We start from the raw sequence: 559,053 nt of genomic DNA on the forward strand, positions 1-559,053 counted from the left end.
CAATTGCAGTGACACTCGCTGATGCCCTCAGGTGCCACGGCAGCGGCCACAGGGACCCGTTCCTCACTTTGGTGCCACGGACACCAACGCTTGGCCCCGCTGCCATGGGCATTGGCACAGTCACCTGCACTCAGGGCCCGTGGCCGGGCACTGCTGCCATGGACATGGGCACGGAGCCCTGGGCCAGAGTCGGCTGCCATGGCAACCAGCTCAAGGTCCTGTGGCCAGGGCTGGGGGCATGGAAAGGAGCCCATGGAGCCGTGGTGATGGTGGATGGCTGTAGCAGGGGGGTGTCCCCGGAGCAGGGGAATCCAGCCAGAGTCATGACACAAACACTGGTACGATTTGAGCATCATGCTCCAGTTTCTTGTTTACTTACACCAAGTTATACTTTGCAAAGATTCACGCCCTATTCCCACAAGACAGCCTCGAAGCAGCGGGGGAGCTGACCAGTGTATACCCCTTCCCAAGGCTGTTCAAGGCTGCCAGCTAGCAGGTGCCTTGCAAGCCTGTTTTCAGCCTGAGGCCCCGTCAGGGGTACTTGTGCAACAGCCCTGGGATGCCCAAGCCCTCCTGGGGTATCCTATATTCCACAAGGAATCCCTCTACACATCCCCTGTTTTCTTTGTGGGCAACCCAGGCCTGGTCGATGATTTTTCGCAGCCCCGCTTTAAGGCAGAAAAAAAAAAAAAAAAATACACCCAAGTATTATTAAACCTAAAATAACTCCAAATAGCAATCATCAGCCTTCTACTACCAAGGTACGCAGCTATCCGGTGATACCCAGACCCTTAAGCCAATCTCCAATAGGGTCGTCTGTCTCCTGAAGGATGTGTAGGCCCCTCTGGAGGTCAGAGGGGTGCTTGTGAATTGGGACAGAATGGTCAGAAAGATTCATACAGCACATACTCTGGAACTCTTCGCAGCCGTGGCCGTGAGCTAGTAGTAGAAAATCAATGGCTGCTCGATTTTGTAATACTGTATGTCGAACACTAGTAACATCTACGCTTAACTCATCAAGCATCTGCAAAGTTATGTTTAACTTATCCCTCTCCCAGCAAGCAAGTTTATGCAAAATAGCATGAGCCTTGGCTGCTGAAGCACCAGGTAACAACATAGATGCTAGCCAAATTAACTGCCTTCACTCGATCTAAATGGGTGGACAGCTGATTGAAAATGTCCGCCAATGCTCTTGTCTCAAGACAGTCAAAAAACAACTTCTCACTCTACCTCTGTGTTTGGTGCTATACCCAAAAATATATGCAACTCTCCTTCTTAGTTTGGCCTTTGGAGAGGGTTCTCCGACACCCACCACAAGTCACTAGCAACCACCCAGGGCAGCTGTTACATTCGCCCAGGGTCTCGCTACTTCTCCTGCTACGGAGAGTGGTGGATCTGGCAAGTCCTCAGCTCCCTCACTCTGCCACGTCTGCAGCCTCTCCCAAGGCTTCTCGGGACGGAGGTCCCAGAGTTCCAGCTGTTGAAGTAGTGGCATCACTTTCCTCAGGAGCTGATGCTGACTGCGCCTTCTCGCTTCGGGGTCCTGTAGCACGGCACCACTTGCTGGGCACCCCTCTGGTCAGTGCTGCGGCGATGACTTGTCCCTGTTGTCGCAGGACATTCTGCAGTGTTGCAGTAAAGGCAGTTGTTTGAGATGACTGTCCTGAACGGGCAGCACGTACGAGCATCTCGTCTACACCTGCTCCTTGGGGCAGCGTGGCAAGAATTGTCTTAGTTTGTCTATTAGCATTTTCAAAGGCAAGTGTTTGGAACATTTGCTCTTGGAGCTCTTCAGAGAGCTCCGTTGCATCCTTTAAGGCTGCTGACAAATGGTCAATGAACTGACCATATGGCTCTGACAGCCCCTGTCGGACTCCTGCATACGGGGGAGACTTCTCCTTTTCAGGTACTGACAACAAGGCTTTGTGGGCAAGAGTCTGTGACAACTGATGAATGACTACGGGCATGGTCAGCTGTGTCACCGTGGCTCCATAAGCCCTGCTCCCAGTTAGCGTGTCAGCTTGGAGTGCATACGGTGGGTCTGGTGTGTCACTTTGATGTTTGCTAGCTTCTTCTTGTGCTAGCTGTTTCCACGTTCGCTCGCAGAGCAGGAACTGAGAAGGGGTTAATAACAACTGTGCGATGCTGATGCAATCATTAGGACACAGGACATCTGCTGTAAAGATAAACTGCAGAATGCTTCATGTAGCTTCAGACCGCAAGCCATGCGTGGTGACCGTTTGCTTGGCTTGCTGCAAGATCTTCCAGTCATGGGGTTCCCACTTTGCAGCGTCCCCTTGTATGTGTACAGGGCAAGCGAGGGCATTCACTGCTTGCCAGTCACCCTCAATGATTGCATCACGGGTAACTCCATTCCATCTCCGTCGCAATGGGTCAGTCCTCCCTGTTGGGGCTGATGGAAACGACGGCTGCACCTCCTCTTGCGGGAAGGGAGGGGCTGTAGGCACTGTGCCTGATTCTCCCGACGGGAACGTAGGAGCTCTGGGTGCTAACTTGACCGGTGGGGCCACGGGACGCCAGGGTGCTGATGGTGTAACATCACAAGCTTTGGACTCTAGCACATCTTGCTGTGTAGATAAGTCAGCAAGCTTTTTGATTACTTCTTGCATCATTTCTTGGTGCTTCTCCCCCTCTTGGGGCTGACCCCCGGCAGCCCTGGCTGGCTCTGGCTCTGCAGGCGACGAAACCGCAGAAGCTGCTTCGCTGCCGGATGTTGCTCCGCTGTCTCGCAGAGGGGGGTTGCGCTCTGCCGCTTTTGGCCAGGAGTTAGGACCGCACGACTGCTCTGCCGCTTTCGGCCGGACACCAGGACCGCCTGTTCCTCTTTGGCCCGCCTGTGCCCTGCCCCCTGAGTCGGGCGGCTCTGTTTCCGCGTTCGCAGCCATTTCTCTCTCAGCCGTCGGAGGGATACCATCCTGCCCTGCTGAGTCCAGCAACTCCCGCAGTGAGTGGACGGGTGCTGCTGTGCCTTTAATCGGTCTTCTCGCGGCCAGCCCGAAGAACTGTGCTACCCTGGACTCTGCTCTGGTCTCTGGCCGCTGCTCCATAAGACCCCCGTCTGTTTCTTTCCCGGAGCTGCTACTCTCTAAAGCCTCTATGCCAGCTGCGGCCACTGTCCTCTCTGTTTTCATCTCTGCGAGAGTGCCAGTCACTGCCCTCCAGGTTAAGTCGAGAGCTTTAGCTTCTTTAGCTTCCTTTCCTCCCTCAATCGTGGACAGCCACAATTTATATCCAACTTCCCCCCATGCTTCGGTTGAGAACAAAAGCAAAATGTAACTCAATAATCCATGTTCCCGGGCCCACGTAATGAGGGCATTCAGATCTTGGTCTTTTACGATTTCGCCTCTCATAGAGAGAATATTAGCTAGGAGTCGAGATCCTGCTTCGTAGTCCATAGCTTCTGTGCTGCAGGTATTCGCTCGGCCGCGCGAAAATACGGTCTCCGGCCACTCAGCTCTGAGGTTTAGCCCCCGGCTTTACTCAGCTTTGGGACTTATCCTCCGGCTTTCTATTCTGCTTTGAGACCGGGCCCCCGGCTTTACTCGGCTTTGGGGCCATCCGCTCTGGTTCCCTGGCTCCGCCGCACCGATACGATGAAATTCGGAGTCTTACCGCATTGAAGCAAACCTGCCTGAAGCAAAACTCACTCGGGTCCCTGCCGTTCAGGCACCGTGTGTAGCGGGGGGGGTCCCGGGAGCAGGGGAATCCAGCCAGAGTCATGACACGAACACCGATACGATTTGAGCATTGTGCTCCTATTTTATTGTCCGGTTACACCAAGTTATACTTTCTCCAAAGTTCACGCCCCTTTCCCATGAGAAAGCCTCGAAGCAGCGGGGGAGCTGACCAGTGCATACTTTTTCTCAAGGCTGTTCAAGGCTGCCAGCGAGCCGGTGCCTTGCAAGCCTGTTTTCAGCCAGAGGCCCCGTCAGGGGTACTTCTGCAATGGCCCTGGGGTGCCCAAGCCCTCCTGGGGTATCCTGTATTCCACAAGGAATCCCTCTACATTCTCCCTTCCTTTCCCATCAATCCCCAGGTGCCAGCCCCTGCCCCCATCAGTTTGGGGGTCGCAGTACCCCCTTTTGCCCCTTTCCCAACCCTTTTCACACAATCCTCCCAATCCCCAGCCCCCTCCTACTCAGTTTTGAGATCCCACCTTTCCCAATCCCCAATTTCGAAGCTTTCCCACACCTCTCCCATCATCGCCCAGTTCTCAGCCCCCTTCCCATTCTTGCTTTAGGGGGTCCCACTCCCCCTCCAACTCATTTTATGGGTCCCACACACCCATTTTCCCTCCTCTCCCCACCTTTCCCACCATACCCGGACTCCTCTTCCCACCCCATCAGCTCACCTGAGAGCTCCATGCCTGTTGATGGGGGGGCTCCCAGCACCACCAGTATGGCCCCAGCTGCCCTATCCCCAGCGCTGGGCAGATGCTGAAACCTCCCCTCTCCCTTAATTCTGCTCCCGGGGGGCACTGGGGGTGAGGGGAGGGCCCAGGTGGGGAGCTCTGGGTGCGGCAGATCTGCCTGGCAGCTGGGCAGTCATCAGCGAGAAAAGCTCAGAGTGGCTAAAAATTGTTTAGTGACTTCTTTGATTGGCTGAGGAAAGGCCCAGGAGCTGAGATAAGGACCAGGAGAGCTCCTGCCCCAATCACTGGCATGGAAAAACAGACCCAGTCTGGGGACAGGGATTGCATTTATTGGCAATGAAATAAGAGCACGAGAATGAGAAGTGAAATAAATCTCTCAAACATTCCCCACAACCATGGGGATCATCTGGAACAGGGGTCACCAGGTCTCTGCCCAACGGGGGTCACTGTGCATCACCCCACATGGATCCTCTGCTGTGAGATGAAGTTGGAGCAGTGCACGAAGCTCTTCCTGCACTTGGCGCACTCGCAGGGCTTCCCTTACAGGTGGCTCTGTTGGTGTCTGGTCAAGTGAGAGCTCCTGGAGAAGCTGTTCCCGCACTCGGGACACTCGTAGGGCCTCTCCCCAGGGTGGATCTTCTGGTGGCAGATAAGGTGATTGCTCTGGCTGAAGCTCTTCCCACAGTCGGGACACTCGTAGGGCCTCTCCCCAGTGTGGATGCGTTTGTGCCTGGGGAAGTCGGAGTTGTACCTGAAGCCCTTCCCGCAGTCGGGACAGCGGAAGGGCCTCTCATCTGTGTGAATCTGCTGGTGCGGGAGGAGACTGGAGCTGGTCTGAAACCTCTTCCCACACTCCCCACACTCGTAGGGCCGTTTCCTAGTGTGGATCATCTGGTGGCAAATCAGGTAGGCACTCGTACTGAAGCTCTTCCCACATTCCCCACACACATAGAGCCTCTCCCCTGTGTGGACCTGGCGGTGGCAGATCAGGTTGGAGCTTGTGCTGAAGCTCTTCCCACATTCCCCACACACATAGGGCCGTTCCCCGGTGTGGATCATCCGGTGGTAGATCAGGTTGGTGCTCTGGTTGAAGCTCTTCCCACATTCCAAGCACTTGTAGCGTTTCTCCCTAGTGTGACGCTGCTCATGGACCACCAGGTTTGAGCTCTGGCTGGATCTCCGGCCACCTTCCCGGCACAGGGTGGGTCTTTCCTCCTCACAGCTCCCTGGGCTGCATTTGCAGCCCCTCCTCCTGTGGGATCTCCGGTACTATTCCCCCCCGTTGGATTCCTGCGCCATGGAGCTGCTCAAAATGGCCTCTTCCACCAGGTTCTGCCGCGGGGATTTTTCCTCCCTGGGCTCTGTCCTCAGCTCCTTGTCTGGGGGAGGAAGGACAAGGAGAGGATGGGATTTGCCTGCGTGCCACAGGGAAAGGCAAGGAGATCCTCCCAGTCCGTCCCCGGCAGGACAGCGTCGGCGGCAGGGTTGTCCTGCAGCCGGGGGCGATGCTGGGCTGGGAGAAGGAGCAGGAGAGAGGGGGAAAGGGTCAGGGACTTCCTCCTCACCTGCCTGGGTGTTCCGGGGCATCTTCCTCTTCCTCAGAGCTTCGTCCTCCATCTGGCCAAGGTTTGGGAGTGGGAAATCCTGGTGTGGAGGGAAAAACAAGGGGTGAGTGTGATGGTTTAGGGGTTGCTCCTGCCCAAGTCCTTCTCTAGAAGTCACCGGGCGTATCATGACTGTAAAATCCTCTCAAACACCGTGCTGGTTTTACCTGGCACAAGAAATGAACCCCACTGAGTTGCCCCAAGAGAGATTAAGGTAGGAGTTACAATTCACCAAAGAGATGACAAGAAATACCATGACACAGCTGTAACCCACAAAGGCTGAGTATAACCAGGCACCCTGGGACAAGAGCAGAACGGTGGTGGTTAGTTCCTGTGCCGAGCACCACCTGGTCCCACTGCATGCAAAGCAAAAGGAAAGAAAACAAAACCTGTTGGTCGGAGTGGTGGACACGGTCCTGTCCAAGTGATGGGTGCAGTCTTGTCAACAGCGGTGGTCACCGTCCTGTTGGAGTTCTGCTCCTGCCCTGGATCTGTTGAGTGTTGCCAGAAGGCCCCAAACCCAGATTTTATATGCTCAGGTTCAGGTGGGAGTGCTCAGCCCCTCCCCCAGGGCGGGCAGTTTCACAATGGAATTATGTCATCCTGGGAGTCATGGGATATTTTGGGAGCCTTGATGGTCTCAGTCCTTGCAGCTGCCCATTGTGCTGGGGCCATTCAGTCCATGATGGCCCATCAGCAGAGGGGAGCCCTCAGGCTGGGTGGGGCTGTGCTGCTGCTACCCCAGAGGGAGTTATCACAGCTGAGTCATTGGTGTGCAGAAAAAGAAACACTGCCCTGCCTCCCAGGGTTTGCCTCTCCTTCCTTATCTCATTTAACAGCCAGCTCCTCATAGCCTGAGGGGTCGGGGGTGCACTGGGCAGCTCCTGCAAACGACCCATCATGAACAGCTCATCAGAAATGAGATAAGGGGAGTGGAATGCACAGTTTGGTCCCACCCCCAGAGGGCTAAAGTGGCACCCTGCTCCTGTCAGCAGCACAGGCTGGCAGGGAGATGGCATTGTAAGGTCTTGCTCCACTTGGCTTTCAGCCCAGTAACCCACGGGCAGGGTCCCTTCCCACCCCAATCCTGCCGGGCTTCTGGCAGGGACTCGCTTCCCTTTCCTTCCTCCCTCTGCTTCCAGCTGGGAATGTGCTGGGAAATGTCCAGCAAAGCAGCCTTTGCTGTCTGCTCTGGGAGCCCACCCAGCTGCTGGACCTTGTCCCTTGGCCCTGCACAGCTCCCGTGGGAGGCTCGGCAGGACCAGCACCCTGAGAGCCTTGGGAATGCCCCTCTGGGATCCACGGCACACCCTCCAGGGATCTGGAATTCCAGTTCCCAGCAAGGAGAGGATGTTCCTGCCCTTGAAGGCAAAGCTCTCAGGAAGGATTCAAAAGCCAAGTGCTGCAAGATCTTACAGTGACATTTCACTGCCAGCCTTCATCACCTCACCCATGCTTGTTTTAGCTGGTGGATTGGGAACAAAATCAGGGGAGGGCCTTTGGTGAGAGCTGTCCTGGGTCCAGAGAGACACTGAGAGACAAACAGAGCAGGCAAAGAAAGGCAGAAGAGGAAGGAGGACACAAATACAGCCAGCTGAGAAGGTAGCACTCTGGAAACCAGACCAGAACTGACTGAAAATGAATGTGACAGAAAGAAATAATGTGGAATTTTGATTTCCTATCAAAATACCATTTCCTGCCTTTCTCACAAACCTCCTCCTGCTGTCATTCAGCAGGGCTTTCACAAAGTGCTCTGCTCTGAGTGGATGTTCCAGGCTGCAGACACAAGGAAACCCGGAATGGGCTTCTTCCTGCTCCTGGGGAGTTTGACATCCTCACCTGAGGAGATGAGGAGGCAGCAGAAGAAAAGGGCAGCTGGGGTTCACCCTTCCACAGGAATAAGAGGGGGAAAGTCTCTCGTCCTCTCTGTCGCTGCTCCCACAGGGATTTGAAGGCTGATCCCAGATCCCCAAGGGTCACATTCAGGGCTGCCTTCCCACAATGCTCACCTGGAATGGAGGGGCAGCGTGGCAGCACCTGGATCTTGGACCACCCAGCTGCCCCCCAAGTGTGGAGGTGCCTGAGGAGGGCTGGGACGGTGCCAGGGACATCCTGCAGTGACACGTCAGCTGTCGCGCTCTGCGTGTGCTCAGTCCCAAACCTCACCCTGATCCTGACCTCAGTCTCACACCACGTTTAGACAAACTCACAGTCCCGTGTTTAATCTCATCCCAGTCCCAGACTCGTCTAGCCCCAGACCCAATCCCAACCCCAGACCTAAAGCCAATCCTACATTTAGCCTTAACCCCAATCCCAGCTGTAATCCAAATCTCAGCCCTAACTCCAAGCCCAGCCCCAATCCCAGCCCCTTCCTAAACCCTCAGCCCCAAACCAAATCCCACGTTTAGCCCGAGCTGCAATCCCGGCTGCAATTCCAGCCCCTGCCCCAGCCTCCAGCGTTATCCCAAATCCCATGTTCAGCCCTACCTCCAAACCCAGCCCCAATTCAAAATCTAACCCAAACCCCAACCCCAGTGCCACATTTAGCCCTAACTCCAGCCTCAACACCAGCCCCAGTCCACACTCCAGTCCCACATTTAGCTCTGTGACCACCTCTGAGATCCACACGTAAGAATAGACAAAGCCCGGGAAGAGCCCTCTCTCCTTTCCGGAGCTGGGACCGCAGGATGCTGCGGGCCCTGCTGGGGCCAGGCCAGGCTGGGCCACGGCCATCCTGGAGCCGATGGGCCCTGGTCCACCCGCCGAACCCCCCCAGGGCCCTGCTATGTGCAGACGTGCTCCCCCTCTCCAGTGTGGCCAAGATTCAGCTGAAGCTGCCCTGCTGTCTGGCAAAAGATCATGTGAGCAACAGCGATAAGCGACATTCCAGCTGCAAGGCCTGGGTGACATTAACCCTTTTAGTGCTGTGAAGAGCTGAAAACCTGAGGGAAAAGAAAGAGGAGATGCTTAATGCTGAAATTCTGTTGGAAAGCTATGATGTATCAGATTACCCGTTGTAATTTCATGAAGGCATGGGGGGTGGAGCATTCAACTTGTGCTTGAGAACAAAAGCACCTGCGCTGAGATAGGCAGATGCTGAAGCAGCTGTAATTTCATGAGAAGTTTGAATAGGGAGAGATGGAAGCGATGAGGACTTTTGCTCCAAATGGAAAAGGAGAAGACCTCAGTTTCTGGAGATGCTCCCAGAGATAGTCCTAGAGATGAAGATGAGGAAGACCCTTTGCTCCCAGGCAAGGAGAAGGGCCTCTGTTCTCAGAGATGGAATGCTCCCAGATATGGGTGAAGAGAACTTTTATTTCTGGACGGCTCAACCTTAAAATTGCACCCCAGTAGCTCAAGATTGGACCCTCGAATGTGGTTGTGGGAAAAGCTGCAGGTTGTGGGGGGGGACTCTCAATGATGAGAGCAGAGAACCAAGCCGGGCGGCTGTCTCGTTGTGATAATGTTTTCACAGCATGAGCAAGAGAGACTCCTCTTCCTAAATGGACTGAACAAGGTTATTATGGAAGTGGTAAACAGAGTGAACATCTCAAGGGTCGTCTTTTTACATTGTCAGTGGGAGAAGGGAGAAAGGGGTTGGGGGGGAGGAGAAGTATTCTGAAGGTGTGGTATGATTTTTTTTCTTCTTTTAGGTCTGTTCATAAACTTGTTTATATTCTTTCAAGTTTGGTGCCTGCTTTGCATTTCTCCTAATTCTTCTCTCACAGAAGGTAAACGGTAATGAGTATTTTGGACCAAACCACTACACACCTTTAGCCCTGACCCCAGTCCCAGCTCTAAGCCCACCCTCAGCCCTGCCCCCAGCCCCCTCTCAGCCTAATCCAGCCCAAATCCCGGTTTCAGTGCAACCCCTTCCCCACCCCATTCCTGGCCCCGCCCCTGCCTGAAGCCACGCCCACCCCATCCCTCTCAGAACCTGCGCCCTCTCGGCCAACCACGTTTCTTTCTCATCTTCTTTGATCCGCCCCTCATTATTTGTACCTCGGCATCCATTGGCTGCTGCCACGGGGGGCGGGGCTCCCATGCCCATATAAAGGGGCGATCGTGGCTGTTGTTTAGTGCGGGATCCGGTGCTGCTGCGGCGCAGAGGAGTGGGGAGAGAGGAGCGGTGAGTGGTGTGGAGTGGACAGAGTGCAGGGATGAGAGCCGAGTGGAGCAGACAGAGCCGAGCAGAGTGGGGAAAGCTGACCGGAGCGGGGAGAGAGGAGAGGAGAGGAGAGGAGCGGAGTGAGCAGAGCAGAGGGGCGAGACCCAAGCCGAGTGGGCAGAGTGCAGTGGAGTGGGCAGAGTGCAGGGGTGAGAGCCGAGTGGAGAAGACAGAGCCGAGTGGAGCTCCGCGCCCTCGGCCCCGAAACGTGTGAACCCCACGACCAGCTCAGGCTGGAGGGTGTGTGGGTGTTTGGGGGGAGGTGGGAGCGGTGCCCGCCCCCGTGGGCCCGATCGCAGCACGATGTGGAGGGGGAGCCCCAGCCCAGCTCCCTCGTGCCCCAAGCCGCCGCTGCGCCCCGTGTCGCCGTCACCGGTAACGGGTGCGTGGGCCAGACATCAGCGGCCGCAGCGAGCAGAGCGAGAGGGACGGAGAGCTCCCTCCCCGAGGGCACGGAGACAGAGAGCCCCATGCACCCTCACATACGGGTGGAGGACAAAGGACACCCCCAGCTCTCCCCAAAGGGGAGAAGGACAGAGACCCCCTGGCCCAGCCAGAATGGAAGTGGATGGACACCACTGCGGTTCCCCTCATGGTTCCCCCAAGGGCGAGGAAGATGTAGACCCCCTTGGGCCCCCTAAAGGGGAAGATGACAGAGACCTGCCCGTGGCCTTTCCCCTGGGCAAGAAGGATGGAGACCACCCCTGCCCCCCCAAAGGTAAAGAGGATGGAGACCACCCCCAGACTCCCCCCTAAAGAGGAAGAGGATGGAGGCCTCCCTGGGGCAAGAAGAACAGGGACCACTAGGGTTGCCCCAAAGGTAAGGAGGAGGCAGAATCCCCAGGGCGACGAGGAGAGAGAGCACCCCTGTCCCCAAGCAAAGGTAAGGAGAATGGAGTCCAGCTACTGTCCCCCCAAAGGAAAGGAGGATGAGGATGCTTTTGCCCTCCCAAGTGGGAGGAGGACAGAGATAACCCTGGCCCCACTTTTGAGATAGGAGCACAGCAATCCCCCCCAATCCATCCTGTGGGAGAGGAGGATGCGCGGCCCGGGGTTGTCTCTGTCCCTCTCCTACCTGGGGAGCCCTGGGGGGGTCTCCAAGCCGTTCTTGTCTGGGAATGATTGGGGGGTGGGAATGGTCTCTGTCCCTCTCACCCCACTCGGTGCCCAGTGAGGGTCTCTGTCCTTCTCCCCTTGGGGTTCTCGGGAGGTGCTTGTGGGGCTTTGGGGGTGTCTCTGTCGCTCTCACCCCAATGGTGCTTGGGCAGGGTCACCCCAGGGGTGAGAGGGACAGAGACCCCCCCCGGCCTCCCAAGGTATGAGAAGGTTGGAGAGCCCCTGAGCACACTCAGCAGTGTGAGGGACACAGAGCTCCTGCTCCCCAGTCCCATAAAAGCGTTCCCTGGGGTGAGAGGGATGGAGATGCCCGAGCATCCCCAAGGGTGAAAGGGACAGGGACACTGCCTCGGGAATGCCCTGGAGTGAGAGAGACAGGGACCCCTGGAGTATCCCCTGAGCACTGGTCAAAATAAACTTGGCAGAAATCAAACTTAACTCTACCTAAAATGCTTGGAGGAATGTTTGCTCTTCCCACAAGTCACGTGTGATGAAAACACAAACAAACCCCAAGCATGAATGAACCGACAGCACAAGCAGTTATGGTGGCAATTCAAAGGTCCAGCGGTTCCCACACAGCTCCAGCTCAGCTGCTGGCAGGTTCCTGTAAAAGAAAAGTGAAAGTTCAGCCCAGTAGAGATGATTTAAAGGAAGGATAAACTCTGTGTAGCTGTCACAGAGGTGACAGGGATGAAGGGAAAAATGATTCTCACATTTGGCAAAGGCCCCCAGTCTGTGAAAGAGAAAAGGGGAGAGAGCAAGGGAGGGACAGGGACAGAGACCTCCCCTGGGGAGGGGCGAGTGTGACACTGTCCCCTGTGTGTGTGGCCCTCCTAGGGTGGGGGTTTCACACCTGAGCCAGTCTGGGTAAGGGGGGTGGTGTTCACTCCCCCTGGGCAGGGGTTACCCCACACCCGCAAACTCTCCTCCTACCCCCTTGGTTGGGGGATGGGGGTGCAAACCTGGCCTCAGCAAATGGGTCTGGGGGCTGGGGCCTCCCCCAGCCAGGGCTGATTTTCAGGACAGCCCTGGCCTTGGCTTTCTGGTGGATTCATTCTCCTCCCTCAGCCTTGTTTCCTTCTCCCTAGACCTGAGATCCCTGCGTAAGAGTCCCCTTTCCCTGATCTCAAGGTCCCTTAGCTCAAGGTGCAGCCCAAAGTTCCCCTCAGGAGGCACATTCAGGGACGGAGGGGCTTGGGTGGTCACAGCTCCTTTATACAGTTCTGCCATAATGGGCAAAAAGCCCTTCCTGACAAAGTTTCAGCCGTGAACCACAACATTTCAGTCTCTCGGCAGCCTCCAGAGCATCCCCCGTGTTGCCAGATGGAAAATCCTCTGTGCCAGGTGGGCTGCCACAAGGCTCATTCCTCAAACCTGTCTTGGGGCTGAGTCAGGGATGCAGTATCCCATGATGGTTTGTGCTTAGCGGGTGGGAAACTTCTGTTCCCGTGGTGGTGTTTGTTCTGTTCTGCTCTCTCTGTATTTTATAGTAAAGAGCTGTTCCTCCTTCTCCTGCATTTTTGCTTAGGAGCCCTGTAATTTTGGAATTGAATCCAAGGGGATCATTGGGGCACTGCTGGGTCTCATGAAACCAAGGGGCCGGTGTGATTCTGAGTGGCCCCGTGGATCCAAGGACACCTTTGTGCTCCTGCAGGTCCTCATGGAATCACAGAGTCCATTGTGACACTGCTGGGCCCCGTGGAGCCAAGGACACCCTTGTGACACTGAGGGGCCCCGTGGAACCAAGGACACCTTTGTGACACTGAGGGGCTCCATGGAGCCAAGGACACCTTTGTGACACTGAGGGGGCCCCATGGAACCAAGGGAACATGGAACGGCTCTGGCTGGCTCAGCCTCCTGGTGGCCACCTGACAGCTCCAGCTGATCTTGGAATGTTGAGAGTCGCTTCTCATCTGCCCCCGGAGCTCTGGGGCTCTGTGCTTTCCTTCCTATGGAACAGATCCATCCTTCTCCTCCAGGGGCCCATGGCCAAAACTGAGATTCCTCTTCCAAATTTCTGTGTATCCAAGGACTGTTCCCAGATGAAACCTGCCAGGACAATCAGATCTGCCTGCCTTGGCCTCCCAGGGACCCCCTCTCCTCTGCCTTTGTGACACTGAAGTCTGTTTGGTGTCAGGCTGTTCCACATGCAATCCCGCTTCCTTCGGGGCTGCTGTTGCCCCTGTGCCCACTGCCCCCCAAAAGAACAGGCTGCCCTGTGGGGGAACAAACGCGGCTTCTCCTGGGGAAAGCCTCAGCGAGGGCTCAGTTTGCCATTGGTCATTGCGGTGACTGCAGGAAAGGGGCACCCCACCATGGGGCATTTCTTGGTCAGCTCCAGACATAAAGAGTGGGAAACTGTCTGAGACTCGGGTTGTGGCCTCGAAGCCGCCACTGTGGTTTGCAGGGATCTGCAGGGTGGCACAGCCCTGGCTGTGCCCGGGAGCGCTCACTTTGGAGGTGGTGTCAGATCTGATGGGGACAAAGGGGAACCTGTGGGGATGGGGGTGGCCTTGAGAGTCTCCATGGCACTGATGGGGGAGCTCCATTGATGGGGGTTGGTGTCTGGGGCTGAGGGGCCATAGGGGGTTGGGAGAGCGGTACCTGGCTAGGGGAATGTGTGGGGGGGTCAGCAGTGACCTCTCGGCCCAGTGTGTCCTCCAGAGCCACCGTTTCCACCCTGTCTCTTTCCCCATCCAAACAGTTCCTGTGCTTGCCTACATTTTTGGGAGTCAGTCTCCACGGCCATCATTTATCACCTGGGGAGAGCTCCTCCTTTGGGACAGGAGGTGGGTGCCCCCCGGTGTCATCCCTCCCCCCTCCCCCCTCCCCCAGCCATCACCCCAAAGGTGCTCAGGGCCTCTGGGGAATGGGCAAAGATTCATTGGGGACAGGGGCAGGAAGACCATGGGGGTGTCCCCAAAGTGGGCACTGTGCGGGTCCCAGGCGGGGACAGGACTCAGTGGGTGGGAGGAGCGGGGCTGGGCTGGGCTGTGCCCAGGCTGGGGGAATGTGTGCGAGGTTCCCCGAGCCCTGTGGTGTGGGGGTGCATTGGGGGCCCCTCCGTGGCCTGTGGGGGTGCAGGAACCCCCCCACCCATGGGTGCTGTTGCTGCAGGTTCTGGGTGTCTCTGCTGTGCCGTGTGTCACAACAACTCCTCCAGCTGTCATTTTGTGTCACCGAGGGGCTGGATGCCACTTGCACGGCCATGGGGACAAGAGGAGAAGACTGGGGACTGTCACTTCCGATGGAAGGAGAGAGAGTTCCACATTTTGACTGAGCCCCACGAGGGCCAGCACAAGGTGAGACCCCAAGCAGTGGCAGCTCAGCTCCCCATGGCAGGCACAGCCGTGCTCCCAGGGGCATCAGTCACCCCACTGTCCCCGATGTCCCTGCTGTCCCCTCTGTCCCTGCCATCCCCATGTCCCTGCAGATCACCGTGAACCAACAGAAAGCACCGTGCACAGTGGACAATGGAAACATCCTATCCTCGGGCAGGGCTCTCAGGGTGTCAGGAGATGTCACCCTGGAGCTCTTGGAATGGAACCCACACGACTGGTGCTGGTATGGGTGGGGACCTGCAGGGGCTGGGGACCTCCAGCGCAACAGGGACTTCTAGGGATGGTTGTGGACCCCAGGAGGTTGAGGAGGTCCATGGACTAGAGATCCCCAGGGGCTCAGAGGACACACAGAGGTGGGGAACGGGGTGGGTGATGTCCCTGTGCCACGGCGGCCCTGTCCCCAGCTCCATGTGCCTCTGCTCCCCCTCACACATGGCTGCAGGTGTCAGGGACCCCTGGACAGGGTGGGAGGTGTGTCAGAGTGGGGGGTACCTTGGAATAGCCCACGTGGGTTGTGGGGTGGGGGGCACAGGAGGGTCTGTGGGCAGGCGGGAACCTGTGGGGTGCATGTGGGGGCACCTGTGGGGGACAGGATGACTCAGAATGTCTCACAGTGGGGCCTGCTGGAACACAGGAGACCATAGTGAGGTTAGGTAACCCCATTGATCCAAGGGTCCAGTGTGACACAGAGGAGCCTCATGGAACCCAAGGGACCCGAGAAAGGTTATGGAACCTCATGGAACCATGGCTCCACTATGCCACGAGAGGGCCTAATGGAGCTCAGGAGACCACAGTGAGGTTATGGAACCTCATGGAAAATAGCCTTAAAATGACACAGCGTGGCCTCACAGAACCCAGGATACCATAACCACTGTATAGAACCTCACGGAACCAAGGCTGCGGTGGGACACCAGCGGCTCCTCGTGGAACCCAATAGTCCACAGTGAGGTTTTAGAAACTCATGGAACCAAGGCTCTATAGGGACAAAGCAGGGCCTCACAGAACGCACGAGACCATTCTGAGGCTGTGGAATCCCATGGAACCAAGCCTCCAATATGTTTCAGCAGGGCATAACACAGCTCAGGAGACCACAGTGAGGTATTGGAACCTCATGGAACCAAGGCTCGGATTTGACACAGCGAGGCCTCATGGAATAAAGAGACCACAGTGGAGTTCTGGAACCCAGTGGAACCAGGGCTCTACTGTGACTCAACGGAGCTTCATGGAACCAAAGAGAGCACAGCTGTGGAAAATGGGATTACATTTGTTGAAGTGGTTGAGGCTTATGCTCAGCAGAAGGCCCTGTGGGAAAGGACCCTCTGCGGGCTGGGCGGTTGGAAGTTGGGTGAGGGGTGAGAGGCAGCTGCGAGTGAGGAGAGAGTCGGTTGAGTGACAGTTGGCAGAGGGACTGTGATTGGCTGGAGGAAGGTGTGCACAGCATATGAGCGGGAAGCTGATTGGCTGATAGGACGTGTGGACCGCAGCACGGCAGCTGTGCCAGCCAATGGGTGCCCTTCTGCTGTTAAGTTCTGTTATGGTTCTTCAGTTTGGTTTCAGTTGAGAGGGTGGGTATAAAGAGGGGGTGATTTTTGGAAATAAAGGGATCTTCTTGGGACATACAAGGGGGTCTGTTGTCTTTGTTCCCCATTGCTGCAAATGGCTGGCCCGAATCGGGACCAATAAAAGCGGTGAAGGGTGTGCATCGCTCCGGTAGCGATATCCGCTGTGCTAGGAATTGGTTGACCGGGAAGAGTTCGGGGAAGGAACTCAAGGAATCCAAGTGCGCGCACCTCACCTATCAGGTGAGTAACCAGTGGAAGTAATATGGGAGGTGGAGTATCCCTGGACCAAAGAAGGAGATTGGACCTGTATGGCGGCTCCTACATCGGCAAACTACTGATATTGCTGATGTGAAATTAAGCACCCTGCTGGACTGGGTGTCCAATCACGTTAGAGATTTTCCCTTCAGTGGGCCCCTTCAATCAGAAGCCTGGCAAGCGGTAGGGCAGAGACTTTTTGAGATCGCCCGGGACAGCGATGCTGAAGCTTGCAGGCACCTCGCTTCTTGGGAAACGACCGTGGCGGACTTTAAGTGAAGTTGCGCAGATGTTGGCCATTACGCGGCCTCAGAAGCTGATTCCCCTGAGCCCTCAGCGCCACCAGGACTTGTATCCGATGAATCTGGCTACCCCGAGATTAACCCATCCCCTAGGGAATTGCTTTACTCGATAAAAAAATCCCTACACAGTTGGCCTCCTCAGCGCAGAACTCCCAGACCGTGAGCAAGCATCGGACTCCCTTCCTGCCCAGAATGATGACGTTGTAAGCCAGCAGTGGTGGAAGTGTGGGGAAGCCGTAATGGCAGAGGGTGACCTGGCAGTCGTTACTGCCTGTCCGGTTATATATGCGCCAAAGCAACGCCCGGCCTACAGGGAACTAGACTATAAAGTAATCAAAGAACTGAGGACGCTAGTAAAGGAAAGCGGCGTCTCCTCCTGTCACGTCCTAACTTACCTAGAGTCCATAAGTGCCACGTACGTCCTCGTACCTAATGATTGCAAAAGCATAATGAGAATGATCTTGACAGTGACGCAGTTTGCAGGCTGGCTCACCGACTACCGTGAGCTGTGTACTACCCAGGCGGAAGTGCTGCGAGACAGAAATCCACCCATCGTTGCCGCACAGCTGACCGGAGAGGGTCCGTACGCAGTCCCTACAGCGCAGACAGGCTATCCGCGTGACGTATATGATATCATCACCCGCCTAGCCCGGCAAGCCCTGCGGCGACTCTCGGGGATGGGTATTGATGCTAACGTGTCTCCTGCTAAGATCTTACAGGGCCCGGCGGAGTTATTTGTACAGTTCCTGGACAGAATGCAAGCCACGCTCTCCCGGAGAGCCGGTAACGATGAGGCCAGAGCTATTCTGTTGCAGCAGCTTGCTTTGTAAATGCAAATGAAGACTGCAGAAAAGCATTGCTCGCTGTTCATAACCCGCACACTTGCGACGTAGCAGATACGCTTAGAGCATGCCAAAAGGTGGGTTCTTCCACTCATGGAACCAAGGCTCTGATGTGACACCGCGGGGCCTATGTGAACACAGGAGTCCATTGTGACTCTATGGAATCTCATGGACCAAGGCGCCAACGTGCCACAGCGGAGCCTCATGGAACCAGGAGACCACAGCCACCAAATGGAACCTCATGCAATTAAGCATCCAGTGGGACAGAGCGGGGCCTAATGCAGCTCAAGACTGAGTCCATAGTGAGGTTATAGAACCTCATGGAACCAAGGCATAAAGTTGTCAGGGACTGAAATGGTTCATGCCTTAAACATTGTTATGAAGGAGTTTTGCCTATTCTAGCAAAAACTTATGCCTGGCTGGGTTTGGGGGGGAGGAGACCACAGTCCACAGAGGCCAGGTTTACACAGACTCCCCTGCCACTGAGGGGGGACGAGGAGCTTTCAGGTCTGTGGTGCTACCTCTGGTCAGAGGCACTGAACACCCATCCTCCCTTACACAAACTGGCCCAGCTGTGAAACCTCCAACACTGGAAAGGCCATATCCACGGGACATTCACATGAGAGGCAGCTGAGGAGGTGTCATAATCCATCAAAGACCTCCCAAAATGCTCCCAAAATTATTCCTGAGGCCTTGCTCCACAGGACTGCACACGATGCCAAGTGATGCCCCAGACCCAGAGTCTGCTGCAAGAGACAGTGTCCAAGTGCCCTCCCCCAGGTGCCTTCTTTCTACTAGGCCTGGCAATGTTTTTGTGGCCCTGGTGTTCCATGAGGCCCCTCTCTATAACAATTGGCCCTTGGATCCATGAGATTCCATTGCGTCATAAAGATGTTCTGGGTTCCATGAGGCCCCGCTGTGTCACAATGGACACTGGGTTCCATGGGCTGGGAAGAGCAGAGGTGGGAAGAGGCTGGGCCATTGTCCCTGGCTGTGCTGCTGTGCTGGGAGTCTCTTCCCTCCAGCTGTGCCCACAGGCACTGTCCCTGCAGAGCCAGAGAAGGGCTGAGGAACAAACCTTGGACACACAAGTCAGGGCAGACCCTCATTTTTATTCAAATGCACAGGGAAGAAGCCTCCTGAAAGCCTTTGTGTTTTCAAAGAAAGGCAGATGTTCATGTAGAAATGCTAAGAGCAGTACTACAGGGTTTTATAAAAAATAGCATAACACGAGAAAAAGAAGAAAAGAAGGCACCAATGAAGAAATGGACAAATAGGAAAAAAAAAGCTGAGATTGTAAAGAGTTACATTCTGAAGGTTCTGGAGTAGAAAAGAGAGAGTTTATTCCTTCTGAAAAGATACAGTCATCATTTTCCTCAGGGCATCCTTGAGCTCCTGGTTCCTCAGGCTGTAGATGAGGGGATTCAGGGCTGGAGGCACCACCAAGTACAGAACTGGCACATCCAGGGATGGGGACGAGATGGAGGGGGGCTTCAGGTGAGCAATGTGCCAGTGCTGATAAACAGAGAGAGCACGGCCAGGTGAGGGAGGCACGTGGAAAAGGCTTTGTGCCGGCCCTGCTCAGAGGGGATCCTCAGCACGGCCCTGGAGATCTGCACATAGGAGAAAAGCATGAACACAAAACAAGTGCAGGGCTTTGCAGATGGACACGTAGCGCTCGTAGCACATGATGGTGAGGAGGAAATCCTCTGTTCCAAGAAAGAAGACAATCAGAAACACCTGAGCAGCACATGCTGTGTAGGAGACGTGCCTGGTGCCCCAGAGGGAATTGTGCATGGCTTTGGGGACAGTGGTGCAGCTGGAGCCCAGGTCGGTGAGGGCCAGGCTGAGCAGGAAGAAGAACATGGGGCTGTGCAGGTGCTGGCCGCAGGCTCCGGCGCTGATGATGAGGCCGTTGCCCAGGAGGGCAGCCAGGGAGATGCCCAGGAAGAGGCAGAAGTGCAGGAGCTGCAGCTGCCGCGTGTCTGCCAATGGCAGCAGGAGGAAGGGGCTGATGGAGCTGCTGTTGGACACTGCTGTGTCTGGCCATGGGCACCTGTTCATGGAGAAAGGACAGTGACAAGTCAGGACAGGCTGCTTGGAGCCAAACCTGTGCCATTCCCTGCAGACTGTCCCACTGGGACTGCCCCACCCTTGTTCCTGCTCTGGGAAAACCTTCAGCCAGTTCCCTGCCTGAGCTCCACTTGTGCTGTGTGAGTGTGCCAGGAGCAGCCAGGCCTGAGCGTGGGGGCTCTCGAGGAGCCATCCCTGCCCCACTGCCCTGGGTTTGTGGCCTTGTGGCAGAGGGACAAGGCTGGAGAGTCAGGATTTGTCAGTGCAATCCCTCCTAGAAAGGCTTGGTAGCAGTTTTACTCTCAGTTCCACAGGACAGGGATGCAGGAGTGAGTTTTTGGAAATGTTTTCCTACCCACACATCATTCCTGATTCTCTGAGGTCAGAAATCCCCAGCATTTCTGCTGCACTCCACATTTGCCACTGAGAGAGGTGAGAGGCAAAGGATTCCCTGTGGCTCAGGGCAAGCTGAGGGGCTGCATGGGCTTGTCCCCAGCTGGCCTGGGCTTGGCCCTTTGGCTGCAGGCAGAGCACAATCACACTCCCGGCTCACCCTGGGATAAACCAGACCCTGCCCAGAGCAGAGGCATCCCTGAATGTCTCACCCTCTCTAAAGGTCTCTGAGCAAGGGCTCAGCACCCCCTTCTGCCAGGGACACTCACGCTGCCCTTGGCAAACCCAGCAGCATTTCCTCAGCTGTGGCATGTCTGCACTTCCCCGGGGGACATTCAGGGGACTTGGAGAGGCTCTGGCACAGATTTGCACCCAGGAGGGCAGCTCAGAGCTTGGAAGGACACCGTGAGGGGAGCTCTGGGTGTACCCACGATGGTATCTCAGGGAGGGAGGCTCAGCTCATTCCCCTTTCCCATGGACTGCTTTGCCCACAGCCCCACAGCCGCGCAGACGCAGCACAAGGAGTGTAATGAACCTCTCAGGGCTTGGTGCTGAGGCCTTGAACATCAGTCCCTGACAGGGACTGGTAGAAACCTCTCAAGAATTCTGAGTCAGATTCAAACTCCAAAATTCCTGATACCGTTAATGGGTCCCAGTGAGGGACACGACTGAGAAAGTGTCCCCAGGCTCTGGTCAGAGCAGAGAACTGGAGGCAGGGATGACAGGTGGGGACAAAGAGAAGCCAAGTCTTGGTGCCCTGGGGCACAGCAGTGTCTGTGCCACCAAGGGCTGGGAGGAGACACCTTGTCCTGAGGCCCTGGGGCCTCCTGGGCACAGCCCCAGCAAGGCTGGGCATTGTTACCCCCTTGTCCTGCCCTCAGCATCCCCCCACATCCCAGTGGCCTCAGGGATCTGCTGGAAGGAGTCCCTGGGGAGCCTTGGTCAGGAATGGCCCTGGGGGCTCCTGAATGCTCCCAGGGATTGCCGGTTTTCCAAAGGACTTTGGCTTTGGCTTTTGGCCTGGGAGTGTCTGAGAGTCTTGTGCAATCCTGGCCTCCAATTATCTGCTTTAATTAGTCCCTGGAAAGCCTTTGTCAGTAACAACACTCAGTGGAGCTCATTAATGCTTCAGGGTACTTCCATTTTATTAAGTACTTGGTGCTTCCCTTTTGATACCAACACTATGAGAGGTTTGTGCAATCAAGGCCTCCAATTATCTGCTTTAATGAGTCCCTTGAGAGCTTTGTTTTGACACTCAGTGGGGCTCATTAATGCTCTGAGGTACTGAAGGATTTTAAAGTGCTCTGTATTTTCCTTCCCACACTGAGTCTCTGAGAGGTTTTTGTGCAATCCTGGCCTCCAGTTCTCTCCTCTAAGGTGTCCATGAAGAGCCTGTATTGGTCATGGACCTCAGTGGGACCCATTAATGCCTCAAGACACTTTGGGGTGCTTCCCCTGATTTTGACTCTTGAAGGGCTTGTGCAATCTCCTTTAAGGCCCTGAGGTTCCAGGGCTCAGCATCAAATGCACCACGGGGCTCATTAGGATCAAGCAAGTCCTGACAAACCACGGCTCAGCCTTGATTTCCCTCTGCTCGAGTGCAGTTCATTAGGAAAGTTTCCTACTGCAGTTGTGGAGAAATATTTCAAAGAGCTTCCAATAAATACATACTCTTATGTTAAAGGGTGTATCTCATTGCTGTTCTCTTTAGAGAAGAGGTGATTGCAGCATTCTGTGATCAATATTGATGCAAGGTCTCTCCTCAGGAGGCATGGCCTGGTCACAGAAGCTGTGCCTTGAGGTCTGGCCCAGTGTGGACAACGCTGCTCCACATCCCCAACCCCATCCTGTCTCTCCTCACTCACCTGGGACCTGCTTTGCTTGGAGAACTGGCTGCACTCAGCCAAGCAGGGGTTTCTTTCATTTTTTTTAAAGAATCTAAAATTCCTAAGTTTCCCCACTGAAAACAGGCACCCTCCTCAAAGTGTGCCAAGCCCAAGGCGCCACCAAGACCACTCCAGGCGTGCCCTGGGCCAGCTGTGCGGGTGGATTATCATCCCAACCTGCACTGGGCCATTGCAAGGGACTGTGGTCATGGACACTGACCGATGCTGTGGCCATGGACACTGACCCCCACCACAGGGGTTGGATGCCATGGCAACCCTCAGCAGTTCCAGTTCCCTTGGAAAGCCCCCCAGGCCCCATTGCTGCTGTCAGGGTCCGTGGCCACTTGCACACAGACCTGTGGCTGCCCTCGGCTGCCATGGCAGCCCTCAGGACAGAGCGGTGCCGGGGCTGGTGCCAGCTACAATTGCAGCGACACTCGCTGATGCCCTCAGGTGCCACGGCAGCGGCCACAGGGACCCGTTCCTCACTTTGGTGCCACGGACACCAACGCTTGGCCCCGCTGCCATGGGCATTGGCACGGTCACCTGCACTCAGGGCCCGTGGCCGGGCACTGCTGCCATGGACACGGGCACAGAGCCCTGGGCCAGAGTCGGCTGCCATGGCAACCAGCTCAAGGTCCTGTGGCCAGGGCTGGGGGCATGGAAAGGAGCCCATGGAGCTGTGGTGATGGTGGATGGCTGTAGCAGGGGGGTGTCCCCGGAGCAGGGGAATCCAGCCAGAGTCATGACACGAACACTGGTACGATTTGAGCATCATGCTCCAGTTTCTTGTTTACTTCCACCAAGTTATACTTTGCAAAGATTCACGCCCTATTCCCACAAGACAGCCTCGAAGCAGCGGGGGAGCTGACCACTGTATACCCCTTCCCAAGGCTGTTCAAGGCTGCCAGCTAGCAGGTGCCTTGCAAGCCTGTTTTCAGCCTGAGGCCCCGTCAGGGGTACTTGTGCAACAGCCCTGGGATGCCCAAGCCCTCCTGGGGTATCCTATATTCCACAAGGAATCCCTCTACACATCCCCTGTTTTCTTTTTGGGCAACCCAGGCCTGGTCGATGATTTTTCGCAGCCCCGCTTTAAGGCAAAAAATATACACCCAAGTATTTTTAAACCTAAAATAACTCCAAATAGCAATCATCAGCCTTCTACTACCAAGGTACGCAGCCATCCGGTGATACCCAGACCCTTAAGCCAATCTCCAATAGGGTCGTCTGTCTCCTGAAGGATGTGTAGGCCCCTCTGGAGGTCAGAGGGGTGCTTGTGAATTGGGACAGAATGGTCAGAAAGATTCATACAGCACATACCAAAACCAAGAAGAAGAATCCAAAGTTTCCAGGGTTTACTCACACAAATCAGTCGCTTAGGGATCGGGGATCGTTCTGCTCACAATTCCCCACCATTATGTTGCAGTGAGGATACTGCAACATGCATATATCAAACCAGGAGTCCCGTGGAAAGGAAATATATATGGACAGACAGATTCTTGATAGCTGTTTCAGAGATGTTTATTTCTCCAGCCGCATGGCCGGAGCTCTGCAGAGGAACTCTCCCAGTCACGGGACCAAGGGTCCTTCTGCCCGTGCAGGGGAACACAAACCAACCAATGGGGAACGAGGCTGAGCAGGGGCAGGGAAACCCCGTGCCTCCCGCCCAGGGGCCCTCTCCCAGGGCTACACGGCGGGGGAGGAGACCCCCAACACCCCAACCCCAATCCCAGCCCCTTCCTTAACCCTCAGCCCCAAACCAAATCCCACGTTTAGCCCCAGCTGCAATCCCGGCTGCAATTCCAGCCCCTGCCCCAGCCTCCAGCGTTATCCCAAGTCCCACGTTCAGCTCTAACTCCAAACCCAGCCCCAATTCCAACTCTAACCCCAACCCCAGTGCCAAATTTAGTCCTAACTCCAGCCTCAACACCAGCCCCAGTCCACACTCCAGTCCCACATTTAGCTCTGTGACCGCCTCCGAGATCCACACGTAAGAATAGACAAAGCCCAGGCAGAGCCCTCTCTCCTTTCCAGTGCTGGGTGACATTAACTCTTTTAGTGCTGTGAAGAGCTGAAAACCTGAGGGAAAAGAAAGAGGAGATGCTTAATGCTGAAATTCTGTTGGAAAGCTATGATGTATCAGAGTACCCGTTGTAATTTCATGAAGGCATGGGGGGTGGAGCATTCAACTTGTGCTTGACAGCAAAAGCACCTGCGCTGAGATAGGCAGATGCTGAAGCAGCTGTAATTTCATGAGAAGTTTGAATAGGGAGAGATGGAAACAATGAGGACTTTTGCTCCAAATGGAAAAGGAGAAGACCTCAGTTCCTAGAGATGCTCCCAGAGATAGTCCTAGAGATGAAGATGAGGAAGACCCTTTGCTCCCAGGTGTACTAGTTTGAAAACAAACCAGTGGGAGGCACCAAGTCAGAATAACAATTTAATGGAAATTAAAGAAAAGGAAAAAAAAAAGTAAAAGAAAACACTGTCAAACTGACAGAGTCAAGGTACAACCTGACACCCTGTTAGGCAGGGTGGTGGTAGCAGTCTGGTAGAATGGTGGCTGCAGTCCTCTGAAGCAGTGATCCTGTAGTAAAAGAGTCTGCTCTTCCTCAGACACTCCAATGGTGGCTGTGTAGCTCCTGTCCTCTGGAAATCCAGTGGGAAGGGCTGTCTCTGGTGGTCAGAGCCCCAGATTACATCCACGATGGGATGCTTGCTTCCTCCCTGTGGGTGGAGCATCTCACAATGGGGAAATGAGTCATGAAGCAAAGTGTTGATTAGGCTCATTAACAGAAGATAGTCCGGAGGGAGTTATCTCTGAGTCAGGTGGCAGGACAATGATGGGCCATTAACAGAAAGATAGTCTGGGGGGAGGAGGCAAGGAAACACTGCCCCACCTGGTTTCAACAGCTCCTGAGGATGGTAATAGAATACACTGCAAGCCAGGACACCAGGGAAGGAGAAGAGCCTCTGTTCTTAGAGATGAAATGCTCCCAGATATGGGTGAAGAGAACTTCTGTTTCTGGACGGCTCAACCTTAAATTGCACCCCAGTAGCTCAAGATTGGACCCTCGAATGTGGTTGTGGGAAAAGCTGCAGGTCGTGGGAGGGGACTCTCACATGATGCGAGCAGACAACCAAGCCGGGCGGCTGTCTCGTTGTGATAATGTTTTCACAGCATGAGCAAGAGAGACTCCTCTTCCTAAATGGACTGAACAAGGTTATTATGGAAGTGGTAAACAGAGTGAACATCTCAAGGGTCGTCTTTTTACATTGTCAGTGGGAGAAGGGAGCAAGGTGGGGGGTTGGGGGGGAGGAGAAGTATTCTGAAGGTGTGGTATGATTTTTTTTCGTCTTTTAGGTCTGTTCATAAACTTCTTTATATTCTTTCAAGTTTGGTGCCTGCTCTGCTTTTCTCCTAATTCCTATCCCACAGAAGGGAAACAGTAATGAGTATTTTGGACCAAACCACTACACACCTTTAGCCCTGACCCCAGTCCCAGCTCTAAGCCCACCCTCAGCCCCACCCCCAGCCCCCTCTCAACCCTAATCCCAGCCTAATCCAGCCCAAATCCCGATTTCAGTGCAACCCCTTCCCCACCCCATTCCTGGCCCCGCCCCTGCCTGAAGCCACGCCCACCCCATCCCTCACGGAACCTGCACCTTCTCGGCCAACCACGTTTCTTTCTCATCTTCTTTGCTCCACCCCTCATTATTTGAACCTCGGCATCCATTGGCTGCTGCCATGGGGGGCGGGGCTCCCATGCCCATATAAAGGGGCGATCGTGGCCGTTGTTTAGTGCGGGATCCGGTGCTGCTGCGGCGCAGAGGAGTGGGGAGAGAGGAGTCGAGCAGTGGGAGAGGAGCAGGGTGAGCAGAGTGGGCAGAGGGCAGGGGTGAGAGCCGAGTGGAGAAGACAGAGCCGAGTGGAGCTCCGCACCCTCGGCCCCGAAACGTGTGAACCCCGCGACCAACTCAGGCTGGAGGGTGTGTGGGTGTTTGGGGGGAGGTGGGAGCGGTGCCCGCCCCCGTGGGCCCGATCGCAGCACGATGTGGAGGGGGAGCCCCAGCCCAGCTCCCTCGTGCCCCAAGCCGCCGCTGCACCCCGTGTCGCCGTCACCGGTAACGGGTGCGTGGGCCGGACACCAGCGTTGGCAGCGAGTGGAGCGAGAGGGACGGAGAGCTCACTCCCCGAGGGTGCAGACACGGAGAGCCCCACGCACCTCCACGTACGGGTGGAGGATGAAGAACACCCCCAGCTCTCCCCAAAGGGGAGAAGGACTGAGACCCCCTGGCCCAGCCGGAATGGAAGTGGATGGACACCACTGCGGTTCCCCTCATGGTTCCCCCAAGGGTGAGGAAGATGTAGACCCCCTTGGGCCCCCTAAAGGGGAAGATGACAGAGACCTGCCCGTGGCCTTTCCCCTGGGCAAGAAGGATGGAGACCACCCCAACCCCCTCCAAAGGTAAAGAGGATGGAGACCACCCCCAGACTCCCCCCTAAAGAGGAAGAGGAGGGAGGCCTCCCTGGGGCAAGAAGAACAGGGACCACTAGGGTTGCCCCAAAGGTAAGGAGGAGGCAGAATCCCCAGGGCGACGAGGAGAGAGAGCACCCCTGTCCCCAAGCAAAGGTAAGGAGAATGGAGTCCAGCCACCTTCCCCCCAAAGGAAAGGAGGATGAGGATGCTTTCGCCCTCCCAAGTGGGAGGAGGACAGAGATAACCCTGGCCCCACTTTTGAGATAGGAGCACAGCAATCCTCCCCAATCCATCCCGTGGGAGAGGAGGATGCGCGGCCCGGGGTTGTCTCTGTCCCTCTCCTACCTGGGGAGCCCTGGGGGGGTCTCCAAGCCGTTCTTGTCTGGGAACAATCAGGGGGTGGGGATGGTCTCTGTCCCTCTCACCCCACTCGGTGCCCAGTGAGGGTCTCTGTCCATCTCCCCTTGGGATTCTCGGGAGGTGCTTGTGGGGCTTTGGGGGTGTCTCTGTCGCTCTCACCCCAATGGTGCTTGGGCAGGGTCACCCCAGGGGTGAGAGGGACAGAGACCCCCCCGGCCTCCCCAGGTATGAGAAGGTTGGAGAGCCCCTGAGAACACTCAGCAGTGAGAGGGACACAGGGCTTCTGGTCCCCAGCCCTGCACAAGCATTCCCTGGGGTGAGAGGGATGGAGATGCCCGAGCATCCCCAAGGGTGAAAGGGACAGGCGATAACCCCTCAGGAGTGCCCTGGAGTGAGAGGAACAGGGACAACCCCTTGGGAATGCCCTGGGGAGAGAGGGACTGGGACCCCTTGAGCATCCCCTGAGCACTGGCCAAAATAAACTTGGCAGAAATCAAACTTAACTCTACCTAAAATGCTTGGAGGAATGTTTGCTCTTCCCACAAGTCACTTGTGATGAAAACGCAAACAAACCCCAAGCATGAATGAACTGACAGCACAAGCAGTTATGGTGGCAATTCAAAGGTCCAGCGGTTCCCGCACAGCTCCAGCTCAGCTGCTGGCAGGTTCCTGTAAAAGAAAAGTGAAAGTTCAGCCCAGTAGAGATGATTTAAAGGAAGGATAAATTCTGTGTAGCTGTCACAGAGGTGACAGGGATGAAGGGAAAAATGATTCTCACATTTGGCAAAGGCCCCAGTCTGTGAAAGAGAAAAGGGGAGAGAGCAGGGGAGTGACAGGGACAGAGACCTCCCCTGGGGAGGGGAGAGTGTGACACTGTCCCCTCTGTGTGTGTGGCCTTCCTGGGGTGGGGGTTTCACACCTGAGCCAGTCTGGGTAAGGGGGGTGGTGTTCACTCCCCCTGGGCAGGGGTTACCCCACACCCCCAAACTCTCCTCCTACCCCCTTGGTTGGGGGATGGGGGTGCAAACCTGGCCTCAGCAAATGGGTCTGGGGGCTGGGGCCTCCCCCAGCCAGGGCTGATTTTCAGGACAGCCCTGGCCTTGGCTTTCTGGTGGATTCATTCTCCTCCCTCAGCCTTGTTTCCTTCTCCCTAGACCTGAGATCCCTGCGTAAGAGTCCCCTTTCCCTGATCTCAAGGTCCCTCAGCTCAAGGTGCAGCCCAAAGTTCCCCTCAGGAGGTACATTCAGGGACGGAGGGGCTTGGGTGGTCACAGCTCCTTTATACAGTTCTGCCATAATGGGCAAAAAGCCCTTCCTGACAAAGTTTCAGCCGTGAACCACAACATTTCAGTCTCTCGGCAGCCTCCAGAGCATCCCCCGTGTTGCCAGATGGAAAATCCTCTGTGCCAGGTGGGCTGCCACAAGGCTCATTCCTCAAACCTGTCTTGGGGCTGAGTCAGGGATGCAGTATCCCATGATGGTTTGTGCTTAGCGGGTGGGAAACTTCTGTTCCCGTGGTGGTGTTTGTTCTGTTCTGCTCTCTTTGTATTTTATAGTAAAGAGCTGTTCCTCCTTCTCCTGCATTTTTGCTTAGGAGCCCTGTAATTTTGGAATTGAATCCAAGGGGATCATCGGGGCACTGCTGGGTCTCATGAAACCAAGGGGCTGGTGTGCTTCTGAGTGGCCCCGTGGATCCAAGGACACCTTTGTGCTCCTGCAGGTCCTCATGGAATCACAGAGTCCATTGTGACACTGCTGGGCCCCGTGGAGCCAAGGACACCTTTGTGACACTGAGGGGCACATGGAGCCAAGGACACCTTTGTGACACTGCTGGGGCCCCATGGAACCAAGGGAACATGGAACGGCTCTGGCTGGCTCAGCCTCCTGGTGGCCACCTGACAGCTCCAGCTGATCTTGGAATGTTGAGAGTCGCTTCTCATCTGCCCCCGGAGCTCTGGGGCTCTGTGCTTTCCTTCCTATGGAACAGATCCATCCTTCTCCTCCAGGGGCCCATGGCCAAAACTGAGATTCCTCTTCCAAATTTCTGTGTATCCAAGGACTGTTCCCAGATGAAACCTGCCAGGACAATCAGATCTGCCTGCCTTGGCCTCCCAGGGACCCCCTCTCCTCTGCCTTTGTGACACTGAAGTCTGTTTGGTGTCAGGCTGTTCCGCACGCAATCCCGCTTCCTTCGGGGCTGCTGTTGCCCCTGTGCCCACTGCCCCCCAAAAGAACAGGCTGCCCTGCGGGGGAACAAACGCGGCTTCTCCTGGGGAAAGCCTCAGCGAGGGCTCAGTTTGCCGTTGGTCATTGCAGTGACTGCAGGAAAGGGGCACCCCACCATGGGGCATTTCTTGGTCAGCTCCAGACATAAAGAGTGGGAAACTGTCTGAGACTCGGGTTGTGGCCTCGAAGCCGCCACTGTGGTTTGCAGGGATCTGCAGGGTGGCACGGCCCTGGCTGTGCCCGGGAGCGCTCACTTTGGAGGTGGTGTCAGATCTGATGGGGACAAGGGGTACCCTGTGGGGCTAGGGGTGGCCTTGAGAGTCTCCATGGCACTAAGGGGGAGCTCCATTGATGGGGGTTGGTGTCTGGGGCTGAGGGGCCATAGGGGGTTGGGAGAGCGGTACCTGGCTAGGGGAATGCGTGGGGGGGTCAGCAGTGACCTCTCGGCCCAGTGTGTCCTCCAGAGCCGCCATTTCCACCCTGTCTCTTTCCCCATCCAAACAGTTCCTGTGCTTGCCTACATTTTTGGGAGTCAGTCTCCACGGCCATCATTTATCACCTGGGGAGAGCTCCTCCTTTGGGACAGGAGGTGGGTGCCCCCCGGTGTCATCCCTCCCCCCTCCCCCCTCCCCCAGCCATCACCCCAAAGGTGCTCAGGGCCTCTGGGGAATGGGCAAAGATTCATTGGGGACAGGGGCAGGAAGACCATGGGGGTGTCCCCAAAGTGGGCACTGTGCGGGTCCCAGGCGGGGACAGGACTCAGTGGGTGGGAGGAGCAGGGCTGGGCTGGGCTGTGCCCAGGCTGGGGGGATGTGTCCGAGGTTCCCTGAGCCCTGTGGTGTGGGGGTGCATTGGGGGCCCCTCTGTGGCCTGTGGGGGTGCAGGAACCCCCACCCATGGGTGCTTTTGCTGCAGGTTCTGGGTGTCTCAGCTGTGCCGTGTGTCACAACAACTCCTCCAGCTGTCATTTTGTGTCACCGAGGGGCTGGATGCCATTTGCACGGCCATGGGGACAAGAGGAGAAGACTGGGGACTGTCACTTCCGATGGAAGGAGAGAGAGTTCCACATTTTGACTGAGCCCCACGAGGGCCAGCACAAGGTGAGACCCCAAGCAGTGGCAGCTCAGCTCCCCATGGCAGGCACAGCCGTGCTCCCAGGGGCATCAGTCACCCCACTGTCCCCGATGTCCCTGCTGTCCCCTCTGTCCCTGCCATCCCCATGTCCCTGCAGATCACCGTGAACCAACAGAAAACGCCGTGCACAGTGGACAGTGGAAACATCCTATCCTCGGGCAGGGCTCTCAGGGTGTCAGGAGATGTCACCCTGGAGCTCTTGGAATGGAACCCACACGACTGGTGCTGGTATGGGTGGGGACCTGCAGGGGCTGGGGACCTCCAGCGGGACAGGGACTTCTAGGGATAGCTGTGGACCCCAGGAGGTTGAGGAGGTCCATGGACTGGAGATCCCCAGGGGCTCAGAGGACACACAGAGGTGGGGAACGGGGTGGGTGATGTCCCTGTGCCACGGCGGCCCTGTCCCCAGCTCCATGTGCCTCTGCTCCCCCTCACACATGGCTGCAGGTGTCAGGGACCCCTGGACAGGGTGGGAGGTGTGTCAGAGTGGGGGGTACCTTGGAATAGCCCACGTGGGTTGTGGGGTGGGGGGCACAGGAGGGTCTGTGGGCAGGCGGGAACCTGTGGGGTACATGTGGGGGCACCTGTGGGGGACAGGATGACTCAGAATGTCTCACAGTGGGGCCTGCTGGAACACAGGAGACCATAGTGAGGTTAGGTAACCCCATTGATCCAAGGGTCCAGTGTGACACAGAGGAGCCTCATGGAACCCAAGGGACCCGAGAAAGGTTATGGAACCTCATGGAACCATGGCTCCACTATGCCACGAGAGGGCCTAATGGAGCTCAGGAGACCACAGTGAGGTTATGGAACCTCATGGAAAAAAGCCTTAAAATGACACAGCGTGGCCTCACAGAACCCAGGATACCATAACCACTGTATAGAACCTCATGGAACCAAGGCTGCGGTGGGACACCAGCGGCTCCTCGTGGAACCCAATAGTCCACAGTGAGGTTTTAGAAACCCATGGAACCAAGGCTCTATAGGGACAAAGCAGGGCCTCACAGAACGCACGAGACCATTCTGAGGCTGTGGAATCCCATGGAACCAAGCCTCCAATATGTTTCAGCAGGGCATAACACAGCTCAGGAGACCACAGTGAGGTATTGGAACCTCATGGAACCAAGGCTCAGATTTGACACAGCGAGGCCTCATGGAATAAAAGAGACCACAGTGGAGTTCTGGAACCCAGTGGAACCAGGGCTCTACTGTGACTCAACAGAGCTTCATGGAACCAAAGAGAGCACAGCTGTGGAATATGGGATTACATTTGTTGAAGTGGTTGAGGCTTATGCTCAGCAGAAGGCCCTGTGGGAAAGGACCCTCTGCGGGCTGGGCGGTTGGAAGTTGGGTGAGGGGTGAGAGGCAGCTGCGAGTGAGGAGAGAGTCGGTTGAGTGACAGTTGGCAGAGGGACTGTGATTGGCTGGAGGAAGGTGTGCACAGCATATGAGCGGGAAGCTGATTGGCTGATAGGACGTGTGGACCGCAGCATGGCAGCTGTGCCAGCCAATGGGTGCCCTTCTGCTGTTAAGTTCTGTTATGGTTCTTCAGTTTGGTTTCAGTTGAGAGGGTGGGTATAAAGAGGGGGTGATTTTTGGAAATAAAGGGATCTTCTTGGGACATACAAGGGGGTCTGTTGTCTTTGTTCCCCATTGCTGCAAATGGCTGGCCCAAATCGGGACCAATAAAAGCGGTGAAGGGTGTGCATCGCTCCGGTAGCGATATCCGCTGTGTTAGGAATTGGTTGACCGGGAAGAGTTCGGGGAAGGAACTCAAGGAATCCAAGTGCGCGCACCTCACCTATCAGGTGAGTAACCAGTGGAAGTAATATGGGAGGTGGAGTATCCCTGGACCAAAGAAGGAGATTGGACCTGTATGGCGGCTCCTACATCGGCAAACTACTGATATTGCTGATGTGAAATTAAGCACCCTGCTGGACTGGGTGTCCAATCACGTTAGAGATTTTCCCTTCAGTGGGCCCCTTCAATCAGAAGCCTGGCAAGCGGTAGGGCAGAGACTTTTTGAGATCGCCCGGGACAGCGATGCTGAAGCTTGCAGGCACCTCGCTTCTTGGGAAACGACTGTGGCGGACTTTAAGTGAAGTTGCGCGGATGTTGGCCATTACGCGGCCTCAGAAGCTGATTCCCCTGAGCCCTCAGCGCCACCAGGACTTGTATCCGATGAATCTGGCTACCCCGAGATTAACCCATCCCCTAGGGAATTGCTTTACTCGATAAAAAAATCCCTACACAGTTGGCCTCCTCAGCGCAGAACTCCCAGACCGTGAGCAAGCATCGGACTCCCTTCCTGCCCAGAATGATGACGTTGTAAGCCAGCAGTGGTGGAAGTGTGGGGAAGCCGTAATGGAGGAGGGTGACCTGGCAGTCGTTACTGCCTGTCCGGTTATATATGCGCCAAAGCAACGCCCAGCCTACAGGGAACTAGACTATAAAGTAATCAAAGAACTGAGGACGCTAGTAAAGGAAAGCGGCGTCTCCTCCTGTCACGTCCTAACTTACCTAGAGTCCATAAGTGCCACGTACGTCCTCGTACCTAATGATTGCAAAAGCATAATGAGAATGATCTTGACAGTGACGCAGTTTGCAGGCTGGCTCACCGACTACCGTGAGCTGTGTACTACCCAGGCGGAAGTGCTGCGAGACAGAAATCCACCCATCGTTGCCGCACAGCTGACCGGAGAGGGTCCGTACGCAGTCCCTACAGCGCAGACAGGCTATCCGCGTGACGTATATGATATCATCACCCGCCTAGCCCGGCAAGCCCTGCGGCGACTCTCGGGGATGGGTATTGATGCTAACGTGTCTCCTGCTAAGATCTTACAGGGCCCGGCGGAGTTATTTGTACAGTTCCTGGACAGAATGCAAGCCACGCTCTCCCGGAGAGCCGGTAACGATGAGGCCAGAGCTATTCTGTTGCAGCAGCTTGCTTTGTAAATGCAAATGAAGACTGCAGAAAAGCATTGCTCGCTGTTCATAACCCGCACACTTGCGACGTAGCAGATACGCTTAGAGCATGCCAAAAGGTGGGTTCTTCCACTCATGGAACCAAGGCTCTGATGTGACACCGCGGGGCCTATGTGAACACAGGAGTCCATTGTGACTCTATGGAATCTCATGGACCAAGGCGCCAACGTGCCACAGCGGAGCCTCATGGAACCAGGAGACCACAGCCACCAAATGGAACCTCATGCAATTAAGCATCCAGTGGGACAGAGCGGGGCCTAATGCAGCTCAAGACTGAGTCCATAGTGAGGTTATGGAACCTCATGGAACCAAGGCATAAAGTTGTCAGGGACTGAAATGGTTCATGCCTTAAACATTGTTATGAAGGAGTTTTGCCTATTCTAGCAAAAACTTATGCCTGGCTGGGTTTGGGGGGGAGGAGACCACAGTCCACAGAGGCCAGGTTTACACAGACTCCCCTGCCACTGAGGGGGGATGAGGAGCTTTCAGGTCTGTGGTGCTACCTCTGGTCAGAGGCACTGAACACCCATCCTCCCTTACACAAACTGGCCCAGCTGTGAAACCTCCAACACTGGAAAGGCCATATCCACGGGACATTCACATGAGAGGCAGCTGAGGAGGTGTCATAATCCATCAAAGACCTCCCAAAGTGCTCCCAAAATTATTCCTGAGGCCTTGCTCCACAGGACTGCACACGATGCCAAGTGATGCCCCAGACCCAGAGTCTGCTGCAAGAGACAGTGTCCAAGTGCCCTCCCCCAGGCGCCTTCTTTCTACTAGGCCTGGCAATGTTTTTGTGGCCCTGGTGTTCCATGAGGCCCCTCTCTATAACAATTGGCCCTTGGATCCATGAGATTCCATTGCGTCACAAAGATGTTCTGGGTTCCATGAGGCCCCGCTGTGTCACAATGGACACTGGGTTCCATGGGCTGGGAAGAGCAGAGGTGGGAAGAGGCTGGGCCATTGTCCCTGGCTGTGCTGCTGTGCTGGGAGTCTCTTCCCTCCAGCTGTGCCCACAGGCACTGTCCCTGCAGAGCCAGAGAAGGGCTGAGGAACAAACCTTGGACACACAAGTCAGGGCAGACCCTCATTTTTATTCAAATGCACAGGGAAGAAGCCTCCTGGAAGTCTTTGTGTTTTCAAAGAAAGGCAGATGTTCATGTAGAAATGCTAAGAGCAGTACTACAGGGTTTTATAAAAAATAGCATAACACGAGAAAAAGAAGAAAAGAAGGCACCAATGAAGAAATGGACAAATAGGAAAAAAGAAAGCTGAGATTGTAAAGAGTTACATTCTGAAGGTTCTGGAGCAGAAAAGAGAGAGTTTATTCCTTCTGAAAAGATACAGTCATCATTTTCCTCAGGGCATCCTTGAGCTCCTGGTTCCTCAGGCTGTAGATGAGGGGATTCAGGGCTGGAGGCACCACCAAGTACAGAACTGACACATCCAGTGATGGGGACGAGATGGAGGGGGGCTTCAGGTGAGCAAATGTGCCCGTGCTGATAAACAGAGAGAGCACGGCCAGGTGAGGGAGGCACGTGGAAAAGGCTTTGTGCCGGCCCTGCTCAGAGGGGATCCTCAGCATGGCCCTGGAGATCTGCACATAGGAGAAAAGCATGAACACAAAACAAGTGCAGGGCTTTGCAGATGGACACGTAGCGCTCGTAGCACATGATGGTGAGGAGGAAATCCTCTGTTCCAAGAAAGAAGACAATCAGAAACACCTGAGCAGCACATGCTGTGTAGGAGACGTGCCTGGTGCCCCAGAGGGAATTGTGCATGGCTTTGGGGACAGTGGTGCAGCTGGAGCCCAGGTCGGTGAGGGCCAGGCTGAGCAGGAAGAAGAACATGGGGCTGTGCAGGTGCTGGCCGCAGGCTCCGGCGCTGATGATGAGGCCGTTGCCCAGGAGGGCAGCCAGGGAGATGCCCAGGAAGAGGCAGAAGTGCAGGAGCTGCAGCTGCCGCGTGTCTGCCAATGGCAGCAGGAGGAAGGGGCTGATGGAGCTGCTGTTGGACACTGCTGTGTCTGGCCATGGGCACCTGTTCATGGAGAAAGGACAGTGACAAGTCAGGACAGGCTGCTTGGAGCCAAACCTGTGCCATTCCCTGCACACTGTCCCGCTGAGACTGCCCCACCCTTGTTCCTGCTCTGGGAAAACCTTCAGCCAGTTCCCTGCCTGAGCTCCACTTGTGCTGTGTGAGTGTGCCAGGAGCAGCCAGGCCTGAGCGTGGGGGCTCTCGAGGAGCCATCCCTGCCCCGCTGCCCTGGGTTTGTGGCCGTGTGGCAGAGGGACAAGGCTGGAGAGTCAGGATTTGTCAGTGCAATCCCTCCTAGAAAGGCTTGGTAGCAGTTTTACTCTCAGTTCCACAGGACAGGGATGCAGGAGTGAGTTTTTGGAAATGTTTTCCTACCCACACATCATTCCTGATTCTCTGAGGTCAGAAATCCCCAGCATTTCTGCTGCACTCCACATTTGCCACTGAGAGAGGTGAGAGGCAAAGGATTCCCTGTGGCTCAGGGCAAGCTGAGGGGCTGCATGGGCTTGTCCCCAGCTGGCCTGGGCTTGGCCCTTTGGCTGCAGGCAGAGCACAATCACACTCCCGGCTCACCCTGGGATAAACCAGACCCTGCCCAGAGCAGAGGCATCCCTGAATGTCTCACCCTCTCTAAAGGTCTCTGAGCAAGGGCTCAGCACCCCCTTCTGCCAGGGACACTCACGCTGCCCTTGGCAAACCCAGCAGCATTTCCTCAGCTGTGGCATGTCTGCACTTCCCTGGGGGACATTCAGGGGACTTGGAGAGGCTCTGGCACAGATTTGCACCCAGGAGGGCAGCTCAGAGCTTGGAAGGACACCGTGAGGGGAGCTCTGGGTGTACCCACGATGGTATCTCAGGGAGGGAGGCTCAGCTCCTTCCCCTTTCCCATGGACTGCTTTGCCCACAGCCCCACAGCCGCGCAGACGCAGCACAAGGAGTGTAATGAACCTCTCAGGGCTTGGTGCTGAGGCCTTGAACATCAGTCCCTGACAGGGACTGGCAGAAACCTCTCAAGAATTCTGAGTCAGATTCAAACTCCAAAATTCCTGATACCGTTAATGGGTCCCAGTGAGGGACACGACTGAGAAAGTGTCCCCAGGCTCTGGTCAGAGCAGAGAACTGGAGGCAGGGATGACAGGTGGGGACAAAGAGAAGCCAAGTCTTGGTGCCCTGGGGCACAGCAGCCTCTGTGCCACCAAGGGCTGGGAGGAGACACCTTGTCCTGAGGCCCTGGGGCCTCCTGGGCACAGCCCCAGCAAGGCTGGGCATTGTCACCCCCCTTGTCCTGCCCTCAGCATCCCCCCACATCCCAGTGGCCTCAGGGATCTGCTGGAAGGAGTCCCTGGGGAGCCTTGGTCAGGAATGGCCCTGGGGGCTCCTGAATGCTCCCAGGGATTGCAGGTTTTCCAAAGGACTTTGGCTTTGGCTTTTGCCTGAGAGTGTCTGAGAGCCTTGTGCAATCCTGGCCTCCAATTATCTGCTTTAATTAGTCCCTGGAAAGCCTTTGTCAGTAACAACACTCAGTGGAGCTCATTAATGCTTCAGGGAACTTCCATTATATTAAGTACTTGGTGCTTCCCTTTTGATACCAACACTATGAGAGGTTTGTGCAATCAAGGCCTCCAATTATCTGCTTTAATGAGTCCCTTGAGAGCTTTGTTTTGACACTCAGTGGGGCTCATTAATGCTCTGAGGTACTGAAGGATTTTAAGGTGCTCTGTATTTTCCTTCCCACACTGAGTCTCTGAGAGGTTTTTGTGCAATCCTGGCCTCCAGTTCTCTCCTCTAAGGTGTCCATGAAGAGCCTGTATTGGTCATGGACCTCAGTGGGACCCATTAATGCCTCAAGACACTTTGGGGTGCTTCCCCTGATTTTGACTCTTGAAGGGCTTGTGCAATCTCCTTTAAGGCCCTGAGGTTCCAGGGCTCAGCATCAAATGCACCACGGGGCTCATTAGGATCAAGCAAGTCCTGACAAACCACGGCTCAGCCTTGATTTCCCTCTGCTCGAGTGCAGTTCATTAGGAAAGTTTCCTACTGCAGTTGTGGAGAAATATTTCAAAGAGCTTCCAATAAATACATACTCTTATGTTAAAGGGTGTATCTCATTGCTGTTCTCTTTAGAGAAGAGGTGATTGCAGCATTCTGTGATCAATATTGATGCAAGGTCTCTCCTCAGGAGGCATGGCCTGGTCACAGAAGCTGTGCCTTGAGGTCTGGCCCAGTGTGGACAACGCTGCTCCACATCCCCAACCCCATCCTGTCTCTCCTCACTCACCTGGGACCTGCTTTGCTTGGAGAACTGGCTGCACTCAGCCAAGCAGGGGTTTCTTTCATTTTTTTTAAAGAATCTAAAATTCCTAAGTTTCCCCACTGAAAACAGGCACCCTCCTCAAAGTGTGCCAAGCCCAAGGTGCCACCAAGACCACTCCAGGCGTGCCCTGGGCCAGCTGTGCGGGTGGATTATCATCCCAACCTGCACTGGGCCATTGCAAGGGACTGTGGTCATGGACACTGACCGATGCTGTGGCCATGGACACTGACCCCCACCACAGGGGTTGGATGCCATGGCAACCCTCAGCAGTTCCAGTTCCCTTGGAAAGCCCCCCAGGCCCCATTGCTGCTGTCAGGGTCCGTGGCCACTTGCACACAGACCTGTGGCTGCCCTCGGCTGCCATGGCAGCCCTCAGGACAGAGCGGTGCCGGGGCTGGTGCCAGCTACAATTGCAGTGACACTCGCTGATGCCCTCAGGTGCCACGGCAGCGGCCACAGGGACCCGTTCCTCACTTTGGTGCCACGGACACCAACGCTTGGCCCCGCTGCCATGGGCATTGGCACGGTCACCTGCACTCAGGGCCCGTGGCCGGGCACTGCTGCCATGGACACGGGCACAGAGCCCTGGGCCAGAGTCGGCTGCCATGGCAACCAGCTCAAGGTCCTGTGGCCAGGGCTGGGGGCATGGAAAGGAGCCCATGGAGCTGTGGTGATGGTGGATGGCTGTAGCAGGGGGGTGTCCCCGGAGCAGGGGAATCCAGCCAGAGTCATGACACGAACACTGGTACGATTTGAGCATCATGCTCCAGTTTCTTGTTTACTTCCACCAAGTTATACTTTGCAAAGATTCACGCCCTATTCCCACAAGACAGCCTCGAAGCAGCGGGGGAGCTGACCACTGTATACCCCTTCCCAAGGCTGTTCAAGGCTGCCAGCTAGCAGGTGCCTTGCAAGCCTGTTTTCAGCCTGAGGCCCCGTCAGGGGTACTTGTGCAACAGCCCTGGGATGCCCAAGCCCTCCTGGGGTATCCTATATTCCACAAGGAATCCCTCTACACATCCCCTGTTTTCTTTTTGGGCAACCCAGGCCTGGTCGATGATTTTTCGCAGCCCCGCTTTAAGGCAAAAAATATACACCCAAGTATTTTTAAACCTAAAATAACTCCAAATAGCAATCATCAGCCTTCTACTACCAAGGTACGCAGCCATCCGGTGATACCCAGACCCTTAAGCCAATCTCCAATAGGGTCGTCTGTCTCCTGAAGGATGTGTAGGCCCCTCTGGAGGTCAGAGGGGTGCTTGTGAATTGGGACAGAATGGTCAGAAAGATTCATACAGCACATACCAAAACCAAGAAGAAGAATCCAAAGTTTCCAGGGTTTACTCACACAAATCAGTCGCTTAGGGATCGGGGATCGTTCTGCTCACAATTCCCCACCATTATGTTGCAGTGGGGATACTGCAACATGCATATATCAAACCAGGAGTCCCGTGGAAAGGAAATATATATGGACAGACAGATTCTTGATAGCTGTTTCAGAGATGTTTATTTCTCCAGCTGCATGGCCGGAGCTCTGCAGAGGAACTCTCCCAGTCACGGGACCAAGGGTCCTTCTGCCCGCGCAGGGGAACACAAACCAACCAATGGGGAACGAGGATGAGCAGGGGCAGGGAAACCACGTGCCTCCCGCCCAGGGCCCCTCTCCCAGGGCTACACGGCGGGGGAGGAGACCCCCAACACCCCAACCCCAATCCCAGCCCCTTCCTTAACCCTCAGCCCCAAACCAAATCCCACGTTTAGCCCCAGCTGCAATCCCGGCTGCAATTCCAGCCCCTGCCCCAGCCTCCAGCGTTATCCCAAGTCCCACGTTCAGCTCTAACTCCAAACCCAGCCCCAATTCCAACTCTAACCCCAACCCCAGTGCCAAATTTAGTCCTAACTCCAGCCTCAACACCAGCCCCAGTCCACACTCCAGTCCCACATTTAGCTCTGTGACCGCCTCCGAGATCCACACGTAAGAATAGACAAAGCCCAGGCAGAGCCCTCTCTCCTTTCCAGTGCTGGGTGACATTAACTCTTTTAGTGCTGTGAAGAGCTGAAAACCTGAGGGAAAAGAAAGAGGAGATGCTTAAAGCTGAAATTCTGTTGGAAAGCTATGATGTATCAGAGCACCCGTTGTAATTTCATGAAGGCATGGGGGGTGGAGCATTCAACTTGTGCTTGACAGCAAAAGCACCTGCGCTGAGATAGGCAGATGCTGAAGCAGCTGTAATTTCATGAGAAGTTTGAATAGGGAGAGATGGAAGCGATGAGGACTTTTGCTCCAAATGGAAAAGGAGAAGACCTCAGTTCCTAGAGATGCTCCCAGAGATAGTCCTAGAGATGAAGATGAGGAATACCCTTTGCTCCCAGGCAAGGAGAAGGGCCTCTGATCTTAGAGATGAAATGCTCCCAGATATGGGTGAAGAGAACTTTTATTTCTGGACGGCTCAACCGTAAAATTGCACCCCAGTAGCTCAAGATTGGACCCTCGAAAGCAGTTGTGGGAAAAGCTGCAGGTCGTGGGAGGGGACTCTCAATGATGAGAGCAGAGAACCAACCTGGGCGGCTGTCTCGTTGTGATAATGTTTTCATAGCATGGGCAAGAGAGACTCCTCTTCCTAAATGGACTGAATAAGGTTATTATGGAAGTGGTAAACAGAGTGAACATCTCAAGGGTCGTCTTTTTACATTGTCAGTGGGAGAAGGGAGCAAGGTGGGGGGTGGGGGGGAGGAGAAGTATTCTGAAGGTGTGGTATGATTTTTTTTCTTCTTTTAGGTCTGTTCATAAACTTGTTTATATTCTTTCAAGTTTGGTGCCTGCTTTGCATTTCTCCTAATTCTTCTCTCACAGAAGGTAAACAGTAATGAGTATTTTGGACCAAACCACTACACACCTTTAGCCCTGACCCCAGTCCCAGCTCTAAGCCCACCCTCAGCCCTGCCCCCAGCCCCCTCTCAGCCTAATCCAGCCCAAATTATGGTTTCAGTGCAACCCCTCCCCCACCCCATTCCTGGCCCCGCCCCTGCCTGAAGCCACGCCCACCCCATCCCTCTCAGAACCTGCACCCTCTCGGCCAACCGTGTTTCTTTCTAATCTTCTTTGCTCCGCCCCTCATTATTTGTACCTCGGCATCCATTGGCTGATGCCATGGGGCGCGGGGCTCCCATGCCCATATAAAGGGGTGATCGGGGGCCGTTGTTTAGTGCGGGATCCGGTGCTGCTGAGGCGCAGAGGAGCAGGGAGAGAGGAGTCCCCTGGGGACCAGAGAAAGGTTATGGAACCTCATGGAACCATGGCTCTACTATGCCACGAGAGGGCCTAATGGAGCTCAGGAGACCACAGTGAGGTTATGGAACTTCATGGAAAAAAGCCTTAAAATGACACAGCGTGGCCTCACAGAACCCAGGATACCATAACCACTGTATAGAACCTCACGGAACCAAGGCTGCGGTGGGACACCAGCGGCTCCTCGTGGAACCCAATAGTCCACAGTGAGGTTTTAGAAACCCATGGAACCAAGGCTCTATAGGGACAAAGCAGGGCCTCACAGAACGCACGAGACCATTCTGAGGCTGTGGAATCCCATGGAACCAAGCCTCCAATATGTTTCAGCAGGGCATAACACAGCTCAGGAGACCACAGTGAGGTATTGGAACCTCATGGAACCAAGGCTCGGATTTGACACAGCGAGGCCTCATGGAATAAAAGAGACCACAGTGGAGTTCTGGAACCCAGTGGAACCAGGGCTCTACTGTGACTCAACGGAGCTTCATGGAACCAAAGAGAGCACAGCTGTGGAATATGGGATTACATTTGTTGAAGTGGTTGAGGCTTATGCTCAGCAGAAGGCCCTGTGGGAAAGGACCCTCTGCGGGCTGGGCGGTTGGAAGTTGGGTGAGGGGTGAGAGGCAGCTGCGAGTGAGGAGAGAGTCGGTTGAGTGACAGTTGGCAGAGGGACTGTGATTGGCTGGAGGAAGGTGTGCACAGCATATGAGCAGGAAGCTGATTGGCTGATAGGACGTGTGGCCCGCAGCACGGCAGCTGTGCCAGCCAATGGGTGCCCTTCTGCTGTTAAGTTCTGTTATGGTTCTTCAGTTTGGTTTCAGTTGAGAGGGTGGGTATAAAGAGGGGGTGATTTTTGGAAATAAAGGGATCTTCTTGGGACATACAAGGGGGTCTGTTGTCTTTGTTCCCCATTGCTGCAAATGGCTGGCCCGAATCGGGACCAATAAAAGCGGTGAAGGGTGTGCATCGCTCCGGTAGCGATATCCGCTGTGTTAGGAATTGGTTGACCAGGAAGAGTTCGGGGAAGGAACTCAAGGAATCCAAGTGCGCGCACCTCACCTATCAGGTGAGTAACCAGTGGAAGTAATATGGGAGGTGGAGTATCCCTGGACCAAAGAAGGAGATTGGACCTGTATGGCGGCTCCTACATCGGCAAACTACTGATATTGCTGATGTGAAATTAAGCACCCTGCTGGACGGGGTGTCCAATCACGTTAGAGATTTTCCCTTCAGTGGGCCCCTTCAATCAGAAGCCTGGCAAGCGGTAGGGCAGAGACTTTTTGAGATCGCCCGGGACAGCGATGCTGAAGCTTGCAGGCACCTCGCTTCTTGGGAAACGACTGTGGCGGACTTTAAGTGAAGTTGCGCGGATGTTGGCCATTACGCGGCCTCAGAAGCTGATTCCCCTGAGCCCTCAGCGCCACCAGGACTTGTATCCGATGAATCTGGCTACCCCGAGATTAACCCATCCCCTAGGGAATTGCTTTACTCGATAAAAAAATCCCTACACAGTTGGCCTCCTCAGCGCAGAACTCCCAGACCGTGAGCAAGCATCGGACTCCCTTCCTGCCCAGAATGATGATGTTGTAAGCCAGCAGTGGTGGAAGTGTGGGGAAGCCGTAATGGAGGAGGGTGACCTGGCAGTCGTTACTGCCTGTCCGGTTATATATGCGCCAAAGCAACGCCCGGCCTACAGGGAACTAGACTATAAAGTAATCAAAGAACTGAGGACGCTAGTAAAGGAAAGCGGCGTCTCCTCCTGTCACGTCCTAACTTACCTAGAGTCCATAAGTGCCACGTACGTCCTCGTACCTAATGATTGCAAAAGCATAATGAGAATGATCTTGACAGTGACGCAGTTTGCAGGCTGGCTCACCGACTACCGTGAGCTGTGTACTACCCAGGCGGAAGTGCTGCGAGACAGAAATCCACCCATCGTTGCCGCACAGCTGACCGGAGAGGGTCCGTATGCAGTCCCTACAGCGCAGACAGGCTATCCGCGTGACGTATATGATATCATCACCCGCCTAGCCCTGCAAGCCCTGCGGCGACTCTCGGGGATGGGTATTGATGCTAACGTGTCTCCTGCTAAGATCTTACAGGGCCCGGCGGAGTTATTTGTACAGTTCCTGGACAGAATGCAAGCCACGCTCTCCCGGAGAGCCGGTAACGATGAGGCCAGAGCTATTCTGTTGCAGCAGCTTGCTTTGTAAATGCAAATGAAGACTGCAGAAAAGCATTGCTCGCTGTTCATAACCCGCACACTTGCGACGTAGCAGATACGCTTTGAGCATGCCAAAAGGTGGGTTCTTCCACTCATGGAACCAAGGCTCTGATGTGACACCGCAGGGCCTATGTGAACACAGGAGTCCATTGTGATTCTATGGAATCTCATGGACCAAGGCGCCAACGTGCCACAGCGGAGCCTCATGGAACCAGGAGACCACAGCCACCAAATGGAACCTCATGCAATTAAGCATCCAGTGGGACAGAGCGGGGCCTAATGCAGCTCAAGACTGAGTCCATAGTGAGGTTATGGAACCTCATGGAACCAAGGCATAAAGTTGTCAGGGACTGAAATGGTTCATGCCTTAAACATTGCTATGAAGGAGTTTTGCCCATTCTAGCAAAAACTGTATCAAGAAGCTACAGCCACAGAAGCCCACCCCTCCTTGAAGATGCCTGACTGGCACTTTGGACTGGGAGTTCAGTCACAGAGCTAAGATAAAGGGGACACTATTGTGCAATCATCTCAGGTTCTAGGCAGAAGTAATCAAGGCTGAGGGAAAAGAACGCATCCACAAGAAAACCAAACAGCGCAAAATTATGCCTGGCTGGGTTTGGGGGGGAGGAGACCACAGTCCACAGAGGCCAGGTTTACACAGACTCCCCTGCCACTGAGGGGGGACGAGGAGCTTTCAGGTCTGTGGTGCTACCTCTGGTCAGAGGCACTGAACACCCATCCTCCCTTACACAAACTGGCCCAGCTGTGAAACCTCCAACACTGGAAAGGCCATATCCATGGGACATTCACATGAGAGGCAGCTGAGGAGGTGTCATAATCCATCAAAGACCTCCCAAAATGCTCCCAAAATTATTCCTGAGGCCTTGCTCCACAGGACTGCACACGATGCCAAGTGATGCCCCAGACCCAGAGTCTGCTGCAAGAGACAGTGTCCAAGTGCCCTCCCCCAGGTGCCTTCTTTCTACTAGGCCTGGCAATGTTTTTGTGGCCCTGGTGTTCCATGAGGCCCCTCTCTATAACAACTGGCCCTTGGATCCATGAGATTCCATTGCGTCACAAAGATGTTCTGGGTTCCATGAGGCCCCGCTGTGTCACAATGGACACTGGGTTCCATGGGCTGGGAAGAGCAGAGGTGGGAAGAGGCTGGGCCATTGTCCCTGGCTGTGCTGCTGTGCTGGGAGTCTCTTCCCTCCAGCTGTGCCCACAGGCACTGTCCCTGCAGAGCCAGAGAAGGGCTGAGGAACAAACCTTGGACACACAAGTCAGGGCAGACCCTCATTTTTATTCAAATGCACAGGGAAGAAGCCTCCTGAAAGTCTTTGTGTTTTCAAAGAAAGGCAGATGTTCATGTAGAAATGCTAAGAGCAGTACTACAGGGTTTTATAAAAAATAGCATAACACGAGAAAAAGAAGAAAAGAAGGCACCGATTAAGAAATGGACAAATAGGAAAAAACCAGCTGAGATTGTAAAGAGTTACATTCTGAAGGTTCTGGAGAAGAAAAGAGAGAGTTTATTCCTTCTGAAAAGATACAGTCATCATTTTCCTCAGGGCATCCTTGAGCTCCTGGTTCCTCAGGCTGTAGATGAGGGGCTTCAGGGCTGGAGGCACCACCGAGCACAGAACTGGCACATCCAGGGATGGGGACGAGGTGGAGGGGGGCTTCAGGTGAGCAATGTGCCAGTGCTGATAAACAGAGAGAGCACGGCCAGGTGAGGGAGGCACGTGGAAAAGGCTTTGTGCCGGCCCTGCTCAGAGGGGATCCTCAGCACGGCCCTGGAGATCTGCACATAGGAGAAAAGCATGAACACAAAACAACCCAAAAAAGGAAAAGTACTAAAAGCAAGAAGCCCAAATTCCCTCAGGTATGTGTCTGAGCAGGAGAGCCTGAGGATGTGTGGGATTTCACAGAAGAACTGGCCCAGGGCATTGCCCTGGCACAGGGGCAGGGAAAATGTATTGGCCGTGTGCAGCAGAGCATTGAGAAAGGCACTGGCCCAGGCAGCTGCTGCCATGTGGGCACAAGCTCTGCTGCCCAGGAGGGTCCCGTAGTGCAGGGCTTTGCAGATGGACACGTAGCGCTCGTAGCACATGATGGTGAGGAGGAAATCCTCTGTTCCAAGAAAGAAGACAATCAGAAACACCTGAGCAGCACATCCTGTGTAGGAGACGTGCCTGGTGCCCCAGAGGGAATTGTGCATGGCTTTGGGGACAGTGGTGCAGATGGAGCCCAGGTCGGTGAGGGCTGAGCAGGAAGAAGAACATGGGGCTGTGCAGGTGCTGGCCGCAGGCTCCGGCGCTGATGATGAGGCCGTTGCCCAGGAGGGCAGCCAGGGAGATGCCCAGGAAGAGGCAGAAGTGCAGGAGCTGCAGCTGCCGCGTGTCTGCCAATGGCAGCAGGAGGAAGGGGCTGATGGAGCTGCTGTTGGACACTGCTGTGTCTGGCCATGGGCACCTGTTCATGGAGAAAGGACAGTGACAAGCCAGGACAGGCTGCTTGGAGCCAAACCTGTGCCATTCCCTGCACACTGTCCCGCTGAGACTGCCCCACCCTTGTTCCTGCTCTGGGAAAACCTTCAGCCAGGTCCCTGCCTGAGCTCCACTTGTGCTGTGTGAGTGTGCCAGGAGCAGCCAGGCCTGAGCGTGGGGGCTCTCGAGGAGCCATCCCTGCCCCGCTGCCCTGGGTTTGTGGCCATGTGGCAGAGGGACAAGGCTGGAGAGTCAGGATTTGTCAGTGCAATCCCTCCTAGAAAGGCTTGGTAGCAGTTTTACTCTCAGTTCCACAGGACAGGGATGCAGGAGTGAGTTTTTGGAAATGTTTTCCTACCCACACATCATTCCTGATTCTCTGAGGTCAGAAATCCCCAGCATTTCTGCTGCACTCCACATTTGCCACTGAGAGAGGTGAGAGGCAAAGGATTCCCTGTGGCTCAGGGCAAGCTGAGGGGCTGCATGGGCTTGTCCCCAGCTGGCCTGGGCTTGGCCCTTTGGCTGCAGGCAGAGCACAATCACACTCCCGGCTCACCCTGGGATAAACCAGACCCTGCCCAGAGCAGAGGCATCCCTGAATGTCTCACCCTCTCTAAAGGTCTCTGAGCAAGGGCTCAGCACCCCCTTCTGCCAGGGACACTCACGCTGCCCGTGGCAAACCCAGCAGCATTTCCTCAGCTGTGGCATGTCTGCACTTCCCCGGGGGACATTCAGGGGACTTGGAGAGGCTCTGGCACAGATTTGCACCCAGGAGGGCAGCTCAGAGCTTGGAAGGACACCGTGAGGGGAGCTCTGGGTGCACCCACGATGGTATCTCAGGGAGGGAGGCTCAGCTCCTTCCCCTTTCCCATGGACTGCTTTGCCCACAGCCCCACAGCAGCACAGACACAGCACAAGGACTGTAATGAACCTCTCAGGGCTTGGTGCTGAGGCCCTGAACATCAACCCTGACAGGGACTGGTAGAAACCTCTCAAGAATTCTGAGTCAGATTCAAACTCCAAAATTCCTGATACCGTTAATGGGTCCCAGTGAGGGACACGACTGAGAAAGTGTCCCCAGGCTCTGGTCAGAGCGGAGAACTGGAGGCAGGGATGACAGGTGGGGACAAAGAGAAGCCAAGTCTTGGTGCCCTGGGGCACAGCAGCCTCTGTGCCACCAAGGGCTGGGAGGAGACACCTTGTCCTGAGGCCCTGGGGCCTCCTGGGCACAGCCCCAGCAAGGCTGGGCACTGTCACCCCCCTTGTCCTGCCCTCAGCATCCCCCCACATCCCAGTGGCCTCAGGGATCTGCTGGAAGGAGTCCCTGGGGAGCCTTGGTCAGGAATGGCCCTGGGGGCTCCTGAATGCTCCCAGGGATTGCAGGTTTTCCAAAGGACTTTGGCTTTGGCTTTTGCCTGAGAGTGTCTGAGAGCCTTGTGCAATCCTGGCCTCCAATTATCTGCTTTAATTAGTCCCTGAAGAGCCTTTGTCAGTAACAACACTCAGTGGGGCTCATTACAGCTTCAAGGTACTTCTGTTTTTTAAGTACTTGGTGTTCCCCTTTTGATACCAACACTATGAGAGGTTTGTGCAATCAAGGCCTCCAATTATCTGCTTTAACGAGTCTCTTGAGAGCTTTGTTTTGACACTCAGTGGGGCTCATTAATGCTCTGAGATACTGAAGGATTTTAAGGTGCTTTGGATTTTCCTTCCCACACTGAGTCTCTGAGAGGTTTTTGTGCAATCCTGGCCTCCAGTTCTCTCCTCTAAGGTGTCCATGAAGAGCCTGTATTGGTCATGGACCTCAGTGGGACCCATTAATGCCTCAAGACACTTTGGGTGTTTCCCCTGATTTTGACTCTTGAAGGGCTTGTGCAATCTCCTTTAAGGCCCTGAGGTTCCAGGGCTCAGCATCAAATGCACCACGGGGCTCATTAGGATCAAGCAAGTCCTGACAAACCACGGCTCAGCCTTGATTTCCCTCTGCTCGAGTGCAGTTCATTAGGAAAGTTTCCTACTACAGTTGTGGAGAAATATTTCAAAGAGCTTCCAATAAATACATACTCTTATGTTAAAGGGTGTATTTCATTGCTGTTCTCTTTAGAGAAGAGGTGATTGCAGCATTCTGTGATCAATATTGATGCAAGGTCTCTCCTCAGGAGGCATGGCCTGGTCACAGAAGCTGTGCCTTGAGGTCTGGCCCAGTGTGGACAACGCTGCTCCACATCCCCAACCCCATCCTGTCTCTCCTCACTCACCTGGGACCTGCTTTGCTTGGAGAACTGGCTGCACTCAGCCAAGCAGGGGTTTCTTTCGTTTTTTTTAAAGAATCTAAAATTCCTAAGTTTCCCCACTGAAAACAGGCACCCTCCTCAAAGTGTGCCAAGCCCAAGGTGCCACCAAGACCACTCCAGGCGTGCCCTGGGCCAGCTGTGCGGGTGGATTATCATCCCAGCCTGCACTGGGCCATTGCAAGGGACTGTGGTCATGGACACTGACCGATGCTGTGGCCATGGACACTGACCCCCACCACAGGGGTTGGATGCCATGGCAACCCTCAGCAGTTCCAGTTCCCTTGGAAACCCCCCCAGGACCCATTGCTGCTGTCAGGGTCCGTGGCCACTTGCACACAGACCTGTGGCTGCCCTCGGCTGCCATGGCAGCCCTCAGGACAGAGCGGTGCCGGGGCTGGTGCCAGCTACAATTGCAGTGACACTCGCTGATGCCCTCAGGTGCCACGGCAGCGGCCACAGGGACCCGTTCCTCACTTTGGTGCCACGGACACCAACGCTTGGCCCCGCTGCCATGGGCATTGGCACGGTCACCTGCACTCAGGGCCCGTGGCCGGGCACTGCTGCCATGGACACGGGCACAGAGCCCTGGGCCAGAGTCGGCTGCCATGGCAACCAGCTCAAGGTCCTGTGGCCAGGGCTGGGGGCATGGAAAGGAGCCCATGGAGCCGTGGTGATGGTGGATGGCTGTAGCAGGGGGGTGTCCCCGGAGCAGGGGAATCCAGCCAGAGTCACGACACGAACACTGGTACGATTTGAGCATCATGCTCCAGTTTCTTGTTTACTTCCACCAAGTTATACTTTGCAAAGATTCACGCCCTATTCCCACAAGACAGCCTCGAAGCAGCGGGGGAGCTGACCACTGTATACCCCTTCCCAAGGCTGTTCAAGGCTGCCAGCTAGCAGGTGCCTTGCAAGCCTGTTTTCGGCCTGAGGCCCCGTCAGGGGTACTTGTGCAACAGCCCTGGGATGCCCAAGCCCTCCTGGGGTATCCTATATTCCACAAGGAATCCCTCTACACATCCCCTGTTTTCTTTTTGGGCAACCCAGGTCTGGTCGATGATTTTTCGCAGCCCCGCTTTAAGGCAAAAAATATACACCCAAGTATTTTTAAACCTAAAATAACTCCAAATAGCAATCATCAGCCTTCTACTACCAAGGTACGCAGCCATCCGGTGATACCCAGACCCTTAAGCCAATCTCCAATAGGGTCGTCTGTCTCCTGAAGGATGTGTAGGCCCCTCTGGAGGTCAGAGGGGTGCTTGTGAATTGGGACAGAATGGTCAGAAAGATTCATACAGCACATACCAAAACCAAGAAGAAGAATCCAAAGTTTCCAGGGTTTACTCACACAAATCAGTCGCTTAGGGATCGGGGATCGTTCTGCTCACAATTCCCCACCATTATGTTGCAGTGGGGATACTGCAACATGCATATATCAAACCAGGAGTCCCGTGGAAAGGAAATATATATGGACAGACAGATTCTTGATAGCTGTTTCAGAGATGTTTATTTCTCCAGCCGCATGGCCGGAGCTCTGCAGAGGAACTCTCCCAGTCACGGGACCAAGGGTCCTTCTGCCCGCGCAGGGGAACACAAACCAACCAATGGGGAACGAGGCTGAGCAGGGGCAGGGAAACCCCGTGCCTCCCGCCCAGGGGCCCTCTCCCAGGGCTACACGGCGGGGGAGGAGACCCCAACACCCCAACCCCAGTCCCAGCCCCTTCCTAAACCCTCAGCCCCAAACCAAATCCCACGTTTAGCCCCAGCTGCAATCCCGGCTGCAATTCCAGCCCCTGCCCCAGCCTCCAGCGTTATCCCAAGTCCCTTGTCCAGCCCTAACTCCAAATCCAGCCCCAATTCCAACTCTAACCCCAACCCCAGTGCCAAATTTAGCCTTAACTCCACCCTCAACACCAGCCCCAGTCCACACTCCAGTCCCACATTTAGCTCTGTGACCGCCTCTGAGATCCACACGTAAGAATAGACAAAGCCCAGGCAGAGCCCTCTCTCCTTTCCAGTGCTGGAACATTAACTCTTTTAGTGCTGTGAAGAGCTGAAAACCTGAGGGAAAAGAAAGAGGAGATGCTTAATGCTGAAATTCTGTTGGAAAGCTATGATGTATCAGAGCACCCGTTGTAATTTCATGAAGGCATGGGGGGTGGAGCATTCAACTTGTGCTTGAGAGCAAAAGCACCTGCGCTGAGATAGGCAGATGCTGAAGCAGCTGTAATTTCATGAGAAGTTTGAATAGGGAGAGATGAAAACAATGAGGACTTTTGCTCCAAATGGAAAAGGAGAAGACCTCAGTTCCTAGAGATGCTCCCAGAGATAGTCCTAGAGATGAAGATGAGGAAGACCCTTTGCTCCCAGGTGTACTAGTTTGAAAACAAACCAGTGGGAGGCACCAAGTCAGAATAACAATTTAATGGAAATTAAAGAAAAGGAAAAAAAAAAGTAAAAGAAAACACTGTCAAACTGACAGAGTCAAGGTACAACCTGACACCCTGTTAGGCAGGGTGGTGGTAGCAGTCTGGTAGAATGGTGGCTGCAGTCCTCTGAAGCAGTGATCCTGTAGTAAAAGAGTCTGCTCTTCCTCAGACACTCCAATGGTGGCTGTGTAGCTCCTGTCCTCTGGAAATCCAGTGGGAAGGGCTGTCTCTGGTGGTCAGAGCCCCAGATTACATCCACGATGGGATGCTTGCTTCCTCCCTGTGGGTGGAGCATCTCACAATGGGGAAATGAGTCATGAAGCAAAGTGTTGATTAGGCTCATTAACAGAAGATAGTCCGGAGGGAGTTATCTCTGAGTCAGGTGGCAGGACAATGATGGGCCATTAACAGAAAGATAGTCTGGGGGGAGGAGGCAAGGAAACACTGCCCCACCTGGTTTCAACAGCTCCTGAGGATGGTAATAGAATACACTGCAAGCCAGGACACCAGGGAAGGAGAAGAGCCTCTGTTCTTAGAGATGAAATGCTCCCAGATATGGGTGAAGAGAACTTCTGTTTCTGGACGGCTCAACCTTAAATTGCACCCCAGTAGCTCAAGATTGGACCCTCGAAAGCAGTTGTGGGAAAAGCTGCAGGTCGTGGGAGGGGACTCTCAATGAAGAGAGCAGACAACCAAGCCGGGCGGCTGTCTCGTTGTGATAATGTTTTCATAGCATGGGCAAGAGAGACTCCTCTTCCTAAATGGACTGAACAAGGTTATTATGGAAGTGGTAAACAGAGTGAACATCTCAAGGGTCGTCTTTTTTCATTGTCAGTGGGAGAAGGGAGCAAGGTGGGGGGTTGGGGGGGAGGAGAAGTATTCTGAAGGTGTGGTATGATTTTTTTTCTTCTTTTAGGTCTGTTCATAAACTTGTTTATATTCTTTCAAGTTTGGTGCCTGCTCTGCTTTTCTCCTAATTCTTATCCCACAGAAGGGAAACAGTAATGAGTATTTTGGACCAAACCACTACACACCTTTAGCCCTGACCCCAGTCCCAGCTCTAAGCCTACCCTCAGCCCCACCCCCAGCCCCCTCTCAACCCTAATCCCAGCCTGATCCAGCCCAAATCCCGGTTGCAGTGCAACCCCTTCCCCACCCCATTCCTGGCCCCGCCCCTGCCTGAAGCCACGCCCACCCCATCCCTCACGGAACCTGCACCTTCTCGGCCAACCACGTTTCTTTCTCATCTTCTTTGCTCCACCCCTCATTATTTGTACCTCGGCATCCATTGGCTGCTGCCATGTGGGGCGGGGCTCCCATGCCCATATAAAGGGGCGATCGTGGCCGTTGTTTAGTGCGGGATCCGGTGCTGCTGCGGCGCAGAGGAGTGGGGAGAGAGGAGTCGAGCAGTGGGAGAGGAGCAGGGTGAGCAGAGTGGGCAGAGTGCAGGGGTGAGAGCCGAGTGGAGAAGACAGAGCCGAGTGGAGCTCCGCGCCCTCGGCCCCAAAACACGGGAACCCCGCGACCAACTCAGGCTGGAGGGTGTGTGGGTGTTTGGGGGGAGGTGGGAGCGGCGCCCGCCCCCGTGGGCCCGATCGCAGCACGATGTGGAGGGGAATCCCCAGCCCAGCTCCCTCGTGCCCCAAGCCGCCGCTGCGCCCCGTGTCGCCGTCACCGGTAACGGGTGCGTGGGCCGGACACCAGCGGCCGCAGCGAGTGGAGCGAGAGGGACGGAGAGCTCCCTCCCCGAGGGTGCAGACACGGAGAGCCCCATGCACCCCCACGTACGGGTGGAGGATGAAGGACACCCCCAGCTCTCCCCAAAGGGGAGAAGGACAGAGACCCCCTGGCCCAGCCGGAATGGAAGTGGATGGACACCACTGTGGTTCCCCTCATGGTTCCCCCAAGGGTGAGGAAGATGTAGACCCCCTTGGGCCCCCTAAAGGGGAAGATGACAGAGACCTGTCTGTGGCCTTTCCCCTGGGCAAGAAGGATGGAGACCACCCCAACCCCCTCCAAAGGTAAAGAGGATGGAGACCATCCCAGACTCCCCCCTAAAGAGGAAGAGGATGGAGGCCTCCCTGGGGCAAGAAGAACAGGGACCACTAGGGTTGCCCCAAAGGTCAGGAGGAGGCAGAATCCCCCAGGGCGACAAGGACAGAGAGCACCCCTGTCCCCAAGCAAAGGTAAGGAGAATGGAGTCCAGCTACTGTCCCCCCAAAGGAAAGGAGGATGAGGATGCTTTCGCCCTCCCAAGTGGGAGGAGGACAGAGATAACCCTGGCCCCACATTTGGGGTAGGAGCACAGCAATCCTCCCCAATCCATCCCGTGGGAGAGGAGGATGCACGGCCTGGGATTGTCTCTGTCCCTCTCCTACTTGAGGAGGCCCGGGGGGTCTCCAAGCCGTTCTTGTCTGGGAACGATTGGGGGGTGGGAATGGTCTCTGTCCCTCTCACCCCACTCAGTGCCCAGTGAGGGTCTCTGTTTTTCTCCCCTTGGGGTTCTCGGGAGGTGCTTGTGGGGCTTTGGGGGTGTCTCTGTCGCTCTCACCCCAATGGTGCTTGGGCGCGGTCACACCAAGGCTGAGAGGGACAGAGACCCCCCGGCCTCCCCAGGTATGAGAAGGTTGGAGAGCCCCTTGGGAATGCCCTGGGGAGAGAGGGACTGGGACCCCTTGAGCATCCCCTGAGCACTGGACAAAATAAACTTGGCAGAAATCAAACTTAACTCTACCTAAAATGCTTGGAGGAATGTTTGCTCTTCCCACAAGTCACGTGTGATGAAAACGCAAACAAACCCCAAGCATGAATGAACCGACAGCACAAGCAGTTATGGTGGCAATTCAAAGGTCCAGCGGTTCCCGCACAGCTCCAGCTCAGCTGCTGGCAGGTTCCTGTAAAAGAAAAGTGAAAGTTCAGCCCAGTAGAGATGATTTAAAGGAAGGATAAACTCTGTGTAGCTGTCACAGAGGTGACAGGGATGAAGGGAAAAATGATTCTCACATTTGGCAAAGGCCCCAGTCTGTGAAAGAGAAAAGGGGAGAGAGCAAGGGAGGGACAGGGACAGAGACCTCCCCTGGGGAGGGGCGAGTGTGACACTGTCCCCTGTGTGTGTGGCCTTCCTGGGGTGGGGGTTTCACAGCTGAGCCAGTCTGGGTAAGGGGGGTGGTGTTCACTCCCCCTGGGCAGGGGTTACCCCACACCCCCAAACTCTCCTCCTACCCCCTTGGTTGGGGGATGGGGTGCAAACCTGGCCTCAGCAAATGGGTCTGGGGGCTGGGGCCTCCCCCAGCCAGGGCTGATTTTCAGGACAGCCCTGGCCTTGGCTTTCTGGTGGATTCATTCTCCTCCCTCAGCCTTGTTTCCTTCTCCCTAGACCTGAGATCCCTGCGTAAGAGTCCCCTTTCCCTGATCTCAAGGTCCCTTAGCTCAAGGTGCAGCCCAAAGTTCCCCTCAGGAGGCACATTCAGGGACGGAGGGGCTTGGGTGGTCACAGCTCCTTTATACAGTTCTGCCATAATGGGCAAAAAGCCCTTCCTGACAAAGTTTCAGCCGTGAACCACAACATTTCAGTCTCTCAGCAGCCCCCAGAGCATCCCCCATGTTGCCAGATGGAAAATCCTCTGTGCCAGGTGGGCTGCCACAAGGCTCATTCCTCAAACCTGTCTTGGGGCTGAGTCAGGGATGCAGTAGCCCATGATGGTTTGTGCTTAGCGGGTGGGAAACTTCTGTTCCTGTGGTGGTGTTTGTACTATTCTGCTCTCTTTGTATTTTATAGTAAAGAGCTGTTCCTCCTTTTCCTGCATTTTTGCTTAGGAGCCCTGGAATTTTGGAATTGGATCCAAGGGGATCATCGGGGCACTGCTGGGTCCCATGGAACCAAGGGGCCGGTGTGATTCTGAGTGGCCCCGTGGATCCAAGGACACCTTTGTGCTCCTGCAGGTCCTCATGGAATCACAGTGTCCATTGTGACACTGCTGGGCCCCGTGGAGCCAAGGACACCTTTGTGACACTGCTGGGCCCCGTGGAGCCAAGGACACCTTTGTGACACTGATGGGCCTCATGGAACCAAGGACACCTTTGTGACACTGAGGGGCCCCATGGAGCCAAGGGAACATGGAACAACTCTGGCTGGCTTGGCCTCCTGGTGGCCACCTGACAGCTCCAGCTGATCTTGGAATGTTGAGAGTCGCTTCTCATCTGCCCCCGGAGCTCTGGGGCTCTGTGCTTTCCTTCCTATGGAACAGATCCATCCTTCTCCTCCAGGGGCCCATGGCCAAAACTGAGAGTCCTCTTCCAAATTTCTGTGTATCCAAGGACTGTTCCCAGATGAAACCTGCCAGGACAATCAGATCTGCCTGCCTTGGCCTCCCAGGGACCCCCTCTCCTCTGCCTTTGTGACACTGAAGTCTGTTTGGTGTCAGGCTGTTCCGCACGCAATCCCGCTTCCTTCGGGGCTGCTGTTGCCCCTGTGCCCACTGCCCCCCAAAAGATCAGGCTGCCCTGCGGGGGAACAAAAGCGGCTTCTCCTGGGGAAAGCCTCAGCGAGGGCTCAGTTTGCCGTTGGTCATTGCAGTGACTGCAGGAAAGGGGCACCCCACCATGGGGCATTTCTTGGTCAGCTCCAGACATAAAGAGTGGGAAACTGTCTGAGACTCGGGTTGTGGCCTCGAAGCCGCCACTGTGGTTTGCAGGGATCTGCAGGGTGGCACGGTCCTGGCTCTGCCTGGGAGCGCTCACTTTGGAGGTGGTGTCAGATCTGATGGGGACAAAGGGGAACCTGTGGGGATGGGGGTGGCCTTGAGAGTCTCCATGGCACTGATGGGGAGCTCCATTGATGGGGGTTGGTGTTCTGGGCTGAGGGGCTGTAGCGGGTTAGGGTTGCTCCCGGGCGGAAACACCAATTTAGTGTAGTGGTTTGGTCCAAAATACTCATTACTGTTTATCTGCTGAGAGATAAGAATTAGGAGAAATGCAAAGCAGGCACCAAACTTGAAAGAATTTAAGGAGGTTTATTAACAGACCTAAAAGAGGGGAAAAAAAAATAAATTGTACCATACCTTCAGAACTCTCCTCCTCTGCCCACCTTCCTCCCTTCTCCCACTGACAATGTAAAAAGACAACCCTTAAGATGTTCAGTCTGTTTACTACTGCCATAATAACCTTGTTCAGTCCATTTAGAAAGAGAAGTCCCTTCTTTCTCGAGCCATGAAAACAGTATCACAACGAGACAGCTGCCCACTTGCAAATATTGTTCAGTCCATTTAGGAAGAGGAGTCTCTCTGCCTGCATGTGAGTCCCTTCCCCCGACTTGCAGCTTGTTCAAGGCCACACACAGATAGCAATTGTTTTTCCCGCGTTCGAGGGTCCACTCTTGAAGTTTTTTGGGGTACAATTTTAAGGTTGAGCCGTTCAGAAACAAAAAACAGAGGCCCTTCTCCTTCCCTGGGGGCAAAGGGTCTTCCTCATCTTCATTGTTAGGACTATCTCTGGGAGCATCTCTAGGAACTGAGGTTTTCTCCTTTCCCATTTGGAGCAAAAGTCCTCATCAGGTTCATCTCTAGGGACTGAGGTTTTCTCCTTTCCCGTTTGGAGCAAAAAACCTCATTGCTTCCATCTCTCCCTGTCCAAACTTCTCATGAAATTACAGCGGCGTCAGCATCTGCCTATCTCAGCGCAGGTGCTTTTGCTTACGAGTTGAACACTCCAGCCCCCATATCTTCATGGAATTACAACGGGATACTCTGATATATCATAGCTTCACAACAGAATTTCAACTTTAAGCATCTCCTCTCTCTCTTCCCTCAGGTTTTCAGCTCTTCACAGCAATAAAAAGGGTTAATCTCACCTTGGCCTTGCAGCTTTGCAGCTGGAATGTTGAATTTTTCTTATCGCAGTGGAGAGGGGGGAGAGCCGAGCCGCTCTGGCTGCCCACGGCAAGGCAGTGGGGGGGGTTCCACGGCTGGAACAGGTCCATGGCTCCAGGATGGCCGTGGCCCAGCCCGGCCTGGCCCAAGCAGGGCCTGGCCGGGCCCGCTGGCCCCCACACGGGGCCCGCAGCCACCTGTCCCAGCACCAGAAACGAGAGAGAGCTTGGGGGGGAGTTTGCCTATTCTTTAGTGTGTATCACAGAGGCGGTGACAACTTTAAGTGGCTTAAAGAATTGTCCATATTCAAACTGGCCAGCTGATAGGTTCTATCAGGTCCCAGAGGAAACTGTAAGCACCCCTTAGCAAGGACATCCCTTCCGGGACTATGCTTGCTAACCTATGACAGGGGCCATAGAGGGTTGGGAGAGCTGTACCTGGCCAGGGGAATGTGTGTGAGGGGACAGCAGTGACGTCTTGGCCGGGGCTGCAGCCAGGGGTGCCCAGGGCTGTCCTGCAGAGCAGGGTCCTGCAGCCCAGGGCGCTGAGCTGGGGCAGGGACTCTGCTGCCTGCCAGGGGCAGCTCTCAGCCGGCCCGGGGAGCTGCTGCCAGCGCTGGGGGAGGAGCTGTGGGGGGAAGGAGCCACCCTGAGCAGGGCAGGTGCTGCTGCTGAGAGCTGCTGGCTGGGGCAGGGCTGCTCCCAGCTCCAGACCAGCCTGGGCACAGCTCCGGAGGCACTTCCCAAAAGAAGGAAAGCCAGCGATTGCTGTCAAGATCAGGAGCACTCCTGAGCCTGTTTCAATTTCCTGCTTGGAGCAGGATGGGAAGGTTGTGGGATGAGAGAAGCAGAACAGGAGTTCTAATCGCAGAATGACAGAACATTCTGAGTCTCTGCTATTGTCCTTATTATTGTTATTATTATTACTCCTCTGATATTGTCACTGCTATCTGGTGCTCTCAGGGGGGCTCTGGGATCTGCAGCAGCTGAGCCAGGCTCTGTCCTTGGGATTCCTGCCAGAAAGGGCTGTCCATGGGAATGGGGTGTCCAAGCTTCCCTGTGCCCTGTGGGCTGTGGGCAAAGCAGTCCATGGGAAAGGGGAATGAGCTGAGCCTCCCTCCCTGAGACACCATCGAGGGTACACCCAGAGCTCCCCTCACGGTGTCCTTCCAAGCTCTGAGCTGCCCTCCTGGGTGCAAATCTGTGCCAGAGCCTCTCCAAGTCCCCTGAATGTCCCCCAGGGAAGTGCAGACATGCCACAGCTGAGGAAATGCTGCTGGGTTTGCCAAGGGCAGCGTGAGTGTCCCTGGCAGAAGGGGGTGCTGAGCCCTTGCTCAGAGACCTTTAGAGAGGGTGAGACATTCAGGGATGCCTCTGCTCTGGGCAGGGTCTGGTTTATCCCAGGGTGAGCCGGGAGTGTGATTGTGCTCTGCCTGCAGCCAAAGGGCCAAGCCCAGGCCAGCTGGGGACAAGCCCATGCAGCCCCTCAGCTTGCCCTGAGCCACAGGGAATCCTTTGCCTCTCACCTCTCTCAGTGGCAAACTGGGAGTGCAGCAGAAATGCTGGGGATTTCTGACCTCAGAGAATCAGGAATGATGTGTGGGTAGGAAAACATTTCCAAAAACTCACTCCTGCATCCCTGTCCTGTGGAACTGAGAGTAAAACTGCTACCAAGCCTTTCTAGGAGGGATTGCACTGACAAATCCTGACTCTCCAGCCTTGTCCCTCTGCCACACGGCCACAAACCCAGGGCAGCGGGGCAGGGATGGCTCCTCGAGAGCCCCCACGCTCAGGCCTGGCTGCTCCTGGCACACTCACACAGCACAAGTGGAGCTCAGGCAGGGAACTGGCTGAAGGTTTTCCCAGAGCAGGAACAAGGGTGGGGCAGTCCCAGCAGGACAGTGTGCAGGGAATGGCACAGGTTTGGCTCCAAGCAGCCTGTCCTGGCTTGTCACTGTCCTTTCTCCATGAACAGGTGCCCATGGCCAGACACAGCAGTGTCCAACAGCAGCTCCATCAGCCCCTTCCTCCTGCTGCCATTGGCAGACACGCGGCAACTGCAGCTCCTGCACTTCTGCCTCTTCCTGGGCATCTCCCTGGCTGCCCTCCTGGGCAACGGCCTCATCATCAGCGCCGGAGCCTGCGGCCAGCACCTGCACAGCCCCATGTTCTTCTTCCTGCTCAGCCTGGCCCTCACCGACCTGGGCTCCATCTGCACCACTGTCCCCAAAGCCATGCACAATTCCCTCTGGGGCACCAGGCACGTCTCCTACACAGCATGTGCTGCTCAGGTGTTTCTGATTGTCTTCTTTCTTGGAACAGAGGATTTCCTCCTCACCATCATGTGCTACGAGCGCTACGTGTCCATCTGCAAAGCCCTGCACTACGGGACCCTCCTGGGCAGCAGAGCTTGTGCCCACATGGCAGCAGCTGCCTGGGCCAGTGCCTTTCTCACTGCTCTGCTGCACACGGCCAATACATTTTCCCTGCCCCTGTGCCAGGGCAATGCCCTGGGCCAGTTCTTCTGTGAAATCCCACACATCCTCAGGCTCTCCTGCTCAGACACATACCTGAGGGAATTTGGGCTTCTTGCTTTTAGTACTTTTCCTTTTTTGGGTTGTTTTGTGTTCATGCTTTTCTCCTATGTGCAGATCTCCAGGCTGTGCTGAGGATCCCCTCTGAGCAGGGCCGGCACAAAGCCTTTTCCACGTGCCTCCCTCACCTGGCCATGCTCTCTCTGTTTATCAGCACCGGCACATTTGCTCACCTGAAGCCCCCCTCCATCTCGTCCCCATCCCTGGATGTGCCAGTTCTGTACTTGGTGGTGCCTCCAGCCCTGAAGCCCCTCATCTACAGCCTGAGGAACCAGGAGCTGAAGGATGCCCTGAGGAAAATGATGACTGTATCTTTTCAGAAGGAAGAAACTCTCTCTTTTCTTCTCCAGAACCTTCAGAATGTAACTCTTTACAATCTCAGCTTTTTTTTTCCTATTTGTCCATTTCTTCATTGGTGCCTTCTTTTCTTCTTTTTCTCGTGTTATGCTATTTTTTATAAAACCCTGTAGTACTGCTCTTAGCATTTCTACATGAACATCTGCCTTTCTTTGAAAACACAAAGACTTTCAGGAGGCTTCTTCCCTGTGCATTTGAATAAAAATGAGGGTCTGCCCTGACTTGTGTGTCCAAGGTTTGTTCCTCAGCCCTTCTCTGGCTCTGCAGGGACAGTGCCTGTGGGCACAGCTGGAGGGAAGAGACTCCCAGCACAGCAGCACAGCCAGGGACAATGGCCCAGCCTCTTCCCACCTCTGCTCTTCCCAGCCCATGGAACCCAGTGTCCATTGTGACACAATGGGGCCTCATGGAACCCAGAACATCTTTGTGACGCAATGGAATCTCATGGATCCAAGGGCCAATTGTTATAGAGAGGGGCCTCATGGAACACCAGGGCCACAAAAACATTGCCAGGCCTAGTAGAAAGAAGGTGCCTGGGGGAGGGCACTTGGACACTGTCTCTTGCAGCAGACTCTGGGTCTGGGGCATCACTTGGCATCGTGTGCAGTCCTGTGGAGCAAGGCCTCAGGAATAATTTTGGGAGCACTTTGGGAGGTCTTTGATGGATTATGACACCTCCTCAGCTGCCTCTCATGTGAATGTCCCGTGGATATGGCCTTTCCAGTGTTGGAGGTTTCACAGCTGGGCCAGTTTGTGTAAGGGAGGATGGGTGTTCAGTGCCTCTGACCAGAGGTAGCACCACAGACCTGAAAGCTCCTCGTCCCCCCTCAGTGGCAGGGGAGTCTGTGTAAACCTGGCCTCTGTGGACTGTGGTCTCCTCCCCCCCAAACCCAGCCAGGCATAATTTTGCGCTGTTTGGTTTTCTTGTGGATGCGTTCTTTTCCCTCAGCCTTGATTACTTCTGCCTAGAACCTGAGATGATTGCACAATAGTGTCCCCTTTATCTTAGCTCTGTGACTGAACTCCCAGTCCAAAGTGCCAGTCAGGCATCTTCAAGGAGGGGTGGGCTTCTGTGGCTGTAGCTTCTTGATACAGTTTTTGCTCGAATGGGCAAAACTCCTTCATAGCAATGTTTAAGGCATGAACCATTTCAGTCCCTGACAACTTTATGCCTTGGTTCCATGAGGTTCCATAACCTCACTATGGACTCAGTCTTGAGCTGCATTAGGCCCCGCTCTGTCCCACTGGATGCTTAATTGCATGAGGTTCCATTTGGTGGCTGTGGTCTCCTGGTTCCATGAGGCTCCGCTGTGGCACGTTGGCACCTTGGTCCATGAGATTCCATAGAGTCACAATGGACTCCTGTGTTCACATAGGCCCTGCAGTGTCACATCAGAGCCTTGGTTCCATGAGTGGAAGAACCCACCTTTTGGCATGCTCAAAGCGTATCTGCTACGTCGCAAGTGTGCGGGTTATGAACAGCGAGCAATGCTTTTCTGCAGTCTTCATTTGCATTTACAAAGCAAGCTGCTGCAACAGAATAGCTCTGGCCTCATCGTTACCGGCTCTCCGGGAGAGCGTGGCTTGCATTCTGTCCAGGAACTGTACAAATAACTCCGCCGGGCCCTGTAAGATCTTAGCAGGAGACACGTTAGCATCAATACCCATCCCCGAGAGTCGCCGCAGGGCTTGCCGGGCTAGGCGGGTGATGATATCATATACGTCACGCGGATAGCCTGTCTGCGCTGTAGGGACTGCGTACGGACCCTCTCCGGTCAGCTGTGCGGCAACGATGGGTGGATTTCTGTCTCGCAGCACTTCCGCCTGGGTAGTACACAGCTCACAGTAGTCGGTGAGCCAGCCTGCAAACTGCGTCACTGTCAGGATCATTCTCATTATGCTTTTGCAATCATTAGGTACGAGGACGTACGTGGCACTTATGGACTCTAGGTAAGTTAGGATGTGACAGGAGGATACGCCGCTTTCCTTTACTAGCGTCCTCAGTTCTTTGATTACTTTATAGTCTAGTTCCCTGTAGGCCGGGCGTTGCTTTGGCGCATATATAACCGGACAGGCAGTAACGACTGCCAGGTCACCCTCCTCCATTACGGCTTCCCCACACTTCCACCACTGCTGGCTTACAACGTCATCATTCTGGGCAGGAAGGGAGTCCAATGCTTGCTCACGGTCTGGGAGTTCTGCGCTGAGGAGGCCAACTGTGTAGGGATTTTTTTATCGAGTAAAGCAATGCCCTAGGGGATGGGTTAATCTCGGGGTAGCCAGATTCATCGGATACAAGTCCTGGTGGCGCTGAGGGCTCAGGGGAATCAGCTTCTGAGGCCGCGTAATGGCCAACATCCGCGCAACTTCACTTAAAGTCCGCCACAGTCGTTTCCCAAGAAGCGAGGTGCCTGCAAGCTTCAGCATCGCTGTCCCGGGCGATCTCAAAAAGTCTCTGCCCTACCGCTTGCCAGGCTTCTGATTGAAGGGGCCCACTGAAGGGAAAATCTCTAACGTGATTGGACACCCAGTCCAGCAGGGTGCTTAATTTCACATCAGCAATATCAGTAGTTTGCCGATGTAGGAGCCGCCATACAGGTCCAATCTCCTTCTTTGGTCCAGGGATACTCCACCTCCCATATTACTTCCACTGGTTACTCACCTGATAGGTGAGGTGCGCGCACTTGGATTCCTTGAGTTCCTTCCCCGAACTCTTCCCGGTCAACCAATTCCTAACACAGCGGATATCGCTACCGGAGCGATGCACACCCTTCACCGCTTTTATTGGTCCCGATTTGGGCCAGCCATTTGCAGCAATGGGGAACAAAGACAACAGACCCCCTTGTATGTCCCAAGAAGATCCCTTTATTTCCAAAAATCACCCCCTCTTTATACCCACCCTCTCAACTGAAACCAAACTGAAGAACCATAACAGAACTTAACAGCAGAAGGGCACCCATTGGCTGGCACAGCTGCCGTGCTGCGGTCCACACGTCCTATCAGCCAATCAGCTTCCCGCTCATATGCTGTGCACACCTTCCTCCAGCCAATCACAGTCCCTCTGCCAACTGTCACTCAACCGACTCTCTCCTCACTCGCAGCTGCCTCTCACCCCTCACCCAACTTCCAACCGCCCAGCCCGCAGAGGGTCCTTTCCCACAGGGCCTTCTGCTGAGCATAAGCCTCAACCACTTCAACAAATGTAATCCCATATTCCACAGCTGTGCTCTCTTTGGTTCCATGAAGCTCTGTTGAGTCACAGTAGAGCCCTGGTTCCACTGGGTTCCAGAACTCCACTGTGGTCTCTTTTATTCCATGAGGCCTCGCTGTGTCAAATCTGAGCCTTGGTTCCATGAGGTTCCAATACCTCACTGTGGTCTCCTGAGCTGTGTTATGCCCTGCTGAAACATATTGGAGGCTTGGTTCCATGGGATTCCACAGCCTCAGAATGGTCTCGTGCGTTCTGTGAGGCCCTGCTTTGTCCCTATAGAGCCTTGGTTCCATGGGTTTCTAAAACCTCACTGTGGACTATTGGGTTCCACGAGGAGCCGCTGGTGTCCCACCGCAGCCTTGGTTCCATGAGGTTCTATACAGTGGTTATGGTATCCTGGGTTCTGTGAGGCCACGCTGTGTCATTTTAAGGCTTTTTTCCATGAGGTTCCATAACCTCACTGTGGTCTCCTGAGCTCCATTAGGCCCTCTCGTGGCATAGTGGAGCCATGGTTCCATGAGGTTCCATAACCTTTCTCGGGTCCCTTGGGTTCCATGAGGCTCCTCTGTGTCACACTGGACCCTTGGATCAATGGGGTTACCTAACCTCACTATGGTCTCCTGTGTTCCAGCAGGCCCCACTGTGAGACATTCTGAGTCATCCTGTCCCCCACAGGTGCCCCCACATGTACCCCACAGGTACCCGCCTGCCCACAGACCCTCCTGTGCCCCCCACCCCACAACCCACGTGGGCTATTCCAAGGTACCCCCCACTCTGACACACCTCCCACCCTGTCCAGGGGTCCCTGACACCTGCAGCCATGTGTGAGGGGGAGCAGAGGCACATGGAGCTGGGGACAGGGCCGCCGTGGCACAGGGACATCACCCACCCCATTCCCCACCTCTGTGTGTCCTCTGAGCCCCTGGGGATCTCTAGTCCATGGACCTCCTCAACCTACTAAGGTCCACAACCATCCCTAGAAGTCCCTGTCCCGCTGGAGGTCCCCAGCCCCTGCAGGTCCCCACCCATACCAGCACCAGTCGTGTGGGTTCCATTCCAAGAGCTCCAGGGTGACATCTCCTGACACCCTGAGAGCCCTGCCCGAGGATAGGATGTTTCCATTGTCCACTGTGCACGGCGCTTTCTGTTGGTTCACGGTGATCTGCAGGGACATGGGGATGGCAGGGACAGAGGGGACAGCAGGGACATCGGGGACAGTGGGGTGACTGATGCCCCTGGGAGCACGGCTGTGCCTGCCATGGGGAGCTGAGCTGCCACTGCTTGGGGTCTCACCTTGTGCTGGCCCTCGTGGGGCTCAGTCAAAATGTGGAACTCTCTCTCCTTCCATCGGAAGTGACAGTCCCCAGTCTTCTCCTCTTGTCCCCATGGCCGTGCAAGTGGCATCCAGCCCCTCGGTGACACAAAATGACAGCTGGAGGAGTTGTTGTGACACACGGCACAGCTGAGACACCCAGAACCTGCAGCAAAAGCACTCATGGGTGGGGGTTCCTGCACCCCCACAGGCCACGGAGGGGCCCCCAATGCACCCCCACACCACAGGGCTCGGGGAACCTCGGACACATCCCCCCAGCCTGGGCACAGCCCAGCCCAGCCCCGCTCCTCCCACCCACTGAGTCCTGTCCCTGCCTGGGACCCGCACAGTGCCCACTTTGGGGACACCCCCATGGTCTTCCTGCCCCTGTCCCCAATGAATCTTTGCCCATTCCCCAGAGGCCCTGAGCACCTTTGGGGTGATGGCTGGGGGAGGGGGGAGGGATGACACCGGGGGGCACCCACCTCCTGTCCCAAAGGAGGAGCTCTCCCCGGGTGATAAATGATGGCCGTGGAGACTGACTCCCAAAAATGTAGGCAAGCACAGGAACTGTTTGGATGGGGAAAGAGACAGGGTGGAAACGGTGGCTCTGGTGGACACACTGGGCCGAGAGGTCACTGCTGACCCCCCCACGCATTCCCCTAGCCAGGTACCGCTCTCCCAACCCCCTATAATCCCTCAGCCCAGGACACCAACCCCCATCAATGGAGCTCCCCCTCAGTGCCATGGAGACTCTCAAGGCCACCCCTAGCCCCACAGGGTACCCCTTGTCCCCATCAGATCTGACACCACCTCCAAAGTGAGCGCTCCCGGGCACAGCCAGGGCCGTGCCACCCTGCAGATCCCTGCAAACCACAGTGGCGGCTTCGAGGCCACAACCCGAGTCTCAGACAGTTTCCCACTCTTTATGTCTGGAGCTGACCAAGAAATGCCCCATGGTGGGGTGCCCCTTTCCTGCAGTCACTGCAATGACCAATGGCAAACTGAGCCCTCGCTGAGGCTTTCCCCAGGAGAAGCCGCGTTTGTTCCCCCGCAGGGCAGCCTGTTCTTTTGGGGGGCAGTGGGCACAGGGGCAACAGCAGCCCCGAAGGAAGCGGGATTGCGTGCGGAATAGCCTGACACCAAACAGACTTCAGTGTCACAAAGGCAGAGGAGAGGGGGTCCCTGGGAGGCCAAGGCAGGCAGATCTGATTGTCCTGGCAGGTTTCATCTGGGAACAGTCCTTGGATACACAGAAATTTGGAAGAGGAATCTCAGTTTTGGCCATGGGCCCCTGGAGGAGAAGGATGGATCTGTTCCATAGGAAGGAAAGCACAGAGCCCCAGAGCTCCGGGGGCAGATGAGAAGCGACTCTCAACATTCCAAGATCAGCTGGAGCTGTCAGGTGGCCACCAGGAGGCTGAGCCAGCCAGAGCCGTTCCATGTTCCCTTGGTTCCATGGGGCCCCAGCAGTGTCACAAAGGTGTCCTTGGCTCCATGTGCCCCTCAGTGTCACAAAGGTGTCCTTGGCTCCACGGGGCCCAGCAGTGTCACAATGGACTCTGCGATTCCATGAGGACCTGCAGGAGCACAATGGTCTCCTTGGATCCACGGGGCCACTCAGAATCACACTGACCCCTTGGTTTCATGAGACCCAGCAGTGCCCCGATGATCCCCTTGGATTCAATTCCAAAATTACAGGGCTCCTAAGCAAAAATGCAGGAGAAGGAGGAACAGCTCTTTACTATAAAATACAAAGAGAGCAGAATAGTACAAACACCACCACGAGAACAGAAGTTTCCCACCCTCTAGGCACAAACCATCATGGGATACTGCATCCCTGACTCAGCCCCAAGACAGGTTTGAGGAATGAGCCTTGTGGCAGCCCACCTGGCACAGAGGATTTTCCATCTGGCAACACGGGGGATGCTCTGGAGGCTGCCGAGAGACTGAAATGTTGTGGTTCACGGCTGAAACTTTGTCAGGAAGGGCTTTTTGCCCATTATGGCAGAACTGTATAAAGGAGCTGCCACCACTCAAGCCCCTCTGTCCCTGAATGTGCCTCCTGAGGGGAACTTTGGGCTGCACCTTGAGCTCAGGGACCTTGAGATCAGGGAAAGGGGACTCTTACGCAGGGATCTCAGGTCTAGGGAGAAGGAAACAAGGCTGAGGGAGGAGAATGAATCCACCAGAAAGCCAAGGCCAGGGCTGTCCTGAAAATCAGCCCTGGCTGGGGGAGGCCCCAGCCCCCAGACCCATTTGCTGAGGCCAGGTTTGCACCCCCATCCCCCAACCAAGGGGGTAGGAGGAGAGTTTGGGGGTGTGGGGTAACCCCTGCCCAGGGGGAGTGAACACCACCCCCCTTACCCAGACTGGCTCAGCTGTGAAACCCCCACCCCAGGAAGGCCACACACACAGAGGGGACAGTGTCACACTCGCCCCTCCCGTCCTATGGTATCCTGGAATGTCCCTGTCCCTCCCTTGCTCTCTCCCCTTTTCTCTTTCACAGACTGGGGCCTTTGCCAAATGTGAGAATCATTTTTCCCTTCATCCCTGTCACCTCTGTGACAGCTACACAGAGTTTATCCTTCCTTTAAATCATCTCTACTGGGCTGAACTTTCACTTTTCTTTTACAGGAACCTGCCAGCAGCTGAGCTGGAGCTGTGCGGGAACCGCTGGACCTTTGAATTGCCACCAAAACTGCTTGTGCTGTCGGTTCATTCATGCTTGGGGTTTGTTTGTGTTTTCATCACAAGTGACTTGTGGGAAGAGCAAACATTCCTCCAAGAATTTTAGGTAGAGTTAAGTTTGATTTTTGCCAAGTCTATTTTGTCTGGTGCTCAGGGGATACTCCAGGGGTCTCTGTCTCTCTCACCCCAGGGCATTCCCAAGGGGTTGTCCCTGTCTCTCTCACTCCAGGGCATTCCTGAGGGGTTATCACCTGTCCCTTTCACCCTTGGGGATGCTCGGGCATCTCCATCCCTCTCACCCCAGGGAACGCTTTTATGGGACTGGGGAGCAGGAGCTCTGTGTCCCTCTCACTGCTGAGTGTGCTCAGGGGCTCTCCAACCTTCTCATACCTGGGGAGGCCGGGGGGGTCTCTGTCCCTCTCACCCCTGGGGTGACCCTGCCCAAGCACCATTGGGGTGAGAGCGACAGAGACACCCCCAAAGCCCCACAAGCACCTCCCGAGAATCCCAAGGGGAGAAGGACAGAGACCCTCACTGGGCACCGAGTGGGGTGAGAGGGACAGAGACCATTCCCACCCCCCAATCGTTCCCAGACAAGAACGGCTTGGAGACCCCCCCAGGGCTCCCCAGGTAGGAGAGGGACAGAGACAACCCCGGGCCGCGCATCCTCCTCTCCCACAGGATGGATTGGGAGGGATTGCTGTGCTCCTACCCCAAATGTGGGGCCAGGGTTATCTCTGTCCTCCTCCCACTTGGGAGGGCGAAAGCATCCTCATCTTCCTTTCCTTTGGGGGGACAGTAGCTGGACTCCATTCTCCTTACCTTGGCAGGGGGACAGGGGTGCTCTCTGTCCTCGTCGCCCTGGGGATTCTGCCTCCTCCTTACCTTTGGGGCAACCCTAGTGGTCCCTGTTCTTCTTGCCCCAGGGAGGCCTCCATCCTCTTCCTCTTTAGGGGGGAGTCTGGGGGTGGTCTCCATCCTCTTTACCTTTGGGGGGGCAGGGGTGGTCTCCATCCTTCTTGCCCAGGGGAAAGGCCACGGGCAGGTCTCTGTCATCTTCCCCTTTAGGGGGCCCAAGGGGGTCTACATCTTCCTCACCCTTGGGGGAACCATGAGGGGAACCGCAGTGGTGTCCATCCACTTCCATTCCGGCTGGGCCAGGGGGTCTCTGTCCTTCTCCCCTTTGGGGAGAGCTGGGGGTGTCCTTTGTCCTCCACCCGTATGTGAGGGTGCATGGGGCTCTCTGTCTCCGTGCCCTCGGGGAGGGAGCTCTCCGTCCCTCTCGCTCTGCTCGCTGCGGCCGCTGATGTCTGGCCCACGCACCCGTTACCGGTGACGGCGACACGGGGCGCAGCGGCGGCTTGGGGCACGAGGGAGCTGGGCTGGGGATTCCCCTTCACATCGTGCTGCGATCGGGCCCACGGGGGCGGGCACCGCTCCCACCTCCCCCCAAACACCCACACACCCCCCGGCCTGAGCTGGTCGTGGGGTTCACACGTTTCGGGGCCGAGGGCGCGGAGCTCCACTCGGCTCTGTCTTCTCCACTCGGCTCTCACCCCTGCACTCTGCCCACTCCACTGCACTCTGCCCACTCGGCTTGGGTCTCGCCCCTCTGCTCTGCTCACTCCGCTCCTCTCCTCTCTCCCCGCTCCGGTCAGCTTTCCCCACTCTGCTCGGCTCTGTCTGCTCCACTCGGCTCTTATCCCTGCACTCTGTCCACTCCACACCACTCACCGCTCCTCTCTCCCCACTCCTCTGCGCCGCAGCAGCACCGGATCCCACACTAAACAACAGCCACGATCGCCCCTTTATATGGGCATGGGAGCCCCGCCCCCCGTGGCAGCAGCCAATGGATGCCGAGGTACAAATAATGAGGGGCGGAGCAAAGAAGATGAGAAAGAAACGTGGTTGGCCGAGAGGGCGCAGGTTCTGAGAGGGATGGGGTGGGCGTGGCTTCAGGCAGGGGCGGGGCCAGGAATGGGGTGGGGAAGGGGTTGCACTGAAACCGGGATTTGGGCTGGATTAGGCTGAGAGGGGGCTGGGGGCAGGGCTGAGGGTGGGCTTAGAGCTGGGACTGGGGTCAGGGCTAAAGGTGTGTAGTGGTTTGGTCCAAAATACTCATTACCGTTTACCTTCTGTGAGAGAAGAATTAGGAGAAATGCAAAGCAGGCACCAAACTTGAAAGAATATAAACAAGTTTATGAACAGACCTAAAAGAAGAAAAAAAATCATACCACACCTTCAGAATACTTCTCCTCCCCCCCAACCCCTTTCTCCCTTCTCCCACTGACAATGTAAAAAGACGACCCTTGAGATGTTCACTCTGTTTACCACTTCCATAATTACCTTGTTCAGTCCATTTAGGAAGAGGAGTCTCTCTTGCTCATGCTGTGAAAACATTATCACAACGAGACAGCCGCCCGGCTTGGTTGTCTGCTCGCATCATGTGAGAGTCCCCCCCCACAACCTGCAGCTTTTCCCACAACTGCTTTCGAGGGTCCAATCTTGAGCTACTGGGGTGCAATTTTAAGGTTGAGCCATCCAGAAATAAAAGTTCTCTTCACCCATATCTGGGAGCATTCCATCTCTGAGAACAGAGGCCCTTCTCCTTGCCTGGGAGCAAAGGGTCTTCCTCATCTTCATCTCTAGGACTATCTCTGGGAGCATCTCCAGAAACTGAGGTCTTCTCCTTTTCCATTTGGAGCAAAAGTCCTCATCGCTTCCATCTCTCCCTATTCAAACTTCTCATTAAATTACAGCTGCTTCAGCATCTGCCTATCTCAGCGCAGGTGCTTTTGCTCTCAAGCACAAGTTGAATGCTCCACCCCCCATGCCTTCATGAAATTACAACGGGTACTCTGATACATCATAGCTTTCCAACAGAATTTCAGCATTAAGCATCTCCTCTTTCTTTTCCCTCAGGTTTTCAGCTCTTCACAGCACTAAAAGGGTTAATGTCACCCAGGCCTTGCAGCTGGAATGTCGCTTATCGCTGTTGCTCACATGATCTTTTGCCAGACAGCAGGGCAGCTTCAGCTGAATCTTGGCCACACTGGAGAGGGGGAGCACGTCTGCACATAGCAGGGCCCTGGGGGGGTTCGGCGGGTGGACCAGGGCCCATCGGCTCCAGGATGGCCGTGGCCCAGCCTGGCCTGGCCCCAGCAGGGCCCGCAGCATCCTGCGGTCCCAGCTCCGGAAAGGAGAGAGGGCTCTTCCCGGGCTTTGTCTATTCTTACGTGTGGATCTCAGAGGTGGTCACAGAGCTAAATGTGGGACTGGAGTGTGGACTGGGGCTGGTGTTGAGGCTGGAGTTAGGGCTAAATGTGGCACTGGGGTTGGGGTTTGGGTTAGATTTTGAATTGGGGCTGGGTTTGGAGGTAGGGCTGAACATGGGATTTGGGATAACGCTGGAGGCTGGGGCAGGGGCTGGAATTGCAGCCGGGATTGCAGCTGGGGCTAAACGTGGGATTTGGTTTGGGGCTGAGGGTTTAGGAAGGGGCTGGGATTGGGGCTGGGCTTGGAGTTAGGGCTGAGATTTGGATTACAGCTGGGATTGGGGTTAAGGCTAAATGTGGGATTGGCTTTAGGTCTGGGTTTGGGATTGGGTCTGGGGCTAGACGAGTCTGGGACTGGGATGAGATTAAACACGGGACTGTGAGTTTGTCTAAACGTGGTGTGAGACTGAGGTCAGGATCAGGGTGAGGTTTGGGACTGAGCACACGCAGAGCGCGACAGCTGAGGTGTCACTGCAGGATGTCCCTGGCACCGTCCCAGCCCTCCTCAGGCACTTCCAAACATGGGGGGCAGCTGGGTGGTCCAAGATCCAGGTGCTGCCACGCTGCCACTCCATTCCAGGTGAGCATTGTGGGAAGGCAGCCCTGAATGTGACCCTTGGGGGTCTGGGATCAGCCTTCACATCCCTGTGGGAGCAGCGACAGAGAGGACGAGAGACTTTCCCCCTCTTATTCCTGTGGAAGGGTGAACCCCAGCTGCCCTTTTCTTCTGCTGCCTCCTCATCTCCTCAGGTGAGGATGTCAAACTCCCCAGGAGCAGGAAGAAGCCCATTCCGGGTTTCCTTGTGTCTGCAGCCTGGAACATCCACTCAGAGCAGAGCACTTTGTGAAAGCCCTGCTGAATGACAGCAGGAGGAGGTTTGTGAGAAAGGCAGGAAATGGTATTTTGATAGGAAATCAAAATTCCACATTATTTCTTTCTGTCACGTTTATTTTCAGTCAGTTCTGCTCTGGTTTCCAGAGTGCCGCCTTCTCAGCTGGCTGTATTTGTGTCCTCCTTCCTCTTCTGCCTTTCTTTGCCTGCTCTGTTTGTCTCTCAGTGTCTCTCTGGACCCAGGGCAGCTCCCACCAAAGGCCCTCCCCTGATTTTGTTCCCAATCCACCAGCTAAAACAAGCATGGGTGAGGTGATGAAGGCTGGCAGTGAAATGTCACTGTAAGATCGTGCAGCACTTGGCTTTTGAATCCTTCCTGAGAGCTTTGCCTTCAAGGGCAGGAACATCTTCTCCTTGCTGGGAACTGGAATTCCAGATCCCTGGAGGGTGTGCCGTGGATCCCAGAGGGGCATTCCCGAGGCTCGCAGGGTGCTGGTCCTGCCGAGCCTCCCACGGGAGCCGTGCAGGGCCAGGGGACAAGGTCCAGCAGCTGGGTGGGCTCCCAGAGCAGACAGCAAAGGCTGCTTTGCTGGGCATTTCCCAGCACATTCCCAGCTGGAAGCAGAGGGAGGAAGGAAATAGAAGCGAGTCCCTGCCAGAATCCCGGAAGGATTGGGGTGGGAAGGGACCCTGCCCGTGGGTTACTGGGCTGAAAGCCAAGTGGAGCAAGACCTTACAATGCCATCTCCCTGCCAGCCTGTGCTGCTGACAGGAGCAGGGTGCCACTTTAGCCCTCTGGGGGTGGGACCAAACTGTGCATTCCACTCCCCTTATCTCATTTCTGATGAGCTGTTCATGATGGGTCGTTTGCAGGAGCTGCCCAGTGCACCCCCGACCCCTCAGGCTATGAGGAGCTGGCTGTTAAATGAGATAAGGAAGGAGAGGCAAACCCTGGGAGGCAGGGCAGTGTTTCTTTTTCTGCACACCAATGACTCAGCTGTGATAACTCCCTCTGGGGTAGCAGCAGCACAGCCCCACCCAGCCTGAGGGCTCACCTCTGCTGATGGGCCATCATGGACTGAATGGCCCCAGCACAATGGGCAGCTGCAAGGACTGAGACCATCAAGGCTCCCAAAATATCCCATGACTCCCAGGATGACATCATTCCATTGTGAAACTGCCCGCCCTGGGGGAGGGGCTGAGCACTCCCACCTGAACCTGAGCATATAAAATCTGGGTTTGGGGCCTTCTGGCAACACTCAAAAGATCCAGGGCAGGAGCAGAACTCCAACAGGACGGTGACCACCGCTGTTGACAAGACTGCTCCCATCACTTGGACAGGACCGTGTCCACCACTCCGACCAACAGGTTTTGTTTTCTTTCCTTTTGCTTTGCATGCAGCGGGACCAGGTGGTGCTCGGCACAGGAACTAACCACCACCGTTCTGCTCTTGTCCCAGGGTGCCTGGTTATACTCAGCCTTTGTGGGTTACAGCTGTGTCATGGTATTTCTTGTCATCTCTTTGGTGAATTGTAACTCCCACCTTAATCTCTCTTGGGACAGATCAGTGGGGTTCATTTCTTGTGCCAGGTAAAACCAGCACGGTGTTTGTGACTATTTTACAGTCATGATACGCCCGGTGACTTCTAGAGAAGGACTTGGGCAGGAGCAACCCCTAAACCATCACACTCACCCCTTGTTTTTCCCTCCACACCAGGATTTCCCACTCCCAAACCTTGGCCAGATGGAGGACGAAGCTCTGAGGAAGAGGAAGATGCCCCGGAACACCCAGGCAGGTGAGGAGGAAGTCCCTGCCCCTTTCCCCCTCTCTCCTGCTCCTTCTCCCAGCCCAGCATCGCCCCCGGCTGCAGGACAACCCCGCTGCCGATGCCGTCCTGCCGGGGACGGACTGGGAGGATCTCCTTGCCCTTCCCTGTGGCACGCAGGCAAATCCCATCCTCTCCTTGTCCTTCCTCTCCCAGACAAGGAGCTGAGGACAGAGCCCAGGGAGGACAAATCCCCGCGGCAGAACCTGGTGGAAGAGGCCATTTTGAGCAGCTCCATGGCGCAGGAATCCAACGGGGAGGAATACCACCGGCGATCCCACAGGAGGAGGGGCTGCAAACGCAGCCCAGGGAGCTGTGAGGAGGAAAGACCCACCCTGTGCCGGGAAGGTGGCCGGAGATCCAGCCAGAGCTCAAACCTGGTGGTCCATGAGCAGCGTCATGCTAGGGAGAAATGCTACAAGTGCTTGGAATGTGGGAAGAGCTTCAACCAGAGCACCAACCTGATCTACCACCGGATGATCCACACCGGGGAACGGCCCTATGTGTGTGGGGAATGTGGGAAGAGCTTCAGCACAAGCTCCAACCTGATCCGCCACCGCCAGGTCCACACAGGGGAGAGGCTCTATGTGTGTGGGGAATGTGGGAAGAGCTTCAGTACGAGTGCCTACCTGATTCGCCACCAGATGATCCACACTAGGAAACGGCCCTACGAGTGTGGGGAGTGTGGGAAGAGGTTTCAGCCCAGCTCCAGTCTCCTCCTGCACCAGCAGATTCACACAGATTAGAGGCCCTTCCGCTGTCCCGACTGCGGGAAGGGCTTCAGGTACAACTCCGACTTCCCCAGGCACAAACGCATCCACACTGGGGAGAGGCCCTACGAGTGTCCCGCGTGCGGGAAGAGCTTCAGCCAGAGCAATCACCTTATCTGCCACCAGAAGATCCACCCTGGGGAGAGGCCCTACGAGTGTCCCGAGTGTGGGAACAGCTTCTCCAGGAGCTCTCACTTGACCAGACACCAACAGTGCCACCTGTAAGGGAAGCCCTGCGAGTGCGCCAAGTGCAGGAAGAGCTTCGTGCACTGCTCCAACTTCATCTCACAGCAGAGGATCCATGTGGGGTGATGCACAGTGACCCCCGTTGGGCAGAGACCTGGTGACCCCTGTTCCAGATGATCCCCATGGTTGCGGGGAATGTTTGAGAGATTTATTTCACTTCTCATTCTCTTGCTCTTATTTCATTGCCAATAAATGCAATCCCTGTCCCCAGACTGGGTCTGTGTTTCCATGCTGGTGATTGGGGCAGGAGCTCTCCTGGTCCTTATCTCAGCTCCTGGGCCTTTCCTCAGCCAATCAAAGAAGTCACTAAACAATTTTTAGCCACTCTGAGCTTTTCTCGCTGATGACTGCCCAGGTGCCAGGCAGATCTGCCGCACCCAGAGCTCCCCACCTGGTGCCCCCCCTCACCCCCAGTGCCCCCCGGGAGCAGAATTAAGGGAGAGGGGAGGTTTCAGCATCTGCCCAGCGCTGGGGATGGGGCAGCTGGGGCCATACTGGTGGCACTGGTGGTGCTGGGAGCCCCCCCATCAACAGGCATGGAGCTCTCAGGTGAGCCGAGGGGGTGGGAAGAGGAGTCCGGGTATGGTGGGAAAGGTGGGGAGAGGAGGGAAAATGGGTGTGTGGGACCCATAAAATGAGTTGGAGGGGGAGTGGGACCCCTAAAGCAAGAATGGGAAGGGGGCTGAGAACTGGGCGATGATGGGAGAGGTGTGGGAAAGCTTCGAAATTGGGGATTGGGAAAGGTGGGATCTCAAAACTGAGTAGGAGGGGGCTGGGGATTGGGAGGATTGTGTGAAAAGGGTTGGGAAAGGGGCAAAAGGGGGTACTGCGACCCCCAAACTGATGGGGGCAGGGGCTGGCACCTGGGGATTGATGGGAAAGGAAGGGAGAATGTAGAGGGATTCCTTGTGGAATATAGGATACCCCAGGAGGGCTTGGGCATCCCAGGGCTGTTGCACAAGTACCCCTGACGGCGCCTCAGGCTGAAAACAGGCTTGCAAGGCACCGGCTCGCTGGCAGCCTTGAACAGCCTTGAGAAAAAGTATGCACTGGTCAGCTCCCCCGCTGCTTCGAGGCTTTCTCATGGGAAAGGGGCGTGAACTTTGGAGAAAGTATAACTTGGTGTAACCGGACAATAAAAGAGGAGCACAATGCTCAAATCGTATCGGTGTTCGTGTCATGACTCTGGCTGGATTCCCCTGCTCCCGGGACCCCCCCCGCTACACACGGTGCCTGAACGGCAGGGACCCGAGTGAGTTTTGCTTCAGGCAGGTTTGCTTCAATGCGGTAAGACTCCGAATTTCATCGTATCGGTGTGGCGGAGCCAGGGGAACCAGAGCGGATGGCCCCAAAGCCGAGTAAAGCCGGGGGCCCGGTCTCAAAGCAGAATAGAAAGCCGGAGGATAAGTCCCAAAGCTGAGTAAAGCCGGGGGCTAAACCTCAGAGCTGAGTGGCCGGAGACCGTATTTTCGCGCGGACGAGCGAATACCTGCAGCACAGAAGCTATGGACTACGAAGCAGGATCTCGACTCCTAGCTAATATTCTCTCTATGAGAGGCGAAATCGTAAAAGACCAAGATCTGAATGCCCTCATTACGTGGGCCCGGGAACATGGATTATTGAGTTACATTTTGCTTTTGTTCTCAACCGAAGCGTGGGGGGAAGTTGGATATAAATTGTGGCTGTCCACGATTGAGGGAGGAAAGGAAGCTAAAGAAGCTAAAGCTCTCGGCTTAACCTGGAGGGCAGTGACTGGCACTCTCGCAGAGATGAAAACAGAGAGGACAGTGGCCGCGGCTGGCATAGAGGCTTTAGAGAGTAGCAGCTCCGGGAAAGAAACAGACGGGGGTCTTATGGAGCAGCGGCCAGAGACCAGAGCAGAGTCCAGGGTAGCACAGTTCTTCGGGCTGGCCGCGAGAAGACCGATTAAAGGCACAGCAGCACCCGTCCACTCACTGCGGGAGTTGCTGGACTCAGCAGGGCAGGATGGTATCCCTCCGACGGCTGAGAGAGAAATGGCTGCGAACGCGGAAACAGAGCCGCCCGACTCAGGGGACGGGGCACAGGCGGGCCAAAGAGGAACAGGCGGTCCTGGTGTCTGGCCGAAAGCGGCAGAGCAGTCGTGCGGTCCTAACTCCTGGCCAAAAGCGGCAGAGCGCAACCCCCCTCTGCGAGACAGCGGAGCAACATCCGGCAGCGAAGCAGCTTCTGCGGTTTCGTCGCCTGCAGAGCCAGAGCCAGCCAGGGCTGCCGGGGGTCAGCCCCAAGAGGGGGAGAAGCACCAAGAAATGATGCAAGAAGTAATCAAAAAGCTTGCTGACTTATCTACACGGCAAGATGCGCTAGAGTCCAAAGCTTGTGATGTTACACCATCAGCACCGTGGCGTCCCGTGGCCCCACCGGTCAAGTTAGCACCCAGAGCTCCTACGTTCCTGTCGGGAGAATCAGGCACAGTGCCTACAGCCCCTCCCTTCCCGCAAGAGGAGGTGCAGCCGTCGTTTCCATCAGCCCCAACAGGGAGGACTGACCCATTGCGACGGAGATGGAATGGAGTTACCCGTGATGCAATCATTGAGGGTGACTGGCAAGCAGTGAATGCCCTCGCTTGCCCTGTACACATACAAGGGGACGCTGCAAAGTGGGAACCCCATGACTGGAAGATCTTGCAGCAAGCCAAGCAAACGGTCACCACGCATGGCTTGCGGTCTGAAGCTACATGAAGCATTCTGCAGTTTATCTTTACAGCAGATGTCCTGTGTCCTAATGATTGCATCAGCATCGCACAGTTGTTATTAACCCCTTCTCAGTTCCTGCTCTGCGAGCGAACGTGGAAACAGCTAGCACAAGAAGAAGCTAGCAAACATCAAAGTGACACACCAGACCCACTGTATGCACTCCAAGCTGACACGCTAACTGGGAGCAGGGCTTATGGAGCGACGGTGACACAGCTGACCATGCCCGTAGTCATTCATCAGTTGTCACAGACTCTTGCCCACAAAGCCTTGTTGTCAGTACCTGAAAAGGAGAAGTCTCCCCCGTATGCAGGAGTCCGACAGGGGCTGTCAGAGCCATATGGTCAGTTCATTGACCATTTGTCAGCAGCCTTAAAGGATGCAACGGAGCTCTCTGAAGAGCTCCAAGAGCAAATGTTCCAAACACTTGCCTTTGAAAATGCTAATAGACAAACTAAGACAATTCTTGCCACGCTGCCCCAAGGAGCAGGTGTAGACGAGATGCTCGTACGTGCTGCCCGTTCAGGACAGTCATCTCAAACAACTGCCTTTACTGCAACACTGCAGAATGTCCTGCGACAACAGGGACAAGTCATCGCCGCAGCACTGACCAGAGGGGTGCCCAGCAAGTGGTGCCGTGCTACAGGACCCCGAAGCGAGAAGGCGCAGTCAGCATCAGCTCCTGAGGAAAGTGATGCCACTACTTCAACAGCTGGAACTCTGGGACCTCCGTCCCGAGAAGCCTTGGGAGAGGCTGCAGACGTGGCAGAGTGAGGGAGCTGAGGACTTGCCAGATCCACCACTCTCCGTAGCAGGAGAAGTAGCGAGACCCTGGGCGAATGTAACAGCTGCCCTGGGTGGTTGCTAGTGACTTGTGGTGGGTGTCGGAGAACCCTCTCCAAAGGCCAAACTAAGAAGGAGAGTTGCATATATTTTTGGGTATAGCACCAAACACAGAGGTAGAGTGAGAAGTTGTTTTTTGACTGTCTTGAGACAAGAGCATTGGCGGACATTTTCAATCAGCTGTCCACCCATTTAGATCGAGTGAAGGCAGTTAATTTGGCTAGCATCTATGTTGTTACCTGGTGCTTCAGCAGCCAAGGCTCATGCTATTTTGCATAAACTTGCTTGCTGGGAGAGGGATAAGTTAAACATAACTTTGCAGATGCTTGATGAGTTAAGCGTAGATGTTACTAGTGTTCGACATACAGTATTACAAAATCGAGCAGCCATTGATTTTCTACTACTAGCTCACGGCCACGGCTGCGAAGAGTTCCAGAGTATGTGCTGTATGAATCTTTCTGACCATTCTGTCCCAATTCACAAGCACCCCTCTGACCTCCAGAGGGGCCTACACATCCTTCAGGAGACAGACGACCCTATTGGAGATTGGCTTAAGGGTCTGGGTATCACCGGATAGCTGCGTACCTTGGTAGTAGAAGGCTGATGATTGCTATTTGGAGTTATTTTAGGTTTAAAAATACTTGGGTGTATATTTTTTGCCTTAAAGCGGGGCTGCGAAAAATCATCGACCAGGCCTGGGTTGCCCAAAAAGAAAACAGGGGATGTGTAGAGGGATTCCTTGTGGAATATAGGATACCCCAGGAGGGCTTGGGCACCCCAGGGCTGTTGCAGAAGTACCCCTGACGGGGCCTCAGGCTGAAAACAGGCTTGCAAGGCACCTGCTCGCTGGCAGCCTTGAACAGCCTTGGGAAGGGGTATACACTGGTCAACTCCCCCGCTGCTTCGAGGCTGTCTTGTGGGAATAGGGCGTGAATCTTTGCAATTATAACTTGGTGGAAGTAAACAAGAAACTGGAGCATGATGCTCAAATCGTACCAGTGTTCGTGTCATGACTCTGGCTGGATTCCCCTGCTCCGGGGACCTCCCCCCCACTAAAAGGATCCACCCCCAAATTTCTGGATATCCAAGGATTGCCCCCAGACCAAAGCTGCCATGAGGGACAGGTCTGGCTGCCCTCGCCCATGGCGGCCACCTCTCATCTTCTTCCCAAACACCTGGAATTTGTGCTTTTCTTGCACACGGAAAAATCCCGTCCTTCTCGCCAAGGCACCCGTGGTCAAAATTGGGATTCCACCTCCCAAATTCCTGATATCCAGGGGTTGCTCCCAGACAGAAGCTGCCAGCGGATCTCAGGTCCAGTGGATCCCAGAGCCACTGTTCTCGACTCCGGTAGATCCCAAGCCCACTGGATCCCAGCCCCAGCAGATCCCGAATCTGATCCCTGACCCAGCAGATCCCAACCCCGGCAGATCCCGGATCTGATCCCCGACCCAGCAGATCCCAACCCTGGCAGATCCCAACCCTGGCAGATCCTGGATCTGATCTCAACCCAGCAGATCCCAGATCTGATCCCTGACCAGGCAGATCCCAAACCCAGCAGATCCTGGATCTGATCCCAACTCAGCAGATCCCAACCCTGGAAGATCCCAACCCCGGCACATCCTGGATCTGATCCCAACCTGGCAGATCATGGATCTGATCCCTGACCCGGCAGATCCCAACCCCCACAGATCCCAACCCCAGCAGATCCTGGATCTGATCCCAACCCGGCAGATCATGGATCTGATCCCTGACCCGGCAGATCCCAACCCCGGCAGATCCCGGATCTGATCCCAACCCGGCAGATCCCAACTCCAGCAGATCCTGGATCTGATCCTGTCCCAGCAGATCCCAGGTACAGCAGATCCCAACTCCAGGAGATCCCAGATCCAGGAGATCCCAGATCCAGAAGATTCCAGTTCCGGATCACGCCAGACCCAGCAGATCCCAGTTCCAGCAGATCCCAAGCCCAGCAGATCCCAGTCCCCATCCATCCCAGTTCCAGAAGATTCCAGACCCGGCAGATCCCAGATCCCGGAGATTCCGGGTCTGGATCGTCCCAGACCCCATCCATCCCAGACCCGGCAGATCCCGGATGTGCGAGATTCCAGTTCTGGATCATCCCGGTGCCCATCCATCCCAGACCCATCAGCTCCCAGATCCCAGAGATTCCAGTTCCGGATCATCCCGGTGCCTGTCCCTCCCAGATCACGGAGATTCCAGTTCTGGGTCATCCCAGTCCCCATCCATCCCAGACCCAGCAGATTCCGGATCCCGGAGATTCCAGTTCCGGATCATCCCGGCCCCCGTCCATCCCGGATCCCGGTGATTCCAGTTCCGGATCATCCCGGTCCCCATCCATCCCAGACCCAGCAGATTCCGGATCCCAGAGATTCCAGTTCCAGATCATGACGGTGCCTGTCCATCCCAGATCCTGGAGATTCCAGTTCCGGATCATCCTGGCCCCGTCCACCCCAGACCCAGCCGATCCCGGATCCTCCCTCCCCTCCTCGGCCCCTCCCCCAAACCTGACCCCGTCCTGACCACACCCCTCATTAGCATCTCATTTGTACAAGAAATCCTTAATTTCCCCCAAAACACCCCCCAAATCCCCCAGGACTCCTGCAGAGACTGCAGCCCCTCATTAGCACCTCATTTGCATAAGAACTCCTTAATTTCCCACAAATGTCCCCAAAACACCCCCAGAGCCCCTCCCTGTGCCCTTAATCTGCATCTAATTTGCATAAATGTGCCTTGATAGCCCCCAAATCCACCCAGGCCCCTCAAGAAACCATCCCATGCCCCTCATTAGCATCTCATTTGCATAGATACTGCCCAATCCCCCCAGGACCCCTGCATAGTTTGTTTGCAGACCCTCATTAGCATCTCATTTGCATAACTCCTCTTAATAGCCCCAAAACTCATCCAGAGACTCTCTCACACCCCTCATTAGCATCTCATTTGCATAATCCACACACAGCCCAAAACTGGCCAATCAGTACATGGCGCTGCCAGGATCCACCAATCCTCATTGGCTGCCTTGGCCCAGCCCCGCCCACCGCAGCCATCTTGTGGGCGGGGCCTCAGCAATGTCAGCCATATTTGGGGCGTGTCCTTTATTCTGGTGGCCATCTTGGGGCGTGGTCTCGGCGCCATTTTGTGGGCGTGTCTTTTGTGCTGGTGGCCATCTTGGGGGCGTGGTTTGGGCCATCTTGGGGGCGTGGTCTCGGCGGCAGCGGCGGCCATCTTGGTGGGCGTGGCCAGCCTCAGTTGGCCACTTCGACGTCCCCCATGGGGAAGGCCCCGGTGTCGTCCCCGGGGCGCAGCCCCCGCCAGCGGGAACCACCTGGATGGGGTCGAAAATGGAAGATTTTGGGAAAAAAGATCCATTTTGGAGAAAAAAACAGGATGTTTTGGGGCAAAGAAACAAATTTGGAGCAAACTGAGGATTTTTGGGGTGAAAAAAGGAGATTTTGGGGTTAAATTGGGCGATTTCGGCATCGAGCTGAGGTGGTTTGGAGACAAAGTTTGGGGGGAAATGGGAAATTTTGGGGCAGAACGGGTGATTTTGGGGTAAAATGGGAGATCTTGGGGCAAAAAGGAAATTTTAGGCTCAAAATAGAGAATTTGGGGTAAAAGTGGGCAATTTGAGGGCAAAAAAAGGCTATTTTGGGGTGATTTGGGGCTGAAAATTGGGAGTTTAGGGGGGGAAGGTTTTGGGTGGGGAGGAAAGTGAGAAAAATTGGGGTGAAAATGGGAATTTTGGCAGGGAAAGTGGTGATTTGGGGGGAAATGGGGAATTTTGGGATCAAAATGGGAGATTTGGCCATGAAAATGGGAAGTTTGGGATTGAAATGGGCGATTTGAGGACAAAGGAGCAACGTTTGGGGCTAAATGGGTGATTTTAGCCAAAAAATGAGAAATTTTGGGTGAGAAGAGCTGTATTTCGGGGTTAAAGGGGGCATTTTAGGGCAAGAGAGACTTTTTGTGGTGAGAAATTTGGGAATTTGGGGGTCAAAATGGCAATTTGGGGACAGGAGAGGACAATTTGGGGGCAAAATGGCCAATTTTGGGGAAAAATGGACAAACTGGAGTTTAAATTTGGGGCAAAATGGTCAATTTTTGGACCAAATAGTTCGATTGGAGGGTCATAATGGGCACTTTCAGGGCAAAAGGGTCAATTCTGGGGTTAAATGGACAAATTTGGTTTAAAATGGGCGATTTGGGGATAAAGTCAATTTTTGGGCTGAAATGGGGAATTTGGGGCCAAAGTGGGGAATTTGGGGGCATTTTTGGGGTCAAAATGGGCGATTTGGGGGTCAAAATGACCAACTCCAGGGTTAAAACAGGAGATTGGGGGGAAATTAGGGCTCAAAATGGGAAAATTGGTGTCCAAGTGGGCGATTTGGGGGTAAGAGAGTCAATTTTTGGACTGAAATGGAGAAATTTGGGTTAAAATTGGCACTTTTGAGGCTCAAAATGGGCAATTTTGGGGGAAAAAGAGTCAATGTTGGAGTAAAAGAGAATTTTGGTGTAAAAATGGACAATTTAGGGGCAAATTCTGGCATAAAATGGACAAATTTGGGTCAAAATGGATGATTTGGGGGTCAAAATTAGCACTTTGTGGGCAAAAATGGGCAATTTTGGAGTAAAATGGACAATTTTGATGTAAAAATGGGCAATTTGGGGGCAAAAGAATGCATTTTTGGACTAAAGAGGACAATTTTGGGGTCACAATGGGTGATTTGGGGAAAATTTGGGATCAAAATGGGCAATTTGGGGGCAAAAGGATCAATTTTGGGACTAAAATGGAGACCTTTGGGTCAAAATGGACAATTTGGGGATGAAAGCGTCAAAGTTCAGACTAAAAAGGAAAAATTTGGAGGTAAAAATGGGCGATTTGGAAGCAAAATGGGGTCAAAATGGGCAATTTGGGGACAAAAGGGTCAATTCTGGAGTAAAATGGGGAATTTGGGGTCAAAATGGGAAATTTGGGGACAATTTTGGGGTCAAAATGGACGATTTGGGGGACAAAAGGGTCAATTTTTGGACTATAATGGAGAAACTGGGGTCAAAATGGGCATTTTGGGGTCAAAATGGTCAATTTTGGGGCAAAGGGCCAATTTTGGGGTAAAATGGACAATTTTGGGGTTCAAATGGGAAATTCTGGGGCAAAAGGGTCAATATCGGATTTTGAAATGGGAAATTTGGGGACGATTTGGGGTCAAAATCCTCCCCTCCCCCACTGACCCCTCCTCCTCCAGCACAGCCAAGCAGCCAATAGGAGCCCCAGGAGCAGCACGGCCACGCCTACGATGACGCCGATGACCAATGGGAGGAGCCCAAACTGAGCTGGGGCTGAGAAACCCCCCCCCCCCCCAAAAAAATTGGGTCAGCAAATATCCCAAAGACCCCAAGAAACCACTCCAAAAAAACCCCTGGGTCAGAAAATACCCCAAAACCGCCCCAAAAAGCCCTGGATGAGCAAATAACCCCCCAAAACCAAAAACTCCCCCAAAATCCCCCCTGGATAAACCAACACCCCCCCAAAACCCCCAAAACCCCCAAAACCTCCCGGGTCAATCAAGACCCCCAAAACACCTCTGGGTCAACCCTGAAAACCCCAAAACACCCAAAAAAAATCCCCCCCTCAAACCCTCCTGCATCAACCGAGAACCCCCCCAAACCCCCAAAAAGCCCCCAAAATCCCCCAGGTCAACCAACACCGCCCAAAAACCTCCCCCCAAAAACCCCTGCTCATCAAACACTCCCAAAAATTCCCCAAAAATTCCCCAGTCAACCAAATCCGTCCCCCTAAAAAAAACCACAAAAGCCCCAAAGCCCCTCAAAAAAACCAACAAAACCCAGTTCGTTCAGGAAATGCCCCCCAAAAAACCCGAAACCCCCCAAAAACCCCAACCCTCCCCCCTAAAAACCAAAAAAACTTCCCCAGGTCAACCAATACCGCCCCAAAAAACCCTAAAAAACTCCTCAACCCCCCCCCCATGTCAACTAACACCGCCCCAAAACCCTCAAGATCAACAAAAACCGCACCAAAAACCTCAAACCCCCAAAGTTCCCCCACAAAACCACTGGGGCAGCCAACAGCCCCCAAAAACCACAACTTCCCCCCAAAACCCCATGAGTCAACTAATAGTTTCCCCCCAAAAAACCCCAAACCCCAGGTAAACCAAAACCCCTGAAAATCAAAAAAAATTCCCCCCACATTGACCAAAATCCCCCCAAAAGATCCCAAAACCTCCCAGGTCAACCAACACACCCCAAAAACCCCCAAGATCAACCAAAAACCCCCCCAAAAAACCCCCAAACCCCCAAGGTGAACTGAGAAACCCTAAAGTCCCCCCCCACAAAACCACCACGTTAACCAAAACCCCAGAAAATCCCCCCAAAAGCCCTCCAAAAGATCCCAAACCCCCCCAGGTGAACCAAAACCCCCGCAAAACTCCCCCTGGGTCAAGCAATACCCCCAAAACCTCCCTAAAATCCCCCCAAACGCCTCATGGTGACCCCGAATTCTGGACACCCCAATCCTGACCCCAATTCTGGCCTCATTGCCCCACCCCCCACCCCAAAATTCTCCATTTCCCCCCATTTTCGACCTCCTCAAGGTCCCCCACCCCAATTTTGGGCCTCACCAGGGGCAGGGAGGGTGACGGTGGCACTGGGTGGGGACAGCACCCAGCGGCCGTCCAGCTCCTCCTCGTACTGGCAGCTGAAGTGTCCGGCTCCGGCCGCGGCCGCAGAGGGGACGGGGATGGAGATTTCGGCCAGGGGGCTCATGGTGGTCTCAGAGCCGTCGCGGTAGAAGCGGTAACGGCGCTGGGCATCGCCGGAGGGGGAGGGGACGAGGCAGGTGAGGGAAATTTGGGATTCGGAGCCGTCCGGAGCGTCCGAGGGAGGGGACAGGAGGAGGACGGGCTGGGAGGGAGGGCCTGGGGGACACGGGAAGGGTGTGGTCAGTGGGGGTGGTCAGTGAGGTGTGGTCAACGGGGGTGGTCAGTGGGGTGTGGTAAATCAGTGGGGTGTGGTCAGTGGGGTGGGTGTGGTCATTGGGGTGTGGCCAATGGGGTGTGGTCAATGGATTGTGGTCACTGGAAGGGGTGTGGTCATTGGGGTGGGTGTGGCCAATGGGGGTGTGGTCAATGGGGTGTGGCCAGTGGGGTGTGGCCAATGGGGTGGGTGTGGTCATTACAGTGTGGTCAATGGGAGTGTGGTCATTGAGAGTGGTCAATGGGGTTGTGGTCATTGGGCTGCACGTGGTCAGTATGGAGGGTGTGGGCAATATGGGAGAGTGGTCATTGGGGCTGCATGTGGTCAGTATGGAGGTGTGGTCAATGGATGTGGTCACTGGGGTGGTCCAAGGGGATGTGGTAAATGGGGGTGGTCATAGGGGGCGTGGTCAGTGGGTGTGGTCAGTGGGTGTGGTCAGCGGGGGTAGTCAATATGGGCGGTCAGTGGGAGAAAGGGCATGGAGGGTGTGGTCAGTAAGAGGGTGGTAATAAGGGGGTGTGGTCATGAGGGATGATGTGGTCAGTGGGGTGTAGTTAATGGGTGTGGTCAGTGGGTGTGTGGGCATTGGGGTGTGGTCATTGAGTGTGGTCAATGGGGTGGTCAGTAGGAGGTGGTCAGTGAGGTGTGGTCAATGGGGGTGGTCAGTGGGGTCAGTGTGGTCAATGGGGGTGTGGGCATTGGAGTGCGGTCAATAGGATGGGTTTGGTCATATGGGGGTGTGGTCATTGGGGTGGGTGTGGTCAATATGGGAGTGTGGTCAGTGGGGTTTGGTCAATGGGGTGTGGTTAATGGGGCTGGTCAGTGGGGGAGGGGACATTGAGCTGTGGTCAGTGGGGTGGGTGTGGTCAATGGGAGAGGCGTGGTCAATGTTGGGGTGTGGTCAATTGAGGTGGGAGTGGTCAGTTGGGAGGGCGTGGCCAATGGTGTGGTCGTGGCCATGCCGATGAAACCCAGTGGCCGAACCTCCCCTCCCAAATCCACCACTTTTCTCCCCAAAGTCCCCACCTACCCCTGACCACCACGACCACGCCCTGGCTGGGCGGGGCCTCCACCCAGGCCCCGCCCACCTCCTCCTCCACCCGGCAGCTGAAATTCCCGGCGAGTTCCTGGGAAATCTGTGGGAAGAGCAGCTCGGCGCCGTCCCCGGTGTCCCTGGTGTCGCCGGCGCCCGATGCCACCTCGGCCCCATCCCGGAAGAAGCGGAAGCGCCGCCGGAAGTCGCCCCGGGGCGCGGCGCAGGTCAGGCGGAGCCAGTGACCCACGGCCACCACGCCCGAGGGTGGCTCCACGGACAGATGTGGGGGAGGACACGGATCTGGAGGGAGGAGAAATTGGGGAAAAAACCCTTGGAATCGTCAATTTTCCTTTCTGTTTGGGTTGGGTCTAAAAAGGCCTAAAAAGGGCTGGAAAATTTAATGTTTTGGAGGGGGAAACGGAGAAGATGGAGAGGAACCACCCAAATTTTCATCAAAATCCCGATTTTTGTCATCTGGCAAAGGTTGGGGACCAGCTGAATGGTCCCGGAGGTTCCACAATGACCTTGCTTGGGTTGGGCTTGGTTTGGGTCAAAATGGCCTAAAAATGGCCCCAAAATTCAATGGTTTGGAGGTGGAAATGGAGAAGATGGAGAAGAACCACCTAATTTTTACCAAAATCCCAAATTTTGGGCGGCGCAAGGAGTGTTGGAACCACCCAGAGGGTCCTGGAGGTGCCACCATGACCCTGCTTGGGTTGGGCTTCGATTGGGTCCAAAAAGGCCTAAAAATGGCCCCCAAAAACTTCAGTATTTTGGAAAAATTGGGAAAACCCCTTGAAATCCTCAATTTTGGACATTCAGGAGTTTTGGGGTCATGACCTAACCATGGCCCAACCATGGCCCAAACATTGTCCAACCACAGCCCAACCATGGCCCAACCATGGCCCAACCAAACCCAACCATGACTCACCCATGGCCCAACCACGGCCCAACCATTGTCCAACCATGACCCAACTGTGGTACAACCATGACCCCAACCATGGCCCAACCATGACCCAACCATTACCAAACCATGGTCCAACATTGACCCAACTAAACCCAGCCATGACCCCACCATTGTCTAACCACGGCCCAACCATGACCCAACCAAACCCAACCAAACCCAACCACGGCCCAACCATTGACCCAACCATGACCCAACCACGGCCCAACCAAACCCAACCATGACCCAACTTTGGCATCTCCTCAACCTCCTCCAAACCCAGCCCTGAGGTTGCTCCATGCCCATCCCTGAGCCTGGAAAACACGGATTTATCCCCAAAATCACCTTTGACGATGACCTGGATGGCATCACTGGGGTAGGACTCGATCCAACGTCCCTCAGTCATCTCCTCGTAGCGGCAGCTGAAATTCCCGGTCTGGTTCAGGCCGCTCTTCTCCACCCGCAGCCGGATGCCGGCGCCTCCGGAATCTTCCTGGATCCCGTCTGTGACCTTGAGTTCCCCCTGGAAGAACCCAAATCTCCTCTCGGCGTCACCCGGTGGGGCCGCACAGAAGAAGACGAGGGGCTGCCCTTCAATGGTGACACTGGAAGGTGTCACTGTCAAGTTGGGTTTGGCTGGACGATCTGGTGGGAGAAGAAGACCCAAAGTCAACATTGGACCTCAGTTGGGATGAATTTGGGATAAAAACGCCCCACTGGGGGGAAAGTCAACGTTGGACATCAACGGGGATGAATTTTGGGATAAAAAAGCCCAGTTAGGTGGAAAAGTCAATGTTGGAGCTCAAGGGAGATGAATTTGGGATAAAAATGCTCCCTTGGGGGGAAAGGTCAACGTTGCATGGGAAAGCCGAGTTTGGACCTCAATAGAGACAAATTTTGGGATAAAAACGCCCCCATTGGGTGGAAAAGTCAATGCTGGGCCACAACAGGGGTGAATTTGGGATAAAAACACCCCCGTCGGACCAAAACCGAACATTTTGGTCAACAGGGATGAATTTTGGAATAAAAATGCCCCGTTGGGTGGAACAGTCAACGTTGGGCCTCAATGGGGACAAATTCTGGGATAAAAACACCCCCATTGGACCAAAGCCAACATTTTGGTCAACAGGGACGATTTTGGAGACAAAACCCTCAAAACCCCAACGCGGGGAGGTGACACCCGAGGTGTCCCCAAACCTTGGACGTTGATGACCACAGCCTGGCTCTTTGGGGACTGGGTGGAGCTGTGGGATCCCTGGAAGACAGTGTAGGAGCAGGTGTAGGAACCCCCGTCCTGCGGGCCAGTGATGTTGAAGGTGTGGACAAAGGTCCTCTTGGACGACCGGAAGTCCGTGACCAAACCGGGCGTCCTGGAAAGGCGGAACCCTTGGATCCTGTCCTTGCTCGCCGGCGCTGTGCAGATGATGGACATGGTGTCGCCGATGAGGAACCGTGGCTTTGCCGGCATCACCGAGATGGTGGGGGCCGGGGGATGGAGGTCTGGGGAGGAAAAAGGGATCAAAAAAGACGAAAAATGGCTCAAAAAACTGTATTTTGGAGATGAAAGCGGACAAGATGGAGAGGAACCACCCAGTTTTTCCCAAAATCCCGATTTTTGGTGTCTGGAGGAGGTTTGGAACCACCGACAGGGTGCTGGAGGTGCCACCATGACTCTGCTTGGGTTGGACTGGGATTGAGTTAAAAAAAGCCTAAAAATGGCCCAAAAATTCCACATTTTGGGGGTTGGAGGAGATGGAAATGGAGAAGATGGAGAAGATGGAGAGGAACCACTCAGTTTTTCCCAAAATCCCAATTTTTGGAGTCTGGAGGAGGTTTGGAACCACCCAGAGGGTCCTGGAGGTGCCGCCAAGCCTGGGGAGATTTTGGGATTTGGATTGGGTCCAGAAAGGCCTAAAAATGACCCAAAATTCAATGTTTTGGAGGTGGAAATGGAGAAGATGGAGAAGATGGAGAAGATGGAGAAGATGGAGAAGATTGGGAACCACCCAGTTTTTCCCAAAATCCCGATTTTTGGTGTCTGGAGAAGGTTTGGAACCACCGAGAGGGTCCTGGAGGTGCCACCCTGACCCTGCTTGTGTTGGGCTTGGATTGGGTCAAAAAAACCCTAAAAATGGCCCAAAAATTCCACATTTTGAGGTTTGGAGGAGGTGGGAATGGAGAAGATGGAGAAGATGGAGAGGAACCACCCAGTTTTTCCCAAAATCCCGATTTTTGGTGTCTGGAGGAGGTTTGGAACCACACAGAGGGTCCTGGAGGTGCCACCATGACCCTGCTTGGGTTGGATTTTGGGATTGGGTCAAAAAAAGCCTAAAAATGGCCCAAAAATTCCACAATTTGGGGGTTGGAGGAGATGGAAATGGAGAAGATGGAGAAGATGGAGAGGAATCACCCAATTTTTCCCCAAAATCCCAAATTTTGGAGTCTGGAGGAGGTTTGGAACCACCCAGAGGGTCCTGGAGGTGCTGCCAAGCCTGGGGAGATTTTGGGGTTTGGATTGGGTCCAGAAAGGCCTAAAAATGACCCAAAATTCAATGTTTTGGAGGTGGAAAGATGGAGAGGAACCACCCAATTTTTCCCAAAATCCCCATTTTTGGCAATTGGAGAGGTTCCACCATGACCCTGCTTGGGCTGGGCTTGGATTGGGTCCAAAAAATCCTTAAAATGGCCCAAAATTCCACATTTTGGAGGTGGAAATGGAGAAGATGGAGAGCAACCACCCAGTTTTTTCCCCAAATCCCCATTTTTGTGGGAAATTTGTGTTACCTGAAGGTGTCACCCATGGGAAAAGGATCGGAAGAGAGGCTGGAAAAGAGGAAAAATGGGAAAAGTCAAAAAAAAAAGGGGAAAAAGAGAAAAAATGGGAGAAAGGAAGGGAAAGAAAGGGAGGAAAAGGGAAAAATGTGAAGGGAAAAGTGAAATAAAAGAGAAGAAATTACAGGAAAAAAAAAGGGGAAATGGGAGAGAAAAATGGAAAAGGAAAAATTGGGAATAAAAGGGAAACCAAGCTAATTATTAATTAATTAATAAATAGGGGAAATGGAAGGAAAAAGGGAAATTGCAAGGAAATGAAAAGAAAATTACATGAAAAAGGAGGAAATTGGGAAAAAAACTAGAGAAAAAGAGAAGGAGGAAATTTGGGGGAAAAAAAGGAGGAATTCAAAGAAAAAAATACCTGGAAATGGAAAATGAGAGGAAAAAGGGGAAAAAAGGAGAATTTAAAGGGTAAAAATAGAAGAACGGGGATGGAAAAGAAAGGGAAAAAGGAAAAGGTGGGAAAAGGGGAATTAAACAGGGAAATGAAATTTAAAATCAAGTTTAAAAATTTAAATTGAAAATAAAGAGAAATTTAAAAGAATTAAAAATAAATAAAACATTAAAAATTAGAAATAAAATTTACAATGGAAATTTTAAAAATTTAAAAAGGAAATGAAAAAAATTTGAAGAAAAGGAAATAAAACTGAAAGAAAATGAAGAAATAAAAGAAATTTGAAAAGAAATTGAAAAATAACAAGAAATTAAAAATTAAAAAGAAATTAAAAAGAAAAGGAAAAAAAATAAAAAGAAATTTTAAAAGTCAAAGAACTTGAAAATGACAAGAAATTAAAAATTTAAAAGAAATTAAAAATAAAAGAAATTAAAAATAAAAAGAAATTAAAAATAAAAGAAAATTTTAAATTAAAAAAGTTTTTAAAAATTTTAAAAATAAAAGAAATTTAAAAATTAAAAAAATTTTAAAGAAATTTAAAAATAAAAGAAACTTCAAGAGGAATTAAAAATGACAAGAAATTAAAAATTAAAAATTATAGGAAATTAAAAAATAAAAGAAATTTTAAAAGGAAAGAAATTAAAAAAAAAAAATTAAAAAGAAATTCAAAATTAAAGGAAATTTAAAATAAAAAGAAATCTTAAAAGTATAAGACATTCAAATGACAAGAAATTAAAAATTAGAAAGACATTTAAAATTAAGAAGAAATTTCGAAATTAAATTAAAAAATGAAAGAAATTGAAAATTAAAAAGAAATTAAAATTAAAAAGAAATTTTAAAATAAAAACATTTAAACATTAAAAGAAATTTAAAATTATGAGAAATCAAAAATTAAAAACAAATTAAAAAATAAAAGAATGAAAAATTTAAACAATTAAAGATTAAAAAGAAACTAAAAATTAAAAAGAAATTTTAAAATAAAATAAATTTTAAAATAAAAAAAATTAAAATTACAAGAAGTTGAAAATTTTAAAATTAAAGGAAATTAAATAATAAAATAAATTTTAAAAGAAATTTTAAAATAAAAATTAAAAAGAAATTTAAAATTAAAAGGAAATTTCAAAATTAAATTTAAAAATGAAAGAAATTGAAAATTAAAAATGAATTTAAAATATAAGGAAATGAAAAATAAAAAGAAATTTAAACATTAAAAGAAATTTAAAATGATGAGAAATTAAAAATAAAGGAAATTAAAAATAAAAAGAAATTTAAAAATAAAAGAAGTTTAAAGTGACAACTTATTAAAAATAAAAGGAAATTAAAAATAAAAGAAATTTTAAATAAAAAGAAATTTTTAAAAAAGAAATTTTAAATTACGAGAAATTAAAAATTAAAATGAAATTTTAAAAGTAAAAAACTAAAAAACTAAAAAGAAATTAAAAATCAAAGGAAACTAAAAATAATAGAAATTAAAAAGAAATTTAATAGAAAAAGAAAAATTAAAGGAAATTAAAAATAAAAGGAAATTAAAAAGTAAAAATAAATTTTAAAGAAATTTAAACATTAAAAGAAATTAAAAATAAAAGAAATTTGAAAATAAAAAGAAATTCAAAGGAAATCCAAAATAAGAAGGATTAAAAAATGGAAATAAATTAAAATAAATTTTAAAACAAAATTAAAAACGGAAAAAAAATTAAAAATTAAAAAGAAATTTTAAAATAAAAGAAAATAAAAAAGAAAAAGAAATTCAATGAAATTTTCAAATAAAAGAAGGAAAAAGTCCAAGAAAAAACCCTGAAATGGGTCCAAGGGGATTTTAAAAAGGGGGAAATGGGGGGAAAAGGAAAAAAGGTGGAAAAAAAATGGGGGAAAACCAAAATATGGGGAAAAGTGAAAGGAATGGGGGGAAACGAGGGAAAAATGGGGGAAAAGGCAAAAAAATGGCAAGAAAAGCGTTAAAAAAATGAGGTTTTAGGGGAAAATAAAAGAGAATTGGGGAAAAAATGGAGGAAAATGGAGTAGGAGGAAGAGGAGAGGTTGGGATGAAGGGCACAGAAATGGGGAAAAAGGGAAAATCGGGAAAAATTGGGGAAAAAGGGATGGAGGAGGGAGAGTTGGGGTAATGGGCACAAAAATGGGAGAAAAAAGGGGAAATTGGGCAAAAAGGGATGGAAGAAGGAGGGGAGGAAGAGGAGGAAGAGGAGTTGGGATGAAGGGCACGGAAATGGGGGAAAAAGGGGGAAAAAAGGGGGAAAAAAGATGGAGGAGCAAGAGGATGAGGAGGACGAGAGGAGTTGGGAGGAAGGGCACGGAAATGGGGAGGAAAAAGGGGAAATTGGGGAAAATTGGGAAAAAAGGGGTGGAGGAGGAAGAGGAGGAGGAAGAGAAGGATGAGGAGGATGAGGAGGACAGGAGGAGTTGGGATGAAGGGCACGGAAATGGGAGAGAAAAAAGGAAAATTGGAGGGAAAAAGATGGAGGAGGAAGGGGAGGTAGAGGAGGAAGGGGAGGAAGAGGAGTTGGGGTAATGGGCACAGAAATGGGGGGAAATTGGGAAAAAAAGGGATGGAGGAGGAAGAGGAGGAGTTGGGATGAAGGGCAGGAAAATGGGGGAAAAGGGGAAAAGTACGAAAAAAAGGGATGGAGGAGGAGGAGTTGAGATGAAGGGCACAGAAATTGGGGGAAAAAAGGGAAAATTGGAGGCCAAAAATGGAGATGGAGGAGGAAGAGGAGAAAGAGGAGGAAGAGGGGGATGTGAGGAGTTGGGATGAAGGGCACGAAAATGGGGGGAAAAGGGAAAATTGGAGGCCAAAAATGGGGATGGAGGAGGAAGAGGAGGAAGAGGACGAGGAGGACGGGAGGAGTTAAGATAATGGGCACAGAAATGGGAGAGAAAAAGGGAAAATCGGGTAAAAGGAGATGGAGGAGGAAGAGGAGGAAGAGGAGTTGGGATGAAGGGCACAGAAATGGGAGGAAAAAGGGGAAATTGGGAGCCAAAAATGGGGATAGAGGAGGAAGAGGATGAGGAGGAAGAGGATGAGGAGGACAGGAGGAGTAGGGATGAAGGGCACGGAAATGGGGGGAAGAATGGGAAAATTGGGAATAAAGGGGAAAATGGGGAAAAGAGGATGGAGGAGGAAGAGGAGGAGGAAGAGGCTGAGGAGGATGGGAGGAGTTGGGATGAAGGACACAGAAATTGGGAGAGAAAAAGGGAAAATTGGGGGAAAAGGGATGGAGGAGGAGAGGAGGAGGAGAAGGAAAAGGAGTTGGGATGAAGGGCACGAAATGGGGGGGAAAGGGGGAAATTGGGGGCCAAAAAAATGGGGAGAGAGGAGGAAGAGGAGGAGTTGGGAAAACGGGCAGGGAATGAGGAAAAAAGGGGGAAATTGGATAAAGGTGGATGGAGGAGGAAGAGGAGGAGGAAGAGGATGAGTGGGATGGGAGGAGTTGGGATGAAGGGCACAGAAATGGGCAAAATTGGGGAAAATGGGGGCCAAAACCAGGGATAGAGTAGGAAGAGGAGGAAGAAGAGGATGAGGAGGACGGGAGGAGTTGAGGTAATGGGCGCAGAAATGGGGGAAAAGGGGGAAATGGGAAAAAAGGGATGGAGGAAGGAGAGGAGGAGTTGGGATGAAGGGCACGGAAATTGAGAGAAAAAAGGGGAAATTGAGGTACAAGGGATGGAAGAAAGAGAGGAGGAGGCGAAGGAAGAGGAGTTGGGATGAAGGGCACGGAAATGGGCAGAAAAGGGGGAAAATTGGGAAAAAGGGATGGAGGAGGAGGATGAGGAGGAAGAAGAGGAGGAGGAAGAGGATGAGGAGGATGGGAGGAGTTGGGGTAATGGGCACAGAAATGGGGGAAAAAGGGGAAAAATGGGAAAAAAGGGATGGAGGAGGATGAGGAGGAGTTGGGAAAATGGGCAGTGAAGGAGGAAAAAAGGGGGAAATTGGGTAAAATAGGATGGAGGAGGAAGAGGAGGAGGAAGACAATGAGGAGGATGGGAGGAGTTGGGATGAAGGGCATGAAAATGGCGGGAAAAGGGGAAAATTGGGAAAAAAGGGATGGAAGAAGGAGGGGAGGAAGAGGAGGAAGAGGACTTGGGATGAAGGGCACGGAAATGGGTGGGAAAAGGGGGAAAATTGGAAGAAAAAGAGATGGAGGAGGAAGAGGAGGAGTTGGGAGGAAGAGGAGTTGAGGTAATGGGCACAGAAATGGGGGGGAATTGGTAAAATTGGGAAAAAAGGGATGGAGGAGGAAGAGGAGGAGTTGGGATGAAGGGCATTGAAATTGGGAGAAAAAAGGGGAAATTGGGGTACAAGGGATGGAAGAAACAGAGGAGGAGGCGAAGGAAGAGGAGTTGGGATGAAGGGCACGGAAATGGGCAGAAAAGGGGGAAAATTGGGAAAAAGGGATAGAGGAGGATGAGGAGGAAGAAGAGGACGAGGAGGATGGGAGGAGTTGGGGTAATTGGCGCAGAAATGGGGGGAAAAGGGGAAAAATGGGGAAAAAGGGATGGAGGAGGATGAGGAAGAGTTGGGAAAACGGGCAGGGAATTGAGGATAAAGGGGAAAATTGGGTAAAGGTGGATGGAGGAGGAAGAGGAGGAGGAAGAGGATGAGGAGGATGGGAGGAGTTGGGATGAAGGGCACGGAAAAGGGCGAAATTGGGAAAATTGGGGGGAGAAGGGATGGAGGAGGAAGAGGAGGAAGAGGAGGAAGAGGAGGAAGAGGAGTTGGGGTAATGAGCACAGAAATGGGGGGGAATTGGTAAAATTGGGAAAAAAGGGATGGAGGAGGAAGAGGAGGAGTTGGGATGAAGGGCGCGGAAATGAAGGGGAAAACGGGGAAAATTGGGGGAAAAAGAGATGGAGGAGGAAGAGGAGGAAGGGGAGGAAGAGGAGTTGGGATGAAGGGCACGGAAATGGGCAGAAAAGGGGGAAAATTGGGAAAAAAGGGATGGAAGAAGGAGGGGAGGAAGAGGAGGAAGAGGACTTGGGATGAAGGGCACGGAAATGGGTGGGAAAGGGGGAAAATTGGGGGAAAAAGAGATGGAGGAGGAAGAGGAGGAAGGGGAGGAAGAGGAGTTGAGGCAATGGGCACTGAAATGGGGGGGAATTGGTAAAATTGGGTAAAAAGGGATGGAGGAGGAAGATGAGGAGTTGGGATGAAGGGCACAGAAATGGGGGGGAAAAGGGGGAAATTGGGAAAAAGGGATGAAGGAGGAAGAGGAGGAAGAAGAGGAGGAGGAAGAGGACGAGGAGGATGGCAGGAGTTGGGGTAATGGGCACAGAAATGGGGGAAAAGGGGAAAATGGGAAAAAAGGGATGGAGGAGGATGAGGAAGAGTTGGGAAAACGGGCAGGGAATGAGGAAAAAAGGGGAAAATTGGGTAAAATGGGATGGAGGAGGAAGGGGAGGAGGAAGAGGATGAGGAGGATGGGCGGAGTTGGGATGAAGGGCACGGAAAAGGGGGAAATTGGGAAAATTGGGGGGAGAAGGGATGGAGGAGGAAGAGGAGGAAGAGGAGGAAGAGGAGGAAGAGGAGGAAGAGGAGTTGGGGTAATGAGCACAGAAATGGGGGGGAAATTGGGAAAAAAAGGGATGGAGAAGGAAGAGGAGGAGTTGGGATGAAGGGCAGGGAAATAAGAGAAAAAAGGGAAAATTGGGGGCCAAAAATGGGGCTAGAGGAGGAAGAGGAGGAAGAGGATGAGGAGAACGGGAGGAGTTGGGATGAAGGGCACAAAAATGGGGGGGGAAAGGGAAAATTGGGAAAAAAGGGATGGAAGAAGGAGGGGAGGAAGAGGAGGAAGAGGACTTGGGATGAAGGGCACGGAAATGGGTGGGAAAAGGGGGAAAATTGGGGGAAAAAGAGATGGAGGAGGAAGAGGAGGAAGGGGAGGAAGAGGAGTTGAGGTAATGGGCACAGAAATGGGGGGGAATTGGTAAAATTGGGAAAAAAGGGATGGAGGAGGAAGAGGAGAAGTTGGGATGAAGGGCAGAGAAATGGGGGGAAAAGGGGGAAATTGGGAAAAAGGGATGGAGGAGGAAGAGGAGGAGGAAGAAGAGGAGGAGGAAGAGGACGAGGAGATCGGGAGGAGTTGGGGTAATGGGCACAGAAATGGGGGGAAAAGGGGAAAAATGGGGAAAAAGGGATGGAGGAGGATGAGGAAGAGTTGGGAAAACGGGCAGGGAATGAGGAAAAAAGGGGAAAATTGGGTAAAGGTGGATGGAGGAGGAAGAGGAGGAGGAAGAGGATGAGGAGGATGGGAGGAGTTGGGATGAAGGGCACCGAAATGGGGGAAAGGGGATGGAGGAGGGAGAGGAGGAGTTGGGATGAAGGGCAGGGAAATAAGAGAAAAAAGGGAAAATTGGGGGCCAAAAATGGGGCTGGAGGAGGAAGAGGAGGAAGAGGATGAGGAGGGTGGGCGGAGTTGGGATGAAGGGCACAAAAATGGGGGGGGAAAGGGAAAATTGGGAAAAAAGGGATGGAAGAAGGAGGGGAGGAAGAGGAGGAAGAGGAGTTGGGATGAAGGGCACGGAAATGGGTGGGAAAAGGGGGAAAATTGGGGGAAAAAGAGATGGAGGAGGAAGAGGAGGAAGGGGAGGAAGAGGAGTTGAGGTAATGGGCACAGAAATGGGGGGGAACTGGTAAAATTGGGAAAAAAGAGATGGAGGAGGAAGAGGAGGAGTTGGGATGAAGGGCACAGAAATGGGGGGGAAAAGGGGGAAATTGGGAAAAAGGGATGGAGGAGGAAGAGGAGGAAGAAGAGGAGGAGGAAGAGGACGAGGAGGATGGGAGGAGTTGGGATGAAGGGCACGGAAAAGGGGGAAATTGGGAAAATTGGGGGGAGAAGGGATGGAGGAGGAAGAGGAGGAAGAGGAGGAAGAGGAGGAGAAAGAGGATGAGGAGGAAGAGGAGGAAGAGGAGTTGGGGTAATGAGCACAGAAATGGGGGGGAATTGGTAAAATTGGGAAAAAAGGGATGGAGGAGGAAGAGGAGGAAGGGGAGGAAGAGGAGTTGAGGTAATGGGCACAGAAATGGGGGGGAATTGGTAAAATTGGGAAAAAAGGGATGGAGGAGGAAGAGGAGGAGTTGGGATGAAGGGCAGGGAAATAAGAGAAAAAAGGGAAAATTGGGGGCCAAAAATGGGGCTAGAGGAGGAAGAGGAGGAAGAGGATGAGGAGAGCGGGAGGAGTTGGGATGAAGGGCACAGAAATGGGGGGGAAAAGGGGGAAATTGGGAAAAAGGGATGGAGGAGGAAGAGGAGGAAGAAGAGGAGGAGGAAGAGGACGAGGAGGCCCGGAGGAGTTGGGATGAAGGGCACGGAAATTGGGAGAAAAAAGGGGAAATTGGGGTACAAGGGATGGAAGAGAGAGGAGGAGGCGAAGGAAGAGGAGTTGGGATGAAGGGCACGGAAATGGGCAGAAAAGGGGGAAAATTGGGAAAAAGGGATAGAGGAGGATGAGGAGGAAGAAGAGGAGGAGGAAGAGGACGAGGAGGATGGGAGGAGTTGGGGTAATGGACACAGAAATGGGGGGAAAAGGGGAAAAATGGGGAAAAAGGGATGGAGGAGGAAGAGGATGAGTTGGGAAAACGGGCAGGGAATGAGGAAAAAAGGGGGAAATTGGGTAAAGGTGGATGGAGGAGGAGAGGAGGAGGAAGAGGATGAGGAGGATGGGAGGAGTTGGGATGAAGGGCACGGAAAAGGGGGAAATTGGGAAAATTGGGAAAAAAGGGATGGAGGAGGAAGAGGAGGAAGAGGAGGAAGAGGAGTTGGGATGAAGGGCATGGAAATGGGTGGGAAAAGGGGGAAAATTGGGGGAAAAAGAGATGGAGGAGGAAGGGGAGGAAGGGGAGGAAGAGGAGTTGAGGTAATGGGCACAGAAATGGGGGGGAATTGGTAAAATTGGGAAAAAAGGGATGGAGGAGGGAGAGGAGGAGTTGGGATGAAGGGCACTGAAATGGGGGGGAAAATTTGGGAAAAAAGGGATGGAAGAAGGAGGGGAGGAAGAGGAGGAAGAGGAGGAAGAGGACTTCGGATGAAGGGCACGGAAATGGGTGGGAAAAGGGGGAAAATTGGGGGAAAAAGAGATGGAGGAGGAAGAGGAGGAAGGGGAGGAAGAGGAGTTGAGGTAATGGGCACAGAAATGGGGGGGAATTGGTAAAATTGGGAAAAAAGGGATGGAGGAGGGAGAGGAGGAGTTGGGATGAAGGGCACGGAAATTGGGAGAAGGGGAAATTGGGGTACAAGGGATGGAAGAAAGAGAGGAGGAGGCGAAGGAAGAGGAGTTGGGATGAAGGGCACGGAAATGGGCAGAAAAGGGGGAAAATTGGGAAAAAGGGATAGAGGAGGAAGAGGAGGAAGAAGAGGAGGAGGAAGAGGATGAGGAGGATGGGAGGAGTTGGGGTAATGGGCACAGAAATGGGGGGAAAAGGGGAAAAATGGGGAAAAAGGGATGGAGGAGGATGAGGAAGAGTTGGGAAAACGGGCAGGGAATGAGGAAAAAAGGGGGAAATTGGGTAAAGGTGGATGGAGGAGGAAGAGGAGGAGGAAGAGGATGAGGAGGATGGGAGGAGTTGGGATGAAGGGCACGGAAAAGGGGGAAATTGGGAAAATTGGGGGGAGAAGGGATGGAGGAGGAAGAGGAGGAAGAGGAGGAAGAGGAGGAAGAGGAGGAAGAGGAGTTGGGGTAATGAGCACAGAAATGGGGGGGAAATTGGGAAAAAAAGGGCTGGAGGAGGAAGAGGAGGAGTTGGGATGAAGGGCAGGGAAATAAGAGAAAAAAGGGAAAATTGGGGGCCAAAAATGGGGCTAGAGGAGGAAGAGGAGGAAGAGGATGAGGAGGACGGGAGGAGTTGGGATGAAGGGCACAAAAATGGGGGGGGGAAGGGAAAATTGGGAAAAAAGGGATGGAAGAAGGAGGGGAGGAAGAGGAGCAAGAGGAGTTGGGATGAAGGGCACGAAAATGGGTGGGAAAAGGGGAAAATTGGGGGAAAAAAGAGATGGAGTTCGAAGAGGAGGAAGAGGAGGAAGAGGAGTTCGGGTAATGGGCACGGAAATGGGGGGGAATTGGTAAAATGGGGAAAAAAGGGCTGGAGGAGGAAGAGGAGGAGTTGGGATGAAGGGCATGAAAATGGCGGGAAAAATTGGGAAAAAAGGGATGGAAGAAGGAGGGGAGGAAGAGGAGGAAGAGGAGGAAGAGGACTTCGGATGAAGGGCACGGAAATGGGGGAAATTGGGAAAATTGGGGGGAGAAGGGATGGAGGAGGAAGAGGAGGAAGAGGAGGAAGAGGAGGAAGAGGAGGAAGAGGAGTTGGGGTAATGAGCACAGAAATGGGGGGGAATTGGTAAAATTGGGAAAAAAGGGATGGAGGAGGAAGAGGAGGAGTTGGGATGAAGGGCAGAGAAATGGGGGGGAAAAGGGGGAAATTGGGAAAAAGGTATGGAGGAGGAAGGGGAGGAAGAAGAGGAGGAGGAAGAGGACGAGGAGAACGGGAGGAGTTGAGATGAAGGGCACAGAAATTGGGGGAAAAGGGGAAAAATGGGGAAAAAGGGATGGAGGAGGAACAGGACAAGTTGGGAAAATGGGCCGGGAATGAGGAAAAAAGGGGAAAATTGGGTAAAGCTGGAGGGGGGAGGAGAGGAGGAGGAAGAGGAGGATGGGACGAGTTGGAATGAAGGGCACGGAAAAGGGGGAAATTGGGAAAATTGGGAAAAAAGGGATGGAGGAGGAAGAGGCGGAGGAGGAGGAAGAGGAGGAAGAGGAGGAAGAGGAGTTGGGGTAATGGGCACAGAAATGGGGGGGAAATTGGTAAAATTGGGAAAAAAGGGATGGAGGAGGAAGAGGAGGAGTTGGGATGAAGGGCAGGGAAACGGGGGGGAAAAGGGGGAAATGGGGGGGAAAAGGGATGGAGGAGGAAGAGGAGGAAGAAGAGGAGGAGGAAGAGGACAAGGAGGATGGGAGGAGTTGGGGTAATGGGCACAGAAATGGGGGAAAATGGGGAAAAATGGGGAAAAAGGGATGGAGGAGGATGAGGAAGAGTTGGGAAAACGGGCAGGGAATGAGGAAAAAAGGGGAAAATTGGGTAAAGGTGGATGGAGGAGGAAGAGGAGGAGGAAGAGGATGAGGAGGATGGGAGGAGTTGGGATGAAGGGCACGGAAATGGGTGGGAAAAGGGGGAAAAAGAGATGGAGGAGGAAGAGGAGGAAGAGGAGTTGGGGTAATGGGCACAGAATTGGGGAGGAATTGGTAAAATTGGGAAAAAAGGGATGGAGGAGGAAGAGGAGGAGTTGGGATGAAGGTCACAGAAATGGGGGGGAAAAGGGGGAAATTGGGAAAAAGGGATGGAGAAGGAAGAGGAGGAAGAAGAGGAGGAGGAAGAGGAGGAGGAGGACGGGAGGAGTTGGGATGAAGGGCACGGAAATTGGGAGAAAAAAGGGGAAATTGGGGGAAAGGGATAGAGGAGGATGAGGAGGAAGAAGAGGAGGAGGAAGAGGACAAGGAGGATGGGAGGAGTTGGGGTAATGGGCACAGAAATGGGGGAAAAAGGGGAAAAATGGGGAAAAAGGGATGGAGGAGGAAGAGGAGGATTTGGGAAAATGGGCAGGGAATGAGGAAAAAAGGGGAAAATTGGGTAAAGGTGGATGGAGGAGGAAGAGGATGAGGAGGATGGGAGGAGTTGGGATGAAGGGCACGGAAAAGGGGGAAATTGGGAAAATTGGGGGGAGAAGGGATGGAGGAGGAAGAGGAGGAAGAGGAGGAAGAGGAGGAAGAGGAGGAAGAGGAGGAAGAGGAGTTGGGGTAATGGGCACAGAAATGGGGGGGAAATTGGTAAAATTGGGAAAAAAGGGATGGAGGAGGAAGAGGAGGAGTTGGGATGAAGGGGAGGGAAACGGGGGGGAAAAGGGGGAAATTGGGAAAAAGGGATGGAGGAGGAAGAGGAGGAAGAAGAGGAGGAGGAAGAGGAGGAGTTGGGATGAAGGGCACAGAAATGGGGGAAAGGGGATGGAGGAGGGAGAGGAGGAGTTGGGATGAAGGGCACGGAAATTGGGAGAAAAAAGGGGAAATTGGGGTACAAGGGATGGAAGAAAGAGAGGAGGAGGCGAAGGAAGAGGAGTTGGGATGAAGGGCACGGAAATGGGCAGAAAAGGGGGAAAATTGGGAAAAAGGGATAGAGGAGGATGAGGAGGAAGAAGAGGAGGAGGAAGAGGATGAGGAGGATGGGAGGAGTTGGGGTAATGGGCACAGAAATGGGGGGAAAAGGGGAAAAATGGGGAAAAAAGGATGGAGGAGGATGAGGAAGAGTTGGGAAAACGGGCAGGGAATGAGGAAAAAAGGGGGAAATTGGGTAAAGGTGGATGGTGGAGGAAGAGGAGGAGGAAGAGGATGAGGAGGATGGGAGGAGTTGGGATGAAGGGCACGGAAAAGGGGGAAATTGGGAAAATTGGGGGGAGAAGGGATGGAGGAGGAAGAGGAGGAAGAGGAGGAAGAGGAGGAAGAGGAGGAAGAGGAGTTGGGGTAATGAGCACAGAAATGGGGGGAAATTGGGAAAAAAAGGGATGGAGGAGGAAGAGGAGGAGTTGGGATGAAGGGCACGGAAATGGGGGAAAAAGGGAAAATCAGGGGCAAAAAATGGGGATAGAGGAGGAAGAGAAGGAAGAGGATGAGGAGGAAGAGGAGGGGGACGGGAGGAGTTGGGATGAAGGGCACGAAAATGGGGGAAAAGGGAAAAAGTACGAAAAAAAGGGATGGAGGAGGAGGAGTTGAGATGAAGGGCACAGAAATTGGGAGAGAAAAAGGGAAAATTGGAGGCCAAAAATGGAGATGGTGGAGGAAGAGGAGAAAGAGGAGGAAAAGGAGAAAGAGGAGGAAGAGGGGGATGTGAGGAGTTGGGATGAAGGGCACGAAAATAGGGGGAAAAGGGAAAATTGCAGGCCAAAAATGGGGATGGAGGAGGAAGAGGAGGAAGAGGAGGAAGAGGAGGAAGAGGACGAGGAGGACGGGAGGAGTTGGGATAATGGGCACAGAAATGGGAGAGAAAAAGGGAAAATCAGGTAAAAGGGGATGGAGGAGGAAGAGGAGGAAGAGGAGTTGGGATGAAGGGCACAGAAATGGGAGGAAAAAGGGGAAATTGGGAGCCAAAAATGGGGATAGAGGAGGAAGAGGATGAGGAGGAAGAGGATGAGGAGGACAGGAGGAGTTGGGATGAAGGGCACGGAAATGGGGGGAAGAATGGGAAAATTGGGAATAAAGGGGAAAATGGGGAAAAGAGGATGGAGGAGGAAGAGGAGGAGGAAGAGGCTGAGGAGGATGGGAGGAGTTGGGATGAAGGACACAGAAATTGGGAGAGAAAAAGGGAAAATTGGGGGAAAAGGGATGGAGGAGGAGAGGAGGAGGAGAAGGAAAAGGAGTTGGGATGAAGGGCACGAAATGGGGGGGAAAGGGGGAAATTGGGGGCCAAAAAAATGGGGAGAGAGGAGGAAGAGGAGGAGTTGGGAAAACGGGCAGGGAATGAGGAAAAAAGGGGGAAATTGGATAAAGGTGGATGGAGGAGGAAGAGGAGGAGGAAGAGGATGAGTGGGATGGGAGGAGTTGGGATGAAGGGCACAGAAATGGGCAAAATTGGGGAAAATGGGGGCCAAAACCAGGGATAGAGTAGGAAGAGGAGGAAGAAGAGGATGAGGAGGACGGGAGGTGTTGAGGTAATGGGCGCAGAAATGGGGGAAAAGGGGGAAAATGGGAAAAAAGGGATGGAGGAAGGAGAGGAGGAGTTGGGATGAAGGGCACGGAAATTGAGAGAAAAAAGGGGAAATTGGGGTACAAGGGATGGAAGAAAGAGAGGAGGAGGCGAAGGAAGAGGAGTTGGGATGAAGGGCACGGAAATGGGCAGAAAAGGGGGAAAATTGGGAAAAAGGGATGGAGGAGGAGGATGAGGAGGAAGAAGAGGAGGAGGAAGAGGACGAGGAGGATGGGAGGAGTTGGGGTAATGGGCACAGAAATGGGGGGAAAAGGGGAAAAATGGGAAAAAAGGGATGGAGGAGGATGAGGAGGAGTTGGGAAAATGGGCAGTGAAGGAGGAAAAAAGGGGGAAATTGGGTAAAATAGGATGGAGGAGGAAGAGGAGGAGGAAGACAATGAGGAGGATGGGAGGAGTTGGGATGAAGGGCATGAAAATGGCGGGAAATTGGGAAAATTGGGAAAAAAGGGATGGAAGAAGGAGGGGAGGAAGAGGAGGAAGAGGACTTGGGATGAAGGGCACGGAAATGGGTGGGAAAAGGGGGAAAATTGGAAGAAAAAGAGATGGAGGAGGAAGAGGAGGAGTTGGGAGGAAGAGGAGTTGAGGTAATGGGCACAGAAATGGGGGGGAATTGGTAAAATTGGGAAAAAAGGGATGGAGGAGGAAGAGGAGGAGTTGGGATGAAGGGCATTGAAATTGGGAGAAAAAAGGGGAAATTGGGGTACAAGGGATGGAAGAAACAGAGGAGGAGGCGAAGGAAGAGGAGTTGGGATGAAGGGCATGGAAATGGGCAGAAAAGGGGGAAAATTGGGAAAAAGGGATAGAGGAGGATGAGGAGGAAGAAGAGGACGAGGAGGATGGGAGGAGTTGGGGTAATTGGCGCAGAAATGGGGGGAAAAGGGGAAAAATGGGGAAAAAGGGATGGAGGAGGATGAGGAAGAGTTGGGAAAACGGGCAGGGAATTGAGGATAAAGGGGAAAATTGGGTAAAGGTGGATGGAGGAGGAAGAGGAGGAGGAAGAGGATGAGGAGGATGGGAGGAGTTGGGATGAAGGGCACGGAAAAGGGGGAAATTGGGAAAATTGGGGGGAGAAGGGATGGAGGAGGAAGAGGAGGAAGAGGAGGAAGAGGAGTTGGGGTAATGAGCACAGAAATGGGGGGGAATTGGTAAAATTGGGAAAAAAGGGATGGAGGAGGAAGAGGAGGAGTTGGGATGAAGGGCGCGGAAATGGGGGGGAAAACGGGGAAAATTGGGGGGAAAAGAGATGGAGGAGGAAGAGGAGGAAGGGGAGGAAGAGGAGTTGGGATGAAGGGCACGGAAATGGGCAGAAAAGGGGGAAAATTGGGAAAAAAGGGATGGAAGAAGGAGGGGAGGAAGAGGAGGAAGAGGACTTGGGATGAAGGGCACGGAAATGGGTGGGAAAAGGGGGAAAATTGGGGGAAAAAGAGATGGAGGAGGAAGAGGAGGAAGGGGAGGAAGAGGAGTTGAGGCAATGGGCACAGAAATGGGGGGAATTGGTAAAATTGGGTAAAAAGGGATGGAGGAGGAAGAGGAGGAGTTGGGATGAAGGGCACAGAAATGGGGGGGAAAAGGGGGAAATTGGGAAAAAGGGATGAAGGAGGAAGAGGAGGAAGAAGAGGAGGAGGAAGAGGACGAGGAGGACGGGAGGAGTTGGGATGAAGGGCACAGAAATGGGGGAAAAGGGGAAAATGGGAAAAAAGGGATGGAGGAGGATGAGGAAGAGTTGGGAAAACGGGCAGGGAATGAGGAAGAGTTGGGAAAATTGGGTAAAATGGGATGGAGGAGGAAGGGGAGGAGGAAGAGGATGAGGAGGATGGGAGGAGTTGGGATGAAGGGCACGGAAAAGGGGGAAATTGGGAAAATTGGGGGGAGAAGGGATGGAGGAGGAAGAGGAGGAAGAGGAGGAAGAGGAGTTGGGGTAATGAGCACAGAAATGGGGGGGAAATTGGGAAAAAAAGGGATGGAGGAGGAAGAGGAGGAGTTGGGATGAAGGGCAGGGAAATAAGAGAAAAAAGGGAAAATTGGGGGCCAAAAATGGGGCTAGAGGAGGAAGAGGAGGAAGAGGATGAGGAGGGCGGGAGGAGTTGGGATGAAGGGCACAAAAATGGGGGGGGGAAAGGGAAAATTGGGAAAAAAGGGATGGAAGAAGGAGGGGAGGAAGAGGAGGAAGAGGACTTGGGATGAAGGGCACGGAAATGGGTGGGAAAAGGGGGAAAATTGGGGGAAAAAGAGATGGAGGAGGAAGAGGAGGAAGGGGAAGAAGAGGAGTTGGGGTAATGGGCACAGAAATGGGGGGGAATTGGTAAAATTGGGAAAAAAGGGATGGAGGAGGAAGATGAGGAGTTGGGATGAAGGGCAGAGAAATGGGGGGGAAAAGGGGGAAATTGGGAAAAAGGGATGGAGGAGGAAGAGGAGGAAGAAGAGGAGGAGGAAGAGGACGAGGAGGATGGGAGGAGTTGGGGTAATGGGCACAGAAATGGGGGAAAATGGGGAAAAATGGGGAAAAAGGGATGGAGGAGGATGAGGAAGAGTTGGGAAAACGGGCAGGGAATGAGGAAAAAAGGGGAAAATTGGGTAAAGGTGGATGGAGGAGGAAGAGGAGGAGGAAGAGGATGAGGAGGATGGGAGGAGTTGGGATGAAGGGCACGGAAAAGTGGGAAATTGGGAAAATTGGGGGGAGAAGGGATGGAGGAGGAAGAGGAGGAAGAGGAGGAAGAGGAGGAAGAGGAGGAAGAGGAGTTGGGGTAATGAGCACAGAAATGGGGGGAAATTGGGAAAAAAAGGGATGGAGGAGGAAGAGGAGGAGTTGGGATGAAGGGCACGGAAATGGGTGGGAAAAGGGGGAAAATTGGGAAAAAGGGATGGAGAAGGAAGAGGAGGAAGAAGAGGAGGAGGAAGAGGACGAGGAGGACGGGAGGAGTTGGGATGAAGGGCACGGAAATTGGGAGAAAAAAGGGGAAATTGGGGTACAAGGGATGGAAGAGAGAGGAGGAGGCGAAGGAAGAGGAGTTGGGATGAAGGGCACGGAAATGGGCAGAAAAGGGGGAAAATTGGGAAAAAGGGATGGAGGAGGAGGATGAGGAAGAAGAGGAGGAGGAAGAGGACAAGGAGGATGGGAGGAGTTGGGGTAATGGGCACAGAAATGGGGGAAAAAGGGGAAAAATGGGGAAAAAGGGATGGAGGAGGAAGAGGATGAGTTGGGAAAATGGGCAGGGAATGAGGAAAAAAGGGGAAAATTGGGTAAAGGTGGATGGAGGAGGAAGAGGATGAGGAGGATGGGAGGAGTTGGGATGAAGGGCACGGAAAAGGGGGAAATTGGGAAAATTGGGGGGAGAAGGGATGGAGGAGGAAGAGGAGGAAGAGGAGGAAGAGGAGGAAGAGGAGGAAGAGGAGTTGGGGTAATGAGCACAGAAATGGGGGGGAATTGGTAAAATTGGGAAAAAAGGGATGGAGGAGGAAGAGGAGGAGTTGGGATGAAGGGCAGAGAAATGGGGGAAAGGGGATGGAGGAGGGAGAGGAGGAGTTGGGATGAAGGGCATGGAAATTGGGAGAAAAAAGGGGAAATTGGGGTACAAGGGATGGAAGAAAGAGAGGAGGAGGCGAAGGAAGAGGAGTTGGGATGAAGGGCACGGAAATGGGCAGAAAAGGGGGAAAATTGGGAAAAAGGGATAGAGGAGGATGAGGAGGAAGAAGAGGAGGAGGAAGAGACCGAGGAGGATGGGAGGAGTTGGGGTAATGGGCACAGAAATGGGGGGAAAAGGGGAAAAATGGGGAAAAAAGGATGGAGGAGGATGAGGAAGAGTTGGGAAAACGGGCAGGGAATGAGGAAAAAAGGGGGAAATTGGGTAAAGGTGGATGGTGGAGGAAGAGGAGGAGGAAGAGGATGAGGAGGATGGGAGGAGTTGGGATGAAGGGCACAAAAATGGGGGGGGAAAGGGAAAATTGGGATAAAAGGGATGGAAGAAGAGGGGAGGAAGAGGAGGAAGAGGAGTTGGGATGAAGGGCACGGAAATGGGTGGGAAAAGGGGGAAAATTGGGGGAAAGAGAGATGGAGGAGGAAGGGGAGGAAGAGGAGTTGGGGTAATGGGCACAGAAATGGGGGGGAATTGGTAAAATGGGGAAAAAAGGGATGGAGGAGGGAGAGGAGGAGTTGGGATGAAGGTCACAGAAATGGGCGGGAAAAGGGGGAAATTGGGAAAAAGGGATGGAGGAGGAAGAGGAGGAAGAAGAGGAGGAGGAAGAGGACGAGGAGGATGGGAGGAGTTGGGGTAATGGGCACAGAAATGGGGGGAAAAGGGGAAAAATGCGGAAAAAGGGATGGAGGAGGATGAGGAAGAGTTGGGAAAACGGGCAGGGAATGAGGAAAAAAGGGGGAAATTGGGTAAAGGTGGATGGAGGAGGAAGAGGAGGAGGAAGAGGATGAGGAGGATGGGAGGAGTTGGGATGAAGGGCACGGAAAAGGGGGAAATTGGGAAAATTGGGGGGAGAAGGGATGGAGGAGGAAGAGGAGGAAGAGGAGGAAGAGGAGTTGGGGTAATGAGCACAGAAATGGGGGGGAAATTGGGGAAAAAAAGGGATGGAGGAGGAAGAGGAGGAGTTGGGATGAAGGGCACGGAAATGGGGGAGAAAAGGGAAAATTGGGTGAAGAGGCAGAAGAGGAAGAGGACGAGGAGGCCTCACCGAGAACCGGGACGAAGCTCCGGAGCTCCATGGCTGCTTCCCGGCCCCGGCCGTCGCCGTCCCCTCCCCTCACGTGACCCCGAAACTCTCGGAAAAAGAGGAAGCGGCCCCAAATCCGTGGAAAAGTTGCGAAATGGCCATCGCCGGCCGCGCCCTGTGACGTCACGGCCGGGAGGTGACTCAAGGGTGGCTCTTGCGACATTTGGGGACATTCGGGGTTGGACCCTGCGGTTGGGGGAGGGGTTGGGAGGATCCCGAGGGAATTTTGGGGGGGAAAATTGGGAATTTGGGGGGTGAGGGGGTGGCACCGAGGAGGGGGTGGCAGCAAGGTGAGGGTGACAGAAAGGCGGTGACACCAAGGAGGTGGCACCAAGGAGGGGGTGACAGCAATGAGGGTGACACCAAGGTGAGGGTGACACCAAGGTGAGGGTGACACCAAGGAGGTGAAACCCAGGAGGTGGCACCAAGGTGAGGGTGACATCAAGGAGGAGGTGACAACAAGGAGAGCGTGGCACTGAGGAGGGCGTGGCACCAAGGTGAGGGTGACACCAAGGAGGGTGACACCAATGAGGAGGTGACACCAAGGTGAGGGTGACAGAAAGGTGAGGGTGACACCAATGAGGGGGTGGCACCAAGGTGAGGGTGACAGAAAGGTGGTGACACCAAGGAGGTAGCACCAAGGAGGAGGTGGCACCAAGGTGAGGGTGACACCAATGAGGGGGTGGCACTGAGGTGAGGGTGACTCCAATGAGGGTGACACCAATGAGGTGACACCAAGGTGAGGGTGGCACCAAGGTGAGGGTGACACCCAGGAGGTGGCACCAAGTTGAGGGTGGCACCAATGAGGAGGTGACATCAAGGTGAGGGTGACACCAATGAGGGTGGCACCAATGAGGAGGTGACACCAAGGTGACGGTGACACCAGTGAGGAGGTGAAATCCAGGAGGTGGCACCAAGGTGAGGGTGACTCCCATGAGGAGGTGACATCAAGGAGGGGGTGACATCAAGGTGAGGGTGACATCAAGGTGAGGGTGGCAACAAGGTGAGGGTGACACCAATGAGGAGGTGACACCGAGGAGGGGGTGACATCAATGAGGAGGTGACACCAAGGTGAGGGTGACACCAGTGAGGAGGTGAAATCCAGGGGGTGACAGCAAGGTGAGGGTGACACCCAGGAGGTGGCACCAAGTTGAGGGTGGCACCAATGAGGAGGTGACATCAAGGTGAGGGTGACACCAATGAGGAGGTGACACCCAGGAGGTGGCACCAAGGTGAAGGTGGCACCAGAGAGGACGTGACACCAAGGAGGTGGTGGCACCAAGGTGAGGGTGACACCAAGGAGGTGGCACCAAGGAGGGGGTGACACCAAGGTGGGGGTGACTCCAATGAGGGTGACACCAATGAGGAGGTGACACCAAGGTGACGGTGACACCAGTGAGGAGGTGAAATCCAGGGGGTGGCACCAAGGTGAGGGTGACACCGAGGACAGGGGGTGGCACTGAGGAGGGGGTGGCACTGAGGTTGGTGGCACCACTGCGGTTTTTGGGGTTCCTTTGGGGTTTTTGGGAGTTCCCTGAGGGTTTTGGGGTCTCCTCGTGAGGTTTTGGGGTTCCTTTGGGGTTTTGGGGGGGTTCCTTGAGGGTTTTGGGGTCTCCTTGGGGTATTTTGGCGTCTCCTTGAGGTCAGGCTGGCACCGAGGTGGAGGTGGCACCGAGGTTGTCCCCAAGGACGTTGGGAACTCCTCCCCATGGATGAGGAACCTCTGTAGGATCACCCAGCTCCCCCGACCACCCCGACCCCAAAAGAACCCAAAGAGACCCCAAAACCCCAAAATCCCAAAATCCCAAAATCAAAAAAAAAAAAACCAAAAAACCCCAAAACCCTGAAATCCCAAAATCAAAAAAAAACCCCAAAACCCCAAAATCAAAAAAAACCCCAAACTCCCAAATCCCAAAACCACCCCAAATTCCAAAACCGCCCCCAAAACCCCCCAAACCCACCAAAAACTCCAATCCCCCCCAAAACCCCACATCCCAAAAACCCAAAACACCCCAAAATCCCAAAACCCCCAAGACCCCAAAACCTGCAAATCCCAAACCCCCAAAATCCCCAAGCAACCCCAAAACCCCCAAATCCCAAAATCCCAAAACCCCCCCAAAAACCCCAAACTCACCAAAAACCACAAACCCCCCAGAAACCAAAACCCCCAAAAATCCCCAAATCAAAAAAAAAAAAAAAACCACCCAACCCCCAAAACCCTGAAATCCCAAAAACCCGAATCCCAAAACCACCCAAAACACCCCCCAAAACCCCAAACCCACAAAAAACCCCAAAACCCCCAAATCCAAACCCAAAAATCCCCAAATCAAAAAAAAAAAAAAAAACCAAAAACCTAAAGCCCCAAAGAATCCCAAATCCCCCAAAACCCCAAAAGCTCCCAAAAACCCCAAGACCCCAAACGCCAAAATCCCCAAAACCCCCAAATCCCAAAACCCCCAAACCCGGAAAACCCCAAAACTCCAAACCCCAAAATCCCCAAACCACCCAAAACACTCCCAAAACCCCAAAAAAACCCAAATCCCAAAACCCCCAAAACCACAAAAACCCCAAAACCCCAAAATCCCCAAAACCACAAAAATCCCCAAACCCAAAAACCCCCCAAAACCTCAAACCCCAAAACCCCCAAAACCCCAAAACCCCCAAAACCCAAAAACCCCAAAACCCAAAAACGCCAAAAACCCCCCAAAACCCAAACCCCAAAACCACCAAAACCCCAAAAATCCCCAAAACCCAAAAAATCCCCAAAACCCCCAAAAATCCAAAACCCCCTAAAACCCCAAACCCCAAAAAACCCTAAAACCCCAAACCCCAAAACCCCAAACCCAAAAACCCCCAAACCCCAAAATCCCCAAACCCCAAACCTCAAAACCCCAAAAACCCCAAAACCCAAAAGCCCCAAAAAACCGCAAAAAAATAAAAAAACCCCAAGCCCCAAAAACCTCAAAAACCCAAAACTCCCAAACCCCAAAAACCCCCAAAACCCCAAACCCCAAAAACCCCAAAATCCCAAAACTCCCAAACCCCCCCAAAAACCCCAAAAAAACCCAAACCCCAAAAACCCCCCAAAACCCAAAAAATCCCCAAAACCCCAAACCCCAAAACCCAAAAACCCCCAAAACCCCAAACCCCAGAAACCCCCAAAACCCCAAACCCCCCTAAAACCCCAAACACGCCCAGAAACCGCCAAAACCCCAAACCCCAAAACCCCAAAAAACCCCAAAACCCCCCAAGCCCCAAAAACCCCAAAAATCCCCAACCCCCCAAAAAACCCAAAATCCCAAAACCCCAAAAATCCCCAAACCCCAAAACCCCAAACCCAAAAACCCCAAAACCCCAAACCCCAAAAAACCCCCCAAACCCCCAAAACCCCAAAACCCCCAAAACCCCAAAACCTCAAACCCCCAAAAACCCCCAAAACCCCAAAAATCCCCAAAAGCCCCAAAACCCCAAATCCCCCCAAAACCCCAAACCCAAAAAAACCCCAAACCCCAAATCCGCGGCCCCTCCCCCTCCCCAGGTTCCCCTTTTGGGTTTTGGGGTTTGGGGTTTTGGGGTTTTTTTGGGTTTTTGGGATGTCCTTGGGGTTTGGGGTTTGGGGTTTTTGGGTTTTGGGGTTTTTGGGATGTCCTTGGGGTCTGGGGTTTTGGGTTTTGGGATTTGGGGTTTTGGGGGTTTGGGGTTTTGGGGGTTTTGGGGGTTTTGGGGTTGGGGTTTTTGGGGTCTCTTTGGGGTTTTTGGGGTCTCCTTTGGGGTTTTGGGGGTTCCTTTGGGGTTTTGGGGGTTCCTTTGGGGCTTTTAGGGTTCCTTTGGAGATTTTGGGGTCTCCTTTGGCGTTTTGGGGTTCCTTTGGGGCTTTGGGGTTTCCTTTGGGGTCTCCTCGTGTTTTTTGGGGTTTCCTTTGGGGTTTTTGGGGTCTCCTTTGGGGATTTTGGGGTCTCCTCGTGTTTTTTGGGGTTTCCTTTGGGGTTTTTGGGGTTTCCTTTGGGGTTTTTGGGGTCTCCTTTGGGGATTTTGGGGTCTCCTCGTGCTTTTTGGGGTTCCTTTGGGGTTTTGGGGTTCCTTTGGGGTTTTGGGGGTTCCTTTGGGGGTTTTTGGGGTTTTCTCGTGGTTTTATGGGGTCTCCTTGAGGTTTTTGGGGTCTCCTCGTGAGGTTTTTGGGTCTCGTGAGGTTTTTGGGGTTCCTCAAGGTTTTGTGGGGTCTCCTTGGGGGTTTTTGGGGTCTCCTTGGGGGTTTTGGGGGCTTTCTCGTGGTTTTTTGGGATTCCTTTGGGGTTTCCTTTGGGGTTTTTGGGGTTTCCTTTGGGATTTTAGGGGGTTTTGGGATTCTGGGGTTTTTTTGGGGTCCTCAAGACCTTGTAGGGTCCCCTTGCGGTTTTTGGGGTCTCCTTGAGTTTTTTGGGGTCTCCTTTAGGGGGTTTTGGGGTTTCCTTTGGGGTTTTGGGGTCTCCTTGAGGTTTTTGGGGTCTCCTTTGGGGTTTTGGGGTCTCGTGGGGTTTTTTGGGTTCCTCAAGGTTTTGTGGGGTCTCCTTGGGGGTTTTGGGGCCTCGTCGAGGTTTTTGGGGTTTTCTCGTCGTTTTTGGGGGTCTCCACAGAAGTTTTGGGGTCTCCACTTGGCTTTTTTGGGGTCTCTTTGTGGGGTTTTGGGGTCTTCTCGTGGGTTTGGGGTGTCCTTGGGATTTTTGGGGGGTCTCCTTTTGGTTTTATGGGGTCTCCTTGGGGTTTTTTGGGTTCCTCAAGGTCTTGTGGGGTTTCCTTTGGGGTTTTCGGGGGTTTTGGGATTTTGGAGTTTTTTTGGGGTACTCAAGACCTTGTAGGGTCCCCTTGCGGTTTTTGGGGTTTCCTTGAGGTTTTGGGGGTTCCTTGGGGTTTTTTGGGTCTCCTTGTGGGGTTTTTGGGGTTCCTCAGGATCTTGTGGGGTCTCCTTGAGGTTTTCTGGGTTTTGGGGGGTTTTGGGGGTTTTCTCCTGGGTTTATGGGGTCTCCTTGTGGGTTTCGGGGTCTTCTTGAGGTTTTTGGGGTTTTCTCGTGGTTTTTGGGGTCTCCTCAAGGTTTTGGGGTCTCCACGTGGCTTTTTTGGGGTCTCCTGGTGGGGTTTTGGGGTCTTCTCCAGGGTTTGGGGGTTCCTTGAGGTTTTTGGGGTCTCCTCGTGGGGTTTTGGGGTTCTTTGAGGGTTTTGAGGTCTCCCTGGGGTTTTTTGGGTTCTCCTCGTGGGGTTTTTGGGTTTTTTTCGTGGGTTTTGGGGTCTCATTTAGGGTTTTTGGTGTCTCCTTTGGGGCTTTTGGGGTTCCTTGGCATTTTTGGGGTCTCCTCATGGGGTTTTGGGGTTCCTCAAGGTCTTGTGGGGTCTCCTTTGAGGTTTTGGGGGTCTTCTCGAGGGTTTTGGGGTCTCCTTGAGGAGTTTTGGGGTCTCCTCATGTTTTTTTGGGGTCTTCTCGTGGTGTTTTGGGGTCTCCTCAAGGACTTTTGGGGTCTCTTGATGGGGTTTCGGGGTCTCCTCGAGGTTTTTGGGGTTTTCTCGTGTTTTTTGGGGTCTCCACAGAAGTTTTGGGGTCTCCACGTGGCTTTTTAGGGGTCTCTTTGTGGGATTTTGGGGTCTTCTCGGGGGTTTTGGGGTCTCCGAGCTCTTCTCACGCTTTTCTGGGTCCTCTTGTGGTTTTTTTTGGGGTCTTTTGGGATCTTTTGGGGATTTTTGGGCTCTCCTCCTTATTTTGGGTTCTTTTCCTGCTTTTTCGGGGTCTCCTCGTGGCTTTTTTGGGGTCTTTCCGTGGGGTTTTTCTTTTTTAGGATCTTCTTGGTGGTTTTTGGGGTCTCCTCAAGATTTTTGGGGTCTCGGGGCTTTGTTGGGCTCTTCTTGGGGCTTCTTTGGGATTTTTTCTGGGGTTAGGGTTTTTTTTCCCAGGATTTTGGGGTCTCCTCGTGGTTTTTTGGGGTTTTCTCATGGCTTTTTGGGGTCTCCTCGTGGTTTTTTGGGGTCTCCTGGTGATTTTTGGGGCCTCCTCCTTTATTTTGGAGTCTCCTGGTGATTTTTGGAGTTCTTCTGGTTTTTTTGGGGTCTCCTCCCGATTTTGGGATCTCCTGGTGATTTTTGGGGTTCTTTTCCTGGGTTTTTTGGGGTCTCCTGGTGATTTTTGGGGTCTCCTCCCGATTTTGGGGTCCCTTGGTGATTTTTGGGGTTCCTTTCCTGATTTTGGGGTCTCCTGGTGATTTTTGGGGTCTCCTGGTGATTTTTGGGGTCTCCTCCTGATTTTTGGGGTCGCTTGGTGATTTTTGGGGTTCCTTTCCTGATTTTGGGGTCTCCTGGTGATTTTTGGGGTCTCCTCATGGTTTTCTGGGGTCTCTTTATGATTTGGGCTCTTTTCTTGGGTTTTTTGGGGTCTCCTGGTGATTTTTGGGGTCTCCTGGTGATTTTTGGGGTCTCCTCCCGACTTTGGGGTCTCTTCGTGGTTTTGGGGTCTCCTGATGATTTTTAGGGTTCTTCTCCTGGGTTTTTTGGAGTCTCCACCTGATTTTTGGGGTCTCCTCCTGATTTTGGGGTCTCTTGGTGATTTTTGGGGTCTCCTCCTGATTTTAGGGTCCCCTCGTGGTTTTGGGGTCTCTTGGTGATTTTTGGGGTTCTTCTTCTGGGCTTTTTGGGGTCTCCTGCCGATTTTGGGGTCTCTTGGTGATTTTTGTGGTTCTTTTCCTGGGTTTTTTGGGGTCTCCTCGTGGTTTTTGGGGGTCTCCTCGTGTTTTCTTGGGGTCTCTTGCTGATTTTTGGGGTCTCCTCCTGATTTTGGGGTCTCCTGGTGATTTCTGGGGTCTCCTCCTGATTTTGGGATCTCTTGGTTATTTTTGGGGTCTCCTCGAGGTTTTGGGGTCTCCTGGTGATTTTTGGGGTCTCCTGGGTTTTTTGGGGTCTCCTCCCTTTCTTTGGTTTCCCCTCCCCCCGTGACCCCAAACCCCCCCTTTCCCACCCCACGGCTCCCCCTCCGGCCGGGCCCACCCCGGGTCCTTTGGAATTTGGGGATTCCTTCGGAATTTTGGGACTTCTTTGGAATTTGGGGATTCCTTTGGAATTTTTTTTCTTTTAATTTGGAATTTTCGGGAATTTTTGGGGAATTTTGGGGAATTTGGGGGAATTTTCCTTCCCGGGGCTCTCCCATGTGCAGGGGGCACTTGGGGGTCACTCGGGGGTCAGGGGACACTTGAGGGTCATTTGGGGGTCAGGGTCACTCGGGGGTCACTCGGGGGTCACTCGGGGGTCTGGGGACACTTGAGGGTCATTTGGGGGTCGGGGTCACTTGGGGGTCAGGGGTCACTTGAAGGTCACTTACGGGTCAGGGGTCACTCGGGGGTCAGGGGTCACTCATTGGTCACTCAGGGGTCACTTATCGGTCACTCATTGGTCATTCAGGGGTCACTCACTGGTCACTCAGGGGTCAGGGGTCACTCATTGGTCACTCAGGGGTCACTCATCAGTCACAGGTCAAGGGTCACTCACAGGTCAGGGGTCACTCATCGGTCACTCATCGGTCACTCAGGGGTCACTCGGGGTCACTCATTGGTCACTCCCGGGTCCCTTTGGATCCCCCTCCCCTCCCCCCCCCAAGAACGAGGCTTGGAGACCCCAAAAGTGCCCAGAAGCTCTTTAATGGGGGAGGGGCGGGGAGGGGAGGGGAGGGGGGACCCCACAGGGACCCCACAGAGACCCCAAAGGGACCCCACAGAGACCCCACAGAGACCCCAAAGGGACCCCACAGGGACCCCACAGAGACCCCAAAGGGACCCCAAAGAGACCCCGAAGAGACCCCACAGAGACCCCACAGAGACCCCATAGGGACCCCACAGAGACCCCAAAGGGACCCCACAGAGACCCCACAGGGACCCCACAGAGACCCCAAAGAGACCCCGAAGAGACCCCAAAGAGACCCCAAAGGGACCCCACAGAGACCCCGAAGAGACCCCATAGGGACCCCACAGGGACCCCAAAGGGACCCCAAAGAGACCCCACAGGGACCCCGAAGAGACCCCACAGAGACCCCACAGAGACCCCACAGGGACCCCAAAGAGACCGCACAGAGACCCCAAAGAGACCCCACAGAGACCCCAAAGAGACCCCGAAGAGACCCCAAAGGGACCCCAGGACCCCATGGACACCCCAGGCTGCCCCACAGGGACTCCGAGACCCCTCAAGGTGCCCCACAGGGGACCCAGGACACCCCATGGATCCCTCAGGACACCCCATGGATCCCCCAGGGTGCCCCACAGGGACCCCAGGCTGCCCCATAGATGCCCCAGGTGACCCCAAGACCCTCCAGGACACCCCATGGACACCCCAGGCTGCCCCACAGTGACCCCACAGCCACTCCAGGCCACTCCAGGACACCCCCGGACACCCCATGGACACCCCAGGACACCCCATGGACACCTCAGGACACCCCATGGACACCCCATGAACATCTTTTGGGGATTTTTGGGCTCTCCTCCTTATTTTGGGTTCTTTTCCTGCTTTTTCAGAGCCACTCCTGGACCCCCCAGGACCCCCCAGGACACCCCAAGGTGCCCCATAGGGACCCCACAGCCACTCCAGGACACGCCAGGACACGCCAGGACACCCCAGGTTGGCCCCATAGGGACTCCAAGACCCCTCAAGATGTCCCACAGGGACCCCAGAGCCACTCCTGGACCACCCCGGACACCTCACGGTGCCCCATAGGGACCCCAGAGCCACTCCAGGACACCCATGGACACCCCAGGACACCATGGACACCCCATGGACACCCCACGGCGCCCCATAGGGACCCCACAGCCACTCCAGGACCCCCCATGGACACCCCAGGCTGCCCCACAGGGACTCCAAGATCCCTCAAGGTGCCCCGTAGGGACCCCAGAGCCACTCCAGGACCCCACAGGACACCATGGACATCCCAAGCTGCCCCACAGTGACCCCACAGCCACCCCAGGACCCCCCAGGACACCCCACGGACACCCCAGGCTGCCCCATAGGGACCCCAGGCTGCCCCATAGGGACCCCACTCCAGGACACCCCAGGCTGCCCCACAGGGACTCCAAAACCCCTCAAGGTGCCCCACAGTGACCCCACAGCCACTCCTGGACCCCCCAGGACACCCCACGGACACCCCAAGCTGCCCCACAGTGACCCCACAGCCACCCCAGGACACCCCACCCCCCCCTCCACCCCCTCCCCCAGCGCTCCGGGCTCCGCGTCCCCCCCACCCCCCACCCCCACCCCCACCCCCATCCCCCCCTCAGGGCGGCCGGGGCGGGGTCCCCCCCGCGGGCCGGAAGAGCCGCCAGGCCCCGCGGCAGATGAGGCCGAACCAGTAGAGCTGCGGGGCCAGCAGGGCGGCGGCGGCCGCGTTGTAGGACGGGGGCAGCGCGGCCGGGACGCGCAGCAGCGCCAGCCCCCGCTGGCGCCCGTAGGCCCAGTACAGGTACGGGAAGAGCAGCACGCGGCAGCCCAGGAAGGTCACGAGCAGCGCCAGCCCGTTGAGCTTGTGCAGCGCCGTGTGCTGGCGGCGGAACTGCGGGGACAGAGGGGGGACACAGAGGGGGCGGCGATGTGGTTCTGGGGTCTGCGGGGGGTGGGGAAGCCAAGGAGGTGTCAAAGGGTGCGGTGGGAGGAGAATGAGGGGGGGAAAGGGTGGTGGTGGCATCTCGGGGGGGTTTGGGAGGGGACAATGGGGACACTCGGGAAGGGACCCCGAGGTGGTTCTGGGGTCTCTGGGGGTCGGGGAAGCCAAGGAGATGTCAAAGGGTGCGGTGGGAGGAGAATGAAGGGGGGGAAAAGGTGGTGGTGGCATCTCGGGGGGGTTTGGGAGGAACCGATTGGGGGTGGGAAAGGGGATCCCGAGGTGGTTCTGGGGTCTGCAGGGGTTGGGGAAGCCAAGGAGATGTCAAAGGGTGCGGTGGGAGGAGAATGAAGGGGGGAAAAGGTGGTGGCCACATCTCGGGGGGGTTTGGGAGGAGACAAGGAAGGACCCCCCATTGAGGATCCCAAAGGTGGTTCTGAGGTCTATGGGGGTTGAGGGCACAGGGAAACCCTAAAAGGGTCCGTGGGGTGACCACGGGGTGAAGGAACCGTGGTGGTGACATCTCAGGGGGGTTTGGGAGGAACCGATTGGGGGTGGGAAAAGGGATCTGGATGTGGTTGTGGGGCCTCCAAGGGTTGGGGAATCCAAGGAGATGTCAAAGGGTGCGGTGGGAGGAGAATGAGGGGGGGAAAGGGTGGTGGTGGCATCTCGGGGGGGTTTGGGAGGGGACAATGGGGACACTCGGGAAGGGACCCCGAGGTGGTTCTGGGGGTTGGGGATTTTGGGGAGGAATTTTGAGGTTTTGGGTGGAATTTTTGGGGAATTTTGGGGTTTTTGGAGGAATTTGGGGGGAGAATTTGGGGATTTTGGGGGGATTTTTGGTTTTTTGGGGGGATTTTGGGGTTTTGGGGGGGAATTTCTGGGATTTTGGGGGAGGTTTCGGGGCCTTCCCCGGTTTTGGGGGAATTTTGGGGGATTTTGGGGAATTTGAGGATTTTTGGGGGGGTTTTGGGGTCTCACCTGGGGGCTTGGGGGGATTTTTTGGAGGTGGTTTGGGGGGATTTTTTCATTTTCTGGGGGATTTTGGAGGGGATTTTTTGGGGATTTTGGGGGATTTGGGGATTTTTGGGGAGATTTTTGGGATATTTGAGGGGATTTTGGGGTCTCCTCTAAGTTTTTGGGTGGATTTGGGGACAATTTGTGGGATTTTTATGGGATTTTCCCATTTTTTGCGGGATTTTTTTCAGGTTTTGGGGGATTTTTGGGGGGATTTTGGAATTTTGGGGGTTTGGGATTTTTGGGGGGATTTTTTGGGGATATTTTTGGGATATTTGAGGGGATTTTGGGGTCTTCTCTAAGTTTTGGGGGGAGATTTGGGGACAATTTGTGGGATTTTTATGGGATTTTCTCATTTTTTGCCCATTTTTTGTGGGATTTTTTCAGGTTTTGGGGGGATTTTTTGGGGGATTTTGGGGGGGATTTGGGGGGATTTTGGAATTTTTGGGGATTTTGGGATTTTTGGGAGCGATTTTTGGGGACATTTTTGGGATATTTGAGGGGGTTTTGGGGTCTCCTCTAAGTTATTGGGGGGATTTGGGGACAATCTGTGGGATTTTTATGGGACTTTCTCGTTTCTTGGCCATTTTCGGGGAATTTTTGCGAATTTTTGGGGGATTTTTGGGGGATTTGGGGCCACCTAGGGCCATTTGTGGCCACCTGGGGCTATCTCCCCAGGGTGAGGACCTTGCCCAGGCCCACGAGGGGGTTTTGGGGTGGATTTTGGAGGGATTTTTCTGGGATTTTCCCTTTTTTTGTGGGATTTTTTCAGGTTTGTGGGGGATTTGGGGGGGGGGGGGGATTTTTTGGGGATTTTGGAATTTTTGGGGGTTTGGGGATTTTTGGGGGCGATTTTTGGGGATATTTTTGGGATATTTGAGGGGAGTTTTGGGGTCTCCTCTAAGTTACTGGGGGGATTTGGGGGCAATCTGTGGGATTTTTATGGGATTTTCTCATTTTATGGCAAATTTTCGGGGAATTTTTGGGGGTTTTTTGGGATTTGGGGCCATTTGGGGCCATTTGTGGCCACCGGGGGCCATCTCACCAGGATGAGGACCTTGCCCAGGCACACGAAGGGGGTGCTGAGCTCGGCCATCAGCAGACAGCCCAGGAAGAAGTCGCCCTTGCCCTGCCGCCACAGCTGCGGGGACACCGGCGTCACCCCCAGGTGGCCCCAGGTGGCCCCGAGGTGGCCCCAACCCCCCCAAGGAGTCCCCACCCCTCTCCAATGGCCCCAGGTGGCCCCAAGGTGGCCCCGAGATAGCCCCAAACGCTCCCAAGTGGCCCCAAGGTGATCCCAAGGTGGCCCCAAGGTGGCCCCAGGTGGCCCCAAGGTGGCCCCGAGGTGTCCCCAGGTAGCCCCAGGGTGGCCCCAACCCCTCCAAGGAGTCCCCACCCCTCTCCAAGGGCCCCAAGGTGACCCCAAGGTGTCCTCGACCTCCCCCCGGCATCCTCAAGATGTCCCCGAGGTGGCCCCAGGTGGCCCCGAGGTGGCCCCAACCCCCCCAAGGAGTCCCCAAACCCCCCCAGGTGTCCCCAAGGTGACCCCGAGGAGTCCCCACCCCTCTCCAATGGCCCCAAGGTGCCCCCAAACCCTCCCCAGGTGGCCCCAAGGTGGCCCCAGGAGTCCCCGACCTCCCCCCGGCATCCCCAAGATGTCCCCAAGGTGGCCCCAGGTGGCCCCGAGGTGGCCCCAACCCCCCCAAGGAGTCCCCAGCCCTCCCAAGTGGCCCCAAGGTGGCCCCAACCCCCCCCCCCAAGTTGGCCCAAGCCCCCAAGGCCACCACGGGCCTCCAAAACCACGCCCAACCCCCAAATCCCCCCGGTGTGCCCAACCCCCCCAGGTGTGCCCAGGTGCCCCCAGGTGTGCCCCGCCCTCCCAGGTGTGCCCAGCTGTGTCCCACCCCTCAGGTGCCCCCCAGGTGCCCCCAGGTGTGTCCCACCCCCGCAGGTGTGTCCCAGGTGCCCCCCAGGTGTTTCAGGTGCCCGCAGGTGTTTCAGGTGCCCCCAGATGCCCGCAGGTGCCCCCCAGGTGTTTCAGGTGCCCCCAGGTGCCCCCCAGGTGCCCTCAGGTGTGTGCCACCCCCCGCAGGTGCCCGCAGGTGTTTCAGGTGTCCCCAGGTGCCCCCAGGTGCCCTCAGGTGTGTGCCACCCCCCGCAGGTGCCCGCAGGTGTTTCAGGTGTCCCCCAGGTGCCCGCAGGTGCCCCCAGGTGACCCCAGGTGCCCCCCAAGTGTGTCCCAGGTGCCCCCCAGGTGCCCGCAGGTGTTTCAGGTGCCCGCAGGTGTTTCAGGTGCCCCCAGGTGACCCCCAGGTGCCCGCAGGTGTTTCAGGTGCCCGCAGGTGTTTCAGGTGCCCCCCAGGTGTTTCAGGTGCCCCCAGATGCCCGCAGGTGCCCCCCAGGTGTTTCAGGTGCCCCCAGGTGTTTCAGGTGCCCCCAGATGCCCGCAGGTGTTTCAGGTGCCCGCAGGTGTTTCAGGTGCCCCCCAGGTGTTTCAGGTGCCCCCAGGTGCCCGCAGGTGCCCCCCAGGTGTTTCAGGTGCCCCCAGATGCCCGCAGGTGCCCCCAGGTGTTTCAGGTGCCCCCAGGTGCCCCCCAGGTGCCCGCAGGTGTTTCAGGTGTCCCCAGGTGCCCGCAGGTGCCCCCCAGGTGTTTCAGGTGCCCCCCAGGTGCCCGCAGGTGCCCCCCAGGTGTTTCAGGTGCCCCCCAGGTGCCCGCAGGTGCCCCCCAGGTGTTTCAGGTGCCCGCAGGTGCCCGCAGTAGCCCCGCGGTCGCTCACGGTGGCCACGGGGAAGCAGACGAGCACCATGGCGGCGTGGTGCAGCACCATGAGCAGCTCGTGGCGCAGGAAGGCGGCGGCGGCGGCGCGCGGGGCCAGGGGCGCGTCCCCGTGCCCCTTCACCTGGGCACGCTGCCGGTGGCACAGGTACATGGCGTACACGTCGTACACGAAGTAGGGCACGGCGAAGGGCGGGTACGCGGCGGCCAGCCAGTGCCTGCGGGCACACGGGGCACCGGCTGAGCACGGGTGGGGACAGGTGTGCCCCAGGTGTGCCCCAGGTGTGCCCAGGTGTGCCCCAGGTGTGCCCAGGTGTGCCCCATGAATGGCCAGCCAGTGCCTGCGGGCACATGGGGCACCGGGTGAGCACAGGTGGGGACAGGTGTGCCCAGGTGTGCCCCAGGTGTGCCCGGGTGTGCCCCAAGACTGCCCAGGTGTGCCCCAGGTGTGCCCCAGGTGTGCCCAGGTGTGCCCCAGGTGTGCCCCATGAATGGCCAGCCAGTGCCTGCGGGCACACGGGGCACCGGCTGAGCACAGGTGGGACAGGTGAGCCCCAGGTGAGCCCCAGGTGTGCCCAGGTGTGCCCCAGGTGTGCCCCATGAATGGCCAGCCAGTGCCTGCGGGCACATGGGGCACCGGGTGAGCACAGGTGGGGACAGGTGTGCCCAGGTGTGCCCCAGGTGTGCCCGGGTGTACCCCAGGTGTGCCCCAGGTGAGCCCCAGGTGTGCCCAGGTGTGCCCCAGGTGTGCCCGGGTGTGCCCCAGGTGTGCCCCAGGTGTGCCCAGGTGACCCCAAATTCAGGGACCAAGGTGACCTCAGTGACCTTGGAGACACCCTTGGGGACACCCAGGTGTGCAGGTGACCTCGAGTGACCCCAGTTTGGGGGTGCCAGGTGTGCAGGTGAGCCCCAGTGACCCCAGTTTGGGGGTGCCAGGTGTGCAGGTGAGCCCCAGTGACCCCAGTTTGGGGGTGCCAGGTGTCCCTGGTGGATGCCCAGGTGACCCAGAGGTCCCAAGGACCCCAACCTGGGAGGTCCCAGGTGACCCAGAGACCTCGAGAACCCCAATTTGCAGGTCTCAGGTGTCCCAGGTGTGCCCCAGGTGCCCCAGGTGTGCCCCAGGTGTGCCCCAGGTGTGCCCAGCTGACCCAGAGACCTTGAGAACCCCAATCTGGGGGGTCCCAGGTGTCCCAGGTGTGCCCAGGTGTGCCCAGGTGTGCCCCAGGTGCGCCAGAGACCTTGGGGACCCCAATTTGGGAGCCCCAGGTGCGCAGGTGACCTCGAGTGACCCCAGTTTGGGGATCCCAGGTGTGCCCCAGGTGTCCCAGGTGTGCCCCAGGTGTGCCCCAGGGGTGCCCAGGTGTGCCCCAGGTGTGCCAGAGACCTTGGGGACACCAATTTGGGGGTCCCAAGTGTGCAGGTGACCTTGGGGACACCCCTTGGGGACACCCAGGTGACCAGGTGGCCTTGGGGACCCCAATTTGGGGGTCCCAGGTGTGCAGGGGACCCCAAATTCAGGAACAGAGGTGACCCCGAGGACCTTGGGGACGCCCCAGGTGGCCCCAGGTGACCCCGAATGGCCCCAATTTGGGGGTCCCACGTGTCCCCAAGTGACCCCGAGTGACCCCAATTTGGGGGTCCCAGGTGTCCCCAGGTGTGGAGGGGACCTGGAACCCCCCCCCAAATTTGGGGACACCGCAGGTTTGGGGGGTGTCCTCAGGGTGTCCCTGTGGATTTGGGGTGTCCCCAGGATGTCCCCAGGGTGTCCCCATGGTCTGGGGGTGTCCCTGAGGGTGTCCCCAGGGGTCTGGGGGTGTCCCTGGGGGTCCGGGGGTGTCCCCAGGGTGTCCCCAGGGGTCTGGGGGTGTCCCCAGGGTGTCCCTGTGGGTTTGGGGTGTCCCTGAGGGTGTCCCCAGGGATCTGGGGGTGTCCCTGGGGGTCCGGGGGTGTCCCCAGGGTGTCCCCAGGGGTCTGGGGGTGTCCCTGAGGGTCTCGGGATGTCCCCTGGGTGTCCCCATGGTTTCGGGGTGTCCCCTGGGGGTGCCCCTGAGGGTCTGGGGGTGTTCCTGGGGGTTTTGGGGTGCCCCCAGGGTGTTCCCAGGGCATCCCTGTGGGTTTGGGGTGTCCCCGGGGCTGTCCCCAGGGTGTCCCCAGGGTGTCCCCGGGGTGTCACTCACTGGTCATCGATGACGTGCTGGCACGAGCTGGAGATGATGTACCCGGCCGTGGACGCCATCACTGCCTGCACCGATGACACCAGCCTGGGACAGCGGGGCCGTCAGGGGACACCGGGGGGACACGGGGGACACGGGGTGACACGGGGTGACACGAGTGACACGGGTGACACGGGGTGACACGGGGTGACACGGGGGGACACGGGGGGACACAGAGTGACACGGGGTGACACGAGTGACACGGGTGACACGGGGTGACAGGGCTGACACACGGGGGGTGGGGGATGGGCCGAGGCCCCGCGCTGACGTCCCTAAGCCGTGTCCCCGTGTCCCCGTGTCCCCGCGCTGTCCCCGCGCTGTCCCCGCGCTGTCCCCGCGTCACCGGCCGTGAGCTGCGGCTAATCCCGCCCTGCCCCCCCCGGATTGTCGCCGTCCTGGCCCTGATCCCCCGGCCCGGATTGTCCCCAACCCCCCCGGCCGGCCTGGCCTTGTCACTGGCACTGCCACAGCCCTGGAGGTGGCCCTGTCCCCTCCCTGTGTCCCCTCCCTGTGTCCCCTCCATCCCCGCCCCTGGCCCGGTGCCACCCATCCCTGTTGGTGTCCCCAACCCTGTCCCCTCCCAGGGCCACCTCCAGCCTTGTCCTGTCCCCAGCCCTGTCCCCTCCTTGTCCTCTCCCTGTCCCTCCCATCCCCCTCCCTGTCCCCAGCCCTGTCCCCTCCTTGTCCTCTCCCTGTCCCTCCCATCCCCCTCCCTGTCCCCCTCCCTGTCCTCAGCCCTGTCCCCAGCCCTGTCCCCCATCCCTGTCCCCAGCCCTGTCCCCTCCTTGTCCCCTCCTTGTCCCCTCCCTGTCCTCAGCCCTGTCCCATCCTTGTCCCCTCCTTGTCCCCATCCCTGTCCCCCATCCCTGTCCCCATCCCTGTTCCCTCCCTGTCCCCTCCTTGTCCCCTCCAGGTCCCATCCCTGTCCCTCCCATCCCCCTCCCTGTCCTCTCCTTGTCCCCTCCATGTCCCTGTCCCCTCCCCCTCTTTATCTCTCTCTTTATCTCTCTCCTTATCCCCATCCCTGTCCCCATCCCTGTCCCCTGGCTGTCCCCTGGCTGTCCCCAAGCCCACCTGGCCGCCAGCACGGTGGCCCTGGTGGGGGTCCCCATCCTTGTCCCCATCCCTGTCTCTTCCTCGTCCCCCTCCTGTCCCCCATCCCTGTCCCCCATCCCTGTCCCTTCCTTGTCCCCTCCCTGCCCCATCCCAGTTCCCCTGTTGTCCCCTCCCTGTCCCCTCCTCGTCCCCTCCCTGTCCCCATCTCTGTCACCTCCTGCCCCCTCCATCACTCTCCCTGCCCCCATCCCTGTCCCCATCCCTGTCCCTTCCCTGTCCCCATCCCTGTCCCTTCCCTGCCCCCATCCCTGTCCCCATCCCTGTCCGTTCCCTGTCCCCATCCCTGTCCCTTCCTTGCCCCCATCCCTGTCCCTTCCCTGCCCCCATCCCTGTCCCTTCCCTGTCCCCATCCCTGTCCCCTCCTTGTCCCTTCCCTGTCCCCTCCTTGTCCCCTTCAAGTCCCATCCCTGTCCCTCCCATCCCCCTCCCCGTCCTTTCCTTGTCCCATCCCTGTTCCCATCCCTGTCCCCTCCTCTCCCTGTCCCTCCCATCCCCCTCCTTGTCCCCTCCTTGTCCCTTCCCTGTCTCCATCCCTGTCCCCATCCCTGTCCCTTCCTTGTCCCCATCCCTGTCCCCATCCCTGTCCCTTCCTTGTCCCATTCCCGTCCTCTCCCTGCCCCCATTTCTGTCCCGATCCCCGTCCCCCCGCCCCCGCGCTGTCCCCGTCCCGTCCCCATCCCTGTCCCCCATCCCTGCCCCATCTCTGTCCCTTCCTTGTCCCCATCCCGTCCCCATCCCGTCCCCATCCCGTCCCCATCCCTGTCCCTCCGCTGTCCCCATCCCCGCTGTCCCCCCGCCCTGTCCCGGCTGTCACCTGGCTGCCAGCACGGTGGCCCTGGCTCGGGGACAGCCGGCGATGGCGCCCAGCGCGTGGCGGGTGAGCAGGAAGAGCCCCGGGAAGAACAGGAGCCCCGGTAGCCACAGCAGCGACACCGGTAGCCACAGCGGCGGCGACACCGGCGGCGACCGCGGCGGCGACAACGGCGGCGACAACGGCGGCGACAACGGCGGCGACAACGCGCCCCCGGGCATGGCCGGGCGGGGCGGGGCCTGCCGGGGGGGGAGGGGCGTCAGGGGGAGGGGGCTCGGCGGCCGGGAGGGGGATGGGCGGCGGGGGGACAGCGGCCGGGCCGGGGGGACAGCGAGGGGACAGCGCGGGGACAGCGCGGGGACAGCGCGGGGACAGCGGCCAGAACGGGCATGGCCGGAGGGGGCGGGGCCGGAGGGGGCGGGGCCTGAGGGGGAGGGGCCTGAGGGGGAGGGGTCAGTGGGAGGAGGGGTCAGTGGAGGGAGGGGTCAGTGGGGGATGGGGACGAGGGGACAGCGGAGGAACAGGAGGGGACAGCGGGGATGGGGCGGGGCCGGGGGCGGGGCTTTGGGAGTGGGCGGGGCTAAAGGGGGAGGGGTCTGAGGGGGAGGGGTCAGTGGGGGAGGGGTCAGTGGGGGAATGGTCAGTGGGGGAGGGGTCAGTGGAGGGAGGGGTCAGTGGGGGATGGGGACGAGGGGACAGCGGAGGGACAGGAGAGGACAGCAGGGATGGGGCGGGGCCGGGAGGCGGGGCTTTGGGAGTGGGCGGGGCTAAAGGGGGAGGGGTCAGTGGGGGAGGGGACAAGGGGGACTCTGGGAGGGGCGGGAGGGACAAGGGAGGGGACACCGGGATAATGGGAGTGGGTGAGGGGGCGTGGCTTGGGGAAAGGGGCGTGGCTTTGGGGAAGGGGCGTGGCTTGGGAGGGGTGTGGCTTAAGGGGAGGGGTCAACGGGGGCGGGGCCGGCGGGAATGGGCGTGGCCTCTGTGAGAGGGGCGTGGCTTCTGACGGGACTGAAGGGGCGGGGCCCGAGCGGTGGGCGTGGCCCGTGGGAGGGGCGGGGCTCCGCGGCGGTGGGCGTGGTCTGTGGGCTGCAAAGGGGGCGTGGCCTAAGGGGGGCGGAGCCAACCCCGAAGCCCCTCCCCCTCACAGGCCCACCCCTGTCTCTCCCCCGTTTCCCCCCCGCCCCTCCCCGTTTAATTTGCATAAATCTCCCCCTCACCGACACCCGGGCGGGTCTGCGGCCTCCTTCAACGTCTCATGAATATTCAGCGGGGCCCTCCCGCGGCTCATTTACATAAATTTGCATGCGCGCCGTTCCCCCTCCCCTCAGGCGGCCGCGGCGTCTCCACAGCAACGGCGGGAACGCCGCGCGCGCTGATTGGCCACGGGCGGCAGCCAATCAGAGGGCGTTGCCGGGCAGAGCGGGGGGGCTGCGCGGGCAGCTCTGATTGGCTGAGGCGGGAAAGGGAGCGGCGCTGATTGGCTACGGGGAGAGGGGCGGGGTTTGAGGAGCGGGCGGCCAATGGGAGCGCGCGGGGAGGGGTTGCCATGGCGACGGCGCCATTTTTTCCCTTTAATTCTTGCATATTTATGAGCTGGGCGGGGCTACGGGCGATGGAATTAGCATAGTACAATTAAACACGCGGCGCGGCGCTCATGAATATTAATGAGAGGTTTAATGGTGACGCTGGGGAATGGGAGGTGGCCCCGCCCCCTCATTGAGACCCCTCCCGAAAGAGGGGGAGGGGTAAAAGGAGAACCCCCAAAATTTGGGGGGGGGGGGGTCCCAACATGAGGGGGGAGGGGCCAAAAGGGGGTGGGGGTGCCCCTAAAAATGAGGGGGAGGGGGTCCGAAAATGGGGGGGGAGGGGCAAAAAGAGGGTGGGGGATTCCACCCCAAAATGGAGGGAGGGGTAAAAGGGGGGGGGTCCCCAAAATTGGGGAACTGGGGGGGGGGGTCCCCAAAAACGGAGGTTGGGACCAAAAAAAGAGGGGGAGGGGCCCCCACAATTTGAGGGGGTCCTAAAAAAGTGGGGGAGGGGCCACCAAAGGGGTCCCCCAAAAAGGAGGAAAGCCCCAAAAACAAGGGTTAAATAAATGGGGGGGGGTCCCCAAAATCGCCTCGGGGGGGTTGGAGGGGGAGGGGCGGGGCCCGCACCCCTCCCCCACCGTCCCGGAGCAGGGGTGGGGGAAGGGCGGGGCTATTTTGGGCTCCCGAAAGGGCAAAGGGGACCCGAGAAGGTCACGGGAAGGGGGGGCCCCCCCACCCCGATATAAGGGGGAGCCCCCGGGGCCCCCCTCGCCGCCCCGGACACCCCACGGTGAGTGACCCCCCCAAAAAACCCCCCAAAATCCGCCTGGGGGAGGGGGAGAGGGGGATTGTCCCCAAATCCCCCCCCGGACCCCAAAATCCCCCTCAAACCCCAAAATCCCCCCGGGATTGGCCCCAAATCCCCCCGAACCCCAAAATCCCCCCGGGATTGTCCCCAAATCCCCCCGGACCCCAAAATCCCCCCGGACCCCAAAATCCCCCCGGGATTGGCCCCAAATCCCCCTCAGACCCCAAAATCCCCCCGGGATTGTCCCCAACTTCCCCCCCGGACCCCAAAATCCCCCCGGGATTGGCCCCAAATCCCCCTCAGACCCCAAAATCCCCCCGGGATTGGCCCCAAATCCCCCCGAACCCCAAAATCCCCCCGGGATTGGCCCCAAATCCCCCCGGACCCCAAAATCCCCCCGGACCCCAAAATCCCCCCGGGATTGTTCCCAAATCCCCCCGAACCCCAAAATCCCCCCGGGATTGTCCCCAACTTCCCCCCCGGACCCCAAAATCCCCCCGGGATTGTCCCCAAATCCCCCTCAAACCCCAAAATCCCCCCGGGATTGTCCCCAAATCCCCCTCAAACCCCAAAATCCCCCCGGGATTGTCCCCAAATCCCCCTCAAACCCCAAAATCCCCCCGGGATTGTTCCCAAATCCCCCCGAACCCCAAAATCCCCCCGGGATTGTCCCCAAATCCCCCCGAACCCCAAAATCCCCCCGGGATTGTTCCCAAATCCCCCCGAACCCCAAAATCCCCCCGGGATTGTCCCCAAATCCCCCCGAACCCCAAAATCCCCCCGGGATTGTTCCCAAATCCCCCCGGACCCCAAAATCCCCCCGGGATTGGCCCCAAATTCCCCTCCCGGACCCCAAAATCCCCCCGGGATTGTCCCCAAATCCCCCTCAAACCCCAAAATCCCCCCGGGATTGTCCCCAAATCCCCCTCAAACCCCAAAATCCCCCCGGGATTGTTCCCAAATCCCCCCGGACCCCCAAAATCCCCCCCGAACCCCAAAATCCCCCCCCCCGAGATGGGGCTGGGACACCCCCAAAAATCCCCCTGCACCCCAAACCTGCCCCCGGTGCCCAAACTTGATCCCGGGCACCACAAAACCCACCCTGAACCCCAAAATTCCCTTCCTGACCCCCCAAAACCCCAAAAATGACCCCCCCGGAACCCCAGAACTGACCCTGAACCCCAAAACTGCCGCCGAACCCCCAATTTTGCCCCCCCCGAAACCCCAAACTGACCCTCATGAGCCCCGAATTTGACCCGTCTGAACCCCAAAATTGATCCCTCCGAACCCCCAGAATTTCCCTGGACCCCAAACTCGACCCTGAACCCCAAAACTCCGCCTGGAACCCCCAAAAACGACCCCCTCTGAACCCCAAAACGCCGCCCGAAGCCCCAAAAGTCTCCCCCTTGTACCCCAAAAATGACCCTCCCCAAACCCGCGGACACCCCCTGAACACCAGAAACCTCAGGGCCACCCCAGAGAAACCCCAAATTCCTCTTGGACCCCCCCAAAAATCCCCCCGGGAACCCCAAAATCCCCCCGGGAACCCCAAAATCCCCCCGGGGGCCCCCAGACCCCGGGTGGGCCCCACCGTGACTCAGCTCGCGGCGTTGCCCTTTTAAGGCCCCGCCCACTTGGGGCGGGCACGCGGTGACGTCACCGCCACAAGCCCCGCGCCTCCACCGAGCGCCGCTGCCGGGCCCAGGTGGGGTGGGGGGGGGAGGCGGAATTTGGGGTGAAAAAGGGCGATTTTGGGGCCGGGCGGGGAGTTGTGAGGGAGAAGCGGCTGGATTTGGGGTGGAAAGGGCAGAATTTGGGGGGTGAAGGCAAAATTGGGAGTCCTGGGGGAGGTTTTGGGAGGTGGGGGGAAATGGTGAGGTAAAAAGTTCGGGGTCTGAGGTGAAAAGTGCAGGTTTTGAGGTAGAAAAGTAGATTTTGGGGTGAAAAAGGCAGATTTTGGGTCTTGAGATGAAATGTTGAAGTAAAAAAGTGCAGATTTTGAGGTGAAAAGTGCAGATTTTGAGGTGAAAAGTGCAGATTTGGAGTCTGAGGCAGACTTTGGGGTCTGGGGGAGGTTATGGGAGGAAATGGTGAGGTAAAAGGTTCAGGTTTTGAGGTAAAAAGCGTGGATTTTGAGATAAAAATGCAGATTTTGGGGTGAAAAAGGCAGATTTTGGGGTGTGGAGTGAAATCCTGAAGTACAAAAGTTCAGATTTTGAGGTGAAAAGTGCAGATTTGGGGGTGTGAGGCAGGTTCTGGGGATTGGGAGGAAATCATGAGGGAAAAGGAGCAGATTTTGAGGTAAAAGATGCAAATTTTGGGGTGCGGGGCAGATTTTGGGGTGAAAAAGGGGGATTTTGGGGCCGGGCGGGGAGTTGTGAGGGAGAAGCGGCTGGATTTGGGGTGGAAAGGGCAGAATTTGGGGGGTGAAGGCAAAATTGGGAGTCCTGGGGGAGGTTTTGGGAGGTGGGGGGAAATGGTGAGGTAAAAAGTTCAGGGTCTGAGGTGAAAAGTGCAGGTTTTGAGGTAGAAAAGTAGATTTTGGGGTGAAAAAGGCAGATTTTGGGTCTTGAGATGAAATGTTGAAGTAAAAAAGTGCAGATTTTGAGGTGAAAAGTGCGGATTTGGAGTCTGAGGCAGACTTTGGGGTCTGGGGTAGGGTTTTGGGGGGTGGGAGGAAATAGTGAGGTAAAAAGTTCAGGTTTTGAGGTAAAAAGCGTGGATTTTGAGGTAAAAATGCAGATTTTGGGGTGAAAAAGGCAGATTTTGGGGCGTGGGGTGAAATCGTGAAGTACAAAAGGGCAGATTTTGAGGTGAAAAGTGCAGATTTTGGGGTCTGAGGCAGATTCTGGGGATTGGGAGGAAATCGTGAGGGAAAAGGAGCAGATTTTGAGGTAAAAGATGCAAATTTTGGGGTGCGGGGCAGATTTTGGGGTGAAAAAGGGGGATTTTGGGGCCGGGCGGGGAGTTGTGAGGGAGAAGCGGCTGGATTTGGGGTGGAAAGGGCAGAATTTGGGGGGTGAAGGCAAAATTGGGAGTCCTGGGGGAGGTTTTGGGAGGTGGGGGGAAATGGTGAGGTAAAAAGTTTGGGGTCTGAGGTGAAAAGTGCAGGTTTTGAGGTAGAAAAGTAGATTTTGGGGTGAAAAAGGCAGATTTTGGGTCTTGAGATGAAATGTTGAAGTAAAAAAGTGCAGATTTTGAGGTGAAAAGTGCGGATTTGGAGTCTGAGGCAGACTTTGGGGTCTGGGGTAGGGTTTTGGGGGGTGGGAGGAAATAGTGAGGTAACAAGTTCAGGTTTTGAGGTAAAAAGCGTGGATTTTGAGGTAAAAATGCAGATTTTGGGGTGAAAGAGGCAGATTTTGGGGCGTGGGGTGAAATCGTGAAGTACAAAAGGGCAGATTTTGAGGTGAAAAGTGCAGATTTTGGGGTGTGAGGCAGATTCTGGGGATTGGGAGGAAATCGTGAGGGAAAAGGAGCAGATTTTGAGGTAAAAGATGCAAATTTTGGGGTGCGGGGCAGATTTTGGGGTGAAATAGGGGGATTTTGGGGCCGGGCGGGGAGTTGTGAGGGAGAAGCGGCTGGATTTGGGGTGGGAAGGGCAGAATTTGGGGGGGTGAAGGCAAAATTGGGAGTCCTGGGGGAGGTTTTGGGAGGTGGGGGGAAATGGTGAGGTAAAAAGTTTGGGGTCTGAGGTGAAAAGTGCAGGTTTTGAGGTAGAAAAGTAGATTTTGGGGTGAAAAAGGCAGATTTTGGGTCTTGGGATGAAATGCTGAAGTAAAAAAGTGCAGATTTTGAGATGAAAAGTGCGGATTTTGAGGTGAAAAGTGCAGATTTGGAGTCTGAGGCAGAGTTTGGGGTCTGGGGGGAGGTTATGGGAGGAAATGGTGAGGTAAAAGGTTCAGGTTTTGAGGTAGAAAGTGCGGATTTTGAGATAAAAATGCAGATTTTGGGGTGAAAAAGGCAGATTTTGGGGCTTGGGATGAAATGCTGAAGTAAAAAAGTTCAGATTTTGAGGTGAAAAGTGCAGATTTGGAGTCTGAGGCAGAGTTTGGGGTCTGGGGTAGGGTTTGGGGGGATGGCAGGAAATGGTGAGGTAGAAAGTTCAGGTTTTGAGGTAACAAGTTCAGGTTTTGAGGTAAAAAGCGTGGATTTTGAGGTAAAAATGCAGATTTTGGGGTGAAAAAGGCAGATTTGGGGGGTTGGGATAAAATCCTGAAGTACAAAAGGGCAGATTTTGAGGTGATAAGTGGAGATTTTGTGGTGAAAAGTGCAGATTTTGGGGTGTGAAGCAGATTCTGGGGAGTGGGAGGAAAAGGTGATGTAAAAAGGGCAGATTTTGAGGTAAGAAAGTAGATTTTGGGGTGAAAAAGGCAGATTTTGGGGTGTGGGAGGAAATCCTGAAGTACGAAAGGGCAGATTTTGAGGTGAAAAGTGCAGATTTTGGGGTGTGAGTCAGATTTTGGGGTGTGGTGCAGATTCTGGGGTGTGGGAGGAAATGGTGAGGGAAAAGGAGCAGATTTTGGGGCTTGGGAGGAAATCCTGGAGTAAAAATGGAGATTTTGGGGTGAAAAGCGTCGATTTTGAGATGGAAAGTGAAGATTTGGGATCTGAGGCCGATTTTGGGTCGTGAGGCGGATTTTGGGGAGCGGGAGGAAATGGTGAGGTAAAAAGCAGATTTTGAGGTAAAAAATGGAAATTTTGTTGCTTGGGAGGAAATCCTGAAGTTAAAAAGTGCAGATTTTGGGGTGAAAAGTGCAGATTTTGGGGTGAAAAATGGAGATTTTGAGGTCTGGGGCAGATTTTTTGGTCTGAGGCAGATTCTGGGGAGCGGGAGGAAATGGTGAGGTAGAAAGTTCAGGTTTTGAGGTTAAAAGTTCAGGTTTTGAGGTAAAAAGCGCAGATTTTGAGGTAAAAATGCTGATTTTGGGGTGAAAAAGGCAGATTTGGGGGGTTGGGATAAAATCCTGAAGTACAAAGGGGCAGATTTTGAGGTGATAAGTGGAGATTTTGAGGTGAAAAGTGCAGATTTTGGGGTGTGAAGCAGATTCTGGGGAGTGGGAGGAAAAGGTGATGTAAAAAGGGCAGATTTTGAGGTAAGAAAGTAGATTTTGGGGTGAAAAAGGCAGATTTTGGGGTGTGGGAGGAAATCCTGAAGTACGAAAGGGCAGATTTTGAGGTGAAAAGTGCAGATTTTGAGGTGAAAAGTGCAGATTTGGAGTCTGAGGCAGACTTTGGGGTCTGGGGTAGGGTTTTGGGGGGTGGGAGGAAATGGTGAGGTAAAAAGTTCAGGTTTTGAGGTAAAAAGCGTGGATTTTGAGGTAAAAATGCAGATTTTGGGGTGAAAAAGGCAGATTTTGGGGCGTAGGGTGAAATCGTGAAGTACAAAAGGGCAGATTTTGAGGTGAAAAGTGCAGATTTTGGGGTGTGAGGCAGATTCTGGGGATTGGGAGGAAATCATGAGGGAAAAGGAGCAGATTTTGAGGTAAAAGATGCAAATTTCGGGGTCTGGGGCAGATTTTGGGGTGAAAAAGGGTGATTTTGGGGGTGGGTGAAGAGTTGTGAGGGAGAAGGGGCTGAATTTGGGGTGGAAAGGGCAGAGTTTGGGAGAGAAAGGGCGGAGTTTGGGAGGAAAAGGGTGGTTTTTCGTATCTGGGGGGAGGTTTTGGGGATGGGAGGAAATTGTGAGGTAGAAAGTTTGGGGTTTTGAGGTAAAAAAGTAGATTTTCTGGTAAAAATTCAAATTTTGGGGTTTGGAAGGAAATCCTGAGGTAGAAAAGTGCAGATTTTGAGGTGAAAAGTGCAGATTTTGGGGTCTGGGGCAGATTTTGGGGTGTGGGAGGAAATTGTGGGGTAAAAAATGCAAATTTTGAGGTAAAACAGCAAATTTGGGGTGTTGGAAGGAAATCCCGAGGTGAAAGGAGCAGATTTTGAGGGGAAAAGTGCAGATTTTGGGATTTGGGGTAAAAAAATGCAGATTTGGGGGATCTGAGGCCGATTTGGGAGTAAAAAAAGCAGAATTGGGGTTGTGGTAGGAAATTGTGAGGTTGAAAAGGCAGAATTTTTGGGTAAAAATGACAAATTTTGAGGTAAAAATGCAGATTTGGGGGTGAAAAAGTAAGTATTGGGATTTGGGGAGAAAATTCTGAGGCAAAAAAAAGAGGTTTTGGGGTCTGGCCACAGATCTTGGGGTGAAAATGAAGATTTGAGGGGGGCTGGAGCAGGTTTTGGGGAGAAAATGCAGATTTTGGGGTGTGGGGGAGAAATTCTGAGGTGAAAAAGGCAGATTTTGGGGTGAAAGTGGCAGATTTTGGTGTCTGGAGGGAGATTTTGAGGTGAAAAAGTTCAATATTGGGGTGGAAAGGGCAGATTTGGGGTGAAAAAGGCAGAATTTTGTGCCTGGGGGGCAGATTTGGGGCTAAAAAATCTGATTTTGAGGCAAAAAGGGAGATTTTGGGGCAGAAATGGGCAAATTTGAGGCAAAAAGGGTCAGATTTGGGGTGAAAAGGTCAAATACTGGTGTGAAAAAAGCAAATTTGGGATGAAAAGGAGCTGATTTTGGGGTAAAAAAGGGCAGATTTAGGACCAAAAAAAGCTGATTTGGAGATTTGGGGGCAGAACTGAGCGAATTTGAGGCAAAAAAGGGTCAGATTTGGGGCAGAAGGGGTCAGATTTGGGTGAAAAGGGTCGGATTTGGGGTGAGAATGGCAAAATTGGGGCAAAAAAAGGGCGGATTTGGGGTAAAAATGGGAAATCTGGGGTGGAAAGGGTCGGATTTGGGGTGAGAATGGCAAAATTGGGGCAAAAAGGGGCGGATTTGGGGTAAAAAGGATCGGATTTGGGGTGAGAATGGCAAAATTGGGGCAAAAAGGGGCAGATTTGGGGTAAAAATGGGAAATTTGGGGTGGAAAGGGTCGGATTTGGGGTGAGAATGGCAAAATTGGGGCAAAAAGGGTCAGATTTGGGGTGAGAATGGCAAAATTGGGGCAAAAAGGGTCAGATTTGGGGTGAGAATGGCAAAATTGGGGCAAAAAGGGGCGGATTTGGGGTGAGAATGGCAAAATTGGGGCAAAAAGGGGCAGATTTGGGGTAAAAATGGGAAATTTGGGGTGGAAAGGGTCGGATTTGGGGTGAGAATGGCAAAATTGGGGCAAAAAGGGGCAGATTTGGGGTAAAAATGGGAAATTTGGGGTGGAAAGGGTCGGATTTGGGGTGAGAATGGCAAAATTGGGGCAAAAAGGGGCAGATTTGGGGTAAAAATGGGAAATTTGGGGTGGAAAGTGTCAGATTTGGGGTTAAAAAGCTGCTTTTGCCGCTTGCAGGGAGATTTCGGGCTGCAAAAAGTCCGATTTGGGGCAGAAAGGGGCAAACCTGAGGTGAAAAAGGTGAAATCCGAGGTGCAAATCGCAAACTCGGGGGTGAAGGGGGCAGATTTTGGGGTGCAAAAGTCGAATGTTTGGGGTGGAAAAGGCGGAATTTTGGGGGTGAAAGCCGCGATTTTGGGGTGGAAGCGGCGGTGGGGGAGGGGAGCGGCCCCTTCGCGGTCCCTTCCTGGTTTTCCTTCCTCCTCCTCCTCCTCCTCCTCCCCTTGAAACGCCCTTGGGGGGGGGCGGGGCCGGCCCGGGGCCATTCCCGGATTTCGGGGCCCCCCCGAGGCATTCCCGGCTCGGCTCCCGCAGCTCCCGGACACTCCGGACACCGCCGGACACTCCGGACACTCCGGACACTCCGGACACCGCCGGACACTCCGGACACCGCCGGACACTCGGTCGGTGCCCCCACCCCGCCCGAAAAATCCTGGGGTTCTTCCGTCCCCCCTCCCTTGCCCCAAATCTTGGGAGTTTTTCCCTAAAATCGTGGGGGTTTTTCCCTTAAAATCGTGGGGTTTTTACCTTCCAAATCTTGGGGGGTTTTCCCTAAAATCTTGTGAGTTTTCCCCTAAAATCGTGGGGGTTTTCCTCTAAAATCGTAGGGGTTTTACCTTCCAAATTTTGGGGATTTTTCCCTAAAATCTTGGGGTTTTTCCCTAAAATCTTGGGGGTTTTTCCTCCTCAAAATCTTGGGGGTTTTTCCCTAAAATCGTGGGGGTTTTCCCTAAAATCTTGGAGTTTTTACTTTCCAGATTTGGGGGGTTTTCCCTAAAATCTTGGGGTTTTTCCCTAAAATCGTGGGGGTTTTACCTTCCAAATTTTGGGGATTTTTCCCTAAAATCTTGGGGTTTTTCCCTAAAATCTTGGGGTATTTCCCTAAAATCTTGGGGGTTTTTCCTCCTCAAAATCTTGGGGGTTTTTCCCTGAAATCTTGGAGTTTTTCCCTAAAATCGTGGGGGTTTTCCCTAAAATCTTGGAGTTTTTAGCTTCCAAATTTGGGGTTTTTCCCTTCCAAATCTTGGGGGTTTTTCCCTAAAACCTTGCGGATTTTTACCCTTCCAGATTTGGGGCTTTTCCCTAAAATCTTGGAGTTTTGCCCTTCCAAATCTTGGGGGTTTTCCCTAAAATCTTAGGGGTTTTTCCTCCTCCAAATCTTGGAGTTTTTCCCTTCCAAATCTTGGGGTTTTCCCCTAAAACCTTGGGGTTTTTACTCTTCCAAATTTTCGGGTTTTTTCCCTAAAACCTTGGCTGTTTTTCTCCTCCAAATTTGAGGTTTTTTCCCTAAAACCTTGGAGTTTTTCTCTAAAATCTTGGAGTTTTTACCTTCCAAATTTTGGGGTTCCCCCTCCCCAAATCCTGGGGTTCTCCCCCCAAACTCCTGCGCTTCCCCCTTCCCGAAATCTCCGAGTTCTTCCCCAAAATCCTGGGGGTTCTCCCGCCCAAATCCTGGGGTTCCCCCCAGTGTCCCCAGTGTCCCCAGTGCCCCCCCAGTGCCCCCAGTGTCCCCAGTGCCCCCCCAGTGCCCCCCAGTGCCCCCCAGTGTCCCCAGTGCTCCCAGTGCCCCCCAGTGTCCCCAGTGCCCCCCAGTGCCCCCCCAGTGTCCCCAGTGCCCCCAGTGTCCCCAGTGTCCCCAGTGTCCCCCAGTGCCCCCAGTGCCCCCCAGTGCCCCCAGTGCCCCCCCAGTGCCCCCCCAGTGTCCCCAGTGCCCCCCAGTGCCCCCCAGTGCCCCCAGTCCTCTCCCAGTTCACTCCCAGTGCCCCCAGTGCCCTCCCAGTTCACTCTTAGTGCCCTCCCAGTTCATCCCCAGTGCCCTCAGTCCCTTCCAGTTCACTCCCAGTGTCCCCAGTCCACTCCCAGTACCCCCAGTCCACTCCCAGTCCACTTCCAGTGCCCTCAGTCCCCTCCCAGTCCACTCCCAGTCCACTCCCAGTGCCCTCAGTCCACTCCCAGTGCCCTCAGTCCCCTCCCAGTCCACTCCCAGTCCACTCCCAGTGCCCTCAGTCCCCTCCCAGTTCAGTCCCAGTTCACTCCCAGTATCCCCAGCCCACTCCCAGTGCCCCCAGTCCACTCCCAGTCCACTCCCAGTGCCCTCAGTCCCCTCCCAGTCCACTCCCAGTTCACTCCCAGTATCCCCAGCCCACTCCCAGTGCCCCCAGTCCACTCCCAGTCCACTTCCAGTGACCTCTGGTCCCCCCCAGTCTTTCCCAGTCCCCTCCCAGTGCTCCCCAGTGCCCCCCCACATCCCTCCCAATCCCTCCCAGTCCTCTCCCAGTCCCTCCCAGTCCCTCCCAGTGCTCCCCAGTGCCCCCATTTTTGGGGGCACCCTTTGGGGGGGGGTCCCGCTGTGCCCTCCCCGTGTCGGGCAGTGCTGAGTCAGCGCCGCCGTCCCGCAGCCGCCATGGCCCCGCCCGTGCCCGCGCTGAGCCCCGAGCAGAAGAAGGAGCTGGCCACCATCGCCCAGCGCATCGTGGCCCCCGGCAAGGGCATCCTGGCCGCCGACGAGTCCACTGGTACTGACTGGGAGCACTGGGAGGGACTGGGAATGGACTGGGAACGGACTGGGAGGGACTGGGAATGGACTGGGGGTCACTGGGGGTCACTGGCCACCATCGCCCAGCGCATCGTGGCCCCCGGCAAGGGCATCCTGGCTGCTGACGAGTCCACTGGTACTGACTGGGAGCACTGGGAGGGACTGGGAATGGACTGGGAATGGACTGGGAAGGACTGGGAATGGACTAGGGGGCACTGGGAATGGACTGGGGGTCACTGGGGGTCACTGGCCACCATCGCCCAGCGCATCGTGGCCCCCGGCAAGGGCATCCTGGCCGCCGACGAGTCCACTGGTACTGACTGGGAGCACTGGGAGGGACTGGGAGCCACTGGGAATGGATTGGGAATGGACTGGGAGGGACTGGGGGACACTGGGAATGGACTGGGGGTCACTGGGAATGGACTGGGGGTCACTGGGGGTCACTGGCCACCATCGCCCAGCGCATCGTGGCCCCCGGCAAGGGCATCCTGGCTGCTGACGAGTCCACTGGTGCGGATTGGGAGGGACTGGGAGCCACTGGGAATGGATTGGGAATGGACTGGGAATGGATTGGGAATGGACTGGGAGGGACTGGGAGACACTGGGAATGGACTGGGAATGGACTGGGTGTGACTGGAGGCGCTGGAAGGGCACTGGGATGAGATAAAGAGGGCGCTGATAAGGACTGGGGGCGCTGGGAGAGGACTGGGAATGGATTGGAGGCTCTGGAAGTGAACTGGGAGGAACTGGGAATGGACTGGGAGCCACTGGGAATGAACTGGGAGCAGTGGGAGTGGACTGGGAGCGACTGGGAGGCACTGGGAATGGACTGGGAGCCACTGGGAAGGACTGGGAGTGACCGGAGGCACTGGAAGGGCCCTGGGACGAGATAAGGAGGGCACTGATAAGGAGTCACTGGGAGGGACTGGGAGCACTGGGAGGGGACTGGGAGGGGACTGAGGGTCCGTGCAAGGGCACTGGGAGGCACTGGGGTAAACTGGGAGGGACTGGGGGGGACTGGAATGAGATGAGGAAGTGCTGGGAGGGAGTGGGAGGGACTGGGAATGGACTGGGTGTGACTGGAGGCACTGGAAGGGCACTGGGATGAGATAAGGAGGGCACTGATAAGGACGGGGGTAAACTGGGAGTGACTGGGAGCACTGGGAGGGGACTGGGAGGGACTGGGGGCACTGGGAGTGAACTGGGAGGGGACTGAGAGTCCGTGCAAGGGCTCTGGGAGGGACTGGGGTAAACTGGGAGGGACTGGGGAGAGATAAGGAGGCACTGGGAGGGACTGGGACAGACTGGGAGGGACTGGAATGAGATGAGGAAGCACTGGGAGTGTACTGGGAGGGACTGGGAGTGTACTGGGAGGCACTGGGAGGGACTGGGAAGGGAGTTGTGGCATACTGGGAGGCACTGGGAGCGGCTGGGAAGGGAGTTGTGGCATACTGGGAGGCACTGGGAGCGACTGGGGGAGCACTGGGAGTTACTGGGAGGCACTGGGGGAGCACTGGGAAGCACCGAGGCAATGCCAGGAGCCTGGTTTGGTTTCCTGGTTTATACTGGGATACACTGGTTTATACTGGTTTATACTGGGATGGGCTGGGGAAGCATCTGGGGACTTCAGGGTGTTACTGGGACCTCCTGAAGCTGTACTGGGAGCTACTGGGAGGCGCTGAGGCAGCAACAATGGCCACTGGTTTATACTGGTTTTTACTGGTTTATACTGGGATGGGCTGGGGAAGCATCTGGGGACTTCAGGGTGTTACTGGGACCTCCTGAAGCTGTACTGGAAGCTACTGGGAGACCCTGAATCCATGCCACACCACCTGCTCCATACTGGTCCTGACTGGTTTCTACCAGAAACTAATTATTCTCTACTGGTTTATACTGGTTTATGTTGGTTTATACTGGTTTATGCTGGGATGGCGACTGGGAGCCTGGGGGAGCATCTGGGGACTTCAAGGTGGTCATGAGGCTGAACTGGGAGCTACTGGGAGCTACTGGGACACACCCACCCCCCACCCATCACCCAGCTGGTTTCTACTGGGTGCCACCCACTCCGTACCAGTTCTAACTGCTCCGTACTGGTTTATACTGGTCTGGATTGGTCCTAAACGGTCCATACTGGTCTAAACGGATTGATACTGGTCCTAACTGGTCTATACTGGTTCTGACTGGTGTATACTGTTGTGAGTGGTCCGTGCTGGGTGTAACTGGTCTGTAGTGGTCCTAACTGGTCTGTACTGGGCCCAACTGACCTGTACTGGTCCTAACCAGTCCTAACTGGTCCACACTTGTCCTAATTGATTGTAATTGGTTTGTAGTGGTCCTAACTAACGTATAGTGGTTTATACTGGTTTATACTGGTTTATACTGGTTTGTACTGGGGTGGTGACTGGGAGCCTGGGGGAGCATCTGGGGATTTCAGGGTGGTCCTGAGGTTGAACTGGGAGCTACTGGGACACACCAGTACTGGTTTCTACTGGGCACCAACCGCTCCATACCGGTTCTAATTGCTCCATACTGGTCTGTACTGGTTCTAACCGCTCCATACCGGTTCTAACCGCTCCATACTGGTCTGTACTGGTTCTGACGGCTCCATACCGGTTCTAACCGCTCCATACTGGTCTGTACTGGTTCTAACCGCTCCATACCGGTTCTAACCGCTCCATACTGGTCTGTACTGGTTCTAACCGCTCCATACCGGTTCTAACCGCTCCATACTGGTCTGTACTGGTTCTAACTGCTCCATACCGGTTCTAACCGCTCCATACTGGTCTGTACTGGTTCTAACCGCTCCATACCGGTTCTAACGGCTCCATACTGGTCTGTACTGGTTCTAACCGCTCCATACCGGTTCTAACCGCTCCATACTGGTCTGTACTGGTTCTAACCGCTCCATACCGGTTCTAACCGCTCCATACTGGTCTGTACTGGTTCTAACCGCTCCATACCGGTTCTAACCGCTCCATACTGGTCTGTACTGGTTCTAACCGCTCCATACCGGTTCTAACCGCTCCGTAACGGTCCGTACCAGTCCGTACTGGTTCCAACCGCTCCATACTGGTCTGTACCGGTCCATACTGGTTCTAACTGCTCCATACTGGTCTGTACCGCTCCATACCAGTTCTAACCGCTCCATACCGGTTCTGACCACTCCATACCGGTTCTAACCGCTCCATACTGGTTCTAACCGCTCCATACCGGTTCTGACCGCTCCATACCGGTTCTAACCGCTCCATACCGGTTCTGACTACTCCATACCGGTTCTAACCACTCCATACCGGTTCTAACCGCTCCATACTGGTTCTAACCGGTTCATACCGCTCCATACTGCTCCATACCGGTTCTGAGTGTTCCATACTGGTTCTAACCGCTCCATACCGGTTCTAACCGCTCCATACCGGTCTGTCCCACTCCGTCCCGCTCCGTCCCGGTCCCTGCCGGTTCCGAGCGTCCCGTCCCGTCCCGCAGGCAGCATCGCCAAGCGGCTGAGCTCGGTGGGCGCCGAGAACACGGAGGAGAACCGGCGCTGGTACCGGCAGCTGCTCTTCACGGCCGACAAGCGCGTGGAGCCGTGCATCGGCGGCGTCATCCTCTTCCACGAGACCATGTACCAGAAGGCCGACGACGGCCGCCCCTTCCCGCAGGTCATCCGCGACAAGGGCGCCCTGGTGGGCATCAAGGTGGGTGGGCACCTCGGGGACGCCTCGGGGACGCCTCGGGGGCACCTCGGGGATGCCTCAGGGGGCGGGGGGCGGTCATCGTGTTGGGTCAGCGGTGGCCACGGTGGGACCGGGTCCGAGAGGGCTGTGGTGGGTTTGGAGAGCGAGGTGGGGACACCTCGGGGCGGTGGGGGACACCTCAGGGACGTCATCGGGGTGGTGGGGACACCTTGGGGACGTCAGGGGGCTCGGGGACGTCATCAGGGTGCTGGGGACACCTCAGGGTGTTGGGGACAACTCAGGGATGTCATTGGAGTGTTGGGGACACCTTGGGGATGTCGGGGACACCTTGGGGACATCATTGGGGTGTTGGGGATGCCTCGGGGGTGTCAGGGACACCTCAGGGACGTCATCGGGGTGTTAGGGACACCTTGGGGACATCAGGGGGCTCGGGGACGTCATCAGGGTGCTGGGGACACCTCAGGGACATCAGGGACACCTTGGGGATGTCAGGGACACCTCAGTGACATCATCAGGGTGTTGGGGACACCTCAGAGATGTCAGGGACACCTCGGGGATGTCAGGGTGTTGGGGACAACTCAGGGATGTCATTGGAATGTTGGGGACACCTTGGGGACGTCAGGGACACCTTGGGGACATCATCAGGGTGCTGGGGACACCTTGGGGATGCCAGGGACACCTTGGGGACGTCATCGGGGTGTTGAGGACACCTTGGGGACATCAGGGTGTTGGGGACACCTTGGGGATGCCAGGGACACCTTGGGGACGTCATCAGGGTGTTGGGGACACCTTGGGGACGTCAGGGACACCTTGGGGACGTCATCGGGGTGTTGGGGACACCTTGGGGACATCAGGGTGCTGGGGACACCTCAGGGATGTCAGAGACACCTCAGTGACGTCATCGGGGTGTTGGGGACGCCTCGGGGGCACCTCGGGGACACCTTGGGGTGGTGGGGACACCTCAGGGATGTCAGGGACACCTCAGGGATGTCAGGGTGTTGGGGACACCTTGGGGACGTCAGGGACACCTTGGGGACGTCATCGGGGTGTTGGGGACACCTTGGGGACGTCAGGGGGCTCGGGGATGTCATTGGGGTGCTGGGGACACCTCAGGGACGTCAGGGACGCCTTGGGGACGTCATCGGGGTGTTGGGGACACGTCAGGGATGTTATTGGGGTGTTGGGGACATCTTGGGGACGTCAGGGACAGCTCAGGGACGTTATCAGCGATGGCAGGGACACCTCCGGGGTGTCATTGGGGTGTTGGGGACACCTCGGGGGTGTCAGGGACACCTTGAGGACATCATGGGGTGTTGGGGACACTTCGGGACCTCAGGGAGCTTGGGGACCTCATCAGGGTGTTGGGGACACCTCAAGGACATCATTGGGGTGCAGGGGACACCTCAGGGGTGTCATTGGGGTGTTGGGGACACCTTGGGGACGTCATTGGGGTGTTGGGGACACCTTGGGGGTGTCAGGGCCACCTTGGGGATGTCAGGGCCACCTTGGGGACATCATCAGGGTGTTGGGGACACCTCGGGGACGTTGAGGGGGGCATTGGGTGCTCCTTGGGTTGGCTCAGCCCTGGGAGGTGGGTGCAGGCCAAGGTGGCTTTAGAGAGCGAGGTGGGGACACCCTGGGGATGTTTGGGGTCTTCAGGACATTGGGGACACCTTGGGGACGTTGGGGAGCCGGGGACAGCTCAGGGACGTGGGGACATTGGGGGGACACGGGGCGGGTCAGCTGTGGGGAGGTGGCAGCAGGTCGGGGACACCTGAGGTGGCTGCAGAGGGTGGGTGGGGACACCCTGGGGGTCCTTCGGACACTGGGGACACCCTGGGGACACTGAGGGTCTCGGGGACACTGGGGGACACCTTGGGGACGCTGGGGACACACGGGGGGTGGGGGTTGAGTGCTCTGTGACCCAGCTTGGTCACCCCCGGGCGGGGACACGGAGCAGGGTGGCTCTGGTGGCTCTGGTGGCCCTGGTGGCCCTGGTGGCCCTGGTGGCTCTGGTGGCTCTGGTGGCCCTGGTGGCCCTGGTGGCTCTGGTGGCCGCGGTGACCGCGGTGACGCTGTCGCTGTCCCCAGGTGGACAAGGGGGTGGTGCCCCTGGCTGGCACTGACGGCGAGACCACGACCCAGGGTGAGTGACAGCCCTGTCCCCGATGCCACCACCCTGTCCCTGATGCCACCACTGTGTCCCCAATGTCACAGCCCTGTCCCCAATGTCACAGCCCTGTCCTCGATGCCACCACCGTATCCCCGATGCCACCACCCTGTCCCCAATGTCACAGCCCTGTCCACGATGTCACCGCCCTGTCCATGATGCCACCACCCTGTCCACGATGCCACCACTGTGTCCCCATCCCTGTGTCACTCTCCCAACCCCATCCCTGTCCTTGTGCTGTCCCCTGATGTCCCCAAGGTCCTCGCAGTGCCCAGTGTCCCCTGTGCCACCCATGTCCCCGATGTCCCCGATGTCCCCAGCTCTGGATGGGTTCAGGGAGCCCCCTCAGTGCCCAGTGTCCCCTGTGCCACCGATGTCCCCGATGTCCCTGATACCCCAATGCTTCCAATGTCCCCAATGTCACCAATGTCCCTGATGTCCTCAATGTCCACAAGGTCCTTCATGTCCCCAACGCCCCCAATGTCCCCAGTGTCCCCAATGTCCCCAAGGTCCTTCATGTCCTCAATGCCCCCTGATGTCCCCGATGTCCCCAGTGCCCCCAACACCCCCGATGTCCCCCATGTCCTCAGTGCCCCCAATGTCCCCAAGGTCCTTCATATCCCCAATGTCCCTGATGTCCCCAACACCCCCAACGTCCCCGATGCCTCCAATGCCCTGATGTCCCCAAGGTCCCCGACGCCCCCAATGCTCCCAACACCCCCAATGTCCCCAATGTCCCTGATGTCCCAATGTCCCTGATGTCCCAATGTCCCCGATGCCCGTGATGCCCCCGATGTCCCCAATGCCCCTGATGTCCCCAACGTCCCCAACGTCCCCAATGTCCCCAACATCCCCCCACTGCCCCCAACGTCCCCGCTGTCCCCGACACCCCACACTGTCCCCAACGCCCGCTGTGCCCGCAGGGCTGGACGGGCTGATGGAGCGCTGTGCCCAGTACAAGAAGGACGGTGCGGACTTTGCCAAGTGGCGCTGCGTGCTGAAGATCTCGGCGCACACCCCGACGCGCCTGGCCATCATGGAGAACGCCAACGTCCTGGCGCGCTACGCCAGCATCTGCCAGCAGGTGCCACCGCGGCGGCCACGGGGTCCAAGGGGGCGGATGGGGGGGGCTTGGTGGCATCTGGGAGGGGTTTGGGGGCACCTGGAGAGGGGTTGGGGACATCTAGAGAGGGTTTGGTGGCACCTGGGAGGGTTTGGTGGCACCTGGGTGGGGTTTGGTGACACCTGGGATGGGTTTGGTGGGACCTAGAGAGGGTTTGGTGACACCTGGGAGGGGTTTGGTGGCATCTAGAGAGAGTTTGGTGGCACCTGGGGGGGTTTGGTGGCACCTGGGAGGGTTTGGTGGCACTTGGGCGGGGTTTGGTGGCACCTGGGCGGGTTTGGTGGCACCTGGGGGGGTTTGGTGGCACCTGGGTGGGGTTTGGTGGCACCTGGGAGGGTTTGGTGGCACCTGGGTGGGGTTTGGTGGCACCTGGGCGGGTTTGGTGGCATCTAGAGAGGGTTTGGTGACACCTGCGCAGGGTTTGGTGGCACCTGGGAGGGGTTTGGTGGCACCTGGGAGGGGTTTGGTGACACCTGGGCGGGTTTGGTGGCCCCTGGGTGGGTTTGGTGGCCCCTCTGTGCCCTGGGGTCACCCGGTGCCGCCTGCTTTCCCCGGGCTGTGCCCGACGTGTCCCCTGGGTGCCCCAGAACGGCATCGTGCCCATCGTGGAGCCCGAGATCCTCCCGGACGGCGACCACGACCTCAAGACGTGCCAGTACATCACCGAGAAGGTGCGTGCCACCAGCGGGCCACCAGCGGGCCACCAGTGCCACCAGCGGGCCACAGGAGCCACCGGGCACTGGCCTCGGGTGCCACCAGCGCTGGCCTCGGGTGCCACCAGCGCTGGCCACGGGAGCCACCGAGCGTGGGCCCTGAGTGGTCCCGAGTGGCCCCAGGCCGCTGGGGGGACTCCGGTTCGTGGGGTGACACCGGGAGGTGGCACCTGGGAGGGGTTTGGGGGCACCTCCCAGTGTCCCCAGTGTGTCCCAGTGTCCCCAGTGTGTCCCAGTGCCCCCATTGGTGCCCGCAGGTCCTGGCAGCCGTGTACAAAGCCCTCAGTGACCACCACGTGTACCTGGAGGGGACGCTGCTCAAGCCCAACATGGTGACCGGTGGCCACGCCTGCAGCACCAAGTACAGCCCCGAGGAGATCGCCATGGCAACGGTCACCGCGCTGCGCCGCACCGTGCCGCCCGCCGTGCCCGGTCTGTGCCACCTGTGTGTGCCACCTGTGCCACCTGTGTGTGCCACCTGTGTGTGTGCCACCTGTGTGTGCCACCTGTGTCACCTGTGTGTGTGTCACCTGTGTGTGTGTCACCTGTGTCACCTGTGTGTGCCACCTGTGTGTGTGCCACCTGTGTGTGTGTCACCTGTGTGTGCCACCTGTGTGTGTGCCACCTGTGTGCCACCTGTGCCACCTGTGTGTGTGTCACCTGTGTGTGTGTCACCTGTGTGTGCCACCTGTGTGTGTTACCTGTGTGTGTCACCTGTGTGTGTGTCACCTGTGTGTGCCACCTGTGTGTGCCACCTGTGCCACCTGTGTGCCACCCCCTCTGTGTCCCTGCTGTCCTCTCTCTGTCCCCGCGCTGTCCCCGAGCCCTCTCCCCGTCTCCTCCCATCCCCCGTGTCCCCGCACCCTCTCTGACCGTCCCTCTGTCCCTCTGTCCCCTCTGTCCCCCTGTCCCTCTGTCCCCTCTGTCCCTGTCCCTCTGTCCCCTCTGTCCCTCTGTCCCCTCTGTCCCTGTCCCTCTGTCCCCTGTCCCCCTGTCCCCCTGTGACCGTCCCCTGTCCCCGGAGCAGGGATCACGTTCCTGTCGGGCGGGCAGAGCGAGGAGGAGGCGTCGCTGAACCTCAACGCCATCAACCGGTGCCCGCTGCCGCGGCCCTGGGCACTGACCTTCTCCTACGGCCGCGCCCTGCAGGCCTCGGCCCTCAAGGCCTGGGCCGGCAAGAAGGACAACACCAAGGTGGCCCAGGAGGAGTTCGTCAAGAGAGCGCTGGTACGGGGCACTGGGGGCACTGGGGACACTGGGGGCACTGGGGGCACTGGGGGCACTGGGGGACACTGGGGGGGCACTGGGGGCACTGGGGACACTGGGGGCACTGGGGGCACTGGGGGGGCACTGGGGACACTGGGGGCACTGGGAGCACTGGGGGCACTGGGGGCACTGGGGATACTGGGGGCACTGGGGGGGCACTGGGGGGGCACTGGGGGCACTGGGGACACTGGGGGCACTGGGGACACTGGGGGCACTGGGGGCACTGGGGGGGCACTGGGGGGGCACTGGGGGCACTGGGGACACTGGGGGCACTGGGGGCACTGGGGGGCACTGGGGACACTGGGGGGACACTGGGGACACTGGGGGCACTGGGGGACACTGGGGGCACTGGGGGCTCTGGGGGGCACTGGGGGCACTGGGGGGACACTGGGGGCACTGGGGGGCACTGGGGATACTGGGGGCACTGGGGGGCACTGGGGGCACTGGGGATACTGGGGGCACTGGGGGACACTGGGGATACTGGGAGGGCACTGGGGGGCACTGGGGGCACTGGGGGGCACTGGGGATACTGGGGGCACTGGGGGACACTGGGGATACTGGGAGGGCACTGGGGGGCACTGGGGGCACTGGGGGGCACTGGGGATACTGGGGGCACTGGGGGACACTGGGGATACTGGGAGGGCACTGGGGGGCACTGGGGGCACTGGGGATACTGGGGGCACTGGGGAGCACCTGGGGACATCTGGGGGACACCGGGGACACTCCAGGGACACCGGGGGGCACCTGGGACACTCTGAGGACACCCTGGGGGTACCTGGGGACACCTTGGGGACACTCCAGGGGCACCTGGGGGACACTGGGGACACCTGGGGGCACCGTGGGGACACCAACGGCCCCAATGGCCCCAATCCCCTCTCTGTCCCTCTGTCTGTCCCTGATGTCCGTCCGTGTGTCTGTTCCCTCTGTCCCCTCTGTCTGTCTGTCCCTGATGTCCGTCCGTCCGTCTGTCCCCTCTGTCCATCCCTGTCCGTCCCTGATGTCTGTCTGTCCCTGTCCATCCCTGTCCGTCCCTGATGTCCGTCCGTCCGTCTGTCCCTGTCCATCCCTGTCCGTCCCTGATGTCCGTCCGTCCGTCTGTCCCCAGGCCAACTCTCTGGCGTGCCAGGGCAAGTACACCCCGAGTGGCACCGCGGGGGCGGCCGCCAGCGAGTCCCTCTTCGTGTCCAACCACGCCTACTGACCCCCGCTGCCCGCTGCCCCCTGACCAGTGCCCTGTGCCCGCTGACCACTGCCCCCCGACCGCTGACCAGTGCCCACTGACCAGTGCCCAGTGCGCACTGACCAGTGCCCAGTGCCCGCTGATCAGTGCCCCTTGCCCGCTGCCCAGTGCCCACTGCCCCCTGCCCGCTGACCCCTGCCTGCTGCCCAGTGTCCACTGACCAGTGTCCGCTGCCCGCTGACCAGTGCCCGCTGACCAGTGCCCAGTGCCCGCTGCCCTCGCCGTGGCCACGCCCCCCCGGCCAGGCCCCGCCCCCCCGCAATAAAAAGGTCGCGGATGAACCCTGGAGGCTCCGGGGGGGCTTTTTTGGGGGGGTTCCACCCCAAATTTGGGGGTCCTGGGGTGGTTTTGGGGGGGTTCCACCCCAAATTTGGGGGTCCTGGGGTGGTTTTGGGGGGGTTCCACCCCAAATTTGGGGGTCCTGGGGTGGTTTTGGGGGGATTCCACCCCAAGTTTGGGGGTCCCAGAGGAGTTTGGGGATCTTTTCCAGCCCAAATTTGGGGATTCTGGGAGGTTTTGGGAGGGTTTCACCCCAAATTCTGGGGGTCCTGGGGTGGTTTTGGGGGGGTTCCGCCCCAAATTTGGGGGTCCTGGGGTGGTTTTGTGGGGGGTTCCACCCCAAATTTGGGGGTCCTGGGGTGGTTTTGGGGGGATTCCACCCCAAGTTTGGGGGTCCCAGAGGAGTTTGGGGATCTTTTCCAGCCCAAATTTGGGCAAATTTGGAGGTTCTGGGGTGGTTTTGGGGTGTTTTGACCCCAAATTTGGGGGTCCTGGGGGGTTTTGGGGCTTTGGACCCCAAACTGGGGGGTTCTGGGGCAGTTTTGGGGTGTTATGATCCTAAATTTGGGGGTCCTGGGCGGGATTTGGGGGGTTTCACCCCAAATTTTGGGGGTCCTGGGGGAGTTTGGGCAGATTTGGGCCAAATTTGGGGGTCCTAGGGGGGGTTTGTGCGGGGGTTGGCCAAAATTTGAGGGTCCTGGGGCAGTTTTGGGGTGTTATGACCCCAAATTTTGGGGGTCCCAGAGGAGTTTGGGGACCTTTTCCTGCCCAAATTTGGGGGTTCAGGGGTGATTTTGGGGGATTTCACCCCAAATTTGGGGGTCCTGGGGGGTTTGGGGACTTTCATCCCAAATTTGGGGGTCCCAGAGGAGTTTGGGGACCTTTTCCATCCCAAATTTGGGGGTCCTGGGGTGGTCTTGGGGTGTTCTGACCCCAAATTTGGGAGTTCTGGGCTGTTTTTGGGGTGTTATGACCCCAAATTTTGGGGGTTTTGGGGTGGTTTGGAGGTTTCACCTCAAATTTGGGGGTCCTGGTGGAGTTTGGGGACCTTTTCCAGCCCAAATTTGGGGGTCCGCGGGGGGTCTGGGGGGGGTTATGACCCCACATTTGGGGGTCCTGGGGGAGTTTGGGGCTGTTTGGCCCAAATTTGGGGGTCCTGGGATGGTTTTGGGGTGTTCTGATCCCAAATTTGGGGGTCCTGGGGACATTTGGGGAGGTTTCACCCCAAATTTGGGGGTCCGGGGGGCATTTGGGGCGGGTTTGGCCAAAATTTGGGGGTTCTGGGGTGGTCTTGGGGTGTTCTGACCCCAAATTTTGGGGGTTCTGGGGGGGTTTGGGGGTGTTATGACCTCAAGTTTGGGGGTTCTGGGGGTGTTCTGGGAGGTTTGGCCAAAATTCGGGGGTCCTGGGGTGGTTTTGGGGGGCTTGGCCCCAAATTTGGAGGTCCTGGGGTGTTTTGGGGGATTTCACCCCAAATTTTGGGGCTCTTGGGGGGTTTTGCGGGTGTTATGACCCCAAATTTTGGGGGTCCTGGAGGGATTTGTGGAGGTTTGGCCAAAATTTAGGGGTCCTTGGGGCAGTTTTGGGGTGTTATGACCCCAAATTTTGGGGGTTTTGGGGTGGTTTGGAGGTTTCACCCCAAATTTGGGGGTCCTGGAGGATTTCGGGGACCTTTTCCAGCCCAAATTTGGGGATTCTGGGGTGGTTTTGGGGGGTTTTGACCCCAAATTTGGGGCTCCTGGGGTGGTTTTGGGGGGTTTTATCCTCATTTTGGGGGCTTGGGGGGCCCAAGTTTGGGGGTTCTGGGCCGTTTTTGGGGAGCTTCAGCCCAATTTTGGAGGTTTTGGGGGTCCCAGAGGAGTTTGGGGACCTTTTCCATCCCAAATTTGGGGTTTCTGGGCTGGTTTTGGGGGGTCCCACCCCAAATTTCGGGGTTCTGGGCTGGTTTGGGGGGTTCCATCCCAAATTTGGGGGTTCTGAGCTGGTTTTGGGGGGTTCCACCCCAAATTTCGGGGTTCTGGGCTGGTTTGGGGGGTTCCATCCCAAATTTGGGGGTTCTGAGCTGGTTTGGGGGGTTCCATCCCAAATTTGGGGGTTCTGAGCTGGTTTTGGGGGGTTTCACCCCAAATTTGGGGGTCCCAGAGGAGTTTGGGGACCTTTTCCACCCCAAATTTGGGGGTTCTGGGCTGGTTTTGGGGGGTTCCACCCCAAATTTGGGGGTTCTGAGCTGGTTTTGGGGGTTCCATCCCAAATTTGGGGGTTCTGAGCTGGTTTTGGGGGGTTCCATCCCAAATTTGGGGGTCCCGGGGAGCTTCAGGGACTCTTTCCACCTCAATTTTGGGGTCCCGACTCCTTCAGGACCCTTTTCCCCACAAACTGAGGGGGTTTGGGTCATTTTGGGTCCCTTTTCACCCCAATTTGGGGGTCCCAGAGGAGTTTGGGGACCTTTTCCAGCCCAAATTTGGGGGTTCTGGGGTGATTTTGGGGGGGTTCCCCCCCAATTTTGGGAGCTCCTGGGGGATTTTGGGGTCCCCAGTTTGGGTTCTTGGGGGGTTTGGGCTTTTCAGCCCAAAATTTGGGGCTCCCAGGTGTTTTTTGGGTCCCTTTTCAGCCCAAATTTGGCCTCACAGGGTTTTGGGGGTCTCGGGTGTTTTTTGGGGGATTTCATCTCAAATTTGGGGGTCCTGGGGCGGTTTTTGGGTGTTCTGGCCCCAAATTTGGGGCTCCCAGAGGAGTTTGGGGATCTTTTCCAGCCCAAATTTGGGGGTGATTTGGGGGGATTTCACCCCAAATTTGGGAGGTCCTGGGGGGTTTGGGGAGGTTTCACCCCAAATTTGGGGGTCCTCGGGGGGCTTGGGGGGGGGGTGTGTCCAAAATTTGGGGGTTCTGGGGTGGTCTTGGGGTGTTCTGACCCCAAATTTTGGGGGTTCTGGGGGGGTTTGGAGGTTTCACCCCAAATTTGGGGGTCCCAGAGGAGTTTGGGGATCTTTTCCAGCCCAAATTTGGGGATTCTTGGAGGTTTTGGGGGGGTTTCACGCCAAATTCTGGGGGTCCTGGGGGTGGTTGGGGGGATTTGGCCCAAATGTGGGGGTTCTGGGCTGTTTTTGGGTTGTTATGACCCCAAATTTTGGGGATTTTGGGGGTGGTTTGGAGGTTTCACCCCAAATTTGGGGGTCCTGGAGGATTTCGGGGACCTTTTCCAGCCCAAATTTGGGGCTCCTGGGGTGGTTTTGGGGGGTTTTATCCTCATTTTGGGGGCTTGGGGGGCCCAAGTTTGGGGGTTCTGGAGCGTTTTTGGGGAGCTTCAGCCCAATTTTGGAGGTTTTGGGGGTTTCACCCCAAATTTGGGGGTCCCAGAGGAGTTTGGGGACCTTTTCCATCCCAAATTTGGGGGTGATTTGGGGGGTTCCATCCCAAATTTGGGGGTTCTGGGCTGGTTTTGGGGGGTTCCACCCCAAATTTGGGGGTTCTGGGCTGGTTTTGGGGGGTTCCATCCCAAATTTGGGGGTCCCGGGGAGCTTCAGGGACTCTTTCCACCTCAATTTTGGGGTCCCGACTCCTTCAGGACCCTTTTCCCCACAAACTGAGGGGGTTTGGGTCATTTTGGGTCCCTTTTCACCCCAATTTGGGGGTCCCAGAGGAGTTTGGGGACCTTTTCCAGCCCAAATTTGGGGGTTCTGGGGTGATTTTGGGGGGGTTCCCCCCCAATTTTGGGAGGTCCTGGGGGATTTTGGGGTCCCCAGTTTGGGTTCTTGGGGGGTTTGGGCTTTTCAGCCCAAAATTTGGGGCTCCCAGGTGTTTTTTGGGTCCCTTTTCAGCCCAAATTTGGCCTCACAGGGTTTTGGGGGTCTCGGGTGTTTTTTGGGGAATTTCATCTCAAATTCGGGGGTCCTGGGGCGGTTTTTGGGTGTTCTGGCCCCAAATTTGGGGCTCCCAGAGGAGTTTGGGGACCTTTTCCAGCCCAAATTTGGGGGTGATTTGGGGGGATTTCACCCCAAATTTGGGGGTCCTCGGGGGGCTTGGGGGGGGGGGTGTGTCCAAAATTTGGGGGTTCTGGGGTGGTCGTGGGGTGTTCTGACCCCAAATTTTGGGGGTCCTGGGGGTGGTTTGGAGGTTTCACCCCAAATTTGGGGGTCCCAGAGGAGTTTGGGGACCTTTTCCATCCCAAATTTGGGGGTGATTTTGGGGGCTTTCATCCCAAATTTGGGGGTTCTGGGCTGGTTTTGGGGGGTTCCATCCCAAATTTGGGGGTTCTGGGCTGGTTTTGGGGGGTTCCACCCCAAATTTGGGGGTTCTGGGCTGGTTTTGGGAGGTTTCATCCCAAATTTGGGGGTTCTGGGCTGGTTTTGGGGGGTTCCATCCCAAATTTGGGGGTCCCGGGGAGCTTCAGGGACCCTTTCCACCTCAATTTTGGGGTCCCGACTCCTTCAGGACCCTTTCCCCCACAAACTGAGGGGGTTTGGGTCATTTTGGGTCCCTTTTCACCCCAATTTGGGGGTTCTGGGATTTTTCGGGTCCCCTTTCCCCACAGTTTTGGGGATTTCGGGTATTTTTGGGTCCCTTTTCCCCTCGGTTTGGGGCTCCCGGCTGTTTTTAGGGTCCCTTCTCACCCAAATTCGGAGTTTCTCGGCTGCTTTTGGGGCTCCCAGGGAGGTTCAGGTTCCTTTTTCACCCCAATTTTGGCGTCCCGGATCTTTTGGGGTCCCTTTTTTCCCCAAATTCTGCGATTTCGCCTCATTTTGGGTCCCTTGTCCCCTCAGCTTGGGGACTTTTTTCGCGCTCCGTTTCCAGGCCCGCCTTTATCGGGACTTTTTTCGCGCTTCCCGGGCGCCATTTTGGGACCCGCCCTCTTCCGGCCACTTCCGGTTCCCTCTGCTTCCTGGTGGGCGTGGCCGGAAGTGACGCAACGGAGGCGGCGGCGGGGCCGGCGGTGGGTCCGGGCTGGGATTTTGGGGCGATTTGGGGCGATTTTGGGTCATTTTGGGCCATTTGGGGCCGATTTGAGGCGTTCTCGGAGGTTTTGGGAGGGCTCTGTGGGCTCTCGGAGGGGTTTGGGGGGGGATTTGTGAGGTCCGCGGGGACCCTGAGCGCTCTGGGGGGAGGATTTGGGGGGTCCGGGCTGGGATTTTGGGGCCATTTTGGGGCATTTTGGGGCATTTGGGGGGGGATTGGAGCGTTCCGTGAGGGACTGGGGGGGATTTGGGGCATTTTGGGGCGATTTCGGTTAATTTGGGGAGGACTTGGGGGGTTTCTGAGGGGATTTGGGGGAATTTTGGGGGGTCCCGAGGGTTCCGTGAGGGATTTGGGGGGGTCTGGGAGGAAAATTGGGGCGATTTTGAGGGGATTTGGGGGATTTGGGTGGATTTTGGGGGGGATTTGGGTGGATTTGGGGGGTTTCTGCGGGGATTTGGGGGATTTTGGATGGATTTTGGGGACTTTTGGGGGGTTTTGGGGGATTTTAGGTGAATGTGGGGGGGATTTGGGGTGGATTTGGGGCATTTTGGGGGGATTTGGGGGGTCTGGGAAGGAATTGGGGGGCGGTTTGGGTGGATTTTGGGGAATTCTGAGGGGATTTGAGGGATTTTTGGGGGTCCTGAGGGTTCCCTGAGGGGATTTGGGGGGATTTTGGGGGGATTCAGGTGGATTTTGGGGAGATTTGGGTGGGATTTGGGGTGGATTTCGGTGGATTTGGGCGGTCTGGGAGGAAATTTGGGGGATTTGGGGCAATTTTGGGGGGATTTGAGGGAATTTGGGGGGGTCCGGGCTGGGATTTTGGGGCATTTTGGGGGGGAGGGGAGTGTTCCGTGAGGGATTTGGGGGGTCTGTGAGGGGATTTTTGGGGGTCCTGAGGGTTCCATGAGGGATTCAGGGGGGATTTGGGGGATTTTGGGGGGATTTGGGGGATTTTTGGGGGGATTTGGGTGGATTTGGGGGGGATTTGGGGGGGCCTGGGAGGGAATTTGGGGGGATTTGGGGGGGATTTGGAGCAATTTTGGGAGTTTCTGAGGGGACTTGGGGCGATTTTTGGGGGTCCTGAGGGTTCCGTGAGGGATTTGGGGAGGAGTTGGGGGCTCTGGGAGGGGATTTGGGGGATTTTGGGGGGATTTTGGAGGATTTGGGGGGGTCTGGGAGGGAATTTGGGGGATTTTGGGGGATTCTGAGGCGATTCGGGGAATTTTGGGGGGCCCTGAGGGTTCTGTGGGGGATTTTGGGGGGTCGGGGGGAGATTTTGGGGGGATTTTGGAGGGAATTGGGGGGATTCAGGTGGATTTAGGGGGGATTTGGGGCATTTTGGGGGGATCTGGGAGGGAATTTGGGGGTGTTGGGGAATTTTGGGGCATTTTGGGCAGATTTTGGGGGATTTGGGGGGTCTTTGAGGGAATTTGGGGGGTCCAGGCTGGGATTTTGGGCCAATTTTGGGGCATTTTGGGATGGATTGGAGCGTTCCGTGAGGGTCTGGGGGGGATTTGGGTGGATTTTGGGGGGTTTTGGGGCTCAGGGAGGGGATTTGGGGGCTTTTGGGGAGTTTTGGGGGGATTTTGGGGAGATTTGGGTGGATTTTGGGGGGGGTTGGGGGATTTCGGTGAATTTTGGGGCGATTTGGGTCATTTTGGGGGGATTTGGGTGAATTTGGGGGGTCTGGGAGGGAATTTGGGAGATTTTGGGGGGATTCAGGTGGATTTGGGGGGAATTTTGGGGGTTTCTGAGGGGATTTGGGGGCTCTCGAGGGTTCTCTGAGGGATTTTGGGGTGCCTGGGGGGGATTTTGGGGAGATTTTGGGGCGTTTTGGGGCTTCTGGGAGGGATTTGGGGGGTCCAGGGGGAATTTTGGGGAAGATTTTTGGGGGGGTCTGGAAAGTTTTGGGAGGGATTTGGGGGGTCCTGGGTGGTCGTGGAGGGGAAATTTGGGGGATTTGGGTGAATTTGGAGGGGATTTGGGTGGATTTTGGGGAGATTTGGGGCATTTTGGGGGGATTTCGGTGGATTTGGGGGGATCTGGGAGTGAATTTGGGGGATTTTGGGGCACTTTGGGCAGATTTTGGGGGGATTTTGGGAGATTTTGGGTGGATTTTGGGGAATTTTGTCAGGATTTTGGGGGGATTTTGAGTGATTTTGGGAGATTTTGGGTGGATTTGGGGGGATTTTGGGGGTCCCGCTGGTTCTGTGAGGGATTTGTGGGGTCCGGGGTTGAATTTTGGGTGATTTTGGCTGATTTTGGGGGAGTCTCGAGGGTTTTGGGGGGATTTTGGGGTTTCTTGGGGCTTTTTTGGGGGATTTTGGAGGATTTTGTCGGGATTTTGGGGGCTTTTTGTTGGGATTTTGGGGGGATTTGGGTTTTTTCAGGGCTTTTGGGGGGATTTTGAGGGGTCCCAGGGGGGATTTGGGGGGATTTTGTTGGGATTTTTGGGGGTTTTGGGGGGGATTTTTGGGTTTTGGGAGGATTTTGGGGGAACTTTGGGGGTTTTTGGGGGGATTTTGTTGGGATTTTTGAGTTTTTTTGGAATTTTGGGAAGGATTTTGGGGTTTTGGGGGGGATTTTGGGGTTTTTCGGGGGATTTTTGTTGGGATTTTGGGGGATTTTGGAAGATTTTGGGGTTTTTGGAGGAATTTTGAGTTTCTTTGGGGGATTTTCTTGAGGTTTTTAGGAGTTTTTTGGGATTTTAGGGTTATTTGGAGGTTTTGGGGGGAATTTTGGGGTTATTTGGGGGTTTTTTGGGAGGTTTTGGGGTGTTTTGGGAGGCTTTGGGGTTATTTTGGGGGGAATTTTGGGGTGATTTGGGGGATTTTTGGATTTTTGGGGAGGTTTTGGGTTTTTTCGGGGGAAAGTTTGGGTTTTTTGGGGGGGGTTTTGGGGGAAGTTTTGGGTTTATTTGAGGGATTTTTGGGGTTTTTTGGAGGGAATTTTGGGGTTTTGGGGGGATTTTGTTTTTTGGGGGAATTTTGGGGTTATTTGGGGGATTTGGGGTTTTTGGGGGGGAATTTTGGGGTTTTTTGGAGGGAATTTGGGGGTTTTTTGGAGAGGTTTTGGGGGGATTTTGGGGTTTTTTGTGTTTTTGGGGGTTTTTTGGAGGGCATTTTTGGGTTTGTTTGGGGCGATTTTGGGGATTTTTGGGGCGGATTTTGGGGTTTTGGGGGGGATTTGGGAGCCCCTGATGGATTTTGGGTGGTCCCGGGGAGTCTTTGAGGTTGGGGAGGGGCGACTTTGGGGTAATTAATGAGGCAATTAATTAATTAGGGGGTTAATTAATGCACCCACGAGGCTTTAACCCCCTTTTTCCCACCCCTTTTAATTGGAAATTGGGACTCAATTACCCCCGGGGCTCATTAATTACCCTCAAACTCCGCGGGGAGGAGGCAGATTGATTAACGAGGATCCTAATTAACTAATTAGGGGCTAATTAGCGCCGCCATGGGGGAGCTGAGCGACCTGGACCGGCAGATCGAGCAGCTGCGGCGCTGCGAGCTCATCAAGGAGAGCGAGGTCAAGGCCCTGTGCGCCAAGGCCCGGTAACGAGCCCCTAATGAACCCCTAATGAACCCCTAATGAACCCTGAATGAACCCCTAATTAACCCCTAATGAACCCCTAATGAACCCTGAATGGAGCCCTAATGGGGCCCTAATGAACCCCTAATGAACCCCTAATTAGCCCCTAATGAACCCCTAATGAACCCCTAATGAACCCTGAATGAACTCCTAGTGAACCCCTAATGAACCCTTAATGAGCCCCCAATTAACCCCTAATGAACCCCTAATGAACCCTGAATGAACTCCTAGTGAACCCCTAATGAACCCTTAATGAGCCCCCAATTAACCCCTAATGAACCCCTAATGAACCCTGAATGAACTCCTAGTGAACCCCTAATGAACCCCGAATGGAGCCCTAATGGGGCCCTAATGAACCCTTAATGAACTCCTAATGAACCCCTAATGAACCCCTAATGAATCCCTAATGAACTCTTAATGAACCCCTAATGAACTCCTAATGAACCCCTAATGAGCCCCTAATGGAACCCTAATGGAACCCTAATGGGGCCCTAATGAACCCTCAATGAACCCTTAATGAACCCTTAATTTACTCCTAATGAGTAAACTCCTTAATTTACTCCTAATGAGCCCCTAATGAATCCCTAATGAACCCTTAATGAACTCCTAATTAATCCCTAATGAACCCCTAACGAGCTCCTAATGGCTCCTAATGAACTCCTAATTAGCCCCTAATTTACCCCTAATGAGCCTCTAATGAACCCTCAATGAACCCCTAATGAACCCCTAATGAACCCTTAATGAACCCCTAATGAACCCCTAATTAGCCCCTAATTTACCCCTAATGAGCCTCTAATGAACCCTCAATGAACCCCTAATGAACCCCTAATGAACCCTTAATGAACCCCTAATGAACCCCTAATGAACCCCTAATTAGCCCCTAATGAACCCCAATGAACCCCTAATGAGCCTCTAATGAACCCTCAATGAACCCTTAATGAACCCCTAATGAACCCCTAATGAACCCCTAATTAGCCCCTAATGAACCCCAATGAACCCCTAATGAACCCCTAATGAACCCCTAATTAGCCCCTAATGAGCCCCTAATGAACCCTTAATGAACCCCTAATGAACTCCTAATGAACTCCGAATGAACCCTTAATGAACCCCTAATGAACCCCTAATGAACCCCTAATGAACCCTGAATGAACTCCTAGGGAACCCCTAATGAACCCTTAATGAGCCCCCAATTAACCCCTAATGAACCCCTAATGAACCCTGAATGAACTCCTAGTGAACCCCTAATGAACCCCGAATGGAGCCCTAATGGGGCCCTAATGAACCCTTAATGAACTCCTAATGAACCCCTAATGAGCCCCTAATGAATCCCTAATGAACCCTTAATGAACACCTAATTAGCCCTTAATGAACCCCTAATGAAATCCTAATGAACCCTTAATGAACCCCTAATGAACCCTTAATGAACCCCTAATAAACCCCTAATGAACCCCTAATTAGCCCCAAATGAACCCTTAATGAACTCCTAATGAACCCCTAATGAACCCTTAATGAACCCCAATGAACCCCTAATGAACCCCTAATGAACCCCAATGAACCCTTAATGAACCCCAATGAACCCCTAATGAACCTCTAATGAACCCCAATGAACCCTTAATGAACCCCAATGAACCCCTAATGAACCCCTAATGAACCCCTAATGAACTCCTAATGAACCCCTAATGAACCCTTAATGAACCCCTAATGAACCCTTAATGAACCCCAATGAACCCCTAATGAACCCCTAATGAACCCCTAATGAACCCTTAATGAACCCCTAATGAACCCTTAATGAACCCCAATGAACCCCTAATGAACCCCTAATGAACCCCTAATGAACCCTTAATGAACCCCTAATGAACCCCTAATGAACCCCTAATTAGCCCCTAATGAACCCCAATGAACCCCTAATGAACCCCTAATGAACCCCTAATTAGCCCCTAATGAACCCCTAATGAACCCTTAATGAACCCCTAATGAACTCCTAATGAACTCTGAATGAACCCTTAATGAACCCCTAATGAACCCCTAATGAACCCCTAATGAACTCCTAATCTACTCCTCGTGAACCCCTAATGAACCCCTAATGAACCCCTAATGAACCCCTAATGAACCGCTAATGAACCCTTAATGAACCCCTAATGAACCCCTAATGAACCCTTAATGAACCCCAATGAACCCCTAATGAACCCCAATGAACCCTTGATGAACCCCTAATGAACCCCTAATGAACCCTTAATGAACCCCAATGAACCCCTAATTTACCCCAATGAACCCTTGATGAACCCCTAATGAACCCCTAATGAACCCTTAATGAACCCCTAATGAACCCCTAATGAACCGCAATGAACTTTAATGAACTCCTAATGAACCCTTAATGAACCCCAGTGAACCCGTAATGAACCCTTAATGAACCCCAATGAACCCCTAATGAACCCCTAATGAACCCTTAATGAACCCCAATGAACCCCTAATGAACCCCTAATGAACCCTTAATGAACCCCTAATGAACCCCTAATGAACTCCTAATGAACCCTTAATGAACCCCTAATGAACCCCTAATGAACCCCTAATGAACCCCTAATGAACCCTTCATGAACCCCTAATGAACCCCTAATGAACCCTTCATGAACCCCTAATCAACCCCTAATGAACCCCTAATGAACCCCTAATGAACCCTTCATGAACCCCTAATGAACCCTTAATGAACCCCTAATGAACTCCTAATGAACCCCTAATGAACCCTTAATGAACCCTTAATGAACCCCTAATGAACCCCTAATGAACCCCTAATTTACCCCTAATCGACCCCTAATTGGCCCCTAATTTACCCTTCATTTACTCCTAATTTACCCCTAATGAACCCCTAGTTAACCCCTAATGAACCCTTAATTAACGCCTCATTAACGCCTGGTGGAGGCCTGGCTGCCCCAGGGGAGGGGGCGCTAATCGGGCGTTAATTGGGCATTAATTGGGCGCTAATTGGGCACTAATCGGGCGCTAATTGGGCGCTGATCGAGTGCAAGTTGGGCGCTAATTGGGCGTTTACTGGGTGCCAATCGGGCACTAATGGGGCGTTAATCGGGCACTGATTGGGCGCTAATTGGGCGTTAACTGGGCGCTGATTGGGTGCTGATTGGGCGCTAATCGGGCACTAATTGGGTGCTGATTGGGCACTAATCGGGTGCTAATTGGGCACTAATTGGGTGCTGATTGGGCGCTAATCGGGCACTAACTGGGTGCTGATTGGGCACTAATCGGGCGTTAATCGGGTGCTAATTGGGTGCTAATTGGGTGCTAATTGGGCACTAATCGGGCACTAATTGGGTGCTAATTGGGCGCTAATCGGGCACTAATCGGGTGCTGATTGGGCGCTAATCGGGCACTAATTGGGTGCTGATTGGGCACTAATTGGGCGCTAATTGAGCGCTAATTGGGCGTTTACTGGGTGCCAATCGGGCACTAAGCGGGCACTAATTGGGCGCTCATTGGGCGTTAATTGGGCGCTAATTGGCGTTAATTGGGCGCTAATTGGCGTCAATTGGGCGTTCATTGGGCGCTCATTGGGCGTTAATTGGGTGCTAATTGGCGTTCATTGGGCGTTCATTGGGCGTTAATTGGGCGCTCATTGGGCATTAATTGGGCGCTCATTGGGCGCTAATTGGCGTTTATTGAGCGTTAATTGGGCGTTCATTGGGCGCTATTTGCTCACTAATTGGGCGCTCATTGGGCGCTCATTGGGCGTTAATTGGGCGCTAATTGGCGTTAATTGGGCGCTAATTGGCGTCAATTGGGCGTTCATTGGGCGCTCATTGGGCGTTAATTGGGTGCTAATTGGCGTTCATTGGGCGTTCATTGGGCGTTAATTGGGTGCTATTTGGCGTTAATTGGGCGTTCATTGGGCGCTCATTGGGCATTAATTGGGCGCTCATTGGGCGCTAATTGGCGTTTATTGAGCGTTAATTGGGCGTTCATTGGGCGCTATTTGCTCACTAATTGGGCGCTCATTGGGCGTTAATTGGGCGCTCATTGGGCGTTAATTGGGCGCTAATTGGCGTTTATTGAGCGTTAATTGGGCGTTTATTGGGCGCTATTTGCTCACTAATTGGGCGCTCATTGGGCGCTCATTGGGCGTTAATTGGGCGTTAATTGGGCGCTAATTGGCGTTTATTGAGCGTTAATTGGGCGCTCATTGGGCGCTATTTTCTCACTAATTGGGCGCTAATTGGGCATTAATTGGGCGCTAATTGGCGTTTATTGAGCGTTAATTGGGCGCTCATTGGGCGCTAATTGGCGTTTATTGAGCGTTAATTGGGCGTTCATTGGGTGCTATTTGCTCACTAATTGGGCGCTCATTGGGCGTTAATTGGGCGCTCATTGGTGTTTATTGAGCGTTAATTGGGTGTTCATTGGGCGCTATTTGCTCACTAATTGGGCGCTAATTGGGCGCTCATTGGGCGCTAATTGGCGTTTATTGAGCGTTAATTGGGCGTTCATTGGGCGCTATTTGCTCACTAATTGGGCGTTAATTGGGCGCTAGTTGGGCACTAATTGGGCGCTAATTGCCGTTAATTGGGCGCTAATTGGCGTTTATTGAGCGTTAATTGGGCGTTCATTGGGCGCTATTTGCTCACTAATTGGGCGCTCATTGGGCGTTAATTGGGCGCTAATTGGGCGCTAATTGGCGTTTATTGAGCGTTAATTGGGCGTTCATTGGGCGCTATTTGCTCACTAATTGGGCGCTCATTGGGCGTTAATTGGGCGCTATTTGGGCGCTAATTGGCGTTTATTGAGCGTTAATTGGGCGTTCATTGGGCGCTATTTGCTCACTAATTGGGCGCTCATTGGGCGTTAATTGGGCATTAATTGGGCGCTCATTGGGCGTTAATTGGGCATTAATTGGGCGTTCATTGGGCATTAATTGGCGTTTATTGAGCGTTAATTGGGCGTTTATTGGGCGCTATTTGCTCACTAATTGGGCACTCATTGGGCGTTAATTGGGAGCTAATTGGGCGCTAATTGGCGTTTATTGAGCGTTAATTGGGCGTTCATTGGGCGCTATTTGCTCACTAATTGGGCGCTCATTGGGCGTTAATTGGGCATTAATTGGGCGCTCATTGGGCGTTAATTGGGCATTAATTGGGCGTTCATTGGGCATTAATTGGCGTTTATTGAGCGTTAATTGGGCGTTTATTGGGCGCTATTTGCTCACTAATTGGGCACTCATTGGGCGTTAATTGGGAGCTAATTGGGCGCTAATTGGCGTTTATTGAGCGTTAATTGGGCGTTCATTGGGCGCTATTTGCTCACTAATTGGGCGCTCATTGGGCGCTAATTGGGCGCTAATTGGGCGCTAATTGGCGTTTATTGAGCGTTAATTGGGCGTTCTTTGGGCGCTATTTGCTCACTAATTGGGCGCTCATTGAGCGCTAATTGGGCGCTAATTGCCGTTAATTGGGCTCTGCAGGGAGATTCTGGTGGAGGAGAGCAACGTGCAGAGGGTGGATTCGCCCGTCACCGTGAGCCCCACCGGGGATTTGGGGGATTTGGGGGGATTTTGGGGGGATTTTGGGGGGATTTTGGGGGATTTTGGGGAATTTCCGGGATCCTGGGAGGCTTTGGGGAAAAAATTTGGGGGGTTTGGGGTGGATTTGGGGAGTTCTGGGGGAATTTTTGAGCAAATTTTGGGGTTTTGGGGGGATTTGGGGGGGATTTTGGGGAAATTTTGGGGGATTTGGGGGTTTTTTAGGGAATTTGGGGGGGGTGCAGGAGGGTTTGGGGGAAAGTTTGGGGGCTTTGGGGTGGTTTTTGGGAGTTTTGGGGGAATTTTAGAGCAAATTTTGGGGTTTTGGGGGGGATTTGGGGAATTTTGGGGAATTCTGGGCATTTTGGGGAATTTTTTGGGAATTTCAGGGATCCTGGGAGGGTTTGGGGGAAATTTGAGTAGATTTGGGGTGGATTTGGGGAGTTTTGGGGGAATTTAGAGCAATTTTGGAGGAATTTGGGGGAGGATTTTGTGAGTTTTTGGGAAATTTTTGGGAATTTTTGGGGATTTTGGGGGAATTTCGGGGGTTCTGGGAGGGTTTGGGGGAAGCTTTGGGGAATTTGGGATGGATTTGGGGAGTTTTGGGGGAATTTGAGAGCAATTTTTGGGGAGAATTGGGAGATTTTGGGGAAATTTTTTGGGAGAATTTGGGGAAATTTATGGGAATTTTTTGGGAATTTTTTGAGAATTTTGGGGTGCAATTTTGGGGATTTTTTGGGAATTTTTTGGGACTTTTGGGGGTTCCTGGGAGGGTTTGGGGGAAAATTCGGGGGATTTGGGGTGGATTTGGGGACTTTTGGGGGAATTTTAGAGCAATTTTTTGGGGGGAATTGGGGGATTTTTGGGGGGGATTTTGGGAATATTTTTGGAATTTTTTTGGAATTTTTGGGCATTTTGGGGAATTTTTTGGGAATTTTGGAATTTTTGGGGAATTTCTGGGATCCTGGCAGGGTTTGGGGGAAGTTTTGGGGGAAATTGAGGCATTTGGGGGAATTTGAGAGCAATTTTTGGGGGGAATTGGGGAATTTTGGGGGGATTTTGGGAAAATTTTTGGGCATTTTGGGGATCCTGGGAGGGTTTGGGGGAAATTTTGGGGGGGTTGGGGTGGATTTGGGGAGTTTTGGGGGAATTTGAGAGCAATTTTTGGGGTTTTGGGGGGACTTTGGGGGGATTTTGGGGAGTTGGGATAATTTGGGTCATTTGGGATAATTTGGGGTGATTTGGGGTGGATTTGGGGGGATTTTGGGGTTAATTTGGGTTAGTTTGGTAAATTTAGGATAATTCGGGTGATTTTGGGTAGATTTGGGGGATTTGGGGATAATTTGGGTGGATTTGGGGGTGATTTTGGGGTATTTGGGGTGATTTGGGGTGATTCGGGGTCATTTTGGGGTGATTTTGGGTGGATTTTGGGCAATTTTGGGGTATTTTGGGTGATTTTGGGCGGTTCTGGGGTGGTTTGGGGGTATTTTGGGTGATTTTGGGTGATTTTGGGTCATTTTGGGGTGATTTTGGGTGATTTTGGGGTCTCTGCCCCCCCAGGTGTGCGGGGACATCCACGGGCAGTTCTACGACCTCAAGGAGCTCTTCCGGGTCAGTGACCCCGAGTGACCCCTGAGTGACCCCTGAGTGACCCTGAGTGACCCCCGAGTGACCCTGAGTGACCCCACAGTGACCACTGAGTGACCTCTGAGTGACCCCACAGTGACCCCTGAGTGATCTCTGAGTGACCCCTGAGTGACCCCGAGTGACCCCCGAGTGACCCTGAGTGACCCCTGAGTGACCCCGAGTGACCCCGAGTGACCCCCGAGTGACCCCTGAGTGACCCCGAGTGACCCCTGAGTGACCTCTGAGTGACCCCTGAGTGACCCCTGAGTGACCCTGAGTGACCCTGAGTGACCCCTGAGTGACCCCGAGTGACCCCTGAGTGACCCCTGAGTGACCCCTGAGTGACCCCGAGTGATCCCTGAGTGACCCCTGAGTGACCCCGAGTGATCCCTGAGTGACCCCTGAGTGACCCCCGAGTGACCCCGAGTGACCCCACAGTGACCCCTGAGTGACCTCTGAGTGACCCCTGAGTGACCCGAGTGACCCCTGAGTGACCCCGGAGTGACCCCTGAGTGACCTCTGAGTGACCCCTGAGTGATCCTGAGTGACCCCGAGTGACTCCCGAGTGACCCCCGAGTGACCCTGAGTGACCCCGGAGTGACCTCTGAGTGACCCCCGAGTGACCCCTGAGTGACCCCTGAGTGACCTCTGAGTGACCCCGAGTGACTCCTGAGTGACCCTGAGTGACCCCCGAGTGACCCCTGAGTGACCTCTGAGTGACCCTGAATGACCCCCGAGTGACCCTGAGTGACCCCAAGTGACCTTGGGCTGTTTTGGGGAGGTTCCGATGGATTTTGGGGCTTTTCCGTTGATTTTGGGGCTGATTTTGTCAATTTTGGGGTGAATTTTGGGGCTTTTTGGGGCTGGGCCCTCACCTGGCCCTGCCCCAAGCACCTGGGACCCACCTGAGCCCCTTTTTTGGGGCTTTCTGGCTCATTTTGGGCTCATTTTTGGGTTCCTCTGGCAGGCAGCTGGGCCCTCACCTGAGCCCCTTTTTTGGGGTATTTTAGGTCATTTTTGGGTCATTTTTGGCTCCTTCTGGGGTTTCTTAGGCTCCCCTGTCCCTCACCTGTGCACAGGTGAGTGAGTGCTCCCCTGAGCACCTGGGACTCACCTGAGCCCCTTTTTTGGGGTGTCTTTGGCCATTTTTGGCTCATTTTGGGCTCATTTTTGGGTTCCTCTGGCAGGCAGCTGGGACTCACCTGAGCCCCTTTTTTGGGGCTTTTTAGGTCATTTTTGGCTCATTTTTGGGTTCCTTTTGGGGTTTTTGAGGCTCCCCTGGCCCTCACCTGTGCACAGGCAGCTGGGCCCTCACCTGAGCACTCCAGGACCCACCTGAGCCCCTTTTTTGGGGTATTTTAGGTCCTTTTGGGTCTTTTTTGGGTTCTTTTGGGGTTTTTGAGGCTCCCTTGTCCCTCACCTGTGCACAGGTAGCTGAGCCCTCACCTGAGCCTCTTTTTTGGGGTGTTTTAGGTCCTTTTGGGTCCTTTTTGGGTCCTTTTGGGGTTTTTGAGGCTCCCCTGTCCCTCACCTGTCCCTCCCCTGTCCCCAGGTGGGCGGGGACGTCCCTGAGACCAATTACCTGTTCATGGGCGACTTCGTCGACCGCGGCTTCTACAGCGTGGAGACCTTCCTGCTGCTGCTGGCGCTGAAGGTGAGCGACACAGCTGGGCACAGCTGGGCACACCTGGGCACACCTGGGATACACCTGGGCACAGCTGGGCACAGCTGGGCACACCTGGGGCACACCTGGGCACACCTGGGATACACCTGGGCACACCTGGGATACACCTGGGCACACCTGGGATATACCTGGGCACACCTGGGATATACCTGGGCACAGCTGGGATACAGCTGGGATATGCCTGGGCACACCTGGGACACACCTGGGCACAGCTGGGCACACCTGGGCACAGCTGGGATACACCTGGGATACACCTGGGATACACCTGGGCACACCTGGGATACACCTGGGCACACCTGGGCACAGCTGGGCACACCTGGGATACACCTGGGCACACCTGGGCACAGCTGGGATACACCTGGGATACACCTGGGACACACCTGGGCACACCTGGGCACACCTGGGACACACCTGGGCATACCTGGGACACACCTGGGCACAGCTGGGCACACCTGGGATACACCTGGGCACACCTGGGATACACCTGGGCACACCTGGGCACACCTGGGCACAGCTGGGCACACCTGGGATACACCTGGGCACACCTGGGCACAGCTGGGATACACCTGGGCACACCTGGGATACACCTGGGCACACCTGGGCACAGCTGGGCACACCTGGGATACACCTGGGCACACCTGGGCACACCTGGGATACACCTGGGCACACCTGGGGGCACCTGGGCACACCTGGGCACACCTGGGCTACACCTGGGCTACACCTGGGCACACCTGGGCACAGCTGGGCATAGCTGGACAGGTGAGGGACAGGTGGGACAGCATGGAGACCTTTCTGCTCCATCTGGCACAACAGGTGTGCCCAGGTGTGCCCCAGGTGTGCCCAGGTGTGCCCAGGTGTGCCCAGGTGAGCTCAGGTGTGCCCAGGTGAGAGGTCACACCCTCAGTGGGCCGCATCCCTGGCTCCCCTGCCCTGCCCAGGTGTGCCACACCCTGCTTTAGTGCCACCCTGGGCCTGTCCCCGTGCCCAGGTGTGCCCCAGCTGTGCGCCAGCTGTGCGCCAGCTGTGCCCCAGCCTCACCTGTGTGACCCTGTGGGCGCGTCACTGCCCTCAGCTCACCTGCCCAGGTGTGCCCAGTGTGCCAGGTGTCTCCAAGCCCATTTTAGTGCCACCCTGGGCCTGTCCCCGTGCCCAGGTGTGACCCAGGTGTGACCCAGGTGGGCCTCACCTGTGCCCAGGGCAGATCATGTAGGTGCACGGGCACACCTGGCACACCTGGCACAGGTGGCACAGGTGGCTGTGTGGGTGTGTCCCGGTGCCCAGGTGTGAGCCAGGTGTGTGTGCCCTGTGCCCAGGTGCGGTACCCGGACCGGATCACGCTGATCCGGGGGAACCACGAGTCCCGGCAGATCACGCAGGTCTACGGCTTCTACGACGAGTGCCTGCGCAAGTACGGCTCGGTCACCGTGTGGCGCTACTGCACCGAGATCTTCGACTACCTGAGCCTGTCCGCCATCATCGACGGCAAGGTGGGCACCTCGGGGGGCACGGCGGGCACCTGGGGGCACCTGGGGCACCTGGGATACACCTGGGCGCACCTGGGGTACAGTTGGGGGCACCTGGGGGACACCTGGGGGTATCTGGGGACACTTGGGCGGCACCTGGGACACACCTGGGAGCACCCGGGGTACAGCTGGGGTAGAAGTGGGGCACACCTGGGCACACCTGGGGGTACCTGGGGGAGTGTGGGGAGTTGTGGATGCACCTGGGGGTATCTGGGATAGACTTGGGGGCACACCTGGGATACACCTGGGGGCACCTGGGGGCATCTGGGCACACCTGGGCACATCTGGGGGCACCTGGGGGCACCTGAGATATAGCTGGGGGCAGCTGGGCACATCTGGGATACACCTGGAGGCACCTGGGCACACCTGGGGGCACCTGGGGGCACCTGGGACACACCTGGGGCACACCTGGGCACACCTGGGGCACACCTGGGCACACCTGGGCACACCTGGGGCACACCTGGACACACCTGGGCACACCTGGGACACACCTGGGGCACACCTGGGCACACCTGGGGGCATCTGGGGCACACCTGGGGGCACCTGGGGCACACCTGGGGGCACCTGGGGGCACCTGGGACACACCTGGGGGCACCTGGACACACCTGGGGGCACCTGGACATACCTGGGGCACACCTGGGCACACCTGGGGCACACCTGGGCACACCTGGGCACACCTGGGGCAGGTGGCGGGGGTGGCACACCAGGGGCACCCCCAAGGTCCCCAAGGTCCCCAGATCTTCGGTGCCCCCGGAGGAGTCTCCTCGTCCACACAGACCCCGATGTCCCCAAATATCCCCCAGTGATCCCAGTGTCCCTAAATGTCCCCCAGTGTCCCCAAATATCCCCCAGTGTCCCCAGTCACCCCAAATGTCCCCAATGACCCAAACCACTCCCAGTGTCCCCAGATGTCCCCCACTGATCCCAATGTCCCCAATCGCCCCCAGTGTCCCCCCTGCCCCTCTGTCCCTCTGTCCCTCTGCCCCTCTGTCCCTCTGTCCCCTCTGTCCCTCTGCCCCTCTGTCCCTCTGTCCCTCTGTCTGTCTGTCCCCTGACATCCCCTGTGTCCCTCTGTCTCTCTGTCCCTCTGTCCGTCTGTCCCCTGACGTCCCTCTGTCCGTCTGTCCCCAGATCTTCTGCGTGCACGGCGGCCTCTCTCCGTCCATCCAGACCCTGGACCAGATCCGCACCATCGACCGCAAGCAGGAGGTGCCGCACGACGGCCCCATGTGCGACCTGCTCTGGTCCGACCCCGAGGGTACGGCCGGGACCCCAAAAACCCCGGGTTCTGCCCCAAAACTCGCTGAGACGGCCCCAAAAGCAGCGAGAACGCCCCAAAATCCATCGAGATCCAGCCCAAAACTGCCCAAATTCGGCATTTTTGGGGTTTGAGGACAGGGCAGGGACAGGGGAGGGTTGGACACACCCAGCCTCAAAAAACCCCGGAATTTGGCCCCAGAATTCATTGAAACAGCCCAAAAATCAACAAAATGACCCCAAAATCCATCGAGATCCAGCCCAAAACTGCCCAAATTCAGAATTTTGGGGTTCTGGGGACAGGGGAGGGACAGGGTTAAAAAAACCCCCAAAAACCCCCGGGTTCTGCCCCAAAACTCACTGAGACGGCCCCAAAGCAGCGAGAACGCCCCAAAATCCATCGAGATCCAGCCCAAAACTGCCCAAATTCAGAATTTTGGGGTTCTGGGGGACAGGGGAGGGCCAAGTCCAAAAAACCCCAAACCCCCAAAATTTGGCCCCAAAACTCACTGAGACGGCCCCAAATGCAACGAGAATGCCCCAAAATCCATCAAAATCCAGCCCAAAACTGCCCAAATTCGACATTTTTGGGGTTTGAGGACAGGGCAGGGACAGGGGAGGGTTGGACACACCCAGCCTCAAAAAACCCCGGAATTTGGCCCCAGAATTCATTGAAACAGCCCAAAAATCAACAAAATGACCCCAAAATCCATCGAGATCCAGCCCAAAACTGCCCAAATTCAGAATTTTGGGGTTCTGGGGGACAGGGGAGGGCCAAGTCCAAAAAACCCAAAACCCCCAAAATTTGGCCCCAAAACTCACTGAGACGGCCCCAAATGCAACGAGAATGCCCCAAAATCCATCAAAATCCAGCCCAAAACTGCCCAAATTCGGCACTTTGGGGTTTGGGGATGGGGGAGGGACAGAGCAAAAAAAACCCCAAAAAACCCCTGGGTTCTGCCCCAAAACTCGCTGAGACGGCCCCAAAAGCAGCGAGAACGCCCCAAAATCCATCGAGATCCAGCCCAAAACTGCCCAAATTCGGCATTTTGGGGTTTGGGGATGGGGGAGGGACAGAGCAAAAAACCCCAAAAACCCCCAAAATTGGGCCCCAAAGTTCACTGAAACGGCCCCAAAAGCAACGAGAATGCCCCAAAATCCATCGAGATCCTCCCCAAAACTGCCCAAATTCGGCATTTTTGGGGTTCTGAGGGACAAGGGAGGGACAGAGCAAAAAAACCTCCCAAAATCCCCCAAAACCCCAAAATTTTGCCCCCAAATTCCCTGAAATGGCCCAAAAATCAACGAAATGACCCCAAAATCCATCGAATTCCATCCCAAAACTCCTCAAATTCTGCATTTTTGGGGTTCTGGGGACAGGGGAGAGACGGGGCAAAAAAACCCCTAAAATCTGCAAAATCCGCAAAATTTTGCCCCAAATGCCACAGAATCGCCCCAAAAATCAACGAAGTGACCCCAAAATCCATCAAAATCCACCTGAAACTGCCCAAATTTGGCATTTCGGGGTTGTGGGGTACAGGGGAGGGACAGGGTAAAAAAACCCCAAAAAACCCCAAAATTTGACCCCAAATGCCACAAAATTGCCCCAAAAATCAACGAAGTGACCCCAAAATCCATCAAAATCCACCCGAAACTGCCCAAATTTGGCATTTTTGGGGTTTTGGGGGACAGGTGAGGGACAGGTGCGGGTTGGACATTCCCAGACCCCCCAGAAACGCTCCTGAAAGGATCGAAAAAAACCCCAAAATTGGACCCCAAACTTGACGGAAATGCCTCAAAAAACCCCCATTAATTGGGTCCCAAAAATCACCTGGCCCTCACCTGGCCCAGGTGTGTCCCTCACCTGTCCCTCACCTGTCCCTCACCTGTCCCTCACCTGTCCTCACCTGTCCTCACCTGTCCCCACCTGTCCCCACCTGTCCCTCACCTGTCCCTCACCTGTCCCAGGTGTCCCTCACCTGTCCCTCACCTGTCCCTCACCTGTCCCTCACCTGTCCCTCACCTGTCCCCACCTGTCCCTCACCTGTCCCCACCTGTCCCCACCTGTCCTCACCTGTCCCCACCTGTCCCTCACCTGTCCCTCACCTGTCCCTCACCTGTCCCCACCTGTCCCTCACCTGTCCCCCACCTGTCCCTCACCTGTCCCTCACCTGTCCCCACCTGTCCTCACCTGTCCCACCTGTCCCTCACCTGTCCCCACCTGTCCTCACCTGTCCCTCACCTGTCCCCACCTGTCCTCACCTGTCCCCACCTGTCCTCACCTGTCCCACCTGTCCCCACCTGTCCCTCACCTGTCCCTCACCTGTCCTCACCTGTCCTCACCTGTCCCTCACCTGTCCCTCACCTGTCCTCACCTGTCCCTCACCTGTCCCTCACCTGTCCCCACCTGTCCCTCACCTGTCCCTCACCTGTCCCTCACCTGTCCCCACCTGTCCCTCACCTGTCCTCACCTGTCCCTCACCTGTCCCTCACCTGTCCTCACCTGTCCCTCACCTGTCCCTCACCTGTCTCACCTGTCCCTCACCTGTCCCCACCTGTCCCTCACCTGTCCCCACCTGTCCCTCACCTGTCCCTCACCTGTCCCTCACCTGTCCCCACCTGTCCCCACCTGTCCCTCACCTGTCCCTCACCTGTCCCAGGTGTGTCTCACCTGTCCTCACCTGTCCCTCACCTGTCTCTCACCTGTCAGACACCACAGGTTGGGGTGTGTCGCCCCGCGGTGCCGGGTACCTCTTTGGCTCGGACGTGGTTGCCCAGTTCAACGCGGCCAACGAGGTGTCCATGATCTGCCGCGCCCACCAGCTCGTCATGGAGGGCTACAAGTGGCACTTCGGCGAGACCGTGCTCACCGTCTGGTCGGCGCCTAATTACTGCTACCGGTATGCTAATGAGATGCTGATGAGATGCTGATGAGGCGCTAATGAGAGGGTAATAGGGTGGGGGTTGAATGGGGCGCGAATGGGGCTCAGGTGTCACAACTGCTGCAAGTGGCACCTCGGGGAGCCCGTGCTCGGTGCGTGGTTGGAGCCCATTTAGTGCTGTCAGTATGCTAATGAGATGCTAATGAGATGGCAATGAGGGGGGAATTAGGTGGGAGTTAATTGGGTGGGAGTTGAATGGGGGACAGGTGTCACACCTGGGTGGGAGGGGCACAGGTGGCACCTTGGGGAGCCCGTGCTCGGTGCGTGGTTGGAGCCCATTTACTGCTGTCGGTATGCTAATGAGATGCTAATGAGCTGCTAATAAGAGGGGATTTGGGTGGGGATTGAATGGGAGACAGGTGTCACACCTGGGCGGGAGGGGCACAGGTGGCACCTCGGGGAGCCCGTGCTCAGTGTGTGGTTGGAGCCCATTTACTGCTGTCGGTATGCTAATGAGATGCTAATGAGAGGGGAATTAGGTGGGAGTTATATGGGGTACAAATGGGGGACAGGTGTCACACCTGCTGCAAGTGGCACCTCAACGAGGCCGTGCTCAGCGTGCGGTCAGCGCCTAATTATTGCTGCTGGTATGTTAATGAGATGCTAATGAGGTGCAAATGAGGCGCTAATGAGAGGGGGGTTGGGTGGGGGTTAAATGGGATGCAAATGGGGCTCAGGTGTCACACCTGGACGGGAGGGGCACAGGTGGCACCTTGGGGAGCCCGTGCTCGGTGCGTGGTTGGAGCCTAATTACTGCTGTCGGTATGCTAATGAGATGCAAATGAGATGCTAATAAGAGGGGATTTGGGTGGGGATTGAATGGGGGACAGGTGTCAGACCCAGGCAGGAGGGGCACAGGTGGCACCTCAGCGAGACCGTGCTCGGCGTGTGGTTGGCACCTAATTACTGCTGCTGGTATGCTAATGAGATGCTAATGAGGGGGGGAATTAGGTGGGAGTTAATTGGGTGGGTGTTGAATGGGGCTCAGATGTCACACCTGGGTGGGAGGGGCACAGGTGGCACCTCGGGGAGACCGTGCTCGGTGTGTGGTTGGCACCTAATTACTGCTGTCGGTATGCTAATGAGATGCTAATGAGATGCTAATGAGGCGCTAATGAGAGGGTAATTGGGTGGGGGTTGAATGGGGCGCCAATGGGGCACAGGTATCACACCTGCTGCAAGTGGCACCTCGGGGAGCCCGTGCTCAGTGCGTGGTTGGAGCCTAATTACTGCTGTCGGTATGCTAATGAGATGCTAATGAGGGGGTGATTCGGTGGGAGTTAATTGGGTGGGGGTTGAATAGAGAACAGGTGTCACACCTGGCTGGGAGGGGCACCTCGGGGAGACCGTGCTCGGTGTGTGGGCAGCGCCTAATTACTGCTGCTGGTATGCTAATGAGATGCTAATGAGGGGGGAATTAGGTGGGAGTTAATTGGGTGGGAGTTGAATGGGGGACAGGTGTCACACCTGGCTGGGAGGGGCACAGGTGGCTCCTCAGGGAGGCCGTGCTCAGCATGTGGTTGGCACCTAATTACTGCTGCTGGTATGCTAATGAGATGCTAATGAGGTGGTAATGAGGGGGGAATTTGAGGGTAATTGTGTGGGGGTTGAATGAGGCTCAGGTGTCACACCTGCTGCAAGTGGCACCTCGGGGAGACCGTGCTCGGTGTGTGGTTGGCGCCTAATTACTGCTGCCGGTATGCTAATGAGATGCTAATGAGTCATGAGTGACGGTGGGGAGGGATTGGGCTGGGGGGTCTCAGGTGGGGCTGGGGGCTCCAGGTGAGCCGGGCAGGTGAGAACGTGCCCAAACCGCGTTTAAAACATGCAAATTCGACTTCTAACATGCAAATGAGATGCAAATGAGATGCAAATGTGGGGTGAGACAGGGAGGGGATTGGGCTGGGGGCACTCAGGTGGGGCTGGGGAAGATTTGGGGCCTCCAGGTGAGCGGGGCAGGTGAGAGTAGGCAACCCCCCCCCACTAAGTGCATATAATGAGATGCAAATGAGATGCAAATGAGATGCAAAGGTGAGTTGAGAGGGGGAGGGGATTGGGCTGGGGGGTCTCAGGTAGGGCTGGGGGCTCCAGGTGAGCCGGGCAGGTGAGAACGTGCTCAAAATGGGTACATGTTATGCAAATGAGATGCAAATAAGAGCCTTAAGCATGCAAATGAGATGCAAATGTGGGCTGGGCTAGGGAGGGGATTGGGCTGGAGGGACACAGGTGGGTCTGGGGAAGATTTGGGGCCTCCAGGTGAGCGGGGCAGGTGAGAACGTGCTGAAACCGCATTTAAAACATGCAAATTAGAGCCTTAGGCATTTAATGAGACGCAAATGAGATGCAAATATGGGGTGAGACACGGAGGGGATTGGGCTGGGGGGTCTCAGGTGGGGCTGGGGGTTCCAGGTGAGCCGGGCAGGTGAGAGCGTGGTGAAACAGCATTTAAAACATGCAAAATAAGAGATTTTAACATGCAAATGAGATGCAAATGTGGGCTGAGACACAGAGGGGATCAGGCTGGGGGGTCTCAGGTGGGGCTGGGGCCTCCAGGTGAGCCGGGCAGGTGAGAACATGCTGAAACCGCATTTAAAGCATGCAAATTAGAGCCTTAAGCATGCAAATGAGATGCAAATGAGATGCAAACGAGCTGCTGCGGTGCGGCAGGTGCGGGAACGTGGCGGCCATCTTGGAGCTGGACGAGCACCTGCAGAAGGAGTTCATCATCTTCGAGGCGGCGCCGCAGGAGACGCGCGGCATCCCCGCCAAGAAACCCGTGGCGGATTACTTCCTGTGACCCGCGGGCACCTGGGCACACCTGGGCACACCTGGGATACACCTGGGCACACCTGGGCACACCTGGGAGTACCTGGGCACACCTGGGATACACCTGGGCACACCTGGGATACACCTGGGCACACCTGGGCACACCTGGGCACACCTGGGATACACCTGGGCACACCTGGGGGCACCTGGGCACACCTGGGATACACCTGGGCACACCTGGGGGCACCTGGGAGTACCTGGGCACACCTGGGAGTACCTGGGCACACCTGGGTGTACCTGGGCACACCTGGGCACACCTGGGGGTACACCTGGGCACACCTGGGATACACCTGGGGGTACACCTGGGCACACCTGGGATACACCTGGGGGTACACCTGGGCACACCTGGGAGTACCTGGGCACACCTGGGAGTACCTGGGACACATCTGGGATAGACCTGGGCACACCTGGGGGCTTCTGGGGATACCTGGGATAAATCTGGGCACACCTGGGCACCTCCGAGGTCACCTGAGATAGACCTGGGGGTACCTGGGCACACCTGGGAGCTCCTGGGGGTCACCTGAGCTCACCCTGGGGCCACCTGGGCACACCTGGGCACACCTGGGGGTACCAGGGGCACACCTGGGCACACCTGGGGCACACCTGGGGGTACCAGGGGCACACCTGGGCACACCTGGGGCACACCTGGGGGTACCAGGGGCACACCTGGGGCACACCTGGGGGTACCAGGGACACACCTGGGCACACCTGGGCACACCTGGGGTACACCTGGGACATGGACGAGGCCGGGTGACCCCTCGATGACCCCTTGGTGACCTCTCCGTGACCTTTGGGGGGTGACCCCTCGGTGACCCCTCGGTGCCTTTTGAGGACCCCACTGCCCTGAGGTGACCCCAGGTGACCCTGGGGTGACCCCGCTGACCCCTGGGGCCGCCCGTGACCTTTGGGGGCCCTCCCCCGCCCCCGGCTGGGTCCCCTCACCTCCCCCCCCCCCCCCCCCCGCGCGTGCGTTTTGGGGCGAAAACGGGGAAATTTGGGGTTTTTTTGTGTTTCTGCCCCGTTTTGGCTCCGTTTGGATAAAAAAAAGTTCAAAAATCGCCCAAAAATTTGTCCGAATTTTCGGGAAAGGGGGGGCAGGGGGAGGTGGGGGATGGGCAAAGGGCCAATCCCGGCAGCCTCAGCGGCACGGCCAAGATGGCGGCGCGCAGGGTCCCACGTGGGCGAGGGGTCAAGATGGCGGCGCCCTCACCGGAAGCAGCGGCGCGGACCGGAAGTGGAGGTGCGTCGGTGACGTTCTGCAATGGCCACGCCCCCTTGCTTAAGCCACGCCCACAAAAGGGGCGTGACCAACCAAGGGTCTCCCCCCCACCCTCCCGCCGGTTCAAATCTCGCGAGAGCGCGCGGGGAGGAGGCGGGAATGGGGGGGGGGTTGGATCGGAGCGAAATCTCGCGAGACCTCCCATAGAGACGCGTTAAGGATCTCGCGAGAGTCGGGAGGGCGGGAAAAGAGGGGGGTAAAATCCCGCGAGAGCAGCCTTTGAGTGGCGGTGTGGATCTCGCGAGATTTGGAGCGGCGGGAGAACGGAAAGGGAGGGAGGGAAAGGGGGGGAATTCTCGCGAGAACACTCATGGAGAGGCATGACGATCTCGCGAGACTCGGCGGGGAGGGCGGGAAGGAGGCGGGAGAGAGGAGAGGAGGAGGCGGGAGTGAGGGAAAAGCCTCCTTTTCTGGGGGTGTTGAAATCTCGCGAGAGAGCCCCTAGAGAAGCGGTAGGATCTCGCGAGACGTGATGTGGCGGGAGGGGGATGAGGGCGGGGAAGAAGGCCTGAGGGAGGCCTGAAGGAAGGAAGGAAAGCAGGAGGGGGCTAAAATCTCGCGAGAGCGCCCATAGGGAAACGTTAGAGTCTCGCGAGACTTCGCGTGGCGGGAGGGCGGGAAGGAGGAGCGAGCGGGGAAGGCGGGGGGGGGGCAGATCCGAGATCTCGCGAGAGCTCCCATTGAAACGCACAGCGCTCTCGCGAGACTTTGAGTGGCGGGAGGCCGAGAAGGAGGAGGGCGCGAGGGGCCAGGAGGTGGGGAGCGTGATCTCGCGAGATCGCCATGCAACGCCATGGGAGATCTCGCGAGATTTGGCGTGGCGGGAGGGCGGGAAGGAGGAGCGAGCGAAGGGCGAGGAAGGGGGAGGGAGCGAGATCTCGCGAGATCGCAATGCGTGCCCATGGGAGATCTCGCGAGACCTGAGGGGGGGCGGGTAAAGAGGGCGGGAAAGGGGAAAGGCGGGAGGTGGCGGCGGGGGGGGGGGCGGTGAGAGCGGAGCGAGATCTCGCGAGATCTCCCATAGGGAAGCGTTGCGCTCTCGCGAGAGCTCGGCGGGCGCGCGCGCGGCCGCCGCCATTTTGCCGGCGTCTCCCTCAGCCCCCGGACTCCATTTCCCGTGAGCCCTGAGGGGGAGGGGGGGTGTGGAGAAGGGGGGGGAAGGACGGCCCGGGGGGGGGGTTGGGGGAGTCCAGGGGGGGCTCTGGGGGTGTAGGGGGGTGGTATCGAGGAGGGGGAGGGGGACCCGGCCGCCATTTGGCGTTGGAGGCGGAGCGGGAGCGGAGGCGCCTCCCCGGGGCCCCCCCCTCCCCTCCCGTCCTTCCGCCTCCTCCTCCGCCCCCCCCCCCCGGCTCCCCCTCCCCCCCCTCCGTGAGGCGCCGGGACCGGCCGGGAGCGATCGGTAACGAGCGAGCGGGGAGGGGGCCCGGGAGCCCCGCGTTTGGGGGGCTCCGTGTGGGGGGAGGGAGCCCCGAGGGGGGAGGGGCGGCCCGTGAGGCCTCAGGGCCCCGGGAGGGGCTTGGGGGGGGCTTTTCTGTGGGGGGAGGGGGCTCTGAGGGGGTTGGGGGTCTCTGGTTTGGGGTGAGGGGGCTGTGAGGGGTTTTGGGGTGCCTGGTTTGGGGTGAGGGAGCTCTGAGGGGTTTGGGGGTCTCTGGTTTGGGGTGAGGGGGCTGTGAGGGGTTTGGAGGTGCCTGGTTTGGGGTGAGGGGGCTGTGAGGGGTTTTGGGGTGCCTGGTTTGGGGTGAGGGGGCTGTGAGGGGTTTTGGGGTGCCTGGTTTGGGGTGAGGGGGCTGTGAGGGGTTTTGGGGTGCCTGGTTTGGGGTGAGGGGGTGTTGGGGGTTTGGGGAGCCCTCAGGGTGGGGTTTGGGGAGCCTCAGGGCCTTGGAATGGAGTGAGGGGTTTGGGGGTCTCTGTGTGGGGTTTGGGGGTCCCAGTGTGGGGTCAGAGACCCCCACGGGGGGAGCACCCAGAGGGACCCAGTGTGGGGTTTGGGGTCAGTTTGGGGTTTGGGGGTCCCAGTGTGGGGTTTTGGGGTCACTTTGGGGTTTGGGGGTCCCAGTGAGGAGTGAGGGACCCCCAGTGTGGGGTTTTGGGGTCCCAGTGTGGGGTTGAGGTCCCTGTGAGGGATTTGGGGGTCTCTGATAGGGGGTTTGGGGTCAGTTTGGGGATCCCAGTGAGGGGTTTGGGGTCACTTTGGGGTCTGGGGTCACTTTGGGGGTCCCAGTGTGGGGTCAGAGACCCCCAGGGTGGGAGCACCCAGAGGGACCCCAGGGTGGGGTTTGGGGTTCCCAGTGGGAAGTGGGGGACCCCCAGTTTGGGGTGAGGGACCTGAGACCCTGTGAGGGGTTTGGGGGTCCCAGTGTGGGGTTTGGGGTCTCCAGTGTGGGGTGAGGGGCTGGAGTGGCACCTGAGACCCCCATGAGGGGTTTTGGGGTCCCAGTGAGGGGTTTGGGGTCAGTTTGGGGGTCCCAGTGTGGGGTCAGAGACCCCCAGTGTGGGGTTTTGGGGTCCCAGTGTGGGATGAGGGATCCCCGTGAGGGGTTTGGGGTCACTTTGGGGTCTGGGGTCACTTTGGGGGTCCCAATGTGGGGTCAGAGACCCCCAGTTTGGGGTTTGGGGTCGGTTTGGGGGTCCCAGTGTGAGGTGAGGGACCCCCAGTTTGGGGTTTGGGGTCGGTTTGGGGGTCCCAGTGAGGGGCGTGGGGCAGCCCAGTGGTCCCGGTGTGGGGTCTGGGGGTCTGTGGTAGGGGGTGAGGGGCTGCTGTGGGGTCTGAGACCCCCGTATGGGGTTTGGGGGTCCCCTGTGTGGGGTGAGCACCTGAGACCCCCATATGGGGTTTGGGGGTTCCAGTGAGGGGTTTGGGGTCAGTTTGGGGTTCCAGTGTGGGGTGTGGGGTTTGGGGGTTCCAGTGAGGGGTTTGGGGTCAGTTTGGGGCTCCCAGTGTGGGGTGTGGGGTCAGTTTGGGGGTTCCAGTGTGGGGTTCGGGGTCAGTTTGGGGTGAGGGGCTGGAGTGGGGCCTGAGACCCCCATGAGGGGTTTGGGGTCAGTTTGGGGTCCCGGTGAGGGGTTTGGGGTCAGTTTGGGGTTTGGGGTCCCAGTGTGGGGTTTGGGGTCAGTTTGGGGTCCCAGTGTGGGGTTTGGGGTCAGTTTGGGGTCCCAGTGAGGGGTTTGGGGTCAGTTTGGGGTTTGGGGGTTCCAGTGTGGGGTTTGGGGTCAGTTTGGGGGTTCCAGTGTGGGGTTTGGGGTCAGTTTGGGGTTCCCAGTGTGGGGTTTGGGGTCAGTTTGGGGTTTGGGGGTTCCAGTGAGGGGTTTGGGGTCAGTTTGGGGCTCCCAGTGTGGGGTGTGGGGTCAGTTTGGGGTCCCAGTGAGGGGTTCGAGGTCAGTTTGGGGGTCCCAGTGTGGGGTCAGAGACCCCCAGGGTGAGAACACCCAGAGGGAGCCCCAGTGTGGAGTTTGGGGTCACTTTGGGGTTTGGGGTCACTTTGGGGGTCCTGGTTTGGGGCCTGGGGTCAGTTTTGGGGTCCCAGTGAGGGTTTTGGGGTCACTTTGGGGTCAGGGGTCACTTTGGGGTCCCAGTGAGGATTTTGGGGTCACTTTGGGGTCCGGGGGTCCCCGTGTGGGACAGGTGCCCCCAGGTGCCCCCAAATCCGTGCTGACCTCTCCACCCCCCCCAAAGGTCAAAGTTCAGAGGGCACCTGAGGTGGGGGGGGGGAACCTCACCGGTGTGGGGGGAGGGGCAGCTGCCCCCCAGGTGTGCCCAGGTGCCCCCAGGGCCCCTCCAAGACCCCCCCAGGTGCCCCCCAGGTGTTCTCAGTTTCCCCCCAGGTGCCCCCGGGTACCCTCCAGGACCCCCCCAGGTGCCCCCAGACACCCCCAGATGCCCCCAGGTACCCCCCAGGTGGCCCCAGGACTCCTCCAGATAGCCCCAGGCACCCCCCAGGTGCCCCCAGGACCCCCCAGGTGCCCTCAGGACCCCCCAGGTGCCCTCAGGTGCCCTCAGGACCCCCCAGGTGCCCTCAGGATTTCTCCAGGTACCCCCCAGGACCCCCCCAGGTACCCCCCAGGTGCCCACAAGACCCCCCCAGGACCCCCCCAGATGCCCTCAGGTACCCCCCAGGACCCTCCCAGGTACCCCCAGGTGCCCCCAGGACCCCCCCAGGTACCCCCAGGTGCCCCCAGGACCCCCCCAGATGCCCCCAGGACCCCCCAGGTGCCCCCAGGTACCCCCAGATGCCCCCGGGTACCCCCCAGGACCCCCCCAGGTACCCCCAGGACCCCCCCAGGTACCCCCCAGGACCCCCCCAGGTACCCCCCAGGTGCCCCCAGGACCCCCCCAGGTGCCCCCAGGTACCCCCAGGACCCCCCCAGGTGCCCCCAGGTGCCCCCAGGACTCCTCCAGATGCCCCCAGGCACCCCCAGGACCCCCCAGGTGCCCTCGGGATTCCCCCAGGTACCCCCAGATGCCCCCAGATGCCCCCAGATGCCCCCAGGACCCCCCCAGGTACCCCCCAGGTGTCCCCAGGACTCCTCCAGATGCCCCCAGGTGCCCTCAGGACCCCCCCAGGTACCCCCCAGGTGGCCCCAGGACGCCCCCAGGTGGCCCCAGGACCCCCCCAGGACCCCCCCAGGTGCCCCCAGGTGTGCACCCCCCCTGACCGTGCTGTGCCCCCCAGGACGCCGCCCCCGCCTCACCGGCACCGTGGAAGTGGAGTGTGAGGAGGAGGAGGAGGGCCCCGCGCACACAGGTGAGGGGAGGGGGCTGGGGGGGCTCGGGTGGGGCTGGGGGGGCTCAGGTGGGGCTGGGGGGGCTCAGGTGGATCTGAGGAGCTCAGGTGAGCCCCCAGGTGTCTCAGGTGAGCTCCCAGGTGGATCTGGGGGGGCTCAGGTGGATCTGGGGGGGCTCAGGTGAGCCCCCAGGTGTCCCAGGTGAGCTCCCAGGTGTGCTCTCACCTGTGCAGGTGTCACGGTGCAGGTGAGGCTGGGGGGGCTCAGGTGGATGTGGGGGGGCTCAGATGGGGCTGGGGGGGCTCAGGTGGGGCTGGGGGGGCTCAGGTGGATCTGAGGAGCTCAGGTGAGCTCCCAGGTGTCTCAGGTGAGCTCCCAGGTGGATCTGGGGGGGCTCAGGTGGATCTGGGGGGCCTTAGATGAGCTCCCAGGAGTCTCAGGTGAGCTCCCAGGTGCTCTCTGACCCCTGCAGGTGCCACGGTGCAGGTGAGGCTGGGGGGGGGCTCAGGTGAGGCTGGGGGGCTCAGGTGGATGTGGGGGGGGCTCAGGTGGGGCTGGGGAGCTCAGATGGGGCTGGGGGGGCTCAGATGGGGCTGGGGGGCTCAGGTGAGGCTGGGGGGGCTCAGGTGGATGGGAGAGGCTCAGGTGAGGCCCCAGGTGGCTCTAGGGGGGCTCAGGTAGATCTGAGGGGCTCAGGTGAGCTCCCAGGTGTCCCAGGTGCTCTCTCACCTGCAGGTGCCATGGCACAGGTGAGGCTGGGGGGGGCTCAGGTGGGGCTGGGGGGGCTCAGGTGGGTCTGGGGGGGCTCAGATGGGTCTGGGGTGTCTCAGATGGGTCTGGGGGTGTCTCAGGTGGATTTGGGGGGGCTCAGGTGAGCTCCCAGGTGTCTCAGGTGGATCTGGGGTGTCTCAGGTGGATCTGGGGGTGTCTCAGGTGGATCTGGGGTGTCCCAGGTGAGCTCCCAGGTGTCCCAGGTGAGCTCCCAGGTGTCCCAGGTGGATCTGGGGGTGTCCCAGGTGGATCTGGGGGTGTCCCAGGTGGATCTGGGGGTGTCCCAGGTGAGCTCCCAGGTGTCTCAGGTGGATCTGGGGGTGTCTCAGGTGGATCTGGGGTGTCCCAGGTGAGCTCCCAGGTGTCCCAGGTGGATCTGGGGGTGTCCCAGGTGAGCTCCCAGGTGTCCCAGGTGAGCTCCCAGGTGTCTCAGGTGGGTCTGGGGGTGTCTCAGGTGGATCTGGGGTGTCCCAGGTGAGCTCCCAGGTGTCTCAGGTGAGCTCCCAGGTGTCTCAGGTGAGCTCCCAGGTGTCTCAGGTGGATCTGGGGGTGTCTCAGGTGGATCTGGGGTGTCCCAGGTGAGCTCCCAGGTGTCTCAGGTGAGCTCCCAGGTGTCTCAGGTGAGCTTCCAGGTGTCTCAGGTGGATCTGGGGTGTCCCAGGTGAGCTCCCAGGTGTCTCAGGTGGATCTGGGGTGTCCCAGGTGGATCTGGGGTGTCCCAGGTGAGCTCCCAGGTGTCCCAGGTGAGCTCCCAGGTGTCTCAGGTGCTCTCTGACCCCTGCAGGTGCCGCGGCGCAGGTGAGGCTGGGCCGCCCGGGCGCCCCCCCCCAGCATGAGGCGCCCCCTACCCAGCAGCCCCTGCGGCCGGGGGGGGGGGGCAGCCCCGGGGCCCCCCCGCCCCACCCCCACCCACCCCTGCACCCCCAGGTAAGCGGGGGAGGGGGACCCCAAATACCCCAAAATTCTCCTCAAAATCCACTCGGGGATCCCCAAAAAACGGTTCCAGAATTCCCCGTAAAATGGCCCCAAAATTCTCTCTAAAGTGGCCCCAAAACAGCCCCAAAATTCCCCAAAGTGGCCCAAAATTCCCCCCAAAGTGGCCCCAAAACAGCCCCAAAATTCCCTAAAATGGCCCAAAAATTTCCCCTAAAATGGCCCAAAAATTCTCTCCGAAGTGGCCCCAAAATTCCCCCTAAAACGGCCCCAAAATCTTCTCTAAAGTGGCCCCAAATTCCCCCCAAAATGGCCCAAAAATTCCCCCTAAAATGGCCCTGAAATTCCCCCCAAAGTGGCCCCAAAATCCCCCCTAAAACAGCCCCAAAATCTCCCCAAATGGCCCCAAAATCTTCCCTAAAAAAGCCCAAAAATGCCCCCTAAAATGGCCCCAAATTCCCCCTGAAACAGCCCCAAAATTCCCCAAAATGGCCCAAAAAATCCCCCTAAAATGGCCCCAAATCCTCCTAAAATGGCCTCGAATTCCACCAAAACAGCCCCAAATTCCCCTGAAGTGACTCCAAAATTCCCCGAAGTGGCCCAAGAATTCCCCCTAAAATGGCCCCAAAATTCCCCCTGAAGTGCCCCCAAATTCCCCCCAAAACAGCCCCAAAATTCCCCAAAGTGGCCCAAAAATTTTCCCTAAAATGGCCCCAAAACCATCCCTAAAATGCTCCATAATCCCCTCAAAAGAAGCCCAAAAATTCCCCAAAATGACCCAAAAATTCTCCCTGAAGTGGCCCAAAAGTTTCCCTTGAAATGGCCCAAATTTCCTCCAAAACAGCCCCAAAATTCCTCTGGAGGGACTCCAAAATCCTCCAGAATAGCCCCAAAATTCCCCCTAAAACGGCCCCAAAATTTTCCCTAAAATGGCCCAAAACCCCCCCAAAACGGCCCTGAAATTTCTCCTAAAATGGTTCCAAAATTTTCTCAAAATCCCCCCTGAATGGCCCCAAAATCACCCCAAAAACGGTCCCAAAATCTCCCCAAAACTTTTCCCAAAATCCCCCCAAATAGCCCCAAAATTCTCCTAAAACAGGTCAGGATGTCCCCAAAAACGGCCTTAAAATTCTTCCTAAAATGGCCCCAAAATCCTCCCTGAAATGCTTACAAAACTGACCCCAAAATCTCCCAAAATCCCCCCAAAACCGACCCCAAAATCCCCTAAAATCCCCCCAAAACTGGCCCCAAAATTCCCTAAAATCCCCCGAAAACTGACCCCAAAATGGTCCCAAAACTGACCCCAGAGTTCCCTAAAATCCCCCCAAAACTGACCCCAAAATCCCCTAAAATAACCTCAAAACCGACCCCAAAATCTCTTAAAATCACCCCAAAACTGACCCCAAAATCCCCCCAAAACTGGCCCCAAAATCCTCCTAAAATCCCCCCAAAACTGACCACAAAATCCCCTAAAATCCTCCTAAAACTGACCCCACAATCCCCTAAAATCCCTCAAAATGACCCCAAAATCCCCCAAAATCCCCCCAAAACTGACCCCAAAATCCCCCCAAAACTGACCCCAAAGTGGCCCCAAAACTGACCCCAAAATCCCCCAAAATGGCCCCAAATTCCCTTTAGGATCCCCCAACCCCCCCAAAATCCCGCCGGGACCCCCCAAATCCCCCCAAACTGATCCCAAATGTTCCCAAATCCCCCCAAACTCACCCCAAATCCCCTTTGGAGCCCCCAGATCCCCCCCAGGACCCCCCAAATTCCCCCCAAACCACCCCAAAATCCCCTCTGGAGCCCCCAAACCCTCCCAGGACCCCCCAAACCACCCCAAAATCACCCCAGGACCCCCCAAAGCCACCCCAAAATTGCCCCAGGACCCCCCAAAACCACCCCAAAATCACCCCAGGACCCCCCAAACCACCCCAAAAATCGCCCCAGGACCCCCCAAACCACCCCAAAATCACCCCAGGACCCCCAAACCACCCCAAAAATCACCCCAGGACCCCCCAAACCACCCCAAAAATCACCCCAGGACCCCCCAAAACCACCCCAAAATCACCCCAGGACCCCCCAAACCACCCCAAAAATCACCCCAGGACCCCCCAAAACCACCCCAAAATCACCCCAGGACCCCCCAAACCACCCCAAAATCACCCCAGGACCCCCCAAAACCACCCCAAAATCGCCCCAGGACCCCCAAAACCACCCCAAAATCGTCCCAGGACCCCCCAAAACCACCCCAAAATCACCCCAGGACCCCCCAAACCACCCCAAAATTGCCCCAGGACCCCCAAAACCACCCCAAAATCGTCTCAGGACCCCCCAAAACCACCCCAAAATCGTCCCAGGACCCCCCAAAACCACCCCAGAATCGTCCCAGGAACCCCCAAAATCGTCCCAGGACCCCCCAAACCCACCCCAGAATCGTCCCAGGAACCCCCAAAATCGTCCCAGGACCCCCCAAACCCACCCCAGAATCGTCCCCGGACCCCCCAAAATCGTCCCAGGACCCCCCAAACCCACCCCAGAATCGTCCCAGGAACCCCCAAAACCACCCAGGACCCCCCAAACCCACCTCAAAATCGTCCCGGGACCCCCCAAAACCCACCCAGGAACCCCCAAAACCGCCCCGAAATTATTCCAAGAATCTCCAAAACCGCCCCAAAATCACCCCAGGACCCCCCAAAACCGCCCCCAAACCCTCCCAGGACCCTCCAAACCCACCCAGGAACCCCCAAAACCACCCCAAAACCATCCCAGGATCCCCCAAACCCCCCAAAATTGGCCCAGGAACCCCCAAAACCACCCCCAAACCCTCCCAGGACCCCCCAGACTGCCCCAAAATCACCCCAGGACCCCCCAAAACCTCCCCAAAATCATCCCAGGATCTCCCAAAACCACCCCAAAATCACCCCAGGACCCCCCAAGCCACCCCAAAATCACCCCAGGACCCTCCCAAATCCCATCCAGATCCTCTCAAAGTGCCCCAAAACCCCCCCCAAATCTTTCCTGGGACCCCCCAAACCCTCTCAAGACCCCCTAAACCACCCCAAAATTGTCCCAGGAACCTCCAAAACCACCCCAAAATTGTTCCCTGACCCCCTCAACCACCCCAAATCTTCTCTGGATCCCCCAAAATCATCCCAGGACCCCCAAAGTCCCCTCTAGGACCCCCCCAAATCCCCCCCAAAACCACCCCAAACCCCCCCAAATCCCAAATCCCCCCCAAAACCACCCCAAACCCCCCCAAAACCACCCCAAACTCCCCCCTAGGGCCCCCTAAACTCTCCCAAGACCCCCCAAAACCACCCCAAATCCCTCTTGGAGCCCCCCAAATCCCATCCAGACCCTCTCAAAGCGCCCCAAACCTCCCCAAACCGTCCCTGGGATCCCCTAAATCCTCTCAAGACTCCCTAAACCACCCCAAAATTGTTCCAGGAACCTCCAAAACCACCCCAAATTCTCTGGAGCCCCCAAACTCCCCCCCAGGACCCCACAAACTCTCCCAAGACCTCTCAAACCACCCCAAAATCACCCTGTGACCCCCCCAAATCCCATCCAGACCCTCTCAAAGCGCCCCAAAACCTCCCCAAATCCTCCCTGGGACCCCCCCAAACCACCCCAAAACCCCCCAAACCACCCGAAATCCCCCCAAACCACCCCAAAACCCTCCCCAAATCCCCCCAAAACCCCCCCAAACCACCCCAAAGTCCCCCCCAGGACCCCCCAAAACCTCCCCAAACTCCCCCCCAGGACCCCCTAAACTCTCCCAAGACCCCTCAAACCACCCCAAAATCACCCTGTGACCCCCCCAAATCCCATCCAGACCCTCTCAGAGCACCCCAAAACCTCCCCAAATCCTCCCTGGGACCCCCCCAAACCACCCCAAAACCGTTCTAGGCCCCCCCAAACCACCCCAAACCCCCTCTGGACCCCCCCAAAATTGTTCTAGGCCCCCCCCCAAACCACCCCAAATCCTCTCTGGACCCCCCAAAGTTCCCCCTAGGACCCCTCAAACTCCTTCTGGACCCCCCCAATTCACCCCAAAGTCATCCTAAAACCCCCCCAAACCACCCCAAATCCCCTTTGGAGCCCCCCCAAACCCTCCCAGGACCCCCCAAACCACCCCAAATTCCTTCTTAGGACCCCCCAAACCCTTCCAGGGACCCCCCAAAAATCCCCTCTGGACCCCCCCAAATCGTCTCAGGACTCCCCCAAAACCACCCCAATGTCTCCCTTAGGATCCCCAAACTCTCCCAGGACCCCCCAAAACCACCCCAGATCTCCTCTGGACCCCTCCAAACCCTCCCAGGACCCCCCAAATTTCCCCCTAGGACCCCCCAAACCTCCTCTGGACCCCCCAAAATCACCCCAGAATTGTTGAGGATCCCCTCTGGTCCCCTCCCAGGACCCCCCAAGCCCACCCAAACCTTCCCTGGACCCCCCAAAATCCCCGCTAGGACCCCCCAAATCCTCTCTGGGCCCCCCCCAAACCCTCCCAAGACCACCCAAACCATCCCAAAACTGTTCTAGGACCCCCCCCAAACCACCCCAAACCCCCCTGTGCCCCCCAGGTCCCGGCGGGCAGAATGCCCGGCAGCAGCCCCGTGTGCCCGGCCTCGTCCGCAGGGTCCCCAAATCACCCCAAAACCACTCCAAACCCCCCCAAACCAACCCAAAACCAACCCAAACCAACCCAAATCCTCCCAAATCACCCCAAAACCCCTCAGGACCCCCCCAAAAACCCCTCAGGACCCCCCAAACCCCCTGTCCCCTTGCCCAGGTCCCGGCGGGCAGAATGCCCGGCAGCAGCCCCGTGTGCCCGGCCTCGTCCGCGGGGTCCCCAAACCACCCCAAATCACCCCAAATCCCCCCAAACCACCCCAAATCCCCCCAAATCCCCCAAACCCCCCTGTGCCCCCCAGGTCCCGGCGGGCAGAATGCCCGGCAGCAGCCCCGTGTCCCCGGCCTCGTCCCCAAATCCCCCCAAATCCCCCCAAACCACCCCAAAACCACCCCAAATCCCCCCAAATCACCCCAAACCCCCCCAAACCCCCCCAAACCAACCCCAAACCCCCCCAAACCACCCCAAAACCACCCCAAATCCCCCCAAACCAACCCAAACCAACCCCAAATCCCCCCAAATCCCCCAAAAACCCCCCTGTGCCCTTGCCCAGGTCCCGGCGGGCAGAATGACCGGCAGCAGCCCCGTGTCCCCGGCCTCGTCCCCAAACCACCCCAAATCACCCCAAACCAACCCAAAACCACCCCAAATCCCCCCAAATCACCCCAAACCACCCCAAACCACCCCAAATCCCCCCAAACCAACCCCAAATCCCCCAAACCCCCTGTGCCCCCAGGTCCCGGCGGGCAGAATGCCCGGCAGCAGCCCCGTGTGCCCGGCCTCGTCCCCAAACCACCCCAAATCACCCCAAACCAACCCATATCCCCCCAAATCCCCCCAAACCCCCCCAAATCCCCCCAAACCCCCCCAAATCCCCCAAAAACCCCCCTGTGTCCTTGCCCAGGTCCCGGCGGGCAGAATGACCGGCAGCAGCCCCGTGTCCCCGGCCTCGTCCCCAAACCCCCCCAAACCAACCCAAAACCACCCCAAATCACCCCAAACCACCCCAAATCCCCCCAAATCCCCCCAAACCACCCCAAATCCCCCCAAATCCCCCAAAACCCCCCTGTGCCCTTGCCCAGGTCCCAGCGGGCAGAATGCCCGGCAGCAGCCCCGTGTCCCCGGCCTCGTCCCCAAATCACCCCAAACCAACCCAAAACCACCCCAAATCCCCCCAAATCCCCCCAAACCAACCCCAAATCCCCCAAACCCCCCTGTGCCCCCCAGGTCCCGGCGGGCAGAATGCCCGGCAGCAGCCCCGTGTGCCCGGCCTCGTCCGCGGGGTCCCCAAATCACCCCAAATCCCCCCAAACCACCCCAAATCCCCCCAAATCACCCCAAATCCCCCCAAATCCCCCCAAACCCCCCTGTCCCCCCCCAGGTCCCGGCGGGCAGAATGACCGGCAGCAGCCCCGTGTCCCCGGCCTCGTCCCCAAACCCCCCCAAATCCCCCCAAATCCCCCCAAATCCCCCCAAACCACCCCAAATCCCCCCAAATCCCCCCAAACCACCCCAAATCCCCCCAAACCAACCCAAACCAACCCCAAACCACCCCAAACCCCCTGTCCCCCTTGCCCAGGTCCCGGCGGGCAGAATGACCGGCAGCAGCCCCGTGTCCCCGGCCTCGTCCGCGGGGTCCCCCGGCAGCCCCTCCCCCCCCGGCCCCCCCCGGCCGGACGCTCCCCCCGAGGGCCCCCCCGAGGGCCCCCCCGGCCCCCCCGAGCCCCCCTGGCTGTGGGAGCGGAGCCACGCCGAGATCGCCGAGCAGGCCAAGCACGTAAGGGACACTGGGGGCACTGGGAGGGACTGGGAATGGACTGGGAGGGGATTGGGGGGGACTGAGGGGGACTGGGAGGGGATTGGGGGGGACTGGGGGGGACTGAGGGGGACTGGGAGGGGATTGGGGGGGACTGGGGGGGACTGGAGGGGATTGGGAGGGACTGGGGGGGACTGGGAATGGACTGGGAGGGGATTGGGAGGGACTGGGGGACACTGGGAAGGACTGGGGGGGATTGGGAGGGGATTGGGGGGGACTGGGGTGGGATTGGGAGGGGATTGGGAGGGACTGGGAGGGGGTTGGGAGGGACTGGGAGGGGATTGGGAGGGGATTGGGAGGGACTGGGAATGGAGTGGGAGGGGATTGGGAGGGACTGGGGGACACTGGGAAGGACCGGGGGGGATTGAGAGGGACTGGGAATGGACTGGGAGGGGACTCGCAGGGACTGGGGGGCAGTGGGAGGGGATTGGGAGGTCACTGGGAATGGACTGGGGGACAGTGGGAGGGACTGGGGTGGGATTGGGAAGGACTGGGAGGGGATTGGGGGGGACTGGGAGGGACTGGGAGGGACTGGGAATGGACTGGGAGGGACTGGGGGGCAGTGGGAGGGGATTGGAGGGGAATGGGAGGGGACTGGGAGGGGATTGGGAGGGACTGGGAGGGGATTGGGAAGGACTGGGAGGGACTGGGGTGGGATTGGGAGGGACTGGGAGGGGATTGGGAGGGACTGGGAGGGGATTGGGGGGGACTGGGAGGGACTGGGAAGGGACTGGGAGGGGACTCGCAGGGACTGGGGGGCAGTGGGAGGGGATTGGAGGGGAATGGGAGGGGATTGGGAAGGACTGGGAGGGGACTGGGGGGGACTGGGAGGGACTGGGGAGTCACTGGGAGGGATTTTTGGGCTGATTTTGGGGTGTTTGGGGTCAAATTTTGGGGTTTTTTTGAGTTTCTTTGCTCTGTCCCTCCCCTGTCCCCAGACCCCCAAAATACCAAATTCCACCCTGATTTACGAGCAGATTTTTGGGGTCATTTCATTGAATTTTTGCGCCGTTTTTTCTGCGTTCGGTGTCAAATTTTGGGGTTATTTTTAACCTTTTTGAGACTTTTTTCCCCCATCCCAGGAGGAGCCGGAGGTGCCAAATTTGGGCTGATTTAGGAGCAGATTTTGGTGGATTTTGGGGCATTTTCATTGATTTTTGGGCCGATTTTTTTGCGTTTGGGGTCAAATTTTGGGGTTTTTTTGGGATTTCTTTGCCTTGTCCCTGCCCTGTCCCCAAAACCCCAAAATGCCGAATTTGGGCTGATTTAGGAGCAGATTTTGGTGGATTTTGGGGTCATTTCATTGATTTTGGGGCCGATTCCATTGGGTTTGGGGTCAGATTTTGGGTTTCTTTGGGCTTTTTTAGGATTTCTTTGCTCTGTCCCTCCCCTGTCCCCAGACCCCCAAAATACCAAATTCCGCCCTGATTTACGAGCAGATTTTTGGGGTCATTTCATTGAATTTTTGCGCTGTTTTTTCTGCGTTCGGTGTCAAATTTTGGGGTTATTTTTAACCTTTTTGGGATTTTTCCCCCCATCCCAGGAGGAGCCGGAGGTGCCGAATTTGGGCTGATTTAGGAGCAGATTCCGGTGGATTTTGGGGCATTTTCATTGATTTTTGGGCCGATTTTTTTGCATTTGGGGTCAAGCTTTGGGGTTTTTTGGGTTGTTTTGCTCTGTCCCTGCCCTGTCCCCAGAACCCCAAAATGCAGAATCTGGGGAGTTTTGGGGTGAATTTCGGTGGATTTTGGGGTCATTTCATTGATTTTGGGGCCGATTCCGTTGGGTTTGGGGTCAGATTTTGGGGTTTTTTGGGCTTTTTTAGGATTTCTTTACCCTGTCCCTCCCTTATCCCCAGACCCCCAAAATACCAAATTCCGCCCTGATTTACGAGCAGATTTTTGGGGTCATTTCACTGAATTTTTGCGCCCTTTTTTCTGCGTTTGGTGTCAAATTTTGGGGTCATTTTTAACCTTTTTGGGATTTTTTCCCCTGTCCCAGGAGGAGCCGGAGGTGCCGAATTTGGGTTGATTTAGGAGCAGATTCCGGTGGATTTTGGGGCATTTTCATTGATTTTTGGGCCGATTTTTTTGTGTTTGGGGTCAAATTTTGGGGTTTTTTGGGTTTCTTTGCCTTGTCCCTGCCCTGTCCCCAAAACCCCAAAATGCCGAATTTGGGCTGATTTAGGAGCAGATTTTGGTGGATTTTGGGGTCATTTCATTGATTTTGGGGCCGATTCCGTTGGGTTTGGGGTCAGATTTTGGGTTTCTTTGGGCTTTTTTAGGATTTCTTTGCTCTGTCCCTCCCCTATCCCCAAACCCCCAAAATACCAAATTCCGCCCTGATTTACGAGCAGATTTTTGGGGTCATTTCACTGAATTTTTGCGCCGTTTTTTCTGCGTTCGGTGTCAGATTTTGGGCTCATTTTTAACCTTTTTGGGCCTTTCCCCCCCGTGCCAGGAGGCCGAGGTCGAGCACCGCGTGGCCGAGATGAAGCGCGAGGGCTTCTGGTCGCTGCGGCGCCTGCCCAAGGTGCCCGAGCCGGCGCGGCCCAAGGTGCACTGGGACTACCTGTGCGAGGAGATGCAGTGGCTGGCGGCCGACTTCGCCCAGGAGCGCCGCTGGAAGAGGGGCGTGGCCAGGAAGGTGGGCACCTGGGCACACCTGGGCACACCTGGGCACACCTGGGTGCAGTTTGGGTGATTTTTGGGTGAAATTCGGGTGATTTTGGGGTGAAATTCGGGTGATTTGTGGTGGGTTTTGGTTGCCTGGTGGCACCTCAGGTGGTTTTGGAGCACCTGGAGAAGCTCAGGTGGCACCTGGGCACCCCTGGGCACACCTGGGCACACCTGGGCACACCTGGGCACACCTGGGGGCAGTTTGGGTGAAATTCGGGTGATTTTTGGGTGAAATTTGGGTGATTTTCGGTGGTTTTTGGGTGATTTGTGGTGGGTTTTGGTTGCCTGGTGGCACCTCAGGTGGGTTCGGAGCACCTGGAGAAGCTCAGGTGGCACCTGGGCACACCTGGGCACACCTGGGTGCAGTTTGGGTGGAGTTCGGGTGAAATTTGGGTGATTTTGGGGTGAAATTCGGGTGATTTGTGGTGGGTTTTGGTTGCCTGGTGGCACCTCAGGTGGGTTTGGACACTTGGAGAAGCTCAGGTGGCACCTGGGCACCCCTGGGCACCCCTGGGTGCAGTTCGGGTGGAGTTTGGGTGAAATTCGGGTGATTTTCGGTGGTTTTTGGGTGATTTGTGGTGGGTTTTGGTTGCCTGGTGGCACCTCAGGTGGGTTCGGAGCACCTGGAGAAGCTCAGGTGGCACCTGGGCACCCCTGGGCACCCCTGGGCACACCTGGGGGCAGTTCGGGTGCAGTTTGGGTGAAATTTGGGTGATTTTCAGTGGTTTTTGGGTGATTTGTGGTGGGTTTTGGTTGCCTGGTGGCACCTCAGGTGGGTTTGGACACTTGGAGAAGCTCAGGTGGCACCTGGGCACCCCTGGGCACCCCTGGGCACACCTGGGTGCAGTTTGGGTGGAGTTCGGGTGAAATTCGGGTGATTTTCGGTGGTTTTTGGGTGATTTGTGGTGGGTTTTGGTTGCCTGGTGGCACCTCAGGTGAGTTCTGAGCACCTGGAGAAGCTCAGGTGGCACCTGGGCACCCCTGGGCACCCCTGGGCACCCCTGGGCACACCTGGGTGCAGTTTGGGTGCAGTTCGGGTGGAGTTCGGGTGAAATTCGGGTGATTTTGGGGTGAAATTCGGGCGATTTGTGGTGGGTTTTGGTTCCCTGGTGGCACCTCAGGTGGGTTCTGAGCACCTGGAGAAGCTCAGGTGGCACCTGGGCACCCCTGGGCACTCCTGGGCACCCCTGGGCACACCTGGGTGCAGTTTGGGTGGAGTTTGGGTGATTTTTGGGTGAAATTCGGGTGATTTTTGGGTGATTTGTGGTGGGTTTTGGTTGCCTGGTGGCACCTCAGGTGGGTTCTGAGCACCTGGAGAAGCTCAGGTGGCACCTGGGCACCCCTGGGCACCCCTGGGTGCAGTTCGGGTGGAGTTTGGGTGGGTTTTTGGGTGAAATTCGGGTGATTTTTGGGTGATTTGTGGTGGGTTTTGGTTGCCTGGTGGCACCTCAGGTGGGTTCGGAGCACCTGGAGAAGCTCAGGTGGCACCTGGGCACCCCTGGGCACCCCTGGGCACACCTGGGCACACCTGGGCACCCCTGGGCACCCCTGGGCACCTCTGTCCCTGCCCTGTCCCCAGAACCCCAAAATGCCGAATTTGGGCCGTTTTGGGGTGAATTCCGATGGATTTTGGGGTCATTTCATTGATTTTTGGGTCAATTTCATTGGGTTTGGGGTCAAATTTTGGGGCTTTTTGTTGTTTCTTTCTCCTGCCCCTCACCTGACCCAGGAGGAGCCGGAGGTGCCGAATTTGGGCTGCTTTGGGGTGGATTTTGGGGTCATTTCATTGATTTTTGGGCTGATTTCATTGGGTTTGGGGTCAAATTTGGCGTTTTTTTGGGATTTCTTTGGGTTCTTTTTGCTCTGTCTCTGCCCTGTCCCCAGAACCCCAAAATGCTGAATTTGGGCCGTTTTGGGGTGGATTTCAATGGATTTTGGGGTCATTTCATTGATTTTTGGGCCTTTTCCGTTGTGTTTTGGGTCAAATTTTGGGGGTTTTTTTAGGTTTCTTTGCTCTGTCCCTCCCGTGTCCCCAGAACCCCAAAATGCCAAATTTGGGGTGATTTAGGAGCAGATTTCGGTGGATTTTGGGGTCATTTCATTGATTTTGGGGTCAATTCCGTTGGGTTTGGGGTCAAATTTTGGGTTTTTTTGGGGTTTCTTTGCCCTCCCCTCACCTGTCCCAGGAGGAGCCGGAGGTGCCGAATTTGGGCTGATTTAGGAGCAGATTTTGGTGGATTTTGGGGTCATTTCATTGATTTTGGGGCCAATTCCATTGGCTTTGGGGTCAAATTTTGGGGATTTTTGGGATTTCTTTGGGTTCTTTTTGCTCTGTCCCTCCCCTGTCCCCAGAACCCCAAAATGCCAAATTTGGGCTGATTTAGGAGCAGATTTCGATGGATTTTGGGGTCATTTCGTTGGGTTTGGGGTCAAATTTTGGGGTTTTTTAGGGGTTTCTTTGCCGTGCCCCTCACCTGTCCCCAGAACCCCAAAACGCAGAATTTGAGCCGTTTTGGGGGCATTTCATTGATTTTGGGGGCAATTTTGAGGTGTTTGGGGTCAAATTTTGGGGCTTTTTGGGGTTTCTTTTTCCTGCCCCTCACCTGGCACAGGAGGAGCCGGAGGAGCCAAATTTGGGGTGATTTAGGAGCAGATTTTGGTGGATTTGGGGTCATTTCGTTGAGTTTTGGGCCGATTTCGTTGGGTTTGGGGTCAAATTTTGGGGTTTTTTGGGGTTTTTTTTGCCCTGCTCTCACCTGACCCAGGAAGAGCCGGAGGTGCCGAATTGGGGCCGTTTTGGGGTGAATTCCGATGGATTTTGGGGTCATTTCGTTGATTTTTGGGCCGATTTCGTTGGGTTTGGGGTCAAATTTTGGGTTTTTTTTGGGGTTTTTTGCCCTGCCCTCACCTGTCCCTGCCCTGCCCTCCCCTGGCACAGGTGGAGCCGGAGGTGCCGAATTGGGGCCGTTTTGGGGTGAATTCCGATGGATTTTGGGGTCATTTCGTTGATTTTTGGGCTGATTTCGTTGGGTTTGGGGTCAAATTTTGGGGTTTTTTGGGGTTTTTTTTGCCCTGCCCTCCCCAGCCCTCACCTGACGCAGGAGGAGCCGGAGGTGCCGAATTGGGGCTGTTTTGGGGTGAATTCCGATGGATTTTGGGGTCATTTCATTGAATTTGGGGCCAATTTCGTTGGGTTTGGGGTCAAATTTTGGCGTTTTTTTGGGGTTTTTTGCCCTGCCCTCACCTGGCACAGGAAGAGCCGGAGGTGCCGAATTGGGGCCGTTTTGGGGTGAATTCCAATGGATTTTGGGGTCATTTCGTTGATTTTTGGGCTGATTTCGTTGGGTTTGGGGTCAAATTTTGGGGTTTTTTTGGGGTTTCTTGCCCTGCCCTCACCTGTCCCTGCCCTGCCCTCCCCTGGCACAGGTGGAGCCGGAGGTGCCGAATTGGGGCTGTTTTGGGGTGAATTCCGATGGATTTTGGGGTCATTTCGTTGATTTTTGGGCCGATTTCGTTGGGTTTGGGGTCAAATTTTGGGGTTTTTTGGGGTTTTTTTTGCCCTGCCCTCACCTGGCACAGGAGGAGCCAGAGGTGCCGAATTTGGGCTGATTTAGGGGCCAATTTTGATGGATTTTGGGGTAATTTCATTGAATTTGGGGCCAATTTCGTTGGGTTTGGGGTCAAATTTTGGCGTTTTTTTGGGGTTTTTTGCCCTGCCCTCACCTGGCACAGGAAGAGCCGGAGGTGCCGAATTGGGGCCGTTTTGGGGTGAATTCCGATGGATTTTGGGGTCATTTCGTTGATTTTTGGGCCGATTTCGTTGGGTTTGGGGTCAAATTTTGGCGTTTTTTTTGGGTTTTTCTTTGCCCTGCCCTCACCTGTCCCTGCCCTGCCCTCCCCTGGCACAGGTGGTGCGCATGGTGATGCGGCACCACGAGGAGCAGCGGCAGCGCCAGGAGCGCGCCAAGCGCGAGGAGCAGGCCAAGCTGCGGCGGGTGGCGGCCGCCATCGCCCGCGAGGTGCGCCACTTCTGGAGCAGCGTCGAGAAGGTACCTGGGCACACCTGGGCACACCTGGGACACAGCTGGGGGCACCTGGGATACACCTGGGGGCACCTGGGCACACCTGGGACACAGCTGGGGGCACCTGGGATACACCTGGGATGCACCTGGGCACACCTGGGCACACCTGGGATACACCTGGGGGCACCTGGGATACACCTGGGGGCACCTGGGGGCACCTGGGCAACAGCTGGGCACAGCTGGGATACACCTGGGGGCACCTGGGCACACCTGGGACACACCTGGGCAACAGCTGGGGGCACCTGGGACACACCTGGGGCACCTGGGCACACCTGGGGGCACCTGGGATACACCTGGGCACACCTGGGATACACCTGGGGGCACCTGGGACACAGCTGGGGGCACCTGGGATACACCTGGGGCACCTGGGCACACCTGGGGGCACCTGGGATACACCTGGGGGCACCTGGGCACACCTGGGCACACCTGGAACACAGCTGGTGCCACCTGGGCACACCTGGGGGCACCTGGGACACACCTGGGCACACCTGGGCAACAGCTGGGCACAGCTGGGCAACAGCTGGGCACAGCTGGGCAACAGCTGGGGGCACCTGGGCACACCTGGGCAACAGCTGGGGGCACCTGGGATACACCTGGGGGCACCTGGGCACACCTGGGCAACAGCTGGGGGCACCTGGGACACACCTGGGCACACCTGGGGGCACCTGGGATACACCTGGGGGCACCTGGGCACACCTGGGACACACCTGGGACACACCTGGGACACACCTGGAACACAGCTGGTGCCACCTGGGCACACCTGGGCACACCTGGGGGCACCTGGGACACACCTGGGATACACCTGGGGGCACCTGGGCACACCTGGGCAACAGCTGGGGGCACCTGGGATACACCTGGTGGCACCTGGGCACACCTGGGATACACCTGGGATACACCTGGGCACATCTGGGATACACCTGGGGCACAGCTGGGGGCACCTCGGGGCACCTGAGATACACCTGGGGGTACCTGGGCACACCTGGGCACACCTGGGGGGGCACCTGAGACACACCTGGGGGCACCTGCAGGGGGTGGGAGACACTTGGGACACTCCTGGGGGCACCTGGGCACACCTGGGGGCAGCTGAGACACACCTGGGCACACCTGGGGGGACACCTGGGATACACCTGGGGGTGCCTGGGGGGCACCTGAGGTAGGTCAGGCACACCTGGGCACACCTGGGCACACCTGGGGGCACCTGGGGATGGGGGCCGAGGGCTCTCAGCAGGTTCCAGGGCTCATTGGTGGCCGGCAGGGGCAGCTGGTGGCCACTGATGGCCAATGGTGGCCAGTGATGGCTCCCAGTGACCCCCAGTGACCCCCAGTGCCCATTGCTGACCCCAGTGCCCATTGCTGACCCCAGTGCCCATTGCTGACCCCAGTGACCCCAGTGCCCATTGCTGACCCCCAGTGACCCCCAGTGCCCATTGCTGACTCCAGTGCCCATTGCTGACCCCAGTGCCCATTGCTGACTCCAGTGCCCATTGCTGACCCCAGTGACCTCAGTGCCTATTGGTGCCCCCCAGTTCCCCCAGTGCCCCCAGTTGCCCCAGTTGCCCCAGTTGCCCCGGTGCCCATGGGTGCTCCCAGTTCCCCCAGTTCCCCCAGTTCCCCCAGTTCCCCCAGTTCCCCCAGTGCCCCCAGTTGCCCCAGTTGCCCCAGTTCCCCCAGTTCCCCCAGTTCCCCAGTTGCCCCAGTTGCCCAGTTGCCCCGGTGCCCATGGGTGCCCCCAGTTGCCCCAGTTGCCCCAGTTCCCCCAGTTCCCCCAGTTCCCCAGTTGCCCCAGTTCCCCAGTTGCCCCAGTTCCCCAGTTGCCCCAGTTTCCCAGTTGCCCCAGTTGCCCCAGTTGCCCCGGTGCCCATGGGTGCCCCCAGTTGCCCCAGTTGCCCAGTTGCCCCGGTGCCCCCTGTTCCCCCAGTTGCCCCAGTTCCCCCAGTTCCCCCAGTTGCCCCAGTTCCCCCAGTTCCCCCAGTTCCCCCAGTTCCCCAGTTGCCCCAGTTGCCCCAGTTGCCCCAGTTGCCCAGTTGCCCCAGTGCCCCCAGTTGCCCCAGTTCCCCAGTTGCCCCAGTTTCCCCAGTTTCCCCAGTTCCCCCAGTTGCCCCGGTTCCCCCAGTTGCCCCCAGTTGCCCAGTTCCCCCAGTTCCCCCAGTTCCCCCAGTTGCTCCAGTTCCCCAGTTCCCCCAGTTCCCCCAGTTCCCCCAGTCCCCCGGTTCCCCCAGTTGCCCCAGTTGCCCCGCTGCCCATGGGTGCCCCCGGTTGCCCCAGTTGCCCCAGTTCCCCAGTTGCCCCAGTGCCCCCAGTTGCCCCAGTTGCCCCAGTTGCCCCAGTTGCCCCAGTTGCCCCCAGTTGCCCCAGTTGCCCCAGTTCCCCCAGTTCTCCCAGTTCCCCCAGTTGCCCAGTTGCCCCAGTTCCCCCAGTTGCCCCAGTTGCCCCAGTGCCCCCAGTTGCCCCAGTTGCCCCAGTTGCCCCAGTTCCCCCAGTTCCCCCAGTTGCCCCAGTTGCCCCAGTTCCCCCAGTTCCCCCAGTTCCCCCAGTTGCCCCAGTTGCCCCAGTTCCCCCAGTTCCCCAGTTGCCCCAGTTCCCCAGTTCCCCAGTTCCCCCAGTTGCCCCCAGTTCCCCCAGTTCCCCAGTTCCCCCAGTTGCCCCCAGTTGCCCCCAGTTCCCCCAGTTCCCCCAGTTCCCCCAGTTCCCCCAGTTCCCCCAGTTGCCCCAGTTCCCCAGTTCCCCCAGTTGCCCAGTTCCCCAGTTGCCCCAGTTCCCCCAGTTCCCCCAGTCCCCCGGTTCCCCCAGTTGCCCAGTTGCCCCGGTGCCCATGGGTGCCCCCAGTTCCCCCAGTTGCCCCAGTTGCCCAGTTGCCCCGGTGCCCATGGGTGCTCCCAGTGCCCCCAGTGCCCCCAGTTGCCCCAGTTGCCCCAGTTGCCCCAGTTGCCCAGTTGCCCCGGTGCCCATGGGTGCCCCCAGTTGCCCCAGTTGCCCCAGTTGCCCAGTTGCCCGGTGCCCATGGGTGCCCCCAGTTCCCCCAGTTCCCGCAGTTGCCCCAGTTTCCCCAGTTGCCCCGGTGCCCACGGGTGCCCCCAGTTGCCCCAGTTGCCCCAGTTGCCCAGTTGCCCGGTGCCCACGGGTGCCCGCTGTGCCCCCGCAGGTGGTGCAGTTCAAGCAGCAGTCGCGCCTGGAGGAGAAGCGCAAGAAGGCGCTGGACCTGCAGCTCGACTTCATCGTGGGCCAGACCGAGCGCTACTCGGACCTGCTGAGCCGCAGCCTCAGCGCCCCCCCCGCGGCCCCCGGCGCCTGCCCAGGTGTGCCCGCACGGCCAGCGGGCACCTGGGGGGGCTGCAGCGGGCACCTGGGGGGTCAGCGGGCACCTGGGGAGGGTCAGCGGGCACCTGGGGGGGGCTGGAGGGGGTCAGGGGGCACCTGGGGGGGGCTGCAGCGGCCAGCGGGCACCTGGGGGGGTCAGCGGGCACCTGGGGGGGTCAGCGGGCACCTGGGGGCACCTGGGGAGGGTCAGCGGGCACCTGGGGGCACCTGGGGGGGTCAGCGGGCACCTGGGGGCACCTGGGGAGGGTCAGCGGGCACCTGGGGGGCACCTGGGGGGGGTCAGGGGGCACCTGGGGGGGGATCAGCGGGCACCTGGGGGCACCTTGGGGGGGTCAGCGGGCACCTGGGGGCACCTGGGGGGGGTCAGCGGGCACCTGGGGAGGGTCAGCGGGCACCTGGGGGCACCTGGGGGGGGGCTGGAGGGGGTCAGCGGGCACCTGGGGAGGGTCAGCGGGCACCTGGGGGGCACCTGGGGGGGGTCAGCGGGCACCTGGGGAGGTTCAGCGGGCACCTGGGGGCACCTGGGGAGGGTCAGTGGGCACCTGGGGGCACCTGGGGGGGGTCAGCGGGCACCTGGGGGGGGTCAGCGGGCACCTGGGGGCACCTGGGGGGGGCTGGAGGGGGTCAGCGGGCACCTGGGGGGCACCTGGGGGGGGTCAGCGGGCACCTGGGGAGGGTCAGCGGGAACCTGGGGGGCACCTGGGGGGGTCAGCAGGCACCTGGGGAGGGTCAGTGGGCACCTGGGGGCACCTGGGGGGCGGGGGAGGGGAACAGCGGGCACGCGGGGGGCACCCGGAGGGGGCTGGAGTGGTTCAGGGGGCACCATTGGGCACCCGGGGTGGGATGGGGGGCAGCTGGGGGGGTGGAGGGGGGCAGCGGGCACCTGGGGGGGGTCAGCGGGCACCTGGGGGCACCTGGGGCGGTGGAGGGGGGCAGGGGGCACCACTGGGCACCTGGGGGGGGCTGGGAGGGGTTCAGGGGCACCGGGGGGTGTTCAGGTGGCACCTGGGGGGTGTTTCTGGGCCACCTGGGGAGGGTTGGGGGTCACCTTTGCTTGCCCAGCTGCCATTTTTGGTTGCCCAGGGGCCATTTTTTGCTTGCCCAGCTGCCACTTTTGCTTGCCCAGCTGCCACTTTTGCTTGCCCAGCTGCCATTTTTGCTTGCCCAGCTCCCATTTTTGCTTGCCGAGGTGCTATTTTTGGGTGCCCAGGTGCCACTTTTGCTTGCCCAGCTGCCATTTTTGCTTGCCCAGGTGCCCCCTTTGCTTGCCCAGCTGCCATTTTTGCTTGCCCAGCTGCCATTTTTTGCTTGCCCAGCTCCCATTTTTGCTTGCCCAGCTGCCATTTTTGGGTGCCCAGCTGCCATTTTTGCTTGCCCAGCTCCCATTTTTGCTTGCCCAGCTGCCATTTTTGCTTGCCCAGGTGCCCCCTTTGCTTGCCCAGCTGCCATTTTTGCTTGCCCAGCTGCCATTTTTGGTTGCCCAGCTGCCATCTTTGCTTGCCCTGGTGCCATCTTTGCTTGCCCAGCTGCCATTTTTGCTTGCCCAGCTCCCATTTTTGCTTGCCGAGGTGCCATTTTTGGGTGCCCAGGTGCCTTTTTTTGCTTGCCCAGCTGCCATTTTTGCTTGCCCAGCTGCCATTTTTGCTTGCCCAGCTGCCATTTTTGGGTGCCCAGCTGCCATTTTTGGTTGCCCAGGTGCCCCCTTTGCTTGCCCAGCTGCCATTTTTGGTTGCCCAGGTGCCATTTTTGCTTGCCCAGCTGCCATTTTTGGGTGCCCAGCTGCCATTTTTGCTTGCCCAGCTGCCATTTTTGCTTGCCCAGCTGCCATTTTTGCTTGCCCAGCTGCCATTTTTGGGTGCCCAGCTGCCATTTTTGGTTGCCCAGGTGCCCCCTTTGCTTGCCCAGCTGACCCTGACCCCCCCTTTCCCCTCCCCCCTCCGCAGCCTCCGCCGAGGGCCCCCCCCGCCCCCTCGGGGACCTCCTGGGCTCCCTCCCCCCGCAGGTACCGCCCCTCCCCCGCCCCTCCCCCGCCCCTCCCCCACCCCGGGGCCCCCCCGGGCCCCTCCCCCCCCCCCCTCACCTGCGCCCCTCCCCCCCCAGGTGCTGCGGAGGGAGCGGCAGCGCGCCCCTCCCCCCCCCTGGGGGCCCCGCGAGGAGGACGAAGAGTTCGAGGCTGAGGAGGAGGAGGGTGAGGGGGGAGGGGCGGCGGGGGGGGCACCCGGTTTGGGGGGAGTTTCACCCATTTTGGGGGGGTTGGCACCTGATTTTGGGGGGTGGCACCTGATTTTGGGGGGTGGCACCTGATTTTGGGGGGTGGCACCCGATTTTGGGGGGTGGCACCTGATTTTGGGGGGGGTTGGCACCCGATTTTGGGGGGTGGCACCTGATTTTGGGGGGGTTGGCACCCGATTTTGGGGGGTGGCACCCGGTTTGGGGGGGTTGGCACCCGATTTTGGGGGGTTGGCACCCGGTTTGGGGGGTTGGCACCTGATTTTGGGGGGGTTGGCACCTGATTTTGGGGGGGTTGGCACCCGGTTTTGGGGGTTGGCACCCGGTTTGGGGGGTTGGCACCTGATTTTGGGGGGTGGCACCCGGTTTTGGGATGTGGCACCCGGTTTTGTGGGGTTGGCACCTGATTTTGGGGGGTTGGCACCCGGTTTGGGGGGATGGCACCCGGTTTTGGGGGGTTGGCACCCGGTTTGGGGGGTTGGCACCTGATTTTGGGGGATGGCACCCGGTTTTGGGGGGTGGCACCCGGTTTTGGGGGTTGGCACCCGATTTTGGGGGGTTTCACCCAATTTTGGGGGGTTGGCACCCGGTTTTGGGGGGTTGGCACCTGATTTTGGGGGGTTTCACCCAATTTTGGGGGGATTTTATCCAATTTGGGGGGGGTTGGCACCTGATTTTGGGGGGTTTCACCCAATTTTGGGGGGTTGGCACCCGATTTTGGGGGGTTGGCACCCGGTTTTGGGGAGTGGCACCCGATTTTGGGGGGTTGGCACCTGATTTTGGGGGGTTTCACCCGATTTTGGGGGGTTGGCACCTGATTTTGGGGGGTTGGCACCCGATTTTGGGGGGTGGCACCCGGTTTTGGGGGGGTTGGCACCTGATTTTGGGGGGTTTCACCCATTTTGGGGGGTGGCACCCGGTTTTGGGGGAGGCACCCGGTTTTGGGAGGGTTTTATCCATTTTGGGGGGTGGCACCCGGTTTTGGGGGGTTTCACCCGATTTTGGGGGGATTTTATCCAATTTGGGGGGGATTGGCACCCGATTTTGGGGGGGGTACCCGGTTTTGGGGGGTGGCACCCGATTTTGGGGGGTTTCACCCAATTTTGGGGGGGTTTTATCCAATTTTTGGGGGGTTGGCACCCAATTTTGGGGGGGTTTCACCCAATGTTGGGGGGTAGCACCCGATTTTGGGGGGGTTTTATCCAATTTGGGGGGGGTTGGCACCTGATTTTGGGGGGTTTTAACCATTTTGGGGGGGTTGGCACCCAATTTTGGGAGGTTTTCACCCAATTTTGGGGGGGTTTCACCTGATTTTGGGGGGGTTGGCACCCAATTTTGGGAGGTTTTCACCCAATTTTGGGGGGTTTCACCCAATTTTGGGGGGTTTCACCCGCTTTTGGGGGGGCTGACACCCGATTTTGGGGGGGTTGGCACCTGATTTGGGGGATTTCACCCAATTTTGGGGGGGTTGGCACCCGATTTTGGGGGGGTTGGCACCCGATTTTGGGGGGTTTTCACCCATTTTGGGGCGTTTCATCAAATTTTGGGGTTTTTTAACTTATTTTTGGGGGGTTTCACCCATTTTTGGGGCTTTTAAACCCAATTTGGGGAGGGTTTGCCCAATTTTGGGGGGTTTTAACCCAATTTTGGGGGGTTTCACCCGATTTTGGGGGCGTTGGCACCCGATTTTGGGGGGTTTCACCCAATTTTGGGGGGTTTTACCCAATTTTGGGGCTTTTTAACCCAATTTTGGGGGGTTTCACCCAATTTTGGGGGGGGTTTATCCAATTTTGGGAGGTTTTTAACGCAGTTTTGGGGGGGGTTATCTTAATTTTGGGGGGGGTTTCACCCAATTTTGGGAGGTTTTCACCCAATTTGGGGGGGGTTTCACCCAATTTTGGGGGGGTTATCCAATTTTGGGGCTTTTTAACCAAATTTTGGGGGGGGTTAACCCAATTTTGGGGTTTTTTCATCCATTTTGGGGGTTTTTAACCAATTTTGGAGGATTTAAACTCAAATTCTGGGGGTTTTCACCCATTTTTGGGTTTTTTTTCAGTCAATATTGCGGGGTTTTACCCAATTTTGGGGGGTTTAACCCATTTTTGTGGGTTTTTCACCCATTTTTGGGGGGTTTCACCCAATTTTAGGAGTTTTTCACCCATTTTCAGGGGTTTCACCTATTTTGGGGGGTTTTCACCCATTTTGGGGGTTTTCACCCATTTTGGGGGTTTTCACCCATTTTTGGGTGGTTTTAACCCCATTTTGGGGGTTTTTCACCCAATTTCTGGGGGATTTTTACCCATTTCTGGTTTTTTTTCACTCAATATTGGGGGTTTTCACCCAATTTTGTGGGTTTTGATTTTGGGGGTTTTCACCCAATTTTGGCCTCTGTTGCTCATTTTTGTGCGTTTTTGTCCCATTTCTTGGGTTTTTCACCCAATTTTGGGGGCTTTCAACTCAATTTCTGGGGGTTTTCACCCAATTTTGGCCTTTGTTTTCTATTTTGGGTTTTTCTTGTTCCATTTCTGGGGGGTTTACCCATTTTTGGGATTTTTTCACCCAATTTTGGAGCCTTTAAACCCGGTTTCTGGGGGTTTTCACCCAATTTTGGCCTTTGTTTCTCATTTTTGGGGCGTTTTTTGTCTCATTTTTGGGTGATTTTACCCATTTTGGGGGGTTTTTTACCCAGTTTCGGAGCCTTTAAACTCAATTTCTGGGGATTTTCACCCATTTTTGGGGGGTTTCTAACCCAATTTTTGGGGGGTTTTCACCCAATTTTGGGGGTTTTATACCTGATTTTGGGGGGTTTCACCCAATTTTGGGATTTTTTAACCCAGTTTTGGCCTTTGTTTCCCATTTTGGGGGTTTTTGTATCATTTCTTGGGGTTCTCACCCAACTTTGGGGGTTTTTCACCCATTTCTGGGGGTTTTCACCCCATTTTGGCTTTTGTTTCCCATTTTGGGGGTTTTTTGGTCCCATTTTGGGGGTTTTTCACTAAACTTTGGGGGCTTTAAACAATTGCTGGGGGTTTTCACCCATTTTGGGGGGGTTTCACCCATTTTTGGGTGTTTTTAACCTGATTTTGAGGGATTTAAACCCAATTTTGGGGTTATTTGGGGACATTTCGGGGCCGTTTGGGAACATTTGGTGACATTTGATGACATTTTGGGGTTGTTTGGGGACATTTTGGGGCCGTTTTGGGGCTGTTTGGGGACATTTGGTGACATTTGATGACATTCTGGGGCCATTTGGGGACATTTTGGGGCCGTTTGGGAACATTTGGGGCCGTTTTGGGGCTGTTTGGGGCTGTTTTGGGGCCATTTTGGGGCCATTTGGGCACATTTAGGGGATGTTTGGGGACAGTTGGGGACATTTAGGGGCCATTTGGGGTTATTCTGGGGTTATTTGGGGCCATTTTGGGGCTGTTTGGGGACATTTTGGGATCGTTGGGGCCATTTTGGGACATTCTGGGATCATTTGGGGCCATTTTGGGCTTTTTTGGGGCTGTTTGGGGCCACTTTGGGACATTTTGGGGGCCGTTTGGGGACATTTGGGGCCGTTTGGGGACATTTTGGGGTTGTCTGGGGTTATTTTGGGACATTCTGGGATCATTTGGGGCCATTTTGGGGTTATTTGGGGCCATTTTGGGGCTGTTTGGCGACATTTGGAGCGGTTTGGGGCCATTTTGGGGCTGTTTGGGGCCACTTGGGGACATTTAGGGGCTGTTTTGGGGACATTTGGGGACATTTAGGGGCTGTCTGGGGTTATTTGGGGCCATTTTGGGGCTGTTTGGGGCCACTTGGGGACATTTTGGGGCTGTTTTGGGGCCGTTTGGGGACATTTAGGGGCTGTCTGGGGTTATTTGGGGCCATTTTGGGGCTGTTTGGCAACATTTGGAGCTGTTTGCAGCCATTCTGGGGCCATTTGGGGCCATTTTGGGGCCGTTTGGGGACATTTAGGGGCTGAATGGGGTCATTTTTGGACATTGTGGGATGGCTTGGGGCCCTCTTGGGGTTATTTGGGGCCATTTTGGGGCATTCTGGGATGGTTTGGGGCCATTTTGGGGTTATTTTGGGGCCGTTTGGGGCCGTTTGGTGACGCTGTCGCCGGCAGGTGAGGACGAGGAGGACACGATCGAGGCCCAGGAGCGCCTCGAGGGCGACGTCGATCACCAGCAGGAGCTCGACGACCTCGCCAGGGAGGGTGAGGCACCCAAAACGCCCCAAATCGCCCTAAAACACCCCAAAAATACCCCAAATCACCCCAAAAATACCCCAAATCACCCCAAAAATACCCAAAATCACCCAAAAATACCCAAAATCACCCAAAAATACCCCAAAACCCCCAGCAGGAGCTCGACGACCTCGCCAGGGAGGGTGAGGCACCCGAAACGCCCCAAAATCACCCCAAAACACCCCAGAATCACCCAAAATTACCCAAAATACCATAGATCATCCCAAAAATACTCCAAAATACCCCAGAACACCCAGGATACCCCAAATCCACCCCAAAATACCCCAAAATCATCCAAAATGCCCTCAAATATCTCAGAATCACCCCAAAACACCCCAAAATCACCCGAAAACACCCTAAAACACCCCAGAATCACCCAAAATGACCCAAAATACTCTAATCTCAAAAATACTCCAAAATACTCTCAAAACACCCCAAAAATACCCCAAAATCATCCAAAATGCCCCCAAATATCCCAGAATCACCCCAAAACACCCAAAATCACCGCAGATGCCCCGAATGCACCAAAATCACCCCAAGAAACCCCAAAACCACCCAAAATCACCCAAAACACCCCAAAACCCCCAGCAGGAGCTCGACGACCTCGCCAGAGGGGCGAGGCACCCGAAACGCCCCAAAATCACCCCAAAACACCCAAAGGAGCCCAAATCAGCCCAAAAATACTCCAAAATAACCCCAAATATCCCTAAACCACCCCAAAATACCTCAAAACACCCCAAAAGCCCCCCAAAACAGCCCAAAATACCCCCAAATCCCCTCCAACACCCAAAATACACCAAAACCCCCCAAAACCACCTCAAAATACCCCCAAAACAGCCCAAGACCGCCCAGAATACCCCAAAATCATCCTAAAATATCCCAAAATCACCCCAAAACACCCCAAAATCATCGTAGAACACCCAAAATCACCCTAAACACCCCCAAACCACCCCAAAAATACAAGAAAATCACCCCAAAAATACCCAAATCCACCCAAAACACCCCAAAATCTCCCAGCAGGTGCTCAATGACCTCACCAAGGAGGGTGAAGCCCCCAAACACCCCAAAATCACCCTAAAACAACCCAAAATTCCCCAAATCAGCCCCAAAATCCTCCAAAATACCCCAAAACCACCCCAAACATCCAAAACATCAAACCCACCCCAAAATACCCAAAATCATCCCAAATATCCCCAAATCGTCCTCAAATATCCCAGAATCACCCCAAAATACCCCAAATCGTCCCGAAAATACCTCAAAATACCAAAAAATACCCAAACACCTGAACTACCCCAAAAACCACCCCAAAATAGCCAAAAATGGCCCCAAACACCCAAAAACTCCCCAAACCACCCCAAAAATACCCAAATCCACCCTAAAACCACCCCAAAATCGCCCAAAACACCCCAAATGCCCCAAAACCATCCCAAAATACCCCAAAATCGCCCCAAACACCCCAAACCACCCCAAAAATACCCAAATCCACCCAAAACACCCCAAAATCACCCTGAACACCCCAAATGCACCAAAATACCCCCAAAACCGCTCCAAACCACCCAAAAATAGCCCCAAACACCCCAAAATCACCCCCAAATCACTCCAAAAATACCCAAATGCACCCAAAACACCCCAAAAATCCCCCTAAATACCCCGAATACACCAAAATACCCCGAAATACCCCAAAACCACCCCAGAATACCCAAAAATGGCCCCAAATACCCAAAACCTCCCCAAATCACCCCAAAAATACCCCAAATCCACCCCAAACACCCCAAAAATCACCCTAAACACCCCAAAACCACCCCAAAATATCCAAATCCACCTAAAACACCCCAAAATCGCCCAAAACACCCCAAAAATGCCCAAATCCACCTAAAGCACCCCAAAATCGCCCAAAACACCTCAAAATTACCCCAAAACCACCCCAAAAGTACCCAAATCCACCTAAAACACCCCAAAATTACCCCAAAACCACCCCAAAAATACCCAAATCCACCTAAAACACCCCAAAATTACCCCAAAACCACCCCAAAAATACCCAAATCCACCTAAAACACCCCAAAATTACCCCAAAATCACCCCAAAAATACCCAAATCCACCTAAAACACCCCAAAATTACCCCAAAATCACCCCAAAATACCCAAATCCACCTAAACCACCCCAAAATACCCAACAACCACCCCAAAAATGCCCAAATCCACCTAAACCACCCCAAAATTACCCCAAAACCACCCCAAAAATGCCCAAATCCACCTAAACCACCCCAAAATTACCCCAAAACCACCCCAAAATACCCAAATCCACCTAAAACACCCCAAAATCGTCCAAAACACCCCAAATACCCCAAACCACCCCAAAAATACCCAAATCCACCTAAACCACCCCAAAATACCCAAAAACTACCCCAAAAATGCCCAAATCCACCTAAACCACCCCAAAATACCCAAAAACCACCCCAAAAATACCCAAATCCACCCCAAAATCACCCCAAAATCGCCCAAAACACCCCAAAAATACCCAAATCCACCTAAAACACCCCAAAATCACCCCAGAACCACCCCAAAAATGCCCAAAACACCGCAAATACCCCCAAACCAGGTGCCCAGGTGTGCCCCAGCTGTGCCCAGCAGTGCCCAGGTGCCCCCGCAGTGCCCAGGTGTACCTGCGGTGCCCAGGTGTACCCGCAGTGCCCAGGTGTACCTGCAGTGCCCAGGTGTACCCGCAGTGCCCAGGTGTACCCACAGTGCCCAGGTGTACCCACAGTGCCCAGGTGTACCTGCAGTGCCCAGGTGTACCCGCAGTGCCCAGGTGTACCCACAGTGCCCAGGTGTACCCACAGTGCCCAGGTGTACCCGCAGTGCCCAGGTGTACCTGCGGTGCCCAGGTGTACCCGCAGTGCCCAGGTGTACCCACAGTGCCCAGGTGTACCTGCGGTGCCCAGGTGTACCCACAGTGCCCAGGTGTACCCACAGTGCCCAGGTGTACCCGCGGTGCCCAGGTGTACCTGCAGTGCCCAGGTGTACCCGCAGTGCCCAGGTGTACCCACGGTGCCCAGGTGTACCCACAGTGCCCAGGTGTACCCGCGGTGCCCAGGTGTACCCACGGTGCCCAGGTGTACCCATGGTGCCCAGGTGTACCCGCGGTGCCCAGGTGTACCCGCAGTGCCCAGGTGTACCTGCAGTGCCCAGGTGTACCCACAGTGCCCAGGTGTACCCGCGGTGCCCAGGTGTACCCATGGTGCCCAGGTGTACCCGCGGTGCCCAGGTGTACCTGCAGTGCCCAGGTGTACCCACGGTGCCCAGGTGTACCCGCGGTGCCCAGGTGTACCCACGGTGCCCAGGTGTACCCGCGGTGCCCAGGTGTACCCACAGTGCCCAGGTGTACCCACGGTGCCCAGGTGTACCCGCAGTGCCCAGGTGTACCCACAGTGCCCAGGTGTACCCGCAGTGCCCAGGTGTACCCACAGGTCTATCCGAGGTGCCCCTGCAGTGCCCAGGTGTACCCACAGTGCCCAGGTGCCCCTGTGGTGCCCAGGTGCCCGCGCAGGTGCCCAGGTGCCCGTGCAGGTGCCCAGGTGCCCCTGTGGTGCCCAGGTGCCCGCGCAGGTGCCCAGGTGTACCTGCAGTGCCCAGGTGTACCCACAGGTCTATCCCAGGTGCCCGCACAGGTGCCCAGGTGTCCCTGTGGTGCCCAGGTGCCCGCGCAGGTGCCCAGGTGCCCCTGTGGTGCCCAGGTGCCCGCGCAGGTGCCCAGGTGTACCCGCAGTGCCCAGGTGCCCGCGCAGGTGCCCAGGTGCCCGTGCAGGTGCCCAGGTGTACCTGCAGTGCCCAGGTGCCCGCGCAGGTGCCCAGGTGTACCCACAGTGCCCAGGTGCCCGCACAGGTGCCCAGGTGCCCGTGCAGGTGCCCAGGTGTACCTGCAGTGCCCAGGTGCCCCTGTGGTGCCCAGGTGCCCGCGCAGGTGCCCAGGTGAGCGGGGCTGTGCCGTTGCAGGGGCGCTGCCCATGGAGGAGCTGCTGCAGCGCTACCGCGGCGCCTTCGCCGACTCCGACTGCGACTCCGCGCCCGGCGCCAGCAGCACCCGCTCAGGTGAGCGCCCAGGTGTGCCAGGGGCGTGCCCAGGTGTGCCAGGGGCGTGCCCAGGTGTGCCCCGAACCCCGCCCAGGTGTGCCCCAAACCCTGCCCAGGTGTGCCCCAAACATGCCCAGGTGTGCACAAACCCTGCCCAGGTGTGCCCTGAACCCCGCCCAGGTGTGCCCCAAACCCTGCCCAGGTGTGCCCTGAACGCCGCTCAGGTGAGCACCTGCCTGCCCAGGTGTGCCCAAACCCTGCCCAGATGTGCCCCAACCCCACCCAGGTGTGCCCAAACCCTGCCCAGATGTGCCCCAACCCCACCCAGGTGTGCCCGAACCCTGCCCAGGTGTGCCCAAACCCGCCCAGGTGTGCCCTGAACCCGCCCAGGTGTGCCCCGAACCCTGCCCAGGTGTGCCCTGAACCCCACCCAGGTGTGCCCAAACCCGCCCAGGTGTGCCCTGAACCCCACTCAGGTGAGCGCCCGCCTGCCCAGGTGTGCCAGGGGCATGCCCAGGTGTGCCCCGAGCCCTGCCCAGGCGTGCCCATACCCCACCCAGGTGTGCCCCAAACCCCACCCAGGAGTGCCCAAACCCCGCCCAGGTGTGCCCTGAGCCCTGCCCAGGTGTGCCCAAACCCCACCCAGGTGTGCCCAAACCCCGCCCAGGTGTGCCCTGAGCCCTGCCCAGGTGTGCCCAAACCCCACCCAGGTGTGCCCAAACCCCGCCCAGGTGTGCCCTGAGCCCTGCCCAGGCGTGCCCATACCCCACCCAGGTGTGCCCTGAATGCCACTCAGGTGAGCACCCGCCTGCCCAGGTGTGCCCAAACCCCACCCAGGTGTGCCCTGAGCCCTGCCCAGGTGTGCCCAAACCCCACCCAGGTGTGCCCGAACCCCACCCAGGTGTGCCCAAACCCCACCCAGATGTGCCTGAACCCTGCCCAGGTGTGCCCTGAGCCCTGCCCAGGTGTGCCCCGAACCCTGCCCAGGTGTGCCCAAACCCCACCCAGGTGTGCACAAACCCTGCCCAGGTGTGCCCTGAACCCCGCTCAGGTGAGCACCCACCTGCCCAGGTGTGCCAGGGGCGTGCCCAGGTGTGCCCCGAACCCTGCCCAGGTGTGCCCCAAACCCTGCCCAGGTGTGCCCAAACCCTGCCCAGGTGTGCCCCAAACCTGCCCAGATGTGCCCCAAACCCTGCCCAGATGTGCCCAAACCCTGCCCAGGTGTGCCCAAACCCTGCCCAGGTGTGCCCAAACCCCACCCAGGTGTGCCCCAAACCCGCCCAGGTGTGCCCTGAACGCCACTCAGGTGAGCACCCGCCTGCCCAGGTGTGCCCAAACCCTGCCCAGGTGTGCCCCAACCCCACCCAGGTGTGCCCAAACCCTGCCCAGGTGTGCCCCAACCCCACCCAGGTGTGCCCAAACCCTGCCCAGGTGTGCTCTGAGCCCCGCCCAGGTGTGCCCAAACCCCACCCAGGCGTGCCCAAACCCCACCCAGATGTGCCCAAACCCCACCCAGATGTGCCCAAACCCCACCCAGGTGTGCCCAAACCCCACCCAGATGTGCCCAAACCCCACCCAGGCGTGCCCAAACCCCACCCAGGTGTGCCCATACCCCACCCAGGTGTGCCCAAACCCCACCCAGGCGTGCCCAAACCCCACCCAGGTGTGCCCTGAGCCCTGCCCAGGTGTGCCCAAACCCCACCCAGGTGTGCCCAAACCCCGCCCAGGTGTGCCCAAACCCCACCCAGGTGTGCCCAAACCCTGCCCAGGTGTGCCCAAACCCTGCCCAGGTGTGCCCCAACCCCGCCCAGGTGTGCCCCAAACCCTGCCCAGGTGTGCCCCAAACCCCACCCAGGTGTGCCCAAACCCTGCCCAGGTGTGCCCCAAACCCCACCCAGGTGTGCCCCAACCCCACCCAGGTGTGCCCCAAACCCCACCCAGGTGTGCCCCAAACCCCGCCCAGGTGTGCCCCAACCCCGCCCAGGTGTGCCCCAAACCCCACCCAGGTGTGCCCCAAACCCTGCCCAGGTGTGCCCCAAACCCTGCCCAGGTGTGCCCAAACCCCACCCAGGTGTGCCCTGAGCCCTGCCCAGGTGTGCCCTGAACCCCACTCAGGTGAGCGCCCACCTGCCCAGGTGTGCCCCAAACCTGCCCAGGTGTGCCCCAAACCCCGCCCAGGTGTGCACAAACCCTGCCCAGATGTGCCCCAACCCCACCCAGGTGTGCCCCAAACCCCACCCAGGTGTGCCCAAACCCCACCCAGGTGCCAGCCCCACCCTCACCTGTCCCCCCCCCCCAGACTCACCTGGCGGCGACAGCGAGGAGGACGAGGAGGAGGAGGAGGACGACGACGACGAGGACGAGGACGACGACGAGGCCGACGACGAGGACGAGGAGGAGGAGGGGGAGGGGCAGGAGGGCGGCGGAGGCGGGGGAGGGGCGGCCCCCGGGGGCCCGGCCCCGCCCGCCCCGGCCCAGGTAGCCCAGGTGGCCCCGGCCGCACCTGCCGGCCCCGCCCCCAAGAAGGAGATCAGCGACATCGCGGCGGCCGCCGAGAGCCTCCAGCCCAAGGGTTACACCTTGGCCACCACGCAGGTGAGGGCACCTGGGGGGCACCTGGGGGGCACCTGGAGCTGCAGGGACACACCTGGGGGGCACCTGGGATACACCTGGGGGCATCTGGAGCTGCAGGGATACACCTGGGGGGCACCTGGGATACACCTGGGGGCACATGGAGCTGCAGGGATACACCTGGGCACACCTGGGGGGCACCTGGAGCTGCAGGGATACACCTGGGGGCACCTGGGTACACCTGGAGCTATAGGGGCACACCTGGGGGGCGCCTGGAGCTGTAGGGATACACCTGGGCACACCTGGGGGGCACCTGGGATACACCTGGAGCTATAGGGGCACACCTGGGGGGCACCTGGGATACACCTGGGGGGCACCTGGAGCTATAGGGATACACCTGGGGGCACCTGGGGGGCACCTGGAGCTGTAGGGGTACACTTGGGGGGGCACCTGGGGGGCACCTGGAGCTGCAGGGATACACCTGGGGGCACCTGGGGGGCACCTGGGATACACCTGGAGCTATAGGGGCACATCTGGGGGCACCTGGAGCTATAGGGATACACCTGGGCATACCCGGGCACACCTGGAGCTATAGGGGCACACCTGGGGGCACCTGGAGCTATAGGGACACACCTGGGGGGCACCTGGGATACACCTGGAGCTGTAGGGGCACATCTGGGGGGCACCTGGAGCTGTAGGGATACACCTGGGCACACCTGGGGGGCACCTGGAGCTATAGGGGCACACCTGGGGGGCACCTGGGATACACCTGGAGCTGCAGGGATACACCTGGGCACACCTGGGGGCACCTGGAGCTATAGGGGTACACTTGGGGGGGCACCTGGGGGGCACCTGGAGCTATAGGGACACACCTGGGCACACCTGGGCACACCTGGAGCTATGGGGATATACCTGGGGGGCACCTGGGATACACCTGGGGGCATCTGGAGCTACAGGGGTACACCTGGGCACACCTGGGGGCACCTGGAGCTGTAGGGATACACCTGGGCACACCTGGGGGGCACCTGGAGCTATAGGGGCACACCTGGGGGCACCTGGAGCTATAGGGGCACACCTGGGGGCACCTGGAGCTGTAGGGATACACCTGGGCACACCTGGGGGCACCTGGAGCTGTAGGGGTACACTTGGGGGGGCACCTGGGGGGCACCTGGAGCTGCAGGGATACACCTGGGGGGCACCTGGGATACACCTGGAGCTGTAGGGGCACATCTGGGGGCACCTGGAGCTGCAGGGATACACCTGGGGGGCACCTGGGATACACCTGGAGCTGTAGGGGCACATCTGGGGGCACCTGGAGCTGCAGGGATACACCTGGGCACACCTGGGGGGCACCTGGAGCTGTAGGGATACACCTGGGGGCACCTGGGGGGCACCTGGGATACACCTGGAGCTGTAGGGGCACATCTGGGGGCACCTGGAGCTGCAGGGATACACCTGGGCACACCCGGGCACACCTGGAGCTATAGGGGCACACCTGGGGGCACCTGGAGCTATAGGGACACACCTGGGGGGCACCTGGGATACACCTGGAGCTGTAGGGGCACATCTGGGGGGCACCTGGAGCTGTAGGGATACACCTGGGCACACCTGGGGGGCACCTGGAGCTATAGGGGCACACCTGGGGGGCACCTGGGATACACCTGGAGCTGCAGGGATACACCTGGGCACACCTGGGGGCACCTGGAGCTGTAGGGGTACACTTGGGGGGGCAGCTGGGGGGCACCTGGAGCTACAGGGATACACCTGGGGGGCACCTGGGATACACCTGGGGGGCATCTGGAGCTACAGGGATACACCTGGGGGTAATTGGAGCTGTAGGGATACACCTGGGGGCACCTGGGTACACCTGGGGGGCAGCTGGGGGGCACCTGGAGTTACAGGGACACACCTGGGCACACCTGGGCACACCTGTGGGCTCACCTGTGCCCTCACCTGTGCAGGTGAAGACGCCGATCCCGCACCTGCTGCGGGGCACCCTGGGGAGGCACCAGCACGGGGGGTGGGCTGGCAGTGACAGGGGTACCTGGGCACACCTGGGCACACCTGGGCACACCTGGGCACACCTGTGGGCTCACCTGTGGGCTCACCTGTGCAGGTGAAGACGCCGATCCCGCACCTGCTGCGGGGCACCCTGCGCGAGTACCAGCACGGGGGGTGGGCTGGCAGTGACAGGGGTACCTGGGCACACCTGGGCACACCTGTGGGCTCACCTGTGGGCTCACCTGCGCAGGTGAAGACGCCGATCCCGCACCTGCTGCGGGGCACCCTGCGCGAGTACCAGCACATCGGCCTGGACTGGCTGGTGACCATGTACGAGAAGAAGCTCAACGGGATCCTGGCCGACGAGATGGGGCTGGGCAAGACCATCCAGACCATCTCCCTGCTGGCACACCTGGCCTGCGAGAAAGGTGAGCCGGGCACACCTGGGCACACCTGGGGGCACCTGGGGGCACCTGGGATACACCTGGGGGCACTTGGGATACACCTGGGGGCACCTGGGCACACCTGGGACACACCTGGGATACACCTGGGGGCACCTGGAACACCTGGGATACACCTGGGATACACCTGGGGGCACCTGGAACACCTGGGATACACCTGGGATACACCTGGGGGCACCTGGAACACCTGGGATACACCTGGGGGCACCTGGGGGCACTTGGGATACACCTGGGGGCACTTGGGATACACCTGGGGGCACCTGGAACACCTGGGGGCACCTGGGACACACCTGGGCACACCTGGGCAACAGCTGGGCCACCCCTGAGACACCTGGGCACACCTGGGCACACCTGGGCACACCTGAGTGTGCCTGGGGCACAGCTGGGCACACCTGGGACACCTGGGGGCACTTGGGACACACCTGGGATGCACCTGGGATACACCTGGGCACACCTGGGATGCACCTGGGCACACCTGGGCACACCTGGGCACACCTGGGCACAGCTCGGTGCACCTGGGCACCTTTGGAGTCTCCAGGACTCACCTGAGCGCCTTTTTTGGGGCTTTTTAGGTCAGTTTTGGGTGGGGTTTGGATCCTTTTTGGGTATTTTGGGGTTTTTGAGGCTCTCCTGTCCCTCACCTGTGCACAGGTAACTGAGCCCTCACCTGAGCCCCTTTTTTGGGGTATTTTAGGCCGTTTTTGGTTCATTTTGGGCTCATTTTTGGGTTCCTTTTGCAGGCAGCTGGGGCCTCACCTGAGCCCCTTTTTTGGGGTATTTTAGGCCGTTTTTGGCTCATTTTGGGCTCATTTTTGGGTTCCTCTGGCAGGCAGCTGGGGCCTCACCTGAGCCCCTTTTTTGGGGTGTCTTTGGCCATTTTGGCTCATTTTGGGCTCATTTTTGGGTTCCTCTGGCAGGCAGCTGGGGCCCTCACCTGAGCCCCTTTTTTGGGGTGTTTTAGGCCGTTTTTGGCTCATTTTGGGCTCATTTTTGGGTTCCTTTTGTAGGCAGCTGGGGCCTCACCTGAGCCCCTTTTTTGGGGTATTTTAGGCCGTTTTTGGCTCATTTTGGGCTCATTTTTGGGTTCCTTTTGCAGGCAGCTGGGGCCTCACCTGAGCCCCTTTTTTGGGGTGTTTTTGGCCATTTTTGGGCTCATTTTTGGGTTCTTCTGGCAGGCAGCTGGGGCCTCACCTGAGCCCCTTTTTTGGGGTATTTTTGGCCGTTTTGGGCTCATTTTTGGGTTCTTCTGGCAGGCAGCTGGGGCCCTCACCTGAGCCCCTTTTTTGGGGTATTTTAGGCCGTTTTTGGCTCATTTTGGGCTCATTTTTGGGTTCCTCTGGCAGGCAGCTGGGGCCCTCACCTGAGCCCCTTTTTTGGGGTGTTTTTGGCTCATTTTGGGCTCATTTTTGGGTTCCTTTTGCAGGCAGCTGGGCCCTCACCTGAGCCCCTTTTTTGGGGTGTTTTAGGCCGTTTTTGGCTCATTTTGGGCTCATTTTTGGGTTCCTTTTGCAGGCAGCTGGGGCCCTCACCTGAGCCCCTTTTTTGGGGTATTTTAGGCCGTTTTTGGCTCATTTTGGGCTCATTTTTGGGTTCCTTTTGCAGGCAGCTGGGGCCTCACCTGAGCCCCTTTTTTGGGGTGTTTTTGGCCTTTTTGGCTCATTTTGGGCTCATTTTTGGGTTCCTTTTGCAGGCAGCTGGGGCCCTCACCTGAGCCCCTTTTTTGGGGTGTTTTAGGCCGTTTTTGGCTCATTTTTGGCTCATTTTTGGGTTCCTCTGGCAGGCAGCTGGGGCCTCACCTGAGCCCCTTTTTTGGGGTATTTTAGGCCGTTTTTGGCCATTTTTGGGCTCATTTTTGGGTTCCTCTGGCAGGCAGCTGGGGCCCTCACCTGAGCCCCTTTTTTGGGGTGTTTTAGGCCGTTTTTGGCTCATTTTGGGCTCATTTTTGGGTTCCTCTGGCAGGCAGCTGGGGCCTCACCTGAGCCCCTTTTTTGGGGTGTTTTAGGCCGTTTTTGGCTCATTTTGGGCTCATTTTTGGGTTCCTTTTGCAGGCAGCTGGGCCCTCACCTGAGCCCCTTTTTTGGGGTGTTTTAGGCCGTTTTTGGCTCATTTTGGGCTCATTTTTGGGTTCCTCTGGCAGGCAGCTGGGCCCTCACCTGAGCCCCTTTTTTGGGGTGTTTTTGGCCGTTTTTGGGTCATTTTTGGGTTCCTTTTGCAGGCAGCTGGGCCCTCACCTGAGCCCCTTTTTTGGGGTGTTTTAGGCCATTTTTGGCTCATTTTGGGCACATTTTTGGGTTCCTCTGGCAGGCAGCTGGGCCCTCACCTGAGCTCCTTTTTTGGGGTGTTTTTGGCCGTTTTTGGGTCATTTTTGGGTTCCTTTTGCAGGCAGCTGGGTCCTCACCAGAGCCCCTTTTTTGGGGTGTTTTAGGCCGTTTTTGGCTCATTTTGGGCTCATTTTTGGGTTCCTCTGGCAGGCAGCTGGGGCCCTCACCTGAGCCCCTTTTTTGGGGTGTTTTAGGCCGTTTTTGGCTCATTTTGGGCTCATTTTTGGGTTCCTCTGGCAGGCAGCTGGGGCCTCACCTGAGCCCCTTTTTTGGGGTGTTTTAGGCCGTTTTTGGCTCATTTTTGGCTCATTTTTGGGTTCCTCTGGCAGGCAGCTGTGCCCTCACCTGAGCCCCTTTTTTGGGGTGTCTTTGGCCATTTTGGCTCATTTTGGGCTCATTTTTGGGTTCCTCTGGCAGGCAGCTGGGGCCCTCACCTGAGCCCCTTTTTTGGGGTGTTTTAGGCCGTTTTTGGCTCATTTGGGGCTCATTTTTGGGTTCCTTTTGCAGGCAGCTGGGGCCCTCACCTGAGCCCCTTTTTTGGGGTGTTTTAGGCCGTTTTTGGCTCATTTTGGGCTCATTTTTGGGTTCCTCTGGCAGGCAGCTGGGGCCTCACCTGAGCCCCTTTTTTGGGGTGTTTTAGGTAATTTTTGGGTCATTTTTGGGTTCCTTTTGCAGGCAGCTGGGCCCTCACCTGAGCCCCTTTTTTGGGATGTTTTAGGCCGTTTTTGGCTCATTTTTGGGTTCCTTTTGCAGGCAGCTGGGCCCTCACCTGAGCCCCTTTTTTGGGGTATTTTTGGCCATTTTGGCTCATTTTGGGCTCATTTTTGGGTTCCTTTTGCAGGCAACTGGGGTCTCACCTGAGCCCCTTTTTTGGGGTGTTTTAGGCCGTTTTTGGGTCATTTTGGGCTCATTTTTGGGTTCCTCTGGCAGGCAGCTGGGGCCCTCACCTGATCATCGTGCCCACCTCGGTGATGCTCAACTGGGAGATGGAGCTCAAGCGTTGGTGCCCCAGCTTCAAGATCCTCACCTACTACGGTGCCCAGAAGGAGCGGCGCCTCAAGAGACAGGTGAGGGCACCTGGGCACACCTGGGCACAGCTGGGCGAGATTTTGGGGCACATCGAGGTGGTTTTGGGTGGTTTGGGGAGGTTTTGCATCATTTTTGGGTGGTTTTGGGTGGTTACCTGGAGCAGCTGTGCTGACACCTGGGTGGGGTTTGAGGGGGGTTGGGACACCTGGAGAAGGTATGAGGGCACCTGGGCACACCTGGGCGAGATTTTGGGGCAGATCGAGGTGGTTTTGGGTGGTTTTGGGTGGTTTGGGGAGGTTTTGGGTGGTTTTGTGTCATTTTTGGGTGGTTCGGGGTCATTTTTGGGTGGTTTTAAGTCATTTTGGGGTGGTTTTTGGTTAGCTGGAGCAGCTGTGCTGACACCTGGATGGGGCTTGAACACCTGGAGAAGGTCTGGGCACACCTGGGCGGGCACACCTGGGCGAGATTTTGGGGCAGATCGAGGTGGTTTTGGCTGTTTTGGAGTGATTTTGGGTGGTTTTGTGTCATTTTGGGGAGGTTTTGGGTCATTTTTGGGTTGGTTTTTGGTTACGTGGAGCAGCTGCGGTGGCACCTGGGTGGGGTTTGAGCACCTGGAGAAGGTGTGAGGGCACCTGGGGGCACCTGGGGGAGATTTTGGCGCAGATTGAGGTGGTTTTGGGTTGTTTTGGGAGGTTTTGTATCATTTTTGGGTGGTTTTGAGTCATTTTTGGGTGGTTCTGGGTCATTTTTGGGTGGTTCTGGGTCATTTTTGGGTGGTTTTGAGTCATTTTGGGGTGGTTTTTGGTTAGCTGGAGCAGCTGTGGTGACACTTGGATGGGGTTTGAGCACCTGGAGAAGGTCTGGGCACACCTGGGCACACCTGGGCGAGATTTTGGGGCAGATTGAGGTGGTTTTGGCTGTTTTGGAGTGATTTGAGGTGGTTTTGTGTCATTTTGGGGAGGTTTTGGGTCATTTTTGGGTTGTTTTTGGTTAGCTGGAGCAGCTGTGGTGGCACCTGGATGGGGTTTGAGCACCTGGAGAAGGTGTGAGGGCACCTGGGGGCACCTGGGAGAGATTTTGGGGCAGATTGAGGTGTTTCTGGGTCATTTTGGGGTGGTTTTTGTTATCTGGAATACCTGTGGTGACACCTGGATGGGGTTTGAGCATCTGGAGAAGGCGTGAGGGCACCTGGGCACACCTGGGGGTACCTGGGCACACCTGGGGGCACCTGGGAGGGATTTTGGGGCAGATTGAAGTGGTTTGGGGTGGTTTGGGGAGGTTTTGCATCATTTTTGGGTGGTTTTGGGTCATTTTGGGGTGGTTTTGGGTCATTTTGGGGTGGTTTTGGGTGGTTACCAGGAGCAGCTGTGGTGACACCTGGGTGGGGTTTGAGGGGGGTTGGGACACCTGGAGAAGGTGTGAGGGCACCTGGGCACACCTGGGTGAGATTTTGGGTCAGATCGAGGTGGTTTTGGGTGGTTTGGGGAGGTTTTGGGTGGTTTTGCAGCATTTTTGGGTGGTTCGGGGTCATTTTTGGGTGGTTTTGGGTCTTTTTGGGGTTGTTTTTGGTTACCTGGAGCAGCTGTGCTGACACCTGGATGGGGCTTGAACACCTGGAGAAGGTCTGGGCACACCTGGACGGGCACACCTGGGCGAGATTTTGGGGCAGATCGAGGTGGTTTTGGCTGTTTTGGAGTGATTTTGGGTGGTTTTGTGTCATTTTGGGGAGGTTTTGGGTCATTTTTGGGTAGTTTTTTGGTGACCTGGAGCAGCTGCGGTGGCACCTGGATGGGGTTTGATCTGGGGAAGGTGTGAGGGCACCTGGGCACACCTGGGCGAGATTTTGGGGCAGATTGAGGTGGTTTTGGGTTGTTTTGGGAGGTTTTGTATCATTTTTGGGTGGTTTTGGGTCATTTTGGGGTGGTTTTGAGTCATTTTTGGGTGGTTCTGGGTCATTTTTGGGTGGTTCTGGGTCATTTTTGGGTGGTTTTGAGTCATTTTGGGGTGGTTTTTGGTTAGCTAGAGCAGCTGTGGTGACACTTGGATGGGGTTTGAACACCTGGAGAAGGTCTGGGCACACCTGGGCACACCTGGGCGAGATTTTGGGGCAGATCGAGGTGGTTTTGGCTGTTTTGGAGTGATTTGAGGTGGTTTTGTGTCATTTTGGGGAGGTTTTGGGTCATTTTTGGGTGGTTTTTGGTTACCTGGAGCAGCTGTGGTGGCACCTGGATGGGGTTTGAGCACCTGGAGAAGGTGTGAGGGCACCTGGGGGCACCTGGGAGAGATTTTGGGGCAGATTGAGGTGGTTTTGGCTGTTTTGGAGTGATTTGGGGTGGTTTTGTATCATTTTGGGGAGGTTTTGGGTCATTTTTGGGTTGGTTTTTGGTTACGTGGAGCAGCTGCGGTGGCACCTGGGTGGGGTTTGATCTGGGGAAGGTGTGAGGGCACCTGGGCACACCTGGGAGAGATTTTGGGGCAACTTGAGGTGTTTCTGGGTCATTTTGGGGTGGTTTTTGTTATCTGGAATACCTGTGGTGACACCTGGATGGGGTTTGAGCATCTGGAGAAGGCGTGAGGGCACCTGGGCACACCTGGGGGCACCTGGGAGAGATTTTGGGGCAGATTGAAGTGGTTTGGGGTGGTTTGGGGAGGTTTTGCATCATTTTTGCGTGGTTCTGGGTCATTTTTGGGTGGTTTTGTGTCATTTTTGGGTGGTTTTGGGTCATTTTTTGGGTTGGTTTTGGTTACCTGGAGCAGCTGTGGTGACACCTGGGTGGGGTTTGAACACCTGGAGAAGGTGTGAGGGCACCTGGGGGCAGCTGGGAGAGATTTTGGGGCAGATCGAGGTGGTTTTGGGTGGTTTGGGGTGGTTTTGGGTGATTTTGGGTGGTTTTTGGTGACCTGGAGCAGCTGTGCTGACACCTGGATGGGGTTTGATCTGGAGAAGGTGTGAGGGCACCTGGGGGCACCTGGGAGAGGTTTTGGGGCAGATTGAGGCAGTTTGGGGTGGTTTTGTGTCATTTCTGGGTGGGTTTTGGTGACCTGGAGTACCTGCAGTGACACCTGGATGGGGTTTGAGAGGTGATTGGAGCACCTGGAGAAGGTGTGAGGGCACCTGGGCACACCTGGGCACACCTGGGGGCACACCTGGGCACACCTGGGCACACCTGGGGCTGTTTCAGGGCATTTTGGACTGGGTTTTTTGGGGTTCTGACCTCACCTGTGTTACCTGCTCAGGGCTGGACGAAGCCGAACGCGTTCCACGTGTGCATCACCTCCTCCAAGCTGGTGCTGCACACCTGGGCACAGCTGGGGGCACACCTGGGCACACCTGGGCACACCTGGGCACACCTGGGTGTTCTGGATTGGGTTTTTTTGGGGTTCTGACCTCACCTGTGCCTCACCTGCTCAGGGCTGGACGAAGCCGAACGCGTTCCACGTGTGCATCACCTCCTACAAGCTGGTGCTGCACAGCTGGGCACACCTGGGCACACCTGGGCACACCTGGGCACATCTGGGTGTTCTGGATTGGGTTTTTTTGGGGTTCTGACCTCACCTGTGCCTCACCTGTGCCTCACCTGTGCCTCATCTGTGCCTCACCTGTGCAGGGCTGGGCGAAGCCGAACGCGTTCCACGTGTGCATCACCTCCAAGCTGGTGCTGCACACCTGGGCACACCTGGGCACACCTGGGGGCACACCTGGGTGTTCTGGATTGGGTTTTTTTGGGGTTCTGACCTCACCTGTGTTACCTGCTCAGGGCTGGACGAAGCCGAACGCGTTCCACGTGTGCATCACCTCCTACAAGCTGGTGCTGCAGGACCACCAGGCGTTCCGCAGGAAGAACTGGAAGTACCTGATCCTGGACGAGGCGCAGAACATCAAGAACTTCAAATCCCAGCGCTGGCAGTCCCTGCTCAACTTCAACAGGTGAGGCCGGGCGGGCACCTGCCCTGGCACCGTGGGCACCTGGGGGTAGCTGGGGACACCTGGGAGCACCTGGGGCACAGCTGGGGACACCTGGGGATAGCTGGGCACAGCTGGGGGCACTTGGGGACACCTGGGGGCACCTGGGCACAGCTGGGCACACCTGGGCACAGCTGGGGGCACCTGGCCACACCTGGGGACATTGAGGCACACCTGGGCACACCTGGCAGGACCTGGGCACACCTGGTTACTGCTGGGCATAGCTGGGGGCACTGGGGGCACCTGGGGACAGCTGGGGCACACCTGGGGACACCTGAGCACACCTGGGCAGAGCTGGGCACACCTGGGCACACCTGGGCACACCTTGATACGCTTGAGTGTACCTGGGCACACTGGGGCACACCTGGGATGTATTTGGGGCACGTGGGATACACAGCTGGGCACACCTGGGCACACCTGGGCGCACTCCAGTGTACCTGGGGCACAGCTGAGCATAGGTGGGCACACCTGGGCTACTCCTGGGCACACCTGGGCAGGGGGGCGGCTCAGCTGAGTTGGAGCTGTGCTTGTCCCACCTGTCCCTCACCTGTCCCCACCTGTCCCTCACCTGTCCCCACCTGTCCCACCTGTCCCTCACCTGTCCCTCACCTGTCCCCACCTGTCCTCACCTGTCCCCACCTGTCCTCACCTGTCCTCACCTGTCCCTCACCTGTCCCTCACCTGTCCCCACCTGTCCCTCACCTGTCCTCACCTGTCCCACCTGTCCCTCACCTGTCCCTCACCTGTCCTCACCTGTCCCTCACCTGTCCCTCACCTGTCCCTCACCTGTCCCTCACCTGTCCCCACCTGTCCCACCTGTCCCTCACCTGTCCCTCACCTGTCCCTCACCTGTCCTCACCTGTCCCTCACCTGTCCCTCACCTGTCCCTCACCTGTCCTCACCTGTCCCTCACCTGTCCCTCACCTGTCCCTCACCTGTCCTCACCTGTCCCTCACCTGTCCTCACCTGTCCCTCACCTGTCCCTCACCTGTCCCTCACCTGTCCTCACCTGTCCCTCACCTGTCCTCACCTGTCCCTCACCTGTCCCTCACCTGTCCCTCACCTGTCCTCACCTGTCCCTCACCTGTCCCTCACCTGTCCCTCACCTGTCCTCACCTGTCCCTCACCTGTCCCACCTGTCCCTCACCTGTCCCTCACCTGTCCCCACCTGTCCCCACCTGTCCTCACCTGTCCCTCACCTGTCCCTCACCTGTCCCTCACCTGTCCCCACCTGTCCCTCACCTGTCCCTCACCTGTCCCTCACCTGTCCCGTGTCCCTCACCTGTGTTCCCACCTGTCCCTTACCTGTCCCCTGTCTCGCCTGTCTCTCCCCCGTGGCTCACCTGTCCCCCGGTGTCTCTTACCTGTGTCCTCACCTGTGGCTCACCTGTGGCTCACCTGTGGCTCACCTGTGCCCTCACCTGTCCTCACCTGTGCCCCGGTGTCTCTCACCTGTGGCTCACCTGTGTCCTCACCTGTGTCCTCACTTGTGGCTCACCTGTGTCCTCACCTGTGGCTCACCTGTGCCCCGGTGTCTCTCACCTGTGTCCTCACCTGTGGCTCACCTGTGGCTCACCTGTGTCCTCACCTGTGTCCTCACCTGTGTCCTCACCTGTGGCTCACCTGTGCCCCGGTGTCTCTCACCTGTGTCTCTCACCTGTGTCCTCACCTGTGTCCTTACCTGTGGCTCACCTGTGTCCTCACCTGTGGCTCACCTGTGGCTCACCTGTGGCTCACCTGTATCCTCACCTGTGGCTCACCTGTGTCCTCACCTGTGGCTCACCTGTGTCCTTACCTGTGGCTCACCTGTGTCCTCACCTGTGGCTCACCTGTGTCCTCACCTGTGGCTCACCTGTGGCTCACCTGTGTCCTCACCTGTGGCTCACCTGTGTCCTCACCTGTGTCCTCACCTGTGGCTCACCTGTGTCCTTACCTGTGGCTCACCTGTGCCCCGGTGTCTCTCACCTGTGGCTCACCTGTGGCTCACCTGTGGCTCACCTGTGGCTCACCTGTGCCCCGGTGTCTCTCACCTGTGTCCTCACCTGTGTCCTCACCTGTGGCTCACCTGTGGCTCACCTGTGTCCTCACCTGTGGCTCACCTGTGTCCTCACCTGTGTCCTCACCTGTGGCTCACCTGTGGCTCACCTGTGGCTCACCTGTGTCCCCGCTGTGTGTGGGCAGCCAGCGGCGGCTGCTGCTGACGGGGACGCCGCTGCAGAACTCGCTGATGGAGCTCTGGTCGCTGATGCACTTCCTGATGCCGCGCGTGTTCCAGTCGCACCGCGAGTTCCGCGAGTGGTTCCACAACCCCCTCACCGGCATGATCGAGGGCAGCCAGGAGTACAACGAGAGCCTGGTCAAGAGGCTGCACAAGGTAACGCACCTGGGCACACCTGGGGGCACCTGGGTACAGCTGGGATACACCTGGGCACACCTGGGCACACCTGGGGCGCGTGGGATCGAGGGCAGCCAGGAGTACAACGAGAGCCTGGTCAAGAGGCTGCACAAGGTAACGCACCTGGGCACACCTGGGGGCACCTGGGATACACCTGGGCACACCTGGGATACACCTGGGCACACCTGGGGCAGGTGGGATCGAGGGCAGCCAGGAGTACAACGAGAGCCTGGTCAAGAGGCTGCACAAGGTAACGCACCTGGGCACACCTGGGCACAGCTGGGTACAGCTGGGCACACCTGGGGCACACCTGGGGCGGGTGGGATCGAGGGCAGCCAGGAGTACAATGAGAGCCTGGTCAAGAGGCTGCACAAGGTAACGCACCTGGGCACACCTGGGCACAGCTGGGTACACCTGGGATACACCTGGGCACACCTGGGTACACCTGGGTACAGCTGGGCACACCTGGGATACACCTGGGATACACCTGGGCACACCTGGGACACACCTGGGACACACCTGGGGCAGGTGGGATCGAGGGCAGCCGGGAGTACAACAAGAGCCTGGTCAAGAGGCTGCACAAGGTAACGCACCTGGGCACACCTGGGCACAGCTGGGTACAGCTGGGATACACCTGGGATACACCTGGGCACACCTGGGTACACCTGGGCATATCTGGGTACACCTGGGCACACCTGGAACCCCCTTGGGATACACCTGGGCACACCTGGGGGCACAGCTGGGATACACCTGGGCACACCTGGAACCCCCTTGGGATACACCTGGGCACACCTGGGTACACCTGGGATACACCTGGGCACACCTGGGATACACCTGGGATACACCTGGGCACACCTGGGAGACACCTGGGCATATCTGGGTACACCTGGGCACACCTGGAACCCCCTTGGGATACACCTGGGCACCCCTGGGCACAGCTGGGACCCCCCTGGGCACACCTGTGCCCACCTGTGCCGGTGCCCGCAGGTGCTGCGGCCGTTCCTGCTGCGGCGCCTCAAGGTGGACGTGGAGAAGCAGATGCCCAAGAAGTACGAGCACGTGCTCAGGTGCCGCCTGTCCAAGCGCCAGAGGTTCCTCTACGACGACTTCATGGGCCAGGCCAGGTGAGGGGGGCACACCTGGGCACACCTGGGCACAGCTGGGCACCCAAATTCCTGGAAATTCCCATTGAATTCTGCCCAAATTCCATTAAATTTTGCCCAAATCCACCCCAAATTTCATCGAATCCACCCCAAATCCGCCTGTTTGACGTCTCTGATGACGTCATGGGCCAGGCCAGGTGAGGGGGGCACAGGTGGGCACACCTGGGCACACCTGGGCACCCAAATTCCTGGAAATTCCCAAAATTCCCATTGACTTCTGCCCAAATTCCATCAAATTTTGCCCAAATTCACCCCAAATTTCATTGACTCCACCCCAAATCCGCCTGTTTGAGGTCTCTGATGACACCACGGGGCAGGCCAGGTGAGGGGGGCACAGGTGGGCACACCTGGGCACACCTGGGCACAGTTGGGAGCCCGGAATTCCCATTGAGTTCTGCCCAAGTTCCGTCAAGTTCTGCCCAAATCGACCCCAAATCCCATCAAATCCACCCCAAATTTCATTGAATCCACCCGGAATCCGCCTGTTTGAGGTCTCTGATGATGTCACAGGCCAGGTCAGGTGAGGGTGGCACCCCTGGGCACCCCTGGGCACACCTGGGCACCCAAAATTTCCCAAATTCCCGTTGAATTGTGCCCAAATTCCATCAAGTTCTGCCCAAATCCACCCTAAATCCCATCAAATCCACCCCAAATTTCATTGAATCCACCCCAAATTCTCCTGTTTGACGTCTCTGATGACGTCATGGGCCAGGCCAGGTGAGGGTGGCACAGGTGGGCACCCCTGGGCACACCTGGGCACAGCTGGGAGCCCGGAATTCCCATTGAATTCTGCCCAAATTCCGTCAAATTCTGCCCAAATCCACCCCAAATTTCATTGAATTCATCTCAAATTTGCCTGTTTGGGGTCTCTGATGACGTCACAGGCCAGGCCAGGTGAGGGTGGCACCCCTGGGCACACCTGGGCACAACTGGGCACCCCTGGGCACCCCTGGGCACCCCTGGGCACAGCTGGGAGCCCAAAATTCCTGGAAATTCCCAAAATTCCCATTGAATTCTGCCCAAATTTTGTGAAATTTTGCCTGAATTTTGCCCAAATTCCCCTCAAATCCACCTGTTTGGGGTCTCTGATGATGTCATGGGCCAGGCCAGGTGAGGGTGGCACAGGTGGGCACACCTGGGCACACCTGGGCACAGCTGGGAGCCCAAAATTCCTGGAAATTCCCAACATTCCTGTTGAATTTTGCCCCCAAAATCCCCAGATTTCCTCCGAAACCGTGAAATTCTTCCCTAAATCCCCAAAATTTCCTCCTAAATCTCCAAATTCTTCCCTAAATCCCCAAATTTTCATCTGAATCCCCAAATTCTTTCCTTAAAACCCCCCAAATTTTCTCTCCCATCACCAAATTTCTTCTTTAAATCCCCAATTTTTTTTTTTTCCGGATACCCAAATTCTTCTCTTAAATCCCCAAATTTTGTCTTGAATTCCTAAATTTCTCCCTTAAAATCCCTGAATTTTCCTTTAAATCCCCTAAATTTTCTCCTAAATCTCCAAGTTTTCTCCTAAACCCCCAAATTTTCTCCTAAATCTCAAAAATTCCTCCAAAATCCTCAAATTTCCCCCTCAAAACCCCCAAAATCCCCAAATTTTCCTCCAAAATCCCCAAATTTTCTTCCCAAATCCCCAAATTTCCTCCTGAATCTCCAAATTTTTCCCCTAAATCCCCAAATTTTGTCATAAATTCCCAAATTTCCCTCTTGAAATCCCCAGTTTCTTCTGACTCCCCAAATTTTTGTCTAAATCTCTAAAGTTTCCCCCTAAATCACCAAATTTTCCCCTCAATCCCCAAAATTCCTCCAAAATCCTCAAATTTCTCCCTTAAACCCCCAAATTTTCCCTCAAATCATCCAATTTCTCTCTTCAATCCCCAAAATTTTCTCCTGAACCTCCAAAATTTCTCCCTAAACCCCCAAAATTTTCTCTTAAATCGCCAAAGTTTTCCTCAAAATCCCCAAATTTTCTCCTGAATCCCTGAATTTCTCCCTTAAACCCCAAACATTGCTTCCTAAATCTCCAAGTTTTCTCCTAAATCCCTAAATTTTCTCTGAAATCATCAAATTTCTCCTTTAAATCCCCCAATTTTTTTCCTAAATCTCCAAAATTTTCTCCTAACCCCTCCAATTCCTTCCGGAAACCCCCAAATTTCCTCCTAAACCCCCAAAATTTCCTTCTAAGCCCCCAAAATTTCCTTCTAAATCCCCAAATTTCCTCCTGAATCTCCAAATTTTTCCCTTAAATCCCCAAATTTTGTCATAAATTCTCAAATTCCTCCCTTAAAATCCTCAAATTTTCTTCTAAATCCCCGAAATTTTCTCCTAAATCTCCAAAATTTTCACTAAAATCCCCAAATTTCCTCTGAAATCCTCAAACTTCTCCTTTAAATCCCCCGATTGTTTTCCCAAATCTCCAAAATTTTCTCCTAACCCCTCCAATTCCTTCCGGAATCCCCTAAATTTCCTCCTAAACCCCCAAAATTTCCTCCTAATTCCCCAAAATCTTCTCCTAAATCCCCAAATTTTCCCCTAAATCCCCAGATTTTCTCTCCAATCCTCAAATTTCCCCCTTCAATTCCCCTGGTTTTTTCTAAATCCCCAAATTTTCTCCTGAATTCTCCAATTCCTTCCTTAAAACGCCCAAATTTGCTCCTAAATCTTGAAATTCCTCCCAGAAATCCCCAAATTTTTCTCTAAATCCCCCAAATTTCATCCTAAACCCCCTAAATTTTCTCTCAAATCCTCAAATTTCTCCCTTAAATCCCCAAATTCTCTCCTGAATCCCCAAATTCCTTCCTTGACCTCCCAAAATTTCCTCCTAGACCCCCCAATTTTCCTCCAAAATCCCCAAATTTTCCTCCCAAAATCCCCAAATTTCCTCCTGAATCTCTAAATTTTTCCCTTAAATCCCCCAATTTTGTCATAAATTCTCAAATTCCTCCCTTAAAATCCTCAAATTTTGTTCTAAATCCCCGAAATTTTCTCCTAAATCTCCAGAATTTTCACTAAAATCCCCAAATTTCCTCTGAAATCCTCAAACTTCTCCTTTAAATCCCCCGATTTTTTTCCCAAATCTCCAAAATTTTCTCCTAACCCCTCCAATTCCTTCCGGAAACCCCCAAATTTCTTCCTCAAACCCCCAAAATTTCCTCCTAATTCCCCAAAATCTTCTCCTAAATCCCCAAATTTTCCCCTAAATCCCCAGATTTTCTCTCCAATCCTCAAATTTCCCCCTTCAATTCCCCTGGTTTTTTCTAAATCCCCAAATTTTCTCCTGAATTCTCCAATTCCTTCCTTAAAACGCCCAAATTTGCTCCTAAATCTTGAAATTCCTCCCAGAAATCCCCAAATTTTTCTCTAAATCCCCCAAATTTCATCCTAAACCCCCTAAATTTTCTCTCAAATCCTCAAATTTCTCCCTTAAATCCCCAAATTCTCTCCTGAATCCCCAAATTCCTTCCTTGACCTCCCAAAATTTCCTCCTAGACCCCCCAATTTTCCTCCAAAATCCCCAAATTTTCCTCCCAAAATCCCCAAATTTCCTCCTGAATCTCTAAATTTTTCCCCTAAATCCCCCAATTTTGTCATAAATTCTCAAATTCCTCCCTTAAAATCCTCACATTTTCTTCTAAATCCCCGAAATTTTCTCCTAAATCTCCAGAATTTTCACTAAAATCCCCAAATTTCCTCTGAAATCCTCAAACTTCTCCTTTAAATCCAATTTTTTTCCCAAATCTCCAAAATTTTCTCCTAAACCCCTCCAATTCCTTCCGGAAACCCCCAAATTTCCTCCTAAACCCCCAACATTTCCTTCTAAACCCCCAACATTTCCTTCCCAAATCCCCAAATTTCCTCCTGAATCTCTAAATTTTTCCCCTAAATCCCCCAATTTTGTCATAAATTCTCAAATTTCTCCCTTAAAATCCTCAAATTTTCTTCTAAATCCCCGAAATTTTCTCCTAAATCTCCAGAATTTTCACTAAAATCCCCAAATTTCCTCTGAAATCCTCAAACTTCTCCTTTAAATCCCCCGATTGTTTTCCCAAATCTCCAAAATTTTCTCCTAACCCCTCCAATTCCTTCCGGAAACCCCCAAATTTCCTCCTAAACCCCCCAAAATTTCCTTCTAAACCCCCAACATTTCCTTCCCAAATCCCCAAATTTCCTCCTGAATCTCCAAATTTTTCCCTTAAATCCCCAAATTTTGTCATAAATTCTCAAATTCCTCCCTTAAAATCCTCAAATTTTCTTCTAAATCCCTGAAATTTTCTCCTAAATCTCCAGAATTTTCACTAAAATCCCCAAATTTCCTCTGAAATCCTCAAACTTCTCCTTTAAATCCCCCGATTGTTTTCCCAAATCTCCAAAATTTTCTCCTAACCCCTCCAATTCCTTCCGGAAACGCCCAAATTTCTTCCTCAAACCCCCAAAATTTCCTCCTAAACCCCCAAATTTCCCCCAAAAACCCCCCCAAATTCTCTTGGTGACCCCCAGCTGACCTCTCCCTGACCCCAGCTGACCTCTCCGTCCCCTCCCCCGCAGCACCAAGGCCACGCTGGCCAGTGGCCACTTCATGAGCGTCATCAACGTTCTGATGCAGCTGCGCAAGGTGTGCAACCACCCCGACCTGTTCGAGCCGCGCCCGGTCACCTCGCCGCTGGTCACGCCCGGCCTCAGCCTGGCCACCCCCGCCCTGGTGCTGCGAGCCCTCGAGCCACACCCCTTCCAGGTGAGCCACGCCCCTTTCCAGGTGAGCCACGCCCCTGACAAATGAGCCACGCCCCTGCCGGGTGAGCCACGCCCCTGCCGGGTGAGCCACGCCCCTTTCCGGGTGAGCCACGCCCCTGACAAATGAGCCACGCCCCTGCCGGGTGAGCCACGCCCCTGACAAATGAGCCACGCTCCTGACAAATGAGCCACGCCCCTGACAAATGAGCCACGCCCCTGCCAGGTGAGCCACGCCCCTTTCCAGGTGACCCACGCCCTTTCCGGGTGAGCCACGCCCTTTCCGGGTGAGCCACGCCCCTGACAAATGAGCCACGCCCCTGACAAATGAGCCACGCCCATGACAAATGAGCCACGCCCCTGACAAATGAGCCACGCCCCTGACAAATGAGCCACGCCCCTGCCAGGTGAGCCACGCCCCTTTCCAGGTGAGCCACGCCCTTTCCGGGTGAGCCACGCCCTTTCCGGGTGAGCCACGCCCCTGACAAATGAGCCACGCCCCTGACAAATGAGCCACGCCCCTGACAAATGAGCCACGCCCCTGACAAATGAGCCACGCCCCTGCCAGGTGAGCCACGCCCCTGACAAATGAGCCACGCCCCTGACAAATGAGCCACGCCCCTGACAAATGAGCCACGCCCCTTCCGGGTGAGCCACGCCCCTGACAAATGAGCCACGCCCCTTCCGGGTGAGCCACGCCCCTGACAAATGAGCCACGCCCCTTCCGGGCGAGCCACGCCCCTTCCGGGTGAGCCACGCCCCTGCCAGGTGAGCCACGCCTCTGACAAATGAGCCACGCCCCTGACAAGTGAGCCACGCCCCTGACGGGTGAGCCACGCCCCTGACAAATGAGCCACGCCCCTGACAAATGAGCCACGCCCCTGCCGGGTGAGCCACGCCCCTGCCGGGTGAGCCACGCCCCTGCCGGGTGAGCCACGCCCCTGACAAATGAGCCACGCCCCTGACAAATGAGCCACGCCCTTTCCGGGCCAGCCACGCCCCTTCCGGGTGAGCCACGCCCCTGCCGGGTGAGCCACGCCCCTTCCGGGTGAGCCACGCCCCTGACAAATGAGCCACGCCCCTGCCGGGTGAGCCACGCCCCTGACAAATGAGCCACGCCCCTGCCGGGTGAGCCACGCCTCTGACAAATGAGCCACGCCCCTGCCGGGTGAGCCACGCCCCTGCCGGGTGAGCCACGCCCCTGACGGGTGAGCCACGCCCCTTCCGGGTGAGCCACGCCCCTGCCGGGTGAGCCACGCCCCTTCCGGGTGAGCCACGCCCCTGCCGGGTGAGCCACGCCCCTTCCGGGTGAGCCACGCCCCTTCCGGGTGAGCCACGCCTCTGACAAATGAGCCACGCCCCTGACAAATGAGCCACGCCCCTGCCGGGTGAGCCACGCCCCTTCCGGGTGAACCCCGCCCCTGCCGGGCGAGCCACGCCCCTGACAAATGAGCCACGCCCCTTCCGGGTGAGCCACGCCCCTGCCGGGTGAGCCACGCCCCTTCCGGGTGAGCCACGCCCCTTCCGGGTGAGCCACGCCTCTGACAAATGAGCCACGCCCCTGACAAATGAGCCACGCCCCTGCCGGGTGAGCCACGCCCCTTCCGGGTGAACCCCGCCCCTGCCGGGCGAGCCACGCCCCTGCCGGGTGAGCCACGCCCCTGCCGGATGAGCCACGCCCCTGCTGGGTGAGCCACGCCCCTGACAAATGAGCCACGCCCCTGCTGGGCGAGCCGCGCCCCTTCCAGGTGAGCCACGCCCCTGCCGGGTGAGCCACGCCCCTGACAAATGAGCCACGCCCCTTCCGGGTGAGCCACGCCCCTGACAAATGAGCCACGCCCCTTCCGGGTGAGCCACGCCCATGACAAATGAGCCACGCCCCTTCCGGGTGAGCCACGCCCCTGACAAATGAGCCACGCCCCTGCCGGGTGAGCCACGCCCCTGCCGGGTGAGCCACGCCCCTTCCGGGTGAGCCACGCCCCTGCCGGGTGAGCCACGCCCCTGACAAATGAGCCACGCCCCTGCCGGGTGAGCCACGCCCCTTCCGGGTGAGCCACGCCCCTGACAAATGAGCCACGCCCCTGCCGGGTGAGCCACGCCCCTTCCGGGTGAGCCACGCCTCTGACAAATGAGCCACGCCCCTGCCGGGCGAGCCACGCCCCTGCCGGGTGAGCCACGCCCTTTCCGGGTGAGCCACGCCCCTGCCGGGTGAGCCACGCCCCTGACAAATGAGCCACGCCCCTGACAAATGAGCCACGCCCCTGACAAATGAGCCACGCCCCTTCTGGGTGAGCCACGCCCCTGCCGGGTGAGCCACGCCCCTTCCGGGTGAGCCACGCCCCTGACAAATGAGCCACGCCCCTGCCGGGTGAGCCACGCCCCTGACAAATGAGCCACGCCCCTGACAAATGAGCCACGCCCCTGCTGGGTGAGCCACGCCCCTGACAAATGAGCCACACCCCTGACAAATGAGCCACGCCCCTGCCGGGTGAGCCACGCCCCTGCCGGGTGAGCCACGCCCCTGACAAATGAGCCACGCCCCTGCCGGGCGAGCCACGCCCTTTCCGGGTGAGCCACGCCCCTTCCGGGTGAGCCACGCCCCTGCCGGGTGAGCCACGCCCCTTCCAGGTGAGCCACGCCCTTTCCGGGTGAGCCACGCCCCTGCCGGGTGAGCCATGCCCCTGACAAATGAGCCACGCCCCTGCCGGGTGAGCCACGCCCCTGCCGGGTGAGCCACGCCCCTGACAAATGAGCCACGCCCCTGCCGGGTGAGCCACACCCCTGGCGGGCGAGCCACGCCCCTTCTGGGTGAGCCACGCCCCTGCCGGGTGAGCCACGCCCCTGCCGGGTGAGCCACGCCCCTTTCCGGGCGAGCCACGCCCCTGCCGGGTGAGCCACACCCCTGACAAATGAGCCACGCCCCTGCCGGGTGAGCCACGCCCCTGCCGGGTGAGCCACGCCCCTTCCGGGTGAGCCACGCCCCTGCCGGGTGAGCCACGCCCCTTCCAGGTGAGCCACGCCCCTGACAAATGAGCCACGCCCCTGCCGGGTGAGCCACGCCCCTGACAAATGAGCCACGCCCCTGACAAATGAGCCACGCCCCTGACAAATGAGCCACGCCCCTGCCGGGTGAGCCACGCCCCTGCCGGGTGAGCCACGCCCCTGCCGGGTGAGCCACGCCCCTGACAAATGAGCCACGCCCGTTCCGGGTGAGCCACGCCCCTTTCCGGGCCAGCCACGCCCCTTCCGGGTGAGCCACGCCCCTTCTGGGTGAGCCACGCCCCTGCCGGGTGAGCCACGCCCCTGACAAATGAGCCACGCCCCTGCCGGGCGAGCCACGCCCCTGCCGGGCGAGCCACGCCCCTGCCGGGTGAGCCACGCCCCTGCCGGGTGAGCCACGGCCCTGACAAATGAGCCACGCCCCTGACAAATGAGCCACGCCCCTGACAAATGAGCCACGCCCCTGACAAATGAGCCACGCCCCTTCCGGGTGAGCCACGCCCCTGACAAATGAGCCACGCCCCTGCCGGGTGAGCCACGCCCCTGACAAATGAGCCACGCCCCTGCCGGGTGAGCCACGCCTCTGACAAATGAGCCACGCCCCTTCTGGGTGAGCCACGCCCCTGCCGGGTGAGCCACGCCCCTGCCGGGCGAGCCACGCCTCTGACAAATGAGCCACGCCCCTGCCGGGTGAGCCACGCCCCTGCCGGGTGAGCCACGCCCCTTCCGGGTGAGCCACGCCCCTGCCGGGTGAGCCACGCCCCTTCTGGGTGAGCCACGCCCCTGACAAATGAGCCACGCCTCTGCCGGGTGAGCCACGCCCCTTCCGGGTGAGCCACGCCCTTTCCGGGTGAGCCACGCCCCTTCCGGGTGAGCCACGCCCCTTCCGGGTGAGCCACGCCCCTGCCGGGTGAGCCACGCCCCTTCTGGGTGAGCCACGCCCCTGACAAATGAGCCACGCCTCTGCCGGGTGAGCCACGCCCCTTCCGGGTGAGCCACGCCCCTTCCGGGTGAGCCACGCCCCTTCCGGGTGAGCCACGCCCCTTCTGGGTGAGCCACGCCCCTGCCGGGTGAGCCACGCCCCTGCCGGGTGAGCACGAGGGGCTGGGGGCACCAAAAGGGGTTTGGACACACCTGGAGATGGTTCAGGAACAGCTGGAGAGGGTTTGGGTGCACCTGGAGATGGTTTAAGGGCACCTGGAGGGATTGGGGGGCACCAAAAAGGACTTGAAGGCACCTGGAGATGGTTCATGAACACCTGGTGATGGTTTGGGGTGATGAGGTGATGGTGTGGACACATCTGGAGATGGTTTGGATGCACCTGGAGATGGTTTGGGAGCACCAAAAGGAGTTTGGATGCACCTGAAGAGGGCTCAGGAGCACCTGGAGATGGTTTGGACACACCTGGAGAGGTTTGGGTGCACCTGGAGAGGGTCTGAGGGCACCTGGAGATGGTTTGGATGCACCTGGAGATGGTTTGAGGGCACCAAAAGGGGTTTGGATGCATTTGGAGGGGTTTGGACACACCTGGAGCTGGTTTGGACACACCTGGAGATGGTTCAGGAACAGCTGGAGATGGTTCGGACACACCTGGAGGAACTGGGATGCACCTGGAGAGGCTTTGGGATCTCCAGGTGATGATTTGGATGCACCTGGAGGGATTTGGATGCACCTGGCGATGGTTCAGGAACAGCTGGAGAAGGTTTGGAGACACCTGGAGAGAGCTGGGGAGAGCCTGGAGGAAATTTGGAGACACCTGGAGATGATTTGGATGCACCTGAAGATGGTTTGGGAGCACCTGGAGAGGGCTTGGATACATCTGGAGATGGTTCAGGAACCACCTGGAGGGGTTTTGAGGCACCTGGAGTAGATTGGGACACACCTGGAGATGGTTCAGGAACACCTGGAGATGGTTTGGAGACACCTGGAGATGGTTTGGATGCACCTGGAAAGGGTTTGAGGGCACCTGGAGAAGGTTTGGGGGACACCAAAGAGGAGTTGAAGGTGCTTGGAGAACATTTGGAGACACCTGGAGATGGTTCAGGAACAGCTGGAGATGGTTTGGATGCACCTGGAGAGGATTCAGGAACAGCTGGAGATGGTTTGGACACAGCTGGAGGAGCTTGGACGCATCTGGAGATGGTTTGGGCACACCTGGAGATGGTTTAGGAACATCTGGAGATGGTTCAGGAACATCTGGAGAGGGTCTGAGGGCACCTGGAGATGGTTTGAGGGCACCAAAAGGGGTTTGGATGCACCTGGAGGGGTCTGGACACACCTGGAGATGGTTTGGATGCACCTGGAGGAACTTGGACACACCTGGAGAGGCTTTGGAGACACCTGGAGATGGTCCAGGAGCAACTGGAGGAGTTTGGGCACACCTGGAGATGGTCCAGGAGCAACTGGAGGAGTTTGGGCACACCTGGAGATGGTTCAGGAGCACCTGGAGAGGTTTGGGAGAACCTGGAGGTGTTTTGGATGCACCTGGAGATGGTTCAGGAGCACCTGGAGATGGTTTGGACACACCTGGAGATGGTTTGGAGGTACATGGAGTAAATTGGGGCACACCTGGAGATGGTCCAGGAACACCTGGAGATGGTTTGGACACACCTGGAGATGGTCTGAGGGCACCTGGAGAAGGTTTGGGGGACACCAGAAAGAACTTGAAGGTGCTTGGAGAACATCTGGAGACACCTGGGGATGATTTGGATGCACCTGGAGATGGTTTGGGGGCACCAAAAGGGGCTTGGAGGCATTTGGAGCGGTCTGGACACACCTGGAGATGGTTGGGAGACACCTGGAGATGGTTCAGGAGCAGCTGGAGATGCTTTGGATGCACCTGGAGGAACTTGGACGCACCTGGAGATGGTCCAGGAACAGCTGGAGGAGGTTTGGATGTACCTGGAGGTGGCTTAGGAGCACCAAAAGGGTTTTGGATGCACCTGGCGGGGTCTGGACACACCTGGAGATGGTTTGAAGACACCTGGAGATGGTTTGGACACACCTGGAGGAGCTTGGACGCACCTGGAGATGGTTCAGGAGCAGCTGGAGAGCTTTGGGAGAACCTGGAGGTGTTTTGGATGCACCTGGAGATGGTTTGGACACACCTGGAGATGGTTTGGACACACCTGGAGATGGTTCAGGAGCACCTGGAGATGGTTCAGGAGCAGCTGGAGATGGTTCAGGAGCAGCTGGAGATGGTTTGGACACAGCTGGAGAGGATTCAGGAGCATCTGGAGGGGTTTGGGTGCACTTGGAGATGGTTTGGGCACACCTGGAGGAGCTTGGACGCACCTGGAGATGGTCCAGGAACATCTGGAGATGGTTTGGATGCATCTGGAGATGGTTTGGGGGCGCCAAAAGGGATTTGGATGCACCTGGAGGGGTCTGGACACACCTGGAGATGGTCCAGGAACACCTGGAGATGGTTCAGGAGCAGCTGGAGATGGTTCAGGAGCAGCTGGAGATGGTTCAGGAGCAGCTGGAGATGGTTCAGGAGCAGCTGGAGATGGTTCAGGAACACCTGGAGATGGTTCAGGAGCAGCTGGAGATGGTTCAGGAACACCTGGAGATGGTTCAGGAGCAGCTGGAGATGGTTTGGATGCACCTTGGGATGGTTTGGACACACCTGGAGGAGCTTGGACGCACCTGGAGAGGTTTGGGAGCACCTGGAGATGGTTCAGGAGAACCTGGAGGTGTTTTGGATGCACCTGGAGATGGTCCAGGAGCACCTGGAGATGGTTTGGACACACCTGGAGATGGTCCAGGAGCACCTGGGGGGGGTTGGGGGCTCCAACAGGTGGTTGGGAACACCTGGAGGGGGGTTGGACACACCTGGAGGTGCCCCAGGTGTGCCCCAGGTGACCTCAGGTGTGCCCAGGTGTGGCACGGGTCACTCAGGTGTGCCCAAGGTGTGCCCCAGCTGTGGCAGAGGGCACCCAGGTGTGCTCAGGTGTGATGTAGATGGCCCAGGTGTGCCCCAGGTGTGGCAGGGGTCACTCAGGTGTGCCCCAGGTGTGGCAGAGGGCACTCAGGTGTGCCCAGGTGTGCCCCAGGTGTGGCATAGATGGCTCAGGTGTGCCCAGGTGTAGCAGGGGTCACTCAGGTGTGCCCAGGTGTGGTGTCGATGGCTCAGGTGTGGCAGGGCTCACTCAGGTGTGCCCAGCTGTGCCCAGGTGTGCCCAGGTGACGCCCAGCTGTGCCCCCGCAGCAGGTGCACCTGTCGCCCTTCGAGCTGGTGGCGCTCGAGGCTCACCTGTCCCAGGTGTGCCCAGGTGTGGCAGGGGTCACTCAGGTGTGCCCAGGTGTGGCGTAGATGGCTCAGGTGTGCCCCAGGTGTGTCAATGGCTCAGGTGTGCCCCAGGTGTGGCAGGGGTCACCCAGGTGTGCCCAGGTGTGCCCCAGGTGTGGCGTAGATGGCTCAGGTGTGCCCCAGGTGTGGCAGGGGTCACTCAGGTGTGCCCAGGTGCCCCAGGTGACGCCCAGCTGTGCCCCCGCAGCAGGTGGACCTGTCGCCCTTCGAGCTGGTGGCCCTCGAGGCTCACCTGTCCCAGGTGTGCCCAGGTGTGGCAGGGGTCACTCAGGTGTGCCCAGGTGTGGTGTCGATGGCTCAGGTGTGGCAGGGGTCACCCAGGTGTGCCCAGGTGTGGCAGGGGTCACTCAGGTGTGCCCAGGTGTGGTGCCAATGGCTCAGGTGTGCCCAGGTGTGGCAGGGGTCACTCAGGTGTGCCCAGGTGTGGCATAGATGGCTCAAGTGTGCCCCAGGTGTGGTGTCAATGGCTCAGGTGTGCCCAGGTGTGGCAGGGGTCACTCAGGTGATGCCCAGGTGTGCCCAGGTGACGCCCAGCTGTGCCCCCGCAGCAGGTGGACCTGTCGCCCTTCGAGCTGGTGGCCCTCGAGGCTCACCTGTCCCTGGGGCTGCCCAGGTGTGCCCAGGTGTGGCAGGGGTCACTCAGGTGTGCCCAGGTGTGCCCCAGGTGTGGCGTAGATGGCTCAGGTGTGGCAGGGGTCACTCAGGTGATGCCCAGGTGTGGCAGGGGTCACTCAGGTGTGCCCAGGTGTGGTGCCAATGGCTCAGGTGTGCCCAGGTGTGGCAGGGGTCACTCAGGTGTGCCCAGGTGTGGCATAGATGGCTCAAGTGTGCCCCAGGTGTGGTGTCAATGGCTCAGGTGTGCCCAGGTGTGGCAGGGGTCACTCAGGTGTGCCCAGGTGTGGTGTCGATGGCTCAGGTGTGGCAGGGGTCACTCAGGTGATGCCCAGGTGCCCCAGGTGACGCCCAGCTGTGCCCCCGCAGCAGGTGGACCTGTCGCCCTTCGAGCTGGTGGCCCTCGAGGCTCACCTGTCGCGCTACGCGGCCGATTGGTTCCTGCCGCGCTTCCGCGTCACCCGGCGCCTCGTGGAGGACGTGGCCGCCGCCCCCGACCCCCCCCCGCGCCCCAAACCCGTCCGCATGAAGGTCAACAGGTGAGGGGGGCACCGGGGGGGCACCTGGGGAGGGTTTGGGGGGCACCTGGGGGGCACCTGGGAGGGGTTTTGGGGGATTTTGGGGTCCCCTGGGGGGTTTTGGGGACATTTGGGGGGCGCCTGGGGAGGGTTTTGGGGACACTTGGGGGGCGCCTGGGGAGGGTTTTGGGGACACCTGGTGGGGTTTTGAGGGATTTTGGGGTCACCTGGGGGGATTTTGGGGTCACCTGGGGAGTTTTGGGGACACTTGGGGGGCACCTGAGGGGGTTTTTTGGGGCACCTGGGGGGCACTTGGGGGGTTTTGGGGACACCTGGGGGGGGCTGAGGACACCTGGGGGGCACCTGGGGAGGGTTTGGGGACACTTGAGGGGTTTTGGGGTCACCCGAAGGGGATTTTGGGGTCACCTGGGGGGGGTTTGGGGTTACTTGGGGGGGTTTGGGGTCATTTTGGGTCATTTGGGGGGTTTTGGGGTCACCTGGGGGGGATTTTGGGGTTACCTGAGGGAGTTTTGGGGTCACCTGAGAGGGGTTGCGGGGTCACCTGAGGATACCTGGGGGGATTTTGGGGTCACCTGGGGGGGTTTTGGGGACACCTGGGGGGCACCTGGGGAGGGTTTGGGGACACTTGAGGGGTTTTGGGGTCACTTGGGGGGGATTTTGGGGTCACCTGGGGGGGGGTTGGGGTTACTTGGGGGAGTTTTGGGGTCACCTGGGGGGGTTTTGGGGTTACTTGGGGGGGTTTTGGGGACACCTGAGGACACCTGGAGGGGGGGGGGGGTTGAGGTTACCTGGAGGAGTTTTTGGGGGGGGTTTTGGTGTCACCTGAGGGGGGTTTGGGGTCACTTGGGGGGGATTTTGGGGTCACTTTGGTGTCACCTGGGGGAGGTTTTGGGGTCACCTGAGAAGGATTTTGGGGTCATTTTGGGTCATTTGGGGGGGTTTGGGGGTCACCTGAGGGGGGATTTTGGGAGGATTTTTGGAATCACCTGAGGAAGATTTTGGGGGGGTTTTTGGGGTCACCTGAGGGAGTTTTGGGGTCACCTTGGGTCACTTGGGGGTAGTTTTTGGGGTCATCTGGGGGGGATGTTGGGGTCATTTCGGGGTCACCTGAGGGGGATTTTGGGGGGGGAACTTTGAGGTCACCTGGGGGAGTTTTTGGGGTCACCTTGGGTCACCTGGGGGGGATTTTGGGGTTACTTAAGGAGTTTTTGGGGTCACTTTGGGATCACCTGGGGGAGTTTTTGGGGTCACCTGAGGAGGATTTTGGGGGGGATTTTGGGGGTGATTTTTTGGGGTCACCTGAGGAGGATTTTGGGGGGATTTTGGGGTCACCGGAGGAGGATTTTGGGGGTGATTTTTTGGGGTCACCTGAGGAGGATTTTGGGGTGATCGTTGGGGTCATCCGAGGAGGATTTTGGGGGGGTTTTGGCGTCACCTGAGGAGGATTTTGGGGGGGGTTTGGGGTCACCTGGGGGAGTTTTTGGGGTCACGTGGGGTCACCTGGGGAGGGTTTTGGGGGAGAATTTTGGTGTCACTTGGGGGAGTTTTTGGGGTCACCTGGGGGAGTTTTTGGGGTCACCTGAGAGGGATTTTTGGGGTCACGTGGGGTCACCTGGGGAGGGTTTTGGGGGGGAATTTTGGTGTCACCTGGGGGAGTTTTTGGTGTCACCTGGGGGAGTTTTTGGGGTCACCTGAGAGGGATTTTTGGGGTCACCTCGGGTCACCTGGGGAGGGTTTTGGGGGGGAATTTTGGTGTCACCTGGGGGAGTTTTTGGGGTCACCTGGGGGAGTTTTTGGGGTCACCTTGGGGAATTTTTTGGGGTCCCCCGAGGCCGGCAGCGTTGCCCAGGTGACCCCGCCCCGTTTCCCAGGATGCTCCAGCCGGTGCCGAAGGCGGAGCCTCGGGCGGTGCTGCTGCTCCCCGCCCCCCGCCCCTCCCCCGCCGGGGGCGTGGCCTCGCCTGGCCCCGCCCCTCCCGCCCCGAGCCCCGCCCCCTCGGCTCCAAGCCCCGCCCCTTTGCTGGTGGCCCCGCCCCTCGTCACCCTGGGCCACGCCCAAGCCCCGCCCCCCGGCGCTGGCCCCGCCCCCCTGGTGACGGCGCAGGGGGCGGGGCTGAACCTGGGGCTGGGATTGGCTCTGGCCCCGCCCCGGGCCACGCCCACCCTGCTGGCTCCGCCCCCCGGAGGGCCCGCCCATGGTGAGCGGGGGTAATTAAGGGGGGGGGTTAATTGGGGGGGTTAATGAGGGGTGGGGGTTAATTAGGGTGGGGTTGGGGTGGGGGTGGCGTTAATTGGGGTGGGGTTAATGAGGAAGGGGAGGGGCTTAATTAAGGGGTGGGGGTTAATGAGGGGTGGGGGTTAATTGGGGTGGGGTTAATGAGGGTAGGGTTAATTGGGGTGGGGTTAATGAGGGGGTGGGGTTAATGAGGAAGGGGAGGGGGTTGAGGGGTGGGGGTTGAGGGTGGGATTAATGAGGGGGTGGTGGTTAATTGGGGTGGGGTTAATGAGGGTGGGGCTAATGGGGGGGTTAATGAGGGGCTGGGGGTTAATTGGGGGGGTTAATGAGGGTGGGGGCTAATTGGGGTGGGGTTAATGAGGGTGGGGCTAATGGAGGAGTTAATGAGGGTGGGGTTAATTGGGGGGGTTAATGAGGGTGGGGGCTAATTGGGGTGGGGTTAATGAGGGTGGGGCTAATGGAGGAGTTAATGAGGGTGGGGTTAATTGGGGGGGTTAATGAGGGTGGGGGTTAATTGGGGTGGGTTAATGAGGGGCTGGGGGTTAATTGGGGGGGTTAATGAGGGGGTGGGGGTTAATTGGGGTGGGTTAATGAGGGGCTGGGGGTTAATTGGGGGGTTAATGAGGGTGGGGGTTAATTGGGGTGGGGTTAATGAGGGTAGGGTTAATTGGGGTGGGGTTAATGAGGGTGGGGCTAATGGGGGGGTTAATGAGGGGCTGGGGGTTAATTGGGGTGGGTTAATGAGGGGCTGGGGGTTAATTGGGGTGGGGTTAATGAGGGGCTGGGGGTTAATTGGGGTGGGGTTAATGAGGGTGGGGGTTAATTGGGGTGGGGTTAATGAGGGTGGGGCTAATGGGGGGGTTAATGAGGGTGGGGGCTAATTGGGGTGGGTTAATGAGCGGGTGGGGGTTAATAAGGAAGGGGAGGGGCTTAATTATGGGGTGGGAGTTAATGAGGGGGTGGGGGTTAATTGGGATGGGGTTAATGAGGGTGGGGGATTAATGTGGGATTGGGGGGTAATTGGGGTGGGGTTAATGAGGATGGGGTTAATTAAGGGGTGGGGTTAATGAGGGTGGGGTTAATAGGGGGGCTAATGAGGGGGCGGGGATAATTGGGGTGGGGTTAATGAGGGTGGGGTTAATGAGGAAGGGGGGGTTAATTAAGGGGTGGGGGTTAATGAGGGAATGGGCATTAATTGAGGTGGGGGTTAATGAGGGTGGGGTTAATTGGGGTGGGGTTAATTGGGGTGGGGTTAGTGAGGGGGTGGGGGTTAATTGGGGTGGGGTTAATGAGCGTGGCGTTAATGAGGAAGGGGAGGGGGTCAATTAAGGGGTGGGGGTTAATTGGGGGGTTAATGAGGGGCTGGAGCTTAATTAGGGTGGGGGCTAATGAGGGGGCGGGGCTTGGGGAGGGAGGGGCTTGGTGGGGGTTAATGAGGGGGTCAGGCTTAATGAGGGGTGGAGTTAATGAAGGGGTGGGGCTTAATGAGGGGTGGGGTTAATGAAGGGGTGGGGCTTAATGAGGGGTGGGGTTAATGAGGGGGTGGGGCTTAATGAGGTGTGGGGTTAATGAAGGGGTGGGGCTTAATGAAGAGAAACTTAATGAGGGGTGGAGCTTAATTAGGAGGTGGAGCTTAATTGGGGTGAGTTAATTGGGGGATAATGAGGGGGTGGAGCTTAATTAGGGCAGGGCTTAACGAGGGGGATGGGCTGCGTGCGGATGGGTCTAATTAGGGGCGGGGCTTAATTATGCGCTGGGATTAATGAGGGGCGGGGTTAGCGCTGCTTAATTTGCATAAAGGGGTGGGGCTTGTGGGCGGGGCTCCAAGAGAAGTGGGCATGGTCGGGTGTATTCAAATGAGGTGGGCGTGGTCCCTGAGTTTCCCGCCTTTCCCAGCCCTTCCGGCCTTGGCCACGCCCACCCCGGCGGGAGGCCCCGCCCCCTCGGCCACGCCCTCGCCAAATATGGGCAAAGGGGCGGGGCCGGCGCCCGCCCCGCCCGTGGCCACCTTCGCGCTGCCCCAGCGGCTCCTGCTGGCCCCGGACATGCAGGCCCGGCTGCCCTGTAAGCCACGCCCCCTTCATTTGCATCTCATTTGCATGCTCGTTGTTTGAGGCAGTTTGGGGGTGGTTAAAAGGGTTTAGAAAAATCCCGGAATTTCAGCCAAAAAACGGCCCCAAATCGCCTTGAAATCCCCCAGATCTGTGCCTGGAAGTGGTGGGAGTGATCTCATTAGCATGTTATTTGCATAAATTTGTAATGGGTTTTCTCAGTGGCTGTACACTGGCCCCAAATTCCCCCCCCAAAATCACCCCAAAATCGCCCCAAATTGCCCCAAAATGGCCCCAAAATTCCCCAAATCCGTGCCTAGAAGTGATGGGAGAGGTCTCATTTGCATGTCATTTGCATAAGTTTGTAAAAGGTTCTCCCGGTGTCTCTAAATTGGCCCCAAATTCCCCCCCCAAAATCGCCCCAAATTCCCCCAAAATGACCCCAGATTGCCCCAAAATGGCCCTAAAATTCCCCAAATTCCCATGCAAATGTGTTTGGAACGTTCTCATTAGCATCTCATTTGCATAAATGCACAAGAGCTGCTTTTAGCGCCTCTTAAATGGTTCCAGACCCCACCAAAATGGCCCCAAATTCCCCCAAAATTCCCCAAAAATACCCATGTTTCTGCCTGGAAGTGGTTGGAGCCTTCTCATTAGCATGTCATTTGCATAAATTTGTAAAAGCTCCTCCCATTGCCTCTAAATTGGCCCCAAATTCGCCCCGAAATGGCCCCAGATTCCCCCAAAATCCCCCCAAAATTCCCCAAATTCTTCCCAAATCCCCCCAAAACCGCCCCAAACTCCCTCATTATCTCCCTAATTAACACCTCATTTGCATAATTGCCCCCAAATTTTTTCCCCAATCCCCTCCCCACCCTCCCCCATTTCCCAAAACCAATTCCAGCCTCCCTAATTCCCGGTTTTTCCCCAAAAAAATCCCCCAAATTCCCCCAAATTCTTCCCAAATCCCCCCAAAACTGCCCCAAACTCCCTCATTATCCCCCTAATTAACACCTCATTTGCATAATTGCCCCCAGATTTTTTCACTAATCCTCTCCCCCACTTCCCAGAACCAATTCCAGCCTCCCTAATTCCCAGTTTTTCCCCCCCCAAAATCCCCCAAATTTTTCCCAAATCCCCCCAAAACTGCCCCAAACTCCCTCATTATCTCCCTAATTAACACCTCATTTGCATAACCACCACAATTTTTTCACTAATTCCCTCCTCACTCTCCTCCACTTCCGAAAAAAAATTTTGGGACTCCCTAATTCCCATTTTTTCCCCCAAAATCCCCCAAATTCTTCCCCAAAACCTCCCCAAAACCGCCCCAAACTCCCTCATAACCCCCCTAATTAACACCTCATTTGCATAATTGCCCCCAGATTTTTTCACTAATCCTTTCCCCCACTTCCCAAAACCAATTCCAGCCTCCCTAATTCCCAGTTTTTCCCCCCAAAATCCCCCAAATTCTTCCCAACTCCCCCCAAAATTCACCTCAACTCCTTCATTATCTCCCTAATTAACACCTCATTTGCATAACCCCCCCCACATTTTTTTCCCCAATCCCCTCCCCACCCTCCCCCACTTCCCAAAACCCAATTCCAGCCTCCGTAATTCCCATTTTTCCCCCCAAAATCCCCCAAATTCTTCCCAAATCCCCCCAAAACTGCCCCAAACTCCCTCATTATCCCCCTAATTAACACCTCATTTGCATAATTGCCCCCAAATTTTTTCACTAATCCTCTCCCCCACTTCCCAAAACCAATTCCAGCCTCCCTAATTCCCAGTTTTTCCCCCTAAAATCCCCCAAATTTCCCCAAATCCTTCCCAACTCCCCCCAAAATTCACCCCAACTCCCTCATTATCTCCCTAATTAACACCTCATTTGCATAACCACCACAATTTTTTCACTAATCCCCTCCTCACTCTCCTCCACTTCCGAAAAAAAATTTTGGGACTCCCTAGTTCCCATTTTTTCCTCCAAAATCCCCCAGATTTTTCCCAAATCCCCCCAAAATCACCCCAACTCCCTCATTATCTGCCTAATTAACACCTCATTTGCATAATTGCCCCCACATTTTTTCCCCAATCCCCTCCCCACCCTCCCCCACTTCCCAAAACCCAATTCCAGCCTCCCTAATTCCCATTTTTCCCCCCAAAATCCCCCAAATTTTTCCCAAATCCCCCCAAAATTCACCCCAACTCCCTCATTATCCCCCTAATTAACACCTCATTTGCATAACCCCCCCCACATTTTTTCCCCAATCCCCTTCCCACCCTCCCCCACTTCCCTAAAGTAATTTTAGGAGGCTCTAATTCCCATTTTTCCCCCAAAATCTCCCAAATCCTTCCCAACTCCCCCCAAAATTCACCCCAAACTCCCTCATTATCCCCTAATTAACACCTCATTTGCATAATTGCCCCCAGATTTTTTCACTAATCCCCTCCCCCACTTCCCAGAACCAATTCCAGCCTCCCTAATTCCCATTTTTTCCCCCCAAAATCCCCCGAATTTCCCCAAATCCTTCCCAAACCCCCCAAAACTGCCCCAAACTCCCTCATTATCTCCCTAATTAACACCTCATTTGCATAACCACCCCAATTTTTTCACTAATCCCCTCCTCACTCTCCTCCACTTCCGAAAAAAAATTTTGGGACTCCCTAATTCCCATTTTTTCCCCCAAAATCTCCCAAATTTTTCCCAAATCCCCCCAAAATTCACCCCAATTCCCTCATTATCTCCCTAATTAACACCTCATTTGCATAATTGCCCCCAAATTTTTTCACTAATCCTCTCCCCCACTTCCCAGAACCAATTCCAGCCTCCCTAATTCCCAGTTTTCCCCCCAAAATCCCCCAAATTCTTCCCAACTCCCCCCAAAATTCACCCAAACTCCTTCATTATCTCCCTAATTAACACCTCATTTGCATAACCACCCCCAAATTTTTTCCCCAATCCCCTCCCCACCCTCCCCCACTTCCCTAAAGTAATTTTAGGACTCTCTAATTCCCATTTTTCCCCCAAAATCTCCCAAATCCTTCCCAGCTCCCCCCAAAATTCACCCCAAACTCCCTCATTATCCCCTAATTAACACCTCATTTGCATAATTGCTCTCAAATTTTTTCACTAATCCTCTCCCCCACTTCCCAAAACCAATTCCAGTCTCCCTAATTCCCAGTTTTCCCCACAAAATCCCCCAAATTTTTCCCAAATCCCCCCAAAATCACCCCAACTCCCTCATTATCTGCCTAATTAACACCTCATTTGCATAACCACCCCAATTTTTTCACTCATCCCCTCCTCACTCTCCTCCACTTCCGAAAAAAAATTTGGGGACTCTCTAATTCCCATTTTTTCCTCCAAAATCTCCCAAATTCTTCCCCAAAACCTCCCCAAAACCGCCCCAAACTCCCTCATTATCCCCTAATTAACACCTCATTTGCATAACCACCCCAATTTTTTCACTAATCCTCTCCCCCACTTCCCAAAACCAATTCCAGCCTCCCTAATTCCCAGTTTTCCCCCCAAAATCCCCCAAATTTTTCCCAAATCCCCCCAAAATTCACCCAAACTCCCTCATTATCCCCCTAATTAACACCTCATTTGCATAACCACCCCCACATTTTTTCCCCAATCCCCTCCCCGCCCTCCCCCACTTCCCAAAACCCAATTCCAGCCTCCCTAATTCCCAGTTTTTCCCCCCAAAATCCCCCAAATCCTTCCCAACTCCCCCCAAAATTCACCCCAAACTCCCTCATTATCTCCCTAATTAACACCTCATTTGCATAACCACCCCCACATTTTTTCCCCAATCCCCTCCCCACCCTCCCCCACTTCCCTAAAGTAATTTTAGGAGTCTCTAATTCCCATTTTTCCCCCAAAATCTCCCAAATCCTTCCCAACTCCCCCCAAAATTCACCCCAAACTCCCTCATTATCCCCTAATTAACACCTCATTTGCATAATTGCCCCCAGATTTTTTCACTAATCCCCTCCCCCACTTCCCAGAACCAATTCCCGCCTCCCTAATTCCCATTTTTTCCCCCCAAAATCCCCCGAATTTCCCCAAATCCTTCCCAAACCCCCCAAAACTGCCCCAAACTCCCTCATTATCTCCCTAATTAACACCTCATTTGCATAACCACCCCAATTTTTTCACTAATCCCCTCCTCACTCTCCTCCACTTCCGAAAAAAAATTTTGGGACTCCCTAATTCCCATTTTTTCCCCCAAAATCTCCCAAATTTTTCCCAAATCCCCCCAAAATTCACCCCAATTCCCTCATTATCTCCCTAATTAACACCTCATTTGCATAACCCCCCCCACATTTTTTCCCCAATCCCCTCCCCACCCTCCCCCACTTCCCAGAACCAATTCCAGCCTCCCTAATTCCCATTTTTTCACCCCAAAATCCCCCAAATTCTTCCCAAATCCCCCAAAAACTGCCCCAAACTCCCTCATTATCCCCTAATTAACACCTCATTTGCATAACCACCCCAATTTTTTCACTCATCCCCTCCTCACTCTCCTCCACTTCCGAAAAAAAATTTGGGGACTCTCTAATTCCCATTTTTTCCTCCAAAATCTCCCGAATTCTCCCCCAAAACCTCCCCAAAACCGCCCCAAACTCCCTCATTATCCCCTAATTAACACCTCATTTGCATAATTGCCCTCAAATTTTTTCACTAATCCTCTCCCCCACTTCCCAAAACCAATTCCAGCCTCCCTAATTCCCATTTTTTCCCCCCAAAATCCCCCGAATTTCCCCAAATTTTTCCCAAATCCCCGCAAAATTCACCCCAACTCCCTCATTATCTCCCTAATTAACACCTCATTTGCATAACCACCCCCACTTTTTTTCCCCAATCCCCTCCCCACCCTCCCCCACTTCCCTAAAGTAATTTTAGGACTCTCTAATTCCCATTTTTCCCCCAAAATCTCCCAAATCCTTCCCAACTCCCCCCAAAATTCACCCCAAACTCCCTCATTATCCCCTAATTAACACCTCATTTGCATAATTGCCCCCGGATTTTTTCACTAATCCTCTCCCCCACTTCCCAGAACCAATTCCAGCCTCCCTAATTCCCATTTTTTCCCCCAAAATCCCCCGAATTTCCCCAAATCCTTCCCAAATCCCCCCAAAACTGCCCCAAACTCCCTCATTATCTCCCTAATTAACACCTCATTTGCATAATTGCCCCCAGATTTTTTCACTAATCCTCTCCCCCACTTCCCAGAACCAATTCCCGCCTCCCTAATTCCCAGTTTTCCCCCCAAAATCCCCCAAATTTTTCCCAAATCCCCCCAAAATCACCCCAACTCCCTCATTATCTGCCTAATTAACACCTCATTTGCATAACCACCCCAATTTTTTCACTCATCCCCTCCTCACTCTCCTCCACTTCCGAAAAAAAATTTGGGGACTCTCTAATTCCCATTTTTTCCTCCAAAATCTCCCAAATTCTTCCCCAAAACCTCCCCAAAATTCACCCAAACTCCCTCATTATCCCCTAATTAACACCTCATTTGCATAACCACCCCAATTTTTTCACTAATCCTCTCCCCCACTTCCCAAAACCAATTCCAGCCTCCCTAATTCCCAGTTTTTCCCCCCAAATTCCCCCAAATTTTTCCCAAATCCCCCCAAAACCACCCCAAACTCCCTCATTATCTCCCTAATTAACACCTCATTTGCATAACCACCCCAATTTTTTCACTCATCCCCTCCTCACTCTCCTCCACTTCCGAAAATAAATTTTGGGACTCTCTAATTCCCATTTTTTCTTCCAAAATCTCCCAAATTCTTCCCAAAAGTTCCCCAAAAACCGCCCCAAACTCCCTCATTTTCTTCCTAATTAACACCTCATTTGCATAATTGCCCCCAGATTTTTTCACTAATCCTCTCCCCCACTTCCCAGAACCAATTCCAGCCTCCCTAATTCCCAGTTTTTCCCCCCAAAATCCCCCAAATCCTTCCCAACTCCCCCCAGAATTCACCCCAACTCCCTCATTATCTCCCTAATTAACACCTCATTTGCATAACCACCCCAATTTTTTCACTAATCCCCTCCTCACTCTCCTCCACTTCCGAAAAAAAATTTTGGGACTCCCTAATTCCCATTTTTTCCCCCAAAATCTCCCAATTTTTTCCCAAATCCCCCCAAAATTCACCCCAACTCCCTCATTATCTTCCTAATTAACACCTCATTTGCATAACCACCCCCACATTTTTTCCCCAATCCCCTCCCCGCCCTCCCCCACTTCCCAAAACCAATTCCAGACTCCCTAATTCCCATTTTTTCCCCCAAAATCCCCCAAATTCTTCCCAAATCTCCCCAAAACCGCCCCAAACTCCCTCATTATCTCCCTAATTAACACCTCATTTGCATAATTGCCCCCACATTTTTTTCCCCAATCCCCTCCCCGCCCTCCCCCACTTCCCAGAACCAATTCCAGCCTCCCTAATTCCCAGTTTTTCCCCCCAAAATCCCCCAAATTCTTCCCAACTCCCCCCAAAATTCACCCAAACTCCCTCATTATCTCCCTAATTAACACCTCATTTGCATAACCACCCCAATTTTTTCACTAATCCCCTCCTCACTCTCCTCCACTTCCGAAAAAAAATTTTGGGACTCCCTAATTCCCATTTTTTTTTCCAAAATCTCCCAAATTCTTCCCAAATCCCCCCAAAATTCACCCCAACTCCCTCATTATCTCCTAATTAACACCTCATTTGCATAATTGCCCCCAGATTTTTTCACTAATCCTCTCCCCCACTTCCCAAAACCAATTCCAGCCTCCCTAATTCCCAGTTTTCCCCACAAAATCCCCCAAATCCTTCCGAAATCCCCCCAAAATTCACCTCAACTCCCTCATTATCTCCCTAATTAACACCTCATTTGCATAACCACCCCCACATTTTTTTCCCCAATCCCCTCCCCGCCCTCCCCCACTTCCCAAAACCCAATTCCAGCCTCCCTAATTCCCAGTTTTTCCCCCCAAAATCCCCCAAATTCTTCCCAACTCCCCCCAAAATTCACCCAAACTCCTTCATTATCTCCCTAATTAACACCTCATTTGCATAACCACCCCCAAATTTTTTTCCCCAATCCCCTCCCCACCCTCCCCCACTTCCCAAAACCCAATTCCAGCCTCCCTAATTCCCGGTTTTTTCCCCCCAAAATTTCCAGCGGGAGAAGTCGTCAGCCTCGGCCAATTGGCGGCTCTGGCCCAGCAGCGCCCCTCCCCCCAAGGGGGCGGGGCTTCCTCGGGAGGGGGCGGGGCCAAAGCCACGCCCCTCCCCCCGCCGGCCCCGCCCCCCGGCGCCCCGGCCCCGCCCCCGCTGACGCTGCAGCTCCAGGGCAGCAAATTGACCTTGGCCCCCTCCCCCCCCCTGCGGCAGCTGGCGCTGGCCGCCGCCCCTCCCCCACACCGCGGAGTGGCGCGTGAGTGACCGGGGGGGGAGGGGCGGAGAGGGGGAGGGGCGGGGGAATTTGGGGGAATTTTTTGGGATTTTTTGGGATTTTTTTTGATTTTTTGGGATTTTTTTTGAATTTTTTTTGATTTTTTTTGATTTTTTTTTGATTTTTTTTGATTTTTTTTGGATTTTTTTTGAATTATTTTGGATTTTTGGGGGGGAAATTGGGGTGGTTTGGAGGGAATTTGGGGGTTTGGGGGAATTTGGGGATTTTGGGGAATTTTTTGGGAATTTTTGGGGATTTTTTTGGGATTTTTTTGGATTTCTTTGGATTTTTTGGGATTTTTTTTGAATTTTGGGGGGATTTTTTGGCGGGGTTTTGGGGGAAATTGGGGTGGTTTGGAGGGAATTTGGGGTTTGGGGCAATTTGGGGATTTTGGGGAATTTTTTGGGATTTTTTGGGATTTTTTTGGGAATTTTTTGGATTTTTTGGGATTTTTTTTGGATTTTTTTGGATTTTTTGGGGGGTTTGGGGGGAAATTGGGGTGGTTTGGAGGGAATTTGGGGTTTTGGGTGAATTTGGGGATTTTGGGGAATTTTTTGGGAATTTTTGGGAATTTTGGGGGATTTTTTGGGGATTTTTTTGGATTTTTTGGGATTTTTTGGGGATTTTTTGGGATTTTTTTGGATTTTTTTTGAATTTTTTTTGAATTTTTTTTTGATTTGTTGGGATTTTTTGGGGATTTTTTTTGAATTTTTTTTGGATTTTTTTTGAATTTTTTTTTGATTTTTTGGGGGGGTTTTGGGGGAAATTGGGGTGGTTTGGAGGGAATTTGGGGTTTTGGGGCAATTTGGGGATTTTGGGGAATTTTTTGGGAATTTTTGGGATTTTTTGGGGATTTTTTTGGATTTTTTGGGATTTTTTTGGGATTTTTTTGGGATTTTTTTTGAATTTTTTTGGATTTTTTGGGGGGAAATTGGGGTGGTTTGGAGGGAATTTGGGGTTTTGGGGAATTTGGGGATTTTGGGGAATTTTTTGGGAATTTTTGGGGATTTTTTTTGGATTTTTTTGGATTTTTTTTGAGATTTTTTTTGGATTTTTTTTGAATTTTTTTTGAATTATTTTTGAAATTTTTTGGATTTTTTGGGGGGGTTTTGGGGGAAATTGGGGTGGTTTGGAGGGAATTTGGGGTTTTGGGGAATTTTTGGGGATTTTTGGGAATTTTTTGGGGATTATTTGGGATTTTTTTGGATTTTTTTTGGATTTTTTTGGATTTTTTTGGATTTTTTTTGAATTTTTTTGGATTTTTGGGGGGGTTTTGGGGGAAATTGGGGTGGTTTGGAGGGAATTTGGGGTTTTGGGGATTTTGGGGAATTTTTTGGGAATTTTTGGGGATTTTTTTTGGATTTTTTTGGATTTTTTGGGGGGTTTGGGGGGAAATTGGGGTGGTTTGGAGGGAATTTGGGGTTTTGGGTGAATTTGGGGATTTTGGGGAATTTTTTGGGAATTTTGGGGGATTTTTTGGGGATTTTTTTGGATTTTTTGGGATTTTTTGGGGATTTTTTGGGATTTTTTTGGATTTTTTTTGAATTTTTTTGGATTTTTTGGGGCGGTTTTGGGGGAAATTGGGGTGGTTTGGAGGGAATTTGGGGTTTGGGGGAAATTGGGGATTTTGGGGAATTTTTTTGGAATTTTGGGGAATTTTTTGGGATTTTTTTGGGATTTTTTGGGGGATTTTTTTGGGATTTTTTTTGAATTTTTTGGGGATTTTTTTGGGATTTTTTTTGAATTTTTTTTTGATTTTTTGGGGGGAAATTGGGGTGGTTTGGAGGGAATTTTGGGGTTTTGGGGAATTTGGGGATTTTGGGGAATTTTTTGGGAATTTTTTGGGAATTTTTTTGGATTTCTTTGGATTTTTTGGGATTTTTTTTGAATTTTTTTTTATTTTTTGGGGGAAATTGGGGTGGTTTGGCGAAAATTTGGGGTTTGGGGCAATTTGGGGATTTTGGGGAATTTTTGGGAATTTTTTGGGATTTTTTTTGAATTTTTTTGGATTTTTTTTGAATTTTTTTGGGATTTTTTTGGGATTTTTTTTGAATTATTTAGGATTTTTTGGGGGGAAATTGGGGTGGTTTGGAGGGAATTTGGGGTTTGGGGAATTTGGGGATTTTGGGGAATTTTTTGGGAATTTTTGGGGATTTTTTGGGATTTTTTGGGGATTTTTTTGGATTTTTTGGGATTTTTTTTGGATTTTTTTTGAATTTTTTTGGATTTTTTTTTATTTTTTTGGGATTTTTTTTTATTTTTTGGGGGGGTTTTGGGGGAAATTGGGGTGGTTTGGAGGGAATTTGGGGTTTTGGGGCAATTTGGGGATTTTGGGGAATTTTTTGGGATTTTTTTGGGATTTTTTTTTTATTTTTTTCGAAATTTTTTTTTATTTTTTGGGGTGGTTTGGAGGGAATTTGGGGTTTTGGGGAAATTTGGGGATTTTGGGGAATTTTTTTGGAATTTTTGGGGATTTTTTGGGGATTTTTTCTGGAATTTTTGGGATTTTTTTGGGATTTTTTTTGGATTTTTGGGGGGGGTTTTGGGGGAAATTGGGGTGGTTTGGAGGGAATTTGGGGTTTTCGGGAATTTGGGGATTTTGGGGAATTTTTTGGGAATTTTTGGGATTTTTTTGGGGGTTTTTTTGGATTTTTTTGGATTTTTTTTTGATTTTTTTGGGGATTTTTTTTGAATTTTTGGGGGGGGTTTTTTGGGGGAAATTGGGGTGGTTTGGAGGGAATTTGGGGTTTTGGGGAAATTTGGGGATTTTGGGGAATTTTTTGGGAAATTTTTTTGGATTTTTTAGAAATTTTTTGGAATTTTTTGGGGATTTTTTTCGGATTTTTTTTTTTTTTTTTGAATGTTTTTTGGATTTTTTTTTTAATTTTTTGGGATTTTTTTTGAATATTTTTTGCAATTTTTGGGGTGGTTTTGGGGGAAATTGGGGTGGTTTGGAGGGAATTTGGGGGTTTGGATTTGGGGGAAATTTTGGGAATTTTGGGGGAATTTTTGAGATTTTTCAGGAATTTTGGGGGGTTTTTTATTTTGGGGGGGGAAATTGGGGTGTTTTGGAGGGAATTTGGGGGTTTGGGGAAATTTTGGGGGTTTTTAGGGTTTTTTGGGAATTTTGGGGGATTTTGGGGAGATTTTTTTATTTTGGGGGCGTTTTGGGGTTTTTTGGTTTTGGTTTTGGGGGAAAATTGGGGTGTTTTGGGGGCATTTTGGAGTTGGGTTTTTAGGGTTTTTTGGGGCGGATTTTTGGGGGGATTTTGGGGTTTTTTCGGGGTTTTGGGGTTGAGGTTTTTAGGGACTTTTGGGGGGATTTTTGGGGTGTTTTGGGGGCATTTTGGGGTTGGGTTTTTAGGGTTTTTTGGGGGGATTTTGGGGTTTTTTTGGAGTTTTGGGGTTGAAGTTTTTAGGGACTTTTGGGGGGTTTTTTGGGGATTTTTGGGGTGTTTTGGGGGGATTTTGGGGTTGGGTTTTTAGGGTTTTTTGGGGCGGATTTTTGGGGGGATTTTGGGGTTTTTTCGGAGTTTTGGGGTTGAGGTTTTTAGGGACTTTTGGGGGGTTTTTTGGGGGATTTTTGGGGTGTTTTGGGGGGATTTTGGGGTTGGGTTTTTAGGGTTTCTTGAGCGGATTTTTGGGGACTTTTGGGGGATTTTTGGGGGGATTTTGGGGTGGGGTTTTTAGGGTTTTTATGAGGGATTTTTGGGTGGATTTTTGGGGTGTTTTGGGGGGATTTTGGGGTTGGGTTTTTAGGGTTTTTGGGGCGCTTTTTGGGGGATTTTGGGGTTGGGTTTTTAGGGTTTCTTGAGTGGATTTTTGGGGACTTTTGGTGGATTTTGGGGGGGATTTTGGGGCTGTTTTGGGGATTTCTGGGTGGGGTTTTTGGGGATTTTTGGGGCAGATTTTTGGGGGATTTTGGGGGGATTTTGGGGTGGGGGTTTTAGGGACTTTTTGGGGGGGATTGGTGGAATTTTGGGGACTTCTGGGGTGTTTTGGGGGGGTTCAGGGTTGGGTTTTTTGGGGGGATTTGGGGGATTTTTGGGGGGATTTTGGGGTGGGGTTTTTTGGGGGGATTTTGGCAGATTTTTGGGGGATTTTTGGGGGGATTTTGGGGCTGTTTCGGGGATTTCTGGGGGGGATTTTTGGGGCGGTTTATGGTGGATTTTTGGGGGCATTTTGGGGATTTTTGGGGGGATTTTGGGTTTGGTTTTTAGGGTTTTTTGGGGGGCTGTGGCAGATTTTTGCTGGATTTTGGGGGGGAGTTTTTAGGGTTTTTTTGGGGGGTTTCGGGGGGATTTTGGGGTGTTCTGGGCGGGTTTCAGGCCTGGCTTTTTAGGGTTTTTGGGGGGATTTTGGGGCTGTTTCGGGGATTTCGGGGTGGGGTTTTGGGGTTTTTTGGGTGGGTTTTGGCAGATTTTTGGGGGGATTTTGGGGCTGTTTCGGGGGGATGTTGGATTTGGGTTTTCAGGGGTTTTTGGGTGGATTTTTGGGGTGTTTTGGGGGGATTTTGGGGTGGGTTTTTTGGGGCAGGTTTTGGGTGGATTTTGGGGAGTTTGGGGGGGGTTTTAGGGTTTTTTGGGGTGGATTTTGGGGGGATTTTGGGGATTTTGGGGTGGGGTTTTTAGGTTTTTTATGGGGGATTTTTTGGGGGATTTTGGGGGGATTTTGGGGTGGAGTTTTAGGGATTTTTGGGGGGTTTTTTGCCGGATTTTTGGGGACTCTGGGGGGGGTTTGGGGTTTTTAGGGTTTTGGGGAGGTTTTTGGCAGATTTTGGGGGGGATTTTGGGGCTGTTTCGGGGATTTCTGGGTGGGGGTTTTGGGGTTTTTTTGGGGCAGATTTTTGGGGGATTTTGGGGCTGTTTTGGGGGGATTTTGGGGTGGGGTTTTTAGGGTTTTTTGGGGCCATTCCTGGGGTGGTTTCGTTCCAATTTTGGGGTACTTGGGGTTGATTTTGGGGTGAGTTTTAGGATTTTTGGGTCAATTTTTGGGATTTTTTCCGGGATTTTTTGGGAATCTTATGCCAATATTTGTCCTAAAAAATTCCCGGAACCTCTCAGGATTTGGGGCCATTTTGGGGGCAGTTTAGGTCCAATTTCGGGGTACTTGAGGTCACTTTTGGGGCGAATTTTGGGCTTTTTGGGGTGATTTTCGAGCCAAGTTTGGGGGATTTTTGGTGGGATTTTTCCCGGGATTTTCCCCAGATTTTTCGGGAATCTTTTCCCAATTTTTTCCCCAAAACCCTTTGGATTCTCTCAGGATTTGGGGCCATTTTTGGGGTGTTTCAGGTCCAATTTTGGGCTTTTTGGGGTCACTTTCAGGGCAAATTTCAGGATTTTTGAGCCAAATTTGGGGTGATTTTTCCCGGGATTTCCCGGGGATTTTTCGGGAATCTTTTCCCAATTTTTTCCCCAAAAACCTCGGGACTCTCTCAGGATTTGGGGCCATTTCTGGGCTGCTTTAGTGCCGATTTTGGAGCTCTTGGGGTCACTTTTAGGGCGAATTTCAGGATTTTTGAGCCAAATTTTTGGGGGATTTTTCCGGGGATTTTTCCCGGGATTTTTTCCAGGATTTTTCGGGAATCTTTTCCCAAAAACCTCTGGACTCTCTCAGGATTTGGGGCCATTTCTGGGCTGTTTTAGTGCCGAGTTTGGGGCTCTTGGGGTCGGTTTTAGGTCAAATTTCAGGATTTTTGAGCCAAATTTGGGGGATTTTCGGGGTGATTTTTCCCGGGATTCCCCTGGGATTTTTCGGGAATCTTTTCCCAATTTTTTCCCCAAAAACCTCGGGATTCTCTCAGGATTTGGGGCCATTTCTGGGCTGTTTCAGTGCCGATTTTGGAGCTCTTGGTGTCATTTTTAGTGCAAATTTCAGGATTTTGGAGCCAAATTTGGGGCGTTTTCGGGGGGATTTTTCCCGGGATTTTTCCCGGGGCTTTTCCCGGGATTTTTCGGGAATCTTTTCCCGCCGCCCCCTGACCCCGCCCCCTCCCCCCAGGGAACGTGCTTCACCTGGTGGCCGCGGGGGGCGCCCCGCACCTGCTGGCCCCGCCCACCCACGTGACCCTGCTGGCGCCCGTGGGGGGAGGGGCGGCCCCGGCCCCGGCCCCGCCCCCCCCCGGCCTGGGGCTCCCCCTGGCGGCGGCTCAAGGTAAGGGGGGGGGGGGAGGGACCCCAGACCCAATTGGGGACCCCAAAATCCACCTGGGACCCCCCCAGACCCATTTGGGAACCCCCCCAGAGAGACCCCAGACCCAATTGGGGACCCCAAAATCCCCTGGGACCCCCCCCAGAGAGACCCCAGACCCAATTGGGGACCCCAAAACCCCCCCGGGACCCCCCCAGAGAGACCCCAGACCCAATTGGGGACCCTGCCCAGAGAGACCCCAAACCCATTTGGGGACCCCAGACCCATTTGGGGACCCCCCCCACAGCCCCCAGACCCAATTGGGGACCCCAAAAACCCCCCTGGGACCCCCCAGACCCATTTGGGAACCCCCCCCCAGAGACCCCAGACCCAATTGGGGACCCCATTTTCGGGGGGATCCCAATTTTGGGGGGTTCCCATTCCCCTCTGGGTGATTTTGGGGGGGAATCCCCATTTTTGGGGGGGTCTCAGTTCCCTTTGGGTGATTTGGGGGGGTCCTGATCCCTCTGGGTGATTTTTGGGGCTGAATCCCCATTTTCGGGTGTTTTTGTGGGGCTGAATCCCCATTTTCGGGTGTGGTTTTTTTGGGGGTGAATCCCCATTTTCGGGTGTTTTTGTGGGGGTGAATCCCCATTTCGGGTGGTTTTTTTGGGGTGAATCCTCATTTTCGGGTGTGGTTTTTTTGGGGCTGAGTCCCCATTTCAGGTGTGGTTTTTTTGGGGCTGAATCCCCATTTTGGGTGTGGTTTTTCTGGGGCTGAATCCCCATTTTGGGTGGTTTCGGGTGTGGTTTTTTTGGGGCTGAATCCCCATTTTTGGGTGTGGTTTTTTTGGGGGTGAATCCCCATTTGGGGTGTGGTTTTTTTGGGGGTGAATCCCCATTTTCAGGTGTTTTCGGGTGTGGTTTTTTTGGGGTGAATCCCCATTTTTGGGTGTGTTTTTTTGGGGGTGAATCCCCATTTTGGGTGTGGTTTTTTTGGGGCTGAATCCCCATTTTCGGGTGTGGTTTTTTTGGGGCTGAATCCCCATTTTCAGGTGGTTTTTTTGGGGCTGAATCCCCATTTTCGGGTGTGGTTTTTTTGGGGTGAATCCCCATTTTTGGGTGTGTTTTTTAGGGGGGTGAATCCCCATTTTCGGGTGTGGTTTTTTTGGGGCTGAATCCCCATTTTGGGTGCGGTTTTTTTGGTGGTGAATCCCCATTTTCAGGTGTTTTTGGGTGTGGTTTTTTTGGGGCTGAATCCCCATTTCGGGTGTGGGTTTTTTGGGGCTGAATCCCCATTTTCGGGTGCGGTTTTTTTGGGGGTGAATCCCCATTTTCGGGTGTGGTTTTTTTGGTGGTGAATCCCCATTTTTGGGGCTGAATCCCCATTTCGGGTGTGGTTTTTTTTGGGGCTGAATCCCCATTTCGGGTGCGGTTTTTTTGGGGGGCTGAATCCCCATTTTCGGGTGTGGTTTTTTTGGGGCTGAATCCCCATTTTGGGTGTTTTTTTGGGGTGAATCCCCATTTTCGGGTGTGTTTTTTGGGGGGGTGAATCCCCATTTTGGGTGTGGTTTTTTTGGGGCTGAATCCCCATTTTCGGGTGTGGTTTTTTTGGGGCTGAATCCCCATTTTGGGTGTTTTTTTGGGGTGAATCCCCATTTTTGGGTGTGTTTTTTGGGGGGGTGAATCCCCATTTTCGGGTGTGTTTTTTTGGGGGTGAATCCCCATTTTGGGTGTTATTTTTGGGGCTGAATCCCCATTTTCGGGTGTGGTTTTTTTGGGGGTGAATCCCCATTTTTGGGGCTGAATCCCCATTTTCGGGTGGTTTTTTTGGGGGTGAATCCCCATTTTCGGGTGTGGGTTTTTTTGGGGGTGAATCCCCATTTTGGGTGTGGTTTTTTGGGGGTGAATCCCCATTTTCGGGTGTTTTTGGGTGTGGTTTTTTTGGGGCTGAATCCCCATTTTCAGGTGTGGTTTTTTTGGGGGTGAATCCCCATTTTCGGGTGTTTTTGGGTGCGGTTTTTTTGGGGGGCTGAATCCCCATTTTCGGGTGTGGTTTTTTTGGTGGTGAATCCCCATTTTCAGGTGGTTTTGGGTGTGGTTTTTTTGGGGCTGAATCCCCATTTTTGGGTGTTTTTTTTGGTGGTGAATCCCCATTTTTGGGGGTGAATCCCTATTTTGGGTGTGGTTTTTTTGGGGCTGAATCCCCATTTTCGGGTATGGTTTTTTTGGGGGTGGTTCCCCATTTTTGGGGCTGAATCCCCATTTCGGGTGTGGTTTTTTTGGGGCTGAATCCCCATTTCGGGTGTGGGTTTTGGGGTGGATCCCCATTTTTGGGGGTGAATCCCCATTTTCGGGTGTGGTTTTTTTTGGGGGTGGATCCCCATTTTTGGGGCTGAATCCCCATTTCGGGTGTGGTTTTTTTGGGGCTGAATCCCCATTTTCGGGTGGTTTTTTTTGGGGCCGAATCCCCATTTTCGGGTGGTTTTGGGTGTGGTTTTTTGGGGGTGAATCCCCATTTTCGGGTGTGTTTTTGGGGGTGAATCCCCATTTTCGGGTGGTTTTTTTGGGGGTGAATCCCCATTTTCAGGTGTTTTTGGGTGTGGTTTTTTTGGGGCTGAATCCCCATTTTCAGGTGTTTTTGGGTGTGGTTTTTTTGGGGGGCTGAATCCCCATTTCGGGTGTGTTTTTGGGGGTGAATCCCCATTTTCGGGTGTGGTTTTTTTGGGGCCGAATCCCCATTTTCGGGTGTTTTTGGGTGTGGTTTTTTTGGGGCTGAATCCCCATTTTGGGTGTGGTTTTTTTGGTGGTGAATCCCCATTTTCAGGTGTTTGTGGGTGTGGTTTTTTTGGGGCTGAATCCCCATTTTCGGGTGCGGTTTTTTTGGGGCTGAATCCCCATTTTCGGGTGTGGTTTTTTTGGGGGTGAATCCCCATTTTCGGGTGGTTTTGGGTGCGGTTTTTTTGGGGGGCTGAATCCCCATTTTCGGGTGTGGTTTTTTTGGTGGTGAATCCCCATTTTCAGGTGGTTTTGGGTGTGGTTTTTTTGGGGCTGAATCCCCATTTTTGGGTGTTTTTTTTGGTGGTGAATCCCCATTTTTGGGGCTGAATCCCCATTTTGGGTGTGTTTTTTTGGGGGTGAATCCCCATTTTCAGGTGGTTTTTTTGGGGCTGAATCCCCATTTTCGGGTGTGGTTTTTTTTGGGGGTGAATCCCCATTTTCGGGTGGTTTTTTTTGGGGGTGAATCCCCATTTTCAGGTGTTTTTGGGTGTGGTTTTTTTGGGGCTGAATCCCCATTTCGGGTGCGGTTTTTGGGGGTGAATCCCCATTTTCGGTTGGTTTTTTGGGGCTGAATCCCCATTTCGGGTGTGGTTTTTTTGGGGGTGGATCCCCATTTTTGGGGGTGAATCCCCATTTTCGGGTGTGGCTTTTTTGGGGCTGAATCCCCATTTTTGGGTGGTTTTTTTGGGGCTGAATCCCCATTTTCGGGTGGTTTTTTTGGGGGTGAATCCCCATTTTCGGGTGGTTTTGGGTGTGGTTTTCTTGGGGGTGAATCCCCATTTTTGGGTGGTTTTTTTGGGGCTGAATCCCCATTTTCGGGTGGTTTTGGGTGCGGTTTTTTTGGGGGTGAATCCCCATTTTCGGGTGGTTTTGGGTGTGGTTTTCTTGGGGCTGAATCCCCATTTTGGGTGTGTTTTTGGGGCTGAATCCCCATTTTCGGGTGGTTTTGGGTGCGGTTTTTTTGGGGCTGAATCCCCATTTTCGGGTGTGTTTTTGGGTGTGGTTTTTTTGGGGGGCTGAATCCCCATTTTCGGGTGTGGTTTTTTTGGGGCTGAATCCCCATTTCGGGTGTGGTTTTTTTGGGGCTGAATCCCCATTTTCAGGTGCGGTTTTTTTGGGGCTGAATCCCCGTTTTCGGGTGGTTTTTTTGGGGGTGTTCCTGACCCCGTTGCCTTCTCTCTCCCGCAGTGCCGGCGCCGCTGGTGAACAGTGGGGGGGTGGTGAAGATCGTGGTGCGCCAGGGACCCCCCCCCGCCGCCCCTCCCCCGCCCCCCGGCCCCTCCCCCACCCCCGGCCGGCCCCCCCTGCTCAGGGTGCTGCCGGCCGCCCCTCCCCCCTCACCCCACAACCCCTCCCCCACCCCCAGCCCGGGACCCCCCCAGAGCGGAGCAGCGGCGGCGGCGGAGACGGGTGAGACCCCTCCCCCACCCATCCCATCCCCCCAAGGGGTCCGGAACGGTCCCAAAAAACGGCCTTGGAAGGGTCCCGAAAGAGCCACAGAATAGTCCGGAAATTTCCAAAAAAAATGTTCCCCAAATATCCCCGAAATATTCCGAAAGAACCCCCAAAATGTTCCCAGAATAGCCCCGAAATACTCCAGAAATTCGCAAAAAATATTCCCAAAATAGCCACAAAATAGCCGCAAAATATTCCAGAAATTTGCAAAAAATATTCCCAAAATGTTCCCAAAATAGCCCCAAAATATTCCAGAAATTTGCAAAAAATATTCCCGAAATATTCCCGAAATATTCCGAAAGAACCCCCAAAATAGCCCCGAAATATTCCAGAAATATCCCCAAAATATTCCAGAAATAGCCCCAAAATATTTCTCAAATATTCCCAAAATAGCCCCAAAATATTCCTAAAAAAACCCCAAAATGTTCCCAGAATAGCCCCGAAATACTCCAGAAAGTCGCAAAAAATATTCCCAAAATATTCCCGAAATGGCCGCAAAATATTCCAGAAATTTGCAAAAAATATTCCCAAAATGTTCCCAAAATATCCTCAAAATATTCCAGAAGTTTGCAAAAAATATTCCCGAAATATTCCCGAAATATTCTGAAAGAACCCCCAAAATAGCCCCGAAATATTCCAGAAATATTCCCAAAATATTTCTCAAATATTCCCAAAATATCCCCAAAATATTCCTAAAAAAACCCCAAAATGTTCCCAAAATAGCCCCGAAATACTCCAGAAATTTGCAAAAAATATTCCCAAAATAGCCCCAAAATATTCCAGGAATTTGCAAAAAGTATTCCCAAAATATCCCCAAAATATTCCGAAAGAACCCCCAAAATGTTCCCAAAGTAGCCCCGAAATATTCCAGAAATTTGCAAAAAATATTCCCAAAATATTCCGAAAGAACCCCCAAAATGTTCCCAAAATGGCCGCAAAATATTCCAGAAATTTGCAAAAAATATTCCCAAAATGTTCCCAAAATATTCCAGAAATTTGCAAAAAATATTCCCAAAATATTCCCAAAATATTCCGAAAGAACCCCCAAAATAGCCCCGAAATATTCCAGAAATATCCCCAAAATATTCCAGAAATATTCCCAAAGTATTTCTCAAATATTCCCAAAATATCCCCAAAATATTCCTAAAAAAACCCCAAAATGTTCCCAAAGTAGCCCTGAAATATTCCAGAAATTTGCAAAAAATATTCCCAAAATATTCCCGAAATATTCCGAAAGAACCCCCAAAATGTTCCCAAAATGGCCGCAAAATATTCCCGAAATATCCCCAAAATATTTCAGAAATTCCAAAAAAATATTCCCAAAATATCCCTGAAATATTCCCAAAATAGCCCCAAAATATTCCCAAAATATCTCCAAAATGTTCCTGAAATATCCCCAAAATATTCCCCAAATATCCCCGAAATATTCCTAAAGAACCCCAAAATGTTCCCAAAATAGCCCCGAAATATTCCAGAAATATTCCCAAAGTATTTCTCAAATATTCCCAAAATATCCCCAAAATATTCCTAAAAAAAACCCAAAATGTTCCCAAAATAGCCCCGAAATATTCCAGAAATATTCCCAAAGTATTTCTCAAATATTCCCAAAATATCCCCAAAATATTCCTAAAAAAAACCCAAAATGTTCCCAAAGTAGCCCCGAAATACTCCAGAAATTTGCAAAAAATATTCCCCAAATATCCCCGAAATATTCCTAAAGAACCCCCAAAATGTTCCCAAAATAGCCCCAAAATACTCCAGAAATTTGCAAAAAATATTCCCAAAATATTCCCAAAATATCCCCGAAATATTCCAGAAATATCCCCAAAATAGTCCAGAAATATTCCCCAAAATATCCCCAAAATATTCCCAAAATATCCCCAAAATGTTCCCGAAATATCCCCAAAATATTCCCCAAATATCCCCGAAATATTCCTAAAGAACCCCCAAAATGTTCCCAAAATAGCCCCGAAATATTCCAGAAATATTCCCAAAGTATTTCCCAAATATTCCCAAAATAGCCCCAAAATATTCCTAAAAAAACCCCAAAATGTTCCCAAAATAGCCCCGAAATATTCCAGAAATTCGCAAAAAATATTCCCAAAATATTCCCAAAATGGCCGCAAAATATTTCAGAAATTTGCAAAAAATATTCCCAAAATGTTCCCAAAATAGCCCCAAAATATTCCAGAAATTTGCAAAAAATATTCCCGAAATATTCCCGAAATATTCCAAAAGAACCCCCAAAATAGCCCCGAAATATTCCAGAAATATCCCCGAAATATTCCAGAAATATCCCCAAAGTATTTCCCAAATATTCCCAAAATAGCCCCAAAATATTCCCAAAAAAACCCCAAAATGTTCCCAAAATAGCCCCGAAATATTCCGGAAATTCGCAAAAAATATTCCCAAAATAGCCCCAAAATATTCCTAAAAAAACCCCAAAATGTTCCCAAAATAGCCCCGAAATATTCCAGAAATATCCCCGAAATATTCCAGAAATATTCCCAAAGTATTTCTCAAATATTCTCAAAATATCCCCAAAATATTCCTAAAAAAACCCCAAAATGTTCCCAAAATAGCCCCGAAATACTCCAGGAATTTGCAAAAAATATTCCCGAAATATTCCCAAAATATTCCGAAAGAACCCCAAAATGTTCCCAAAATAGCCCCGAAATATTCCAGAAATAGCCCCAAAATATTCCAGAAATATTCCCCAAAATATCCCCAAAATATTCCCAAAATATCTCCAAAATGTTCCCGAAATATCCCCAAAATATTCCCCAAATATCCCCGAAATATTCCTAAAGAACCCCCAAAATGTTCCCAAAATAGCCCCGAAATATTCCAGAAATATTCCCAAAGTATTTCTCAAATATTCCCAAAATATCCCCGAAATATTCCTAAAAAAACCCCAAAATGTTCCCAAAATAGCCCCGAAATACTCCAGAAATTTGCAAAAAATATTCCCAAAATATCCCCAAAATATTCCAGGAATTTGCAAAAAGTATTCCCAAAATATCCCCAAAATATTCCGAAAGAACCCCCAAAATGTTCCCAAAATAGCCCCAAAATATTCCAGAAATATCCCCAAAATATTCCAGAAATATTCCCCAAAATATCCCCAAAATAGCCACAAAATATTCCTGAAATATCCCCAAAATATTTCAGAAATTCCAAAAAAATATTCCCAAAATACCCCTGAAATATTCCCAAAATAGCCCCAAAATATTCCCGAAATAGCCCCAAAATATTTCCAAAATATTCCAGGAATTTCCCCGAAATATTCCCAAAAAATTTCCCCGAAATATTCCCAAAATATTCCCCAGAATGTTCCCAAAATATCCCCAAAATATCCCCAAAATATTCTAGAAATGTTCCCAAAAAAACCCCAAAATGTTCCAGAAATATTCCAGAAATATCCCCAAAATATTCCTCAAATATTCCCAAAATATCCCCAAAATATTCCTGAAAAAACCCCCAAAATGTTCCCGAAATATCCCCAAAATATTCCAGAAATTCCCAAAAAATATTCCCGGAGTAGCCCCGAAATATTCCAGAAATATCCCCAAAATATTTCCAAAATATCCTCGAAATGTTCCCAAAATACTCCCAAAATATTCCCCAAATCCCCCCAAAAATTATTCAAATCCACCCAAAAATTCCCAAAATTGTCCCAAAACCCCCCCAAATCCTCTCAAATCCCCCCAAAACTCCCCCAAAAATCCCCCAAATCCCCCCAAAATCCCCTCAAATCCTCCCAAAAATCCCCAAAAATCCCCCAAAACTCTCCCAAATTTCCCCTCCCCCAGCCCAGGACCCCCCAAAATCCCCCCAAAATTCCCCCAAAAATTCCAGGACCCCCCAAAATTCCCAAAATTCCTCAAAATTCCCCCAAAAATTCCTCAAAACCCCCCAAAACGCCCCAAAAATCCCCCAACCCCCCCCCCCAAATTTCCCCTCCCCCAGCCCAGGACCCCCCAAAATTCTCCAAAAATCCCCTCAAATCCCCCCAAAAATTTTTCAAATCCCCCTAAAAATTCCAAAATTCCCCCAAATCACCCCAAAATCCCCCCAAAAATTCCCAAAACCCCCCCAAAAATCCCCAAAAAATTCCAGGACACCCCAAAATCCCCTCAAATCCCCCCAAAAAATCCCCCAAATCCCCCCAAAAATCCCCAAAACCCCCCCAAAATCCCCCAAAATCCCCTCAAATCCTCACAAAATATCCCCTAAATCCTCCCAAAAATTCCGAAATTCCCCCAAATCCCCCCAAAATCCCCCCAAAAATTCCCAAAGCCCCCCCAAAAATCCCCAAAAAATTCCAGGAACCCCCAAAAATCCCCTCAAATCCCCCCAAAAAATCCCCCAAATCCCCCCAAAAATCCCCAAAACCCCCCCAAAATCCCCCAAAATCCCCTCAAATCCTCACAAAATATCCCCTAAATCCTCCCAAAAATTCCGAAATTCCCCCAAATCCCCCCAAAATCCCCCCAAAAATTCCCAAAGCCCCCCCAAAAATCCCCAAAAAATTCCAGGAACCCCCAAAAATCCCCTCAAATCCCCCCAAAAAATCCCCCAAATCCCCCCAAAAATCCCCAAAACCCCCCCAAAATCCCCCAAAATCCCCTCAAATCCTCACAAAATATCCCCTAAATCCTCCCAAAAATTCCGAAATTCCCCCAAATCCCCCCAAAATCCCCCCAAAAATCCCCAAAACCCCCCCAAAAATCCCCAAAAAATTCCAGGAACCCCCAAAAATCCCCTCAAATCCCCCCAAAAATTCCTCAAATCCCTCCAAAAATTCCCAAAATTCCCCAAAATCCTCTCGAATTCCCCCAAAAATCCCCAAAACGCCCCAAAAATCCCCCAACCCCCCCCCAAATTTCCCCTCCTCCAGCCCAGGACCCCCCAAAATCCCCCCAAAAATCCCAAAAAAATTCCAGGACCCCCCAAAATCCCCTCAAATCCCCCCAAAAAATCCCCCAAATCCTCCCAAAAATTCCAAAATTCCCCCAAATCCCCCCAAAATCCCCCCAAAAATTCCCAAAACCCCCCCAAAATCCCCTCAAATCCCCCCAAAAATTCCCAAAACGCCCCAAAAATCCCCCAAATTTCCCCTCCCCCAGCCCAGGACCCCCCAAAATCCCCCCAAAATTCCCCAAAATCCCCTCAAAGCCCCCAAAAAATTCCCAAAATTCCCCAAAAATCCCCTCAAATCCCAAAAAAAATTCCCAAAATTCCCCAAAAATTCCCAAAATTCCCCAGAATCCCCTCAAATCCCCCCAAAATTCCCCCAGAACCCCCCTAAAATCTCCCAAATCCCCTCAAATGCCCCCAAAAATCCCCAAAATCCCCCCAAAATCCCCCCCAAATCCCCCAAAATCCCCCCAAAAATCCCCCAAAATCCCCTCAAATCCCCCCAAAAATCCCCAAAATCCCCCCAAAAATTCCTCAAATCCCCCCAAAAATCCCCCAAAATCCCCCCAAAATCCCCCCAAAATTCCCCAAAATCCCCCAAAAATCCCCTCAAATCCCCCCAAAAATTCTTCAAATCCCCCTAAAAATCCCCCAAAACCCCCCAAATTTCCCCTCCCCCAGCCCAGGACCCCCTCAAATCCCCCCAAAATCCCCCCAAAATCCCCTCAAATCCTCCCAAAATTCCCCAAAATCCCCCCAAATCCCCCCAAATTCCCCTCCCCCCACTGACCCCCCCTCTCTTTTCTCTCTCCGCAGCCCCTCCCCCCCCTCCCCCCCCGGCCCCTCCCCCACCCCGCGAGGACCCGGAAGTGCCGGGGGCGGGGCCCAGCCCCCCGCCCGCCCCTCCCCCACCCCAGGCCCCTCCCCCTCCCCTCCCCCCGCCCCGGCCCCTCCCCCCCCCCCGCCGGCAGCCCCCGCCCCCCCCGCGCTCCCCGTTCTACCTGGTAAGGGGGGGGGAGGGGAAATTTGGGGGGATTTGGGGGATTTTGGGGAATTTTGGGGGGGATTTTGGGGGTGGGGGAGGGGATTTGGGGGGATTTGGGGGAAATTTGGGGGGGTTTTGGGTGGATTTTTGGGGATTTTGGGGGGGATTTTGGGGGTGGGGGAGGGGATTTGGGGGGATTTGGGGGGATCTTGAGGGTGGGGGAGGGGATTTGGGGGGAATTTGAGGGGATTTGGGGATTTTTGTGGGGGATTTTTGGGAATTTTGGGGGGTTTGGGGGGGATTTGGGGGTGGGGGAGGGGATTTGGGGGGAATTTGGGGGGGTTTTGGGGTTTTTGGGAATTTTGGGGGGGATTTTGGGGGTGGGGGAGGGGATTTGGGGAGTTTTGGGGGGGTTTTGGGGGAAATTTAGGGGGGGTTTGGGGAGTTTTGGGAATTTTGGGGGGTTTGGGGGGGGATTTGGGGGAAATTTGGGGGGGTTTTGGGGATTTTTGGGAATTTTGGGGGGTTTGGGGGGGGATTTGGGGGTGGGGGTGGGGATTTGAGGAAATTCGGGGGGATTTTGGGATTTTGGGGAATTTTGGGGGGTTTGGGGGGGATTTGGGGGTGGGGGAGGGGATTTGGGGGGAATTTGGGGGGGTTTTGGGGTTTTTGGGAATTTTGGGGGGGATTTTGGGGGTGGGGGAGGGGATTTGGGGATTTTTGGGGGGGTTTTGGGGGAAATTTGGGGGGGGTTTGGGGAGTTTTTGGGAATTTTGGGGGGTTTGGGGGGGATTTGGGGGTGGGGGAGGGGATTTTGGGAAATTTGGGGGGGGGTTTGGGGGATTTTTGGGAATTTTGGGGGGTTTGGGGGGGGATTTGGGGGAAATTTGGGGGGGTTTTGGGTGGATTTTTGGGGATTTTGGGGGGGATTTTGGGGGGGATTTTTGGGGGGGGATTTGGGGGTGGGGGAGGGGATTTTGGGAAATTTCGGGGGGTTTGGGGGGATTTTTGGGAATTTTGGGGGCGATTTGGGGGTGGGGGAGGGGATTTGGGGGGATTTGGGGATTTTTGTGGGGGATTTTTGGGAATTTTGGGGGGTTTGGGGGGGATTTGGGGGTGGGGGAGGGGATTTGGGGGGGATTTTGGGGGGTTTTGGGGATTTTTGGGGGGTTTGGGGGGGGATTTGGGGGGGATTTGGGGATTTTTGGGAATTTTGGGGGAGTTGGGGGGGGATTTGGGGGGGGGGTTGGGGATTTTTGGGAATTTTGGGGGGGATTTGGGGGTGGGGGGGGATTTGGAGGGGATTTGGGGATTTTTGGGAATTTTGGGGGGTTGGGGGGGGATTTGGGGGTGGGGGAGGGGATTTGGGGGGATTTTGAGGGGATTTTGGGGATTTTTGGGGGGACTTGGGGGCTCTTGGGCTGGGGGAGGGGAAATTTGGGGGGATTTGGGGATTTTTGGGGGGATTTTGAAGGGTTTGGGGGGGATCTGGGAGGGATTTTGGGGGTGGGGGAGGGGATTTGGGGGGATTTTGGGATTTGGGGGGGATTTTGGGGGGTTTGGGGGGTCTTGGGGGTGGGGGAGGGGACTTTGGGGGGATTTGAGGGGAGTTTAGGGGGGATTTTGGGGGATTTTGGGATTTTGGGGGGGATTTTGGAGGGTTTGGGGGGATTTGGGGACTTTTGGGGGGATTTTGAGGGGATTTTGGGGCATCTTAGGGTGGGGGAGGGGATTTTGGGGGGATTTGGGGACTTTTGGGGGGATTTGGGGGGGACTTGGGGGTGGGGGAGGGGATTTGGGGAGGTTTTGGGGTGGGGGAGGGGCTGTGGGGGTGGGGGGATTTTTGGGGAATTTTTTCCCAATATTTCCCAAAAAAATCTCTGGAATCTCCCAGGATTTGGGGCCGTTTTTGGGGTGTTTTAGTGATGATTTTGGGGCTCCTGGGGTCGATTTTGGGGCCAATTTTAGGATTTTTGGGGCCAATTTTTCGGAATTTTTGGGGATTTTTTAATGGATTTTTTCGGGAATTTTTTCCCATTTTTTTCCCCAAAATCCCTGGACCCTCTCAGGATTTGGGGCCGTTTTTGGGGTGTTTTAGTGATGATTTTGGGGTTCTTGGGGTCAATTTTGGGGCTCTTGGAGTCACTTTTAGGTCAAATTTCAGGATTTTTGTGCCAATTTTTTGGAATTTTGGGGACTTTTTTTCCAGATCTTTTCGGGAATCTTTTCCCAATTTTTTCCCCAAAAATCTCTGGAGCTTTTCAGGATTTGGGGCCGTTTTTGGGGCGTTTTAGTGCTGATTTTGGGGCTCTTGGGGTCGATTTTAGGCCAAATTTCAGGATTTTTTGGGCCAATTTTTAGGAAATTTGGGGACTTTTTTTCCAGATCTTTTCGGGAATCTTTTCCCAATTTTTTCCCCAAAAATCTCGGGGACTTCTCAGGATTTGGGGCCGTTTTTGGGGCGTTTTAGTGCCGATTTTGAGGCTCTTGGGGTCGATTTTAGGCCAAATTTCAGGATTTTTGTGCCAATTTTTAGGAATTTTTGGGACTTTTTTTCCGGATCTTTTCGGGAATCTTTTCCCAATTTTTTCCCCAAAAATCTCTGGAACTTCTCGGGATTTGGGGCCGTTTTTGGGGTGTTTTAGTGCCGATTTTGAGGCTCTTGGGGTCGATTTTAGGCCAAATTTCAGGATTTTTGTGCCAATTTTTAGGAATTTTTGGAACTTTTTTTCCAGATCTTTTCGGGAATCTTCTCCCAATTTTTCCCCAAAACCCCTTGGAATCTCACCAGGATTTGGGGCCATTTTTGGGGTGTTTTAGTGCCGATTTTGAGGCTCTTGGGGTCAATTTTAGGTCAAATTTCAGGTTTTTTGTGCCACTTTTTAGGAATTTTTGGGACTTTTTTTCCGGATCTTTTCAGGAATCTTTTCCCAATTTTTTCCCCAAAAATCTCTGGAACTTCTCGGGATTTGGGGCCGTTTTTGGGGTGTTTTAGTGCCGATTTTGAGGCTCTTGGGGTCGATTTTAGGCCAAATTTCAGGATTTTTGTGCCAATTTTTAGGAATTTTTGGAACTTTTTTTCCAGATCTTTTCGGGAATCTTCTCCCAATTTTTCCCCAAAACCCCTTGGAATCTCACCAGGATTTGGGGCCATTTTTGGGGTGTTTTAGTGCCGATTTTGAGGCTCTTGGGGTCGATTTTAGGTCAAAGTTCAGGATTTTTGTGCCACTTTTTCGGAATTTTGGAACTTTTTTTCCGGATCTTTTCGGGAATCTTCTCCCAATTTTTCCCCAAAAATCTCTGGAACTTCTCAGGATTTGGGGCCGTTTTTGGGGCGTTTTAGTGCCGATTTTGAGGCTCTTGGGGTCAATTTTAGGTCAAATTCCAGGATTTTTGTGCCACTTTTTCGGAATTTTTGGGACTTTTTTTTCCATGATTTTTTAGGAATCTTCTCCCAATTTTTCCCCAAAACCCCTTGGAATCTCACCAGGATTCGGGGCCATTTTTGGGGCCTTTCCCCTGCCACTTTTCCCCCTCCCAGCCCCAATTTCGGCCCCGTTCCTCCTCCGATTCTCTCCGCTCCTTTTCCCTCCTCCTTCCCACTTTTTTCCCGGTTTTTCCCCCAGGAATCCCTGGAATCCCGGCGCTCCCGGGGCCGCGCCGAGCGCCTGGAGAGGCTCCTGAGGCTCAACGAGCTCCGCTGCGGCCTCAGCCCCGTCTACGGCCGCGAGGTTTTGGGGTTCCTCACCCTGCCCCCCCCCAGCCTCGCGGCCCCGGGGGGGGCCCTGGAGAGCGCCGTGCTCGGGCCCCCCCAGCGCCTGCAGCAGATGAAGCCGCTCCTGGACAGGTAAGGGAGAAAATCGGGAATTTTGGGGGGATTTTTCGGGATTTTTCGGGATTTTTTTGGGGATTTTTTGCGATTTTTGGGGGATTTTTTGCGATTTTTTGGGGATTTTTGGGGAGTTTTTAGGGATGTTTTGAGGTTTTTGGAGGTGTTTTGGGTTGGGATGAAGGTCCTGAATACAAAAAAAAAAATTGAGAATTTTTGGGAATTTTTGGGAATTTTTTGGGATTTTTTTGGGGATTTTTTGCGATTTTTTGCGATTTTTGGGGGATTTTTTGGGGATTTTGGGGAGTTTTTAGGGATGTTTTGGGGCTCTTGGAGGTATTTTGGGTTGGGATGAAGGTCCTGGACGGGTAAAAAGAATTGGGAATTTTTTGGGATTTTTTGGGGATTTTTTGGGGATTTTTTGGGATTTTTTTTCAATTTTTTGGGATTTTTATGGGATTTTTTAGGGATTTTTTAGGGATTTTTTGCGATTTTTTTTGTGATTTTGGGGAGTTTTTAGGGATATTTTGGGGCTCTTGGAGGTATTTTGGGTTGGGATGAAGGTCCTGAATACAAAAAAAAGAATTGAGAATTTTTGGGAATTTTTGGGGATTTTTTTGGGGATTTTTTGCGATTTTTTGCGATTTTTGGGGGATTTTTTGCGATTTTTTTGTGATTTTGGGGAGTTTTTAGGGATATTTTGAGGCTCTTGGAGGTATTTTGGGCTGGGATGAAGGTCCTGGACAGGTAAAAAGAATTGGGAATTTTTTGGGATTTTTGGGGATTTTTTGGGATTTTTTTGGGGATTTTTTGCGATTTTTTTGCGATTTTTGGGGGATTTTTTGCGATTTTTTGGGGATTTTTGGGGAGTTTTTAGGGATGTTTTGAGGTTTTTGGAGGTGTTTTGGGTTGGGATGAAGGTCCTGAATACAAAAAAAAAAATTGAGAATTTTTGGGAATTTTTGGGAATTTTTTGGGATTTTTTTGGGGATTTTTTGCGATTTTTTGGGGATTTTTGGGGGATTTTTTGCGATTTTTTGGGGATTTTGGGGGAGTTTTTAGGGATGTTTTGGGGCTCTTGGAGGTATTTTGGGTTGGGATGAAGGTCCTGGACAGGTAAAAAGAATTGGGAATTTTTTGGGAATTTTTGGGATTTTTGGGGATTTTTGGGGATTTTTCGGGATTTTTTTGGGGATTTTTTGGGATTTTTTAGGGATTTTTTGCGATTTTTTGGGGATTTTGGGGGAGTTTTTAGGGATGTTTTGAGGATCTTGGAGGTATTTTGGGTTGGGATGAAGGCCCTGGACAGGTAAAAAGAATTGGGAATTTTTTGGGAATTTTTGGGATTTTTGGGGATTTTTTGGGATTTTTTTTCAATTTTTGGGGATTTTTTGGGATTTTTTAGGGATTTTTTGCGATTTTTTGGGGATTTTGGGGGAGTTTTTAGAGATGTTTTGAGGATCTTGGAGGTATTTTGGGTTGGGATGAAGGTCCTGGACAGGTAAAAAGAATTGGGAATTTTTGGGGATTTTTGGGGATTTTTTTTCAATTTTTTGCGATTTTTTGGGATTTTTTTTGCGATTTTCTTGGGATTTTTTGCGATTTTTTGGGGATTTTTGGGGAGTTTTTAGGGATATTTTGGGGCTCTTGGAGGTATTTTGGGTTGGGATGAAGGTCCTGGACAGGTAAAAAGAATTTTTGGGAATTTTTTGGGATTTTTTGGGGATTTTTTGGGATTTTTTGGGATTTTTTGCGATTTTTTAGGGATTTTTTGCGATTTTTGGGGGGATTTTGGGGGAGTTTTTAGGGATGTTTTGGGGCTCTTGGAGGTATTTTGGGTTGGGATGAAGGTCCTGGACAGGTAAAAAGAATTGGGAATTTTTTGGGAATTTTTGGGATTTTTGGGGATTTTTGGGGATTTTTCGGGATTTTTTTGGGGATTTTTTGGGATTTTTTAGGGATTTTTTGCGATTTTTTGGGGATTTTGGGGGAGTTTTTAGGGATGTTTTGAGGATCTTGGAGGTATTTTGGGTTGGGATGAAGGCCCTGGACAGGTAAAAAGAATTGGGAATTTTTTGGGAATTTTTGGGATTTTTGGGGATTTTTTGGGATTTTTTTTCAATTTTTGGGGATTTTTTGGGATTTTTTAGGGATTTTTTGCGATTTTTTGGGGATTTTGGGGGAGTTTTTAGAGATGTTTTGAGGATCTTGGAGGTATTTTGGGTTGGGATGAAGGTCCTGGACAGGTAAAAAGAATTGGGAATTTTTGGGGATTTTTGGGGATTTTTTTTCAATTTTTTGCGATTTTTTGGGATTTTTTTTGCGATTTTCTTGGGATTTTTTGCGATTTTTTGGGGATTTTTGGGGAGTTTTTAGGGATATTTTGGGGCTCTTGGAGGTATTTTGGGTTGGGATGAAGGTCCTGGACAGGTAAAAAGAATTTTTGGGAATTTTTTGGGATTTTTTGGGGATTTTTTGGGATTTTTTGGGATTTTTTGCGATTTTTTAGGGATTTTTTGCGATTTTTGGGGGGATTTTGGGGGAGTTTTTAGGGATGTTTTGGGGCTCTTGGAGGTATTTTGGGTTGGGATGAAGCTCCTGGACAGGTAAAAAGAATTGGGAATTTTTTGGGATTTTTTGGGGATTTTTTGCGATTTTTTGCGATTTTTTTGCGATTTTTGGGGGATTTTTTGCTATTTTTTGGGGATTTTTGGGGAGTTTTTAGGGATGTTTTGAGGTTTTTGGAGGTATTTTGGGTTGGGATGAAGGTCCTGAATACAAAAAAAAAAATTGAGAATTTTTGGGAATTTTTTGGGATTTTTTTGGGGATTTTTTGCGATTTTTTGCGATTTTTGGGGGATTTTTTGCGATTTTTTGGGGATTTTGGGGGAGTTTTTAGGGATGTTTTGGGGCTCTTGGAGGTATTTTGGGTTGGGATGAAGGTCCTGGACAGGTAAAAAGAATTGGGAATTTTTTGGGAATTTTTGGGATTTTTTGGGATTTTTTGCGATTTTTTTGCGATTTTTGGGGGATTTTTTGCGATTTTTTGGGGATTTTGGGGGAGTTTTTAGGGATGTTTTGAGGCTCTTGGAGGTATTTTGGGCTGGGATGAAGGTCCTGAATACAAAAAAAAAAATTGGGAATTTTTGGGAATTTTTTGGGAATTTTTGGGGATTTTTTGGGATTTTTTTGGGGGATTTTTTGCGATTTTTTTGGGATTTTTGGGGGAGTTTTTAGGGATGTTTTGGGGCTCTTGGAGGTATTTTGGGCTGGGATGAAGGTCCTGGACAGGTAAAAAGAATTGGGAATTTTTTGGGATTTTTTTGGATTTTTTGGGATTTTTGGGGATTTTTTGGGATTTTTTTGGGGATTTTTTGCGATTTTTTGCGATTTTTTGGGGGATTTTTTGCGATTTTTTGGGGATTTTGGGGGAGTTTTTAGGGATGTTTTGGGGCTCTTGGAGGTATTTTGGGTTGGGATGAAGGTCCTGGACAGGTAAAAAGAATTGGGAATTTTTTGGGAATTTTTGGCATTTTTGGGGATTTTTCGGGATTTTTTGCGATTTTTTTGCGATTTTTTGGGATTTTTTGGGGATTTTTGGGGAGTTTTTAGGGATGTTTTGAGGCTCTTGGAGGTATTTTGGGTTGGGATGAAGGTCCTGGACAGGTAAAAAGAATTGGGAATTTTTTGGGAATTTTTGGGATTTTTTGGGATTTTTCGGGATTTTTCGGGATTTTTTTGGGGATTTTTTGCGATTCTTTGCGATTTTTTAGGGATTTTTTGCGATTTTTTGGGGATTTTGGGGGAGTTTTTAGGGATGTTTTGAGGCTCTTGGAGGTATTTTGGGTTGGGATGAAGGTCCTGGACAGGTAAAAAGAATTGGGAATTTTTTGGGAATTTTTGGGATTTTTGGGGATTTTTGGGGATTTTTTGGGATTTTTTTGGGGATTTTTTGCGATTTTTTTGCGATTTTTGGGGGATTTTTTGCGATTTTTTGGGGATTTTTGGGGAGTTTTTAGGGATGTTTTGAGGTTTTTGGAGGTATTTTGGGTTGGGATGAAGGTCCTGAATACAAAAAAAAAAATTGAGAATTTTTGGGAATTTTTGGGAATTTTTTGGGGTTTTTTTGGGGATTTTTTGCGATTTTTTGCGATTTTTTGGGGGATTTTTTGCGATTTTTTGGGGATTTTGGGGGAGTTTTTAGGGATGTTTTGGGGCTCTTGGAGGTATTTTGGGTTGGGATGAAGGTCCTGGACAGGTAAAAAGAATTGGGAATTTTTTGGGAATTTTTGGGATTTTTGGGGATTTTTCGGGATTTTTCGGGATTTTTTTGGGGATTTTTTGCGATTCTTTGCGATTTTTTAGGGATTTTTTGCGATTTTTTGGGGATTTTGGGGAGTTTTTAGGGATGTTTTGAGGCTCTTGGAGGTATTTTGGGTTGGGATGAAGGTCCTGGACAGGTAAAAAGAATTGGGAATTTTTTGGGAATTTTTGGGGATTTTTCGGGATTTTTTGCGATTTTTTGGGGATTTTTAATGAATTTTTAGCGGTTTTTGAGAGGAATTTTTTAGGGATTTTTTTAGAGATTTTCTTGGGGGATTTTTGGGGATTTTTGGGGATTTTTGTGGATTTTAGGTAGGGGTGAAGCTCCTCCTGGACAGGTGAAAATTTGGGAATCTTGGGAGAATTTTTGGGAATTTTTTGGGAATTTTTGGGGATTTTTTGGGGGGATTTTTAATGAATTTTTAGCGATTTTTGGGGAGGATTTTTTAGGGATTTTTGGGGGATTTTGGGGTGTTTTGGGTAGGGATGAAGCTTCTCCTGGACAGGTAAAAATTTGGGGAATTTTTGGGAGAAATTTTGGGATTTTTTGGGGTATTTTCGCGATTTTTTGGGGGAATTTTCGGGGTTTTTTTGGGGTATTTTTAATGAATTTTTAGCGATTTTTGGGAGGAATTTTTTTAGGGATTTTTTGGGGGAATTTTTGGGCATTTTGGGGTTTTTTGAGTAGGGGTGAAGCTCCTCCTGGACAGGTGAAAATTTGGGAATTTTGGGAGAATTTTTTGGGATTTTTTGGGGATTTTGGGGGGATTTTTTTTTTATTTTTAGCTGTTTTGGGGAGAAATTTTTTGGGGATTATTTTAGGGATTTTTTGGGGATTTTTGGGGATTTTAGGTAGGGATGAAGCTCCTCCTGGACAGGTGAAAATTTGGGAATTTCGGGGCAATTTTTGGTAATTTTTTAGGGATTTTTTCTGATTTTTGGAGGGATTTTTTGGGGAATATTTAGGATATTTTGGGGTTTTTATTTTTTTATTTTTAGCAATTGTTGGGAGGAATTCTTTAGGGATTTTTTGGGGATTTTGAGGGATTTTAGGTCGGGATGAAGCTTCTCTGGGACAGCGAAAAATTTGGGAATTTCTGGAGAACTTTGGGGTTCTTTTGGGAAATTTTTGGGAATTTTGGGCAGTTTTTTTGAGGGGTTTTTTTTGGTGATTTTTGGGCTCCCAGCACCCCCTTGGACGATTCCATCTCCCCTTAGAGGGGTGTCCAGGACCTTCGGGCTGTTCCACGTCCCAATGGGGGGGTCCCAGCTCCTTGACCCCCCCCATTTTTGGGTTCCCAGCACCCCCTCGGACGATTCCATTTCCCTTTAGAGGGGTGTCCAGGACCTTTGGGCTGTCCCACATCCCCAATGGGGGGGTCCCAGCTCCTTGACCCCCCCCTCCCATTTTTGGTTTCCCAGTGCCCCCAGCACCCCCAGCACCCCCTCGGACGATTCCATTTCCCTTTAGAGGGGTGTCCAGGACCTTCGGCCTCTTCCACATCCCCATGGGGGGGTCCCAGTGCTCCCAACACCCCCTCGGACGATTCCATCTCCCCTTAGAGGGGGGTCCAGGACCTTTGGGCTGTTCCATGTCCCCATGGGGGGGTCCCAGTGCTCCCAGTGCCCCTTGGACGATTCCATCTCCCCTTAGAGGGATGTCCAGGACCTTTGGGCTGTTCCACATCCCAATGGGGGGGTCCCAGTGCCCCCTCGGACGATTCCATCTCCCTTTAGAGGGGGGTCCAGGACCTTCGGCCTCTCCCACATCCCCAATGGGGGGGTCCCAGCTTTTTGACCCCCCCCATTTTTGACCCCCCAGCACCCCCTTGGACGATTCCATCTCCCCTTAGAGGGGTGTCCAGGACCTTTGGGCTGTCCCACATCCCCATGGGGGGGTTCCCAGTGCTCCCAGCGCCCCCTTGGACGATTCCATCTCCCTTTAGAGGGGTGTCCAGGACCTTTGGGCTGTTCCACATCCCCATGGGGGGGTCCCAGTGCTCCCAGCACTCCCATGGAAGAATCCATCTCCCCTTAGAGGGGTGTCCAGGACCTTTGGGCTGTCCCATGTTCCCATGGGGGGGTCCCAGTGCCCCTCGGACGATTCCATCTCCCTTTAGAGGGGTGTCCAGGACCTTTGGGCTGTTCCACATCCCCATGGGGGGGTCCCAGCTCCTTGACCCCCCCCATTTTTGACCCCCCAGCACCCCCTTGGACGATTCCATCTCCCCTTAGAGGGGTGTCCAGGACCTTCGGCCTCTTCCACATCCCCATGGGGGGTTCCCAGTGCTCCCAACACCCCCTTGGACGATTCCATCTCCTTTTAGAGGAGGGTCCAGGACGTTTGGGCTGTTCCACATCCCAATGGGGGGGTCCCAGTGCCCCCTCGGACGATTCCATCTCCCCTTAGAGGGGTGTCCAGGACCTTTGGGCTGTCCCATGTTCCCATGGGGGGGTCCCAGTGCTCCCAGCACCCCCATGGAAGAATCCATCTCCCCTTAGAGGGGTGTCCAGGACCTTCAGCCTCTCCCACATCCCAATGGGGGGGTCCCAGCTCCTTGACCCCCCCCCTCCCATTTTTGGTTTCCCAGTGCCCCCAGCACCCCCAGCACCCCCTCGGACGATTCCATCTCCCTTTAGAGGGGTGTCCAGGACCTTCGGCCTCTCCCACATCCCCATGGGGGGCTCCCAGCTCCTTGACCCCCCCCATTTTTGGGCTCCCAGTGCCCCGATGGAAGAGTCCAACTCCCTTTAGGGGTGTCCAGGACCTTCGGGCTGTCCCACGTCCCAATGGGGGGGTCCCAGTGCCCCTTGGACGATTCCATCTCCCTTTAGAGGGGTGTCCAGGACCTTCAGCCTCTCCCACATCCCCATGGGGGGGTTCCCAGTGCTCCCAACACCCCCTCGGACGATTCCATCTCCCCTTAGAGGGGTGTCCAGGACCTTTGGGCTGTCCCATGTTCCCATGGGGGGGTCCCAGTGCCCCCTTGGACGATTCCATCTCCCTTTAGAGGGGTGTCCAGGACCTTCAGCCTCTCCCACATCCCCATGGGGGGGTTCCCAGTGCTCCCAGCACCCCCTCGGACGATTCCATCTCCCTTCACAGGGCTGTCCAACCTCCCCAAACCCCCACCCCCCCCCCAAAAAACGCTTCTCCGTAACCCCAAATCCGACACCCTCCCCCCTCCCCGGTCGCTGACGGCGCCGTCTCGGTTGCCCCCGGCAGGTTCCTGGTGGCCGTGCCGGCCGTGGCCTCGCGGGGGGTGTCCCTGCACAGCGGCCGCCCCCCGCCCTGGGCGCAGCGGCAGCGGCAGCGCCTGGAGCAGCAGCTGGGCCTGGAGCTCAGGGCTCGCGCCGGGGGGGCCCTGGCCGGGCTCCTGGGGGGACCCCGCACCCATTTCCCCGACCCCCGGCTGGTCCAGTACGACTGCGGTACGGGGCTGGGGGAGGGGGTTTGAGGGGATTTGGGGAGGTTTGGGGAGGTTTGGGGAGGTTTGGGGAGGTTTGGGGGGGATTTGGGGTGGTTTGGGGGGGATTTGGGGGGGATTTGGGGAGGTTTGGGGGGGATTTGGGGAGGTTTGGGGAGGTTTGGGGGGGATTTGGGGAGGTTTGGGGAGGTTTGGGGGGGATTTGGGGAGGTTTGGGGGGGATTTGGGGGGGGTTGGGGGGGATTTGGGGAGGTTTGGGGGGGATTTGGGGAGGTTTGGGGAGGTTTGGGGGGGATTTGGGGAGGTTTGGAGGGGATTTGGGGGGGATTTGGGGAGGTTTGGGGAGGTTTGGGGGGGATTTGGGGAGGTTTGGGGAGGTTTGGGGGGGATTTGGGGAGGTTTGGGGGGGATTTGGGGAGGTTTGGGGGGGGTTTGGGGGGGATTTGGGGAGGTTTGGGGAGATTTGGGGAGGTTTGGGGAGGTTTGGGGGGGATTTGGGGAGGTTTGGGGGGGATTTGGGGAGGTTTGGGGAGGTTTGGGGAGGTTTGGGGAGGGTTTGGGGGAGGTTTGGGGGGGGTTTGGGGAGGTTTGGGGAGGTTTGGGGAGGTTTGGAGGGGATTTGGGGAGGTTTGGAGGGGATTTGGGGAGGTTTAGGGAGGTTTGGGGGGGATTTGGGGAGGTTTGGGGGGGGTTTGGGGAGGTTTGGGGAGGTTTGGGGGGGGTTTGGGGAGGTTTGGGGAGGTTTGGGGAGGTTTGGGGAGGTTTGGGGAGGTTTGGGGGGGATTTGGGGAGGTTTGGGGAGGTTTGGGGGGGATTTGGGGAGGTTTGGGGAGGTTTGGGGGGGATTTGGGGGGGATTTGGGGAGGTTTGGGGGGGATTTGGGGAGGTTTGGGGAGGGTTTGGGGGGGATTTGGGGAGGTTTGGGGGGGATTTGGGGAGGTTTGGGGGGGATTTGGGGAGGTTTGGGGGGGATTTGGGGAGGTTTGGGGGGGATTTGGGGGGGATTTGGGGAGGTTTGGGGGGGATTTGGGGAGGTTTGGGGGGGATTTGGGGAGGTTTGGGGGGGATTTGGGGAGGTTTGGGGGGGGTTTGGGGGGGATTTGGGGAGGTTTGGGGGGGATTTGGGGAGGTTTGGGGGGGATTTGGGGTGGTTTGGGGGGGATTTGGGGGGGATTTGGGGAGGTTTGGGGGGGATTTGGGGAGGTTTGGGGAGGTTTGGGGGGGATTTGGGGAGGTTTGGGGGGGATTTGGGGGAGGTTTGGGGAGGTTTGGGGAGGTTTGGAGGGGATTTGGGGAGGTTTGGGGGGGATTTGGGGAGGTTTGGGGAGGTTTGGGGGGGATTTGGGGAGGTTTGGAGGGGATTTGGGGAGGTTTGGGGAGGGTTTGGGGGGGATTTGGGGGGGTTTGGGGAGGTTTGGGGGGGATTTGGGGAGGTTTGGGGAGGTTTGGAGGGGATTTGGGGAGGTTTGGGGAGGTTTGGGGGGGATTTGGGGAGGTTTGGGGGGGATTTGGGGAGGTTTGGGGAGGTTTGGGGGGGATTTGGGGAGGTTTGGGGGGGATTTGGGGAGGTTTGGGGAGGTTTGGGGGGGATTTGGGGAGGTTTGGGGAGGGTTTGGGGGGGATTTGGGGAGGTTTGGAGGGGATTTGGGGGGGGTTTGGGGAGGTTTGGGGGGGATTTGGGGACATCAGGAGGGGGTTTGGGGACATTCTGAGGGGATCTGGGGACATCAGGAGGGGGTTTGGGGACATTTGGGGGCATTTTGAGGGGATTTGGGGGGGATTTGGGGACATCAGGAGGGGGTTTGGGGACATTTGGAGGGGGTTTGGGGACATTTCCAGAGGATTTGGGGACATTTGGGGGCATTTTGAGGGGATTTGGGGGGATTTGGGGGGGATTCAGGGACATTTCTGGGGATTTAAGGGGGGGTTGGGGACATTTGGGGGGGATTTGGGGACATTCTGAGGGGATCTGGGGACGTTTGGGGGGGATTTGGGGACATTTGGGGGCATTTTGGGGGGATTTGGAGGGGATTCAGGGACATTTCTGGGGATTTAAGGGGGGTTTGGGGACATTTGCAGGGGATTTGGGGACATTTGGAGGGGTTTGGGGACATCAGGAGGGGGTTTGGGGACATTTGGGGGGGGTTGGGGACATTCTGAGGGGATTTGGGGACATTTGGGGGCATTTTGAGGGGATTTGGAGGGGATTCAGGGACATTGCTGGGGATTTAAGGGGGGTTTGGGGATATTTGGAGAGGATTTGGGGACATTTGGGGGGGGGGGTGGGGACATTCTGAGGGGGTTTGGGGACATTTCCAGGGGGTTTCGGGACATTTGGAGGGGATTTGGGGACATTTGGGGGGGATTTGGGGAGATTTGGAGGGGATTTGGGGGGATTTTGAGGGGGTTTGGGGACATTTTGAAGGGATTTGGGGGCATTTGGAGGGGTTTTGAGGGGATTTGGAGGGGATTTGGGGAGATTTCCAGGGGATTTGGGGAGATTTCCAGGGGATTTGGGAAGGTTTGGGGACATTTGGAGGGGATTTGGGGACATTTTGAGGGGATTTGGGGAGGTTTGGGGATATTGGGGGGGGGGTTGGGGACATTTGGGGTTGGCATTTTGAGGGGATTTGGGGACATTTCCAGGGGATTTGGGGACATTTCTGGGGATTTAGGGGGGGTTTGGGGACATTTGAAGGGGGTTTGGGGACATTTTGAGGCGATTTAGGGACATTTTGGGGGCATTTGGGGACATTTGGAGGGGATTTGGGGACATTTGGAGGGGATTTGGGGACATTAGATGGCATTTTGAGGAGGCTTGGGGACATTTCCAGGGGCTTGGGGACATTTCCAGGCGATTTGGGGACATTTTGAGGCGATTTGGGGACATTTGGAGGGGATTTGGGGGGGGGGGGGGGTTGGGGACGTTTGGAGACATTCTGAGGGGGTTTGGGGACATCTGGGAGGGGTTTGGGGACATTTTGAGAGGATTTGGGGACATTTCCAGGGGATGTGGGGACAATTGGGTGGAAGGGCTGTCCCCACCTGTCCCCACCTGTCCCTCACCTGTCCCCACCTGTCCCTCACCTGTCCCTCACCTGTCCCCACCTGTCCCTCACCTGTCCCTCACCTGTCCCTCACCTGTCCCACCTGTCCTCACCTGTCCCAGGTGTCCCTCACCTGTCCCCACCTGTCCCTCACCTGTCCCTCACCTGTCCCTCACCTGTCTCTCCCCTGTCCCTCACCTGTCCCAGGTGTCTCTCACCTGTCCCAGGTGTCTCTCACGTGTCTCTCACCTGTCCCAGGTGTCCCTCACGTGTCTCTCACCTGTCACAGGTAAGCTGCAGGCTCTGGACGCGCTGCTGCGGCGGCTCCGCGCCGGGGGGCACCGGGTGCTGATCTTCACGCAGATGACGCGCATGCTCGACGTGCTCGAGCGCTTCCTCACCTTCCACGGCCACATCTACCTGCGCCTCGACGGCTCCACCCGCGTCGAGCAGCGCCAGGTGAGCCCCGCCCGCGCCTCGGCACCGCCCGCGGCACCTGGGGGCACCTGGGATACACCTGGGGGCACCTGGGCACCGCTGGGGGCACCTGGGATGCACCTGGGATACACCTGGGCACCGCTGGGGGCACCTGGGATACACCTGGGATACACCTGGGCATCGCTGGGGGCACCTGGGATACACCTGGGCACCGCTGGGGGCACCTGAGATACACCTGGGGGCACCTGGGGGCAGTTGGGGGCACCTGGGGGCACCTGGGATACACCTGGGCACTGCTGGGGGCACCTGGGATGCACCTGGGCACCGCTGGGGGCACCTGGGATACACCTGGGATACACCTGGGCACCGCTGGGGGCACCTGGGATACACCTGGGATACACCTGGGCACTGCTGGGGGCACCTGGGATACACCTGGGCACTGCTGGGGGCACCTGGGATACACCTGGGATACACCTGGGCACTGCTGGGGGCACCTGGGATACACCTGGGATACACCTGGGCACCGCTGGGGGCACCTGGGATACACCTGGGATACACCTGGGCACCGCTGGGGGCACCTGGGATACACCTGGGATACACCTGGGCACTGCTGGGGGCACCTGGGGGCACCTGGGATACACCTGGGCACTGCTGGGGGCACCTGGGATACACCTGGGATACACCTGGGATACACCTGGGCACCGCTGGGGGCACCTGGGGGTACCTCAGATACACCTGGGGGCACTTCAAATACACCTGGGGGCAGTTGGGGGCACCTGGGGGCACCTGGGATACACCTGGGGGCACTTCAAATACATCTGGGGGCATCTCAGATACACCTGGGGGCAGTTGGGGGCACCTGGGATACACCTGGGCACACCTGGGGGCACATGGGCACCGCTGGGGTCAACTGGGATACACCTGGGGACAGCTGGGGGCACCTGGGGGCACCTGGGATACACCTGGGCACACCTGAGGGCACGTGGGCACAGTTGGGGGTACACCTGGGATACACCTGGGGGCACCTCGGATGCACCTGGGGGCACCTGGGGGCACCTGGGATACACCTGGACACAGTTGGGGGCACCTGGGCACAGCTGGGGCACAACTGGGTACAGCTGGGGGCACCTGGGATACACCTGAGACACACCTGGGCACACCTGGGCACAGCTGGGACACACCTGGGATACACCTGGACACAGCTGAGGGCGCCTGGGCACACCTGGGTGTGGCGGGGGCACACCTGGGCACACCTGGGCACAGCTGGGAACAGGGGCAGGGAGGGATGGGCAATGCTTGGCATGCTGCAGGTGTGCCCAGCTGTGCCCAGCTGTGCCCAAGGTGTGCCCAGCTGTGCCCAGGTGTCCAAACCGAGCCCTTTTCTCCCTCCTCTGTGCCCCAGGGCTGCTCCCAGGTGCCCTCACCTGCCCCACCCGAGGTGCTCCCCCCCTCACCTGCCCATGCCAGGTGTGCCCCTCCCATGCCAGGTGTGCCCCTCCCTCACCTGCCCATGCCAGGTGTGCCCTCCCCAGGTGTGCCCCTCCCATGCCAGGTGTGCCCGCCCCTCACCTGCCCCCCCAGGTGTGCCCGCCCCTCACCTGCCCATGCCATGTGTGCCCCCGCAGGTGCCCCCCCCACATGCCAGGTGTGCCCCCCCCAGGTGTGCCCGCCCCTCACCTGCCCCCCCAGGTGCCCCCCCCGTGCCAGGTGTGCCCCCCCCACCTGCTCCACCAGGTGTGCCCACCCCTCACCTGCCCGTGCCAGGTGTGCCCCCCTCAGGTGTGCCCTCCCCAGGTGTGCCCCCCCTCACCTGTCCATGCCAGGTGTGCCCCCCCAGGTGCCTCCCCCATGCCAGCTGTGCTCCCCTCACCTGCCCATGCCAGGTGTGCCCCCCAGGTGTGCCCGCCCCTCACCTGCCCCCCCAGGTGTGCCCGCCCCTCACCTGCCCATGCCAGGTGTGCCCCCGCAGGTGCCCCCCCCACATGCCAGGTGTGCCCCCCCCAGGTGTGCCCGCCCCTCACCTGCCCCCCCAGGTGCCCCCCCCCATGCCAGGTGTGCCCCCCCCACCTGCTCCACCAGGTGTGCCCCCCCTCACCTGCCCGTGCCAGCTGTGCCCCCCTCAGGTGTGCCCCCCCTCACCTGTCCATGCCAGGTGTGCCCCCCCAGGTGCCCCCCCCATGCCAGCTGTGCTCCCCTCACCTGCCTGTGCCAGTTGTGCCCCCCCAGGTGCCCCCCCTCACCTGCCCCCCCAGGTGCCCCCCCTCACCTGTCCATGCCAGGTGTGCCCCCCCCAGGTGCCTCCTCCATGCCAGGTGTGCCCCACCTCACCTGCCCGTGCCAGGTGTGCCCCCCCGGGTGTGCACGCCCCTCACCTGCTCCCCCAGGTGCCCTCCCCATGCCAGGTGTGCCCCCCCCACCTACTCCCTCAGGTGTGCCCACCCCTCACCTGTCCATGCCAGGTGTGCCCCCCCAGGTGCCCCCCCCATGCCAGGTGTGCTCCCCTCATCTGCCTGTGCCAGGTGTGCCCCCCCGGGTGTGCCTGCCCCTCACCTGCCCCCCCAGGTGCCCCCCCCATGCCAGCTGTGCCCCCCCCACCTGCTCCCTCAGGTGTGCCCACCCCTCACCTGCCCGTGCCAGGTGTGCCCCCCTCAGGTGTGCCCTCCCCAGGTGTGCCCCCCCTCACCTGTCCATGCCAGGTGTGCCCCCCCCAGGTGCCTCCTCCATGCCAGGTGTGCCCGCCCCTCACCTGCCTGTGCCAGGTGTCCCCCCCCAGGTGTGCCCCTCCCTCACCTGCTCCCCCAGGTGCCCCCCATGCCAGCTGTGCCCCCCCCACCTACTCCCTCAGGTGTGCCCCCCCTCACCTGTCCATGCCAGGTGTGCCCCCCCAGGTGCCCCCCCCATGCCAGCTGTGCTCCCCTCACCTGCCTGTGCCAGCTGTGCCCCCCCCAGGTGCCCACCCCTCACCTGTCCATGCCAGGTGTCCCCCCCCAGGTGTGCCCGCCCCTCACCTGCCCCCCCAGGTGCCCCCCCCATGCCAGGTGTGCCCCCCCCACCTGCTCCCCCAGGTGTGCCCACCCCTCACCTGCCCGTGCCAGCTGTGCCCCCCCCACCTGCTCCCCCAGCTGTGCCCCCCTCACCTGCCCGTGCCAGCTGTGCCCCCTCACCTGCCCGCGCCCCGCAGGCCCTCATGGAGCGCTTCAACGCCGACAAGAGGATTTTCTGCTTCATCCTCTCGACGCGCTCGGGCGGCGTCGGCGTCAACCTGGCCGGGGCCGACACCGTGGTGTTCTACGACTCCGACTGGAACCCCACCATGGACGCGCAGGCCCAGGACCGGTGCCACCGCATCGGCCAGACCCGCGACGTCCACATCTACAGGTGAGCGCGCCTGGGCAGCACCTGGGCTCACCTGGGTGCCCACCTGGGCACCTGGGGCTCACCTGGGGCTCACCTGGATAGGTGGGAGCTCACCTGGGTGCTCACCTGGGCACCTGGGGCTCACCTGGGTGGGTATTTGGGAGGTAGGAGCTCACCTGTGGCACCTGGGTGCCCACCTGGGCACCTGGGGCTCACCTGGGTGAGAGGAGCTCACCTGGAGCTCACCTGGATAGGTGGGAGCTCACCTGGGTGCTCACCTGGGCACCTGGGGCTCACCTGGGTGGGTATTTGGGAGGTAGGAGCTCACCTGTGTTACCTGGGTGCTCACCTGGGCATCACCTGGGGCTCACCTGGGTGGGTATTTGGGAGGTAGGAGCTCACCTGTGGCACCTGGGTGCCCACCTGGGCATCACCTGGGTGGGTATTTGGGAGGTAAGAGCTCACCTGTGGCACCTGGGTGCCCACCTGGGTGAGAGGAGCTCACCTGGGGCTCACCTGGATAGGTGGGAGCTCACCTGGGTGCCCACCTGGGCACCTGGGGCTCACCTGGGTGGGTATTTGGGAGGTAAGAGCTCACCTGTGGCACCTGGGTGCCCACCTGGCCAGGTGGGAGCTCACCTGGGCGGTTGCTTGGCTGTTTGGGGGTTTCTGCCCCACCTGTCCCCCCCTGTCCCCACCTGTCCCCACCTGTCCCTCACCTGTCCCTCACCTGTCCCTCACCTGTCCTCACCTGTCCCCACCTGTCCCTCACCTGTCCCTCACCTGTCCTCACCTGTCCCCACCTGTCCCTCACCTGTCCCTCACCTGTCCCTCACCTGTCCCTCACCTGTCCCTCACCTGTCCCCACCTGTCCCACACCTGTCCTCACCTGTCCCTCACCTGTCCTCACCTGTCCTCACCTGTCCCTCACCTGTCCCACCTGTCCTCACCTGTCCCTCACCTGTCCCTCACCTGTCTCACCTGTCCCCACCTGTCCCACACCTGTCCCACCTGTCCCTCACCTGTCCCACCTGTCCCACCTGTCCCTCACCTGTCCCTCACCTGTCCCTCACCTGTCCCTCACCTGTCCCTCACCTGTCCCACCTGTCCCTCACCTGTCCCTCACCTGTCCCACCTGTCCCACCTGTCCCTCACCTGTCCCTCACCTGTCCCTCACCTGTCCCTCACCTGTCCTCACCTGTCCTCACCTGTCCCTCACCTGTCCCACCTGTCCCTCACCTGTCCCACCTGTCCCACCTGTCCCTCACCTGTCCCTCACCTGTCCCTCACCTGTCCCTCACCTGTCCTCACCTGTCCTCACCTGTCCCTCACCTGTCTCACCTGTCCCTCACCTGTCCCTCACCTGTCCCCACCTGTCCCACACCTGTCCCACCTGTCCCTCACCTGTCCCACCTGTCCCACCTGTCCCTCACCTGTCCCTCACCTGTCCCCCACCTGTCCTCACCTGTCCCTCACCTGTCCCTCACCTGTCCCTCACCTGTCCCTCACCTGTCCTCACCTGTCCCCACCTGTCCCCACCTGTCCTCACCTGTCCCCACCTGTCCCCACCTGTCCCTCACCTGTCCCTCACCTGTCCTCACCTGTCCCCACCTGTCCCCACCTGTCCTCACCTGTCCCCACCTGTCCTCACCTGTCCTCACCTGTCCCTCACCTGTCCCACCTGTCCCTCACCTGTCCCTCACCTGTCCCTCACCTGTCCCCACCTGTCCCCACCTGTCCTCACCTGTCCCACCTGTCCCTCACCTGTCCCTCACCTGTCCCACCTGTCCCACCTGTCCCTCACCTGTCCCCACCTGTCCTCACCTGTCCTCACCTGTCCCTCACCTGTCCCACCTGTCCCTCACCTGTCCCTCACCTGTCCCTCACCTGTCCCCACCTGTCCCACCTGTCCCTCACCTGTCCTCACCTGTCCCTCACCTGTCCCTCACCTGTCCCCACCTGTCCCCACCTGTCCTCACCTGTCCCTCACCTGTCCCTCACCTGTCTCACCTGTCCCCACCTGTCCCACCTGTCCCACCTGTCCCACCTGTCTCACCTGTCCTCACCTGTCCCTCACCTGTCCCTCACCTGTCTCACCTGTCCCCACCTGTCTCACCTGTCCCCCACCTGTCTCACCTGTCTCACCTGTGCGTTACCTGCCGCAGGCTGATCAGCGAGCGCACGGTGGAGGAGAACATCCTCAAGAAGGCGAACCAGAAGCGGCTGCTGGGGGACATGGCCATCGAGGGCGGCAACTTCACCACCGCCTACTTCAAACAGGTGAGCGCGGACAGGTGGGACAGGTGAGGACAGGTGAGGACAGGTGGGGACAGGTGGGGACAGGTGAGGACAGGTGAGGACAGGTGGGGACAGGTGAGGGACAGGTGAGGGACAGGTGAGGGACAGGTGGGGACAGGTGAGGGACAGGTGAGGGACAGGTGAGGGACAGGTGAGGACAGGTGGGGACAGGTGGGACAGGTGGGACAGGTGAGGACAGGTGGGACAGGTGAGGACAGGTGAGGGACAGGTGAGGGACAGGTGGGACAGGTGAGGGCGGGACCAGGTGAGGGCAGGGTGGGAGCACCCAAATTTGGGCAGTGCCAGGTGTGGGGGAAGCTCCTGGGGACACCTTGGGGGTCCAGGTGAGGCCCAGGTGTGCCCAGGTGTGCCCAGGTGTGCCCAGGTGTGCAGGGCACCCAAATTTGGGGGCTTTAGGTGAGATCCTGCTGTGCCCAGATGTGCCCAGGTGGCCCCAAATGGGGTTCCAGGTGTGCCCAGGTGTGCCCAGGTGTCCTCAGCTACTCCCAGGTGCCCCCAGGTGGCCCCAGATGCCCCCAAATGGAGTCTCAGGTGTCTCCAGATGTCCCCAGGTGCCCCCAAACGGGGTCTCAGGTGTGCCCAGGTGTGCCCAGGTGTCCCCAAATGGGGTCTCAGATGCCCCCAGGTGCCCTCAGGTGTCCTGAGATGCCCCCAGATGGGATCCCAGGTGTGCCCAGGTGTGCCCAGGTGCCCCCAAACGGGGTCTCAGGTGTGCCCAGGTGTCCCCAGATGCCCCCAAATGGGGTCTGAGATGTCCCCAAATGTCCCCAACTGTGCCCAGGTGTGCCCAGGTGTCCCCAAACAGGGTTTCAGGTGTGCCCAGGTGCCCCCAGATGCCCCCAAATGGGGTCTGAGATGTCCCCAGGTGTGCCCAGGTGCCCCCAGGTGTCCCCAAATGGGGCCTCAGATGCCCCCAGCTGTCCCCAGATGCCCCCAAATGGGGTCTGAGGTGTCCCTAGATGTCCCCAGGTGTGCCCAGGTGCCCCCAGGTGCCACCCAGGTGCGCCCAGGTGTGCCCAGGTGCCACCCAAGTGCCCCCAGGTGCCACCCAGGTGTGCCCAGGTGTGCCCAGGTGTGCCCAGGTGCCACCCAGGTGCCACCCAGGTGTGCCACGCCCCGCAGCAAACCATCCGCGAGCTGTTCGACATGGCCCCCGAGGAGCCGCCCCGCGAGCGCGACCGGGACGGGGACAAGGACGGCGACCGGGACGGGGACCGGGACCGGGACCGGGACAGGGACAGGGACAGGGACAGGGACGGCCCCGCCGAGGACGACGAGGACCCCGCGGCCACCAGGAGGACGCACATCCTGGAGCAGGTGAGGGACACCTGGGGGGACACCTGGGGGTGGCACCTGGGGGTGGCACCTGGGCGGGGGCGGCGACGGCGTGGATGGGTCTGCGATGGCCTCAAATGTCCCCGAAATGTCCCCGAAATGTCCCCGAAATGTCCTCAAAATGTTCTCAATGGTCTCAATGGTTCCCAGTGTCCTCAGGGTCTCCAGTGTCCAGCAGGGTCCGCAATGTCCAGCAAGGTCCCCAGGGTCCCCAGGGTCCGCAGTGTCCAGCACGGTCCTCAGTGTCCAGCAGGGTCCCCAATGTCCCCAATGTCCAGCAGGGTCCCCAATGTCCAGCAGGGTCCCCAGTGTCCAGCAGGGTCCCCAGTGTCCCCAATGTCCAGCAGGGTCCCCAATGTCCAGCAGGGTCCCCAGTGTCCAGCAAGGTCCCCAGTGTCCCCAATGTCCAGCAGGGTCCCCAGTGTCCAGCAGGGTCCCCAGTGTCCCCAATGTCCAGCAGGGTCCCCAATGTCCAGCAGGGTCCCCAGTGTCCAGCAAGGTCCCCAGTGTCCCCAATGTCCAGCAGGGTCCCCAATGTCCAGCAGGGTCCCCAGTGTCCAGCAGGGTCCCCAGTGTCCCCAATGTCCAGCAGGGTCCCCAATGTCCAGCAGGGTCCCCAGTGTCCAGCAAGGTCCCCAGTGTCCCCAATGTCCAGCAGGGTCCCCAGTGTCCAGCAGGGTCCCCAGTGTCCCCAATGTCCAGCAGGGTCCCCAATGTCCAGCAGGGTCCCCAGTGTCCAGCAAGGTCCCCAGTGTCCCCAATGTCCAGCAGGGTCCCCAGTGTCCAGCAAGGTCCCCAGTGGCTCCAGTGTCCGCAGTGTCCAGCAGGGTCTCCAGTGTCCAGCAACGTCCGCAGTGTCCAGCAGGGGCCCCAATGGCCTCAGTGCCCAGCAGGCTCCCAATGACCATCAAAGTCCCCAGTGTCCCCAGTGTCCAGCAGGGTCCACAGTGTCCAGCAGTGTCCCCAGTGTTCCCTGGGTCCAGCAGTGTCCAGCAGTGTCCCCAGTGTCCAGCAGGGTCCCCAATGTCCAGCAAGGTCCCCAGTGTCCAGTAGGGTACTCTGTCTCCACTGTCCCCAATGTCCAGTAGGGTCCTCAGTGGCCCCAGTGTCCCCAGTGCCCCCAGTGTCCAGCAGGGTCCCCAATGTCCAGCAGGGGCCCCAATGTCCAGCAGGGGCCCCAATGGCCTCAGTGTCCAGCAGGCTCCCAATGACCATCAAAGTCCCCAGTGTCCAGCAGTGTCCCCAGTGTCCAGCAGGGTCCCCAGTGTCCAGCAGGGTCCCCAATGTCCAGCAGGCTCCCCAGTGTCCCCAATGTCCAGCACGGTCCCCAGTGTCCATCAGGCTCCCCAGTGTCCCCAGTGTCCAGCAGGGTCCCCAATGTCCCCAATGTCCCCAGTGTCCCCAATGTCCAGCAGGACTCCTGGTGTCCCCAATGTTCCCAGTGTCCCCAATGTTCCCAATGTCCAGCAGGGTCCCCAATGTCCCCAGGGTCCCCAGTGTCCATCAAAATTCCCAATGTCCATCAAAGTCCCCAATGTCCCCAGTGTCCCCAATGTCCAGCAGGACTCCTGGTGTGCCCAGTGTTCCCAATGTCCAGCAGGGTCCCCAATGTCCACAGTGTCCCCAATGTCCAGCAGGGTCCCCAATGTCCATCGAAGTCCCCAGTGTCCATCAAAGTCCCCAATGTCCATCGAAGTCCCCAGTGTCCAGCAGTGTCCCCACTGTCCATCAATGTCCCCAACGCCCCCAGTGCCCCCAATGCCCCCGATGTCCCCAACGCCCTGAATGTCCCTGACACCCCCAATGTCCCCAACGCCCCCAACACCCCAACGTCCCCAATGTCCCCAACCTCCTGAACGTCCCCAATGTCCCCAACACCTCCAACACCTCAATGTCCCCAACCCCCTGAACATCCCCAACACCCCCAATGTCCCCGACGTCCCCAACACCTCCAACACCCCCAGTGTCCCCAACACCCCGAACATCCCCAAAACCCCCTGAACGCCCCCAATGTCCCCAACATCCCCGATGTCCCCGATGTCCCCAACCCCCGACCATCCCCAATGTCCCCAACACCTCCAACATCCCCAACCCCCTGAACATCCCCAAAACCCCCGATGTCCCCAACGTCCCCGATGTCCCCAACACCTCCAACACCCCGACGTCCCCAACACCTCAATGTCCCCAATGTCCCCAATGTCTCCAACCTCCTGAACGTCCCCAATGTCCCCAACACCCTGAACATCCCCAACCCCCTCAATGTCCCCGATGTCCCCGATGTCCCCAACATCCCCGAACATCCCCAACCTCCTGAACGTCCCCAATGTCCCCAACATCTCCAACACCCCAACGTCCCCAATGTCCCCAATGTCCCCAACGTCCCCAATGTCCCCAATGTCCCCAATGTCCCCAACACCTCCAACACCCCCAGTGTCCCCAACACCCCGAACATCCCCAACACCCTGAACGCCCCCAATGTCCCCAACCCCCTGAACGTCCCCAACACCCCAAATGTCCCTGACATTCTCAGTGTCCCCAGCGTCCCGAACGTCCCCAACACCCCCAGTGTCCCCAATGTCCCCAACACCTCCAACACCCCCAGTGTCCCCAACACCCTGAACATCCCCAACACCCCCTGAACGCCCCCAATGTCCCCAACATCCCCGATGTCCCCAATGTCCCCAACACCCCGAACATCCCCAACCCCCTGAACGTCCCCAACGCCCCCAACATCTCCAACACCCCAATGTCCCCAACGTCCCCAATGTCCCCAATGTCTCCAATGTCCCCAACCCCCTGAACATCCCCAACACCCCCAATGTCCCCAACGTCCCCAACACCTCCAACACCCCCAGTGTCCCCAACACCCCGAATATCCCCAACACCCCCTGAACGCCCCCAATGTCCCCAACACCCTGAACATCCCCAACGTCCCCAACGCCCCCAGTGCCCCCAACACCCCAACATCCCCAACACCCCCAATGTCCCCAATGCCCCCAACACCCCAAATGTCCCCAACCCCCTGAACATCCCCAACCCCCTGAATGTCCCCAATGTCCCCAACACCTCCAACACCTCAATGTCCCCAACACCCCGAATATCCCCAACACCCCCTGAATGCCCCCAAAACCCCCAACGCCCCCAACGCCCCCAACACCCCCGATGTCCCCCTGACCACCACGGCGGTGCCCGATGTCCCCCTGACCACCACGGCGGTGCCCGCAGGCGCTGTGCGGGGCCGAGGACCCCGAGGACATCCGGGCGGCGTCGCAGGCGCAGGCCGAGCACGTGGCGGCGCTGGCCGAGTTCAGCGAGTCGCTGAGCCCCGAGGACGAGCGCGGCGGCGCCGACGGCCCCGAGGAGGAGCTGTCCAAGGCCGAGCAGGAGATCGCCGCCCTGGTCGAGCAGGTCCGGCCGGCGCCGGGGACTTCTGGGGGTGGTTTTGGAGGGGATTTGGGGTGGTTTGGGGGAGTTATGGGTCATTTAGGGGCATTCTGGGAGGTTTGGGGGAGATTTGGGGTGGTTTGGGGGAGTTTTGGGCTGGTTTAGGGTCATTTAGGGGCATTCTGGGAAGTTTGGGGGAGATTTGGGATGGTTTGGGGGAGTTTTGGGGGGTTTTGGGACGATTTGGGGTGGTTTGGGGGAGTTTTGGGCTGGTTTAGGGTCATTTAGGGGCATTCTGGGAGGTTCGGGGGAGATTTGGGGTGGTTTGGGGGAGTTTTGAGACGGTTTTGGGGTGATTTGGGATGGTTTGGGGGTGTTTTGGGATGATTTGGGGTGGTTTGGGGGAGTTTTGGGCTGGTTTAGGGTGATTTAGGGGCATTCTGGGAGGTTTGGGGGAGATTTGGGATGGTTTGGGGGTGTTTTGGGAGGATTTGGGGTGGTTTGGGGGAGTTTTGGGTGGGTTTGGGGTCATTTCGGGGCATTCTGGGAGGTTTGGGGGAGATTTGGGATGGTTTAGGGTCATTTCGGGGCATTCTGGGAGGTTCGGGGGAGATTTGGGGTGGTTGTGGGGAGTTTTGAGACGGTTTTGGGGTGATTTGGGATGGTTTGGGGGAGTTTTGGGGGGTTTTGGGACGATTTGGGGTGGTTTGGGGGAGTTTTGGGCTGGTTTGGGGGGGGGTTGGGGTGATTTGGGGTGGTTTAGGGAGTTTTAGGATGGTTTAGGGTCATTTAGGGGCATTTTGGGAGGTTTGGGGGAGATTTGGGATGGTTTGGGGGAGTTTGGGGGGGTTTTGGGACGATTTGGGGTGGTTTGGGGGAGTTTTGAGACGGTTTTGGGGTGATTTGGGGTGGTTTGGGGGAGTTTTGGGCTGGTTTAGGGTCATTTAAGGGCGTTCTGGGAGGTTTGGGGGGTTTTGGGACGATTTGGAGTGGTTTGGGGGAGTTTTGGGCTGGTTTAGGGTCATTTAGGGGCATTCTGGGAGGTTCGGGGGAGATTTGGGGTGGTTTGGGGGAGTTTTAGGATGGTTTAGGGTCATTTTGGGGCATTTTGGGAGGTTTGGGGGAGATTTGGGATGGTTTGGGGGAGTTTTGGGGGGTTTTGGGACGATTTGGGGTGGTTTGGGGGAGTTTTGAGACAGTTTTGGGGTGATTTGGGGAGGTTTGGGGGAGTTTTGGGCTGGTTTGGGGGTGTTTTGGGATGATTTGGGGTGGTTTGGGGGAGTTTTGGGATGGTTTAGGGTGGTTTGGGAGAGTTTTGGGATGGTTTAGGGTGGTTTGGGAGAGTTTTGGGATGGTTTAGGGTCATTTCGGGGCATTCTGGGAGGTTTGGGGGAGATTTGGGGTGGTTTGGGGGAGTTTTGGGGGGTTTGGGGACGATTTGGGGTGGTTTGGGGGAGATTTGGGCCGGTTTGGGGGTGTTTTGGGATGATTTGGGGTGGTTTGGGGGAGTTTTGGGCTGGTTTAGGGTGATTTAGGGGCATTCTGGGAGGTTTGGGGGAGATTTGGGATGGTTTGGGGGAGTTTTGGGAGGATTTGGGGTGGTTTGGGGGAGTTTTGGGCTGGTTTGGGGTCATTTAGGGGCATTTTGGGAGGTTTGGGGGAGATTTGGGATGGTTTGGGGGAGTTTTGGGGGGTTTTGGGACGATTTGGGGTGGTTTGGGGGAGATTTGGGCTGGTTTAGGGTCATTTAGGGGCATTCTGGGAGGTTCGGGGGAGTTTTGGGGAGTTTTGGGACGATTTGGGGTGGTTTGGGGTGGTTTGGGGGAGTTTTGGGATGGTTCGTGGTCATTTCGGGGCATTCTGGGAGGTTTGGGGGAGATTTGGGGTGGTTTGGGGGAGTTACGGGATGGTTCGTGGGGGGTTTTGGGGTGATTTGGGGTGGTTTGGGGGAGATTTGGGATGGTTTTGGGAAGGTTTGGGAGGATTTGGGGGATTCTTGGGGCGATTTGGGGGGGATTTGGGGGCGTTTTGGGATGATTTAGGGGTGTTTTGGGAGTATTTCAGATGGTTTAGGGGAGTTTTGGAATGATTTTGGGGCATTTTGGGACGGTTTGGGGTCATTTAGGTGCATTCCGGGAGGTTTGGGGGATTTTTGGGGTGATTTAGGGTCACTTAGGGTCATTTTGGGATGGTTTAGGGACGTTTCAGGATTTGGGGGAGATTTGGGGCATTTTGGGATGATTTAGGATCACTTAGGGTTGGTCTGGGATGGTTTTGGGGTGTTTTGAGATGATTAAGGGGCAATTTGGGATGATTTAGGGGCATTTTGGGATGGTTTAGGGGCATTCTGGGAGGTTTGGAGGGGTTTTGGGGCGATTTTGGGATGATTTAGGGGAGTTTTGGGATGATTTAGGGGCGTTATGGGACACGCTGGGAATATTTAGGGGAATTACGGGATGATTTTGGGGCGTTTTGGGGGCATTAGGGGAGTTTGGGGATGGTTTCAGGGCGTTTGGGGGCATTTTGGGACAATTTAGGGGAATTTTGGGGTGATTTGGGGGGATTTTGGGGCGTTTTGGGGTGGTTTAGGGGAGTTTTGGGATGATTTAGAGGGATTTAGGGACATCTTGGGAGTTTTGGGGTGTTTAGGGTCAGTTGGGGTTATTTTGGGATGGTTTGGGGGCATTTTGGGATGATTTGGGGGCATGTTGGGATCTCTAGGAGCATTTTGGGATGATTTGGAGGCATTTGGGGATGATTTGGAGGCATTTTGGGATCCTTAGGAGCATTTTCAATGATTTCGGGGCATTTTGGGATGATTTGGGGGCATTTGGGGATCTCTAGGAGCCTTTTGGGATGATTTGGGGGCATTTTGGGATCCTTAGGAGCATTTTCAATGATTTAGGGGCATTTTGGGATTATTTGGGGGCATTTTCAATGATTTCGGGGCATTTTGGGATGATTTGGGGGCATTTGGGGATGATTTGGGGGCATTTTCAATGATTTTGGGGCATCTGGGGATGATTTTGGTATGATTTTGGGATGATTTGGGGGCATTTTGGGATGATTTGGGGGTATTTTGGGATGATTTTAGGGCATTTTCAATGATTTTCAATGATTTTGGGGATGATTTTAGGGCATTTTCAATGATTTTGGGGCATCTGGGGATGATTTTGGGGCATTTTGGGATGATTTGGGGGCATTGGGGACATCGGTTTGGGGGGGTCCTGGTGGTCAAGTGACCTCAGAGACCCAAATTTGGGGGTCCCAGGTGACCTCAAGTGACCCCAAATTTGGGGGTCCCCCTCCCTTTCCCCCCTCCCCCATTATTTTGGGGGGGTTTTGGGGGGTCCTGGGGGGCTTTGGGGGGGTCCAGCAGAGCCGGGATTTTTTTGGGGGGGGCTCCAGGGGGGTTCAGGGATATTTTGGGGGGGGGTCCCCAGGTGCTGACCCCTCCCCAAATTCCAGCTGACCCCCATCGAACGTTACGCCATGAACTTCCTGGAGGCCTCGCTCGAGGACGTCAGCAGGGAGGAGCTCAAGCAGGCCGAGGTGGGGGAGGGGGGCTTTGGGGGGGTCCTGGGGGGGTTTTGGGGGGTCCCAGAGGGGTTTGGGGGGTCCTAGATCGGTTTGGGGGGGGTCCCAGAGGGGTTTGAGGGGGTCCTGGAGGGGTTGGGGGGGTCCTGGGGGGCTTTTGGGGGGGTCTCAGGAGGTTTGGGGGGGGTCCCAGAGGGATTTTGGGGGGTCCTGGGAGGCTTTTGGGGGGTTTCAAGACGTTTTGGGGGGTCCGGGGGGGGTTTGGGTGGTCCCAGAGGGATTTGGGGGGGTCCTGGGGGGGTTGGGGTGGTCCCAAAGGGCTTTTGGGGGGCCCTAGAGGAGTTGGGGGGGGTCTCAGGAGGTTTTGGGGGGTCCCAGAGGGGTTTGAGGGGGTCCTGGGGGGGTCCCAGAGGGATTTTGGGGGGTCCAGAGGGGTTTGGGGGGTCCTGGGGGGGTTTCAGGGGGTCCTAGATGGGTTTGGGGGGGCCCTGGAGGGATTGGGGGGGGTCTCAAGAGGCTTTGGGGAGTCCCAGAGGGATTTTTGGGGGGTCCCAGAGGGGTTTTGGGGGGTCCCAGAGGGGTTTGGGGGGTCCTCGGGGGGTCCCAGAGGGGTTTGGGGGGGCCTAGAGGGGTTGGGGGGGTCCTGGGGGGCTTTGGGGGGTCCTGAGAGGCTTTTGGGGGGGTCTCAGGAGGTTTTGGGGGGGGGTCCCAGAGGGATTTTGGGGGTCCTGAGAGGCTTTTGGGGGGTCTCAAGACATTTTGGGGGGTCCCAGAGCGGTTTTGGGGGGTCCCAGAGGGGTTTGGGGGGTCCTGGGGGGGTCCCAGAGGGGTTTTGGGGGGTCCCAGAGGGGTTTGGGGGGTCCTGGGGGGGTCCCAGAGGGGTTTGGGGGGGCCTAGAGGGGTTGGGGGGGTCCTGGGGGGCTTTGGGGGATCCTGAGAGGCTTTTGGGGGGGTCTCAGGAGGTTTTGGGGGGGGTCCCAGAGGGATTTTGGGGGGTCCTGAGAGGCTTTTGGGGGGTTTCAAGACGTTTTGGGGGGTCCGGGGGGGGTTTGGGTGGTCCCAGAGGGATTTGGGGGGGTCCTGGGGGGGTTGGGGGGGGTCCCAAAGGGCTTTTGGGGGGCCCTAGAGGAGTTGGGGGGGGGTCTCAGGAGGTTTTGGGGGGTCCCAGAGGGGTTTTGGGGGGTCCTGAGAGGATTTTGGGGGGTCCTGAGAGGCTTTTGGGGGGGTCTCAAGACATTTTGGGGGGTCCCAGAGCGGTTTTGGGGGCTCCAGAGGGATTTGGGGGGTCCTGGGGGGGTTTCAGGGGGTCCTAGATGGGTTTGGGGGGGCGTTGGAGGGTTTTGGGGGGGGTCTCAAGAGGCTTTGGGGGGTCCCAGAGGGATTTTTGGGGGTCTTGAGAGACTTTTGGGGGGTCTCAAGACATTTTGGGGGGTCCCAGAGGGGTTTTGGGGGGTCCCAGAGGGGTTTGGGGGGGTCCTCGGGGGGTCCCAGAGGGGTTTGGGGGGGCCTAGAGGGGTTGGGGAGGTCCTGGGGGGCTTTGGGGGATCCTGAGAGGCTTTTGGGGGGTCTCAGGAGGTTTTGGGGGGGGTCCCAGAGGGATTTTTGGGGGGTCCCAGAGGGGTTTGAGGGGGTCCTGGGGGGGTCCCAGAGGGGTTTGGGGGGGCCTAGAGGGGTTTGGGGGGTCCAGGGGGGCTTTGGGGGGTCCTGAGAGGCTTTTGAGGGGTTTCAAGACGTTTTGGGGGGTCCGGGGGGGGTTTGGGTGGTCCCAGAGGGATTTGGGGGGGTCCTGGGGGGGTTGGGGGGGGTCCCAAAGGGCTTTTGGGGGGCCCTAGAGGAGTTGGGGGGGGGTCTCAGGAGGTTTTGAGGGGTCCCAGAGGGGTTTGAGGGGGTCCTGGGGGGGTCCCAGAGGGATTTTGGGGGTCCTGAGAGGCTTTTGGGGGGGTCTCAAGACATTTTGGGGGGGTACCAGAGCGGTTTTGGGGGGTCCTGATGGGTTTTGGGGGGGTCCCAGAGGGATTTTGGGGGGCCCCAGAGGGGTTTGGGGGGATTTGGGGGGTCCCAGAGGGGTTTGGGGGGTCTTGAGAGGCTTTTGGGGGGGGTCTCAAGAGGTTTTGGGGGGTCCCAGAGAGGTTTTGGGGGGTCCTGGAGGGATTTTGGGGGTCTCTGGGGGATCTTGGGGGGGTTCCAGGGGGGTTTGGGGGGGTCCTGGGGGGGCCTTGGGGGGTCCCAGAGGGGTTTGGGGGGTCCTGGGGGGCTTTTGGGGAATCCTGAAGGGTCTGGGAGGGGTCCCCATAAATTGGGGGGGGGGTCCCAAAATGGATTTGGGGGTCCCAAAATGGGTCTGGGGGGGGCCCAAAAATGGATTTGGGGGTCCCAAAATGGGTCTGGGGGCTTCCAAATGGGTCTGGGGGGTCCCTTTAAATTGGGGAGGGGTCTTTTAGATTGGAAGAATCCATTTGAGTTTTTGGGGGGGTCCCAAAATGGGTCTGGGGCTCTCAAAAACTTGAGGGGGGGTCCCAAAATGGGTCTGGGGGGTTCCCTTTAAATTGAGGAGGGGTCTTCTGGATTGGAAGAATCCATTTGGGGCTTTGGAGGGGGGGGTCCAGAATGGATTTGGGGGTCCCAAAATGGATCTGGGGGCTTCCAAATGGGTCTGGGGGGTTCCTTTTAAATTGGGGAGGGGTCTTTTAGATTGGAAGAATCCATTTCAGTTTGGGGGGGTCCCAAAATGGGTCTGGGGGTTCCCTTTAAATTGAGGAGGGGTCTTTTAGATTGGAAGAATCCATTTGGGGTTTGGGGGGGGGGGTCCCAAAATGGGTCTGGGGGTTCCCTTTAAATTGGGGAGGGGTCTTTTAGATTGGAAGAATCCATTTGAGTTTGGGGGGGGTCCCAAAATGGGTCTGGGGCTTTCAAAAACTTGAGGGGGGTCCCAAAATGGGTCTGGGGGGTTCCCTTTAAATTGAGGAGGGGTTTTTTAGATTGGAAGAATCCATTTGAGTTTGGGGGGGGTCCCAAAATGGGTCTGGGGGGTTCCCTTTAAATTGAGGAGGGGTCTTTTAGATTGGAAGAATCCATTTGAGTTTGGGGGGGGTCCCAAAATGGGTCTGGGGCTCTCAAAAACTTGAGGGGGGGTCCCAAAATGGGTCTGGGGGGTTCCCTTTAAATTGAGGAGGGGTCTTTTAGATCGGAAGAATCCATTTGGGGCTTTGGAGGGGGGGGTCCAGAATGGATTTGGGGGTCCCAAAATGGGTCTGGGGGCTTCCGAATGGGTCTGAGGGGTTCCCTTTAAATTGAGGAGGGGTCTTTTAGATTGGAAGAATCCATTTAGGGATTTGGGGGGGGTCCCAAAATGGGTCTGGGGGTTCCCTTTAAATTGAGAAGGGGTCTTTTAGATTGGAAGAATCCATTTAGGGATTTGGGGGGGGGGTCCCAAAATGGGTCTGGGGGCTTCCAAATGGGTCTGGAGGGGTCCCTTTAAATTGAGGAGGGGTCTTTTAGATTGGAAGAATCCATTTAGGGATTTGGGGGGGGGTCCCAAAATGGGTCTGGGGGGTTCCTTTTAAATTGAGGAGGGGTCTTTTAGATTGGAAGAATCCATTTGGGGTTTGGGGGGGTGGGGTCCCAAAATGGGTCTGGGGGTTCCCTTTAAATTGAGGAGGGGTCTTTTAGATTGGAAGAATCCATTTGAGTTTGGGGGGGGGTTCAGGGGGGTGTTCAACCCCAAAAACTCGGGGGGGGTGGGCGGATTTTGATGGATTTGATTGCTGGGGGGACGGATTCTTTTTTTTTGGGGGGGGGGGTCCCCAATTGGGTCTGGGGTCTCAGGCAGCCCCTCCCCCCCCCCCCCCCCACAGGAGCAAGTGGAGGCCGCCCGCAAGGACATCGACCAGGCCAAGGGGGGAGGGGGCCGCTTCCGGCTGCCCCCCCAGGAGGGCGAGGAGGAGGAGGAGGAGGAGGAGGAGGAGGAGGAAGAGCCCCGAGGGGCCCCCCCGGCGGGGGGGGGAGGGGTGGCGGCGGCGGCGGCGGGGGGAGGAGGGGGAGGGGCTGGCGGTGGGGGAGGGGCGGGAGGGGAGGAGGAGGCGGCCGAGAGGGGGGGGTCCCGCAAGGCTCGGAGGGCTCGGGGACCCCCCCGCCCCTCCCCCGCCGAGCGGCCGGGGACCCGCGCCAGCCAGCGGCTGCGGGGGGCGGCGGTGACGTCAGCGGTGACGTCATCGGCGGCGTCATCGGCCGCGGCGGCCGAGCCCGGCGAGGCGACGTCGTCGCCGCCCCCTCGCGTGACGTCATCGCCGCCGCCGCCCCCCCCTCTCCCGGTGACGTCGCAGCCGCCGGCGGTGACGTCATCGCCGCCCCGGGCGACCTCGCCCGCCCCTCCCCCGCCCGCCTCCCCCCCGCCCCCTCCCGTGACGTCACCGCCTCCCCCCACGACGCCCCCGCCCCCTCCCGTGACGTCACCGCCGCCCACCCCGCCCCCTCCCGTGACGTCGCCGCCGGCCCCTCCCCCGCCCGCCGCCTCCCCTCCCCCCTCCGCGCCCTCCCCTCCCCCCGCCGCCCCCTCCCCGGCGCCCCCCCCGTCCCCGGCGGAAGGGGGAGGGGCTCCCCCGGCCGAGCCCGCCCCGGCCCGCCCCTCCCCCACCCCGCCCGCCCCTCCCCCGCGGCGCCGCCGCAGCGCCGACGTCGAGATCCGGCAGGGCCGAGGCTCCGGCCCCGCGGCCAAAGTGCTGCGGACGCTGCCCGGCCGCCTGGTGACCGTCCTGGAGACCCCCCCCCAACTGACCGGCAGCGGGGGAGGGGCCCCGCGCTCCCGGCGCCGCCCCCGCGACCCCGCCCAGGCCGCCCCTCCCCCACCCGCCCCTTCCTCCTCCTCCTCCTCCTCCTCCTCTTCCTCCGCCCCTCCTCCCAAGCGCCGCCGCGGCCGCCCCCCCAAGCGGCGCCTGCTGGGTGGGGGAGGGGCCCGGCACCGCCGGCACCGCCCGGGCACCCCCCAGCAGCGCCCCGCCCCCGCCGCCGAGGGCCGCCGGCGCCGCCGCGGGCGCCCCACGCGGGGCACGGGCGGGGGTGGGGCGGGGCAGTCGCCGCCCCGCAAGCGCCGCCGGGGCCGCCCGCCCAAGATGGCGTCGCCCGAACGTGGCGGGGGAGGGGGCTCCGGACCTCCCAGCCCCCGCCCGGCCTCGCCCGCGCCCCCCAGGACCACCCGGGGAAGGCCCGGAGCCCCCCTGGCCCCGCCCCTGCAGCGCGAGCCCCGGAGGAGGCCGCGCCCCCCCGAGGACGGCGGCAACGAGGAGGAGGGCGGGGCGGCGGGGGGAGGGGCGCAGAGGAGGAAAGAGCCCCTCCCCCCACCCCCGGCCAAGCGGCGTCGCGGGGGAGGGGCCTCCGAGCAAGCCCCGCCCGCCCGGAGGCGGCGTCGGGGGAGGGGGTCCCCCGCGGCCCCGCCCCGCCGGCTGCAGCCCCCCCGGCGCTGCGCGGCCGCCGCGGCGCCCCCGGCGCAGGGAGGGGGAGGGGCGGCCCCCCAGGACCCCCCCGCGGGGGCGGCGCTGAGGGGGAGGAAGGCCAAGACGTGACGGGCGGAGGAGGTGGGGGAGGGGGGAGCAAGATGGCCGACGGGGCGGCCGAGGAACGGTTGAGGGGGGACAAAATGGCCGGCGGTGGACCTGGAACGGCTGAGTGACCTCTGATTGACCCCAAGATGGCCGCCACAGTGAGCTTTGGGTGACCCCAAGATGGCTGCCATGGTGATCTCTGAGTGACCCCAAGACAGCAGCCACAGTGACCTCTGAGTGACCCCAAGATGGCTGATATGGTGACCTCTGAGTGACCCCAAGAAGGGTGACATGGTGACCTTTGAGTGACCCCAAGATGGCTGACACGGTGACCTTTGAATGACCCCAATATGGCCAACACAGTGACCACCGGGTAGCCGCAATATGGCTGACACGGTGACCTCTGAATGACCCCAATATGGCTGACACGGTGACCTTTGAGTGACCCCCAGATGGCCACCACAATGACCTCTGGGTGACCCCACCATGGCTGCCACAGTGACCTTTGAGTGACCCTAAGATGGTTGACACCGTGACCTCTGAAGGACCTCAAGATGGCCGCCAGGGTGACCTCGGAATGACACCATCATGGCCGCCACAGTGACCTCTGAGTGACCCCAACATGGCCACCAGTGTGACCTTTGATTGACCCCAAGATGGCAAACACAATGACCTCTGAATGACCCCAAGATGGCCGCCACAGTGACTCTAAATGACCCCAGCATGGCCAATGAAGTGACCTTTGATTGACTTCAATATGGCTGACACAGTGACCTCTGAGTGACCCCAACATGGCTGATGCAGTGACCTCCAAATGACCACAACATGGCCGCCACCGTGACCTCTGAATGACCCCAACATGGCCGACACCGTGACCTTTGAGTGACCCCAAGACTGCCAACATGGTCAGCCCAACATGGCTGCCACAGTGACCTCTGAGTGACCCCAAGATGGCCACCACGGTGACCCTTGAGTGACCCCAAGATGGCCGGCACAGTGGCCTCTGAATGACCCCAAGATGGCCGACACCATGACCTTTGAGTGACCCCAAGATGGCTGCGACAATGACCTTTGGGTGACCCCAACATGGCCGCCATGGTGACCTCTGAGTGACCCTAAGATGGCCACCACAGTGACCTTTGAGTGACCCCAACATGGCTGATGCAGTGACCTCCAACTGACCCCAACATGGCCGCCACCGTGACCTCTGAATGACCCCAAGATGGCCGACACCGTGACCTTTGAGTGACCCCAACATGGCTGCCACAGTGACCTCTGAGTGACCCCAACATGGCCGCCACGGTGACCTCTGGATGACCCCAAGATGGCCGCCATTGCTCCTCCCATTATCTCTGCAATGATTCCAAGATGGCCGCCTCGGCGATCCATGACGTCACTTCCGGCAGCCATCTTGGACCTGGTGACATCACTGCGGGCGGCCATCTTGACGTGTGATCTGCACGGTGGCGGCCATCTTGGATACGGTGACGTCAGATCCGGCGGCCATCTTGAACTCTGACATCACCACCGTTACCTCCGTGACGTCACCAGCGGCGGCCATCATGAAAGCGGTGACGTCACAAGCGGCCATCTTGTTTTCCCAGCAGCCATCTTGACTCCGCTCCACACCTGACCCGGCGGCCATCTTGACCATGAGCAGAGTTCAGAAACTTGGCAGCCATCTTGTTTCTTGGCGGCCATCTTGTTTTCCAGCGGCCATCTTGTTTCCCGGTGGCCATCTTGTTTCCCGGTGGCCATCTTGACCAACCCAGTGGCCATCTTGACCATGAGCAGAGCCCAGCACCTGGCGACCATCTTGGCCAATCCGGCGGCCATGTTGTCTCCTTGCAGCCATCTTGACAGTGACAGCAAGGAAGCCCGGTGGCCATCTTGACCGCTCTGGCAGCCATCTTGTTTCCCAGCAGCCATCTTGACCCACTCAATGCCTGAGCCAGCGGCCATCTTGGCCACCCTGGCGGCCATCTCGACCACGAGCAGAGCCCAGAAACCCAGCGGCCATCTTGTTTCCTGGCAGCCATCTTGACTCTGCTCCACACCTGGCTTGGCGGCCATCTTGACCGCTCATCACGTGACCCGGCAGCCATCTCAACCACGAGCAGAGCCCAGAACCCAGCGGCCATCTTGCTTCCCGGTGGCCATCTTGTCTCCTTGCAGCCATCTTGACAGCGACACCAAGGAAGCCTGGCGGCCATCTTGACCACCTTGGTGGCCATCTTGACCGCTCATCACGTGACCCGGCAGCCATCTTGACCACAAGCAGAGCCTAGAAGCCTGGCGGCCATCTTGACAGCGACAGCAAGGAAACCTGGTGGCCATCTTGACCGCCCTGGCGGCCATTTTGTTCCCCAGCAGCCATCTTGACCCACTCCACACCCAACCCAACCACCATCTTGACCAGCCCGGCGGCCATCTTGCCTCCTCTCCACGCCCAACCCAGCCGCCATCTTGACCAACCCAGCGGCCATCTTGACCCACTCCACGCCAGACCCAGCCGCCATCTTGACCAACCTCCATCTCGCCTCCTCCCGCCAACCTTCCCTGACTTCCGGCGGCCATCTTGTCCCCTGGCGGCCATCTTGCCTGCCGGGCGGCCATCTTGTTTTCAGGACCCGGCGCAGCAGAGTCGGGGGAGGGGGGTGGGGGCAGGGAAAGGGGTGGGGGGAGGGGTGCCAGGGGTGGGGGAGGGGCAGTTTTTCCCCCCCCGTGTCCCCCCCGACCCCCCCGATGTAAAATAGGTTCCTTTTGAACCCGATCTATGCAAAGGTGCTTTGTGCTGGGCCCGGGGGGGGGGTGGGGGAGGGGGAGGGAGGGGTGGGGGGGAGGGGGAGGGGGATGGGCGGATTCCCGGTGGGGGGAGGGGTCCTCAGGGGGTGTCGCCGCCCCTCCCCCACCCCGGGCAGGCGGCGGTCGGAGCTTTTCCTGCGATGAATAAAACAAAAAAGGGTTAAAAATCGAGAGTTTGGGGGACCCCCCCCCCCCCCGGCTCCGGGAGGGTTTTGGGGGGTGGGGGAGGGGATTTGGGGGGTCCCAGAGGGGTCTGGGGGGATTTTTGGGGGTCCCCAGGAGGATTTTGGGGTCCCTTTTGGGGGTCTGGGGATTTTGGGGGGCTCTCTGAATGGTCCTGGGGGGTCCCTGAGGATTTGGGGGGCTCTGGGGGGGATTTTGGGGTCCCTTTTGGGGATTTGAATATTCTGGGGGGGTTCTGGGGGGGTCCCTGAGGATTTTGGGGGGTCCCAGAGGGGTCTGGGGGGGATTTTGGGGGTCCCCGGGGGGGTTGGGGTCCCTTTTCGGGGGGTTGAGGGTTTTTGGGGGGGTCCGGGGGGGTCCCAGAGGATTTGGGGGGGTCCCAGCGGCGTCAGGGGGAATTTTGGGGGTCCCCAGGAGGGTTTTGGGGTCCCTTGTGGTGATTTGAGGAGTTTTTGGGGGGTCTGAGAAGAGTTAGGGGGGTCCCAGGGGGGTTTTGGGGTCCCTTTTGGGGGTTTGAGGATTTTTGGGGGGGTCCTGGGGGGTTTGGGGGTCCCTTTTTGGGGATTTGAGGATTTTTGGGGGGGTCCTGGGGGTCCCTGAGGGTTTTTTGGGGGTCCCAGGGGGGTCTTGCGGTCTCTTTTGGGGGTCTGGGGATTTTTGGGGGGGTCCGTGAAGGGTCCTTGGGGGTCCCTGAAGATTTGGGGGGCTCTGGGGGGGATTTTGGGGTCCCTTTTTAGGGGTCTGAGAATTTTTGGGGGGGTCTTGGGGGGGGTCCCAGAGGATTTTGGGGGGTCCCAGAGGGGTCAGGGGGGGATTTTGGGGGTCCCCAGGGGGGCCTGGGGGTCCCTTTTTAGGGGTCTGAGAATTTTTGGGGGGGTCCTGGGGGGTCCCTGAGGATTTTGGGGGGTCCCAGAGGGGTCGGGAGGGATTTTGGGGGTCTCCAGGGGGGGTTTTGGGGTCCGTTTTTGGGGTTTGAGGATTTTTTGGGGGGTCCTTGAAGGGTCCTGGGGGGTCCCAGGGGGGATTTTAGGGTCCTTTTTGGGGATTTGAGGATTTTTGGGGGGGTCTGGGGGGCTCCCAGAGGATTTTGGGGGGTCCCAGAGGGGTCTGGGGGGGATTTTGGGGGTCTCCAGGGGGGGTTTTGGGGTCCGTTTTTGGGGTTTGAGGATTTTTTGGGGGGTCCTTGAAGGGTCCTGGGGGGTCCCAGGGGGGATTTTAGGGTCCTTTTTGGGGATTTGAGGATTTTTGGGGGGGTCTGGGGGGGTCCCAGAGGATTTTGGGGGGTCCCAGAGGGGTCTGGGGGGGATTTTTGGGGGTCCCCAGAGGGGTTTTGGGGTCTCTTGTGGGGATTTGATGATTTTTGGGGGGGTCTTAGGGGTTCCCGTGGATTTTTGGGGGATCCCAGAGGGGATTTGGGGGCCCCTTTTAGGGTTTGAGGATTTTCGGAGGGGTCCCTGAAGGGTCCGGGGGGGTCCCAGAGGATTTTGGGGTCCCCAAAAGTCCCGGGGGGGTTCCCCAAACCCTTTGTGGGCCCCACCTCGTCCATCGCCGCTTTAAGAGCCGCGCCTCGCCCCTTTAAGAACCGCGGGTGCCGCCTTTTACCGCCCGTTCGCCGTTACCATGGCGACAGAGGCGTGGCCAGGGGGGCTCAGCCAATCAGAACGCGCGTAGCGTCCTGTTGGGGCGTGGCCAGAGCGGCTCAGCCAATCAGGATTCGCGGGGGTGTGGCCTGCGCATGCGCGGTGCCTCCCCGCCGCTAGGCGGCGCTGACGGCGGCTCCGGCTCCGGTGAGCGCTGAGGGAGAGGGCGGGAAGGGCTCTAAAAAAACCCCTTAAAAACCCCCCCAAATCGCTGGAAATCGACCCAAAATGACCCAAAATTGCGTCGGAACCACCCCCGAAACCCCCCCGGAGCTTCTTCGGCTCGCTCCGAAGCGCCGTTCCCGCCCTCGCCCCTCAGGGTCCCCTCAGGCCGCCATTTTGGCGCCTCAGGGCGGCTTTGAGCGCTCAAAGGGCCCCAAAATGCCTCGAATTCCGCCCAAAATGCCCCGAATTCCCTCCCGCCATCCCTTCAAAGCTTCTAAATTCCAACCAGGTCCCGCTGCCGTTCAAAAAAACCCCGAATTCCCCCAAAATTTTATTCCGGGAGCGCTCGAATCTCTCGTGCGGTTCCCGCTAAGCTCCGCGCACCCCAAAATCCTCCAAATCTCCCCCAAATCTCATCTCGAGAGCCCCAAATTCCCCCAAATTTCCATCCTGGGACCCCTCCCCAAATCGCGCATGAGACTTTTCCACCTCTCCCGCCCTCAAAAGTCGCCCGAATTCCTCCCAAAATTCTTCCCTGTAAAACCAAATTCTTCTTAGGTTTTATTCCGTGGGCCCCCCAAATCCCCCAGTTTCCCCGAATTCCTCCTTTTTCACCTCAAAATCTTCTTCAATGCCCCCAGGACCTCCCAAATTCTCTCCCAGACTTCCCAAAATCCCCCCCCAGGACCCCCCAAATCCTTCTCGGACCCCCCCCAAACCACCCCAAATTCCCACCCAGGCCCCTCAAACCACCCCAAAATCCCCTCAAATCACCCCAAAATACCCTCAAACCGCCCCAAATTCTGCCCCATATCCCACCCAGGCCCCTCAAACCACCCCAAAATCCCCCAAAATCTTCCCAAATCTCCCCCCAAACCACCCCAAAATCCCCCCAAAAATCTCCCCCAGACCCTTCAAATCTCCCCCAAACCACCCCAAAATTCCCCGAAATCTTCCCAAATCTACCCCAAACCCCCTCAAAATCCCCCGAGGCCCCTCAAACCACCCCAAAATCCCCCCAAATCCCCCCAAAATCTCCCCCAGAGCCCTCAAATCCCCCCCAGGTTCCCCCAAATCCCACCCAGCCCCCCCAAAATCCCCCCAAAATCTCCCCCAGGCCCCCCAAAATCCCCCCAAAATCTTTCCTAGGCCCCTAAAACCACCCCAAAATCCCCCCAAATCCTCCCAAAATCTCCCCCAGACCCCTCAAATCACCCCAAAATCCCCCCAAATCCCCCCAAAATCTTTCCAGCCCCCCCCCAAAATCCCACCCAGCACCCCCAAAATCCTCCCCAATCCCCCCCCAAATTCTTCCAGGACCCCCAAATCCCCCCCAAAACGCCCCCAAATTCTTCCAGGATCCCCCAAACTCCCCCCAAAATGCTCCCAACCCCCCCCAAATTCTTCCAGATCCCCCCAAATCCCCCCCGACCCCCCCCCAGATTCTCCCAGGACCACCCAAACTCCCCCAAATCCCCCCAAAATCGCCCCAAATTCTCTCAGGACCCCCCACATTCCCCCCAAATTCTCCCTGGACCCCCCAAATCCCCCCAAACTTCTCCCAAAACGCCCCCAACTCGCCCTAAATTCTTCCAGGACCCCCCCCAAATCCCCCCCCAATTTTTCCAGAACCCCCCAAACTCCCCCAAGTTCCACCCAAATCCCCCCCAACCCCCCCAAACTCCCCCAAATCTCCCCCAAATTCCCCCAAATCCCCCCCAAAGTCTCCCAGGATGCCCCAAATCCCCCCCAAGTTCCCCCCCAAATTTCCCCCAAATCCCCCTCAATCCCCCCAGATTCTCCCAGAACCCCCAAACTTCCCCAAATCCCCCCCAAATTCCCCCAAATTCTCCCCAAACTCTCCCAGGACCCCCCAACCCCCCCAAATTCCCCCCAAACTTCCCCAAATTCCCCCCAAATTCCCCCAAATCCCTGCCAAATTCTCCCAGGACCGCCCAAATGCCCCCTAAATCCCCCCAAATTCTCCCAAATTCCGCCCCCAAATCCCCCCCAAATTCTCCCAGGATGCCCCGAGTTCCCCCAAAACCCCCCAAATTCCCCGAAATTCGCCCCCAGATTCTTCCCAAATCCCCTCAAACTCCCCCAAACCCTCCCAAATTCTCCCAAGACCCCCCCAAATTCCCCCCAAATCCCCCCAAATCCCCCAAATTCCCCCCAAATCCCCCCAACCCCCCCCCCAAATTCTCCCAAACTCCCCCAAATCCCCCCCAAATTTCTCCAGGACCCCCCAAATTCTCCCAAACTCCCCCAAATCTCCCCCAAATTCCCCCCAAATTCCCCCAAATTCCCCCCAAATCCCCCTCAATTCCCCCCCCAGTTCTCCCAGGACCCCCCAAACTCCCCCAAACTGCCCCAAATTCTCCCCAAACTCTCCCAGGACCCCCCAACCCCCCCAAATCCCCCCCAAACTTCCCCAAATCCCCCCCAAATTTCTCCAGGACCCCCCAAATTCTCCCAAACTCCCCCAAATCCCCCCCAAATTCCCCCCAAATCCCCCCCAAATTCCTCCAGGACCCCCCAAACTCCCCCAAATTCCCCCCAAATCCCCCCCAAATTCCCCCCCAAATCCCCCCCAAATTCCCCCAAACTCCCCCAAATCCCCCCAAATTCCCCCAAATCCCCCCAAACCCCCCCCAAATTCTCCCAAACTCCCCCAAATTCCCCCAAATCCCCCCCAGATTCTCCCAGGACCCCCCAAATCCCCCCCAAATTCTCCCAAATCTCCCCCAAATCCCCCCCAACCCCCCCAAATTCTCCCAAGAACCCCAAAATCCCCCAAACTCCCCCAAATTCTCCCCAAACTCTCCCAGGACCCCCCAACCCCCCCAAATCCCCCCCAAACTTCCCCAAATCCCCCCCAAATTCCTCCAGGACCCCCCAAACTCCCCCAAATTCCCCCCCAAATCCCCCCAAATTCCCCCAAATCCCCCCCAAATCTCCCCCAAATTCCCCAAATCCCCCCAACCCCCCCCCCAAATTCTCCCAAACTCCCCCAAATCTCCCCCAAATCCCCCCCAAATTCCTCCAGGACCCCCCAAATTCCCCCCAAATTCCCCCAAATTCCCCCCCAAATCCCCCCAAATTCTCCCAAGACCCCCCAAATTCCCCCCAAATCCCCCCAAACCCCCCCTAAATTCTCCCAAACTCCCCCAAATCTCCCCCAAATCCCCCCCAAATTCCTCCAGGACCCCCCAAACTCCCCCAAATTCCCCCCCAAATCCCCCTCAATTCCCCCAAATCTCCCCCAAATTCCCCCCACATCTCCCCCCAACCCCCCCAAATTCCTCCAGGACCCCCCAAATTCTCCCAAACTCCCCCAAACTCCCCCAATTTCCCCCCAAATCCCCCCCTAAATTCCCCCCAAATTCCCCCAAATCCCCCCAAACCCCCCCCAAATTCTCCCAAACTCCCCCAAATCTCCCCCAAATCCCCTCCAAATTCCCCCCAAATTCCCCCAATCCCCCCCAAATCTCCCCCAAATTCCCCCCAAATTCCCCCAAATCCCCCCCAACCCCCCCAAATTCTCCCAAGAACCCCCCAAAATCCCCCAAACTCCCCCAAATTCTCCCCAAACTCTCCCAGGACCCCCAAACCCCCCCAAATCCCCCCCAAACTTCCCCAAATCCCCCCCAAATTCCTCCAGGACCCCCCAAACTCCCCCAAATCCCCCCAAATTCTCCCAAGATCCCCCAAATTCCCCCCAAATCCCCCCAAACCCCCCCCAAATTCTCCCAAACTCCCCCAAATCCCCCTCAATTCCCCCCCCAGATTCTCCCAGGACCCCCCAAACTCCCCCAAACTCCCCCAAATTCTCCCCAAACTCTCCCAGGACCCCCCCAACCCCCCCAAATCCCCCCCAAACTTCCCCAAATCCCCCCCAAATTCCTCCAGGACCCCCCAAACTCCCCCAAATTCCCCCCAAATCCCCCCCCAAATCCCCCCAAATTCTCCCAAGACCCCCCAAATTCCCCCCAAATTCCCCCAAATCCCCCCAAACCCCCCCCAAATTCTCCCAAACTCCCCCAAATCTCCCCCAAATCCCCCCCAAATTCCCCCAAATCCCCCCCAACCCCCCCAGATTCTCCGAGGACCCCCCAGATCCCTCCTAAACTCCCCCAAATTCCTCCAGGACCCCCCAAACTCCCCCAAATTCCCCCCCAAATGCCCCCCAAATTCCCCCAAATCCCCCCAAATCCCCCCAAATTCCCCCAAATCCCCCCCAAATTCCCCCAAATCCCCCCCAACCCCCCCAAATTCCTCCAGGACCCCCCAAATCCCCCCCAAATTCTCCCAAATCTCCCCCAAATCCCCCTCAATTCCCCCCCCAGATTCTCCCAGAACCCCCCAAACTCCCCCAAACTCCCCCAAATTCTCCCCAAACTCTCCCAGGCCCCCCCTGACCCCCCCGTTGCCCCCCAGGTGCCCATGGCGGGGGTCGGGGCCAAGCGGGGACCCCCCGAGGCCGGGGGGGGCCCCCCCGAGAAGAGACCCCCCCGCGAGGAGCAGCCGCCGACCACCCTGATCGAGCCCCTGCGCCTGGGCGGCATCTCCTCCACGGTGGGCACACCTGGGGGGCACCTGGGGGGGCACAAACACACCTGGGGGGGGTAAAAACACACCTGGGGGGCACCTGGGGGGCACCTGGGGGGCATCTGGAGGGCACAAACACACCTGGGGGGCACAAACACACCTGGGGGCACTTGGGGGGCACAAACACACCTGGGGGCACCTGGGGGGGCACAAACACACCTGGGGGGCACCTGGGGGCACCTGGGGGGGGGAAAAACACACCTGGGGGCACTTGGGGGGCACCTGGGGGGGCACAAACACACCTGGGGGGGGGGGTAAAAACACACCTGGGGGGCACCTGGGGGCACAAACACACCTGGGGGGGCACAAACACAGCTGGGGGGCACCTGGGGGGGCACAAACACACCTGGGGGGCACAAACACACCTGGGGGGGCACAAACAGACCTGGGGGGCACAAACAGACCTGGGGGGCACCTGGGGGGCAAAAACACACCTGGGGGGCACCAAAATACACCTGGGGGGGCACCTGGGGGGCACCAACACATCTGGGGGCATCTGGGGGGGTAAAAACACACCTGGGGGGCACCAAAATACACCTGGGGGGTACCTGGGGGCATCTGGGGGGGGAAAAACACACCTGGGGGCACTTGGGGGGCACCTGGGGGGGCACAAACACACTTGGGGGGCACAAACACACCTGGGGGGGGCAAAAACACACCTGGGGGGCACCAACACACCTGGGGGGCACCTGGGGGGGGTAAAAACACACCTGGGGGCACCTGGGGGGGCACAAACACACCTGGGGGGCACCTGGGGGGGCACAAACACACCTGGGGGGCACCTGGGGGGCACCTGGGGGGGGGTAAAAACACACCTGGGGGGGGGGGAAACACACCTGGGGGGCACCTGGGGTGGCAAAAACACACCTGGGGGGGGGGAAAACACACCTGGGGGGCATCTGGAGGGCACAAACACACCTGGGGGCACCTGGGGGGGCAAAAACACACCTGGGGGGCACAAACACACCTGGGGGGCACCTGGGAGGGGGAAATACACATCTGGGGGGGGGAAACACACCTGGGGGGCACTTGGGGGGCACAAACACACCGGGGGGGGTAAAAACACACCTGGGGGGCACCCGGGCACACCTGAGGGCACACCTGGGCACACCTGAGGGCACACCTGGGCACACCTGAGACACACCCAGGCACACCTGAGGGACACACCCGGGCAAACCTGAGGGCACACCTGGGCACACCTGAGACACACCCAGGCACACCTGAGGGGCACACCTGGGCACACCTGAGGGCACACCTGGGCACACCCGGGCACACCTGGGCACACCTGAGACACACCTGAGGGGCACACCTGGGCACACCTGAGGGCACACCCCTCCCTCCCCCTCCCCCACCCACACTGGCACAACGCCCCCAAAGCCGCCGCTTTTCCCTCCATTTCTCACCTTTCCCCCCTCCCCCGTGCTCTCACCTGTGCCCTCACCTGTGCCCTCACCTGTGCCCCCACCTGTGCCCTCACCTGTGCCCCCACCTGTGCCCTCACCTGTGCCCTCACCTGTGCCCTCACCTGTGCCCCCACCTGTGCCCTCACCTGTGCCCTCACCTGTGCCCCCATCTGTGCCCTCACCTGTGCCCTCACCTGTGTGCTTCCATGCCCTCACCTGTGTCCTTCTCTGTGTCCTTCTCTGTGCCCTCACCTGTGCCCTCTCCTGTGCCCTCGCCTGTGCCCTCCCCTGTGCCCTCACCTGTGTGCTTCCATGCCCTCACCTGTGCCCTCACCTGTGCCCTCACCTGTGTCCTCTGCGCCCTCACCTGTGCTCTCACCTGTGCCCCCATCTGTGTTCACCTGTGCCCTCACCTGTGCCCTCCCCTGTGCCCTCCCCTGTGCCCTCACCTGTGCCCTCACCTGTGCCCTCATCTGTGCTCATCTGTGCTCACCTGTGCCCTCACCTGTGCCCTCACCTGTGTGCTTTCATGCCCTCACCTGTGTTCTTCTCTGTGCCCTCACCTGTGTCTTTCTCTGTGCTCTCTCCCATGGTCTCACCTGTGCCCTCACCTGTGCCCCCATCTGCGCTCACCTGTGCCCACACCTGTGCCCTCACCTGTGCCCCCATCTGTGCCCACCTGTGCCCTCACCTGTGCCCCCACCTGTGCCCTCACCTGTGCCCTCACCTGTGCCCACCTGTGCCCTCACCTGTGCCCCCACCTGTGCCCTCACCTGTGCTCACCTGTGCCCACACCTGTGCCCTCACCTGTGCTCACCTGTGCCCTCACCTGTGCCCTCATCTGCGCTCACCTGTGCCCCCATCTGTGCTCACCTGTGCCCTCACCTGTGCTCACCTGTGCCCCCATCTGTGCTCACCTGTGCCCCCACCTGTGCCCTCACCTGTGCCCACACCTGTGCTCACCTGTGCCCTCACCTGTGCCCTCACCTGTGCCCTCATCTGTGCTCACCTGTGCCCTCACCTGTGCCCTCACCTGTGCCCTCATCTGTGCTCACCTGTGCCCTCACCTGTGCCCTCACCTGTGCCCTCATCTGTGCTCACCTGTGCCCTCACCTGTGCCCTCACCTGTGCCCTCACCTGTGCCCACACCTGTGCTCACCTGTGCCCACACCTGTGCTCACCTGTACCCTCACCTGTGCCCTCACCTGTGTGCTTCCATGCCCTCACCTGTGTCCTTCTCTGTGTCCTTCTCTGTGCCCTCACCTGTGCCCACACCTGTGCCCTCACCTGTGTCCTTCTTTGTGCCCTCTCCCGTGGTCTCACCTGTGCCCTCACCTGTGCCCTCATCTGTGCCCCCATCTGCTCTCACCTGTGCCCTCACCTGTGCTCACCTGTGCCCTCACCTGTGCCCCCATCTGTGCTCACCTGTGCCCTCACCTGTGCCCTCACCTGTGCCCTCACCTGTGCCCCCATCTGTGCTCACCTGTGCCCTCACCTGTGCCCTCCCCTGTGCCCCCATCTGTGCTCACCTGTGCCCCCACCTGTGCCCTCACCTGTGCCCACACCTGTGCTCACCTGTGCCCTCACCTGTGCCCTCACCTGTGCCCTCATCTGTGCTCACCTGTGCCCTCACCTGTGCCCCCACCTGTGCCCTCCCCTGTGCCCTCCCCGTGCCCTCCCCGTGCCCGTGGGCAGGAGGAGATGGACGTGAAGGTGCTGCAGTTCCGCAACAAGAAGCTGGCCGAGCGGCTGGAGCAGCGCCAGGCCTGCGAGGACGAGCTGCGCGAGCGCATCGAGAAGCTCGAGAAGCGCCAGGCCACCGACGATGCCACCCTGCGCCTGGTCAACCGCTTCTGGGCACAGGTGGGGCACACCTGGGCACACCTGGGCACACCTGGGGGTGGAGGAATGGGGTTAGGAGTGCCAAAAATGGGGTTGGAGGTGGCAAAATTGGGGGTTTGGGCACTAAAAATGGGGTTTTGGGGCTCTCAAAATGGCGCCAGAGGCAGCCAAGTGGTGCTGGGCACAGGTGGGGCACACCTGGGCACACCTGGGGTACACCTGGGCACACCTGGGCACACCTGGGCACACCTGGGGTGGAGGAATGGGGTTAGGAGCATCAAAAATGGGGTTAGAGGTGCCAAAATTGGGGTTTGGGGCACTAAAAATGGGGTTTGGGGCTCTCAAAATGGCGCCAGAGGCGCCCAGGTGCTGCTGGGCACAGGTGGGGCACACCTGGGGTACACCTGGGCACACCTGGGCACACCTGGGGGTGGAGGAATGGGGTTAAAAGCATCAAAAATGGGGTTAGAGGTGGCAGAATTGGGGTTTTGGGGCTCTCAAAATGGCGCCAGAGGCCCCCAAGTGCTGCTGGGCACAGGTGGGGCACACCTGGGCACACCTGGGCACACCTGGGGTACACCTGGGCACACCTGGGGGTGGAGGAACGGGGTTAGGAGTGCCAAAAATGGGGTTGGAGGTGGCAAAATTGGGGGTTTGGGCACTAAAAATGGGGTCCTGGGCACCCTGCGCCTGGTGAAGCGCTGCTGGGCACAGGTGGGGCACACCTGGGCACACCTGGGCACACCTGGGGGTGGAGGAATGGGGTTAGGAGTGCCAAAATTGGGGTTGGAGGTGGCAGAATTGGGGTTTTGGGCACTAAAAATGGGGTTTTGGGCACCCTGCGCCTGGTGAACCTCTTCTGGGCACAGGTGGGGCACACCTGGGCACACCTGGGGCACACCTGGAGTGGAGGAATGGGGTTAAAAGCATCAAAAATGGGGATTTGGGCACTAAAAATGGGGTTTGGGGCTCTCAGAATGGTGCCAGAGGCAGCCAAGTGCTGCTGGGCACAGGTGGGGCACACCTGGGCACACCTGGGGTACACCTGGGCACACCTGGGCACACCTGGGGGTGGAGGAATGGGGTTAGGAGTGCCAAAAATGGGGTTGGAGGTGCCAAAATTGGGGTTTGGGGCACTAAAATTGGAGTTTTGGGCACTAAAAATGGGGTCCTGGGCATCCTGCAGGTGGTGAAGCGCTGCTGGGCACACCTGGGCACACCTGGGGCACACCTGGGCACACCTGGGGGCACCTGGGGGTGGAGGAATGGGGTTAGGAGTGCCAAAAATGGGGTTAGAGGTGGCAGAATTGGGGTTTTGGGCACTAAAAATGGGGTCCTGGGCACCCTGCAGGTGGTGAAGCGCTGCTGGGCACAGGTGGGGCACACCTGGGCACACCTGGGCACACCTGGGGGCAGAGAAGGAGGGTTAGGGGTGCCAAAAATGGGGTTGGAGGTGGCAAAATTGGGGTTTTGAGCACTAAAAATGGGGTCCTGGACACCCTGCAGGTGGTGAAGTGCTGCTGGGCACAGGTGGGGCACACCTGGGCACACCTGGGCACACCTGGGCACACCTGGGGGTGGAGGAACGGGGTTAAGAGCATCAAAAATGGGGTTGGAGGTGGCAAAATTGGGGTTTTGGGCACTAAAAATGGGGTTTTGGGCACCCTGCGCCTGGTGAACCTCTTCTGGGCACAGGTGGGGCACACCTGGGCACACCTGGGCACACCTGGGGTGGAGGAATGGGGTTAAGAGCATCAAATTGGGGGTTTGGGCACTAAAAATGGGGTTTGGGCTCTCAAAATGGCGCCAGAGGCAGCCAAGTGCTGCTGGGCACAGGTGGGGCACACCTGGGCACACCTGGGCACACCTGGAGTAGAGGAATGGGGTTAAGAGCATCAAAAATGGGGTTGGAGGTGGCAAAATTGGGGTTTTGGGCACTAAAATTGGGGTTTTGGGCACCCTGCGCCTGGTGAACCTCTTCTGGGCACAGGTGGGGCACACCTGGGCACACCTGGGCACACCTGGGCACACCTGGGGGTGGAGGAATGGGGTTAAGAGCATCAAAAATGGGGTTGGAGGTGGCAAAATTGGGGTTTTGGGCACTAAAAATGAGGGTTCGGGGCTCTCAAAATGGCGCCAGAGGCAGCCAAGTGGTGCTGGGCACAGGTGGGGCACACCTGGGCACACCTGGGCACACCTGGAGTGGAGGAATGGGGTTAGGAGTGCCAAAAATGGGGTTGGAGGTGGCAAAATTGGGGGTTTGGGCACTAAAAATGGGGTTTTGGGCACTAAAAATGGGGTCCTGGGCACCCTGCAGGTGGTGAAGCGCTGCTGGGCACAGGTGGGGCACACCTGGGCACACCTGGGCACACCTGGAGTGGAGGAATGGGGTTAAGAGCATCAAAAATGGGGATTTGGGCACTAAAAATGGGGTTTGGGGCTCTCAGAATGGTGCCAGAGGCACCCAAGTGCTGCTGGGCACAGGTGGGGCACACCTGGGGCACACCTGGGGGGAGAGAAAATGAGTTAGAGGTGCCAAAATTGGGGGTTTTGGGCACTTAAAATGGAGTCCTGGGCACCCTGCGCCTGGTGAACCTCTTCTGGGCACAGGTGGGGCACACCTGGGCACACCTGGGCACACCTGGGGGTGGAGGAACGGGGTTAGGAGTGCCAAAAATGGGGTTGGAGGTGGCAAAATTGGGGGTTTGGGCACTAAAAATGGGGTTTGGGGCTCTCAAAATGGCGCCAGAGGCAGCCAAGTGGTGCTGGGCACAGGTGGGGCACACCTGGGCACACCTGGGGTACACCTGGGGGTGGAGGAATGGGGTTAAGAGCATCAAAAATGGGGTTAGAGGTGGTAGAATTGGGGTTTTGGGGCTCTCAAAATGGCGCCAGAGGCCCCCAAGTGCTGCTGGGCACAGGTGGGGCACACCTGGGCACACCTGGGCACACCTGGGGGTGGAGGAATGGGGTTAGGAGTGCCAAAAATGGGGTTGGAGGTGGCAGAATTGGGGTTTTGGGCACTAAAAATGGGGGTTTGGGCACCCTGCGCCTGGTCAACCTCTTCTGGGCACAGGTGGGGCACACCTGGGCACACCTGGGCACACCTGGGGTACACCTGGGGGCACCTGGGCACACCTGGGGGTGGAGGAATGGGGTTAGGAGTGCCAAAAATGGGGTTAGAGGTGGCAAAATTGGGGGTTTGGGCACTAAAAATGGGGGTTTGGGGCTCTCAAAATGGCGCCAGAGGCAGCCAAGTGGTGCTGGGCACAGGTGGGGCACACCTGGGCACACCTGGGGTACACCTGGGCACACCTGGGCACACCTGGGCACACCTGGGGTGGAGGAATGGGGTTAAGAGCATCAAAAATGGGGTTAGAGGTGGCAGAATTGGGGTTTTGGGGCTCTCAAAATGGCGCCAGAGGCCCCCAAGTGCTGCTGGGCACAGGTGGGGCACACCTGGGCACACCTGGGCACACCTGGGGGCACCTGGGGGTGGAGGAATGGGGTTAGGAGTGCCAAAAATGGGGTTGGAGGTGGCAGAATTGGGGGTTTGGGCACTAAAAATGGGGTTTTGGGCACCCTGCAGGTGGTGAAGCGCTGCTGGGCACAGGTGGGGCACACCTGGGCACACCTGGGCACACCTGGGGTGGAGGAATGGGGTTAAGAGCATCAAAAATGGGGGTTTGGGCACTAAAAATGGGGTTTGGGCTCTCAAAATGGCGCCAGAGGCACCCAGGTGCTGCTGGGCACAGGTGGGGCACACCTGGGCACACCTGGGCACACCTGGGCACACCTGGGGGCACCTGGGGGTGGAGGAATGGGGTTAGGAGTGCCAAAAATGGGGTTAGAGGTGGCAGAATTGGGGGTTTGGGCACTAAAAATGGGGTTTTGGGCACCCTGCAGGTGGTGAAGCGCTGCTGGGCACAGGTGGGGCACACCTGGGCACACCTGGGCACACCTGGGGGGAGAGAAAATGAGTTAAAGGTGCCAAAATTGGGGATTTGGGCACTAAAAATGGAGTCCTGGGCACCCTGCGCCTGGTGAAGCGCTGCTGGGCACAGGTGGGGCACACCTGGGCACACCTGGGCACACCTGGAGTAGAGGAATGGGGTTAAGAGCATCAAAAATGGGGATTTGGGCACTAAAAATGGGGTTTGGGGCTCTCAGAATGGTGCCAGAGGCACCCAGGTGCTGCTGGGCACAGGTGGGGCACACCTGGGCACACCTGGGCACACCTGGGGCACACCTGGGCACACCTGGGCACACCTGGGGGTGGAGGAACGGGGTTAGGAGTGCCAAAAATGGGGTTAGAGGTGGCAAAATTGGGGTTTTGGGCACTAAAAATGGAGTCCTGGGCACCCTGCGCCTGGTGAAGCGCTGCTGGGCACAGGTGGGGCACACCTGGGCACACCTGGAGCACACCTGGGCACACCTGGGCACACCTGGGGGCACCTGGGCACACCTGGAGCACACCTGGGGGCACCTGGGCACACCTGGGCACACCTGGGCACACCTGGGGCACACCTGGGCACACCTGGGCACACCTGGGCACACCTGGGCACACCTGGGGGCACCAAAACTCGGAGGTTTGGGGTTGTTTTGGCGCCTTTTTGGGGCGTTTCGGGGGTTCCCAGGGTGGTTTTGGGGTCCTTTTTTGGGGTCCATTTTTGGAGTCATTTTTGGGGTCATTTTGGGGCGTTTTGGGTCATTTTTTGGGGGTTTTGTGATTCCACGTTGATTTTGGGCTCAAATTTTGGGGTTTGGGTCCAATTTTGGGGTTTTTGGCTGCAATTTGGGGTTTTAGCTCCAATTTTGGGATTTTGGCTCCAATTTTGGGATTTTGGCTCCAATTTTGGGATTTTGGCTCCAATTTTGGGGTTTTTGGCTCCGGTTTTCGGGTTTTTTGGCTCCAATTTTGAGGGTTTTGGGTCAAAATTTGGGGGTTTTGGGTCCAATTTGGGCTTTTTGGTCTCTAATTTTGGGCTTTTTTGGTCTCTAATTTTGGGGGTTTTGGGTTCAATTTTGGGGTTTTGGGGTTTTTTGTGATTCCAGGGTGATTTTGGGGTCATTTTGGGTCATTTTGGGGTCATTTTTTGGGGTTTTTGTGATTCCACGTTGATTTTGGGCTCCAATTTTGGGGGTTTGGTTCCAATTTGGGTTTTTTTGGTTCCAATTTTGGGGCTTTTGGATTCCAATTTTGGGGTTTTGGGTCCAATTTTGGGGTTTTTGGGGGTTTTTGTGAGCCCAGGGTGATTTTGGGGTCATTTTGGAGGATTTTGGGTCCAATTTTGGGGTTTGGGGCTCCGATTTTGGGGGTTTTGGCTCCAATTTTGAGGTTTTTGGGTCCTTCCTTGATGGTTTTGGGCTCCAGTTTTGGGGTTTTTTGGTCCAATTTTGGGGTTTTGGGCTCATTTTTGGGGTTTTTGTGATTCCACGTTGATTTTGGGCTCCAATTTTGGGGTTTTGGCTCCAATTTTGGGGTTTTGGGGTTTTTTGTGAGCCCAGGGTGATTTTGGGGTCGTTTTGGGGCGTTTTGGGGTCATTTTTTGGGGTTTTTGTGATTCCACGTTGATTTTGGGCTCCAATTTTGGGGCTTTTTGGGTCCAATTTTGGGGCTTTTTGGCTCCAATTTTGGGCTTTTTTGGTCTCTAATTTCAGCTTTTTTCGTGCCTGGCTCTGGGTGGATTTTGGGGTGAATTGGGGGGGTTTTGGGGCGCTGTTTAACCCTTTCCTGCCCTCCCCCAGCTGGACTCGGAGGTTCAGGGTCCCTTTTTGGGGTCCCTTTTGGGGGTTTTGGGCTCCAATTTTGGGGTTTTGGGGTTTTTTGTCAGCCCAGGGTGATTTTGGGGTGGTTTTGGGGCGTTTTGGATTCGTTTTTTGGGGTTTTTGTGATTCCACGTTGATTTTGGGGTCCAATTTTGGGCTTTTTGGGTCCAATTTTGGGGTTTTGGGGCTCCAATTTTGGGGCTTTTTGGCTCCAATTTCGGGGTTTGGGGGTTTTTTGTGAGCCCAGGGTGATTTTGGGGTCATTTTGGGGCAGTTTGGGGTCGTTTTTTGGGGGTTTTGTGATTCCTCGTTGATTTTGGGGTCCAATTTTGAGCCTTTTAGCTCCAATTTTGGGCTTTTTGGGTCGAATTTTGGGCTTTTTTGGTCTCTCATTTTGGGTATTTTGGCTCCAATTTTGGGGTTTTGGCTCCAATTTTGGGGTTTTGGGGCGTTTTGGGGTCGTTTTTTGGGGTTTTTTTGTGATTCCACGTTGATTTTGGGCTCCAATTTTGGGCTTTTTGGGTCCAATTTTGGGGTTTTGGGGCTCCAATTTTGGGGTTTTGGGGCGTTTTTTGTGATTCCAGGGTGATTTTGGGGTGGTTTTGGGGCGTTTTGGGGTCGTTTTTGGGGGTTTTTTTGTGATTCCACGTTGATTTTGGGCTCCAATTTTGGGCTTTTTGGGTCCAATTTTGGGGTTTTGGGGCTCCAATTTTGGGGCTTTTTGGCTCCAATTTTGGGGTTTTGGCTTTTTTTGTCAGCCCAGGGTGATTTTGGGGTGGTTTTGGGGCGTTTTGGGGTCGTTTTTTGGGGGTTTTTTTGTGATTCCACGTTGATTTTGGGCTCCAATTTTGGGCTTTTTGGGTCCAATTTTGGGGTTTTGGGGCTCCAATTTTGGGGCTTTTGAGTCCAATTTGGGCATTTTGGCTCCAATTTTGGGGTTTTGGGCTCCGATTTTGGAGGTTTGGGGTCCAGTTTTGGGCTTTGGGGGTTTTTTTATGAGCCCAGTCTGATTTTGGGGTCATTTTGGGGCGTTTTGGCTCCAATTTTGGGGCTTTGGGGTTTTTTGTGATTCCAGCGTGATTTTGGGGTCATTTTGGGGCGTTTTGGATTCGTTTTTTGGGGTTTTTGTGATTCCACGTTGATTTTGGGCTCCAATTTTGGGGTTTGGGTCCAATTTGGGGCTTTTGGCTCCAATTTTGGGGTTTTTGGGTCCAATTTTGGGATTTTGGCTCCAATTTTGGGGTTTTTGGCTCCGGTTTTCGGGTTTTTTGGCTCCAATTTTGGGATTTTGGCTCCAATTTTGGGGTTTTAGCTCCAATTTGGGGCTTTTGGCTCCAATTTGGGGATTTTGGCTCCAATTTTGGGGTTTTTGGCTCCGGTTTTCGGGTTTTTTGGCTCCAATTTTGAGGGTTTTGGGTCAAAATTTGGGGTTTTCGGGTCCAATTTGGGCTTTTTGGCTCCAATTTTGGGATTTTTGGGGGTTTTTATGAGCCCAGGCTGATTTTGGGGTCATTTTGGGGTGTTTTGGGGTCGTTTTTTGGGGGTTTTGTGATTCCACGTTGATTTTGGGCTCCAATTTTGGGGTTTTGGCTCCAATTTCGAGCATTTTCAGGTCTGTAATTCTGGGTTTTTTTCCTGCCTGGCTCTGGGTGAATTTTGGGGTGAATTGGGGGGGTTTTGGGGCGCTGTTTAACCCTTTCCTGCCCTCCCCCAGCTGGACTCGGAGGTTCAGGGTCCCTTTTTGGGGTCCCTTTTGGGGGTTTTTGGGGTTTTTGGGATTCCAGGGGGATTTTGGGGTTCCTGGGGTGGTTTTGGGCTCCGATTTTGGGGGTTTGGGGTCGAATTTTGGGGCTTTGGGGGTTTTTTTATGAGCCCAGGCTGATTTTGGGGTCATTTTGGGGCGTTTTGGGGTTGTTTTTTGGGGTTTTTTTGTGATTCCACGTTGATTTTGGGCTCCAATTTTGAGGTTTTCAGCTCCAATTTTGGGGTTTTTTGGCTGCAATTTTGGGGTTTTCGGGTCTGTAATTTTGGGGTTTTTTCCTGCCTGGCTCTGGGTGGATTTTGGGGTGAATTGGGGGGGTTTTGGGGCAGTTTTTAACCCTTTCCTGCCCTCCCCCAGCTGGACTCGGAGGTTCAGGGTCCCTTTTTGGGGTCCCTTTTGGGGGTTTTGGCTCCAATTTTGGGGTTTTGGGGTTTTTTGTGATTCCAGGCTGATTTTGGGGTGGTTTTGGGGCGTTTTGGATTCGTTTTTTGGGGTTTTTGTGATTCCACGTTGATTTTGGGCTCCAATTTTGGGCTTTTTGGGTCCAATTTTGGGGTTTTGGGGCTCCAATTTTGGGGCTTTTGAGTCCAATTTGGGCATTTTGGCTCCAATTTTGGGGTTTTGGGCTCCGATTTTGGAGGTTTGGGGTCCAGTTTTGGGCTTTGGGGTTTTTTTTATGAGCCCAGGCTGATTTTGGGGTCATTTTGGGGTGTTTTGGGTTCAATTTTGGGGTTTTGGGGTTTTTTGTGATTCCAGGCTGATTTTGGGGTGGTTTTGGGGCGTTTTGGGGACGTTTTTTGGGGTTTTTTGTGATTCCACGTTGATTTTGGGGTCCAATTTTGGGGCTTTTTGGGTCCAATTTTGGGGTTTTGGGGCTCCAATTTTGGGGCTTTTGGGTCCAATTTGGGCATTTTGGTTCCAATTTTGGGGTTTTGGGCTCCGATTTTGGGGGTTTGGGGTCGAATTTTGGGGCTTTGGGGGTTTTTTTATGAGCCCAGGCTGATTTTGGGGTCATTTTGGGGTGTTTTGGGTTCAATTTTGGGGTTTTGGGGCGTTTTTTGTGATTCCAGGCTGATTTTGGGGTCATTTTGGGGCGTTTTGGGGTCGTTTTTTGGGGTTTTTTTTTTTGTGATTCCACGTTGATTTTGGGGTCCAATTTTGGGGCTTTTTGGCTCCAGTTTTGAGGTTTTCAGCTCCAATTTCGAGCATTTTGGGGTCTGTAATTTTGGGGTTTTTTCGTGCCTGGCTCTGGGTGGATTTTGGGGTGAATTGGGGGGGTTTTGGGGCGCTGTTTAACCCTTTCCTGCCCTCCCCCAGCTGGACTCGGAGGTTCAGGGTCCCTTTTTGGGGTCCCTTTTGGGGTTTTTGGGGTTTTTGGGATTCCAGGGGGATTTTGGGGTTCCTGGGGTGGTTTTGGGCTCCGATTTTGGGGCTTTGGGGGTTTTTTTATGAGCCCAGGCTGATTTTGGGGTCATTTTGGGGCGTTTTGGGGTCGTTTTTTGGGGTTTTTTTTGTGATTCCACGTTGATTTTGGGCTCCAATTTTGGGGTTTGGGTCCAATTTTGGGGTTTTTGGCTGCAATTTGGGGATTTTGGCTCCAATTTTGGGGTTTTTGGCTCCGGTTTTCGGGTTTTTTGGCTCCAATTTTGAGGGGTTTGGGTCAAAATTTGGGGCTTTTGGGTCCAATTTGGGCTTTTTGGCTCCAATTTTGGGATTTTGGGGGTTTTTATGAGCCCAGGCTGATTTTGGGGTCATTTTGGGGCGTTTTGGGGTCGTTTTTTGGGGGTTTTGTGATTCCTCGTTGATTTTGGGGTCCAATTTTGAGGCTTTTAGCTCCAATTTTGGGCTTTTTGGGTCCAATTTTGGGCTTTTTTGGTGTCTAATTTTGGGGGTTTTGGCTCCAATTTTGGGGTTTTGGGTTCAATTTTGGGGTTTTGGGGTTTTTTGTGATTCCAGGGTGATTTTGGGGTCATTTTGGGGCATTTTGGGGTCATTTTTTGGGGTTTTTGTGATTCCACGTTGATTTTGGGCTCCAATTTTGGGGGTTTGGTTCCAATTTGGGTTTTTTTGGTTCCAATTTTGGGGCTTTTGGGTTCCAATTTTGGGGTTTTGGCTCCAATTTTGGGGTTTTTGGGGGTTTTTGTGAGCCCAGGGTGATTTTGGGGTCATTTTGGAGGATTTTGGGTCCAATTTTGGGGTTTGGGGCTCCGATTTTGGGGGTTTTGGCTCCAATTTTGAGGTTTTTGGGTCCTTCCTTGATGGTTTTGGGCTCCAGTTTTGGGGTTTTTTGGTCCAATTTTGGGGTTTTGGGCTCATTTTTGGGGTTTTTGTGATTCCACGTTGATTTTGGGCTCCAATTTTGGGAGTTTTGGCTCCAATTTTGGGGTTTTGGGGTTTTTTGTGATTCCAGGGTGATTTTGGGGTCATTTTGGGGCGTTTTGGGGTTATTTTTTGGGGTTTTTTTTGTGATTCCACGTTGATTTGGGGCTCCAATTTTGAGGTTTTCAGCTCCAATTTTTGGCTTTTTGGCTCCAATTTTGGGCTTTTTTGGCTGCAATTTTGGGCTTTTTGGGTTTGTAATTCTGGGTTTTTTTGGTGCCTGGCTCTGGGTGGATTTTGGGGTGAATTGGGGGGGTTTTGGGGCGCTGTTTAACCCTTTCCTGCCCTCCCCCAGCTGGACTCGAAGGTTCAGGGTCCCTTTTTGGGGTCCCTTTTGGGGGTTTTGGGCTCCAATTTTGGGGTTTTGGGGTTTTTTGTCAGCCCAGGCTGATTTTGGGGTCATTTTGGGGCGTTTTGGGGTCGTTTTTTGGGGGTTTTTTGTGATTCCACGTTGATTTTGGGCTCCAATTTTGAGGCTTTTTGGCTCCAATTTTGGGGTTTTGGGCTCCGATTTTGGGGGTTTGGGGTCCAATTTTGGGGATTTTTTGGCTTTTTTTGTCAGCCCAGGCTGATTTTGGGGTGGTTTTGGGGCGTTTTGGGGTCGTTTTTTGGGGTTATTTTTGTGATTCCACGTTGATTTTGGGCTCCAATTTTGGGCTTTTTGGGTCCAGTTTTGGGGTTTTGGGGCTCCAATTTTGGGGCTTTTTGGCTCCAATTTTGGGGTTTTGGGGTTTTTTGTGATTCCAGGCTGATTTTGGGGTGGTTTTGGGGCGTTTTGGGGTCGTTTTTTGGGGGGTTTTTTGTGATTTCACGTTGATTTTGGGCTCCAATTTTGGGCTTTTTGGGTCCAATTGTGGGGTTTTGGGGCTCCAATTTTGGGGCTTTTGGGTCCAATTTGGGCATTTTGGCTCCAATTTTGGGGTTTTGGGCTCCGATTTTGGGGGTTTGGGGTCGAATTTTGGGGCTTTGGGGGTTTTTTTATGAGCCCAGGCTGATTTTGGGGTCATTTTGGGGTGTTTTGGGGTCGTTTTTTGGGGGTTTTTTGTGATTCCACGTTGATTTTGGGCTCCAATTTTGAGGTTTTCAGCTCCAATTTTGGGGCTTTTTGGCTGCAATTTTGGGGTTTTGGGCTCCGATTTTGGGGGTTTGGGGTCCAATTTTGGGGATTTTTTGGCTTTTTTTGTCAGCCCAGGCTGATTTTGGGGCGGTTTGGGGTCGTTTTTTGGGGTTATTTTTGTGATTCCACGTTGATTTTGGGCTCCAATTTTGGGCTTTTTGGGTCCAATTTTGGGGTTTTGGGGCTCCAATTTTGGGGTTTTGGGCTCCGATTTTGGGGGTTTGGGGTCGAATTTTGGGGCTTTGGGGGTTTTTTTATGAGCCCAGGCTGATTTTGGGGTCATTTTGGGGTGTTTTGGGGTCGTTTTTTGGGGGTTTTTTGTGATTCCACGTTGATTTTGGGCTCCAATTTTGAGGTTTTCAGCTCCAATTTTGGGGCTTTTTGGCTGCAATTTTGGGGTTTTGGGCTCCGATTTTGGGGGTTTGGGGTCCAATTTTGGGGATTTTTTGGCTTTTTTTGTCAGCCCAGGCTGATTTTGGGGCGGTTTGGGGTCGTTTTTTGGGGTTATTTTTGTGATTCCACGTTGATTTTGGGCTCCAATTTTGGGCTTTTTGGGTCCAATTTTGGGGTTTTGGGGCTCCAATTTTGGTGCTTTTTGGCTCCAATTTCGGGGTTTGGGGGTTTTTTGTGAGCCCAGGGTGATTTTGGGGTGGTTTTGGGGCGTTTTGGATTCGTTTTTTGGGGTTTTTGTGATTCCACGTTGATTTTGGGGTCCAATTTTGGGCTTTTTGGGTCCAATTTTGGGGTTTTGGGGCTCCAATTTTGGGGCTTTTTGGCTCCAATTTCGGGGTTTGGGGGTTTTTTGTGAGCCCAGGGTGATTTTGGGGTCATTTTGGGGCAGTTTGGGGTCGTTTTTTGGGGGTTTTGTGATTCCTCGTTGATTTTGGGGTCCAATTTTGAGCCTTTTAGCTCCAATTTTGGGCTTTTTGGGTCGAATTTTGGGCTTTTTTGGTCTCTCATTTTGGGTATTTTGGCTCCAATTTTGGGGTTTTGGCTCCAATTTTGGGGTTTTGGGGCGTTTTGGGGTCGTTTTTTGGGGTTTTTTTGTGATTCCACGTTGATTTTGGGCTCCAATTTTGGGCTTTTTGGGTCCAATTTTGGGGTTTTGGGGCTCCAATTTTGGGGTTTTGGGGCGTTTTTTGTGATTCCAGGGTGATTTTGGGGTGGTTTTGGGGCGTTTTGGCGTTGTTTTTTGGGGGGTTTTTTGTGATTCCACGTTGATTTTGGGCTCCAATTTTGGGCTTTTTGGGTCCAATTGTGGGGTTTTGGGGCTCCAATTTTGGGGCTTTTTGGCTCCAATTTCGGGGTTTTGGGGTTTTTTGTGAGCCCAGGGTGATTTTGGGGTCATTTTGGGGCGTTTTGGGGTCGTTTTTTGGGGGTTTTTTGTGATTCCACGTTGATTTTGGGGTCCAATTTTGGGGCTTTTTGGCTCCAATTTTGAGGTTTTCAGCTCCAATTTCGAGCATTTTCGGGTCTGTAATTCTGGGTTTTTTCCTGCCTGGCTCTGGGTGGATTTTGGGGTGAATTGGGGGGGTTTTGGGGCGCTGTTTAACCCTTTCCTGCCCTCCCCCAGCTGGACTCGGAGGTTCAGGGTCCATTTTTGGGGTCCCTTTTGGGGGTTTTGGGCTCCAATTTCGGGGTTTTGGGGTTTTTTGTCAGCCCAGGGTGATTTTGGGGTCATTTTGGGGCGTTTTGGGGTCGTTTTTTGGGGTTTTTTTTTTGTGATTCCACGTTGATTTTGGGCTCCAATTTTGGGGGTTTTGGCTCCAATTTTTGGCTTTTTGGGGCTCCAATTTTGGGCTTTTCGGGTCTGTAATTTTGGGTTTTTTCCTGCCTGGCTCTGGGTGGATTTTGGGGTGAATTTGGGGCTTTTTGGGGCAGTTTTTAACCCTTTCCTGCCCTCCCCCAGCTGGACTCGGAGGTTCAGGCCCTGCTGCGCCGCTGCGACGGCGACGGGGGAGGGGCGGCGGGGGGGGGTGGGGGAGGGGCAGGGCCGGCCCCGCCCCCCGGGGACCCCCCCGGGGACCCCCCCGAGCCCCCCCCGAACCCCCCCGGAGACCCCGAGGGGCCCGAGAGGAGGGGTGAGTGGGGGAGGGGCGGGTGGGGGGGAAATTCGGGGATTTGGGGGGATTTTGGGGGGATTTTGGGGGATTTTGGGGGATTTTGGGGGGATTTGGGAGATTTAGGGGGAATTTTGGGGGAATTTAGGGGGAATTTGGGGGATTTTTGGGGGGGATTTGGGGCATTTAGGGGGAATTTGGGGGATTTTTGGGGAGAAATTTGGGGATTTTGGGGGAATTGGGGGGGGAAATTTTGGGGTTTGGGGGCATTTGGGGGGATTTGGGGCATTTTGGGGGATTTTGGGGGGGAATTTGGGGGGATTTGGGAGATTTAGGGGGAATTTTGGGGGGATTTGAGGGGAATTTGGGGGATTTTTGGGGGGGATTTGGGGCATTTTTGGGGATCTGGGGGGAATTTTGGGGGGAAATTTGGGGATTTTGGGGGAATTTGGGGGTTTGGGGGGATTTGGGGGATTTTGGGGGGATTTTTGGGGGGATTTTTGGGGGGATTTGGGAGATTTAGGGGGAATTTGGGGGGATTTTTGGGGGGATTTGGGAGATTTAGGGGGAATTTTGGGGGATTTTGGGGGGATTTGGGGGATTTAGGGGGAATTTTGGGGGGAATTTTGGGGGATTTGGGGGATTTTTGGGGGGAATTTTGGGGGATTTTTGGGGGGATTTGGGAGATTGAGGGGGAATTTTGGGGGATTTTGGGGATTTAGGAGATTTAGGGGGAATTTTGGGGGATTTTTGGGGGGATTTGGGGGATTTAGGGGGAATTTTGGGGGATTTTTGGGGATTTGGGAGATTTAGGGGGAATTTTGGGGGATTTTGGGGGGATTTGGGAGATTTAGGGGGAATTTTGGGGGATTTTGGGGGGATTTGGGAGATTTAGGGGGAATTTTGGGGGGAATTTTGGGGGATTTGGGAGATTTAGGGGGAATTTGGGGGGGATTTTGGGGGATTTGGGAGATTTAGGGGGAATTTGGGGGGGATTTTGGGGGATTTTGGGGGGGATTTGGGGCATTTTTGGGGAATTTGGGGGATTTTTGGGGAGAAATTTGGGGATTTTGGGGGAATTTTGGGGGGAAATTTTGGGGTTTGGGGGCATTTGGGGGGATTTGGGGCATTTTGGGGGGGAATTTGGGGGTTTGGGGGGATTTGGGGGATTTTTTGGGGGATTTTGGGGAGATTTGGGGGATTTTTGGGGGGAATTTTGGGGTTTGGGGGGAAATTTGGGGTTTTGGGGGCAATTTTGGGGTTTTGGGGGGTTTGTGGGATTTTTTGGGATTTGGGGGGGATTTGGGGGAAATTCGGGGTTTTGGGGGATTTGGGGGGAATTTTGGGAGGGATTTGAGAATTTGGGGGATTTGGGGAGGGGAAATTTGCAGTTTTGGGGGGAATTTTGGGGTTTTGGGGGGATTTGGGGGATTTTGGGGGGAAATTGGGGATTTTGGGGGGATTTTGGGAAAGATTTGAGGGGGAATTTGGGGATTTTGGGGGAGAATTTGGGGGGAAATTGTGGAATTTTGGGGTTAAAATTTGGGGATTTGGGGGGAAATTGAGGTATTTTGGAGTTAAAATTTTGGATTTTGAGGAAAATTTGGAAATTTCAGGGGGAAATTGAGGAATTTTGGGGTTAAAATTCGGGATTTGAGGGAGAATTGGGCAATTTGGGTGCTAAAATTTGGAAATTTTGGGGGAAAGTTGAGGAATTTTGGGTTTAAAATTTGGGATTTGGGGGAAATTGAGGAATTTTGGGGTTAAAATTCGGAATTTTGAGGAAAATTTGGAAATCTTGGCGTAAAATTGAGGAATTTCGGGTTTAAAATTTGGGATTTTGGGGGGAAATTGGGGCATTTTGGGGTTAAAATTTGGGATTTTTGTTGGAAATTTGGGGATTTTTAGGTTAAAATTTGGGATTTTTGAAGGAAATTGGGGGATTTTGAGGTTAAAATTTGGGATTTTGAGGAAAATTTGGAAATTTCAGGGGGAAATTGAGCAATTTTGGGGTTAAAATTCGGGATTTGAGGGAGAATTGGGCAATTTGGGTGCTAAAATTTGGAAATTTTGGGGGAAAGTTGAGGAATTTTGGGTTTAAAATTTGGGATTTGGGGGAAATTGAGGAATTTTGGGGTTCGAACTTGGGATTTTTAAAGGAAATTGGGGGATTTTGGGGTTAAAATTTGGGAATTGTGATGGGGATGGGAGGAATTGTGGGGTTAAATTTTGGGGAGAAATTGGCAAATTTTGGGCGGAATTGGGGGGATTTTGGGGTTTTTAAAGGAAATGAGGAATTTTGGGGTTAAAATTCAGGATTTGGGGAGGAAATTGAGGAATTTTGGGGTGAAAATTTTATGATTTTGAGGAGAATTTGGGGGAAAATTAAGGAATTTTGGGGGTAAAACTTGGGATTTTTAAAGGAAATTGAGGAATTTTGGGGTTAAAATTTGGGATTTTGAGGAAAATTTGGAAATCTTGGGGTAAAATTTGGAATTTTGGGTTTAAAATTTGGGATTTTGGGGGGAAATTGAGGAATTTTGGGGTTAAAACTTGGGATTTTTAAAGGAAATTTGGGGATTTTGGGGTAAAAATTTGGGAATTGTGATGGGGATGGGAGGAATTGTGGGGTTAAATTTTGGGGAGAAATTGGCAAATTTTGGGCGGAATTGGGGGGATTTTGGGGTTTTTAAAGGAAATGAGGAATTTTGGGGTTAAAATTCAGGATTTGGGGAGGAAATTGAGGAATTTTGGGGTGAAAACTTGGGATTTTGAGGAAAATTTGGGAATTTTGGGGGGAAAATTAAGGCATTTTGGGGTTGAAACTTGAGATTTGAGGGGAAATTGAGGCGTTTTGGGTCTAAAATTCGGCATTTTGAGGAAAACTTGGGAATTTTGCGTAAAACCGAGGAATTTCGGGTTTAAAATTCGGGATTTGGGGGCAAAATGGGGCATTTTGGGGGCTAAAACTTGGCGCCCTCGACCCCTCCGCGCGTCGAACCCCGTTTGCATAAATCGGTGCGGATTTGCATAAATCGGTATAAATTTGCATAAATCGGTATAGATTTGCATAAATTTGCATACTAATTAGGAATTCCCGATTTCAGAGCCCTGGGGCCCGGGGGGGGGCGAGGAGGGGGCTCCGGCCGCCCCTCCCCCCCCCAGGCTCGGCTTCGCCCCCGAGGCCGTGGCCCGGCTGGGGGGGGCCCTGGCCAAGGTCCAGAGGGGGCTGCACCACCTGGGGGGGCACCTGAGCGCCCGCCGTGAGTGGCCACGTGCCCGGGGGGCACCTGCGGGCACCTGGGGGGGATAAAGGGGCACCTGGGGGTACCTGGGGGGGATAAAGGGGCACCTGCGGGCACCTGAGCGCCCGCCGTGAGTGGCCACGTGCCCGGGGGGCACCTGCGGGCACCTGGGGGGGTTAAAGGGGCACCTGGGGGTACCTGGGCACACCTGGGGGGCACCTGGGGGGGCTGAAGGGGCACCTGGGGGGGATAAAGGGGCACCTGGGCACACCTGGGGGGCACCTGGGGGGGTTCAAGGGGCACCTGGGGGCACCTGGGCACACCTGGGGGGTTAAAGGGGCACCTGGGGGGGCTAAAGGGGCACCTTGGGGGGATAAAGGGGCACCTGGGGGTACCTGGGCACATCTGGGGGGGATAAAGGGGCACCTGAGGGCACCTGGGGGGGATAAAGGGGCACCTGGGCACACCTGGGGGGCACCTGGGGGGGGTTCAAGGGGCACCTGGGGGCACCTGGGGGGGATAAAGGGGCACCTGGGGGCACCTGGGCACACCTGGGGGGGGCACCTGAGCGCCCGCCGTGAGTGGCCACGTGCCCGAGGGGCACCTGGGGGCACCTGGGGGGGCTAAAGGGGCACCTGGGGGGGCTAAAGGGGCACCTGCGGGCACCTGGGGGGGCTAAAGGGGCACCTGGGGGGCACCTGGGGGGGTTCAAGGGGCACCTGGGGGGGATAAAGGGGCACCTGGGGGGGCTAAAGGGGCACCTGGGCACACCTGGGGGGCACCTGGGGGGGTTCAAGGGGCACCTGGGGGGGCTAAAGGGGCACCTGGGGGGGCTAAAGGGGCACCTGGGCACACCTGGGGGGCACCTGGGGGCACCTGGAGGGGCTAAAGGGGCACCTGGGCACACCTGGGGGGGTTTAAGGGGCACCTGGGGGGTTAAAGGGGCACCTGGGGGGCACCTGGGGGGGTTCAAGGGGCACCTGGGGGGCACCTGAGCGCCTGCTGTGAGTGGCCACGCGCCTGGGGGGCACCTGGGGGCACCTGGGGGGCACCTGGGGGGGTTCAAGGGGCACCTGGGGAGGCTAAAGGGGCACTTGGGGGGCATAAAGGGGCACCTGGGGGTACCTGGGCACACCTGGGGGGCACCTGGGGGGGCATAAAGGGGCACCTGGGGGGGCTAAAGGGGCACCTGGGGGGGATAAAGGGGCACCTGGGCACACCTGGGGGGCACCTGGGGGGGTTCAAGGGGCACCTGGGCACACCTGGGAGGGCTAAAGGGGCACCTGGGGGTACCTGGGCACACCTGGGGGGCACCTGGGGGCACCTGGGGGGGATAAAGGGGCACCTGGGGGCACCTGGGCACACCTGGGGGGCACCTGGGGGGGTTCAAGGGGCACCTGGGGGGGATAAAGGGGCACCTGGGGGCACCTGGGCACACCTGGGCACACCTGGGGGGGTTCAAGGGGCACCTGGGGGGCACCTGAGCGCCCACCGTGAGTGGCCACACGCCCGGGGGGCACCTGGGGGCACCTGGGCACACCTGGGGGGGCTAAAGGGGCACCTGAGGGCACCTGGGGGGGTTCAAGGGGCACCTGGGCACACCTGGGGGGCACCTGGGGGGCACCTGGGCACACCTGGGGGGGTTCAAGGGGCACCTGGGGGCACCTGGGGGCACCTGGGGGCGTTTTTGAGGGAATTTTTGGGGTTTTTTTTGGGGGGGGGGGAATTTGCTGGAATTTCGGGGGAATTTTCTGGGATTTGGGGCCGTTTTTTACTGGGAATTTTGGGGAGGTTTCAGGGATTTTTGGGATTTGCGTGGGAATTTTGTGGAATTTTGGGGGAATTTTCTGGGATTTTGGGGCCGTTTTTAATCGGAATTTTTCCGGCTTTTGGGGATTCCCGGGTTTTGGGTGGGATTTGGGTGGAATTTGCTGGGTTTTGGGCCATTTTTAATGGGAATTTTGGGGGAATTTCGGGGATTTTGGGGATTTCCCAATTTTGGCGTGGATTTTTTGGGGGGTTTTGGGGGGTTTTTTGTGGGAATTTGGGGGCGTTTTTGGGGGATTTGGGGCCATTTTCTGTGGGAATTTTTCTGGAATTTGGAGATTTTGGAATTCCGGAATTTTGGGTGGGATTTGGGTGGAATTTCCTGGGATTTGGGGCCATTTTTCATGAGAATTTTGGTGGAATTTCAGGGGTTTGGGGGGAATTCCCAAATTTTGGGTGGGATTTTGAGGGATTTTTGGGGGATTTGGGGGTTTTTTTGGTGCGGATTTTGGTGGAATTTTCTGGGATTTTGGGAATTCCCAATTTCCAGGGAATTTTTGGATGGGATTTGGGGAGGATTTTGAGGGAATTTCATGGAATTTTGGGGGAATTTCCTGGGATTTGGGCCATTTTTAATGGGAATTTTTCCGGAATTTGGGGATTTTGGGGAATTCCCAGTTTTCGGGTGGATTTTTGTGGGATTTTTTTAGGTTTTTGGGGAGTTTTTTATGGGAATTTTGGGGGATTTGGGGCCATTTTCTGTGGGAATTTTTCTGGAATTTCGGGATTTTGGGGATTCCTGATTTTTGGGTGGAATTTCCTGGGATTTGGGGCCATTTTTAATGGGAATTTTTGTGGAATTTTGAGATTTTGGGAATTGCCATTTTTTGGGGGTGGGTTTGGGTGGAATTTTGAGGGGATTTGTGGGGATTTGGGGTTTTTTTTGTGGGAATTTCAGGGGGATTTTGGGGGAAATTTCTGGGATTTTGGGGCATTTTTGATGGGAATTTGGGGATTTGGGAATTCCCAATTTCTGGGTGAATTTTTGCGGGATTTTTTTAGGTTTTTGGGGGGGTTTTAATGGGAATTTCAGGGGGATTTGGGGGGATTTGGGGCCAATTTCTGTGGGGATTTTTCCGGAATTTCAGGATTTGGGGAATTCCCAATTTTTGGGTGGATTTGGGTGGAATTTTGAGGGATTTGGGGCGTTTTTAACGGGAACTTCATTGGGATTTTGGGGAATTCCCAATTTTGGGGTGGATTTGGGTCGAATTTCCTGGGATTTTGGAGCATTTCCTGTGGGAATTTTGGGGGGATTTTGGGGAAATTCCCGATTTTGGGGTGGATTTTTGAGGGATTTTTTTAGGTTTTTGGGGGCTTTTTTGTGGGAATTTCGGGGGGATTTTGGGGGATTTGGGGCCATTTTTAATGGGAATTTTTCTGGAATTTGGAGATTTTGGGAATTCCCAATTTTTGGATGGGATTTGGGTGGAATTTTTTGGGATTTTGGAGCATTTCCTGTGGGAATTTTGGGGGGATTTTGGGGAAATTCCCGATTTTGAGGTGGATTTTTGAGGGATTTTTTTAGGTTTTTGGGGGCTTTTTTGTGGGAATTTCGGGGGGATTTTGGGGGATTTAGGGCCATTTTTAATGGGAATTTTTCTGGAATTTGGAGATTTTGGGAATTCCCAATTTTTGGATGGGATTTGGGTGGAATTTTTTGGGATTTTGGAGCATTTCCTGTGGGAATTTTGCTGGAATTTTGGGGATTTTGGGGAATTCCCAATTTGGGGCGGATTTTTGAGGGATTTTTTTAGGTTTTTGGGAGCTTTTTTTGTGGGAATTTCAGGGGGATTTGGGGGGAAATTTCTGGGATTTTGGGGCATTTTTGATGGGAATTTGGGGATTTGGGAATTCCCAATTTCTGGGTGAATTTTTGCGGGATTTTTTTAGGTTTTTGGGGGGGTTTTAATGGGAATTTCAGGGGGATTTGGGGGGATTTGGGGCCAATTTCTGTGGGGATTTTTCCGGAATTTCAGGATTTGGGGAATTCCCAATTTTTGGGTGGATTTGGGTGGAATTTTGAGGGATTTGGGGCGTTTTTAATGGGACCTTCATTGGGATTTTGGGGAATTCCCAATTTTGGGGTGGATTTGGGTCGAATTTCCTGGGATTTTGGAGCATTTCCTGTGGGAATTTTGGGGGGATTTTGGGGAAATTCCCGATTTTGGGGTGGATTTTTGAGGGATTTTTTTAGGTTTTTGGGGGCTTTTTTGTGGGAATTTCGGGGGGATTTTGGGGGATTTGGGGCCATTTTTAATGGGAATTTTTCTGGAATTTGGAGATTTTGGGAATTCCCAATTTTTGGATGGGATTTGGGTGGAATTTTTTGGGATTTTGGAGCATTTCTTGTGGGAATTTTGCTGGAATTTTGGGGATTTTTGGGAATTCTTAATTTGGGGCGGATTTTTGAGGGATTTTTTTAGGTTTTTGGGAGCTTTTTTTGTGGGAATTTCAGGGGGATTTGGGGGGAAATTTCTGGGATTTTGGGGCATTTTTGATGGGAATTTGGGGATTTGGGAATTCCCAATTTGGGGCGGATTTTTGCGGGATTTTTTGGGGGGGGTTTTATGGGAATTTCGGGGCGATTTTGGGGCATTTGGGGCCGTTTCCTGTGGGAATTTTTCTGGAATTTGGGGATTTGGGGAATTGCCCATTTTTGGGGTGGATTGGGGTGATTTTGGGGCCGCCTTCGCAGCGGAAGTGGCGGAGCCGGGCCGGGAGCTGCTGCGGGAGCTGCTCCGGGAGCACCGGAGGCTGCAGGAGCTGACTCAGCAACTGCACGAGAAGCACCAGCGGGAGGCACTGGAGGTACTGGGAGCAACTGGGAACGACTGGGAGGGGACTGGGAGCAACTGGGAGGGGATTGGGAGGGACTGGGAGGGACGGGGAGGGGATTGGGAGGGACTGGGAGGGGATTGGGAGGGAACTGGGAGGGACTGGGAGGGGATTGGGAGGGGATTGGGGGGGACTGGGAGGGACTGGGAGAGACTGGGAGGGACTGGGAGCAACTGGGAGGGGATTGGGAGGGACTCGGAGGGACGGGGAGGGATTGGGAGGGACTGGGAGGGGATTGGGAATGGACTGGGAGGGAACTGGGAGGGACTGGGAGCAACTGAGAGGGGATTGGGAGGGACTGGAGGGGATTGGGAGGGACTGGGAGGGATTGGGAGGGGATTGGGAATGGACTGGGAGCAACTGGGAGAGGACTGGGAGAGACTGGGAGGGACTGGGAAGGACTGGGAGCAACTGGGAGCGACTGGGAGGGGATTGGGAGGGAACTGGGAGGGAACTGGGAGCAACTGGGAGGGGTTTGGGAGGGAATGGGAGGGACTGGGAGTAACTGGGAGGGGATTGGGAGGGACTGGGAGGGACTGGGAGGGACTGGGAGGGGATTGGGAGGGGATTGGGAGGGACTGGGAGGGAACTGGGAGGGAACTGGGAGGGAACTGGGAGGGGACTGAGAGGGGATTGGGAGGGACTGGGAGCAACTGGGAGGGAACTGGGAGGGACTGGGAGCAACTGGGAGGGGACTGGGAGCAACTGAGAGGGGTTTGGGAGGGAATGGGAGGGACTGGGAGTAATTGGGAGGGACTGGGAGCAACTGGGAGGGACTGGGAGGGGATTGGGAGGGAACTGGAGGGGATTGGGAGGGGATTGGGAGGGACTGGGAGCAACTGGGAGGGAACTGGGAGGGACTGGGAGGGGATTGGGAGGGGATTGGGAGGGACTGGGAGGGACTGGGAGAGACTGGGAGGGGACTGGGAGCAACTGGGAGGGGACTGGGAGGGACTGGGAGCAACTGGGAGGGACGGGGAGGGGATTGGGGGGGACTGGGAGGGGATTGGGAATGGACTGGGAGGGAACTGGGAGGGACTGGGAGCAACTGAGAGGGACTGGGAGCAACTGGGAGGGGATTGGGAGGGACTGGGAGCAACTGGGAGGGACTGGGAGGGGATTGGGAGGGACTGGGAGGGGATTGGGAGGGGACTGGGAGCAACTGGGAGCAAGTGGGAGGGACTGGGAGCAACTGGGAGGGGACTGGGAGCAACTGGGAGGGAACTGGGAGGGGATTGGGAGGGACTGGGAGCAACTGGGAGGGGACTGGGAGCAACTGGGAGGGGACTGGGAGGGGATTGGGGGGGACTGGGAGGGGACTGGGAGCAACTGGGAGGGGACTGGGAGCAACTGGGAGGGGACTGGGAGCAACTGGGAGGGAACTGGGAGGGGATTGGGGGGGACTGGGAGCAACTGGGAGGGACTGGGAGAGACTGGGAAGGACTGGGACAAACTGGGAGGAACTGGAGGGGACTGGGAGCAACTGGGAGGGAGCTGGGCATTGTCGTTGATTTTTGGGGGAATTTGGATGGATTTTGGGGTCAAATTTGGGGCTTTTTGGGTTTTTTTTTTTTGCTCTGTTCCTCCCCTGCGTCCCCAGAACCCCAAAATGCCGAATTTGGGGGACGTTCAGGTGGATTTTGGGTGGATTTGTTGGGATTTTGGGGTCATTTCGTTGATTTTTGGGGCAATTCCGTTGGTTTTGGGGTCAGATTTTGGGGGTTTTTTGGGGGGGATTTTTTTGGTGTTTTTTAGTATTTTTGGGGATTTTTTTTCTCTGTTCCTCCCCTGCATCCCCAGAACCCCAAAATGCCGAATTTGGGGGACGTTCAGGTGGATTTTGGGCTGATTCCGATGGATTTTGGGGTCATTTCGTTGATTTTTGCGCCGATTCCGTTGGGTTTGGAGTTAAAATTTTGGGGGTTTTTGTGCTTTTTTTAACCTTTTTGGGATTTTTTTTTTTTCCTTCCCTTCTGTGTCCCCAGAACCCCAAAATGCCGAATTGGGGCTGTTTTGGGGTGAATTCCGATGGATTTTGGGGTCATTTCATTGATTTTTGTGCCAATTTTTTTGCATTCGGGTCAAATTTTGGGGTTTTGGGGGGATTTTTGTGCTTTTTTGGTATTTCTGGGGTTTTTTTGCCCTGTCCCTCCCTTATCCCCAGAACCCCAAAATGCAGAATTGGGGCCGTTTTGGGGTGAATTCCGATGGATTTTGGGGTCATTTCATTGGTTTTTGGGCCAATTTCGTTGCGTTTGGGGTCAAATTTTGGCATTTTTGGGTTGGTTTTTTCTCTGTCCCTTCCGTGTCCCCAGAACCCCAAAATGCCGAATTTGGGGGATGTTCAGGTGGATTTTGGGCTGATTCCGATGGATTTTGGGGTCATTTCCGTTGATTTTTGCGCCGATTCCGTTGGGTTTGGAGTTAAAATTTTGGGGGTTTTTGTGCTTTTTTTAACCTTTTTGGGATTTTTTTTTTCCTTATTTCTGTGTCCCCTGAACCCCCAAAATGCCGAATTGGGGCCGTTTTGGGGTGAATTCCGATGGATTTTGGGGTCATTTCATTGATTTTTGTGCCATTTTTTTTGCATTCGGGTCAAATTTTGGGGTTTTTGGGGGATTTTTGTGCTTTTTTGGTATTTTTGTGGATTTTTTTGCCTTGTCCCTCCCTTATCCCCAGAACCCCAAAATGCAGAATTGGGGCCGTTTTGGGGTGAATTCCGATGGATTTTGGGGTCATTTCATTGGTTTTTGGGCCGATTTCGTTGCGTTTGGGGTCAAATTTTGGCATTTTGGGGTTGGTTTTTTCTCTATCCCTTCCCTGTCCCCAGAACTCCAAAATGCCGAATTTGGGGGATGTTCAGGTGGATTTTGGGCTGATTCCGATGGATTTTGGGGTCATTTCCGTTGATTTTTGCGCCGATTCCGTTGGGTTTGGAGTTAAAATTTTGGGGGTTTTTGTGCTTTTTTTAACCTTTTTGGGATTTTTTTTTTCCTTATTTCTTTGTCCCCTGAACCCCCAAAATGCCGAATTTGGGCTGATTTAGGAGCAGATTCCGATGGATTTTGGGGTCATTTCATTGATTTTTGTGCCAATTTTTTTGCATTCGGGTCAAATTTTGGGGTTTTGGGGGGATTTTTTGTGCTTTTTTGGTATTTTTGGGGATTTTTTTGCCCCTTGTCCCTCCCTTATCCCCAGAACCCCAAAATGCAGAATTGGGGCCGTTTTGGGGTGAATTCCGATGGATTTTGGGGTCATTTCATTGATTTTTGTGCCAATTTTTTTGCATTCGGGTCAAATTTTGGGGTTTTTGGGGGGATTTTTTGTGCTTTTTTGGTATTTTTGGGGATTTTTTTGCCCCTTGTCCCTCCCTTATCCCCAGAACCCCAAAATGCAGAATTGGGGCCGTTTTGGGGTGAATTCTGATGGATTTTGGGGTCATTTCATTGGTTTTTGTGCCAATTCTGTTGCGTTTGGGGTCAAATTTTGGCATTTTGGGGTTGGTTTTTTTCCTTGTCCCTCCCCTGTCCCCAGAACCCCAAAATGCCGAATTTGGGGGATGTTCAGGTGGATTTTGGGCTGATTCCGATGGATTTTGGGGTTATTTCCGTTGACTTTTGCGCCGATTCCGTCGCGTTTGGAGTTAAAATTTGGGGGGTTTTGTGCTTTTTTTAACCTTTTTGGGATTTTTCTTTTTTTCCTTCCCTTCTGTGTCCCCAGAACCCCAAAATGCCGAATTGGGGCCGTTTTGGGGTGAAATCCGATGGATTTTGGGGTCATTTCATTGATTTTTGTGCCAATTTTTTTGCATTCGGGTCAAATTTTGGGGTTTTGGGGGGATTTTTGTGCTTTTTTGGTATTTTTGGGGATTTTTTTGCCCCTTGTCCCTCCCTTATCCCCAGAACCCCAAAATGCAGAATTGGGGCCGTTTTGGGCTGATTCCGATGGATTTTGGGGTCATTTCATTGGTTTTTGGGCCGATTTCGTTGCGTTTGGGGTCAAATTTTGGCATTTTGGGGTTGGTTTTTTCTCTGTCCCTCCCCTATCCCCAGAACCCCAAAATGCCGAATTTGGGGGACGTTCAGGTGGATTTTGGGCTGATTTCGATGGATTTTGGGGTCATTTCCGTTGATTTTTGCGCCGATTCCGTTGGGTTTGGAGTTAAAATTTTGGGGTTTTTTGTGCTTTTTTTAACCTTTTTGGGATTTTTTTTTTCCTTATTTCTTTGTCCCCAGAACCCCAAAATGCAGAATTGGGGCCGTTTTGGGGTGAATTCCGATGGATTTTGGGGTCATTTCATTGATTTTTGTGCCAATTTTTTTGCATTCGGGTCAAATTTTGGGGTTTTTGGGGGGATTTTTTGTGCTTTTTTGGTATTTCTGGGGTTTTTTTGCCCTGTCCCTCCCTTATCCCCAGAACCCCAAAATGCAGAATTGGGGCCGTTTTGGGGTGAATTCCGATGGATTTTGGGGTCATTTCATTGGTTTTTGTGCCAATTCCGTTGCGTTTGGGGTCAAATTTTTGCATTTTGGGGTTGGTTTTTTCTCTGTCCCTTCCGTGTCCCCAGAACCCCAAAATGCCGAATTTGGGGGATGTTCAGGTGGATTTTGGGCTGATTCCGATGGGTTTTGGGGTCATTTCCGTTGATTTTTGCGCCGATTCCGTCGCGTTTGGAGCTGAAACTTGGGGGGTTTTTTGTGCTTTTTTTAACGTTTTGGGGATTTTTCTCCTCCGTGCCCCCCGTGCCCGCCCCGTGCCCGCCCCGTGGGCAGTTGGCCGAGCTGCAGGACAAGGCCACGTCGGCCGAGACGAAGGTGCTGGAGATGGGCACCACCCTGGAGGGGCTGCAGTGGGACAGCGCCAAACTGCGCAAGCGCGAGGGGCGCCTCGACAGACACCTGGCCGAGGCCCTGGAGCAGGTGGGGGCACCCCTGGGGGGCACCTGGGCACACCTGGGGGCACCTGGGCACACCTGGAGGCACCTGGGCACACCTGGGGGCACCTGGGCACACCTGGGGGCACCTGGGCACACCTGGGGGCACCTGGGCTACACCTGGGGATACACCATGGGGCACCTGGGCACACCCGGGGGCACCTGGGGGGCACCTGAGATACATCTGGGGATACACCTAGGGGCACCTGGGGGCACCTGGGCACCTCTTAGGGCACCTGGGGGCACCTGGGCACACCTGGGGGCACCTGGGGGCATCTGGGGGCACCTGGGCACACCTGGGGGCACCTGGGGGCACCTGGGATACACCTGGGATAGACCTGGGCACACCTGGGGGCACCTGGGCACATCTGGGATACACCTAGGGGCACCTGGGGGCACCTGGGCACCTCTCAGGGCACCTGGGCACACCTGCGGGGTACCTGAGATACATCTGGGGGCACCTGGGGGGGTCTGAGATACACCTGGGCACACCTGGGACAGGTGAGACACACCTGGGCACACCTGGGGGTACCTGGGGGCATCTGGGACTCACCTGCAGACATCTGGGGGGCACCTGAGATTCATCTGGGGGCACCTGGGGGGCACCTGGGCACACCTGGGACCCCATTTGAGGACAGCTGGGGCAACCCTGGGCACACCTGAGGCTCACCTGGGCACATCTGGGGGCACCTGGGGCTCACCTGTGCCCACCTGGGGTACACCTGGGGGCACCTGGGATACCCCTGGGATACACTTGGGATACACCTGGGGGCACTTGGGCACCTCTCAGGGCACCTGGGGGCACCTGGGATACACCTGGGATAGACCTGGGCACACTTGGGGGCACCTGGGGGCATCTGGGATACACCTGGGGGCACCTGGGCACATCTGGGCACACCTGGGGGCACCTGGGGGCACCTGGGCACCTCTCAGGGCACCTGGGGGCACCTGGGCACACCTGGGGGTACCTGAGATACATCTGGGATACACCTGGGGGCACCTGGGGGCACCTGGGCACCTCTCAGGGCACCTGGGCACACCTGGGGGTACCTGAGATACATCTGGGGGCACCTGGGGGGGTCTGAGATACACCTGGGGGCACCTGGGGGCACCTGGGGGTACCTGGGGGCATCTGGGACTCACCTGGGGGCACCTGGGATACACCTGCAGACATCTGGGGGGCACCTGAGATTCATCGGGGGGCACCTGGGCACACCTGGGACCCCATTTGAGGACAGCTGGGGCAACCCTGGGCACACCTGAGGCTCACCTGGGCACATCTGGGGGCACCTGGGATACACCTGGGCACACCTGGGGGCACCTGGGCACCTCTCAGGGCACCTGGGGGCACCTGGGATACACCTGGGATACACCTGGGGGCACCTGGGCACCTCTCAGGGCACCTGGGGGCTCCTGGGCACACCTGAGGCTCACCTGGGCACATCTGGGGGCACCTTGGGGGGGCACTTGGGGGGGCCTGAGATACACCTGGGGGTACCTGGGCACACCTGGGCACACCTGGGGCACACCTGGGGGGGTACCTGGGGCTCACCTGTGCCCACCTGTGCCCACCTGTGCCCACCTGGGGCTCACCTGTGCCCACCTGTGCCCACCTGTGCCCACCTGTGCCCACCTGGGGCTCACCTGTGCCCACCTGTGCCCACCTGTGCCCACCTGTGCCCACCTGTGCCCACCTGTGCCCAGCTGACCTCGGGCTCGTACGGCTCCGGCAGCTCCGGGGGTTTCCAGGGAGGACAAATCACGCTGAGCATGCAGAAGGTACCGGGGCATTTTGGGGCATTTTGGGGCATTTTGGGGGGATTTGGGGATTTTGGGGGATTTTTGGGGAATTTGGGGGGGACTTTGGAGGAAATTCTGGGGAATTTTGGGAATTTTGGGGGGATTTGGGAGGATTTTGGGGGGGATTGGGGAACATTTTGGGGGAGATTTGGGGGCGTTTGGGGGGATTTTGGGGGATTTTTGGGAATTTTGGGGGGGATTTGGGGTTTTTGGGGGGTTTTGGGGGTATATTGGAGAAATTTTGGGGGGATATTGGAGCATTTTGGGGGGATTTGGGGTGGATTTGGGGGGATTTGAGGAGTTTGGGGGGATTTGGGGAGATTTTGGGGGGGATTTTGTAGATTTTTGGGCATTTTGGGGGGAAAATTTGGATCTATTTGGGGGGGTTTGGGGCATTTTAGGGGGCATTTTGGGGGGATTTTAGGACATTTTGGGCAATTTCGGGGGGATTTGGGGGCTTTTGGGGCGATATTGGGAATTTTGGGGGGATTTTGGGCGGGATTTGGGGGAGGTTTGGGAATTTTTGGGGGGAAATTTGGGGCATTTTGGGGAGGACTGGGGGGGATTTTGGGGAGATTCGGGGAATTCTGGGGGGATTTTGGGGAGGATTTTGGGAAGATTTTGGGAATTTTGGGGGGAGATTTGGGGCATTTTGGAGATTTTGGGGAATTTTGGGGGGATTTTGGGGAGATTTGGGGCATTTGGGGAGGATTTTGGGGGCATTTGGGGGGATTTGGGGAATTTTGGGGGGATCTGGGGTGGATTTGGGGGATTTTTGGGGGGATTTTAGGGAGATTTGGGGGGATTTGGAGGGGATTTTGGGCAATTTTGGGGCATTTTTTGGCAATTTCTGGGGGACTTGGGGGATTTGGGGGCATTTTGGGGGATTTTTGGGGAATTTGGTGCATTTTGGGGGATTTTGGGGGAGATTTGGGGCATTTGGGGGGGGCTGGGGGGGATTCTTGGGGGGATTTGGGATTTTTGGAGGGATTTGGGCTGGATTTGGACGGATTTGGGGCAGATTTGTAGTAGTATTTTGGGGATTTTTTGGTTTTTTCGGGGATTTTTGGGAATTTTTGGGAATCCCTGGAACCCCCTGGAATTTTTGGGGCAAATCCCGACGTTTTTGGTCCATTTGTGCTCAGTTTGAGATGCAGAATTCAAATTTGGCTGGATTTGGGGCAGATTTAGAGTGGAATTTTGGGGATTTTTTTGGCTTTTTTGGGCTTTTTGGGGATTTCTTGGGAATCCCTGGATTCCCCTGGAATTTTTGGGGCAAATTCCGACATTTTAGGTCCATTTGTGCTCAACTTGAGAAGCTGAACTGGGATTTGGGCTGGATTTGGATGGATTTGGGGCAGATTTAAAGTGGAATTTTGGGGATTTTTTTGGCTTTTTTGGGCTTTTTGGGGATTTCTTGGGAATCCCTGGATTCCCCTGGAATTTTTGGGGCAAATTCCGACATTTTTGGTCCATTTGTGCTCAACTTGAGAAGCTGAACTGGGATTTGGGCTGGATTTGGATGGATTTGGAGCGGAATTTCGGGGTTTGTTTGGGCTTTTTTGGGAATTCTTGGAACTCCTCGCAATCCCTGGATTCCCCTGGAATTTTTGGGGCGAATTCCGCCGTTTTTGGTCCGTTTTTGTTCAGTTTGAGATGCTGAACGCGGAGCTGGAGGGGAACCAGGACTTGGCCAACTCCCGCATGGCCGAGCTGGAGAAGCTGCAGCTGGAGCTGCAGGCGGCCGTCAGGGGCCAGGAGCGGCTCAAGGTCAGATTTGGGGCATTTTGGGGCATTTTGGGACATTTTGGGACATTTTGGGGTCATTTGGGGCCAGGAGTGGCTCAAGGTCAGATTTGGGACATTTTGGGGCATTTTGGGGCCATTTTGAGGCCATTTGGGGCCAGGAGCGGCTCAAGGTCAGATTTGGGGCATTTTGGGTCATTTTGGGACATTTTGGGGTCATTTTGGGGCCATTTGGGGCCAGGAGTGGCTCCAAGTGAGATTTGGGGTCATTTTGGGACATTTGGGGTCATTTTGGGACATTTTGGGGTCATTTTGGGACATTTGGGGTCATTTTGGGGCCAGGAGCGGCTCAAGGTGAGATTTGGGGACATTTTGGGGACATTTTGGGACATTTTGGGGTCATTTGGGGCCAGGAGTGGCTCGAGGTAAGATTTGGGGATATTTTGGGTCATTTTGGGGCCATTTTGGGGCCATTTGGCGCCAGGAGCAGCTCAAGGTCAGATTTGGGGACATTTTGGGTCATTTTTGGACATTTGGGGGCCATCTGGAGCCAGGAGCGGCTCAAGGTGAGATTTGGGGACATTTTGGGACATTTTGGGGTCATTTTGGGGTTATTTGGGGCCAGGAGTGGCTCAAGGTCAGATTTGGGACATTTTGGGGTCATTTTGGGGCCATTTGGGGCCAGGAGTGGCTCAAGGTCAGATTTGAGGCATTTTGGGTCATTTTGGGGTATTTTGGGGCATTTTGGGGACATTTTGGGACATTTTGGGGCCATTTTGGGGCCATTTGGGGCCAGGAGTGGCTCAAGGTCAGATTTGGGGCATTTTGGGGTCATTTTGGGGCCGTCAGGGGCCAGGAGCGGCTCAAGGTGAGATTTGGGGACATTTTGGGACATTTTGGGACATTTTGGGGTCATTTTCGGGCCAGGAGCGGCTCAAGGTGAGATTTGAGGCATTTTGGGTCATTTTGGGACATTTTGGGGTCATTTGGGGCCAGGAGCAGCTCAAGGTGAGATTTGGGACATTTTGGGACATTTTGGGGCCAGGAGCGGCTCAAGGTCAGATTTGGGGACATTTTGGGTCATTTTGGGACATTTTGGGGTCATTTTGGGGCCATTTGGGGCCAGGAGCGGCTCAAGGTGAGATTTGGGGACATTTTGGGTCATTTTGGGGCCATTTGGTGCCAGGAGCGGCTCAAGGTGAGATTTGGGGACATTTGGGGACATTTTGGGGCATTTTGGGGTCGTTTTGGGAACATTTGGGGCCAGGAGCAGCTCCAAATGATATTTGGGGTCATTTTGGGACATTTGGGGTCATTTTGGGACATTTTGGGGTCATTTTGGGACATTTGGGGTCATTTTGGGGCCATTTTGGGGCCATTTGGGACCAGGAGCGGCTCCAAGTGAGATTTGGGGTCATTTTGGGGTCATTTTGGGACATTTTGGGGTCATTTGGGGCCAGGAGTGGCTCGAGGTAAGATTTGGGGATATTTTGGGACATTTTGGGACGTTTTTCGTCTTTTTGGGACATTTTGGGGACGTTTTGGGGCCATTTGGGGCCAGGAGTGGCTCAAGGTCAGATTTGGGGACATTTTGGGACATTTGGGGTCATTTTGGGACATTCTGGGGCCAGGAGTGGCTCAAGGTCAGATTTGGGGACATTTTGGGTCATTTTGGGGCCATTTTGGGGCCATTTGGGACCAGGAGTGGCTCCAAGTGAGATTTGGGGTCATTTTGGGACATTTGGGGTCATTTTGGGACATTTTGGGGCCATTTGGGGCCAGGAGCAGCTCAAGGTGAGATTTGGGGACATTTTGGGTCATTTTGGGACATTTTGGGGTCATTTGGGGCCAGGAGTGGCTCGAGGTAAGATTTGGGGATATTTTGGGACATTTTGGGACGTTTTTCGTCATTTTGGGACATTTTTGGGACAATTTGGGGACACTTTGGGGCCATTTGGGGCCAGGAGCGGCTCAAGGTGAGATTTGGGACATTTTGGGAACATTTTGGGTCATTTTGGGGTCATTTTGGGACATTTTGGGGCCAGAAGTGGCTCAAGGTGAGATTCTGGGACATTTTGGGATCATTTTGGGACATTTTGGGGCCAGGAGCGGCTCCAAGTGAGATTTGGGGACATTTTGGGATCATTTTGGGACATTTTGGGGCCAGGAGCGGCTCAAGGTCAGATTTGGGGTCATTTTGGGACATTTTGGGGTCATTTTGGGACATTTTGGGGCCAGAAGCGGCTCAAGGTGAGATTTGGGTACATTTGGGGTCATTTTGGGTCATTTTGGGGCCAGGAGCGGCTCAAGGTGAGATTTGGGGACATTTTGGGTCATTTTGGGGTCATTTTGGGACATTTTGGGGCCAGGAGCGGCTCAAGGTGAGATTTGGGACATTTTGGGACATTTTGGGACATTTTGGGGCCAGGAGCGGCTCAAGGTGACACCGGGGGGACCTTGGGGACACTGGGGGGGGGTTGGGGATTCAGGTGACCCCAGGTGACCCCAGGTGACCCCAGGTGTGCCCAGGTGACCCCAGGTGACCCCGCAGGTGGCTCTGCGCTCGCTGCCCGAGGAGGCGGTCAAGGAGGGGTCACTCAGGGGTCACTCAGGGGTCACTGAGGTCACTCAGGGCCACTCAGGGGTCACTCAGTGGTCACTCAGGTGTCACTCAGGGTCACTCAGGGGTCACTCAGGGGTCACTCAGGGTCACTCAGGGGTCACTCAGGGGTCACTCAGGATCACTCAGGGTCACTCAGGATCACTCAGGGTCACTCAGGGGTCACTCAGGGATCTCTCGGGGTCACTCAGGGTCACTCAGGGGTCACTTGGGGTCACTCCGGGGTCACTCAGGGATCACTCAGGGTCACTCAGGGGTCACTCGGGGTCACTCAGGGGTCACTCAGGGTCACTCAGGTGTCACTCAGGGTCACTCGGGTCACTCAGAGGTCATTTGGGGGTCACTCGGGATCACTCAGCGGTCACTCAGGGGTCACTCAGGAGTCACTCAGGGGTCATTCAGGGGTCACTCAGGATCACTCAGGGTCACTCAGGGGTCATTCAGGGGTCACTCAGGATCACTCAGGGTCACTCAGGGTCACTCAGGGGTCACTCAGGGTCACTCAGGGTCACTGTGGGGTCACTCAGGTGTCACTCAGAGGTCACTCAGAGGTCACTCAGAGTCACTCAGGGGTCACTCAGGGATCACTCAGGGTCACTCTGGGATCCCTCCGGGGTCACTCAGGGATCACTCAGGGTCACTCAGGGGTCACTCAGGGTCACTCAGGGATCACTCAGGGTCACTCAGGGGTCACTCAGGGTCACTCAGGTGTCACTCAGGGGTCGCTCGGTCACTCAGGGTCACTCAGGGGTCACTCGGGTCACTCAGGGTCACTCAGGGGTCACTCAGTGATCACTCAGGGTCACTCAGGGGTCACTCAGGGTCACTCAGGGTCACTCAGGGGTCACTCAGGGTCTCTCAGGTGTCACTCAGGGGTCACTCGGTCACTCAGGGTCACTCAGGGGTCACTGGGGTCACTCGGGGTCACTCAGGTGTTCCTAGGGTGGCTCAGGTGTTGCCCAGGTGCCCGCAGGTGCCCGCAGGTGACCCCCGGTGCCCCCGCAGGTGGCTCTGCGCTCGCTGCCCGAGGAGGCGGTCAAGGAGGGGTCACTCAGGGGTCACTCAGGGGTCACTCAGGGTCACTCAGGGGTCACTCAGGTGTCCCTAGGGTCACTCAGGGGTGGCTCAGCTGTGCCCAGGTGCCCACAGGTGACCCCAGGTGTGCCCAGGTGACCCCAGGTGTGCCCAGGTGCCCCCAGGTGCCCGCAGGTGACCCCCGGTGCCCCCGCAGGTGGCTCTGCGCTCGCTGCCCGAGGAGGCGGTCACTCAGGGGTCACTCAGGGGTCACTCAGGGGTCACTCAGGTGTCACTCAGGATCACTCAGGATCACTCAGGGGTCACTCAGGATCACTCAGGGGTCACTCAGGGGTCACTCAGGTGTGCCCAGGTGCCCCCAGGTGCCCGCAGGTGACCCCCGGTGCCCCCGCAGGTGGCTCTGCGCTCGCTGCCCGAGGAGGCGGTCAAGGAGGCCCTGGAGTACAAGGTGCTGCAGTCGCAGTTCTCGCTGCTCTACCACGAGAGCCTGCAGGTGAAGACGCAGCTGGACGAGGCGCGGGCGCTGCTGCTGGCCACCAAGAACAGCCACCTGCGCCACATCGAGCACATGGAGGTCAGCCCGGGGCCACCGCCGGGCCACCACGGGGTCACTGAGGGGGGTTGAGGGGTCGCTGAGGGGGTTGAGGGGTCATTGAGGGGGTTGAGGGGTCAGCAAGGGGTCAGCAAGGGGTCATTGAGGGGTTTGAGGGGTCGCTGAGGGGGTTGAGGGGTCACTGAGGGGGTTGAGGGGTCATTGAGGGGTTTGAGGGGGCACTGAGGGGTCAGCGAGGAGTTTGAGGGGTCGCTGAGGGGGTTTGAGGGGGTCACTGAGGGGTCACTGAGGGGTCACTGAGGGGTTTAAGGGGTCATTGAGGGGTCAGCAAGGGGTCATTGAGGAGTTTGAGGGGTCCCTGAGGGGTTTGAGGGATCACTGAGGGGGTTGAGGGGTCATTGAGGGGTCACTGATGGCGTTGAGGGGTCACTGAGGGGGTTGAGGGGTCATTGAGGGGGTTGAGGGGTCATTGAGGGGTCACTGAGGGGTCAGCAAGGGGTTTGAGGGGTCACTGAGGGGGTTGAGGGGGCACTGAGGGGTCACTGAGGGGGTTGAGGGGTCACTGAGGTGTTTGAGGGGTCACTGAGGGGTTTAAGGGGTCACTGAGGGGTCAGCAAGGGGTCATTGAGGGGTTTGAGGGGTCCCTGAGGGGGTTGAGGGGTCACTGAGGGGGTTGAGGGGTCATTGAGGGGTCACTGAGGGGTCAGCGAGGAGTTTGAGGGGTCGCTGAGGGGGTTTGAGGGGGTCACTGAGGGGTCACTGAGGGGTCACTGAGGGGGTCACTGAGGTGTTTGAGGGGTCACTGAGGGGTCAGCGAGGAGTTTGAGGGGTCACTGAGGGGGTTGAAGGGGCACTGAGGGGTCACTGAGGGGGTTGAGGGGTCATTGAGGGGTTTGAGGGGTCAGTGAGGGGTCAGTGAGGGGGTTTGAGGGGTCACTGAGGGGGTTGAGGGGTCAGGGAGGGGTCACTGAGGGGTCATTGAGGAGTTTGAGGGGTCAGTGAGGGGTCTAAGGGGTCACTGAGGGGTCATTGAGGGGTTTGAGGGGTCGCTGAGGGGTCATTGAGGGGTCACTGAGGGGGTTGAGGGGTCATTGAGGGGTTTGAGGGGTCGCTGAGGGGGTTTGAGGGGGTCACTGAGGGGTCACTGAGGGGTCACTGAGGGGTTTAAGGGGTCATTGAGGGGTCAGCAAGGGGTCATTGAGGAGTTTGAGGGGTCCCTGAGGGGTTTGAGGGGTCACTGAGGGGTTTGAGGGGTCACTGAGGGGGTTGAGGGGTCATTGAGGGGTGTGAAGGGGCACTGAGGGGTCACTGAGGGGTCATTGAGGGGTCACTGAGGGGTCAGCGAGGAGTTTGAGGGGTCCCTGAGGGGGTTGAGGGGTCATTGAGGGGTTTGAGGGGTCAGTGAGGGGTCAGTGAGGAGGTTGAGGGGTCATTGAGGGGTCACTGAGGGGTCAGCAAGGCGTTTGAGGGGTCACTGAGGGGGTTGAGGGGTCACTGAGGGGTCACTGAGGGGTCAGCGAGGAGTTTGAGGGGTCAGTGAGGGGTTTAAGGGATCACTGAGGGGTCACTGAGGAGTTTGAGGGGTCACTGAAGGGTTTGAGGGGTCACTGAGGGGTCAGCCAGGGGTCACTGAGGGGTTTAAGGGGTCACTGAGGGGTTTGAGGGGTCACTGAGGGGTCTGAGGGGTCATTGAGGGGTAGAGGGGTCAGCGAGGGGTCACTGAGGGGTCAGCAAGGGGTCATTGAGGAGTTTGAGGGGTCATTGAGGGGTCACTGAGGGGTCTAAGGTGTCACTGAGGGGTCACTGAGGGGGTTGAGGGGTCATTGAGGGGTCACTGAAGGGACTGAGGGTCAGCCCGGGGTCAGCAAGGGGTCACTGAGGGGTTTAAGGGGTCACTGAGGGGTCATTGAGGGGTCTAAGGGGTCATTGAGGGGTCAGCCAGGGGTCACTGAGGGGATTGAGGGGTCAGCGAGGGGATTAAGGGGTCATTGACGGGTCACGGAGGGGTCAGCAAGGGGTCACTGAGGGGTCAGCCAGGGGTCTGAGGGGTCAGTGAGGAGTTTGAGGGGTCACTGAGGGGAGTGAGGGGTCACTAAGGGGTCACTGAGGGGTCTGAGGGGTCAGCCCGGGGTCAACCAGGGGTCAGTGAGGATTCCCAAAAAATCCCCACCCCAAAAAACCCCCAAATTTTAAAAAAAAAAGCAAAAAAAATTACCCCGCAAAAAAATTGAAAAAAAAAAAAAAAATCGGAAAAAAATCGAAAAAACCGCAGAAAAAAGTTGAACAAAATCCCTAAAAACTTCAAAATTAGGCTTCTTAAAAAATTCTAAAAGCCTCCGAAGAATTTTTTTAGAATCGGAAAAAAATTGAAAAAATAATCTGAAAAAAATAAAAAAAAATCGGAAAAAATTTCCCAAAAATTCAAAAAATGTGTTTCTTAAAAGATTCAAAAACTCTCCAAAAAATGAAATAAAATCGGAAAAAAATGGAAAAAAAATCAGAAAAAATTTGAAAGAAAATCGGGAAAAAATTGAAAAAAAATCTCCAAAGAATTCAAAAATGTGCTTCTTAAAAAATTTAAAAATCCTCCAAAAATCAAAAGAAATTGTAAAAAAATTGAAAAAAAATCAGAAAAAAAAAACAAAAATAAAGAGAAAAAAATCTAAAAAAAATCCCAAAAAATCCCCCAAAAATTTAAAAATCCCCCAAACATTCAAAAATGTGTTTCTTAAAAAATTCAAAAACCTTCCAAAAAATGCAAAAAAAAAAAAATCAGAGAAAAATTGATAAAAAGTCGGAAAAAAATCAGGAAAAAATAGGAAAAAAATTGGAAAAAAATCGAAAAAAAATAGGAAAAAAATCAGAAAAAATAAAAAAAAAACCTCAAAAATTCAGAAGTTTGTTTCTTAAAAAATTCAATAACGGTTCAAAAATTCAAAAAAAAAAATCAGGAAAAAATAAAAAAAAAACAGGAATAAAAAAAAAAATCGGAAAAAAATTGTAAACAAAATAAAAAAAAAAACACCAAAAAACCACCAAAAAACCTCCAATGTTCAAAAATGTGTTTCTTAAAAAATTCAAAAATCGTTCAAAAAATAAAAACGGACAAAAATGGGGAAAAAATCAGAAAAAAAAGTCGGAAGAAACCAGGGAGAAGTCTCAAAAAATCTCCAAAAAATTTAGAAGTATGTTGCTTTTGAAATTCGAAAACTCTCCAAAAAATCAAAAAAAAATCGGGAAAAAATGGGAAAAAAAAAAATTAAGAAAATGTGTTTCTTAAGAGGTTCGTAAATCCTTCAAAAAAAAAAAAAAAAGAAATTTTTTAAAAATGAAAAAAAATGGAAAAAAAATCGTTAAATAAATGAAAAGAAAATTGGAAAAGAATCAAAAAAAAAATCGGAAAAAAATGAAAAAATAATCGAAAAAAAATAGAAAAAAAATTGAAAAAATCGGAAAAAAATGAAAAAATAATCGAAAAAAAATTGAAAAAAAATTGAAAAAATCGGAAAAAAAAGAAAAAATAATCGAAAAGAAATCGATAAAAAATCGGAAAAAAATGAATAAAAAATCAAAAAAAAATAAAAAAAACCGAAAAAAATCGGAAAAAAATGAAAAAATAGTCGAAAAAAAATTGAAAAAAAAAGAAAAAAGAAGAAAAAAATGAAAAAAAATCAAAAAAAGATTGGAAAAATCAGAAAAAAATGAAAAAATAGTCGAAAAAAAATCGAATAAAAAAAGAAAAAAATGAAAAAAAGTCAAAAAAAATCGAAAAAAAATTGGAAAAAAATCAGAAAAAAATGAAAAAATAATAGAAAAAAAGTTGAAAAAAATGAAAAAGGAATCGAAAAAAAATCGAGAAAAAATCGGAAAAAAATTGGAAAAAAATCGGAAAATGAAAAAATGATTGAAAAAATGCCGCAAAGAAATGGAAAAAAAATCAAAAAAAAATCGAAAAAAAATCGGAAAAAATCCCCGAAAATCCCAGAAAATCCCAAAAAAATCCCCGAAATTCTCGGAAAACTCCCAAAAACTTCCCGGCTGTCGGCAGAGCGACGAGCTGGGGGTGCAGAAGCGGCTGCGCACCGAGGTGATCCAGCTCGAGGACACCCTGGCCCAGGTGCGCAAGGAGTACGAGATGCTGCGCATCGAGTTCGAGCAGAACCTGGCGGCCAACGAGCAGGCGGGTGAGGGGGCACCTGGCGGGCACCTGGGGGGGGTTAAAGGGGGTCTGGGGGCACCTGGGAGGATCTGGGGGGCACCTGGGGGGGTTTGGGGATGGTTTGGGGGCACCTGGGGGCACCTGAAACACACCTGGGGGGCACCTAGGGGGGATTAAAGGGGGTTTGGGGGCACCTGGGGGGATCTGGGGGCACCTGGGGAGCACCTGGGGGGGGGTTAAAGGGGATTTGGGGGCAGCTGGGAGGATCTGGGGGGCACCTGGGGGCACCTGAGCACACCTGGGGGCACCTGGGGGGATTAAAAGCAGTTTGGGGGCACCTGGGGGCACCTGAACACACCTGGGGGCATCTGAGGGGGTTAAAGGAGGTTTGGGGGCACCTGGGGGGGATTAAAGGGGGTTTGGGGGCACCTGGGAGGATCTGGGGGCACCTGAGGGGGGTTAAAGGGGATTTGGGGGCACCTGGGGAGCACCTGGGGGGGATTAAAGGGGGTCTGGGGGCACCTGGGAGGATCTGGGGGGCACCTGGGGGGTGTTAAAGGGGATTTGGGGGCACCTGAGGGGCACCTGGGACACACCTGGGGGGCATCTGAGGGGGGTTAAAGGGGCTTTGGGGGCATCTGGGGGGCACCTGGGGAGGGTTAAAAGGGCTTTGGGGGCATCTGGGAGGATCTGGGGGGCACTTGGGGGCACCTGAACACAGCTGGGGGCACCTGGGGGAGGTTGGGGATGGTTTGGGGGCACCTGGGGGGCACCTCAGGGGGGATTAAAGGGGGTCTGGGGGCACCTGGAGGGATCTGGGGGGCACCTGGGGGGGTTTGGGGATGGTTTGGGGGCACCTGGGGGCACCTGAAACACACCTGGGGGGCACCTAGGGGGGATTAAAGGGGGTTTGGGGGCACCTGGGGGGATCTGGGGGCACCTGGGGAGCACCTGGGGGGGGTTAAAGGGGATTTGGGGGCAGCTGGGAGGATCTGGGGGGCACCTGGGGGCACCTGAACACACCTGGAGGGCATCTGAGGGGGTTAAAGGAGGTTTGGGGGCACCTGGGGACACCTGAGGGGGGGATTAAAGGGGGTTTGGGGGCACCTGGGGGGGTTTGGGGGCACCTGGGGAGCACCTGGGGGGGGATTAAAGGGGGTTTGGGGGCATTGGGGGGAGTTAAAGGGGATTTGGGGGCAGCTGGGAGGATCTGGGGGGCACCTGGGGGCACCTGAGCACACCTGGGGGCACCTGGGGGGATTAAAAGCAGTTTGGGGGCACCTGGGGGCACCTGAACACACCTGGGGGGCATCTGAGGGGGTTAAAGGGGGTTTGGGGGCACCTGGGGGGGTTTGGGGGCACCTGGGGAGCACCTGGGGGGGGCGGTTAAAGGGGATTTGGGGGCACCTGGGGGGATCTGGGGGGCACCTGGGGGGTGTTAAAGGGGCTTTGGGGGCACCTGAGGGGCACCTGGGACACACCTGGGGGGCATCTGAGGGGGGTTAAAGGGGCTTTGGGGGCATCTGGGGGGCACCTGGGGAGGGTTAAAAGGGCTTTGGGGGCATCTGGGAGGATCTGGGGGGCACTTGGGGGCACCTGAACACAGCTGGGGGCACCTGGGGGAGGTTGGGGAGGGTTTGGGGGCACCTGAGGGGCACCTCAGGGGGGATTAAAGGGGGTCTGGGGGCACCTGGAGGGATCTGGGGGGCACCTGGGGGGGTTTGGGGATGGTTTGGGGGCACCTGGGGGCACCTGAAACACACCTGGGGGGCACCTAGGGGGGATTAAAGGGGGTTTGGGGGCACCTGGGGGGATCTGGGGGCACCTGGGGAGCACCTGGGGGGGGTTAAAGGGGATTTGGGGGCAGCTGGGAGGATCTGGGGGGCACCTGGGGGCACCTGAGCACACCTGGGGGCACCTGGGGGGATTAAAAGCAGTTTGGGGGCACCTGGGGACACCTGAACACACCTGGGGGGCATCTGAGGGGGTTAAAGGAGGTTTGGGGGCACCTGCGGGGGATTAAAGGGGGTTTGGGGGCACCTGGGAGGATCTGGGGGCACCTGCGGGGGGTTAAAGGGGATTTAGGGGCACCTGGGGAGCACCTGGGGGGGATTAAAGGGGGTCTGGGGGCACCTGGGAGGATCTGGGGGGCACCTGGGGGGTGTTAAAGGGGCTTTGGGGGCACCTGAGGGGCACCTGGGACACACCTGGGGGTATCTGAGGGGGGTTAAAGGGGCTTTGGGGGCATCTGGGGGGCACCTGGGGAGGGTTAAAAGGGCTTTGGGGGCATCTGGGAGGATCTGGGGGGCACTTGGGGGCACCTGAACACAGCTGGGGGCACCTGGGGGAGGTTGGGGATGGTTTGGGGGCACCTGGGGGGCACCTCAGGGGGGATTAAAGGGGGTCTGGGGGCACCTGGAGGGATCTGGGGGGCACCTGGGGGGGTTTGGGGATGGTTTGGGGGCACCTGGGGGCACCTGAAACACACCTGGGGGGCACCTAGGGGGGATTAAAGGGGGTTTGGGGGCACCTGGGGGGGTTTGGGGGCACCTGGGGAGCACCTGGGGGGGGGTTAAAGGGGATTTGGGGGCACCTGAGGGGGGTTAAAGGGGGTTTGGAGGCATTGGGGGGGTTAAAGGGGATTTGGGGGCAGCTGGGAGGATCTGGGGGGCACCTGGGGGCACCTGAGCACACCTGGGGGGCATCTGAGGGGGTTAAAGGAGGTTTGGGGGCACCTGGGGGGGATTAAAGGGGGTTTGGGGGCACCTGGGGGGATCTGGGGGCACCTGAGGGGGGTTAAAGGGGATTTAGGGGCACCTGGGGAGCACCTGGGGGGGATTAAAGGGGCTTTGGGGGCACCTGAGGGGGGGATTAAAGGGGGTTTGGGGGCAGCTGGGAGGATCTGGGGGGCACCTGGGGGGTGTTAAAGGGGCTTTGGGGGCACCTGAGGGGCACCTGGGACACACCTGGGGGGCATCTGAGGGGGGTTAAAGGGGCTTTGGGGGCATCTGGGGGGCACCTGGGGAGGGTTAAAAGGGCTTTGGGGGCATCTGGGAGGATCTGGGGGGCACTTGGGGGCACCTGAACACAGCTGGGGGCACCTGGGGGAGGTTGGGGATGGTTTGGGGGCACCTGGGGGGCACCTCAGGGGGGATTAAAGGGGGTCTGGGGGCACCTGGAGGGATCTGGGGGGCACCTGGGGGGGTTTGGGGATGGTTTGGGGGCACCTGGGGGCACCTGAAACACACCTGGGGGGCACCTAGGGGGGATTAAAGGGGGTTTGGGGGCACCTGGGGGGATCTGGGGGCACCTGGGGAGCACCTGGGGGGGGGTTAAAGGGGGTTTGGGGGCAGCTGGGAGGATCTGGGGGGCACCTGGGGGGTGTTAAAGGGGCTTTGGGGGCACCTGGGGGGATCTGGGGGCACCTGGGGAGCACCTGGGGGGGGGTTAAAGGGGGTTTGGGGGCAGCTGGGAGGATCTGGGGGGCACCTGGGGGCACCTGAAACGCAGCTGGGGGGGTTTGGGGATGGTTTGGGGGCACCTGGGGGCACCTGGGGGGATTAAAAGCAGTTTGGGGGCACCTGGGGGCACCTGAACACACCTGGGGGGCATCTGAGGGGGTTAAAGGAGGTTTGGGGGCACCTGGGGGGGATTAAAGGGGGTTTGGGGGCACCTGGGAGGATCTGGGGGCACCTGAGGGGGGTTAAAGGGGATTTAGGGGCACCTGAGGAGCACCTGGGGGGGATTAAAGGGGGTTTGGGGGCACCTGAGGGGGGGATTAAAGGGGGTTTGGGGGCACCTGGGAGGATCTGGGGGGCACCTGAGGGGGGGGTTAAAGGCCAAACCTTGGCACCGCGAGTGGCCGCCCTCAGCCGGTGCCCGCCCCGTGCCAGGCCCCATCAACCGGGAGATGCGGCACCTGATCAGCTCCCTGCAGAACCACAACCACCAGCTCAAGGGCGACGTGCAGCGCTACAAGCGCAAGCTGCGCGAGGTGCAGGCCGAGATCGGCAAGGTGGGCGGGGCCTCGCCGGGATGGGGGCGGGGCCAGGGCTGGGGGAGGGGCCTCGGGGGTCCAGGGTGTCGGTGGTGTGGCTTTAAAGGGGGTGTGGGCCCTTGAAGAGTTGGGGTGGGTTCTTTTAAGAGTTGGGGTGGGTCCTTTAAGGGTTGGGGTGGGTCCTTTAAGAGTTGGGTGCAGCCGCTTTAAGAGTTTGGTGTGGGTCCTTTAAGAGTTGGGTGTGGCCCCTTTTGGAGTTGGGTGCGGCCCCTTTAAGAGTTTGGTGTGGCCCCTTTAAGAGTTTGGTGTGGCTGCTTCAAGAGTTGGGTGCAGCCCCTTTAAGAGTTGGGTGCAGCCCCTTTAAGAGTTTGGTGTGGGTCCTTCAAGAGTTGGGTGTGGCCCCTTTAAGAGTTGGGGCGGGTCTTTTAAGAGTTGGGTGCAGCCCCTTTAAGAGTTTGGTGTGGGTCCTTTAAGAGTTGGGTGCAGCCCCTTTAAGAGTTGAGTGCAGCCCCTTTAAGAGTTTGGTGTGGGTCCTTTAAGAGTTGGGTGCAGCCCCTTTAAGAGTTGAGTGCAGCCCCTTTAAGAGTTTGGTGTGGGTCCTTTAAGACTTGGGTGCGACCCCTTTAAGAGTTTGGTGTGGGTCCTTTAAGAGTTGGGTGCAGCCCCTTTAAGAGTTGGGTGCGGCCCCTTTAAGAGTTTGGTGCAGCCCCTTTAAGAGTTTGGTGTGGGTCCTTTAAGAGTTGGGTGCAGCCCCCTTAAGAGTTGGATGCGGCCCCTTTAAGAGTTTGGTGTGGCTGCTTCAAGAGTTGGGTGCAGCCCCTTTAAGAGTTTGGTGTGGCTCCCTTAAGAGCTGGGTGTGGCTCCTTTAAGAGTTGGGTGTGGCCCCTTTTGGAGTTGGGTGCGGCCCCTTTAAGAGTTGGGTGTGGCTCCTTTAAGAATTGGAGTGGTCCTTTTAAGAGTTGGGTGTGGCCCACTGGCTCTATTAAGAGGGTGTGGCCACATTAAGGAGTGCGGCCCCTTTAAGAGTTGGGTGTGGCCCCTTTAAGAGTTGGAGTGGTCCCTTTAAGAGTTGGGTGTGGCCCACTGGCTCTATTAAGAGGGTGTGGCCACATTAATGAGTGCGGCCCTTTTAAGAGTTGGGTGTGGCCCCTTTAAGAGTTGAGTGTGGCCCCTTTAAGAGTTGGGTGTGGCTCCTTTAAGAGTTGGGTGTGGTCCTATTAAGAGGGTGTGGCCACATTAAGGAGTGCGGCCCCTTTAAGAGTTGGGTGTGGCCCCTTTAAGAGTTAGGTGTGGCCCCTTTAAGAGTTAGGTGTGGCCCCTTTAAGAGTTGGGTGTAGCCCCTTTAAGAGATGGGTGTGGCCCCTTTAAGAGTTGGGTGTGGCCCCTTTAAGAGATGGGTGTGGCCCCTTTAAGAGATGGGTGTGGCCCCTTTAAGAGTTGGGTGTGGCCCCTTTAAGAGTTGGGTGTGGCCCCTTTAAGAGTTAGGTGTGGCCCCTTTAAGAGTTGGGTGTAGCCCCTTTAAGAGATGGGTGTGGCCCCTTTAAGAGTTGGGTGTGGCCCCTTTAAGAGATGGGTGTGGCCCCTTTAAGAGATGGGTGCAGCCCCTTTAAGAGATGGGTGTGGCCCCTTTAAGAGTTGGGTGTGGCCCCTTTAAGAGTTGGGTGTGAGGCTTTTAAAATGTGTCGTGGCGCCTTCAAGAGGGCATGGCCACATTGAAGAGTGTGGCCCCTTTAAGAGTTGGGTGCTGCCCTTTTAAGAGGACGTGGCCACCTAAGAAGAGTGCGTCCCCTTTAAGAGCGGGGTGTGGCCCCTTTAAGAGTGGTGGCAGTGCTTAAAAGGGCGTGGCCCCTTTAAAAACAGGGTATGCTCCCTTTAAGAGCAGTGGCAGTGCTTAGGAGGGCGTGGGCCCTTTAAAAATGGGGCGTGACCCCTTTAAGAGCGGAGTGTGGCCCCTTTAAGAGCAGGCAGTGGCCTCTTCAAGAGCTGCGTGTGGCCCCTTTAAGAGCGGTGGTAGTGCTTAAAAGGGCGTGGCCCCTTTAAAAGTGGGGTGTGGCCCCTTTAGGAGCGGGAGTGGGGCTTAGATGGGTGTAGCCCCTCAAGAGATGGGTGTGGCCCCTTTAAGAGTGGGGGCTGTGTCTTAAAGGGGGGGTGACCCCTTTAAAAGTGGTGGGCAGCTCCTTTTAGAGCAGGGGGTGGACCCTTTAAGAGCAGGGGCATGGCTTAAATGGGTGTGGCCCCTTTAAGAGTTCGGTGTGGGTCCTTTAAGAGTTGGGTGCGGCCCCTTTAAGAGTGGGGGTGGGGCTTAAAGGGTTTTGGTCTCTCTTAAAATAGGGTGTGGCACCTTTAAGAGCGGGGGCTGTGTCTTAAAGGGGCATGGCCCCTTTAAGTGGGGCGTGGCCTCTTTAAGAGCGGTGGCAGTGCTTAAAAGGGCGTGGTCTCTTTAGAAGTGGGGTGTGCCCCTTTAAGAGCAGGGGCATGGCTTAAATGGGTGTGGCCCCATTAAGAGCTGGGTGTGGCCCCTTTAAGAGCGGTGGCAGTGCTTAAATGGGCGTGGCCCCTTTAAAAGTGGGGCCTGGCCCCTTTAAGTGCAGGGTTGGACCCTTTAAGAGCAGGGGCGTGGCTTAAATGGGTGGGGCCCCTTTAAGAGCAGTAGCAGTGCTTAAAAAGGTGTGGCTCCTTTAAGAGCAGGGGGTGGCTCTTTTAGGAGCAGGGGTGTGGCTTTAATGGGCGTAGCCCCTTTAAGAGCTGAGTGTTGCCCTTTTAAGAGTGGGGGTGCGATTTAAAGCGTTTTGGTCTCTCTTAAAATGGGCTGTGGCCCCTTTAAGACTGGGAGCTGTGTCTTAAAGGGGCATGACCCCTTTAAAAGTGGGGTGTGGCCCCTCTAAGAGCAAGGTATGGCTTAAATGTCTGTAGCCGCTTTAAGAGCTGGGTGTGGTCCCTTTAAAAGTGGGGCACAGCCCCTTTAAGAGCAGGGTGTGGCTTAAATGTGCGTAGCCCCTTTTAAGACCTGAGCGTGGCCCCTTTAAGAGTGGGGGCTATGTCTTAAAAAAAACGTGGCCCCTTTAAAAACGGGGGCATGACCCCTTTAAGAACAGGGGCATGGCCCCTTTAAAGACAGGGTGTGGCCCTTTTAAGAGCAGTGGCAGTGCTTAAAAGGGCACGGCCCCTTTGGAAACAGGGACACGGCTGCTTTTAAAACCGGGCATGACCTGTTTAAAAACAGGGGCATGGCCCCTTTAAGAGCGGTGGCTGTGTCTTAAAACGGCGTGACTCCTTTAAAAACAGGCCACGGCCCCTTTAAAAACAGGGTGTGGCCCCTGTAAGAGTGATGGCTTCGTCTTAAAAGGGCGTGATCCCTTCAAAAGCCGGGGTATGACCCCTTTAAAAACAGGGTGTGGCCCCTTTAAGAGCAGCGGCAGTGCTTAAAAGGGCGTGGTCCCTTTGAAAACAGGGGCATGACCCCTTTAAAAACCGGACGTGACTTGTTTAAAAACAGGGGCATGGTCCCTTTAAGAGCAGGGTGTGGCGCCTTTAAGTGCTGGGCATGACCCCTTTAAAAACGGGGTGTGGTCCCTTTAAGAGCAGCGGCAGTGCTTAAAAGGGCGTGGCGCCTTTAAAAACAGGCCATGACCCCTTTAAGAACAGGGGCATGGCCCCTTTAAAAACGGGCATGACCTCTTTAAAAACAGGGCATGGCCCCTTTAAAAACGGGGTGTGGCTCCTTTAAGAGTGGGGGCTGTGTCTTAAAAGGGCATGACCCCTTTTAAAAATGGGACATGGCCCCTTTAAAAACAGGCTGTGACCCCTTTAAAAACAGGCTGTGACCCCTTTAAGAGCCCCCCCCTTTAACCCCTCCCCCCTCTCTCTCCCCAGCTCCGCCTCCAGGCCAGCGGGGCCCCTCCCCCCCCTTCCCCCGCCCCCTCCGCCCCTCCCCCACCCCCTCCCCCCTCCTCCTCCTCCTCCAGCTCCGCCCCTCCCCCCGAGGAAACCCCTCCCCCCCTCCCCACCCCCGCCCCTCCCCCCCCCACCCCCACCGACGAGACCCCCAAAGAGGGCGTGGCCTCCTCCGGCCCCTCCCCCCACCAGGACCCCCCCAAAGCCGCCCCTCCCCCCAAGGAGGAAGAGGAGGAGCCCCCCGGCCCCTCCCCCACCCCTCCCACCCCTCAAGCTCCGCCCACCCCAAGCCCCGCCCCTCCTTCTCAGCCCCGCCCCATCAAGGACACGCCCCCAGCCCCTCCCCCACCCCCGGGAAGGCCCCGCCCTGAGCGGGGGATGGGCGGAGGGGGGGTGGGGGAGGGGCGGCCGCGGGGGGAGCGGGAGAGGCCCAAGGGGGGCCCCGAGGAGGCCAAGAAGAAGGACTCGGAGGTGCTGAAGCAGCTGCGGGCCGAGCTCAAGTGAGCAAGATGCAAATGAGATGCAAATGAGATGCCGATGAGGGCGGCGGGAGGGGAGGTGGGGGGTGTGGAGTGGTTTAGGGGAGGTTTTGGGAGGGGTTTTGAGGGAGTTTTCGAGGGTTTGGGAGGAGTCAGGGGTGTTTGGGAGGGAGAATTGGGGTGTTTATGCAAATGAGGTGCTAATGAGATGCCGATGAGGTTGGCGGGAGGGGAGGTGGGGGGCGTGGAGTGGTTTTGGGGGAGGTTTGGGGGGGTTTTGAGGGAGTTTTCGAGGGTTTGGGAGGAGTCAGGGGTGTTTGGGAGGGAGAATTGGGGTGTTTATGCAAATGAGATGCTAATGAGATGCCGATGAGGGTGGCGGGAGGGGAGGTGGGGGGGTGTGGAGCGGTTTTGGGGGAGGTTTGGGCGAGTTCCGGGGGGGTTGGGGGGATTTTGGGAAGGGTCAGGGGTGTTTGGGAGGGAGAATTGGGGTGTTTATGCAAATGAGATGCTAATGAGATGCCGATGAGGGTGGCGGGAGGGGAGGTGGGGGGGTGTGGAGTGGTTTTGGGGAGGTTTGGGGGGGTTTTGGGGTGTTTGGGGGGATTTTGGGAAGGGTCAGGGGTGTTTGGGAGGGAGAATTGGGGTGTTTATGCAAATGAGATGCAAATGAGATGCTGATGAGTGTGGCAGGAGGGGAGGTGGGGGGTGTGGAGTGGTTTAGGGGAGGTTTTGGGAGGGGTTTTGAGGGAGTTCTCGAGGGTTTGGGAGGAGTCAGGGGTGTTTGGGAGGGAGAATTGGGGTGTTTATGCAAATGAGATGCTAATGAGATGCTGATGAGGGTGGCGGGAGGGGAGGTGGGGGGCGTGGAGTGGTTTTGGGGGAGGTTTGGGGGGGTTTTGAGGGAGTTTTCGAGGGTTTGGGAGGAGTCAGGGGTGTTTGGGAGGGAGAATTGGGGTGTTTATGCAAATGAGATGCTAATGAGATGCCGATGAGGTTGGCGGGAGGGGAGGTGGGGGGGTGTGGAGCGGTTTTGGGGGAGGTTTGGGGGAGTTCCGGGGGGGTTGGGGGGATTTTGGGAAGGGTCAGGGGTGTTTGGGAGGGAGAATTGGGGTGTTTATGCTAATGAGATGCTGATGAGGTTGGCGGAAGGGGGAGGGGAGGGGAGGTGGGGAGGAGTTGGGAGAATTTGGGGAGGTTTTGGGGGGATTTTTTGAGGGGTTGGAGGTGTTTGGGAGGGAGAATTGGGGTGTTTATGCAAATGAGATGCAAATGAGATGCTGATGAGGGTGGCAGGAGGGGAGGTGGGGGGCGTGGAGGGGTTTTGGGGGAGGTTTGGGGGGGTTTTGAGGGAGTTTTCGAGGGTTTGGGAGGAGTCAGGGGTGTTTGGGAGGGAGAATTGGGGTGTTTATGCAAATGAGATGCTAATGAGATGCCGATGAGGGTGGCAGGAGGGGAGGTGGGGGGCGTGGAGTGGTTTTGGGGGAGGTTTGGGGGGGTTTTGAGGGAGTTTTCGAGGGTTTGGGAGGAGTCAGGGGTGTTTGGGAGGGAGAATTGGGGTGTTTATGCAAATGAGATGCTAATGAGATGCTGATGAGGGTGGCGGGAGGGGAGGTGGGGGGGTGTGGAGTGGTTTTGGGGGAGGTTTGGGGGAGTTCCGGGGGGGTTGGGGGGATTTTGGGAAGGGTCAGGGGTGTTTGGGAGGGAGAATTGGGGTGTTTATGCAAATGAGATGCAAATGAGATGCTGATGAGTGTGGCAGGAGGGGAGGTGGGGGGTGTGGAGTGGTTTAGGGGAGGTTTTGGGAGGGGTTTTGAGGGAGTTTTCGAGGGTTTGGGAGGAGTCGGGGTGTTTGGGAGGGAGAATTGGGGTGTTTATGCAAATGAGATGCTAATGAGATGCCGATGAGGGTGGCGGGAGGGGAGGTGGGGGGGTGTGGAGCGGTTTTGGGGGAGGTTTGGGCGAGTTCCGGGGGGGTTGGGGGGATTTTGGGAAGGGTCAGGGGTGTTTGGGAGGGAGAATTGGGGTGTTTATGCTAATGAGATGCTAATGAGATGCTGATGCGGGAGGGGGGAGGGGAGGTGGGGGCGGAGTTGGGAGAATTTGGGGAGGTTTGGGGAGCTTTTGGGGGGATTTTTGGAGAGGTTGGGGGTGTTTGGGAGGGAGAATTGGGGTGTTTATGCAAATGAGATGCAGATGAGATGCTAATGAGGCCAGGTATGCAAATTAAGGCTGCCAAACCTCTCAAGGATCAGTGGAGGGATCAGAGGATTTTTAGAGAGAATTTTTGTGGTTTCAGGGAGGGGATTTGGGACCATTGGGGGGTGAAATGAAAGCGTGGGGGTGACTTGGGGATGCAAATGAGATGCAAATGAGATACAAATGACCCCAGGAAGGCACAGGAGAGCCAGAAGGAGATGAAGCTGCTGCTGGACATGTACAAATCGGCCCCCAAGGAGCAGCGCGACAAGGTCACGCTCATGGCCGCCGAGAGGAAGAGCAAGGCCGAGGTCATTAGCATTAATTAACGCTAATTAGCGCTACTGAGCACTCTGGGATGGAGCCAGGGCGGTAATGAGGCGTTAACGAGGCGTTAATGAGGCATTAGGAGCGTGAAAACAGGAATAAGGGGAGGAAATTTGGGGGTAATGAGATGCTAATGAGATGCAATTGTAAGTTAATTAAGGGCTCCGAAGTGCCCTGCTGCAGGGGATGGGGTTAATTAGTTTAGCTTCCTAATTAATTATTAGTTGCTGAGCTCTTAATAATTAATGACCCCTATTAATTAATTCTGGGTTAATTGATTACTAATTAGTCTCCGTTAATTAACGACCTCAAGGAGCTGGAGGATCCAAAGATGGCTCTCATTAGTGATCTCTGTTAATTAACTTCCCCCATTAACTACTTAGCCTCAGTTAATAAATTGAATTAACTAATTAATTATCATTAATTGCCCTTCATTAATGAGCTGGTGGAGTGGGAGCCAAAGTTCCTCCCGCTAATTAACTGTTCTCTGTAATGGCCGCTCATTAATTAATGACCCCATTATTTAATGTTTTTTTCTTAATCAGTGGCTGTTAATTAATTAATTAATGGAACTCGCATTCATTGACTCATTAATTCGCTGGTAATTAATGGGTTAATTAATCAGTTGGAGGAGCAACAGCCAAAACTCATCCCATTAATTTACTCATTCATCCATGAGCTCTTAGCAATTAATCACTCCTTAATTAGTTGTAGTTAATTAATTAATGGGTTAATTAATTCGTTGGAAGAGCCAGAGTGGCACCAGAGCCAAAACTCTTGCCTTTAATTAACTTGCCTAATTAGCCCATTAGCTGTTATCAGTTAATTTGTTAAAAATTAATTAGTAATTAATGACTCTTAATTAGCTGGAGGAGTTGCAAGAGCGGCGCCAGAGCCAAAACCTCCCCCATTAACAGCCGTCATTAACCCATGAACTCTGGCTGGTTAATTGATTAATTAATTAATAATTAATTAATTATCAATGAACGTTAATTAGCTGGAGGAGCTGCGGGGTCACTGGCGGGAATGGGAGCTGCACCAGAGCCAAAGCCTCCCCCCATTAACTCCTCCCATTAACCCGTGAGCTTTCACTAATTAATTGATTAATTACCAACTAACTAAGGATTAATTAAGGACCGTTAATTAGCTGGAGGAGCTGGTGGGTGCTGGCAGGAGTTGGAGCGGCGACAGAGCCAAAATTTCCCTCCATTAACAGCCGTCATTAACTCATGAATTTTGACTGGTTAATTGATTAATTAATAATCGATTAATAATTAATTCATAATTAATTAATAACTAATGTGTGCTAATTAGCTGGAGGAGCTGGCAGGACTTGGAGCGGCACCAGAGCCGAAACCTCCTTCCAATAACATAATTAATGAGTGTTAATTAGCTGGAGGAGCTGCGGGAGCGGCACCAGAGCCGAAACATCCCTCCATTAACAGCCATCATTAACCCAGGAACTGTGGCTGGTTAATTAATTAATTATTAATTAATGAGTGTTAATTAGCTGGAGGAGCTGCAGGGTCGCTGGCGGGAATGGGAGCGGCGCCAGAGCCGAAACCTTCTTCCATTAACAGCCGTCATTAACCCATGAATTCTGGCTGGTTAAATGATTAATTAACTAATTAATAATAAATAACTAATAAATAATTAATAATTAATGAGTGTTAATTAGCTGGACAAGCTGCCGAGAGTTGGAGCAGTGCCAGAGCCGAAACCTCCCCCCATTAACTTCTCTCGTTAACCTATGAACTCTGGCTGGTTAATTGATTAATTAATTATTAATTAATAATTAGTTAATTCCCATCAAATTAATGATTCACTAACGGCCGCTCATCAGCTGGAGGAGCTGCGGGGGCGCTGGCGGGAGCTGGAGGAGCGGGAGCGGCGCGAGAGCAAGAAGTTGGCGGACGAGGAGGCGCTGAGGAGGCTCCGCCTGAGTGAGGAGCAGATCGAGCACCTGCAGCGGCGCCTGGCGGCCACCAAACAGGTCAGGGACGAGCCCAGGATGGGGCAGGGACACCTCGGGGAGTGGGACACACGGGAGAGGGGTGGGAGAGGGGTGACAGGTGTGCATCGCAGGGCAATATGGCTGCCGTGACATCACAGGGCAGTATGGCTGCCATGACATCACCGGGCAATATGGCTGCCGTGAGATTGCGGGGCAATATGGCTGCCGTGAGATTGTGTGCTAATATGGCCGCTGTGACATCATAGGTCCTTATGGCTGCTGTGACATCACAGGACAATATGGCCGCCATGAGCTCAGAGGGCAGTATGGCTGCCATGACATTATGTGCCAATATGGCTGCTGTGACACTACAGGGCAGTATGGCTGCCATGAGCTCACAGGGCAATATGGCTGCCATGAGATCGTGTGCCAATATGGCTGCCATGACATCACAGGGCAATATGGCTGCCGTGAGATCCTGTGCCAATATGGCCGCCGTGAGATCACAGGGCAGTATGGCTGCCATGACATCACTGGGCAATATGGCTGCCGTGCGATTGCGGGGCAATATGGCTGCCGTGAGATTGTGTGCTAATATGGCCGCTGTGACATCACAGGTCCTTATGGCTGCTGTGACATCACAGGACAATATGGCCGCCACGAGCTCAGAGGGCAGTATGGCTGCCATGACATTATGTGCCAATATGGCTGCTGTGACACCACAGGGCAGTATGGCTGCCATGAGCTCACAGGGCAATATGGCTGCCATGAGATCGTGTGCCAATATGGCTGCCATGAGATCACAGGGCAATATGGCTGCCATGAGATCCTGTGCCAATATGGCCGCCGTGAGATCACAGGGCAGTATGGCTGCCATGAGCTCACAGGGCAATATGGCTGCTGTGAGATCGTGTGCCAATATGGCTGCCATGACATCACAGGGCAATATGGCTGCCGTGACATGATGGGCCAGTATGGCCACCATGACATCACAGGGCAATATGGCTGCCATGAGAACATTTGCCAATATGGCCACCCCGAGCTTACAGGGCAAAATGGCCGCCATGACATCACGTGCCAATATGGCCGCCATGACATCACAGGGCAATATGTCCACCATGGGATTTTTTGCCAGTATGGCCGCCATGAGATTGCAGGGTAATATGGCTGCCAGGAGATCATGTGTCAATATGGCCGCCGTGAGCTCACAGGGCAATATGGCCACCATGACATCACAGGGCAAAATGGCCACCATGACATCGTGTCTCAATATGGCCACCATGACATCATGCACCAATATGGCCACTGTGACACCATGTTCCAATATGGCCGCCATGAGCCCATGTTCCAATATGGCCACCATGACATCATGTTCCAATATGGCCGCCATGATACCTTGTTCCAATATGGCCGCCATGATACCTTGTTCCAATATGGCCGCTGATACACCATGTTCCAATATGGCCGCCATGAGCCCATGTTCCAATATGGCCACCATGACATCATGCACCAATATGGCCGCCATGACATCATGCACCAATATGGCCACTATGACACCATGTTCCAATCTGGCCACTGTGACGCCATGTTCCAATATGGCCGCTGTGACACCATGCACCAATATGGCCACCATGACACCATGTTCCAATATGGCCGCCATGACACCATGTTCCAATATGGCCGCCATGAGCCCATGTTCCAATATGGCCGCCATGACATCATGTTCCAAAATGGCCGCTGATACATCATGTTCCAATATGGCCGCCATGACATCATGTTCCAATATGGCCGCTGATACACCATGTTCCAATATGGCGGCCATGACATCATGTTCCAATATGGCCTCCATGACACCATGTTCCAATATGGCCACTGTGACATCATGTTCCAATATGGCCACTGTGACATCATGCACCAATATGGCCACCATGAGCCCATGTTCCAATATGGCCGCCATGATATCATGTTCCAATATGGCCACCATGACACCATGTTCCAATATGGCCGCCATGATACCATGTTCCAATATGGCCGCCATGAGCCCATGTTCCAATATGGCCACCATGACATCATGCACCAATATGGCCGCCATGACATCATGTTCCAATATGGCCGCCATGACATCATGCACCAATATGGCCGCCATGACATCATGTTCCAATATGGCCACCATGAGCCCATGTTCCAATATGGCCGCCATGAGCCCATGTTCCAATATGGCCTCCATGACACCATGTTCCAATATGGCCGCCATGATACCATGTTCCAATATGGCTGCCCTGAGCCCATGTTCCAACATGGCCGCCATGATACCATGTTCCAACATGGCCTCCATGACATCATGTTCCAATATGGCCGCCATGACACCATGTTCCAACATGGCCACCATGACACCATGTTCCAATATGGCCGCCATGACACCATGTTCCAATATGGCCGCCATGACACCATGCTCCAATATGGCCGCCATGACATCATGTTCCAATATGGCCGCCATGACATCATGTTCCAAAATGGCCACCATGACATCATGTTCCAATATGGCCTCCATGACACCATGTTCCAATATGGCCGCTGATACATCATGTTCCAATATGGCCGCCATGAGCCCATGTTCCAATATGGCCTCCATGACACCATGTTCCAATATGGCCGCTGATACATCATGTTCCAATATGGCCGCCATGATACCATGTTCCAATATGGCCACCATGACATCATGTTCCAATATGGCCTCCATGACACCATGTTCCAATATGGCCACTGTGACATCATGTTCCAATATGGCCGCCATGACATCATGCACCAATATGGCCACCATGAGCCCATGTTCCAATATGGCCGCCATGATACCATGTTCCAATATGGCCGCCATGAGCCCATGTTCCAATATGGCCGCCATGACATCATGCACCAATATGGCCGCCATGACATCATGTTCCAATATGGCCGCCATGACATCATGCACCAATATGGCCGCCATGAGCCCATGTTCCAATATGGCCGCCATGAGCCCATGTTCCAATATGGCCGCCATGAGCCCATGTTCCAATATGGCCGCCATGAGCCCATGTTCCAATATGGCCGCCATGACACCATGTTCCAATATGGCCGCCATGACATCATGTTCCAACATGGCCGCCATGACACCATGTTCCAATATGGCCGCCATGACACCATGTTCCAATATGGCCGCCATATGGCCCCCAGGGCACCATGTGACCTCACGGCGGCCATCTTGTCCCTTTCCATCATGGCGGCCATCTTGCCCCATGGATTATTGTATTACCTCACGGCGGCCATCTTACCCCGCCCCCTCATGGCGGCCATCTTACCCCGCCCCCTCACGGCGGCCATCTTGTTCCTGTGGATTATTATATCTCCTCCTGGCAGCCATCTTACCCCACCCCCTCACAGCAGCCATCTTACCCGACTCCCTCCTGGCAGCCATCTTGCCCCACCCCCTGACGGCGGCCATCTTGCCCCCTGGATTATTATATCTCCTTCTGGCAGCCATCTTGCCCCACCCCCTCACGGCAGCCATCTTCCCCCACCCCTTCACGGCCTCCATCTCTCCCCCGCCCCCTGCCGGCGGCCATCTTGTCCCCATGGATTGTTGTATCTCCTCATGGCGGCCATCTTGTTCCATTCCCTAACGGCAGCCATCTTACCCCACCCCCTGACGGCGGCCATCTTGTCCCTGTGGATTATTATATCTCCTCCTGGCAGCCATCTTACCCCACCCCCTGAGGGCGGCCATCTTGTTCCCGTGGATTAATATATCTCCTCCTGGCAGCCATCTTGCCCCACCCCCTGACAGCGGCCATCTTGCTTCCTGGATTATTATATCTCCTCCTGGCAGCCATCTTGCCCCACCCCCTCACGGCAGCCATCTTCCCCCACCCCTTCACGGCCTCCATCTCCCCCCGCCCCCCGCCGGCGGCCATCTTGTCCCCATGGATTGTTGTATCTCCTCATGGCGGCCATCTTGTCCCATTCCCTAACGGCAGCCATCTTACCCCACCCCCTCACAGCAGCCATCTTACCCGACTCCCTCCTGGCGGCCATCTTACCCCAGCCCCTCACGGCGGCCATCTTGCCTCCTGGATTATTATATCTCCTCCTGGCAGCCATCTTGCCCCACCCCCTCACGGCGGCCATCTTCCCCCACCCCTTCACGGCCTCCATCTCCCCCCGCCCCCCGCCGGCGGCCATCTTGCGGCAGGAGGAGGAGGCGCTGCTGTCGGAGATGGACGTGACGGGCCAGGCCTTCGAGGACATGCAGGAGCAGAACCTGCGGCTGCTGCAGCAGCTGCGCGAGAAGGACGACGCCAACTTCAAGCTCATGTCCGAGCGCATCAAGGCCAACCAGATCCACAAGCTGCTGCGTGAGGAGAAGGACGAGCTGGCCGAGCAGGTGCTGGCCCTCAAGGCCCAGGTGAGGCATTAATTAGTCGTTAACGGCTCTTAGTTGTTGTTTAGTGGTTGTTAATAACGTTTATTTGGTGCGTTGGAGGTGTTAATAGGCGCTAATGAGGGATTAATAAGTGCTGTTAGTTCTCTATTAGTGACTAATAGCTGCTATGAGGTGTGTTGTAGTCATTAATAGCATTTATTAGGTTTCTAGTAGCCATTAATGGTTCTTTATTAGTCATTAATAGGCTTTATTAGGTCCCTCATAGTCGTCAGTAGTGTTTATTAGGTCTTTAGTAGCCATTAATGAGTGACTAATAGCCATTAATAATTCTTTATTAGTCACTAATAAGCTTGATTCATCTCTAGTAGTCATTAGTAACATTTACTAGGTATCTAGTAGCCACTAATGAGTGACTAATAGCCATTAGTAACTTTTTAGTACTCATTAATAGCTTTTATTAGGTCACTAATAGTCGTTAGTGGCGTTTATTTGGTGTCTAATAGCCACTAATGAGTAACTTAATAGCTGTCATTAGTTCTGTGCTATTCATTAGTAGCCACTATTAGGTCTCTAGTAGTCATTAATAGCGTTTATTAGGTGTGTCGGAGGTGTTAATAGGCACTAATAAAAGATTAATTGTTATTAGCTCTGTATTAGTGACTAATGGCTGCTATGAGGTCTGTAATAGTCATTAATAGCATTTATTAGGCGGCTAATAGCCATTAATAGTTCTTTATTCGGTCTCTAATAGTCGTCAGTAATTTTTATTAGGTTTCTAGTAGTCGTTAATGAGTGACTAATAGCCATTAATAATTATTTATTAGTCATTAATAGGCTTTATTAGGTCTCTAGTAGTCATTAGTAACATTTATTAGGTGTCTAGTAGCCATTAGTGAGTGACTAATAGCCGGTATTAATTATTAGTCATTAATAGCCTTTATTAGGTCACTAATAGTCACTAATAGCGTTTATTTGGTGTCTAATAGCCATTAATGAGTAATTTAATAACCGTTATTAGTTCTGTGCTGCTTATTAATAGCCACTAGTAGGTCTCTAGTAGTCATTAATAGCGTTTATCAGGTGTATAATAGCGATTAATGAGTGATTAATAGCATTTGTTAGGTGTGTTGGAGGTGTTAATAGGCGCTAATGAGTGGCTAATAGCTGTTATTAGTTCTGTGCTGCTCACTAATAGCCACTATTAGGTCTCTAGTAGTCATTAATAGCGTTCATTAGGTGTGTCGGAGGTGTTAATAGGCCCTAATGAAAGATTAATAATTGTTATTAGCTCTGTATTAGTGACTAATGGCTGCTGTGAGGTCGGTAATAGTCATTAATAGTGTTTATTAAGCGACTAATAGCCATTAGTAGTTCTTTATTAGTCACTAATAAGCTTTATTGCGTCTCTAATAGTCATTAATAGCCCTTATTAGGTCTCTAATAGCCATTAATGAGTGACTAATAGCCATTAATAGTTCTTTATTAGCCACTAATAGGCTTTATTAAGTCTCTAGTAGTCATTAGTAATATTTATTAGGTGTCTAGTAGCCATTAATGAGTGACTAATAACCGTTACTATTTCTTTACTAGTCATTAATAGCCTTTATTAGGTCTCTAATAGTTACTAATAGTTTCTATTAGGTGTTTGATAGCCATTAAGGAGTGATTAATAGTCGTTATTAATTTTTCATTAGTCACTAATAGGCTTTATTAGGTCTCTAATAATTATTAATAGTTTCTATTAGCTGTCTGATAGCAATTAATGAGCGGTTAATAGTCGTTATTAATTTTTTTTATTAGTTATTAATAGCCTTTATTAGGTCTCTAATACTTAATAATAGTTTCTATTAGGTGCTTGGTAGCCATTAATAACCACTAATGAGTGACTAATAATTGCTATTAGCTATTAGGCATTAATAGCCACTGTTAGGTCTTTAATAGTCATTAATAGCGATTATTAGGTGCCTAATAACCATTAGTGGGTGACTAATAGTTGTTATTAGTTCTGTATTAGTCATTAATAGCCTTTATTAGGTTTCTAATAGCCATTAATGAATGACTAAAAGCGCTTATTAGTTTCAAGCAATAGTTAATAGCTTCTATAAGGTGCTTAATAGCCATTAATGAGTGACTAATAACCGGTATTAGGTCTCTATTAGCCATTAATAGCCTTTATTAGGTGTCTAATAGCCACTAATAGCCATTAATAAATGATTAATAACCACTATTAATTACTAATGGCCATTAATAGCTTCCTAATGGTCACTAATCATTCTTAAATAGCCACTGATGACCTTCTAATGGTCATTAATAGTGTTTAAATAGTCACTAATACTCCTAATAACAGTAATAATTGCTAATAAATGCCTAATAATGACATGTTTTTTCCTAGTAATTAATTAATTGCGCTAATTAACGGGTAATTAAGGGTTAATTAATTACTTGTACGGGTGGAGGTGCAGCCGCAGGAGCTCGAGAAGACCACACAAGACCTAATAATGGTCTAATTAGCCCTAATAATTGGCTAATAGCGGCTAATAATGGCCTGGTTTTTCCTAATAATTGGTTGATTTTGCTAATTAATGGCTAATTAGGGGCTAATTAATCACCGGAACAGGTGGAGGCGCAGCTGCAGGTGGTGCAGGAGCCGGAGGAGACCACCCAAGACTTAATAATGGCCTAATAGCGGTGTAATAGTCACTAATAATCGGCTAATAACTCCTTAATTTTGCCTAGAAACGCCATAATTTCTCCTATTAACGAGCTGATTTCATTAATTAGGGATTAATTAGTGACTAATTGCTCACCTGTGCAGGTGGAGGCGCAGCTGCAGGTGGTGCAGGAGCCGGAAGAGACCACCCAAGACCTAATAACGGCCTAATAATCACTAATAATTGGCTGATTTTGGCTAATAAAGGCCTAAAACCACTGTAATTTTTCCTATTAATGAGTCGATTTTGCTAATGAGGGGTTAATTAGTGACTAATTGCTCACCTGGGCAGGTGGAGGTGCAGCTGCAGGTGGTGCAGGAGCCGGAGGAGACCACCCAAGACCTAATAACGGCCTAATAATCACTAATAATTGGCTAATTTTGGCTAATAAAGGCCTAAAACCACTGTAATTTTTCCTATTAATGAGTCGATTTTGCTAATGAGGGGTTAATTAGTGGCTAATTGCTCACCTGGGCAGGTGGAGGCGCAGCTGCAGGTGGTGCAGGACCTGGAGGATACCACCCAAGACCTAATGACGGCCTAATCATCACTAATAATCAGCTAATAACTCCTTAATTTTGCCTAGAAACGCCATAATTTCTCCTATTAACGAGCTGATTTCGCTAATGAGGGGTTAATTAGTGGCTAATTGCTCACCTGGGCAGGTGGAGGCGCAGCTGCAGGTGGTGCAGGAGCCGGAAGAGACCACCCAAGACCTAATAACGGCCTAATAATCACTAATAATTGGCTGATTTTGGCTAATAAAGGCCTAAAACCACTGTAATTTCTCCTATTAATGAGTCGATTTTGCTAATGAGGGGTTAATTAGTGACTAATTGCTCACCTGTGCAGGTGGAGGCGCAGCTGCAGGTGGTGCAGGACCTGGAGGATACCACCCAAGATCTAATAACAGCCGAATAATCACTAATAATCAGCTAATAACTCCTTAATTTTGCCTAGAAACGCCATAATTTTTCCTATTAACGAGCTGATTTCATTAATTAGGGGTTAATTAGTGACTAATTGCTCACCTGGGCAGGTGGAGGCGCAGCTGCAGGTGGTGCAGGAGCCGGAAGAGACCACCCAAGACCTAATAACGGCCTAATAATCACTAATAATTGGCTAATTTTGGCTAATAAAGGCCTAAAACCACTGTAATTTCTCCTATTAACGAGCCGATTTTGCTAATGAGGGGTTAATTAGTGGCTAATTGCTCACCAGGGCAGGTGGAGGCGCAGCTGCAGGTGGTGCAGGACCTGGAGGATACCACCCAAGACCTAATAACAGCCTAATCATCACTAATAATCAGCTAATAACTCCTTAATTTTGCCTAGAAACGCCATAATTTCTCCTATTAACGAGCTGATTTCATTAATTAGGGGTTAATTAGTGGCTAATTGCTCGCCTGGGCAGGTGGAGGCGCAGCTGCAGGTGGTGCAGAAGCCGGAGGAGACCACCCAAGACCTAATAACGGCCTAATAATCACTAATAATTGGCTAATAACTCCTTAATTTTGCCTAGAAACGCCATAATTTGTCCTATTAACGAGCCGATTTTGCTAATTAGGGATTAATTAGTGACTAATTGCTCGCCTGTGCAGGTGGAGGCACAGCTGCAGGTGGTGCAGAAGCTGGAGGAGACCACCCAAGACCTAATAACGGCCGAATAATCACTAATAATTGGCTGATTTTGGCTAATAAAGCCCTAAAAACGCTGTAATTTCTCCTATTAACGAGCCGATTTCGCTAATGAGGGGTTAATTAGTGGCTAATTGCTCGCCTGGGCAGGTGGAGGCGCAGCTGCAGGTGGTGCAGGAGCCGGAGGAGACCACCCAAGACCTAATAATTGCCTAATAGCTGCTAATAATTGGCTAATTTTGGCTAATAAATCCCTAAAAATGCTGTAGTTTCTTCTATTAATGAGCTGATTTCATTAATTAGGGGTTAATTAGTGGCTAATTGCTCACCTGGGCAGGTGGAAGCGCAGCTGCAGGTGGTGCAGAAGCTGGAGGAGACCACCCAAGACCTAATAACGGCCTAATAATCACTAATAATTGGCTAATTTTGGCTAATAAAGGCCTAAAACCACTGTAATTTTTCCTATTAATGAGTCGATTTTGCTAATGAGGGGTTAATTAGTGACTAATTGCTCACCAGGGCAGGTGGAGGCGCAGCTGCAGGTGGTGCAGGACCTGGAGGATACCACCCAAGACCTAATAACAGCCTAATCATCACTAATAATCAGCTAATAACTCCTTAATTTTGCCTAGAAACGCCATAATTTCTCCTATTAACGAGCCGATTTCGCTAATGAGGGGTTAATTAGTGACTAATTGCTCACCTGGGCAGGTGGAGGTGCAGCTGCAGGTGGTGCAGAAGCTGGAGGAGACCACTCAAGACCTAATAACAGCCTAATAATCACTAATAATTGGCTGATTTTGGCTAATAAAGGCCTAAAACCACTGTAATTTTTCCTATTAAGGAGTCGATTTCGCTAATGAGGGGTTAATTAGTGGCTAATTGCTCACCTGGGCAGGTGGAGGTGCAGCTGCAGGTGGTGCAGGAGCCGGAGGAGACCACCCAAGACCTAATAACAGCCTAATAATCACTAATAATTGGCTAATAACTCCTTAATTTTGCCTAGAAACGCCATAATTTCTCCTATTAACGAGCTGATTTCATTAATTAGGGATTAATTAGTGACTAATTGCTCACCTGTGCAGGTGGAGGCACAGCTGCAGGTGGTGCAGGAGCTCGAGAAGACCACCCAAGACCTAATAACAGCCGAATAATCACTAATAATTGGCTAATAACTCCTTAATTTTGCCTAGAAACGCCATAATTTCTCCTATTAATGAGTCGATTTTGCTAATGAGGGATTAATTAGTGGCTAATTGCTCACCTGGGCAGGTGGAGGCGCAGCTGCAGGTGGTGCAGGAGCCGGAGGAGACCACCCAAGACCTAATAACGGCCTAATAATCACTAATAATTGGCTGATTTTGGCTAATAAAGGTCTAAAACCACTGTAATTTTTCCTATTAATGAGTCGATTTTGCTAATGAGGGATTAATTAGTGACTAATTGCTCACCAGGGCAGGTGGAGGCGCAGCTGCAGGTGGTGCAGGACCTGGAGGATACCACCCAAGACCTAATAACAGCCTAATCATCACTAATAATCAGCTAATAACTCCTTAATTTTGCCTAGAAACGCCATAATTTCTCCTATTAACGAGCTGATTTCATTAATTAGGGGTTAATTAGTGACTAATTGCTCACCTGGGCAGGTGGAGGTGCAGCTGCAGGTGGTGCAGGACCTGGAGGATACCACCCAAGATCTAATAACAGCCGAATAATCACTGATAATCAGCTAATAACTCCTTAATTTTGCCTAGAAACGCCATAATTTTTCCTATTAACGAGCTGATTTCATTAATTAGGGGTTAATTAGTGACTAATTGCTCACCAGGGCAGGTGGAGGCGCAGCTGCAGGTGGTGCAGGAGCCGGAGGAGACCACCCAAGACCTAATGACGGCCTAATAATCACTAATAATTGGCTGATTTTGGCTAATAAAGGCCTAAAACCACTGTAATTTTTCCTATTAATGAGTCGATTTTGCTAATGAGGGGTTAATTAGTGGCTAATTGCTCACCAGGGCAGGTGGAGGCGCAGCTGCAGGTGGTGCAGGACCTGGAGGATACCACCCAAGACCTAATGACGGCCTAATGATCACTAATAATCAGCTAATAACTCCTTAATTTTGCCTAGAAACGCCATAATTTCTCCTATTAACGAGCTGATTTCATTAATTAGGGGTTAATTAGTGACTAATTGCTCACCTGTGCAGGTGGAGGCGCAGCTGCAGGTGGTGCAGGACCTGGAGGATACCACCCAAGACCTAATAACAGCCGAATAATCACTAATAATTGGCTAATAACTCCTTAATTTTGCCTAGAAACGCCATAATTTCTCCTATTAACGAGCCGATTTCGCTAATTAGGGATTAATTAGTGACTAATTGCTCGCCTGGGCAGGTGGAGGCGCAGCTGCAGGTGGTGCAGGAGCTCGAGAAGACCACCCAAGACCTAATAACAGCCGAATAATCACTAATAATTGGCTAATAACTCCTTAACTTTGCCTAGAAACGCCATAATTTCTCCTATTAACGAGCTGATTTCATTAATTAGGGATTAATTAGTGACTAATTGCTCGCCTGGGCAGGTGGAGGCGCAGCTGCAGGTGGTGCAGAAGCTGGAGGAGAAGGAGCGGGGCCTGCAGAGCGCCCTGGGCGCCGTGGAGAAGGAGCTGAACCTGCGCTCGCAGGCGCTGGAGCTGCACAAGAGGAAGGTGAGGGGGGAGGGGCTCAGGTGTGCCCAGGTGTGCCCAGGTGTGCCCAGGTGTGCCCCAGGTGTGGCCAAATGGATCCCAGGTGTGCCCAGGTGTGGCCAAATGGATCCCAGGTGTGCCCAGGTGTGCCCCCAGGTGTGCCCAGGTGTGCCCCAGGTGTGGCCAAATGGATCCCAGGTGTGCCCCAGGTGTGCTCAGGTGTGTCTCAGGTGTGCCCCAGGTGTGCCAGGGCAAGCTCAGGTGTGCTGTAGATGCCCCCAGGTGTGCCCCAGGTGCCCCCAGGTGTGCCCAGGTGTGCCCAGGTGCATCCTAGGTGTGCCAGAGTGAGCTCAGGTGCCCCGGGTGTGGCTCAGTGGTGCCCAGGTGTATCTCAGGTGTACCAGGGTGAGCTCAGGTGTGCCCAGGTGTGCTGTAGGTGCCCCAGGTGAGCCCAGGTGTGCCCAGGTGTGTCCAAATGGATCCCAGGTGTGCCCAGGTGTGGCTCAGTGGTGCCCAGGTGTGCCAGGTGAGCCCAGGTGTGCCCAGGTGGGCTCAGGTGCATTCGAATGGATCCCAGGTGTGTCAGGTTGGCCCCCGGTGTGCCCAGGTGTGTCCCAGGTGTGCCAGGGTGAGCTCAGGTGTGCTCAGGTGTGCTGTAGGTGCCCCAGATGTGCCCAGGTGTGCCGTAGATGCCCCCAGGTGCCCCCAGGTGAGCGCAGGTGTGCCCGCAGGCGGTGGAGGCGGCGCAGTTGGCCGAGGACCTGCGGGCGCAGGGCGAGCACGTGCAGGCGCGGCTGCGGGAGCTGCAGGTGTGCCCAGGTGTGCCCAGGTGCATCCTAGGTGTGCCAGGGTGAGCTCAGGTGGGCTCAGGTGTGCTGTACGTGCCCCAGGTGAGCCCAGGTGCCCCCAGGTGTGCCAGATTGATCTCAGGTGCCCCGGGTGTGCCCAGGTGTGTTCAAATGGATCCCAGGTGAGCCCAGGTGAGCCCAGGTGAGCCCAGGTGAGCCCAGGTGCATCCGAATGGATCCCAGGTGTGTCCGGTTGGCCCCCGGTGTGCCCAGGTGTGTCCCAGGTGTGCCAGGGTGAGCTCAGGTGCCCCCAGGTGTGCCATAGGTGAGCCGAGGTGTGCCATAGATGCCCCCAGGTGTGCCCAGGTGTGCCGTAGATGCCCCAGGTGAGCGCAGGTGTGCCCGCAGGCGGTGGAGGCGGCGCAGTTGGCCGAGGACCTGCGGGCGCAGGGCGAGCACGTGCAGGCGCGGCTGCGGGAGCTGCAGGTGTGCCCAGGTGTGCCCAGGTGTGCCCAGGTGTGCCCAGGTGTGCCCAGGTGCATCCTAGGTGTGCCAGAGTGATCTCAGGTGTGCTCAGGTGTGCTGTAGGTGCCCCAGGTGTGCCAGGTGAGCCCAGGTGTGCCCAGGTGGGCTCAGGTGCATCTGAATGGATCCCAGGTGTGTCCGGTTGGCCCCCGGTGTGCCCAGGTGTGTCCCAGGTGTGCCAGAGCGAGCTCAGGTGTGCCCAGGTGTGCTGTAGGTGCCCCAGATGTGCCCAGGTGTGCCGTAGATGCCCCAGGTGCCCCCAGGTGAGCGCAGGTGTGCCCGCAGGCGGTGGAGGCGGCGCAGTTGGCCGAGGACCTGCGGGCGCAGGGCGAGCACGTGCAGGCGCGGCTGCGGGAGCTGCAGGTGTGCCCACGTGTGCCCACGTGTGCCCAGGTGTGCCCAGGTGCATCCTAGGTGTGCCAGAGTGAGCTCAGGTGCCCCAGGTGAGCCCAGGTGTGCCATAGATGCCCCAGCTGCCCCCAGGTGTGCCCAGGTGTGCCGTAGATGCCCCAGGTGAGCCCAGGTGTGCCCGCAGGCGGTGGAGGCGGCGCAGTTGGCCGAGGACCTGCGGGCGCAGGGCGAGCACGTGCAGGCGCGGCTGCGGGAGCTGCAGGTGTGCCCAGGTGTGCCCAGGTGTGCCCAGGTGTGCCCAGGTGCATCCTAGGTGTGCCAGAGTGAGCTCAGGTGTGCTCAGGTGTGCCAGATTGATCTCAGGTGCCCCGGGTGTGCCCAGGTGTGTCCAAATGGATCCCAGGTGTGCCCAGGTGCATCCCAGGTGTGCCAGAGTGAGCTCAGGTGTGCTGTAGGTGCCCCAGGTGAGCCCAGGTGCCCCCAGGTGTGCCCAGGTGTGCCCAGGTGCATCCCAGGTGTACCAGAGTGAGCTCAGGTGTCCTGGGTGTCCCCAGCTGTGTCCAAATGGATCCCAGGTGAGCTCAGGTGTGCCGTAGATGCCCCCAGGTGCCCCAGGTGAGCGCAGGTGTGCCCGCAGGCGGTGGAGGCGGCGCAGTTGGCCGAGGACCTGCGGGCGCAGGGCGAGCACGTGCAGGCGCGGCTGCGGGAGCTGCAGGTGTGCCCAGGTGTGCCCAGGTGTGCCCAGGTGTGCCCAGGTGTGCCCAGGTGCATCCTAGGTGTGCCAGAGTGAGCTCAGGTGTGCTCAGGTGTGCTGTAGGTGCCCCAGGTGTGCCAGGTGAGCCCAGGTGTGCCCAGGTGTGCCCAGGTGTGCCATAGATGCCCCAAGGTGCCCCAGGTGAGCGCAGGTGTGCCCGCAGGCAGTGGAGGCGGCGCAGTTGGCCGAGGACCTGCGGGCGCAGGGCGAGCACGTGCAGGCGCGGCTGCGGGAGCTGCAGGTGTGCGCGGCCGAGAACCGCGCGGCCAAGGACAAGGAGTCGCTGAGCCTCAAGAGGGCGCAGGTGAGACACCCCCGGGGAGGGAAAATCGGGGGGTTTCGGCAAATTTGGGGGAGTTTGGGGGATTTTGGGGGGAATTTAGAGGAAGTTTGGGGCATTTCGGGGGGGGATTTGGGGGATTTTGGGGGAGATTCGGGGGAGTTTGGGAAGGATTTGGGGGGGATTTAGAGGGAATTTGGGGCGTTTGGGGGGGATTTGGGGGAATTTGAGGGGATTTAGAGAGATTTGGGGAGATTTTGGGGAGATTTTGGGGAATTTGAGGGGGAATTTGGGGCATTTGGGGGGGATTTGGGGGAATTTGGGGGGATTTAGAGAGATTTTGGGGAGATTCTGGGGGATTTGGGGGGCGTTTGAGGGGATTTTGGGGGGAATTTAGAGGAAGTTTGGGGGGATTTTGGAGGGAATTTAGAGGAAATTTGGGGCATTTTGGGGGGGGGATTTGGGGGATTTTGGGGGAGATTTGGGGGAGTTTGGGAAGGATTTGGGGGGAATTTAGAGGAAATTTGGGGCATTTGGGGTGGAATTTGGGGGGATTTTGAGAGATTTGAGGGGATTTAGAGAGATTTTGGAGAGATTTTGGGGAATTTGAGGGGGGATTGGGGGAATTTTGGGGGGGATTTGGGGGAATTTGAGGGGATTTAGAGAGATTTTGGGAGATTTTGGAGAGATTTGGGGGAATTTGAGGGGGAATTTGGGGCATTTGGGGGGATTTGGGGGGAATTTAGAGGAAATTTGGGGCATTTTCGGGGGGGGATTTGGGGGATTTGGTGAAATTTGAGGGGATTTAGAGAGATTTGGGGGGATTTGGGGGGGATTTGGGGGATTTTGGGGGAGATTCGGGGGAGTTTGGGAAGGATTTGGGGGGAATTTAGAGGGAATTTGGGGCATTTGGGGGGGATTTGGGGCAAATTTGAGGAGATTTAGAGAGATTTTGTGAGATTTTGGGTAGATTTTGGGGAATTTGAGGGGGAATTTGGGGCATTTGGGGGGGATTTGGGGGAATTTGGGGGGATTTAGAGAGATTTTGGGAGATTTTGGGGAGATTCTGGGGGATTTGGGGGGCGTTTGAGGGGATTTTGGGGGGAATTTAGAGGAAGTTTGGGGGGATTTGGGGGGAATTTAGAGGAAATTTGGGGCATTTTGGGGGGGGATTTGGGGGATTTGGTGAAATTTGAGGGGATTTAGAGAGATTTGGGGGGATTTGGGGGGGATTTGGGGGATTTTGGGGGAGATTTGGGGGAGTTTGGGAAGGATTTGAGGGGAATTTAGAGGAAATTTGGGGCATTTGGGGTGGAATTTGGGGGGATTTTGAGAGATTTGAGGGGATTTAGAGAGATTTTGGAGAGATTTTGGGGAATTTGAGGGGGGATTGGGGGAATTTTGGGGGGGATTTGGGGGAATTTGAGGCGATTTAGAGAGATTTTGGGAGATTTTGGAGAGATTTGGGGGAATTTGAGGGGGAATTTGGGGCATTTGGGGGGATTTGGGGGGAATTTAGAGGAAATTTGGGGCATTTTCGGGGGGGGATTTGGGGGATTTGGTGAAATTTGAGGGGATTTAGAGAGATTTGGGGGGATTTGGGGGGGATTTGGGGGATTTTGGGGGAGATTCGGGGGAGTTTGGGAAGGATTTGGGGGGAATTTAGAGGGAATTTGGGGCATTTGGGGGGGATTTGGGGGAATTTGAGGAGATTTAGAGAGATTTTGGGGGATTTTGGGTAGATTTTGGGGAATTTGAGGGGGAATTTGGGGCATTTGGGGGGGATTTGGGGGAATTTGGGGGAATTTAGAGAGATTTTGGGAGATTTTGGGGAGATTCTGGGGGATTTGGGGGGCGTTTGAGGGGATTTTGGGGGGAATTTAGAGGAAGTTTGGGGGGATTTGGGGGGATTTTGGGGGGATTTTAAGAGATTTGAGAGGATTTAGAGAGATTTTGGGGGATTTTGGGGAGATTTTGGGGATCTTGGGGGAGATTCGGGGGAGTTTGGGAAGGATTTGGGGGGGAATTTGGGGCATTTGGGGGGGATTTGGGGGAATTTGAGGAGATTTTGGGAGATTTTGGAGAGATTTGGGGGGATTTGGGGGGGATTTGAGGGGATTTTGGGGGAGATTCGGGGGAGTTTGGGAAGGATTTGGGGGGAATTTAGAGGGAATTTGGGGCGTTTGGGGGGGATTTGGGGGAATTTGAGGGGATTTAGAGAGATTTGGGGAGGTTTTGGGGAGATTCTGGGGGATTTGGGGGGGTTTGAGGGGATTTTGGGGGGAATTTAGAGGAAGTTTGGGGGGATTTGGGGGGAATTTAGAGGAAATTTGGGGCATTTTGGGGGGGGATTTGGGGGATTTGGTGAAATTTGAGGGGATTTAGAGAGATTTGGGGGGATTTGGGGGATTTTGGGGGAGATTTGGGGGAGTTTGGGAAGGATTTGAGGGGAATTTAGAGGAAATTTGGGGCATTTGGGGTGGAATTTGGGGGGATTTTGAGAGATTTGAGGGGATTTGGAGAGATTTTGTGGGATTTTGGGGAGATTTTGGGGGGATTTGGGGGATTTTGGGGGAGATTCGGGGGAGTTTGGGAAGGATTTGGGGGGGAATTTGGGGCATTTGGGGGAATTTGAGGAGATTTAGAGAGATTTTGGGAGATTTTGGAGAGATTTGGGGGGATTTGAGGGGATTTTGGGGGAGATTTGGGGGAGTTTGGGAAGGATTTGGGGAGAATTTAGAGGGAATTTGGGGCGTTTGGGGGGGATTTGGGGGAATTTGAGGGGATTTAGAGAGATTTTGGGAGATTTTGGGGAGATTCTGGGGGATTTGGGGGGCATTTGAGGGGATTTTGGGGGGAATTTAGAGGAAGTTTGGGGGGATTTGGGGGAATTTAGAGGAAATTTGGGGCATTTGGGGGGGGGATTGGGGGGATTTGGTGAAATTTGAGGGGATTTAGAGAGATTTGGGGGGATTTGGGGGGGATTTGGGGGATTTTGGGGGAGTTTGGGAAGGATTTGAGGGGAATTTAGAGGAAATTTGGGGCATTTTGGGGGGGATTTGGGGGAATTTGAGGAGATTTAGAGAGATTTGGGGAGATTTTGGGGAATTTGAGGGGGAATTTGGGGCATTTGGGGGGGATTTGGGGGGATTTGGGGGGATTTAGAGAGATTTTGGGGAGATTCTGGGGGATTTGGGGGGCGTTTGAGGGGATTTTGGGGGAATTTAGAGGAAGTTTGGGGGGATTTTGGAGGGAATTTAGAGGAAATTTGGGGCATTTTGGGGGGGGGATTTGGGGGATTTTGGGGGAGATTTGGGGGAGTTTGGGAAGGATTTGGGGAGAATTTAGAGGAAATTTGGGGCATTTGGGGTGGAATTTGGGGGGATTTTGAGAGATTTGAGGGGATTTAGAGAGATTTTGTGGGATTTTGGGGGGATTTTGGGGGAGATTCGGGGGAGTTTGGGAAGGATTTGGGGGGGAATTTGGGGCATTTGGGGGGGATTTGGGGGAATTTGAGGCGATTTAGAGAGATTTTGGGAGATTTTGGAGAGATTTGGGGGGATTTGGGGGGGATTTTGGGGGAGTTTGGGAAGGATTTGGGGAAGTTTGGGGGATTTGGGGAAATTTTGGGGAGGTTTGAGGGGGATTTTGGGGAGGTTTGGAGGGGATTTGGGGGGATTTGAGGGATTTGGGGAGATTTTGGGGAAGTTTGGGTGGGATTTGGGGAAATTTTGGGGAGGTTTGAGGGGGATTTGGGGGAAGTTTGGGGGGGATTTGGGGGTTTAGAAGGATTTTGGGGAAGTTTGGGGGGATTTTGGGGGGATTTCAGAGAGATTTTGGGAGATTTGGGGGAGGTTTGAAGGGGATTTGGGGGAGATTTGAGTGATTTGGGGGGGATTTGGGGAGGTTTAGAGCGGATTTTGGGAGATTTGGGGAAGTTTATGGAGATTTTGAGGAGGTTTTGGGAAATTTTGGGGAGGCTTTGGGGGGATTTGGGGGATTTTGGGAAGTTCTGGGGGATTTTGAGGAGGTTTAGAGTGGATTTGGGGGGATTTGGGGAAGTTTGGGGGGATTTGGGGTGGTTTTGGGGGTTTAGGGGAGGTTTGGAGGGGATTTGGGGGGATTTCGGGCAGATTTTGGGAAATTTGAGGGGATTTAGAGAGATTTTGGGGGATTTCGGAGAGATTTTGGAGGATTTGGGGGAGGTTTGGAGGTGATTTGGGAAGTTTTGAGGGATTTTGGGGAGGTTTGGGGGGGATTTGGGGAGATTTGGGGGGATTTCGGAGAGATTTTGGGGGATTTTGGGGAAGTTTGGGGGGATTTGGGGAAGTTTGGGGGAGGTCTGGGGAGGATTTGGGGGGGTTAGAGTGAATTTTGGGGGATTTGGGGGAATTTTGGGGGGTTTTTAGAAATTTTTTGGGCAATTTTAGGGGCGGTTTTTTTCGGGTCTTTATCACGACATATCGTGACATATCACGGTCTCCGTCGTGACAGGAGGAGCTGTCGGGGCTCTTTCCGACCCTGGAGAATCCACGGAAGATTTTAGGAATTTTCAGGAATTTTTAGGGGTTTTTAGGAATTTTTTGGGCAATTTTAGGGAGGTTTTTGGGGCTCTCTATCGCGACGTATCGCGACCTTTGTCGTGACAGGAGGAGCTGTCGCGGCTGCGCCGGAAGCTGGAGAAGCAGCGCAAGGTCGAGGTTTACGCCGACGCCGACCAGATCCTGCAGGAGGAGATCAAGGAATACCGGGTGAGGACCTTCCGGGACCTTCCAGAACCTTCCGGGACCTTCCAGGACCTTTCGGGACCTTTGGGGACCTTTCGGAACCTTCCAGGACCTTTCAGAACCTTCCAGAACCTTCCAGGGCCTTCTGGGACCTTCCAGGACCTTCCAGGACCTCTCGAGGGTCTTGGGAGGCCTCGGGTGGTCCTTGGAGGACTTGGAGAAGGTTCTGGAGCGTTTTGGGGTGGAGCTTCCAGGACCTTGGGAGGGTCTGGAGGATCCTCGGAGGAACCTTCGAAGACCCCGGGTGGATCTTCCAGGACCTGGCGTGGACCTTCAAGGACCTTGGATGGGTCTCGGGGGTCTTCAGGGGGCTCCGGAGGGTCTGGGGTGGTCTCAGGGGACGTTGGGTGGATCTTCCAGGACCTTGGGTGGTCTTGGGAGGCCTTGGAAGACTCTTGGGTGACCTTGAGTGACCTTTGGGTGGCTCCTGGAAGATCTGGGGTGACTTTGAGTGACCATTGGGTGACCTTGACCAACTGCAGTTGACCTTGGGTGACCTTTGGTTGATCTTCGGTTGACTTTGGCCTCAGTTGACCTTGGTTGACTTTTGCTGACCCTTGGTTGACCCCTGGATGATCTTTGGTTGACCTTGGCCAACTCCAGTTGACCTCAAATGACTCCTGCTTGACCCTGAATGACCTTGGCTGACCCCTGGTTGACCTTGGGTGGCCTTGGGTGACCCTTGCTTGATGTTGACCAACTCCTCTTGACCTCAACTCCTGCTTGACCTTGAATGACCTTGGCTGACCTCTGGTTGACCTTGGCTGACCCTTAGCTGAGCCCTGGTTGACCTTTGGTTGACCTTGACCTTGCTTGACCCCTGGATGACCTTTGGTTGACCTTGACCAACTCCAGTTGACCTTAAATGACTTTTGTTTGACCTTGGCCAACCCTTGACAGACCTTTGGTTGACCTTTAGTTGACCTTAACCTATTCCAGTTGACCTTGGATGACCTTTACTGACCCCTGGTTGACCTTGACTAACTCCAGTTGACCTGGGATGACCTTTGGGTGACCCTTGCTTGACCTTGACCGACTCCCACTGACCTCAAACAACTCCTGCTTGACCTTGAATGACCTTGGCTGACCTTTGATTGACCTTGGGTGGCCCTGACTGACCCTTGGCTGACCTTGACCAACTCCAGTTGACTCCAGTTGACTTTGGCTGACCCTTGGTTGACCTTTGCTTGACCTTAACCTATTCCAGTTGACCCTTGGTTGACCTTGACTAACTCCAGTTGACCTGGGATGACCTTTGGGTGACCCTCGCTTGACCTTGACCAACTCTTGCTTGACCTTGACCTTGACCAACTCATGTTGACCTCAAACGACTCCTGCTTGACCTTGAATGACTTTGGCTGACCCTTGGCTGACCCTTGGCTGACCCCTGGTTGACCTTTGGCTGACCTTTGGTTGACCTTGACTAACTCTAGTTGACCTGGGATGACCTTTGGGTGACCCTTGCTTGACCTTGACCAACCCTGTTGACCTCAAATGACTCCTGCTTGACCTTGAATGACCTTGGCTGACCTTTGACTGACCTTGGGTGGCCTTGGCTGACCTTGACCAAGTCCAGTTGACTTTGGCTGACCCTTGGTTGATCTTTGCTTGACCTTAACCTATTCCAGTTGACCTTTGCTTGACCTTTGCTTGACCCCTGGTTGACCTTGACTAACTCCAGTTGACCTGGGATGACCTTTGGGTGACCCTCGCTTGACCTTGACCAACCCTTGCTTGACCTTGACCTTGACCAACTCATGTTGACCTCAAACGACTCCTGCTTGACCTTGAATGACCTTGGCTGACCTTTGATTGACCTTGGGTGGCCCTGACTGACCCTTGGCTGACCTTGACCAACTCCAGTTGACTCCAGTTAACTTTGGCTGACCCTTGGCTGACTCTTGGTTGACCTTTGCTTGACCTTAACCTATGCCAGTTGACCTTTGCTTGACCTTTGCTTGACCCCTGGTTGACCTTGCCCAACTCCTATTGACCTTGGCTGACCCTTGATTGACCATTGCTTGACCTTGACTGATTCCCCGTTGACCTCAAACGACTCCCGCTTGACCTCAATGACCTCGAGTGACCTCGCTTGACCTCGAGTGACCTCTCTTGACCTCGAGTGACCTCCCGCTGACCCCTCGGCCGTCCGTCCCGCCAGGCCCGGCTGACGTGTCCGTGCTGCAACGCCCGCAAGAAGGACGCGGTGCTGACCAAGTGCTTCCACGTCTTCTGCTTCGAGTGCGTCAAGAGCCGCTACGACACGCGCCAGAGGAAGTGCCCCAAGTGCAACGCCGCCTTCGGCGCCCACGACTTCCACCGCGTCTACATCAGCTGAGTGGCCACCGGCCACCGCTGGTCATCCCTCGCCCAGTTATGGTCACCCCGTGGTGATCAGTGGTCACCCATGACCACCTATGGCCACCCTGTGATCACCTCTGGCCACCCCACGTTGACCTAGGATCACCCCTGACCACCCATGGCCACCCCATGGTGACCAATGGCCACCCATTACCATCTATGGCCACCCAGTGTCCATCCCTTGGTGACCCATGGCCACCCCATAGTGACCAGTGCCCACCTATGACCACCCCATGTTGACCAATGGCCACCCATGACCACCTATGGCCACCCTGTGTCCATCCCTTGGTGACCCATGATCACCTCTGGCCACCCCATGTTGACCTAGGGTTCCCCGTGGTGACCACTGGCCACCAATGACCATCTCTGACCACCCTGTGTCCATCCCTTGGTGACCAGTGACCACCTGTGGCCACCCTGTGTCCATCCCTTGGTGACCAGTGACCACCTATGGCCACCCTGTGTCCATCCCTTGGTGACCAGTGACCACCTATGGCCACCCTGTGTCCATCCCTTGGTGACCAGTGACCACCTGTGGCCACCCTGTGTCCATCCCTTGGTGACCCGTGATCACCTATGGCCACCCCACGTTGACCTAGGATCACCCCTGACCACCCATGGCCACCTCATGGTGACCAATGGCCACCCATGACCATCTATGGCTACCCTGTGTCCATCCCTTGGTGACCGATGACCAGCTCTGGCCACCCCACATTGACCTAAGGTCCCCCATGGTGACCAATGGTCACCCATGACCATCTATGGCCACCCTGTGTCCATCCCTTGGTGACCCATGGCCACCCCATAGTGACCAGTGCCCACCTATGACCACCCCATGTTGACCTAGGGTCCTCCTTGACCACCCATGGCCACCCCATGTTGACCAATGGCCACCCATGACCACCTATGGCCACCCTGTGTCCATCCCTTGGTGACCGATGATCACCTCTGGCCACCCCACATTGACCTAGGATCACCCCTGACCACCCATGGCCACCTCATGGTGACCAATGGTCACCCATTACCATCTATGGCCACCCAGTGTCCATCCCTTGGTGACCCATGGCCACCCCATAGTGACCAGTGCCCACCTATGACCACCCCATGTTGACCTAGGGTCCTCCTTGACCACCCATGGCCACCCCATGTTGACCAATGGCCACCTATGGCCACCCTGTGTGCATCCCTTGGTGACCCGTGATCACCTCTGGCCACCCCATGTTGACCTAGGGTTCCCTGTGGTGACCACTGGCCACCAATGACCATCTCTGACCACCCTGTGTCCATCCCTTGGTGACCAGTGACCACCTGTGGCCACCCTGTGTCCATCCCTTGGTGACCGATGACCAGCTCTGGCCACCCCACGTTGACCTAAGGTCCCCCATGGTGACCAATGGCCACCCATGACCATCTATGGCCACCCAGTGTCCATCCCTTGGTGACCCATGGCCACCCCATAGTGACCAGTGCCCACCTATGACCACCCCATGTTGACCTAGGGTCCTCCTTGACCACCCATGGCCACCCCATGGTGACCAATGGCCACCCATGACCATCTATGGCCACCCTGTGCCCATCCCTTGGTGACCAATGGTCATCTATGACCACCCCATGCTGACCTAGGGTCGCCCCTGACCACCCATAGCCACCCCATGGTGACCAGTGGTCATCTTTGACCCCCTTGTGTTCATCCCTTGGTGACCTGTGGCCACCTATGATCACCCTGTAGTGACCAATGACCACCTCTGACCACCCTGTGTCCATCCCTTGGTGACCCATGACCACCTGTGGCCACCCCACATTGACCTGGGGTCCCCCATGATGACCAATGGCCACCCGTGACCACCTCTGGCCACCTCATGTTGACCTAGGGTCACCCCTGACCACCCATGGCCACCCCATGGTGACCAATGGCCACCCATGAGCATCTGTGGTCACCCTGTGTCCATCCCTTGGTGACCCGTGACCACCCCATGGTGACCAATGGTCGCCCCTGGTCACCACTGACCACCCTATGATGACCCCTGAGCCTCCTCTGACCACCCTGTGTCCATCCTTTGGTGACCCATGACCACCTCTGGCCATCTCATGTTTATTTAGGGTCACCCCTGGCCACCCATGGCCACCCCATGGTGACCAATGGCCACCCATGACCACCTATGGCCACCCTGTGCCCATCCCTTGGTGACCAATGGTCATCTATGACCACCCCATGTTGACCTAGGGTCGCCCCTGACCACCCATAGCCACCCCATGGTGACCAGTGGTCATCTCTGACCCCCTTGTGTCCATCCCTTGGTGACCTGTGGCCACCTATGATCACCCTGTAGTGACCAATGACCACCTCTGACCACCCTGTGTCCATCCCTCGGTGACCCCTGACCACCTATGACCACCCTGTGTCCATCCCCTGGTGACCCATGACCACCTGTGGCCACCCCACGTTGACCTAGGGTCCCCCATGGTGACCAATGGCCACCCGTGGCCACCTCATGACCACCTATGGCCACCCTTTGTCCATCCCTTGGTGACCAGTGGTCATCTATGACCACCCCATGGTGACCAGTGGTCATCTATTGCCACCCTGTGTCCGTCTATGGCCACTGATGACCACCTGTGGCTACTTAGAGTGACCGCTGAAGACCCGTGGCCATCGCTGACCACGCCAAAGTCACTCCTGACCACCCCAAAGTGACCCCGACCACCTCAAAGTGACCACTGGTCACTGATGGTCACTCCTGACCACCCCAAGGTGACCAGTGACCACCCCAAAGTGACCCCTGACCACCCCAAAGTGACCACTGGTCACTGATGGTCACTCCTGACCACCCCAAGGTGACCAGTGACCACCCCAAAGTGACCCCTGACCACCCCAAAGTGACCACTGGTCACTGATGGTCACTCCTGACCACCCTGAAGTGACCACTGACCACCCTGAAGTGACCTCTGGTCACTGATGGTCACTCCTGACCACCCTGAAGTGACCACTGACCACCCTGAAGTGACCTCTGGTCACTTATGGTCACTCCTGGCCACCCCAAAGTGACCCCTGACCACCCCAAAGTGACCACTGGTCACTGATGGTCACTCCTGACCACCCCAAGGCCACTCTTGACCACCCCAAAGTGACCCCTGACCACCCCAAACTGACCACTGGTCACTGATGGTCACTCCTGACCACCCCAAAGTGACCAGTGACCACCCCAAAGTGACCACTGGTCACTGATGGTCACTCCTGGCCACCCTAAAGTGACCCCTGACCACCCCAAAGTGACCACTGGTCACTGATGGTCACTCCTGACCACCCTAAGGCCACTCTTGACCACCCCTAAGTGACCACTGACCACCCCAAAGTGACCCCTGGCCACCTCGAGGTCAACTTTGGCTCATCCCAAGCGGTCACCACTCCCTGCCCCCCCCCCAAATCCTTGACCTTTGACCCTCCCCTTGACCCCTGAGTGACCCCTGGCCGGCCCCGCCCCCTTTCCCCTCCCAGCCAATAAAAACGCTCGGAGTCGTTCCCGCGCTTCCCGTGGAGTTTTTGGGGGGCCTGGGGGGTCACTTGGGGTCATCTGGGGTCACTTGGGGTCATCTGGGGGGTCCTGGGGTCATCTGGGAGGTTCCAGGGTCATTTGGGGTCATTTTGGGGGGGTCCTGGGGTCATCTGGGGTCACTTGGAGTCGTTTGGGAGGTCCCAGGGGTCACTTGGGGTCACTTTAGGGGTCCTGGGGTCACTTGGGGGTCCTGGGTGGTCACTTTGGGTCACTTGGGGTCATCCGGGGGGTCCTGGGTGGTCACTTTGGGGTGTCCTGGGGTCACTTGGGGTCACTTTAGGGGTCTTGGGGTCATCTGGGGGTCCTGGGTGGTCACTTTGGGTCACTTGGGGTCATCTGGGGGTCCTGGGTGGTCACTTGGGGTCACTTGGGGTCACTTTGGGGGTCCTGGGGTCACTTGGGGGGGTCCCGGAGGTCATTTGGGGGTCACTTTCGGCGCTGACCATCGAGTCCGGCGGCCTCGTGGCCGGAGCGGCTCCTCCGTGGAACCATCGAGAGGAAAGGGGCGGGGCCGGAGAGTCTCCCGCCGTTGCCATGGAGACGCCGGAAGCCGGAAGTGGCGGCAGCCGGAAGTGGCAATGGAGCGGCCGGAGGGTAACGGGGAAGGGGGGGGGGAGACCCCAAAATCACCCTAAAATCACCCTAAAATCCCCCCAAATCACCCCAAACCACCCCAAAATCATCTCCGGGAGCCCCAAAATCCCCCCAAATCATCCCAAACTACCCCAAAATCGCCTCCGGGAGCCCCAAAATCCCCTCAAATCAATCCCGGAAGTCCTAAAACGGCTCCAAATTCAGCCGAAATCGCCCCAAAATCAACCCCGAGACCCCCAAAATCCTCCCAAATGACCCCAAAATCAACCCTAAACCGTCCCAAATCCTCCCAAATGACCCCAAAATCGACCCCAAACTGTCCCAAATCAGCCCCGGGACCCCCAAAATCCCACCCGGGAGCCCCAAAATCGCCCCAAATTCCCCCAAATCCCAAATTTCTCCCAAATTTCCCCCCAAAATCGCCTTTAAGCCCCCGAAAATCCCAGGAAACCCCCCCAAATCCCGCCCAAAATTCCCCAGATCCCCCCAAAAGTCCCAAATTTCCCCCAACCCCCTCGAAACCATCCCCAAAATCCCCAAAATTCCCCAAAATTCCGAAAAAAATCCCCCAAAAAAATCCCTAAAATCCCAAAAAAATCGCAAAACAATCCCCCCAAAAATGCCCGAAAATCCCCCAAAAAATCCCAAAAAATCGCAAAATAATCCCCAAATATTCCCAATTTTTTTCCGAATCCCCTTTAAACCGCCAAAATCCCCCCCCAAAAATCCCGAAAATTCCTAAAAATCCCCCCAAAAAAACACAAAAAATCTGGAAAAATCCCCCTAAAATTCCCCCCCCCCCAAAAAAACCCCAAATCTCCCCAAATCCCCCCCAAACTCCCCAAAATCCCCCAGAAATTAAAAAAAACCTAAAAATTCCTTTAAAATCCCCAAAACATCCCAAATTCCCAAATCCCCAGAAATCGCCAAAACATCCCTAAAAAAAAAAAAAAACAAAAAACCCAAAAAATTCCAAAAAAATTCCTCAAAAAATCCCAAATTCCCAGATTTCCCCAAAATCCCCCAAAATCTAAAATAAATTCCAAAAAAAACAAAAAAAAAATCTAAAAAACCCCTAAAATTTCCCCAAAATCCCCCAGAAAAATCAAACAAAATCCCCAAAAAATTCCCAAAAATTCTCACATTTCCCCAAAACCCCCAAAATAAAAAAAAAATCGCCAAAAAACCTTAAAAAAATCCCCCCAAAATCCCCCAGAAAATAAATTTTTTTAAAATGCCAAAAACTTAAAAAAGAAATCCCAAAAAAACCTAAAAATTGCCCAGAATTTCCCAAAAAAATCGCCAAAAAATCCCAAATTCCCGGATTTCCCCCAAATCCCCCCAAAAGCCTCAAAATCACCAAAAATCCCCCCACAAAAATCCCCAAAATTCGCCAAAAACCTTAGGAAAAAAAAAAAACCAAATCCCTAAAAATTCCCCAAAATTCCCCAAAAAATCCCCAAAAATCCCAAATTCCCGGATTTCCAAAATTCCCCCAAAATTCCCAAAAATCCCCCAGAATATATAAAAAAAAAAATTTAAAAATCGCCAAAAACCTACAAAAAATCCCAAAAATCCCCCAAAAAATCCCAAATTCCCGCATTTCCCCAAAAACCCCCAAAGCCTCCCAAAAATTCCGAAAATCCCTAAAAAAAAATCCCAAAAAAACCCCTAAAAATTCCAAACTATTCCCCAAAAAAATTCCAAAAAACCCCCAAAAATCCCAACTTCCCAGATTTCCCCAAATCCCCCCCAAATCACCAAAAATCCCCCCAAAAAATCCCCCAAAATTCCCAAAGAAATTCCCCAAAAATTCCCCAATTCCCAAATCCCCCAAAACCCCCCCAAAAAATCCAAAAAAATCGACAAAAACCAAAAAAAAATCTAAAAATCCCTTTAAAGAAAACAAAAAAAATCCCCAAAAAATCCCAAAAAATTCCAAAAAAATCCCAACAAATCCCCCAAAAATTCCCAAAAATCCCCAAATAGCCTCAAAAAATTCCAAAAAAAATCCTGAAAATTCCCCCAAAAAATCCCGAAAAATTCCCAAAGAAATCCCAAAAAATCCCAAAAAAAATTCCAAAAAGTCCCCAAAAATCAAAATAATCCCCCCAAAATTAAAAGAATTCCCAAAAAATTCCCAAAAAACCCAAAAAAATTCCCCAAAAATTAAAAAAAATCCCAAAAAATTCCCAAAAATCCCAAAAAAATTTCGCCGAAAATTTCCCAATTCCCAAATCCCCCAAAATCGCCCAAAAATCCCAAAAAATCGACAAAAATCTCAAAAAATTCCCGAAAAATCCCTGAAAAATCAAAAAAAAAATCCAAAAAAATCCCCCAAAAAATCAAAAAAAATCCCAAAAAAATCCCAAAAAATCCTAAAAAAATCCAAAAAAATCCCCAAAAAATTCCCAAAAATTCCAAAAAAATTCCCCAACTCCCAAACCCCCCCAAACCCCCCAAAAATACCCAAAAATTACCGAAAAATCCCTGAAAAATCAAAAAAAATCCAAAAAATCCAAAAAAAATCCCAAAAAATCCTAAAAAAATCCAAAAAAATCCCCAAAAAATCCAAAAAAATCCCAAAAAATCCCAAAAAAATTCCCAAAAAATCCCCAACTCCCAAATCCCCCCAAACCCCCCAAAAAATCGACAAAAATCCCCAAAAATTCCCGGAAAATCCCTGAAAAATCAAAAAAAAAATCCAAAAAGATCCCCAAAAAATCCCAAAAAATCCCAAAAAAATCCCCAAAAAATTCCCAAAAATTCCAAAAAAATTCCCCAATTCCCAAATCCCCCCAAACCCCCCAAAAATCCCAAAAAATCCAAGAAATCCCAAAAAAATTCCAAAAAAATCCCAAAAAATCCCCAAAAAATCCTAAAAAAATCCAAAAAAATCCCCAAAAAATATCAAAAAAATTCCAAAAAAATTCCCCAACTCCCAAATCCCCCCCAACCCCCCAAAAAATCGACAAAAATCCCCAAAAATTCCCAAAAAATCCCTGAAAAATAAAAAAAAAATCCAAAAAAATCCCCAAAAAATCCAAAAAAATCCCCAAAAAATTCGCAAAAATATCCCAAAAAAATCCCAAAAAATCCCAAAAAATCCCCAAAAAATCCCCTAAAAATTCCCCAACTCCCAAATCCCCCCAAAACCCCCAAAAAATCGACAAAAATCCCCAAAAATTCCCGAAAAATCCCTGAAAAATCAAAAAAAAAATCCAAAAAAATCCCAAAAAAAATCAAAAAAAATCCCAAAAAATCCCAAAAAATCCCCAAAAATTCCCCAACTCCCAAATCCCCCCAAACCCCCCAAAAAATCGACAAAAATCCCCAAAAATTCCCGGAAAATCCCTGAAAAATAAAAAAAAAATCCAAAAAAATCCCCAAAAAATCAAAAAAAATCCCAAAAAAATCCCCAAAAAATTCCTAAGAAAATCCAAAAAAATCCCCAAAAAATCCCAAAAAATCCCCAAAAATTCCCCAACTCCCAAATCCCCCCAAACCCCCCAAAAAATCGACAAAAATCCCCAAAAATTCCCGAAAAATCCCTGAAAAATCAAAAAAAAAATCCAAAAAAATCCCCCAAAAAATCAAAAAAAATCCCAAAAAATCCCAAAAAAATCTCAAAAAATCCCAAAAAAATTCCCAAAAATTCCAAAAAAAATTCACCAATTCCCAAATCCCCCCAAACCCCCCAAAAATCCCAAAAAATCGACAAAAATCCCCAAAATTCCCGAAAAATCCCTGAAAAATTAAAAAAAAAATCCAAAAAAATCCCCCAAAAATATCCAAAAAATTCCCAAAAATTCCAAAAAAATTCCCCAACTCCCAAATCCCCCCCAAACCCCCCAAAAAATCGACAAAAATCCCCAAAAATTCCCAAAAAATCCGTGAAAATTCAAAAAAAAAATCCAAAAAAATCCCCAAAAAATTCCCAAAAATTCCAAAAAAATTCCCCAACTCCCAAATCCCCCCAAACCCCCCAAAAAATCGACAAAAATCCCCAAAAATTCCCGGAAAATCCCTGAAAAATAAAAAAAAAATCCAAAAAAATCCCCCAAAAATATCCAAAAAATTCCCAAAAATTCCAAAAAAATTCCCCAACTCCCAAATCCCCCCCAACCCCCCAAAAAAATCGAGAAAAATCCCCAAAAATTCCCGAAAAATCCCTGAAAAATCAAAAAAAAAATCCAAAAAAATCCCCCAAAAAATCCAAAAAAATCCCCAAAAAATTCCCAAAAAATTCCCCAAAAATTCCCAAAAAATTCCCAAAAATTCCAAAAAAAAATTCCCCAACTCCCAAATCCCCCCAAACCCCCCCAAAATCCCCAAAAATTACCGAAAAATCCCTGAAAAATCAAAAAAAAATCCAAAAAATCCCAAAAAAATCCCAAAAAATCCTAAAAAAATCCAAAAAAATCCCCAAAAAATCCCCAAAAAATCCAAAAAAAATTCCCAAAAATTCCAAAAAAAATTCACCAATTCCCAAATCCCCCCAAACCCCCCAAAAATCCCCAAAAATCGACAAAAATCCCCAAAAATTCCCGAAAAATCCCTGAAAAATCAAAAAAAATCCAAAAAAATCCAAAAAATCCCAAAAAATTCCCAAAAATTCCAAAAAAATTCCCCAACTCCCAAATCCCCCCAAACCCCCCAAAAAATCTCAAAACATCGACAAAAAACAAAAAAAATCCCGAAAAATCCCTTAAAAATCAAAAAAAAAATTTTAAAATCCCAAAAAATCCCTGAAAAATCCCAAAAAATCCCCAAAAAATCCCAAATTATCCCCAAAAAATCCCCCAAAAATTCCCCAACTCCCAAATCCCCCCAAACCCCCCAAAAAATCCCAAAAAATCGACAAAAATCCCCAAAAATTCCCGGAAAATCCCTGAAAAATCAAAAAAAATCCAAAAAAATCAAAAAAATCCCCAAAAAATCCCAAAAAATCCCCAAAAAATCCCCCAAAAATTCCCCAACTCCCAAATCCCCCCAAACCCCCCAAAAAATCGACAAAAATCCCAAAAAATTCCCGAAAAATCCCTGAAAAATCAAAAAAAAAATCCAAAAAAATCCCCAAAAAAAATCGACAAAAATCCCAAAAAATCCCCAAAAAAATCCCAAAAAATCCTAAAAAAATCCAAAAAAATTCCCAAAAAATCCCAAAAAAATCCCAAAAATCCCAAAAAATCCAAAAAAATTCCCCAACTCCCAAATCCCCCCAAACCCCCCCAAAATCCCCAAAAATTACCGAAAAATCCCTGAAAAATCAAAAAAAATCAAAAAAATCCCAAAAAAAATCCCAAAAAATCCTAAAAAAATCCAAAAAAATTCCCAAAAAATCCCAAAAAAATCCCAAAAAAAATCCCAAAACATCCCCAAAAAATCCCAAAAAAATCCAAAAAAATCCTAAAAAAATTCCCAAAAAATCCCAAAAAAATCCCAAAAAATCCTAAAAAAATCCAAAAAAATCCCAAAAAAATCCCAAAAAAATCCCAAAAAATCCCAAAAAATCCAAAAAAAAATCCCAAAAAAATCCCAAAAATCCCCAAAAAATCCCAAAAAATCCCAAAAAAATCCCAAAAAAATCCCAAAAAATCCTAAAAAAATCCAAAAAAATCCCAAAAAAATCTCAAAAAATCCCAAAAAATCCAAAAAAAAATCCCAAAAAAATCCAAAAAAAATCCCAAAAAAATCCCAAAAAAATCCCCAAAAAATCCCAAAAAAATCCCAAAAAATCCTAAAAAAATCCCAAAAAAATCCCAAAAAATCCTAAAAAAATCCCAAAAAATTCCCAAAAAATCCCCAAAAAATCCCCCAAATTTTCCCGCCTTTCCCGCCCTCAGGCCCCGCCCTGTGCCGGGATTTTTGGGGTCCCCACGAGGCCGCTCGGTACCGGGGGGACCCTCGGGGGCGGCTGCGGCGCCTCGGGAGCGCCGGGGGAGCCCCTCGGGCTTGGCTGCGGCGGGCGGCGGCGGTGAGAGGGGGAGGGGCGGAATTCCGGGAATTTTTGGGAATTTTGGGAATTCTGGGGGGGATGGAGGGGATTTGGGGGGGATTCAAGGGGATTTGGGGGAATTTTGGGTGGATTTGGGGGGGATTTGGAGGAGTTTAAAGGGGATTTTGGGGGGGGGTTGGGAATTTTTTGGGAATTTTGGGGATTTTTGGGAATTTTGAAAGGGATTTTTGGGAATTTTGGCGATTTTGGGGGGGATTTTGGGGGATTTGGGGGAATTTTGAGGGGAATTTTTGGGAATTTTGGCGATTTTGGAGGGGAATTTGGGGGATTTGGGGGAATTTTGAGGGGGATTTTTGGGAATTTTTGGGAATTTTGGCGATTTTGGGGGGGAATTGGGGAATTTTAGGGGGCGGTGAGAGGGGGAGGGGCGGAATGCCGGGAATTCCGGGAATTTTGGGAATTTTGGGAATTCGGGGGGGGATGGAGGGGATTTGGGGGGATTCAAGGGGATTTGGGGGAATTTTGGGTGGATTTGGGGGGGATTTGGAGGAGTTTAAAGGGGATTTTGGGGGAATTTTGGGAATTTTGAGGGGGATTTTTGGGAATTTGGGTGATTTTGGCGGGAATTTGGGGAATTTTGGGGAATTTTGAGGGAATTTGGGGGGATTTGAAGGGGTTTAAAGGGGATTTTGGGGAATTTGGGGGAGTTTGGGGGAAATTTGGGAATTTTGAGGGGGATTTTTGGGAATTTTGGCGATTTGGGGGAAATTTGGGGGATTTAAAGGGTATTTAGGGGGGAATTTTGGGAATTTTTGGGACTTTTGGTGGGATTTTGGGGAATTTTGGGGGGAATTTTGGGGGATTTTAGGGAATTGGGGGGGGATTGGGAATTTGAGGGGGTTGGACGGGATTTGGGGGAATTTTGGGAATTTGGGGGGGATTTGGGGGAATTTGGGGGAGTTTTGGGGAATTTGGGGGATTTCGAGGGAAATTTTGGGGATTTTGGGGGGATTTTGGGGATTTTGGGGGGATTTGGGGATTTTTGGGGAATTTTCGGGGGATTTGGAGGAGTTTAAGGGGGATTTGGGGGAGAATTTGGGGAATTTGGGAGGGATTTGGGGAATTTTGGGGGATTTTGGGGGATTTTTGGGTGGAATCTTTTGGGAATTTTTGGGGGGAATTCGGGGATTTTGGGGCTCCCTGGGTGGAATTTGGGGTGAATTCCGTGGGAATTTGGGGAACTTCCGGCTCCTTTTGGCCCTTTTTGGTTCCGATTTTCCCCAAATTTTCCCCAGATTTTCCCAGATTTTTCCAAATTTTTCTCAATTTTCCCAAATTTCCCCCATTTTCCTCCCATTTCTTGGGAATTCCGGGAATTTCCTCCCCCCCCAGCGGGTGCTGCTCCCCCAGGGCTTCCCCGACAGCGTCAGCCCCGACTACGCCCGGTACCAGTGCTGGGATGGGCTGCAGGTACTGGTTTGGACTGGTTTATACTGGGAGGGGACTGGGAGGGACTGGGAGGGACTGGGAGGGGACTGGGAGGGATTGGGAGGGACTGGGAGGGACTGGGAGGGGACTGGGAGGGACTGGGAGGGACTGGGAGGGGACTGGGAGGGATTGGGAGGGACTGGGAGGGGACTGGGAGGGACTGGGAGGGGACTGGGAGGGAACTGGGAGGGACTGGGAGGGACTGGGAGGGGATTGGGAGGGACTGGGAGGGACTGGGATGGGACTGGGAGGGAACTGGGAGGGACTGGGAGGGGACTGGGAGGGACTGGGAGGGACTGGGAGGGGACTGGGAGGGAACTGGGAGGGACTGGGAGGGACTGGGAGGGGACTGGGAGGGACTGGGAGGGGACTGGGAGGGGATTGGGAAGGACTGGGAGGGACTGGGAGGGGTCTGGGAGGGACTGGGAGGGACTGGGAGGGACTGGGAGGGGATTGGGAGGGAACTGGGAGGGGACTGGGAGGGACTGGGAGGGGATTGGGAGGGGACTGGGAGGGGACTGGGAGGGACTGGGAGGGGATTGGGAGGGACTGGGAGGGAACTGGGAGGGACTGGGAGGGGATTGGGGGGGACTGGGCGGGACTGGGAGGGGATTGGGAGGGACTGGGAGGGACTGGGAGGGAACTGGGAGGGAACTGGGAGGGACTGGGAGGGAACTGGGAGGGAACTGGGAGGGACTGGGAGGGGATTGGGAGGGACTAGGAGGGGATTGGGGGGGACTGGGATGTTACTGGTCCATACTGGGGCGACTGGGAGGAGGTTTGGTCTTACTGGGAGTGACTGGGAGGGTCTGTACTGGTTTATAGTGGTTTATACTGGTTTTTAATGGTTTGGGGCTTATACTGGTTTCTACTGGTCTGGACTGGTTTCTGTTGGTCCACGCTAGTCCATACTGGTTTGTACTGGTCCATACTGGTTTATACCGGTCCCGCAGGCTCTGTGCTCCAGCCTGGCTGGGCTCACTACTCCAGACCGGTCCATACTGGTTTATACTGGTTTATAGGGGTTTGTACTGGTTTATACTGGTCTGTAGTGCTTTATACTGGTTTATATTGGTTTCTACTGGTCCATACTGGTCTGGACTGGTTTCTACTGGTCCATACCGGTCCATACTGGTTTATACTGGTTCATAATGGTTTCTACTGATCCATACTGGTCCATACTGGTTTTTACTGGTCCATACCAGTCTGTACTGGTTGATACTGGTCCATACTGGTTTCTACTGATCCATACTGGTCCGTACTGGTCCATACTGGTCCATACTAGTCCATACATGTCCATACCAGTTCATACCAGTCCATACTGGTCCATACTGGTTTCTACTGGTCCAGACTGGTTTCTACCGGTCCATACTAGTCCATACTGGTCCAGACTGGTCCATACTGGTCCATACTGGTTTCTACTGGTCCAGACTGCTCCATACTAGTCCATACTGGTCCAGACCGGTCCATACTGGTTTCTACTGATCCATACCAGTCCATACCGGTCCATACTGGTTTCTACTGATCCATACCAGTCCATACCAGTCCATACTGGTTTCTACTGGTCCATACTGGTCCATACTGGTTTCTACTGATCCATACCGGTCCATACTGGTTTCTACTGATCCATACCAGTCCATACCGGTCCATACTGGTTTCTGCTGATCCATACCAGTCCATACCGGTCCATACTGGTTTCTACTGATCCATACCAGTCCATACCGGTCCATACTGGTTTCTACTGATCCATACCGGTCCATACTGGTCCATACTGGTTTCTACTGATCCATACCAGTCCATACCGGTCCATACTGGTTTCTACTGATCCATACCAGTCCATACCGGTCCATACTGGTTTCTACTGATCCATACCGGTCCATACTGGTTTCTGCTGATCCATACCGGTCCATACTGGTCCATACTGGTTTCTACTGATCCATACCAGTCCATACCGGTCCATACTGGTTTCTACTGGTCCATACTGGTCCATACTGGTTTCTACTGGTCCATACTGGTCCATACTGGTTTCTGCTGATCCATACCAGTCCATACCGGTCCATACTGGTTTCTACTGATCCATACTGGTTTCTACTGATCCATACCAGTCCATACCGGTCCATACTGGTTTCTACTGGTCCATACTGGTCCATACTGGTTTCTACTGATCCATACCAGTCCATACCGGTCCATACTGGTTTCTACTGATCCATACCAGTCCATACCGGTCCATACTGGTTTCTACTGATCCATACCAGTCCATACCGGTCCATACTGGTTTCTACTGGTCCATACCAGTCCATACCGGTCCATACTGGTTTCTACTGATCCATACCAGTCCATACCGGTCCATACTGGTTTCTACTGATCCATACCAGTCCATACCAGTCCATACTGGTTTCTACTGGTCCATACCAGTCCATACCGGTCCATACTGGTTTCTACTGATCCATACCAGTCCATACCGGTCCATACTGGTTTCTACTGATCCATACCAGTCCATACCGGTCCATACTGGTTTCTACTGGTCCATACCAGTCCATACCGGTCCATACTGGTTTCTACTGATCCATACCAGTCCATACCGGTCCATACTGGTTTCTACTGATCCATACCAGTCCATACTGGTCCATACTGGTTTCTACTGGTCCATACCGGTCCATACTGGTTTCTACTGATCCATACCGGTCCGTACTGGTTTCTACTGATCCATACCAGTCCATACCGGTCCATACTGGTTTCTACTGATCCATACCAGTCCATACCGGTCCATACTGGTTTCTGCTGATCCATACCAGTCCATACCGGTCCATACTGGTTTCTACTGATCCATACCAGTCCATACCGGTCCGTACTGGTTTCTACTGGTCCATACTGGTCCATACTGGTTTCTACTGATCCATACCAGTCCATACCGGTCCATACTGGTTTCTACTGATCCATACCAGTCCATACCGGTCCATACTGGTTTCTACTGATCCATACCAGTCCATACCGGTCCATACTGGTTTCTACTGATCCATACCAGTCCATACTGGTCCATACTGGTTTCTACTGGTCCATACTGGTCCATACTGGTTTCTACTGATCCATACCGGTCCGTACTGGTTTCTACTGATCCATACCAGTCCATACCGGTCCATACTGGTTTCTACTGATCCATACCGGTCCATACTGGTTTCTACTGATCCATACCAGTCCATACCAGTCCATACTGGTTTCTACTGATCCATACCAGTCCATACCGGTCCATACTGGTTTCTACTGATCCATACCGGTCCATACTGGTTTCTGCTGATCCATACCAGTCCATACCGGTCCATACTGGTTTCTACTGATCCATACCAGTCCATACCGGTCCATACTGGTTTCTACTGATCCATACCAGTCCATACCGGTCCGTACTGGTTTCTACTGATCCATACCAGTCCATACCGGTCCATACTGGTTTCTACTGATCCATACCAGTCCATACCGGTCCATACTGGTTTCTACTGATCCATACCAGTCCATACCGGTCCATACTGGTTTCTGCTGATCCATACCAGTCCATACCGGTCCATACTGGTTTCTACTGATCCATACCAGTCCATACCGGTCCATACTGGTTTCTACTGATCCATACCAGTCCATACCGGTCCATACTGGTTTCTGCTGATCCATACCAGTCCATACCGGTCCATACTGGTTTCTACTGATCCATACTGGTCCATACTGGTTTCTACTGATCCATACCGGTCCGTACTGGTTTCTACTGATCCATACCAGTCCATACCGGTCCATACTGGTTTCTACTGATCCATACCAGTCCATACCGGTCCATACTGGTTTCTACTGATCCATACCAGTCCATACCAGTCCATACTGGTTTCTACTGATCCATACCAGTCCATACCGGTCCATACTGGTTTCTACTGATCCATACCAGTCCATACCGGTCCATACTGGTTTCTGCTGATCCATACCGGTCCATACCGGTCCATACTGGTTTCTACTGGTCCATACTGGTCCATACTGGTTTCTACTGATCCATACCGGTCCGTACTGGTTTCTACTGATCCATACCAGTCCATACCGGTCCATACTGGTTTCTACTGGTCCATACTGGTCCATACTGGTTTCTACTGATCCATACCGGTCCGTACTGGTTTCTGCTGATCCATACCAGTCCATACCGGTCCATACTGGTTTCTACTGATCCATACCAGTCCATACCGGTCCATACTGGTTTCTGCTGATCCATACCGGTCCATACTGGTCCATACTGGTTTCTACTGGTCCCGCAGGCGCTCTGCTCCAGCCTGGCCGCTTCCCTCTCCACCCGGGCCGTGCTCGAGGCCGTCGGGGTCGGCGACGGCACCGCCACCGTCACCGGGGCCGCGCTCACCTGGCTGCTCCGAGGTGCCCCCAATTCCCAAATCCCCCCCAAAATTCCCAACTTCGGCCCCAAAAACCCCAACTTTCACCCCAAAATCCGATTTTTCCCCAACATTCCCGGTTTTTTCCCCCAAAATTCCCAAGTTGCCCCCCCCAAAAAACCCAATTTTAACCCAAAAATCCCGAATTGTATCCCCAACATTCCCAGTTTTAACCCAAAATTCCCTATTTTTGCCCCAACATTCCCAGTTTTAACCCAAAATTCCCCCATTTCACCCCAAAATGCCCATTTTTAAGCCAGAATTCCCACATTCCCCCCCCAAAATTCCTAATTTTTGCCCCAAAAATCACAACTTTCACCCCAAAATCCGATTTTTCCACAAAATTCCCAATTTTTTCCCCCAAATTCACTCTTTTCTAACCCCAAATTCCCATTTTTTTACCAAAATTCCCCCATTTCCCCCCCAAAATTCCCAATTTTTGCCCCAAAAAACCTGATTTTAACCCAAAATTCCCAATTTTCCCCAAAATTCCCATATTTCCCCCCAAAATTCCCCATTTTCCCCCCCAAAAAACCCAATTTTAACCTAAAAATCCCAAATTTTATCCCCAAAATTCCCAAAATCCTGCATTTTGTCCTAAAATTCCCAATTTTCACCCCAAAACCCCCAATTTTCACCCAAAATTCCCCCATTTCACCCCAAAATTCCCATTTTCCCCCAAAGTTCCCAATTTTTGCCCCAAAACCTCCAATTTTAACCCAAAATTCCCATTTTTCACCCTGAAATCCCCATTTTTCACCCAAAATTCCCCCATTTCACCCTAAAGTTCCCAAATTTTGCTTCAAAAACCCCAATTTTATCTCAAAATTCCCCTTTTCCCCCAAAGTTCCCAATTTTTGCCCCAAAACCTCCAATTTTAACCCAAAATTCCTGGGTTTCAGCCCGAAATGCCCAATTTTTCCCCCAAAATTCCCCCATTTCACCCCAAAATTCCCAATTTTAACCCCAAAACCTCCCATTTTAACCCAAAATTCCCATTTTTCACCCAAAATTCCCAATTTCCCCAAAATTCCCCCGTTTTGCCCCAAATCCCCGTTTTTCACCCCAATTCCCGTTTTTCCCCCAGACGGGGTCGGGATCGTCACCAGGATCGTCTTCGTGTGGCTGCAGGGGTGAGACTGGGATGGACTGGGATGGACTGGGAGCACTGGGAGCGGTTCTGGGCCTTACTGGGAGCACTGGGAGCGGTTCTGGGCCTTACTGGGAGCACTGGGAGCGGTTCTGGGCCTTACTGGGAGCACTGGGAGCGGTTGTTGGCCTTACTGGGAGCACTGGGAGGTGGCACTGGGCCTTACTGGGAGCACTGGGAGCGGTTCTGGGCCTTACTGGGAGCACGGGGAGCGGTTCTGGGCCTTACTGGGAGCACTGGGAGTAGTTCTGGGCCTTACTGGGAGCACTGGGAGGCGGCACTGGGCCTTACTGGGAGCACTGGGAGGTGGCACTGGGCCTTACTGGGAGCACTGGGAGCGGTTCTGGGCCTTACTGGGAGCACTGGGAGCAGTTCTGGGCCTTACTGGGAGCACTGGGAGCGGTTCTGGGCCTTACTGGGAGCACTGGGAGCGGTTCTGGGCCTTACTGGGAGCACTGGGAGCGGTTCTGGGCCTTACTGGGAGCACTGGGAGTGGTTCTGGGCCTTACTGGGAGCTACTGGGAGCGGTTGTTGGCCTTACTGGGAGCACTGGGAATGGTTCTGGGCCTTACTGGGAGCACTGGGAATGGTTCTGGGCCTTACTGGGAGCACTGGGAGCAGTTCTGGGCCTTACTGGGAGCACTGGGAGGTGGCACTGGGCCTTACTGGGAGCACTGGGAGCAGTTCTGGGCCTTACTGGGAGCTACTGGGAGCGGTTCTGGGCCTTACTGGGAGCACTGGGAATGGTTCTGGGCCTTACTGGGAGCACTGGGAGGCGGCACTGGGCCTTACTGGGAGCACTGTGAGCGGTTGTTGGCCTTACTGGGAGCACTGGGAGTGGCACTGGGCCTTACTGGGAGCACTGGGAGCGGTTGTTGGCCTTACTGGGAGCACTGGGAGCTGTTCTGGGCCTTACTGGGAGCACTGGGAGTGATTCTGGGCCTTACTGGGAGCACTGGGAGGTGGCACTGGGCCTTACTGGGAGCACTGGGAATGGTTCTGGGCCTTACTGGGAGCACTGGGAGCGGTTCTGGGCCTTACTGGGAGAACTGGGAGCAGTTCTGGGCCTTACTGGGAGCACTGGGAGCAGTTCTGGGCCTTACTGGGAGCACTGGGAATGGTTCTGGGCCTTACTGGGAGCACTGGGAGCGGTTGTTGGCCTTACTGGGAGCACTGGGAGGTGGCACTGGGCCTTACTGGGAGCACTGGGAGGTGGCACTGGGCCTTACTGGGAGCACTGGGAGCAGTTCTGGGCCTTACTGGGAGCACTGGGAATGGTTCTGGGCCTTACTGGGAGCACTGGGAGCGGTTCTGGGCCTTACTGGGAGCACTGGGAGCGGTTGTTGGCCTTACTGGGAGCACTGGGAGGTGGCACTGGGCCTTACTGGGAGCACTGGGAGGTGGCACTGGGCCTTACTGGGAGCACTGGGAGCAGTTCTGGGCCTTACTGGGAGCACTGGGAATGGTTCTGGGCCTTACTGGGAGCACTGGGAGCTGTTCTGGGCCTTACTGGGAGCACTGGGAGGCGGCACTGGGCCTTACTGGGAGCTACTGGGAATGGTTCTGGGCCTTACTGGGAGCACTGGGAGCTGTTCTGGGCCTTACTGGGAGCACTGGGAGGTGGCACTGGGCCTTACTGGGAGCACTGGGAATGGTTCTGGGCCTTACTGGGAGCACTGGGAGCGGTTCTGGGCCTTACTGGGAGCACTGGGAGGCGGCACTGGGCCTTACTGGGAGCACTGGGAGCAGTTCTGGGCCTTACTGGGAGCACTGGGAGGTGGCACTGGGCCTTACTGGGAGCACTGGGAGTGGTTCTGGGCCTTACTGGGAGCACTGGGAATGGTTCTGGGCCTTACTGGGAGCACTGGGAGGCAGCACTGGGCCTTACTGGGAGCACTGGGAATGGTTCTGGGCCTTACTGGGAGCACTGGGAGCGGTTGTTGGCCTTACTGGGAGCACTGGGAGGTGGCACTGGGCCTTACTGGGAGCACTGGGAGCAGTTGTGGGCCTTACTGGGAGCACTGGGAGCAGTTCTGGGCCTTACTGGGAGCACTGGGAGGCCTTACTGGGAGCACTGGGAGCACGGGGAGGCAGCACTGGGCCTTACTGGGAGAACTGGGAGCAGTTCTGGGCCTTACTGGGAGCTACTGGGAGCGGTTCTGGGCCTTACTGGGAGCTACTGGGAGCGGTTCTGGGCCTTACTGGGAGCACTGGGAGCGGTTGTTGGCCTTACTGGGAGCACTGGGAGGTGGCACTGGGCCTTACTGGGAGCACTGGGAGCGGTTCTGGGCCTTACTGGGAGCACTGGGAGTAGTTCTGGGCCTTACTGGGAGCACTGGGAGGCGGCACTGGGCCTTACTGGGAGCACTGGGAATGGTTCTGGGCCTTACTGGGAGCACTGGGAGCGGTTGTTGGCCTTACTGGGAGCACTGGGAGGTGGCACTGGGCCTTACTGGGAGCACTGGGAGCAGTTCTGGGCCTTACTGGGAGCACTGGGAGCAGTTCTGGGCCTTACTGGGAGCACTGGGAGGTGGCACTGGGCCTTACTGGGAGCACTGGGAGCGGTTCTGGGCCTTACTGGGAGCACTGGGAGTGGTTCTGGGCCTTACTGGGAGCACTGGGAGCTGTTCTGGGCCTTACTGGGAGCACTGGGAGGTGGCACTGGGCCTTACTGGGAGCACTGGGAGGTGGCACTGGGCCTTACTGGGAGCACTGGGTGCGGTTCTGGGCCTTACTGGGAGCACTGGGAGTGGTTCTGGGCCTTACTGGGAGCACTGGGAGGCGGCACTGGGCCTTACTGGGAGCGGTTCTGGGCCTTACTGGGAGCACTGGGAGCGGTTCTGGGCCTTACTGGGAGCTACTGGGAGCAGTTCTGGGCCTTACTGGGAGCACTGGGAGCGGTTGTGGGCCTTACTGGGAGCACTGGGAATGGTTCTGGGCCTTACTGGGAGCACTGGGAGCAGTTCTGGGCCTTACTGGGAGCACTGGGAATGGTTCTGGGCCTTACTGGGAGCACTGGGAGGTGGCACTGGGCCTTACTGGGAGCTACTGGGAGCGGTTGTTGGCCTTACTGGGAGCTACTGGGAGCGGTTCTGGGCCTTACTGGGAGCACTGGGAATGGTTCTGGGCCTTACTGGGAGCACTGGGAGCGGTTCTGGGCCTTACTGGGAGCTACTGGGAGCGGTTCTGGGCCTTACTGGGAGCACTGGGAGCAGTTCTGGGCCTTACTGGGAGCTACTGGGAGGCGGCACTGGGCCTTACTGGGAGCACTGGGAGCGGTTCTGGGCCTTACTGGGAGCACTGGGAGTAGTTCTGGGCCTTACTGGGAGCACTGGGAGGTGGCACTGGGCCTTACTGGGAGCACTGGGAATGGTTCTGGGCCTTACTGGGAGCACTGGGAGCGGTTGTTGGCCTTACTGGGAGCACTGGGAGTGGCACTGGGCCTTACTGGGAGCTACTGGGAATGGTTCTGGGCCTTACTGGGCCTTACTGGGAGGCGGCACTGGGCCTTACTGGGAGCTACTGGGAATGGTTCTGGGCCTTACTGGGAGCACTGGGAGTGGCACTGGGCCTTACTGGGAGCACTGGGAGCGGTTCTGGGCCTTACTGGGAGCACTGGGAGGCGGCACTGGGCCTTACTGGGAGTGGTTCTGGGCCTTACTGGGAGCACTGGGAGGCCTTACTGGGAGCACTGGGAGCGGTTCTGGGCCTTACTGGGAGCTACTGGGAGCAGTTCTGGGCCTTACTGGGAGCACTGGGAGTGGTTCTGGGCCTTACTGGGAGCTACTGGGAATGGTTCTGGGCCTTACTGGGAGCACTGGGAGGTGGCACTGGGCCTTACTGGGAGCACTGGGAGCACTGGGAGGCAGCACTGGGCCTTACTGGGAGCTACTGGGAGCAGTTCTGGGCCATACTGGGAGCTACTGGGAATGGTTCTTGGTCTTACTGGGAGCACCGGGAGTGGTTCTGGGCCTTACTGGGAGCTACTGGGAGTGGTTCTTGCTCTTACTGGGAGCCACTGGGCCATACTGGGAGCACTGGGAGCACTGGGAAGTGACTCTGGTCCATACCGGCCCATACTGGTCCATACTGGTCCTTACCGGCCCATACTGGTCCATACTGGTCCATACTGGTCCATATTGGTCCATACTGGTCCATACCGGCCCTTACTGGCCCATACTGGTCCATACTGGTCCATACTGGTCCATACTGGTCCTTACCGGCCCATACTGGTCCATACTGGTCCATACCGGTCCATACTGGTCCATACTGGTCCATACTGGTCCTTACCGGCCCATACTGGTCCATACTGGTCCATACCGGCCCATACCGGTCCATACTGGTCCATACTGGTCCATACCGGCCCTTACTGGCCCATACTGGTCCATACTGGTCCATACTGGTTTCCTCTCCCCCCTTTCAGGAGCCACCTGGACTGCGAGGCCAAACAATGGCGGTGAGGCCCCGCCCCCTCCTCCAGGCCCCGCCCCTCCATTACCATATAGGGTCAGGCACCCTAAGCCCCGCCCCTCCATTACCATATATGGTCAGGCACCCTAAGCCCCGCCCCTCCATTACCATATATGGTCAGGCACCCTAAGCCCCGCCCCTCCATTGCCATATATGATCATACACTCTGAGCCCCGCCCCTCCATTACCATATATGGTCAGGCACCCTAAGCCCCGCCCCTCCATTACCATATATGGTCAGGCACCCTAAGCCCCGCCCCTCCATTACCATATATGGTCAGGCACCCTAAGCCCCGCCCCTCCATTACCATATATGGTCAGGCACCCTAAGCCCCGCCCCTCCATTACCATATATGGTCAGGCACCCTGAGCCCCACCCCCTCCTTACCATATAGGGTCAGGCACTGTAAGCCCCGCCCCTCCATTACCATATATGGTCAGGCACCCTGAGCCCCGCCCCTCCATTACCATATATGGTCAGGCACCTTAAGCCCTGCCCCCATTACCATATATGGTCAGGTACCCTGAGCCCCGCCCCTCCATTACCATATATGGTCAGGTACCCTAAGCCCCGCCCCTCCATTACCATATATGGTCAGGCACCCTGAGCCCCGCCCCTCCATTGCCATATACGGTCAGACACCCTAAGCCCCGCCCCGCCATTACCATATATGGTGCCAAACCCCCAAGCCCCGCCCCATCGAAGGCCGGGCCACGCCCCCATTGCCATATAAGGCCATGCCCCGCCCCCAGGTTCGTGGCCGATCTGCTCAATGACGTCGCCCTGGTGCTGGAGATCCTCGCTCCCCATTGGCTGAGCCTTGGCCCCGCCCTCCTGGTGATGGCGGCTGCGGCCAAGGTGGGCGAGGGGACTGGGAGGGGACTGGGAGGGACTGGGAGGGATTGGGAGGGACTGGGAGGGGACTGGGAGGGACTGGGAGGGACTGGAGGGGATTGGGAGGGACTGGGGGAACTGGGAGGGACTGGAGGGGATTGGGCGGGACTGGGAGGGGACTGGGAGGGACTGGGGGAACTGGGAGGCACTGGAATGGACTGGGAGGCACTGGGAGGAACTGGGAGGGACTGGGAGGGGACTGGGAGGGACTGGAGGGGATTGGGAGGGACTGGGAGCGGACTGGGAGGGACTGGGGGAACTGGGAGGCACTGGAATGGACTGGGAGGGACTGGGGCGAACTGGGAGGGACTGGGAGGGGATTGGGAGGGACTGGGAGGGGACTGGGAGGGACTGGGAGGGACTGGAGGGGATTGGGAGGGACTGGGAGGGGACTGGAGGGGACTGGGGGGGACTGGGAGGGGACTGGGAGGGACTGGGGGAACTGGGAGGGACTGGGAGGGACTGGGAGGGGATTGGGAGGGACTGGAGGGGATTGGGAGGGACTGGGACTGGAGGGGATTGGGAGGGACTGGGGGAACTGGGAGGCACTGGAATGGACTGGGAGGCACTGGGAGGAACTGGGAGGGACTGGGAGGGGACTGGGAGGGGACTGGAGGGGATTGGGAGGGACTGGGAGGGGCTGGAGGGGATTGGGAGGGACTGGGAGCGGACTGGGAGGGACTGGGGGAACTGGGAGGCACTGGAATGGACTGGGAGGCACTGGGGGGAACTGGGAGGGACTGGGAGGGGATTGGGAGGGACTGGGAGGCACTGGGGGGAACTGGGAGGGACTGGGAGGGAACTGGGAGGGGATTGAGTGGGACTGGGATGATACTGGGAGGCGCTGTGGGGATACTGGGAAGCACGGGGAGGTTGCTGGTGTGACTGGGAGGGCGTGCGCCAGCACTGGTTTATACTGGGAGACTCCTGAAGGTCACTGGAGGGGTTTAAACTGGTTTATACTGGTTTACACTGGTCCATACTGGTTTAAACTGGTCCATACCGGTTTATACTGGTCCATACTGGTTTATACTTGGCAGCCACTGCGCTCTGGCCTGGCTGGGCTCACTGGTTTATACTGGTCTATACTGGTTTATACTGGTTTATTCTGGTTTAAACTGGTTTCCACGCGTTCGTTTTGGTCCATACTGGTCCATACTGGTCCGTACTGGTCCATACTGGTTTGTACTGGTCCCAGTGCGTGGTGGGCGTGGCCGGAGGGGCCACCAGGGCGGCCTTGGCCGTGCACCAGGCCCGGAGGGACAACGTGGCCGACGTGGCCGCCAAGGACAGCAGCCAGGTGGGACTGGGAGCACTGGTTTGGACTGGTTTGGACTGGGAGGGGATTGGGGGAGGACTGGGAGACACTGGGAGGGACTGGGAGGGGATTGGATGGGACTGCAAGGGTCCATACTGGTTTATACTGGTTTATACTGGTTTATATTGGTGTATGCTGGTTTATATTGGTCTATACTGGTTTATATTGGTCTATATTGGTTTATACCGCTTCATACTGGGTTATACTGGTTTATACCAATCCATACCAGTCAATACTGGTTCGTACTGGTTGATAGCAATCAATACTGATCCATATTGGTCCATACTGGTTTATACTGGTCCAGACTGGTCCATACTGGCTTATACTGGTCCATACTGGTCCGTACTGGTCCATACTGGTCTGTACTGGTCCATACCAGCCCATACTGGTTTATACTGGTCCATACCAGTCCATACTGGTTTGTACTGATCCATACTGGTCCATACCAGTCCATACCGGTCCATACTGGTTTATACTGATCCATACTGGTCCATATCAGTCCATAGGGGTCCATACTGGTCCATACTGGTCCATACTGGTTCATATTGGTCCATACCGGTCCGTACCGGTCCATACTGGTTTATACTGGTTTCTACCAATCCATACTGGTTTATACGGGTCTGTACTGGTTTATACTGGTTTATATTGGTCCATACCGGTCCATACTGGTCCATACTGGTTTATACCAATCCATACTGGCTTATACTGGTCCAAACCGGTCCGTACCGGTCCATACTGGTTTATACTGGTTTATACCAATCCATACTGGTTTATACCGGTCCATACTGGTTTATACTGGTTTATATTGGCTTATACTTGTCCATACCGGTCCATACTTGTCCATACTGGTTTACACTGGTTTGTACTGATTTCTGCTGGTTTATACTGGTCTGTACTGGTCCGTACTGGTTTATACCGGTCTGTACCAGTCCATACTGGTCCATACTGGTTTATACTGGGCAGGAGACGCTGGTGAACGGGGCCGGGCTCCTCCTGTCGCTGCTGCTCCTCCCCCTGCTGGACCGGCGGCCCTGGTGAGGGGCGGGGCCTAAAGGGGCGGGGCCTAAAGGGGCGGGGCCTAAAAGGGGGAGGAGCCAAAGGGGGACCTGAAGGGGGGAGGGGGTCAAGGGGGCGTGGCCTAAATGGGGAGGGGTCAAGGGGGCGTGGCCTAAAGTGGGAGTGGTCGAGGGGTGTGGCTTAAAGGGGAGGGGCTTTGAATGGGCGTGGCTTGAAAGAGGGAGGGGCTTTGGGAAGGGGCGTGGCCACATTTGGGGAGGGTCTTACGGGATGGGGGTGTGGCCTGGAGAGGGGAGGGGCGTTTGGGGGCGTGGCCTCAGGTGAGTTGGGCGTGGCCTGGGGGCTTTTAATGAGGTGGGCGTGGCCCAGGTGAGGTTTGGGCTCTCTCAGGTGAGGTGGGCGTGGCCTTGATGGGTCTTTTAATGAGGTGGGCGTGGTCTCAGGTGAGGTTTGGGCTCGCTCAGGTGTGGTGGGCGTGGCCCTTACGGGTCTTTTAATGAGATGGGCGTGGCCTAAGGTGAGGTGGGCGTGGCCCTTATGGGTCTTTTAATGAGATGGGCGTGGCCTAAGGTGAGGTGGGCGTGGCCCAACCCCTCACCTGTCCACGTCCCTCACCGGGCCAGGGTCACGTGGGTGTGGTCTAGGTGAGGTGGGCGTGGCCTTTTGGGCTTTTTAATGAGGTGGGCGTGGCCCAGGTGAGGTTTGGGCTCTCTCAGGTGAGGTGGGCGTGGCCTTGGGGGGGGTTAATGAGGTGGGCGTGGCCCAGGTGAGGTCAGCATGGCCCAGGTGAGGTGGGCGTGGCCTTTGGGGTCTTTTAATGATGTGGGCGTGGCCCAGGTGAGGTGGGCGTGGTCTCAGGTGAGGTTTGGGCTCGCTCAGGTGAGGTGGGCGTGGCCCTTATGGGTCTTTTAATGAGATGGGCGTGGCCTAAGGTGAGGTGGGCGTGGCCCAAGCCCTCACCTGTCCACGTCCCTCACCGGGCCAGAGTCACGTGGGTGTGGTCTAGGTGAGGTGGGCGTGGCCTTTGGAGTTTTTTAATGAGGTGGGCGTGGCCCAGGTGAGGTTTGGGCTCTCTCAGGTGAGGTGGGCGTGGCCTTGGGGGGGTTAATGAGGTGGGCGTGGTCTCAGGTGAGGTTTGGGCCCAGGTGAGGTGGGCGTGGCCCAGGTGAGGTTTGGGCTCCCTCAGGTGAGGTGGGCGTGGCCTTGGGGGGTTAATGAGGTGGGCGTGGCCCAGGTGAGGTCAGCATGGCCCGGGTGAGGTGGGCGTGGCCTTTTGGGCTTTTTGATGAGGTGGGCGTGGCCCAGGTGAGGTTTGGGCTCTCTCAGGTCAGGTGGGCGTGGCCTTGGGGGGGTTAATGAGGTGGGCGTGGCCCAGGTGAGGTGGGCGTGGCCACGGTGAGCCAAGGGCTGTCTCAGGTCAGGTGGGCGTGGCCCAGGTGAGGTGGGCGTGGCCTTTGGAGTTTTTTAATGAGGTGGGCGTGGCCCAGGTGAGGTGGGCGTGGCCCAGGTGAGGTTTGGGCTCTCTCAGGTGAGGTGGGCGTGGCCTTGGGGGAGTTAATGAGATGGGCGTGGCGCAGGTGAGGTCAGCATGGCCCAGGTGTGGTGGGCGTGGCCACGGTGAGCCTAGGGCTGTCTCAGGTCAGGTGGGCGTGGCCCAGGTGAGGTGGGCGTGGCCCAGGTGTGGTGGGCGTGGCCACGGTGAGCCTAGGGCTGTCTCAGGTCAGATGGGCGTGGCCCAGGTGAGGTTTGGCCTCTCTCAGGTCAGGTGGGCGTGGCCCCGGCTGAGGTGGGCGTGGTCCCAGCCCTCACCTGGCCCCGCCCCTCCCCTCCCCCCCCTCCCAGGCTCACCTGGCCGCTCCTGGGGCTCCTCCTGGCCGCTCACCTGGGCGCCAACCTGGCGGCCCTGGGCTCGCTGACCCTCACCTGCCTCAACCGGCCCCGCCTCCGCCTGGCCATTGGCTGGGCCCTGCGAGGGGGCGGGGCCAAGGCCGGAAGGGGCGTGGCTTGGCCAGGTAAAGGCGGCCTCACCTTGGAGCTGCCCCGCCCCCGCCAGGTGAACCCCAGGGAGCCGCTGCTGCCAGGTGAGGGGAGGGGGGGGGTTGGGGTCATTTTGGGGTCACCTGAGCACACCTGGAGGGGTTTGGGGTCACCTGAGGAGGATTTGGGGTCATTTTGGGGTCACTTGGAGGGGGTTGGGGTCACCTGGGGACACCTGAGGGGGATTCGGGGTCACTTTAGGGTCACCTGGGCACACCTGGGGTCACCTGAGGAGGATTTGGGGTCATTTTGGGGTCACCTGAGGGGGCTTTGGGGTCACCTGGGCACACCTGGAGGGGTTTGGGGTCACTTGAGGAGGATTTGGGGTCATTTTGGGGTCACCTGGGGGCGATTTGGGGTCACCTGAGGCCTTTTGGGGTCATTTTGGGGTCACCTGAGATCACCTGGGGTCACCTGAGGAGGATTTGGGGTCATTTTGGGATCACCTGGGGGGGATTTGGGGTCACCTGGGCACACCTGGAGGGGTTTGGGGTCACCTGAGGGAGAATTGGGGTCATTTTGGGGTCACTTGGAGGGGGTTGGGGTCACCTGGGGACACCTGAGGGGGATTCGGGGTCACTTTAGGGTCACCTGGGCACGCCTGGGGTCACCTGAGGGGGATTTGGGGCCATTTTGGGGTCACCTGAGGGGGCTTTGGGGTCACCTGGGCACACCTGGAGGGGTTTGGGGTCACTTGAGGAGGATTTGGGGTCATTTTGGGGTCATCTGGGGGGGATTTGGGGTCACCTGGGGACACCTGGGGTCACCTGAGGAGGATTTGGGGTCATTTTGGGGTCACCTGGGAGGGATTTGGGGTCACCTGAGGGGTTTTGGGGTCATTTGGGGTCACCTGAGGGGGTTTTGGGGTCATTTTGGGGTCACCTGGGGGCGATTTGGGGTCACCTGAGGCCTTTTGGGGTCATTTTGGGGTCACCTGAGATCACCTGGGGTCACCTGAGGAGGATTTGGGGTCATTTTGGGGTCACCTGAGATCACCTGGGGTCACCTAAGGGGTTTTGGGGTCATTTTGGGGTCACCTGGGGGGGATTTGGGGTCACCTGAGCACACCTGGAGGGGTTTGGGGTCACCTGAGGGAGAATTGGGGTCATTTTGGGGTCACTTGGAGGGGGTTGGGGTCACCTGGGGACACCTGAGGGGGATTCGGGGTCACTTTAGGGTCACCTGGGCACGCCTGGGGTCACCTGAGGGGGATTTGGGGCCATTTTGGGGTCACCTGAGGGGGCTTTGGGGTCACCTGGGCACACCTGGAGGGGTTTGGGGTCACTTGAGGAGGATTTGGGGTCATTTTGGGGTCACCTGGGGACACCTGAGGGGATTTGGGATCATTTTGGGTCACCTGGGCACATCTGGGGTCACCTGAGGCCTTTTGGGGTCATTTTGGGGTCACCTGAGATCACCTGGGGTCACCTGAGGGGGAATTGGGGTCATTTTGGGGTCACCTGGGAGGGATTTGGGGTCACCTGAGGGGTTTTGGGGTCATTTGGGGTCACCTGGGGTGGATTTGGGGTCATTTTGGGGTCATCTGGGGTGGATTTGGGGTCACCTGGGGACACCTGGGGTCACCTGAGGGCTTTTGGGGTCATTTTGGGGTCACCAGGGGTCACCTGGAGGGGTTTGGGGTCACCTGAGGGGGACTGGGGGTCATTTTGGGGTCACCTGGGAGGGATTTGGGGTCACCTGGGGACACCTGGGGAGTTTTGGGGTCACCTGAGGCCTTTTGGGGTCATTTTGGGGTCACCTGAGATCACCTGGGGTCACCTGAGGAGGATTTGGGGTCATTTTGGGGTCACCTGAGGAGGATTCGGGGTCATTTTGGGGTCACCTGGGAGGGATTTGGGGTCACCTGAGGAGGATTCGGGGTCATTTTGGGGTCACCTGGGGGGGAATTGGGGTCATTTTGGGGTCACCTGGGGAGATTTTGGGGTCATTTTGGGGGGATTTGGGGTCATTTTGGGGTCACTTGAGGTCACCCGGGGGTCATTTGGGGTCACCTGGGCTCACCGGGGGGGGGATTTTGGGGAGGATTTGAGGTCACCTGACCTCACCTGGATGACGTCACCCTCACCTGGATGACGTCACCCTCACCTGGATGACGTCACCACCCCTCCCCCCCCCCCAGGGTTCGGTTCCCGGCTCCGCCTCCACCTGGGGGCGCCCTTGGAGCACCTGGTGAGCAGGTGAGGGGGGGGGGGGGAGGGGCTGGATTTGGGGAGAATTCCCAGGATTTTGGGCAAATTTTGGGCGGGAATTCCAAGATTTGGGGAAATTTGGGGGGGGGGAGAAATTTTTAAATTTTTTGTTTAATTTTTTTAGGAATTTTTTGGGGCGGGGCAGGAAATTTTTGTGGCTTTTTTTTTTTTTATTTTTCCCAAGGATTTGGGGGAATTTGGGGGAAATTCGGGAATTTGGGCAGAATTCGAGGATTTTTAGGGAATTTTGGGAACATTTTTTTGGCATTTTGGGGCTGGATTTTTTCAAGAATTTGGGGCATTTGGGGAGGAGAAACTTGAGAATTTGGGGAGGGGGTGGATTTTAGGGAAAATTTGGGGCAATCGGGAGATTTTTGGGATGATTTGGGAATTTTGAGAATTTTTTGGGGAATTTTAGGGGATTTTGGGGGGGGGATTTGGGGCGATTTTGGGGCTTCCTTGGGTGTCTTGGGGTGGAAATTGGAGGAATTTGAGAGGAATTTGGGAGGAATTTGGGGAGAAATTGGGAAATTTGGAAGGAATTGGGGGGAATCTGGAGGAATTTGAGGAAAATTCGGAGGAATTTGGGGCTTTTTAGGGGGGAAAATTCAAGAAATTTGGGCTGAATGGGACAAAATTGGGGAAGAACTGGAAAATTGGGGGGGATTTGGAGGGAATTTTGTGGAGTTTTGGCCGAATTTGGGGATTTTTCAGCCGTTTCGAAGGATTTGGGCCAATTTGGGGTGGATTTTTTGGGGAATTTTGAGGGAATTTTGCCCATTTTGGGGGTTTTTGGCCCCGTTTTTCCAGCGAGGCCGAATTCCGGAAGGCTCTGGAATGTGGGACCCCCGATTACATCATCGTCCTCCGCCCCTCCCAAGGTGGGTCCGGGGGCCAAAAATCCCTAAAAATTTGGGGAAAAGGGACCCAAAATTTCCGGGATCCCAAAATTTGGGGGGGAAAAGGGAAAAAAATTGGGGGGAAAATCCCAAAATTTGGGGGGAAAAGGGAAAAAAAGGAGGAAAATCGGGGAGAAAAGAGCCCAAAAATTCCCAGAATTCCCAAATTTGGGATCCCAAAATTCCAGGATCCCAAAATTTTGGGGAGAAAAAGGGAAAAAATTGAGGGAAAAGGGAGAAAAATCCCAAAATTTGGGAGAAAAAACCTAAAAAATTTCTGGATCCCAAAATTTGGGGGAGAAAGGGGAAAAAATTGGGGGGGAAATTCCAAAATCTGGGGGGGAAAGGCCCAAAAATTCCCAGAATTCCCAAATTTGGGATCCTAAAATTCCAGGTTCCCAAAATTTGGGGGGAAAAGGGAAAAAAATGAAGAAAATTTGGAAGAAAAGACCTAAAAATTCCTGGAATTCCCAAATTTGGGATCCCAAAATTCCAGGATCCCAAAATTTGGAGGGAAAGGGAAAAAAACTGGGGGGGAAAGGGAGAAAAATTTGGCAAGAAAGGGAAAAAAATGGGGGGGAAAGGGAGAAAAATGCCAAAATTTGGGGGAAAAGGCCAAAAAATTCCCAGAATTCTCAAATCTGGGATCTGAAAATTCCAGGATCCCAAAATTTGGGGGAAAAGGGGAAAAAATTGGGGGGAAATCCCAAAATTTGGGGGGAAAAGGGAAAAAAAGGAGGAAAATCGGGGAGAAAAGAGCCCAAAAATTCCCAGAATTCCCAAATTTGGGATCCCAAAATTCCAGGATCCCAAAATTCCAGGATCCCAAAATTTGGAGGGAAAGGGAAAAAAATTGGGGGGAAAATCCCAAAATTTGGCAGGAAAGGGAAAGAATTGGGGGGAAAAGGGAGAAAAATCCCAAATTTTGGGGGGAAAGGCCCAAAAATTCCCAGAATTCCCAAATTTGGGATCTGAAAATTCCAGGATCCCAAAATTTGGGGGAAAAGGGGAAAAAATTGGGGGGAAATCCCAAAATTTGGGGGGAAAAGGGAAAAAAAGGAGGAAAATCGGGGAGAAAAGAGCCCAAAAATTCCCAGAATTCCCAAATTTGGGATCCCAAAATTCCAGGATCCCAAAATTCCAGGATCCCAAAATTTGGAGGGAAAGGGAAAAAAATTGGGGGGAAAATCCCAAAATTTGGCAGGAAAGGGAAAGAATTGGGGGGAAAAGGGAGAAAAATCCCAAATTTTGGGGGGAAAGGCCCAAAAATTCCCAGAATTCCCAAATTTGGGATCCCAAAATTCCAGGATCCCAAAATTTGGGGGGAAAAGGGAAAAAATTGGGGGGAAATCCCAAAATTTGGAGGGAAATGGGAAAAAAAGGAGGAAAATCGGGGAGAAAAGAGCCCAAAAATTCCCGGAATTCCCAAATTTGGGATCCCAAAATTCCAGGATCCCAAAATTTTGGGGAGAAAAAGGGAAAAAAATGAGGGAAAAGGGAGAAAAATCCCAAAATTTGGGAGAAAAAACCTAAAAAATTTCTGGATCCCAAAATTTGGGGGAGAAAGGGGAAAAAATTGGGGGGGAAATTCCAAAATCTGGGGGGGAAAGGCCCAAAAATTCCCAGAATTCCCAAATTTGGGATCCTAAAATTCCAGGTTCCCAAAATTTGGGGGAAAAAGGGAAAAAAATGAAGAAAATTTGGAAGAAAAGACCTAAAAATTCCTGGAATTCCCAAATTTGGGATCCCAAAATTCCAGGATCCCAAAATTTGGAGGGAAAGGGAAAAAAATTGGGGGGAAAATCCCAAAATTTGGCAGGAAAGGGAAAGAACTGGGGGGAAAAGGGAGAAAAATCCCAAAATTTGGGGGAAAAGGCCCAAAAATTCCCAGAATTCTCAAATCTGGGATCTGAAAATTCCAGGATCCCAAAATTTGGGGGAAAAGGGGAAAAAAGGAGGAAAATCGGGGAGAAAAGAGCCCAAAAATTCCCAGAATTCCCAAATTTGGGATCCCAAAATTCCAGGATCCCAAAATTTTGGGGAGAAAAAGGGAAAAAATTGAGGGAAAAGGGAGAAAAATCCCAAAATTTGGGAGAAAAAACCTAAAAATTTTCTGGATCCCAAAATTTGGGGGAGAAAGGGGAAAAAATTGGGGGGGAAATTCCAAAATCTGGGGGGGAAAGGCCCAAAAATTCCCAGAATTCCCAAATTTGGGATCCCAAAATTCCAGGATCCCAAAATTTGGGGGGAAAAGGGAAAAAATTGAGGGAAAATCCCAAAATTTGAGGGAAAAAAGGGCAAAAAAATCCCAAAATTTGGGGAAAAGACCCCAAAATTCCCAGAATTCCCAAATTTGAGCTCTTGGAATTTCAGGATCCCAAAATTTGGATTCCGAAGGTTTAAGAATCCCAAAATTTGGGAATCCCAGGAATTTTTGGGTGGATTTGGGGTCCTTTTTCCCCCCAATTTTGGGGATTTTTCCCCTCGTTTTTCCCCAAATTTGGGGGTCGGGAATTTTTGGGGGATCCCCAAATTTTGGGATCGGGGATTTTTTTTTGGGAATCCAAAATTTGGGAACCCCAGGATTTTTTTGGGCTCCATTTCCTCAATTTTTGGGGCTCCCAGGGTGGATTTTGGGTCCTTTCCCCCCCAATTTTGGGGATTCTTTTCTCCCTTTTTTCCCAAATTTCCCAGATTCCCCAAATTTTGGAATCCAGGTTATTTTGGGATCCCAAAATTTGGGAATCCCAGGATTTTTTGGACTCCATTTCCTCAATTTTTGGGGCTCCCAGGGTGGATTTTGGCTCCTTTTTTCCCCAATTTTGGGGATTTTTTCCCAAATTCCCCAAATTTTGGAATCCAGGTTATTTTGGGCTCCCAAAATTTGAGAACCCCAGGATTTTTTGGGCTCCATCTCCTCAATTTTTGGGGCTCCCAGGGTGGATTTTGGGTCGTTTCCCTCCAATTTTTCCCCTTTTTTCCCCCAATTTTTCCTCTTTCGACCTCGGGATTTTTTGGGGGGATCCCCAAATTTTGGGATCGGGGATTTTTTTTTGGGAATCCAAAATTTGGGAACCCCAGGATTTTTTTGGACTCCATTTCCTCAATTTTTGGGGCTCCCAGGGTGGATTTTTGGGTCATTTCCCCCCCCAATTTTGGGAATTTTTTTCCTCCTTTTCCCCCCAAATTTCCCAAATTTCGGACTCCAGTTTTTTTGGGATCCCAAAATTTGGGAATCCCAGGATTTTTTGGGCTCCATTTCCTCAATTTTTGGGGCTCCCAGGGTGGATTTTGGCTCTTTTTCCCCCCAGTTTTGGGGATTCTTTTCTCCCTTTTTTCCCAAATTTCCCAAATTTCCCAGATTTCCCAAATTTTGGAATCCAGGGGTTTTTGGGCTCCCAAAATTTGGGAATCCCAAGATTTTTTTGCACTCCATTTTCTCAAATTTTTGGGGCTCCCAGGGTGGATTTTGGCTCCTTTTTTCCCCAATTTTGGGGATTTTTTCCCAAATTCCCCAAATTTGGAATCCAGGTTATTTTGGGCTCCCAAAATTTGAGAACCCCAGGATTTTTTGGATTCCATTTCCTCAATTTTTGGGGCTCCCAGGGTGGATTTTGGGTCGTTTCCCTCCAATTTTTCCCCTTTTTTCCCCCAATTTTTCCTCTTTCGACCTCGGGATTTTTTTGGGGGGATCCCCAAATTTTGGGATCGGGGATTTTTTTTTGGGAATCCAAAATTTGGGAACCCCAGGATTTTTTGGACTCCATTTCCTCAATTTTTGGGGCTCCCAGGGTGGATTTTGGGTCGTTTCCCTCCAATTTTTCCCCTTTTTTCCCCCAATTTTTCCTCTTTCGACCTCGGGATTTTTTTGGGGGGATCCCCAAATTTTGGGATCGGGGATTTTTTTTTGGGAATCCAAAATTTGGGAACCCCAGGATTTTTTTGGACTCCATTTCCTCAATTTTTGGGCCGCCCAGGGTGGATTTTTTTGGGTCATTTCCCCCCCCAATTTTGGGAATTTTTTTCCTCCTTTTCCCCCCAAATTTCCCAAATTTCGGACTCCAGTTTTTTTGGGATCCCAAAATTTGGGAATCCCAGGATTTTTTGGCTCCATTTCCTCAATTTTTGGGGCTCCCAGGGTGGATTTTGGCTCCTTTTCCCCCCAATTTTGGGGATTCTTTTCTCCCTTTTTTCCCAAATTTCCCAAATTTCCCAAATTTTGGAAGCCAGGTTTTTTTGGGCTCCCAAAATTTGGGAATCCCAAGATTTCTTTGCACTCCATTTTCTCAAATTTTTGGGGCTCCCAGGGTGGATTTTGGCTCCTTTTTTCCCCAATTTTAGGGATTTTTTCCCAAATTCCCCAAATTTGGAATCCAGGTTATTTTGGGCTCCCAAAATTTGAGAACCCCAGGATTTTTTGGACTCCATCTCCTCAATTTTTGGGGCTCCCAGGGTGGATTTTGGGTCGTTTCCCTCCAATTTTTCCCCTTTTTTCCCCCAATTTTTCCTCTTTCGACCTCGGGATTTTTTTGGGGGATCCCCAAATTTTGGGATCGGGGATTTTTTTTTGGGAATCCAAAATTTGGGAACCCCAGGATTTTTTTGGGCTCCATTTCCTCAATTTTTGGGGCTCCCAGGGTGGATTTTGGCTCTTTTTCCCCCCAGTTTTGGGGATTCTTTTCTCCCTTTTTTCCCAAATTTCCCAGATTCCCCAAATTTTGGAATCCAGGTTTTTTTGGGCTCCCAAAATTTGGGAATCCCAAGATTTTTTTGCACTCCATTTTCTCAAATTTTTGGGGCTCCCAGGGTGGATTTTGGCTCCTTTTTTCCCCAATTTTGGGGATTTTTTCCCAAATTCCCCAAATTTTGGAATCCAGGTTATTTTGGGCTCCCAAAATTTGGGAACCCCAGGATTTTTTGGGCTCCATTTCCTCAATTTTTGGGGCTCCCAGGGTGGATTTTGGGTCCTTTTCCCCCCAATTTTGGGGATTCTTTTCTCCCTTTTTTCCCAAATTTCCCAGATTCCCCAAATTTTGGAATCCAGGTTATTTTGGGCTCCCAAAATTTGAGAACCCCAGGATTTTTTGGGCTCCATCTCCTCAATTTTTGGGGCTCCCAGGGTGGATTTTGGGTCGTTTCCCTCCAATTTTTCCCCTTTTTTCCCCCAATTTTTCCTCTTTCGACCTCGGGATTTTTTTGGGGGATCCCCAAATTTTGGGATCGGGGATTTTTTTTTTGGGAATCCAAAATTTGGGAACCCCAGGATTTTTTTGGACTCCATTTCCTCAATTTTTGGGCCGCTCAGGGTGGATTTTTGGGTCATTTCCCCCCCCAATTTTGGGAATTTTTTTCCTCCCTTTCCCCCGAAATTTCCCAAATTTCCCAAATTTCGGACTCCAGTTTTTTTGGGATCCCAAAATTTGGGAATCCCAGGATTTTTTGGGCTCCATTTCCTCAATTTTTGGGGCTCTCAGGTTGGATTTTTGGGTCATTTCCCCCCCCAGTTTTGGGAATTTTTTTCCTCCCTTTCCCCCCAAATTTCCCAAATTTCCCAAATTTCGGACTCCAGGTTTTTTGGGATCCCAAAATTTGGGAATCCCAGGATTTTTTGGACTCCATCTCCTCAATTTTTGGGGCTCCCAGGGTGGATTTTGGGTCGTTTCCCTCCAATTTTTCCCCTTTTTTCCCCCAATTTTTCCTCTTTCGACCTCGGGATTTTTTTGGGGGATCCCCAAATTTTGGGATCGGGGATTTTTTTTTGGGAATCCAAAATTTGGGAACCCCAGGATTTTTTTGGGCTCCATTTCCTCAATTTTTGGGGCTCCCAGGGTGGATTTTGGGTCCTTTCCCCCCCCAGTTTTGGGGATTTTTCCTCCCTTTTTTCCCAAATTTCCCAGATTCCCCAAATTTTGGAATCCAGGGGTTTTTGGGCTCCCAAAATTTGGGAATCTCAGGATTTTTTTGCACTCCATTTTCTCAAATTTTTGGGGCTCCCAGGGTGGATTTTGGCTCCTTTTCCCCCCAATTTTGGGGATTCTTTTCTCCCTTTTTTCCCAAATTTCCCAAATTTCCAAAATTTTGGAAGCCAGGTTTTTTTGGGCTCCCAAAATTTGGGAATCCCAAGATTTTTTTGCACTCCATTTTCTCAAATTTTTGGGGCTCCCAGGGTGGATTTTGGCTCCTTTTTTCCCCAATTTTGGGGATTTTTTCCCAAATTCCCCAAATTTTGGAATCCAGGTTATTTTGGGCTCCCAAAATTTGGGAATCCCAGGATTTTTTGGACTCCATCTCCTCAATTTTTGGGGCTCCCAGGGTGGATTTTGGGTCGTTTCCCTCCAATTTTTCCCCTTTTTTCCCCCAATTTTTCCTCTTTCGACCTCGGGATTTTTTTGGGGGATCCCCAAATTTTGGGATCGGGGATTTTTTTTTGGGAATCCAAAATTTGGGAATCCCAAGATTTTTTTGGACTCCATTTCCTCAATTTTTGGGCCGCCCAGGGTGGATTTTTGGGTCATTTTCCCCCAATTTTGGGAATTTTTTTCCTCCCTTTTCCCCCAAATTTCCCAAATTTCCCAAATTTTGGACTCCAGTTTTTTTGGGATCCCAAAATTTGGGAACCCCAGGATTTTTTGGACTCCATTTCCTCAATTTTTGGGGCTCCCAGGGTGGATTTTGGGTCGTTTTCCTCCAATTTCGCCTCTATTTCCCTCCAATTTTTCCCCTTTTTTCCCCCAATTTTTCCTCTTTCGACCTCGGGATTTTTTTGGGGGATCCCCAAATTTTGGGATCGGGGATTTTTTTTTGGGAATCCAAAATTTGGGAATCCCAGGATTTTTTTTGGACTCCATTTCCTCAATTTTTGGGGCTCCCAGGGTGGATTTTTGGGTCATTTCCCCCCCCAATTTTGGGAATTTTTTTCCTCCTTTTCCCCCCAAATTTCCCAAATTTCGGACTCCAGTTTTTTTGGGATCCCAAAATTTGGGAATCCCAGGATGTTTTGGACTCCATTTCCTCAATTTTTGGGGCTCCCAGGGTGGATTTTGGCTCTTTTTCCCCCCAGTTTTGGGGATTCTTTTCTCCCTTTTTTCCCAAATTTCCCAGATTCCCCAAATTTTGGAATCCAGGGGTTTTTGGGCTCCCAAAATTTGGGAATCCCAAGATTTTTTTGCACTCCATTTTCTCAAATTTTTGGGGCTCCCAGGGTGGATTTTGGCTCCTTTTTTCCCCAATTTTAGGGATTTTTTCCCAAATTCCCCAAATTTGGAATCCAGGTTATTTTGGGCTCCCAAAATTTGAGAACCCCAGGATTTTTTGGACTCCATCTCCTCAATTTTTGGGGCTCCCAGGGTGGATTTTGGGTCGTTTCCCTCCAATTTTTCCCCTTTTTTCCCCCAATTTTTCCTCTTTCGACCTCGGGATTTTTTGGGGGATCCCCAAATTTTGGGATCGGGGATTTTTTTTTGGGAATCCAAAATTTGGGAACCCCAGGATTTTTTTGGGCTCCATTTCCTCAATTTTTGGGGCTCCCAGGGTGGATTTTGGGTCCTTTCCCCCCCAGTTTTGGGGATTCTTTTCTCCCTTTTTTCCCAAATTTCCCAGATTCCCCAAATTTTGGAAGCCAGGTTTTTTTGGGCTCCCAAAATTTGGGAATCCCAAGATTTTTTTGCACTCCATTTTCTCGAATTTTTGGGGCTCCCAGGGTGGATTTTGGCTCCTTTTTTCCCCAATTTTGGGGATTTTTTCCCAGATTCCCCAAATTTTGGAATCCAGGTTATTTTGGGCTCCCAAAATTTGAGAACCCCAGGATTTTTTGGACTCCATCTCCTCAATTTTTGGGGCTCCCAGGGTGGATTTTGGGTCGTTTCCCTCCAATTTTTCCCCTTTTTTCCCCCAATTTTTCCTCTTTCGACCTCGGGATTTTTTTGGGGGGATCCCCAAATTTTGGGATCGGGGATTTTTTTTTGGGAATCCAAAATTTGGGAACCCCAGGATTTTTTTGGACTCCATTTCCTCAATTTTTGGGGCTCCCAGGGTGGATTTTTGGGTCATTCCCCCCCCCCAGTTTTGGGAATTTTTTTCCTCCCTTTCCCCCCAAATTTCCCAAATTTCCCAAATTTCGGACGCCAGTTTTTTTGGGCTCCCAAAATTTGGGAATCCCAGGATTTTTTGGGCTCCATTTCCTCAATTTTTGGGGCTCCCAGGGTGGATTTTGGCTCTTTTTCCCCCCAATTTTGGGGATTCTTTTCTCCCTTTTTTCCCAAATTTCCCAGATTCCCCAAATTTTGGAATCCAGGGTTTTTTTGGGCTCCCAAAATTTGGGAATCCCAAGATTTTTTTGCACTCCATTTTCTCAAATTTTTGGGGCTCCCAGGATGGATTTTGGCTCCTTTTTTCCCCAATTTTGGGGATTTTTTCCCAGATTCCCCAAATTTTGGAATCCAGGTTATTTTGGGCTCCCAAAATTTGAGAACCCCAGGATTTTTTGGACTCCATCTCCTCAATTTTTGGGGCTCCCAGGGTGGATTTTGGGTCGTTTCCCTCCAATTTTTCCCCTTTTTTCCCCCAATTTTTCCTCTTTCGACCTCGGGATTTTTTGGGGGGATCCCCAAATTTTCGGATCGGGGATTTTTTTTTTTGGTGGGGGGGGGGAATGCCTCCCCCTGACCCCTCCCCCTTTTCTCCAGGCTGGGTGGGGGTGGGGCTCCGCCGGGGGGCCCCCCCCGAGACCCCAATTTTGGGCTGTGCCCAGGCCCTGCTGCTGGAGGAGCTGCTGGGAGAGGATTTGGGGCCGGGGTCTCCCCTGGGGGAGCTCCTGGGACCCCTCCAGCGACGCCTGCGGAGCTGCCGTGAGGATCCGGGGATTTGGGGGAATTTGGGGAATCTTTGGGAATTTTGTGGAAATTTTTTCGGAATTTTTTGGGAATTTTTGGGGGGAGATTTTGGGGCAGTTTTAGGGGATTTCAATGGGATTTTTGGGAAATTTGGGGGGGGGTTTTGAGGGGGTTTTGGGGGGTTTTAGGGGATTTTGGGGGTCCTGAGGAGTTTGGGAGGGATTTGGGGAACTTTGGGGAATTTTTTGGAATTTTTTCGGAATTTTTTGGAATTTTTTCGGAATTTTTTGGAATTTCTTCAGATTTTTGGGGGAATTTTTGGAGGAGATTTGGGGAAGTTTGAAGGGATTTAAATGGGAAGTTTGGGAAAATTTTAAGGCAATTTTGGGGGGAGTTTTGGGAATTTTGGGGGTCCTGGGGAGTTTGGGAGGGATTTGGGGAATTTTGGGGAATTTTTTTTGCATTTTTGGGAATTTTTAGAGGTGATTTGGGGGCGTTTTAGGGAATTTAAATGGGAATTTTGGGAAATTTGGGGGGGATTTGAGGGAATTTGGGGTGTTTGGGAGAGATTTGGGGAATTTGGGGGAATTTTGGGGAATTTTTTGGGAATTTTTGGGAATTTTTTTGGAATTTTTGGAGGAGATTGGGGGGGTTGTAAGGGGATTTAAATGGGATTTTTGGGAAATTTTAGGGGGATTTTGGGGGAATTTGGGGAATTTTAGGGGTCCTGGGGAGGTTGGGGGGAATTTGGAGAATCTTTGGGAATTTTGGGGAATTTTTTCGGAATTTTTTGGGAATTTTTGGGGGAGATTTTGGGGCAGTTTTAGGGGATTTCAATGGGATTTTTGGGAAATTTGGGGGGGGTTTTGAGGGGGTTTTGGGGGGTTTTAGGGGATTTTGGGGGTCCTGAGGAGTTTGGGAGGGATTTGGGGAACTTTGGGGAATTTTTTGGAATTTTTTCGGAATTTTTTGGAATTTTTTCAGATTTTTGGGGGAATTTTTGGAGGAGATTTGGGGGCGTTTTAGGGGATTTCAATGGGATTTTTGGGAAAATTTTAGGGCAATTTTGGGGGGACTTTTGGGAATTTTGGGGGTCCTGGGGAGTTTGGGAGGGATTTGGGGAATTTTGGGGAATTTTTTTTGCATTTTTGGGAATTTTTAGAGGTGATTTGGGGGCGTTTTAGGGGATTTCAATGGGATTTTTGGGAAATTTGGGGGGGATTTGAGGGAATTTGGGGTGTTTGGGAGAGATTTGGGGAATTTGGGGGAATTTTGGGGAATTTTTTGGGAATTTTTGGGAATTTTTTTGGAATTTTTGGAGGAGATTGGGGGAGTTGTAAGGGGATTTAAATGGGATTTTTGGGAAATTTTAGAGGGATTTTGGGGGAATTTGGGGAATTTTAGGGGTCCTGGGGAGGTTGGGGGGAATTTGGAGAATCTTTGGGAATTTTGGGGAATTTTTTCGGAATTTTTTGGGAATTTTTGGGGGAGATTTTGGGGCAGTTTTAGGGGATTTCAATGGGATTTTTGGGAAATTTGGGGGGGGTTTTGAGGGGGTTTTGGGGGGTTTTAGGGGATTTTGGGGGTCCTGAGGAGTTTGGGAGGGATTTGGGGAACTTTGGGGAATTTTTTGGAATTTTTTCGGAATTTTTTGGAATTTTTTCAGATTTTTGGGGGAATTTTTGGAGGAGATTTGGGGGCGTTTTAGGGGATTTCAATGGGATTTTTGGGAAAATTTTAGGGCAATTTTGGGGGGACTTTTGGGAATTTTGGGGGTCCTGGGGAGTTTGGGAGGGATTTGGGGAATTTTGGGGAATTTTTTTTGCATTTTTGGGAATTTTTAGAGGTGATTTGGGGGCGTTTTAGGGGATTTCAATGGGATTTTTGGGAAATTTGGGGGGGATTTGAGGGAATTTGGGGTGTTTGGGAGAGATTTGGGGAATTTGGGGGAATTTTTGAGAATTTTTTGGGAATTTTTGGGAATTTTTTGGGAATTTGGGGAGGAGATTGGGGGGGTTGTAAGGGGATTTAAATGGGATTTTTGGGAAATTTTAGGGGGATTTTGGGGGAATTTTGGGAATTTTAGGGGTCCTGGGGAGGTTGGGGGGAATTTGGGGAATCTTTGGGAATTTTTTGAAATTTTTTTGGAATTTTTTTGGAATTTTTGGGGGGAGATTTTGGGGAAGTTTTAGGGGATTTAAAAGGGATTTGTTGGGAAATTTTGGGAAGATTTTGAGGGGATTTGGGGGAATTTTGGGAGATTTAAACGGGATTTTTTGGGGGCGGATTTTTGGGGCTTTTGAGCCGGTTTTGGGGTGAAATCTGGGGGAGTCCTGGAAGGATTCTTGGGGATTTGGGGGGGGATTTGAGGAATTCCGGGTGGATTTTGGGGCTTTTTTGCCTCATTTTGGGGCTGAACTCCTCCCCTCCCCCAGCTCCGGGCTCGGTTCCCTGGGGGGTCCTGGCCGAGACCTCGCGGCTCTTCCGGGACCTGGGCCCCTCCCTCCTGCAAGGTTGGTGCCGCTTCTGTCGCGACAGAACGCGGGAAATCGCGATATTTAAAAAAAAAAACATTTCCGGCTCCACTTCCGGGTTCCGGAGTATCTACTTCCGGTTCCGGTTCTCAGCGTCTGATGTTTCTCCTCATTGTCACTTCCGGGTTTTGAGTCTGTGCGTTTGTTTCCGGTTTGTTACTTCCGGTTCCGGTTCAGCTTCCGGGTTTCGCTTCCGGTTCCGGCGCCCGCGGCGGGGGGATTTTGGGTGGAATTTTGATGGATTTGGGGCATTTTTTTGGGGGGGGGGCCGGGATTTCGGAATTTTGGGGGAATTCCCTCGGAATCTGGGGAGTTTTGGGGATTCTTGGCTGAACCCGGGGAGGTTTGGGTGGAATTTGGGGGATTTTGGGGAATTTTCCTTGGAATTTTTGGGTGGCGTTTTGGGGTGGAATTTTGGGGTGAATTTGGGGGATTTTGGGGGGTTCTCGGTGGGTTTTGGGGTTGGAATTTTGGGGAGGATTCCGGTGGCTTTGGGTTTTGAGGGATTTGGTGGAATTTGGGTGGATTTTGGATCGATTGGGAGAGATTTTGGGTGGATTTGGGGGAATTTGGGTGCATTTTGGGAGGTTTTGGGTGAAATTTGTGGAAATTGGGTGGATTTTGGGTGGAATGGGCGGAGTTTGAATTTTGTGGAATTTGGGTGGATTTGGGGAGATTTTGGGTGGATTTTAGGGGAATTCTTGGTGGATTTTGTGGATTTAGGTGGATTTGGGGAGATTTTGGGTGGGTTTGGGGGAATTTGGGTGGATTTTGTGGATTTTGGATGGATTAGGGGAATTCAGGAGATTTTGGGTGGATTTGGGGAGATTTTGGGTGGATTTGGGTGGAATTTGGGGAGATTTTGTGTGGATTTTGGGGAATTTGGGAGATTTTAGGTGGATTTTGGGTGAATTTGGGGGATTTTGGGTGGAATGGGCGGAGTTTGGATTTTGTGGAATTTGGATGGATTTGGGGAGATTTTGGGTGAAATTTGTGGAATTTGGGTGGATTTAGGTGGATCTTAGGGGAATTTGGGAGATTTTGGGTGCATTTGGGAAGGAATTTGGGGGATTTGGGGTGGATTGGACAGAGTTTGGATTTTGTGGAATTTGGGTGGATTTTGGGTGGATTTTGGGTCGATTTCAGGGAATTTGGGAGATTTTGAGTGGATTTGGGGTGGATTTGGGAGATTTTAGGTGGATTTGGGAAGGAATTTGGGGGATTTGGGGTGGATTGGGCGGAGCTTGGATTTTGTGGAATTTGGGTGGATTTGGGTGAATTTTGGATGGATTGGGGGAGATTTGGGGTGGATTTAGGTGGAATTTGTGGAATGTGTGAGTTTAGATGGATTTGGGGTGGATTTGGGTAGATTTTAGGTGGATTTTAGGGGAATTTGGGAGATACTGGGTGGATTTTGTGGAATTTTGGGTGGATTTGGGAAGGAATTTGGAGGATTTTGGGTGGAATGGGCAGAGTTTGGATTTTGTGGCATTTGGGCGGTTTGGGGTGAATTTTGTGTGGATTTGGGTGGATTTTGGGTGGATTTTGGGGGAATTTGGGAGATTTGGGGTGGATTTTAGGGGAATTTGGGGAGATTTCGGAAGGAATTTGGGGGATTTTGGGTGGAATGGGCGGAGTTTGGATTTTGTGGAATTTGGGTGGATTTCGGGAGGTTTGGGGTGGATTTGGGGAGATTTTGGGTGAAAATTGTGGAATTTGGGAGATTTCAGGAGATTTCGGGGGAATTTGGGAAGGAATTTGGGAGATTTTGGGTGGAATGGGCGGAGTTTGGATTTTGTGGAATTTGGGTAGATTTGGGTGGATTTTGGATGGATTGGGGGAGATTTGGGGTGGATTTAGGTGGAATTTGTGGATTTAGGTGGATTTTGGGTGGATTGGGGGAGATTTTGGGTGGATTTAGGTGGGTTTTGGGTGGATTTAGGTGGATTTTGAGTGAATTTCGGAGATTTTGGGCAGATTTTAGTGGAATTCCGGGTGACTTTGGGGTGGATTTGGGGGAATTTCGGGTGCGTTCCGTGTCACTCGGGAGACGTTGGATGCATTCGGGCCTTCCCTGGGTACAATTTGGGGTGAATTTGGGAAGATTTGGGGCTTCCGGTTGGATTTTGAAAGGCCAAATCCCTTTTTTTAAAAAAAACACTTCCGGGTTCCACTTCCTGGTTCCGCTTCCTGGTTCCCCGCTCACCGTGATGGCGCCCCCTGCAGGTCTGGAGGCCGCCGGCTGGGACACTCGGCGCCCCCTGCTGGCCGTGGACGAGTGGAGCCTGGAGTGGGCGTGGCCAGAGCAAAGCCACGCCCCCTTTGGAGAAAAAAACCCAAAATAAAGGGAAAAAAGCCCCGATTTGGGCAATTGCCAAAAACGTGCAGTTTGTGACAAGTGGATTTGGGGAAATTTGGGTGGATTTGGGAAAATTTGGGTGGATTTGGGTGGATTTGGGCTCATTTCTGGTCGTTTCAGGCCATTTCCAGCCCGTTTTTCACCATTTTGGGCTCTTCCGGCCCCGATTTTGGGTCGTTTCGGGTTCATTTCGTGGGGTTTTGGGCAAAACACCCCCCAGAGGGAGATTTTGGGGCCGTTTCAGCTCCTTTTGGGTCATTTCGCCTCCTTTAAGGCTTGGTTCTAATTTGGGGCCCTTTGGGGGCATTTTGGGTCCATTTTGGGTCAGTTTGGGTCAATTTTGGGGCATTTTGGGGCAATTTTGGGGCAGTTTGGGTCGAATTTGGGTGAGTTTGGGGCAATTTTGGGGCATTTTGGGTCAATTTTGGGGCAGTTTGTGTTGATTTCAACTCAGTTTGGGGCATTTGGGGGAAATTCTGGGGCAGTTTGGGGCAATTTTGGGGCAGTTTGTGTTGATTTTGGGCAGTTTGGGTCGAAATTGGGTCAGTTTGGGGCATTTTGGGTCAGTTCGGGGGAATTTTGGGGGTATTTTGGGTCAGTTTGGGTTTATTTAAACTCTGGGGCAATTTGGGGGCATTTGGGGGCATTTTGGGGCAATTTTGGGTCAGTTTGGGTTTATTTCAACCCAGTTTGGGGCAATTTGGGGGTATTTTGGGTCAGTTTGGGTCGATTTGGGGTCCGTTTGGGGCAATTTTGGGGCAGTTTGGACTCATTTTGTCATTTCCTTCCCATTTCTCACCATTTCGGGCCACTTCGGACTCATTTTGGCCCATTTCAGCCTCATTTTTGCTCGTTTCCTTCCCATTCCTCACCAATTTGGGCTCTTTCTGCCCCGTTTTTTTCGGCCGCTTTCAGCTCACTCCCACTCATTTCGGATGGGGGGTTTTGGGTTTATTTCAGGCGATTTTAGGCAAAATACCCCCAGAGGAAGGCGGCCACGCCCATCAGCACCAGGGCGTTGGCGTTGACCACGCGGCTCCACCGGGGATCCTCGGGGGGCGGGGCCTCGCTCGAGGCCACGCCCACCCCTGCCACGCCCCCCGCTCCAGGCTCCGCCCCCGCCGCCGCCTCCACGTCTGGAATGGGGCAAAATTCGGGAATTTTGGGGCATTTGGGGGCTCAAAACCCCGCCCAAATCCTCGAATTTGGGCTCCAAAATCACCTGGGACCCTCCCCCGGTCAAGAGTCCCCAATTTTGGGACCCTAAACCCGTCCCAAAACCCCAAATTTGGGCAAAACCAAGACGCCAAAATGCCCAAATTTTGGGTCCCCAACAATGCCGAGACCCCCGAAATCTCCAGGATCCCCAAATTTGGGATCCCAGGATCCCCAAAAAACCCTCAAACTCCCTAATTTGGGACCCCCCGGACCCCCAAAACCCCAAACTGGGACATCCCAAGGCCCCCAAACCCCAAAATTTGGGCTCCCAAGTTCCGCTGGGACCTCCCTAAAAACCCCCTGGGACCCCCCAAAATCATCTGAGACCCCCCAACACCTCCCAAATTTGGCTCCCCAAGACCCCAAACCCCCCCCCCAAATTTGGCGTCCTCCCCACACCTGGGACCACTCCCAAAACCCCCAAATTTGCCTCCCCAGGATCCCCCAAAACGCCCAAAATTTGGGTCTGAGGATGCCGAAATCGCCCCAAAATCCCAAATTTGGCTCTCCAAATTCCCCTGGACCCCCCCCCGACACCCCAAATTTGGAGCCTCCAGACCCCCCCAGATTTGGGGTTTTCCCCCCAAATTTGGGGTTTCCCTCCCTTTGTCCCCCCCCTCGTACCCCCGAGTGGGACCCCCAAATTTGGGGGGGGCTCCTTGGGCGAGTCCAGGTCGATCCGGGGCTCGCGGCTGTTCCGGAGGCTGAACACCAACCTGTGCAGCTGGGACCCCAAAAAAGCACCCCGGTCACCCCAAAATCGGGTGAAACGGACCCAAAAATGCGTGAAAATCGCCCCCCGGAACTATTGAGGGTGTAAAAATAAAAGGCCCTAAAATAAATCCCCCCAGAACCCCCCAAAATGCAGCGAAAATCACCCCAAAATTCCCAAAATATTCCCAAAAATCCCTTAAAAACTCCAAAAAAATCCCCCAAAAAACCCCAAAAGCCCCCAAGATATATCCAAAAAATCCCCCAAAAAATCCAAAAAATTTTTAAAAAATCCCCCCCCAAAAAACCAAAAAAACAAAAAAAAAAAAAAAACCAAAAAAAACCCCAAAAAAACAAAAAAATCCCCCAAAAATCCCAAAAAAATTGCCCAAAAAAATCCAAAAAAATAAAAAAAAATTCCCCCAACATTAAAAAAAAAAAATCCAAAAAAAACCCAAAAAATCTAAATAAATCTCAAAACAAATCCCCCAAAAAATCCCAAAAAATTCTCCAAAAAAAAGTCAAAAAATCCCCAAAGAATCAAAGAAAAAACCCCAAAAAAACCAAAAAACCCCCATAAAACCCCAAAAAAATCTGCATGAAACCCCCAAAAATTCTCAAAAAAATAAAAAAAAGTTCCCAAAAAACCCCCAAAAATTCCCTAAAAGATCCCCAAAAAATCCAAAAAATCTTCCAAATAATCAATAAAGAATCCCAAAAATAACCAAAAAAAATCCCAAAGAATTCTCCAAAAACGTCCAAAAACGTCCAAAAATCCCAAAAAAAAAAAAAAAAAAATCCCCCCCCCAAAAAAACCAAAAAAACCCAAAAAAACCCCCAGAAAGTCCCAAAACCCCCCCAAAAAACCAAAAAAAAATTCCAAAAAAATCCACAAAAAGTCCCCAAAAAATCCCCAAAAAATCCCCCCAAAAAACCAAAAAAATCCGCAGAAAGTCCCCCAAAAAAGTACCAAAAAATCCCCAAAAAATCCCAAAAAAACCCCCAAAAATCCCCAAAAAATCACAAAAAATCCTCAAAAATCAAAAAAAATTCCAAAAAAAGTCCCAAGAAAACCCCCAAAAAATCACAAAAAATCCACAAAAATCCCAAAAAATCCCCAAAAAATCCTCCAAAAAATCCCAAAGAGATCCAAAGAAAATTCGAAAAAATAAAAAAAAAATCCCAAAAAATCCCCAAAAAATCAAAAAAAATCCCCCAAAAAATAAAAAAATCCAAAAAAAAATTTCCAAAAAATATGCAAAAAATCCCGATAAAAATCGCAAATTAGCACCAAAAAAAAACCAAAAAATCCCCCCAAAAATAAAAAAATAATCCCAAAAAATCAAAACAAAATTCCTCAAAATTCCCCAAAAAATCCAAAAAAATCCCAAAAAAACCCAAAAAAAATTCGAAAAAATATGCAAAAAATCCAGATAAAAATCCCATAAATAGCCCCCAAAAAAACACCCAAAAATCCCAAAAAAAACCCCAAAAAATCCAAAAAAATCCCAAAAAAACCCAAAAAGATTCCAAAAAATATGCAAAAAATCCCGATAAAAATCCCAAAAATAACCCCCCAAAAAAACAAAAAATCCCCAAAAACCCCCAAAAAATCCCAAAAAAATCTAAAAAAATCCCAAAAAATCAAAACAAAATTCCCCAAAAATTCCCAAAAAAATCCAAAAAAATCCCAAAAAAACCCCCAAAAGATTCCAAAAAATATGCCAAAAATCCCGATAAAAATCCCCAAAATAGCCCCCCCAAAAAAACCAAAAACTCCCCAAAAAATAAAAAAAATCCCCCAAAAAATAAAAAATCCCCAAATAACCGCCAAAAAAACCCAAAAAAATCCCCAAAAAATCAAGAAAAATCCCAAAAAATCAAAACAAAATTCCCCAAAAATTCCAAAAAAAGTCCCAAAAAAAAACCCCAAAAAATTGAAAAAATATGCAAAAAATCCCGATAAAAATCCCAAAAATAGCCCCAAAAACCCCCCGAAAAATCCCAAAAAAACCCAAAAAAATCCCCCAAAAATCCAAAAATAATCCCCAAAGAACCCCCAAAAAAACCCCAAAAAACCTCCAAAAAATCCCAAAAAATCAAAAAAAAAACCCAAAAAAACCCCAAAAAATCCAAAAAAAAACCACCCCAAAAAAACCAAAAAAACCCCCAAAAAAATCCAAAAAAATCCCAAAAAAAAACCCCCAAAGAACCCCAAAAAACCCCAAAAAAATCCCCAAAAAATCCCCAAAGAACCCCCAAAAAACCCCAAAAAATCCCCAAAAAATCCCAAAAAAAATCCCAAAAAAATCCCCAAAGAACCCCCCCAAAAAAACCAAAAAAATCCCCAAAAACCCCCCAAAAAATTCCCAAAAAATCTCCAAAAAATCCCCAAAGAGCCCCCAAAAAACCCAAAAAAAATCCCCCCCCCAAAAAAAAAATCCCAAAAAAATCCCCAAAAAAACCCCAAAAAACCCCAAAAAATCCCAAAAAAATCCCAAAAAAATCCCCAAAGAACCCCCTAAAAACCCAAAAAAATCCCAAAAAAAGCTCAAAAAAATCCCAAAAAATCCCAAAAAAAATCCCTAAAGAACCCCCCAAAAAAATCCCAAAAAATCCCCAAAAAATCCCCAAAGAGCCCCCAAAAAAACCCAAAAAAATCCCCAAAAAATCAAAAAAAAAACCCCAAAAAACCCCAAAAAAAACCCCAAAAAATCCCCAAAGAACCCCCAAAAAACCCAAAAAAATCCCCAAAAAAGCCAAAAAAAACCCCAAAAAACCCCAAAAAAATCCAAAAAAAATCCCCAAAGAACCCCCAAAAAAAACCAAAAAAAAATCCCCAAAAAAACCCCAAAAAAATCCCAAAAAATCCCAAAAAAATCCCCAAAGAGCCCCCAAAAAACCCAAAAAAATCCCCAAAAAAGCCCAAAAAAATCCCAAAAAATCCAAAAAAAAACCCCAAAGAGCCCCCAAAAATCCCCCAAAAAATCCCCAAAAAATAAAAAAAAAACCCCAAAAAACCCCAAAAAAATCCCAAAAAAATCCCCAAAGAACCCCCAAAAAACCCAAAAAAATCCCCAAAAAAGCCCAAAAAAATCCCAAAAAATCCCAAAAAAATCCCCAAAGAACCCCCAAAAAACTAAAAAAAATCCCCAAAAACCCCCCAAAAAAATCCCAAAAAATCCCAAAAAAACCCCAAAGAGCCCCCAAAAATCCCAAAAAAAATCCCCAAAAAATCAAAAAAAAAAAACAAAAAAACCCCAAAAAATCCAAAAAAAACCACCCCAAAAAAAACCAAAAAGCCCCCAAAAAATCCAAAAAAATCCCAAAAAAATCCCAAAAAAACCCCCAAAAACCCCCAAAAAACCCCAAAAAAATCCCCAAAGAACCCCCAAAAAACCCCAAAAAATCCCCAAAAAAGCCAAAAAAAATCCCCAAAAAAATCCCCAAAGAACCCCCCAAAAAAACCCCAAAAAAATCCCCAAAGAACCCCCAAAAAACCCAAAAAAATCCCCAAAAAAGCCCAAAAAAATCCCAAAAAAATCCCAAAAAAATCCCCAAAGAACCCCCAAAAAACCCCAAAAAATCCCCAAAAAACCCCAAAAAATCCCAAAAAACCCCAAAAAAATCCCAAAAAAATCCCAAAAAAATCGCCAAAGAACCCCCAAAAAACCAAAAAAAATCCCAAAAAAAGCCAAAAAAAACCCCAAAAAACCCAAAAAAATCCCAAAAAAATCCCCAAAGAACCCCCAAAAAACCCCAAAAAATCCCCAAAAAAGCCCAAAAAAATCCCAAAAAATCCCAAAAAAACCCCCAAAGAGCCCCCAAAAAACCCAAAAAAATCCCCAAAAAAGCCCAAAAAAATCCCAAAAAATCCCAAAAAAACCCCCAAAGAACCCCCAAAAAACCCAAAAAAATCCCCAAAAAAGCCCAAAAAAATCCCAAAAAATCCCAAAAAAACCCCCAAAGAGCCCCCAAAAATCCCCAAAAAAATCCCCAAAAAATCAAAAAAAAAAAACAAAAAACCCCCAAAAAATCCAAAAAAAACCACCCCAAAAAAAACCAAAAAACCCCCAAAAAATCCAAAAAAATCCCAAAAAAACCCCCAAAAACCCCCAAAAAACCCCAAAAAAATCCCCAAAGAACCCCCAAAAAACCCCAAAAAATCCCCAAAAAAGCCAAAAAAAATCCCCAAAAAAATCCCCAAAGAACCCCCCAAAAAAAACCCAAAAAAATCCCCAAAGAACCCCCAAAAAACCCAAAAAAATCCCCAAAAAAGCCCAAAAAAATCCCAAAAAATCCCAAAAAAATCCCCAAAGAACCCCCCAAAAAAATCCAAAAAAATCCCCAAAAAATCCCCAAAAAATCCCCAAAAAACCCCAAAAAAATCCCCAAAGAACCCCCAAAAAACCAAAAAAAATCCCCAAAAAATAAAAAAAGAAACCCAAAAAACCCCCAAAAAAACCCAAAAAACCCCAAAAAAATCCCCAAAAACCCCCAAAAAATCCCCAAAAACCCCAAAAACCCCCCAAAAAAAATCCCAAAAAAAACCCCAAAGAGCCCCCAAAAATCCCCAAAAAAATCCCCAAAAAATCAAAAAAAAATCCCCAAAAAATCAAAAAAAAACCAAAAAATCCCCAAAAAAAACCCCAAAAAATCAAAAAAAAATCAAAAAAAAACCCCAAAAAACCCCAAAAAATCCCCAAAAAACCCCAAAAACCCCCAAAAAAATCCCCCCAAAAAAAAATCCCAAAAAATCCCCCAACCCCCCGCCGCCCCCCTGCCGGCACTCACGTGGATTTGGGGGATGGGCGGGTGGCACAGGGACACGGCGAGCACGAGCCCGCAGGTGAGCAGGAAGAGCAGCGCGGCGAAGTGCAGGTAGTGCAGGCCGCAGAGCAGCGCCGGGCAGCGCCCGGGGACCCCGCACGAGCCCGAGCCCAAAAGGAATTCGGGGATCAGCCGGGCCAGGCCCAGCCCCAACCCCCCCAGCAGCCCCCAAAAGGCGCCCTGGCAGGGAAAAAAATGGGGTTCAATGCCGAGATTTGGGGTCATTTCCTGCCAAGTCGGGGGGTTTGGGGGCACCTGGACAGGTGGGAGTGAAAATTTGGGGCTCCGAACCCACCTGGACCCCAAATTGGGGTCGTCTAAGGTCACCTGTACACCCAAAATCCCAAAATTTGGGGGGTTTGGGGTCACCTGGACAGGTGGGAGTGAAAATTTGGGGCCCCAAGCCCACCTGGACCCCAAATTGGGGTCGTTTTGGGTCACCTGGACACCCAAAATCCCAAAATTTGGGGGGTTTGGGGTCACCTGGACAGGTGGGAGTGAAAATTTGGGGCCCCAAGCCCACCTGGACCCCAAATTGGGGTCGTTTTGGGTCACCTGGACACCCAAAATCCCAAAATTTGGGGGATTTGAGGTCACCTGGACAGGTGGGAGTGAAAATTTGGGGCTCCAAACCCACCTGGATCCCAAATTGGGGTCGTTTTGGGTCACCTGGACACCCAAAATCCCAAAATTTGGGGGGTTTGGGGGCACCTGGACACCTGGGAGTGAAAATTTGGGGCTCCAAACCCACCTGGACCCCAAATTGGGGTCGTTTTGGGTCACCTGGACACCCAAAATCCTGGAATTTGGGGTGTTTGGGGTCACCTGCAGCTGAATTTTGGGGGGTTGAGGGCACCTGGACAGGTGGGAGCCAAAATTTGGGGCCCCAAGCCCACCTGGACCCCAAATTGGGGTCGTTTTGGGTCACCTGGACACCCAAAATCCCGGAATTTGGGGTGTTTGGGGTCACCTGCAGCTGAATTTTGGGGGGTTGAGGGCACCTGGACAGGTGGGAGCCAAAATTTGGGGCTCCAAACCCACCTGGATCCCAAATTGGGGTCGTTTTGGGTCACCTGGACACCCAAAATCCCAAAATTTGGGGGGTTTGGGGTCACCTGGACACCTGGGAGTGAAAATTTGGGGCTCCAAACCCACTTGGACCCCAAATTGGGGTCGTCTAAGGTCACCTGGACACCCAAAATCCCGGAATTTGGGGTGTTTGGGGTCACCTGCAGCTGAATTTTGGGGGTTTGAGGGCACCTGGACAGGTGGGAGTGAAAATTCGGGGCTCCAAACCCACTTGGACCCCAAACTGGGGTCGTTTTGGGTCATCTGGACACCCAAAATCCCAAACTTTGGGGGGTTTGGGGTCACCTGGACAGGTGGGAGTGAAAATTTGGGGCTCCAAACCCACTTGGACCCCAAATTGGGGTCGTCTAAGGTCATCTGGACACCCAAAATCCCGGAATTTGGGGTGTTTGGGGTCACCTGCAGCTGAATTTTGGGGGGTTGAGGGCACCTGGACAGGTGGGAGCTGAAATTTGGGGCTCCAAACCCACTTGGACCCCAAATTGGGGTCGTTTTGGGTCATCTGGACACCCAAAATCCCCGAATTTGGGGGATTCGAGGTCACCTGGACAGGTGAGAGTGAAAATTTGGTGCTCCAAACCCACCTGGACCCCAAATTGGGGTCCTTTAAGGTCTCCCGGACACCTGAATCCCCCCCAAAACCCCCCAAAAACTTCCCCATTTCCCCTCCCCCACCTCCCAGGTGCCCCCAGGTGTGCCCAGGTGTGCCCAGGTGGGCCCCAAACCCCCCCAGGTGCCCCCTAAACCCCCTCCAAACCCCCCCAGGTGCACCCGGGTGTGCCCAAGTGAGCCCCAGGTGTGCCCAGGTGCACCCAGGTGACCCCAAACCCCCCCCAAACCCCCTTTCACCCCACCCAGGTGTGCCCAGGTGAGCCCCAAGCCCCCTTTAAATCCCAAAAAAACTCTTCAAGACCCCCCCAGGTGTGCCCAGGTGCTCCCAGGTGTGCCCAGGTGAGCCCAAATCCTCCCCCAAACCCCCTTCAAACCCCACCAGGTGAACCCCAGGTGTGCCCAGGTGAGCCCCAAACCCCCTTTCAACCCCCCCCAGGTGTGCCCAGGTGTGCCCAGGTGTGCCCAGGTGACCCCCAAATGCCCCCAAACCCCCTTCAAACCCCACCCAGGTGTGCCCAGGTGCTTCCAGGTCCCCCCAACTCCACTTTCAACCCCTCCCAGGTGTGCCCAGGTGTGCCCCAAACCCCCTTTCAACCCCACCAGGTGCCCCCAGGTGCTCCCAGCTGTGCCCAGGTGAGCCCAAATCCTCCCCCAAACCCCCTTCAAACCCCACCAGGTGAGCCCCAGGTGTGCCCAGGTGAGCCCCAAGCCCCCTTTAAATCCTCCAAAAACCCTTTCAGACCCCCCCTGGTGTGCCCAGGTGTGCCCAAGTGAGCCCCAACCCCCCTTTCAACCCCCCCGGTGCTCCCAGGTGTGCCCAGCTGTGCCCAGGTGAGCCCAGGTGTGCCCCGAATCTCCCCCAAACCCCCTTCAAACCCCACCAGGTGTGCCCAGGTGTGCCCAGGTGTGCCCAGGTGAGCCCCAAACCCCCTTTCAACCCCCCCAGGTGTGCCCAGGTGAGCCCCAAACCTCCCCCAGGTGCCCCCTAAACCCCCTTTCAACCCCCCCAGGTGCCCCCAGGTGCGCCCAGGTGCGCCCAGGTGAGCCCAAACCTCCCCCAGGTGCCCCCTAAACCCCCTTTCAACCCCCCCAGGTGCCCCCAGGTGCGCCCAGGTGCCACTCACGGGCTCGTTGACGCGGGGCACGAAGATGGCCAGGAAGAAGACGGCGGCCACGGGCGGGGCCAGGTAGGAGGCCAGGGCCTGCATGTAGTCGAAGAGCTGCCCGCCCCGCGCCGCCTCCACCACCGGCAGCCAGGCCAGGCTCAGCCCCACCATGGCCACCACCCACAGCCTGGGGGGGGGAGGGGACAGGTGAGGTCACCTGGGGCCACCCCAAAAAAAACCCGGGGTCGTTGGGAGGTCGGGAAGGCGAAATTTGGGTCCTCCAAGGTCACTTGGAAGCCAAAATTTGGGGCTTCTTGGACACCTGGGATGACCAAATTTGGGTCTCTTGAGGTCACCTGGACACCAGGGGTCACCTGAGGTTGCCTGGGGTCACCTGAGGTCACCTGAGGTCACCTGGGGTCATCCAGGAAAAATCTGGGGCCCCTCAGAGGTTGAGAACCCAAAATTTGGGACCTTCAAGGTCACTTGGAACCCAAAATTTGGGGCTTCTTGGACACCTGGGATGACCAAATTTGGGTCTCTCGAGGTCACCTGGACACCAGGGGTCACCTGAGGTCACCTGAGGTCACCTGGGGTCACCCTAAAAAAATTTGGGTCCTTCAAGGTCACTTGGAAGCCAAATTTGGGTCCTTCAAGGTCACTTGGAAGCCAAAATTTGGGGCTTCTTGGACACCTGGGATGACCAAATTTGGGTGTCTCGAGGTCGCCTGGACACCAGGGGTCACCTGAAGTCACCGGGGGTCACCCTAAAAAAATTTGGGGTCTCTCAGAGGTCAAAACCCCAAAATTTGGGTCCTTCAAGGTCACTTGGAAGCCAAATTTGGGGCTTCTTGGACACCTGGGATGACCAAATTTGGGTCTCTCGAGGTCACCTGGACACCAGGGGTCACCTGAGGTCACCGGGGGTCACCCTAAAAAAATTTGGGGTCTCTCAGAGGTGGAGAACCCAAAATTTGGGTCCTTCAAGGTCACTTGGAAGCCAAAATTTGGGGCTTCTTGGACACCTGGGATGACCAAATTTGGGTCTCTCGAGGTCACCTGGACACCAGGGGTCACCTGAGGTCACCTGGGGTCACCTGAGGTCACCTGAGGTCACCTGGGGTCACCCTAAAAAAATTTGGGTCCTTCAAGGTCACTTGGAAGCCAAATTTGGGTCCTTCAAGGTCACTTGGAAGCCAAAATTTGGGGCTTCTTGGACACCTGGGATGACCAAATTTGGGTCTCTCGAGGTCACCTGGACACCAGGGGTCACCTGAGGTCACCTGAGGTCACCTGGGGTCACCCCAAAAAAATTTGGGGTCTCTCAGAGGTCGAGAACCCAAAATTTGGGACCTTCAAGGTCACTTGGAACCCAAAATTAGGGGCTTCTTCGACACCTGGGATGACCAAATTTGGGTCTCTCGAGGTCACCTGGACACCAGGGGTCACCTGGAGTCACCTGAGGGCACCCAAAAATAATCTGGGTCCTTCAAAGTCACTTGGAAGCCAAATTTGGGTCCTTCAAGGTCACTTGGAAGCCAAAATTTGGGGCTTCTTGGACACCTGGGAGGACCAAATTTGGGTCTCTTGAGGTCACCCGGACAGCTGGGGTCACCTGAGGTCACATGAGGTCACCTGCGGTCACCTGAGGTCACCTGAGGTCACCTGGGGTCACCCTAAAAAAATTTGGGGTCTCTCAGAGGTCGAGAACCCAAAATTTGGGACCTTCAAGGTCACTTGGAAGCCAAAATTTGGGGCTTCTTGGACACCTGGGATGACCAAATTTGGGTCTCTTGAGGTCACCCGGACAGCTGGGGTCACCTGAGGTCACATGAGGTCACCTGAGGTCACCTGAGGTCACCTGAGGTCACCGGGGGTCACCCTAAAAAAATTTGGGGTCTCTCAGAGGTCGAGAACCCAAAATTTGGGACCTTCAAGGTCACTTGGAAGCCAAAATTTGGGGCTTCTTGGACACCTGGGATGACCAAATTTGGGTCTCTCGAGGTCACCTGGACACCAGGGGTCACCTGAGGTCACCTGAGGTCACCTGGGGTCACCCTAAAAAAATTTGGGTCCTTCAAGGTCACTTGGAAGCCAAATTTGGGTCCTTCAAGGTCACTTGGAAGCCAAAATTTGGGGCTTCTTGGACACCTGGGATGACCAAATTTGGGTCTCTCGAGGTCACCTGGACACCAGGGGTCACCTGAAGTCACCGGGGGTCACCCTAAAAAAATTTGGGGTCTCTCAGAGGTCAAAACCCCAAAATTTGGGTCCTTCAAGGTCACTTGGAAGCCAAATTTGGGGCTTCTTGGACACCTGGGATGACCAAATTTGGGTCTCTCGAGGTTGCCTGGACACCTGAGGTCACCTGAGATCACCTGGGGTCACCTGGGGTCACCTGAGGTCACCTGGGGTCATCCCAAAAAAATTTGTGGTCTCTCAGAGGTGGAGAACCCAAAATTTGGGTCCTTCAAGGTCACTTGGAAGCCAAAATTTGGGGCTTCTTGGACACCTGGGATGACCAAATTTGGGTCTCTCGAGGTCACCTGGACACCAGGGGTCACCTGAGGTCACCTGGGGTCACCCTAAAAAAATTTGGGGTCTCTCAGAGGTCAAAACCCCAAAATTTGGGTCCTTCAAGGTCACTTGGAAGCCAAAATTTGGGGCTTCTTGGACACCTGGGATGACCAAATTTGGGTCTCTTGAGGTCACCCGGACAGCTGGGGTCACCTGGGGTCACATGAGGTCACCTGAGGTCACCTGAGGTCACCTGGGGTCACCCTAAAAAAATTTGGGGTCTCTCAGAGGTCAAAACCCCAAAATTTGGGTCCTTCAAGGTCACTTGGAAGCCAAATTTGGGGCTTCTTGGACACCTGGGATGACCAAATTTGGGTCTCTCGAGGTCACCTGGACACCAGGGGTCACCTGAGGTCACCGGGGGTCACCCTAAAAAAATTTGGGGTCTCTCAGAGGTCAAAACCCCAAAATCTGGGTCCTTCAAGGTCACTTGGAAGCCAAATTTGGGGCTTCTTGGACACCTGGGATGACCAAATTTGGGTCTCTCGAGGTCACCTGGACACCAGGGGTCACCTGAGGTTGCCTGGGGTCACCTGAGGTCACCTGAGGTCACCTGAGGTCACCCCAAAAGAATTTGTGGTCTCTCAGAGGTGGAGAACCCAAAATTTGGGTCCTTCAAGGTCACCTGGAAGACAAATTTGAGGCTTCTTGGACACCTGGGATGACCAAATTTGGGTCTCTCGAGGTCACCTGGACACCAGGGGTCACCTGAGGTCACCTGAGGTCACCTGGGGTCACCCTAAAAAAATTTGGGGTCTCTCAGAGGTCAAAACCCCAAAATTTGGGTCCTTCAAGGTCACTTGGAAGCCAAATTTGGGGCTTCTTGGACACCTGGGATGACCAAATTTGGGTCTCTCAAGGTCGCCTGGACACCAGGGGTCATCTGAGGTCACCTGAGGTCACCTGAGGTCACCCTAAAAAAATTTGGGTCCTTCAAGGTCACTTGGAAGCCAAATTTGGGTCCTTCAAGGTCACTTGGAAGCCAAAATTTGGGGCTTCTTGGACACCTGGGATGACCAAATTTGGGTCTCTCAAGGTCGCCTGGACACCAGGGGTCACCTGAGGTCACCTGAGGTCACCTGAGGTCACCTGAGGTCACCTGGGGTCATCCAGGAAAAATCTGGGGCCCCTCAGAGGTTGAGAACCCAAAATTTGGGTCCTTCAAGGTCACTTGGAAGCCAAAATTTGGGGCTTCTTGGACACCTGGGATGACCAAATTTGGGTGTCTCGAGGTCACCTGAGGTCACCTGGGGTCACCGGAGGTCACCTGGGGTCACGTGTCCCTCACCTGCCGGCCACCAGGAGGTGCCGCTGCCCCGCCCGGGGCCGGAGTTTCCGGTAAACGTCCAGCGTGAAAAGGGCGGCCGAGCTGGCGAAGATCGAGGCCAGCGACGACATCAGGGCGGCCAAAACCACGGCCAGCATCAGCCCCCGCAGGCCTGGGAGGGCGGAATTAATGTTAATTAATAATTAGCGGTAATGAAGGGGGAAAAAACGGCGTTAATTGGTGAAAAAACGGCGTTATTAGGTGAAAAAATGGAGTTATTAGGGCCAAAAATGGTGTTATTAGGGCCAAAAATGGCGTTATTAGCGGCCAAATAGAGTTATTAGCAGCAAAAATAATGTTATTAATTAATGAATAGCGGTAATTAGTGAAAAAATGGAGTTAATTCGCAAAAAAATGGAGTTAATAGGTGAAAAAATGGAGTTATTAGGGCCAAAAATAGAGTTATTAGCACCAAAAATGGCGTTATTAGAACCCAAACTGGAGTTACTAGCCCCAAAAATAATGTTAGTAATTAATTAATAGCCTAATTAGTGAAAAAACGGCGTTAATTCGCGAAAAAATGGTGTTATTTGGGCCAAAAATGGCGTTATTAGCACCAGAAAGGGCGTTATTAGCACCAGAAAGGGCGTTATTAGCGGCCAAATAGAGTTATTAGCAGCAAAAATAATGTTATTAATTAATGAATAGCGGTAATTAGTGAAAAAATGGAGTTAATTCGCAAAAAAATGGAGTTAATAGGCAAAAAAAATGGAGTTATTAGCTCCAAAAATAGTTATTAGCACCAAAAATGGCGTTATTAGAACCCAAACTGGAGTTATTAGCCCCAAAAATAATGTTAGTAATTAATTAATAGCCTAATTAGTGAAAAAACCGGCGTTAATTCGCAAAAAAATGGAGTTAATAGGTGAAAAAATGGTGTTATTAGGGCCAAAAATGGCGTTATTAGCACCAGAAAGGGCGTTATTAGCGGCCAAATAGAGTTATTAGCAGCAAAAATAATGTTATTAATTAATGAATAGCGGTAATTAGTGAAAAAAATGGAGTTAATTGGCAAAAAAATGGAGTCACTAGGCAAAAAAATGGTGTTATTAGCTCCAAAAATAGTTATTAGCACCAAAAATGGCGTTATTAGAACCCAAACTGGAGTTATTAGCCCCAAAAATAATGTTAGTAATTAATTAATAGCCTAATTAGTGAAAAAACCGGCGTTAATTCACAAAAAAATGGAGTTAATAGGTGAAAAAATGGTGTTATTAGGGCCAAAAATGGCGTTATTAGCACCAGAAAGGGCGTTATTAGCGGCCAAATAGAGTTATTAGCAGCAAAAATAATGTTATTAATTAATGAATAGCGGTAATTAGTGAAAAAAATGGAGTTAATTGGCGAAAAAATGGAGTTACTAGGCAAAAAAAATGGAGTTATTAGCTCCAAAAATAGTTATTAGCACCAAAAATGGCGTTATTAGAACCCAAACTGGAGTTATTAGCCCCAAAAATAATGTTAGTAATTAATTAATAGCCTAATTAGTGAAAAAACCGGCGTTAATTCGCAAAAAAATGGAGTTAATAGGTGAAAAAATGGTGTTATTAGGGCCAAAAATGGCGTTATTAGCACCAGAAAGGGCGTTATTAGCGGCCAAATAGAGTTATTAGCAGCAAAAATAATGTTATTAATTAATGAATAGCGGTAATTAGTGAAAAAATGGAGTTAATTGGCGAAAAAATGGAGTTACTAGGCAAAAAAATGGTGTTATTAGCGCCAAAAATAGCGTTATTAGCACCAAAAATGACGTTATTAGAACCCAAACTGGAGTTATTAGCCCCAAAAATAATGTTAGTAATTAATTAATAGCCTAATTAGTGAAAAAACCGGCGTTAATTCGCAAAAAAATGGAGTTAATAGGTGAAAAAATGGTGTTATTAGGGCCAAAAATGGTGTTATTAGCACCGAAACTGGAGTTATTAGCACCGAAACTGGAGTTATTAGCCCCAAAAATAATGCTATTAATTAATGAATAGCGGTAATTAGTGAAAAAAAGGCGTTAATTGGTGAAAAAATGGTGTTATTTGGGCCAAAAATGGCGTTATTAGAACCCAAACTGGAGTTATTAGCCCCAAAATAATGTCAGTAATTAATTAATAGCCTAATTAGTGAAAAACACGGCGTTAATTGGTGAAAAAACGGAGTTAATAGACGAAAAAATTGTGTTATTAGGACCAAAAATGGCGTTATTAGCGGCCAAATAGAGTTATTAGCAGCAAAAATAATGTTATTAATTAATTAATAGCGGTAATTAGTGAAAAAAATGGAGTTAATTGGAGAAAAAATGGAGTTAATTGGCGAAAAAATGGAGTTATTAGGCAAAAAAATGGCGTTATTAGCAGCAAAAATAATGTTATTAATTAATTAATAGCCGTAATTAGTGAGAAAATGGAGTTAATTGGCGAAAAAATGGAGTTATTAGCGCCAAAAATGGCGTTATTAGCCCCAAAAATAGCATTAATAGATGATTAATAATCCTAATAATTCACTAAGAGACAATAATTGGTGAAAAAATGAAATTATTAGGCAGGAAATTAGAATTAATAGCCCAAAACTGGCATTATTAGCCCCAAAAATAGAGTTAATATGCCATTAATATTCCTAATAATCGCAGAAATAACGTTAATAGGTGATTAATAGTCCTAATAACCCCAAAATTGCCGTTATTAGGGCCAAAAATTAGTGTTATTAGCCCCAAAAATAGGACTAATAAATAATTAATAGTTCTAATTGGAGAAAAAATTGCATTAATAGACGGTTATTAGTCCTAATAGCAGTCGCAGAGCCATTAATAGCCCCAAAAATGGCATTATTAGCCCCAAAATGAGGATTATTTGACAATTAATAGTGCTAATAAAGTCCCAGCACCCCAATAACCAATATTAATGGCCTAATAACTGCTAATTACCATTAATAACCCCCTAATTAACACCAAAGTCGCCCTAATGACCCCTAAGAATTCCTTAATAGGCCCTAATTACCCCTAATAATGGCATTAAAAGCCCTAATAACACCCTAATTGTGCTTAATAGGGCCTTAATTACAACTAATAACAGCTAATAACCCCTAATAATGCCCCAATAACCCCTAATAACGCCCTAATGACTCCTAATAACCCTCTAATTACCATTAATAATGCTCTAATTACCCCAATAAGCCCTAATAACGCCCTAATAACTCCCAATAACCCTCTAATTACCATTGATAATGCTCTAATTACCCCAATAAGCCCTAATAACGCCCTAATAACTCCCAATAACCCTCTAATTACCCCAATAATGCCCTAATTACCCCTAATAACGCCCTAATAACTCCTAATAACCCTTTAATTACCCCAATAATGCCCTAATTACCCCTAATAACCCCTGATAACGCCCTAATAACTCCTAATAACGCCCTAATTACCCCTAAGGACCCCAATACCTCCCTAATAGCTCCCTAATAATCCTCTAATTACCCCAATAACGCCCTGATTTCCCCTAATAATGCCCTAATAACTGGTAATTGCGCCCTAATTACCACTAAAAACCACTAATTATGCACTAATGACCGCTAATAACGCCCTAATAACGTCCCAATTACCCCTTATAATGCCCTAATTACTCCTAATAACCCCATAAAACTCTTAATAACCCCCTAATAATCCCCTAGTAACTCGTAATACAGCCCTAATAACGCCCTAATTATCCCCTAATAACCACTAATAACCGCTAATAACACCCTAAAGGCCCTAATAACGCCCTAATTAGCCCCTAATAACCACTAATAACCACTAGTAACACCCTAAAAGTCTTAATAACGCCCTAATTAGCCCCTAATAACCACTAATAACCGCTAATAGCACCCTAAAAGCCCTAATAACGCCCTAATTACCCCTAATAACCACTAATAACCGCTAATAACACCCTAAAAGCCCTAATAACGCCCTAATTATCCCCTAATAACACCCTAATAACCGCTAATAACACCCTAATATCCCCTTATAACTCCAAATAACCTTTAATTAACCCCCTAATTATCGCTAATAACCCCATAAAACCCTTAATTAACCCCTAATTATCGCTAATAAAGCCATAAACCCCCCCATCGGTGCCTAATAACCCCTAATAACTGCCTAATAACACCTAATAACGTTCTAATAAACCTTTAAGAAAGGGTAGTAACAGTTAATAAGCGCAAATTAGCGCTAATAACCCCTAATAACGCCACAAAACCCCCCAGATACCCCCTATCGGTGCCTAATAATCTCTAATAACTGCCTAATAACCGCTAATAATGCTTTAATAAACCCCTGATAATGGCTAATAACGATTAATAAGCGCTAATTAGCGCTAATAACCCCTAATAACGCCATAAAACCCCCCAGATAAGCCTTACCGGTGCCTAATAACCCCTAATAACTGCCTAATAACAGCAAATAACACTCTAATAAACCCCTGATAATGGCTAAAAACGGTTAATAAGCGCAAATTAGCGCTAATAACCCCTAATAACGCCACAAAACCCCCCAGATACCCCCTATCGGTGCCTAATAATCTCTAATAACTGCCTAATAACAGCAAATAACACTCTAATAAACCCCTGATAATGGCTAATAACGATTAATAAGCGCTAATTAGCGCTAATAACCCCTAATAACGCCATAAAACCCCCCAGATAAGCCTTATCGGTGCCTAATAACCCCTAATAACTGCCTAATAACCGCTAATAACGCTCTAATAAACCCCTGATAATGGCTAATAACGATTAATAAGCGCTAATTAGGGCTAATAACCCCTAATAACGCCATAAAACCCCCCAGATAAGCCTTATCGGTGCCTAATAACCCCTAATAACTGCCTAATAACAGCAAATAACACTCTAATAAACCCCTGATAATGGCTAATAACGATTAATAAGCGCTAATTAGCGCTAATAACCCCTAATAACGCCATAAAACCCCCCAGATAAGCCTTATCGGTGCCTAATAACCCCTAATAACTGCCTAATAACCGCTAATAACGCTCTAATAAACCCCTGATAATGGCTAATAAGGATTAATAAGCGCTAATTAGCGCTAATAACCCCTAATAACGCCATAAAACCCCCCAGATAAGCCTTACCGGTGCCTAATAACCCCTAATAACTGCCTAATAACAGCAAATAACACTCTAATAAACCCCTGATAATGGCTAATAACGATTAATAAGCGCTAATTAGCGCTAATAACCCCTAATAACGCCATAAAACCCCCCAGATACGCCTTACCGGTGCCTAATAACCCCTAATAACTGCCTAATAACCGCTAATAACGCTCTAATAAACCCCTGATAACGGCTAATAAGGATTAATAAGCGCTAATTAGCGCTAATTACCGTGGGGCAGGAGGCTGAGCACCAGTCGCGGATAGGCCACGTTGGAGCAGCCCGCGGGGGAGCCGCAGGCCCGGGAGCAGCCCTGGGGGTCGGCGCAGCCCACGACCTCTGTGGGGACCAGTATAGACCAGTATAGACCAGTATGGACTGGTATAGACTGGTATAAACCCCAAAATCCAGTATAAACCAGTATATACCAGTATGGACCGGTATAAACTGGTATGGACCGGTATGGAGCGGCATAGACTGGTATGGACCAGTATATACCAATAAAAACCAGTAGGGACCGGTATGGACCAGTATAGACCAGTATGGACCAGTATAGACCAGTACGGACCAGTATAGACCAGTACGGACCAGTATAAACCAGTATGAACCAGTATATACCACTATAAACTAGTATGGACCAGTATGGACCAGTACGGACCAGTATAGACCAGTATGGACCAGTATGGACCAGTATAAACCAGTATGGACCAGTATAGACCAGTATGGACTGGTATAGACTGGTATAGACTGGTATAAACCCCAAAATCCAGTATAAACCAGTATGGACCAGTATATACCAGTATAAACTAGTATGGACCAGTATAGACCAGTATAGACCAGTATAGACCAGTATGGACTGGTATAGACTGGTATAAACCCCAAAATCCAGTATAAACCAGTATATACCAGTATGGACCGGTATAAACTGGTATGGACCGGTATGGAGCGGTATAGACTGGTATGGACCAGTATATACCAATAAAAACCAGTAGGGACCGGTATGGACCAGTATAGACCAGTACGGACCAGTATAAACCAGTATGAACCAGTATATACCACTATAAACTAGTATGGACCAGTATGGACCAGTACGGACCAGTATAGACCAGTATGGACCAGTATGGACCAGTATAAACCAGTATGGACCGGTATAGACCAGTATGGACTGGTATAGACTGGTATAGACTGGTATAAACTGGTATAAACCCCAAAATCCAGTATAAACCAGTATGGACCAGTATATACCAGTATAAACCAGTATGGACCAGTATAGACCAGTATAGACCAGTATAGACCTGGTATGGACTGGTATAGACTGGTATAAACCCCAAAATCCAGTATAAACCAGTATGGACCAGTATAAACCAGTATGGAGCTGTGTAAACCGGTATGGGCCGGTATAAACCAGTATAGACCAGTAGAAACCGGTATGGACCAGTATGGACCGGTATAAACCCCAAAATTCAATATAAACCAGTATGGACCGGTATGGACCAGTATAAACCAGTATGGACTGGTATAGACTGGTATAAACCCCAAAACGCAGTATAGACCAGTAAAGACCAGTATGGACCAGTATGGACCTGTATGGACCGCTATAGACCAGTATATACCAGTATAAACCAGTATAAACAGTATGGACTGGTATAAGCCAGTATGGACTGGTATAGACTGGTATAAACCCCAAAATCCAGTATAAACCAGTATAGACCGGTATGGACCAGTATGGACCAGTATAAACCAGTATGGACCAGTATAGACCAGTATGGACCAGTGTTACCCACTATGGATCGGTATGGATCAGTATAGACCAGTGTAAACCGGTATGGACCAGTGTAAACCAGTGTAAACCAGTATAGACCAGTATAAACTGGTATAAACCGGTACGGACCAGTATAAACCAGTATAAATCAGTATGAACCAGTATAAACCAGTGTAAACCAGTATAGACCAGTATAAACTGGTATAAACCGGTACGGACCAGTATAAACCAGTATAAACCAGTATAAATCAGTATGAACCAGTATAAACCAGTGTAAACCAGTATAGACCAGTATAAACTGGTATAAACTGGTATGGACCAGTATAAACCGGTATGGACCAGTACAAACCAGTATAAACCAGTATAGACCAGTATAAACCAGTATGGACTGGTATAAACCAGTACGGACCAGTACGGACCGGTATGGACCGGCATGGACCAGTATAAACCAGTACGGACCAGTACAAACCAATGGGTGGCCATCTTGGATAAATCACTTAGCAGCCATCTTGGGCGGCCATATTGGTTGGGTCAGTCACTGGCAGCCATCTTGGGCAGCCATATTGGATCAATTCCTTGGTGGCCATCTTGGATAAATTCCTTGGCAGCCATCTTGGGCGGCCATATTGGTTGGATGGGTCACTTGGCAGCCATCTTGGATCAATTACTTGGCAGCCATCTTGGGCAGCCATATTGGACCAATCCCTCGGTGGCCATCTTGGTAGCCATACCGGCTTAGTGACTGGCAGCCATCTTGGCAGCCATATTGGATCAATTCTTTAGTGGCCATCTTGGTGGCCACACTGCCTAAGCCACTGGCAGCCATCTTGGGCAGCCATATTGGATGTGTCAGTCACTTAGCAGCCATCTTGGGCAGCCATATTGGACCAATCCCTTGGCAGCCATCTTGGTAGCCATACTGGCTCAGTCACTGGCAGCCATCTTGGGCAGCTATATTGGACCAATCCCTCGGTGGCCATCTTGGTAGCCATACCGGCTCAGTGACTGGCAGCCATCTTGGCAGCCATATTGGATCAATTCTTTAGTGGCCATCTTGGTGGCCACACTGCCTAAGCCACTGGCAGCCATCTTGGGCAGCCATATTGGATCAATTCCTTGGCGGCCATATTGGATGGGTGGGTCACTTATCAGCCATCTTGGGCAGCCATATTGGATCAATTCCTTGGTGGCCATATTGGATAAATTACTTGGCAGCCATCTTGGGCAGCTATATTGGATGTGTCAGTCACTTAGCAGCCATCTTGGGCAGCCATATTGGACCAATCCCTCGGCAGCCATCTTGGTAGCCATACTGGCTCAGTCACTGGCAGCCATCTTGGGCAGCTATATTGGACCAATCCCTCGGTGGCCATCTTGGTAGCCATACTGGCTTAGTGACTGGCAGCCATCTTGGCAGCCATATTGGATCAATTCTTTAGTGGCCATCTTGGTGGCCGCACTGCCTAAGCCACTGGCAGCCATCTTGGGCAGCCATATTGGATGTGTCAGTCACTTAGCAGCCATCTTGGGCAGCCATATTGGACCAATCCCTCGGCAGCCATCTTGGTAGCCATACTGGCTCAGTCACTGGCAGCCATCTTGGGCAGCCATATTGGACCAATCCCTTGGCAGCCATCTTGGTAGCCATACTGGCTCAGTGACTGGCAGCCATCTTGGTAGCCATACCGGCTCAGTGACTGGCAGCCATCTTGGCAGCCATATTGGATCAATTCTTTAGTGGCCATCTTGGTGGCCACACCGCCTAAGCCACTGGCAGCCATCTTGGGCAGCCATATTGGACCAATCCCTCGGCAGCCATCTTGGTAGCCATACTGGCTCAGTCACTGGCAGCCATCTTGGGCAGCCATATTGGACCAGTCCTGTGGCGGCCATCTTGGTAGCCATACTGGCTCAGTCACTGGCAGCCATCTTGGCAGCCACCTTGTCTGGCGGCCATCTTGGGGGGCTGGGGAGGGCAGTGGGGGGTGGGGGAGGCTCTGACCAGGGAAGAGGACACGGGCGGCCATTCCGGGCAGCACCATCAGGAACATGGGCAGCACCTTGAGGTAGCCACAGACGACGCAGCCGGCGCGGACGTGGGTGAGGGAGCGGCCGGCCAGGCAGCGCTGCACGATCACCTGCGGGCGAGGGGAGGCAGCCCAGTTACGGACCAGTTACAGACCAGTTATCCCAGTGACAGCCCGGTGATCCCAGTGACAGCCCAGTGATACCAGTTACAGACCAGTGACAGACCGGTGATCCCAGTTACAGCCCAGTTACAGCCCGGTGATATCAGTTACAGCCCGGTGATACCAGTTACAGACCAGTGACAGACCGGTGATCCCAGTTACAGACCAGTTACAGCCCAGTGATCCCAGTTACAGCCCAGTGATCCCAGTTATAGCTCAGTGATCCCAGTTACAGACCAGTAATACCAGTTACAGTCCAGTTACAGCCCGGTGATCCCAGTTACAGACCAGTTACAGCCCGGTGATATCAGTTACAGCCCAGTGATCCCAGTTACAGACCAGTGATCCCAGTTACAGCCCGGTGATCCCAGTGACAGCCCGGTGATACCAGTTACAGACCAGTGACAGACCGGTGATCCCAGTTACAGCCCAGTTACAGCCCGGTGATATCAGTTACAGCCCAGTGATCCCAGTTACAGCCCAGTGATCCCAGTTACAGCCCGGTGATCCCAGTTACAGACCAGTAATACCAGTGACAGCCCAGTTACAGACCAGTGATCCCAGTTACAAACCAGTTACAGCCCGGTGATCCCAGTTACAGCCCGGTGATCCCAGTTACAGACCAGTTACAGCCCAGTGACAGCCCAGTGACAGCCCAGTGATCCCAGTTACAGCCCGGTGATCCCAGTTACAGATCAGTGACTGACCAGTTACAGCCCAGTGATCCCAGTGACAGCCCAGTGATCCCAGTTAAAGCCCAGCGATCCCGGTTACAGCCCGGTGATCCCAGTTATGGACCGGTGACAGACCAGTTACAGACCGGTGATCCCAGTTACAGACCAGTGACAGCCCAGTGATCCCAGTTACAACCCGGTGATCCCAGTTACAGACCAGTTACAGCCCAGTGATCCCAGTGACAGCCCAGTGATCCCAGTTACAGACCAGTGACAGCCCAGTGATCCCAGTTACAGCCCGGTGATCCCAGTGACAGCCCAGTGATCCCAGTTACCACCCAGTGATCCCAGTGACAGACCAGTTACACTCCAGTGAAACCCCAGTGAACCCAGTTACAGCCCAGTGATGGACCAGCACTCCCAGTGACAGCCCAGTATTCCCAGTTACAGCCCAGTGATGGACCAGCACTCCCAGTGACAGCCCAGTATTCCCAGTTACAGCCCAGTCATCCCAGTGACCACCCAGTGATCCCAGTTACAGACCAGTGACATCCCAGCACTCCCAGTGCCTCCTCTGTCCCTCCCAGTGCCTCCCAGTCCCCTCCCAGTCCCCTCCCAGTCCCTCCCAGTCTCCCCCACTTGCTCCCAATCCCCTCCCAGTCCTTCCCAGTCTCTCCCAGTGCCTCCTCTGTCCCTCTCAGTGCCCCCCAGTCCCTTCCAGTCCCCTCCCAGTTGCTCCCAGTTTCTCCCACTTGCTCCCAGTCCCCTCCCAGTCCCTCCCAGTCCCCTCCCAGTCCTTTCCAGTCTCTCCCAGTGCCTCCTCTGTCTCTCCCAGTGCCTCCTCTGTCCCTCCCAGTGCCCCCCAATCCCCTCCCAGTCCCCTCCCAGTCCCTCCCAGTCCCCTCCCAGTCCCTCCCAATCCCCTCCCACTTGCTCCCAATCCCCTCCCAGTCCCTCCCAATCCCCTCCCAGTTGCTCCCAATGCCCTCCCAGTGCCTCCCAGTCCCACCTGGTCGGTGCACCAGTACCAGGCCGAGATGATTCCCAGTCCCAGCACGAGGCCGGGCCAGGGCAGGTCCCCGGTACTGGGATGGCGCAGGAGGTGGAAGGCGTCGGGCCGGGGCTGCCCGCAGGGCCCGGAGGCGTTGGGGTGCAGGGCCAGGGGGTAACGCTCCAGCAGGCCCTGGTAGCCCCCCACGGCGCCCAGAGCTGCCGGAAACCAGTATGGACCAGTATAAGCCAGTAAGAACCAGTATGAACCAATATGAACCAGTAGAAACCAGTAGAAACCAGGATGGGGTTTGGGGGTGGTACTGGAGAGTGGGTGGTGCTCCCTCCCAGTATGGCCCACGACCAGTGTGAACCAGTATAAACCAGTATAAACCAGTAAAGACCAGTATAAACCAGTATAAACCAGTATAAATCAGTAGAAACCAGTAGAAACCAGTAAAGAAAAGTATAAACCAGTAGAAACCAGTAAAGACAAGTATAAACCAGTAGAAACCAGGATGGGGTTTGGGGGTGGTACTGGAGAGTGGGTGGTGCTCCCTCCCAGTATGGCCCAGGACCAGTATGGACCAGTATAAACCAGTATAAACCATTAAAGACCAGTAAAAACCAGTAGAAACCAGTAGAAACCGGTAGAAACCAGTAGAAAGCAGGATGGACCAGTATAAACCAGTTTGGGGGTTGGGGGTGGTTTTGGAGGGCAGGCAGTGCTGCCTCCCAGTGACCAGTATGGACCAGTATGGACCAGTAGAAACCAGTATAAACCAGTAAGGCACCACAGTGCTGCATCCCAGTCCCTCCCAGTCCCCTCCCAGTCTCTCCCAGTCCCTCCCAGCCCCTTCCAATCCCCTCCCAGTCCCTCCCAGTCCCTCCCAATCCCCTCCCAGTCCCTCCCAGTCCTTTCCAATCCCCTCCCAGTCCTTCCCAGTCCCTCCCAGTCCCCTCCCAGTCCCTCCCAGTATAAACCAGTGCTCCCAGTCCCACCGTAGCCGGCCAGCACCGAGGCGCCCACGATGATGATGAGGGTCTGCACCAGGTCCGCGAACATCAGCGCCGTCAGGCCCCCTAGGCCAGTATAAACCAGTATAAACCAGTAGAAACCAGTATAGACCAATATGAACCAGTATGAAGCGGTATAAAGCCCAAAACCCAGTAAAAACCAGTATGGACCAGTATAGACTGGTATGGAGCAGTGAGCTCGGCCAGGCTGGAGCACAGAGCCTGCGGGACCAGTATAGACCAGTATAGACCAGTATAAACCAGTATGGAGCCGTATGGACAGGTATAAAGCCCAACAACCAGTATAAACCAGTATAAACCAGTATGGACCTTCCCAATCCCCTCCCAGTCACTCCCAGTACGGACCAGTTACATCCCAGTCCCTCCCAGTATAAACTAGTGGCCCCCCAATCCCCTCCCAGTCCACTCCCACTATCACCCCCAGTGCCTCCCAGTATAAACCAGTCCCTCCCAGTCGCTCCCAGTCCCCTCCCAGCACCTCCCAGTCCCTCCCAGTCCGTCCCAGTCCCCTCCCAGCGCCTCCCAGTCCCTCCCAGTATCACCCCAGCACCTCCCAGTATAAACCAGTCCCTCCCAGTACCCCCCCCAAATCCCCATCAACACCCCCGAATCCACCCCAAACCCCCTCCCAGTCCCTCCCAGTTTGTCCCAACCTCCTCCCAGTTTGTTCCAGTCCCCCTCCCGGTCCCTCCCGGTATAAACCAGTATAAACCAGTATAAACCAGTCCCACCCGTGACCGTGTACAGGGCCGTGATCCCCAGCAGGGCCCCCACGGAGGCGTAAAGGTCCCAGCCCAGGGCCTCGCGGATGAACAGCGCCCCCGAGTACATGTCCACCTGCAGGGGGGTACTGGGAGGGACTGGGACAAACTGGGAGGGACTGGGAAGGGGATTGGTACAAACCCGGAGGGACTGGGAGGGGATTGGTGGGCCCTGGGAGAAACTGGGAGGGACTGGGAGGGGGTTTGGGGTGGATTTGGGGGGTTTGGGGGGTACTGGGGGGGACTGGGACGGACTGGTTTATACTGGGAGGGGATTGGGATGATACTGGGAGGGACTGGGAGAGACTGGGAGGGACTGAGAGGGACTGGGAGGGACTGGGAGGCACTGGGAGGACTGGGAGGGACTGGTTCATACTGGGAGGTTACCAGGATGATACTGGGGGATACTGGGAGGCACTGGGAGGGACTGGGAGGTGACTGGGATGGACTGGAAGGGACTGGGACAAACTGGTCCATACTGGGAGGGGACTGGTTTCTACTGGGAGGTTACTGGGATGATACCAGGGGATACTGGGAGGTACTGGGAGGGACTGGGACAAACTGGGAGGGACTGGGAGGGGTTTTGGGGTGGATTTGGGGGGGTTTAGGGGGTTTGGGGGGTACTGGGAGGGACTGGTTTATACCGGGAGGGGATTGGGATGATACTGGGAGGGACTGGGACAAACTGGGAGGGACTGGGAGGGGGTTTGGGGTGGATTTGGGGGGGTTTGGGGGGCTCTGGGAGGGACTGGTTTATACTGGGAGGTTACTAGGATGATACTGGGAGGGACTGGGATGGACTGGGAGGGACTGGGAGGAGACTGGGATGATACTGGGGGATACTGGGAGGCACTGGGAGGGACTGGGAGGCGACTGGGATGATACTGGGAGGGGACTGGGGGGTCCTTCTGGAATCTGGGGCTTCCTCCCAGTCCCTCCCAGTCCCTCCCAGTCCCCTCCCAGCAATGCCCAAACCCCATCCCAGTAAGAACCAGTAGCTCCCAGTTCGTCCCAGCAATGCCCAAACCCCAAACCAGTATAACCCAGTAACCCCAATCCCCTCCCAGTCACCTCCCGGTCCCTCCCAGATTTTCCCAGTCCCTCCCAGTGACCTCCCAGTTCCCCCCAATCCCCTCCCAGTCCTTCCCAGTTCCCCCCAGTTCCCTCCCAGTCCCTCCCAGTATAAACCAGTCCTCCCCAATCCCCCCCAATCCCCTCCCAGTGCCTCCCAGTCCCCTCCCAGTCCTTCCCAGTCCATTCCCAGTCCCTCCCAGTCCTTCCCAGTCCATTCCCAGTCCCTCCCAGTCCCTCCCAGCCCATTCCCAGTCCCTCCCAGTCCATTCCCAGTCCTCTCCCAGTGCCTCCCAGTCCCCTCCCAGTCCTTCCCAGTCCATTCCCAGTCCCTCCCAGTCCCTCCCAGCCCATTCCCAGTCCCTCCCAGTACCTCCCAGTCCCCTCCCAGTCCTTCCCAGTCCCCTCCCAGTCCCCTCCCAGTCCCTCCCACTCCCTCCCAGCCCATTCCCAGTCCCTCCCAGTCCCTCCCAATCCCCCCCAATCCCCTCCCAGTCCCCTCCCAGTATAACCCAGTGCTCCCAGTACCGAGATCTTGGTGCTGACGTAGAGCCCCAGCGAGAGCAGGGCCAGGTAGAGGCGGATCCGGCCCCCCCCGAAGCGCCGGCCCAGGTACTCGGGCATGGTGCTCACCTGGCCCCGCCCAGTTAGGCCCCGCCCAGTTAGGCCACGCCCCCAGTTAGGCCACGGCCAGTTAGGCCACGCCCAGTTAGGCCACACCCAGTTAGGCCACGCCCAGTTAGGCCACGCCCCCAGTTAGACACACACACTCTCCCAGTTAGGCCTTGCCTCCAGTTAGGCCACGCCCAGTTAGGCCCCGCCCCAGTTAGGCCACACCCAGTTAGGCCACGCCCCCTTAGGCCACGCCCCAGTTAGGCCACGCCCAGTTAGGGCACGCCCCCAGTTAGACACACACACACTCCCAGTTAGGCCTCGCCTCCAGATAGGCCACACCCAGTTCGGCCCCGCCCCAGTTAGGCCACACCCAGTTAGGCCACGCCCAGTTAGGCCATGCCCAGTTAGGCCACACCCCCAGTTAGACACACATACACTCCCAGATAGGCCACGCCCAGTTAGGCCACACCCAGATAGGCCACGCCCAGTTAGGCCACGCCCCATTAGGCCACGCCCCACCAGGCGCCGCCCAGTTAGGCCACGCCCAGTTAGGCCCTGCCCAGTTGGGCCACACCCCCAGTTAGACACACACACACACCCCCAGTTAGGCCTTGCCTCCAGTTAGGCCATGCCCAGTTAGGCCACGCCCCCCGTTAGGCCACGCCCCCTTAGGCCACGCCCAGTTAGGGCACGCCCAGTTAGGGCACTCCCCCAGTTAGACACACACACACACCCCCAGTTAGGCCTTGCCTCCAGTTAGGCCATGCCCAGTTAGGCCATGCCCCCCCGTTAGGCCACGCCCCCTTAGGCCACGCCCAGTTAGGGCACGCCCAGTTAGGGCACTCCCCCAGTTAGACACACACACACACTCCCAGTTAGGCCTCGCCTCCAGATAGGCCATGCCCAGTTAGGCCACGCCCCCAGTTAGGCCACACCCCCCATTAGGCCATGCCCCATTAGGCCACACCCCCAGCTAGGCCACGCCCAGTTAGGGCACGCCCAGTTAGGGCACTACCCCAGTTAGACACACACACACTCCCAGTTAGGCCTCGCCTCCAGATAGGCCACGCCCAGTTAGGCCACGCCCAGTTAGGCTATGCCCCCAGTTAGGCCACGCCCAGTTAGGCCATGCCCTGTTTGTCCCAGTCCCTCCCAGTCCCTCCCAGTCCCCTCCCAGTCCCTCCCAGTCCCCTCCCAGTCCCTCCCAGTCCCTCCCAGTCTCTCCCAGTCCCCTCCCAGTCCCTCCCAATCCCCTCCCAGTTCCTCCCAGTCCCTCCCAATCCCCTCCCAGTTCCTCCCAGTCCCTCCCAATCCCCTCCCAGTCCCCTCCCAGCCCCTCCCAGTCCCCTCCCAGTCCCTCCCAGTCCCTCCCAGTCCATCCCAGTCTCACCCCGGCTCTCAGGTAGATGGGCACGAACACCCAGCCCAGCAGCAGCACAATGAACATGCCCTGGGGGAGGGGCAGGGGGCGGGGTCATATCGCGATAGCGAGGGGGGGGGGGGGGAGGGCGTGGCGATATCGCGACAGAGCCACTAGGGGGCGCTCTGGGGCCACCTGGAATGGTCACAGAGCCACCGGAGGGGGCGGGGGGGGGAGGGGGGGAGGCGATATGGCGATCTATCGCGATATGTCGTCACCTATCGCGATATACGGCGATAGATCGTCACATATCGCGATATACACGGCGATAGATCGTCACATATCGCGATATACGGCGATAGATCGTCACATATCGCGATATACACTGCGATAGATCGTCACCTATCGCGATATACACTGCGATAGATCGTCACCTATCGCGATATACACGGCGATAGATCGTCACCTATCGCGATATACGGCGATAGATCGTCACATATCGCGATATACGGCGATAGATCGTCACCTATCGCGATATACGGCGATAGATCGTCACGTGTCGCGATATACGGCGATAGATCGTCACCTATTGCGATATACGGCGATAGATCGTCACCTATCGCGATATACGGCGATAGATCGTCACGTGTCGCGATATACGGCGATAGATCGTCACCTATTGCGATATACACTGCGATAGATCGTCACATATCGCGATATACGGCGATAGATCGTCACCTATCGCGATATACACTGCGATAGATCGTCACCTATCGCGATATACACTGCGATAGATCGTCACCTATCGCGATATACACTGCGATAGATCGTCACATATCGCGATATACACGGCGATAGATCGTCACCTATCGCGATATACGGCGATAGATCGTCACCTATCGCGATATACACGGCGATAGATCGTCACCTATCGCGATATACACGGCGATAGATCGTCACATATCGCGATATACACGGCGATAGATCGTCACCTATCGCGATATACACGGCGATAGATCGTCACCTATCGCGATATACACGGCGATAGATCGTCACATATCGCGATATACATGGCGATAGATCGTCACCTATCGCGATATACGGCGATAGATCGTCACCTATCGCGATACACGGCGATAGATCGTCACCTATCGCGATACACGGCGCGATATCGCGGCCTGTCGTGGGATATCGCGACTCACGCTCCACTCGAAGCCGCCCACGGCGATGCCGCCGGCCGCGCCCGTCCCGGCCAGGCCCACAAAGTGCCCGGAGCCGATGTTGCTGGCGAAGAGCGACGCCCCCACCTGGAGGGGACGGAGTGACCCCTGAGTGACCCTGAGTGACCCCTGAGTGACCCTGAGTGACCCCTGAGTGACCCTGAATGACCCCTGAGTGATCCCGGAGTGACCTCTGAGTGACCCCGGAGTGACCCATGAGTGACCCTGAGTGACCTCTGAGTGACCCCGGAGTGACCCCTGAGTGACCCCTGAGTGATCCCGGAGTGACCCCGAGTGACCCCTGAGTAACCCCTGAGTGAGCACTGAGTGACCCCTGAGTGACCCCTGAGTGACCCCTGAGTGACCCCTGAGTGAGCACTGAGTGACCCCTGAGTGACCCTGAGTGACCTCTGACTGACCCATGAGTGACTTCTGAGTGACCTCTGAGTGACCCCAGTGACCCCTGAGTGACCCCTGAGTGACCAATGAGTGACCCCTGAGTGACCTCTGAGTGACCCCTGAGTGACCCATGAGTGACACATGAGTGACCCCTGAGTGACCTCTGAGTGACCCCAGTGACCCCTGAGTGACCCTGAGTGACCCCTGAGTGACCCTGACTGACCCTGACTGACCCTGAGTGACCCTGACTGACCCCGGTGACCCTGAGTGACCCATGAGTGACCCATGAGTGACCCCTGAGTGGCCCCAGTGACCCTGAGTGACCCCTGAGTGACCCCAGTGACCCCTGAGTGACCCCTGAGTGACTCCTGAGTGACCCCTCAGTGACCCCTGAGTGACCCCTGAGTGACCCATCCATCCCCCCAGTGTGGCACCAGTACAAACCAGTATAAACCAGTATGGGCCAGTTTGACCTGAGTGACCCCAGAGTGACTCCTGAGTGACCCCTGAGTGACCCTGAGTGACCCCTCCATCCCCCCACTATGGCACCAGTACGGCACGAGTACAAACCAGCATAAACCAGTAGAAAGCAGTACAAACCAGTACAAACCAGTACAGACCAGTACAAACCAGTACAAACCAGTACAAACCAGTGGTCACTCACCGGTGCCCAGCTCATGCTGCGTCCGGCCAGGAAATACCCGGAGAGGCTCCGGCTGCTGCGCCTGCGCAGGGACTGGGACCAGTACAGACCAGTAAGGACCAGTACGGACCAGTATGGACCAGTATAAACCAGTATAAACCAGTATAGACCAGTACAGACCAGTACAGACCAGTATAGATGAGTATGGACCAGTACGGACCAGTACGGACTAGTATGGACCAGTATGGACCAGTACAGACCAGTATGGACTAGTATGGACCAGTATGAAACAGTATGGACCAGTATAAACCAGTTTGGACCAGTTTGGGCTCCCAGTGCTTCCAGTTTGAGCCCCCAGTGCTCCCAGTTTGGGCTCCCAGTTTGGGCTCCCAGTTTGGGCTCCCAGTGCTCCCAGTTTGGCCTCCCAGTTTGGACCAGTTTGGCTCCCAGAGCTCCCAGTTTGGCCTCCCAGTTTGAGCTCCCAGTTTGGACCAGTTTGGGCTCCCAGTTTGGGCTCCCAGTGCTCCCACTTTGGGCTCCCAGTGCTCCCAGTTTGGGCTCCCAGGGCTCCCAGTTTGGACCAGTTTGGGCTCCCAGTGCTCCCACTTTGGGCTCCCAGTGCTCCCAGTTTGGGCTCCCAGTTTGGGCTCCCAGTGCTCCCAGTTTGGGCTCCCAGTTTGGGCTCCCAGAGCTCCCACTTTGGGCTCCCAGTTTGGGCTCCCAGAGCTCCCAGTTTGGCCTCCCAGTTTGGGCTCCCAGTGCTCCCAGTTTGGGCTCCCAGAGCTCCCAGTTTGGGCTCCCAGTTTGAGCTCCCAGTGCTCCCAGTTTGGGCTCCCAGTTTGGGCTCCCAGAGTTCCCAGTTTGGCCTCCCAGTTTGAGCTCCCAGTCTGGACCAGTTTGAGCTCCCAGTGCTCCCAGTTTGGGCTCCCAGTTTGGCTCCCAGTGCTCCCAGTAATCCCAGTATGAACTCCCAGTGCTCCCAGTTTGGACTCCCAGTTTGGGCTCCCAGTAATCCCAGTATGAACTCCCAGTGTTCCCAGTTTGGACCAGTTTGGGCTCCCAGTGCTCCCAGTTTGGGCTCCCAGTTTGAGCTCCCAGTGCTCCCAGTTTGGACTCCCAGTTCGGGCTCCCAGTGCTCCCAGTTTGGGCTCCCAGTGCTCCCAGTTTGGACTCCCAGTTTGGGCTCCCAGTAATCCCAGTATGAACTCCCAGTGTTCCCAGTTTGGACCAGTTTGGGCTCCCAGTGCTCCCAGTTTGGGCTCCCAGTTTGAGCTCCCAGTGCTCCCAGTTTGGACTCCCAGTTCGGGCTCCCAGTGCTCCCAGTTTGGGCTCCCAGTGTTCCCAGTTTGGACTCCCAGTTTGGGCTCCCAGTAATCCCAGTATGAACTCCCAGTGCTCCCAGTTTGGACCAGTTTGGCTCCCAGTGCTCCCAGTTTGGACTCCCAGTTTGGCCTCCCAGTTTGAGCTCCCAGTCTGGACCAGTTTGGGCTCCCAGTGCTTCCAGTTTGGGCTCCCAGTTTGGGCTCCCAGTTTGGACCAGTTTGGCTCCCAGAGCTCCCAGTTTGGGCTCCCAGTGCTCCCAGTTTGAACTCCCAGTGGTCCCAGTTTGAGCTCCCAGTTTGGGCTCCCAGTATGGGCTCCCAGTTTAGACCAGTTTGGACCAGTTTGGCTCCCAGTGCTCCCAGTTTGGGCTCCCAGTTTGGGCTCCCAGTAATCCCAGTATGAACTCCCAGTGCTCCCAGTTTGGGCTCCCAGTTTGAACTCCCAGTGCTCCCAGTTTGAACTCCCAGTGCTCCCAGTTTGGGCTCCCAGTGTGAGCTCCCAGTTTAGACCAGTTTGGACCAGTTTGGGCTCCCAGTTCGGCCCCAGTGGCCGCTGGCCGCCGCGGGGCATTGTGGGTAATCATTCACCCCGCCCCTCCCCCCCCCGCGGTTCTTTTTGTGACTCCCGAGCCGGGGGGGGAGGGGAGGGGGGGGAATTTGGGGGAAATTTGGGGGAATTTGGGGCATTTTGGGGAATTTGGAGGAATTTGGGGGAAATTTGGGGAATTTGGGGGAATTTTGAGGGATTTGGAGAATTTGGGGGGTCCTGGGAGGGAAATTTTGGGGGGAATTTGGGGATTTGGGGGGAATTTGGAGGGTTCTGGGAGGAGAATTTGGGGAATTTGGGGGATTTTGGGAAATTCTAGGGAATTTTGGGAAATTTTGGGGGATTTGGGGGGAAATTTTGGGGGAAATTTGGGGATTTGGGGGGAAATTTGGGGGGATTTTGGAGAATTTGGGGGGATTTGGGGGAAATTCAGGGAATTTGGGGGAATTTGGGGGAATTTTGGGGGATTTGGAGAATTTGGGGGCTCCTGGGTGGAAAATTTTGTGGGAATTTTCCAGATTTTGGGTTGATTCGGGGCTTTTTGAGGTGAATTTTCCGTATCCGGGGTTTTCTGAGGTGAATTTTGAGGATTTTGGGGTTTTTCAGGGTGAATTTTCCAGATTTTGGGGCTTTTTGGGGTGAATTTTCAAGATCCGGGGTTTTCTGGGCTCAATTTCCCAGATTTTGGGTTATTTGGGGTGAATTTTCTGGATTTTGGGGTGAATTTTCCAGATATCAGGGTGATTTCGTGTTATTTTAGGGTGAATTTTCCGGATTTTGGGGTTTTCTGGGTCGAATTTTCCGGATTTGGGGGTTGTTTGGGGGGCAGGGGATTTGGGGTGAATTTTCAGGATTTTGGGATTTTTTGGGGGAATTTTCAGGATTTTGGGATTTTTGGGGGGAATTTTCAGGATTTGGGGGGGGTTGGTGGGGAATTTTCAAGATCCGGGGTTTTCTGGGCTGAATTTCCCAGATTTTTGTCGTTTTCCGGGCTGAATTTTCCAGGGTTTTTTTGGGGTGAATTTTCCGGATTTGGGGTTTTCTGGGTTGAATTTTCCGGATTTTGGGGTTTTCGGGGCTGAATTTCCCGGATTTTGGGGGGGGGGTTTGGGGTGAATTTTCAGGATTTAGGGGACTTTGGGGTGAAATTTCAGGATTCAGGATTTTTTGGGGTGAATTTTCTGGATTTCAGGGTGAATTTTCCGGATTTTGGGGGTTTCTGGGGTGAATTTTCAAGATCCGGGGTTTTCTGGGCTGAATTCTCTGGATTTTGGGGTCAATTTTCAGGATTTCAGGGTGAAATTCAGGATTTGGGGTTTATTCTGGGGTGAATTTTCCGCATTTTCGGGGGTTTCGGGTTGAATTTTCTGGATTTTGGGGGATTTTGGGGTGAATTTCCCGGATTTTGGGGTTTTCTGGGTCGAAGTTTCCAGATTTTAGGGTTTTCTGAGTTGAATTTTCTGGATTTTTGGGGTTTTCTGGGGTGAATTTTCTGGAAGGGGGGGGTGGGGTGGGGGTGAGTGAATTTTCTGGATTTCGGGGTGAATTTTCTGGATTTTGGGGTTTTTTCAGGGTGAATTTTCCACATCTTGGGGGTTTCTGGGTTGAATTTCCCAGATTTTGGGGGGTTTTAGGGTGAATTTTCAGGATTTTGGGGGTTCCAGGGTGATTTTTCCGGATTTCGGGCTGAAATTTCCGGATTTTGGGGGTTTTGGGGTTGAATTTTCAACACCCGGGGTTTTCTGGGCTGAATTTTCCGGATTTTGGGGTTTGGGAGGAATTTTCAGGATGTTGGGGTTTTCTGGTTTGAATTCCCCTGATTTTTTGGGTTTTCTGGGTTGAATTTCCCGGATTTTGGGGTTTTGGGGGAATTTTCAGGATTTTGGGGTTTTCTGGGTTGAATTTTCCAGATTTTGGGGTTTTCTGGGCTGAATTTTCTGGATTTTTGGGGGTTTGGGGGAATTTTCCGGATTTCAGGGTTGGATTTTCAAGATTTTGGGGTTTTCTGGGCAGAATTCCCCTGATTTTTTGGGTTTTCTGGGTTGAATTTTCCAGATATTGGGGTTTTGGGGGAATTTTCAGGATTTCAGGGTGAATTTTCCGGAGTTTTGGGTTTTCTGGGGTGAATTTTCCGGATTTTGGGGTTTAGGGTTGAATTTTCAGGATTTCATGGTGAGTTTTCCTGATTTTGGGGGGTTCCGGTCTAAATTTTCTGGATTTGGGGTTTATTTGGCGTGAATTTTCTGGATTTGGGGTTTTCTGGGGTGAATTTTCCAGATTTTGGGGTTTTCTGGGCTGAATTTTCTGGATTTTGGGGTTTTGGGGGAATGTTCAGGATTTTGGGGTGAATTTTCTGGATTTTGGGGTTTTCTGGGGTGAATTTTCCAGATTTTGGGGTTTGGGGGGAATTTTGTGGATTTCAGGGTGAATTTTCCGGTTTTGGGGGTTTTCTGGGCTGAATTTTCCAGATATTGGGGGTTTGGGGGTCTTTTCCCGATTTCAGGGTGAATGTTCAGGATTTTGGTGGTTTCTGGGTTGAATTTTCCAGATTTGGGGGTTTTCTGGGGGGAATTTCCCGGATTTTGGGGCCGAATTTTTCCGGATTTCAGGGTTGGATTTTTCCAGATTTTGAGGTTGGTTCGGGGTGAATTTTCCGGATTTTTGGGGTGATTTGGGGTTTTCCTGGGTGAATTTTCTGTATTTTGGGGTTTTCTGGGCTGAATTTTCCAGGTTTCGGGGTGATTTGGGGTTTTTTGGGGTGAAGTTTCAGGATTTTGGGGGTTTTGGGGTGAATTTTCAGGATTCGGGGGTTTTCAGGGTGAATTTTCCGGATTTTCGGGGGGTTGGGGGAATTTTCCAGATTTCGGGGTGAATTGTCCGGATTTTGGGTTTTTCTGGGCTGAATTTCCTGGATTTTGGGTTTATTTGGGGTGAATTTTCTGGATTTGGGGTTTTCTGGGTTGAATTTTCCGGATTTTGGGGTTTTCAGGGCCAAATTTGTGGGATTTTGGGGTTTTCTGGGCTGAATTTTCCGGATTTTGGGGTTTGGGGGGAATTTTCCAGATTTCAGGGTGAATTTTCCAGAGCTTGGGGTTTTCTGGGGTGAATTTTCCAGATTTTGGGATTTGGGGGGAATTTTGTGGATTTCTGGGTGAACTTTCCGGATTTTGGGGGTTTGGGGGTATTTTCCAGATTTCAGGGTGAATGTTCAGGATTTTGGGGTTTTCTGGGTTGAATTTTCCAGATTTTGGGGTTTTCCGGGGTGAATTTTCCGGATATTGGGGTTTAGGGTTGAATTTTCAGGATTTCAGGGTGAGTTTTCCAGATTTTGGGGGGTTCCGGTCTGAATTTTCTGGATTTGGGGTTTATTTGGGGTGAATTTTCTGGATTTGGGGTTTTCTGGGTTGAATTTTCCAGATTTTGGGGTTTTCCGGGGTGAATTTTCCGGATTTAGGGGTCTTTGGGGTGAATTTTTCAGGATTTCATGCTGAATTTTCCGGATTTTGGGGGGTTTTCTGGGCCGAATTTCCCGGGGTTTTTTTTTTTTGGGCCGAATTTTCGGGATTTGGGGGCCGTTCGGGGGTCGGGGTTTTTTGGGGGGCGGTGGGGGGAGGGGCGCGCGCTCCTTACCCAGAGCCCCACGGCCATGACCAGCAGGAAGTAGCCCCCGATCACCCCCAGGTCCCGCGGGGCCGCGCCCGGCGCCTCCATCCCCTCCCCCACCCTCTGCCCGCCCCTCCCCCACCCCCACAAACCCCTCCCCCCCCTCGGGTTTTCTGGGGGGAATTTCCCGGATTTCGGGGCCGAATTTTTCCGGATTTCAGGGTTGGATTTTTCCAGATTTTGAGGTTGGTTCGGGGTGAATTTTCCGGATTTTGGAGTTTTTCTGGGTTGATTTTTCCAGATTTGAGGGGGGGGTTGGGTGAATTTTCAGGATTTGAGGTGAAATTTCCTGATTTTGGGGTGATTTGGGGCTTTTTGGGGTGAATTTTCAGGATCTGGAGTTTTCTGGGCTGAATTTTCCAGATTTTGGGGTTGTTTTTCTGGGGGGAGGGGTTGGGGTGAATTTTCTGGATTTTAGGGTTTTTTCGGGGTGAATTTTCCAGATTTTGGGGTTTTCTGGGTTGAATTTTCCGGATTTTGGGGTTTTGGGGGAATTTTCAGGATTTCAGGGTGAATTTTCCGGATTTTGGGGTTTTCTGGGTTGAATTTTCCAGATTTTTGGGGGTTTCTGGGCTGAATTTTCCAGATATTGGGGGTTTTCTGGGGCGAATTTTCCGGATTTCGGGGTTTCGGGGGAATTTTCAGGATTTCAGGGTGAGTTTTCCAGATTTTGGGGGGTTCCGGGCTAAATTTTCCGGATTTGGGGTTTATTTGCGGTGAATTTTCTGGATTTGGGGTTTTCTGGGTTGAATTTTCCAGATTTCGGGGTGAATGTTCAGGATTTTGGGGTTTTCTGGGTTGAATTCCCCGGATTTTGGGGTTTTCTGGGTTGAATTTTCCAGATTTTGGGGTTTTCCGGGGTGAATTTTCCGGATTTAGGGGTCTTTGGGGTGAATTTTTCAGGATTTCATGCTGAATTTTCCGGATTTTTGGGGGTTTTCTGGGCCGAATTTCCCGGGGGTTTTTTTTGGGCCGAATTTTCGGGATTTGGGGGCCGTTCGGGGGTCGGGGGTTTTTTGGGGGGCGGTGGGGGGAGGGGCGCGCGCTCCTTACCCAGAGCCCCACGGCCATGACCAGCAGGAAGTAGCCCCCGATCACCCCCAGGTCCCGCGGGTCCGCGCCCGGCGCCTCCATCCCCTCCCCCACCCTCTGCCCGCCCCTCCCCCACCCCCTCCAAGCCCCTCCCCCACCCCCTCCCCCTCCCCCCCCCCTCGGGTCCGCCGGGGTCGCTCGGGGGGCACCGAAGCGGCACCGAAGGGTGGGGGAGGGGCGGCCCCAATTCCCCTCCCCCCTCCAGGGACCGGCGCTGGTTTTTACTGGGGTGGGGGAGGGGAGGGTTTTGGTTTGGGTTTTTTTTGTTTTTTTTTTTTTTTTTTGGGGTGGTTTTTGGGGATTTTTGGGGCCGTTTCTGGTCGTTGTTGAGGGTGGGGGAGGGGGGAGGGGTCGTTTTTGGGGAGGTTTCAGGGCTCTTTTGGGACGTTTTGGGGTCATTTTGGGGGGTGATTTTGGTCTTTTTGGTGTCATTTTTGGTCGGTCTTTCCAGGAGGATTTTTGGGTCATTTGGGGCCATTTGGGGTCATTTTGGGGTCGATTTTGGGACATTTTGGGGTCATTTGGGGTCGGTTTTGGTCTTTTCGGGTCTTTTTGGGGTCATTTGAGGTCATTTTCGGGCCATTTTGGGTCCTTTCAGGACGATTTTTGGAGCATTTTGGGGTCATTTTGGGTCCTTCCAGGAGTATTTTTGGGTCATTTACGGCCATTTGGGGTCATTTTGGGGCGATTTTGGGACCTTTTGGGGTCATTTGGGGTCGATTTTGGTCTTTTTGGGGTCATTTGGGGCTGGTTTGGGTCCTTTCAGATCCTTTTTGGGTCATTTTTGGGCCATTTTGGGCCCTTTCAGGACGATTTTGGGAGCATTTCATGGTCATTTGGGGTCGATTTTGGGACATTTTGGGGTCATCTGGAGTCTTTTTGGGGTCATTTTGCATCCTTTCAGATCCTTTTTGGGCCATTTGGGGTCATTTTGGGAGCATTTTGGGGTCATTTAAGCGATTTTGGTCTTTTTGGGGTCATTTGGGGCCATTTTGGGTCCTTTCAGGACGATTTTTGGAGCATTTTGGGGTCATTTTGGGTCCTTCCAGGAGTATTTTTGGGTCATTTGGGGCCATTTAAGCGATTTTGGGACATTTGGGGGTCATTTGGGGGCAATTTTGGTCATTTCTGGGCCCATTTTGGGTCCTTTCAGATCCTTTTTGGGTCATTTGGGGGCCATTTTGGGCCCTTTTAGGACTATTTTTGTCTCATTTGGGGCCATTTAAGCAACTTGGGTCATTTTGCATCATTTCGCATCCTTTGGGGCCGTTTTGGGGCATTTTTGGGGTATTTTCAGTCCTTTTAGGACTATTTGGGGACATTTTGGGGTCATTTTTGGTCATTTTGGGTCCTTTCAGATCCTTTTTGGGTCATTTTTGGGCCCTTTTGGGCCCTTTCAGGACGATTTTTGGAGCATTTTGGGGCCATTTCAGCGATTTTGGGACACTTCGGGGTCATCTGGGGTCGATTTGGGTCTTTTTGGGGTCATTTGGGTCAGTTTGGGCCCTTTCAGGACGATTTTTGGAGCATTTTGGGGTCATTTCCGCGATTTTGGGGTCATTTGGGGTCGATTTTGGTCCTTTGGGGTCTTTTGGGGGTCATTTGGGGCCATTTTGGGCCCTTTCAGGGCGATTTTTGGAGCATTTTGGGGTCACTTGGGGTCGATTTTAGGACTTTTTGGGGTCATTTGGGGCCATTTTTGGGTCATTTTGGGTCATTTCTGGGCCATTTTGGGTTGGGCCATTTGGGGGTCATGTTTGGACCATTTGGGGCCACTTTTGGGTCATTTTGGGTCATTTCTGGGCCATTTTGAGTAATTTCTGGACATTTGGGGCATTTTGGCTCCTTCCAGGACTATTTTTGGGTCCTTTCAGATCAATTTTGGGCCATTTTTGGGCCGTTTTGTGCCACTTTTGAATCATTTCAGCTCCTTCCTGGACTATTTTTTGGATCATTTTGGGTCAATTTTGGTTCATTTGGGGTCATTTTGGCTCCTTTCAGATCCATTTTGGGCCATTTTGGGTCATTTCTGGGCCATTTTGGGGTCATTTCTGGACCATTTCTGGGCCATTTTTGGGTCATATTGGGTCATTTCTGGGCCATTTCAGGTCATTTCTGGACCATTTCGGGCCATTTTTGGGTCATATTGGGTCATTTCTGGGCCATTTCAGGTCATTTCTGGACCATTTCGGGCCATTTTTGGTCATTTTGGGCCATTTTGGGGTCATTTCTGGACCATTTCGGGCCATTTTTGGTCATTTTGGGCCATTTTGGGGTCATTTCTGGGCCATTTCCAATCATTCCAGCTCCTTCCCGGACTCTTTTCCCATCATTTCATTTCCGCTCCGTTTCCGGCCGTTTTCCCGCCTTTTTCCCCTCATTTCGGGCCCTGGGGGAGGGGCTCCGACTCCTCCGCGGGGGAGGGGTCCCGGCCAGGGGTGGGGGAGGGGCCGTGGGACCCTTCCAGAAACTTCCGGAGCCGGGTGGGGTAATCGGTGACCACCCCGGTGGCGCCGAGGCCGAAGGCTTCCGCAAAGTCCCGCTCCTCGTTGGCCACCCACAGGCACACCTGGGCAAGGTGGGGGAGGGGCGCTGAGGGTGGGGGGAGGGGTCCTGGAGGGCTCGGACCCCTCCCCCACTCCAAGAGGTGAAAATCCCGGGGTTTTGGGGGGGAAAAAACGGCGATTTTAGGGCACAAAATGGCGGCCGAGCCCCTCCCCCACCCCGAATTTGGGGGTTTTGGTCCCTCCCCCACCCCCAAAAGTGGAGATTTTGAGCCCAAAATGGCCTCGCTGCCCCTCCCCCACCCCCAAAATGGCTCCCGAGCCCCTCCCCCACCCCCCGAATTGGAGCTTTTTACCCCAAAATGGCGGCAGAGCCCCTCCCCCACCCCCAAAATTTGGAGATTTTGATGCCCAAAATGGCGTCACTGCCCCTCCCCCACCCCGAATTTGGAGATTTTGACGCCCAAAATGGCGGGATTGGCCCCTCCCCCACCCCCAAAATGGCTCCCGAGCCCCTCCCCACCCCAAATTTGGAGATTTTGACCCAAAAATGGCGTCACTGCCCCTCCCCCACCCCAAATTGGGGGGTTTTAGCCCCTCCCCCACCCCCAAAAGTGGAGATTTTGAGCCCAAAATGGCCTCGCTGCCCCTCCCCACCCCAAATTGGGGACTTTTAGCCCCTCCCCCACCCCAAATTGGAGCTTTTTACCCCAAAATGGCTCCCAAGCCCCTCCCCCACCCCAAATTTGGGGCTTTTAGCCCCTCCCCCACCCCCAAAATTGGAGATTTTGACCCCAAAATGGCTCCCGAGCCCTTCCCCCACCCAAATTTGGAGATTTTTACCCCCAAAATGGCGTCACTGCCCCTCCCCCACCCCAAATTGGGGACTTTTAGCCCCTCCCCCACCCCCAAAAGTGGAGATTTTTTACCCCAAAGTTGTGGATTTAGCCCCTCCCCCACCCCTAAAATGGTGGCCGAGCCCCTCCCCCACCCCAAAATCGCCGCTTTTGGCCCCAAAAGCGGCGCTTTTGGCGCCAAAATCGCCGCTTTTGGCCCCAAAAGCGGCGCTTTTGGCCCCTCCCCCCCTCACCTGGATCCCGCGGCTCCGCAGCTCCCGGAGGAGGGAGGGGCTCAGGACGAGCCTGGGGGGAGGGGCAGAGTGACCCCGAGTGACCCCTGAGTGACCCCTGAGTGACCCCCAGTGACCCCCAGTGACCCCTGAGTGACCCCTGAGTGACCCCCAGGGACCCCCAGTGACCCCTGAGTGACCCCTGAGTGACCCCGAGTGACCCCCAGTGACCCCTGAGTGCCCCCTGAGTGACCCCCAGTGACCCCGAGTGCCCCCTGAGTGCCCAATGAGTGCCCCCTGATTGACCCCTGAGTGACCCCTGAGTGCCCCCTGATTGACCCCTGAGTGACCCCTGACTGACCCCTGACTGACCCCTGAGTGACCCCAGTGACCCTGACTGACCCCTGAGTGCCCCTGAGTGCCCCCTGAGTGACCCCTGAGTGACCCCCAGTGACCCCCAGTGACCCCTGAGTGACCCCTGAGTGACCCCTGAGTGCCCCTGAGTGACCCCTGAGTACCCCCTGAGTGACCCCAGTGACCCCTGAGTGACCCGAGTGACCCCCAGTGACCCCCAGTGACCCCCAGTGACCCCTGAGTGACCCCTGAGTGACCCCTGAGTGCCCCCTGAGTGACCCCCAGTGACCCTGAGTGCCCCCTGAGTGACCCCTGAGTGACCCCCAGTGACCCCTGAGTGCCCCCTGATTGACCCCTGAGTGACCCCAGTGACCCTGAATGACCCGAGTGACCCTGAGTGACCCCTGAGTGACCCTGAGTGACCCCGAGTGACCCCGAGTGCCCCCCGAGTGCCCCTCCCCCACTCACGCCGCCGCTCTGCTCAGGGCGTGTCCGGCCCACCCGCGGGGGATGGGGAAGAAGGTCCTGGGAAAATTGGGGGGGGGAGGGGGGGGGGAGGGGTCAGTGCCCCTCCCCCACCCCCCCAAAAAAAAGCCCCTCCCCCACCCCCCAAAATCCCGTTAAAAATCGTCCCGAAATTCCCCCAAAATCTCCCGTTTTAACCCCAAATCGCCGGGATTTTGGGGTGGGGGAGGGGCCTGAATACCCGAGCCCCTCCCCCACTTTCCCGCCCCTCCCCCACCCCCAAATATCTCCCAAATCCCTCAAAAAATTTCCCCCCAGAAAAACCCAAAAATCACCAAAAAATCCAAAAAAAATCCAAAAAAAATCCCAATTTTTGCCAAAAATCCCCGGGATTTTGGGGGTGGGGGAGGGGCCTGAACACCAGACCCCTCCCCCACCCCAAAACCCCCCAAAATACCCCCCCAAAAACCCCAAACCCACCAAATTCCCCCAAAATCCCTTAAAAAAAACCCCCCCAAATCCAAAAAAATTACCCAAAAATCCCAATTTCCCCCCAAAATCCCCGGGATTTTGAAGTGGGGGAGGGGCCTGGCCGGTCAAACCCCTCCCCCACCCCCTTCCGCCCCTCCCCCACCCAAACCTCTCCCCAAGCCCCCCAAATATCCAAAAAAAATCTGAAAAAAGTAAAAAAAAAATCAAAAAAAAAAAAAAAAAACCAACAAAATACCTCTAAAAAATCCCCCAAAAAATCCCAAAAAACCCAAAAAAATCCCCCCAAAAATCAAAAAAATTCCCAATTTTCCCCTAAAACTCCCAGGATTTTCGGGGTGGGGGAGGGGCCTGAACACCAGAGCCCCTCCCCCACCCTCTCCATCCCCTCCCCCACCCAAACCCCTCCCAAAACCCCCCAAAATTAAAAAAAATCCCCCAAAATCCCCAAAAAGTCCAAAAAATCCCCCAAAAAATCTCAAAAAAAAATCCCCAAAATCAAAAAAAAAAACAAACAAAAAAACCCAAAAAAATCACCAAAAAAATGCCCCAATAAAACCAAAAATCCCCCAAAAAATAAAAAAAAAATTCCCAAAGAAAATCAAAAAAAAATCCAAAAAAAATCCCAAAAAACATTCCCCAAAATATCCCCAAAAATCCCCCAAAAAATCCCCAAAAACCCCAAAAAAATCCAAAAAAATCCCAAAAAATCCCAAAAAAATCCCCCAAAAAATCCCAAATAAAATTTTTAAAAAATCTCCAAAAAATCCCAAAAAATCCCCAAAAAATCCCCAAAAAATCCCAAAAAATCCCCAAAAAATCCCCAAAAAATCCCCAAAAAATCTCCCCAATACCCCCCAAAAAAATCTCCAAAAATCCCTCCAAAACCCAAAAAAAATCCCAAATAAAATCCAAAAAAATCCAAAAAAATCCCCCCAAAACCCCCAAAAAAATCCCAAATAAAATCCAAAAAAATCCAAAAAAATCCCAAAAAATCCCCCAAAAAATCCCAAAGAAAATCCCCCAAAAATCCCCCCAATACCCCCCAAAAAAATCCCCAAAAAAACCCAAAAATCCCTCCAAAACCCCAAAGAAATCTCCAAAAAAAATCCAAAAAAATCCAAAAAAATCCCAAATAAAATTTTTAAAAAATCTCAAAAAATCCCAAAAAATCCCCAAAAACCCCCAAAAAATCCCAAAAAAATCCCAAAAAATCCCCCCAATACCCCCCAAAAAAATCTCCAAAAATCCCTCCAAAACCCCCAAAGAAATCCCAAATAAAATCCAAAAAAATCCCAAAAAATCCCAAAAAATCCCAAAAAAAATCCCAAATAAAATCAAAAAAAATCCCAAAAAATCCCCCCAATACCCCCCAAAAAAATCCCCCAAAAAACCCCAAAAATCCCTCCAAAACCCCCAAAAAATCCCCCAAAAAATCCCAAAAAATCCAAAAAAATCCAAAAAAATCCCAAAAAATCCCCAAAAATCCCCAAAAAATCCCCAAAAAATCCCCAAAAAATCCCAAAAAATCCCCAAAAATCCCTCCAAAACCCCAAAAAAATCCCCCAAAAAATCCAAAAAAATCCAAAAAAATCCCAAAAAATCCCCCAAAAAATCCCAAATAAAATTTTAAAAAAATCTCAAAAAATCCCAAAAAAATCCCCAAAAATCCCCAAAAAATCCCCAAAAAATCCCCAAAAAATCCCAAAAAATCCCCAAAAAATCCACCAAAAAATCCCCAAAAAATCCCCCCAATACCCCCCAAAAAATCTCCAAAAATCCCTCCAAAACCCCCAAAGAAATCCCAAATAAAATCCAAAAAATCCAAAAAAATCCCCCCAAAACCCCCAAAAAAATCCCAAAAAAAATCCAAAAAAATCCAAAAAAATCCCAAAAAATCCCAAAAAATCCCAAAGAAAATCCCCAAAAAATCCCCCCAATACCCCCCAAAAAAATCCCAAAAAAAATCTCAAAAAATCCCTCCCAAACCCCCAAAGAAATCCCAAATAAAATCCAAAAAAATCCAAAAAAATCCCAAAAAATCCCCCAAAAAATCCCAAATAAAATCCAAAAAAATCCAAAAAAATCCCCCAAAAAATCCCAAAAAATCCCAAAGAAAATCCCCAAAAAATCCCCCCAATACCCCCCAAAAAATCCCCCAAAAAAATCTCAAAAAATCCCTCCCAAACCCCCAAAGAAATCCCAAATAAAATCAAAAAAAATCCAAAAAAATCCCAAAAAATCCCCCAAAAAATCCCAAATAAAATCCAAAAAAATCCAAAAAAATCCCAAAGAAAATCCCCAAAAAAATCCCCCCAATACCCCCCAAAAAAATCCCCCAAAAAAACCAAAAATCCCTCCAAAACCCCCAAAAAATCCCCAAAAAAATCCCAAAAAATCCCAAAAAATCCCCAAAAAAATCCCAAATAAAATTTTAAAAAAATCTCAAAAAATCCCAAGAAATCCCCAAAAAATCCCCAAAAAATCCCCAAAAAATCCCAAAAAATCCCCAAAAAATCCACCAAAAAATCCCCAAAAAATCTCCCCAATACCCCCAAAAAAATCTCCAAAAATCCCTCCAAAACCCCCCAAAAAATCCCAAATAAAATCCCAAAAAATCCCCAAAAAAATCCCAAATAAAATCAAAAAAAATCCAAAAAAATCCAAAAAAATCCCAAAAAATCCCAAAGAAAATCCCCAAAAAATCCCCCCAATACCCCCCCAAAAAAATCCCCAAAAAAACCCAAAAATCCCTCCAAAACCCCCAAAAAATCCCAAAAAAATCCCAAAAAAATCCCAAAAAAATCCCAAAAAATCCCCAAAAAAACCCAAAAAAAATCCAAAAAAAATCCCAATTTTCCCCTAAAACTCCCGCGATTTTCGGGGTGGGGGGCGGGGTGGGGGAGGGGCGCACCGGTTGATGGTGGACGGCAGCGGGAAGAGCAGCAGCGCCTCGCGCAGGGGCACCCAGGGCAGGAGGCCCAGGACGTGCAGCAGCAGCACCAGCAGCCCCCGGCGCATCGAGAAGGCGAACGGCATGGCGGGGTGCTGGGGGGGGGAGGGGCAGCTGGAGGAGGAGGGGGTGGGGGAGGGGCCTGACCCCCCCAAGCCCCTCCCCCACCCCGAAAAATCCCCAAATTTTTAGGTGAAGATGGGAATTTTTGGGGATTTTTTGGTGGTTTCTGGGGGTGGGGGAGGGGCAGGAAAGAGGGGGAGGGGCCTGACCCCCCAAGCCCCTCCCCCACCCCGAAAAATCCCCAAATTTTTAGGGGAAAATGGGAATTTTTGGGGATTTTTTTTGTGGTTTCTGGGGGTGGGGGAGGGGCGGGAAAGTGGGGGAGGGGCCTAACCCCCCCAAGCCCCTCCCCCACCCCGAAAAATCCCCAAATTTTTAGGGGAAAATGGGAATTTTTGGGGATTTTTTTTGTGGTTTCTGGGGGTGGGGGAGGGGCAGGAAAGTGGGGGAGGGGCCCGAGGTGCTCAAGCCCCTCCCCCACCCCGAAAAATCCCAAGTTTTTAGGTGAAAATGGGATTTTTGGGGGATTTTTTGGTGGTTTCTGGGGGTGGGGGAGGGGCGGGAAAGTGGGGGAGGGGCTCGGGGGTGCTCAGGCCCCTCCCCCACCCCGAAAAATCCCCAAATTTTGAGGGGAAAATGGGAATTTTTAGGGATTTTTTTGGTGGTTTCTGGGGGTGGGGGAGGGGCGGGAATCGATCTGGAGTGGGGGAGGGGCTCGGGGGTGCTCAGGCCCCTCCCCCACCCCGAAAAATCCAAAAATTTTTAGGTGAAAATGGGAATTTTTAGGGATTTTTTGGGTGGTTTCTGGGGGTGGGGGAGGGGCGGGAAAGTGGGGGAGGGGCCTGAGGTGCTCAAGCCCCTCCCCCACCCCGAAAAATCCCCAAGTTTTTAGGTGAAAATGGGAATTTTTAGGGATTTTTTTGGTGATTTTTCGGGGTGGGGGAGGGGCGGGAAAGAGGGGGAGGGGCCTGACCCCCCCAAGCCCCTCCCCCACCCCGAAAAATCCCCAAATTTTGAGGGGAAAATGGGAATTTTTAGGGATTTTTTGGTGATTTTTGGGGGTGGGGGTGGGGCTTTGGGGTGCTCAGGCCCCTCCCCCACCCCGAAAAATCCCCAAATTTTGAGGGGAAAATGGGAATTTTTAGGGATTTTTTTGGTGATTTTGGGGGTGGGGGAGGGGCGGGAATCGATCTGGAGTGGGGGAGGGGCTCGGGGGTGCTCAGGCCCCTCCCCCACCCCGAAAAATCCAAAAATTTTTAGGTGAAAATGGGAATTTTTAGGGATTTTTTGGGTGGTTTCTGGGGGTGGGGGAGGGGCGGGAAAGTGGGGGAGGGGGCTGAGGTGCTCAAGCCCCTCCCCCACCCCGAAAAACCCCCAAGTTTTTAGGGGAAAATGGGATTTTTTGGGGATTTTTTTGGTGATTTTTGGGGGTGGGGGAGGGGCGGGAAAGAGGGGGAGGGGCCTGACCCCCCCAAGCCCCTCCCCCACCCCGAAAAATCCCCAAGTTTTTAGGTGAAAATGGGAATTTTTAGGGATTTTTTTGGTGATTTTTCGGGGTGGGGGAGGGGCGGGAAAGTGGGGGAGGGGCCTGACCCCCCAAGCCCCTCCCCCACCCCCAAAATCCCCAAATTTTTAGAGGAAAATGGGAATTTTTAGGGATTTTTTTTGGTGATTTTTGGGGGTGGGGGAGGGGCGGGAAAGTGTGGGAGGGGCCTGAGGTGCTCAAGCCCCTCCCCCACCCAGAAAAATCCCCAAATTTTTAGGGGGAAATGGGAATTTTTAGGGATTTTTTGGTGATTTTGGGGGTGGGGGAGGGGCTTGGAGTGGGGGAGGGGCTTGGGGGTGCTCAGGCCCCTCCCCCACCCCGAAAAATCCCAAAACTTTTAGGGGAAAAGGGGAATTTTTAGGGATTTTTTGGTGGTTTCTGGGGGTGGGGGAGGGGCGGGAAAGTGGGGGAGGGGCTGGGAGTGCTCAGGCCCCTCCCCCACCCCGAAAAATCCCCAAATTTTTAGAGGAAAATGGGAATTTTTAGGGATTTTTTTGGTGATTTTTCGGGGTGGGGGAGGGGCGGGAAAGAGGGGGAGGGGCCTGACCCCCCAAGCCCCTCCCCCACCCCCAAAATCCCCAAATTTTTAGAGGAAAATGGGAATTTTTAGGGATTTTTTTGGTGATTTTTCGGGGTGGGGGAGGGGCGGGGAGTGGGGGAGGGGCTCGGGGTGCTCAGGCCCCTTCCCCACCCCGAAAAATCCAAAAATTTTTAGGTGAAAATGGGAATTTTTAGGGATTTTTTGGGTGGTTTCTGGGGGTGGGGGAGGGGCAGGAAAGAGGGGGAGGGGCCTGACCCACCAAGCCCCTCCCCCACCCCGAAAAATCCCCAAATTTTTAGGGGAAAATGGGAATTTTGGGGGATTTTTGGAGCATTTTGGGGTTAAAATGGAGATTTTTGGGGTGGGTTTTTTGGGGTTTTTTTGGGGTGATTTTTGGGGGTGGGGGAGGGGCGGGAATCGATCTGGAGTGGGGGAGGGGCTCGGGGGGTGCTCAGGCCCCACCCCCCAAAATCCCAAATTTTTTGGTGAAAATGAGAATTTTTCGGGATTTTTGGAGGATTTTGGGGTTAAAATGGAGATTTTGGGGGTGGTTTTTTTGGGGGTTTTTTCGGGTAATTTTTTGGGGGGTGGGGGGAGGGGCTCGGGGGGGTGGGGGAGGGGCTCTGGGGGGGTGGGGGAGGGGCGTGGCTCACGGCTTTCCGGCATTTCCTCAGGATGGGCTCCCGGAAGGAGGCCCAGAGGGTGATGGGAGCGCGGTCGAAGCGCCGGACCAGGGTGGCCACCTGGGGAGGGGGAGGGGTGGTCACCGAGGGTGGGGGAGGGGTGGGGGGAGGGGCGGGGTGGAGCCGGCCCCTCCCCCCACGTGAGAAACGGGGAAAATGAGGGGAAATGAGCTCGGAACGGGCCCGAAATTGGCCCAAAAGGACCCGAAAATGACCCAAAATGACCAAAAATGACCCAAAATGACCAAAAAATGACCCCAAATGGTCTCAAAATGACCCCAAAATGGCCCCAAATGACCCAAAATGGCCTAAAATGGCTCCAAATGGCTCAAAAGACCCCAAAATGACCCCAAATGACCCAAAAGGACCCAAATGGCCCCAAAATGGCCCCAAATGGCCCAAAATGGCTCCAAATGGCTCAAAAGACCCCAAAATGACCCCAAATGACCCAAAATGACCAAAAATGGCCCCAAAATGGCCCCAAATGGCCCAAAATGGCTCCAAATGGCTCAAAAGACCCCAAAATGACCCAAAAGGACCCAAATGGCCCCCAAATGGCCCCAAATGGCCCAAAATGGCTCCAAATGGCTCAAAAGACCCAAAAATGATCCCAAAGGACCCAAAAGGACCCAAATGGCCCAAAATAGCTCCAAATGGCTCAAAAGACCCCAGAATGACCCAAAAGGACCCAAATGGCCCCAAAATGGCCCCAAAGGACCCAAAATGGCCCAAAATGGCTCCAAATGGCTCAAAAGACCCAAAAATGACCCAAAAGGACCCAAATGGCCCCAAAATGGCCCCAAATGACCCAAAATGGCCCAAAATGGCTCCAAATGGCTCAAAAGACCCCAAAATGACCCAAAATGACCCAAAAGGACCCAAATGGCCCCAAAATGGCCCCAAATGGCTCCAAATGGCTCAAAAGACCCAAAAATGATCCCAAAGGACCCAAAAGGACCCAAATGGCCCCAAAATGGCCCCAAATGGCCCAAAATGGCTCCAAATGGCTCCAAAATGACCCCAAAATGACCCCAAATGACCACAAAGGACCCAAAAATGGCCTCGAATGACCCAAAATGGCTCAGGCTCAGAAATGGAAATGACCCAGAATGACCCAAAATGGCTCCAAAATGGCCCCAAAATGACCCAAAAATGGCCCCAAATGACCCAAAATGGCTCAGAAATGGACAAAAATGACCCAAAATGATTCAAAGAGACCCAAAATGGCCCCAAAATGATGAAAAATGACAAAAATTGGCCCCAAAATGACCAAAAATTGCCCCAGAATTAACCCCAAATGGCTCAGAAATGGACAAAAATGACAAAAGAATGACCCAAAACGGCTCAAAAGTGACCCAAAATGGCTCCAAAATGGCAAAAAATGTCCCAAAATGATAGAAAATAACCCAAAATTACTCAAAATGACTAAAAATGGCCCCAAATGGCCCAAAAAGGCTCCAAATGGCCCCAAAAGACCCCAAAATGACCCAAAATGATCCAAAATGACCCAAAATGGCTCCAGGTGGCTCAAAACCCCCAAAATGGCCCCAAAATTGCCATAAATGACCCAAAATGCCCCCAAATTGACTAAATGAGCAAAAATGGCAAAAAATGAACCAAAATGCTCCAATACGCTTTAAAATGAGCAGAAGTGCCCCCAAAATGACCCAAAATAACCAAAAATGACCCAAAATGGCCCCAAATGATCTCGAAATGGCCCAAAATGGCCCCAAAAGGACCCAAAACATCTCAAAAATGCACAAAAATGACCCCAAAAATGACCAAAAATGGCCCCAAATGGCCCCAAATGACTCAAAATGAGCAAAAATGGCCTCAAAATGACCAAAACTTGCATCAAAATGATCCAAAATGACCCAAAATGGCCCCCAAATGACCCAAAATGGCCCCGAAGTGACCAAAACGGCTCCAAATGGCCCAAAAGACGCAGAAATGACCCAAAATGGCCCCAAAATGACCTAGAATGACCCAAGGTGACCCAAATGGCCCCCAAAAGACCCAAAATGTCTCAAAAATGCACAAAAATGACCCAAAAAAGGCTCCAAAATGGCTCCAAAATGGCCACGAAATGACCAAAAATGGCCCCAAAATGGCTCAGAAATGGACAAAAGTGACCCAAAATGGCCCAAAAAGACTCAAAATTACCCTAAATGGACCCAAAATGACAAGAAATGACAAAAAATGGCCCCACATGACCCAAAATTGCCAAAAATGACCAAAAATGGCCCCAAAATTACTCAAAATGGCTCAGAAATGGACAAAAAAGACCTAAAATGGCCCTGAATGACCTAACATGGCTCAGAAATGGGCAAAAGTGACGCAATATGACCCAAAAATGACCCAAAAATGGCCCAGAATGGTCCCAAAATCAGCAAAAATGGCAATAAATGACCCAAAATGACCCAAAATCACCCCAAAATGACAGAAAATGGCCGCAAAGTGACCAAAATGGCCCCAAAATTATTTAAAATAAGCAGAAGCGGCCTGAAAATGACCCAAAATTACCAAAAATGGCCCAAAATGGACCCCCAAATGACCCGAAATGACCCAAGGTGACCCCAAATCACCCAAAATCGCCCAAAAGACCCCGAAACGCCCCAGAAAAGGCCCCTCCCCCGCCCCTTTAGTGACCTCATTGATGAGGTCATCGTCGTCGTCCTTGACCTCGACGCTGATTGGCTGCCCCGGGAAGCGCTGGAAGACCTCGTCCAATCGGGGGATGCGGCGATCGCGGCCGCAGGAGAAATGGCCTGGGGGGGGTGGGGGAGGGGCGGCAAAAAAAAATCCGGTCCCGATTGGCCCCAAAACGGCCCCAAAACGGCCCAAAAACGGATCCGGAAACCGCCCCTCCCCCACCCTGGGAAATGAAGAGAAACGGCCCCGTAATGCCCCGAAAATGACCCGAAATTACTCAAAATGACGAAAAATTGAGCTGAAAGGACCCAAAATGACCCAAAATGACCCCCAAATGGCCCCAAAATGGCCCCAAAATGACCCAAAATGACCCAAAACAATGGAACATGACGCAAAATGACCCAACGTGACCCAAAATTACGCAAAATGATGGAAAATGGCCCAAAATGACCCAAAATGATGGAAAATGAACAAAAATGACCCAAAATTACTCAAAATGATGAAAAATTGAGCTGAAGCGACCCAAAATGACCCAAAATGACCCAAAATGGCCCAAAAATGATGGAAAATGACCCAAAATGACAGAAAATGACCAAAAATGACCCCAAAATGTCCCAAAATGACCTAAAATGACAGAAAATGACGCAAAATGACCCAATATGACCCAAAATTACCCAAAAATGATGGAAAACGACACAAAATGACCAAAAATGACCCAACATGACCCAAAATGACCCGAAACGATGGAAAATGACACAAAATGACCAAAAAATACCCCAAAATTACCCCAAATCAGCAAAAAAGACCCAAAGTCACCCCAAAAGGACCCCAAAATGACCAATAATGGTCCAAAATGACCCAAAATGATGGAAAATGACCCAAAATTACTCAAAAATGGCCCAAAAGGACCCAAAACCAGCCCCAAAATGGCCCAAAAACAGATCTGGAAACCGCCCCTCCCCCACCCTGGAAAATGAAGAGAAACGGCCCCAAAATGCCCTGAAAATGACCGAAAATGAGGGCAAAATTACTTAAAATGACACAAAATGGAGCTGAAAGGACCCAAACTGTCCAAAAATGACCCCAAAATCACCCAAAATGACAGAAAATGACCAAAATGACCAAAATTACCCAAAATGACCCAAAACAATGGAAAATGACCCCAAAAGGACCCAACATGACCCAAAAATACCCAAAACGATGGGAAATGACCCAGAATCTTAAAAAATGGCCCCAAATGACCAAAAATGGCCAAAAATGGCCAAAAATTACCCAAAAGGAACCAAAATGACCCAAAATGACCCAAAACAAACCAGAAATGACCCAAAACCACAAGAAATTGCCCAAAATGACCAAAAATGGCCAAAAAATGACCCCAAATTGGTCAAAATTACCCAAAATGAACAAAAATTACCAAAAATAGCTCTAAAAGACCCAAAATGACCCCGAAAGGACCCAAATCGACCAAAAATGACCCAAAATTACTCAGAAATGACCCAAAATGACCCAAAAATGACCAAACTGAACCAAAAACGTCCCCAAATCAGAAAAATTAGGAAAATGACCCAAAATTACCAAAACGAACCAAAAATGAACCAAACCCACAAAAAATGGCCAAAAATGACTCAAAATGACCAAAAATGGCCAAAAATGACCCAAAACGGGTCAAAATGACCCAAAATGACCCAAAAAGAACCAAAAGGACCCAAATTGACCCAAAATGTCCCAAAATGACCGAAAAGGGCCCAAAATGGCCCAAAAATGTCCCAAATCAACACAAAACCAACCAAAATGCCACAAATTGACCCAAAATGCCCCAAAATGCCCCAAAATACCCCAAATTGACCCAAAACCACAAAAAAATGGCCCCAAATGACCAAAAATGGGTCAAAATTACCTAAAATGACCCCAAAATGCCCCAAAATGCCCCAAATTGAGCCAAAATCGCCCAAAATGCCCCAAATTGCCCAAAATCGCCGTTTTTCCCCCCAAAATTCCCGGCGTTTTTCTTTACCTGGGGAAAACGTCACCTCCACGGGGCAGCGGTACAGGGGGAGCTCCTGGGGGAGGCAATTAGCGCTAATTAGGGGTAATTAGCGGCTAATTAACGCTTAATTCGGGTTAATTGGCCGGTATTTCGTCTATCCGGGGGTTAATTCCGTTAATTAGTGGCTAATTAGGGTTAATGAGTGGGCAATTTGTGGTCCTCAGGGTGAATTAGCGGGTAATTAGCGTGTAATTAGCGTTTAATGAGGGTTAATTAGCGGGTCATTTGCGTTCATTAGGGTCGATTAGCGGGTTAATAGCAATTATTAGGGTTAATTAGTGGGTAATTACCCGTTATTAGGGTTAATTAGCGCATTATTAACAGTCTTAATTACCGTGCAACAACACTCAATTTGAGGGTGACTCGCTGGTAATTAGGCCTAATTAGAGGTTAATTAGCATCAACGCCATGACAATTAGCGCCAATTATCGGCTAATCCACACCTCTCAGTGCAAATTAGCCGGTAATTATCCCTTAATTACCATCAAACAACACCCAATTCGAGGGTGACTCACCATTAATTAGGCCTAATTAGCCGCTAATTAGCACCACCACCAGACAATTAGCGCCAATTAGCGGCTAATCCCCACCTCTCCGTGCCAATTAGCCGCTAATTATCCCTTAATTAGCCTCAAACAACCCTCGATTCGAGAGTGACTCACCATTAATTAGGCCTAATTAGGAGTTAATTAGTGCTTAATTAGCGTCAACCCCCTGACAATTAGCACCAATTTGAGGCTAACCCGTATCCTTAAGTGTCAATTAGCCGCTAATTATCCCTTAATCACCATCAAACGACACTCGATTAGAGTGTGACTCGCCGTTAATTCGGCCTAATTAGCCGCTAATTAGCACCACCACCAGACAATTAGCGCCAATTAGCGGCTAATCCCCACCTCTCCGTGCCAATTAGCCGCTAATTATCCCCTAATTAGCCTCAAACAACACTCGATTCGAGCGTGACCCGCCGTTAATTAATCCTAATTAGCAGCTAATCAGTGGTTAATTAGCGCCAACCCCCTGACAATTACCAATCACCGGCTGCTCCCCACCTCCCCGTGCCAATTACCCGCTAATCACCCCTTAATTCCCATCGATCTCCGCGAGCGCGGCATTTAACGGGTGCTAATTAGCCGCTAATTAGCGCTAATTACCCGGAAGCGCAGGTGCCCCACGGGCTCGTGGCAAACGACGGCGACGCCGTCCCGGGTGCGGCGAACGTCGAGCTCCAGGAGCGCCGCGCCTTGATTGACAGCGCTGGGGGCGGGGCTTAGAGGGGCGGGGCTCAAAGGGGCGGGGCTCAAAGGGGCGGGGCTCAATGGGGCGGGGCTTGAGGAGGAGGGGTTTAAAGGGGTGGGGCTTGGAAAGGGGCGGGGCTCAAAGGGGGCGTGGCTTGAAGGGGCGGGGCTTTAAAGGGGGTGGGGCTTTGAAAAGGGGTGAAGCTTAAAGGGGCGGGGCTTGGTAAAGGGGCGGGGCTTAAAGAGGCGGGGCTTAAAGAGGGGCTGAAATGGGCGGGGCTTGGAAAGGGGGTGGGGCTTTGAAAGGGGCGGGGCTTAAAGAGGTGGTGCTGTAAGTGGGGCTGAAAGGGGCGGGGCTTAAAGGGGAGGGGCTTGAGGCGGGGTTTGAAGGGGCGGGGCTTTGGAAGGGGGTGGGGCTTTGAAAAGGGGCGGAGCTTAAAGGGGCGGGGCTTGGAAAGGGGGGCTTGGAAAGGGGGCGGGGCTTAAAGGGGCGGGGCTTAAAGTGGGGCTGAACGGGGCGGGGCTTGGAAAGGGGGGCTTAAAGGGGCGGGGCTGGGAAGGGGCGGGGCTTAAAGAGGTGGGGCTGTAAGTGGGGCTGAAAGGGGCGGGGCTTAAAGGGGAGGGGCTTGAGGCGGGGTTTGAAGGGGCGGGGCTTTGGAAGGGGGTGGGGCTTTGAAAAGGGGCGGAGCTTAAAGGGGCGGGGCTTGGAAAGGGGCGGTGCTTAAAGAGGCGGGGCTTAAAGGAGCGGGGGTTGAAAGGGGGTGGGGCTTTGAAAAGGGGCAGGGCTTAAAGGGGCGGGGCTTGGAAAGGGGGCGGGGCTTAAAGGGGAGGGGCTTAAGGCGGGGCTTAAAGGGGCAGGGGGTTGAAAGGGGGTGGGGCTTTGAAAAGGGGCGGAGCTGAAAGGGGCGGGGCTTTGAAAGGGGCGGGGCATAAAGGGGCGGGGATCAATGGGGCGGGGCTTAAAGGGGCGGGGCTTAAAGGGGCGGGGCTTAGAGTGGGGCTGAAAGGGGCGGGGCTTGGAAAGGGGCGGGGCTTAAAGGGGAGGGGCTTAAGGCGGGGCTTAAAGGGGCAGGGGGTTGAAAGGGGGTGGGGCTTTGAAAAGGGGCGGAGCTGAAAGGGGCGGAGCTTTGAAAGGGGCGGGGCATAAAGGGGCGGGGCTCAGTGGGGCGGGGCTTAAAGGGGCGGAGCTTAAAGGGGGCTTAAAGGGGCGGGGCTTTGAAAGGGGGCGGGGCTTAAAGAGGTGGGTCTGTAAGGGGCTGAAAGGGATGCGGCTTAAAGGGGAGGGGCTTAAGGCGGGGTTTGAAGGGGCGGGGCTTTGGAAGGGGGTGGGGCTTAAAGAGGCGGGGCTTAAAGTGGGGCTTAAAGGGGCGGGGTGGAAGGTGGGTGGGGCTTTGAAAGGGGGCGGGGGCTTAAAGGGGCGGGGCTTGGAAAGGGGCGGGGCTTTGAAAAGGGGTGGGGCTTTGAAAAGGGGCGGGGCTTGGAAAGGGGCGGGGCTTAAAGGGGAGGGGCTTAATGCGGAGGTTGAAGGGGCGGGGCTTTGGAAGGGGGTGGGGCTTTGAAAAGGGGTGAAGCTTAAAGGGGCGGGGCTTGGAAAAGGGGCGGGGCTTAAAGGGGATGGGCTTTGAAAAGGGGCGGGGCTTAAAGAGGTGGGGCTTAAAGTGGGGCTGAAAGGGGCGGGGCTTAAAGGGGAGGCGCTTAAGGTGGGGCTTAAAGGGGCAGGGGGTTGAAAGGGGTGGGGCTTTGGAAGGGGGTGGGGCTTTGAAAAGGGCCGGAGCTTAAAGGGGCGGGGCTTGGAAAGGGGGAGGGGCTTAAAGTGGGGCTCAAAGGGGCGGGGTTGAAAGGGGGTGGGGCTTTGAAAAGGGGCGGAGCTTAAAGGGGCGTGTCTTGGAAAGGGGCGGGGCTAAAAGAGGCGGGGCTTAAAGTGGGGCTTAAAGGGGCGGGGGGTTGAAAGGGGGTGGGGCTCTGAAAGTGGGCTGGGCTTGGAAAAGGGGCGGGGCTTAAAGTGGGGCGGAACAGGGCGGGGCTTGGAAAGGGGCGGGGGTTAAAGGGGAGGGGCTTTGGAAGGGGGTGGGGCTTTGAAAAGGGCCGGAGCTTAAAGGGGCGGGGCTTGGAAAAGGGGCGGGGCTTAAAGGGACGGGGCTTTGAAAGGGGGCGGGGCTTAAAGAGGTGGGGCTTAAAGTGGGGCGGAAAGGGGCGGGGCTTGGAAAGGGGCGGGGCTTAAAGAGGTGGTAGTTGGAAAGGGGGCGGGGCTTAAAGAGGCGGTGCTTAAAGAGGCGGGGCTTAAAGTGGGGCTTAAGGGGGTGGGGGCTTAAAGGGGCGGGGCTTGGGAAGGGGAGGGGCTTTAAGGGGCGGGGCTTTTAGGGGCGGGGCTTTGGGGAAAGGGGGTGCGACTCAAAGGGGCGGTGCTTAAATGGGCGGGGCTTGGGAAATGGGCGGTGGTTAGAGGAGCGGGGCTTGGGGAAAGGGCAGGGTTTAGAGAAGGGGCGGGGTTTAAATGGGCGGGGCTCTGAAAATGGGGCGGGGCTTAAAGGGACGGGGTTTGAAAGGGGCGGGGTTTAGAAAGGGGCGGGGCTTGAGGGGCGGGGCTTAAAGGGGCGGGGCTTAGAGAGCGTCAAGCTCCAGGAGCTCCACCCCTTGATGGACAGCGCTGGGGGCGGGGCTTCGAAAAGGGGGCGGGGCTTAAAGGGTCAAGGATTAAAGGGGCTTAAATGGGCGTGGCTGAAAGGGGCGGGGCTTCGAAAAGGGGCGGGGCTTAAAGGGGCGGTGCTTGGAAAGGGGGCAGAGCTTGAGGGGGCGTGGCTTAAAGGAGCAGGGCTCAAAGTGGGTGGGGTTAAAGGGGTGGGGGCGGGGCTTAGCCAAGAGGGCGGGGCTTAAAGGGGGCGGGGCTTGGAAACGTGTGTGGCTTAGAGGGGGGCGGGGCTTTACAGAGGGGGCGGGGCCAGTCTGGGAGGGGGCGAGGTCAATTGGGGGGGTTGGTCAAGGGGAGGGGGCGTGGCCAAAGAGCGGGGAGGGGCGGGGTTGGGGCAATTGGGGATGGGGCGTGGCCGGGGGCGTGGCCAGTTGGGGATGTGGGCGTGGCCAAGGGGGCGTGGCCTTTTGGGGAAGGGGCGTGGTCAATTGGGGAAGGGGCGTGACCAATGGGAGGGGGCGTGGCCAGTGGGGGTAATGGGGGCGTGGTCACGGAGGGGGGCGTGGTCAATTGGGGAAGGGGCGTAGTCAGTTGGGGGCGTGGTCGATTGAGTGGGCGTGGCCGAGGGGGAGGGGGCGGGGCCTCACTTCTCAAAGGCCTCCAGGGTGTTCTCGATTCGCTCCCCCGCACCTGCCGGGTAATTAATTAATTAATTAATTAATGAGGGGGGTTATGAGGGGTTAATTAGGCTTAAATGGGCCTAATTAGGGGGGTATGGCTTTAATTAAGGGGTTAATTAGGCCTAAATGGGCCTAATTGGGGGGGTTCGGGCTTAATTAAGGGGTTAATTAGGCCTAAATTGGCCTAATTAGGGGGGGGTTCGGGCTTAATTAAGGGGTTAATTAGGCCTAAATGGGCCTAATTAGGGGGGGTTCGGGCTTAATTAAGGGGTTAATTAGGCCTAAATGGGCCTAATTAGGGGGAGTTCGGGCTTAATTAAGGGGTTAATTAGGCCTAAATGGGCCTAATTAGGGGGAGTTCGGGCTTAATTAAGGGGTTAATTAGGCCTAAATGGGCCTAATTAGGGGGAGTTCGGGCTTAATTAAGGGGTTAATTAGGCCTAAATGGGGTTAATTAGGGGAGTTAGGGGTAATTACGAGGTTGATTTGGGGGGTTGGGGGGTAATTACGGGGTTAATTAGGGGGGTTGGGGTTAATTAAGGGGTTCATTAGGCCTCAGTGGTTTTAATTAAGGGGGTTGGGGTTCATTATGGGGTTCATAAGGGGGTTCAGGGATTAATTACGGGGTTAATTTGGGGGGTTGGGGTTAATAAAGGGGTTAATTAGGTCTCGGTGGGTTTAATTAAGGGGTTCATTAGGCCTCAGTGGGGTTAATTAAGGGCGTTGGGGTTAATTATGGGGTTGATTAGGGGGGTTGTGGCTTAATTTAGGGGTTCATTAGGGGAGTTGGGGGTTAATTACGAGGCTAATTAGGTCTAAATGGGGCTAATTAGGGTGTTGGGGATAATTAAGGGGTTACTTAGGGAGCCGGGGGGTTAATTAGGGGTACTTTAGGGGGATTGGGGATTAATTATGGGGTTAATTGGGAGGGTTGGGATTAATTAAGCAGTTAATTAGACCTAAATGGGCCGAGTTAGGGGGCTTTGGCTTTAATTAAGGGGTTAATTAGGCCTAAATGGGGTTCATTAGGGGTATTAGGGTTAATTATGGGGTTGATTAGGGGGGTTGGGGCTTAATTAAGGGGTTCATTAGGGGAGTTGAGGGTTAATTAAGAGGCTAATTAGGCCTCAGTGGGGTTAATTAGGGGTGTTTGGGGTTAATTAGAGGAGGTTTGGGGTTAATTAGGGGGTTTGGAGTCAATCAAGCAGCTCATTAAGGGTGTTTGGGGTTAATCAAGGGGGTTTGGGGCTAATTAGAGGGGGCTTGGGGACTGGGAGCACTGGGAGCCCACACTGGGAGCACTGGGAGCCCAAACTGGGAGCACTGGGAGCCCGAACTGGGAGCTCAAACTGGGAGCTCTGGGAGCCCAAACTGGGAGCACTGGGAGCCCGAACTGGGAGCCCACACTGGGAGCCCAAACTGGTCCAAACTGGGAGCTTTGGGAGGCCTAACTGGGAGCCCAAACTGGGAGCTCTGGGAGGCCAAACTGGGAGCACTGGGAGCCCAAACTGGGAGCACTGGGAACACTGGGAGCCCAAACTTGGAGCACTGGGAGCCCAAACTGGGAGCTCTGGGAGCCCGAACTGGGAGCCCAAACTGGGAGCCCAAACTGGGAGCACTGGGAGCCCAAACTGGGAGCCCAAACTGTGAGCTCAAACTGGGAGCCCAAACTGGGAGCACTGGGAGGCCAAACTGGGAGCACTGGGAGCCCAAACTGGGAGCCCAAACTGGGAGCCCAAACTGGGAGCACTGGGAGCCCGAACTGGGAGCCCAAACTGGGAGCACTGGGAGCCCAAACTGGGAGCACTGGGAGCCCAAACTGGTCCAAACTGGGAGCACTGGGAGGCCAAACTGGGAGCACTGGGAGGCCAAACTGGGAGCACTGGGAGCCCAATCTGGGAGCCCAAACTGGGAGCCCAAACTGGGAGCACTGGGAGCCCGAACTGGGAGATCAAACTGGGAGCACTGGGAACACTGGGAGCCCAAACTTGGAGCACTGAGAGCCCGAACTGGGAGCTCTGGGAGCCCAAACTGGGAGCACTGGGAGCCCAAACTGGGAGCACTGGGAGCCCAAACTGGGAGCCCAAACTGGGAGCACTGGGAGCCCGAACTGGGAGCCCAAACTGGGAGCCCAAACTGGGAGCACTGGGAACACTGGGAGCCCAAACTGGGAGCACTGGGAGCCCAAACTGGGAGCCCAAACTGGGAGCACTGGGAGCCCGAACTGGGAGCCCAAACTGGGAGCACTGGGAGCCCGAACTGGGAGCCCAAACTGGGAGCCCAAACTGGGAGCACTGGGAACACTGGGAGCCCAAACTGGGAGCACTGGGAGCCCAAACTGGGAGCCCAAACTGGGAGCACTGGGAGCCCGAACTGGGAGCCCAAACTGGGAGCCCAAACTGGGAGCACTGGGAACACTGGGAGCCCAAACTGGGAGCACTGGGAGCCCGAACTGGGAGCCCAAACTGGGAGCCCAAACTGGGAGCACTGGGAGCCCAAACTGGGAGCTCTGGGAGCCCAAACTGGGAGCCCAAACTGGGAGCACTGGGAGCCCGGACTGGGAGCTCAAACTGGGAGCCCTCTTCCCCCCCTCACATCCGGGTCCTTCCCGCCCTCCCCCCCCTCACATCCGGGTCCCCCGCTCACATCCGGGTCCTTCCCCCCCCTCACATCCGGGTCCTTCCCCCCCTCACATCCGGGTCCCTCCCGCCGCCCCTCCCCCTCTCACCGCCCCTGTGCGCCACCGTCCGCGCCTCGAAGCCCAAGCGCGGCCCCTCGGGGCCCGTCCGAGCCCCGCGGGCCCAGCGCAGCGCGGCCACCGCAATCCCCCCCAGGGCCAGCGCCAGCAGCAGCGCCTCCATGGCCTGCCCCGGGCGCGCCTCGCGGTGCTTTGGGAACCGGTTTGGGAACTGGTTTGGGAACTGGTTTTAACTGGTTTTAACTGGGCGCGGTCGGCGCGCACCTGTGGGAGGAAAGGTGCGGGCGGTGCCTCGGTACCCACAATGCATTGCGGGGGGGGGGTGTGCTTCCGCCTCGGTACCCACAATGCATTGCGGGGGGGGGGGGTGGGGGGGGGGTGTGTGCTTCCGCCTCGGTACCCATAATGCATTGCGGGGGGGGGGGTGGTGTGCTTCCGCCTCGGTACCCACAATGCATTGCGGGGGATACGGGGGGGTGGTTCCGCCTCGGTACCCACAATGCATTGCGCGCGGGGGGGGGGACTGGATGGGAGCGCTGGGGGCTCTTACTGGGAGCACTGGGAGCCCAAACTGGGAGCACTGGGGACACTGGGAGCCCAAACGGGGAGCACTGGGAACCCAAACTGGGAGCACTGGGAACAGTGGAGGCCATACTGGGAGTACTGGAGGCCATACTGGGGATACTGGGAGGCCTAGGAGCCCAGAGTGGGAATACTGGGAGCACTGGGATCCATACTGGGAGCACTGGGATCCATACTGGGAGCACTGGGATCCATACTGGGAGCAGTGGGAGCCCATACTGGGAGCACTGGAGACCATACTGGGAGCCCAAACTGGTCCAAACTGGGAGCACTGGGTGCCCAAACTGGAAGCACTGGGAGCCCAAACTGGTCCTTACTGGGAGCCCAAACTGGGAGCACGGGGAGCTCAAACTGGGAGCACTGGGAGCCCAAACTGGGAGCAGTGGGAGCCCAAACTGGGAGCACTGGGAGCCCAAACTGGGAGCAGTGGGAGCTCAAACTGGTCCTTACTGGGAGCCCAAACTGGGAGCACTGGGAGCCCAAACTGGGAGCACTGTTAGGATTGGTGGGCCCATACTGGGAATACTGGGAGCACTGAAGCCCAAACTGGGAGCACTGGAGGCCATACTGGGGATACTGGGAGGCCTAGGAGCCCCAAGTGGGAATACTGGGAGCCCAAACTGGGAGCACTGGGAGCACTGGAAGTTATACTGGGAATATTGGGAGCCCAAACTGGGAGCACTGGGAACACTGGAGGCCATACTGGGAGCACTGGGAGCCCAAACTGGGAGCACTGGAGGCCATACTGGGGATACTGGGAGGCCTAGGAGCCCAAACTGGGAGCACTGGGAGCCCAAACTGGGAGGCCTGGGAGCCCAAACTGGGAGCACTGGGAGCACCGGGAGCACCGAGAGCCCAAACTGGGGATCCATACTGGGAGCACTGGGAGGCTTCGGGCCTGTACTGGGAGCCCTCGGAATCCATACTGGGAATACTGGGAGCACTGGGATCTCCAAGAACCCAAACTGGGATCCATACTGGGAGCACTGGGAGCACTGGGAGTTCATACTGGGATTGTTGGGAGCACTGGGGAGCCCAAACTGGGAGCACTGTTAGGATTGGTGGGCCCATACTGGGAATACTGGGAGCACTGGAGCCCAAACTGGGAGCACTGGAGGCCATACTGGGGATACTGGGAGGCCTAGGAGCCCCAAGTGGGAATACTGGGAGCCCAAACTGGGAGCACTGGGAACACTGGAGGCCATACTGGGAGCACTGGGAGCCCAAACTGGGAGCACTGGAGGCCATACTGGGGATACTGGGAGGCCTAGGAGCCCATACTGGGAGCACTGGGAGGCTTCGGGCCTGTACTGGGAGCCCTCGGAATCCATACTGGGAATACTGGGAGCCCAAACTGGGAGCACTGGGAGCTCTAAGAGGCCATACTGGGAATACTGGGAACACTGGGATCTCCAAGAACCCAAACTGGGATCCATACTGGGAGCACTGGGAGCACTGGGAGTTCATACTGGGATTGTTGGGAGCACTGGGGAGCCCAAACTGGGAGCACTGGGAGCCCCTCCCCCTCCCCTCCCCGAATTATGCAAATTTATGCAAACAACCCCCACCCAAAACCATGCCTCCATATGCAAATGAGAGTCATTCATTCCAACCATGCAGATTTATGCAAATGAGCCTCTTCCCCACCCCCATCCCGTGCCCTGGAGGGGGCGTGGCCTCGCAGAGCCCCGACCAATCAGAGCCCGGCCTGCTCTGATCTATGCAAATCCATGCAAATGACGGCGACGTGAGGCTGATATGCAAATTTATGCAAATGAGCCGCGCTCCTGCTCCCACTGCTCCGGCGTCAGCGTTCGCTGCTCCAGGGCGTGGATCCGGCCCAGCTCCTCCCCCAGCGCCTCGTTAACGAGCCTGGCGGTTAATTAGGCACTCGTTAACCCTCCAGGCGTTAATTAGGGGCTTCATTAACCCCTCCCGGGTGGGTAATTAGGGGGTTAATGGCGGTTAATTGGGGTGGGAGGAGTTAATTAGGGGTGAGAGGGGTTAATTAGGGGTGTTAAGAGTTAATTAGGAGTGTTAGGGGTTAATTAGGGGGTTAATTATGCAGCGGGTGAGTAAATTAGTGCTGTTAAGGGTTAATGAGGGAGCTAATCGCAGCTGAATTAGGAATTAATTATCCTTCAAGACATAATTAGCCGTGGTTTTTCTTAATTAGGGCTTGATTACGCCGTAATTACCCCTCAGGAGGCTTAATTAGATGCAGCTCATCTTCATTAGGAGTCAATTAACCATTAATTACCCCCTTGAAAGGCTTAATTAGCTGCCTTACGCCTCATCCGTGGCGCAATTAAGGCTTAATGAGCACTAATTAACCTCCAGCGAGCCTAATTCGTCTCATTCAGGAGTTAATTAATCCCTTAATTATGCAGCAGAACTTAATTTACCCTTTAAGCCCCTCCCATTCTTCCCTTTAAGCCCCGCCCACTCCCTTATTAAGTCCCGCCCACCCCCTTAAGCCCCGCCCCTCCCCAATTTAAGCCCCACCCCTTCCCCTTTAAGCCCCGCCCATTTCCCATTTAAGCCCTGCCCAGTCTTACCTTTAACCCCCACTCCCCTTTTAAGCCCCGCCCATTCCCCCTTTAAGCCCCGCCCATTCCCTTTAAACCCCACCCATTTCCCCTCTAAGCCCCGCCCACTCCCCTTTTAAACCCCGCCCACTCCCCCTTTAAACCCCGCCCACTTCCTCACCTAAGCCCCGCCCATTTCCCTTTAAACCCGCCCCTTCCCATTAAGCCCCGCCCATCCCCCTTTAAGCCCCGCCCATCCCCCTTTAAGCCCCGCCCACTCCCTTCTTAAGCCCCGCCCATTCCTCCATTTAAACCCGCCCACTCCCCTTTAAGCCCCGCCCCTTCCCCTCTATGCCCCGCCCATTCCCCATTTAACCCCTACTCTCTTTTAAGCCCCGCCCACTTCCCCTTTAAACCCCGCCCATTCCCCTTTAAGCCCCGCCCACTCCTCCATTTAAGCCCCGCCCATTCCCCATTTAAGCCCCGCCCAGTCTTACCTTTAAGCCCCGCCCACTCCCCTTTTAAGCCCCGCCCATTCCCTTTAAACCCCACCCATTCCTCCATTTAAGCCCCGCCCATTTACCTTTAAGCCCCGCTCACCCCTCCAAGCCCCGCCCATTCCCCCTCAAGCCCCGCCCATTTCCCCTTTAAGCCGCACCCATTTTCCCTTTAAACCCCACCCCATCCCCATTTAAGCCCCGCCCATTCATCCTTTAAACCCCACCCACTTTCCCCTTTAAGCCGCACCCACTTCCCATTTAAGCCCCACCCATTCCCCCTTTAAACCCCGCCCATTTTACCCTTTAAGCCCCACCCCTTAACTTTAAGCCCCGCCCACTCCCCATCTTAACCCCGCCCACCCCTTTAAGCCCCGCCCACGCCCCATTTAAGCCCCGCCTGCTCCATCTAAACCCCGCCCCTTCCCCTTTAAACCCCTCCCCTTTTAAGCCCCGCCCACCCATTTAAGCCCCGCCCATTTCCCCTTTAAGCCCCGCCCCTCCCCCACCGGTGCCTCTGGAGCGTTTTGAGGCCCCGGAAAATTCCGGAAACGACGAAAATCTGGAAACTCCCGCGGCACAGCTGGGGGCTGTCGCGCACCTCCTGCAATTAACGGCAATTAGCGGCAATTAGCGCCCGGTAATTAGCGGCTGCCGCTCGTTAAGGGGCCCTCGGTTGGTAATTAGCGCTAATTAGCGGCGGTGAAGCGGTAATGAACGGCCTTGAAGTGCTGATTAGCGCTCGTTAAGGGCTAATTAGTGGTCGTGAAGGGTTAATTAGTGATCACTAGATGCTAATTAGAAAGCACTGGCGGTAATTAGCAGGTATTAGATGCTAATTCACTCCCGTTAGTCATTAATTAACATCTCTTTGTCACTAATTAACACCTCTGGCCACTAATTAACACCTCTTGCTACTAATTAACAGTCCTCAGTCACTAATTAACACCCTTTAGCCACTAATTGCTCCTATTTGTCACTAATTAGCACCCATTAGCCACAAATTAACCCTTCTCAGCCCCTACTTAACACCCCTCAGTCATTAATTAACACCCCTTAACCACTAATTAAGACTGCTTAAACACTAATTAACACCCCTTAACCACTAATTAACACCTCTTTGCCATTAATTGGCACCGATTAACCATTATTTAACACCCCTTAACCACTAATTAGCACACCTAAGCCACTAATTAACATCCCTTTGTCGCTAATTAACACCTCGTTGTCATTAATTAACAACCCTTAACCTCTAATTAACACCCCTCAGTCACTAATTAGCACCTCTTTGTCACTAATTAGCCCCCAGTAACCATTAATTAGCATCCTTAACCACGAATTAATCCCCCCGTAGTCACTAATTAACACCTCTTTGTCACTCATTAACACCTCTTAGCCACTAATTTGGGTTCATTAGCCAGTAATTAACACTCATTAGCCACCAATTAGCACCCATTATCACTAATTAGCCCCCTTAATTAGTGAATTAGCCCCTCTGAGCGCTGCTTCACCATTAACCCCTCCCCCCTCTTCTCATTAACCCCTCCTTCCACTAATTACGCCCCTAATTAACTCTCCCATGTCCTAATTAACCCCTCCCAGCGCTAATTAACGCCCCAATTAACGCCTCCCCACAGTAATTACCGCCCCCCAGCCGCTCATTAAGCCCCCACCCGGCTAATTAACGCCCTCCCGATGCTAACGAACCCCCGGGCGGTGCTAATTAACGGTTAATTAATTAATTACCACGTGCTGAGCCTGGAGCCGCTCCTGGAGCCGCTCCCGCAGCTCCTCCGCGCTCGGCGGGTCCATTTCCGCTTCCGCGTTTCGTCACTTCCGCTTCGCGAGGTGTTGTGGGTACCGAGGCGGAAGTTAACGCGGGGGATTGTGGGTAACGAGGCGGGACCGCCGCCATTTTACCGCGGGGGAGGTGCCGCCGTTATTGGAGGGGAAATTTCTCCTCCTCTTCCTCCTCCTCCTCCTCCTCCTCATCTTCATCCTCCTCATCATCATCCTCTCGCACCGCACTGTGGGTACCGAGGAAAAGCTTCCCCTCTTCTACCGAGGCAAGCGCGCCGCCATTTTACCGGAAGTCCTCCACCCTCGCAATGCATTCTGGGTAGCGAGGCGGAACTCCTCCCTTTTACCGAGGCAAGCGCGCCGCCATTTTACCGGAAGTACGCCCCCCGCAATGCATTTTGGGTAGCGAGGCGGAACTCCTCCCTTTTACCGAGGCAAGCGCGCCGCCATTTTACCGGAAGTACGCCCCCCGCAATGCATTTTGGGTAGCGAGTCGGAACTCCTCCTCTTTACCGAGGCAAGCGCGCCGCCATTTTACCGGAAGTACGCGCCCCTCGCAATGCATTCTGGGTAGCGAGGCGGAACTCCTCCCTTTTACCGAGGCAAGCGCGCCGCCATCTTACCGGAAGTGCCCTCCCTCGCCGCGGTGCATTGTGGGCCGGCGATGGCCGCCATGCGCGCCGTGTATTTGCTGCGCTCCGCCGCCCCCCGGGGCCGGGCCCGGGGCCGCATCTACGTGGGGTTCACGGTGGATCCGCGGCGGCGGCTGCGGCAGCACAACGGGGGCCGCAGGAGGGGCGGGGCCCGCAGGACCAGCGGCCGAGGGCCCTGGTGAGGCACCGGGGGGGCTCAAAATGGCGCTGGAGGGGCTGGGAAGGGTTAAAGGGGGGGGTTGGGGTGGGGAATGGTTGGTACTGGGAGGACTGGGAGTCCAACTGGGAGAACTGGGGTGGCCAAGAGGCAAATTGGGAGCATTGGGAGCCCAAACTGGGAGCCCTGGGAGTCCTTGGGAGGCGAACTGGGAGCATTGGGGTGGCCGAGAGCCCAAATTGGGAGCGTTGGTGTCCATACTGGGAGCACTGGGAGCCCAAACTGGGAGCACTGGGGCCAAATTAGGAGCACTGGGGCTAAACTGGGAGTACTGGGAACCCAAACTGGGAGCACTGGGAGCCAGACTGGGAGCACTGGGAGCACTGGAACCCAGACTGGGAGCACTGGGAGCCCAAACTGGGAGCATTGGAGCCCAAACTGGGAGCACTGGGAGTCCTTGGGAGGCGAACTGGGAGCACTGGGGTGGCCGAGAGCCCATAGTGGGAGCATTGGAGTCCATACTGGGAGCACTGGGAGCCCAAACTGGGAGCACTGGGGGCAAACTGGGAGCACTGGGAGCCAAACTGGGAGCACTGGGAACCCAAACTGGGAGCACTGGGAGTCCTTGGGAGGCGAACTGGAAGCACTGGGGTGGCCGAGAGCCCATAGTGGGAGCATTGGAGTCCATACTGGGAGCACTGGGAGCCCAAACTGGGAGCACTGGGAACCCAAACTGGGAGCATTGGGAACCCAAACTGGGAGCACTGGGAGCACTGGAACCCAAACTGGGAGCATTGGAGCCCAAACTGGGAGCACTGGGAGTCCTTGGGAGGCGAACTGGGAGCACTGGGGTGGCCGGGAGCCCAAACTGGGAGCATTGGAGTCCATACTGGGAGCACTGGGAGCCCAAACTGGGAGCAGTGGGAACCCAAACTGGGAGCCCAAACTGGGAGCACTGGGAACCCAAACTGGGAGCACTGGGAGCCGAACTGTGAGCACTGGGAGGCAAACTGGGAGCACTGGGAGCCCGTTCTGGTCCTTACTGGGAGCCCAAACTGGTCCTTACTGGGAGCCCTGGGAGCCCAAACTGGTCCTTACTGGGAGCCCCAACTGGGAGCCCGTACTGGTCCTTACTGGGAGGCCAAACTGGTCCTTACTGGGAGGCCAAACTGGTCCTTACTGGGAGCTCTGGGAGTTTGTACTGGTCCTTACTGGGAGCCCCAACTGGGAGCCCGTACTGATCCTTACTGGGAGCCCAAACTGGTCCTTACTGGGTTTGGCCCCCAAAGGGAAATGGAATTGTTCGTCCACGGCTTCCCCTCCGACGTCGCCGCCCTGCGGGTGAGCCCCGCCCCCGCCTAAGCCCCGCCCACCTCCTTAAACCCCGCCCAAGCCCCGCCCACCTCCTTAAACTGTGCCTAAGCCCCGCCCACCTCCTTAAACCCCGCCTAAGCCCCGCCCACACCATTAAACCCACCTAAGCCCCGCCCACCTCCTTAAACCCCGGCTAAGCCCCGCCCACCTCCTTAAACTCCACACAACCCCCTCCCACTTAAGCCCCGCCCACTTCAAACCCCCACCCCTTTAGGCCACACCCATTTAAGCCCCGCCCACCTCATCAAACCCCTCCTAAACCCCTCCCACTTAAGCCCCACCCACTTCAAACCCCACCCACCTAGGCCACACCCACTTCAAGCCCCTCCCTCCCCTCCAACCCCCACCCAACTTAAGCCCCGCCCACTCCAACCCCCACCCATTTAAGCCCCGCCCACCTCATTAAACCCCTCCTCAACCCCTCCCACTTAAGCCCCGCCCATTCAAGCCCCACCCACTTAAGCCCCGCCCCCTTTCCCAGTTCGAGTGGGCGTGGCAACACCCAAACTCCTCCCACCGCCTGCTGGCCCCGCCCCCTCGCCGCCCTCGGGAGCAGCCAATCAGCTTCGCCCTCCGGCTCTTGCCCCGCCTCCTCCGGGCCCCGCCCTGGTCCCGCCTCCCGCTCCGCATCCGCTGGCTCCGCCCACCCGGCCCCGCCCTGGAGCTGGCCCCGCCCCCTCACGTGGTGCAGGAGGAAGGGGCGGAGCTTCCACGCCTTAAAAGGAAGAAGGGGCGGGGCTTGGAGGTGGAGGTGACAGGGAGGGGGTGTGGCCTGTGCGGGGAGGTGAGGAGGGGGCGGGGCTTGAGGGAAAGGGGCGGGTCTTGGAGTGGGTGGGGGTTAAAAGGGGGTTAAAGTGGGTGGGGTTTGAGGGGGTGGGGCTTGGGAGGGCGGGGCTTAAAGTGGGCGGGGTTTAAAGGGGTGGGGCTTAATTTGGGTAGGATTTAAAGGGCGGGGCTCAAAGTGGGTGGGGCTTAAATGGGCGGGGCTTAAAGGGGCAGGGTTTAAATGGGAGGGGCTTAAAGTGGGTGGGGTTTAAGGGGGAGGGGATTAAAGTCAGTGGGGCTTTAATGGGAGGAGCTTAAAGTAGGCGGGGCTTAAAGGGAGGGGTTTAAAGGGGCGGGGCTTAAAATGAGGAGTTTAGAAGGGGCGTGGCTTAAGGTGGGTGGGGTTGAAAGGGGAGGGGCTTAAGGTGGGCGGGGTTTAAAGGGGTGGGGCTTAAATTGGGTGAGATTAAAATGGGAGGGGTTTAAAGTGGGTGGGGTCAAAAGGGGAGGGGCTTAAGGTGGGCGTGGTTCAATGGGGAGGGGCTTAAACTGGGCAGGGTTTGAAGGGGAGGGGCTTAAAGTGGGCGGGTTTTAAATGGGAGGGGTTTGAAGGGGGGGCGGGGCTTAAAATTGGGGGGGGAGTTTTGGGCTGAAAACGCGGGAATTTGGTGGTGGGGGAGGGGCTGGGCGGTGCCCTGATTAACGTGAGGGGTTCAGGGAGCGATCGGAACACCCACGTTCAAATTTATGCAGATTTGTGTAGATTTATGCATGTTTATGTAAACGTATGCAAATAACGACATTTTAATGGGGATTTCTTGGGGGTGCTGATGTGACCACGCCCCTTTCCAGGTGCAGGCCACGCCCCTTCTGCGCTGTCCCCGCCCCCAGTGCTCCATGGCCGCCCATCCCCCCTGCCTGGCCCGGCTCTTCCTGGCCCCGGAGCCGCTGCAGCTGCTGCCGCTAGGGGGCGCCTGTCCCGGGTGAGGAGAGGGGCGGGGCCTGTTGCTAAGGGGCGGGGCTTGTTGCTAAGGGCTCTATTTCCTTATAAGGAAAGGCCCAAAATGGCGGCTGAGGGACAGGGCCTGTTGCTAAGGGGCGGGGCTTGTTGCTAAGGGCCCCATTTCCTTATAAGAAAAGGGTTGGTGTGGTTGCTAAGGGGCGGGGCTTGTTGCTAAGGGTGCCATTTCCTTATAAGGAAAGGGTTTGAGTGGTTGCTAAGGGGCGGGGCTTGTTGCTAAGGGGCCTTTTCCTTATAAGGGAACATTCTGTGTGGTTGCTAGGGGGTGGAGCCTGTTGCTAAGGGCCTTTTTCCTTATAAGGAAAGGGTTGGAGTGGTTGCTAAGGGGCGGGGCTTGTTGCTAAGGGCTCTATTTCCTTATAAGGAAATGCCCCAAAATGGCTGCTGAGGGACAGGGCCTGTTGCTAAGGGGCGGGGCTTGTTGCTAAGGGCACCATTTCCTTATAAGGAAAGGGTTTATGTGGTTGCTAAGGGGCGGGGCTTGTTGCTAAGGGCTCCATTTCCTTATAAGGAAATGCCCCAAAATGGCTGCTGAGGGACGGGGCCTGTTGCTAAGGGGCGGGGCTTGTTGCTAAGGGCCCCATTTCCTTATAAGGGAAGGGTTGGAGTGGTTGCTAAGGGGTGGGGCTTGTTGCTAAGGGCCCCATTTCCTTATAAGGAAATGGTTGGAGTGGTCGCTATGGGGCGGGGCTTGTTGCTAAGGGCCTCAAAATGGCCGCGGTGGGCGGGGCTTGCCGAGGGGCGTGTCCCGATTTTGGCCCCGCCCCCAGGTGCCACGCCCACCTCCTCTGGGGGGATCTGATTCGTCGTTGCCTGGGGGAGGCGGAGCCTGAAGAGGAGTGGGTGGAGCCCGATGACGTCATCATCCCAAGCTCCGCCCCCACGTGAGGCCACGCCCACTGGAAGATTCGATTTTTATTGTTTTCATTAATTTATTCCTAATAAAAGTTGTTAAACTAATTAAATAAATTAAAAGTGGTGTGGCTTGATTTGGCCACGCCCCTTTGACGTCATTTCCGCTCGGTGCCCCTCCCCCTTTCTGCCACCATTTTAAAGGGGGTTTGGCCCCTCCCCCCATTCAACTTTGGGAATTTTCTCTCAATTTTAACCCCAAATTCCCCTTTTTTCCCCCCAATTTTCCCTCCTCGATGTCACTTTTTGGGGTCCCCCGGGCCTTGAATCCAACCCTCAAATAATTTTGGGGTGATTTCCCCAATTTTGGGGATCTTTTCTGTCATTTTAGCCCCAAAAATCCCAATTTTTCCCATAAAAATCCCCGTTTTTCCTATAAAATGTCCAATTTTTCTTCCTAAAATCCCGTTTTTTCCCTTCCCAATAATTTTGGGGTGATTTTCCCCCATTTGGGGCTCTTTCCCCTCACTTTAACCCCAAAAAATCCCATTTTTCCCCCAAAAAATCCCATTTTTTCCCCTAAAATCAATTTTTTTCCCTAAAATCCCTTTTTTTCCCTCCCCAATAATTTTGGGCCGATTTCCCCAAATTTCGGCCTCTTTCCCCTCCATTCTAACCCCAAAATTCCCAATTTCCCCCCCAAAAAACCCAAATTTCCCCCCAAAACCCCATCTTTTCCCCAAAAAAACCCCAATTTTCCCCATAAAAATCCCTTTTTTCCCCATTTTTTCCTCCTCAATAATTTTGGGCCGATTTCCCCCAATTTTGGCCTCTTTTCCCTCCATTCCAACCCCAAAATTCCCAATTCCCCCCCAAAAAATCCAATTTATTCCCCCCAAAAAATCCCATTTTTCCCCCAAAAAACCCCATTTTTTCCCCCAAAAAATCCCATTTTTTTCCCCTAAAATCCCATTTTTTCTCTCCCCAATAATTTTGGGCCGATTTCCCCAAATTTTGGCCTCTTTCCCCTCCATTTTAACCCCAAAATTCCCAATTTTCCCCCCAAAACCCCCATTTTTTCCCCTAAAAACCCCATTTTTTTCCGTATTCCTCCCACTAATTTTGGGCCGATTTCCCCCAATTTTGGCCTCTTTTCCCTCCATTCCAACCCCAAAATTCCCAATTTTCCCCCAAAAATCCAATTTATTTCCCCCCAAAAACCCATTTTTCCCCCCAAAAATCCCAATTTTTTTCCCTAAAATCCCTTTTTTTCCCTCCCCAGTAATTTTGGGGTGATTTTCCCAAATTCTGAGCTCTTTCCCCTCCATTCCAACCCCAAAATTCCCAATTTTCCCCCCAAAACCCCCATTTTTTCCCCTAAAAACCCCATTTTTTTCCGTATTCCTCCCACTAATTTTGGGCCGATTTCCCCAAATTTTGGCCTCTTTTCCCTCCATTCCAACCCCAAAATTCCCAATTCCCCCCCAAAAAATCCAATTTATTCCCCCCAAAAAAATCCCATTTTTCTCCCAAAAAAACCCAATTTTTCCCATAAAATCCCATTTTTCCCTAAAATCCCTTTTTTTCCCTCCCCAATAATTTTGGGCCAATTTCCCCCAATTTTGGCCTCTTTTCCCTCCATTCCAACCCCAAAATTCCCAATTCCCCCCCAAAAAATCCAATTTATTCCCCCCAAAAAAATCCCATTTTTCCCCCAAAAAACCCCAATTTTTCCCATAAAATCCCATTTTTCCCCTAAAATCCCTTTTTTTCCCTCCCGAATAATTTTGGGCCAATTTCCCCCAATTTTGGCCTCTTCCCCCTCCATTCCAACCCCAAAATTCCCAATTCCCCCCCCCAAAAACCCCAATTTATTCCCCCCAAAAACCCCCATTTTTCCCCCTAAAAAACCCCGTTTCCCCCCCGTTTTTTCCCCCTCCCCCCCTAATTCCGGGCCGCTCTGTCCGAATTTTGGGTGGCTTTCGCAGGATTTTGGGCCGTTTCGGGCCGATTTTCACTTCTTTTTGGTCTCCTTGCAGGCCACCACGTAGCGCTGGGCCACGTTGAGGGGCGGTGAGTAGCCATCGGCGTAGGAGGTGTCCTCGAACAGCACCGAGTAATCGTCCTGCGGCTGCAGGGGTTTGGGGCATTTTGGGGGATTTGGGGCGTTTTGGGGGGTTTGGGGGGATTTGGGGGTTTGGGGGGGGTTGGGGAGATTTGGGGGGTTTGGGGGATTTTGGGGGGTTTGGGGCATTTTGTGGGGTTTGGGGGGTTTTGGGGGTTTGGGGGGGTTTGGGGCGTTTTGGGGGTTTGGGGGATTTTGAGGATTTGGGGCATTTTGGGGGGGTTGGGGAATTTTGGGGGGTTTGGGGCGTTTTGGGGGGTTTGGGGCATTTTGGGGGGTTTGGGGGAGTTTGGGGGTTTTGAGGGTTTGGGGCGTTTTGGGGGGTTTGGGGCGTTTTGGGGGTTTGGGGCATTTTGGGGGGTTTGGGGGGGTTTGGGGGGTTTGGGGCGTTTTGGGGGGTTTGGGGCGTTTTGGGGGTTTGGAGGGTTTGGGGCATTTTGGGGGGTTTGGGGCGTTTTGGGGGTTTGGGGGGTTTTGGGGGTTTGGGGGATTTTGGGGGATTTGGGGCGTTTTGGGGGGTTTGGGGCATTTTGGGGGGTTTGGGGCATTTTGGGGCGTTTGGGGAATTTTGGGGGGATTTTGGGGGGAAATTTGGGGGGATTTGGGGGGTTTGGAGGATTTTGGGGAATTTTGGGGGGTTTGGGGCATTTTGGGGGGTTTGGGGAATTTTGGGGGGTTTGGGGCATTTTGGGGGGTTTGGGGAATTTTGGGGGGTTTGGGGCATTTTGGGGGGTTTGGGGGGTTTGGGGGGTTTTGGGGGGCTTGGGGGGGTTTGGGGCATTTTGGGGGATTTGGGGCGTTTTGGGGGGTTTGGGGTGTTTTGGGGGGTTTGGGGGGATTTGGGGCGTTTTGGGGGTTTGGGGGGTTTGGGGCGTTTTGGGTGTTTGGGGAGATTTGGGGGGATTTTGGGGGGAAATTTGGGGATTTTGGGGGGTTTAGGGAGATTTGGGGGGTTTGGGGGATTTTGGGGGTTTGGGGCGTTTTGGGGGGTTTGGGGCGTTTGGGGAATTTCGGGGGTTTGGGGCATTTTGGGGGGTTTGGGGCGTTTTGGGGGTTTGGGGGGTTTGGGGGAGTTCGGGGGGATTTGGGGGGTTTGGGGCGTTTTGGGGGGTTTGGGGCGTTTTGGGGGTTTGGGGGAGTTTGGGGGGATTTGGGGGGTTTGGGGCGTTTTGGGGGATTTGGGGCATTTTGGGGGGTTTGGGGAATTTTGGGGGGTTTGGGGCATTTTGGGGGTTTGGGGGAGTTTGGGGGGATTTGGGGGGTTTTGGTGGGTTTGGGGACTTTTGGGGGGTTTGGGGCGTTTTGGGGGGTTTGGGGGATTTTGGGGGGTTTGGGGGATTTTGGGGGGTTTGGGGCATTTTGGGGGTTTGGGGAATTTTGGGGGGTTTGGGGCGTTTTGGGGGTTTGGGGAATTTTGGGGGGTTTGGGGCATTTTGGGGGTTTGGGGGGTTTTGGGGCATTTTGGGGGATTTTGGGGGTTTGGGGCGTTTTGGGGGGTTTGGGGCATTTTGGGGGGTTTGGGGCGTTTTGGGGGGTTTGGGGGATTTTGGGGGTTTGGGGCGTTTTGGGGGGTTTGGGGCGTTTGGGGAATTTCGGGGGTTTGGGGCATTTTGGGGGGTTTGGGGAATTTGGGGGGTTTGGGGGGTTTGGGGGAGTTCGGGGGGATTTGGGGGGTTTGGGGCGTTTTGGGGGGTTTGGGGCGTTTTGGGGGGTTTGGGGCGTTTTGGGGGTTTGGGGGAGTTTGGGGGGATTTGGGGGGTTTGGGGCGTTTTGGGGGATTTGGGGCATTTTGGGGGGTTTGGGGAATTTTGGGGGGTTTGGGGCATTTTGGGGGTTTGGGGGAGTTTGGGGGGATTTGGGGGGTTTTGGTGGGTTTGGGGACTTTTGGGGGGTTTGGGGCGTTTTGGGGGGTTTGGGGGATTTTGGGGGTTTGGGGCGTTTTGGGGGGTTTGGGGCGTTTGGGGAATTTCGGGGGTTTGGGGCATTTTGGGGGGTTTGGGGAATTTGGGGGGTTTGGGGGGTTTGGGGGAGTTCGGGGGGATTTGGGGGGTTTGGGGCGTTTTGGGGGGTTTGGGGCGTTTTGGGGGGTTTGGGGCGTTTTGGGGGTTTGGGGGAGTTTGGGGGGATTTGGGGGGTTTGGGGCGTTTTGGGGGATTTGGGGCATTTTGGGGGGTTTGGGGAATTTTGGGGGGTTTGGGGCATTTTGGGGGTTTGGGGGAGTTTGGGGGGATTTGGGGGGTTTTGGTGGGTTTGGGGACTTTTGGGGGGTTTGGGGCGTTTTGGGGGGTTTGGGGGGATTTGGGGGTTTGGGGCGTTTTGGGGGGTTTGGGGGGATTTGGGGATTTGGGGCGTTTTGGGGGGTTTGGGGAATTTGGGGGGTTTGGGGCGTTTTGGGGGTTTGGGGGATTTTGGGGGGTTTGGGGCATTTTGGGGGATTTGGGGGATTTTGGGGGGTTTGGGGCATTTTGGGGGGTTTGGGGAATTTTGGGGGGTTTGGGGCATTTTGGGGGTTTGGGGGGTTTTGGGGCATTTTGGGGGATTTTGGGGGTTTGGGGCGTTTTGGGGGGTTTGGGGGATTTTTGGGGGTTTGGGGGGTTTGGGGGGTTTGGGGGGTTTGGGGCGTTTTGGGGGGTTTGGGGGATTTTTGGGGGTTTGGGGGATTTTGAGGATTTGGGGCATTTTGGGGGGGTTGGGGAATTTTGGGGGGTTTGGGGCATTTTGGGGGTTTGGGGGGATTTGGGGGGTTTGGGGCGTTTTGGGGGGTTTGGGGAATTTGGGGGGTTTGGGGGGATTTTGGGGGGTTTGGGGCATTTTGGGGGGTTTGGGGCATTTTGGGGGTTTTGGGGCATTTTGGGGGGTTTGAGGGGTTTTGGGGGGTTTGGGGCGTTTTGGGGGGTTTGGGGCATTTTGGGGGGTTTGAGGGGTTTTGGGGGGTTTGGGGCGTTTTGGGGGGTTTGGGGCATTTTGGGGGTTTGGGGCATTTTGGGGGGTTTTGGGGGGTTTGGGGGGGTTTGGGGCATTTTGGGGGTTTGGGGGAGTTTGGGGGGATTTGGGGGGTTTGGGGCATTTTGGGGGGTTTGGGGGGTTTTGGGGGGTTTGGGGCATTTTGGGGGTTTGGGGGAGTTTGGGGGGATTTGGGGGGTTTGGGGCGTTTTGGGGGGTTTGGGGGATTTTGGGGGTTTGGGGGAGTTTGGGGGGATTTGGGGGGTTTGGGGCGTTTTGGGGGGTTTGGGGGATTTTGGGGGGTTTGGGGCGTTTTGGGGGGTTTGGGGCGTTTTGGGGGGTTTGGGGGGTTTGGGGGATTTTGGGGGTTTGGGGCATTTTGGGGGGGTTGGAGGATTTTGGGGGTTTGGGGGATTTTGGGGGGTTTGGGGGGTTTGGGGCATTTTGGGGGGTTTGGGGCGTTTTGGGGGTTTGGGGGGGTCTTGGGGGAAATTTGGGGGATTTGGGGGGGGGTTGGGGGAATTTAGGGGAATTTGGGGGGATTTTGTGGGGATTTGGGGGGGTTTCGGGGGGAATTTGGGGCATTTTGGGGGTTTGGGGGGAAATTTGGAGGATTTTGGGGTGGATTTGGTGGATTTTGGGGTGGATTTGGGGGGATTTTGGGGAGGATTTTGGAGATTTTGGGGGGGATTTGGTGGATTTTGGGGAGGATTTTGGGGAGGATTTGGGGGATTTTGGGGGGGATTTGGGGGATTTTGGGGTGGATTTGGTGGATTTTGAGGGGGATTTGGGAGATTTTGAGGGGGATTTGGGAGATTTCCGGTGAGTCCCAAGTAGATTTGAACCCCCCCATAGCAACAAGCCCCGCCCCTTAGCAACCCCCTTAGCAACAAGCCACGCCCCCTAGCAACACTCCTTATATGGCAACCCCTCCCTAACAACAAACCACACCCCCTAGCAACACTCCTTATATGGCAACCCCTCCCTAGCAACAAGCCACACCCCCTAGCAACACTCCTTATATGGCAACCCCTCCCTAGCAACAAGCCACGCCCCCTAGCAACACTCCTTATATGGCAACCCCTCCCTAGCAACAAGCCACGCCCCCCTAGCAACCCCCTCACGGCGCGCACAGCGCCCCCTACCGGAGCCCCCCCCCCCCCCCCCCCGCCTCAAAAAACCTTCATTTCCGAAGGAATTTTTGAGGCGATTTCCCGGGATTTCGGGTCCGATACTCACGCGCTGAGGCGGGGCGTGGATGAGGGCCCGGTAGAAGCAGGTGGTTTGAGGATAAAGGGCCAGGACCAGCTGATCCTTGTGGAAAAGAGCCTCGGGATCCGTCTCCGGGTTGGTTTTCCATTGGGGCAGGGGGATGATGCGGCGGCGGCTCAGCGTGTGGCGCCTGCGAGGGTGGTGAGGGGAAAAGTGCCCAAAAAAGGGGAATTTGGGGAGGTTTTGGGGGATTTTGGGGAGGTTTGAGGGGGTTTGGGGAAGTTTTGAGGGGGTTTGGGCGAAGATTGGAAAGATTTGGGGAGGTTTAAGGGGGTTTTTGGGAGGTTTGAGGGGGATTTTTGTGGCGTTTTTGGGAGGTTTGAGAGGATTTTGGGGAGGTTTGAGAGGATTTGAGGGGGTTTTGAGGGGAATTTGGGAGGATTTGGGAAGGTTTGAGGAGATTTGAGGAGATCTGAGGGGAATTTGGGAGGATTTGGGAAGGTTTGAGGAGATTTGAGGGGAATTTGGGAGGATTTGGGAAGGTTTGAGGAGATTTGAGGGGAATTTGGGAGGATTTGGGAAGGTTTGAGGAGATTTGAGGAGGTTTGAGGGGAATTTGGGAGGATTTGGGAAGGTTTGAGGAGATTTGAGGAGATTTGAGGGGAATTTGGGACGATTTGGGAAGGTTTGAGGAGATTTGAGGAGGTTTGAGGGGAATTTGGGAGGATTTGGGAAGGTTTGAGGAGATTTGAAGAGATTTGAGGGGAATTTGGGAAGATTTGGGAAGGTTTGAGGAGATTTGAAGAGATTTGAGGGGAATTTGGGAGGATTTGGGAAGGTTTGAGGAGATTTGAGGAGGTTTGAGGGGAATTTGGGAGGATTTGGGAAGGTTTGAGGAGATTTGACGGGAATTTGGGAGGATTTGGGAAGGTTTGAGGGGATTTGAGGGGAATTTGGGAGGATTTGGGAAGGTTTGAGGAGATTTGAAGAGATTTGAGGGAAATTTGGGAGGATTTGGGAAGGTTTGAGGAGATTTGAGGAGAATTTGGGAGGATTTGGGAAGGTTTGAGGAGATTTGAGGAGGTTTGAGGGGAATTTGGGAGGATTTGGGAAGGTTTGAGGAGATTTGAGGAGGTTTGAGGGGAATTTGGGAGGATTTGGGAAGGTTTGAGGAGATTTGAGGAGATTTGAGGGGAATTTGGGCAGCTTTAAATGCATTTGGGAGAATATTACCCCAACTTAGGGAACTTTAGGGGAGGATTTGGGGAACTTTAAAAGCGATTTACATAGATTTTGGCACATTTCACACCAAATCCCAAACATTTTTGCTCACTCACTCCTTCCCCTCCTCATCGATATCATCCACTTCATACCTGTGGGCAAAACACCCAAAATTCACCCTTCCACCCGCATTGCCGAGGCCGAGAAAAAAGTGAATTTAGAGGCCCGAAAAGAAGAATTTTGGGGCCAAAACGAGGGGAATTTGGGGCTGCTCACTCACTTGTTGGCGGCGTGGCTGTAGCTGACCACCTCGGCCAGGATCCACTGCTCGTCCCCTTCCAGGGCCTTGACCCTTGCGGCCACTTTGTCGCCGGGTTTGGCCACGTAGTCGCCGGCCGCCGGCACGGCCCCGCACAGGGGAGGGGGTCTGGGGGAGGTCAAGGGGGTCACCCCAAAAATTCCTGACCCCCAAAATCCCCCCCCTGGTTTTACCTCCGAGTTGAAAAATTTACCGCGAAAGTGGTGATTTTTTTTACTCGAAAGTTGTCTTTTTTTTTGGGACTGAAACGGTTTGGTTTTACTCAGAACGGCGGGGTTTTACCTCGAAATGGTCTTTTTGGGATTTAAACTGCCTGGTTTAGCCCCAAAATTGGAAGTTTTGCCTCCAAGTTGCTCGTTTCTACCTTAAAATCACCTATTTTTACTCGAAACTTGGTTGTTTCTATCTCAAAAGCATCGATTTTAACCCAAAATCCTCCGTTTCTACCTCAAAATGATTTATTTTACACCAAAATCATCCTTTTCTACCTCAAAATCATCTCTTTTAACCCCCAAATCATCTATTTTACCGCAAAATCATCAATTTTACCCCAAATCATCCATCTCTACCTCAAAATCATTAATTTTACCCCAAAATCATGTTTCTACCTCAGAATCAACAATTTTATCCCAAAATTCTGTTTCTACCTCAAAATCATCTCTTTTACCCCAAAATCATCCATTTCTACCTCAAAATCATCTATTTTACCCCAAAATCATCAGTTTTACCCCAAAACCATCCATTTCTACCTCAGAATCATCAATTTAACCCCTAAATCATCTATTTTACCTCAAAATCATCAATTTTACCCCAAAATAATCTGTTTCTATGTCAAAATCATCAGTTTTACCCTAAAATCCTCCGTTTCTACCTCAGAATCATTTATTTTACACCAAAATAATCCATTTCTATCTCAAAGTCATCTATTTTAACCCAAAATCATCTGTTTCTACCTCAAAATCATCTATTTTACCCCAAAATCACCTATTTCTACCTCAAAATCATCCCTTTCTACCTCAAAAACATGAATTTTACCTCAAAATCATCTATTTTACCCCAAAATCATCCCTTTGTACCTCAAAATCATCAATTTTACCTTAAAATCATCTATTTTGCCCCAAAATCATCCGTTTCTACCTCAAAATTGCCCATTATGCCCCAGAATTTGGAACTTTACCACAAAATCATTCATTTTTACCCCAAACCCGCCCATTTCATCCCCAAAATTGCCCATTCTACCTCAAAATTACTCCCTGTAGCCCCAAAATCGGAAATTCTACCTCAACATTGCCCATTTCTACTTCAAAATACCCTATTTTGTCCCCAAAATCACCCATTTCACCCCAAAATTACCCATTTCTACCCCAAAAATGGCTTCATTTCAACCCAAAATTGCCTATTTTTAACCCAAATTACCCAAGTAGGCCCCAATACTGAAATTCCCCTTTAATCCCTCCCAATTTTCCGCCTTTCCCTCCAAAATCCCTCTTTTTCCCCAAAAAATCCCCCCTTTTTTCCCCCAAAATCCCTCTTCATCTCCCCCAGACCCTCATTATTCCCTCAAATTCCCACTTTTTCCCCCATTTTCCCTCACTTTTCCCCTCAGTTTTCCTCACTTTTCCCCGGGTTTCCCCATCCACAGCGGCAGCGTCATCGCCACCCTCAAATCCCCCCTTTTCCTTCCAAAATCCCTCTTTTTCCCCGAAAAATCCCCCCTTTTTTTCCCCAAAATCCCCTCAAACCCTCGTTATTCCCTCAAATTCCCACTTTTTCCCTCATTTTCCCTCACTTTTCCCCTCAGTTTTCCTCACTTTTCCCCGGGTTTCCCTATCCACAGCGGCAGCGTCATTGCCACCCTCAGATCCCCCCTTTTCCTTCCAAAACCCCTCTTTTTCCCTGAAAAATCCCCCCTGTTTTTCCCCAAAATCCCCTCAAACCCTCATTATTCCCTCAAATTCCCACTTTTTCTCTCACTTTTCCCCTCATTTTTCCTCACTTTTCCCTGGGTTTCCCCATCCACAGCGGCAGCGTCATCACCACCCTCAAACCCCCCCTTTTCCTTCCAAAATCCCTCTTTTTCCCCCACAAATCCCCCCTTTTTTCCCCCCAAATCCTCATTATTCCCTCAAATTCCCACTTTTTCCCCCATTTTCCCTCACTTTTCCCCTCAGTTTTCCTCACTTTTCCCCAGGTTTCCCCATCCACAGCGGCAGCGTCATCGCCACCCTCAAACCCCCCCTTTCCTTCCCAAAATCCCTCTTTTTTCCCTGAAAAGTTCCCCTTTTTTTCCCCAAAATCCCCTCAAACCCTCGTTATTCCCTCAAATTCCCACTTTTTCCCCCATTTTCCCTCACTTTTCCCCTCAGTTTTCCTCACTTTTCCCCTCAGTTTTCCTCACTTTTCCCTGGGTTTCCCCATCCACAGCGGCAGCGTCATCACCACCCTCAAACCCCCCCTTTTCCTTCCAAAATCCCTCTTTTTCCCCAAAAAATCCCCCCTTTTTTCCCCCCAAATCCTCATTATTCCCTCAAATTCCCACTTTTTCCCCCATTTTCCCTCACTTTTCCCCTCAGTTTTCCTCACTTTTCCCCAGGTTTCCCCATCCACAGCGGCAGCGTCATCGCCACCCTCAAACCCCCCCTTTTCCTTCCAAAATCCCTCTTTTTCCCCCACAAATCCCCCCTTTTTTCCCCCCAAATCCTCATTATTCCCTCAAATTCCCACTTTTTCCCCCATTTTCCCTCACTTTTCCCCTCAGTTTTCCTCACTTTTCCCCAGGTTTCCCCATCCACAGCGGCAGCGTCATCGCCACCCTCAAACCCCCCCTTTTCCTTCCAAAATCCCTCTTTTTCCCCAAAAAATCCCCCCTTTTTTCCCCCCAAATCCTCATTATTCCCTCAAATTCCCACTTTTTTCCCCATTTTCCCTCACTTTTCCCCTCAGTTTTCCTCACTTTTCCCCAGGTTTCCCCATCCACAGCGGCAGCGTCATCGCCACCCTCAAACCCCCCCTTTTCCTTCCAAAATCCCTCTTTTTCCCCAAAAAATCCCCCCTTTTTTCCCCCCAAATCCTCATTATTCCCTCAAATTCCCACTTTTTCCCCCATTTTCCCTCACTTTTCCCCTCAGTTTTCCTCACTTTTCCCCGGGTTTCCCCATCCACAGCGGCAGCGTCATCGCCACCCTCAAACCCCCCCTTTCCTTCCCAAAATCCCTCTTTTTTCCCTGAAAAATTCCCCTTTTTTTCCCCAAAATCCCCTCAAACCCTCATTATTCCCTCAAATTCCCACTTTTTTCCCCATTTTCCCTCACTTTTCCCCTCAGTTTTCCTCACTTTTCCCCAGGTTTCCCCATCCACAGCGGCAGCGTCATCACCACCCTCAAACCCCCCCTTTTCCTTCCAAAACCCCTCTTTTTCCCCGAAAAATCCCCCGTTTTTCCCCAAAATCCCCTCAAACCCTCGTTATTCCCTCAAATTCCCACTTTTTCTCTCACTTTTCCCCTCATTTTTCCTCACTTTTCCCTGGGTTTCCCCATCCACAGTGGCAGCGTCATCACCACCCTCAAACCCCCCCTTTTCCTTCCAAAATCCCTCTTTTTCCCCCACAAATCCCCCCTTTTTTCCCCCCAAATCCTCATTATTCCCTCAAATTCCCACTTTTTCCCCCATTTTCCCTCACTTTTCCCCTCATTTTTCCTCACTTTTCCCCGGGTTTCCCGATCCACAGCGGCAGCGTCATCGCCGACTGCTGCAGCAGCGTCATCAGCACCCCCCTCCTCATCGTCTTCCTGGGCGGCTCCGCCTCACTGTAGATCCCGGCGATTTTCGCCGCTGGAATAAAAAACCATTAAAAACAACCCAAAATGAATAAAAACTCCGATTCCCTCGAAATCCCGATGGATTTTGGGTGGAGTTTTGAGGGATTTGAAAAGGTTTGAAGCTTTTCCCGCCTTTTTTCCCCCCCTCGGCCCGGTGTGAGGGGAGCGTGGGCGCAGCGCCCCCTGGCGGCCGTACCGATGCGGCGCTCCTCCAGCAGGGATTTGATCTCGGCGATTTTATCCAGAGCTCTCCTGAGGACGCTGAAAGGATGAAAAAACGAGGGGAAAAAGGTAAAAATTGGGGGGAAAAACTGGAATTTGGAAAGCGGAGGGAGGTGGGGGAGGGGGGAAAGGGGGGGGTTTGAGGGGAAGGGGGATTTGGGGTGAAAAAGGGGAGTTTTGGGGGTGGAGAAAGGGAGGGAAGAGGGGGGGAAAGGGGATTTTTAGGGAGAAATAGCGGGGAGTTGTGAGGGAAAAGGAGGGAATTGTGAGGGGAAAGGGGAGATTTGGGGAGAAAAAGGGGGATTTGGGGAAAAAAAGGGGGATTTGGGGAAAAAAGAGGGGATTTGGGGAGAAAAAAGGGGGATTTGGGGAAAAAAGGGGGGATTTGGGGAAAAAAAGGGGGATTTGGGGAAAAAAGGGGGATTTGGGGAGGAAAAGGGGGATTTGGGGAGAAAAAGGGGGGATTTGGGGAGGAAAAGGGGGATTTGGGGAAAAAAGCGGGATTTGGGGAGAAAAAAGGGGGATTTGGGGAAAAAAGGGGGATTTGGGAAAAAAAGGGAAGATTTGGGGAGAAAAAAGGGGGATTTGGGAGGAAAAGGGGGGATTTGGGGAGAAAAAGGGGGATTTGGGGAAAAAAAGGGGGGATTTGGGGAGAAAAGGGGGGATTTGGGGAGAAAAAGGGGGATTTGGGGAAAAAAGCGGGATTTGGGGAGAAAAAAGGGGGATTTGGGAAAAAAAAGGGAAGATTTGGGGAGAAAAAAGGGGGATTTGGGAGGAAAAGGGGGATTTGGGGAGAAAAAGGGGGGATTTGGAGAAAAAGGGGGGATTTGGGAGGTAAAGGGGGGGTTTGGGGGATAAAGGAGGAATTTGGGGGGGAAAAATGGAAATTTGAGGGGAAAAAGCAGAAATTTGAGAGAAAAAGCAGAATCTTGAGGGGAAAATGGAAATTTGAGGGGGAAAAGTAGAAATCTGAGCGGGAAAAGAAGAAATATTCAGGGGGAAAAGTGGAATTTTGATGGGAAAAACAGAAATTTGAGGGGAAAGCAAGACTTTTGAAGGAAAACCCAGAATTTTGAAGGAAAACGCAGCAATTTTGAGGGGAAAATGGAGAGTTTTGAGAGAAAACCAGGGAGTTTTGAGGGAAAAGGGGGGAACTTGGGAGAAAAAGCAGAAATTTGAAGTGAAAAAGAAATCTGATGGGGAAAAAGTGGAAATCTGAGGGGAAAAGGGGGAAAATTAGTAGGGAAAAAGTGGAAATCTGAGAGAGAAAAGCAAAAATCTGAGGGCAAAAGGAGAAATCTGAGGGGAAAAAGCAGAAATCTGAGGGGAAAAGTGGAAATTAGAGGGGAAAAAGTGGAAATTTGAAGGGAAAAAAGTGGGAATTTGAAGGGATAAAGTGGGAATGTGGGGAAATAAAGCAAGAATTTGAGGAAAAAAGTGGAAATTAGAGAGGAAAAAGAAATTTGACCTGGAAAAGCAGAAACCTGAGAGGAAAAAAGTGGGAAAAGCAACAATGTGAGGGGAATAGCGGGAATCCTGGGGGAGAAAGGGAAAATTAACAGGGAAAAAGTGGGAATCTGAGGGGAAAAAGCGGAAATCTGAGGGCAAAAAGTGAAAATCTGAGGGGAAAAAGCAGAAATCTGAGGGGAAAAGTGGAAATTTGAGGGAAAAAAGTGGGAATTTGAAGGGATAAAGTGGGAATGTGGGGAAATAAAGCAAGAATTTGAGGGAAAAAGTGGAAATTAGAGAGGCAAACCAAATTTGACCTGGAAAAGTGGAAATCTGAGGGGAAAAAGAAATTTGAGGGGAAAAAGTGGAAATCTGAGGGCAAAAAGTGGAAATACGAGGGGAAAAAGCGGAAATTTGAGGGGAAAAAGGAAAAATTAGCGGGGAAAAAGTGGAAACCTGAGGGGGAAAAGCAGAAATCTGAGGGGAAAAAGTGGGAATTTGAGGGGAAAAAGTGGAAATCTGCGGGGAAAAAGTGGGAATTTGAGGGGAAAAAGGAAAAATTAGCAGGGAAAAAGTAGAAATCTGAGGGGGAAAAGCAGAAATCTGAGGGGAAAAGTGGAAGTCTGAGGAGAAAAAGGAAAAATTAGCAGGGAAAAAGTGGAAACCTGAGGGGAAAAAGGAAAAATCTGAGGGGAAAAAGTGGAAACCTGAGGGGGAAAAGCAGAAATCTGAGGGAAAAGTGGAAATTTGAGGGGAAAAAGTGGGAATTTGAAGGGATAAAGTGGGAATGTGGAGAAATAAAGCAAGAATTTGAGGGGAAAAAGTGGAAATTAAAGAGAGGAAAGAGAAATTTGACATGGAAAAGCAGAAACCTGAGAGGAAAAAAGTTGGAAAAGCAACAATGTGACGGGAATAGCGGGAATCCTAGGGGAGAAAGGGAAAATTAGCAGGAAAAAAGTGGAAATCTGAGGGGAAAAAGGAAAAATCTGAGGGGAAAGAGCAGAAATCTGAGGGAAAAAAGTGAAAACCTGAGGAGAAAAAGTAGAAATCTGAGGGGAAAAGCGGAAATTTGAGGGGAAAAAGTGGGAATTTAAGGGAAAAAAGTGGAAATCTGAGAGGAAAAAGTAGAAATCTGAGGGGAGAAAAGCAGAAATCTGAGGGGAAAAGCAGAAGTCTGAGGAGAAAAAGGAAAAATTAGCGGGGTAAAAGTGGAAACCTGAGGCAATAAAGCAACGTTTGAGGGGAAAGAGCAGGAATTGGAGGAATGCCGGGGTTTTTTTTTGGGATTTAAGCCGGGAATTCCAGACTCACTTGCACTCGGCCTCGGCGTCGGCCTTGGCTGTGGTGTAGAGGCCGCGGAGCTTGGTGCGGTAATAGGGGGAGACTGGGGGGGTCCCAGGGGGTGAGGGGGGTCCCCAAAACCCCCAAAATCCCCCCAAAATCCCCCCCAAATCCTGGGATTTTACTTTTGTTCTCCGTCTGCATCCGCTCGTGCGTCTTCTGGATGTTCACCAGGTTGTGCTCGCTGCGGGAGCGCTCCTCCTGAGGGGGGGAAATTGGGGGAAAAACCGGGAAAATCGGGACAAAAAGGAGGCCGAAATGGGGGGGAATGAGGAAAAAAAGGGGGGGGGGATGAAGAAGGGGGAGATTGGTGGGAAACGGGGGAAAAAGGGGAGAAAAGGGGGAGAAATTGGAGTTTGGGGTTAATAAAGGGGGATTTATGAGGGGAAAATGGGAAATTTGGGGGGGGAAAGGGGGAAATTTGGGGGGAAAAAGGGAGAAAAATGGGATTTGAGGGGATGAATATGGATTTTGGAGAAGAAATTGGAGGCTGGAGTTAATAAAGAGAGATTTGGGGGGATAAATGAAGGATTTGGGGAGTATGAATAGGGGTTGGGGGGGGAAAGGGGATTTTGAGGGGATAACGAGGGAAAAGGGGGTTTTTGGGGGGAGGAAGGATTGGAAATAAAAGAGTAAATTGGCAGGTTTGGAGTAGAAATGGGTGGGTTTGGACAGATTGGGTGATTTGCGGATGAAAATGAGCAATTTTAGGGTAAAATGGGTGATTTCGGGTGCAGAAATGAGTGATTTCGGGGGCAGAAATTGGCGATTTCAGGGCGAAGGGGGTGGGTTTGAAGTAGAAATGGGTGGTTTGGGGGCACAAATGGGTGCTTTTAAGGGGAAATGAAGGTTTGGAGGCAGAAAGAGTTGAATGTGGGATAGAAGCGAGCGATTTTGTGCTAAAAATCAGCGGTTTTTAGATAAAACCGGTGATTTACGAGGTAACTGGGTGGATTTGGGGTCGAAATGGGGAATTTGGAGGGGCTCATGAGCGGGAAACGGGAGCTCCGTGAGAGGATATGGGGGGGAAACAGCGGGATCGCTGAGGAGAAACGGAGGAAAAGCGAAGGAAACGGGGATCGCTGAGGGGAAAATGGGAAGTCCTGAGAGGGAACGGGGGATCCTAAAGGGAAACGCGGCATCCCGAAACCCCCCGAAAATGCGGTACCTGCGTCTGTTTAATGAGCTGGTGCAGCTCCCCCAGCAGCTCCGCGATGCGCGAATCGGCCGAGACCAGCGCCATGACGGGAGAACGGAACGGATGGGAAGGGAAGGGGGAGGGGGGCAAAATGGCGGCGGCTCCTGAGGGGACCCGCGGGTGGAAAGGCGGGGAGGGGGGGCGGGACAAAATGGCGGCGGCGCCTCAGGGGAGAGCGGAGCTCCGAGGCGCTAAACCACGCCCACTATTCACCATATATGGCCAAAGCCACGTCTACTTGTTAATATTCATGTGGTTGTGAAGCCACGCCCACAATATGTCCATATATGGGGTGAGCGCCGCGTAGCCACGCCCATTATCTCCTAATATGGGTTTAAGCCGCGCCCCCTCGCCGCGGCAAAGGGGGGGTGTCACGTGACGAGCGCCGTCACGTGATGAGCGCCCCAACATGGCGGACGAGGAACCGCTGCTGCCGCCGGGTGAGAGAGGGAGCGCCAAAAACCGGCACTAAAATCGGGCTTAAAAAGCGGGAATTTGGGACAGACAGCGCCACAAACCCCGGCATTTCCAACGCCGGGGCGTGATAGGGAATGGAAACGGGAAAAGCGAACCGGGAGTAACACCCGGAGCCTTCAAAACCGCGCCCGGGAGCCCCAAACCGGCCCCAAAATCCGCTAAAATCACCCTAAAAATCCTCCCCTCCCCCCCCACAGCCGCCGAGCCCGCCCCTCCCCCACCGCCCCCGACCTCCTCGTGGCGAATCGGAGCCGCTTTTTGGTGAGTGCTTGGTACAAAAACCTCCGATTTCCCCCCAAAACGGAGCCGGTTTTTTTTTTTTTTTAATTAACCCCGCCCTTTAAGCCCCGCCCACAACGGCCACACCCATTGAAGCCCCGCCCCCCGCAGGATTTTGGGGCTCTGTAACAACTTCCCGTACGTGCTGATGCTCAGCGCCGCCCGCGACCTGCTGGAGCCACGCCCCGTGAGTGGCCACGCCCCCTTTTTTGGCTTAAAAAACCACGCCCCCTTTTGGGGAGGCCACGCCCCTTTTTTCCCGCGGCGAAATTCCCAAATTTTGGGGTTTTTTTCCCGGTTTTTTTCTTTAGGGGGAAGAGCCGCGGAATCGGAGCCGCCATGACTGCGACCCTGTGGGGACGGGGGTGGGTGGGGCTTGAGGGGGCGGGGCTTGGGAGGAGGGAGCTGATTGGGTGAGGAGTGGAGGGGCGGGGCTTGAGGGGGAGGAGCTTAATGGGGGTGGGAGCTGATTGGGTGGGGAGTGGAGGGGCGGGGTTTAAAGGCGCGGGGCTTGGGGAAGGCGGGAGCTGATTGGGTGAGGAGATGAGGGGGCGGAGCTTGAGGGGCGGGGCTTGGGGAGGCGGGAGCTGATTGGGAGGGGCGGGGCTTGGGAGGCGGGAGCTGATTGGGTGAGGGGTGGAGGGGGCGGGGCTTTAAGGGGAGGGGCTTGGGGAAGGCGGGAGCTGATTGGGTGAGATGAGGGGGCGGAGCTTGAGGGGGCGGGGCTTGGGGAGGCGGGAGCTGATTGGGTGAGGGGTGGAGGGGGCGGGGCTTTAAGGGGAGGGGCTTGGGGAAGGCGGGAGCTGATTGGGTGAGGAGATGAGGGGGCGGGGCTTGGGAGGAGGGAGCTGATTGGGTGAGGGGTGGAGGGGGCGGGGTTTAAAGGGGTGTGGTCGAGATTTTGGGTGGGAAAGGGGGAATTTTGGGGAAAAAAAACCCAGGGAATTTTTGGGGGAAAAGGGGAAGTTTGGGTGGGAAAAGGGGAAATTTGGGGGGGGGGAAGGGGAATTTGGGGGGAAAAGGGACAAATTTGGGGGAAAAAGAGGAATTTTGGGGGGGGAAAAGGGGAAATTTGGGGGGAGATTTGGGGGAAATTGGGGGGAAAAGGGGAAAATTTTGGGGAAAAAGGTGGCAATTTGGGGAAAAAAGGGGGATTTGGGGGGAAAATGTGGAAATTTTGGGGAAAAGAGGGGAATTTTGGGGAAAAAGGAATTTTGGTGGGAAAAGGGGTAATTTGGGGGAAAAAAGGGGAATTTGAGGGGGGAAAAGGGAATTCTGGGGGGGGGGAAGGGAAATTTTTGGGAAACAGGTGGAATTTTGGGGGAAAAAGGGAATTTTGGGGGAAAAGGGGATTTTTGGGGAAAAAAAGGGAATTTTGGGGGGGAAAATGTTGGAATTTTGGGGAAAAACGATGGAATTTTGGAGAAAAACGGAAACTTTGGGGAAAAAAGGGGAAATTTGGGGGAAAAAAGGTGTAATTTGTGGGGGAAAGGGGAATTTTGGAGAAAAAGGGAATTTTGGGGGGAAAAAAGGGGAATTTGGGGGAAAAAGGGGAATTTTTGCAGGGGAAAGGGGGAAATTTGGGAGGGAATCCAGGGATTTTGGGGCTAATTCCCGGGATTTTGGGGTGAATCCTGGGATTTTGGGGCGAATTCTCGGGATTTTGGGGCGAATCCAGGGATTTTGGGGCAAATTCCAGGATTTTGGGGTGAATTCCCGGGATTTTGGGGCGAATCCCTGGGATTTTGGGGTGAATTCCCGGGATTTTGGGGCGAATCCCGGGATTTTGGGGTGAATTCCCGGGATTTTGGGGCGAATCCAGGGATTTTGGGGCTAATTCCCGGGATTTTGGGGCTAATTCCTGGGATTTTGGGGCGAATCCCGGGATTTTGGGGCTAATTCCCGGGATTTTAGGGCAAAGTCCGGGATTTTGGGGCGAATCCCGGGATTTTGGGCCAAATTCCGGGATTTTGGGGTGAATCCCGGGATTTTGGGGCGAATTCCGGGGTTTTGGGGCGAATTCTCGGGATTTTGGGGCGAATCCCTGGTATTTTGGGGTGAATCCTGGGATTTTGGGGCTAATTCCCGGGATTTTGGGGTGAATTCCGGGATTTTGGGGCTAATTCCCGGGATTTTGGGGCGAATTCCCGGGATTTTGGGGCGAATCCCGGTATTTTGGGGTGAATTCCCAGTATTTTGGGGCGAATCCCGGGATTTTGGGGCGAATCCTGGGATTTTGGGGCGAATCCAGGGATTTTGGGGCAAATTCCAGGATTTTGGGGTGAATTCCCGGGATTTTGGGGCGAATCCCGGGATTTTGGGGCGAATTCTCGGGATTTTGGGGCGGATCCCGGGATTTTGGGGTGAATCCCGGGATTTTGGGCGAATCCCGGGATTTTGGGGTGAATCCTGGGATTTTGGGGTGATTTCTCGGGATTTTGGGGCGAATCCAGGGATTTTGGGGCTAATTCCCGGGATTTTGGGCCAAATTCCGGGATTTTGGGGTGAATTCCCGGGATTTTGGGGAGAATTCCGGGATTTTTGGGGTGAATCCCGGGATTTTGGGGAGAATTCTTGGGATTTTGGGGAGAATCCCGGGATTTTGGGGCGAATTCCTGGGATTTTTGGGGTGAATTCCCGGGATTTTGGGGCGAATTCCGAGATTTTGGGGCGAATTCCCGGGATTTTGGGGCTAATTCCCGGGATTTTGGGGCGAATTCTCGGGATTTTGGGGCTAATTCCCGGGATTTTGGGGCAAATTCCGGGATTTTGGGGTGAATTCCCGGGATTTTGGGGTGAATCCTGAGATTTTGGGGCGAATTCCCGGGATTTTGGGGCGAATCCCGGGATTTTGGGGCGAATTCCGGTATTTTGGGGCGAATCCCGGTATTTTGGGGTGAATCCCGGTATTTTGGGGCGAATTCCGGGATTTTGGGGCGAATTCCTGGGATTTTGGGGCGAATCCAGGGATTTTGGGGTGAATTCTCGGGATTTTGGGGCGAATTCCCGTGATTTTGGGGTGAATCCCGGGATTTTGAGGTGAATCCCGGGATTTTGGGCCGAATTCCGGGATTTTGGGGTGAATTCCCGGGATTTTGGGGCGCAGGCCGTGCTCCTGGCCGACGTCCTCCCTGCTCTCGCCGTGAAGCTGCTGCTGCCCCTGCTGGGGGCGGGGCTCCCGCTGCGGTGAGGGGCGGGGCCTGGAGGGGCGGGGCTTAAATGGGGCGGGGCTAAAAGGGGGGCGGAGCCTGAGGGGGCGGGGTTTAAATGGGTGGGGGCGGAAGGGGCGGGGCTTAAATGGGTGGGACCAGAAGAGGGCAGTGCCTAAAGGGGGTGGGGCTAAAGGGGGCGGAGCTTAAAGGGGCGGTGCCGGAAGGGGCGAGGCTAAAGGGGGCGGGGTCTAAATGGGTGGGGCCGGAAGGGCGTTGCCTAAAGGGGGCAGGGCCTGAAGGGGCGGGGCCTAAAGGGGTGGGGCTTAAAATGGGGCAGACACTGAAGGGGTGGGGCCTAAAAGGGGCGGGGTTTAATGGGGCGGGGCCTGAAGGGGTGGGGTCTAAAGGGGAGTGGTGAAGGGGTGGGGCCTGAAGGGGCGGGGCTTAAAGGGGGTGGGGGCAGAATGGGCGGGGCTTAAATGGGCGGGGCCTGGAGGTGGGGTTTAAAGGGGGTGAGGCCTGAAGGGGGCGGGGCTTAAAAGGGGTGGGGCTTGAAGGGGCAGGGGCTGAGGGGAGGGGCTTAAAGGGGGCGGGGGCTCGGGTGGAGCTTAAAGGGGAGGGGCTTAAAGGGGTGGAGTTTAAGGGGGAGGGGCTTGGAGGGGTTAAAGGGGTGGGGCTTAAAGGGGACAAGGCCTTGGGGTGGGGCTTAAAGAGGGAGGGGCTTAAAGGGGCGGGGCTTAAGGGGAGGGTCTTGGAGGGGTTAAAGGGGCGGGGTTTAAGGGGGAGGGGCTTGGAAGGGGGTAAAGGGGCGTGGCTTAAAGGGGGCGGGGCCAGAAGAGGGTGGGGTTTAAAGGGGCAGGGCCTAAAGGGGGTGGGGGCTTGGGTGGGGCTTAAAGAGGGAGGGGCTTAAAGGGGCGGGGCTTAAATGGGTGGGGCCGGGGTGGGGTTTAAAGGGGGTGGAGCCTCGGGATGGGGCTCGAATGGGAGGGGCCTAAAGGGGGGGGGCTTAAAGGGGTGGAGCTTAAAGGGGGCGGGGCTTAGATGGGTGGGGTTAATGGGGCGGGGCTTAAATGGGAGGGGCTTAAGGGGAGGGGCTTAAAGGGGGAGTGGCTTAAAGGGGAGGGGCTTAAAGGGGGAAGGGTTTAAAGGGGCGGGGTTTAAAGGGGCGGGGCTCAAAGGGGGCGGGGCTCGAGGGGGAAGGGTTTAAAGGGGAGGGGCTTAAAGGGGCGGGGCTCAAAGGGGCGGGGCTCAAAGTGGGTAGGGTTTAAAGGGGTGGGGGTGGGGTTTAAAGGGGTGGGGCGGGGCTTAAAGGGGGCGGGGCTTAAAGGGGGCGGGGCTTGGAGGAACAACGGGAAATTTCGGGGCAAAGCTGGAAAAAGGAAATTTTGGGGCTGCAAGAAGTGAAAATTTGGGGGTAAAAAGAGAAATTTGGGGGGAAAAAAGGGAATTGGGGGGGGGGCACGGAAAGGGGGGGGCGTGGCCAGGGTGTGACCACGCCCAGCTGTGGCCACGCCCCCATTTGGCCCCTCCCCCCCCCCCCCAGGGTGCGAGTGGTGGCCGTGGCTCTGAGCCTGTGGGGCAGCGTCAGCGCCGTGGCCGCGGCCAGAGGGAGCCTGGCCAGCCTGGGGGGTGAGCGGGCACTCGGCGGGCACAGGGGGCACTGGGGGCACTCAGGGGTCACTGGGGGGCACTCAGGGGTCAGTCAGGGGTCACTGGGGGCACTCAGGGTCACTCAGGGGTCACTCAGGGGGCACTGGGGGCACTGGGGGCACTCAGGGGGCACTCAGGGGTCACTCAGGGTCACTCAGGGGGCACTGGGGGCACTGGGGTCACTCAGGGGTCACTCAGGGGTCACTCAGGGCCACTCAGGGGTCACTCAGGGGTCACTCAGGGGGCACTGGGGGCACTCAGGGGGCACTGGGGGCACTGGGGGGCACTTGGGGCACTCAGGGGTCACTCAGGGTCACTCGGGGTCACTCAGGGTCACTCGGGGTCACTCAGAGGGCACTGGGGGGCACTGGGGGCACTCAGGGGTCACTCAGGGGTCACTGGGGTCACTCAGGGGGCACTCAGGGGTCACTGGGGGGCACTGGGGGCACTCAGGGGGCACTGGGGGCACTCAGGGTCACTCAGGGGTCACTCAGGGGTCACTGGGGGCACTCAGAGGGCACTGGGGGCACTCAGGGGTCACTCAGGGGTCACTCAGGGGGCACTGGGGGCACTGGGGGCACTCAGGGGTCACTCAGGGTCACTCAGGGGTCACTCAGCGTCACTCAGAGGTCACTCAGGGGTCACTCAGGGGTCACTCAGAGGTCACTCAGGGGTCACTCAGGGTCACTCAGGGGTCACTCAGGGTCACTTGGGGTCACTCAGGGGTCACTCAGGGTCACTCAGGGTCACTCGGGGTCACTCAGGGGGCACTCAGGGGTCACTCAGGGGTCACTCAGAGGTCACTCAGGGGTCACTCAGGGGGCACTCAGAGGGCACTGGGGGCACTCAGGGGTCACTCAGGGTCACTCAGGGGTCACTCAGCGTCACTCAGAGGTCACTCAGGGTCACTCAGGGGTCACTCAGGGGTCACTCAGGGGTCACTCAGAGGTCACTCAGGGGTCACTCAGGGTCACTCAGAGGTCACTCAGGGGTCACTCAGAGGTCACTCAGGGGTCACTCAGGGTCACTCAGGGGTCACTCAGGGTCACTCAGGGGGCACTCAGGGGTCACTCAGGGGGCACTCAGGGGTCACTCAGGGGTCATTCAGGAGTCACTGAGGGTCACTCGGGGGGCACTGGGAGTCACTGGGGGCACTCAGGGGTCACTCAGGGTCACGCGGTTCACTCAGGGTCACTCAGGGGTCACTCAGGGGTCACTGGCGGCACTGGGGTCACTCAGGGGTCACTCAGGGGTCACTCAGGGGTCACTGGGGGCACTCAGGGGGCACTGGGGGCACTCAGGGGTCACTCAGGGGTCACTGGGGGCACTCAGGGGTCACTGGGGGGCACTGGGGGCACTCAGGGTCACTCAGGGGTCACTCAGGGGTCACTGGGGGCACTCAGAGGGCACTGGGGGCACTCAGGGGTCACTCAGGGGTCACTCAGGGGGCACTGGGGGCACTGGGGGCACTCAGGGGTCACTGGGGGCACTCAGGGGTCACTCAGGGTCACTCAGGGGTCACTCAGCGTCACTCAGGGGTCACTCAGGGTCACTCATTGGTCACTCAGGGGTCACTCAGGGGTCACTCAGGGGTCACTCAGAGGTCACTCAGGGGTCACTCAGGGTCACTCAGGGGTCACTCAGGGGTCACTCAGGGGTCACTCAGGGGTCACTCAGAGGTCACTCAGGGGTCACTCAGGGGTCACTCAGGGGTCACTCAGGGTCACTCGGAGTCACTCAGGGGTCACTCAGGGGTCACTCAGGGGTCACTGGGGGCACTCAGGGGGCACTGGGGGCACTCAGGGGTCACTCAGGGGTCACTCAGGGTCACTCAGGGTCACTCGGGGTCACTCAGGGGGCACTGGGGGCACTCAGGGTCACTCAGGGGTCATTCAGGAGTCACTGAGGGTCACTCGGGGGGCACTGGGAGTCACTGGGGGCACTCAGGGGTCACTCAGAGGTCACTCAGGGTCACTCAGGGGTCACTCGGGGCACTCAGGGTCACTTGGTCACTCGGGGTCACTCAGGGGTCATTCGGGGTCACTCAGGGCCACTCAGGGGGCACTGGGGGCACTCAGGGGGCACTGGGGGCACTGGGGGGCACTTGGGGCACTCAGGGGTCACTCAGGGTCACTGTGGGGTCATTCGGGGTCACTCAGGGTCACTCAGGGGTCACTCAGAGGTCACTCAGTGGTCACTGTGGGGTCACTCAGGGGTCACTCAGGGGTCACTCAGGGGTCACTCACTGGTCACTCAGGGTCACTCAGGGGTCACTCGGGGTCACTGGGGTCACTCAGGGGTCACTGGGGTCACTCAGGGGTCACTCAGGGGTCACTCCCAGGTCACTCAGGGGTCACTCAGGGGCCACTGGGGTCACTCAGGGTCACTCAGGGGTCACTCAGGGTCACTCAGGGGTCACTCGGGGTCACTCAGGGTCACTCAGGGTCACTCAGGGGTCACTCAGGGTCACTCAAGGTCACTGGGGTCATTCAGGAGTCACTGAGGGTCACTTGGGGGGCACTGGGAGTCACTGGGGGCACTCAGGGTCACTCAGAGGTCACTCAGGGTCACTCAGGGGTCACTCAGGGGTCACTCAGAGGTCACTCAGGGTCACTCATTGGTCACTCAGTGGTCACTCAGGGTCACTCAGGGTCACTGTGGGGTCACTCAGGGTCACTCAGGGGTCACTCGGGGTCACTCGGAGTCACTCAGGGTCACTCAAGGTCACTCAGGGGTCATTCAGGAGTCACTGGGGGCACTCAGGGTCACTCAGGGTCACTCAGGGGGCACTCAGGGGTCACTCGGGGTCACTCAGGGGTCACTCAGGGTCACTCTCTCCTCTCCCAGGGGTGGCCCTCGGCAGTGCGGGGGCGGGGCTGGGTGAGGTCACCTTCCTGACCTTGGCGTCCTCCTACCCCAGGTAAGGCCCAAATTACCCCAAAAAGGGCCCAAATTACCCCAAAATGGCCCCAAATTACCCCCAAATGGCCCCAAATTACCCCAAAATGGCCCCAAATTACCCCAAAATGGCCCCAAATTACCCCCAAAAGGGCCCAAATTATCCCAAAAGGTTCCAAATTATCCCAAAATTGGGTCCAAATTATCCCAAAATGGGTCCAAATCATCAAAAATGGGTCCAAATTATCCAAAAATAGGTGAAAATCACCCAAAAAAGATCCAAATCACCCAAAATGGATCCAAATCACCTAAAATGGGTCAAAATCACCCATCAATGGGTCCAAATCATCCAAAAGGGTCCAAATCATCCCAAAGAGGTCCAAATTACCCAAAAATGGGGCCAAATCATCCAAAAACGGGTCCCAATCAGCCCAAAAATGGGTCCGAATTATCCAAAAACGGGTCCAAATCATCCCAAATGGGTCCACATCACCTAAAATGGGTCCAAACCATCCAAAAAAGATCCGAATCACCCAAAATGGATCCGAATCACCCAAAATGGATGAAAATCCCCCAAAACAGTGGGAGGGGCCTTAAAATGGGTGGGAGGGGGCCCCAAAACCGCCTCGAACCAAAATCGGGGGAGGGGGGCGTGGCTCGGAGGGGGTGGGCGTGGCCTGAGCCCCTCCCCCACCCTGGCCCCTCCCCCCGCAGCTCCGGCCTCTCCCATTGGTCGTCGGGGACGGGCGCGGCCGGACTGGGCGGGGCTTTGTCCTTCTGGGGGCTGCGGGCGGTGCTGCCCCTCCCCCACGCGCTGCTGCCAGCTCTGGCCCTGCCCCCCAGCATGCTGCTCAGGTGAGGGGGGGGAGGGGCGGGCCGGGGACAGCCATCGCCCCCAAACTCGCCGCTTTCAGCCCCAAAATTCCCGGCGTTTTGGTGAAACCTGAACTTGCAGCGTTTTGCCCGAATTTCCGCTTTTTTCCCCCAAATTTCTGCTTTTTTCCCCCAAAATTCCACTTTTTTCCCCCAAATTTCTGCTATTTTCCCCAAATTTTTGCTTTTCCCCCCAAATTTCCCCTTTTTTCCCCCAAGTTTCTGCTTTTTTCCCCAAATTTCTGCTTTTTTCCCCAAATTTCTGCTTTTTTCCCCCAAAATTTCCCCTTTTTTCCCCAAATTTCCTCTTTTTCCCCCAAATTTTTGTTTTTTCCCCCAAATTTCCGCTTTTTTCCCCAAATTTCCTCTTTTTCCCCCAATTTCTGCTTTTTCCCACAAATTTCCGCTTTTCCCCCCAAATTTCTGGTTTTTCCCCTAAATTTCCGCATTTTCCCCCAAATTTCCACTTCTTTCCCCCAAATTTTCGCTTTTTTTCCCAAATTCTCGCTTTTCCCCCAAATTTCCGCTTTTTCCCCAAGTTTCCGCTTTTTTCCCCAAATTTCTGCGTTTTCCCCCAAATTTCCACTTCTTTCCCTCAAATTTTTGCTTTTTTCCCCAAATTTCTGCTTTTTCCCACAAATTTCCACTTTTCCCCCCAAATTTCCGCTTTTTTCCACAAATTTCTGCTTTTTCCCACAAATTTCCCCTTTTTCCCCCAAATTCTCGCTTTTCCCTCCAAATTTCCACTTTTTTCCCCAAATTTCCTCTTTTTCCCCCAAATTTCCACTTTTTCCCCCAAATTTCCTCTTTTTCCCCCAAATTTCCGCTTTTCCCCCCAAATTTCTGCTTTTCCCCCCAAATTTCCCCTTTTTTCCCCCAAGTTTCTGCTTTTTTCCCCAAATTTCTGCTTTTTTCCCCCAATTTCTGCTTTTTCCCACGAATTTCCGCTTTTCCCCCCAAATTTCTGGTTTTCCCCCCAAATTTCTGCTTTTTTCCCCCCAATTTCTGCTTTTTCCCGCAAATTTCCGCATTTTCCCCCAAATTTCCGCTTTTTCCCCCCAATTTCTGCTTTTTCCCGCAAATTTCCGCTTTTTCCCCCAAATTTCCGCTTTTTCCCCCCAAATTTCTGCTTTTTTCCCCCAAATTTCTGCTTTTCCCCCCAAATTTCCCCTTTTTTCCCCAAATTTCTGCTTTCTTCCCCAAATTTCTGCTTTTTTCCCCAAAATTTCTGCTTTTTCCCACAAATTTCTGCTTTTTCCCCCAAATTTCCACTTTTTTCCCCAAATTTCTGCTTTTTCCCACAAATTTCCCCTTTTTCCCCCAAATTTCTGCTTTTTTCCCCCAAATTTCCGCTTTTTCCCCAAATTTCCACTTTTCCCCCCAAATTTCTGCTTTTTTCCCCCAAATTTCTGCTTTTTTCCCCAAATTTCTGCTTTTTCCCACAAATTTCCCCTTTTTCCCCCAAATTTCTGCTTTTTTCCCCCAAATTTCCGCTTTTTCCCCAAATTTCCACTTTTCCCCCCAAATTTCTGCTTTTTTCCCCCAAATTTTCGCTTTTTCCCCCAAATTTCCGCTTTTTCCCACAAATTTCCGCTTTTCCCCCCAAATTTCCGCTTTTCCCCCCAAATTTCTGGTTTTTCCCCTAAATTTCTGCGTTTTCCCCCAAATTTCCACTTCTTTCCCTCAAATTTTCGCTTTTTTCCCCAAATTTCTGCTTTTTCCCACAAATTTCCGCTTTTCCCCCCAAATTTCCGCTTTTTCCCCCCAAATTTCTGCTTTTTCCCCCAAATTTCCGCTTTTTTCCCCCAAATTTCTGCTTTTTCCCTAAATTCTGTTTGCATTTATTATCCCAAATTTTGCAATTTTGACCCCAAATTTCCCTTTTTCCCTAAATTCTGTTTTTTCCCCCAAATTTTGTATTTTTAACCCAAATTGGTTGTCTTTAACCCAAAATTTTGCAGGTTTAGCCCCGAATTTGCTTTTTTCCCCAAAAAATTTGCAGGTTTTACCCCAAATTTTCCAATTTTTACCCCAGATTTGTCTTTTCTCCCAAATTTTGCGGTTTTAACCCAAATTTTGTGTTTCGTAACCCAAATTTCCTCTTTTTCCTCCCAAATTTTGCCAAATTTCCCCCAAATTTTTCAATTTTTCCACAATTCCCCCAAATTTCCCCCAAATTTCCCCCAAATTTTCCAAATTTCCTTTATATTTCCCAAAATTTCCCAAATTTCCCCAGATTTCCCCCAATTTCTTCAATTTCCCCCCAAATTTTCACAAATTTCTGCAAATTTCTCCCAATTTGCCCCAAATTTCCCCAAATTTCTTCAATTTCCCCCCAAATTTTCCCAAATTTCCCCAAAATTTCCCCCAAATTCCCCCACATTTTCCCAAATTTCCCCCAATTTTTTCGTTTTCCCCCAAATTTCCCCAAATCCCCCAATTTTCAGCCAAATTCTCCCCAAATTTCCCCAAATTTTCCTAAAATTCTCCCCAATTTTTCCCCAAATCCCCCAAATTTCTCCCCAAATCTCCCCAATTTCCCCCAAATCTCCCCGATTTCCCCCAAATCTCCCGTTTCCCCCCATTTTTGCCCGTTTTCCCCTTTTTTCTCCCCAGTTTTTTCTTCCTCCTGGGGCCTCCCCCTCCCCCCCCTCCGGAGCCGCCCCTCCCCCACCCGGCGCAGGGGGGCGGGGCCGGGCGGGGCCCGTGGGGCGTGGCCAAGGTGAGGGGGCGGGGCTTAAATGGCGGGAAATGGGAGTGGGAGGGGCCTAAAGGGGGCGGGGCCTGGGGGGATTTGGGGGAAATTTGGGGGGAAATGAGGGAAATTTGTGGGAATTTGGGGGAATTTGGGAAAAATTTTGGGAAAAGTTGGGGAGAATTTGGGGGAATTTGAGGGAATTTGGGGAGAATTTGGGGTAAATTTGGGGGAAATGGGGAAATTTTGGGGGATATTTGGGGGAATTTGGGTGGAATTTGGAAATTTGGGGGAATTGGGGGGAATTGGGGAAATTGGAGGGGGCGGGGCCTGGAGAGGGGGCGGGGCTTAAATGGCGGGAAACGGGAAGGGGGCGGGGCCTAAAGGGGGCGGGGCCTGGGGAGATTGGGGGGAAATTTGGGGGGAAATGAGGGAAATTTGGGGGAAATTTGAGGGAATTTGGGGGAAATTTGGGAAAAATTTTGGGAAAGTTGGGGAGAATTTGGGGGAATTTGAAGGAATTTGGGGAGAATTTGGGGGCAGTTTGGGGTAAATTTGGGGGAAATGGGGAAATTTTGGGGGACATTTGGGGGAATTTGGGTGGAATTTGGGGGAATTTGGAAATTTGGGGGAATTTGGGGGAATTTAGGGGAATTTGGAGGAAATTTGGGGGAATTTGGGAAAAATTTTGGGAAAGTTGGGGAGAATTTGGGGGAATTTGAGGGAATTTGGGGAGAATTTGGGGGCAGTTTGGGGTAAATTTGGGGGAAATGGGGAAATTTTGGGGGACATTTGGGGGAATTTGGGTGGAATTTGGAAATTTGGGGGAATTGGGGGGAATTGGGGAAATTGGAGGGGGCGGGGCCTGGAGAGGGGGCGGGGCTTAAATGGCGGGAACCGGGGAGGGGGCGGGGCCTAAAGGGGGCGGGGCCTGGGGGGATTTGGGGGAAATTTGGGGGGAAATGAGGGAAATTTGTGGGAATTTGGGGGAAATTTGGGGGAATTTGGGAAAAATTTTGGGAAAGTTGGGGAGAATTTGGGGCAATTTGAGGGAATTTGGGGAGAATTTGGGGGCAATTTGGGGTAAATTTGGGGGAATTTGGGAAATTTGCAGAAATTTGGGGAAATTTGGCAAATTTGCAGAAATTTGCGAAAATTCAGGGGGAATTGGGGGAAATTTGGAGGAAATCTAGGGAAAATGGGGAAATTTGGGGGAATTTGGGGAATTTAGGGGAATTTGGAGGAAATTTGGGGGAATTTGGGAAAAATTTTGGGAAGATTGGGGAGAATTTGAGGGAATTTGGGAGGATTTTGAGAAATTTGGGGGAATGGGGGGGAAATTGGGGAAAAAATTGAGAAAAATTTTGGGAAGATTGGGGAGAATTTGGGGGAATTTTGGAAAATTTGAAGGAATTTGTGGGAATTTGGAAATATTTGGAGGAATTTGTGAAAATTTAAGGTGAAGTTGGGGAGATTTGGGGAAAATTGGGGGAATTTGAGGGAATTTTTGGAAATTTGGGAAAATTTAGAGGAATTTGGGGGGATTTGGAGAAATTTTGGGGAAATTTTGGGGGAATTTGGGAAAATTAGGGGAAAATTGGGGAAATTTGGGGGAATTTGGGGCAAATTGGGAGAAATTTGCAGAAATTTGGGAAAATTTGGGGGGAAATCGGGGAAATTTGGGAAATTTTGGGAAATATAAGGGAAAATAGGAAAATTTCGGGGAAATTTGGGGGAATTTGAAGGAATTGGGGAAAATTTGGGTAATTTTGGGTGAAATTTGGGGAAAATTTGGGAAAAAATTTGGGAAGCTTGGGAGAATTTGAGAGAATTCGGGGGAATTTTGGTAAATTTAGAGAAATTTGGGGGGATTTGGGGAAATTTTGGGAAAACTTGGGGGAATTTGTGGAAATTTGGGATGAAGTTGGGGGAAATTTGGGGGAAAATGGGGATTTTGGGGTTAAAAATGGGGAGTTTGGGGTAAAAAATGAGAATTTTGGAAAAAATGGGGGATTTGGAGAAAAAATGGGAAATTCGGGATTAAAAAGGGATTTTGGGGATGAAATGAGGGATTTTGGGGAAAAAACGGGATTGGGGGGCTAAAGCTGGGGAAAAAATGGGAATTCTGGGGGGGAAAGTTGGAATTTTGGGGTTAAAAACGGGGATTTGGGGGGAAAAATGGGGGATTTTGGGGGAAAACGGGCATTTTGGGACGAAAAATGGGAATTTTGGGGGAAAAATCGGGAATTTGGGGATAAAACCGGGGAATTTCGGTAAAACCGGGGGTGGGGGAGGGGCCGGGCCTGACCCCGCCCCTCCCCCACCCCCCCTCCCTTCCCCGCAGGCCGCTCTCCGCCAGGGGGCGCCGCTGGGCCTCGTTTACTTCGCCGAATACTTCGTCAACCAGGGGCTGGTGGGTGGGGGAGGGGCGCGAGGGGGTGGGGGAGGGGCCAAGATGGCGGGAATGGGGTGGGGGAGGGGCCAAGATGGCGGGAATGGGGTGGGGGGAGGGGTAAAAATGGCGGGAATGGGGTGGGGGAGGGGCTGGGGGAGGTGGGGGAGGGGCCAAGATGGCGGGAATGGGGTGGGGGAGGGGCAGAAATGGCGGGAATGGGGGTGGGGAGAGGGGTTTTGGGGGGGTGGGGGAGGGGTAAAATGAAGGAATTGGGGGTGGGGGAGGGGCTGGGAGAGGTGGGGGAGGGGCCAAAATGGCGGGAATGGGGTGGGGGAGGGGCTGGGGGAGGTGGGGGAGGGGCCAAAATGGCGGGAATGGGGTGGGGGAGGGGCAGAAATGGCGGAATTGGGGGTGGGGGAGGGGCCAAGATGGCAGGAATGGGGTGGGGGGAGGGGTAAAAATGGCGGGAATGGGGTGGGGGAGGGGCTGGGGGAGGTGGGGGAGGGGCCAAAATGGCGGAATTGGGGGTGGGGGAGGGGCCAAGATGGCAGAATTGGGGGTGGGGGAGGGGCTGGGAGAGGTGGGGGAGGGGCCAAGATGGCGGGATTGGGGTGGGGGGAGGGGTTTAGGGGGGGTGGGGGAGGGGCAAAGGCGCCGGGATTTTTTGAGGGGGGTGGGGGAGGGGCTGAGAACGCCCCCCCCCCCGCCGCCGGCCCCTCCCCCACCCCGGCCCCTCCCCCACCCCCCGCAGATGGAGCTGCTCTACTTCCCCTCCTCGCCCCTCCCCCACAGCGCCCAGTACCGCACGTGAGTGGGGGGGGGAGGGGCGGGGGGGGGAGGGGCCTCTGCCCCATAGAGCGACCCCAGAGCTGCCCCATAGAGGGACCCCAGAGCTGCCCCACAGAGTGACCCAAACGAGACCCCATAGATTGACCCCCATCTCACCCCGCTCCTGCCCCATAGATTGACCCCAACCTGCCCCACATTGAGCCCCCTCTGCCCCATAGATTGACCCCAGACCTGCCCCATAGATTGAGCTCTCCCTGCCCCATAGATTGACCCGGACCTGCCCCACACTGAGCCCCCTCTGCCCCACAGATCGAGCTCTCCCTGCCCCATAGATTGACCCCGACCTGCCCCACAGATTGACCCAAACGAGACCCCATAGACTGACCCGGATGAGACCCCATAGATTGACTCCCATCTCACCCCACTCCTGCCCCATAGATCGAGCTCTCCCCTGCCCCACACTGAGCCCCCTCTGCCCCATAGATCGACCCTCTCTGCCCCATAGATCGAGCTGTCCCTGCCCCATAGATTGACCCAAACGAGACCCCATAGATCGACCCCCATCTCACCCCGCTCCTGCCCCATAGATTGACCCAAACCTGTCCCACATCTGAGCCTTCTTCTGCCCCATAGATTGACCCGGATGAGGCCCCATAGATTGACCCCCATCTCACCCCACTCCTGCCCCCTAGATCAAGGCATCTCTGCCCCATAGATCGGCTCTCACCTGCCCCATAGATCAGTCCTGCTCTGCCCCACATCTCAGCCCTGTTTTGCCCCACACTTTGACCCCTCCTGCCCCACACTGACCCCTCCTGCCCCACACACTGACCCCTCCTGCCCCACACTTTGACCCCTCCTGCCCCACACTTTGACCCCTCCTGCCCCACACTTTGACCCCTCCTGCCCCACACATTGACCCCCCTCTCTCTCTGCCCCCCAGGCTGCAGCTCCTGTACCAGGCCGGGGTTTTCGTCTCTCGCTCGTCCTCGCGCTGCTTCCGCCTGCGGCGCCTCTGGCTCCTGGCGCTGCTGCAGGTGTGACCCACAGATCTCTGCCCCACAGATCCCTGACCCACAGATCCCTGACCCACAGATCCCTGACCCACAGATCCCTGACCCACAGATCTGCCCCATCGATCCTGACCCACAGATCCCTGCCCCATAGATCCCCCCTGCCCCATAGATCCCTCCTGCCCCATAGATCCTCACCTGCCCCATAGATCCTCACCTGCCCCACAGATCCCTCACCTGCCCCATAGATCCTTCTGTGCCCCATAGATCTGTGCCCCATAGATCCTGACCCACAGATCCTGCCCCATAGATCCCTGCCCCAAAAATCCCTGCCCCACAGATCTGCCCCACAGATCCCTGCCCCACAGATCCCTGCCCCACAGATCCCTGACCCACAGATCTGCCCCATAGATCCTGACCCATAGATCCCTGCCCCACAGATCCCCCTGCCCCACAGATCCCTGACCCATAGATCTGCCCCATAGATCTGTGCCCCATAGATCCTGACCCATAGATTCCCCTGACCCACAGATCCTGCCCCATAGATCCCTGCCCCAAAAATCCCTGCCTCATAGATCTGCCCCATAGATCCTGCCCCATAGATCCTTCTGTGCCCCATAGATCCCCCTGTGCCCCATAGATCTGCCCCATAGATTCCCCTGACCCACAGATCCCTGCCCCATAGATCTGCCCCATAGATCCCCCTGTGCCCCATAGATCCCTGACCCATGGATCTGCCCCATAGATCCCCCTGCCCCATAGATCTGTGCCCCATAGATCCCTGACCCACAGATCCTGCCCCATAGATCCTTCTGTGCCCCATAGATCTGCCCCATAGATCCCCCTGTGCCCCACAGATCCCTGACCCATGGATCTGCCCCATAGATCCCCCTGCCCCATAGATCCCCCTGCCCCATAGATCCTTCTGTGCCCCATAGATCCCTGATCCACAGATCCCTGACCCACAGATCCCTGAACCACAGATCTGCCCCATAGATCCCCCTGTGCCCCATAGATCTGCCCCATAGATCCCCCTGTGCCCCATAGATCCTTCTGTGCCCCATAGATCCCTGCCCCATAGATCCCTGACCCACAGATCTGCCCCATAGATCCTTCTGTGACCCACAGATCCCTGACCCACAGATCCCTGACCCATAGATCTGTGCCCCATAGATCTGCCCCATAGATCCCTGCCCCAAAAATCCCTGCCCCATAGATCCCTGCCCCATAGATCCCTGCCCTATAGATCTGTGCCCCACAGATCCCTGACCCATAGATCCCTGCCCCATAGATCCTTCTGTGCCCCATAGATCCCTGCCCCATAGATCCTGATCCACAGATCCCCCTGCCCCATAGATCCTTCTGTGCCCCACAGATCCGTGACCCATAGATCCCTGCCCTATAGATCCTGCCCCATAGATCCCTGCCCCACAGATCCCCCTGACCCACAGATCCTGCCCCATAGATCCTGACCCATAGATCCTTCTGTGCCCCATAGATCCTGACCCATAGATCCCCCTGCCCCATAGATCCCTGCCCCATAGACCCTTCTGTGCCCCATAGATCTGCCCCATAGATCCCCCTGTGCCCCATAGATCTGCCCCATAGATTCCCCTGACCCACAGATCCCTGCCCCATAGATCTGCCCCATAGATCCCCCTGTGCCCCACAGATCCCTGACCCATGGATCTGCCCCATAGATCCCCCTGCCCCATAGATCCCCCTGCCCCATAGATCCTTCTGTGCCCCATAGATCCTGACCCATAGATCCCTGCCCCATAGATCCCTGACCCATAGATCTGTGCCCCATAGATTCCCCTGTGCCCCATAGATCTGTGCCCCATCGATTCCCCTAACCCACAGATCCTGCCCCATAGATCCCTGCCCCATAGATCCCTGACCCACAGATCCCTGACCCACAGATCTGCCCCATAGATCCCCCTGTGCCCCACAGATCCCTGACCCATGGATCTGCCCCATAGATCCCCCTGCCCCATAGACCCTTCTGTGCCCCATAGATCTGCCCCATAGATCCTCCGTGCCCCCCAGCTCCTGCCCCAATAGATCCTGCCCCATAGGCAGCCAAAATTCTCATGAAAATCTCGTCAAAAATCCCATTTTTGGGTCATTTTGAAGCCATTTTGGAGGCGGTTTTGACCCAGACATTGCGCTCTCTGCCCCACAGATCCCTGCCCCACAGATCCCTGCCCCACAGCGAGCCCGAATTCCCGTGAAAATCCCATTTTTACCCCATTTCGGAGCTATTCGCTGCTCGTTTTTCACCCCTTTTTGACCCCTTTTCCTGCCCCACAGATCCCCGATTTCCCCGATTTCCCCAATTTCCGCCATTTTCCCCCCATTTCTGACCCCCGCTCTCCCCGGCCCCGCCCCCAGGTGCTGAACGCCGCGTTCCTATTGGCCGCCGTGGCTGTCAATCACCTGCTGCCCGCGCTGGGCGTGGCCGCGGCGCTGGCGGTGGGGGAGGGGCTGCTGGGGGGAGGGGCCTACGCCAACGCCTTCCTGAACCTGCAGGGGGAGGTGAGTGACCCTGAGTGACCCTGAGTGACCGCTGAGTGACCAATGAGTGACCCCTGAGTGACCGCTGAGTGACCCCTGAGTGACCGCTGAGTGACCCTGAGTGACCACTGAGTGATCCCTGAGTGACCCCTGAGTGACCCTGAGTGACCGCTGAGTGACCGCTGAGTGACCACTGAGTGAGCGCTGAGTGACCAGTGAGTGACCCCTGAGTGACCAGTGAGTGACCAGTGAGTGACCAGTGAGTGACCAGTGAGTGACCGCTGAGTGACCGCTGAGTGACCAGTGAGTGACCCTGAGTGACCGCTGAGTGACCACTGAGTGACCCTGAGTGACCCTGAGTGACCCTGAGTGAGCACTGAGTGACCCTGAGTGAGCGCTGAGTGAGCACTGAGTGACCCTGAGTGACCCTGAGTGACCGCTGAGTGACCAGTGAGTGACCCTGAGTGACCGCTGAGTGACCCTGAGTGACCCTGAGTGACCCTGAGTGAGCACTGAGTGACCGCTGAGTGACCACTGAGTGACCGCTGAGTGACACCTGAGTGACCGCTGAGTGACCAGTGAGTGAGCACTGAGTGACCGCTGAGTGACCGCTGAGTGACCGCTGAGTGACCGCTGAGTGACCAGTGAGTGACCCTGAGTGACCCTGAGTGACCCTGAGTGACCGCTGAGTGACCGCTGAGTGACCAATGAGTGACCAATGAGTGACCCTGAGTGAGCGCTGAGTGACCACTGAGTGACCGCTGAGTGACCCTGAGTGACCCTGAGTGAGCGCTGAGTGACCGCTGAGTGACCGCTGAGTGACCACTGAGTGACCACTGAGTGACCAGTGAGTGACCACTGAGTGACCCTGAGTGAGCACTGAGTGACCCTGAGTGACCGCTGAGTGACCACTGAGTGAGCGCTGAGTGACCAGTGAGTGACCCCTGAGTGACCAGTGAGTGACCAGTGAGTGACCAGTGAGTGACCAGTGAGTGACCGCTGAGTGACCGCTGAGTGACCAGTGAGTGACCCTGAGTGACCGCTGAGTGACCACTGAGTGACCCTGAGTGACCCTGAGTGACCCTGAGTGAGCACTGAGTGACCCTGAGTGAGCGCTGAGTGAGCACTGAGTGACCCTGAGTGACCCTGAGTGACCGCTGAGTGACCAGTGAGTGACCCTGAGTGACCGCTGAGTGACCCTGAGTGACCCTGAGTGACCCTGAGTGAGCACTGAGTGACCGCTGAGTGACCACTGAGTGACCGCTGAGTGACACCTGAGTGACCGCTGAGTGACCAGTGAGTGAGCACTGAGTGACCGCTGAGTGACCGCTGAGTGACCGCTGAGTGACCGCTGAGTGACCAGTGAGTGACCCTGAGTGACCCTGAGTGACCCTGAGTGACCGCTGAGTGACCGCTGAGTGACCAATGAGTGACCAATGAGTGACCCTGAGTGAGCGCTGAGTGACCACTGAGTGACCGCTGAGTGACCCTGAGTGACCCTGAGTGAGCGCTGAGTGACCGCTGAGTGACCGCTGAGTGACCACTGAGTGACCACTGAGTGACCAGTGAGTGACCACTGAGTGACCCTGAGTGAGCACTGAGTGACCCTGAGTGACCCTGAGTGAGCACTGAGTGACCCTGAGTGACCCCTGAGTGACCGCTGAGTGACCAATGAGTGACCCTGAGTGACCCTGAGTGACCACTGAGTGACCACTGAGTGAGCACTGAGTGAGCACTGAGTGACCCCTGAGTGACCCCTGAGTGACCCTGAGTGATCCTGAGTGACCACTGAGTGACCACTGAGTGACCAATGAGTGACCCTGAGTGACCACTGAGTGACCAATGAGTGACCCTGAGTGACCCTGAGTGACCCTGAGTGACCCATGAGTGACCAGTGAGTGAGCACTGAGTGACCAGTGAGTGACCGCTGAGTGACCCCTGAGTGACCCCTGAGTGACCCTGAGTGACCAATGAGTGACCACTGAGTGACCCCTGAGTGACCCTGAGTGACCCTGAGTGACCACTGAGTGACACCTGAGAGACCCCTGAGTGACCCTGAGTGACCCTGAGTGACCCCTGAGTGACCCTGAGTGACCTCTGAGTGACCACTGAGTGACCACTGAGTGACCAGTGAGTGACCCTGAGTGACCCCTGAGTGACCCTGAGTGACCACTGAGTGACCCCGAGTGATCCTGAGTGACCCCTGAGTGCCCCTGAGTGACCCCTGAGTGACCCTGAGTGACCCCTGAGTGACCGCTGAGTGACCACTGAGTGACCCTGACTGACCCTGAGTGACCACTGAGTGCCCCTGAGTGACCCCTGAGTGACCCCTGAGTGACCCCTGGCTGACCCCAGTGACCGCCGCTCTCCCCTGGCCGCAGGTGCCCCCCCCGGAGCAGCCGCTGGCCGTGGCCGTGGTCACTCTGGTGGCCGAAGCCGCCATCGCCGCGGCCGGAGGGGCCGCCCTGGGGGCCCACGCCGTGTTCTGCGGGCCCTGAGTGACCACGGAGTGACCACTGAGTGACCGCTGAGTGACCACTGAGTGACCACTGAGTGACCATTAAGAGACTGCTGAGTGACCGCTGAGTGACCACTGAGTGACCACTGAGTGACCACTGAGTGACCACTGGGCAACCCCATGGAGTGGCCACCAACTGACCCTGGAGTGACCCCAGAGTAACCACGAACTGACCACTGAGTGACCGCTCAGTGACCACATGGAGTGACCATGAACTGACCGTGGAGTGACCACTGGAGTGGTCAGTGAGTGACCCCAGAGTGACCCCAAACTGACCGTGGAGTGACCACTGAGTGACCACAGAGTGACCCCTGGAGTGGTCACTGAGTGACCCCAGAGTGACCCCAGAGTGACCACATGGAGTGACCACAAACTGACCATGGAGTGACCACTGAGTGACCACTGGTCATCGTTGTCCTGGGAGTGACCCCTGATCAATGTCCTGGAGTGACCCCTGAGTGACCCCTGAGTGACCCCTGAGTGACCCCGAGTGACCCCTGAGTGACCCTGAGTGACCCCAGTGACCCCTGAGTGACCCCTGAGTGACCCCAGTGACCCCTGAGTGACCCCAGTGACCCTGAGTGACCAATGAGTGACCCCTGAGTGACCCCAGTGACCCCTGAGTGACCCCAGTGACCCTGAGTGACCCTGAGGGACCCCTGAGTGACCCCCGAGTGACCCCTGAGTGACCCCTGAGTGACCCTGAGTGACCCCAGTGACCCTGAGTGACCCTGAGTGACCCCGAGTGACCCCTGAGTGACCCCTGAGTGACCCCAGTGACCCCGAGTGACCCCTGAGTGACCCTGAGTGACCCCTGAGTGACCCCTGAGCGGCCGCTGCCCTCGGCGAGATTTTGGGCTGAAAACCGAGGAATTTGGGGAGCAGCAAAGGCCCGGAAATTCCGAGGGCAAAAAGCGGAATTTTGGGCCAAACCCGGCGGGATTTTGGGGGCGAAAAAGCGGAATTGGAGGAGGGGAAAAAAACCTGGGGGATTTTGGGTGGGAAAAGGGGATTTTCAGGAAGGGAAGGAAAAGGATTTTGGGGAGAAAAACGCGGATTTGGGGCGGGGAATGGAGCGGGATTTGGGGCAAACGCCGATTTGGGGCGAAATCCGCGGATTTGGGGACTAAAGGCGCCTCGGGGTGGGAAAGCCTCGATTTTGGGGGGAAAAATCCCGGTTTGGGGTCTGGAATTGCGAATTTGAGGTGAAAATTCCCAAATTTGGGGGGGGGAAATCCCAAATTTGGGCAAAAATTCTGGAGTTTGGGGAGTTTGGGGTCAAAAAGAGCCAAATTTTGGGATAAAATTTCGGATTTTGGGGTTGAAAGTTGTGGAGATTTGGGGTAAAAATGCCCCCAATTTTTGGGTCAAAAATTTGAGATTCTGGGATTGAAAAATCTCAAATTTGGGTGAAAAATTCTCCATTTTTGGTCCAAAAAATCCCAATTTGGGGTCAAAAACTCCCAAATTTTGGGGTCAGGAATTCCCAGGTTTGGGTGAAAAGATCTTAAATTTGGGGGTCAGAAAATGATCAAAATTTTGGGTGAAAACCACCCAATTTTGGGGTCAAAACCTCCCAAATTTTGGGGTCAAGAATTCCCAATTTTAGGTGAAAAATTTCCAATTCTGGGGTCAAAAAATGCTGAAAATTTTGGGTGAAAAAACACCAATTTTGGGGTCAAAACTTCCTGATTTTGGGGTCAAAACTTCCCAATTTTGAGGTGAAAGTTCTTGAATTTAAGGGGGAAAAATCACAAATTTGTAAGTTGAGAAAAAAGGGAATTTTGAGGTCAAAAATTGTTGATTTCAAAATAAAAAATGGAGAATTTTGAGGTGAAAAATGGTGGATTCGGGGTTCAAAAAAATCGGGAATTTTGAGGTAAGAATCGTGAATTCTGAGGTTAAAAATTCGCTGAGTTTGAGGTTAAAAAATGTGAATTTGGAGATAAAAATGGTTGGTTTTGAAGACATAAAAACGGTGATTTTTGAACTAAAAACGTTGTGAAGTTTGAGGTAAAAAATCGCGAATTTTGGGCTGCGAAACTTCTGGATTTTGAGGTAAAACTCGGTGATTTTGAGGGGGAAAAACTCGCTGGTTTTGGGGTAAAAAATAGTGAATTGTGGGGTTCAAAAAACAGTAATTTTGAGGGAAAAAAATCGTGAATTTTGGTGTAAAAAACCTGCGAGTTCGGAGATAAAAAATCGCCAATTGTGGGGCAAAATAATCAAGAATTTTGAGGTAAAAAATCGCCAGTTCTGAGGTAAAAACCAGCCAATTTTGAGGTAAAAACCAGGGAATTCTGAGGTAAAAAATCACCAAATTCTGAGGTAAAAACCTGCGAATTTTGAGGTAAAAAATCGTCAATTCTGAGGTAAAAAAATCAAGAATTTTGAGGTAAAAAATCGCCAGTTCTGATATAAAAATTTCGCCAGTTTTGAGGTAAAAAATTGCTAATTCTGATGTAAAGAATCGCAAATTCGGAGGTAAAAAACCACCAAATTCTGAGGTAAAATCTCCCTAATTCTGAGGTAGAAAATCATCAATTTTGAGGTAAAAAATCGCCAATTCTGAAGTAAAAAATGACCAATTCTGAGGTAAAAGATCGCCAATTCTGAGGTTAAAAAATCACCAGTTTTGAGGTAAAAAACCTGCGAGTTCTGAGGTAAAAAATCGCCAATTCTGAGGTAAAAAATCACCAGTTCTGAGGTAAAAAATCACCAATTTTGAGGAAAAAAAATCGCCAGTTCTGAGGTAAAAAATCACCAATTTTGAGGAAAAAAAATCGCCAGTTCTGAGGTAAGAAATCGCCAATTCTGAGGTAAAAACCTGCTAATTTTGAGGTAAAAAATCGCCAATTTTGAGGTAAAAAACCTGCGAGTTCTGAGGTAAAAAATCGCCAATTTTGAGGTAAAAAATCGCCAATTTTGAGGTAAAAGATCGCCAATTCTGAGGTAAAAAATCACCAATTTTGAGGTAAAAAGTCACCAGTTCTGAAGTAAAAAATCGCCAATTCTGAGGTAAAAGATCGCCAATTTTGAGAGAAAAAATCGCCAATTCTGATGTAAAACATCGTGAATTCGGAGGTAAAAACCCACCAAATCCTGAGGTAAAACGCCGCTAATTCTGAGGTAAAAAATCGTCAATTTTGAGGTAAGAAATCGCCAATTTTGAGGTAAAAAATCGCCAATTCTGAGGTAAAAAATCGCCAATTTTGAGGTAAGAAATCGCCAATTTTGAGGTAAGAAATCGCCAATTCTGAGGTAAAAAACAGGGAATTCTGAGGTAAAAAATTGCTAATTCTGATGTAAAAAATCGCCAACTCTGAGGTAAAAAATCACCAATTCTGAGGTAAAAACCCCGCCAATTTTGAGGTTAAAAATCGTCAATTCTGAGGTAAAAAAATCAAGAATTTTGAGGTAAAAAATCGCCAATTCTGAGGTAAAAACCTGCGAATTTTGAGGTAAAAAATCGCCAATTTTGAGGTAAAAAATCACCAGTTCTGAGGTAAAAAATCACCAGTTCTGAGGTAAAAAATCGCCAACTCTGAGGTAAAAAATCACCAATTCTGAGGTAAAAACCCCGCCAATTTTGAGGTTAAAAATCGTCAAATTTGAGGTAAAAAATAGCGAATTTTGAGGTAAAAAATCGCCAGTTCTGAGGTAAAAAATCACCAATTCTGAGGTAAAAACCTGCAATTTTTGAGGTAAAAAATCGCCAATTTTGAGGTAAAAAACCTGCGAGTTCTGAGGTAAAAAATCGCCAATTCTGAGGTAAAAAATCGCCAATTTTGAGGTAAAAACCTGCAAATTTTGAGGTAAAGTCGCCAATTTTGAGGTAAAAAACCTGCGAGTTCTGAGGTAAAAAATCACCAATTCTGAGGTTAAAAACCCCGCCAATTCTGAGGTAAAAAATCGCCAATTCTGAGGTAAAAACCTGCAAATTTTGAGGTAAAAATCGCCAATTCTGAGGTAAAAACCTGCGAATTTTGAGGTAAAAAATCGCCAATTTTGAGGTAAAAAAATCAAGAATTTTGAGGTAAAAAATCGCCAATTCTGAGGTAAAAAATCGCCAATTTTGAGGTAAAAAATCGCCAATTCTGAGGTAAAAAATCGCCAATTTTGAGGTAAAAAATCGCCAATTTTGAGGTAAAAAAATCAAGAATTCTGATGTAAAAAATCGCCAACTCTGAGGTAAAAAACCACCAATTCTGAGGTAAAAAATCGCCAATTCTGAGGTAAAAAATCGCCAATTTTGAGACAAAAAAATCGCTAATTTTGAGGTAAAAAATTGCTAATTCTGATGTAAAAAATCGCGAATTCGGAGGTAAAAAACCTCCACATTCTGAGGCGAGAAAATCGTCAGAACTAAGGTTAAAAAGCATCGCCAATTCTGAGGTAAAAAATCGCCAATTCTGAGATAAAACCCGTCAGTTTCAGTGTAAAAATCGTTGGTTTTTAAGGTAAAAAAGTCCTGCCTCTCGCGCCACAAAACCCGCGAACTCTGAGGTAAAAACCCCTGAAATCTGAGGCGGAAACCGCCGCTTTTGAGGGAAAGAAGTTGATTTTTCGCTTTCCACCAGAAACGCGAATTTTTCGGGGGGGGGGGGGGGGGGTGCAAACCCCGCCGGTTTTGGGGTAAAATCCGCCGCTTTCGGCTCCTTCCCGCCGCTTCCGCACTCGCTTTCCCAGCGTCCCCCGCGCGCTGCGCCGGGGGCGTGGTTATTACAGGAAGTGGTATCCGCGTCGTGTCGTGACGTCACTTCCGCTTCCGCCTTTCCCTCAGCGGCGGCTCCGTGAGCGCGGCGTGTTCGGTGAGGGGGAAATGTGGGGATTTTGGGGTAAAAATCGGGGATTTTGGGACAAAAATGGGGAATTTTGGGGCGAAAATCGGGGATTTTGGGGTGAAATTTGGGGATTTGGGATGAAATGGGGGGATTTTGGGGCGAAAATCGGGGATTTTGGGGTGAAATTTGGGGATTTCGGGACGAAATGGGGGGATTTTGGGGCAAAAATGGGGAATTTTGGGGTAAAAATGTGGGATTTTGGGTAAAATTTGGGGATTTGGGATGAAATGGGGAATTTTGGGGTGAAAATTGGGGATTTTGGGGTGAAATTTGGGGCAGAAATGGAGAATTTTGGGGGGAAATCGCTGAGTTTGGGGCAAAAGTGGGGAATTTTGGGGTAAAAATGTGGGGTTTTGGGGGTGAAATTTGGGGACAAAAATGAGGAATTTTGGGGTAAAAATGTGGGGTTTTGGGGTGAAATTTGGGGATTTCGGGACGAAATGGGGGGATTTTGGGGCGAAAATTGGGAATTTTGGGGTCAAAGTTGGGGAATTGGGGGTAAAATTGAGGATTTCAGGTCAAAATTGGGGGGTTGGGGGTGAATTTGGGGATTTGGGGTAAAATCGGGGATTTTGGGGTCAAAATTGGGGATTTGGGGTGAAAATTTGGGGATTTTGGGGCAAAATCAGCGCTTTTTTGGTGAAATGTGGGGATTTTGGGGTAAAATCGGGGATTTGGGGAGAAATGTGGGGATTTTGGGGTCAAAATTGGTGATTTTGGGGTAAAATTGGAGATGTTGTGGTCAAAATTGGGGATTTTGGGGTGAAATTTGGGGATTTGGGGTCGAAATCGCTGATTTTGGGGTAAATTTGGGGTAAAACTGGGGAATTTTGGGGTGAAAACGCTGGATTTGGGCCTGGACCACATTGATTTTGGGGTGAAATGTGGGGATTTTGGGTAAAATTTGGGGATTTGGGGGTAAAATTAGGAATTTTGGGGTGGAATTTGGGGATTTTGGGTCTAAGTTGGAGATTTTGGGGTAAAAATGTGGGATTTTGGGGTGAAATTTGGGGATTTTGGGGCGAAAATTGGGGATTTTGGGTCTAAGTTGGAGATTTTGGGGTAAAAATGTGGGATTTTGGGGTGAAATTTGGGGATTTTGGGGCGAAAATTGGGGATTTTGGGGATAAACTGGGCAGATTTGAGGTCGAAATTGCTGATTTTGGGGCGAAATTTGGGGTGAAAATTTGGGAATTTTGGGGCGAAATCGCGGAATTTGAGCCCGGACCGCTTCGATTTTGGGGTGAAATGTGGGGATTTTGGGGCAAAATCAGCACTTTTTTGGTGAAATGTGGGGATTTTGGGGTAAAATTGGGGATTTGGGGAGAAATGTGGGGATTTTGGGGTCAGAATTGGTGATTTGGGGGTAAAATTGGAGATGTTGTGGTCAAAATTGGGGATTTTGGGGTGAAATGTGGGGATTTGGGGTCGAAATTGCTGATTTTGGGGTAAATTTGGGGTAAAACTGGGGAATTTTGGGGTAAAAACGCTGGATTTGGGCCTGGACCACATTGATTTTGGGGTGAAATGTGGGGATTTTGGGTAAAATTTGGGGATTTGGGGGTAAAATTAGGAATTTTGGGGTGGAATTTGGGGATTTTGGGTCTAAGTTGGAGATTTTGGGGTAAAAATGTGGGATTTTGGGGTGAAATTTGGGGATTTTGGGGCGAAAATTGGGGATTTTGGGTCTAAGTTGGAGATTTTGGGGTAAAAATGTGGGATTTTGGGGTGAAATTTGGGGATTTTGGGGCGAAAATTGGGGATTTTGGGGATAAACTGGGCAGATTTGAGGTCGAAATTGCTGATTTTGGGGCGAAATTTGGGGTGAAAATTTGGGAATTTTGGGGCGAAATCGCGGAATTTGAGCCCGGACCGCTTCGATTTTGGGGTGAAATGTGGGGATTTTGGGGCAAAATCAGCACTTTTTTGGTGAAATGTGGGGATTTTGGGGTAAAATTGGGGATTTGGGGAGAAATGTGGGGATTTTGGGGTCAGAATTGGTGATTTGGGGGTAAAATTGGAGATGTTGTGGTCAAAATTGGGGATTTTGGGGTGAAATGTGGGGATTTGGGGTCGAAATTGCTGATTTTGGGGTAAATTTGGGGTAAAACTGGGGAATTTTGGGGTAAAAACGCTGGATTTGGGCCTGGACCACATTGATTTTGGGGTGAAATGTGGGGATTTTGGGTAAAATTTGGGGATTTGGGGGTAAAATTAGGAATTTTGGGGTGGAATTTGGGGATTTTGGGTCTAAGTTGGAGATTTTGGGGTAAAAATGTGGGATTTTGGGGTGGAATTTGGGGATTTGGGGTCAAAATGGGCAATTTGGGGATAAACCGGGCGGATTTGAGGTCGAAATCGCTGATTTTGGGGCGAAATTTGGGGTAAAAATTTGGGAATTTCGGGGCGAAATCGCTGAATTTGAGCCCGGACCGCTTCGATTTTGGGGTGAAATGTGGGGATTTTGGGGTAAAATCGGGGATTTTGGGGTAAAATGTGGGGATTTTGGGGTAAAATTTGGGGATTTGGGGGTGAAATGTGGGGATTTTGGGATGAAATCGCTGGATTTGGGGTCAAAATGGGCAATTTGGGGATAAACCGGGCGGATTTGAGGTCGAAATCGCTGATTTTGGGGCAAATTTGGGGTAAAAATTTGGGAATTTCGGGGCGAAACTGCTGAATTTGAGCCCGGACCGCTTCGATTTTGGGGTGAAATGTGGGGATTTTGGGGTAAAATTTGGGGATTTGGGGGCAAAATCAGGGCTTTTTTGGTGAAATGTGGGGATTTTGGGGTAAAATCGGGGATTTGGGGAGAAATTTGGGGATTTTGGGGTCAAAATTGGTGATTTGGGGGTAAAATTGGAGATGTTGTGGTCAAAATTGGGGATTTTGGGGTGAAATGTGGGGATTTGGGGTCGAAATTGCTGATTTTGGGGTAAATTTGGGGTAAAACTGGGGAATTTTGGGGTGGAAACGCTGGATTTGGGCCTGGACCACGTTGATTTTGGGGTGAAATGTGGGGATTCTGGGTAAAATTTGGGGATTTGGGGGTAAAATTAGGAATTTTGGGGTGGAATTTGGGGATTTTGGGTCTAAGTTGGAGATTTTGGGGTAAAAATGTGGGGATTTTGGGGTGAAATTTGGGGATTTTGGGGTGGAATTTGGGGATTTGGGGTCAAAATGGGCAATTTGGGGATAAACCGGGCAGATTTGAGGTCAGAATCGCTGATGTTGGGGTGAAATTTGGGGTAAAAATTTGGGAATTTCGGGGCGAAATCGCGGAATTCGAGCCCGGACCGCTTCGATTTTGGGGTGAAATGTGGGGATTTTGGGGTAAAATGTGGGGATTTGGGGGTGAAATGTGGGGATTTTGGGGTAAAATCGGGGATTTTGGGGTGAAATGTGGGGATTTGGGGGTGAAATGCGGGGATTTGGGGGTGAAATGTGGGGATTTTGGGGTGAAATCGGGGATTTTGGGGTGAAATGCGGGGATTTGGGGGTGAAATGTGGGGATTTTGGGTGAAATTTGGGGATTTTGGGGTGAAATCGGGGATTTTGGGGTAAAATTTGGGGATTTGGGGGTGAAATGTGGGGATTTTGGGGTGAAATGTGGGGATTTTGGGGTCAAAATGGGCAATTTGGGGATAAACCGGGCAGATTTGAGGTCAGAATCGCTGATGTTGGGGCGAAATTTGGGGTAAAAATTTGGGAATTTCGGGGCGAAATTGCTGAATTTGAGCCCGGACCGCTGGGATTTTGGGGTGAAATGTGGGGATTTTGGGGTGAAATGTGGGGATTTTGGGGTGAAATGTGGGGATTTTGGGGTAAAATGTGGGGATTTTGGGGTAAAATGTGGGGATTTTGGGGTAAAATTTGGGGATTTGGGGGTGAAATGTGGGGATTTTGGGGTGAAATGTGGGGATTTTGGGGTAAAATCGGGGATTTTGGGGTGAAATGCGGGGATTTGGGGGTGAAATGTGGGGATTTTGGGGTAAAATCAGGGATTTTGGGGTGAAATGTGGGGATTTGGGGGTGAAATGTGGGGATTTTGGGGTGAAATGTGGGCAATTTGGGGATAAACCGGGTAGATTTGAGGTCGAAATTGCTGATTTTGGGGCAAATTTGGTGTAAAATTGGGGAATTTCGGGGCAAAATCGTGGAATTCGAGCCCGGACTGCTTCGGTTTTGGGGTGACATTTGGGGATTTTGGGGTAAAATCGGGGATTTTGGGGTGAAATGTGGGGATTTTGGGGTAAAATCAGGGATTTTGGGGTGAAATGTGGGGATTTGGGGGTGAAATGCGGGGATTTGGGGGTGAAATGCGGGGATTTGGGGGTGAAATGTGGGGATTTTGGGGTAAAATCGGGGATTTTGGGGTGAAATGTGGGGATTTGGGGGTGAAATGCGGGGATTTGGGGGTGAAATGTGGGGATTTTGGGGTAAAATCGGGGATTTTGGGGTGAAATGTGGGGATTTGGGGGTGAAATGCGGGGATTTTGGGGTAAAATGTGGGGATTTGGGGTGAAATTTGGGGATTTTGGGGTGAAATCGCTGGATTTGGGGTCAAAATGGGCAATTTGGGGATAAACCGGGCAGATTTGAGGTCGAAATCGCTGATGTTGGGGCGAAATTTGGGGTAAAAATTTGGGAATTTCGGGGCGAAATCGCGGAATTCGAGCCCGGACCGCTGGGATTTTGGGGTCAAACCTGCGGATTTTGGTGCCTTTTCTTCGCTGCCGGCCCCAGGCGGCCCCGCCCCCTCCCTTTTGGCCCCTCCCCCACCGCTCTGTCGCGAGAATGTCGCGATTCTTCACCACCGGCTCCGACTCCGAGTCCGAATCGTCGGCGTCCGGAGACGAAACGGCCCCGAAAGCGCCGGGGGGACCCTACAGCAAGTGGGGGAGGGGCACAGAGAGGGGGAGGGGCTGAAAGGGAGTGGGGGAGGGGCTGAAAGGGGTGGGGGAGGGGCCTGAAGGGAGTGGGGGAGGGGCCTGAAAAGGGGGTGGGGGAGGGGCTGAAAGGGGGGGAGGGGCGGGAATGGGGGTTTTGAAGGGGTGGGGGGAGGGGCTCAAAGGGGTGGGGGAGGGGCTGAAAGGGGTGGGGGAGGGGCACAGAGGGGGGAGGGGCCTGAAGGGGGAGGGGGAGGGGCCCAAAGGGAGTGGGGGAGGGGCCAAAAGGGAGTGGGGGAGGGGTCTGAGGGGTGGGGGAGGGGCCGATGGGGTGGGGGAGGGGCACAGAGGGGGGGGAGGGGCCGGAAGGGAGGGGGAGGGGCGGGATGAGGTGGGGGAGGGGCTCCAAGTTGGGGAGGGGCTCAAAGGGGGTGGGGGAGGGGCCAAAAGGGGGGGAGGGGCTGAAAGGGGTGGGGGAGGGGCAGGACAGGGGGAAGGGCTGGGATTGGTGGGGGAGGGGTGGGAATTGGGGTTTTGGAGGGGTGGGGGAGGGGCCTAAAGGGAGGGGGAGGAGTAGAGTGGGGGGGAGGGGTGGGATGGGGTGGGGGAGGGGCTCAAAGGGGGTGGGGGAGGGGCGGGAATGGGGATTTTGGAGGGGTGGGGGGAGGGGCAGCACAAGGAGGGAGGGGCCAATGGGGTGGGGGAGGGGCTGAAAGGGGGTGGGGGGGAGGGGCTGAAAGGGGGTGGGGGAGGGGCCTGAAAGGGGGTGGGGGAGGGGCCTGAAGCCTCCCCTCCCCCCCCCAGGCCGCTGCTGCTGAGCGAGGATGAGGAGGACACCAAACGCGTCGTGCGCAGCGCCCGCGACAAGAGGTGAGCCCTGGGGATCCCCTATGGATCCCCTATGGATCCCTTATGGATCCCCTATGGATCCCTTATGGATCCCCTATGGATCCCTTATAGATCCCCTATAGATCCCCTATGGATCCTTTATGGATCCCCTATGGATCCCCTATGGATCCCCTATGGATCATCTCTTGATCCCTTATAGATCCCTGATGGATCCCCTGTGGGTTCCTTATAGGTGCTCTATGGATCCCCTATGGATCCTTTATGGATCCCCTATGGATCCCCTGGGAATGCCAATTGATCCCAATCAATCCCAGTTTGATCCCAAATCGATCCCAATTTGACCCAAACCGATCCCAAATTGACCCAAATCGATCCCAAATCGATCCCGAATTGACCCAAACCGATCCCAAATTGACCCAAATTGACCCAAATCGATCCCAAATTGACCCAAATCGATCCCAAATTGACCCAAATTGACCCAAACCGACCCCAAATTGATCCAGTTCGATCCCAATCAATCCAAAGCAACCCAAACCGATCCTGAATTGATCCCAAATCGACCCAAACTGACCCAGCCGGATCCCAATCGATCCAAAGCAACCCAAACCGATCCTGAATTGATCCCAATCGGCTCAAACGATCCCAAACTGATCCCAAATTGATCCCAAATCAACCCCGCCCGATCCCAATCGACCCAAACCAACCCAAACCAACCCAAACCGATCCCAAACTGCTCCCAATCGGCCCAAACGATCCCAAATTGATCCAGATCGATCCCAAATCGACCCAGCCGGATCCCAATCGATCCAAACTGACCCAAACCGATTCCAAATTGATCCCAAATTGATCCCAAACCGACCCAAACTGATCCCAATCGATCCAAACCGACCCAAATTGATCCCAAACCGACCCAAACCGACCCAAACTGATCCCAAACCGATCCCAAATTGATCCCAAACCGACCCAAACCGACCCAAACTGATCCCAAACCGACCCAAACCGCTCCCAATCGGCCCAAACGATCCCAAACCGATCCCAAATTGATCCCAAACCGACCCAAACCGATCCCAAATTGATCCCAAACCGACCCAAACTGATCCCAAACCGACCCAAACTGATCCCAAATTGATCCCAAACCGACCCAAACTGATCCCAAACCGACCCAAACTGATCCCAATCGATCCAAACCGACCCAAATTGATCCCAAACCGACCCAAACCAATCCCAAATTGATCCCAAACTGGTCTCAAATTGATCCCAAACCGATCCCAAACCGACCCAAACCGATCCCAAATTGATCCCAAACCGATCCCAAACCGCTCCCAATCGGCCCAAACGATCCCAAATTGATCCCACCTTGATCCAGTTTGATCCCAAATCAACCCAAACCGGCCCAAACCGATCCCGATCGATCCCAAACCGATCCCGATCGATCCCAAACCGATCCCGATCGATCCCAGGTACGAGGAGCTCACCAACCTGATCCGCTCCATCCGCAACGCCATGAAGATCCGCGACGTCAGCCGCTGCCTCGAGGTGCCCCACCCCCCCCAACCCCGACCTTCCCGCCCCCAGAACCCCCCATTGCACCCCAAAAATCCCCAATTCACCCCAAAATCCCCAATTCCACCCCCAAATCTCCCAATTTTACCCCAAACCCCCCAGTTTTACCTCAAAAATCACCAGTTTCACCCCGAAATCCCAAATTCACCCCAAAATCCCCCAATTTCACCCCGAAATCCCCAAATTCACCCCAAAATCCCACAATTTCACCCCGAAATCCCCGATTTTATCCCAAAATTCCCAGTTTCACCCCAAAATCCTCAATTTGACCCCAAAACCCACAATTTCACCCCAAAATCCCCAATTTCACCCCCAAACCCCCAGATTTACCCCCAAAATCCCCAATTTCACCCCAAAACTCCCGGTTTTACCCAAAAATCCCCAAATCTCACCCCAAACCCCCCATTTTTACCCCAAAATCCCCAATTTTACCCCCAAATCCCCAATTTCACCCCAGAATCCCCAATTTTACCCCAAAATCCCCAATTTCACCCCAAACCCCACAATTTCACCCCAAAATCCCTAAATTTCATCCCAATACCCCCAGTTTTACCCCAAAATCCGCAATTTCACCCCAAAACTCCCGGTTTCACCCCAAAATCCCCAATCTCACCCCAAACCCCCCAGTTTTACCCCAAAACCCCCAATTTCACCCCAAAACTCCCGGTTTCACCCCAAAATCCCCAATTCCACCCCAAACCCCGCAGGTTTACCCCCAAAATCCCCAATTCCACCCCAAAATCTCCCAATTTTACCCCCAAACCCCCCAGTTTTACCTCAAAAGTCACCAGTTTTATCCCAACAGCCCCCATTTCACCTGAAAATCCCCAATTTTATCCCAAAATTCCCAGTTTCACCCCAAAATCCTCAATTTTATCTCAAATCCCCACTTTTACCCCGAAACCCCCCAGTTTTACCTCAAAAATCACCAGTTTCACCCCGAAATCCCAAATTCACCCCAAAATCCCCCAATTTCACCCCGAAATCCCCGATTTTATCCCAAAATTCCCAGTTTCACCCCAAAATCCTCAATTTGACCCCAAAACCCACAATTTCACCCCAAAACCCCCGATTTCACCCCCAAACCCCCAGATTTACCCCCAAAATCCCCAATTTCACCCCAAAACTCCCGGTTTTACCCAAAAATCCCCAAATCTCACCCCAAACCCCCCATTTTTACCCCAAAATCCCCGATTTTCCCCCCAAATCCCCAATTTCACCCCAGAATCCCCAATTTTACCCCAAAATCCCCAATTTCACCCCAAACCCCACAATTTCACCCCAAAATCCCTAAATTTCATCCCAATACCCCCAGTTTTACCCCAAAATCTGCAATTTCACCCCAAAACTCCCGGTTTCACCCCAAAATCCCCAATTCCACCCCAAACCCCGCAGGTTTACCCCCAAAATCCCCAATTTTACCCCAAACCCCCCAATTCCACCCCAAAATCCCCAATTTTACCCCAAAAAACCCCCAATTTCACCCCCAAAATCTCCAGTTTCACCCCAAAACCCACGGTTTTACCCCCAAATCCCCAATTTTACCCAAAGCCCCCCAGTTTTACCTCAAAAATCAGTGGTTTTATCCCAAAACCCCCAATTTCACCCCAAAATCCCCAGTTTCACCCCAAAGTCCTCAATTTCACCCCCAAACCCCCAAATTTCACCCCAATACCCCCAGTTTCACCCCAAACCCCCCAATTTTACCCCCAAACCCCTGATTTTACCCCAAAATTCCCAGTTTTACCCCAAAATCCCCAGTTCAACCCCAAACCCCCCAATTTTCACCCCAAAATCCCCAATTTTACCCCAAACCCCCCAGTTTTACCTCAAAAGTCACCAGTTTTATCCCAACAGCCCCCATTTCACCCGAAAATCCCCAATTTTATCCCAAAATTCCCAGTTTCACCCCAAAATCCTCAATTTTATCTCAAATCCCCACTTTTACCCAAAACCACCCAGTTTTACCTCCAAAATTACCAATTTCACCCCAAAATCCCAAATTCACTCCAAAATCCCCCAATTTCACCCCCAAATCCCCAGTTTTAGCCCAGAATTCCCAGTTTCACCCCAAAATCCTCAATTTGACCCCAAAACCCACAATTTCACCCCAAAATCCCCGATTTCACCCCCAAACCCCCAGTTTTAGCCCCAAAATCCCCAATTTCACCCCAAAACTCCCGGTTTTACCCAAAAATCCCCAAATCTCACCCCAAACCCCCCAGTTTTACCCCAAAACCCCCCATTTTTGCCCCAAAATCCCCAATTTTACCCCCAAATCCCCAATTTCACCCCAGAATCCCCAATTTCACCCCAAAACCCACAATTTCACCCCAAAATCCCTAAATTTCATCCCAATACCCCCAGTTTTACCCCAAAATCCCCAATTTCACCCCAAAATCCCGAATTTCACCCCAAAACCCACAATTTCACCCCAAAATCCCCAAATCTCACCCCAAACCCCCCAGTTTTACCCCAAAATCCCCAATTTTACCCCCAAATCCCCAATTTCACCCCAAAATCCTGAATTTCACCCCCAAACCCACAATTTCACCCCAAAATCCCCAAATTTCATCCCCAAACCCCCAGTTTTACCCCAAAATCCCCAATTTCACCCCAAAACTCCCGGTTTCACCCCAAAATCCCCAATTCCACCCCAAACCCCGCAGGTTTACCCCCAAAATCCCCAATTTCACCCCAAAATCCCGAATTTCACCCCAAAACCCACAATTTCACCCCAAAACCCCCAGTTTTACCCCAAAATCCCTAATTTTACCCCAAATTGACCTTTTCTGCCCCAAAATCCCCCATTTTACTCTAGAATCGCCTGTTTCACCCCAAACCCCCATTTTTTCCCCAAAAATACCCAATTCTACCCCAAGATCTGCTTTTTATGCCCAAAAATCCCCAATTTCGCCCCAAATTCCCATTTCTCTCTTTTTTTCCCCCTTCCCTCCCCATTTTCCCATTTCTCCTCCATTTTTCCCCGTTTTTCCCCATTTCCCCCCATTTTTTCCCATTTTCCCCCGTTTTTGCCCCGTTTTTCCCCCGCCTTTTCCCCCGTTTTTCCCATTTCTCCTTCATTTCCTCCCCATTTTTCTCATTTTTCCGTTTTTCTCCTTTTTTCCCATTTCCTCTCCCATTTTTCCCCCCATTTCCCCGTTTTTCCTCATTTTCCCTATTTCCCCCATTTTTGCCCATTTCCCCCCGTTTTCCCCCCATCCCCCTCCCCACTCCCCTCCCCATTCCCCCCATTTCCCCCGTTTTTCCCCATTTTTGCCCATTTTCCCCCATTTCCCCCATTTTCCCCCATTTTCCCCCCATTCCCCCCCCATTTTTGCCCATTTTTCCCCATTTTTCCCCATTTTTCCATTTTTCCCCCATTCCCCTCCCCATTTCCCCCATTTTTTCCTGTTTTTGCCCATTTTTGCCCATTTCCCCCTGTTTTTCCCTCATTCCCCTCCCCATGTTCCCCCATTCCCCCCATTTTCCCCATTTTTCCCCATTTTTTCCCCATTTTCCCCCATTTTTCCCCATTTTCCCCCATTTTTCCCCATTTCCCCCATTTTTCCCCATTTTCCCCCATTCCCCCCCCATTTTTCCCATTTTTGCCCATTTCCCCCCGTTTTTCCCCCATTCCCCTCCCCATTTTTCCTGGGTTTCCCCCCCATTTTTCCCATTTTCCCTCATTTTTCCCATTTTTTCCCATTTCCCCCCCATTTTCCCTTATTTTTCCCGTTTTTCCCTATTCCCCCGTTTTTCCCCCATTCCCCTCCCCATTTTTCCCTGTTTTTCCCATTTTGCCCATTTTTGCCCATTTTCCCTCATTTTCCCCCATTTTTCCCCCATTCCCCTCCCCATTTCCCCCCATTTTCCCCATTTTTGCCCATTTTTCCCCATTTTCCCCCCATTTTCCCCCCATCCCCCTCCCCACTCCCCTCCCCATTCCCCTCATTTTCCCCCATTTTTCCCCGTTTTTGCCCATTTTTCCCCATTTTCCCCCATTTTTCCCCCATTCCCCCCCCATTTTTGCCCATTTTTGCCCATTTCCCCCCGTTTTTCCCTCATTCCCCTCCCCATTCCCCCCATTTCCCCCGTTTTTCCCCATTTTTGCCCATTTTCCCCCATTTCCCCCATTTTCCCCCATTTTCCCCCCATTCCCCCCCCATTTTTCCCCATTTTTCCCCATTTTTCCATTTTTCCCCCATTCCCCTCCCCATTTCCCCCCATTTTCCCCATTTTTGCCCATTTTTGCCCATTTCCCCCTGTTTTTCCCTCATTCCCCTCCTCATGTTCCCCCATTCCCCCCATTTTCCCCATTTTTCCCCATTTTTCCCCATTTCCCCCATTTTTGCCCATTTTCCCCCCATTCCCCCCCCATTTTTGCCCATTTTTCCCCATTTTTCCCCATTTTTCCATTTTTCCCCCATTCCCCTCCCCATTTCCCCCCATTTTCCCCATTTTTGCCCATTTTTGCCCATTTCCCCCTGTTTTTCCCTCATTCCCCTCCTCATGTTCCCCCATTCCCCCCATTTTCCCCATTTTTCCCCATTTTTCCCCATTTCCCCCATTTTTGCCCATTTTCCCCCCATTCCCCCCCCATTTTTCCCCATTTTTCCCCATTTTTGCCCATTTCCCCCCATTTTCCCCCATTCCCCCCCCATTTTTGCCCATTTTTGCCCATTTTTGCCCATTTTTGCCCATTTTTGCCTATTTTTGCCCATTTTTCCCTCATTCCCCTCCCCATGTTCCCCCATTATTTCCCCCATTTTTCCCCATTTTCCCCCATTTCCCCCCATTTCCCCCATTTTTGCCCATTTTTGCCCTTTTCCCCCATTCCCCCCCCATTTTTGCCCATTTTTGCCCATTTCCCCCCGTTTTTCCCTCATTCCCCTCCCCATTTTCCCCCCATTTCCCCCGTTTTTCCCCATTTTTGCCCATTTTCCCCCATTTCCCCCATTTTTCCCCATTTTCCCCCATTTTTCCCCATTCCCCTCCCCATTTCCCCCATTTTTCCCCATTTTCCCCCATTTCCCCCCATTTCCCCCATTTTTGCCCATTTTTCCCCATTTCCCCCATTTTCCCCCATTCCCCCCCCATTTTTGCCCATTTTTGCCCATTTCCCCCCGTTTTTCCCTCATTCCCCTCCCCATTTTCCCCCCATTTCCCCCGTTTTTCCCCATTTTTGCCCATTTTCCCCCATTTCCCCCATTTTTCCCCATTTTCCCCCATTTCCCCCCATTTCCCCCATTTTTGCCCATTTTTGCCCATTTCCCCCATTTTTCCCCCATTCCCCTCCCCATTTCCCCCATTTTTGCCCATTTTTGCCCATTTTTGCCCATTTTTCCCTCATTCCCCTCCCCATGTTCCCCCATTATTTCCCCCATTTTTCCCCATTATTTCCCCATTTCCCCCATTTCCCCCCCACTCCCCTCCCCATTCCCCTCCCCATTTCCCCCAGTTTTGCCCGTTTTTCCCCGTTTTTGCCCATTTTCCCCTGTTTTTGCCCCATTTCAGGAGTTCGAGCTGCTGGGCCGGGCCTGGGCCAAGGCCAAGGGGGTCGTGGACCGCGAGGGCGTCCCCCGCTTCTACCTGCGCATCCTGGCCGACCTCGAGGACTACCTCAACGAGGTCGGTGCTTTTTGGGCTCAAACCGGGCGATTTTGGGGCTTTGGGCATTTGGGGGGATTTTTCCAGATTTTTTGGGATTTTTTTCCGGGGTTTTTTTGGCTTTTTTTACCGTTTTTAGGGATTTTTTTACCATTTTTTAAGCATTTTTTACGATTTTTCCGAGAGTTTTTTTCCCATTTTTTGTTTCAGTTTTGGGGTGGTTTTGCCGGATTTTGGGGTTGGAATTTTTGGGGATTTTTTCCGGATTTTTTGGTGAATTTTTTCCGGGTTTTTTTGCTGATTTTTACCATTTTTTGGTATTTTTTACACTTTTTTAGGCATTTTTTACGATTTTGGGGGAATTCTTTCCCATTTCTGTTTCATTTTTGGGGTTGTTTATGTGGATTTTGATGTTAAAATTTTTTAGAAGATTTTTGGGATTTTTCCAGATTTTTTGGGATTTTTTTCCGGGTTTTTTTGGCTTTTTTTACCGTTTTTAGGGATTTTTTTACCATTTTTTAAGCATTTTTTACGATTTTTCCGAGAGTTTTTTCCCATTTTTTGTTTCAGTTTTGGGGTGGTTTTGCCGGATTTTGGGGTTGGAATTTTTGGGGATTTTTCCGGATTTTTTTGGGAATTTTTTCCGTTTTTTTGGTTTTTTTTTTTGCTGATTTTTACCATTTTTTGGTATTTTTTACACTTTTTTAGGCATTTTTTACGATTTTTGGGGAATTCTTTCCCATTTCTGTTTCATTTTTGGGGCTGTTTATCTGGACTTTGATGTTAAAATTTTTTAGGAGATTTTTGGGATTTTTCCAGATTTTTTGGGAATTTTTTCTGGGTTTTTGGGGGATTTTTTTTGTATTTTTCACCAATTTTTAGGCATTTTTTAGGGGATTTTTGGAATTTTTTCCCATTTCTGTTTCATTTTTGGGGTTGTTTATCCAGATTTTGGGATTGGGATTTTTTAAGCATTTTTTAGGATTTTTCTAGATTTTTGGGGAATTTTGTCTGGGATTTTTTGGCTTTTTTTACCATTTTTGGGGATTTTTAAAATCTTTTTTTAGGCAATTTTTAGGGTTTTTTTGAGATTTTTTCCCCATTTTTGTTCCATTTTTCAGATTTTGGGGGAATTTTTGGGTGGGATTTTTTTCCATTTTTTCCCCAGTTTTGGGGAATTTTTGGGAGGAATTTTTCAGATTTTTGGGGCCGATTTTTTACCATTTTTCCCCAATTTTGGGAGTTTTTTGGGGGGAATTTTTCAGGTTTTTGGGGAGTTTTTGGGCTGGATTTTTTTACAGTATTTTTCCTCGTTTTTGGGGGGAATTTTTCAGATTTTTTGGGTGGGATTTTTTATCATTTTTTTCCCCATTTTTGGTGATTTTTGGGAGGATCTTTTAGAATTTTTGGGCCGGATTTTTTTGCCATTTTGGGGAATTTTTCACAAGGAATTTTTCAGGTTTCCTGGGAATTTTTGGGCCGGATTTTTTTACCATTTCCCCCCGTTTTTGGGGGGATTTTTTGGGTGGGATTTTTTTACCATTTTCCCCGTTTTGGGGGGATTTTTTGGGCGAGATTATTTTACCATTTTTCCCCATTTTTGGTGAATTTTCGGGCGGGACTTTTTACCATTTCCCCCGTTTTTTCGGGGACTTTTTTCCCCTTTTTTACGGCGATTTTTTTCTCGATTTCAGGGCGGGCTTTTTTTGGGTGGGTTTCCATCGATTTTGGCTCATTTTGGGTGGTTTTTTGGCAGCTTTGGGAGGACAAGGAAGGGAAGAAAAAAATGAACAAAAACAACGCCAAAGCTCTGAGCTCTTTGAGGCAAAAACTGCGAAAATACAACCGCGACTACGAGGGGCAGATCGCGGCCTACCGGCAGGTGAGGAAGGGGTTAAAAATTGGGGTGAAACGGGGGGAAAACGGGCAAAAAATGGGGCGGGAAATGGGCAAAAATTGGGGGGGAATCGGGTGAAAATTGGGGGAGAATCGGGTGAAAAATAGGGGAAAAACGGGATTAAAATGGGGGGGAATGGGGCAGGGAAAGGGTTAAAAATGGGATTGGAAATGGGGGGAAAAGGGTTAAAAATGGGGTTAAAAATTGGGTGAAATGAGGGGAAAATGGGCAAAAAATGGGGTGAGAAAATTGGGGGGAAAATGGGGGAAAAATGGGGGAAAAGTGGGAATAAAATGGGGGGGAATGGGGCAAGGAAAGGGTTAAAGATAGGGTTGAAAATGGGGGGAAAAGGGTTAAAAATGGGGTTAAAAATGGGGTGAAATGGGGGGAAAACGGGCAAAAAATGGGGCGGGAAATGGGCAAAAATTGGGGAAAATCGGGAAAAATGTGTGAAAAATGGGAATAAAGTGGGGGGAATGGGGCAGGGAAAGGGTTAAAAATGGGATTGAAAATGGGGGGAAAAGGGTTAAAAATGGGGTTAAAAATTGGGGTGAAATGGGGGGAAAACGGGCAAAAAATGGGGGGAAAATGGGGACAAAAAATGGGGGGAAATGGGTAAAAAAGGGTTAAAAATGGGATTAATAATGGGGGAAAATGAGGAAAAATTGGGGGGAAATGGAGGAAAAATGGGCAAAAATTGGGGTGAAAACGGGCAAAAAATTGGGGAAAAAATGGGCAAAAAATGGGATTTAAAATGGGGTAAAAAACAGGATAAAAATGGAGGAAAAAAGTTAAAATTGGGTTAAAAATGGGTGGAAAATGGGGTTAAAATTGGGGGGAAATGGGGGAAAAACGGGCAGAAATGGGGGAGAAAAACGGGCAAAAAATGGGGGAAATGGGCAAAAATTGGGAAAATTGGGTAAAGGGATAAAAATGGAGGGCAAAGGGTTAAAATTGGGTTAAAAATGGGGTGAAAAATGGGATTTTTGGGGTCACTTGTGGGGCAGACGGCGGCCTAGCAGCAGGTGAGGAAAGGGTTAAAAATGGGGTGAAAATTGGGGTGAAATGGGGGGAAAACAGGCAAAAAATGGGGGGGAAAATTGGGCAAAAATTGGGGGGAAATCGGGGAAAAACTGGGGAAAAAGAGTTAAAATTGGGTTAAAAATAGGGTAAAGAAAGGGTTAAAAATGAATTGAAAATTGGGGAGAAATTGGTCAAAATTTGGGGGGAAAAAAGGGTCCAAAAATGGGGGGAAATGGGTAAAAATGGGGTGAAAATGGGGTGAAAAATGGGATTTAAAATGGGGGGGAATGGGGTAAAGAAAGGGTTAAAAATGGGGTTAAAATTGGGGGGAAATGGGAAAAAATGGGGGGAAATTGGTGAAAAATGGGATTAAAATGGGTAAAAAATGGGGAGAAATTGGGGGAAAATTGGTGAAAAATGGGATTCAAATGGGGGGGAATGGGCAAAAATTTGGGGGAAAATGGGCAAAAATTGGGATTAAAATGGGTAAAAAATGGGGAGAAATGGGGTAAAAAATGGGATAAGAAAAAGGGGGAAAACGGATGGAAAATGGGATTGAAATGGGGAGAAAAAGTCAAAAATGGGGAAAAATTTGGGGAGAATTGGGTGAAAAATGGGATTAAAATGGGGGGAACTGGACAAAAATTGGGGAAAAATGGGGGAAAATTTGGATTAAAATAGGTGAAAAATGGGGGGAAATTGGGGAAAAAATGGGGGGAAATGGGCAAAAATTAGGGAAAAATTGGGATTAAAGTGGGTGAAAAATGGGGGAAAATTTGGATTAAAATGGGTAAAAAATGGGGGGAAATTGGGTTGAAAAATGGGGGAAAATGGGCAAAAATTGGGGAAAAATTGGGATTAAAATGGGTAAAAAATGGGGAGAAATTGGGTAAAAAATGGGGGAAAATGGGGAAAAATTGGGAAAAATTGTGGGGAAAATGGGGGAAAATGGGCAAAAATTGGGGAAAGTGGGGTGAAAATTGGGATTAAAATGGGTAAAAAATGGGGGTACCAATTTTTTTAAAGAATGGGAGAAAATGGTCAAAAATTGGGGGAAAATTGGTGAGAATTGGGTGAAAAATGGGATAAAAAGAGGGGAAAACTTGGGTTAAAAAGGAGAAAAAATGGGATTAAAATGGGGGGAAATGGACAAAAATTGGGGAAAAATGGGGCAAAAAGTGGGGGAAAATTTGGATTAAAATAGGTAAAAAACGGGGGGAAATTGGGTTGAAAAATGGGGGGAATGGGCAAAAATTGGGGAAAAAAATGGGTGAAAAATTGGATAAAAATGGGTAAAAAATGGGGAGAAATTTAGATTGAAATGGGTAAAAAATGGGAGGAAATGGACAAAAATTGGGGGAAAATGGGAAAATTTGGATTAAAATGGGTAAAAAATGGGGGGAAATTGGGTAAAAATGGGGGGAAATGGATAAAAATTATGAAAAAATGGGGTGAAAATTGGGATAAAAATGGGTAAAAAATGAGGGAAATTGGGACAAAAATGGGTAAAAAATGGGGAGAAATTGGGTTAAAAAATGGGGGGAAATTGGTGAAAAATGGGATTAAAATGGGGGGAAATGGGTAAAAATTGGGAAAAATTGGGTGAAAAATGGAGGAAAATAAGCAAAAATTGGGGGGAAATGGGGTGAAAATTGGGATTAAAATGGGTTAAAAATGGGATAAAAATGGGATAAAAATGAGTTTAAAAATGAGGAAAAAATGGGGTAAGAATGGGGGAAATTGGGTAAGGAAAGAGTTAAAAATGGGGTTAAAAAAACGGGGCTCAAAATGGGTTAAAAATGGGATTTTTGGTGCTTTTCCCCAGAACCCGGAGCAGTCGGACGAGGATGAGGAGAAAAGCCGGAGAGACTCCGAAGGTTTGGGGAATTTTGGGGCAATTTGGGGCTTTTTTGACAATTCTGGGGATTTGGGGGTTTTTTTGGGGGCAATTTGGGGATTTTTGGGGTCATCTGTGGGATTTAGGAGCGGCTTTGGGGGCGGTTTTGGGGTCGCTTGGGGAATTTGGGGATCATTTCTGGAATTTTGGGGCCATTTCTGGAATTTTGGGGCCATTTCTGGAATTTTGGGGCTCATTTCTGGCATTTTTGGGGTCATTTCTGGGGGTTTTTGGTTATTTCTGGGATTTTTGGAGTCACTTTTGGCGTTTTGAGCTCATTTCTGGGGTTTTTGGGCTCATTTCTAGAATTTCTGGAGCATTTCCGACATTTCGGGCATTTCTGGCATTTTTGGGATAATTTCTGGCAATTTAGGGTCATTTCTGGAATTTTTGGGCTCGTTTCTGGGCTTTTGGGGCCATTTCTGGGGGTTTCGGCTCATTCCTGGGGTTTTTGGGGTAATTTCTGGAAATTTAGGGTCATTTCTGGAATTTTTGGGGTCATTTCTTGCATTTTCGGCTCATTTCTGGCATTTTTGGGCTCATTCCTGGAGTTTTTGGGGCCATTTCTGGCATTTTTGGGGCCATTTCTGGCGTTTCTGGGCTCATTCCTGGGGTTTTTGGGGTAATTTTGGGCAATTTAGGGTCATTTATGGAATTTTTTGGTTCATTCCTGGCATTTCTGGGCTCATTTCTGGCATTTTTGGGCTCATTCCTGGGGTTTGTCAATAATTTCTGGGATTTTTGGTCTCATTCCTGGGAGTTTTGGGCCATTTCTGGCATTTTTGGGCTCATTCCTGGGGTTTTTCAATAATTTCTGGTGGTTTTGGGCTCGTTTCTGGCATTTTTGGGCTCGTTTCTGGGCTTTTTCAGTAATTTCTGGCGGTTTTGGGCTCGTTTCTGGCATTTTTGGGCTCATTTCTGGCATTTTTGGGCTCATTCCTAGTGGTTTTGGGCTCGTTTCTGGCATTTTTGGGCTCATTCCTGGGGTTTTTCAATAATTTCTGGCATTTTTGGGCTCGTTTCTGGCATTTCTGGGCTCATTCCTGAGGTTTTTCAATAATTTCTGGTGGGTTTGGGCTCATTTCTGGCATTTTTGGGCTCGTTTCTGGCATTTTTGGGCTCGTTTCTGGCATTTCTGGGCTCGTTTCTGGGCTCATTTCTGGCATTTTTGGGCTCGTTCCTGGGGTTTT

The 559,053-nt window shown here is 54.0% G+C and overlaps 14 protein-coding genes and 3 pseudogenes across 27 annotated transcripts in view; 9 read left to right on the forward strand and 8 right to left on the reverse strand.

Annotated features, from left to right (window-relative positions):
• Window positions 1–18,924: 18,924 nt before the first annotated feature.
• LOC309584170 (olfactory receptor 14J1-like) lies at window positions 18,925–32,259 on the reverse strand (annotated as a pseudogene). Its single transcript has 4 exons — window positions 32,156–32,259; window positions 30,634–30,720; window positions 19,324–19,639; window positions 18,925–19,196 (listed from the first exon to the last, which is right to left on the reverse strand). The product of its transcript is annotated as an olfactory receptor 14J1-like (transcript).
• Window positions 32,260–34,445: 2,186 nt separating this feature from the next.
• LOC309584171 (olfactory receptor 14J1-like) lies at window positions 34,446–37,836 on the reverse strand (the record flags this gene model as incomplete). Its single annotated transcript, XM_082300113.1, has 3 exons — window positions 34,446–34,718; window positions 34,846–35,161; window positions 37,814–37,836. 3 exons carry the CDS (start codon window positions 37,834–37,836, stop codon window positions 34,446–34,448), a joined length of 612 nt encoding a protein of 203 aa, XP_082156239.1.
• A 6,681-nt stretch (window positions 37,837–44,517) lies between these two features.
• On the reverse strand, window positions 44,518–45,468 carry LOC309584172 (olfactory receptor 14J1-like; annotated as a pseudogene). Its single transcript has one exon. The product of its transcript is annotated as an olfactory receptor 14J1-like (transcript).
• A 6,334-nt stretch (window positions 45,469–51,802) lies between these two features.
• On the forward strand, window positions 51,803–59,969 carry LOC309584173 (olfactory receptor 14J1-like; annotated as a pseudogene). Its single transcript has 4 exons — window positions 51,803–51,874; window positions 52,106–52,218; window positions 58,039–58,965; window positions 59,964–59,969. The product of its transcript is annotated as an olfactory receptor 14J1-like (transcript).
• Window positions 59,970–79,872: 19,903 nt separating this feature from the next.
• LOC309584174 (immunoglobulin superfamily member 1-like) lies at window positions 79,873–106,436 on the reverse strand (the record flags this gene model as incomplete). Its single annotated transcript, XM_082300114.1, has 7 exons — window positions 79,873–80,098; window positions 82,003–82,110; window positions 83,409–83,705; window positions 84,794–85,099; window positions 86,088–86,387; window positions 86,940–87,242; window positions 106,406–106,436. 7 exons carry the CDS (start codon window positions 106,434–106,436, stop codon window positions 80,019–80,021), a joined length of 1,425 nt encoding a protein of 474 aa, XP_082156240.1. The 3' UTR covers window positions 79,873–80,018.
• A 9,276-nt stretch (window positions 106,437–115,712) lies between these two features.
• Window positions 115,713–124,438, reverse strand: TLCD3B (TLC domain containing 3B; the record flags this gene model as incomplete). Its single annotated transcript, XM_082300115.1, has 5 exons — window positions 123,974–124,438; window positions 122,008–122,091; window positions 119,832–120,048; window positions 118,099–118,194; window positions 115,713–115,988 (listed from the first exon to the last, which is right to left on the reverse strand). Exons 1-5 carry the CDS (start codon window positions 124,189–124,191, stop codon window positions 115,713–115,715), a joined length of 891 nt encoding a protein of 296 aa, XP_082156241.1. The 5' UTR covers window positions 124,192–124,438.
• Window positions 124,439–126,218: 1,780 nt separating this feature from the next.
• On the forward strand, window positions 126,219–146,689 carry ALDOA (aldolase, fructose-bisphosphate A). 3 transcript variants are annotated; one of them, XM_082300183.1, is made up of 10 exons: window positions 126,219–126,289; window positions 133,984–134,072; window positions 136,068–136,184; window positions 139,685–139,896; window positions 141,988–142,042; window positions 142,990–143,150; window positions 143,777–143,860; window positions 144,160–144,334; window positions 144,930–145,129; window positions 146,274–146,689. In XM_082300183.1, exons 3-10 carry the CDS (start codon window positions 136,073–136,075, stop codon window positions 146,367–146,369), a joined length of 1,095 nt encoding a protein of 364 aa, XP_082156309.1. In that variant the 5' UTR covers window positions 126,219–126,289; window positions 133,984–134,072; window positions 136,068–136,072; the 3' UTR covers window positions 146,370–146,689. The 3 variants fall into 3 exon arrangements, with proteins under 3 accessions (XP_082156309.1, XP_082156310.1, XP_082156308.1); XM_082300184.1 differs by lacking the exon at window positions 133,984–134,072 and having other exon boundaries at window positions 126,268–126,289; XM_082300182.1 differs by lacking the exons at window positions 126,219–126,289; window positions 133,984–134,072; window positions 136,068–136,184 and adding an exon at window positions 136,192–136,517.
• A 4,565-nt stretch (window positions 146,690–151,254) lies between these two features.
• PPP4C (protein phosphatase 4 catalytic subunit) lies at window positions 151,255–172,887 on the forward strand. 2 transcript variants are annotated; one of them, XM_082300175.1, is made up of 9 exons: window positions 151,255–151,617; window positions 155,079–155,194; window positions 160,696–160,747; window positions 162,313–162,363; window positions 163,931–164,032; window positions 165,376–165,549; window positions 166,717–166,843; window positions 169,562–169,742; window positions 172,452–172,887. In XM_082300175.1, the coding sequence occupies exons 2-9, from the start codon at window positions 155,097–155,099 to the stop codon at window positions 172,579–172,581; spliced, it is 915 nt and encodes a 304-aa protein (XP_082156301.1). In that variant the 5' UTR covers window positions 151,255–151,617; window positions 155,079–155,096; the 3' UTR covers window positions 172,582–172,887. The 2 variants fall into 2 exon arrangements, with proteins under 2 accessions (XP_082156301.1, XP_082156300.1); XM_082300174.1 differs by having other exon boundaries at window positions 151,544–151,617; window positions 169,553–169,742.
• A 2,158-nt stretch (window positions 172,888–175,045) lies between these two features.
• On the forward strand, window positions 175,046–299,814 carry SRCAP (Snf2 related CREBBP activator protein). Its single transcript, XM_082300179.1, has 34 exons — window positions 175,046–175,288; window positions 178,560–178,631; window positions 180,167–180,309; window positions 186,531–186,728; window positions 189,228–189,413; window positions 193,354–193,494; window positions 196,670–196,823; window positions 198,789–198,847; window positions 198,946–199,033; window positions 203,189–203,278; window positions 207,302–207,397; window positions 209,679–209,974; window positions 212,202–212,379; window positions 215,664–215,800; window positions 219,521–219,690; window positions 221,908–222,100; window positions 223,109–223,245; window positions 227,839–228,025; window positions 236,315–236,484; window positions 238,356–238,681; window positions 240,616–240,783; window positions 247,960–248,214; window positions 254,233–254,385; window positions 258,331–258,552; window positions 264,334–264,521; window positions 268,129–268,349; window positions 275,881–276,086; window positions 279,419–279,588; window positions 282,749–282,945; window positions 285,090–285,204; window positions 286,366–286,560; window positions 289,804–289,986; window positions 293,431–293,514; window positions 297,354–299,814. Exons 4-34 carry the CDS (start codon window positions 186,546–186,548, stop codon window positions 299,055–299,057), a joined length of 6,852 nt encoding a protein of 2,283 aa, XP_082156305.1. The 5' UTR covers window positions 175,046–175,288; window positions 178,560–178,631; window positions 180,167–180,309; window positions 186,531–186,545; the 3' UTR covers window positions 299,058–299,814.
• A 3,976-nt stretch (window positions 299,815–303,790) lies between these two features.
• On the forward strand, window positions 303,791–386,078 carry RNF40 (ring finger protein 40). Of its 2 annotated transcripts, XM_082300186.1 has the most exons (20): window positions 303,791–303,811; window positions 308,270–308,407; window positions 311,539–311,706; window positions 324,622–324,793; window positions 327,880–328,035; window positions 332,543–332,655; window positions 337,455–337,601; window positions 339,320–339,394; window positions 341,066–341,185; window positions 345,211–345,390; window positions 349,418–349,553; window positions 353,422–353,543; window positions 357,399–357,919; window positions 360,291–360,408; window positions 362,268–362,417; window positions 366,604–366,816; window positions 373,725–373,850; window positions 376,411–376,551; window positions 381,177–381,278; window positions 383,476–386,078. In XM_082300186.1, exons 2-20 carry the CDS (start codon window positions 308,276–308,278, stop codon window positions 383,650–383,652), a joined length of 3,069 nt encoding a protein of 1,022 aa, XP_082156312.1. In that variant the 5' UTR covers window positions 303,791–303,811; window positions 308,270–308,275; the 3' UTR covers window positions 383,653–386,078. The 2 variants fall into 2 exon arrangements, with proteins under 2 accessions (XP_082156312.1, XP_082156313.1); XM_082300187.1 differs by lacking the exon at window positions 327,880–328,035.
• Window positions 386,079–387,774: 1,696 nt separating this feature from the next.
• RUSF1 (RUS family member 1) lies at window positions 387,775–427,441 on the forward strand (the record flags this gene model as incomplete). Its single annotated transcript, XM_082300116.1, has 16 exons — window positions 387,775–387,823; window positions 393,670–393,800; window positions 395,175–395,252; window positions 399,554–399,668; window positions 400,773–400,818; window positions 405,259–405,291; window positions 406,059–406,164; window positions 407,399–407,500; window positions 408,482–408,552; window positions 410,378–410,616; window positions 412,713–412,770; window positions 413,593–413,663; window positions 422,366–422,527; window positions 424,948–425,025; window positions 427,273–427,336; window positions 427,435–427,441. Exons 1-16 carry the CDS (start codon window positions 387,808–387,810, stop codon window positions 427,439–427,441), a joined length of 1,377 nt encoding a protein of 458 aa, XP_082156242.1. The 5' UTR covers window positions 387,775–387,807.
• Window positions 427,442–428,371: 930 nt separating this feature from the next.
• On the reverse strand, window positions 428,372–465,389 carry LOC309584177 (sodium/glucose cotransporter 2-like; the record flags this gene model as incomplete). The annotated part of the gene is made up of 15 exons (XM_082300117.1): window positions 428,372–428,541; window positions 429,248–429,347; window positions 434,129–434,344; window positions 436,990–437,158; window positions 440,837–440,987; window positions 446,233–446,340; window positions 449,766–449,901; window positions 451,636–451,835; window positions 452,619–452,699; window positions 453,386–453,491; window positions 455,015–455,119; window positions 456,492–456,551; window positions 457,664–457,768; window positions 458,745–458,816; window positions 465,309–465,389. The coding sequence occupies 15 exons, from the start codon at window positions 465,387–465,389 to the stop codon at window positions 428,372–428,374; spliced, it is 1,860 nt and encodes a 619-aa protein (XP_082156243.1).
• Window positions 465,390–490,153: 24,764 nt separating this feature from the next.
• On the reverse strand, window positions 490,154–493,416 carry BOLA2B (bolA family member 2B). Its single transcript, XM_082300193.1, has 3 exons — window positions 493,312–493,416; window positions 492,075–492,169; window positions 490,154–490,412 (listed from the first exon to the last, which is right to left on the reverse strand). Exons 1-3 carry the CDS (start codon window positions 493,375–493,377, stop codon window positions 490,307–490,309), a joined length of 267 nt encoding a protein of 88 aa, XP_082156319.1. The 5' UTR covers window positions 493,378–493,416; the 3' UTR covers window positions 490,154–490,306.
• A 607-nt stretch (window positions 493,417–494,023) lies between these two features.
• On the forward strand, window positions 494,024–498,324 carry SLX1A (SLX1 homolog A, structure-specific endonuclease subunit). Of its 2 annotated transcripts, none has more exons than XM_082300195.1 (5): window positions 494,024–494,196; window positions 495,465–495,516; window positions 496,031–496,333; window positions 497,167–497,297; window positions 498,106–498,324. In XM_082300195.1, exons 1-5 carry the CDS (start codon window positions 494,030–494,032, stop codon window positions 498,221–498,223), a joined length of 771 nt encoding a protein of 256 aa, XP_082156321.1. In that variant the 5' UTR covers window positions 494,024–494,029; the 3' UTR covers window positions 498,224–498,324. The 2 variants fall into 2 exon arrangements, with proteins under 2 accessions (XP_082156321.1, XP_082156322.1); XM_082300196.1 differs by having other exon boundaries at window positions 496,031–496,300.
• A 1,811-nt stretch (window positions 498,325–500,135) lies between these two features.
• On the reverse strand, window positions 500,136–514,168 carry SGF29 (SAGA complex associated factor 29). 2 transcript variants are annotated; one of them, XM_082300177.1, is made up of 9 exons: window positions 514,006–514,168; window positions 512,963–513,038; window positions 512,808–512,835; window positions 510,022–510,086; window positions 509,709–509,838; window positions 505,969–506,115; window positions 505,805–505,840; window positions 504,495–504,657; window positions 500,136–500,318 (listed from the first exon to the last, which is right to left on the reverse strand). In XM_082300177.1, the coding sequence occupies exons 1-9, from the start codon at window positions 514,078–514,080 to the stop codon at window positions 500,202–500,204; spliced, it is 837 nt and encodes a 278-aa protein (XP_082156303.1). In that variant the 5' UTR covers window positions 514,081–514,168; the 3' UTR covers window positions 500,136–500,201. The 2 variants fall into 2 exon arrangements, with proteins under 2 accessions (XP_082156303.1, XP_082156302.1); XM_082300176.1 differs by having other exon boundaries at window positions 512,808–512,880.
• On the forward strand, window positions 510,052–535,288 carry CLN3 (CLN3 lysosomal/endosomal transmembrane protein, battenin). Of its 4 annotated transcripts, none has more exons than XM_082300171.1 (14): window positions 510,052–510,116; window positions 514,710–514,773; window positions 514,903–514,978; window positions 515,103–515,156; window positions 517,898–517,977; window positions 519,487–519,572; window positions 522,441–522,513; window positions 523,206–523,346; window positions 525,981–526,086; window positions 528,404–528,472; window positions 529,206–529,261; window positions 530,187–530,280; window positions 532,651–532,794; window positions 535,155–535,288. In XM_082300171.1, the coding sequence occupies exons 1-14, from the start codon at window positions 510,095–510,097 to the stop codon at window positions 535,269–535,271; spliced, it is 1,182 nt and encodes a 393-aa protein (XP_082156297.1). In that variant the 5' UTR covers window positions 510,052–510,094; the 3' UTR covers window positions 535,272–535,288. The 4 variants fall into 4 exon arrangements, with proteins under 4 accessions (XP_082156297.1, XP_082156299.1, XP_082156298.1 ...); XM_082300173.1 differs by having other exon boundaries at window positions 510,086–510,116; window positions 514,858–514,978; XM_082300172.1 differs by lacking the exon at window positions 510,052–510,116 and adding an exon at window positions 514,411–514,475 and having other exon boundaries at window positions 514,858–514,978.
• Window positions 535,289–540,061: 4,773 nt separating this feature from the next.
• EIF3CL (eukaryotic translation initiation factor 3 subunit C like) overlaps window positions 540,062–559,053 on the forward strand; it is a 55,276-nt gene continuing 36,284 nt past the window's right edge. For both annotated transcript variants that reach the window (XM_082300136.1, XM_082300137.1), the window contains exons 1-7: window positions 540,062–540,102; window positions 544,882–545,030; window positions 545,829–545,894; window positions 547,334–547,409; window positions 552,954–553,067; window positions 554,803–554,928; window positions 557,792–557,843. In XM_082300136.1, the coding sequence (XP_082156262.1) occupies window positions 544,933–545,030; window positions 545,829–545,894; window positions 547,334–547,409; window positions 552,954–553,067; window positions 554,803–554,928; window positions 557,792–557,843 (532 nt within the window). In that variant the 5' untranslated portion in view covers window positions 540,062–540,102; window positions 544,882–544,932. The remainder of the gene's footprint in view (window positions 540,103–544,881; window positions 545,031–545,828; window positions 545,895–547,333; window positions 547,410–552,953; window positions 553,068–554,802; window positions 554,929–557,791; window positions 557,844–559,053) is intronic.

This window comes from Coloeus monedula, assembly GCF_965178545.1.
Source record: "Coloeus monedula genome assembly, chromosome: 37".
NCBI classification, from domain to species: domain Eukaryota; kingdom Metazoa; phylum Chordata; class Aves; order Passeriformes; family Corvidae; genus Coloeus; species Coloeus monedula.

Bases quoted from the DNA above. Each gene is read 5' to 3' on its own strand.
- RNF40 (XM_082300186.1), top strand. From the start codon at position 308,276: ATGGCGGGGGTCGGGGCCAAGCGGGGACCCCCCGAGGCCGGGGGGGGC. The intron at 308,408-311,538 runs GTGGGCACACCT...GCCCGTGGGCAG, and splicing joins TGGGCGGCATCTCCTCCACG to GAGGAGATGGACGTGAAGGT. The intron at 339,395-341,065 runs GTACCGGGGCAT...GTTTTTGTTCAG, and splicing joins TCACGCTGAGCATGCAGAAG to TTTGAGATGCTGAACGCGGA.
- ALDOA (XM_082300182.1), top strand. From the start codon at position 136,217: ATGGACTGGGAACGGACTGGGAGGGACTGGGAATGGACTGGGGGTCAC. The intron at 143,151-143,776 runs GTGCCACCGCGG...TGGGTGCCCCAG, and splicing joins ACGCCAGCATCTGCCAGCAG to AACGGCATCGTGCCCATCGT. The intron at 144,335-144,929 runs GTCTGTGCCACC...TCCCCGGAGCAG, and splicing joins CGTGCCGCCCGCCGTGCCCG to GGATCACGTTCCTGTCGGGC.
- SGF29 (XM_082300176.1), bottom strand. From the start codon at position 514,080: ATGGCGCTGGTCTCGGCCGATTCGCGCATCGCGGAGCTGCTGGGGGAG. The intron at 509,839-510,021 runs GTACGGCCGCCA...TTTTTATTCCAG, and splicing joins GCTGGAGGAGCGCCGCATCG to CGGCGAAAATCGCCGGGATC. The intron at 500,319-504,494 runs GTGAGTATCGGA...AAACCCCTGCAG, and splicing joins TCCACGCCCCGCCTCAGCGC to CCGCAGGACGATTACTCGGT.
- SRCAP (XM_082300179.1), top strand. From the start codon at position 186,546: ATGACCGGCAGCAGCCCCGTGTCCCCGGCCTCGTCCGCGGGGTCCCCC. The intron at 258,553-264,333 runs GTGAGACCCCTC...CTCTCTCCGCAG, and splicing joins AGCGGCGGCGGCGGAGACGG to CCCCTCCCCCCCCTCCCCCC. The intron at 279,589-282,748 runs GTGAGCCCCGCC...CGCGCCCCGCAG, and splicing joins CCCGCGTCGAGCAGCGCCAG to GCCCTCATGGAGCGCTTCAA.
- BOLA2B (XM_082300193.1), bottom strand. From the start codon at position 493,377: ATGGACCCGCCGAGCGCGGAGGAGCTGCGGGAGCGGCTCCAGGAGCGG. The intron at 492,170-493,311 runs GTAATTAATTAA...CGTTAATTGCAG, and splicing joins GGCTCCAGGCTCAGCACGTG to GAGGTGCGCGACAGCCCCCA. The intron at 490,413-492,074 runs GTGGGGGAGGGG...ATTAACCGCCAG, and splicing joins AAAACGCTCCAGAGGCACCG to GCTCGTTAACGAGGCGCTGG.
- PPP4C (XM_082300174.1), top strand. From the start codon at position 155,097: ATGGGGGAGCTGAGCGACCTGGACCGGCAGATCGAGCAGCTGCGGCGC. The intron at 155,195-160,695 runs GTAACGAGCCCC...TGGGCTCTGCAG, and splicing joins GCCCTGTGCGCCAAGGCCCG to GGAGATTCTGGTGGAGGAGA. The intron at 164,033-165,375 runs GTGAGCGACACA...CCCTGTGCCCAG, and splicing joins TGCTGCTGCTGGCGCTGAAG to GTGCGGTACCCGGACCGGAT.
- SLX1A (XM_082300195.1), top strand. From the start codon at position 494,030: ATGGCCGCCATGCGCGCCGTGTATTTGCTGCGCTCCGCCGCCCCCCGG. The intron at 496,334-497,166 runs GTGAGGAGGGGG...GCCCCTTTCCAG, and splicing joins GGTGTGGCCTGTGCGGGGAG to GTGCAGGCCACGCCCCTTCT. The intron at 497,298-498,105 runs GTGAGGAGAGGG...CCCCGCCCCCAG, and splicing joins CTAGGGGGCGCCTGTCCCGG to GTGCCACGCCCACCTCCTCT.
- CLN3 (XM_082300170.1), top strand. From the start codon at position 514,445: ATGGCGGACGAGGAACCGCTGCTGCCGCCGG. The intron at 514,774-514,902 runs GTGAGTGCTTGG...CGCCCCCCGCAG, and splicing joins CGAATCGGAGCCGCTTTTTG to GATTTTGGGGCTCTGTAACA. The intron at 526,087-528,403 runs GTGAGGGGGCGG...CCTTCCCCGCAG, and splicing joins GCCCGTGGGGCGTGGCCAAG to GCCGCTCTCCGCCAGGGGGC.